This window comes from Salmo salar, chromosome 14 (assembly GCF_965601325.2).
Source record: "Salmo salar chromosome 14, fSalSal1, whole genome shotgun sequence".
Lineage (NCBI taxonomy): Eukaryota > Metazoa > Chordata > Actinopteri > Salmoniformes > Salmonidae > Salmo > Salmo salar.
In genome coordinates this window covers 38,798,266-39,374,981 of record NC_138304.1, presented here as the reverse complement: position 1 = coordinate 39,374,981, position 576,716 = coordinate 38,798,266, and the positions used below count along the sequence as shown (strand labels likewise).

The 576,716-nt window shown below is 43.0% G+C and overlaps 3 protein-coding genes, 3 long non-coding RNA genes and 1 pseudogene across 11 annotated transcripts; 1 reads left to right on the top strand and 6 right to left on the bottom strand.

Annotated features, from left to right (window-relative positions):
• Window positions 1-56,266: 56,266 nt before the first annotated feature.
• LOC145860414 (uncharacterized) lies at window positions 56,267-56,883 on the bottom strand (annotated as a pseudogene).
• Window positions 56,884-122,714: 65,831 nt separating this feature from the next.
• On the bottom strand, window positions 122,715-358,988 carry LOC106569453 (ephrin type-A receptor 3-like). 4 transcript variants are annotated; one of them, XM_045694301.2, is made up of 19 exons: window positions 358,664-358,986; window positions 316,574-316,638; window positions 289,962-290,162; window positions 288,830-288,937; window positions 284,738-285,089; window positions 219,663-219,818; window positions 202,944-203,279; window positions 200,172-200,284; window positions 199,444-199,606; window positions 194,173-194,281; window positions 159,688-159,755; window positions 158,724-158,849; window positions 157,588-157,773; window positions 141,024-141,085; window positions 137,594-137,803; window positions 126,870-127,019; window positions 126,453-126,646; window positions 126,155-126,295; window positions 122,715-126,010 (listed from the first exon to the last, which is right to left on the bottom strand). In XM_045694301.2, exons 1-19 carry the CDS (start codon window positions 358,770-358,772, stop codon window positions 125,911-125,913), a joined length of 2,949 nt encoding a protein of 982 aa, XP_045550257.1. In that variant the 5' UTR covers window positions 358,773-358,986; the 3' UTR covers window positions 122,715-125,910. The 4 variants fall into 4 exon arrangements, with proteins under 4 accessions (XP_045550257.1, XP_045550258.1, XP_082817089.1 ...); XM_045694302.2 differs by having other exon boundaries at window positions 126,155-126,292; XM_082960963.1 differs by lacking the exons at window positions 122,715-126,010; window positions 126,155-126,295; window positions 126,453-126,646; ... (2 more) ...; window positions 141,024-141,085; window positions 157,588-157,773 and adding an exon at window positions 157,838-157,881 and having other exon boundaries at window positions 358,664-358,987.
• Window positions 179,804-192,233, bottom strand: LOC145860346 (uncharacterized). 2 transcript variants are annotated; one of them, XR_014380364.1, is made up of 3 exons: window positions 192,076-192,233; window positions 191,362-191,504; window positions 179,804-184,755 (listed from the first exon to the last, which is right to left on the bottom strand). It is a non-coding gene; the product is annotated as an uncharacterized LOC145860346 (long non-coding RNA). The 2 variants fall into 2 exon arrangements; XR_014380365.1 differs by lacking the exon at window positions 179,804-184,755 and adding an exon at window positions 184,762-190,619.
• On the top strand, window positions 332,871-335,016 carry LOC106569457 (uncharacterized). 2 transcript variants are annotated; one of them, XR_001320497.3, is made up of 3 exons: window positions 332,871-333,332; window positions 334,154-334,239; window positions 334,384-335,016. It is a non-coding gene; the product is annotated as an uncharacterized LOC106569457 (long non-coding RNA). The 2 variants fall into 2 exon arrangements; XR_001320498.3 differs by having other exon boundaries at window positions 333,061-333,332; window positions 334,399-335,016.
• On the bottom strand, window positions 335,010-336,351 carry LOC106569456 (uncharacterized). The gene is made up of 3 exons (XR_001320496.3): window positions 336,196-336,351; window positions 335,581-335,699; window positions 335,010-335,463 (listed from the first exon to the last, which is right to left on the bottom strand). It is a non-coding gene; the product is annotated as an uncharacterized LOC106569456 (long non-coding RNA).
• Window positions 358,989-475,340: 116,352 nt separating the features above from the next.
• Window positions 475,341-495,236, bottom strand: LOC106569481 (carbonic anhydrase 4-like). Its single transcript, XM_045693771.2, has 8 exons — window positions 495,170-495,236; window positions 495,052-495,078; window positions 494,694-494,864; window positions 492,962-493,110; window positions 491,228-491,323; window positions 491,037-491,115; window positions 490,707-490,870; window positions 475,341-475,547 (listed from the first exon to the last, which is right to left on the bottom strand). The coding sequence occupies exons 1-8, from the start codon at window positions 495,234-495,236 to the stop codon at window positions 475,341-475,343; spliced, it is 960 nt and encodes a 319-aa protein (XP_045549727.1).
• A 45,302-nt stretch (window positions 495,237-540,538) lies between these two features.
• cah12 (Carbonic anhydrase 12) lies at window positions 540,539-546,513 on the bottom strand. The gene is given in 9 exon segments (NM_001140685.1): window positions 540,539-541,225; window positions 542,476-542,639; window positions 542,813-542,891; window positions 543,001-543,096; window positions 543,719-543,867; window positions 544,012-544,182; window positions 544,350-544,376; window positions 544,468-544,534; window positions 546,476-546,513. Coding segments are annotated over 8 exon segments (945 nt in total). The 5' UTR covers window positions 546,476-546,513; the 3' UTR covers window positions 540,539-541,033.
• Window positions 546,514-576,716: the final 30,203 nt, after the last annotated feature.

Sequence of the window (576,716 nt, the reverse complement as noted above, 5' to 3'; positions counted from 1 at the left end):
CTCGAACTGGACAACATGTTATTCTTTAACTTCTTTGAGATAGGGGGCAGTATTTTCACGGCCGGATAAAAAACGTACTCGATTTAATCTGGTTACTACTCCTGCCCAGAAACTAGAATATGCATATAATTAGGTTTGGATAGATTAGATTTGGATATAATTAGATTTGATTTGGATAGAAAACACTCTAAAGTTTCTAAAACTGTTTGAATGGTGTCTGTGAGTATAACAGAACTCATATGGCAGGCCAAAAGCTGAGAAGATACCATACAGGAAGTGCCCTGTCTGACAATTTGTTGTCCTTCTGTTGCATCTCTATCGAAAATACAGCATCTGTGCTGTAACATGACATTTTCTAAGGCTTCCATTGGCTCTCTAAAGCCACCAGAAAGTGGAATGGGGTGTCTGCTGTCTCTGGGCAAAGAACAGCAGCAGAATTTGTAAGTGGTCAGCCTGGGGACAGTGAGACTGAGATGCGCGTTCACGAAACTACTCCATTTTTTTCTTTCAGCCGTTGAATGAATACAACGATGCCCGGTTGGATTTTTATCGCTATTTTACGAGAAAAATAGCATAAAAAATTGATTTTAAACAGCGTTTGACATGCTTCTAAGTACGGTAATGGAATATTTTGAATTGTTTTGTCACGAAATGCACTTGCGCGTTACCCTTCGGATAGTGACCTGAACGCACGAACAAAACAGAGGTATTTGGATTTAACTATGGATTATTTGGAACCAAAACAACATTGGTTGTTGAAGTAGAAGTCCTGGGAGTGCATTCTGACGAAGAACAGCAAAGGTAATCCAATTTTTCTAATAGTAATTCTGAGTTTAGGTTGCCCCAAACTTGGTGGGTGTCAAATTAGCTAGCCTGTGATGGCCGACCTATGTACTCAGAATATTGCAAAATGTGCTTTCGCCGAAAAGCTATTTTAACCTGTTAGGGCTAGGGGGCAGCATTTGCACGTCTGGATAAAAAAAATGTACCCGATTTAATCTGGTTACTAATCCTACCCAGTAACTAGAATATGCATATACTTATTATATATGGATAGAAAACACTCTAAAGTTTCTAAAACTGTTTGAATGGTGTCTGTGAGTATAACATAACTCATTTGGCAGGCAAAACCCTGAGACATTTTCTGACAGGAAGTGGATACCTGATGTGTTGTATTGACTTTAAACCTATCCCATTGAAAAACACAGGGGCTGAGGAATATTTTGGCACTTCCTATTGCTTCCACTAGATGTCACCAGCCTTTACAAAGTGTTTTGAGTCTTCTGGAGGGAGATCTGACCGAACAAGAGCCATGGAACGATGATGTCCCATTAGACACCTGGCGCGCGAGTTCATGTTGGGTACCCTCGTACCAATACGTTATAAAAGAGTATTCATTCGTCCACCTTGAATATTATTCATGTTCTGGTTAAAAAAGGCCCTAATGATTTATGCTATACAACGTTTGACATGTTTGAACAAACGGAAATATATTTTTTCCCCTCGTTCATGACGAGAAGTCCGGCTGGCTTAGATCATGTGCGAACAAGACGGAGATTTTTGGACATAAATGATGAGCTTTTTTGAACAAAACTACATTCGTTATGGACCTGTGATACCTGGAAGTGACATCTGATGAAGAGAATCAAAGGTAATGGATTATTTACATAGTATTTTCGATTTTAGATCTCCCCAACATGACGTCTAGTCTGTATCGCAACGCGTATTTTTCTGGGCGCAGTGCTCAGATTATTGCAAAGTGTGATTTCCCAGTAAGGTTATTTTTAAATCTGGCAAGTTGATTGCGTTCAAGAGATGTAAATCTATAATTCTTTAAATGACAATATAATATTTTACCAATGTTTTCTAATTTTAATTATTTAATTTGTGACGCTGACTTGACTGCCGGTTATTGGAGGGAAACGATTTCCTCAACATCAATGCCATAGTAAAACGCTGTTTTTGGATATAAATATGAACTTGATAGAACTAAAAATGCATGCATTGTCTAACATAATGTCCTAGGAGTGTCATCTGATGGAGATTGTAAAAGGTTAGTGCATCATTTTAGCTGGTTTTATGGTTTTGGTGACCCTGTCTTTGACTTGACAAAACATTACACACAACTCTTGTAAATGTACTGTCCTAACATACTCTAAATTTATGCTTTCGCCGTAAAACCTTTTTGAAATCGTAAAACGTGGTTAGATTAAGGAGATGTTTATCTTTCAAATGGTGTAAAATAGTTGTATTTTTGAAAAATTTGAATTTTGACATTTATTTGGATTCAAATTTGCCGCTCTTGAAATGCACCTGCTGTTGATGGAGTGCACCACGGGTGGCACGCTAGCGTCCCACCTAGCCCATAGAGGTTAAAATCTGACATAGCGTTTGCATAAAGGAGTTCTGTATCTATAATTCTTAAAATAATTGTTATGTATTTTGTCAACGTTTATCATGAGTAATTTAGTAAATTCACCGGAAGTTTTCGGTGGGTATGCTAGTTCTGAACGTCACATGCTAATGTAAAAAGCTGGTTTTTGATATAAATATGAACTTGATTGAACAAAACATGCATGTATTGTATAACTTAACCTGTTAGGGCTAGGGGGCAGTATTGACATGGCTGGATAAAAAACGTACCCGATTTAATCTGGTTACTACTCCTGCCCAGTAACTAGAATATGCATATAATTATTGGCTTTGGATAGAAAACACTCCAAAGTTTCTAAAACTGTTTGAATTGTGTCTGTGAGTATAACCTGTTGGGGCTAGGGGGCAGTATTTTCACGGCTGGATAAAAAAATGTACCTGATTTAATCTGGTTACTAATCCTACCCAGTAACTAGAATATGCATATACTTATTATATATGGATAGAAAACACCCTAAAGTTTCTAAAACTGTTTGAATGGTGTCTGTGAGTATAACAGAACTCATTTGGCAGGCAAAACCCTGAGACATTTTCTGACAGGAAGTGGATACCTGATGTGTTGAATTACCTTTAAGCCTATGCCATTGAAACACACAGGGGTTGATTAATGTTTTGGCACTTCCTATTGCTTCCACTAGATGTCACCAGCCTTTACAAAGTGTTTTGAGTCTTTTACTGTGAGATCTGACCGAACAAGAGCCATGGAACGGTGATGGCCGATTAGACTCTGGCGCGCGAGTTCATGTTGGGTACCCTCTTTCCAATACGTTATAAAAGAGAATGCATTCGTCCACCTTGAATATTATTCATGTTCTGGTTAAAAAAGGCCCTAATGATTTATGCTATACAACGTTTGACATGTTTGAACGAACGTAAATATATTTTTTCCCCTCGTTCATGAAGTGAAGTCCGGCGGGCTTAGATCATGTGCTAACAAGACGGAGATTTTTGGACATAAATGATGAGCTTTTTTGAACAAAACTACATTCGTTATGGACCTGTGATACCTGGAAGTGACATCTGATGAAGAGAATCAAAGGTAATGGATTATTTACATAGTATTTTCGATTTTAGATCTCCCCAACATGGCGGCTAGTCTGTATCGCAACGCGTATTTTTCTGGGCGCAGTGCTCAGATTATTGCAAAGTGTGATTTCCCAGTAAGGTTATTTTTAAATCTGGCAAGTTGATTGCGTTCAAGAGATGTAAATCTATAATTCTTTAAATGACAATATAATATTTTACCAATGTTTTCTAATTTTAATTATTTAATTTGTGGTGCTGACTTGACTGCCGGTTATTGGAGGGAAACGATTTCCTCAACATCAATGCCATAGTAAAACGCTGTTTTTGGATATAAATATGAAGTTGATAGAACTAAAAATGCATGCATTGTCTAACATAATGTCCTAGGAGTGTCATCTGATGGAGATTGTAAAAGGTTAGTGCATCATTTTAGCTGGTTTTATGGTTTTGGTGACCCTGTCTTTGAATTGACAAAACATTACACACAGCTATTGTCAATGTACTCTCCTAACATAATCTAACTTTATGCTTTCGCCGTAAAACCTTTTTGAAATCGGACAACGTGGTTAGATTAAGGAGATGTTTATCTTTCAAAGGGTGTGAAATAGTTGTATTTTTGAAAAATTTGAATTTTGACATTTATTTGGTTTCAAATTTGCCGCTCTTGAAATGCACCTGCTGTTGATGGAGTGCACCACGGGGGGGACGCTAGCGTCCCACCTAGCCCATAGAGGATAACAGAACTAAAATGGCAGGTCAAAACCTGAGAAGATTCTGTACAGGAAGTACCCTGTCTGACCATTTCTTGGCCTTCTTTGCCATCTCTATTACCATTACAAAGGATCTCTGCTGTTACGTGACACTTCCTACGGCTGCCATAGGCTCTCAGAAGGCGGCAAAAAGCTGAATCGTGGCTTTGCAGGCTCTGGTTGGAAAAAAGTTGCACGTTTGGGTAGTGTCTGGTTACAGTACTGTGAGACTCAGGCGCGTGCCCGCGTCGACCGAATGCTTTGTTTTCTTTCCTCTGTTTACCTAAACGCAGATTCCCGGTCGGAATATTATCGCTTTTTTACGAGAAAAATGGCATAAAAATGGATTTTAAACAGCGGTTGACATGCTTCGAAGTACGGTAATGGAATATTTAGACATTTTTTGTCACGAATTGCGCCATGCTCATGACCCTTATTTACACTTCGGATAGTGTCTTGGAACGCATCTGCATATAAATGGATGAGAGAGCTTTCTTCTGCCACAGCTATGTTGTTGATGTCAATTGAGAAGAGTGTGGGGCTTAGGATCGAGCCTTGGGGTACACCCTTGATGACAGGAAGTGGGTGAGACAGAAGATGTTCTGATTTATGCACTGCACTCTTTGAGAGAGGTTGTTAGCAAACTAGGCCAAAGACCTCTCAGAAACAACTTTGCAATATATATATATTTTTGTTGTTATTTATCACATTATTAACCCAGAATGTTTTTTGCATTATTACAGTGGCAGTAACTCACCAGCATTTCGACCAGAAATACGACTTTCCTGAATTGAATCCTGTGTTCGTACCCCCCAAGGCATTGAACTTATCCCAGAGGCTGCTCAAATACACTGCTGGAAGAGAAGAGGTATTCGGAGTGGACTTTTAGTCTGACTCAGGAGGTGTGCATAACATCCACCACTTCCGAGTATATTACTCGCTAACGTTCAGTCACTGGACAATAAAGTAGACGAGTTCAGAGCAAGGATTTCCTTCCAGAGTGACATCAAGGACTGTAACATACTCTGTTTCACGCAATCATCGCTCTCTCTGCACATACTGTCCCCGTTCATACAGCCAGCTGGGTTCTCAGTACATCGTGCGGATAGGAATACAGAACTTTCCGGGAAGAAGAAAGGTGGAGGTGTATGTTTAATGATTAACTACTCATGATGTGAGTGTGGTAACATAAATGAACTCAAGTCCTTTTGTTTACCCGACCTAGAATACCTCACAATCAAATGCTGACCGCATTACCTCCCGAGAGAATTCTCTTCGGTCCGATACCACAACAGCTCTCAAGGAATTACACTGGAATTTGTGCGAACTGAAAACCGCATATCTATTTATCATAGCTGTGGACTTCATCAAAACAAATCTGAGGAAAACGCTACCGAAGTTCTATGGCCGCCTCGCTTCGCGTTCCTAGGAAACTATGCAGTATATATTTTTTTTATGTGTTATTTCTTACATTGTTACCCCAGGTAATCTTAGGTTTTATTACATACAGTCGGGAGGAATTATTAGATATAAAAGCAACGTCAACTCACCAACATTACGACCAGGAATATGACTTTCCCAAAGCGGATCCTCTGTTTGGCCTACCACTCAGGACAATGGATCGGATGCCAGCCGGCGACCCAAAACAACGCCGCCGTAGATGGGGCAGACGGAGCGGTCTTCTGGTCAGGCTTCATAGACGGGCACATCGTGCATCGCTCCCGAGCATACTACTCGCCAATGTCCAGTCTCTTGACAACAAGGTAGACAAAATCTGAGCAAGGGTAGCATTCCAGAGAGACATCCGAGACTGTAACGTTCTTTGTTTCACGGAAACATGGCTCACTCGAGACACGCTATCTGAGTCGATACAGCCACCTGGTTTCTTCACGCATTGCGCCGACAGAAACAAGCATCTCTCTGGTAAGAAGAAGGGCGGGGGTGTATGCCTTATGATTAACGAGACGTGGTGTGATCATAACAACATACAGGAACTCAAGTCCTTTTGTTCACCTGACTTAGAATTCCTCACAATCAAATGCCGACCGCATTATCTACCAAGAGAATTCTCTTCGATCATAATCACAGTGTTGTATATTCCCCTCCAAGCAAACACATCGACGGCCCTAAAGGAACTTCATTGGACTCTATGTAAACTGGAAACCACACATCCTGAGGCTGCATTTATTGTAGCCGGGGATTTTAACCTGTTGGGGATAGGGGGCAGTATTTGCATGGCCGGATAAAAAAACGTACCCGATTTAATCTGGTTACTACTCCTGCCCAGTAACTAGAATATGCATATAATTGTTTGATTTGGATAGAAAACACCCTAAAGTTTCTAAAACTGTTTGAATGGTGTCTGTGAGTATAACAGAACTCATATGGCAGGCCAAAACCTGAGAAGATTCCAAACAGGAAGCGCCCTCTCTGATCATTTCTTGGCCTTCTTTGTCATCTCTTTCCAAAACAGAGGATCTCTGCTGTAACGTGACACTTTCTAAGGCTCCGATAGGCTCTCAGAAGGCGCCAGAACGTTGAATGATGACTCTGCAGTTACTGGCTGAAAAACAGCGCATTTGGTAAGTGGTCGATCTGAGAACAATGAGACGGGCGTGAGCATGCACGTGAAAAGTCCATGTTACTTTTTCAGACTTTGAACGAAAACAACGACTCCCGGTCGGAATATTATCGCTATTTTACGAGAAAAATCGCATAAAAATTGATTTTAAACAGTGTTTGACATGCTTCGAAGTACGGTAATGGAATATTTAGACATTTTTTGTCACAATATGCACCGGCGCGTCACACTTCGGATAGTGTCTTGAACGCATGAACAAAACGCCGCTATTTGGATAAAACTATGGATTATTTGGAACCAAACCAACATTTGTTGTTGAAGTAGAAGTCCTGGGAGTGCATTCTGACGAAGAACAGCAAAGGTAATCCAATTTTTCTTATAGTAAATCTGAGTTTGGTGAGTACCAAACTTGGTGGGTGTCAAAATAGCTAGCCTGTGATGGCCGGGCTATCTACTCAGAATATTGCAAAATGTGCTTTCACCGAAAAGCTATTTTAACCTCTCTGGGCTAGGCGGGACGAATTCGTCCCACCTACGCAACAGCCAGTTGAATCCCGTGGCGCGATTTTCAAAAACCTTAGAAATGCTATAACTTCAATTTCTCAAACATATGACTATTTTACAGCATTTTAAAGACAAGACTCTCGTTAATCTAACCACACTGTCCGATTTCAAAAAGGCTTTACAACGAAAGCAAAACATTACATTATGTCAGCAGAGTACCCAGCCAGAAATAATCAGACACCCATTTTTCAAGCTAGCATATAATGTCACAAAAACCCAGAAGACAGCTAAATGCAGCACTAACCTTTGATGATCTTCATCAGATGACACACCTAGGACATTATGTTATACAATACATGCATGTTTTGTTCAATCAAGTTCATATTTATATCAAAAACCAGTTTTTCACATTAGCATGTGACGTTCAGAACTAGCATACTTCCGGGGAATTTGCTAACAATTTACTAAATTACTCACGATATACGTTCACAAAAAACATAACAATTATTTTAAGAATTATAGATACAGAACTCCTTTGTGCAATCGAGGTGTCCGATTTTAAAATAGCTTTTCGGTGAAAGCACATTTTGCAATATTCTCAGTAGATAGCCCAGCCATCACGGCTAGCCATTTAGACACCCACCAAGTTTAGCCCTGACCAAAGTCAGATTTACTATTACAAAAGTTTGATTACCTTTGTTGTCTTTGTCAGAATGCACTCCCAGGACTGCTACTTCAATAACAAATGTAGGTTTGGTCCAAAATAATCCATCGTTATATCCAAATAGCGGCGTTTTGTTCGTGCGTTCCAGACACTATCCGAAATGGTAAATCCGGGTTACGAGCATGGCGCAATTCGTGAAAAAAAAAAATCTAAATATTCCATTACCGTACTTCGAAGCATGTCAACCGCTGTTTAAAATCCATTTTTATGCCATTTTTCTCGTAAAAAAGCGATAATATTCCGACCGGGAATCTCCGTTTAGGTAAACAGAGGAAAGAAAACAAAGCATTCGGTCGACGCGGGCACGCGCCTGAGTCTCACAGTACTGTAACCAGCCATTACTCAAACGCACTACTTTTTTTCAGCCAGAGCCTGCAAAGCCACGATTCAGCTTTTTGCCGCCTTCTGAGAGCCTATGGCAGCCGTAGGAAGTGTCACGTAACAGCAGAGATCCTTTGTAATGGATAGAGATGGCAAAGAAGGCCAAGAAATGGTCAGACAGGGTACTTCCTGTACAGAATCTTCTCAGGTTTTGACCTGCCATTTGAGTTCTGTTATACTCACAGACACCATTCAAACAGTTTTAGAAACTTTGGAGTGTTTTCTATCCAAAGCCAATAATTATATGCATATTCTAGTTACTGGGCAGGAGTAGTAACCAGATTAAATCGGGTATGTTTTTTATCCAGCCATGTCAATAATGCCCCCTAGCCCTAACAGGTTAAAATCGGGCACCGCGATTGCATAAAGGAGTTCTGTATCTATAATTCTTTAAATACTTGTTATGTTTTTTATGAACGTTTATCGTGAGTAATTTAGTAAATTCACCGGAAGTGTTCGGTGGGAATGCTAGTTCTGAACGTCACATGCTAATGTAAAAAGCTGGTTTTTGATATAAATATGAACTTGATTGAACAAAACATGCATGTATTGTATAACATAATGTCCTAGGAGTGTCATCTGATGAAGATCATCAAAGGTTAGTGCTGCATTTAGCTGTGGTTTTGTTTTTTGTGACATTATATGCTAGCTTGAAAAATGGGTGTCTGATTATTTCTGGCTGGGTACTCTGCTGACATAATCTAATGTTTTGCTTTCGTTGTAAAGCCTTTTTGAAATCGGACAGTGTGGTTAGATTAACGAGAGTCTTGTCTTTAAAATGGTGTAAAATAGTCATGTTTGAGAAATTGAAGTAATAGCAATTCTAAGGTATTTGAATATCGCGCCACGGGATTCCACTGGCTGTTGACTAGGGTGGGACGCAAACGTCCCACCTAGCCCAGAGAGGTTAACAAGGCTAATCTGAAAACAAGGCTCCCCAAATTCTATCAGCATATCGATTGTGCTACCAGGGCTGGTAAAACCCTGGACCAGTCATTCTAACTTCCGCGATGCATATAAGGCCCTCCCTTCGGAAATGCTGACCACGACTCCATTTTGTTGCTCCCAGCCTATAGACAGAGCCTTAAACAGGAAGCACCCGCGCTCAGGTCTGTTCAATGCTGGTCCTACCAATCGGATTCCACGCTTCAAGATCGCTTCGATCACGTGAACTGGGATATGTTCCGCATTGCGGCGAACAACAACATTGATGTATACGCTGATTCGGTGTGCGAGTTTATTAACCTCTATGGGCTAGGTGGGACGCTAGCGTGCCACCCGTGGTGCACTCCATCAACAGCAGGTGCATTTCAAGAGCGGCAAATTTGAATCCAAATAAATGTCAAAATTCAAATTTTTCAAACATACAACTATTTTACACCCTTTGAAAGATAAACATCTCCTTAATCTAACCACGTTTTACGATTTCAAAAAGGTTTTACGGCGAAAGCATAAATTTAGAGTATGTTAGGACAGTACATTTACAAGAGTTGTGTGTAATGTTTTGTCAATTCAAAGACAGGGTCACCAAAACCATAAAACCAGCTAAAATGATGCACTAACCTTTTACAATCTCCATCAGATGACACTCCTAGGACATTATGTTAGACAATGCATGCATTTTTAGTTCTATCAAGTTCATATTTATATCCAAAAACAGCGTTTTACTATGGCATTGATGTTGAGGAAATCGTTTCCCTCCAATAACCGGCAGTCAAGTCAGCACCACAAATTAAATAATTAAAATTAGAAAACATTGGTAAAATATTATATTGTCATTTAAAGAATTATAGATTTACATCTCTTGAACGCAATCAACTTGCCAGATTTAAAAATAACCTTACTGGGAAATCACACTTTGCAATAATCTGAGCACTGCGCCCAGAAAAATACGCGTTGCGATACAGACTAGACGTCATGTTGGGGAGATCTAAAATCGAAAATACTATGTAAATAATCCATTACCTTTGATTCTCTTCATCAGATGTCACTTCCAGGTATCACAGGTCCATAACGAATGTAGTTTTGTTCAAAAAAGCTCATCATTTATGTCCAAAAATCTCCGTCTTGTTAGCACATGATCTAAGCCAGCCGGACTTCTCGTCATGAACGAGGGGAAAAAATATATTTACGTTCGTTCAAACATGTCAAACGTTGTATAGCATAAATCATTAGGGCCTTTTTTAACCAGAACATGAATAATATTCAAGGTGGACGAATGCATACTCTTTTATAACGTATTGGAACGAGGGTACCCAACATGAACTCGCGCGCCAGGTGTCTAATGGGACATCATCGTTCCATGGCTCTTGTTCGGTCAGATCTCCCTCCAGAAGGCTCAAAACACTTTGTAAAGGCTGGTGACATCTAGTGGAAGCAATAGGAAGTGCCAAAATATTCCTCAGCCCCTGTGTTTTTCAATGGGATAGGTTTAAAGGCAATACAACACATCAGGTATCCACTTCCTGTCAGAAAATGTCTCAGGGTTTTGCCTGCCAAATGAGTTCTGTTATACTCACAGACACCATTCAAACAGTTTTAGAAAATTTAGGGTGTTTTCTATCCATATGTAATAAGTATATGCATATTCTAGTTACTGGGTAGGAGTGGTAACCAGATTAAATCGGGTATGTTTTTTTATCCAGCCGTGTCAATACTGCCCCCTAGCCCTAACAGGTTAACAAGTGCATCAGTGATGTTGTACCCACAGCGTCTATTAAAACATTCCCCAACCAGAATCCGTGGATTGATGGCAGCATTCGCGCAAAACTGTATGCGCAAACCACTGCTTTTAATCAGGGCAAGGTGACCGGAAACATGACCGAATACAAACAGTTGTCATGACGTTGGCCTGTGGGTAAGGTTTATGACCCCCCCCCCCATAAATACCTTTCTCCCTTCCCCTCTCTGAATCTACTGAAGGACTTGAATAGCCTGTGTTAAATATAGAGAGTCTGGGAACATCAAACAAATGGGGAAAGGTACCACATATTTTGTTAATAAAACCAGTTGGAAATATGCTTGGGAACGTAATGAGTATGTATGTCAGTTCGGTTGTCATCTGAGACATTATGACTGATGACAGGACGACATAAACTGTATCTGAGAAAGTATACGCCCTCTAGTTATCAGAGTCACATGGAATTGTTATGCAATTGAAATGTTTGATATTGAAAATGTTTGTTAGGAGATGAAATGTAATTTTAGCTTCCGAATGAGAGATTTGGGTTTTCATAAGGAAAGTGCCCTGCTCGATCAGTGGCCCAACCCTGTGAAGAGACAGGGGTTATAAACGATGAAACACCTCCCTCCCCCTCTCCACTATATAATCCTTTGACGAAAAGATAACCACGTTGGTTCCAGTGCGGGAGGTCTGCAGCCTCTACGTTAGAAGGACACACATGTCAAGAACAGAACTAAGCCAACCTCGGCGTGAGCTTTGGTGGCGAATGGTATGAACTTTGAGCTTATTCACTACAGAAGTGCTACTTCCTAGCCGTTGAGTTAGCAGCGGCCGCTGCTTACGTGGGCTAGGAAAGGACGGACGACGGATCCAGTCTAACAACAAGACGAAGATACCACCACGTATCCAATTGACCACCATTGACATTCTTCCGGCCAGGAAGATCTGTTGGCCAACCCGGCCAGCATCTACGACCAATCTACCGAAGCGCAGCTCAGAGTAAATATTTATTGCATTTTCCTTTTCCAAATGGGCGGTAATTTAGAATGCATAAGATAATGTATTTACGATAGCATAGCTGCTGTTTCTCTGTTCCTAAATCTTCCCGCTCTTTCATTCAAGCCCAACCCCCTTTCCTTTGTAACCAGCCGTCATATCTGTTCCGTCTACCGGGACGTTTTCTGTATGACATCATTGTATTCTGTGTATTTGTAATTCTGTGTGATTAGTTAGGTATTTAGTAAATAAATAATTTAACCCAATTTTGTATTGCTGATTCAACTTGTTAGCCAGGGTTCGTGAAGATAGCCAAGAATTTACAACTTTCATTATGAGACTGAAAATAAGACAAGGGTTAATATTGACTGCTATCAATGTAAAATATTACAAAGTATTTTAAGAGTTTATTCGGAAGATAACAGCTCTATAAACGTTCTTCCGTGGTGCCCCGACTTTCTAGTTAATTACATTTACATGATTAGCTTAATCAGGTAATATTAACCTCTATGGGCTAGGTGGGACGCTAGCGTGCCACCCGTGGTGCACTCCATCAACAGCAGGTGCATTTCAAGAGCGGCAAATTTGAATCCAAATAAATGTCAAAATTCAAATTTTTCAAACATACAACTATTTTACACCCTTTGAAAGATAAACATCTCCTTAATCTAACCACGTTTTACGATTTCAAAAAGGTTTTACGGCGAAAGCATAAATTTAGAGTATGTTAGGACAGTACATTTACAAGAGTTGTGTGTAATGTTTTGTCAATTCAAAGACAGGGTCACCAAAACCATAAAACCAGCTAAAATGATGCACTAACCTTTTACAATCTCCATCAGATGACACTCCTAGGACATTATGTTAGACAATGCATGCATTTTTAGTTCTATCAAGTTCATATTTATATCCAAAAACAGCGTTTTACTATGGCATTGATGTTGAGGAAATCGTTTCCCTCCAATAACCGGCAGTCAAGTCAGCGTCACAAATTAAATAATTAAAATTAGAAAACATTGGTAAAATATTATATTGTCATTTAAAGAATTATAGATTTACATCTCTTGAACGCAATCAACTTGCCAGATTTAAAAATAACCTTACTGGGAAATCACACTTTGCAATAATCTGAGCACTGCGCCCAGAAAAATACGCGTTGCGATACAGACTAGACGTCATGTTGGGGAGATCTAAAATCGAAAATACTATGTAAATAATCCATTACCTTTGATTCTCTTCATCAGATGTCACTTCCAGGTATCACAGGTCCATAACGAATGTAGTTTTGTTCAAAAAAGCTCATCATTTATGTCCAAAAATCTCCGTCTTGTTCGCACATGATCTAAGCCAGCCGGACTTCTCGTCATGAACGAGGGGAAAAAATATATTTCCGTTCGTTCAAACATGTCAAACGTTGTATAGCATAAATCATTAGGGCCTTTTTTAACCAGAACATGAATAATATTCAAGGTGGACGAATGCATACTCTTTTATAACGTATTGGAACGAGGGTACCCAACATGAACTCGCGCGCCAGGTGTCTAATGGGACATCATCGTTCCATGGCTCTTGTTCGGTCAGATCTCCCTCCAGAAGACTCAAAACACTTTGTAAAGGCTGGTGACATCTAGTGGAAGCAATAGGAAGTGCCAAAATATTCCTAAACCCCTGTGTTTTTCAATGGGATAGGTTTAAAGTCAATACAACACATCAGGTATCCACTTCCTGTCAGAAAATGTCTCAGGGTTTTGCCTGCCAAATGACTTCTGTTATACTCACAGACACCATTCAAACAGTTTTAGAAACTTTAGAGTGTTTTCTATCCATATATAATAAGTATATGCATATTCTAGTTACTGGGTAGGATTAGTAACCAGATTAAATCGGGTACATTTTTTTTATCCAGACGTGCAAATGCTGCCCCCTAGCCCTAACAGGTTAATTACAGAGAAATCATTTTATAAGTTAGCATGTCATATCACTTAATCCGGCATAGCCAAAGACACGACACAATGTAGCTATTCCCTCCGCAAGGCAATCAAACAAGCTAAGCATCAGTATAGAGACAAAGTTGAGTCGCAATTCAACGGCTCAAACATGAGAGGTATGTGGCAGGGTCTACAGTCAATCACGGACTACAAAAGAAAAACCAGCCCCGTCGCGGATCACAATGCCTTGCTCCCAGACAGACTAAACAACTTTTTTGCTCGCTTTGAGGACAATACAGTGCCACTGACACAGCCCGCTACTAAAACCTGCGGGCTCTCCTTCACTGCAGCCAACGTGAGTAAAAATTTTAAACGTGTTAACCCTCGCAAGACTGCAGGCCCAGATGGCATCCCCGGCCGAATCCTCAGAGCATGCGCAGACCAGCTGGCTGGTGTGTTTACAGACATATTCAATCAATCCTTATCCCAGTCTGCTATCCCCACATGCTTCAAGAGGGCCACCATTGTTCCTGTTCCCAAGAAAGCTAAGGTAACTGAGCTAAATGACTACCGCCCTGTAGCACTCACTTCCGTCGTCATGAAGTGCTTTGAGAGACTAGTCAAAGACCATATCACCTCCACCCTACCTGACACCCTAGACCCACTCCAATTTGCTTACCGCCCCCATAGATCCACAGACGACGCAATTGCCATCACACTGCACACTGCCCTAACCCATCTGGACAAGAGGAATACCTATGTAAGAATGCTATTCATCGATTACAGCTCAGCATTTAACACCATATACCCTCCAAACTCCTCATTAAGCTCGAGACCCTGGGTCTTGACCCCGCCCTGTGCAACTGGGTCCTGGACTTCCTGACGGGCCGCCCCCAGGTGGTGAGGGTAGGTAACAACATCTCCACCCCGCTGATCCTTAACACTGGGTCCCCACAAGGGTGCGTTCTCAGCCCTCCCCTGTACTCCCTGTTCACCCACGACTGCGTTATATAATGTTTACATACCCTACATTACTCATCTCATATGTATATACTGTACGCTATACCATCTACTGCATCTTGCCATCTTGATGTAATTAAATGTATCACTAGCCACTTTAACCTGTTGGGTCTAGGGGGCAGCATTTGCACGTCTGGATAAAAAAAATGTACCCGATTTAATCTGGTTACTAATCCTACCCAGTAACTAGAATATGCATATACTTATTATATATGGATAGAAAACACTCTAAAGTTTCCAAAACTGTTTGAATGGTGTCTGTGAGTATAACAGAACTCATTTGGCAGGCAAAACCCTGAGACATTTTCTGACAGGAAGTGGATACCTGATGTGTTGTATTGACTTTAAACCTATCCCATTGAAAAACACAGGGGTTTAGGAATATTTTGGCACTTCCTATTGCTTCCACTAGATGTCACCAGCCTTTACAAAGTGTTTTGAGTCTTCTGGAGGGAGATCTGACCGAACAAGAGCCATGGAACGATGATGGCCCATTAGACACCTGGCGCGCGAGTTCATGTTGGGTACCCTCGTTCCAATACGTTATAAAAGAGTATGCATTCGTCCACCTTGAATATTATTCATGTTCTGGTTAAAAAAGGCCCTAATGATTTATGCTATACAACGTTTGACATGTTTGAACGAACGGAAATATATTTTTTCCCCTCGTTCATGACGAGAAGTCCGGCTGGCTTAGATCATGTGCGAACAAGACGGAGATTTTTGGACATAAATGATGAGCTTTTTTGAACAAAACTACATTCGTTATGGACCTGTGATACCTGGAAGTGACATCTGATGAAGAGAATCAAAGGTAATGGATTATTTACATAGTATTTTCGATTTTAGATCTCCCCAACATGACGTCTAGTCTGTATCGCAACGCGTATTTTTCTGGGCGCAGTGCTCAGATTATTGCAAAGTGTGATTTCCCAGTAAGGTTATTTTTAAATCTGGCAAGTTGATTGCGTTCAAGAGATGTAAATCTATAATTCTTTAAATGACAATATAATATTTTACCAATGTTTTCTAATTTTAATTATTTAATTTCTGACGCTGACTTGACTGCCGGTTATTGGAGGGAAACGATTTCCTCAACATCAATGCCATAGTAAAACGCTGTTTTTGTATATAAATATGAACTTGATAGAACTAAAAATGCATGCATTGTCTAACATAATGTCCTAGGAGTGTCATCTGATGGAGATTGTAAAAGGTTAGTGCATCATTTTAGCTGGTTTTATGGTTTTGGTGACCCTGTCTTTGACTTGACAAAACATTACACACAACTCTTGTAAATGTACTGTCCTAACATACTCTAAATTTATGCTTTCGCCGTAAAACCTTTTTGAAATCGTAAAACGTGGTTAGATTAAGGAGATGTTTATCTTTCAAATGGTGTAACATAGTTGTATTTTTGAAAAATTTGAATTTTGACATTTATTTGGATTCAAATTTGCCGCTCTTGAAATGCACCTGCTGTTGATGGAGTGCACCACGGGTGGCACGCTAGCGTCCCACCTAGCCCCAAGAGGTTAAACAATTCCACTTCATATAATGTTTTCATACCCTACATTACTCATCTCATATGTATATACTGTACCCTATAACATCTACTGCATCTTGCCATCTTGAAGTAATTATCACTAACCACTTTAAACAATGCCGCTTTATGTTTCATACCCTACATTACTCATCTCATATGTATATACTGTACTCTTACCATCTACTGCATCTTGCCTATGCCGTTCGGCCATCACTCATTTATATATTTTTATGTACATATTCGTATTCATTCTTTTACACTTGTGTGTGTATAAGGTAGTTGTTGTGGAGTTGTTAGGTTATATTACTTGTTAGTTATTACTGCATGGTCGGAACTAGAAGCACAAGCATTTCGCTACACTTGCATTAACATCTGCTAACCATGTGTATGTGACAAATACATTTGATTTGATTTGAACACATTGCATGTAGTACTCACGCTTCAAAAATTCTCAATAATTATTTCTCTATCTTCCGGAATTGCTACAAGGCCCTCGTTTTGGCAAATAAGATCACAACTCCATTCTACTCCTCCCTTCCTAAAGGCAGAAACTCAAACAGGACGTACCCGTGCTATTCAACGCTGGTCTGACCAATCGATATCCATGCTTCAAGATTGTTTTGATCAGACAGACTGGGATATGTTCCAGGTTGCCTCTGAGAATAACATTGATGTATACACTGATAGGGTGACTGAATTCATCAGGAAGTGTAAAGGGAATGTTCTTCCCACTGTGACGATTAAGACCTATCCAAACCAAAAACTGTGGATAGATGGAAGCATTCATGCAAATCTGAAAGCTCGAACCCCTGCATTTAATCACAGCAAGGTGATTAGTGTTATGGTAGATTATAAACAGTCTCGTTATGCCCTCCATAAGGCAATCAAACAGGCAAACTGTCAGTACAGAGACAAAGTGGAGTCACAATTCAACAGCTCACACACAAGACGTATGTTGCAGGGATTACAAAGGGAAAACCAGCCATGTCTTGGTACTGACGTCTTGCTCCCGGACAAGCTAAACACCTTCTTCGCTCACTTTGAAGATAACACAGTGCCACCGAAGCAGGCCACTCATGAGGACTGTGTGCTCTCTTTCTTGCGTGGCCGACGTGAGTTAGCCGTTTAAGCGTGTTAACCCTCGCAAAGCTGCCGGGCCAGACGGCGTCCCTAGCCGCGTCCTCAGAGCATGAGCAGACCAGCTGTCTGTAGAGTTTACGGATATATTCAATCTCTCCCTATCTCAGTCTGCTGTCCCCACTTGCTTCAAGATGGCCACCATTGTTCTGGTACACTGCCCTATCCCATCTGGACAAGAGGAAAATCTATGTAAGAATGCTGTTCTTTGACTACAGCTCAGCCTTCAACACCATAGTACCCTCCAAGCTCATCATTCAGCTCGGGGCCCTGGGTCTGAACCCCACCCTGTGCAACTTGGTCCTGGACATCCTGACGGGCTGCCCCAGGTGGTGAAGAGAGACAACAACACCTCCGCTACGCTGATCCTCAACACAATGACACCACAAAGGGTGTGTGCTCAGCCCCCTCCTGTACTCCCTGTTCACGCATGATTGCGTGGCCACGCACGACTCCAACTCAATAATCAAGTTTGTAGTGACACAACAGTGGTAGGTCTGATTATCAACAACGACGAGACAACCTACATTGAGGAGGTGAGGGCCCTGGCGGAGTGATGTCAGGAAAATAACCTCTCCTTCAACATCAACAAAACAAAGTATCTATCTATCTATCTGGTATATTAAATCGAGCACACAGCCATGCACTCTCCATAGACACATTTTGGCAGTAGAATGGCCTTACTGAAGAGCTCAGTGACCTTCAACGTGGCACCGTCATAGGATACCACCTTTCCAACAAGTCAGTTCGTAAAATTTCTGGCCCGGTCAATTGTAAGTGCTGTTATTGTGAGGTGGAAAAGTTTTGGAGTGTTCACGACTTTCGCCGAAGTTGGTCCCTCTCCTTGTTCGGGCGGCGTTCGGCGGTCGAAGTTGCCAACCTTCTAGCCATCGCTGATCCTCTTTTCATTTTCCTTTGGTTTTGTCTTGTCTTGTATCACACCTGGTTCCAATCCCATTCATTACATGTTGTGTATTTAACCCTCTGTTCCCCCTCATTGTCCTTGTCGGTGATTGTTTGTTCATAAGCTATGTGCAAGATATGTTCTGGTGTGCGACGGGTTTTGTACCCACTTGTATTATTTTGTATATTTTGGTTTTCAAAGTTTTTGAGCACTTATTAAACTGATCCATTTTATACCAAGTTCGATCTCCTGCGCCTGACTTCCCTGCCACCAGCACGCACCCTTACATGGAGCAACAACGGCTCAGCCGCAAAGTGGTCAGCCACACAAGCTCACAGAACGGGACCGCCGAATGCTGAAGCACTTAGTGAGTAAAAATTGTCTGTCTTTGGTTGCAACACTCACTACCGACTTCATAACTACCTACAGCACAATAACTGTTAATCTGGAGCTTCAAGAAATGGGTTTCCATGGGCGAGCAGCCACACACAAATCTAAGATCCCCATGCACAATGCCAAGCATCGGCTGTAGTGGTGTAAAGCTCACCGCCATTGGACTCTGGAACAGTGGAAACATGTTCGCTGGAGTAATGAATCACGCTTCACCATCTGGCAGTCCCACAGACAAATCTGGGTTTGGCGGATGCCAGGAGAACGCTACCAGCCCCAATGCACAGTGCCAACTGTAAAGTTGGTGGAGGAGAAATAATGGTCTGGGGCTGTATTTTATGGTTCAGGCCAGGCCCCTTAGTTCCAGTGAAGGGAAATCATAACACTACAGCGTACAATAACATTCTAGACGATTCTGTGCTTCCAATGTTGTGGCAACAGTTTGGGGAAGGCCCTTTCCTGTTTCAGCATGACAAAGCCCCCATGCACAAAGCAAGGTCCATACAGAAATGGTTTATCGAGATCGGTGTGGAAGACCTTGACTGGCCTGCACAGAGCCCTGACCTCAACTCCATCAAACACCTTTGGGATGAATTAGAACACAGACTGCGAGCCAGGCCTAATATCCCAACATCAGTGCCCTAACTCTCTTGTGGTTGATTGGAAGCAAAATAGTAAACCAGTCAAAAGTTTGGACACTTGCTTGGACCAAGAAACATGAGCAATGGACATTAGACCTCTGGAAATCTGTCCTTGGTCTGATGAGTCCAAATGTAAGATTTTTGATTCCAACCGCTGTGTCTTTGTGAGATGCAGAGTAGGTAAACGGATGATCTCCACATTTCTGTTTCCCACCGTGAAGCACGGAGGAGGAGGTGTGACAATGTCAGTGATTTATTTAAAATTCAAGGCACACTTAACCAGCATGGCTACCACAGCATTCTGCAGTGATACACCATCCCATCTGGTTTGCGCTTAGTGGGACTATAATTTGTTTTTCAACAGGACAATGACCCAACAGACCTCCAAGCTGTGTAAGGGCTATTTGACTAAGGAGAGTGATGGAGTGCTGCATCACATGACCTGTCCTCCACAATCACCCGACCTCAACCCAGTTGAGATGGTTTGGGATGAATTGGACCGCAGAGTGAAGGAAAATCAGCCAACAAGTGCTCAGCATATGTGGGAACTCCTTCAAGACAGTTGGAAAAGCACTGTCATCAAGGCAAAGGGTGGCTACTTTGAAGAATCTCAAATACACAATATATTTTGATTTGTTTAACCTCTATGGGCTAGGTGGGACGCCCCACCCGTGGTGCACTCCATCAACAGCAGGTGCATTTCAAGAGCGGCAAATTTGAATCCAAATAAATGTCAAAATTCAAATTTTTCAAACATACAACTATTTTACACCCTTTGAAAGATAAACATCTCCTTAATCTAACCACGTTTTACGATTTCAAAAAGGTTTTACGGCGAAAGCATAAATTTAGAGTATGTTAGGACAGTACATTTACAAGAGTTGTGTGTAATGTTTTGTCAATTCAAAGACAGGGTCACCAAAACCATAAAACCAGCTAAAATGATGCACTAACCTTTTACAATCTCCATCAGATGACACTCCTAGGACATTATGTTAGACAATGCATGCATTTTTAGTTCTATCAAGTTCATATTTATATCCAAAAACAGCGTTTTACTATGGCATTGATGTTGAGGAAATCGTTTCCCTCCAATAACCGGCAGTCAAGTCAGCACCACAAATTAAATAATTAAAATTAGAAAACATTGGTAAAATATTATATTGTCATTTAAAGAATTATAGATTTACATCTCTTGAACGCAATCAACTTGCCAGATTTAAAAATAACCTTACTGGGAAATCACACTTTGCAATAATCTGAGCACTGCGCCCAGAAAAATACGCGTTGCGATACAGACTAGCCGTCATGTTGGGGAGATCTAAAATCGAAAATACTATGTAAATAATCCATTACCTTTGATTCTCTTCATCAGATGTCACTTCCAGGTATCACAGGTCCATAACGAATGTAGTTTTGTTCAAAAAAGCTCATCATTTATGTCCAAAAATCTCCGTCTTGTTAGCACATGATCTAAGCCCGCCGGACTTCACTTCATGAACGAGGGGAAAAAATATATTTACGTTCGTTCAAACATGTCAAACGTTGTATAGCATAAATCATTAGGGCCTTTTTTAACCAGAACATGAATAATATTCAAGGTGGACGAATGCATTCTCTTTTATAACGTATTGGAACGAGGGTACCCAACATGAACTCGCGCGCCAGGTGTCTAATGGGCCATCATCGTTCCATGGCTCTTGTTCGGTCAGATCTCCCTCCAGAAGACTCAAAACACTTTGTAAAGGCTGGTGACATCTAGTGGAAGCAATAGGAAGTGCCAAAATATTCCTCAGCCCCTGTGTTTTTCAATGGCATAGGTTTAAAGGTAATACAACACATCAGGTATCCACTTCCTGTCAGAAAATGTCTCAGGGTTTTGCCTGCCAAATGAGTTCTGTTATACTCACAGACACCATTCAAACAGTTTTAGAAACTTTAGAGTGTTTTCTATCCATATATAATAAGTATATGCATATTCTAGTTACTGGGTAGGATTAGTAACCAGATTAAATCGGGTACATTTTTTTATCCAGCCGTGCAAATACTGCCCCCTAGCCCTAACAGGTTAACACCTTTTTGGTTACTGCATGATTCCATATGTGTTCTTTCATAACTTTTATGTCTTCACTATTATTCTACAATGTAGAAAATAGTAAAAAATAAAGAAAACCCCTTGAATGAGTAGTTGTGTATGAGTAGGTGTGTATGTGTGTATATATATATATACTCTCCGGACTCCAAATTTGCTTGTCCTAATATTCTATATTTCTTAATTCCATTCTTTTAGATTTGTGTGTATTGTTACTGCACTGCTGGATCGAGGAACACCAGCATTTCGCTACACTAACAAAATATGTGTATGCGAGCAATACGATTTGATTTTAACTCCACTATCTTAAAGTCATGTGTTACCTCCAAATGGTTAAGGTTTAGGATAGGCTGACAAAAAAATCAGAAAAATAACTTTTTATTGTTGGATTCAACCTTAGGAATCAGATGCTTACGCCCATCCACTATCCCTTTCCACAACCCACTAGCAAAACCAAAACCAACTTGAAAGTAACAGCACTCACTGTTGCCCCTAGTGACTGGTCATCTCCTGACGTCCTCAGACATGGATGGACGTCAAATACTGGCTTGTATCATGGATGACCTGCCTGGGTTCATCTGTGATATTGATGATCAGGTAAATGAAAAAATTATAGGTCTTCAGCATCACTCAGCATTACCCCCCCCCCCCCCATTCCCCATACACAGACACCTACACACACATGCATACACACCTCATATGTTCATCAAACAAACACAACTCCTCTCAAAACATCCTGTATAAAAACACCACACTCACCCACTTGCATAAAACACACACACATCTGCCAAGCAGAACCATTTGAATGAAACAATAAACAGCTTTGGTTTAAAGCTCATTACCCACTCCAGTGAGCAGAGGCAATCCTAATCTTTTTTTTTTTTTTGTTGTTTTTGTACTTTTTACTGCATTTCTCTCCCCAATTTCGTGATATCCAATTGGTAGTTACAATCTTGTGCCATTGCTGCAACTCCCGTATGGACTCGAGAGAGGTGAAGGTCGAGAACCATGCCTCCTCCAAAACACGACCCGCCAAGCCGCACTGCTTCTTGACACACTGCTCACTTAACCTGGAAGCCAGCCGCACCAATGTGTTGGATTAAACACCAGCGCCGAGCCGCCACAAGGAGTTGCTAGAGTGCAATTGGACAAGGACATCCCAGCCGGACAACCCTCCTCTAACCTGGACGACGCTGGGCCAATTGTACACCACCTCATGGGTCTTCCAGTTCACGGCCGGCTGCAACAAAGCCCGGAATCGAACCCGGATCTGTAGTGACACCTCTAGCATTGAGATGCAGTGCCTTAGACCGCTGCGCCACTCGGGAGGCCGAGGCAATCTTATTCTGACATTGAGCTGTGTGTGTGTCATATTACCTACACATTTAGTATTCAGCTGCTTTTCTACTCATCTGCTCCCAGCTCACTTTTACAACAAGCTCTCACAGCTGCACGCCAGAATTAGATGTTCATCCATGTTCCTCAAACATCAAATTTCAAAGTGTTTGATGTATCACTCTGTCCAGTACAGTTCTTTAACTCCTGCTCAAGTAAGGAAAGTCTAGTCAATAAGAAAAAAATGATGATGGCTGATTGAAGATGCTTTATTTTGGTACTACTAGTCTCTTCCTCTATGTTTTACACAGTAAGCTTTGTGTGTGTGTGTTTTCTCTCTCTGTGTGTGTATGTGAGTATGTGTTTACCGTACGTGTGTGTATGAGGAAGACAGAGATTAGCAGGGGTAATGAGTGTGTGACAGTAAGACAGAGCGGCAGCGTCTGTGGTTTGGGGACAGTGACTGATGTGAAGGTCTCTGTGGTGTAGCGGTGTCTGTGGTGAACAGTCTCTGTGGTGTAACAGTCTCTGGGGTGTAACAGGACCCATGGCAGATAAATGACCAGGCTCATCCTGCAGTATATACATGTTGTTACACACATACACACACACACGTTTTAGCCCAGTGAACTAACTTCTTGGTATTTACCAAGTGAGAAAACAAAGTCTGTAGGTCTTATAGTCCACACCAGTTTAGTTCACCAAATCTCCCCAACATCTTACAGAACAGCAGCTTGTTCTTGCTCAGTCGGGAACAACCTTCCTTACAGTACAACACCCTTTCACATCACACGTCTGTTTTTAGCTCATTTAAGATTAGCGGCTCAATGAAAACTTGTTGTAAGGATTGTATTACTGTTTAGGTTCTTTGAATGGTACAGTGGTAGCAGCCTGTTGATATGTGATTATCCACAAGCCAAAGGCTGTGGGAAAATAGCGAGATTCTGCTGCTCTGTTCTGTTTGGTGTTGAACTCTTGCGATGGGTAACATGAAAGGTGGACGTACAACTGATTTACATATTCTGGCAGATTTGCATAGTCATAGGACGCAGCATTTAAATAATTGTACAGTATTTTACTCAGACTTCTGTGTAATCTTAATTCCTGCTCAGGGGCCAGGATGTTTTTTATTGCGGTTCAGCATCTACCAGGCCACTCTGTGATTCTGTACAATGCTCTTAACAATACAACACATTCCATGAAATTGACAAGATGGCTAAACCACAGATAAGTACCCAGCAATTTGACAGTCAAGAGGTACAGTACTTCAGGTCTCAGGAAGGTGACGTCACTGTGTGATGAGGACAGGCTGCCATCAACGACATCTGGCCCTCTGTTCTGTTCTGTTCTGTCCTGAAGCCTGTCTGTCCTGAAGCCTGTCTGTCCTGAAGCCGGGTCTGTCCTGAAGTCTGTCTGTTCTGAAGCCTGTCTGTTCTGAAACCTGTCTGTCCTGAAGTCTGTCTGTTCTGGCCCTGCGAGCCTCACACAGTATGAGTTCAGCCTGGCACACATGCTAATAACTGTTTGTGCGTGTGTGTGCGTGCATATTCTTTTGTGGGTATCTGTTCCCTCTTGCGTGTGTGTGTGCGTGTTTGTGAGTCGCCAAGCCAAATTAGATTTGGTTATCCGAAATGAGGAGGGGCGGGGAAGAGACGCATGGAGGAATTTTCGCAGCGCTACTCATAAATAGTTTATCCACCCAGAGCAGATTCATCAAGTAGCGTAAGGGATAAATTATATTTCTCTCCTCACTCCCCCGTTTTTCCTCTCCTCCAGAAGAGAGGGATTGAATAAAAGATGAGGGCATGCTAATCCTCAGGCTTAGGAGGGGTTATACCTGCAACTCTGATGTAAGAGAGAGATGGGGCCTCTATTGAACATGCTGTCACTGATCCTATCAACTACAGGAGCTGGGAATGGAATGGGATGAGATGGGATGGGCTCATATCTACACTAATGAAAAGGTATCTTCACCGTGAGGACCTAATGTTATTCACATCCTCGCTTATCTGCATACAATATCTGGGTGGCGGACATGTATGCCTGCACACACACACACACACACACACACACACACACACACACACACACACACACACACACACACACACACACACACACACACACACACACACACACACACACACACACACACACACACACACACACACACACACACACACACACCCTTGTCAGCCTGCCCACTCAAACTCTGACTGTTGGCCCAATGGGAGATGATTATACATGTCAGTTACTTTTGATCGTCCAATGAGGCGCTAGAGATTCTGATATCCCCTCCACTCCCCATAATCCCATGATGGTGTCTCTGGAACACACAGAATGGCCCTTAGGCACTTTTGGCACCGGTTTGGTATTTTGTTGCTCAATTTCCCCACGGTGCTCAATACAGTAGATATCTATCTATATATCATCTCTGTCACTGATGATGAACTGACCCAAAGCTCTATCACCATAGTGACGGCTGTTTGGTCTGGGCCCCCGATAGACAGACATTTTAGAGATGGCCTATTATGCTGTGCGTGAGAGAGTGTGGGTGTGCTCCCCTGTAAATTCTCTTCAATCTCCACTTGTTGGTGTGTGTGTGTCTGTGTTCCTTGGGTGTAAACTCTCCCCATTCAATTTGTTGGCATAAATTATAGATCGGTGTTGCCATGGGATCAGAGAGGATTGCTTCTCAAGGTGTAAATACCCTACTCGCACACCTGAGCCCATCCTCCTATCCTGTCTCCTCTCCTTTCATTTCTGTCCTCCCCCCTCCCCTCTCTCCCTCAAGCCAACCCTGTAAAAAGTGCTATACCAACTGTTTGTTATCCATGGTTGGTCGTGTGCTGTTGGGCTGCTAACGGCATACAACCATATACTCTATCAATACAGTGGTTCCTCCTTTAAAACGATGTGAGCTTGCACCGCGGAACTTAGAGGTACCCAGCGTCACGGATTCATTGCTCCAGACCACCACAAGGGGGAGTTAGAACACCATTATGCATTTGGGTCCTAAGGTTTTTATATGACCAATCATATCGAGTGGTTCCAATGCAAATTTGACGTGAGTCACCTGTCCCTGGGTGAAGATCGCTGACAAAACAATACGGTGGAACCAAATGTAAGTATTTATAACGTCATAACGAGTCAAGCAAAACATTTACAATTGAGAGGAATATCTTAGTTTATGTAGAGACAAACGTTTGTGCATACTTTTTTGTCATAAAGTTAATTTACAAAAATCGCTTTTTAGCAAGTTATCTGACTAGCTAACATTAGCCAGCTAGCTAGCTAGTGTTATGACAGGAGAATGAATTTGTAATTTGTGTTGTTTAATGTTTGTTTAACCTCTTACATCTAGATGTGCCGCTAGCGGAACGCCTCGCCAATATCTAATGATAGAGAGTGGCGCGAATTACAAACTCCTCAAAAATCCCAAAACTTCAATTTTTCAAACATATGACTATTTTACACCATTTTAAAGACAAGACTCTCCTTTATCTAACCACATTGTCCGATTTCAAAAAGGCTTTACAATGAAAGCAAAACATTCGATTATGTCAGGAGAGTACCCAGACAGAAATAATCACACACCCATTTTTTCAAGCTAGCATATATGTCACAAAAACCAAAACCACAGCTAAATGCAGCACTAACCTTTGATGATCTTCATCAGATGACACTCCTACGACATTATGTTATACAATACATGCATGTTTTGTTCAATCAAGTTCATATTTATATCAAAAAACAGCTTTTTACATTAGCATGTGACGTTCAGAACTAGCATACCCACCGAAAACTTCCAGTGAATTTACTAAATTACTCACGATAAACGTTCACAAAAAACATAACAATTACTTTAAGAATTATAGATACAGAACTCCTTTATGCAATCGCGGTGTTCGATTTTAAAATAGCTTTTCGGTGAAAGCACATTTTGCAATATTCTGAGTAGATATCCCAGCCATCATGGCTAGCTATTTTGACACCCACCAAGTTTGGCACTCACCAAACTCAGATTTACTATAAGAAAAATTGGATTACCTTTGCTGTTCTTGTCATAATGCACTCCCAGAACTTCTACTTCAACACCCAATGTTGTTTCGGTTCCAAATAATCCATAGTTATATCCAAATAGCTGCGTTTTGTTCGTGCGTTCAAATCACTATCCGAAGGGTGACGCGCCGGCGCGTTTCGTGACAAAAAAATCGACTAATTTTATGCATATTCTAGTTTCTGGGCAGGAGTAATAACCAGATTAAATCGGGTACGTTTTTTATCCAGCCGTGAAAATAATGCCCCCTATCCCTAACGGGTGAATGAGAAAACCAGCAAACCAGGCTGTCGTCTTGTGAAACAGTGGATGTAAAGAAACTAGTGAGCTAAAGCATTTACTGCAAATTGAATGTACAATTGTGTAAGCTTGCCTTGTAATGCAGCTGAAGTAACATAGCTAGCTAACTATTTACTTGCTTATTGTGTGGTGGAGGATAAAAATAACTGTATGCCTATGGATGTGTAACTAGCTACAGTATGTAGCCGATCTGTGTATGGACCCTAAACCGTTTGGTATGAATATTAGTTCAGGACCTATCTACGAACCACAGCTATCATAGTTGTTGTATCAACTTCAAGTCTGAATGGCATTAATGAAGCCTATGGATAGAGTAGAATATAATAACTTTATTATGCCAAGGATGCAAGCCCTATATACATGTACAGTAGTTATTACCACACATGAGATTCCCACATCGTAGCCTGTACATTGAAATTATTCACTGATCATGTACTCTTCTTTGGCAAATAAAGGTGTGGTTCAGGTATGAATCTCTGACATTATTTTTCAGTCATCTCAAACTCCATTATTTCAATGATGCTGTGTCTGCATGTATGTATTACAATTATATACTTCAACAGTATTTACCGCTCCTGGGACATCAATGATTACACATTGTAACTATGCAATAGACTAGAAACATGATTTAAGTAAAGGCTGATTTGTAATTCATTTATACATAAAAAAATATATGCATTTCTAACTCCCTTCATCTGCATTAATCTGAGGACACAGGATATTATTTCAATGAGATAATTCATTTCAACCAGTGGAGAATGTGAAATGCATTATTGAAATAAGTTCATTATCCAGGTGTTATAAAGACATAATACATGCATTATAATTATGATAATTGTAATATTATATTATAATAAGTTCAATCTGTACTTCAATGCACATATGGTGTGCAATATAAAACGAGAAAGATGAGGTGGGGAGAACGGTGTAGAAGACAGAAAGGGAAAGATGTCAGACAGATGGATGAGCATGATTGAGCCTTGTTTTTTTATTCTAACACGGTCAGTCATCATAATCATCAGGAGGAGAAATGCAAAACTGATCTTGGATCATTTAGGGCTAGGGGGCAGTATTTGCACGGCCGGATAAAAAAACATACCCGATTTAATCTGGTTATTACTACTGCCCAGAAACTAGAATATGCATATAATTATTGGCTTTGGATAGAAAACACCCTAAAGTTTCTAAAACTGTTTGAATGGTGTCTGTGAGTATAACAGAATTCATATGGCAGTCAAAACCCTGAGACAAATCCTGACAGGAAACTGAAATCTGATGAGTGGATATCACTTCAAACATTTGCCATTGAAACACACAGGGACTTGCGATTCATTTAGCACTTCCTAAAGCTTCCACTAGATGTCCCCAGTCTTTACAAAGTGTTTTGAGCCTGCTACCATCAAAATTGACTGAAAGAGAGGATGTTTACCTTGGTCACAGGAAATGGGCCATTACAATTGTGACATCGGCGCCCATGGGTACTCTCCCTTTTCGAAACGTTTTGAAAGACAATGAAACCATCCCAATGGAATATTATTGAAGCCCTGGTTGAAAAAGCCCCTAAAGATTTATGTTATACAACGTTTGACATGTTTGAACGAACTTAAATATATTTTTTTTGCTCATTCCTGACGACAAGTCAGACGCACACGGTACATTTTCACTAGCCTTCGGAGCGCGCTAACGCTATTGGGACATAAATTATTAACTTTTTTAACAAAACTACATTTGTTATGGACCTGGGATTCCTAGAAGTGCCTTCTGATAAAGATAATCAAAGGTAAGGCATTATTTACAATAGTATTTCTGATGGTTGATCGTTCCAAGATGGCTCAAAACATGTATAGCCTAGACTTTTTTTCTGGGCATAACACGTCGTTTATTGCAAAGTGTGATTTCCCAGTAAAGTTATTTTTAAATCTGGCAAAGAGATGGCATTCAAGACATGTTAATCTATAAGTCTTTGACTGACAATATTACATTTTAAAAATGTTTTTGAATAGTAATTTTGTAAATTGTAGCGCTAATAAACCGGAAGCATTTGAGGCAAAAGATTTTCTGAACGTCATGCACCGATGTAAAATGCTGTTTTTATATATAAATATGAACTTTATCGAACAAAAAAAGCATGTGTTGTGTAACATGATGTCCTAGGAGTGTCATCTGATGAAGGTTGTCAAAGGTTAGTGCTGCATTTAGCTGTGTTTTGGGTATTTGTGATGCATGCTAGTTGCTTTGAAAATGGCTGTGTGATTATTTCTGGCTGGATACTCTGCTGACATAATCTAATGTTTTGCTTTTGCTGTAAAGCCTTTTTGAAATCGGACAACGTGGTTCGATTCAGGAGAGGTGTATCTATAAAACGGTGTAAAATAGTCATATGTTTGAGAAATTGAAGTAATAGCATTTATGAGGTTTTGCATTTAGCATGACGCGATTCCACTGGCTGTTGATTAGGGTGGGACGCAAGCGTCCCACTGGCCCAGAGAGGTTAACTCTGGGACTACTACATGTCTATCTGTATTTCAATGTAAAGCATCTCTTTAATAATACCTCCTGTTGACCCGACCAAGTGACATCTCACCTTTGATCATGTTGTGCCCTCTGTGTCAGCCAGTTCAGATGCGAGAGGGGTTCACCAAAACAGCTGATATAACCTAGAAGATTTAGGGAGAAGGGGGAGAGGGATGAAGTGAAGAAGAGATACTTATGGTGTGTGTGGTATCACCTGGTGTCCACACTAAGTGGCTACATAGTACGTTATGCTGAAAAACAGACACGTGCGGACAAACAATAGAAGATAATGTCAATAGAAGATACTGTATGTGATGCAGACACCTATCAGAGTGTACCTGAAACATTTAAAAATGTAGAGCTATGTGTTTCACCACTTGGTTATTGCAAGGCTAACCCCCAGGGAAATCATGACTTGGCAGCAACAGATAGTCCAGTGAAAATGTGTTTATGTGGTGTAAATCTGAAAATTAGCAGCTGACATCTTAAGGGTTTTTTAATTAATGCATGAGAGACAGGTTCCATGTACAACAACACAGGCAGAGATGAAGAGAGAAAAAGTACCCAGAACAGTTTATTTACCTCTGGACACTTTTGCCAGCAATAAAGCTTCCACGGCTTGTTCCTCGGATGGTGAACATCTGGCAATATCTACATTTTCGACCCCTTGATCAGCTCGCTCTCTGAAAGTAAAGAAAATAGCTTATTTTGTGTAGATATGAAAACAATAACTGAGATATGACCGTTCAATCTAAAGCAGCAGATGTCATTTTCAGGATAAGTCAATACTGCACAGAAAGCTTAACACCAGACTGGTATTGTGGTTGTTCATTAGGTGATGGGAAATATGCAATCATACCAGCACCATCTACACGCTGCATAGACTCCCTAACTCTTCGTGACAGACATATTGTGTTCTTTCATCCTTTTATAAAAAAGCTAACCATTACACTGTCATGAAATAGGATTATATATTGACTCTGAAACAAATATGACATGGCCTGCTTATGAGTTGCCATGAAAGAAAGTTAGACTAATTCAACTGAAAATGGCGAGAACAGGCATTCGTAGCTAAATGCTTTTGGTTGGCTTGAGAATAATAATTGCATGATTTATATGGTATATATGTATGTAATATAGTAGAATGTTATGAACCGACACTGAATCGTAGGAGCTGACTACTAGCTATGCAAAAGTTGGACGGAAGAACGGCCAGTGCTGCTTACCTTAGATGCCATCATTGTCACGACTTCTACCGAAGTTGATGCCCCTCCTTGTTTGGGTGGTGCTCGGCGATCGACGTCACCGGTCTTCTAGCCACCATTGATCAGTTTTTCATTTTCCATAGTTTTTTTCTGGTCTCCTTACATACCTGTTTCTTATCCCAGTAATTACATGTTGTGTATTTAACCCTCTGTTTCCCCTCATATCCTTGTCGGTGATTGTTTGTTATATTATGTACGTGTTGTTGATGTATCGGTGTGCGACGGGTTATTGTTTACCCGGATTATTTTCTATGTTGGTTTTGGAGTTCGTTTTTTAAAATAAATACTCCATTTTTTAACCACTTTGGTTTCTCCTGCGCCTGACTTCCCTGCCACCTACATACACGGATTATGACAATCATCACACAGTCCTTCTTCGTGGGTGTCCGCTATGACTTCCTTTGTGTCGGAAAAAAGTTGCTTTCAGAACAATTATTTTTGATTGAAAATAAAAAATGTTTTGCTCTCGACAAAAAGACACAAATGTACCTCCATAGCATATAACAATTTTCCTGTGAATTACTACACCTTCATACAAACGTGCTACTGTATGCAGAATTCTTGACTCACAACCGAAGATGCTGCCATATCCTGCCAGCACGCCCACAAGCGAGCCACTCAGGAGCAGAATGATGACGTGTGGAAGAGGGAAAGAAACGAGATGGGAACAACAACAATTTGCTGCAAGTTGGGGAGGAGAGCTAATAGCTGAACAATAGACTATTCAACCTTTACTAAAGAATAGTCTAATAGCCGAGCTAGGTGTGAAAAAAACCCTCCTATCACAGACCAGATTTGCCCTAATGAACAAGGGGTAGCTTGCTACTCAATTTAATAAAGTAATGACTTTTCAAATAAGTTACCTTACACGTTATGTTGGCTGACAATTTTTTTAGCTACGCTGTCCTTACGAACCACATAGCATATCATTACAGCAGTATGTACCGGTATGTTAGGTAGCTACCTAACGTTAGTAGTTATACATCAAACTTGCCAGTATATTAACTATAGGCTATCTAACTACCCAACGTTTATTGACTTGATTATTCCTGTCATTCTTAGCTTAGCTAAATGATATAGTCGTTGTGGACATTGGGTGCTTTCGTAAATTTGATCTGGCTATCTACACCGATTTCAGAGCAATCTCGTCTGAGTGTACCACAGCTCATAATAATTAATTTACGATTGCTCAACACCCGTTGAATATGGCCAGTGTCAGTAAAAGTCGGCAAAAAAGCGTAATTAAATTGTTTCCAGCAGCGCAGTTACAGTCACCAATGCTCTGGTTAACACGAAAACTGCCTTACCAGCTCTGCTAGGGCACGTAAAATGGTCAGAGTGGTCTCATTTTTGTCTGTAAGTAGCGCTAGCAAGCTAGCCAACATTAGCTTGGGTGCTTGACTGCCGTTGTAAGGCCAGAACGCTCAAATCAACCCTACTCCTCGGCCCGAACGTCCAGTGTGCGCTCCAAGAGCAAAACGGTCTGAATTTACAAACTGACAACGCTCTAAATTTATGAGCATCACATTGTACAGTGCCAAGCTCTGTTCCCCGCTGCTGCATTGTATTGTTTTTGTCTTTAGTATTAGTTTGCTGACGCTGTTCCTGTCTCATTCTATGTCCATCTTTATTAAACGTTTTACTCCCCGTGCCAGCTTCGTTTCTCCAGCGTCATCACACATGACACTACTCCCAACCGTCACATTGTACAGCGGCATATTTTCCATTCCATCCTAATGGAAACCCTGAGGGTTTCGTTTTTCATTTTTCTCTGAATAGAAACACCACAATATTAATTAAAATAATTAACCTGTCTGGGCCAGTGGGACGCTTGCGTCCCACCCTAATCAACAGCCAGTGGAATCGCATCGCGCTAAATGCAAAACCTCATAAATGCCATAACTTCAATTTCTCAAACATATGACTATTTTACACCGTTTTATAGATACACCTCTCCTGAATCGAACCACGTTGTCCGATTTCAAAAAGGCTTTACAGCAAAAGCAAAACATTAGATTATGTCAGCAGAGTATCCAGCCAGAAATAATCACACAGCCATTTTCAAAGCAACTAGCATGCATCACAAATACCCAAAACACAGCTAAATGCAGCACTAACCTTTGACAACCTTCATCAGATGACGCTCCTAGGACATCATGTTAGACAACACATGCATTTTTTGTTCGATAAAGTTCATATTTATATATAAAAACAGCATTTTACATCGGCGCATGACGTTCAGAAAATCTTTTCCCTCAAATGCTTCCGGTGAATAAGCGCTACAATTTACAAAATTACTATTCGAAAACATTGTTAAAATGTAATATTGTCATTCAATGACTTATAGATTAACATGTCTTGAATGCCATCGCTTTGCCAGATTTAAAAATAACTTTACTGGGAAATCACACTTTGCAATAAACGACGTGGTATGCCCAGAAAAAAAGTCTAGGCTATAAATGTTGGAGCCATCTTGGAACGATCAACCATCAAAAATACTATTGTAAATAATCCCTTACCTTTGATTATCTTCATCAGAAGGCACTTCTAGGAATCCCAGGTCCTTAAGACACATTTCTTAAAATCATATAGTATGTTATTACAAAAAAGATTTAAATTCTCTAGTAATGCCAATACGGAATACTATCAAATGCTTCTCAAAGATGCCCTCTGGTGGTCAAACTAGCAATAGTAACAGAAAAAATGGCTGACAATTTAATGACATGCCACAGAATTCTGCTGCAGGACGCAGTGTGTGCCGCAGTATGATGCAACTTTTAAAGGAGGAACCACTGTATGTGGTGAGGCTCTGACATGCGCTTGCCTGAAGTGGTGTGCTGCCTCATAAACACCAATGGTCCCATACATGCCTGCTAGCTGGGAATTGATTACAAAAAAAAGGAGTCTTGAAAGCGTATACACTTTTAGAAAAACGGGTTCCAAAGGGGTTTTCGGCTGTCCCCATAGGATAACCCATTTTTAGTTCCAGGTAGTACCCTTTTTGGTTCCAGGTAGAACCCTCTGAGTAAAATGTTCTACATGGAACTCAAAAGCTTTCTACCTGGAAACAAAAAGGGTTCTTCAAAGGGTTCTCCTATGGGGACAGCCAAAGAACCCTTTTAGGTTCTAGATAGCACCTTTTTTTCTAAGCGTGTAGGCGCTCTGATCTACGTTCACACCCCACAACTTCTCTCCTTTTCTCCTCCAGGGATCCTTCTTCTCTTTAGTCTCTCAGGTGTTCACTTGTTCGTTTGCCGGTTCCTTTGTTTACTTCTTTCTCTTTGTACATCTCTCTCTCTGAGGAGGACAGGAGTGGGTTTTCATTACCCAGCAAGTCAATCTACATCAGGGCGTCCTCTCTACACACACACGCGCACGCACGCTCGCACACACACTTACTTCTCCTCTTTCTTTGGCGTTAAAAGGGCCAGATTGATAGGCCTTGAGGTGGAGGAATACAAAGCAAGGGCAGAGATAAACGCAAACACACACACACACACACACACACACACACACACACACACACACACACACACACACACACACACACACACACACACACACACACACACACACACACACACACACACACACACACACACACACCACACACACACACACACACCTCAGTGGAAGCCTATGCTGAATCTTAATGCTAAGGGTTTGCAGTATAGGGAACAGATTGTCATGTACACCCACATCTCTGTGCCTGCAGCCTAGGCGATAGAAAGGTGTGTGAATGCGAAAGGGTGAGGGAAAGGGTATGTATGTTTGTGTGGAAATGTCTTAGTGAACAAGTATTTGTATGTCCAATTTCCACATAGTGTTATGCTGCACTACCCTATCAAGTCATTATTAACAACACCTGAAATGGGCAAATAAAATAGGATTTTCCACCAAGGAGAGTTTTCGTGAATTCATTCTGTCTATGAGCTAACAAGGGCTGGAGTGAAGGGTTGTGCGCCCCCCACACACACACGCACACACACTCTCTCTGTAAGTGAAGTGTGTGTTTTGTTCATATTGAATGCCTCTATACGGACAGGGCAATCTGCAGGCAGTCCCTAGTTTACCCCTGAGAGAGGCTTTGCTTTAGCATTTAGATTGGGCTGACCAGGGAGGAGTGGTTTGTGGGACTTTGTGTTGTGTGTGTGTCTTGTGTGTGTATGTGTGTGTGTGTGTGTGTGTGTGTGTGTGTGTGTGTGTGTGTGTGTGTGTGTGTGTGTGTGTGTGTGTGTGTGTGTGTGTGTGTGTGTGTGTGTGTGTGTGTGTGTGTGTGTGCGTGCGTGCGTGTGGGTTTTGATACATGTTTAATAGCTCTTGGTGGGGACCCTAGCCTTGGGCTTTGAGTTGCTGTTGAGACTTGGTTAAGGAAAGAGCTGGGGTCACACATAGTGACACATGAATGTTTTAGAGAGAACCCCCCCTCAGCTTTATACCTAAACACAGCCACAACCACGTTAGCTCACTGCTCAAAGCTCACGACACCACCATCTACCAATACACCTACTACAACACAAGTCAGAACAACCCAAGTTGTTCCCAGTAAAGCACTTCAAATCAAGGTTGCTGGTTGAGTTTACCTTCTACTTGATGTGGATGAAAGCTATTTCTGACACAGAGCGCTTATTGCACCAAGGTCTCTCTCATCCTGCTGAGTGATTCATGCTGAGTGTCAGAGACACACAGTCAGTCACATTGTGTTAGAGTGGAGGATCTGAAAAGGTTAAATGTATGTGTACTCTAGGCCTGTCCCTCTGACAACAGTGGAAAGGAAATGGAAATAACTGATTCAACCCATTTTCATTCATTTGTAATTCATTTGATATTTACTTAGAAGTAACACTTTTTTCAAATGTCATCATCTTGTATCTTCACCTCTGAGTGCCATGTACTATGTGGATTTTGCTGCTATGGATTTGTGTATTTACTTTGTAGTCTAATGTTTTTTTCAGAAAGCCACACCGGTAGAAATGTTGTTCTATTTTATTCTATTCTATTATTTTCTACTGTATTCTATTCTATTGTGTGTTGGGGAGGGCTGCTGTATGATTGGTTAGTGTATGGGTGGGGTAACATTGGCTCTCCTCCCACCTCACTCTCACCCCGAGTTCAACTAGAGTTCACAATCTCTCTCTCTCTCTTGCTCTCTTTGTCTCTCTCTCGCTCTCTCTCTCTCTCTCTCTCTCTGTCTCTCTCTCTCTCTCTCTCTCTCTCTCTCTCTCTGTCTCTCTGTGTACTCTCGGCTCCTGTCTCGCAAAGCTTGTCTGTGCTGTATGTCTGTACGTTTAATGTTACTTACGATTGTTTGTGTGTGTGTCTGTTCACAGTGTGTGTGGTTGATGCCCAGCGGGTATATTCTGTCTTCTGGTGACCATCCAGCCCCTGGAATAGAACTATTCCAGTCAACATGATGTGACTAGATTATACACATTAACCTGGCTCACTGCATTGTATTGGATTGTATAGAATGTCAGCTGTATGTATGTGTGTGGTGTGGAGATGGAAATGCTATCTACCTGTCAAGCGTGTGCAGGCAGACATACAATATTAGAGGTGAGGCTAAAGCATTTAACACAACTTTAACATGTGTGTCTGTCAGGGACTGGGGAATGTGTGTGTGTGTGTGTGTGTGTGTGTGTGTGTGTGTGTGTGTGTGTGTGTGTGTGTGTGTGTGTATGTGTGTGTGTGTGTGTGTGTGTGTGTGTGTGTGTGTGTGTGTGTGTGTGTAAATAATTACGCTTAGAGGTAAGGTGCTGGTCACGGCATCAGATACAGTGACACACACACACACACACACACACACACACACACACACACACACACACACACACACACACACACACACACACACACACACACACACACACATAGAGAGAGAGTCTGTCTGGCACGAGAAAGGCTGTTTGTCATGATTTATGTGATGCCACCATGCAGGCAACAGCTCTAACTGTATTTGACAGTCTGTCCTAGCTCCGCCAACCAGCAGTAATACAACAAATGAGCTGCTGGATATCAATGTCTTCATCATCACAAACAAACATGCTGCCATTGATTTGGTCTCTTTTCTCTTGAGTGAGAGGCTGCCCTCTCTTCCCACGGTCTCTCTTTTTCTCTCTCTATCTCTTTCTCCCTCTCTTTCTCTCTCCCTCTCTTTCTCCCCTTACTTATTTTCATCTCTGTGTCTGTCACTGTCTTCTCCTACTCCTCCTCCCTCAACTCTACCTAATCCTCTTCCTTCTTCCCCTTTCCTCCCCCTCTTGTTCCTCTCTCTCTCTCTCTCTCTCTCTCTCTCTCTCTCTCTCTCTCCACACTAGGAGGGCAACATCGTGATGGGTGAACACAGCTGTCAAGACCTTGTCTCTGGGTGTCTCTCTAACCACCGTCACTGCTGGTGTGTGTGTGATTATTCTCCTGGTCTAGCTCAAACCTTGTTTTAAGCCTTCCCCAAACCATACCCCTAACCTTAATCACTCAGAAATAATACCTAAACTTAACCTTTTGAGTTGTTTCTGTTTTAACCCTGTAACCATGAGGAATTAACCCTGTAACCACGCAAAACTAGTGCGTCAATAATAGATGTTCATCCACACACACACACACACACACACACACACACACACACACACACACACACACACACACACACACACACACACACACACACACACACACACACACACACACACACACACACACACACACGATCTATATCAGGCTAAAGAAGAGGCTGATGAAGAGAGGCAGAGACAAACAAGTTCCACCCTGTACTCATCCATCCATTCATCCAGACTGGGGAATCATGGGGGATGGAGAGGGGCATGGTGTGCACTGTGCAGCCAGACAGAGTGGTTATTGTGATTCATCTTTCCTGCTGCTGGGACAAAGGGGATAAGACACACACTGTCACATGAAACTGGACCTACAGGGTATGGACACCTAGAGTAGAGTAGAGTAGAGTAGAGTAGAGTAGAGTAGTTTAGAGCATAGCAGAGCAGAGCAGAGTAGAAGGTAGTCAGCTGCCTCTCTGTGCTAGTGGTGGCTGTTTAACAATCTGATGGCCTTGAGATAGAAGCTGTTTTTCAATCTCTCTGTCCCAGCTTTGATGCACCTGTGCTGAACTCGCCTTCTGGATGGAAGAGGGGTGAACAGGCAGTGGCTCGGGTGGTTATTGTCCTTGATGATCTTTTTTGCCTTCCTGTGACATCAGGTGTTGTAGGTGTCCTGGAGGGCAGGCAGTTTGCCCCCCGGTTGGACGTCCGGTTTGGAGCGAGCAGTCGCACCACGCTTCGCTCCACAGGTAATATTACACTTCGCTACATTACAACGGCTTGATTTGTTTGATCTGAGCAATTCTTCTTAGCTAGCTACATAGCCGTCTTTGTATCAAAGATAATTGTGTAGTTTAGAGTAACTGAGTAATTATCGAGGCTAGCTATCTTCGTCCTCCTAACGTAGTCAACACTGCTAGCTGCTAGCTGCTAGCTAGCTAGTCATCACTGTTAGCTAGCCAACTTCTACCGACTAGCAGCACCGCAGAAACTATTACATTACAACGTAACGACTTGATTAGTGTGGTGTTAGTGTTAGTTAGCCAGCTACATAGTTGTCTTTGCTGTCTCTGTATCTAAGATAATTGTGTAGTTTGAGTTTGAGTATTATCGAGGTGTGCTAGCCAGCCGCGATGCGGCGCCAGACTTACTCAACACACCTAGTCATCATTAACCCACTGCCAGCTAGCCAACCCTTACCGACTAGCAGCGCTGTAGATACTAATACTTTACAACGGAACGATTTGACTAGTGCAGTGTTACCTAGCTAGCTACTTAGTTGTCTTTGTCATAGCTTGATAATTGTTAGCTAGCCAGCCATCGAGGTTAGCTAGCCAGCTATTTCCGTCCCCCGCGACGCCATTTTTCCTAACCCAGCCAACTATTACCGACGAGCAGCATTGTTGAAACTAAATACACTACAAGGAACGTCTTGACTAGTGTTATGTTAGCTAGCTAGCTACAAAGTTGCTTTGTATCATGACAAGGTGTAGCACTGAAACTACCGAGGTTACCTAGCCAGCTACACGTTCAAAGTCAACAACGCAGCCACTGCTAGCTAGCCTACTCCACCAGCCAGCAGTACTGTATCATTTTAGTCAATAACATTTTTGCAACGTAAGCTTAACTTCCTGAACATTCGAGACGTGTAGTCCACTTGTCACTCCAATCTCATTTGCATTAGCGTAGCCTCTTCTGTAGCTTGTCTACTATGTGTCTGTCTATCCCTGTTCTCTCTCCTCTGCACAGGCCATACAAACGCTCCACACCGCGTGGCCGCTGCCACTCTAACCTGGTGGTCCCAGCGCGCACGACCCACGTGGAGTTCCAGGTCTCCGGCAGCCTCTGGAACTGCCGGTCTGCGGCCAACAAGGCTGAGTTCATCTCAGCCTATGCTACCCTCCAGTCCCTAGACTTCCTGGCGCTGACGGAAACATGGATTACCACAGATAACACTGCTACTCCTACTGCTCTCTCCTCGTCTGACTACGTGTTCTCGCATACCCCTAGAGCATCGAGCCAGCGGGGTGGTGGCACTGGAATCCTCATCTCTCCCAAGTGGACATTCTCTCTTTCTCCCCTGACCCATCTGTCTATCTCCTCATTTGAATTCCATGCTGTCACAGTTACCAGCCCTTTCAAGCTTAACATCCTTATCATTTATCGCCCTCCAGGTTCCCTTGGAGAGTTCATCAATGAGCTTGACGCCTTGATAAGTTCCTTTCCTGAGGATGGCTCACCTCTCACAGTTCTGGGTGACTTTAACCTCCCCACATCTACCTTTGACTCATTCCTCTCTGCCTCCTTCTTTCCACTCCTCTCCTCTTTCGACCTCATCCTCTCACCTTCCCCCCCTACTCACAAGGCAGGCAATACGCTTGACCTCATCTTTACTAGATGCTGTTCTTCCACTAATCTCATTGCAACTCCCCTCCAAGTCTCCGACCACTACCTTGTATCCTTTTCCCTCTCGCTCTCATCCAACACTTCTCACTCTCCCCCTACTCGGATGGTATTGCGCCGTCCCAACCTTCGCTCTCTCTCTCCCGCTACTCTCTCCTCTTCCATCCTATCATCTCTTCCCTCTGCTCAAACCTTCTCCAACCTATCTCCTGATTCTGCCTCTTCAACCCTCCTCTCCTCCCTCTCTGCATCCTTTGATTTCCTCTGTCCCCTATCCTCCAGGCCGGCTCGGTCCTCCCCTCCTGCTCCGTGGCTCGACGACTCACTGCGAGCTCACAGAACAGGGCTCCGGGCAGCCGAGCGGAAATGTAGGAAAACTCGCCTCCCTGCGGACCTGGCATCCTTTCACTCCCTCCTCTCTACATTTTCCTCTTCTGTCTCTGCTGCTAAAGCCACTTTCTACCACTCTAAACTCCAAGCATCTGCCTCTAACCCTAGGAAGCTCTTTGCTACCTTCTCCTCCCTCCTGAATCCTCCTCCCCCTCCCCCCCCCTCCTCCCTCTCTGCGGATGACTTCGTCAACCATTTTGAAAAGAAGGTTGACGACATCCGATCCTCGTTTGCTAAGTCAAACGACACTGCTGGTCCTGCTCACACTGCCCTACCCTGTGCTTTGACCTCTTTCTCCCCTCTCTCTCCAGATGAAATCTCGCGTCTTGTGACGGCCGGCCGCCCAACAACCTGCCCACTTGACCCTATCCCCTCCTCTCTTCTCCAGACCATTTCCGGAGACCTTCTCCCCTACCTCACCTCGCTCATCAACGCATCCTTGACCGCTGGCTACGTCCCTTCCGTCTTCAAGAGCGCGAGAGTTGCACCCCTTCTGAAAATACCTACACTCGATCCCTCCGATGTCAACAACTACAGACCAGTATCCCTTCTTTCCTTTCTCTCCAAAACTCTTGAACGCGCCGTCCTTGGCCAGCTCTCTTGCTATCTCTCTCAGAATGACCTTCTTGATCCTAATCAGTCAGGTTTCAAGACTGGGCATTCAACTGAGACTGCTCTTCTCTGTGTCACGGAGGCTCTCCGCACTGCTAAAGCTAACTCTCTCTCCTCTGCTCTCATCCTTCTAGACCTATCTGCTGCCTTTGATACCGTGAACCATCAGATCCTCCTCTCCACCCTCTCCGAGCTGGGCATCTCCGGCACCGCGCACGCTTGGATTGCGTCCTACCTGACAGGTCGCTCCTACCAGGTGGCGTGGCGAGAATCTGTCTCCGCACCACGTGCTCTCACGACTGGTGTCCCCCAGGGCTCTGTTCTTGGCCCACTCCTATTCTCGCTATACACCACGTCACTTGGCTCTGTCATATCCTCACATGGTCTCTCATATCATTGCTATGCAGATGACACACAATTAATCTTCTCCCTTCCCCCTTCTGACAACCAGGTGGCGAATCGCATCTCTGCATGTTTGGCTGACATATCAGTGTGGATGACGGATCACCACCTCAAGCTGAACCTCGGCAAGACGGAGCTGCTCTTCCTCCCGGGGAAGGACTGCCCGTTCCATGATCTCGCCATCACGGTTGACAACTCCCTTGTGTCCTCCTCCCAGAGTGCTAAGAGCCTTGGCGTGACCCTGGACAACACCCTGTCGTTCTCCACCAACATCAAGGCGGTGACCCGATCCTGTAGGTTCATGCTCTACAACATTCGCAGAGTACGACCCTGCCTCACACAGGAAGCGGCGCAGGTCCTAATCCAGGCACTTGTCATCTCCCGTCTGGATTATTGCAACTCGCTGTTGGCTGGGCTCCCTGCCTGTGCCATTAAACCCCTACAACTCATCCAGAACGCCGCAGCCCGTCTGGTGTTCAACCTTCCCAAGTTCTCTCACGTCACCCCGCTCCTCCGCTCTCTCCACTGGCTTCCAGTTGAAGCTCGCATCCGCTACAAGACCATGGTGCTTGCCTACGGAGCTGTGAGGGGAACGGCACCTCCGTACCTTCAGGCTCTGATCAGGCCCTACACCCAAACAAGGGCACTCCGTTCATCCACCTCTGGCCTGCTCGCCTCCCTACCTCTGAGGAAGCACAGTTCCCGCTCAGCCCAGTCAAAACTGTTCGCTGCTCTGGCACCCCAATGGTGGAACAAGCTCCCTCACGACGCCAGGACAGCGGAGTCAATCACCACCTTCCGGAGACACCTGAAACCCCACCTCTTCAAGGAATACCTGGGATAGGATAAAGTAATCCTTCTAACCCCCCCCTTAAAAGATTTAGATGCACTATTGTAAAGTGGTTGTTCCACTGGATATTATAAGGTGAATGCACCAATTTGTAAGTCGCTCTGGATAAGAGCGTCTGCTAAATGACTAAAATGTAAAAATGTAAAATGTAAAATGTGCAGACCGCACCACCCTCTGGAAAGCCTTGTGGTTGTGGCCGGTGAAATTGCATTACCAGGCGGTGATACAGCCGACAGGAAGCTCTCAATTGTGCCCCTGTAAAAGTTAGTGAGGGTTTTCAGTATCAAGCCAAATTTTTTCAGCCTCCTGAGGTTGAAGAGTCGCTGTTGCCCCTTCTTCACCACACTGTCTGAGTGAGTGGACCATTTCAGTTTGTCGGTGATATGTACACCGAGGAACTTAAAACCTTCCACCTTCCCCACTGCTGTCCCATCGATGTGGATAGGGGGTGCTCCCTTTGCTTCCTGAAGTCCACGATAATCTCTTTTGTTTTGCTGACATTGAGTGAGAGATTATTTTCCTGACACCACACTCCGGGGGCCCTCACCTCCTCCCTGTCTTGTCATTGTTGGTAATCAAGCCTACCACTGTTGTGTCGTCTGCAAACTTGATGATTGAGTTGGAGGCTTGCATAGCCATGCAGTCATGGGTGAACAGGGAGTACAGGAGGGTGCTGAGAACGCACCCTTGTGGGGCCCCAGTGTTGAGGATCAGTAAAGTGGAGATATTGTTTCCTACCTTCACCACCTGGGGCGGTCCGTCAGGAAGTCCAGGACCCAGTTGCACAGGGCAGGGTCGAGACTCGGGGGCTAAAGCTTAATGATGAGTTTGGAGGGTACTATGGTGTTAAAAGCTGAGCTGTAGTCAATGAACAATATTCTAACATACAGTTGAAGTCAGAAGTTTACATACAATTAGGTTGGAGTCATTAAAACTCATTTTTCAACCACTCCACAAATTTCTTGTTGACAAACTATAGTTTTGGCAAGTCGGTTAGGACATCTACTTTGTGCATGACACAAGTATTTTTTTCAACAATTGTTTACAGACAGATTATTTCACATATAATTCACTATGTCACAATTCCAGTGGGTCAGAAGTTTACATACACTAAGTTGACTGTGCCTTTTAACAGCTTGAAAAATTCCAGAAAATTATGTCATTGCTTTAGAACCTTCTGATTGGCATCATTTGAGTCAATTGGAGGTGTACCTGTGGATGTATTTCAAGGCCTACCTTCAAACTCAGTGTCACTTTGCTTGACATCATGGGAAAATCAAAAGAAATCACCAAGACCTCAGAAAATGAATTGTAGACCTTTACACGTCTGGTTCATCCTTTCCAAACACCTGAAGGTACCACGTTCATCTGTACAAACAATAGTATGCAAGTATAAACACCATGGGACCACGCAGCCTTCATACCACTCAGGAAGGAGATGCGTTCTGTCTCCTAGAGATGAACGTACTTTGGTGCGAAAAGTGCAAATCAATCCCAGAACAACAGCAAAGGACCATGTGAAGATGCTGGAGGAAACAGGTACAAAAGTATCTATATCCACAGTAAAACGAGTCCTATATCGACATAACCTGAAAGGCCGCTCAGCAGGAAGAAGCCACTGCTCCAAAACTGCCATAAAAAAGCCAGATTACGGTTTGCAACTGCACATGGGGACAAAGATTGTACTTTTAGAGAAATGTCCTCTGGTCTGATGAAACAAAAATAGAACCGTTTGGCCATAATGACCACCATTATGTTTGGAGGAAAAGGGGGAGGCTTGCAAGCCGAAGAACACCATCCCAACCGTGAAGCATCAGGGTGGCAACATCATGTTGTGGGGGTGCTTTGCTGCAGGAGGGACTGGTGCACTTCACAAAATAGATGGAATCATGAGGGAGGAAAATGATGTGGATATATTGAAGCAACATATCAAGATGTCAGTCAGGAAGTTAAAGCATGGTCACAAATGGGTCTTCCAAATTAACAATGACCCCAAGCATAAAAGTTGTGGCAAAATGGTTTAAGGACAACAAGGTTAAGGTATTGGAGTGGCTATCACAAAGCCCTGACCTCAATCCTATAGAACATATGTGGGCAGTCCTGAAAAAGTGTGTGGAGCAAGGAGGCCTACAAACCTGACTCAGTTACACCAGCTCTGTCAGGAGGAATGGGCCAAAATTCACCCAAATTATTCTGGGAATCTTGTGGAAGGCTACCCGAAACGTTTGACCCAAGTTAAACAATTTAAAGGCAATGCTACCAAATACTAATTGAGTGTATGTAAACTTCTGATCCACTGGGAATGTGATGAAAGAAATAAAAGCTGAAATAAATAATTATATCTACTGTTATTCTGACCTTTCACATTCTTAAAATAAAGTGGTGATCCTAACTGACCTAAGACAGGGAATTTGTACTAGGATTAAATGTCAGGAATTGTGAAAAACGGAGTTTAAATATATTTGGCTGAGGTGTATGTAAACTTCCAACTTCAACTGTAGGTATTCCTCTTGTCCAGATGGGATAGGGCAGTGTGCAGTGTGATGGCGATTGCGTCGTCTGTGGACCTATTGGAGCGGTAAGCAAATTGAAGTGGGTCTAGGGTGACAGGTAAGGTGGAGGTGATATGATTCTTGACTGGTCTTTCAAAGAACGTCATGATGACAGAAGTGATTGCTATGGGGCGATAGTCATTTAGTTCAGTTACCTTAGCTTTCTTGGGAACAGGAACAATGGTGGCCCTCTTGAAGCATGTGGGGACAGCAGACTGGGATAGGGATTGATTGAATATGTCCGTACACACACCAGCCAACTGGTCTACGCATGCTCTGAGGACGCGGCTAGGGATGCCATCTGAGCCGGCAGCCTTGCGAGGGTTAACACGTTTAAATGTTTTACTCGTGTCGGCCATGGAGAAGCAGAGCCAACAGTCTTTGGTAGCAGGCCGCGTCTGTGGCACTGTATTGACTTCAAAGCGAGCAAATAAGTTGTTTAATTTGTCTGGGAGCAAGACGTCGATGTCCGCGATGGGGCTGGTTTTCGTTTATAATCCGTGATTGTCTGTAGACACTGCAACATACGTCTCGTGTTTGAGCTGTTGGATTGCGACTCCACTTTGTCTCTATACTGACACTTTGCTTGTTTGATTGTATTACGGAGGGAATAACTACACTGTTTGTATTCTGACATATTTCCAGTCGCCATCGCACGATGAAATGCGATGGTACATGCTTTCATTTTTTACCGAATGCTGCCATCAATCCACAATTTCTGGTTAGGGAATTTTTTACATTTTTACATTTTTAGTCATTTAGCAGACGCTCTTATCCAGAGCTACTTACAGTAGTGAATGCATACATTTCATTAATTTTTTTTTATCCGTACTGGTTTTAATAGTCACAGTGGGTACAACATCTCCTATACACTTCCTTATAAACCTGCTCACAGTGTCAGCGCATACGTCAATGTCATTATTAGAGGCTGCCCGTGTGCTTGTGCGTGTGCGTGCACTGTGTGTGTAATGAGAACCCCTTTTGGCCTATCTCTGAAATATGAAACTGCTCTCAGCAGCACAATATTACAGCGATATTACAGCATTCAGATGTTAATTGAATCAGGGATACGAGTCTCTGTGTGCTCACTGAACTGTGTGTGTGTGTGTGTGTGTGTGTGTGTGTGTGTGTGTGTGTGTGTGTGTGTGTGTGTGTGTGTGTGTGTGTGTGTGTGTGTGTGTGTGTGTGAGAGAGAGAGAGTGAGGGGGAGAAAGAGAAATGAAGTGGGGGCGGTGTATTGTGTAGAGGGGTTGTGTGAATAGCTGGTTGAAGGTTGCTGTAACTTGGGCCAATGTATCACAGTAGCAATTACATTTGATGAGTGACAGAGGGTGGTAACCCCTTCTATAGTAATATCTGTAACCTGACAGAAACACTACAAAAAACAACCTGCAAGCTCCCAAGTATGGCTGTCTAAATGCCACTGATACCTAATAGTGCTGGTACTTTGTTAAAACACTGGAGAAAATACTGTGTGTAACAGGCCTTTCTCTCTCCATGTGTTTGTGTGTCTGCGTGTGTGTGTGTCTGAATCATGTGCCAGTCTATCTGTGTGTGTTGTGTGTGTGTGTGTGTGTGTGTGTGTGTGTGTGTGTGTGTGTGTGTGTGTGTGTGTGTGTGTGTGTGTGTGTGTGTGTGTGTGTACCATTCTTGGTACACACGTGAAACTGTTGAGCGTGAAAAACCCAGCAATGTTGCAGTTCTTGACACAATGTACGAGGCACATACTACCAGGGCCGAAAATAAACTCCCGCCACCTGCCAAATGAGGGTAGATTTTGGCATTGCCGGATAAGATGTCTATTTCACCAGCGGGTGGTCAGTGCTCCACAGTGCGAGCATTTCACTGGCATTTGTGAATAAAAATAGTCAAGTATGATTATATTTATAGTGAAAGAAATGCCTCTGCAATAAATGCCTCTGTGCACATGTAAAGAGTGGAGCAAAATATTCATTTTTAGAAGCACTGCGCACAAGCATAAAAGTTGGTCTAATTTACTTGAAACTAAAGTCTACTGAAATGAGACTTTGTCCTTGTGTTTCTTGGCTATTTCCATTGTTTTGTTCACAAGCTAGGTTGTTTTTCTATGTTTGAGTTTCTACTGCTAGGGAGAGAAGACAATGCTTCTACTAACTAGTCAGACTCAATCTCACAGCATCAAACTTGACTGGAGTCACGTTACCACGGTAACCCCCTGCCTTTAAAGGGGCAGGTGAAATGTTTTGTCTCATCTGTGATATTTTAAGCTGTTGGTGTAATTCTTTAAAAAAAAAGTATTTTGGCTGGTAAAATTCTGAGTGGCTGGTACCTGCAGCCGGTATCCTCATGACGTGACACAGGTAGGGCGGGGGTGCGGCTTTCCTCTTTAGTTTTCTGTAGAGTGGTGAGTAGGAGTCGTCTACCATGTCCGGAAGCGAATTCACCAGTCATTTTCTGGATTCAGGTTTCACTCAAATATCGTTTTAAACTTTGTTTTACTATTGACAGTTGCAGCTGATTTTGGGAAATGTATATTGCTCTCCTTAACCTGTTAGGGCTAGGGGGCAGTATTGACACGGCCGGATAAAAAACGTACCCGATTTAATCTGGTTACTACTCCTGCCCAGTAACTAGAATATGCATCTAATTATTGGCTTTGGATAGAAAACACCCTAAAGTTTCTAAAACTGTTTGAATGGTGTCTGTGAGTATAACAGAACTCAAATGGCAGGCCAAAACCTGAGAAGATTCCATGCAGGAAGTACCCTGTCTGATAAGTTGTGTTTCATCTTGGCTCTTTTTATTGAAGACTGAGGATCTTTGCTCTAACGTGACACTTTGTAACGGCTCCCATAGGCTCTCAGAGCCCGGGAAAAAGCTGAACGATATCGAGGCAGCCTCTGGCTGAAACACATTATCGCTTTTGGCAAGTGGCTGATCAGAGTACTATGGGCTTAGGCGCGTGCCCGAGTCGACCGAATGCTTTATTTTCTTTCGTCTGTTTACCTAAACGCAGATTCCCGGTCGGAATATTATCGCTTTTTTACGAGAAAAATGGCATAAAAATTGATTTTAAACAGCGGTTGACATGCTTCGAAGTACGGTAATGGAATATTTCGATTTTTTTTTGTCACGAATTGCGCCATGCTCGTCACCCTTATTTACCCTTTCGGATAGTGTCTTGAACGCACGAACAAAACGCCGCTGTTTGGATATAACTATGGATTATTTTGAACCAAACCAACATTTGTTATTGAAGTAGAAGTCCTGGGAGTGCATTCTGACGAAGACAGCAAAGGTAATAACATTTTTCTTATAGTAAATGTGACTTTGCTGAGTGCTTAACTTGCTGGGTGTCTAAATAGCTAGCCCTGTGATGCCGGGCTATCTACTGAGAATATTGCAAAATGTGCTTTCACCGAAAAGCTATTTTAAAATCGGACATATCGAGTGCATAGAGGAGTTCTGTATCTATAATTCTTAAAATAATTGTTATGCTTTTTGTGAACGTTTATCGTGAGTAATTTAGTAAATTCACCGGCAGTGTTCGGTGGGAATGCTAGTCACATGCTAGTCACATGCTAATGTAAAAAGCTGGTTTTTGATATAAATATGAACTTGATTGAACAAAACATGCATGTATTGTATAACATAATGTCCTAGGGTTGTCATCTGATGAAGATCATCAAAGGTTAGTGCTGCATTTAGCTGTGGTTTGGGTTTATGTGACATTATATGCTAGCTTGAAAAATGGGTGTCTGATTATTTCTGTCTGGGTACTCTGCTGACATAATCTAATGTTTTGCTTTCGTTGTAAAGCCTTTTTGAAATCGGACAGTGTGGTTAGATTAACGAGAGTCTTGTCTTTAAAATGGTGTAAAATAGTCATATGTTTGAGAAATTGAAGTTTTTGCATTTTTGAGGTTTTTGAATAACGCGCCACGGGATTACACTGGCTGTTACGTAGGTGGGACGATTTAATGCCACCTACCCTAGAGAGGTTAAATATGTAATCTATTTTATTCATTTCAGTCTCTGAATTGTTTAATCAAACTTTTCACCGCCAGCTCTTGAAATCAGGGCATAAAAATGTCATTTTTGTCTCCTGAATTAGCCTGGTGTGCATGTGCACTAGGCCTGAGCTAGCTGGCTAAACTAGCTGAATTATGCTCGTTTTCGCCCTCTTTGCAAACTTGATAAATACTGTACCCTCCTTCTCTAGTTATACAATAATGTAACTAAGACATTTTCTGGAAGGAAATGTGAAAAGAATGTATTGTTTTATTGAACAATCATGTCTGTTGTAAGATGACGTTGGGGAAGAATATTTATTGCTACTTAATGTGGATCTAAGATCAGTTTTTAGATCCACTGGTGTCACTGACGTAGGGTTAGATGGACATTTCTGACTGATCTTGGAACTGTGACAACGGGCAGCCTCTTCTTGCTTGGCTTGATGGAATATGTAGTGATTTTGCCAACACAGCCAGATATGTACACAGTCTACGCTTAACCAACTGACTGTCGTATTTGTTGATTAAATCAGACTTTATCAATTTAATGAGTAGTCCAGGAACGTCACAAGTTAATTGACACTAAACTCCTTACGGACACTAAGGGTTCGCGGAGCTCCTCCTCCTGAATTTGTAGGTTTTTAAGCACAAACATTTGTGAATAATCACCAGCAGTAGAAATAAAATGATATGCCAACATTACTGGACTAACAAACTGGCTGACTTACCTTTTTAGGAACTTCAATATCCCTTGGCCTTGTATGGCAGCAGCAGATCGTTTAATTGTCTTTATCGTGTGCCAAACACATTTATTCACTGAGCCTAAAATATTAACGTTAGCTGCTGGCTGAATGATTACATTAACCTAGCTAACTAATCTTAGCTAGCTAGCTATATAGCTAGGCTATTAAAGATAATGTTTGTAGTTTTGTTAGCTAACGTTATAGATTAGATCATTATAGCTAGTTTTAGAGGACGACTAAAATGCTTTTATTAAATGCTTTTATTAAAACGTACCTTGTTTTACATAAACATTTGCGTTCACTCTCTACTCTCTCATGAGGCAGGCCACCAGGCAGGCAGGAGAGGGACATGAGCGAAAACAGAAGCCAAGTGCAGAGTCAAACAACGACGTGCTGATGCAACCAACCTTAGTTGTTGACGGGCGTGGTTTATGAGGCTCTGTAGGCAGTAGCTAGGAGACCACTGTGACTGACGAGTGAATCCACCTGTCGAGCATGTGGGTTGCCGAGTGAAATCCCAGGGACAGGGTTGTATTCACTTGACAAAACAGAGGCAAACGAGATGAAATTGAGGAAAGTACTATGTCAACTTCTCCAATAAGAAATGCCTGCTTTCTTTTTGCCTGCTTTCTTGTTTTTATGTTTTTCTATGACGTGAGCTAATGACTATATCTGGTAAACGCGTTCAGTGCTGCTACGTTGAAAGATTGAAAAGTACTGGCGCAAATGGTGTCTCGCCACACATTTTCCAGCATCTCTGACAAACACACTCACCCACCCACCCACCCCTTCTCTACCTGACGCTCTAATTGGTATGTACACAGCCTCGCAGACTGGATTTAGTGTCACGCTGTCCCTAATTTAATTGAAATCCAGAAGAAAGGTGGGCGCAAATGAGGTGTGAGGGAGGAGGGAAGAAAAGACAGAGAAGGGGAAATAAAAATTAAACCAATCTTTCTTCAGTGTGCAGTAAAATGGCCCGGTGCAGTTGAATAATGCATGTGGGAGATGGATAGGTCAGCATGGTAAAGCCTTAGTTAAGATGAGTTTGTATGCTGATGGACTGTTCTGCTGTGGAGAACACTAAAACACTAAAATAATTTTCTCCCTATGCCTTGCTGGTTTCTCAACCTCTCTTTCATGTTTCTCTCCCTCTCTCACTTGTCCCCTGCCTCTTGACTCTCTCTTTCATATATATCCGTCTCTCTCTTTTTATATCTACCCCTCTCTCTTTTTCTACAGTATATATACCCCTTCTCTCTTTCTATATCTACCCCCCTCTATCTTTCTATACCTTTCCCTCTCTCTCTACTTTTTTCAATTTTCAATTTTGCAAATTAATAATAAATATATCACATTTACATACAGTACCAGTCAAAAGTTTGGACACACCTACTCACCTACTCAAGGGTTTTTCTTTATTTGTACTATTTTTACACTGTAGAATAATAGTGAAGACATCAACAATATGAAATAACACACATGGAATCATGTAGTAACCAAAAAAGTGTTAAACAAATTAAAACATGTTTAATATTTTAGATTCTGCAAAGAAGCCACCCTTTGCCTTCATGACAGCTTTGTACACTCTTGGCATTCTCTCAACCAGCTTCACCTGGAAAGCTTTTCCAACAATCTTGAAGGAGTTCCCACACATGCTTAGCACTTGTTGGCTGCTTTTCCTTCACTCTGCAGTCCAACTCATCCCAAACCATCTCAATTGGCTTGAGGTCGGGTGATTGTAGAGGACAGGCCATTTGATGCAACCCTCCGTCACTCTTCTTCTTGGTCAAATATCCCTTACACAGCCTGGAGGTGTGTTGGGTCAATGTCCTGTTAAAAAAAAGGATAGTCCCACTAAGCGCAAACCAGATGGGATGGTAACCATGCTGGTTAAGTGTGCCTTGAATTCTAAATGAATCGCTGACAGTGTCACCAGCCACTCACCCCCACACCATCACACCTCCTCCTCCATGTTTCACAGTGGGAACCACACATGCAGAGATCATCAGTTCACCTAATCGGCGTCTCACAATGACACAGAGGTTGGAACCAAAAATGCATTTCTATATCTACCCTCTCTCTCTTTCTATATCTACCCTTCTCTCCCTTTCTATATCTACACTTATCTCTTTCTTTCTATATCTACCCCCCTCTACCTTTCTATATCGAACCCCCCTCTATAGTTCTACTGTAGATCTACCTCTCTCTCTTTCTATATCTATCTTCCCCTCTCTCTTTCTTTCTATATCTACCCCCTCTATCTTTCTATGTCTACACTTATCTACCTTTCTCTCTCTTTCTTTATCTACCCCTCTCTCTCTCTTTCCATGTCTACCCCTCTCTCTTTCTTTCGATATATACACCCCTCTCTCTTTCTTTCTATATCTACCCCTCTCTCTCTTTCTATATCTACCTCTCTCTCTTTCTTTCTATATCTACCCCTCTCTCTTTCTTTCTATATCTACACCCCTCTCTCTTTCTTTCTATATCTACCCCTCTCTCTCTTTCTATATCTACCTCTCTCTCTTTCTTTCTTTCTATATCTACCCCTCTCTCTTTCTTTCTATATCTACCTCTCTCTCTTTCTTTCTATATCTACCCCTGTCTCTTTCTTTCTATATCTACCCCTCTCTCTTTCTTTCTATATCTACCCCTCTCTCTTTCTTTCTATATCTACCTCTCTCTCTTTCTTTCTATATCTACCCCTCTCTCTTTCTTTCTATATCTACCCCTCTCTCATTCTATATCTACCCCTCTCTCTTTCTTTCTATATATACACCCCTCTCTCTTTCTTTCTATATCTACTCCTCTCTCTTTCTTTCTATATCTACCCCTCTCTCTTTCTTTCTATATCTACCCCTCTCTCTCTTTCTATATATACCCCTCTCTCTTTCTTTCTATATCTACCCCTCTCTCTCTTTCTATATCTACCCCTCTCTCTTTCTTTCTATATCTACCCCTCTCTCTCTTTCTATATATACCCCTCTCTCTCTTTCTATAGCTACCCTTCTCTCTTTTTTCTATACCTACCCTCCCCCTCTCTTTCTATACCTACCCCCGCCCTCTCTTTCTATATCTACCCCTCTCTCTTACTTTCTTTCTATATCTACTCCCTCTCTCTCTAGCTTTCTATATCTACCTTCGTCTCTTTCTATACCTACCCCCACTCTCTCTTTCTTTCTTTATCTACCCCACTCTCTTTCTTTCTATATCTATCCCTCTCTCTCTCTCTCTTTCTATATCTATCCCCCTCTCTCTCTATCTACATCTACCCCTCTCTCTTTCTTTTTACATCTCTTCTTGGCTCTCTATCTTTCTTCATCTTCCCCTCTCTCTCTATTGGGCTCTCACTCTTTCAGCTATATGTCTCACTCTCCTGCAACCCCCTATGCCAATTTATATGTGGGTGATGTCATAACTTTCTGTGCCCGTGTCATCAGATGTTGATGCTCATGTCTCTAGTGTTGAGGTTGTGTACTATACCGCTATAGTGCCCTGTGTTTTAGAGAAATAGGGAAAGAGAGGGTTGGAAGAGAGATGGAGAGAGAGATGTGTGATAGAGAGAGGTGGGAGAGAGAGATGGGTTGAAGAGAGAGAGAGTGAGGGATAGAGAGAAAGAGGTGGGGGAGAGAGATAGGTGAGAGAGAAATATGGAGAGAAAGAGGTTGGAGAGAGAGAGAGGTGGGAGAGAGGGAGAAAGAGGTAGGCAACAGAGATAGGTGGGAGAGAGATGGATGGGAGAGAGAGAAGTGGGAGAGAGTGAGGGATAGAGAGAAAGAGGTGGGAGAGAGAGAGAAAGATGTAGGCGACAGAGATAGGTGGAAGAGAGATGGATGGGAGAGAGAGAAGTGGGAGAGCGTGAGGGATAGAGAGAAAGAGGTGGGAGAGAGAGATGGAGAGAAAGAGGTTGGAGAGAGAGAAAGAGGTGGGAGAGGGAGAAAGAAGTAGGAGACAGAGATAGGTGGGAGAGAGATGGATGGGAGAGAGAGAAGTGGGAGAGAAATAAAGGTGGGAAAGAGAAAAACAGAGATGGAGAGTGTTGCGTTACCATAATCATACCACTCCATGTATAGTTAATGTGCTTCAGAGTGAAGTGATGTCAGAAGTAAATAGAGAAGGAGAGGAGGACAGGAGTGGAGGATAGGAGTGGAGAGGAGAGGAGAAGAGCAGATAGAGGAGAAGAGATGAGAACGGGGGACGAGAGAGGATGAGAGAGGATGAAAGATTACGAGAGAGGACGAGAGAGGACGAAAGAGGACAAGAGAAGATGAGAGAGGAGAAAGAAGAGATGTGCACAGCAGTGTGTATCTCTGTTTTTTTTAAGCCAAAGCCTACAAGGCAGGTGGCTAAGCTGTCCTGTCCTCAATAACCAGACAGAGCCGATCAAGGCAAGCCTGCACCTGCCTCATACTGCAGTGGTCCCCACAGACACAGAGAGACCAGTCACCACTGCTTCTCTAGACTGTCCTGTATTTCCCCATTCCCTGCCTCCACCCACATGCCCCTCTCTCTCCGTAGATATCTAACCATGTCTCTACCACCATTACTCCTCCCTAGCTCTGACCCTATGCCTTACCACACCTACCCCTATTTCACCAGACCTCAATCATTTCCTTTTGCCTCCCTCACTCTTAACTGTAATTCTACACACCTGCTCTTCTCTCTCCCTACTCCTCATATCTTCTTCCCAAAGGCCCATAGAATCCTCCTGTCGTCATCCCTCCTCACTAAACCAGGGATTATATACTGTACATCACAGTAGAGAGGAGTCCTAACAGACTGTGTTAGACGACCTGTAGTGTGGTGTTTTACAAGCAGGAGTGCAGTGGAAGAGATAATTACTCTCCAACAGAGCGTGAGTCAGAGAGAGAAGGGCGGGGGGGGGGGGGTACAGAGAGGGATACAGAGACGGCGAGCGCTTCCAGCTTGATTTGATTGTGTTCATTGACTGAAGTGTGATTATGCTTTATGGCAACAATTTAAACATGAACACAGAAAGTCAATTGGCAGGAATACTGTCTCATTGTTTTGATTCTCTGTTGACTGTTGAGTTTTATTTATTTCATTAATAAATGTACTTACAGACCTTAAAGGCTACACACATTCAGTAAACAAGAATTTGTTCTTAACTGGCTTGCCTGGTTAAATAAAATAAAATTTAAATTTAAAAAAGCAACAGCGAGGGAGATGTACAGCGAGAGAGATAGTGTGAGAAAATGTGGGTACATTTAATACCTAAAGACAGAATACGTCATTCTCTCCTTCACCTGGACTGATATGAAAACACAGGATAGGTGAAAACAATGTGAAGGATGTCTACAGAGAGTTGTCCTTTCACTGCTCTCGTTCTATCACCTCAGTACAGATGAAGGGGAGGAGATGAGGAAAGGAGGTGGAGAGGAAGCTACTTACTCTCTTTGAGAGATGGCTGCCATATTGTTTGCTTTTTTACACAGGGGCAGTATCAGTAGAATTAGGGCCTGATTATCATGCCTCATTTAGGGAGATACTGAGGACACACAGACACACACTGTTGATAGATGCTGTGTACTTGGTGCTCTCAATCACCAGACATGAATTAGAGGGTGTAATTAAGAGTGTAATTAGTGTCATTAAGGGAGAAATAACAGAGGCTTGTTTAGAGTGATGGGACAGAGACAAAGAACAACAGATCTCTACTCTAGGCTCTCAATCATATGTACACACACACACACACACACACACACACACACACACACACACACACACACACACACACACACACACACACACACACACACACACACACACACACACACACACACACACACACACACACACAGTATATGCACACACACACACACACACACACACACACACACACACACACACACACACACACACACACACACACACACACACACACACACTGTACATGTAAACACACACGTATAAACACACTCACATACATACAGTGCCTTCAGAAAGTATTCATACCCCTTGACTAATTCCACATTTTGTTGTTACAGCCTGATTTTAAAATGGATTCAATATATTTTTGTTTCTCACCCATCTACACACAATATCCCATAGTTACAAAGTGAAAAAATGTTTTTAGAAATTGTAGCAAATTAATTGAAAATTAAATTCAGAAATGTCTCATTTTCATCAGTGTTCACACCCCTGAGTCAATACTTTGTCAAAGCATCTTTGGTGGCGATTACAGCTTTGAGTCATCCTGGGTATGTCTGTATCACCTTTGAGTCATGTTGGGTATGTCTGTATCAGCTTTGAGTCATCTTGGGTATGTTTGGGGATTTTCTCCCATTCTTCCTTACAGATTTTTTCAAGCTCTGATAAGTTACATTGGGAGTGGCGGTAATTAGCAATCTTCAAGTCTTTACACAGATTTCCAATGGGATTCAAGTCTGGGCTTTGGCTGGGCCATTCAAGGACTTTCACATTCTTGTTCTGAAGCCATTCCAGCATTGCTTTGGCTGAATGCTTGGGGTCATTATCCTGTTGGAACGTAAATCTTCGTCACAGTCTAAGGTCGTTTGCACTCTGATGCAGGTTCTCATCAAGGATTTGCCTGTATTTGGCTCCATTCCGTGTTCCGTCTATCCTTACCAGTCTCCCTGTCCTTGCCGCTGAAAAGCATCCCCATAGAATGATGCTGCCACCACCATGCTTCACAATAGGGATGGTGTTAGATGGGTGATGAGCTGTGCATGGTTTTCTCCAGACATAGCGCTTTGCATTCAAGCCAAAGAGTTACATTTTTGTCTCATCAGACCACAAAATCTTTTGCCTTATGCTCTGAGTCTTTCATGTGCATTTTTATAAACTCTAGGTGTGCTGTCATGTGCCTTTTTCTCAGGTGTAGCTTCCATCTGGCCACTCTCCCATATAGCCCAGATTGGTAAAGTGCTGTAGTGACTGTTTTCCTTCTGGCAGGTTATCCCATCTCAGTCAAGGAACTCTGTAGTTATGTCAGAGCAGTCATTGGGTTCTTGGTCACCTCCCTGACCAAGGTCCTTCTTGCCCGATTGCTTAGTTTGATTGGACGGCCAGCTTTAGGCAGAATCTGGGTAGTTCCATGTTTTTTCATTTCCCAATGATGGAGACCACTGTTCTCTTGTAAACTTTCAACAATCTAGAAATAGTTTCATACCCTTCCCCAGATATATGCCTCATCACAATTGTATCTCGGAGATCTACGGACAGTTCCTTGGACTTCATGGTATAGTTTCTGCTCTGACATGCACTGTCAACTGTGGGACGTTATATAGACGTGTCATTCTTTCTAAATCATGTCCAAACCATTAATGGCCACAGCTGGACTCCAGTCAAGTTTTAGTGACATCTCAAGGATGATCAAAGGAAATTAGATGCACCTGAGCTCAATTTGGAGTGTCATAGCAAAGGGGTGTGAATACTTACGGTGTGTAAATTAGATATTTCTGTATTTCACTTTCAATAAATTTGCAAAAAATTCAAAAAACATGTTTTCACTTTGTCGTTGTGGGGTATGTGTGTAGATGCTTAAGAAAATATATCTGTTTCATCCATTTTGAATTCAGGCTATAACACAACAAAATGTTTAATAAGTCAAGGGTTAAGTCAGGTTTTCCAATGCTTCTCAAAGAAGGGCACCTATTGGTAGATAGGTAACATTTTTTTAAAAGCAGTCATTGATAATATCCCATTGAGCATGGTGACGTCATTAATTACACTTTGGATGGTGTATCAATACACCCAGTCACTACAAAAATACAGGCGAAACATCTCAGGGATTGCACCATGAGGTCAATGGTAACTTTAAAACAGTAACATTGTTTAATGGCTGTAATAGGAGAAAACTGAGGATGGATCTACAACATTGTAGTTACTCCACAATAATAACCTAAATGACAGAGTGAAAAGAAGGAACCGTGTACAGAATAAATTATTGAGAAACATGCATCCTGTTTGCAATAAGGCACTAAAGTAAATCTGCAAAACAAATTGCAAAGAAACGAACTTCATGTCCTGAATACAGTGGTGGAAAAAGTACTCAATAGTCATACTTGAGTACAAGTAAAGATACCTTAATAGAAAATTACTCAAGTAAAAGTCACTCAGTAAAATATTACCCGAGTAAAAGTCTAAAAGTACTTGGTTTTAAATATACGTAACTATCAAAAGTAAATGGAACTGCTGAAATGTACTTAAGTATCAAAAGTAAAAGTAAAAGTATAAATAATTTCAAATTCCTTATATTTAGCAAACCAGACTGCACAATTTTCGCGTTATTTTTACTTACGGGTAGCCAGGAGCACAATTCAACACTCAGACATAATTTATAAACTAAGCATTTGTGTTTAGTGAGTCTGCCAGATTAAAGGCAGTAGGGATGACCAGGGATGATATATTGAAAAGTGTTTGAATTGGACTATTTTCCTGTAAAAATGTAACAAGTACTTTTGGGTGTCAGGGAAAATGTATGGAGTAAAAAGTACATTATTTTCTTTAGGAATGTAGTGAAGTAAAAGTAAAAGTTGGCAAAAATATAAATAGTACAGTACAGATACCCGCCAAAAAAGACTTAAGTAGTACTTTAAAGTATTTTTACTTAAGCATTTTACACCACTGCCTGAATACATATTTTCAAGCTTGGTGGTGGCTGCATCATATTATGGGTATGCTTGTCATCGGCAAGGACTAGGGAGTTTTTTAGGATAAAAAGAAACAAAATAGAGCAAAGCACAGCAAAATCCTAAAGGAAAAACTAGCTCTGTCTGCTTTCCAACAGACACCAGGAGATAAGTTCATCTTTAAGCAGGAGACCAACCTAAAACATAAGGCCAAATATACACTGGAGTTGCTTACCAAGACGACATTGAATGTTCCTGAGTGGCCTGGTTAAAGTTTTGACTTAAATCGGCTTGAAAATCTATGGAAAGACCTGAAAACGGCTGTGTAGCAGTGATCAGCAACCAACTTGATTTAAAAAAAGAATAATGTGCAAATATTGTACAATCCAGGTGTGCAAAGCTCTTAGAGACTTACCTAGAAAAACTGACACTTGTTAGAATCCCCTTTGGCAGTGATTACATGTATTGACTATGTAAATTAGATTTTTCTGTATTTTATTTTCAATACAATTGCAAATAATTCTAAAAACATGTTTTCACTTTGTCATTATGGGGTATTGTGTGTAGATGGGTGAGAAAAATTAATTAATGTAATCCATTTCGAATTCAGGCTGTAACATAACAAAATGTGGAGTAAGTCAAGGGGTATGAATACTTTCTGAAGGCACTGTACATACACAAACACAGTTTGTTTGATCAGATTCTTAGACTAATGAGAGGAAAGGGACACATGTTGATGTTGTCTCTGCTGGCAGGAGTCAATCAAACATGCAAAAGGGAAACTCGTTATTATTTTTTGCCTGAAAAAGCACATTGTGTGTCTGTGTGTGTACCTGTGTGTATTTCTGTTCCTGACTGTGTATGTGTGTGTGTCTGTGTGTGTTTGTGTGTTTCAAAGCATCAGGCGACCCCAGGAGCCCCATATGCCCCTGAGTGTGTTCTCTCTCAGTAAGAGCTCTGCTGATTGGCTCCTAAAGGTTCCGTCGATTCTTCAGCCTGGAGCCCTGGAGGGAATCTGTGGCTGGATGGTAACCCTGGGTTACTGAAGGGCTTGTTGCTCGTGGCGACGCAGCTGCGCTTCCCGTCTCCATCTTCCCCCGTTGGGTTCCAGACAGAACGGAACACACACACACACACACACACACACACACACACACACACACACACACACACACACACACACACACACACACACACACACACACACACACACACACACACACACACACACACACACACACAGTGTTGCTACTTGTGTTCTGGTGTATGTAGTAAGTTGCTGCTAGGCTGATTTCCTCTCTGTGCATGAGAGTAGAAATACACCACATTATGTGGTTTTGTCATAATGTTGTGGCATTTTACAGCAGAAAGTATGTGCTCCTCCTCTGCACACACACACACACACACACACACACACACACACACACACACACACACACACACACACACACACACACACACACACACACACACAGACAGATGTAGGATCTTAATTTGACCAAGTTTGCTACAGCAGGAAAATAATTTGGCAGCAACAGGAAATGTGAATTAGTTATCATTAATGGACATTTTTGCAGGGGTTGATACATTTTTCGTAAGTGAAAATCAAGCATGACACTTCAAGGTGGAAATTACAAACTTCAGAAGCCTTTTTTAAATTCTCCTGCAACAGGTTGGTCAAATTAAAATCCTACATCAGTAATGGCCAGATGAACAAGATGGCGCCGATAGGCCAGATGAACAAGATAGTGCCGATAGACATGGTCGTCTTGTTCCTGGCTCCTAAGCAACTTTGCAGCATTTTTTTTCTCGCTATTTTCGCATTATTAGCTCAGAAATTATTAGCTTCGCATTATTAGCTCAGATAGGAATAACTCTCTGGGAAAAAGAAAGGCGGAGGTATATGTTTCATGATTAACTAATCATGGTGTGATTGTGGTAAGGTACAGGAACTCAAGACCTTTTGTTCAACCAACCTAGAATACCCTCTTAAGGATACCCTAGGATAGGGGGCGCCACAGCGCATTTTGAAAAGAAATCGTTCCCATTTTCAACGGCCTACTAATCAAACTCAGAAGCTAGGGCATGCATATACTTATTATATATGGATAGAAAACACCCTAAAGTTTCTAAAACTGTTTGAATGGTGTCTGTGAGTATAACAGAACTCAAATGGCAGTCAAAACCCCGAGACCGATTGAAACAGGAAGTGGAATTCAGAATTGTGGACTCGACTTCTCATCTTTCCCTATAAATCACACCGTTAACCATGGTTCAGTGAGCACTTCCTATTGCTTCCACTAGATGTCGCCAGTCTTTTCACAGTGGTTTGAGCCTTATACAGTCGAAACTCAGTGAATGAGACGCGTTAGAAATTGGTCACAGGGGATGGGCCATCACCATTATGACGCCGGCGGCCATGTCTACCCCCACCTTTGGAAACGGTTTTAAAGGCAATGAAATCATCCCCCTCAAATCTTATTGGCTCTCTTGGTGTTACAGGCCCTGAAGATTAATGTTTTACAACGTTTGACATGTTTGAACGAACCTACAGGCGGGAGAATCTCATTTTATCCGGAACTTCAGCCCTGCGCTTGGAGAGAGCCATAGGACGCGCTACCAACAGCAGGCTAATGGAACGTGAAGTATGGACTTTTTGACCGAAAATACATCTGTTGTGGACCTGGGATGCTTTCTGATGAAGACAACTAAAGGTAGGCGATTATTGACAATATTATACAAGATGAGATGTGACATGCGATTGTTTCCAAGATGGCGCCGAGCTCTGTATATTAGCTCATTTTCTGAGTATCGCATCTCCTTTTATCGCAAAGTGTGATTACCCAGTAAAGTTAATTTAAAATCTGGTATGACAGGTGTTCTCAAGAGATATTCATCTATAAATGTTAGATTGACAATATAAATTTAAAAAATCGTTATCGGATAGTAATTTAGGGAATTGTAGCATTGTTTACCGGGACGCATTTGAAGGGAAATTATTTAGTCAACGTCAGACGCCGATGTAAAATGCTGTTTTTATATATAAATATGACCTTTATTGAACAAAAGAATGCATGCATTGTATAACATGATGTCCTAGGGGTGCCATCTGATGAAGTTTGTGAAAGGTTAGTGCTGCATTTAGCTGTTTTTTGATTATATGTGATGCAAGTGGTTGGTCGGAAAATGGCTATGAAGCTGCTTTTTACGATGGACTCATCTAACATAATCTAATGATTTGCTTTTCCTGTAAAACCTTTTTGAAATCGGACGACGTGGGTCGATTCAGGAGAGGTGTATCTATAAAAAAAAAATATATATATCTTTTTTTTTTTTTTTTAATTATGATTTTTTTTTAATGCTAATTGGCGATATGATTTTTCGCTGGATTTTGATCCCGCTGACGGGATGAGACGCTGGAGAGGTTTTAAAGTGGCTGTTACGTAGGTGGGACGAATTCGTCCCGCCTAGCCCAGAGAGGATACCTAACAATCAAATGCCGACCGCATCACCTCCCGATTGAATTTTATTCGGTCTTTGTCACAGCCATGTATATTCCCCCTCAAGCCGATTCCACTCTCAAGGATCTACACTGGACTTTGTGCAAACTGTAAACTGCATATCCTGAATCTGCATTTATCGTTGCTGGGTACTTTAATAAAGCAAATCTGAGGAAATCGCAACCAAAGTTTTATCAACACATTTCCTGCACTACTCACGCATCAAAAACTCTCGACCATTGCTACTCTCCCTTCTGGGATGGCTACAAGGCCCTCCCCCGCCCTCCCTTCAGCAAATCAGATCACCCCTCCATTCTGCCCTTCCTTTCCTATAGGCAGAAAGTCAGTACCCATGGTAAGGACGATTCAACGCATGTCTGACCAATCGAAATCCATGCTTCAAGATTGTTTTGATCACTCGGACCGGGATATGTTCCGAGTTGCCTCTGAGAATAACATTGACGAATACACTGACACAGTGACTGAGTTCATCGGGAAGTGTATAGGGGATGTTGTTCTCACTGTGATGATTAAAACCTATCAAAACCAAAAACCGTGGATAGATGGCAGCATTCGCGCAAAACAGAACACACAAACTACCATATTTAACCATGGCAAGGTGAATGGGAATATGGTTGAGTACAAACAGTCCTGTTATGCCCTCTGTGTGGCAATCAAACAGGCAAAACATCAGTACAAAGACAAAGTGGAGTTGCAATTCAATAGCTCATACAAGAGGGACTCCAGACAATCACGGATTATAAAGTGAAAACCAGCCACGTTGTTCACACCGACGTCTTGCTCACTGACAAGCTAAACACCTTCTTTGCCCGCTTCAAGGAAAACACAGTGCCACCGACGTGGGCCAACGCCGCTCCGGAGAATTGTAAGTTCTTGTTCTCCATGGCCAATGTGAGTAAGACAATTAAGCATGTTAGCCCAGGCAGCATCCCTAGCCATTTCCTCAGAGCATGCGCAGACCAGCTGGCTGGAGTGTTTAAAAACATATTCAATCTCTGGTAACACTTTACGTGACACCCAGCATCATAACCTGTTATGACACTGTCATAATCATGTCAAAATGTGTCATAACAGCTGACATAACTTGTCATAACCTATCATAATATGGTCATAACACTGTCATGTCACATATATTTAGACCTATTGTGACATAAACTCAACAAAAAAAGAAAAGTCCTCTCACTGTCAACTGTGTTTATTTATTTGTATTGACATAACAAGATTCAACAACTGAGACATAAACTGAACAAGTTCCACAGACATGTGACTAACAGAAATTGAATAATGTGTCCCTGAACAAAGGGGGGGGGGGGGGGGGGGGGTCAAAATCTAAGGTAACAGTCGGTATCAGGTATGGCCACCAGAGTCATTAAGTACTGCAGTGCATCTTGTCCTCATGGACTGCACCAGATTTGCCAGTTCTTGCTGTGAGATGTTACCCCACTCTTCCACCAAGGCACCTGCAAGTTCCCTGACAATTCTGGAGGGAATGGCCCTAGCCCTCACCCTCCGATCCAACAGTTCCCAGATGTGCTCAATGGGATTGAGATCTGGGATCTTCGCTGGCCATGGCAGAACACTGACATTCCTATCTTGCAGGAAATCATGCACAGAACGAGCAGTATGGCTGGTAGCATTGTCATGCTGGAGGGTCATGTCAGGATGAGCCTGCAGGAAGGGTACCACATGAGGGAGGAGGATGTCTTCCCTGTAACGCACAGTGTTGAGATTGCCTGCAATGACAACAAGCTCAGTCCGATGATGCTGTGACACAACACCCCAGACCATGACGGACCCTCCACCTCCAAATCGATCCCGCTCCTTAGTACAGGCCTCAGTGTAACGCTCATTCCTTCCATGATAAACGCGAATCCAACCATCACCCCTGGTGAGATAAAACCGCGACTCGTCAGTGAAGAGCACTTTTTGCCAGTCCTGTCTGGTCCAGCGACAGTGGTTTTGTGCCCATAGGCGACGTTGTTGCTGGTGATGTCTGGTGAGGACCTGCCTTACAACAGGCCTACAAGCCCTCAGTCTAGCCTCTCTCAGCCTATTGCGGACAGTCTGAGCACTGATTGTACGTTCCTGATTGTACATTCCAGGGATTGTACGTTCCTGGTGTAACTCGGGCAGTTGTTGTTGCCATCTTGTACCTGTTCCGCAGGTGTGATGTTCGGATGTACCGATCCTGTGCAGGTGTCGTTACACGTGGTCTGCCACTGCGAGGACAATCAGCTGTCCGTTCTGTCTCCCTGTAGCGCTGTCTTAGGCGTCTCACAGTACGGACATTGCAATTTATTGCCCATGCCACATCTGCAGTCCTCATGCCTCCTTGCAGCATGCCCATGGCACATTCACGCAGATGAGCAGGGACCCTGGGCATCTTTCTTTTTAGAAAGGCCTCTTTAGTGTCCTAAGTTTTCATAACTGTGACCTTAATTGCCTACCATCCATTAGTGTCTTAATGACCATTCCACAGGTGCATGTCCAATAATTGTTTATGGTTCATTGAACAAGCATGGGAAACAGTGTTTAAACCCTTTACAATGAAGATATGTGAAGTTATTTGGATTTTTACGAATCATCTTTGAAAGACAGGGTCCTGAATAAGGCACGCTTTTTTGTTGTTGCTTAGCTTATATTGTGTTATTTTATGGATGGTTCTGACACCTACATAAGAGTTTCTAAACCCCAAAGAACTACCACAGTAGTTTTTTATGTCTGGTTATGACACCTACATAAGAGTGTCAAAATGCAAAAAAACCTAAACATTCCATTACCCCATAGCCTACTGTACTTGGCAACAGTATGTTTGTGTTATAAAACATTTTCTGAATTTGACTATATTAAATTATCATTGTAATTGAGCGTTAATTGATGTCAGACACTCACCTAATCCAATGCTCTGTTTTTGATGACTGAGATGTATGCAGGAGCAGATTTCAGGAGCAGGACAAGACACCCTCCTTTTGACTGATGACTGATATAAGTCTAATTTCTACAAGTTATTTAATATTTGATGAAAAAAATATGACTGTAAAAAATGTAATACCGCAACAACAAAGGACTTAAGAAAAAAACATTCAAATGAAAGGACACTTCTTGGCAGGGAAAAAACACATGCAAATAAATATGGGTTTTGAAACTCTTATGTATGTGTCATAAGTAGCCATAAAATAACACAAATATGTCACAATTGGTGTAAATATATAGGTCATGACAGTGTTTGACCATATTATGACAGGTTATGACAAGTTATGTCAGTTGTTATGACATATAATGACATGTTTATGACTGTGTCATAACGTGTTACGACGCTGGGTGTCAAGTAAACTGCTACCCAATCTCTCCCTTTCCCAGTCTGTTGTCCCCACTCGCTTCAAGATGTCCACCATTGTTCCTGTACCCAAGAAAGTGAAGGTAACTATCGCCCTGTAGCACTCACTTCAGTCATCATAGCGCTTGATGGTTTTTGCGACTGCACTTGAAGAAACTTTCAAATTTCTTGAAATGTTCCATATTGACTGACCTTCATGTTTTAAAGTAATGATGGACTGTCGTTTCTTTTTGCTTATTTGAGCTGTTCTTGCCATAATATGGACTTGGTCTTTTCCCAAATAGGGCTATCTTCTGTATACCACCCCTACCTTGTCACAACACAACAAACGTATTCTCTCAAATGCATTAAGAAGGCTGTCATTGTAAATAAGAATTTGTTCTTAACTGACTTGCCTAGTTAATTAAATAAAGGTTCAATAAAACAATTTAAAATTAAAGACATTGAAATAAATTCCACAAATTCACTTTTAGGAAGGCACACCTGTTAATTGAAATGCATTCCAGATGACTACCTCATGAAGCTGGTTGAGAGAATGCCAAGCGTGTGCAAAGCTGTCATCAAGGTAAAGGGTCACTACTTTGAAGAATCTCAAATATAAAATATATTTTGATTTGTTTAACACTTTTTTTTGTTTCTACATGATTCCATATGTGTTATTTCATAGTGTTGATGTCTTCACTACTATTCTACAATGTAGAACATAGTACAATAAATAAAAGGCCTTGAACGAGTAAGTGTGTCCAAACTTTTGACTGGTACTGCACCAGTCAGAAGTTTCGATACACCTACTCATTCCAAGGTTTTTCTTTATTTAACTTAAATGTTTCTATCCTGCATTCAAGTGTGTGGACCTTTGTCATTGGTCTAAAAGGACTAATCACTAAATATATTCATATGTGGAACTGATGTGAAAAAAATGTTGTTATTTTAAGGAGGTGTTTACTATAATATTATCTTCTGTCTCTCTTTCTCTGTTTTTTTTCTCTCTCAGACAAACTCTCTATCTCCTTCACCTTATCTCTCCTTCCTTTCCCCTTCTCCCCCTACACTCCATCTCTCCCTCTTTCCCTTTACTCTGATTCCTGTCCTCTCTCTCTCTCTCCTTCTCGTTCTCTCTCTCCTGATGGTGAAATATGCATCAATTATTGATACTCTGACTGTGTCGTCTGCCCCGCTCCTCTGTCGCCCCATTTCCCCCCGGCCTGCCCTACTTCCCAAAACCCTCAAGGTTGTCACACACACACATCCTCAGGGGCACCAGAACCTCAAAGTTAGGGGCTCAAGGTTTGTACTCTAAACTAATGTAAACAGTACAGTGAACTCATCTTCTCTCCACAGCTTGATTGTGGACTGTAGCCAACCTTGGTCTCCTGCTGAGTGACTTTGCTTTAGTCCTCTGGTATAAACCCATTCAGTGGTTTTCACAGCTGAGGATCGAAACACACACACACAAGCTCACCAGCGCATGCGCACACGCACACGCATACACACACACACACACACACACACACACACACACACACACACACACACACACACACACACACACACACACACACACACACACACACACACACACACACACACACACACACACACACACACACACACACACACACACACACACACACACACACACACACACACAAGCAGGTTACTTCTCAAGGTTGATGGATCTAGGTGTGATCGGTGACATACTGTCAAAACATTTACATGTCCTGGCTTTTTGGACAAAGGTCAACTTTTGTTCTGTGAACCTTGTATCTGGTATCAAACTCAGGTCATCAGCATTTTTCAAGACCTTGTTAGCCCAATGAGCTGAAGCCTAGCTTTTCCCCCTGGGAGCTGACACGAATCTTCATGTCTCAGACAGGGTCACTCATCACTCCATGTAAACACACATGGCATAAATGTTCTCTTCACCAACTTGTCACTGTTAAATATGTTTATTATTCACATCCTTACTTTCCAAACAAATGATCATTTGAAGCATGTTTTCCCATTAGAGTTGAGTCCCTCTGGTTCTCACTGGGTTTATAGATAACGTAATTGGCAGGGGGTCTCCTCTTACCAAATTACACTTTATAACACACACACACACACACACATGCACACGCATGCACGCACGCGCACAACACACACACACACACACAGACACACACACGCGTCGATAAGACAATTTAAGACAAGTGGAAAGGTGGAGCATGCTGGGGAGAGACTCTGAAGGGGGAAAATTACAGAGTTTGTTGTTTTCCAGCCAAGGTTTGTTTGGTGTTGATATTTAGCTGCTGGGTCCATGGGGGCCTTTGCAATAGTAGGCCAGTTTTAAGCCTGTATCAAATGAGACCTCTTCATCTTCATCTGCTGCCTTCCTTTAGTTGCAGATTAGTTTTAGGCTCTGTTGGATCTTGCTCCCTACTTTGTGTGTATGTGTGTGCATGTGCCAAGGCTATTATATTTCGGGATTTTTATATATATTTTTATTCCTATTCGTTTTTCAATTTTTATTTTAAATTCAGTTTAGTTTTTTAGTTTTCAGACTTGATTTACTAGTTTGTATTCAGTTTAAGTTTGGTAAAAATTGTTATATTTTGTTTTTATATTATTTAGTTTCAGTTTTAGTTTTGGTGTTAGGGACAGAAAGTAGACTTTGAGTGGGAAGCTAGTCTTGTGGACTTGCCAGACTCAATAAATAACTGCACCAATGCCTCTTCTCTTTGTTATACTCATTGGAATGAGGTTGCCAGTTTTCTGCTCCTTTAAAATACACATATAAAGTCTGTTGGGTAGAGGTTGCTGTTAGCATTGTTGACGTGCAGCACAGGTTGTTGTCTCACTTTGTATTTTTCCTCAAATTGTTTGAATGCTTCTTTATTGACGCTATTCAGGTGAACTCTGAATGTTTTTCCTTTGATCTCCGTAACATATATGCTACCATCTTCTAACACGCCAATCCATTTATTTTGTCTCTCAAAGCAATGTACTCCAAAAAATGTCATATGGGGCTTTTCCATTTTCGACTAACCACTTGTGGTTTAGGATTTTCTGAAGCTATTGTTCACCCTTTGTGCTCACTCTTTAGCTAGGCTAGCTACCTAGCGGATTTCTTCCCTATATAAAACAGTTTATATAAGAAAATCTGTCAATTGAAATGCATTTATTAGGCTCTAATCTATGGATTTCACCTGACTGGGAATAGATCACAGATACCTTAACAAAAGGTAAAAAAATCAGAAAACCAGTCAGTATCTGGTGTGACTGGGTGCGGCGGATGAATGGCACGACAATGGGCCTCAGGATCTCGTCGCAGTTTCTCTGAGCATTCAAATTGCCATCGATAAAATGAAATGGTGTTTGTTGTCCTTAGCTTATGCCTGCCCATACCATAACCCCACCGCCACCATGGGGCACTCTGTTCCCAATGCTGACATCAGCAAACCGCTTACCCACGCTTGGGCACAGTCGAAACTGGGATTCATTGTGAAGAAGAGCACACTTCTCCAGCGTGCAAGTGGCCATCAAAGGTGAGCATTTGCCCATTGAAATTGGTTATGACACTGAAATACAGTCAAGTCAAGGCCCTGGTGAGTACGCAGATGAGCTTCCCTGAGGCGATTTCTGACAGTTTGTGTAGAAATTCTTCCATTGTGCAAGCCCACAGTTTCATCAGCTGTCCGGGTGGCTGGTTTCAAACCATCCCGCAGATTTAAAAGCTGGATGTTGAGGTCCTGGGCTGGCGTGGTTACACGTGGGCTGCAGTTGTGATGCCGGTTGGATGTACTGCCAAATTCTCTTAATTACATTGGAGGCAGCTTATGGTAGATAGCTCTGGTGAACATTCCTGCAGTCAGCATGCCAATTGCACACTCCCTCAAAACTTAAGACATCTGTGGCATTGTGTGATAGAACTGCTCATTTTAGAGTGGCCTTTTATTGTCCACAACAAAAGGTGCACCTGTGTAATGATCATGCTATTTAATCATCTTTTTGATATGCCACACCTGTCAGGTGAATGGATTATCTTGGCAAAGGAGAAATGCTCACTAACAGGGATGTAAACAAATTTGTGCAAAACATTTGAGAGAAATAAGCTTTTTGTGCATGTGGAACATTTCTGGGATCTTTTATTTCAGCTCATGAAATATGGGATCCACATTTTAAATGTTGTGTTTATATTTTTGTTCAGTGTAGTTCATTTTCAAGTCAAAGATGATAGTTTCAGAATATATAGGATATTCCCAAGTGCTGTCTAATCGCTCTGTGAGCTCTGAAAGTGTGTGTTCAGTTTAGGCAGAAGCAAATTATCTGAAGAATAATGGTTGGAACAGGCCCTAAGGTCCCTCTGTTAGCTTCAGGGTAGAACCACTGGGAGGGGGGGTTGCTAGAGGAGGAAGAGTCAGCAGTGTGTGTCTGTGTTGCCAGCAGGAGGTCAGACTACAGCAGATGCCAATTTAAAGCCCCCCAGACCAGAGCTGCGCTGACGCAGTTTGTTTTGCCTCAGGCATATACATACACCCCCTGTACCCCCTGGCACATACATCCACCCCCTGTACCCCCAGGCACATACATACACCCCTGTACCCCCAGGCACATACATACACCCCTGTACCCCCAGGCATATACATACACCCCCTGTACCCCCAGGCACATAAACCCCCTGTACCCCCAGGCACATACATACACCCCCTGTACCCCCAGGCACATAAACCCCCTGTACCCCCTGGCACATACATCCACCCCCTGTACCCCCAGGCATATACATACACCCCCTGTACCCCCTGGCACATACATACACCCCTGTACCCCCTGGGAACATACACCCCCTGTACCCCCAGGCATATACATACACCCCCTGTACCCACAGGCACATAAACCCCCTGTACCCCCAGGCATATACATACACCCCCTGTACCCCCTGGGAACATACACCCCCTGTACCCCCAGGCACATAAACCCCCTGTACCCCCAGGCACATAAACCCCCTGTACCCCCTGGCACATACATACACCCCTTGTACCCCCTGGGAACATACACCCCCTGTACCCCCTGGCACATACATACACCCCCTGTACCCCCAGGCACATAAACCCCCTGTACCCCTTGGCACATACATACACCCCCTGTACCCCCTGGGAACATACACCCCCTGTACCCCCAGGCACATAAACCCCCTGTACCCCCTGGCACATACATACACCCCCTGTACCCCCTGGGAACACACACCCCCTGTACCCCCAGGCACATAAACCCCCTGTACCCCCTGGCACATACATACACCCCCTGTACCCCCTGGGAACACACACCCCCTGTACCCCCAGGCACATAAACCCCCTGTACCCCCTGGCACATACATCCACCTCCTGTACCCCCAGGCACATACATCCACCCCCTGTACCCCCTGGGAACACACACACCCTGTATCCCCAGGCACATAAACCCCCTGTACCCCCTGGGAACACACACCCCCTGTATCCCCAGGCACATAAACCCCCTGTACCCCCTGGCACATACATACACCCCCTGTACCCCCTGGGAACACACACACCCTGTATTCCCAGGCACATAAACCCCCTGTACCCCCTGGGAACACACACACCCTGTATTCCCAGGCACATAAACCCCCTGTACCCCCTGGGAAAGAACGGGAGCTGGAGGAAATACTGAGAATTCATGTAATTTATTAAATGTACTGAAACCTTTCTACTCTTCTGCAATTGGCGTTGAGCTTCATGAGTTGTTACCTTATTTCCTACCGCATTTACTCTTTCTAGTTGTCTATTGAATTGAATTCCTTCCTACTTCACCACCATTCTATTTCTCCCATCCAACTGTGTGTGTGTGTGTGTGTGTGTGTGTGTGTGTGTGTGTGTGTGTGTGTGTGTGTGTGTGTGTGTGTGTGTGTGTGTGTGTTCCTGAGGATTACTTTGTCCTTGTGGGATCAACAAAACCCAGTGATGCGTGTCCCTGGCTTGATAACGTTAATAACGTTGTAATAATCTATGAAGATGGTATTGGGTCTTAGGTAGATGCTGGCAGGTGTGTACGCACACACACACTGGTTCTTGTAATTGCTCTTCTTATTGCCCTTAGGCAGCGTGAGGGGGCATATAAAACACATTATTCATGATGATAATGCGTTTCTGCCTTGCCGTTCCAACTTATGACAGCTGAAATTGAGCTCTGTCGGAAAACGTGATGCGTGCTAAATTCCCGGAGGTGGTGAGGTGTGTGTCGGAACGTTGACCTTCCTACCGACAGGCTGGGATAATGAGATTTGGGAACGACCTTCCTGAATGAGCAAGGTTTCATTTTTTTCCTGTCTGTTTGCCAGTTCATGCCAGTGCCTGCATTAATGAGGCACACTGAGTCGATGTCGCAAGCCTAAATTGGCGAAGTGGAGGCTGGCAGTTTTCCCAAATCTAAAATGTGTCTGATGTTTTCAGACTTCAGAAGTGGTCTAATGCCAAAATGAGCTCATGTCCCACACGACGTTGTGTTGATCCAGCAGAATGCCTGAATCCCAAATGACTGGAACAGTTTGGCAAGAACCAGTCTCATCATTTTAAATGGTAGCCTAGTATACGCAGCGACATGAGATGGCAGCTCAATTCTGATACCATCAACCGTCTGACTATGGGTCTGTGTGCTAACTTAGGCTCCCAAGACTCAATCTTTTCCATGCTTCCTACCAACCCCTATCATCTTCTAGGTCTCCTTCAAGGTCTCGGACCCCCTCATCATCAGAGAGGTGGTGTAAATGATACACAGTATGTGTGCGCATGTGTATGAGATAGAGAGAGTGACAGAGAGTTAGAAAGAGAGAGAGACAGAGAGAGTGACAGAGAGTTAGAAAGAGAGAGAGACAGAGAGAGAGAGAGAGAGAGAGAGAGAGAGAGAGAGAGAGACAGAGAGATAACGTGCAGTGGTTATGAGAATAGTTCCACCTGTCTCTCTTTCTGGGTAACTGAGTGTGACCTCACACAAATATTAACCACCAAACACCCCAGGCCTTCTGCAAATTAAAACACCCGCTCTGATTTATAAAATGAATAGGTTGGAACGAGAGGGGAGGGCTGTTTCATTAGATCAGGGAAACTGTGTCTATTCCATTTAAAAAGTAGATTTTATTCCAAGAATTGCAGTGTGCCAAGTCTATTAAATGATCCCTGTGTTTGTGTGTGTGTGTGTTTTAAGTCATAGTTAGAGTGCAGTGGAACTTTAAACCTCTTAGATGTAAAATCCCTCAACAGTCTTTTTTGTGTACACAGCGCTCTGTAAATGGTGCAACATCAATTGCTGTACATTCCGTGAAAGCTCTGGTTGTCCCGCTTCACATGCCGCTACTCTCAGCTGAGATGCGATATGTGAAATCTTATACCTCATTTGCATAGGGAGCGACATGACACATCACATTTTCTGGCCTATGCAGACAAAGGATCGATTTCCTCTGGCTGTGAACCTCGCAGCTCCGCGTGAAACGGGAGAGGCCAGTGATTGCAGCAACATAAGTCTCATCTCGTTGTGACGTTTTGAGATGGATTTAGAGCTCTCAACATGAAATAATACAAAATAATTTTGTACACTTGAAACAAGACCACTTTCTCTTAGTCAGAGAGGGATAAAATCACCTCATTCTTAAAGCTGAAGTTGTAACAAGTCAGCAGGAATTTGAATGGCACCACCATGTTGCTCAGAGGACACTGAGAAGACAATTATCTGTCACCAGTTATACAGTTGAAGTCGAAAGTTTACATACACTTAGGTTGGAGTCATTAAAACTCGTTTTTCAACGACTCCACAAATTTCTTCTTAACAAACTATAGTTTTGGCAAGTCGGTTAAGACATCTACTTTGTGCATGACACAAGTAATTTTTCAAACAATTGTTTACAGACAGATTATTTCACTTATAATTATCTGTTTCACAATTCCAGTGGGTCAGAAGTTTACATACACTAAGTTGACTGTGCTTGGAAAATTCCAGAAAATGATGTCATGTCTTTAGAAGCTTATGAAAGGCTAACATCATTTGAGTCAATTGGAGGTGTACCTGTGGATGTATTTCAAGGCCTACCTTCAAACTCAGTGCCTCTTTGCTTGGGAAAATCAAAAGAAATCAGCCAAGACCCCAGAAAAAAAATGTAGATCTCCACAAGTCTGGTTCATCCTTGGGAGCAATTTCTGAACTTCTGAAGGTACCACATTCATCTGCACAAACAATAATACGCAAGCATAAATGCCATGGGACCACGCAGCCGTCATACCACTCAGGAAGGAGACGCATTCTGTCTCCTAGAGATGAACGTACTTTGGTGCGAGAGGTGCAAATCAATCCCAGAACAACAGCAAAGGACCTTGTGAAGATGCTGGAGGAAACAGGATAAAAATTATCTATATCCACAGTAAAACGAGTCCTATATCGACATAACCTGAAAGGCAGCTCAGCAAGGAAGAAGCCACTGCTCCAAAACTGCCATAAAAAAGCCAGACTACAGTTGGCAAATGCACATGGGGCCAAAGATCGTACTTTTTGGAGAAATGTCCTCTGGTCTGATGAAACAAAAATAGAACTGTTTGGCCATAATGACCATCGTTATGTTTGGAGGGAAAAGTAGGAAGCTTGCAAGCTGAAAAACGCCATCCCAACCGTGAAGCATGGGGGTGGCAGCATCATGTTGTGGGGGTGCTTTGCTGCAGGAGGGACTGGTGCACTTCACAAAATAGATGGCATCATAAGGGAGGAAAAGTATGTGGATATATTGAAGCAACATCTCAAGACATCAGTCAGGAAGTTAAAGCGTGGTCATAAATGGCTCTTCCAAATAGACAATGACCCCAAGCATACTTCCAAAGTTGTGGCAAAATGGCTTAAGGACAACAAAGTCAAGGTACTGGAGTGGCTATCACAAAGCCCTGACCTCAATCCTATAGAACATTTGTGGGCAGTCCTGAAAAAGCATGTGCGAGCAAGGAGGCCTGCAAACCTGACTCAGTTACACCAGCTCTGTTAGGAGGAATGGGCCAAAATTCACCCAACTTATTGTGGGATGCTTGTGGAAGGCTACCCGAAACCTTTGACCCAAGTTTGTCGCGATCGTCATAAGAACATTCAGACCAAAGCGCAGCGTGAAATCGGTTCGACATTTTATTTGAAGTGAACCGCACAGAAAAACAATAAAGAACAAACGAAACGTGACGTTCTGAGTGCTCACAGGCAACTACACAAAAACAAGATCCCACAAAACACAGTGGGGAAATGGCTGCCTAAATATGATCCCCAATCAGAGACAACGATAAACAGCTGCCTCTGATTGGGAACCATACCAGGCCAACATAGAAATAGAACAGCCTAGATTACCCACCCTAGTCACACCCTGACCTAACCAACAGAGAATAAAAGACTCTGTGGTCAGGGCGTGACAAAGTTAAACAATTTAAAGGCAATGCTACCAATGATAAATACTAATTGAGTGTATGTAAACTTCTGACCCACTGGGACTGTGATGAAAGAAATAAAGGCTAAAATAAATCATTCTCTCTACTATTATTCTGACATTTCACATTCTTAAAATAAAGTGGTGATCCTAACTGACCTAAGACGGAATTTGTACTAGGATTAAATGTCAGGAATTGTGAAAGACTGAGTATAAATGTATTTGGCTGATGTGTATGTAAACTTACGACTGTATGAAATGATGCTACTCACCAAGTATGATGATATTTATTTGACAGTTATAAGAAAGGTGAAATCTCATGCTAAGTTGCTTATAAATTTGATTGTTACTATATTTAGAAAGCATTTCAGTAATTTCAAGCCGTATTCCCCCACTTCGTTGAATAGGAAAAAACATACAGAGTATATGATATTTTCATGTTTTTCTCATTTTAGTGCTGTGTACTTAAGCTTGTGTCCTTTTTATTTAACTTACCAGAACGGTGAGGTTTTCATCTTTATGGAAGTCTATTACTAGATATTGTTTATGGCACTCTCAATATAAATAATTACTTTGGGTATATATATTTAGGTGGAAATCCAAATTTGACATTTAATTTAACATGATCAGGACTGTATAATAACCTGTACTGGGCTGTGTTCAGGCTTTTAGACATCATTATGCTAGTATAGGGAGGTGATTTGCATGTTTTACATTTGCAATATGTAAAATGCACCACCACCCATATTTTCTCCTCTGCTCATTCTTATGAAGATTCAGCAGGCATTTGAATGGCATCACCGTGTTGCTCAGAGGATGCTGAAAAGAAAATTCTCTGTCATCAGTTATATAAAATGATGAATAAACAGTAGCTTTACAAGCATATAATAATGCATTGAAATCTCTGGGGGTTTAGTGGGGTTTAGTGGATGACATTTGGTAAATATTTTTTATAGATTACATTATTTAATATTTATGTCATGTCATATATTAAGTGACATGGGGGTTATGGTCTAGGGTTTGATTTGGAATTGGGCCGACAGTACAGTTGCTACCCATGTTTACTTCCTGTTCTCCTCCTCTGACATCATCACAATTAGATTTCTCTTTATATCATCAGAACTAGCCTACTCTGTGATAATTATCCCCCACTGCTAAAGCCTGTCAGATCTTGACTGCAGGCGTCTGTCAGGGTTGTGTGTGTTTGAGGGCCATTAGGTTGTGTTTGTCATTAGAGATCACTGAAGAGAAGTGGTTTGCTGACGTTGTTTCAACCTGTCTCTCCAACCCAGGACCTCTCCAGCCCAGATCATAGTGTGTGGTGTGTTTGCTCTGAGGAATCGCATAATGTGATTTTTATATAACCAGGTCTCCCTTGGTGGAGGAAAATGACACACACACACACACTCACACACACACACACACACACACACACACACACACACACACACACACACACACACACACACACACACACACACACACACACACACACACACACACACACACACACACACACACACACAAAACTGAACATTCTGACTGTTTATCAAAATGTCTGGGGTGGCAGGTAGCCTAGCGGTTAAAAGCATTGGGCCAGTAACTGAAAGGTTGCTCGTTTGAATCCCTGAGCCAACTAGGTGAAAAATCTTTCATTGAGCAAGGCACTTAACCCTAATTGCTCCTGTAAGTTGTTTTGGTTAAGAGTGTCTGCTAAATGACTCAAATGTAAAAAAATGACTGATCTTCTTCTCTTTCCCACGGCCTCTTCACAAGAACAGACCCTCATCGAGTCTCCCACGGTGTTTGTGCACCGCGCATTTGAGTGTTTATAACGGAGATAGAGGCAAAGAAAAACATGATTGAGTGTGCTTTCTCATTTTCTCTTTCTCTCCCACAGAAAATGGAAGGACAGAGTAATAAAATAGTAGATGGGAGACAGACAGAGACAGAGACTGAGAAAGAGCGTGAGAGCCAGAGACAAAGAGAGAGAGATAGAAAGAGAGACAGAGATAGAAAGAGTGAAATAGAGAGATAGAGATATCCTGACAAAATATCAAAAATATAAACAATTAGAGATTGTCATTCCCCCAAATTTTGAAACCCTTATTCAAGGTTTCAAAAACCTCTCTGATGAGAATAGACTACCCGTCCTGTTGGGGGAGGACGCAGAGAGCTGTGGGTTGGCAGCGCACTACATTGCTGCCTGCCATAAGATGAGGGACAGTGTCTGACAGACCAATCAACCTGCACATGTCCTCTACTGTATGCTTATTGTTATTGTTCAATGTACGTATATTTTGACCCTTGGTTATTGTTGTTACTGTTGTCCCGTTGACAATTTTGATTCTGATTATTGTAATATTGTAAATATCCAAAGTAATCTTTGGCAATATGTACATCATGCCAATAAAGCAAATTGAATGAGAGCGAGAGAGAGGTCCTCTTATTTTAGTTGTTTCCTCTGCCCTTCCTGTACATTGTGTAGTGTGTGTCATGGTCCTTATGATCTCTGGGTTTACAGAAGTCAGATCCTGATTCATGTATCTCCACTTCAAACACTACAAATTGTCCACTGCAGCATCTGAGGCCCCACAATCACACACACAGAGCCTGCGGCTAACAAACCACTGACATCATAATTGTGGGACATGTGGGAGATGAGAGAGCTCACACAGAGAAAAAGCCTACATCTCCAGGGTCCAAGAGGTTGTTAGGGGCACAATTACAAATCAAAATCAAATAAAATTGTATTAGTCACATTCGCCGAATACAGCTGGTATAAACCTTACAGTGAAATGCTTACTTACGAGCCCCTAAACAACAATGCAGTTAAAAAAAAATACTGATAAGAATAAGAAATTAAAGTAACAAGAAATTAAAGAACAGCAGTAAAATAACAATAGCGAGACTATAGAGACTATATACAGGGGTATCGGTACAGCGTCAATGTGCGGGGGCACCGGTTAGTTGAGGTGCTATATACATGAAGGTTGAGTTATTAAAGTGACTATGCATAGATGATAACAACAGAGAGTAGCAGCGGTGTAAAAGAGGCGGAGAGGGTGGGATGGGGGGCAATGCAAAAAGTCTGGGTAGCGATTTATTTAGGTGTTCAGGAGTCTTATAACTTCGGGTTATAAAATGTTTACAAGACTCTTGGACTTAGACTTGGCACTCCGGTACCACTTGCCGTGCGGTTACAGAGAGAACAATCTATGACTTGGTTGGCTGGAATCTTTGACAATTTTTAGTGCCGTCCTCTGACATCGCTTAATATAGAGGTCCTGGATGGCAGGAAGCATAGCTCCATGTAGTGCTTTGCGGTCAGAGGCCGAGCAATTGCCATGACAGGCAGTGATGCAACCGGTCAGGATGCTCTCGATGGTGCTGCTGTAGAAACATTTGAGGATCTGAGGACACATGTCAAATCTTTTCAATAGGTTTTGTCGTGCCCTCTTCACGACTTGTCTTCGTGTGCTTGGACCATGTTAGTTTGTTGTTGATGTGGACACCAAGGAACTTGAAGCTCTCAACCTGCTCCACTGCAGCCACGTCAATGAGAATGGGGGCATGCTCGGTCCTCTTTTTCCTGTAGTCCACAATCATCTCCTTTGTCTTGATCAAGTTGATGGAGAGGTTGTTGTTCTGGTACCATACGGCCAGGTCTCTGACCTCCTCCCTATAGGCTGTCTCGTCGTTGTCGGTGATCAGGCCTACCACTGTTGTGTCATCGGCAAACTTAATGATGGTGTTGGAGTCTCGCCTGGCCATGCATTCATGAGTGAACAGGGAGTACAGGAGGGGACTGAGCACGCACCCCTGAGGGCCCCTGTGTTGAGGATCAGCATGGCGGATGTGTTGTTACCTACCCATACCACCTGGGGGCGGCCCGTCAGGATGTCCAGAATCCAGTTGCAGAGGGAGGTGTTTAGTCCCAGTGTCCTTAAGTTATTGATGAGCTTTAAGGGCATTATGGTAATGTACGCTGAGCTATAGTCAATGAACAGCATTCTCACATACATTCCTTTTGATCAGGTGGGAAAGGGCAGTGTGGAGTGCAATAGAGATTGCGTCATGGTATGCAAATTGAAGTGGGTCTAGGGTTTCTGCGATGATGGTGTTGATGTGAACCATGACCAGCCTTTAATTAAAAGCACTTCGTGGCTACAGACGTGAGTGCTACGGGTCGGTAGTCATTTAGGCGGGTTACCTTAGTGTTCTTGGCATGATGACTCCTTGTTGTCCCCAGTCCACCTTGCCGTGCTGCTGCTCCAGTTTCAACTGTTCTGCCTGCGGCTATGGAACCCTGACCTGTTCACTGCGATTACTATTATTTGACCATGCTGGTCATTTATGAACATTTGAACATCTTGGCCATGTTCTGTTATAATCTCCACCCAGCACAGCCAGAAGAGGACTGGCCACCCCTCATATCCTGGTTCCTCTCTAGGTTTCTTCCTAGGTTTTGGCCTTTCTAGGGAGTTTTTCCTAGCCACCGTGCTTCTACACCTGCATTGCTTCCTGTTTGGGGTTTTAGGCTGTGTTTCTGTACAGCACTTTGATATATCAGCTGATGTAAGAAGGGCTATATAAATAAATCTGATTTGATTTGGGCACCAGAAACTATTGTGGTCTGCTTAAAACATGTTGGTATTACAGACTCGGACAGGGAGAGTTTGAAAATGGCAGTGAAGACACTTGCCAGTTGGTCAGCGCATGCTCGCAGTACATGTCCTGGTAATCCGTTCGGCCCTGCGGCCTTGTGAATGTTGATCTGTTTAAAGGTCTTACTCACATCGGCTGTGGAGAGCGTGATCACAGGGTCTTCTGGAACAGCTGGTGCTCTCATGCATGTTTCAGTGTTATTTGCCTCGAAGCGAGCATAGAAGTAGTTTAGCTCATCTTGTAGGCTCATGTCACTGGGCAGCTCTCGGCTGTGCTTCCCTTTGTAGTCTGTAATGGTTTGAAAGCCCTGCCACATCTGATGAGCATCAGAGCCGGTGTAGTGCGATTCGATCTCAGTCCTGTATTGCCACTTTGCCTGTTTGATGGTTTGTCGGAAGGCATAGCGGGATTTATTATAACCTTCCGGGTTAGAGTCCCGCTCCTTGAAAGTGGCAGCTCTAGCCTTTAGCTCAGTGCGGATGCTGCCTGTAATTCATGGCTTCTGGTTGGGGTATGTACGTACGGTCACTGTGGGGACGACGTCATCGATGCACTTATTGATGAAGCCAATGACTGATGTGGTGTTCTCCTCAATGCAATTGGAGGAATCCTGGAACATATTCCAGTCTGTGATCGCAAAACAGTCCTGTAGCTTAGCTCATCTGACCACTTTTTTAATTGATTGAGTCACTGGTGCTTGCTGCTTTAATTTTTGCTTGTAAGCAGGAATCAGGAGGATAAAATTAGGGTCAGATTTGCCAAATGGAGGATGAGGGAAAGCTTGTATGCGTCTCTGTGTGTGGAGTAAAGGTGGTCTAGAGGTTTTTCTCCTCTGTTTGCATTTTTTACATGCTGATAGAAATTTGGATTTAAGTTTCCCTGCATTAAATGCTACTAGGAGCGCCGCCTCTGGGTGAACGTTTCCTTGTTTGCTTATGGCGGAATGCAGGTCATTCAGTGCTGTCTTACTGCCAGCCTCTGACTGTTGTGGTATGTAAACAGCTATGGAAAATACAGATGAAAACTCTCTAGGTAGATAGTGTGGTCTACAGATTATCATGAGATACTCTACCTCAGGCGAGCAATAGCTCGAGACTTCCTTAGATATCGTGCACCAACTGTTATTTACAAAAATACATGGTCCTTGTCTTACCAGACGCCACTGTTCTATCCTGCCGGTTTTGAATGTCCCATTGGTAGTTTAATCTTCCACGTAGGTCGTCAATTCTATTGTCCAAAGATTGCACGTTTGCTATCAGAATGGAAGGAAGTGGGGGTTTATTCGATCACCTACAAATTCTTAGGGGCCAGCCCAGCCTCCGGCCCCTTTTTCTCCGTCCTCGTCTTCACGAAAATCACAGGGATCCGGGCCTGTTCCCAAGAAAGCAGTATATCGTTTGTGTCGGGCTCATCAGACTCGTTAAGTCCGTGATGAGTAATCGCAGTCCTGATGTCCGAAAGTTTTTTCCGGTCATAAAAGACGGTAGCGGCAACATTATGTACAAAATAAGTAAAAAAATAAGTTACTAACAACGCAAATAAACAAACAAAATAACACAATAGGTTGGGGGCACGTAAAACGTCTGCCTTCTTCTCCGGCGCCATTTTACATCATGATTACACACATAAACACACGCACAAACACACACACAAGCACACACAAAGGCACACACTTCGTCAGAAACATTCAGGAAAGTATTGGGTGGTTAGAATGAGTAAAGGATCACATCGATGTGCCCATGGCTCCAAGGCAGTGCTCAAAAGACACACACAGACACTGCATTGGCTCCAGGACAGGGCTCAGACCGTAAAGATATGCTGTCCGACCAGTGGCGATTTTAGCATTAATCTTGGTGCAGCAAACCCCACTTGCCAGCAAAACCACTACACAACACAACACTAAACAATACATTCATTGCACTATAACGGTGACAAACGTTACCCACAAAGTGTTAGGGCCTAAAAATAAAGCTGTTCCAACAGCAGAGCTTTCTGTTCAGCAACATGGAGTGAATCCTTAGTACCGCTACACCTGGCTATCAGCGGAGCCTTGTCTGGCAGCGAAACAGTTCATTCAGCCTGATTTACTGCCTTTTTATTAAAAAACATAGCTGATATGACTGACTTCCTTAAACCAATGTGGTTTCTACTGACAATTGGGATTTACAAACTATGGCATAAGGAAACAACGAGCAGATAATTTTGATTAAGACATTAATGTGCGAGCTAGGATGAACATAGTCAATATAACTATTTGTTCAACACTTTTGAAATGTACAGCGACAGAATTCAGAACATGTGCCGTTCTTATAGTATTCTCCCTGTACACCAAGTTAGAACCTAAGTATAAATAAAGGGCTCATATCATCAGACAATGAAAATCCCTAAATCTCACAATATTCTATGATCACAATTCTCTAAAACAGTCTATAGGCTACATGTGCAACATCAATTCAGAACAGTAGACTAAGTTATGAGGGAGGAAAGGGATCAAATTATTAGGGTGAAGCACATGGGCTACTAACAGCTTACTACACAACATACTGTACACTTAGTATTGAAAAGGATTTGCCACTAGATTGATGAATGATAATGACTGCTTGACTAGCTTGCTAGCTAAGATTTTGAAAGTTGGATTTTTATTTTTTATTTCACCTTTATTTAACCAGGTAGGCCAGTTGAGAACAAGTTCGAATTTACAACTGCGACCTGGCCAAGATAAAGCAAAACAGTTTGACAAAAACAACAACACAGAATTACACATGGGATAAACAAACGTACAGTCAATAACACAATAGAAAACTCTATACACAGTGTGTGCAAATGTAGTAAGATCATGTTGACATGATCAGTCCAATCAAAGCAACGGTAGATATAAAGTGATTTGACGTAATTTTATCTGGGGCCAATGACCTTAAGCCTTTTTGGATGGGTACTTCTAATGTAACTCTATGGCAGCACCCAAGGGGCTTGAATTGTTTTGCTCTACACGCAGATTTTGCGGTGATGTAGTGTCCCCATGAGTGACAGAACACTGAGCCAATCACAGCGCACCTAGAGAACATTACCAACCTCTATGCTCCTTATTTTCCGCTGGCTGCCCCACCACCACAGAAAGCACTGAGCTAGGCTGAAACACTAGCATTTTGGAGCTGCCTTACTTAAGATAGAAAAAAAGACCACGATTTGTAGGTGGCTTTATTAACTCAAAGATATTATTCTTTTACATTGTTTGCAAACTGATATGGGACACGTATTAATGCCAAAATAACATACAAAACAGGCAACAGTAAAAAAAAAATATACATATGTTTTTATTTTTTTATACATTCTTTTGCTAAACAGTTGGTCCTCAAAACAGCTGCCCTGAATTATTGAGTCTGACTGTCAACGTCCTGCTACTAAATCACTGCTCCGATAGTTTGCACTGGGCTGACAGACAGACAGACAGACAGACAGACAGACAGACAGACAGACAGACAGACAGACAGACAGACAGACAGACAGACAGACAGACAGACAGACAGACAGACAGACAGACAGACAGACAGACAGACAGACAGACAGACAGACAGACAGACAGACAGACAGACAGACAGACAGACAGAGAGCAAGGGCGAGAGGGTAGATGGGTAGATGGGATAGAGAGAGGAGCCGCAGTATTGATCTGTACAATTCGAGTTTCTTTGTGAAACAGGATCTGTGGAGACAAGAGAAAGGGTTATTTTACAGTTTCCATAGTCACATCCATTTCTATTGATCCTCTGAGTGTTAAGTAACTCTCTCTCTCTCTCTCTCTCTCTCACATGCACACACATGCACACACTCACACACTCACACACACTCACACACTCACAACACACACTCACTCACTAACTCTCACACACACACACCATTGCAATACTTTTCTACCTTTCTATCTTCAAATTATTTGTAAAGTGAGTTGTTCAATCAACTATGAAACAAAACTTTCTCACCTAAACACATCAATTGTAAAAAACACTGATTTCACAATCGAACGCTCCTGATTTCTTTAGAAGATAGCTACTGGCAGACACTACCTAGATATCCAACTCACAGTCGTGTTGTCAGAATTAGACATTCATCCACGTTTCTCAAACGTCAAATTTTGAAGTTGTTTCAAAAGTCAAATTTCAAAGTGTTTAGTTCCTTCTCTGTATCGTTCTAAGGTTAAGTTCAGGCATTAACTCCGAATTCTTAAGGTTAGGCATTAACTCTGAATGGTTAAGTTTAGTCATTAACTCTGAATGGTTAAGGTTAGGCATTAACTCTGAATGGTTAAGGTTAGGCATTAACTCTAAATGGTTAAGGTTAGTCATTAACTCTGAATGGTTAAGGTTAGGCATTAACTCTGAATGGTTAAGGTTAGTCATTAACTCTGAATGGTTAAGGTTAGGCATTAACTCTGAATGGTTAAGGTTAGGCATTAACTCTGAATGGTTAAGGTTAGGCATTAACTCTAAATGGTTAAGGTTAGTCATTAACTCTGAATGGTTAAGGTAATATGAAAGACAACTTTCTATCACTGGTTTCAAATATGCAACCATTGGAACCAGCTTAAGGTTAGACATTAATGTTTAAGGTAAGGGTTAAGGTTTGGGATACGATTTAAAACAAAAATTGGAACCAGAGGAAGATGCTTACGCCCATTCAACAACCCCGTCCACAACATCCGAGCAAAACCAAAGCTTACTTGAAGGTAACAGCGCTGACATATGTCATTGTTTTAAGATGGTTATACCATGGATTTAGCTATTTGATTTATAATTTTAGGACCCCTTTACGTCTAAAAAAAATATATCAAACTATTATTTTATAAAACATTGAATTTGGCCTTTACTACTGTAGACCATAGAAACATTTTTATAAATGGAAAAAAAGACAGTCAAGAAATATGTATCATGAGGAATTAACATTACATTTTTTGCATTTTAGTCATTTAGCAGACGCTCTTATCCAGAGCGACTTACAGTAGTGAATACATACATTTCATACATTTCTTTCTCCGTACTGGTCCCCCGTGGGAATCGAACCCACAACCCTGGCGTTGCAAACACCATGCTTTGATTTGATTTGATGAGGCCAGTAAGCAGAGTAGCTCTACAGATACACAGTCTACCTCATTATCTCATCCAGTTATGACAGAAGCTGTTCAACACACGCGCACGCACACGCACACACACACACACACACACACGCGCATGCACACGTGTGCGCGCGTACACACAAATGCCAACGCACACAGAGAGAGTGAGAGAGAGAGAGCAAGAGAGAGAGAGCAAGAGAGAGAGAGAGACAAAAAAGAGAGAAAAAAGAGAGAGAGAAAAAAGAAAGCGTGCGAGAGATAGACAAAGAAAGTGAGGAGGGGTGGGATTTGAATGTCTTCACTGTATACTATTTTTGATTGCTTGCAGACTCTGGTAGCACTTTCATTGGCAGACAGTTGGAAGATATGGTCTCCTTCTCTTCATAAGTCCTGCCATAACTCCTGTCATAACTTATGCAATAAATCTGTGTTCAAGTGGGGAGAGGAGGGAGGGGAATTGATTCTCTTCTATCATTTTTTAAATCTAATGTTGTGGAAGTCTGCCAAAAGTTCTGGAACCCATTTTCTGTCCCAGAGAATGCTGGGGGGTATAGGATGAGATGTCACCTCACCGTATCTCTGTTACTGAGTATTCTACTTCATTCTCCAGGACTGTCCCTGTCTTACTTTGACCTTTTACTGTAAATCAAAATGTATGACACCAGTGGCTATTGCAAGTGAATCTGTATTGGTATTTGGTTTGCACTTCAGTGTGGTTACATTGATGGGAATGTACTTATTTATATATATTTTTTCTTTAGGAGGAGGAATGTTGCCAGACACTCAGTGCCCTGCTCATAGCCATAGATTTCCACAGACACAGATAAACAGATGTGTGTGTGTGTGTGTGTGTGTGTGTGTGTGTGTGTGTGTGTGTGTGTGTGTGTGTGTGTGTGTGTGTGTGTGTGTGTGTGTGTGTGTGTGTGTGTGTGTGTGTGTGTGTGTGTGTGTGTGTGCCTGCTTGCGTAAGTGTGTGTGACTGAATGTCTTTGTGTGTGTTTGTATGTGTGTGTGTATTTGTCTGAATGTCTGTGTGCGTTCGTGACTGTGCGGTGGGTGAGTGACAGGTGGGTAAAGTGTGTGTGGCAGCATGCGGCAACGAAAAGATAATCAGTTTCATACTGCTGCAGAGTCAGTCAGTGGGCCAGTCTGTCAGCAGGACAGAGACACATGGAGAAAAAACCCACAAACGACCATGAAGACCAACAGATGCCTCTCACTGTCACGCTCTCTTTTAGTCGTTTCATTCTCACTCTTTACCTAGTTTGGTCTCTACAGCTACGATCGTTGTGTAGCATCCCAAGGACATGTGTGCCCACACACACACATATACACACATACACCTTTTATAGCCCCTCTATTACGGTCATTAGGTGCAATTATCGTTTCACAGTAATTGTGTTTGTTTGAGGTGCTGTGAATGTGAGTAGGATTTTTGATTTCATGCTTTGAAGACAACTCAGTGTGTTTGTGTGTGTGTGTGTGTGTGTGTGTGTGTGTGTGTGTGTGTGTGTGTGTGTGTGTGTGTGTGTGTGTGTGTGTGTGTGTGTGTGTGTGTGTGTGTGTGTGTAAATTAGGCTTTGCTTCTGGTTGATAAAGTCAGCTGTCAGTCTAGTGTTAGTTAAAAGGCAGAGCATACTTATGTAAATACGTCCTCAGCTTGCTTCCCATGGGGCCATCAGCAGTCTCTGTAACGAATACACACACACACACACACACACACACACACACACACACACACACACACACACACACACACACACACACACACACACACACACACACACACACACACACACACACACACACACACACACACACACACACACACACACACACACACACACACGCACACAGCTTTCAACTAATATTTCCATCCATCTGAAAGAGCTGTGTATGTCTGTGTGTGTTTTCTGTCACAATGAAGTTCAGATTAATTCATAGTTTAAGAAAAATAGCATGTTTTGCCACAGATTGTTGACAATGTTCACATTCTTAATCACATTGTAATCCTGTTTTACAGCAATGAGTATCCTGTGAATGCCAGCGAGACATTCTAACACACAGAAACATTTAGCTGAAGCTCTTATCCAGAGCGATGTACAGTTAGTACATTCATCTTAAGATACTGTAGCTTGGTGGGACAACCACATATCTCAGTCATGGTAAATATATTTTTCCTCAATAAAGTAGCTATCAGCAAAGGTGGCCAGAGGTGGCAGAATGGCCAGAGGTGGCAGAACGGAGTGCTCGGGATGGGGTGTAGGGTTTGAGCATAGCCTGAAGGTAGGGTGGGGCAGTTCCTTTTGCTGCTCAGTGGGCAAGTACCATGGTCTTGTAGTGGATGCGCGCTTCGACTGGAAGCCAGTGGAGTGTGTGAAGGAGCAGGGTGACATGGGAGAACTGGGGAAGGTTGAACACCAGGCAGTCTGCAGCGTTCTGGATAAGTTGCAGGGGTTCGATGGCACAAGCAGGGAGCTCAGCCAACAGCGAGTTACAGTAGTCCAGACGGGAGATGACAAGTTCCTGGATTAGGACCTGCACCGCTTCCTGTCTGAGGTAGGTTCGTACTCTACGGATGATGGAGAGAATGAACCAGCAAGAGTGAGTCACTGCAGTGATGTTTGCAGGAAACAACGGGGTGTTGTCCAGGGTCATTCTAAGGTTCTTTGCACTCTGGGAGGGGGACACTGTGGATTTGTCAACGGTGATGGATAGGTCTTTGAGCAGACAGGCCTTCCCTGGTAGGAAGATCAGCTCCGTCTTATCGAGGTTGAGCTTGAGGTGGTGGGCCGACATTCAAGCTGAGGTATCTGCCAGTCACGCATAGATGCATGTTGCCACCTGGGTGTCAGAAGGGGGAAGGGGAAAGTAGTTGAGTGTCATCCGCATAGCAATTATAGGAGAGACCATGGGAGGATACAGTGCCTTGCAAAAGTATTCATCCCCCTTGGCTTTTTTCCTATTTTGTTGCATCACAACCTGCAATTTAAATTGATTTTTATTTGAATTTCATGTAATGGACATACACAAAATACTCCAAATTGGTCAAGTGAAATGAAAAAAATAACTTTTTTTTTATGGAAAAGTGGTGCGTGCATAAGTATTCACCTCCTTTGCTATGAAACTCCTAAATAAGATATGGTGCAACCAATTACCTTCAGAAGTCACATAATTAGTTAAATAAAGTCCACCTGTGTGCAATCTAAGTGTCACATGATCTGTCACATGATCTCAGTATATATACACCTGTTCTGAAAGTCCCCAGAAACTGCAAAACCATTAAGCAAGGGGCACCACCAAGCATGCGGCACCATGAAGACCAAAAAAATATTGAAACTTTGAAAATCCCACGGAGCACCATTAAATCCATTATTCAAAAATGGAAAGAATGTAGCACCACAACTAACATGCCAAGAGAGGGCCGCCCACCAAAACTCACAAACCAGGCAAGGGCATTAATCAGAGAGGCAACAAAGAGACCAAAGATAACCCTGAAGGAGCTGCAAAGCTCCACAGCGGAGATTGGAGTATCTGTCCATAGGACCACTTTAAGCCATACACTCCACAGAGCTGGGCTTTACGGAAGAGTGGCCAGAAAAAAGCCATTGCTTAAAACTTTTTGGGGATTGGTGTCCCTTCCACAGAACAGTTGAGCTAACATAGGCTAATGCAATTAGCATGAGGTTGTAAGTAACAAGAACATTTCCCAGGAAATAGACATATCTGATATTGGCAGAAAGCTTAAATACTTGTTAATCTAACAGAACTATCTCATTTACAGTATCTATTATAGTGAAATAATACCATGCTATTGTTTGAGGAGAGTGCACAATTTTGAACATTGTGCACTTAATAAACAAATTAGGCACATTTGGGCGGTCTTGATGCAAAATTTTGAACAGAAACACAATGGTTCATTGGATCAGTCTAAAACTTTAAACATACACTGATGCCATCTACTGGCAAACATCTACATTTCACCTGGGCTGGAATAATACATGATGGCCTTTCTCTTGCATTTCAAAGATGATGGTACAAAAAACTACAAAAGAACGGATGTTTTTTCTTTGTATAATCTTTTACCAGATCTATTGTGTTATATTCTACTACATTCCTTTCACATTTCCATAAACTTCAAAGTGTTTCCTTTCAAATGGTACCAAGAACATGCATATCCTTGCTTCAGGACCTGAGCTAAAGGCAGTTAGATTTGGATATGTCATTTTAAGGGGCTAAAAGGGGCTAATCCTTAGGAAAAAAGCAAACCCATTTGGTGTTCGCCAAAAGGCATGTGGGAGACTCCTAAAACATATGGAAGAAGGTACTCTGGTCAGATGAGACTAAAATTGAGCTTTTTGGCCGTCAAGGAAAACACTATGTCTGGCACAAACCCAATACCTCTCATCACCATCCCCACAGTGAAGCATGGTGGTGGCGGCATCATGCTGTGGGGGTGTTTTTCATCTGCAGGGACTGGGAAACTGGTCCGAATTGAAGGAAGAATGGATGGCGCTAAATACAGGGAATTCTTGAGGGAAACCTGTTTGTCTTCCAGAGATTTAAGACTGGGACAGAGGTTCACCTTCCAGCAGGACAATGACCCTAAGCATACTGCTAAAGCAACACCCGAGTGGTTTAAGGGGAAACATTTAAATGTCTTGGAATGGCCTAGTCAAAGCCCAGACCTCAATCCAATTGAGAATCTTTGGTATGACTTAAAGATTGATGTACACCAGTGGAACCCATCCAATTTGAAGGAGCTGGAGCAGTTTTGCATTGAAGAATGGGCAAAAATCAATGTGGCTAGATATGCCAAGCTTATAGAGACATACCTCAAGAGACTTGCAGCTGTAATTGCTGCAAAAGGTGGCTATACAAAGTATTGACTTTGGGGTGGTGAATAGTTATGCATGCTCAACTTTTCAGTTTTTTGTCTTATTTCTTGTTTATTTCAAAATACATTTTTTTTTGCATCTTCAAAGTGGTAGGCATGTTGTGTAAATCAAATGATACACACCCCCATTTTAATTCCAGGTTGTAAGGCAGCACAATAGGACAAATGCCAAGGGTGGTGAATACTTCCGCAAGCCACGGTATGGCAAAGCCAAGTGATTTGGTGTATAGAGAGAAAAGGAGAGAGCCTAAAACCGAGCTCTCGGGGACACATCTACAATGAGACTTGATCCCCACTGAAAACAAACAAATAGAACACAATGGGTGTTTTTCAATGTGCATAGTACCGTGCTCCACGCACGCAATTTGGAGCATGCATCAGTCGGGGTATGAGTCCAAATCAAAGTATGCGAAACGGAGCGTGGTGGGCACTTCTCGGATGTGTACTTCACTTGTACACATTTCGAAGCATGCATCGATGCAAGCTTCAACGTGAAGTATGCACAAAAAATGTGACACAACCACGTAAAAAAGTTGCAGCATTTCTTTAAATCAATGGCAGCATTATTTGGGCTGAAGTGAGGGAAAATAAACTGACTTTGAAATTAAATGTTGCCCATTCACATCTCATATGTTGCCTGACTAGAATATTTTATCTTAATACGGTAGCCTTTTCCTGCAGGTGAGTGACCAAAGTGCACTCTAGCGGCCTCATGGGGGGAATGTTAATAATATTTTTCATAATTTCATAGTTAAAAAACATGTTGTTGTTTTTTTATGTTGAAAATAAAAAATGTCTATGTCAAACTGTTTTGTTATATTTCAGTCTTCTGTGATGTATATAAAGTGTAATATTGTGATGCAAACTCAAAATGTAATACATTTCAACTCTATGTCTGACATGATACAGGTGTCTTCTTTTTTAAGCCCATAACCAGTTGTGTGAGATGTATACTTTTGTTTCAAAGTAGATTTGTTTAAGACTACCAAGAAACACCCTGATTTAGCCCACTGCAGTAAACAAATAAATAAATAAACACTGGGTTAGTTTTGGCATGTTTACCTGCCTACAATACTCACTGTAGTGTGTGTATATCGCAACCCCATAGTAAGTCAGTAGGCTACCTAGCTATCCATGAATAATTTAGAGCTAGTCATCTACTTTGCATAACAGTAGTTGTAGTTAGTTTTTTCCTGTTAAACTAGCCCATTACAAAAAAAGATTGCAGTTTTGTAAGTGCAGTAAAAGTGCTGTAACTGCAGTCGACTGTGGCATTTTGGACGCTGTAATTGCAGAATAACTATTTGAGATTTTTTGGTTCCAACTGCTGTGTCTTTGTGAGAAGCAGAGTAGGTAGAATGGATGATCTCCGCCTCTTTCGTTCCCACCGTGATGCATGGAGGAGGAGGTGTGATGGTGTGGGGGTGCTTTGCTGGTGACACTGTCTGTGATTTATTTAGAATTCAAGGCACACTTAACCAGCATGGCTACAACAGCATTCTGTAGCGATTACGCCATTACATCTGGTCTGGGCTTAGTGGGACTATAATTTGTTTTTCAAAAGGACAATGACCCAACACACCTCTTGGCTGTGTAAGGGCTATTTGACCAAGAAGGAGAGTGATGGAGTGCTGCATCAGATGACCTGGCCCTCACAATCACCCGACCTGAACCCAATTGAGATGGTTTGGGATGAGTTGGATGCAGAGTGAATTAAAAGCAGCCAACAAGTGCTCAGCATATGTGGGAACTCCTTCAAGACTGTCGGAAAAGCATTCCAGGTGAAGCTGGTCGAGATAATGCAAAAAGTGTTCAAAGCTGTCATCAAGGCAAAGGCTGCTTTCTTTGAAAAATCAAACTATGAAATAACACATATGGAATCATGTAGTAACCAAAAAAGCGTTAAACAAATCAAAATATATTTAACGCTTTTTTGGTTACTACATGATTCCATATGTGTTATTTCATAGTTTTGATGTCTTCACTATTATTCTACAACATAGAAAATATACAAAATTAAGAAAAATCCTTGAATGAGTAGGAGTGTCCTTGACTGGTACTGTATAACATTAGTTACAGAGGCTAGTTGTGATCCAGGAAATTCCAGCATAGATGAGCAGCTGACATGTTGATGACACAATTTATTCTAAAAGGTAAAAGGCAGCAGGGTAGTGTGCAGGGATTCTCAAATGCAAAATGTATGCGTTCTCCACACTTTTCGAGCTTGAAGTGTGGAGCATGGTACAATGCATATTGAGAAACACCCAATATGAAATTATCTGTCATTTCTGGGCGTTAGCAATATTAGAAGCAGACAGAAAACAGTTTGTGATGTATTCACATAGGCATATTTACAGTTTTCTGCGTATTAGAATTGTGTAGCATCATAGAAACTTGTCAGTAAAATGACTACAGCGATGTGCAGGTGCCAAGTCCTCCAAACACAGCTCAGTTCTGATGTATTCATTGTGACTACAGAGAGAGGAAGGGGGGAAGCCATTGCCAAAAAATGAGCTTGCCTTAATGAAGATGAATGGGGGGCGTTTGGGATTGAAAGTGATATTTTACTTACGATCAGACTATTCCATTTGGTAAGGCTTCAGCTTCTCCCAACAACATGACAGCACTGGGAAATGGATATTGATTATAAAAGGTTGTTGCTTTCCCATCTCTCTCTCTCTCTATCACCCTGTCTTCTCTAGCTCACCTTCCCTCTCCCTGTTTCTCTCTCTTCTTTTACTCTCCATATTTTCCCTTTCCCCGTTTTCCCTCTCTTCTTCCCCTCACTCTGTTTTGTCATGCCGTCCTCGTGTGTGATGTGGCGTAAAGCATGATGGATGACCAAAGCTGATTTGAGGGCAGAGCGTCTCTCAGCGTCAGAGGCACAGGGATTGAATCCCCCTGTTCATGCAATCCCACGGATATCGCTATGGATTCCTAGCCAGCCCACAGCCTGGCCATGAAAATGGACCTGAGCTCAGATAATTCAATCAAAAGAGACCGGAGCCTTTGAATATTTTCTTTTGTGGCTAAATCTGAAATCTGCCCGCACAGAAATACCAGAGAAGCACATTTTATTTTATCGCTGTCCTAGGAAAGTGTAGGTGGCCATTAATTGCTTTTACTCTACAGTGCTTTGTGAAAAGCCTGGTTGTGGAAGTCTGTCTGTCTCTGTGTCTGTGTGTCTGTGTGTCTGTGTGTCTGTGTGTCTGTGTGTCTGTGTGTCTGTGTGTCTGTCTGTCTGTCTGTCTGTCTGTCTGTCTGTCTGTCTGTCTGTCTGTCTGTCTGTCTGTCTGTCTGTCTGTCTGTCTGTCTGTGTTTAGTCTTTAGTACTCAGCATAGGTCTCTTCCTTCAAGTGTAGCTCTCTCAACCACCCCGTCTACTACAGTATGTTTGCAGGACTACTTTTGTATACTGTATGTGTGTATGTTTGCATGTGTGTTTCTATGCACTGCATGGGAGCTATACTTCTGCCTGTGTGTTATAGCTGACGGATGCCACTGTATAGCCAGTCACAGAGATCTGAGGTCTCCAGCTGTTGAACAGATGGAAGGTTTCCATACAGTTTCATCCCGCACCAGAAGCAACACAGAATACCAACAATCTCTCACACACGCACAAGTGTGCACACACACACATGCACACACGCACGCACACACACACGCACACACGCACACACGGACACACAGTACCAAATCATCTCTTATACCCAGAGCACTCATTAGGATTCAGTCCTGATCCTGTCCTGATAACCTCTCTAGCAAGGAGACCTACTGATGGCTTGTGATTGTAATTTGACAAGACAAATTAATATGAATATAAAGACAGCAGTCATCAATAACATCGATCTGGTAAAATGTCATAATTGCTGAGAGGTGAAAGGTTAAATGAGTTGAAGAGCATATAAAGAAACCATTAACACCCCAGGCCTGCTCTTTCTCTGTTGCTCTCAGAGATAATTGACTCGGGTCTTTAAGTTTCTGAACAGAACGTGGTCCACTGTTGTACTCTTTTAGGTGGATCATGTCAGGTACAGTAACTACCTTATTGTAATGGTTATAATAACAAACTAACAACAACCCAATTAGGACGGAGACTTTAATAGTTCAAAATATTATTATTTTTACACGAGATCTGTACTTTTGTTATATATAAAATATTGATAAATAGCACAATATTAAAACGTGTTAATACTACAACGCAATTCTATGCAATTCAATGTACTGTAATATAATTGAACTGTAGGTACCTATCTTCTGTCACACCCTGATCGTTTTCACCTGTCTTTGTGCTTGTCTCCACCCCCCTCCAGGTGGCACCTATCTTCCCAAATATCCCCTGTGTATTTATACCTGTGTTCTCTGTTTGTCTGTTGCCAGTTCGTCTTGTCTTGTCAGGTCTTACCAGCGTGCTTTCCCGTCTTCCTGCTTTCTCAAGTTTCTGTTTCAAGGTTTCCCCGGTTTTGACCATTCTGCCTGCCAGGACCCCGAGCCTGCCTGCCGTTCTGTACCTGCCTGACTCTGACCCGATAACGAACCTCTGCCTGCCATGAACCCGAGCCTGCCTGCTGTTCTATACCTTATTGACTCTGTCCTGGATTACTGACCTCTGCCTGCCCTTGACCTGTTTTTTGCCTGCCCCTTGTTTGGGTCAATAAGCATCTGTGATTCTAGCTGTCTGCGTCTGGATCTTATCCTGAGTTCTGATATCTTCAATTAACCTGTTAGGGCTAGGGGGCAGTATTTTCACGGCCGGATAAAAAAACGTACCCGATTTAATCTGGTTACTACTCCTGCCCAGTAACTAGAATATGCATATAATTGTTTGATTTGGATAGAAAACACCCTAAAGTTTCTAAAACTGCTTGAATGGTGTCTGTGAGTATAACAGAACTCATATGGCAGTAAAAACCCTGAGACAAATCCTGACAGGAAACTGAAATCTGATGTGTGGATATCACTTCAAACATTTGCCATTGAAACACACAGGGGCTTGTGATTCATTTAGCACTTCCTATGGCTTCCACTAGATGTCCCCAGTCTTTACAAAGTGGTTTGAGTCTCCTACTATCAAAATTGACTGAAAGACAGGATGTTTATCTTGGTCACAGGGGATGGGCCATTACCATTGTGACGTCGGCACCCATGGGTACTCTCCCTTTTCGAAACGTTTTGAAAGACAATGCAACCGTCCCAATGGAATATTATTGAAGCCTGGTTGAAAAAGCCCCTAAAGATTTATGTTATACAATGTTTGACATGTTTGAACGAACTTAAATATATATTTTTTGCTCATTCCTGACGACAAGTCAGACGCACACTGTACATTTTCACTAGCCTTCGGAGCGCGCTAACACTATTGGGACATAAATTATTAACTTTTTTGAACAAAACTACATTTGTTATGGACCTGGGATTCCTAGAAGTGCCTTCTGATAAAGATAATCAAAGGTAAGGGATTATTTACAATAGTATTTTTGATGGTTGATCGTTCCAAGATGGCTCCAACATTTATAGCCTAGACTTTTTTTCTGGGCATACCACGTCGTTTATTGCAAAGTGTGATTTCCCAGTAAAGTTATTTTTAAATCTGGCAAAGAGATGGCATTCAAGACATGTTAATCTATAAGTCTTTGAATGACAATATTACATTTTAACAATGTTTTCGAATAGTAATTTTGTAAATTGTAGCGCCGATTCATCGGAAGCATTTGAGGGAAAAGATTTTCTGAACGTCATGCGCCGATGTAAAATGCTGTTTTTATATATAAATATGAACTTTATCGAACAAAAAATGCATGTGTTGTGTAACATGATGTCCAGGAGTGTCATCTGATGAAGGTTGTCAAAGGTTAGTGCTGCATTTAGCTGTGTTTTGGGTATTTGTGATGCATGCTAGTTGCTTTGAAAATGGCTGTGTGATTATTTCTGGCTGGGTACTCTGCTGACATAATCTAATGTTTTGCTTTTGCTGTAAAGCCTTTTTGAAATCGGACAACGTGGTTCGATTCAGGAGAGGTGTATCTATAAAATGGTGTAAAATAGTCATATGTTTGAGAAATTGAAGTTATAGCATTTATGAGGTTTTGCATTTAGCGCGACGCGATTCCACTGGCTGTTGATTAGGGTGGGACGCAAGCGTCCCACTGGCCCAGACAGGTTAATTAGTCTCATTGTAACGGCTGTCGGGAGAGAGAGTAGACCAAGGCGCAGCGGAGTTAGTGTTCATCATCGTTATTTAATTACGTAAGAACACGATACAAAAAACAAGAAAACCGACAGCCAAAACAGTCCTGTCAGGTGCGAAACGAAACAGAAACAATTACCCACAAAACCCCAACGGAAAAACAAGCACTTATGTGTGACTCCCAATCAGCAACAACACTCTACAGCTGTGCCTGATTGGAAGCCACACGGCCAAAATCAACGAAACAAACCAACATAGAAAAATGAACATAGAATGCCCACCCAATGTAATACCCTGGCCTAACCAAAATAAAGAACAAAAAACCCCTCTCTATGGCCAGGGCGTTACAGTAACCCCCCCCCCCCCCCCCCCCCCCCACCCCAAGGTGTGGACTCCGGCCGCAAAACCTGACTCTGAAGGGGAGGGTCCGGGTGGGCCTTCTTACGGCGGCAGCTCAGGTGCGGGACGTGGCCTCCGCTCCACCCTCGGCGTTGCCCACTTAGGTAGCGCCCCTGGCTGCGCCCGGCTGGCGGGCGGCGATGGCTGCGCCCGGCTGGCGGGCGGCTCTGGCGGCTCCGGACAGGCGGGCGGCTCTGGCGGCTCCGGACAGGCGGGCGGCTCTGGCGGCTCCGGACAGGCGGGCGGCTCTGGCGGCTCCGGACAGGCGGGCGGCTCTGGCGGCTCCGGACTGGCGGGCGGCTCTGACGGCTCCGGACTGGCGGGCGGCTCTGACGGCTCCGGACTGGCGAGACCCACTGGAGGCCTGGTCCGTTGAGCAGGCACAGGACTGACCAGGATGGGGAGACCCACTGGAGGCCTGGTCCTAGGAGGAGGCACAGGTCGGACCAGGATGGGGGGACCCACTGGAGGCCTGGTCCGTGGAGGCGGCACAGGAGAGACCAGGATGGGGAGACCCACTGGAGGCCTGGTCTGAGGAGGAGGCACAGGATAAACCGGGCTGTGGGGGAACACTGGAGTTCTAGTATGGACGCTCTTTCCCCACACTCCAGGCTGAATGCCCATTTTGGCCCGGCACGGGCGGAGTGCAGGCATTGGGCGAACTGGGCCCTCCCAGCGCTCTGGAGACACAGTGCGCAGAGCCGGTGCAGGATAACCTGGACCGAAAAGGCGCACTGGAGACCAGACGCGCTGAGCTGGCACAACCCGTCCTGGCTCGATGCCTGCACTCACATGGCACTTGCGGGGGGCTGGCCTATAGCGCACCGGGCTATGAACGCATACTGGGGACACCGTGCGCTTTACTGCATAACACATTGTCTGACCAGTACTGCGCTGCCTCCTGTAAGCACGGGGAGTTGGCTCAGGCCTACCGCCTGACTCCGCCAATCTCCCCGTGTGCCCCCCGAAAAAAATGTCTGGAGGCTGCCTCTCATGTCTTTTGCGCTCCCTTTCCTCATACCAGCGCCTCTTAGCTATCGCTGCCTCGATCTCCCACTGCGGGCGGCGATAATCCCCAGCTTGAGCCCATGGTCCCTTTCCATCCATTAATTCCTCCCATCTCCAGGAATCCTGAACGTTCCTCTCCATCTTCTCCAAAGTCCATGAGTACATATTCCTTTCCTTCTCCTGGTGCCTCTCCTTCCTCCGCTGCTTGGTCCGTTTTTGGTGGGTAATTCTGTAACGGCTGTCGGGAGAGAGAGTAGACCAAGGCGCAGCGGAGTTAGTGTTCATCATAGTTATTTAATTACGTAAGAACACGATACAAAAAACAAGAAAACCGACAGCCAAAACAGTCCTGTCAGGTGCGAAACGAAACAGAAACAATTACCCACAAAACCCCAACAGAAAAACAGGCACTTATGTGTGACTCCCAATCAGCAACAACACTCTACAGCTGTGCCTGATTGGAAGCCACCCTTCCCCCCCCCCCCCCCCCCAAGGTGCGGACTCCGGCCGGAGGGTCCGGGTGGGCCTTCTTACGGCGGTGGCTCAGGTGCCTCCGCTCCACCCTCGGCATTGCCCACTTAGGTAGCGCCCCTGGCTGCGCCCGGCTGGCGGGCGGCGATGGCTGCGCCCGGCTGGCAGGCGGCTCTGGTGGCTCTGGACAGGCGGGTGGCTCTGGCGGCTCCGGACAGAACAAAAAACCCGTCTATGGCCAGGGCGTTACACTCATATAAAGTGTAAACAACTAAAAACATTAAGGAATAGTAACAACTGATGTGATTCTTTTTGCTAATTGAATAAAACCATCGCTTTCACAGTTTTGCTAAAATAAAATATTATCATTATTATGATTAATAAAAATCTCAATCGTACAGGTAATTGGAAACATGGAGTAAAAATGAATATAGTGTCATTACAAAGGGAAGAGACAATGGATTCCACATTCAGAGTAGTGCTCTATCAGAGGAGGCTGCTGAGGGGAGGACAGCTCAGAATATTGTCTGGAATGGAGTCAATGGAGTAGTATCAACCACATGGAAACCCTGTATTTGATGTGTTGGATACCATTCTATTGATGCCATTCCTGACATTATTATGAGCTGTCCTCCCCTCAGCAGCCTCCACTGTGGTCTATGTCATATTATACTTTTCAAGGCGCTGTCCCTCCTTCATTGGGTCTTGCTCTACTGTATTTCTCATTAATGATATTTCCTTTCTGTCACTGGTCTTCTGTTTCATTGCTGTTTGAGCAAATTCCAGAACTTGTGGGATCCGTCCATGTTATCCATGCATTCACTATGCGCCTTGATCTCTCAATCTCATCATCACCAGGCACGGACAAACCTATGAAAAAAACAGCATCATATCAAAACCTGTCTATTTGCTTACTATACAGTGCATATTGGTCTCCATTGGTTCATCTTAAAAGCATCTCAGTTTAACCTGTTATGGCTAGGGGGCAGTATTTTCACGGCTGGATAAAAAACGTAGCCGATTTAATCTGGTTACTACTCCTGCCCAGTAACTGGAATATGCATATAATTATTGGCTTTGGATAGAAAACACTCCAAAGTTTCTAAAACTGTTTGAATGGTGTCTGTGAGTATAACAGAACTCAAATGGCAGGTCAAAACCTGAGAGATTCCTTTACAGGAAGTGGCCTGTCTGACCATTTCTTGAACTTCTTTGCCATCTCTATCTTTTACAAAGGATCTCTGCTCTAACGTGACACTTCCTACGTCTTCCATGGGCGCTCAGAGCCCGGGAAAAACCTGAATGTCGTCATCCCAGCCCCAGGCTGAAACACATTATCGCCTTTCTCAAGTGGCCGATCAAGGGACTGTGGGCTTAGGCGCGTGCCCTGGCCGCCCCCGTCTTTGTGATTTTTCCTCTGTTTGCCGAAAAGGAGATTCCAGGTCGGAATATTATCGCTTTTTTACGAGATAAATTGCATAAAAATTGATTTTAAACAGCGGTTGACATGCTTCGAAGTACGGTAATGGAATATTTAGAAATTTTTTGTCACGAATTGCGCCATGCGCACGACCCTGATTTACCATTTCGGATAGTGTCTGGGACGCACGAACAAAATGCCGCTATTCGGATATAACGATGGATTATTTTGGACCAAACCAACATTTGTTATTGAAGTAGCAGTCCTGGGAGTGCATTCTGACGAAGACAACAAAAGGTAATCAAACTTTTATAATAGTAAATCTGATATTGGTGAGTGCTAAACTTGCCGGGTGTCTAAATAGCTAGCCCGTGATGGCTGGGCTATGTACTTAGAATATTGCAAAATGTGCTTTCACCAAAAAGCTATTTTAAAATCGGACATATCGAGTGCATAGAGGAGTTCTGTATCTATAATTCTTAAAATAATTGTTATGCTTTTTGTGAACGTTTATCGTGAGTAATTTAGTAAATTGTTAGCAAATTCCCCGGAAGTTTGCGGGGGGTATGCTAGTTCTGAACGTCACATGCTAATGTAAAAAGCTGTTTTTTGATATAAATATGAACTTGATTGAACAAAACATGCATGTATTGTATAACATAATGTCCTAGGTGTGTCATCTGATGAAGATCATCAAAGGTTAGTGCTGCATTTAGCTGTCTTCTGGGTTTTTGTGACATTATATGCTAGCTTGAAAAATGGGTGTCTGATTATTTCTGGCTTGGTACTCTGCTGACATAATCTAATGTTTTGCTTTCGCTGTAAAGCCTTTTTGAAATCGGACAGTGTGGTTAGATAAAGGAGAGTCTTGTCTTTAAAATGCTGTGAAATAGTCATATGTTTGAAAAATTGAAGTTTTTGTATTTTTGAGGAATTTGTAATTCGCGCCACGCCTATCATTGGATATTGGAGCAGGTGTTCCGCTAGCGGAACGTCTAGATGTAAGAGGTTAAACACTGTACATGTACAATAACTTTAAATTACCTAATTTTAGGTTCTGAAGCATCATCTGGAAATCGTACATTATGGCAACTTCTTGTCTGCACCATTCCTTCTCTACCATGTCCTTCCACTTGTCTGTAAGTCGACGACCCACTGGATTTCCAACCTCGGCTCCTGGTACTGTGAGGGTATCAGTGCTTGCTGAATTTTTTTTTTGGAATGTTAGGAGCTGACTTCTATTAAATTCTGAATCAACTCAGAATTTCCTGGTCAAGAAAGAATCAGAAAACATGGTTTTTAATAATATACCTCTAACTTGGTTCTTGAAAATGTTGGTCTGAATTAAAATGTAGGACCTTTCGCTACAGCTTTCAAGTTACATCTGTGCACCCCTCCTTTATTACTCACGGTTGGACAGACGTTGTAAGGGTAATGAGACATCTTTCTTGAGACCTTTGATTTCCCCTCCTTACATCTCCATTGACTTGTCATTTTCTTCTTGGCATTGCTTTTCATCCCGACTTACGAGCCTCAATTCAGAACCTGACTCTAGATTTTTAACTGGAATGAAAAAGTATTTTACAATGCATTTCTAACATAGTTAAGTACAAACACAGGATATCTTACACTCAATAGAATAGTCCATGCTTCTATCTCCTCTCTCCTTGGCTTTAGCAGACTGGATGTCCATCCATACCCTGTGTGCTGTTTTCCTTATTTCTATGTTCTTGGTGTCCCATTCCTGATTCACAAGTCGCATCAACTCCTCCAACTCAACCTCTGTGCAATAGAGCTCTTGGTTTGTCTTGGTGTAATCAGCTGTCAGTCACTATGTTGCTTTTAGTATCTGTGGTGTGTAAATAGAAACTGTTACCTTCCACCATTTCTTCGATCTTCTCCAGCAAGTCTCTGACCTGATTGTTTTCACTCCTGTTCTTATTGTCGAGAACATGATACCTGTTCCCACATTTCTCAACAAGCCACTGGAGGGCCTTCCCTTCACTCTCAATGTGCTGCTCTTTGGGTACATCACCAAGCCAGTCCTCATAGGTGAATAGCACAATAATGTGCCTCCAGACATTCTCTCCAAACTGCCCCATATTCACTTGTATGTTCTGCTTTTGTTCTTCCATGAATGAGGTGTCTAGTGGGACCACCAGGAGAATGGCATGGCGTGCTGGAGAACACAAAAACACACCATTCAGGATCTCGTCTTTGACCTGGTCTGGATTTAGCTGGGCTGGGAAGTATTTCCACCAACCAGGAGTGTCTACAACTGTGACCTTCCCCCCAGCCACTTCACCATTATTGCTCACACTTTATTTTGTTGGTCCTGCAGTTTCAAATGCTTCATTGTTCAATATAGTGTTTCCTGCATGGCTTTTTCGAGCCCAGATCCAGCCCACCAAAATAATTTTGATTTCTCTCTGAATGTGTGCATTTCCTGAAGAAACAGTAAAAGGGTTCTCTATATTAGTGATAAATGCATATTTACTATAATTAAAAGTATTACAGTTGAAGTCGGAAGTTTACAAACACCTTAGCCAAATACATTTAAACTCAGTTTTTCACAATTCCTGACATTTAATCCAAGTAACAATTGCCTGTCTTAGGTCAGTTGGGATCACCACTTTATTTTAAGATTGTGAAATTTCATAATAATAGTAGAGAGAATTATTTATTTCAGCTTTTATTTCTTTCACCACATTCCCAGTGGGTCAGAAGTTTACATACACTCGATTAGTATTTGGTAGCATTGCCTTTAAATTGTTTAACTTGGGTCAAACATTTCAGGAGGCCTTCCACAACCTTCCCACAATAAGTTGGGTGAATTTTGGCCCATTCCTCCTTGTAGAGCTGGTGTAACTGAGTCAGGTTTGTAGGCCTCCTTGCTCGCACACACTTTTTCAGTTCTGCCCACAAATTTGTTCTGACCCACTGGAATTGTGATACAGTGAATTATAAGTGAAATAATCTGTCTGTAAACAATTGTTGGACAAATTACTTGTGTCATGCACAAAGTAGATGTCCTAACCGACTTGCCAAAACTATAGTTTGTTAACAAGAAATTTGTGGAGTCGTTGAAAAACGAGTTTTAATGACTCCAACCTAAGTGTATGTAAACTTCCGAGTTCAACTGTATGTCATTCTGTAATATTTGGAATTGATTTGAAGTCCTACATCAAATCAGTGGTGTAAAGTACTTGAGTAAAAATACTTTAAAGTACTACTTAAAACCTCTTGGGGCTAGGTGGGACGCTAGCGTGCCACCCGTGGTGCACTCCATCAACAGCAGGTGCATTTCAAGAGCGGCAAATTTGAATCCAAATAAATGTCAAAATTCAAATTTTTCAAAAATACAACTATGTTACACCATTTGAAAGATAAACATCTCCTTAATCTAACCACGTTTTACGATTTCAAAAAGGTTTTACGGCGAAAGCATAAATTTAGAGTATGTTAGGACAGTACATTTACAAGAGTTGTGTGTAATGTTTTGTCAAGTCAAAGACAGGGTCACCACAACCATAAAACCAGCTAAAATGATGCACTAACCTTTTACAATCTCCATCAGATGACACTCCTAGGACATTATGTTAGACAATGCATGCATTTTTAGTTCTATCAAGTTCATATTTATATCCAAAAACAGCGTTTTACTATGGCATTGATGTTGAGGAAATCGTTTCCCTCCAATAACCGGCAGTCAAGTCAGCGTCACAAATTAAATAATTAAAATTAGAAAACATTGGTAAAATATTATATTGTCATTTAAAGAATTATAGATTTACATCTTTTGAACGCAATCAACTTGCCAGATTTAAAAATAACCTTACTGGGAAATCACACTTTGCAATAATCTGAGCACTGCGCCCAGAAAAATACGCGTTGCGATACAGACTAGACGTCATGTTGGGGAGATCTAAAATCGAAAATACTATGTAAATAATCCATTACCTTTGATTCTCTTCATCAGATGTCACTTCCAGGTATCACAGGTCCATAACGAATGTAGTTTTGTTCAAAAAAGCTCATCATTTATGTCCAAAAATCTCCGTCTCGTTAGCACATGATGTAAGCCAGCCGGACTTCTCGTCATGAACGAGGGGAAAAAATATATTTCCGTTCGTTCAAACATGTCAAACGTTGTATAGCATAAATCATTAGGGCCTTTTTTAACCAGAACATGAATAATATTCAAGGTGGACGAATGCATACTCTTTTATAACGTATTGGAACGAGGGTACCCAACATCAACTCGCGCGCAAGGTGTCTAATGGGCCATCATCGTTCCATGGCTCTTGTTCGGTCAGATCTCCCTCCAGAAGACTCAAAACACTTTGTAAAGGCTGGTGACATCTAGTGGAAGCAATAGGAAGTGCCAAAATATTCCTAAACCCCTGTGTTTTTCAATGGGATAGGTTTAAAGTCAATACAACACATCAGGTATCCACTTCCTGTCAGAAAATGTCTCAGGGTTTTGCCTGCCAAATGAGTTCTGTTATACTCACAGACACCATTCAAACAGTTTTGGAAACTTTAGAGTGTTTTCTATCCATATATAATAAGTATATGCATATTCTAGTTACTGGGTAGGATTAGTAACCAGATTAAATCGGGTACATTTTTTTATCCAGACGTGCAAATGCTGCCCCCTAGAGCCAACAGGTTAAGTCGTTTTTTGGGGTATCTATAGGTTCCTATGGAAAAAAAGTACTTGTACAATTGAATGCTTAACAGGACAGGAAAATGGTCCAATTCACACTTATCAAGAGAACATCCCTGGTCATCCCTACTGCCTCTAATCTGGCAGACTCACTGAACACAAATGTTTTGTTTGTAAATTATGTCTGAGTGTGCCCATGGCTATCCGTAAATAAAAAAATTAAAAATAAAATAATGCCCTCTGGTTTGCTTAATATATGGAATGTGAAGTGATTTATACTTTTACTTTAACTATTGATACTTAAGTATTTTTTTTAGCAATTACATATACTTTTGATACTTAAGTATATTTACAACCCAATACTTTTATACTTTTACTCAATTAGTATTTTATTTGGGTGACTTTCACTTTTACTTGAGTACATTTCTATTAAGCTATCTTTACTTTTACTAAAGTATGACAATTGGCTACTTTTTCCACCACTGCATAACATTTACAATATGAGGCTCAAGTGATCTGTCATTAATACACTTGGACTAACCTTTGAGGGCTTTCGATGTCTTTCTTTGCTTCTGAGCTCTAAGAAATCTTTCTTGCGCTCTCTTTTTCACTTCCCTTCTCTCCTTCTCTACTTTCTGCAGTTGCGAGGTCTCAATTTCAAAATGGCTTCCACTGTTTCCTGTCACCATCACCTCTGTCTTGTGCAGTAGCCCTGTGACCTGTGTGCCATCACCCCTGTCCTCATTGCTGAGAACATGATATTTTCTCCCACATTTCTCTATAAGCCATTGGAGGGCCTCTCCTTCACCCTCAATGAATTGCTCAATTGTTCTGTCCCCCAGACAGTCCTTCCATGTGAATAGTAAGATGGTGTAACTCCAGACTCTCTCGCCAAAGAGCTGGACATGACCCTCCACTGACCTTCTGAACACATCAGTGAATGACAAGTCCACCTCAACCACAAGGATGAAAGCATGGGGTCCAGGGGGGCATAGAGACACACTGTGCTGCTGTTCATGTTTAGCAATCTCAGCAGTATCACACAACTGAAACTCCCTCCCCCAGCCAGGACTGTCCACCAGCGTGATCTTCCTCCCGCAGACATCTCCCTCTCCCTTCTTACACAGGGCAGTGCTTCTGGCAGCATTGAAGGCTTCTGTTCCCAGAATTAGGTTTCCAACTGAACTCTTACCAGACCGGTTTGAACCCAGCAACACAACCCTCAGCTCTGAAGGAGAGAGAGAGAGCGAGAGGGAGAGAGAGACAGAGCGAGAGAAAGAAAGAGAGAAACAAATGTGCTAGTCCCATACCAAAAAAGTATGTAAAGTTTCAAGTTTTACTAGTTGTATGTATGGAATAAACATGGTATACACCATCCAATGAAATGCTTACTTGCAGGCAATGTTGCCTCTAAGCTGTGCACACGCACAATAGCCCCGAGACTGCCTTGCAGCTCCCTGGGACTGTTGTGCAGAAATATTAGCCCACAGAGAGAAGCACAAGATTTAATTTCACTCAGCTTTCTCGAGCAGTGGTCACCAACCGGTCGATCACAATCGACTGGTCGATCTCCAAGGTATTCCTAGTCGATCGGCAAACATTTCTGTAAAAAACCCAACGATAAAGCTTTGTGTTTCAATTTTTTGGTGGTAAGTGCACTCAATTTAACTGCCAGGTAGGTGAACTGTTGCCATTTTTAACTATTTCATGTGTCTGAAGGTACAAACTCTCCCTTCTTGGCGGGCCCAGAGAGCAAATCAAGTGCACTGCAGGCCTACCTGCAGGCCTGCCAATCGGATGATGGTTCAGATGACCGTGTCTGCAGTAACGTATCAGACGGAGCAGTCAAAACGTTTAAAACCATGACTAGAGAGAGACTGTCAACGAATACAGCAATGAGCTGCTGGTTTTATGAGTGAGTTCATGTTTAAGGTCTTACTCAGCACTGTCAACACTTTGTATTCAACACTTTTATAAGCCATGAAATGCCCATTCTTCCTATTTCCACTCAGCATTACAACAAGCAGTGTAGCAGTAACGAATGAGTAGGAAAGTGTATTTATAGGCTTGCATATTATTAGCGAATTGTTTTTTTTGATATTGAGGAATATTTCACAATTTCTGTTCATAGAAGTAAAAACATGAATTTGTGTATGTGGCAGAAATAATGCGATGTGACTCGAGTTTCGCCATCATCTGGAAGACGGTGTCCCTTTTTGGTAAGGAAGAGTGGAGGGATGTCAACGAGGGATGTTAGTCTGCTGCTCTCTCCCTCCGCTGAGACTGACCATCAGATGCAGGCACCATCAGCCCAATAAAATAAAAATAAAATGCAAATTATTTAAATGTATGCTCACTCAGCTGTAATCCAACAACGGATCTATTACCGGTGTGATCATATAGCCTACCTTAAATTTTGAAATGGCCCGAAATGCAGGGCAATTCAAGCAAAGCCAATATGCGGTGATAATGTATTGGGCCTATAGCTTACTGCACAAACCTCATTGCTACAGTACTGTTTTTAATTGGTTGTTGCAGGCTTACGTTTTTTAAGTCATGTTAAAAACAAATCTGAGTGGTAGATCTCGGTTTTCACTCAAAGTGCTCTGGACTGGTGAACACTGTTCTATAGTTTTCCCTGTTAACACTATCAACGTTTCCCTTTACTGTGGCAATTGTGATCGAATCAACAGAATATTAGCAACTTCCAATGCAAAATACAGAAATAAAACAAACTATGCAAGAGATTTTGTTGTAGGCAGAATGGATCTGAGTAGGATTCTATTGCATTGACACGCACTACTCAGCCCGTACTCGACACAGACTGGTGTGGCATAATCAATCAGAGCTGCAGTAGGCCTATATGCAAAATGACCATTGCCATATATGGATCTGTGCCATTTACATTGAACTGGACTGTGTTTACAGCATGAGCGGTCGTGAGTAGATGCACATTTTGTTCATATCCTTTGCTAGTTAGTGAGTTATTAGCCCGTGATTGCTTCCTGCAAGAGCACAAAATGTATACATTTCTAGACATCTTTGAAAAGCGAGTGAGGTAAAGAGCTTTCGTTGTCTTAAAGTGTGATATTTTCAGACAGGCTTGAATAAGCTAAGTAGCCAATAGGTAGAGGGTAATCATTTCTCTAATTCTCTGTAATAGTGATATGGGAATAATAATGCATTTTATTTAAAGTGGCTTCTTACGTCAAACAACACAACAACATGTTCAGTCCTTGCCTGAAGGACAATCGGATAAACAGGTTAATGTCAAACCCTGCATGTTTTTTATTCAAAAGGCTGAATGATAGAACAGCTATTTTCATGTTAAAATGTAATGGGATGCATTTTTTCCATTGTTTTTTTATGGTAGGCCACTCTGGTAGGCCTAGATCATGATCAAATAGCCACAGTATGCTACATGGCCACTGTTAAAACTGCAACACGGGTACAGCCTCAGTGTTCACAGTAAATTCGCACTGGAAGATGCACATACTTTTCACAATGTTCAAATTTGTGCTCAACAGACCTGAAATTTGCCAAAAAATAATTGAAGGAACATTGCTAGCAGCTTCCTTTTAGACAATGCTTCAAAAATAAGAAATGATAAAATATAAGAATATGAACATAAAGTAAATGGCTGATCACTTTTGGTTAATGAAGTGAGTCTGTTGAGGCCAAATCTCATATTGTGTGTGACCATGGTTGGCACAAATCAAATTAAATTACAGGTTGTAATGCAACAATATATGAAAAAAGCCAAGACGGGATGAATACTTTTTCAAGGCACTCTATCTTATGCAAGCTAGGTTATTGCAAGTCAGAAAAACTGTCTGAAACACTACCTCTGTTTGGAGCTTCAGGCACCATATTTTATTGGTTTGACAAGTTGCAATGCATCGCTAGTTTCCATCTAGAATGTACTCCACCGCTCCATCGTACTTAACCCCACCATTCAGTACTCCACCCCTATCATCTTCCTGCCGACAACTTCTCCAGGCTTTCGAAACAACCTGAGCGAAGCCTGTGCATAAGAAGCAGACCTGCTATCTTAATTTGAACAGTTTCTCACAGCAGGAAAATAATCCTGCAGCAAGAGGAAATGTGGATTATTATGAGGATTTTAATTGATGGACATTTTTGTAGGGGTTGATACATTTTTTGATACACCCGTTTGTCCATGGATTCCAGTCCTTAGATTGATTACCAAATTTCCCACATTATCATCGATTTTCTCTCAAGCGGAGATGGAAAATGTATGATCCTGTCTTATCTGACAGCGTCATCATTTCCCTGACTTTTACTTAGAATAGATGTGGAAACAATTGTTAATTATGGTAGTTTGAAACAATAAAATCCTGTATGTAATGATGCTCGCCAGTTAATCATTTTAAAAGTGTACAGTTAAAAAGTATTCTAATCTTTATTGCAATCTGTGCTACAACAACGACAGCAACACAAACAATGGTTACATTTTAAGGATTGTATTGCAGAACGGTAAATAGAAGTAAATACTACTACATGTTAGCATGCTGTGATCAAAAGACTTACCACAAATGCTGCTTGCCATTTGTGCCAATTTTCTCTGTATGTCCCTCTCAGACCTTTGTCTGTTCTCCTAACTGAGAAACTGAGTGGCAACTAAAATGTCAACTATAAGTTAGTGTGTGACAGAGAGGAATGAAACTATCTGCAGATAAACTTCATGAAGCAGTCTAGCTGGTTGGCCCACATACACTGAGCGAGTATGAAGCAATGTACTGTACAGCAGTTCGGGTACCTATTCAAGACAGAAGGTGCAACATTACAGAACATTCCATGTAGAAGTGTATAGTGTAGAACAGTCTAGATAGGTTATCTGTCATGTAGAATATGGAATCATGTCACCTCTATTCCTTGCATTTCTATCTGTAATGTTGAGGATATTTTAACATCGCTGAACAGGCCTGTTCAGTGAGTTATTGTTTTTTCAACCACATGGACTTCACACTGGAATCATAACTGTGTTCACACAACTACTCCAGTTCTCAGATGTCTAGCTGATTTGAGTCTCCCAAAGTAATAAAACAACAAAAGGGTGACTCGTAACTTTTCTCTAAGTTTTTTTTTTTTTAAATGGGCGTGTGATTCTTTTCTCCTGTCCGTCTTCAGTAAAACAGACAGGATCCCGGTATTGTCAGAGGGGACAGTAGGAAAAGGAATCAGAGGACGCAGGGGAGAGGACTGTGACCTTTTAACACAGAGACCAGACAGTTACATTACAATTATGCAAAAGGCCCTCATTATCTAGTGAAGAGGAGTAGAAGGGGCAAGGTGGAAGAGCACACACACACACACACACACACACACACACACACACACACACACACACACACAACATCAGATCTCAGGCTGTTTGTCTCTCTAGTGTAGGTTTGAATGACAGATCAGCCTCTCCAGCAGCTGCTAACAGTGTTCCCAGGGCCATTGCTTTAGACTGGGTCCCTAATGATCTCAAGAAAAGGTTTGTTTGTGCCTGTGCATGTGTGTATGTGTGTGTGTATGTTTGTGATTGTCTGTGTGTGCGTAAGCAAGTCAAAAGTCTACACACAATGATCAATGTTTACAGTCCATACTTTATTAAGGATACCAGATATGAGAAGTTCACTAAGATGCTAAATATAATTTATATCCTATACAGACAGGGTGTTCCTGGTATTTCTGAATAACTAAGAACATGAAAGCCAACATAAATTACAGAGTTATTTGGGTCGTGCCTCAGTTAGTGAGCACACAGATGAATTACAGCCACAACAGCAATCCGTTTGTCTCCCTGCAACAACACACACACACACACCCTATGCAGGGACGCACACACACACTGACCAAACACACATGAGAGAGAGGGCGAAAGAGAGCGCAAGAGAGAGAGAGGTCATAATTCCATCATCTTGACAGATGTGCCAATCACTGGTTCATGCTTGTTTAACATGGTAGTTAGAGCTGTTGTTAGAGTGTAAGACGTGTTGATTTGGTGTGTGTGTGTGTGTGTGTGTGTGCATACGTGTGTGCACAGGTCTGTGTGTTTCAGTACAACAATCCAGGGGTCCTGCATGCAGTGATGTCATACGTGGTAATCTGTGTGATGGAATGGAGATGATGGAAATCTGAACTGAAAGCAAACATCACAATTATAAATCACACAGACACACACACACACACACACACACACACACACACACACACACACACACACACACACACACACACACACACACACACACACACACACACACACACACACACACACACACACACACACACGTGCACACTCAGCATGCTCAAAGTACATGTGGAAGACAGGTCTCAATGACTCATGTGATTGATAGGGGGAAAAAAAACATGTAGCCACTTTCATAAGCAAACCCAGTGTTCCCTAATCAATGCAACATTCTCACTCGGAAATAAACAATGTGTCAGAGTCAGGACTTGCTTTGAAAATATATTTTCTCTCACAGTATGCCTTTGAGATGTTATTCTATCTACACTCTTAAAATGGTTCCAGAAGGGTTCTTCGGCTGTCCCCATAGAATATCCCTTTTTGGTTCTAGGTAGAACTCTTTTGGGTTCCATGTAGAACTGTCTGTGGAAATGATTCTACACAGAACTCAAAAGGGTTCTACAATGAACTCAAAAGGGTTTTACCTGGAACCCAAAATAGGTATTTAAAGAGTTCTCCTATGGGGACAGCTGAATAACTTTTAGGTTCTAGATAGCACCCTTTTTTTCCAGGAGTGTAGTCACCGTTCTATTCCTGACATTTCCTAGACTGTTGTTCCCCAGCTGCTTTACTGTTTATACAGTTTAACAAACATCTTGCAGCCTGTCCCATTCTGAGTGAGTTATTATGCTGTGTCTGCCCCTATAGTGTTTGGGTTAACCAGCTCCAATACAGTAAGCTTCAAATAGAGATCTGCTTAATGGAATAATGCATTGAGTGGACGGGGGACCAGTACTGTATGAAATGTATGCACTCACTACTGTAAGTCGCTCTGGATAAGAGCGTCTGCTAAATGACTAAAATGTAAAAATGTAAAAATGGTTGAGGAACCACCATGACATGGGGTCTAGCTGTCGGCATGCTTCCAACAGTTCCAGAGGTCAAAGCTGGGAAGGATTTCGTTTCCCCTCTATCTTCTCAAGGACAATCAGATGAATGGCAGTGGGGGAACTGCATCTAATTACTGGGAGCAGGAAGGAAAACACACACACACACACACACACACACGTACAAGAACACATATCCACGCACACACACACAGATACACACACACACAGTACATGTACACGCATACTATCATTCAAAAGTTTGGGGTCACTTAGAAATGTCTTTGTTTCTGAAAGAAAAAAACATTTTTTTGTCCTTTAAAAAAATATAAAATTGATCAGAAATACAGTGTAGTCATTGTTAATAATGTAAATGACTATTGTAGTTGGAAACAGCAGATTTTTATGGAATATCTACATAGTCGTACAGAGGCCCATTATCAGCAACCATCACTCCTGTGTTCCAATGGCACGTTGTGTTAGCTAATCCAAGTTTATCATTTTAAAAGGCTAATTGATCATTAGAAAACACTTTTGCAATTATGTCAGCACAGCTGAAAACTGTTGTTCTGATTAAAGAAGCAATACAACTGGCCTTCTTTCATTTCCAGCTACAATAGTCATTTACAACATTAACAATATCTACACTGTACTTCTGATCAATTTGATATTATTTTAGAGAACAAGAAAATGTGCTTTTCTTTCAAAAACAAGGACATTTTTAAGTGACCCCAAACTTTTGAACGGTAGTGTATAGTTTACAGTACAGTACACACACACTAATCCCTAGTTTGCAGATCTCGCCTCACACATAACCCCTTAACCTCTAACCTCAAGCTCCACTTCACATCAAACCGTAACACTCTTTTTCCTCTTCCCTCTCTCTCTCTGAAACCCCCAGGAGCCTCCAGATTGGCCAGATGAGACCACATATCATATCAGAAGTCTTCAGCTCTTAGATGTCCTTATCATTCCACTTGTGGTCAACCAGCAAGGCCAGTGAACTTCCTCTGTGTCATTAACACACCACTGACTCACTAATCAGAAGACTGGTCAGTCTGCAAATCCCAGTGGAACAAACAATTGATCCACATACCTCAAACTCCCCATCACCCCCTTAACAATCCCACACCACCTCAACCCCCATATCCCCCACTGCCCCCAGCCTCTCATTCATTAAGCCCATGCTAGACATTGACAAGGTAGTGTGTCTGTTTCCTAACAGATTGCCATTGATTGGTCAAGCCCTTTTGGCTGTTTGTATGGATAAGGGGTGTGTGTTTTTTGTTTTACTATTTTCTGGGGACCTGAAGTAATCACAAGGAGAGTAAAACAAGGGCAATTCTAACAAGTGGGAACCTGTTGCTGGTCCCTACAAGGAAAAAGGCTATTTTAGGCATAGGGGTTAGGTTTAGGGTCAGGGTGACTATTAGGGTTAAGGTTATGTTAGGAGTTAGGATTTGGTGTTAAGGTTCGGGTTATGGTTAGGTTAAGGGTTCAATTTAAAGTTAGGGGCTAGGGAAAACAGGATTTTGAATGGTCCCCACAAGGATCGTAAAACAAACTTGTGTTGTAAATTGAGTATTTATTAGGGGCGGGACCCTTCCGGTAAAGGGGAATTGGATTGGAATTGGACCAGAGAACACGCCTGCCCTGTAAGTCTGTGACAGTGACATTAACATTGACTCTTCCGAGAAGAAGGGAAGTGTGCTTGATTATAATAAAGGAATAAAGGAGGGATCGACCGGAGGGAGGAGGAGGAGAGGAGGCATCTATCCCCAGAGGAGGGAGTGACAGCCTCGTCAATGAGCGGAACTTGATGAGCTAGGGTTTAGAAGGTCAAAGGTCATAGCCTATCAGTGACATTTATCTCATAACAGATGTGTTTCTATTGGCTCATAGGAGACAAGCTGCTGAATATTCATTAGGCTATAAACCATGCTAGATGAGGCGAGAGATTGCTTTTCAAATGAGGAAAAGAAAATGCATCATAAACAAGTGTTTCCCCTAGATTTCTCTGGAGGGGTGAAAAGTCCTCTAAGGCAACATTGTGGGTGGTAGGCTACACATCATAAAAACCTTAGATTGAAACCAACTGTTCTGGAGGCGACAGAGCTTGGCACCCCGCCTCAGTATCGGCAGGGGAAACACTGTTGTAAACACAACACTTAGCCCATACAGAGAGGGTCAATACACAGGCCACCATTTAGGAAGCAACAACTGTTATTGTACAGTTTTATCTTCTGGAAACACAATCACTGTAGAACACTGTATCAATCAAAACAAGTACAACTAAGACAACAACACGCAAGCACGCACACACACACACACACACACACACACACACACACACACACACACACACACACACACACACACACACACACACACACACACACACACACACACACACACACACACACACAGAGCGACCACACAAGCTGTGTTATCCCCTGGTTACTGAAAGAGATTCTGTGTTCACTCTGTGTGTGATGAGTCAGACTCTAATGTGGTCTTTTTATGACAAATCAACACCACAAATAATCCATCTAACATTCTCTCTCTCACTCCCTCTCTAATTTTCCTATTCCTTCTTACTTTCTCTGTATTTTTCTCTCCCTCAATGTTTTTCAAACCCTCACTCATGCCCTCTACCTCAATCGCTCTCTTTTTCTCTTTCCACCGTGTCCGTTATTGTCTGTCTTTTACTAGTTCTACTCTGAGTGGTGCTGTGGGCTGGCTTGTCCATGACACTGTCTCTGGAGTGTTCTTTAACCACACATCGACACAGAAACAGACACACACACACACACACCACATCTGAGTCTGATGAGAGACGGCATGATGTGGACCATGCATGTAATGTGATTGACATAGCTGGGCTCACTTTTCAAATTCAATCAGGAACTTTGATAACTGATGGAAATTTGAGACAGGAAACGCTTTGATAGGAAAACTCAACCCGCGTGAGAGTGTGTGTGTGTGTGTGTGTGTGTGTGTGTGTGTGTGTGTGTGTGTGTGTGTGTGTGTGTGTGTGTGTGTGTGTGTGTGTGTGTGTGTGTATTTGTGTTTGGTTGGAGCAACAGTGGAGTTGGCTTTCAGAGGGAGCCATGGATTCGATTAGAATAGGAGACACACAACCCAACTAGAACGCTATCTAAGATTTGATTGGTAATGGATGACATGAGTTCCCCTGATAACGTAAAGGTCTCAGCCCCATCTGGACACACACACACAACACACAATCACACACACACTCACACATCACACAATCACACACACACATCATACAATCATATCACACATAAACAGGAGCGCCATTAACCCATTTATTTAGAAGGGGCATGAGGTACTAATGATGAAGGGGGGATGTAAATGATATGTATATTGTTCTGCATAGGTTATCTAAACATACCTCTTTACCTGTTCAATTTAATTTTAATAAATGATGCATGTTGATTCTGTAGCCCTTTACACTTGTACCGTAAACGGCACTGACAAAAGCCTAAATTGGATCACGGTGTCTGTACAGTAACATCTTAGACATGCTATACTTCACAGTGCTGTGTGGGTTCTGACTGACAGACGGTCTGAACTTGAGCACCTCGTACGACAAGAAGTCGCCCCCATCCCTCCCGTTGATTGGGCAACACTTGCAATTTTTTGGGGGTCTGAGTGAGGGAAATGCTATAAATTAAGAGGACTTTGAAAGATGAGACGTTGAGGATTATGATCAATACCGCTTTGATGTCATATATGCAAGCCAAATACCCGTGATTCCAAATGTGCTCTTCACATTTCCATATCATAAAATTCATGTCATATACAGTGTCAATGTTTATGATCTCTATGTGTGATGTACATGAATGATCACTATATGTGATGTACATTAATGAAAACTATGTGTGATGTACATGAATGATCACTATGTGTGATGTACATGAATGATCACTATGTGTGATGTACATGAATGATCACTATGTGTGATGTACATGAATGATCACTATGTGTGATGTACATGAATGATCACTATGTGTGATGTACATGAATGATCACTATGTGTGATGTACATTAATGAAAACTATGTTCGTCTATTGTGAAGAAAATTTGCTGCGCCACAAAATGATCTGTTTCCCTGAATTGCCTTGTGAAAGCACTGTAATATCATATTTTATAACTTAGCTAGTCATGCTGGCAATAGAACAAGCTTTCCAATGATGCCCTCCTGACCCAGATTGTGATTTATAATGGACCGTTTTTGGATTGCAGAAACAACAACAGTAATTGTGTGATGGCGGGGATGCAGGGTTGTGTTCCAAACAGCACAGCTAGGAGAGCTCAGAAAATAACCTCATCGTTGAAGACTCTTCTTTGAGTCATAAAAGTGCATTGAAATTACTTAGAAATTGTGCACACTTTGGAGAGGTGTGAGGCCACTCAAACCCTTGTAATGTGTTTGTTTTATGTAGCATCTACCCTGCATGTTGCAGGAATATTCACATCATGTTACTGAATGTATCCAGAGTATTTTCACATTTCGTTATCTACAAATGCAGCAATTACAGTAAATGTAAAATGCACATCAAATTAACAGTGTAATGTTTGGATTCAGTCTTGTGTCAGGTGACCTGTTGTGTCCTCACCTTTGGCCTAATAATTTTCCCATAATCTCCAAAATGTTCTCTTTCAATTGCTGGTAGCATATGCTTTTCATATTATGTCTGTAAGAAACATTCCAAAATAGCGATGACAGATCTTTTTATAAACAATTATGATAAAGTTTAGAAATGAATTAATCTGAATGAATAAAAAATTATAATAAACCTGGACAAATCTGAGGGGGCACATGCCCTTGTGCCCCTATGGGCATGTTGCCTTTGCACAAAAATACAATCACATGCTTTCTGCCTCACGAGAGTGTTTTGGGTGTAGATGTTTGTGATCAACATCATACACTGGGGGAACAGTGTGGCCAGTCCCTGTGGGTAGTGTCATCTCATGTAGTTAGCCCCGTTATCGTATGGCTACTTTCTGCTACAGCACAGCCAATTGATTCATTACACAATGGCTATTGGCATCATGTGAAAAGGTCACACGGCTCTATGGAGAACACTTAAAAGACCCCTAGTGACTGATGGATCTGTCATAGATATTAAACACACAAACTCGCACGCGAACACACACATGAGCACACACACACAAAAAAACACGCACACACACAATCATGCACGCACGAAACACGACGTGAACAAACACACACACACGCGCCCGCGCACATACACACACACACGCACACACTCCCAGGGGTCTGTGTAGTAATTGGTATGCTCCGTCATCCTGTCAGGTCTGGGTTTGGGTGTCCCCTAATGTGGAGCATAGGACAGTAAAACAACACCAGAGACCAGTCAGCTAAAGATCCTCTGTGACCCCTGATGGGTCAGCCGTGTGTGTGTGTGTGTGTGTGTGTGTGTGTGTGTGTGTGTGTGTGTGTGTGTGTGTGTGTGTGTGTGTGTGTGTGTGTGTGTGTGTGTGTGTGTGTGTGTGTGTGTGTGTGTGTGTGTGTGTGTGTGTGTGTGTGAACAAGGAACCAAAGAGTAAAAATAAGTAGGAAAAGTGAGAAAAGGAAAAATTGGATAGAGAGAGAGCAGTGGATGATAGAGGGATATATATAGTGATGGTGAATAGACAGAGAGAGAGCAGCTGGGGGATAGAGGGATATATAGTGATGGTGTATAGACAGAGAGAGAGCAGCTGGGTGATAGAGGGATATATATAGTGATGGTGATTAGACAGAGAGAGAGCAGCTGGGTGATAGAGGGATATATATAGTGATGGTGTATAGACAGAGAGAGAGCAGCTGGGTGATAGAGGGATGGGTGCATATAGAGAGATGGTAATTAGGCCTAATGGCAGTAACATAGACTGACAGCGGTGAGGACCAGTGCATTAAGGGGTTTAACACTGACTCCTCCTCTCTCTAGAGACTACATTATCCTACTGAAGGGAATACTGACACACACACACACACACACACACACACACACACACACACACACACACACACACACACACACACACACACACACACACACACACACACACACACACCTTGGTTTATGGTTTTTGCCATTTGTGAGAACGTTATTTTGGAAGCTATATGCTGATGCTACCAGTCTGTTTGACTGGTAGTATCAGGTTATTTAGTTCTTTCAGAACAGGCATGGTACATGTAGGAATCCTTAACGAGTGGTGAGATTAATGTGGAGAGGAATAAAGCAGAATGTTGGAGCTGTCAGACTCCTGCCCTCTAGGATTAATTAAAAGTTACGAGAAAAGAGTGGAGGAACCGGTACAAATGTGGAATCGAAAGTAAAAAGCAGCAAATATGAAATGTTTTCTTCGTCACTAACCAGGTTTCCATCTAACCATTTTAAATGAGTGATGTACGTGTTAGGTCTGATGGAAACAGAAAAGTTCTCGGTAAAGCTGGGATCTTTTTGTGTCAATAAAATGAAATATGCAAGACATTTTTATTACCACGTTTTCTCCCCAATTCCGTGGGATCCAATTGGTAGTTACAGTCTTGTCTCATCGCTGCAACTCCCATACGGACTCGGGAGAGGCGAAGGTTGAGAGCCATGCGTCCTCTGAAACACAACCAAGCCACACTGCTTCTTTACACACTGCCTACTTAACCCAGAAGCCAGCCGCACCAATGTGTCGGAGGAAACACCGTACAACTGGCAACCATGTCAGTGTGCACTGCCCCAGGCCCCCCACATGAGTCGCTAGTGCGCGATGGGACAAGGACATCCCTGCCGGCCAAACATTCCCCTAACCCGGACGACGCCTGGCCAATTGTGCGTCACCCCATGGGTCCCCCGGTCGCGGCCGGCTGAGACAGAGCCTGGACTCAAACCCAGAATCTCTAGTGGCACAGCTAGCACTGTGATGCAGTGTCTTAGACCACTGAGACAGAGCCTGGACTCTAACCCAGAATCTCTAGTGGCACAGCTAGCACTGTAATGCAGTGCCTTAGACCACTGAGACAGAGCCTGGACTCTAACCCAGAATCTCTAGTGGCACAGCTAGCACTGTGATGCAGTGTCTTAGACCACTGAGACAGAGCCTGGACTCCAACCCAGAATCTCTAGTGGTACAGCTAGCACTATGACGCAGTGTCTTAGACCACAGCGCCACTCAGGAGGCCGGTGTAAACACTTTTATAAAAAAAATTGATATAATAATTATCATATCGAAGTAAATTTGGAGTCACATGATGACATGTTGTATGGTCCTCCCATTAAAACTCTTTGGGAAAACATTCAGTTTATTAGGTTCCAGACGAAAACAGTTCAAATGAACTTCACAGGGTGGTCAAAGTACAAGGTCATGAGGTTGACGCTCCTTTCCAATAAATACTTGGCTTCGGTTTTACAAATAAAAATGATCTTGCTCCTTCGTCCATAATAATCTCATCATGTAGGCTATACCCACACTCTATCTGCGTGCTGACACACATGCTATATAACACAACCATTTTTTGAGAGAAAACCATCATTAGAGTTAAAAATGCGATGGAAACCCATTTAACTTGTATTTTTTATTCGGTAAATGGGAATTTAACAGCAAAATGTATTTGTATGTGCATTACGTCATCACGTACAGCTTTTATCCGCAACAAGTACATTTTATGGAAAAATCTCTGGTGGGAAAATGCGCATTTTGTTTTTGATGTAGATGTTAGAATATTTGCATGAAAATCTGTCACTAATTGGATGGAAACCAAGCTACTGTTACCTAGCTACCTAGCTACTGTTACCTAGCTACTGTTACCTAGCTACCTAGCTACTGTTACCTAGCTACCTAGCTACTGAGCTGTGTTGGGGAAAATAAAGATAGAAGCCGTTGAGTAGCCGTTGAGAAGACTTTAAGAAGCTAGTAACTGTTGAGAACATTTTACATGCTATAAATAATGCATTATATTATAACATACAACACAGACATAGCCTTATAACTAATCCTACGTGTAACCCCATTCACTGAGCATTATACACAGGCTGTAAATGGCATAATAAGCAGCGCTGCACTGCATGGTGCCTCATATGATATGCTCACACAAAGACACTTCTCCATCAGTATTCACAGGGAAGTGTTAGAGATGTTTCTTTAATGGAACATTAGCATAGATAGCCCTGGGAGAAGTGTTTCACCTACATCTACACACACGCACGCACACATGCACACACGCACGCACGCACGTACGCACGCACACACACACACACACACACACACACACACACACACACACACACACACACACACACACACACACACACACACACACACACACACACACACACACACACACACACACACACACACACACACACTAAACAGACTCGACACAGCATTGCTGTTTCAACATGTGTAGAATAAATTCCATCTCTGGCATAAGCTCTGTCTCCTGCTGTCTTGTCATTCTTATAATCCAAATTTGCGCTGACTGATCAACAGAGTGTCAAGTTACTTTTCAGTGTGTTCTCAGAAAATCTGAAGTCGCCATGCAAAAGTAAAAAGTAGTTATGGAGCTGCACATGGTACACCAGGGTAAAACAACAACATCACTGCTTGCATTACATTCCGTGTACCAGGATGGTCTCATAGACTAGACGTAACATAGTAAATGTAAATCTGGGACCCTGAAAGTAGTATTCAGTGCATTCGGAAAGTATTCAGACCACTTTACTTTTTCCACATTTTGTTACATTACAGCCTTGTTCTAAAATTGATTAAATAAATATGTTTCCTCATCAATCTACAAATACCCAATGACAAAGCGAATACAGGTTTTTCACAATTTTTGCAAATATATTAAAAATAAAAAACAGAAATATCTTAACTACATAAGTATTCAGATCCTTTGCTATGAGACTCGAAGCTCAGGTGCATCCTGTTTCCATTGATCATTCTTGAGATGTTTCTACAACTTGATTGGGGTCCACCTGTGGTAAATTCAATTGATTGGACATGATTTGGAAGGGCACACACCTGTCTAAATAAGGTGCCACAGTTGACAGTGCATGTCAGAGCAGAAACCAAGCCACGAGGTCAAAGGAATTGTCCTTGGCAGGTGTGCCAGGTTCAAGGCTGTACTCACAGTCAAAGGTGCTTCAACAAAGTACTGAATAAAGGGTCTGAATTCTTATGTAAATGTGATATTTCAGTTTTTTATATTTAATAAATTAGAAAACATTTCTAAAAAAATGTTTTGGGTCATTATGGTGTATTTTGTGTAGACTGAGAAAAAAAAACATTTAATCCATTTTAGAATAAGGCTGTAATGTAACAAAATGTGGAACAAGTTAAGGGGTATGAATACTTTCAGAATGTACTGTATATACCGGTATGCATCATTTTAATAGCAGGACACTGTAAAGTCCATGATCCCTCGGAAGAGTATGAATTAGGCTGTTAGAGAAAGTTTCAATCCTAAGCAGCCACTCATGCATTGTCTTGGCTGTGTGCTTAGGGTCATTGTACTGTTGGAAGGTGAACCTTTGCCCTGAGAGCTCTGGAGCAGGTTTTCATCAAGGATCTCTCTGTACTTTGCTTTGTTCATCTTTCCTTCAATCCTGACTAGTCTCCCAGTCCCTGCCTCTGAAAAACATCCCCACAGCATGATGCTGCCACCACCATGCTTCACCGTAGTGATAGTATTGGCCAGGTGATGAGCAGTGCCTGGTTTCCTCCAGATGTGATGCTTGGCATTCAGGGCAAAGAGTTCAATCTTGGTTTCATCAAACCAGATAATCTTGTTTCTCATGGTCTGAGAGTCCTTTCGGTGCCTTTTGGCAAGCTCCAAGAGGGCTGTCATGTGCCTTTTACTGAGGAGCGGCTTCCGTTTGGCCACTCTACCATAAAGGCCTGATTGGTGGAGTGCTGCAAAAATGGTTGTCCTTCTGGAAGGTTCTCCCATCTCCACAAAGGAACTGGAGCTTTGTCAGAGTGACAATCGGGTTCATGGTCACCTCCCTGACCAAAGCCCCTCTTCCCCGATTGCTCAGTTTGGCTGAGCGGCTACTTCTAGGAAGAGTCTTGGTGGTTCCAAACTTCTTCAATTTAAGAATGATGGAGGCCACTGTGTTCTTGGGGACCTTCACTGCTGTTTCGTGCCTCGACACAATCATGTCTCGGAACTCCTCGGACAATTCCTTCAACCCCATGGCTTAGTTTTTACTCTGACATGCACTGTCAACTGTGGGACCTTATATAGACAGGTGTTTGCCTTTCCAAATCATGTCCAATCAATTGGAATTACCACAGGTGGACTCCAATCAAGTTGTAGAAACATATCCAGTACCAGTCAAAAGTTTGGACACCCTACTCATTCAAGGTTTTTCTTTATTTTTACTTTTTTTTTTACATTGTAGAATAATAGTGAAGACATCAAAACTATGAAATTACACATATGGAATCATGTAGTAACCAACATTCTTTTAAACAAACCAAAATATATTTTATATTTGAGATTCTTCAAAGTAGCCACCCTTTGCCTTGATGACAGCTTTGCACACTCATGAGGAATGCTTTTCCAACAATCTTGAAGGAGTTCCCACATATGCTGATCACTTGTTTGCTGCTTTTTCTTCACTCTGCAGTCCAGTTCATCCCAAACCATTTCAATTGGGTTGAGGTCGGGTGATTGTGGAAGTCAGGTCATCTGATGTAGCACTCCATCACTATCCTTCTTGGTCAAATAGCCGTTACACAGCCTGGATGTGTTTCGGGTCATTATCCTGTTGAAAGACAAAAGTCCCACTAAGTGCAAAACAGATGGGATGGCGTATCGCTGCAGAATGCTGTGGTAGCCATGCTGGTTAAGTGTGCCTTGAATTCTCAATATGATTCCATATGTGTTATTTCATAGTTTTGATGTTTTCACTATTATTATACAATGTAGAAAATAGTAAAAAATAAAGAAAAACCCTGGAATGGGTAGATGTGTCCAAACTTTTGACTCGTACAGTATATATATAATTTTTTCTGTATTTATTTGTAGATATAGGCCTATTGTAAATGTGTATTATTGTTGCGTCACCAGCTTTATTGCAAAAATAAATAAAATTACAAACATAACTTTAAGCTACATATTATTTTGACAGCGGTAAAGAACCGTCCATTGATCAGCACAGGAATTGATCAAATAGGAACATGCTTGAAACACAAGTGTTTCTGAGCTTAATTCAATATTACACAGGTAAGCTAACAGTTACATAAATCAGAAATGCAGACAGGCTCTATCTATCTGAGATACTGTGTCAAACCCACCACCCACAGCACCTACTTATCAAAAAAGGATGTTATTATGATTCGTTTTTTCAGTTACATGTTTTGCTAAAATAAAGGTTTAAGGAAATACAGGCATGCTCCACATTACTACAAGACAAAACAGCTCAATCAAGCATAATGTTCTTGTAAGTATAAAAGTAAAGCTTACATTAATTTAATTTAAAAAAGCATGAACAAGTAGTGTAATGGAATAATGTGGAATAATTACTGTGGTGTGTGAAGAATCCAATAATTGTACTTGTATTGGATTGTGGAAGCACCTCCTCTAAGAGTATGAATTAGGCTGTTTGAGAAGGTTTGAATCCTAAGCAACCTGCCTCCACATAGTTTGAAGTACAATACCAACATAGCTACTGTAGTTGGTCAAAGCTGTGTACTGGAAAACCTTGGTAGAGCATGGGTGGAATAGGCATTGTGGTGCTCATGTGAATTTCATTCATTTTTTGGCTTCTGACCATTGCCTATTCTCACTTAAAACATTGTTTTTTGTTTTGAATATACTGACACTACCAATCTGTTTGAGTGGGGTGTGTCAGAGGTTATCTTGTTCTTTCAGAACAGGAATAATACACGCAGGAATCCTTGACATGCAGTGACTGGCTTTTTATGACACAGATGTGGATTAAGCTTCAGCTTTACATTTCTCCACAGTAAAGGTGACATGATCAGTCTTCCATTATACCACCGAGCCCTGGGGAAAATATACAACTCAGGCATAGCCTGTTTCATACATGTGAGACTGTGACTGTTTGCACATATCAGTGTGTAGTGTGTAGTGTGTGTTGACATGCATGTGTGTGTGCGTGAAAGAAAAATAAGACTTCAGGTGAGAAATAAGAAATATTAGCCTATTTATTACAGCGACATGAAGGACTTTAGAATGCGTACACTGAACAAGCGTATATAAATCTGCCATGATGAAACATGATGTGACCAAGGTCAGGAAGGAAGAGAGACCAGGGAGAGCGAGAGAGAACAATCTCACAAGTAATCAGTTTGGGAACATTTATAAAACCGGCCTAGCTTGGGGTAGAAGTTTCTCCCAGCACAGATCTAGGATCAGCTTACTATTCCCATATCCTAACTTTCACTGTTAGAGGGGAAACACAAAACTGACATGGGAACAGTGTCTAGGGACAACTCCAAGTGAAAGGGTTCAGAGCCTGGCTGAGAATCAGGGGTTAGGGGTTATGGGTCCAATTTTATGACCTCTGGTTGGGAAGTGATGGGAAAGCTTACCAAAGGAGGACAATGTCAAAATGTGTAAAGTACCAAAGTTATGAGTACTGACAGACTGGTAAAACCTTCATCAGCCAACCACATATTTTTGCTGTTCTAAATCTGAACGTAAGGAGGAAAAATGCTGCTGTTCTTTGTTGAACAATTTACATCATTATATGAGACCCCTCCGGGAAAGACAAAGGTTAATTTAGTTGTTTGATTTTCTCATCTCCATCATGTTGTGTGTTTGTGTCTGTGTGGGAGACATTGGAACCACTTGAAATATCTTCTGGATATAAAGGTTCTCTGCTGTAAATTCACCACCTAGCTTACACAGGTAAACCCACAAGTATAATTATTGAACCAAAACAGAACAATTTATTCTCTAATGTACTTTTCATTACAGTATCCAATAAACAGGTGGTAGACCTACCCTACCCCAATTCAACGTCTATTCCACATTGGTTCAACGTAATTCCATTGGAAACAATGTGGATTCAACCAGTGTGTTCCCAGTGAGACAGCAGCAGTATAGAGTTTAGGAATAATAACAGAGGTGCTAAAAGCCGGGGTGTTTTCAGTTATAAAACCAGATCTTTTCTGTGACGTCACCTCGGGGAAACAGATGAATACTGTATACAGACGTACTCATAACTCTGCCTCTATAGGGAGTGGGGGGGGGGGGGGGGGGGGGGACAGAAAAGAAAGGTATCACAGTAAATAAGGCATCTAAAAGTTCATCATCCTCAGGTCGTCCGCCCGAGGGAAAACTGCAGTCACTGTCACCTGTCAATCAGAGGCCGAACCTTAATACTCATGCTACGCAATGTACATTCCACAGATCAGGTCAACGAATCACACGCTGCCTCATCTCCTATGATCCTCCTTCAGAATAAAAGTATATAATCACCATCGTTATCAACGTAATCATCATCCTCACCATTATTGTGACAAACATTTTAGAGTTTCAAATCAACACTGTACATATTTTACACTATGGTACATTTGTATTTACTGTATGTTGCTGTGTTTGTAGTCCAGTCAGGTAGCAGAATAACACTGTTATCATGAACAGATACATACAGAGGTACAGTGCACAATGATGGCCATTTTCAAACTAAACCGCTAACTAGGTTTTCAAGGATAACGCCACTCTTCCCTCCCCAAAGCAAGGGGGATGTTGGTTTTGATATGCAGTAAATGTTGTTCTGTTGAGTACAGAACACTGATGTTTTTTACTTATCCAGGAAATTATGTTAGCAGGCCTTGACTCAGATTTGGAAGCAGTTGGCATCACTGAACAGAGGTGGTTAGCACAAACTGTCACTGAACCAATATTAATCACTGAACAGAGATGGTTAGCACAAACTATGATTGAACCCATATTAATCATTGAACAGAGATGGTTAGCACAAACTATGACTGAACCCATATTAATCACTGAACAGAGATGGTTAGCACAAACTGTCACTGAATCAATATTAATCACTGAAACGAGATGGTTAGCACAAACTATGATTGAACCCATATTAATCACTGAACAGAGATGGTTAGCACAAACTGTGACTGAACCCATATTAATCACTGAACAGAGGTGGTTAGCACAAACTGTGATTGAACCCATATTAGTCACTGAACAGAGGTGGTTAGTACAAACTGTGACTGAACCCATATTAATCAGGGGTGAAATGAGGCAAAAACCACCACTCACCACACTCAAGTCAAGTCTACCTCACAACCAATCCTGCTTGTCTGACATTTCAGAGCAATACTAACTATACATGGAACAACATCTGAGAAACAGATATACATTGCAAACAGTGTGAACTTCACAGATTATCTACTTTGCTCTTCTTCTGTCACAAACCTTTACAGTAAGCTTCTCCAACTGAGGAGGCCAACTCTTAGCAGAAAATGTACTAACACTGTATTGTACTGCAGGTTTCTGACTAACTGCAACCTATAGGTAGCTGCTGTAGGCCGTACTAAATAAAATCTGGCAGGGCATCTCATTCAAGTGAACTGTGTGAGTCTGGAAGTCGTGGCTATGGAAGACCTGCATGTACCTATCCCTGGCAAAACGCAACGGAAGTCTTCTGAGACCATGAATAGACGTCTCCATCTCATATTTTCACATATTTCTATTTCTCCAATCTCCCACACACATCATGATTGGTCCAATAGCGTTGTGGGGAGGGGCTTAGAGAAAGAGGAGGGGCCTGACAACACATGCACCAGCAAGGAACAGCCCACCTGCGTTGCCTGGCGATAACAACTTTACTTTCTAGACTGGCGGACTGACACACACCTCTTGTAAACGCTTATCTATACATGTACAATATTGGTCATGTAAACTATGTGGAAAATAAACAAAGCTAATCAAAAAACGAAAAAAGAAACAACCATAAAAACAACTGTACACGAAACTTCACAGACAATGATGAGAAATACAATCAAATTTTCTTTTTTTGCTATTTTTTAGTTTTGTTATTGTTGTTGTTGATATGGACTAAGATGTCTTGGTTGTAGTCTGGTATCTTAGGTTGCTGGGTTGCTAGGCCTCTGAAGGCGTGGACGGAAGCTGGAAGTGCCTACGCTATCAAAACATCCAGGATGGGTGGAATGGTGAAACTACAAAGAGGAAATAAAGGAGCTAAGCGTAAATTACGGCTCCATCTCAGTGTCTTTGTATGGGGAAACCCAACCCAGAATGTCCATGTCGGCTCAATCTGAGTGTGTCTCAATGGGTAAACTCAGAGAAGAGCATCCATTTTGGCCTTCCTCCCAGTGTGTCTCTATAGGGAAACTGTTATACTTGGACGTGGGTCCCCTGGGACTGAAGGATCTGGACACTGGAGAGGATCTTCTTCTGGTGACCCGCCAAGGTCACATCCATCTTAACGAGCTCACTAGAGGAGAGGACAGAGGAAGAAGGGAGTTTACAAAATGACAAAATTGACAACAGACTCCTCTTTTCTCCAGCTCTGCCTACTCCTACTCTCTTTCTCCAGCCCTAGCCTCAGCCCCAGGCCAGCTCTTCCCATGTATCTCACCTGATGCTGATGTAGAGGACAGAGTCCAGGGTGACATATCCAGCTCTGGTGAAGTTCCCCTTGTACTGTCCCATCTTGATGGCATCCAGCCACTCCTCCATCGTACTCACACTTAACTCTGGAGTGGTCGGGTCTTCCCTGCTGGGCAAACAGGAGAGAATATACACATTCTTTAAATAAGACAGTCCAGATACAGTACTAGTTCTAATAGTTTATTATGGATCTGACAGTGTGTGCTTGAAGACTGGGTCTGCAGTGGTTCTGATTGTGCCTGTGGTTTTGGCCCATTGTAACTCACCATAATGAGCTGTTGGCCAGCTCTCGGAGGCTGGCTGGGTCTCTGATCAGCTTATCCAGGGTGGTGACGATCTGGCCAAACTTAGGCCGTTCGCTGCGGCCCTTCTCCCAACAGTCCAACATCAGCTGGTGGAGGACCACAGGACAGTCCATGGGGGCCGGAAGACGGTAACCCTCATCTATCGCTTTGATCACCTAGTGGGGAAGAAATAAAAAATAGAGGAGGATTAGATGGTCCTTAGTCAATCACAGTAATCACCTACCGAGTATGGGAGAGAAAGCCAACTGAGTCCACCGAGCTTCTACGCCAAACCAACCCACGATTGACAAGAACAGCCATCAAGAGCAAATCATTGATGGATCATTACCATATCAGCTATACACCGACACTGTGCTTTATGATAATGAACCTACTCACATCCTGGTTGGACATCTCCCAGTAGGGTCTCTCTCCGTATGAGACCACCTCCCACATGACGATGCCGTAGCTCCACACATCACTGGCTGACGTGAACTTCCTGTAGGCAATAGCCTCTGGAGACGTCCATCGGATGGGGATCTTCCCTCCCTGGAAGGGTTAATAAGATGATCATAAAAGGTTAATAACACATTTAGAAAGGGTTAATAAAACATTGTTGAATGGCTGATTCAATATATTTTTTAAACAACTAGAATTCATTACTTTCTACTTTGGCAAATGATTGAATTGAGTTTAAAGAGAGAGAGAACAATGCACGTTGTGGAGGCGTAGGTAGGAAAGCTCAAAGAACTGCATGGAAACACACAACAGAGTAGTCTTACGGTTCTACCTCATACTTTTTATTGATTAAAACCCTCAAACACAGAGCATCTCTTTCTATTCACACACCAACAGAGAGAACGCAGTAGTGCTTTGACTTCCTTCCTCCATCTCTCCCTTTTCACTCATCTTTCACAAGCCTTTTTTTACTTTGTTGTTCACAGGGAAAATAAAGATAAAATAAGTGTATATGAAGAGTTTATTTCCAAAGCTATATCTGACAATTTTTTGCTTATGGGTACCTTCATGTATGTGTAAAATATTAGATTTTTTATTAATACATTTTAGCTGTGTATTAAAATGTTTTTGTTGTTGCTGAATGCATATATATATATATATATATATATATATATATATATATATATATATATATGCATTGTAGCTGGAATGTAATGTTCGTATTCTGTACATTTGACTGTGATATGTGGTTGTCTCACCAAGCTATTTTAAGATTAATACATTAACTGTAAGTCACTCTCGATAAGAGAATCTACAGTACCAGTCAAAAGTTTGGACACACCTACTCATTCAAGGGTTTTTCTTTATTTTTACTATTTTCTACATTGTAGAATAATAGTGAAGACATCAACACTATGAAATAACACATGGAATCACATACCAATCAAGTGAGATGTGTCTGTTACTTGAACTCTGTGAAGCATTTATTTGGGCTGCAATCTGAGGTGCAGTTAACTCTAATGAACTGATCTTCTGCAGCAGAGGTAACGCTGGGTCTTCCTTTCCTGTGGCGGTCCTCATGAGAGCCAGTTTCATCATAGCGCTTGCAACTGCACTTGAAAAAACTTTCAAAGTTCTTGAAATGTTCCGGATTGACTGACCTTCATGTCTTAAAGTAATGATGGACTGTCGTTTATCTTTGCTTATTTGAGCTGTTCTTGCCATAATATAGACTTGGTATTTTGCAAAATAGGGCTATCTTCCGTATGTCACATCACAACTGATTGGCTCAAAGGCATTAAGAAGGAACGAAATTCCACAAATTAACTTTTAACAAGGCACACCCATTATTTGAAATACATTTCAGGTGACCAGTTTATGAAGCTGGTTGAGAGAATGCCAACAGTGTTCAAAGCTGTCATCAAGGCAAAGGTTGGCAACTTTGACGAATCTCAAATATAAAATATACTGCTCAAAAAAATTAAGGGAACACTAGAATAACACATCCTAGATCTGAATTAATGAAATAATCTTATTAAATACTTTTTTCTTTACATAGTTGAATGTGCTGACAACAAAATCACACAAAAATAATCAATGGAAATCCAATTTATCAACCCATGGAGGTCTGGATTTGGAGTCACACTCAAAATTAAAGTGGAAAACCACACTACAGGCTGATCCAACTTTGATGTACTGTCCTTAAAACAAGTCACAATGAGGCTCAGTAGTGTGTGTGGCCTCCACGTGCCTGTATGACCTCCCTACAACGCCTGGGCATGCTCCTGATGAGGTGGCGGATGGTCTCCTGAGGGATCTCCTCCCAGACCTGGACTAAAGCATCTGCCAACTCCTGGACAGTCTGTGGTGCAACGTGGCGTTGGTGGATGGAGCGAGACATGATGTCCCAGATGTGCTCAATTGGATTCAGGTCTGGGGAACGGGCAGGCCAGTCCATTGCATCAATGCCTTCCTCTTGTAGGAACTGCTGACACACTCCAGCCACATGAGGTCTAGCATTGTCTTGCATTCGGAGGAACCCAGGGCCAACCGCACCAGCATATGGTCTCACATGTTGTCTGAGGATCTCATCTCGGTACCTAATGGCAGTCAGGCTACCTCTGGCGAGCACATGGAGGGCTGTGTGGCCCCCCCAAAAAATGCCACCCCACACCATGACTGACCCACCGCCAAACCGGTCATGCTGGAGGATGTTGCAGGCAACAGAACATTCTCCACGGCGTCTCCAGACTCTGTCACGTCTGTCACGTGCTCAGTGTGAACCTGCTTTCATCTGTGAAGAGCACAGGGCGCCAGTGGCGAATTTGCCAATCTTGGTGTTCTCTGGCAAATGCCAAACATCCTGCACGGTGTTGGGCTGTAAGCACAACCCCCACCTGTGGACGTCGGGCCCTCATACCACCCTCATGGAGTCTGTTTCTGACCGTTTGAGCAGACACATGCACATTTGTGGCCTGCTGGAGGTTATTTTGCAGGGCTCTGGCAGTGCTCCTCCTGCTCCTCCTTGCACAAAGGCGGAGGTAGCGGTCCTGCTGCTGGGTTGTTGCCCTCCTACGGCCTCCTCCACGTCTCCTGGTAGCGCCTCCATGCTCTGGACACTACGCTGCCAGACACAGCAAACCTTCTTGCCACAGCTCGCATTGATGTGCCATCCTGGATGAGCTGCACTACCTGAGCCACTTGTGTGGGTTGTAGACTCCGTCTCATGCTACCACTAGAGTGAAAGCACCGCCAGCATTCAAAAGTGACCAAAACATCAGCCAGGAAGCATAGGAACTGAGAAGTGGTCTGTGGTCACCACCTGCCGAACCACTCCTTTATTGGGGGTGTCTTGCTAATTGCCTATAATTTCCCCCTGTTGTCAATTCCATTTGCACAACAGCATGTGAAATGTATTGTCAATCAGTGTTGCTTCCTAAGTGGACAGTTTGATTTCACAGAAGTGTGATTGACTTGTAGTTACATTGTGTTGTTTGTGTTCCCTTTATTTTTTTGAGCAGTGTATATTTTGATTTTGACTTTTTTGGTTACAACATAATTCCATGTGTTATTCCATAGTTGTGATGTCTTCACTATTATTATACAATGTAGAAATTTGTGAAAATAAAGAAAAACCCTTGAATGAGTAGGTGTTCTAAAACTGTTGACCGGTACTGTCTATCGTTTAGCAAAAAAGACATAACTACTTGTCTCTCTAAAATGAAACCATCAAGTGATGAAACCACGTCTGTCATTGAACAACCTCATGCCATGAATAGATAGTGAAAAAACAAACCAATCTCTGTTTAATCAATAAAAGCTTATTTACCAACATTTCTGAACATTTTAAGAAAATCTTCATATTGAGTAGTTTCAGCAGAAAACAGGCTTTTAAAAGGGGACTGTGTATAATGCCTGTTTGGCTCCCTATGCAGATCACACCAGTATTTTAAAATGCTGCTAATGCTGCACTCCTACTAACCCTAACCCTACACGGATCACACCAGTGTTTTAACATTCTACTACTGCACTCCTATAGTCCCAGCTTACTAGTCAAAGTCAAATGAAAGAGACAAAGTGAGCAGCCTCTATCTACAGTACATCTCTCCCTCTCTCCTCTCTTCTTCATCTCGCTCCACTTTTACTCTCTCTCTTGCTTTCTCTCTAACTCTATCCCTCACTCACTCCCCCCCTCTCTCTCTAATTTTCTGTCATCCCTCCCTCCCTCCCTCCCTCCCTCCCTCCCTCCCTCCCTCCCTCCCTCCCTCCCTCCCTCCCTCCCTCCCTCCCTCCCTCCCTCCCTCCCTCGCTCCCTCGCTCCCTCACCCAGTATTCAGTATTCAGACCCTTTACTCATTACTTTGTTGAAGCTAATTTGGCAGTGATTACAGCCTCAAGTCTTCTTGAGAATGATGCTACAAGCTTGGCACACATGTATTTGGGAATTTTATCCCATTCTTCTCTGCAGATCCTCTCAAGCTCTGTCAGGTTGGATGAGGAGTGTCGTTGCACAGCTATTTTCAGGTCTCTCCAGAGATCTTAGATCGGGTTCAAGTCCTGGCTGGGCCACTCAAAGACATTCAGAGACTTGTCCAGAAGCCACTCCTGCGTTGTCTTGGCTGTGTGCTTAGGGTCGTTGTCCTGTTGGAAGGTGCACCTTCGCACCATTCTGAAGTCCTGAGCACTCTGGAGAAAGTTTTCTTTAAGGATCTCTCTGTACTTTGCTTTGTTCATATTTCCCTCGATCCTGACTAGTCTGCCAGGTTTCATCCAGATGTGATGCATGGCATTCAGGCCAAGGAGTTCAAACTTGGTTTCATCAGACCAGAGAATCTTGTTTTTCATGGTCTGAGAGTCCTTTAGGTGCCTTTTAGCAAAGTCCAAGCGGGTTGTCATGTGCCTTTTACTGAGGAGTGGCTTCCATCTGGCCATTCTACCATAAAGGCCTGATTGGTGGAGTGCTACAGAGATGGTTGATCAGTCTGGCCGGGCGGCCAGCTCTAGGAAGAGTCTTGGTGATTCGAAACTTCTTCCATTTATGAATGATGGAGGTCACTATGATCTTGGAGACCTTCAATGTTGCGGACATTTTTGGTACCCATCCACAGATCTGTGCCTCGACACAATCCTGTCTCGGAGCTCTATGGACAATTCCTTCGACCTCATGGCTTGGTTTTTGCTCTGACATGCACTGTCATCTGTAGGACCTTACAAAGACAGGTGTGTGCCTTTCCAAATCATGTCCATGAATTGAATTTACCACAGGTGGACTCCAATCAAGTTGTAGAAACATCTCAAGGATAATCAATGGAAACAGGATGCACCTGAGCTCAATTTTGCTTTGTCATTATAGGGTATTGTGTGAAGATTGATGAGGAAAAAATGTAATTTAATACATTTTAGAATAAGGCTGTAACGTAATAAAATGTAGAAAAAGTCAAGGGATTTGAATACTTTCCGAATGCACTGTATATCTTGCTGCTGTGATTTCACACTGCGGTATTTCACCTAACACATATGGGAGTTTATCAATGTTTGATTTGTTTTCCAATTCTTCGTGGGTCTCTCTCTCTAACTCCTTCCCTCTTATCTCTCTTATCTCTAACTCTATCCCTCCCTTCTCTCTCGCTCCATCTCTTCCTAATCTCGCTTCACTCTTACTCTCCTTCTCTCTCTCCTACTAAACCTCCCTCTCCTCTATATCGTCTGTAGGTCTATGTGTGTGTGTGTGTGTGTGTGTGTGTGTGTGTGTGTGGTGTGTGTGTGTGTGTGTGTGTGTGTGTGTGTGTGTGTGTAGATGTAGATGTAGGTGAAACACTTCTCCCAGGGCTATCTATGCTAATGTTCCATTAAAGAAACATCTCTAACACTTCCCTGTGAATACTGATGGAGAAGTGTCTTTGTGTGAGCATATCATATGAGGCACCATGCAGTGCAGCACTGCTTATTATGCCATTTACAGCCTGTGTATAATGCTCAGTGAATGGGGTTACACGTAGGATTAGTTATAAGGCTATGTCTGTGTTGTATGTTATAATATAATGCATTATTTATAGCATGTAAAATGTTCTCAGTGGCTACTAGCTTCTCAACATCTTCTCAACGGCTACTAGCTAGCTTTCTATCTTTCCCCATTACAGCACAGTGATTATGAAATGTCTTCATATTTGCTGCTGGCTTTTTTTTTTACCTTTTTAATTACACAACCTTTTAATTCCACTCTCTCCTTGTTACTTTTTAATTCACATTTTCACATTTGGACCAGTTTCTCCACTGTCTTCTCGTTACTTTTTAATTCACATTTTCATATTTGGACAGGTTCCTCCACTCTCTTCTCGTTAGTTTTTAATTCCCATGTTCATATTTGGACAGGTTCATCCTCTCTCCTCTTCTTCAAGTCTTAGAGGTCCTATAGGGCAGGAGTTTGACAGCTCCAACAAGCTACTTTATTCCTCTCCACTAACCCTGAGCCAGATTCACATTAATCCCACCACTCATTATGTCTCGTTAAGCCTAATAACTCGTTAGAATAATTAGGACTTGTTAGGCGCAACCTTGAAACCAGCAGGTCTTTTAGCACCTGGAGTGGAGAGTGCTGGGTAGTTAGGAAGATACATATGTCCAATTCCAACCTCTAACCCCTTGCCCGCTATGCTTTTTTGTAGATCTGAACGGATTATACCTATCCAGTCCTTTTATATCTTCTGGAAGTGCCAAGGGGGTAAAGGGGTTGATCTGGCATGGGGCATTAGAACGAGCTCTCTCTCTTCATCTCCAGGGGGTAAAGGAAGGGACAATGGACTAATCGGGTGAGAGGAGCGTGGGGTGAAGGGTTGAGAGAGAGAGGTAAGAAAATAAAAGCTTTTTCTTTGCGAAACCTGCAATTATCCCAGTAGGAAGACAATGGGCACTGTTAAGCACAGATCAGATACAACAGCCGACATGAGACAAGACAAAACTAGCCAGTTTTAGAATATTACGTTGTAGAACAGCTGACTGAAGACCAGGCATTCAGATCAAATAGTGTATTCTCTGACGAAGGCCTTGCAGCCGAAATGCGTCAGAGTTTTTAAACTTTGTTGCCATTAAACATGCAATACAAATAAAGGCATTTTAATGAATGATCTTCCTTTCTTTTTGAACACGAGATGCACAGTTGAGATTAAGGACCCTGGGACTAAACACCTCCCTCTGCAACTGGATCCTGGATTTCCTGATGGCCCGTACCCAGGTAAGGGTAGGTAAGGGTAGGTAACAACACATCTGCCACGCTGATCCTCAACACGGGGGTCCCCAGGGGTGCGTGCTCAGTCCCATCCTGTAATCCCTGTTCACTCATGACTGCATGGCCAGGCATGACTCCAACACCATCATTAAGTTTGCAGATGACACAACAGTGGTAGGCCTGATCACCAACAACAATGAGACAGCCTATAGGGAAGAGGTCAGAGACCTGGCTGTGTGGTGCAAGGACAACAACCTCTCCCTCAACCTGATCAAGACAAAGGAGGTGATTGTGGACTACAGGAAAAAGAGGACCGAGCACACCCCCATTCTCATCAACGGGGCTGCAGTGGAGCAGGTTGAGAGCTTCAACTTTAACCTGTTAGGGCTAGGGGGCAGTATTGACACGGCTGGATAAAAAACGTACCCGATTTAATCTGGTTACTACTCCTGCCCAGTAACTAGAATATGCATATAATTATTGGCTTTGGATAGAAAACACACTAAAGTTTCTAAAACTGTTTGAATGGTGTCTGTGAGTATAACAGAACTCCTATGGCAGGCCAAAACCTGAGAAGATTTCAAGCAGGAAGTGGCCTGTCTGAGAAGTAGTGTTTCATCTTGGCTCTTTTTATTGAAGACTCAGGATCTGTGCAATAACGTGACACTTCCTACGGCTTCCATAGGGTCTCAGAGCCCGGGAAAAAGCTGAACGATATCGAGGCAGGCTCTGGCTGAAACACTTTATCGCTTTTGGCAAGTGGCCACTCAGAGTACTATGGGCTTAGGCGCGTGCCCGCTTCGACCGAATGCTTTCTTTTCCTTTGTCTGTTTATCTAAACGCAGATTCCCGGTCGGAATATTATCGCTTTTTTATGAGAAAAATGGCATAAAAATGGATTTTAAACAGCGGTTGACATGCTTCGAAGTACGGTAATGGAATATTTAGAATTCTTTTGTCACGAATTGCGCCATGCTCGCCACCCTTATTTACCCTTTAGGATAGTGTCTAGAACGCACGAACAAAACGCCGCTGTTTGGATATAACGATGGATTATTTTGGACCAAACCAACATTTGTTATTGAAGTAGAAGTCCTGGGAGTGCATTCTGACGAAGACAACAAAGATAATAACATTTTTCTTATAGTAAATCTGACTTTGATGAGTGCTAAACTTGCTGGGTGTCTAAATAGCTAGCCCTGTGATGCCGGGCTATCTACTGAGAATATTGCAAAATGTGCTTTCACCGAAAAGCTATTTTAAAATCGGACATATCGAGTGCATAGAGGAGTTCTGTATCTATAATTCTTAAAAGAATTGTTATGCTTTTTGTGAACGTTTATCGTGAGTAATTTAGTAAATCACCGGCAGTGTTCGGTGGGAATGCTAGTCACATGCTAGTCACATGCTAATGTAAAAAGCTGGTTTTTGATATAAATATGAACTTGATTGAACAAAACATGCATGCATTGTATAACATAATGTCCTAGGGTTGTCATCTGATGAAGATCATCAAAGGTTAGTGCTACATTTAGCTGTGGTTTGGGTTTATGTGACATTATATGCTAGCTTGAAAAATGGGTGTCTGATTATTTCTGGCTGGGTACTCTGCTGACATAATCTAATGTTTTGCTTTCGTTGTAAAGCCTTTTTGAAATCGGACAGTGTGGTTAGATTAACGAGAGTCTTATCTTTAAAATGCTGTAAAATAGTCATATTTTAGAAAAATTGAAGTAATATCATATCTAAGGTATTTGAATAACGCGCCACAGGATTCAACTGGCTGTTGAGTAGGTGGGAAGGAAGCGTCCCACCTAGCCCATAGAGGTTAAACTCCAGCCACCCAATTCATAGACTGTTCTCTCTGAAACCGCAAGGCAAGCGCTACCTTAGCGCCAAGTCTCGGTTAAAAAAGCTTCTTAACAACTTCTACCCCCAAGCCATAAGACTCCTGAAGAGCTAATCAAATGGCTACCCAGACTATTTGCATTGTCCCCCCCACCCCCTTTTACGCTGCTGCTACTCTCTGTTTATAATCTATGCATAGTCACTTTACTTACATGTACATATTACCTCAATTACCTCAACTAACCGGTGCCCCCGCACATTGACTCTGTCCCGGCACCCCCTGTATATAGCCTCCACATTGACTCTGTCCCGGTACCCCCTGTATATAGCCTCCACATTGACTCTGTCCCGGTACCCACTGTATATAGCCTCCACATTGACTCTGTACCGGTACCCCCTGTATATAGCCTCCACATTGACTCTGTACCGGTACCCCCTGTATATAGCCTCCACATTGACTCTGTACCGGTACCCCCTGTATATAGCCTCCACATTGACTCTGTACCGGTACCCCCTGTATACGGCCCCCACATTGACTCTGTACCGGTACCCCCTGTATATAGCCTCCACATTGACTCTGTACCGGTACCCCCTGTATACAGCCTCCACATTGACTCTGTACCGGTACCCCCTGTATATAGTCTCCACATTGACTCTGTACCGGTACCCCCTGTATACAGCCTCCACATTGACTCTGTACCGGTACCCCCTGTATACGGCCCCCACATTGACTCTGTACCGGTACCCCCTGTATATAGCCTCCACATTGACTCTGTACCGGTACCCCCTGTATACAGCCTCCACATTGACTCTGTACCGGTACCCCCTGTATATAGTCTCCACATTGACTCTGTACCGGTACCCCCTGTATACAGCCTCCACATTGACTCTGTCCCGGTACCCACTGTATACAGCCTCCACATTGACTCTGTACCGGTACCCCCTGTATACAGCCTCCACATTGACTCTGTCCCGGTACCCCCTGTATACAGCCTCGTTACTGTTATTTTACTGCTGCTCTTTAATTATTATTATTATATATTTTAAACCTGCATGGCTGATTAAGGCCTTGTAAGTAAGCATTTCACTGTAAGGTGTTCTATTCGGAGCATGTGACAAATCAAATTTGATTTGATTTTACTGTTTTCACAGTAACGGTGTCTCTTTACAATGAAGTGATGAAACTTTGAAACAAAGTTGCCACTTGTAGCAAGGTGTTGTAGCAAACAAGTATCATGAAATACATGCACCAGAAACAGGCCTCACTTTAACATTAATACAAATATTTACTGTCTAAGCAAATTCCAATTGCACCATCATGTATGAGCCTTTCAAAAACAAGGATTTAAATGCAATAATCCTTCACATAACACATTCTCGGTTCTCTTACCCGTGTGGTATAAAGGTGTGTGTCTGTCTTACTCGTGTGGTATAAAGGTGTGTGTCTGTCTTACCCGTGTGGTATAAGGGTGTGTGTCTGTCTTACCCGTGTGGTGTAAGGGTGTGTCTGTCTTACCCTTGTGGGACAAGGGTGTGTGTCTGTCTTACCCATGTGGCATAATGGTGTGTATCTGTCTTACCCATGTGACATAATGGTGTGTGTCTGTCTTACCCGTGTGGTATAAGGGTGTGTGTCTGTCTTACCCATGTGGTATAAGGGTGAGTGTCTGTCTTACCCGTGTGGCATAATGATGTATGTCTGTCTTACCCATGTGGTATAAGGGTGAGTGTCTGTCTTACCCATGTGGCATAATGATGTGTGTCTGTCTTACCAATGTGGTATAAGGGTGAGTGTCTATCTTACCCGTGTGTTATAAGGGTGAGTGTCTGTCTTACCCATGTGGTATAAGGGTGAGTGTCTGTCTTACCCATGTGGTATAATGGTGTGTGTCTGTCTTACCCGCGTGGCATAATGGTGTGTGTCTGTCTTACCCGTGTGGCATAATGGTGTGTGTCTGTCTTACCCGTGTGTTATAAGGGTGAGTGTCTGTCTTACCCATGTGGTATAAAGGTGAGTGTCTGTCTTACCCGTGTGGCATAATGATGTGTGTCTGTCTTACCCATGTGGTATAAAGGTGTGTGTCTGTCTTACCTGTGTGGTGTATGCTGCCTCAGGGTCGTCCTCCAGTACTCGTGACAGGCCGAAGTCAGACACCTTACACACCAGGTTGCTGTTGACCAGGATGTTGCGGGCGGCCAGGTCTCGGTGAACGTAGCTCATGTCAGACAGGTACTTCATGCCCGACGCGATGCCACGCAGCATGCCCACCAGCTGGATCACTGTGAACTGACCGTCTTGTTTCTATTGGAAAGAGGGAGAGGGAGATACAGAGAGAGGGAGGGGTGGGGGAGAAATGGAGAGAGAGAGAGAGACAGAGAGAGAGAGAGAGAGAGAGAGAGAGATGTTAGCTGTTGTATGTTCTGTCGGTGTTGTCACCATCAGCCCAGCAACAATATACCCTTGGGGAACAATAAAGTTTATTGAATTGGCTTGAATTTCATTGAACACACATATGCACATTGTGTTACCACCAAAGCAGTCCTGCTCTGTGAATAACACCCCCAGCCTGACTCTATCTCATAAATCCTTCTCCACAGTTCCTCTACTAATATACAGCAGGCTGTATCACTGAGAACAGATCACCACTGTTACCACTCTCATTACCGCAATACAGATACAGTTCTCTTTAAGTGGAGCCCATTCCCCTCCACGATAATCTGGCTAAATGATGATGAAAACTGACAGGGAAGAGAAAGAAGACTGCTCTCTCAAACACACACACACACACACACACACACACACACACACGCACACACACACACACGTTGGCGATGTTTGATCTGGGTAGTGAGCATAATGACTGTCATAAAAAGCCAATATCATTCTGAGATCAGTTTTATGGGTAATAGGCTAAACACAGAGTTACACGGGTTTCATTAGACCCCAGATCAATGAAGAAGCACTGGTCACAAAAACAATGCATCTCTCTCTCTCTTTCTCTCTCTCTCGCTCTCTCTCTCTCTCTCACTTTCACCCCTCTCTCTCTCTCTCTCTGTCTTTCATTCTATTTCACTTTCACCCCTCTCTCCCTCTCTCTCTCTCACCCCATTTCTTTCTCCTCCCTCTGTCTCCCACCCTTCCACTCTCCAACCCCCACTCCCCCCTTCTCTCTCATATCCCTTACTGGAAGTGCTATGAGGAGAGATTGTTAAAGGAGGAAGTCTGTGGGTTAGAGAGACAGAGCAATCAATCAGCATTTCACAAAACAAGACCTAATTAACTTACTCCACAGCTGCTGAAACACCAGTAGAGGAGATACACTACCAGTCCATAGTTTTACAACACCTACTCATCAAAGGGTTTTCATTATTTGTACTATTTTCTACATTGTAGAATAATAATGAAGGCATCAAAACTATAAAATAACACATATGGAATCATGTAGTAACCAAAAAAGTGTTAAACAAATCAAAATATATTTTATATTTGAGATTCTTCAAAGTAGCCACCCTTTGCCTTAATGACAGCTTTGCACACTCTTGGCATTCTCTCAACCAGCTTGAAGGACTTGCCACATGTTGGCTGCTTTTCCTTCACTCTACGGTCCGACTCACCACAAACCATCTCAATTTGGTTGACGTCCGGGGATTGTGGAGGCCAGGTCATCTGATGCAGCACTCCATCATTCTCTTTCTTGGTAAAATAGCCCTTACACAGCCTGGAGGTGTATAAGACACCTCCAGGCTGCAATTGGGCTGCAATTTCTGAGGCTGGTAACTCTAATGAACTTATCCTGTGCAGCAAGGGTAACTCTGGGTCTTCCTTTCCTGTGGCGGTCCTCATGAGAGCCAGTTTCATCATAGAGCTTGATGGTTTTTGCGACTGCGCTTGAAGAAACTATCAAAGTTCTTGAAATGTTCCGTATTGACTGGCCTTCATGTCTTAAAGTAATGATGGACTGTCGTTTCTCTTTGTTTATTTGAGCTGTTCTTGCCATAATATGGACTTGGTCTTTTACAAAATAGGGCTTTGGTATACCCCCCCACCTTATCACAACACAAATTATTGGCTGAAAGGCATTAACCTGTTGGGGCTAGGGGGCAGTATTTTCACGGCTGGATAAAAAAACGAACCCGATTTAATCTAGTTACTAATCCTACCCAGTAACTAGAATATGCATATACTTATTATATATGGGTAGAAACCACCCTAAAGTTTCTAAAACTGTTTGAATGGTGTCTGTGAGTATAACAGAACTCATTTGGCAGGCAAAACCCTGAGACAGATTCTGACAGGACGTGGATACCTGATGTGTTGAATTACCTGATGTGTTGAATTACCGTAAAACCTTTTTGAAATCGGACAACGTGGTTAAGAAGGAATGAAATTCCACAAATGTACCTTTAAGAAGGCACACCTGTTAATTGAAATGCATTCCAGGTGACTACCTCATGAAGCTGGTTGAGAGAATGCCACGGGTGTGCAAAGCTGTCATCAAGTCAAAGAGTGGCTATTGAAGAATCTTAAATATAACATATATTTTGATTTGTTTTCCACTTTTCTGGTTACTACATGATTCCATATGTGTTATTTCATAGTTGTGATGTCTTCACTATTATTCTACAATGTTGAAAAAAGTAAAAATAAAGAAAATCCCTTGAATGAGTAGGTGTTCTAAAACTTTTGACCGGTAGTGTGGATGGATATTGCTCTGAGAATGAGAGAGAACCGGTGTGTGTGTGTGTGTGTGTGTATGCATGCCTTTGCGTGTGTGTGTGTGTGTGTGTGTGTGTGGTAGAATTGGAGATGACGTGGGCTGATATTGCTGTGAGATAACGTAAGCTAGCTATAACAGGATTACGGTCTAGTGGATGGATATAGGAGTGGGGAGGTGGACATAACACTCAGGGTCATCTGCTGGTTCAGCTATATATACCAAGGGCAACTCTAAACATTACTGACGCAGTGTGTCTGGGTTTGTGAGTGAATCTGTCCTCCACAGATGTTATTGTGAAATCATTCAGTAGGAGTGAGGCCAGTGGGGTTGAGTGGTGTTCTTTCAGAACTGAAAAGACTCTGAACTGAATGAGGAACTAGTAGTTTCTCTACAATCAATTTGTTTTACTTTCCATCCCTGTTTCAATCAGGAGAGATCTTCAAACACTATGGAGCAGCTCAAGATGCAGACTGTCTTAATATACAGGCAGAATGACTAAGTGGGTAGTGTGTGTGTGTATGGGTGTGTGTGTGTGTGTGTGTGTGTGTGTGTGTGTGTGTGTGTGTGTGTGTGTGTGTGTGTGTGTGTGTGTGTGTGTGTGTGTGTGTGTGTGTGTGTGTGTGTGTGTGTGTGTGTGTGTGTGTGCGTGCGTGTGTGTGTGTATGGGTGTGTGTATGGGTGTGTGTGTGTGTGTGTGCAGAACAAACTCAATAAAATCAATAAAAAGTATTTATAAAGCACTTTTTAGATCAGCAGATGTCACAAAGTGCTTATTCAGAAACCCAGTCTAAAACCCCAACTAACCTTCAGGAAGGTATCCAGGGATCCATTCTCCATAAATTCTGTGATGATCATCACTGGCTTACCTGAGAAGAGAAAGAACAACACATTCACATTAATGCACAGAACACAATACATATATTGTATCCCCCCCCTTAAAAGATTTAGATGCACTATTGTAAAGTGGTTGTTCCACTGGATATCATAAGGTGAATGCACCAATTTGTAAGTCGCTCTGGATAAGAGCGTCTGCTAAATGACTTAAATGTAAATGTAAATATATACTGGCTTATCTGAGGACACAGAACAATACAGAACAACACAGAACACAATACATATATACTGGCTTATCTGAGGACACAGAACAATACAGAACACAAAACATATATACTGGCTTATCTGAGGACACAGAACGATACAGAACACAAAACATATATACTGGCTTATCTGAGGACACAGAACAATACAGAACACAAAACATATATACTGGCTTATCTGAGGACACAGAACAATACAGAACAACACAGAACACAATACATATATACTGGCTTATCTGAGGACACAGAACAATACAGAACACAAAACATATATACAGTGGGGGGAAAAAGTATTTGATCCCCTGCTGATTTTGTACGTTTGCCCACTGATAAAGAAAGGATCAGTCTATAATTTTAATGGTAGGTTTATTTGAACAGTGAGAGACAGAATAACAACAAAAATATCCAGAAAAACGCATGTCAAAAATGTTATAAATTGATTTGCATTTTAATGAGGGAAATAAGTATTTGACCCCCTCTCAATCAGAAAGATTTCTGGCTCCCAGGTGTCTTTTATACAGGTAACGAGCTGAGATTAGGAGCACACTCTTAAAGGGAGTGCTCCTAACCGCAGCTTGTTACCTGTAAAAAAGACACCTGTCCACAGAAGCAATCAATCAATCAATCAGATTCCAAACTCTCCACCATGGCCAAGACCAAAGAGCTCTCCAAGGATGTCAGGGACAAGATTGTAGACCTACACAAGGCTGGAATCGGCTACAAGACCATCGCCAAGCAGCTTGGTGAGAAGGTGACAACATTTGGTGCTATTATTCGCAAATGGAAGAAACACAAAAGAACTGTCAATATCCCTCGGCCTGGGGCTCCATGCAAGATCTCACCTCGTGGGGTTGCAATGATCATGAGAACGGTGAGGAATCAGCCCAGAACTACATGGGAGGATCTTGTCAATGATCTCAAGGCAGCTGGGACCATAGTCACCAAGAAAACAATTGGTAACACACTACGCCGTGAAGGACTGAAATCCTGCAGCGCCCGCAAGGTCCCCCTGCTCAAGAATACATATACATGCCCGTCTGAAGTTTGCCAATGAACATCTGAATGATTCAGAGGACAACTGGTGAAAGTGTTGTGGTCAGATGAGACCAAAATGGAGCTCATTGGCATCAACTCAACTCGCCGTGTTTGGAGGAGGAGGAATGCTGCCTATGACCCCAAGAACACCATCTCCACCGTCAAACATGGAGGTGGAAACATTATGCTTTGGTGGTGTTTTTCTGCTAAGGGGACAGGACAACTTCACCACATCAAAGGGACGATGGACGGGGCCATGTACCGTCAAATCTTGGGTGAGAACATCCTTCCCTCAGCCAGGGCATTGAAAATGGGTCGTGGATGGGTATTCCAGCATGACAATGACCCAAAACACACGGCCAAGGCAACAAATGAGTGGCTCAAGAAGAAGCACATTAAGGTCCTGGAGTGGCCTAGCCAGTCTCCAGACCTTAATCCCATAGAAAATCTGTGGAGGGAGCTGAAGGTTCGAGTTGCCAAACGTCAGCCTCGAAACCTTAATGACTTGGAGAAGATCTGCAAAGAGGAGTGGGACAAAATCCATCCTGAGATGTGTGCAAACCTGGTGGCCAACTACAAGAAATGTCTGACCTCTGTGATTGCCAACAAGGGTTTTGCCACTAAGTACTAAGTCATGTTTTGCAGAGGGGTCAAATACTTATTTCCCTCATTAAAATACAAATCATTTTATAACATTTTTGACATGCGTTTTTCTGGATATTTTTGTTGTTATTCTGTCTCTCACTGTTCAAATAAACCTACCATTAAAATTATAGACTGATCATTTCTTTGTAAGTGGGCAAACGTACAAAATCAGCAGGGGATCAAATACTTTTTCCCCCCACTGTACTGGCTTATCTGAGGACACAGAACAATACAGAACAACACAGAACACAAAACATATATACTGGCTTATCTGAGGACACAGAACAACACAGAACACAGTACATATATACTGGATTATCTGAGGACACAGACAAATACAGAACATCACAGAACACAATAAATATATACTGGCTTATCTGAGGACACAGACAAATACAGAACAACATAGAACACAATACATATATACTGGCTTATCTGAGGACACAGAACAATACAGAACACAAAACATATATACTGACTTATCTGAGGACACAGAACAATACAGAACAACACAGAACACAGTACATATATACTGGCTTATCTGAGGACACAGATAAGCCAGTATATACTGGCTTATTTGAGGACACAGACAAATACAGAACAACACAGAACACTATACATATATACTGGCTTATCTGAGGACACAGAAAAATAAAGAACAACACAGAACACAAAACATATATACTGGCTTATCTGAGGACACAGGAAAATACAGAACAACACAGAACAGAACAACACTCCACATAGATGGGAAGAGAGGAGAAGTAAATAGTCACAGTGGAGACCAATCTCATTTAGTCTTTCTCCCTCTCTCCCACCTATCTCCCCTCCCTCTCTCTCTCTCCTCTCTCCCACCTCTCTCCCTCTCTTTCTCTCTCTCTCCTCTCTCCTCTCTCCTCTCTCTCTCTCCCACCTCTCTTTCTCTCTCTCTCTGGGGTACAGCATGGCATGTCGTCACCATTCACAGTGACAGCTTCTAATCAGGGCCTTCCATAAACACCAGAAGATAATTACTATGTGCCAATCCACAAGGGTGTGTGTGTGTGTGTGTGTGTGTGTGTGTGTGTGTGTGTGTGTGTGTGTGTGTGTGTGTGTGTGTGTGTGTGTGTGTGTGTGTGTGTGTGTGTGTGTGTGTGTGTGTGATGTGTGTCTGTGTGCAGAAGGCTGTCTCTTGAGATCTCATGAATACTGATCAGCTTTTTGGGGTAAATGGATGGGGGGGGGGTATTGAACACCTGTGTGTGTTGTGTGATTGATTGACAGGTCTGATTCCCCGCCCGGCACCTGGTGGAAAACAAATTATTAACAAAGTGCCCACACAGTAGTCCCTGTTTCTTTACATGGCCCCCCACAGACGACACCTCCTATAGCCAGAGAAGGGAATGTGGTTCCAATCTCTCTCTCACACACACACACACACACACACACACACACGCACGCACGCACGCACGCACGCACGCACGCACGCATGCACACACACACACTGGAAGGAGATGTTAAGTGTCCCTGTGTGTGTGTGTGGTACAGTTTGTAAACACAGCCAATACTACTATACTACTGTGTCAATAGTGATGAATAGGCAACATTTCTCCAATCAAAGATGCTGGGAAGAACCGGGCAGAGATAATGAGGTAGGAGAGGGAGGGAGATGGAAGGAGAGGGAGGAAAGGAGGAGAGAGGAGACGGAGGGAGATGGGAGGAGAGAGAGGGAGGAGGGGGAGGAAGAGGGAAGAAGAGGGAGGAAAGGAGGAGGGAGGAGAGGGAAGATTGGAGGAGGGAGGAAATGGAAGGAGAGGGAGGAAAGGAGGATGGAGGAGATGAAGGGAGAGGGAGGAAAGGAGGATGGAGGAGATGGAGGGAGATGGGATTCGAGAGAGAAAGAGAGAGAGAGAGGGAGGAAAGGACGGGAGGAGGAAGTGGGTTGAACAAGGAAGGTGAGAGATGGGGAAGAAAGAGGAGGAGATGTGGGGGAGGTGTGAGACAGGGTAAGAGAGGTGAGGAAAGACAGGTGAAGATTGAAAGAGGAGGGAGAAGGGTGAGATTGGGGTGAGAGTGGAGAGGGTATGGGGGAGAATATGGTTGTCAGGGGAGAAGGGCAGGGGAGAGAAATACAGAATAAAATAAGTGAGAGGTAGGTGAGGAGGGAGAGGGGGAGGAGTGAGAGGGGAAGAGGGAGAGGAGGAAGACAGGGGGAAGGAGAGGGGGAGGAAGGGGAAGGAGAGGAGGGAGAGGGGAGGAGGGAGAGGAGGGAGAGTGGAGGTGGAAGAGGAAGGTGGAGGGAGAGGGGAAGGAGGGAGAGGGGGTGGAAGGGGGAGATGGAGGGAGAGGGGAAGGGGAAGGAGGGAGAGGGGGTGGAAAGGGGAGATGGGTTGTCAGGGAAGGTCAGTAACATCACTGGGGAGCCCTACAGCTCTATACTGGGTAAAGACGGTGATACATCACCTTAAATGAAATCACTATCTCACTGAGATAAATGCCACACAAAACACACACACACACACACACACACACACACACACACACACACACACACACACACACACACACACACACACTGATAAATGCCTATCCTCACCCCCCAGCAGAGGAAAATCCAATTCCCTTTCACTTTGATCCCTTAGACTAATGTGGCTGTCAGACAGGACACTGCCACCAGAGACTAGGCCAGAGGGTGTGTGTGTATCGACTGCAGGGCGAGCATCTGATTTTGAGGCTGTCCTGCAGAGAAGTGTGTGTGTCATGTGACTGCTCTATCGAAAGGGACAGATGAAAGGCTCTGTGGGATTGATCCGTACCAAAATAGAGGTCTGACAGCTAACAGCCCATCCCCCTGACCTAACAGATAGACAGACACATGTGTGTATGTGTGAGATTGACAGACGAATGGACAAACTAACTGACAGACAGACAGACAGACAGACAGACAGACAGACAGACAGACAGACAGACAGACAGACAGACAGACAGACAGACAGACAGACAGACAGACAGACAGACAGACAGACAGACAGACAGACAGACTACTGTGATACAACTGGGGAGCTCAACGTTTGAGGAAAATACAAGAAAGAATGTTCTTGAATAAAGTTGTGTGCAAAAGTAAAGAGCTTCCCTAACTACATATATAATGGGATGAGTGTTTTCATTGTGGTTCCCAGCTCTGACTGCTGTGAAACCCTTGAGAAAACTTCCCTGTTCAGTTGACTAGTCCAGTCCTTCATTCATTATCCTATTGGTCTATAATTCCTCTGCTTTCTGAAGTCTTCATCTGGACTCCTGCCATGGAGAATTAGCATGACAAGATCCCAGGGGGTTAACACCAAACCACACACACACTCCCCTCTGTCTGTCTGTTTACCTCTCCCTCCCTCAGTCACTCTGATCCCACACAATAGACCCCATTGACCACGTCTTGAGACTGAATCACATGCCAGACACGCGCACGTAAAGCCCTCCTGCAAACACACACGGTCATTTTGCCACATTTTACCTCTCTCCATTGGAGTATCAACTCTCTGGAGTATCGCCTCTTAAATGAAGCCCTGTTCTTAAGACCTTACAGAAACACTTTGCATTCAGCCAAAATAAAGAGACATTCATTAAGATGCGTAAAGATAGAGACACTTCAAACCCACAGAATGAAGGAATACCACTCGGTCGAAGATAAGTTGTACGTAGCCCTTTTATCGGGCTGTTTTCAAGGCTTTCAACATTCATATCTTCTAAAGAGCCACGGTTGTCTGTATGCTTCTGGGGTCAATGTGTATGTCCAGTTTTTAACTCAGAGCGGTAATACAGCTGTAGCTTTTGTAACAGAGCCAGTAAACAAACACCTGACAGAAACAAAGAGCTCTGACGATCAGGACTATATAATGGCACTCAGCAGGGATGGGAAAACAGACATTCAAGGAGACTGCAGCACTGGTAAAGAAATGGTATGTGTGTGTGAGGGTGGCAAGTAGCCTAGCAGTTAAGAATATTGGGCCGGTAACCAAAAGGTCACTGGTTCAAATCCCCGAGGTGACTAGGTGAAAAATCTGCTGCTGTGCACTTGAGCAAGGTGCTTAACCCTACTTGCTCTGGATAAGTGTGTCTGCTAAATGAACAAAATGTTGTGTGTATTTGTGTGGTGTGACTGGGAAAGAGAGGTGTTCTCTATTTGTGTAGGCTGATGTTTGTATCTGTGTGTGTGATGCTCAGTGTCCAGACCCAGTTTATTTGCGGTGAGCAGAATTGCAGATTGCCTATTGATCTTCTGCCTGGTGTGAGAGCAGCAGAGTGTAAAATGGATCCAGGAGTTTTGTGTTTTTAACAGCACTTCATTAACACATGCTTTTAATGAGAGAACTGGCCACCTATCGCCTCACTCAACCTCGTACACCACAGAACTGATCTATCCACTGTGTGTAAGTGTTCTAGCTTGAGAAACAACATGGAATGTTAACTGGAGATTGTTAACTGCATATAGATTAAGATAAAGGGGTTTTAACTAAAAGATTAATACTATGTGTGAGAGCATATGGATCTCTCTTTGAACGGCTGGTGGAGCATAAAGAGAGAGACGGAAACACCTCAAATCTCCAATAAATTCACCACACTAAGAGTGTTTAAACTAACATTATTCTCCACACAAAGGAGAGCCTCCAAATGCATAACTACCTTACCCAAATACAGGATAACAGATTAGGGGAGAGAATATAGCAGACCTTAACCAGGTGCTGAGAGAGAACGTATTAGATAGATAGCGGGCAGATGAGATGACGAGGTGTACCTAATTGTAGGTTTTCCAGATGAGCCGATTGTCACAGCAATTGTGTGAGGCTTATAAAGAAAGGATCAAGAGATAAAAGGACAGATGGAGAGAGATAGGGAGAGCGCATGCAGCACTTTTACGATTGGCGGAGAAAAGGTCAATTTCCTCTCTCGTTCTCTTTGTGTGCGGCACTCTCATTTGCATAACAATGGCAGCAATCACAGAAAGACAGGCAGGCTGTCATTAGAATACCAGGACAGCAGGATGGAAGGCTCTTATTAGAATACCAGGACAGCAGGACAGAAGGCTCTTAATAGAATACCAGGACAGCAGGACGGAAGGCTCTTATTAGAATACCAGGACAGCAGGACAGAAGGCTCTTATTAGAATACCAGGACAGCAGGACGGAAGGCTCTTATTAGAATACCAGGACAGCAGGACAGAAGGCTCTTATTAGAATACCAGGACAGCAGGATGGAAGGCTCTTAATAGAATACCAGGACAGCAGGACGGAAGGCTCTTATTAGAATACCAGGACAGCAGGACAGAAGGCTCTTATTAGAATACCAGGACAGCAGGATGGAAGGCTCTTAATAGAATACCAGGACAGCAGGATGGAAGGATCTTATTAAAATACCAGGACAGCAGGACGGAAGGCTCTTATTAGAATACCAGGACAGCAGGACAGAAGGCTCTTAATAGAATACCAGGACAGCAGGATGGAAGGCTCTTATTAGAATACCAGGACAGCAGGATGGAAGGCTCTTATTAGAATACCAGGACAGCAGGACAGAAGGCTCTTAATAGAATACCAGGACAGCAGGACAGAAGGCTCTTAATAGAATACCAGGACAGCAGGATAGAAAACTCTTATTAGAATACCAGGACAGAAGGCTCTTATTAGAATACCAGGACAGCAGGACAGAAGGCTCTTAATAGAATACCAGGACAGCAGGATGGAAGGCTCTTAATAGAATACCAGGACAGCAGGATAGAAAACTCTTATTAGAATACCAGGACAGAAGGCTCTTATTAGAATACCAGGACAGAAGGCTCTTAATAGAATACCAGGATAGAAGGCTCTTATTAGAATACCAGGACAGCAGGACAGAAGGCTCTTAATAGAATACCAGGACAGCAGGATAGAAAACTCTTATTAGAATACCAGGACAGAAGGCTCTTATTAGAATACCAGGACAGAAGGCTCTTAATAGAATACCAGGATAGAAGGCTCTTATTAGAATACCAGGACAGCAGGACAGAAGGCTCTTAATAGAATACCAGGACAGCAGGATGGAAGGCTCTTATTAGAATACCAGGAAAACAGGATAGAAGGCTCTTATTAGAATACCAGGACAGTGGGATGGAAGGCCTCTATTAGAATACCAGGAAAGTGAGATGGAAAACTCTTATTAGAATACCAGGACAGCGGGATGGAAGGCTCTTATTAAAATACCAGGAAAGCGGGATGGAAGGCTCTCTTTAGAATACCAGGAAAGTGGGATGGAAGGATCTCATTAAAATATCAGGAAATGGGATGAGAGTTTCTTGGGGTTTTAAGGGGGTATAATGAGAAAACACACACACACGTATACATACAGGCAGTGTTTCAGGGGAAGTTGCTAGAGGCAGGTCGATTTGTTGCTAAAAGTTGCTAAATGACGTTGTGATGTCATTGCGTGATGACGTCGTTACGTGATAATGTAAAACTGCATCATTACGTAGAACACACAATAACGTTATTCAAATTGACTGGCCATCTCGGCGAAAAATATGATTTGACATTTGTTAGTTTCGCTTTGTTTTTTTATTATCACATATTTTTATTTGTAAAAGTAATATAAACACAACACATTTTATATGATCAGATATTTTTATTTTTTAAATACAACACTTTGAATTATTGAACAATTACACATTACACATTATTGAACAATTACATTTCATGTATTTTCTTTTTAACTAGTAAACCTACACATTCTGAACAATTATAGTTTTAAGCAGTGTATTGGTAGTTAATTAACATGCTACCTAACTGATCAACAATCATAGGTACAAGCTAATAACAAGGTATATATGCTATCTTATTGAACAAGCAACTTAACTCCAATAATGATGTGTGCGCTAGGCATCTCTCTCCAGCTCTCTCCAGGATGTTGTGCAGCTTAGCTGGCTAGCTGCTCAATGGTTTCCTCCAGATATTGCCACTGTTCTCGCTCACACTGCCACCATCAGCTGTGTCTCCACCAGTTCCAGAAAGTTCACTCCTTGCATATGTACTGTAAATACGATGAATCATAGATTGGCAAGGAAATCCTCTTCATCTTCACTGTCAAACTGCATTGTCACTGAGCTGGAACCAGCACAAGAGGATGGAGTGGCCTTGAAGCTGTATGCTGCTGTGGTGCCAAACTGCTACAGAACTTCACTTGGTAGTTTATGCTGGTAACAGGTATCACCAGCCAGCTTCAGTCCATACCGTACCAGGAGTATGGAGTTGAGAGTGTGCAGTGACATTCTATATCTTAACTTTGACTTGACCACACTCATTTGGCTGAACAGCCGTTCAACCTCCGCATTTGAGTGTGGCAAAGCGAGTGCAGCTTCACACAGTTCTTCAAATGGATTTGACCCGGAAGAGTTCGTGTATTTATTCACTTCACTCCAAAACTTGACTGTATTTTCAGTTGAGTCCCACCTAAACAGATGGATGTTTCTCCATTGGGAAACAATTTGATCAATTGTTTGGGGCTGGTATCCCAGTAGCTCATTGTAACGGCTGTCGTTGGGAATGGATGACCAAAATGCAAGCGGGATGTGGATACTCATCTTTAATGATAAAGAATAACGCAAACACGGAAAACAATAAACAAGAACGACTCACGACAGGCTATACATACAAAATAATAGCAGTGCTAGCGCAACAACCCACAAACCCAAGTGAAAAACACACACCTAATATATGACTCCCAATCAGGAACAACGATAACCAGCTGTCCCTGATCGGGAGCCACACAGACCAACATAGAAACATACAACCAAGAACAAACAGACACAGACATCTTCTGCCACGTCCTGACCAAAATACTACACAACTACACCCTCTGCTGGTCAGGACGTGACACTCAGCTACTTTAATCATTTCAGTGGTGCTTTTATTGTGCTTTAGCGTTTCCTTAACACTGAACAAGGCCATGTTTCGCAAGGCTTCTAGGTTGTCTGGGAGCCTTGCTTGCAGCTCCTTGCTTAAAGCAACAATGTAGTTGATGCACTGTCTCCGAATGACCTTTTCGTCCTCTGGCGCAAGACTGAGTTGGTACACCGTGCTCTCGAAAACATACCCAAGGTGTGGTGATGGTCTGAGATGTCCATCAATGGCATACTTCAGGACATCAATGATTTCCATAGGGTTGACTACTCTGCTGCAAATTGATGTTAAGAGGTGTACCAGATTGTCCAAAAGCTTGACAGGATCTATTTGCTCTCCCTCAAATGACTTGTCAGGTAGACATAGTTGGTCTTGTCCATGTACATGGTGTGGAGCACATCCGCCATGTAGCAACGCTCACTGGCCTTGGTCACCTCAAAGTTCAGTTCTTCCCACTGGCTCAATATACGAGTTACCGCAGGCTCAATCGATAGCCAACGTGTGGCACACACTTTGATGATCTGCAGGGGTTTCTGGCCACAATTAATGGTGGCATACACTGCTTTGTATGCCTCGCGCCGTTTTGGGGAAATCGGAAACCAGTTGTAGGTTTCCCTGATTAAGTACTCAACACTCCTAGGGATGGTTTCTCTGGATGCTGCACTGACAGCCAAGTGTAAAGAACGGCATACACAGCAGATGAGTACCAAATTGGGCAACGCACATTCTTCCTTTAAAATCATGTGCACCTCGTTGTGCATCCCAGTCATCACGGACGCATTATCAGTGCCAATACCTGAATATTCTCTTTTTTAAGGTTACACTTCTCAAGAAACTCAACTAACGCCTTTGCTATTGATCTGGCATCGCCCCCCTCCAATTCAACCAACCCGAGAAATGTGGACACAACGGTTATTTTTTTAGCACTGAAATACCGAATCACCACACCCAGGTATTTCGAGACACTGACATCAGCGGACTCATCCAAAAGGAGACTGAACTTTTCATCCCCCACATCTGATGTTACCCTTTTGAGAAAATAAGGAGCCAGTACTCCCCTAATCATTTCTGTGCACTTGGTGCGGTGCATTTGGAAGTTTATTGCTGCCACAGAATCTGAAAAGGCAGCTTTGCAAGCCATACCTAAATGGTGGCATGCTAGCAGCGAACATGCTAGCAGCAATGGCCAGTGCCATAGTAGCTTCTGTGCTTTTGCAGTTATCCACTTTCTTAACCAACTGTGGTAATGTAGACTGCGTTGCGGGGTTGTACGGTTTTGATTTATTTATATGCTTTGCTGTAACACAATGTATTTTGATGTCATACATTTTTGCAGGCATATCTGATTTGCAGTACGCACAGTATGCCCGACAATCATCCCCAATTACTGGCTTCAGCCACAATTTAAATTCAGGTACAGACTCCAACACTTTTCTGTACTTCTGGCTGTACAGTTTTGATTGAGACATGTTGATTGATGTTGTAAGTTCTGTTCAAGATCAAACCTTCGTGACCAACTATATTCATTGGGTTTATCTCATCAAACGCATACTACTGCTGCTGCAGTCAGCCAACAATTTGCAATTTGCTTAAATTGCTGCTGGCCTGCTGCTGCCTGTGCACGAACTGAGCGCCTGCTGCTGATGTCACTCACAATGCACTTTTGCAGCCAGGCACGTGTGTTGTGACTGAGAAAATCGTTTTTGTGTCATTTAGAGGGAAAATGCATTTTAGTGTTTGAGTCACTTTTCAAAAGTTGCTAAAAGTTCCAAATACATTTTTAAAGTAGCTAAATCTAGCAACAAAATTGCTAAGTTGGCATCACTGCATACAGGAAGTGTCACACATACACATCTACACACAGGGACACATACACACACACACTCAAACTCACAAACAGTGAGCTCCAAAAGTATTTGGACAGTGACACATTTCTGTTGTTTTGGCTCTGTGCTGTTACTTTGGCTCTCACTTTGGATTTGAAATGAAACAATGACAATGACTATAGCTTTAATTTGAGGGTATTTTTCATCCATATCAGGTGAACCGTTTAGAAATTACTGAGCTTTTTGTATATAGTCCCCCCATTTTAGGGGACCAAAAGTATTAAGCCAAATTCACTTATATGTGTATTAAAGTAGTCAAAACGGTTGTATTTGGTTCCATATTTCTAGCACGCAATGAATACATTAAGCTTGTGACTATACATTTGTTGGATGCATTTGCTTGTTTGTTTTTGTTGTGTTTCAGATTATTTTGTGCCCAATAGAAATGAATGGTAAATAACGTATTGTGTCATTTTGGAGTCACTTTTATTGTAAATAAGAATATAATATGTTTTAGAAAAATTCTACATTCATGTGGATGCCACCATGTCTACAGATAATTCTGAATGAATCGTAAATAATGATGAGTGAGAAAGTTATGTGTGTGTGTGTGTGTGTGTGTGTTTGTTGTGTGTCTGTGTGTGCGTGTCTGGATGTGTGTGTGTGTCTGTGCGTGTGTGTCTGTGTGTGTGTGTCTGTGTGTGCGTGTGTGTTTGTGTGTCTGTATGTGCGTGTCTGTGTGGTCTGTGTGTGTATGTGTGTGTGTCTGTGTGTGTGTGTCTGTGTGTGCGTGCCTGTGTGTGCATGTCTGTCTGTGTGTCTGTGTGTGTGTCTGTGTGTGTGTCTGTGTGTCTGTGTGTGTCTGTTTGTGTGTTTGTCTGTGTGTGTGTCTGCGTGTCTGCGTTTGTGTGTGTGTGTGTGTGTGTGTGTGTGTGTGTGTGTTTGGTTTATGTTTCACAGTGCATTAAAATGTTACTTCTGAGAGAAAAGTGCAGCAATTACCAAACTGTGCCTGTGGAATGAGAAGCAAATCTGATTTACTCTTCTAATAGTTCTACAAACCACTCCAACCCAGCCAAGCAAAGGTCAAAATTATCATCTCTAATTAGAGAGAGAGAGAGATATAAAATAAAAATGATTAAGAAATGCAGAGTGATTTTCAGCTTTCATATGCACGTTACTGAATATTCATGAAGATAAAAAACACATCCAATTAACTCGGTGGATTATTAATATTCATGATGGGGTTATGCATATGCATTCGTTCTTTTGTTGTGCGACCTACAGTGCCTTCAGAAAGTATTCACATCCTTTGACTTTTTCCACATTTTGTTGTGTTACAGCATGAACATTAAAATTATTAAATTCAGTTTTTTTCACTGGCCTTCACACAATACCCCACCATGTGAAAGTGGAACTATGCTTTTCAACATTTGTACAAATTAATAAAAAATTAAAAGCTGAAATGTCTTCAGTCAATAAGTATTCAACCCCTTTGTTATGCCAATCCTAAATAAGTTCAGGAGTAAAAACATACTTAACAAGTCACATAATAAGTAGCATGGACTGTTTAACATGATTTTTTTAAAGACTCATCTCTGTACCCCACACATACAATTATCTGTAAGGTCCCACAGATGTGAATTTTTTTCTATGGGATTTGTGGGTAGTTGTCTCCTGTTTTGTGTCTGTGCACCTGACAGGACTGTTTAGTGTCGTTTGTTGTTTTGTATACGTGTTTCTTTTGTTTTTCCTTCTTTTAATAAAAATAAAGAAGATGAGTATACACCCGCTGCACCTTGGTCTAATCCTTACGACAACCGTTACAACCACAAAGAACAGGGAGGTTTTCCAATGCCTTGCAAAGAAGGGTACCTATTGGTCCAATAGATGGGTTAAAAAACATGGCAAGACCTGAAAATGATTGTCTAGCAATTATCAACAACCAATTTGAAAGAGTTTGACTAATTTGAATACTCCAGGTCATCTACAGGTCTCTGCTAGGTAAAGCCCCGCCTTATCTCAGCTCACTGGTCACCATAGCAGCATCCACCCGTAGCATGCGCTCCAGCAGGTATATCTCACTGGTCACCCCAAAAACCAATTCTTCCTTTGGCCGCCTCTCCTTCCAGTTTTCTGCTGCCAATGACTGGAACGAACTGCACAAATCTCTGAAGCTGGAGACTCATATCTCCCTCACTAGCTTTAAGCACCAGCTGTCAGAGCAGCTCACAGATCACTGCACCTGTACATAGCTCATCTGTAAAAAGCCCATCCAATCTACCTCATCACCATACTGTATTTATTTATTTATCTTGCTCCTTTGCACCCCAGTATCTCAACTTGCACATTCATCCTCTGCACATCCTACCATTCCAGTGTTTAATTGCTATATAGTAATTACTTTGCCACCATGGCCTATATATTGCCTTACCTCTCTTATCCTACCTCATTTGCACATGCTGTATATAGATTTTTCTACAGTATTATTGATTGTATGTTTGTTTATTCCATGTGTAACTCTGTGTTGTTTTTGTCGCACTGCTTTGCTTTATCTTGGCCAGGTCGCAGTTGGAAATGAGAACTTGTTCTCAACTAGCCTACCTGGTTAAATAAAGGTGAAATAAAAATAAAATAATAATAAAATAAACGTATCTAATCAAGATATATTAGTGTTTTATTTTTCATTAATGGTTTACAAATGTTAGAATTGGGGAGACCTGTGAGGGGGGGCATGGGAGGCCATGGGGGAGACATGGGGGGTGGAGACATGGGGGAGACAGGGGGAGACTGGGGGGAGGGCATTGGAAAGATGGGGGAGACTGGGGTGAAGACATGGGGGAGACGGGGGAGACAGGGTGGGAGACATGGGGGAGACTGGGGGGAGACTGGGGTGGAGACACGGGGGAGACTGGGGGGAGACTGGGGTGGAGACACGGGGGAGACTGGGGGGAGACTGGGGTGGAGACACGGGGGAGACTGGGGGAGACTGGGTTGGAGACACGGGGGAGACTGGGGGGAGACTGGGTTGGAGACACGGGGGAGACTAGGGGGAAGCCGGGGTTAAAAACACGGGGAGGCTGGGGGAGACTGGGGTGGAGACACGGGAGAGACTGGGGGGAGACTGGGTTGGAGACACGGTGGAGACTGGGGGGAGACTGGGTTGGAGACACGGGGGAGACTGGGGGAGACTGGGGTGGAGACACGGGGGAGACTGGGGTGAAGACACACGGGGGTGACTGGGGGGAGACTGGGTTGGAGACACGGGGGAGACTGGGGGGAGACTGGGTTGGAGACACGGGGGAGACTGGGGGGAGACTGGGTTGGAGACATGGTGGAGACTGGGTTGGAGACAATGGGGAGACTGGGGGGAGACTGGGGTGGAGACATGGTGGAGACATGGGGGAGACGGTGGGCATTTATGACATTCCTATATATTGATAAGTTACCGTCCTACAGGCTTAGAATGTCAGCGCAGACACAAGATACACCATTGAGCCAAGTAAGTGATGCATTGTAAATAAATACTGTGCTGAGCTAAGTATTTGGAAATGATACAAGCATGTTTTGAGAGAGAAATAGAGAGAGAGAGGGAGAGGGAGAGGGAGAGAGGGACCGAGAGAGAGAGAGAGATAGGGAGAGAGAGCGAGAGAGATAGGGAGAGAGAGAGAGAGAGAGAGAGAGAGAGAGAGAGAGAGAGAGAGAGCGAGAGAGAGGGAGAGAGAGAGAGAGAGAGAGAGAGAGAGAGAGAGAGAGAGAGAGAGAGAGAGAGGGAGAGAGAGAGAGAGAGAGAGAGAGAGAGAGAGAGCGAGAGAGAGGGAGAGAGGGAGAGAGAGAGAGAGAGAGAGGGAGAGAGGGAGAGAGAGAGAGAGAGAGAGAGGGAGAGAGGGACCGAGAGAGAGAGAGAGATAGGGAGAGAGAGCGAGAGAGATAGGGAGAGAGAGAGAGAGAGAGAGAGAGAGAGAGAGAGAGAGAGAGAGAGAGCGAGAGAGAGGGAGAGAGAGAGAGAGAGAGAGAGAGAGAGAGAGAGAGAGAGAGAGAGAGGGAGAGAGAGAGAGAGAGAGAGAGAGCGAGAGAGAGGGAGAGAGAGAGAGGGAGAGAGGGAGAGAGGGAGAGAGGGAGGGGAGAATGGAGTGACATTGATGGTGATAGTGATCTGTTATGAGCGTTGTTCAACCCTGTGTCTCTGTGTGTTCTGTCTGTTCTAAATCACCTATCACATCCAAACACTCTTTCTCTAATGTAATAACAAGCACAAGTAAACATGTGCCCCTTGTACCTACACGTACAGTGGGGGAAAAAAGTATTTAGTCAGCCACCAATTGTGCAAGTTCTCCCACTTAAAAAGATGAGAGAGGCCTGTAATTTTCATCATAGGTACACGTCAACTATGACAGACAAAATGAGAAAGAAAATACTTATTTTCCACCATAATTTGCAAATAAATTCATTAAAAATCCTACAATGTGTTTTCCGGATTTTTTTTTTCTCATTTTGTCTGTCATTGTTGACGTGTACCTATGATGAAAATTACAGGCCTCTCTCATCTTTTTAAGTGGGAGAACTTGCACAATTGGTGGCTGACTAAATACTTTTTTCCCCCACTGTATACGCACACACAAACAGACACATCAACAGCATGGGCTGCCATGCTAACTGGAGCCTCTACCTGGTCGACGGTCAGGTCTGATTCTCATTAAGAGCACCGCTGTCTCTCTCACACATAGGTACGTTACACACATACATGCACACACAATACATGATCCAAAACAAACAATAACCATATCTAAAGGAATAGGTGAAATACTGTGTGGCGATGGACAATCTCTGCTTAGATTAGTCAAAGTAGCTGTCAATCACTCACATCGTGTGACCACACCCTCCAGTCTGATGATGTTTGGGTGGTCGAACTGTCCCATGATGCTGGCCTCAGAGAGGAAGTCCCGCCTCTGTTTGTCAGCGTATCCTGCCTTCAGACTCTTTATGGCCACGTAGATCTCTCTCTTCCCCTGGAGTCGTAGACAACCACTACACACCTCCCCAAACTCACCTACAACACACACAGACACACAATATCAACCACTACACACCTCCCCAAACTCACCTACAACACACACAGACACACAATATCAACCACTACACACCTCCCCAAACTCACCTACAACACACACAGACACAGTATAAATAACTACACAACTCCCCAAACTCACCTACAACACACACAGACACACAGTATAAATAACTACACAACTCCACAAACTCATTTACAATACACACATACACTGAGTGTACAAAACATTAAGGACACCTGCTCTTTCCATGACGTAGACTGACCAGGTGAATCCAGGTGAAAGATATGATCCCTTACTGATGTCACTTGTTAAATCCACTTCAATCAGTGTAGATGAAAGGGAGGTTACAGTTTAAATAAGGATTTTTAAGCCTTGAGAAAATTTAGACAAGGATTGTGTATGTGTGCCATTCAGAGGATGAATGGGCAAGACAAAAGATTTAAGTGCCTTTGAACGGGGTAGGGTAGTAGGTGCCAGGCACACCATGTTGTGTCAAGAACTGCAACGCTGCTGGGTTTTTCACAGTCAACAGTTTCCTGTGTGTATCAAGAATGGTCCACCACCCAAAGCACTTCCAGCCAACTTGACACAACTGTGGGAAGCATTGGAGTCAACATAGGCCAGCATCCCTGTGGAATGCTTTCGACACCTTGTAGAGTCCATGCCCCAACAAATTGAGGCTGTTCTGAAGGCAAAAGGAGTGGGGTGCAACTCAATATTAAGAGGGTGTTCCTAATGTTTGGTATACTCAGCGTATACAGCATTAGTAATCACACTCACCTCTGCAAACTCTCCTACATTACACATACACATTGAATGTAAAATCCATTCAAAGTGTCTGCGTGATTGATTAACAATCAGACTGCTCTTGACTGCACCATTGGTGTCCCACAAGGATCTAGGTAAGGGCCACTCAGGGATCACTCACCCGCTCCGATGACTCTCTCTATGCTGATGCAGGAAGCATCAATCTCTTTGGCAAAGTCTCTGACTGCCTGGTTAGGATCCTCATAGGTGTGTGGATGGATATATATCTTACTGCCAGGAAGTTTGACTGGAGACAAAAAAGAGAGACAGCGACAGAGACAAAAACAAAGAGGGAGATAGATCTCAATAACTTTCCTGTAGAAAGCGGTACAACACACAAAGAAAGCAGTACAACACACCAACGTAATTAAAAGTACGGAAATGGCTGCTGAATCCTTGAGAGTTCAATATCACACTACATTGCCTCTCAGAATTGTTTTTGTTTACTACTCACAGCAACACTGGAGAGAATGAATATCAATTCTCCTCACTTGTACAGTTGCTTCTCAGAAAAATACATATATTTTCTGAGAAGCAACTCTACATTTTGTACAAGTTATTTAGTTGTTTGAATTGAAGTAAACTTGAGCATCTTATGATGGTGACAGTGATTCTCTGAGAATGTAAACTGCTTCTGTTTGGTCTAGCAAATGTTTTGAATGTTAGAGCTGAGGTGGAGTGTATTTATCCTGATTTTCCCACCTACAGAGAAAAAGGTATCTTCCTGTATGATGGATTGCAATCGTCTGAATCACTTTCTGTTTATGTAAATGTAACAATAACATGTGACGCATCGAAAGAGTGTACTCTGTTTGTGTGTGTGTGTGTGTGTGTGTGTGTGTGTGTGTGGTGTGTGTGTGTGTGTGTGTGTGTGTGTGTGTGTGTGTGTGTATATGTGATGCTTGGCAAAGTAAACATGCGGAGCATTCAGCAAATACAAACAGCTTCTTCATAAAAATATAATATAACCCATTATGGAAGGTTTGACACGACTCAGCAGAAATGCTTCTTTGGCTGCCTCTGAAAGAGATATCCTTCCTCTACTGTATATTTGAGAGGGTTGTGTGTGTGTGCATACTGTGTACCTCTTCCATGTTGAAACTGCAGCTTCTCTTCGTCAGGGTCCTGCTTGGCTTTGATGTATCCACAGTGTCTGAGGAACAAAACACACCAACCGGTTAATGACATCATGGTTTGTGTGTGTGTGCTTGTGCGGGTGTGAGAGTTGTGTGTCTAGTGTGTGTGTGTGTTGTGTGTCTTGTGTGAGAGTTGTGTGTCTTGTGTGTGTTGTGAGTGAGAGTCGTGTGTCTTGTGTGCGTGTGTTGTGTGTTTTGTGTGTTGTGTGTTGTGAGAGTAGTAGTCCTTCACTCTCTCTCTCCTCCTCCTTCTCTCTCTCTCCCCCCCTTCTCTCGCTCTCCCTTTCTCTGATTCCCTCTCTGGGCCTTTTCTTGCTGTGTGAAATAGCCTGAGTTTGTTATTAAGTGTCTATGTGTTTGCTTGTGCTTGTGTGTGTGTGTGGTCACCCTCCAGGCTCTAGTCATCCCCTTTAATTAGAGGTCCATGTGTTACCATGTATTCCTACATACCACCTCTTTAACTCTTCGATCAGCCCTTCTGGTCATTAACTGTCTCTGCCTAAACCTCCATGGGGTACCACACACACACACACACACACACACACACACACACACACACACACACACACACACACACACACACACACACACACACACACACACACACACACACACACACACACACACACACACACACACACACACACACACACACACACACATACACACACTGCAGAGCCGATCAATCCAGCAATCGATAACAACCATCAATCGATTGATCAAACCAGCTGTGAGGAAGTGTTAAACTTGCTCTGTTTAAAAAGCGCCACTCTTTGTGAGAGGTTGGGTCGGGGTTGGGGGCAGAGGGGTTAATATTAGCTTTTCTCCGCTCTGTAAAACTTCAGTAGGAAAACAGCTCATTTAATAAGCCAATTCACACGAAACACCGTTACATTTAACGCTCACTTAAATACAGCATGAAGGTTTTAGCCCAATACATAAAAGCGTAAAATCAATTTTCACATTGTCAGGTACTAAAACAGCACATAAATGGTTTCTTTCTTGGCTCCTCTTCTCCCTTCTTCTTTGCTCTCCTCTATGATCTTTTCCTTTCATTTCCTCTGCTCTTTTCCTTCAAACCATCATTTCCTCTTCTCTCTTCACTTGCTGTCTCTTCATTCCCCCTCTCCACTCCTCCCCCTCTCTCCTATCATCTCTTCTCATTATGAAGACTTATGAAGGGATGTTTTTCTAGAAAAGAAAGCCCCTCCATCTTTTACATCCTATGCAGGGCCCAGTACATCTGAAAGACATTCTGATTATAATTGGTTTGGGATCAGTTCCAAGAGCTGTGATCAACCTCTTTTACATTTTGACACCAACTAGAGATGGGGAGAGGGATAGGACAAGCCCCTGCTATAGATGGGGAGAGGGATAGGACAAGCACCTGCTATAGATGGAGGGAGGGATAGGACAAGCACCTGCTATAGATGGGGAGAGGGATAGGACAAGCACCTGCTATAGATGGAGGGAGGGATAGGACAAGCACCTGCTATAGATGGAGGGAGGGATAGGACAAGCACCTGCTATAGATGGAGGGAGGGATAGGACAAGCACCTGCTATAGATGGAGGGAGGGATAGGACAAGCACCTGCTATAGATGGGGAGAGGGATAGGACAAGCACCTGCTATAGATGGAGGGAGGGATAGGACAAGTACCTGCTATAGATGGAGGGAGGGATAGGACAAGCACCTGCTATAGATGGGGAGAGGGATAGGACAAGCACCTGCTATAGATGGAGGGAGGGATAGGACAAGCACCTGCTATAGATGGGGAGAGGGATAGGACAAGCACCTGCTATAGATGGAGGGAGGGATAGGACAAGCACCTGCTATAGATGGAGGGAGGGATAGGACAAGCACCTGCTATAGATGGGGAGAGGGATAGGACAAGCACCTGCTATAGATGGAGGGAGGGATAGGACAAGCACCTGCTATAGATGGGGAGAGGGATAGGACAAGCACCTGCTATAGATGGGGAGAGGGATAGGACAAGCACCTGCTATAGATGGAGGGAGGGATAGGACAAGCACCTGCTATAGATGGAGGGAGGGATAGGATAAGCACCTGCTATAGATGGGGAGAGGGATAGGACAAGCACCTGCTATAGATGGAGGGAGGGATAGGACAAGCACCTGCTATAGATGGAGGGAGTGATAGGACAAGCACCTGCTATAGATGGGGGGAGGGATAGGACAAGCACCTGCTATAGATGGAGGGAGGGATAGGACAAGCACCTGCTATAGATGGGGAGAGGGATAGGACAAGCACCTGCTATAGATGGAGGGAGGGATAGGACAAGCACCTGCTATAGATGGGGAGAGGGATAGGACAAGCACCTGCTATAGATGGAGGGAGGGATAGGACAAGCACCTGCTATAGATGGAGGGAGGGATAGGACAAGCACCTGCTATAGATGGAGGGAGGGATAGGACAAGCACCTGCTATAGATGGAGGGAGGGATAGGACAAGCACCTGCTATAGATGGGGAGAGGGATAGGACAAGCACCTGCTATAGATGGGGAGAGGGATAGGACAAGCACCTGCTATAGATGGAGGGAGGGATAGGACAAGCACCTGCTATAGATGGAGGGAGGGATAGGACAAGCACCTGCTATAGATGGAGAGAGGGATAGGACAAGCACCTGCTATAGATGGAGGGAGGGATAGGACAAGCACCTGCTATAGATGGGGAGAGGGATAGGACAAGCACCTGCTATAGATGGAGGGAGGGATAGGACAAGTACCTGCTATAGATGGAGGGAGGGATAGGACAAGCACCTGCTATAGATGGGGAGAGGGATAGGACAAGCACCTGCTATAGATGGAGGGAGGGATAGGACAAGCACCTGCTATAGATGGGGAGAGGGATAGGACAAGCACCTGCTATAGATGGAGGGAGGGATAGGACAAGCACCTGCTATAGATGGAGGGAGGGATAGGACAAGCACCTGCTATAGATGGGGAGAGGGATAGGACAAGCACCTGCTATAGATGGAGGGAGGGATAGGACAAGCACCTGCTATAGATGGAGGGAGGGATAGGACAAGCACCTGCTATAGATGGGGGGAGGGATAGGACAAGCACCTGCTATAGATGGAGGGAGGGATAGGACAAGCACCTGCTATAGATGGGGAGAGGGATAGGACAAGCACCTGCTATAGATGGAGGGAGGGATAGGACAAGCACCTGCTATAGATGGGGAGAGGGATAGGACAAGCACCTGCTATAGATGGAGGGAGGGATAGGACAAGCACCTGCTATAGATGGAGGGAGGGATAGGACAAGCACCTGCTATAGATGGAGGGAGGGATAGGACAAGCACCTGCTATAGATGGAGGGAGGGATAGGACAAGCACCTGCTATAGATGGGGAGAGGGATAGGACAAGCACCTGCTATAGATGGAGGGAGGGATAGGACAAGCACCTGCTATAGATGGAGGGAGGGATAGGACAAGCACCTGCTATAGATGTAGGGAGGGATAGGACAAGCACCTGCTATAGATGGAGGGAGGGATAGGACAAGCACCTGCTATAGATGGAGGGAGGGATAGGACAAGCACCTGCTATAGATGGGGGGAGGGATAGGACAAGCACCTGCTATAGATGGAGGGAGGGATAGGACAAGCACCTGCTATAGATGGGGAGAGGGATAGGACAAGCACCTGCTATAGATGGAGGGAGGGATAGGACAAGCACCTGCTATAGATGGGGAGAGGGATAGGACAAGCACCTGCTATAGATGGAGAGAGGGATAGGACAAACACCTGCTATAGATGGAGGGAGGGATAGGACAAGCACCTGCTATAGATGGAGGGAGGGATAGGACAAGCACCTGCTATAGATGGAGGGAGGGATAGGACAAACACCTGCTATAGATGGAGGGAGAGAAAAACTGTCTACCAGTGAGACAGGGGAAATGGATAAGGCTACTAGGCATTTTGATTTGATTTGATTTATTAGGATCTCCATTAGCCGACGCCAATGGCAACAGCTAGTCTTACTGGGGTCCGACACACAACGAAAAATACATTACAGACCAAAGACTTTACAATTTACATTTAAAAACAATAACATGTGTGTGCATCAAACAGTTACACATACATGTCAGTACATACACACAACCAGTAGGTCACATGTCAGTACATACACACAACCAGTAGGTCACATGTCAGTACATACACACAACAAGTAGGTCACATGTCAGTACATACACACAACAAGTAGGTCACATGTCAGTACATACACACAACCAGTAGGTCGCATGTCAGTACATGCACACAACCAGTAGGTCGCATGTCAGTACATACACACAACCAGTAGGTCGCATGTCAGTACATTCACACAACCAGTAGGTCACATGTCAGTACATTCACACAACCAGTAGATCGCATGTCAGTACATACACACAACCAGTAGGTCACATGTCAGTACATACACACAACAAGTAGGTCACATGTCAGTACATACACACAACCAGTAGGTCGCATGTCAGTACATACACACAACCAGTAGGTCGCATGTCAGTATATTCATACAACCAGTAGGTCACATGTCAGTACATTCACACAACCAGTAGGTCGCATGTCAGTACATACACACAACCAGTAGGTCGCATGTCAGTACATACACACAACCAGTAGGTCACATGTCAGTACATACACACAACCAGTAGGTCACATGTCAGTACATTCACACAACCAGTAGGTCGCATGTCAGTACATACACACAACCAGTAGGTCGCATGTCAGTACATACACACAACCAGTAGGTCGCATGTCAGTACATACACACAACCAGTAGGTCACATGTCAGTACATACATACAACCAGTAGGTCACATGTCAGTACATTCACACAACCAGTAGGTCGCATGTCAGTACATACACACAACCAGTAGGTCACATGTCAGTAGATACACACAACCAGTAGGTCGCATGTCAGTACATACACACAACCAGTAGGTCACATGTCAGTACATACACACAACCAGTAGGTCACATGTCAGTACATACACACAACCAGTAGGTCACATGTCAGTACATACACACAACCAGTAGGTTACATGTCAGTACATACACACAACCAGTAGGTTACATGTCAGTACATACACACAACCAGTAGGTTACATGGGGAGAGGCATTATGCCGTGAGGTGTTGCTTTATTTGTATTTTTAAACCAGGTTTGCTGTTCACTTGCTCTATATAAGGTGGAAGGGAGTTCCATGCACTCATGGCTCTGAATAATACTGTATGTACGCTTCCTTGAATGTGTTCTGGACCTGGGAAAAGGAGTGAAAGGGAGAGTAAAATGAGTGAGAGGGAAAAAGAGGAGAGGAATTAGAGGTGATGGGGGGAATGAGGTCTTGTTAGCCTCAGTTAATATGACAGTAGTTCAGTGCCTAATCCCTGTGTTTTTACACAGCTGAACAGATGGAATAACTCAGCCTAAAATGGGCCCTTTAGAGGATACTGTCTATGTCTGGGACTGGGGTGAGAGAGGGAGAGGCCTGGGGGAGGCAGGGAGAAAAACACACAATCATAAGCAACCTGCATACACATTGTTTGAAGTACATAGACCAACATAGCTTCTTTAGTAGGTCAAAGATGTGCACTGAAAAACCTTGGTAGAACATAGGTGGAGTAGGCATGGTGGTGCTCATGTGCATTTCCTTCATTATGTTTTTTACACTGGAAAGGGGATTTTCTTTTAAAGGTGCATCATACAACATTTCCACATGCAAAGCTAGAGAAATGTTTTTGCAACCAAAGGTCTTTCATTGGCAGTGCTATTGTAAACATTAATTCAGGCTCTGCCAAAAGGTCTGAGCCTTAATGGCACAGGTGGTGTGCTTGCATATCTGCAAGGGTTGCTGGTTAATTCCTGGACTGCTGCTAAAATAAGTTTTGGACTAACTATTAAAGTATGCATAGAATTTGCAATGGATAGTGAAAAGTAATTCTCTGAAATTTTCAGAAGGCGAATAGCTCAATTGATTGCAACAGTCTTACATTGTAAAATATTACTAAATTCCCATTGAAAGAAAACGGTTTAAAGCCATTGACTTTGAGCTATGCATCCTATACATTTATATAATCCGGGTTAAGGGGGGCATTAGCTCCGTCCCCCACCCCTAGAGCCGCGCCACCGGAATGGCCGTGCACGGCAGAGTTGGTGACAAATATCCAACACAAAGGCTAGTCCAGCATCCAGATTGTAGCTGTAGATACAATCAAGATGGTTAAATGGCAAAGTTGTTGGTTTGGCACTGTTGATCAGCAAACATTTTGATTAAAATGTCAAGACAGGTAAGTAATGTATTATGGATGTTAGAAACATTTTTTCCTGATGCTAGCAAGCATGCATTTGCACCATGCAGTCAGTGGACTACCAAGGAACTGTTTATATGTAATGTTTGCTAGCAATTTGTTTTCTCAGCTACAGTTTGAGTTGTGTCCTGTCTGACCCTGAAATGTGGCTAGCTCTTACCATAGCTTGGACTATGGAGTAACTAGCTAGTTTTGCAAAATCCCATTGCATGCATTATAAGATAACAGCGTGACAATTTGCCCAAAGTTTGGTGTTAGTTTTGAACTAACCTAACATAGCAAGCATAAGAGAAACCCTTGAGCACAGTTCCCACATCCGGTTTTCAGCTGAAGAGGAAGCTAGGTTGAAAATAGCTCTATCCCTGAAAACCAGAACAGCCAGTTGTTGGCAACTTGGCTAAGGCTAATTTTGAATCGATGCAGCTAGCTAGCTATGCTTTGTTGAAAAATGTAGGACTGGCATTTGGATGTGAGCTAACATTAGCTAGCTTCTGGGTCGAAGTCAGCTGCTGTTGTCCGGCTCTAGCTATCCAGCTAATGGCTGAAGTAATTTGTGTAAAAACATTCTATAACCAAATATAGCTAGCTACCTTTATTTTGCCTTTTCGTTAGCTAGCTAACTGTCAGCTAACTAGCTACAGAAGCTAGTTGCTGGACTTTGGACAAGCAAGCTAACATTAGCTAGCTAGCTACCTAGCTAATCAAAATACAGTATTTGTTTGCATTTATTGATTAACCTCAGCTTGAATACCACCATATAGCTAGTTTCGACAGTAGCCTAGGTTTGTTCTCATCCACTTCTTATGACTGGCAGCCTGGTGCAGCTGTAATGCTGCTGAGCAACCGAGTTGCTCGACCTGGTGTTAGAACTCTGAGCTTTGGCTGAAAAATATATTAGCACATTGTCGGTTCCCCTACAAACTGCAATAAACTTTGATTTGATTCCGATTGTATGTGTGTGTGTGTGAGAGACACTGTTGCCCCTACAAACGTATTCAGCTGGAAAGGTGGCAAGTCTAATGGTCACTTTATGGATGTCGAGCAAGGTCCAGGCAAGAAATGAGATTTTTTCCTAATGCTAACGATCCTGTTAAAAATCTCTTATGTGGTTATCATTAACAGCCGGACGCCTCATGATGTGAGGCACGAAGTGTGTTGGGTACCTCCAATCAAGGTGATTTGCGAATTTTCATCGACATTGGTGTCATATTGGCTTAGATATGATGAACCACGTAAAATTGAATCAAAGATCAAAGTACACAGTTTAGCAGATGTAATTGCGGGTGCAGCGAATTGCTTGTGTTACTAGCTCCTAACAGTGCAGTAAAATGTCAGTACACAAATAATCAAAAACATGAAATGAAGAAATCAGGAATACACACAAACACTCCAGTGCACCTGCCGCAAGGGACAAACAACCCACTGATGAAACACTTCCCCATTCACTTCAGGTGTGCGCATGTGTGTGTGTGTGTGTGTGTGTGTGTGTGTGTGTATGTGTTTGGTGTGTGTGTGTCTGTGTAAATGGGGGTCTCTAAGAGGGGTGCACATTTCCATGTTAATTGTGTGCCTCATTTTGCCTCTACAGTTCTAAGTGTCATGATTCATTACCGCTGAAAGACACCTCTAAAATCACACGCATGCACGCACAGCATTGCTTTGCTCCCAGGGTGACTTTATGGCCCCCAAGTTACATAGCAACAAAACAGAAGTTCACAATAATCTAGTATAGAGAAGGTTTTGTAAAAACTCAAAATACCTGAATAGTCTCGAGAGCAATCTCTCACACACCTCAGTTTCTCTCACACACAGGCCTCTCTCTCTGTCTATCTGTCACTGAAAGTTGTATTGTCAATTTTGTTTTGTATTTAAACGGCACTTTAAACGTGTACATGACACTGCAACAAAATTTCCCCACTGGGACAATAAAGTCAGTAAGTAAGTCTCTCTCTCTCAAACACGCACACACACTTCTCCCTCCTCTGTTCCAGTCCACTGAGGACAACAGGCTATTCCTGTCCTCCAAAAGCCACACGCTCTTCATTTGCATATCAATTAACTTTTTAATATAATACTCTGTCACTCGAGACCCATTTTTCATTCGGCTAGCTACGTTCCACCTTCATAGAACTCCATCCATATATTATCTTCCCCACCCCCCCTTCTCTCTCTCTGTACTTCTTCCTCTCTGTAGCCTATATTTATTTTTCGTTCACTCCCTCTGTCGCTACATAGCTACATTTTCTTTGTCTTCTCCTCTTTCCTTAACTCACTCTCGCTTGTTGTCTCCTCTCTTATCCCAACCCCCTCTACCGTTTCTCTCTCTCTCTCTCTCTCTCTCTCTCTCTCTCTCTCTCTCTCTCTCATTCTCTCGCTCTCTCTCACTCTCTCGCTCTCTCTCCCTCGCTCGCTCTCTCTCTCTATCAATTCAATTCAATTCAATTCAATTAAAATGGCTTTATTGACATGGGAAACATGTTTACTTTGCCAAAGCAATCGAAATAGACAGGACATAAACAAGGGAAATAAACAATAAAAAATGAACAGTAAACATTACACTCACATTTTTTTTAAGGAATATAGACATTTCAAATGTTATTATTGCTTATGTACAGTGTTGTAACAATGTGCAAATAGTTGTAGTATGAAAGGCTAAATAAATAAACAGAGAAATATAGGTTGTATTTACAATGGTGTTTGTGCTCCACTGGTTTCCCTTGTGGCAACAGGTCACACATCTTGCTGCTGTAGTGTCTATCTCTCTCTCCCTCTCTCTCTCTTTCTATCCCTGTCTTCTTGGGCCCTATCTTCAGATCTCTGTGTAGTGTGAGGGGCTGGAAGCGAATAGAGGTTTTGCTGACAGGCTGGATGTGACACGGCGGGGGTCCTACACTGCATACTAACTCACAAGCATTCAGATGAAGGAGGGAGAGGTAGGGAGAGAGATAACAAAGAGAATGAAGGACACCAAGGGTGAGAGAATAAAATTGTACAAGAAAGGCAGGCAGCAAGAGAGAGAGAGAGAGAGCGAGAGCGAGAGCGGCGAGCGGGGCACAGTAGCTGCAGGACTATCTAGTACAGGGTTTTGACGGTAGCTTTAATGGCTGACTCAGGTTCTCTTGTCTGTGTGATCGACACACTGGGAAAATCACGCACGCTACAGGAGAGAAGTGCTCTGAAAGACCGTCTTTAGGAAAGCTGCCAAGAGGAAAACGGGAGAGAGAGAAGAGAAGAGGAGAGAGAGGGAGTGATCAGACGACGAAAGCTTCCGCTCTGAAAGAAAAAGAAAGAAAATATCTATAGAGCTTTAAAGAGCGGGAAAGTTAAAAAAGAGGAGAGTGATGTGTGTAAATATGGAAATATGCTTCAAACTAAGAGCAAAGAACACACACACAGATCAATCAACTGTCCAATACAGTGCCTTGCAAAAGTATTCAGACCCCTTGGATTTCTTCAAATGTTATTGTTACAAATTGGGAATAAAGTTCGATCATGGTGGTTCGGAGGCAGTGGTTTGTGTAAATCTGCAACGAGACAGCTATTTTGCAGGACTTTGGCAGCATTGTTGAGAGGGAGCTCACTCCCATCGGCTCTTTTGTGTAGCTGAAACATATAAGCCAAAATAAAGTTAGCTGATAATTAGGCCTACAAAACGACTGGTTATATTGTCAGGGTTTAACTAGCTAGCTAACAGTTACATACCATATGTATCCATTCATTGGGGGGCAGCTTGTCATGCCCCTAAACTTTTTAATTACGCCAACAGACACATTGTTGCTCGTTGTGAATTTGGTGTCCTTCTGTATACTCCATGCCAGACTGAGAGGGTGGTCGTTGATATGTCCGTTCAAACCAGCTCCAGCGTATTTTTCGACATTCATGTTTCTCACTGCACCATAAAAGTCCCGTAGAATGACTTCAGCTCCGTTTTTGTTGTATTCCCAAACTCACGCTTCCCTTTTTCTGCACAGCAGTCAGTGAAGCAGGTAAGTGCCCACTTTGTTTGTTTCACGATGTTCTTTTCATTTGGGTTTCTCTGAAATTCATCTAAACTCCTCTTTTCTACATCGGCATGTTGAACTGTTATTGATGTAGCGACTTGATTGATGTGAAAAGGAGCAATGATATCAAGGTGAAAATGCTAAACGTCATAGTCATGGTATACGGTCTCACATACACACAGCCAAATGCTGTTTTAGCCAATCAGCATCCAGTATCTAAACTACCCGGTTTATAATACGTGCTAGAAACACCTTTGGCATACATTACAGCTGGGAGTCTTCTAGGGTATTTCTATAAGAGCTTTGCACACCTGGATTGTGCAATATTTGCACATTATTCTTTTCAAAGTTCTTCAAGCTCTGTCAAGATGTTGGTGATCATGGCTAGACAGCAACTTTTAAGTCTTGCCATAGATTTTCAAGCAGATTTATGTCAAAACTGTCTCCTTGGTAAGCAACTCCAGTGTTGATTTTGCCTTGTGTTGTAAGTTATTGTCCTGCTGAAGGGTGAATTCCCCTCTCAGTCTCTGGTGTAAAGCAGACTGATCCAGGTTTTCCTCTAGGATTTTGCCTGTGCTTAGCTCCATCCCATGTATTTGTATCCCATGTATTTGCCTATGTCAAGCATACCAATACCATGATGCAGCCACCACCTTGCTTGAAAATAAGGAGGCAGATACTCAGTGATGTGTTGTACTGGACTTGCCCCAAAAATAAGGGTTTGCAATTAGGCCAAAAATTGTATTCCTTTGCTGTGTTTTGTTGTTATCTGAAGTATTACTTTAGTGTCTTGTTGCATACAAGATGCATGTTTCGGAATATGTCTATTCTGTATAATTGTATTCTTCTTTTCACTCTGTCATTTAGGTCATTATTGTGGAGCCACTATTATGTTGTTGATCCATCCTCAGTTTTCTCCCTTCACAGCCATTGAACTTTTCAAAATCACCAATGGCCTAATGGTAACTTCCCTGAGCAGTTTCATTTCTGTCCTGCAGTTCAATTCAGAAGGACGACTGCATCTTTGATGTATCTAGGTGGTTTAATTCAAAACTCACAGCATAATTATTAACTTGACCGTGTTCAAAGAGGTATTTAATGTCTGATTTGTTATTGTTATCCATCTTCCAATCACTGCCCTTCTTTATGAGGCTTTCGGAAAAGCTCGCTGGTCTTTGTTGTTGTATCTGTGCTTGAAATGCAATACTTGACTGAGGAATCTTACAAATGTTGTATGTATGCAAGACAGAGGAAGTGTTAGTCATAAAAAAATAATGTCAACCCCTATTATTTCACACAGAGTGAGTCCATGTAACTCATTATGGGATTTGTTAAGCCACATTTTACTCCTGAACTAATTAAGCCTTGTCTAAACAAAAGGGGCTGAATACTTATGCAACAAATATATTTTAGTTATGAATGTTTTATTTATATTAAAATGACATTACAGAGTATTTTGTGATGATTGTGAAGAAATACAAGATGTGAAGAAATCCAAGGGGTCTGAACACATTTGCAAGGCACTGTATATATATGGGAGAGAGCTCAAAGTCAAATGAAGTTGCTGTGTGTGTGTGTTTTCTGTGTAACCTTGGCCCTATCTTAACCAGCGTTGCTTTCACAGCTAATAAAGGATGTTTAAAAGCAAGCTGTAACATTCAATGTGTTTTATATGACACGATTAGTCCAAGACCTCAAATCGTAGAAGGAGAAATTGATATTCTCAGGGAGGGAGATCATAACTAGTGGAGGGGGTCAACACACACACACAAACAGACACACACACAAACACAGACACACACACACACACAGACACACACACACAAGCATACACACACACACACACACACACACACACACACAAGCATACACACACACACACACACACACACAAGCATACACACACAAATACACACACAGACACACGCACCCACAATCATACACTTCTGCCAATACTTTATAACATGTGAATGTCTTTTTCTCATCCACTTGAACTCCTTACCCTGAGTAGTTTTATGTGTGTGTGTGCTTGTGTGTGTGTGTGTGTGTGTGTGTGTGTGTGTGTGTGTGTGTGTGTGTGTGTGTGTGTGTGTGTGTGTGTGTGTGTGTGTGTGTGTGTGTGTGTGCTTGTGTGTGTGTGTGTGTGTGTTGTACTTAACTGTGTGTTCTTGATGTGTTTGTACATCTTAACTAACAAGCTGTCTGTCTATTTGAGTTCCAGTTGAGCTGATGTGATGAATACTGTTGTAACCACTCCGCTTCAGTCAACATTGCTCTCAAAAGGCCAAGACATAATGACCAGTGGCTGATAATGTAAAACACAGCTAAAACATTAAAAACATTGAAAATAAGTTTAGGGCTCTTCATTTCTGTTAGTATTTCATGACAATAACAATCAAAGATAAAAAGGAGGGAAGAAGGGTCAGAAAGAAAGAAAGAGAAGAGAAAGATAAGTACAAAAAAATACAAAAATGCTCCAGACAATCCTGCTGTTGTTACAGTGTAAACTCCAGTCTGACCTGTGTCTCTGTTAGCAGGTGTGTGAAGCAGACAGACAGACAGACAGACAGACAGACAGACAGACAGACAGACAGACAGACAGACAGACAGACAGACAGACAGACAGACAGACAGGTAGGTGTGGGTCTGTGTTTGTTCTTATCATAGTCTCTCTCCACAGGAGGTGTATGGTGAGCTGTGACCTGGTGGTCCAGACTGTACTCACTACACTAATGTCCCCTGGGACACCCAGACACAGCCCCTATCTCCCTGGGACACTGCCTGTTGCCTTCTATTGCCTCGACTAATCCTTCTGACACACATAAAGGTACGGACGCAAGCACACATGCACACGCACACACACACACGTGTACACACACACCTCAGTGATCATTAGTATGGATGAGAGAGTGTGTCGAGAGGAGATCAGACAATCTGTAATCACATCGCCTGTGTGACATACTGTACTGCTAATAAGATGGACCTGTGAACATGGTCTCTCACTCTCTCTATCCCTTTGTCTCTCGCTCTTGCCATCTTTCTCCCTCCCCCTTCTTTTGCTCTCCCTCCCACTCATAATCAGTGGGAGAGGGTCCTTAATGGGAATGTTAATCAGAGACTAACACACACACACAGAGAGAGAGAGAGACACACACAGAGAGAGAGAGGAGAGAGAGAGACACACATACACAAACACACAGAGAGACACACACAAACAGACACATACACTCTCTCACACACACACACACACATAAACATACACAGAGACAGCCACGACAGACCTGCTGTATCTCATCATCACACACAATAACAGATATCCCATTTAATATCAAGCTATTAGATTAAATGTAATTAAGATGAATTAGAAACAATTTCATGCCCAAACTAAGCTTGAAAACACCATCTGATAAACATTATATTTCTATAATATTTAGTCAATTAAACTGCAGATTTACAATCATAACTCTGGGTTTTTCTATATTTCTTAATTCCATTCTTTTACTTTTAGATTTGTGTGTATTGTTGTGTATTGTTAGATATCCCTTCATCCTTCTCTCTCCCCTCCCTTCCTTCTCTCTCCCTTTTTCCTTCTTTCTCCCCTCCTTCCTTCTCCCTCTCTCTTTCCTTCTCTCTCCCCTCTCCCGCCTTCATTATCTCTCCCTCTTTCTCCTTCCTCTCCTCTCCCCATTCCTCCTTTCTTCTCTCTCTTCCTCTCCCTCCTTCCTTCTCGTCCCCCTCTCTTTCCCTCCTTCTCTCCCCTCTCCCTACTTCCTTCCTTGTCTCTCCCTCCTTCCTTCTTTGTCTCTCCCCCTCTCCCTCCTTCCTTCTCTCTCCCCCTTTCCCGCCAACACCTCCCTCCCTCCCTCCCTCCCTCCCTCCCTCCCTCCCTCCCTCCCTCCCTCCCTCCCTCCCTCCCTCCCTCCCTCCCTCCCTCCCTCACTTCCTTCCTTCCTTCCCTCCCTCTCCTCCTTTCCTTCTCTCTCCCTCCCGCCATCTGGCGTCCAGCCAAAAGCTCTCCTGACCGCTTTGGAAAAAGATTTACTACGCCAGAGGTAATTATTAGGAAGGGGGAATTATTAACAATAGAGTTATGGTATATAAATCTGTCTGTGTTTCATTAAAACATGTTTTGAAACATTAACTTAATACCAATTCATTAGACTAAGTGGAGTCCCAGACAAGACGAGGGGGAGAGGAGAGGAGAGGGGAAGTATGAGCAAAGAGGAGGAGAGGTAAGGGAAAGCATGTTTAGTGGAGGGGTGACCTGTTCTCATCGTCATTGAGGGAAGTGTGTTTTCATGTCTAATAAACTAAACTACAAACCACAGTATGAGTGGGTCACAAACTCAGGGGAAGAAAACACACCATGGGTTTGGTGAGAGTGTGTTACGACCAATGATCCCTCTAAGCTGAGCGTGGGTGCAGGCGCGCAGCTCCCCGGGACTGCCGTTCAGAAGAAATATCAGCCTGCACAGAGAAGCACAAGATTGAACTTCACTCAACTCTAGAGTTTTCCACCAAAATTAACACTATCAACTTTTCCCTTTGTGGGAATTCTGATCTAATCAACACAATAGTAGCCACTTTCAATGTAACATACCGAAACAAAACAAACTATGCAAGAGATTTTGTTGTAGGCAGAATGCAACGGAGTAGGATTCTATTGCAATGACATTCACGACTCATCCTGTACTCTACACAGACTGTTGCGGCATAACTAATCAGAGCTGCAGTAGGCCTATATGCAAATAGACCATTGCCATATATGGATCTGTGCCATTCACTTTGAACTGGACTTTGTTTACAGCATGAGGGGTCGTGATTATTATGAGCTTGTTTTAAGATCAAAGCGAGAGCTACATGTAGCCACGCGTCCACATTTGTTCATATCCAAGAGCACAAAACATGTGTTTTTCATTCTCAAATCACTAAGATGTCAGATCAACACACACACACACACACACACACACACACACACACACACACACACACACACACACACACACACACACACACACACACACACACACACACACACACACACACACACACACACACACAATTTCCTCCCATCTTTATAGGCTATAGTTAGTCCTTTTAGAACATCTGGGCAAGGTATCATTATGATAGTTTTAAACCAGCGACTGCTAGCTTATATTCACTTGTTTGTGAGCTAGTTAGTTAGTAGGGTTTTTGCAGACAAAGGAGTATCATATAGTCCAAAGCTCACCCATATTGGTTCAAAGAGCCGCAAGCTAATACACACACACGCAAGTGCACCCCCCCCACCCCCCCAAAGACATGCACAGACATTTAGCAGCTGTCCCTTTAGAAGGCTTTTGAATGGCCACTCCAAAACAGACTCTTCTGGCTCGTAACCATCATTAGTGCTATTACACAAAAAACTGCCTGATGCTAACCTTTCTGCCGCAGACCTCTGACTCTCTCTCTATCTGTGTGTTTGTCACTAACTTCTCCTCAAAACACAGTTTCTCCAGCCAGCAAACTAGACCAGAGTCTTCTGGCATTGAGAACACCTACGAGCCAGGAAACTGCTTGCAGAAGGCACACAATGGCTACCATTCACCTCCCAACAAACAGGACTTGGCATTTTCTGGCATAGAGGACCAGGAAACTGCCTGTGTAGGGAGAATTCTGGCACAAAATGGCTGCTGGGGTATGCATCTCCCAGGTGGGTGGTGGATGAGCTGAGCTGAAAGAATTATAAAACTCCCTCCAATGAGAAGCCTTTCATCTGTGCTTCAATTACCTTCTCCCTCTCTCTTTCTCCTCCTTCACTTTCATCTCTCTCTCTTTGTTTACCATCTGTTCTAGTTTCCTTTTCTACTTCCTACACAGTCTCAGGGATAGTGGAGTGATAGAGGTAGACATGTATAAGGGTAAGGTAACAGGGATACTGGAGTGATAGAGGTAGACATGTATAGGGGTAAGGCGACAGGGATACTGGAGTGATAGAGGTAGATATGTATAAGGGTAAGGTAACAGGGATACTGGAGTGATAAAGGTAGATATGTATAGGGGTAAGGCGACAGGAATACTGGAGTGATAGAGGTAGATATCTATAGGGGTAAGATGACTAGGCATCAGGAGTGTATAGGATGATTGTATGTGAGTGTGTGTGTGTGTGTGTGTGCGTGTGTGTGTGCGTGTGTGTAGAGTCAATATAAATGTGTTTGCATGTTATGTGTGTGTTGGAGTGCCAGTATGCGTGAGTGTGTAGAGTCCTGTGAGTGTGAATAAAAAATAAAAAATTAAATACAAGGGTCAACTCAGATAGTCTGTGTAGCCATTTTGTTAGCTATTTAGCAGTCTTATGGCTTGGAGATAGAAGCTGTTCAGGAGCCTGTTGGTGTCAGACTTGATGCACCGGTACCTCTTGATGTGCGGAAGCAGAGGGAACAGTCTATGGCTTGGGTGGCTGGCGTCTTTAACAATTTTCTGGGCCTTCCTTTCACACCACCTGATATAGAGGTCCTGGATGGCAGGGAGATGGTCCCAGTGATGTGCTGGGCTGTCTGCACCACCCTCTGTAGTGCCATGCGATTGAGGGTGGTGCTGTTGCCATACCAAGCCTTCTTCACGACTGTGCGCATATGAGTGGACCATTTTAAGTCCTTAGCGTTTTGGACACGAGGAACTTAATTAAAGCTCTCGACACGCTCCACTGCAGCCCCGTTGATGTGGATGGGTGCGTGTACGCCGCCTGTTTCCTGTAGTTCACCATCAGCTCCTTGGTCTTACTAACATTGAGGGAGAGATTGTTGTCCCAGCACCACACTGCCAGGTCACTGACCTCCTCCCTGTAGGCTGTCTCATCGTCGCTGGTGATCAGGCCATTGAGTCGTCAGCAAACTTGATGATGGTGTTGGAGTCGTGTGTGGCCATGCAATCGTGGATGAACAGGGAGTACACGAGCGGACTAAGCACACACCACGGTGGGTCCCCCGTGTTGAGGGTCCTCCGTGTTGAGGGTCAGTGTAGCGGAGGTGATGTTGCCTTCCCTCACCACGTGGGGTAGGCCCGTCAGGAAGTCCAGGATGCAGTTGCAAAGGGAGGTTTTCAGTCCCAGGGTCCTAAGCTTGGTGACGAGCTTGGAGAGGACAATGTTGCTGAATGCTGAGCTGAAGTCAATGAACAGCATTCTCACATAGGTATTCTAAGTGACAGTGTGTTCAGATCTTTCTCTTCTCGTTGCTTCCTTTCTGTCATTAACTTTGAAGAATAACCTAAGGCCTTGTAACAGATGCTGATGTCTTAAAAGAGCCTCCTCAAACACACACACACCCACACCAGATGCTGTTGTGTAGAGAATTCCTTCCTTGACAGAGACACCTCACTTCCTCTTTTAGACAGACTAAAAAGTGTTCCTCCCGAATATATCCATTACAAACACATCTCACTCTCCTCCACCCCCCACCTTCTCTCTCCATATCTCTCTTTTTCAAAAAGCTGGTCAATACCTCTCTCCCTCTCTCTTTTTTTTACAGAGGAGGTCAATACCTCTCTCCCTCTCAATCCTTTTGTCAGAGAGACATTAAAAGAAAGACAGATGAAAATCATCTAAAAGGGCCAAAGACTTCATGTCTTTCACTCCAGCTATCGTTTCTAAAGAGAGCGAGAGGGAGTAGGAAGGATGCTGAATAGGCTTTCATATGCTAATTTACTTGTCACCTCCAGACATAGACTAAGACTTCCTGTTCCCCTTCTGGCTCGTGAGTCATTCAGGGTGTCCTTGTCCAATCGGGTTAGTGCTAGAGGAGGTTAGATTGATAAGTTTGACTGGTTGATTGGAGTTAATGTACAAATCCTGTCATCCAAAAACACCATGAGAAGTATCTCTCATGGCTCCTGCAGCGGATATAACTTCTATGAGACATTTTTCAGTCTAAAAACCAAAAGACTTTTAAACAGATGGCCTAGCCCTTAATTCAACTTCTCACCACTCTTCAACAACTTCTTAATAAAAACACAAACAAACAACTATCGAAAATGACGGTGATCTGGCATCCGACCAAAGCCTGGAGTGTCGTTTGGCGAGCTCTTCACAGCTCTTTAAGGGAGAGAGGCATGGCGGTAAGAGACAATCAGAAGTAGAGAAAGGGTAGGCACCACACACACCAACACACACACCAACACACACACGCACACACACACACCAACACACACACACACACATACACCAACACAGACACCAACACACACACACATACACACACCAACACAGACACACACACACACCAACACAGACACACATACCAGCACACACACACCAACACACACCAACACCAACACAGACACACACACCAACACACACAATACAGACACACCAACACAGACAGACACCAACACACACACCAACACCAACACACACCAACACCAACACACACACACCAACACATGCATACCAACACTCACACATACACACACACATACCAACACAGACACACACACCAACACACGCATACAAACAAACAAACAAACACACACACACACACACACACACACACACACACACACACACACACACACACACACACACACACACACACACACACACACACACACACACCAACACCAACACCAACACCAACACAGACACAGACACAGACACACACCAACATACACAAAGACAATACAGACACATACACACACGCTAGAGAACTGACGACTTGTAAAAACTTCTCTAACAACTTCTGAGGAACAGAAAAAAACAAATGGGGGAACGGTTTGACGAGTGTAACCATCTGCTGATCCCATCACATGCCAGTCGCTCGCATTGTTCCCACCTGCCAGCCTGCCAACTAGCCCGCAGCAAAGCCCTTGCAGTAAAAAACGCTACACACACACACGCACACAGCAATAACTACACACAGTCTCGGCATAACTGTGGTGCTGTGTCTGAGGGGGGTTGGGTGTTTTTCATGTTTTCCCCCTGCAGGAACAATGGACAGACGCCACTTTATTTAACGGGAACAGAGAAGAACATAACACACCACAAATCACAGTTTTTACGAGCCATATTACTAAGATATCACCCGCTCCCCTGCCAACACAGACCGAGGGGGAGTAGGGCGTATGGTGTGTGTGTTAGTGTGTGTATGTGTGTGTGTGCGTGCATGCGCGTATGTGTAAGTTAGTGTATGTGTACATTAGTGTACACAGTGTGTGTCTCTCTCTCCCTCCCTCTTTCTCTCCGATGCTAGGATGAATCAGTGTCACTCCGTTTTGCTGTAATGAAAGCTGTAGAGCAGTGAGAAATAGAGAAGAAAAGGAGGATATACTGAAAAGATAACACAAAGAAAGAGGAAGAAAATAGAGGGAAAGAATAATGAGATAAGCATGGAAATGTTGAATAGACACTGGGCTAGGGAGAGGAATAAAGATTGATATAGGCAGAGCGAAGATGGTATAGAAAAATGAAAAGGAAAGAGAGAGAGGGGGAGAGAGAGAGAAGAAGCTGAGGGAAAGAGAGATAGGGAGAGAGAGAGAGAAGAAGCTGAGAGAAAGAGAGAAAGAGATGAGTTATGATTGGTTATCACTGCTGATTTCAGATTCTGTACGATTCTTTAAAAACCTGCCTGCCGGTTTTTAATACACCACCCCTATTGCACCTTCCAGTGCAATCTTCCTTCCTTCCTTCCTTCCTTCCTTCCTTCCTTCCTTCCTTCCTTCCTTCCTTCCTTCCTTCCTTCCTTCCTTCCTTCCTTCCTTCCTTCCTTCCTTCCTTCCTTCCTTCCTTCCTTCCTTCCTTCAATTCTTCCTCCTTCCTTCACTCAATGTTTCTTGCCCTCGCTCACTAGAAAAAAATCATATTATCCCCAATGGTCCCATATACTCTCTCATCTTCTTTCTCACTCTATTTCTCTCTTCTCCCTCCATCATCCTCTCTCTCCTCCCTGTTCTCTCTCAGCTTCTTTTCTCACTCTATTTTTCTCTTCTCCCTCCATCACCCTCTCTCTCCTCCCTGTTGTCTCTGTATTCTGGACATCTCTATTTCTCCTTTCCCTACTTGTCTCTCAAGTGCTGTCTTTGATCTCATGCAATCTGCAGTCAAACACACACACAATTCTGTTTCGAGGTTCTCTATTAGAAAGCACTAATCAACCCCCAGCCCTGCCTCCATCCCCCTATACAAGTCATGGCAGAATGAAAGGAAGGAAAGAGTGGGAGGAGAGAGAAGAGGTTCATGGCTAGGAGGGATGAAGCTAATGTCAAAGTAACATCAAAATTTGGATGTTTGACTGGCGTCGGGGAGAATTTTAGCTAACCCTAACCCCTTTCCTAAATTGCAAGGGAAACTTCACCACTAGACACTATTTGGGGTGTTTTTCCAGTCTCACTACATCATTATGAGTGATGAGGTGTTTCAGACATAATTATGAGTGATGAGGTGTTTCAGACATAATTATGAGAAGGTGTTTCAGACATAATTATGAGTGATGAGAAGGTGTTTCAGACATAATTATGAGTGATGAGAAGGTGTTTCAGACAAAATTATGAGTGATGAGAGGTGTTTCAGACATAATTATGAGTGATGAGAGGTGTTTCAGACATAATTATGAGTGATGAGAAGGTGTTTCAGACAAAATTATGAGTGATGAGAGGTGTTTCAGACATAATTATGAGTGATGAGAAGGTGTTTCAGACATAATTATGAGTGATGAGAAGGTGTTTCAGACATAATTATAAGTGATGAGTAGGTGTTTCAGACATAATTATGAGTGATGAGTAGGTGTTTCAGACATAATTATGAGTGATGAGAAGGTGTTTCAGACATAATTATGAGTGATGAGAAGGTGTTTCAGACATAATTATGAGTGATGAGAAGGTGTTTCAGACATAATTATGAGCGATGAGGTGTTTCAGACATAATTATGAGTGATGAAAGGTGTTTCAGACATAATTATGAGTGATGAGAGGTGTTTCAGACATAATTATGAGTGATGAGAAGGTGTTTCAGACATAATTATGAGTGATGAGAAGGTGTTTCACACATAATTATGAGTGATGAGGTGTTTCACACAAAATTATGAGTGATGAGAGGTGTTTCAGACATAATTATGAGTGATGAGAAGTGTTTCAGACATAATTATGAGTGATGAGAAGGTGTTTCAGTCATAATTATGAGTGATGAGAGGTGTTTCAGACATAATTATGAGTGATGAGATGTGTTTCAGACATAATTATGGACTATAGCTGTATTTTTTTTTTATTTGCACCGGGAGAGTTCAACCAATGACGTCATTGGTTGATTGAGTCTGATGTCTGATAAGCAAATTATAGGAGTCATATTTTTTAGCAATTATTATGGCCTTTGTGTTTCGCCGATTGCACGATCTCACTAGCAGAAAGTAGATATGGTTCTCCTTGTTCAATAGAACCATTGGACTCTCTGCCAGGACATTGAAGGATATCTAGGTTGACTCCTTTTCCCTGGCTTTGTACAGACTACAGTTTGACGGGAGCCCTTCTTCCTTGTTCCTACCCTCTTAGGCAAGCTTTTCAAAACGGGGGGCAGTACTAGTTTACAGGTACATGGAAGCTATGTTACCGTGCACTGTCTATCCGAGATAATTAATTAGCTACAATGGCAGCTTCTGATGATTCCTCATTCCAAGAAGAGCTGGACGATGAAACATTTTTTTTATGTTATTTTACATAGGAACATACAGCCCTATTTATTTGAGCCTGAATACACTGAAGAGCAGTTGAGACAGTGACAAAAATAACTGTGAGACTAGCAAGCAGCGGCAGCAGCCTAGACCATCTGGGCTGGACCAGGACTCAGGAGGGCAAATTACAAACAAGTAAGTTGTTTTGCTATCTGTAGCTAGCTAGCAATAAAAGCTTTCTTTTTACACTAGGCAGTGTTGTTCAGTACAGTACAATTTGGTGATCGATTTGACCATATCAAGGCTTGCTAGTACCATTACAAGACAAACTAAAACCAAGTTTAGCTAGCTAGCTAGCTCTATATTTAATATACCTAAAATGTACTGTAGTCTAATGTTATAGCTAGCAAGCTAACTAGCCTAGCTAGCCTCAATGTCTCTCATTATGAGCAAAACTGAAGAAATGTTGTGATGATAATGGTGGAGAGTAAAGGAATGATTTTGGGTTTATGACTCATATTAGTCTTGGAGTTACTATACTTGTGTGATATAGCTAGCTGGCTAGCAAACGTGTGTCTGTGACATGTCTCATTCTACACCATGCTGTTACAGTAGGAAAACAGACAGTACACAATGACTACCCATGAATGTGTAATAGCATTTTTGACTCTCTCACACATTAAATACTGCTTGGACACAAAGAAGTTGATTACTCTCAAGAAGAGATGTGAAAGGTCCCATAACAACAATCTCCCCTTGAAGCTAGTTTATCCAAATACATTTAAAGAAAATCAAAATGAATTAACGCAGGAAATTAAGTAAACACTTCATTGGTATCGGATGCAGCATGAATAATTAAGTCACTTGTCAGTACACCTTAAAAAAATATTATATTAAACACTATTATATATTCTGTATACAGTTGAAGTCGGAAGTTTACATACACCTTAGCCAAATTCATTTAAACTCAGTTTTTCACAATTCCTGACATTTAATCCTAGTAAAAATTCCCTGTCTTAGGTCAGTTAGGATCACCACTTTATTTTAAGAATGTGAAATGTCAGAATAATAGTAGCGAGAATGATTTATTTCAGCTTTAATTTCTTTCATCACATTTCCAGTGGGTCAGAAGTTTACATACACTCAATTAGTAACTTGGGTCAAACGTTTCGGGTAGCCTTCGACAAGCTTCCCACAACAAGTTGGGTGAATTTTGTCCCATTCCTCCTGACAGAGCTGGTGTAACTGAGTCAGGTTTCTAGTCCTTGCTCGCTCACACTTTTTCAGTTCTGCCCACAAATCTTCTATGGGATTGAGGTCAGGGCTTTGTGATGGCCACTCCAATACCTTGACTTTGTTGTCCTTAAGCCATTTTGCCACAACTTTGGAAGTATGCTTTGTCTATTTGGAAGACCCATTTGCGACCAAGCTTTAACTTTCTGACTGATGTCTTGAGAAGTTGCTTCAATAAATCCACATCATTTTCCTACCTCATGATGCCATCTATTTTGTGAAGTGCACCAGTCCCTCCTGCAGCAAAGCACCCCCACAACATGATGCTGCCACCCCCATGCTTCACGGTTGGGATGGTGTTCTTCGGCTTGCAAGCTTTCCCTTTTTTCCTACAAACATAGCGATGGTCATTATGGCCAAACAGTTCTATTTTTGTTTCATCAGACCAGAGGACATTTCTCCAAAATGTACAATCTTTGGCCCCATGTGCAGTTGCAAACCGTAGTCTGGCTTTTTTACGGCGGTGTTGGAGCAGTGGCTTCTTCCTTGCAGAGTGGCCTTTCAGGTTATGTCGATATAGGACTCGTTTTGCTGTAGATATAGATACTTTTGTACCCGTTTCCTCCAGCATTTTCACAAGGTCCTTTGCTGTTGTTCTGGGATTGATTTGCACTTTTCGCACCAAAGTATGTTCATATCTAGGAGACAGAACGCGTCTCCTTCCTGAGCGGTATGACGGCTGCGCGGTCCCATGGTGTTTATAGTTGCGTACTATTGTTTGTACAGATGAACGTGGTATCTTCAGGCGTTCGGAAATTGCTCCCAAGGATGAACCAGACTTGTGGAGGTTTACAATTTTCTTTCTGAGGTCTTGGCTGATTTCTTTTGATTTTCCCATGATGTCAAGCAAAGAGGCACTGAGTTTGAAGGTAGGCCTTGAAATACATCCACAGGTACACCTCCAATTGACTCAAATGATGTCAATTAGCCTATGTGAAGCTTCTAAAGCCATGACATAATTTTCTGGAATTTTCCAACTGTTTAAAGGCACAGTCAACTTAGTGAACGTAAACTTCTGACCAACTGGAATTGTGATACAGTGAATTATAAATTAAATAATCGGTCTGTAAACAATCGTTGGAAAAATTACTTGTGTCAAGCACAAAGTAAATGTCCTAACCGACTTGCCAAAACTATAGTTTGTTAACAAGACATTTTTGCAGTGGTTGAAAAACGAGTTTTAATGACTCCAACCTAAGTGCATATAAACTTCTGACTTCAACTCTATATACAGTACCACTCAGAAGTTTGGACACACTTACTCATTCAAGGGTTTTTCTTTATTTTTACTATTTCTACATTATAGAATAATAGGATAAACATCACAACTATGAAATAACACATATGGAATCATGTAGTAACCAAAATAGTGTTAAACAAATCAAAATATATTTTAGATTTTTCAAAGTTTGCCTTTTACATTTTACATTTTAGTCATTTAGCAGACGCTCTTATTCAGAGCGACTTACAGTAGTGAATGCATACATTTCATACTGGTCCCCCGTTGATGATATCTTTGCCTACTCTTGGCATTCTCTCAACCAGCTTCATCTGTAATGCTTTTCCGACAGTCTTGAAGGAGTTCCCACATATGCTGAGCACTTGTTGGCTGCTTTTCCTTCACTCTGTGGAGAACTCATCCCAAACCATCTCAATCGGGTTTGTGATTGTGGAAGCCATGTCATCTGATGCAGCACTCCATCACTCTCCTTCTTGGTCAAATAGCCCTTACACAGCCTGGAGGTGTGTTGGGTCATTGTCCTGTTTAAAAACAAATGATAATAGGCTTTCTTGAGGACTACCACAGTAAAGGAAGACCCAGAGTTACCTCTGCTGCAGAGGATAAGTTCATTAGAGTTACCAGACATCAACTGTTCAGAAGAGACTGCATGAATCAGGCCTTCATGGTCAAATTGCTGCAAAGAAACCACTACTAAAGGACACTGCTAATAAGAAGAGACTTGCTTGGGCCAAGAAACACGAGCAATGGACATTAGACCAGTGAAAATCTTTCCTTTGGTCTGATGAGGCCAAATTTGAGATTTTTGGTTCTAATCATCATGTCTTTGTGAGGCGCAGAGTTGGTGAACGGATGACATCCGCATGGATCACTAGTCACTTTAACCTGTTGGGTCTAGGGGGCAGCATTTGCACGTCTGGATAAAAAAAATGTACCCGATTTAATCTGGTTACTAATCCTACCCAGTAACTAGAATATGCATATACTTATTATATATGGATAGAAAACACTCTAAAGTTTCCAAAACTGTTTGAATGGTGTCTGTGAGTATAACAGAACTCATTTGGCAGGCAAAACCCTGAGACATTTTCTGACAGGAAGTGGATACCTGATGTGTTGTATTGACTTTAAACCTATCCCATTGAAAAACACAGGGGTTTAGGAATATTTTGGCACTTCCTATTGCTTCCACTAGATGTCACCAGCCTTTACAAAGTGTTTTGAGTCTTCTGGAGGGAGATCTGACCGAACAAGAGCCATGGAACGGTGATGTCCCATTAGACACCTGGCGCGCTAGTTCATGTTGGGTACCCTCGTTCCAATACGTTATAAAAGAGTATGCATTCGTCCACCTTGAATATTATTCATGTTCTGGTTAAAAAAGGCCCTAATGATTTATGCTATACAACGTTTGACATGTTTGAACGAACGGAAATATATTTTTTCCCCTCGTTCATGACGAGAAGTCCGGCTGGCTTACATCATGTGCTAACGAGACGGAGATTTTTGGACATAAATGATGAGCTTTTTTGAACAAAACTACATTCGTTATGGACCTGTGATACCTGGAAGTGACATCTGATGAAGAGAATGAAAGGTAATGGATTATTTACATAGTATTTTCGATTTTAGATCTCCCCAACATGACGTCTAGTCTGTATCGCAACGCGTATTTTTCTGGGCGCAGTGCTCAGATTATTGCAAAGTGTGATTTCCCAGTAAGGTTATTTTTAAATCTGGCAAGTTGATTGCGTTCAAGAGATGTAAATCTATAATTCTTTAAATGACAATATAATATTTTACCAATGTTTTCTAATTTTAATTATTTAATTTCTGACGCTGACTTGACTGCCGGTTATTGGAGGGAAACGATTTCCTCAACATCAATGCCATAGTAAAACGCTGTTTTTGTATATAAATATGAACTTGATAGAACTAAAAATGCATGCATTGTCTAACATAATGTCCTAGGAGTGTCATCTGATGGAGATTGTAAAAGGTTAGTGCATCATTTTAGCTGGTTTTATGGTTTTGGTGACCCTGTCTTTGACTTGACAAAACATTACACACAACTCTTGTAAATGTACTGTCCTAACATACTCTAAATTTATGCTTTCGCCGTAAAACCTTTTTGAAATCGTAAAACGTGGTTAGATTAAGGAGATGTTTATCTTTCAAATGGTGTAACATAGTTGTATTTTTGAAAAATTTGAATTTTGACATTTATTTGGATTCAAATTTGCCGCTCTTGAAATGCACCTGCTGTTGATGGAGTGCACCACGGGTGGCACGCTAGCGTCCCACCTAGCCCCAAGAGGTTAAATAATGCCACTTTAATAATGTTTACATATCTTACATTACTCATCTCATATGTGTCGTGTCTCTGACTGATTAAAAACTACTTAGGGCTATGCCACATTCTTCTCAATTTCCGCCTGAATGACGTGCCCAAAGAAAACTGCCTGTTGCTCAGGCCCTGAAGCCAGGATATGCATATAATTGGTACTATTGGAAAGAAAACACTTTGAAGTTTGTTGAAATGTTAAAATAATGTAGGATAATATAACACAATAGATATGGTAGGAGAAAATCCAAAGTTTGTTTGAGAGACCATGCTCTTACAATTGCAAGTATAAGGGCATACTGGAAAATAGCTCCCAGGATGCAATTCCTATGGCTTCCACAGGGTGTCAGCAGTCTATGTTCAAGGTTTCAGGCTTGTAACTTCCAAAATGAATAAGAAATATCAGTGTTTGAAGACAGGACGCAAAAGCTAAAATCGGTTTCTTATTGAACATACTTCTTTCCGTAAGAAATATAGTTTGAATACATTTTAGGGTATCTAAGGAGTAAATAGAAATGTATTTTGACATGTTGAAAAAAAGTTTAGGGGTAGATTTTCAGACTCTGCATGTTGAACGAGTGGATTACTCAAATCGATGGCACCAACTAAACTGACTTTTTGGGATATAAAGAAGGATTTTATCTAACAAAACAACACTACACATTATAGCTGGGACCCTTTGAATGACAAATCAGAGGAAGATTTTAAAAAAGTAAGTGAATATTTATTCGCTATTTGGGAATTTATGAAACCTGTGCCGGGGGAAAAATATTTTGATGTGGGGTGCCGTCCTCAAACAATCACATGGCATGTGTTCGCTGTAATAACTACTGTAAATCGGACAGTGCAGTTAGATTAACAATAATTTAAGCTTTCAACTGATATAAGACACTTATATGTTCCTAAATGTTCAATATCCATCATTTTTATGATTATTTATTTGAATTGTGTGCCCTCCAGTTTCACCGGAAGTTGTCGCGCTAGCGGGATGCCTAGCCCTATTATACGTCATGCTATTTTCTAAATTGATTAACTAACGTTTGATTGATTATGTGATTGATTTAAAGCATGCAACAATTAACTCGTCAATAACCTGGGGCACCACAGAAGCATTAGTTTATATAGAGCGGCTATCTCCCGAATCCACTCTTGAAGAACTTTTATATCAATAGCAGTCAATTATTAATCGTCACCTTATTCAGTCTTGTCTGAACGTCGTAAAATTCTTGGTTATCTTCACAAACCCTGGCTATCAAGTTGAATCAACAATTCAAAAAATGGCTTAATTATTTATTTACTAAATAATCACACAGAATTACATATACACAGGATGGATCTTACATCGATTACTAATCATGTCATAAAATAAAAAGTCCCTAGCGGACGAAACCGATATCAGAGCTGGTTACACAAAGAAAGAGGGTTGGGTTTGAATGAAAGAGCGGGAAGACTGAGGGACAAAAGAGATTGGGTCTCTATTGGACCTTGAAAAGCTATGCTAACGTAAATACAGAATCTTATGCATTCTAATAACCGCCCATTCGGAAAAGGAAAATGCAAGATATATATTTGCGCTGCGCAAATAGATGGGTCCAGGATGGAAGACTGGTTTGCCCAGAAGAGATTTCCCTTGTCCCTTGTAGAATCTGTCTGGTCATAGTGTTGTAGGGCAGATACGTTATACCCTGTCTTCTCAGGAGATTGTCTGTCCTTTCCTAGGCCATGTACATTTACAACTGCAGCTGATAACTCGACTTCTAGGATGTATCACTTCTTCTTTAGTGAATAAGAGTTCAAAGGTCATACCATTTTGCCATAATCAGCTCACGCTGTATTCTGGCTAGTGTAGTAGAAATTCATCTTTACAGCGTGGTGATCATCAACTCCACGTGATTTGGTCTCATGTAAATTTTGTTATGTAGAGGTGATATTCAACCATTCGCAACCACAGCTCACGCTGGGGTTTGCTTAGTCTGACGTGAATTGGGTCACGGGGGCTTTAACACTGGAGAAGAAAAGGGCTTGTTTCTCTCCTCTCAACCAATGTCCGTTCACTTGGGCGTGGCCACTGAGTGAGCATAGTTTACTTATGAAAACAATGCTCTCCTTTAGAAGCTAAAATTACATTTAATCTTTTCACAAATAGTTTCATATTTAAACATTTAAATTGCACAATTCCATGTGAATCTGATAACTATAATGAGTAGACTTTCTAAGATACAATTTATATTGTCCGATCATCAGATATAATGTCCCAGACACCAACTGATCTGACATCATATTCTTTATGTGCCAACAGACACTTTCAACTGGTTGGATTACATAAATATTGTTATTTTCCCCAACCTTTTTATGTTACCATACTCTATGTTATCAAAGTGCTTTCCAAGAGTCCATTCTGTAGAGTGGAGAGAAAAGGGGGAAAGGTATTTAAACCTCCCCCAACAGGGCAACGTCATGACATATGTGTATACTGTATCTTAAACCATCTATTGCATCTTGCCCTATGCCACTCGGTCATCGCTCATCCATATATTAATATGTACATATTCTTATTCCATCCATTTAGATTTGTGTGTATTAGGTAGTTGTGGAATTGTTAGATTACTCGTTTGGATTTCTCTACACTCGCATTAACATCTGCTAACCATGTGTATGTGACCAATAAAATTTGATTTGATTTGTGTGGTTCCCACCGTGAAGCACGGAGGAGGTATAAGGGCACAAGGCGAGACCCAGATGCAGACACAGGAGGCAGATGTTTATTAACAATCCAAAAGGGTTAGGCAAAAGAATGGTCGTGGACAGGCAAAAGGTCAAAACCAGTTCATAGATCCAGAGGTACAGAATGGCAAGCTCGAGGTCAGTGTAGGCAGAATGGTCAGGCAGGCGGGAATGGAGTCCAGAAAAACAGGCAAAGGTAAAAACCGGGAGGACTAGTAAAAGAGAATAGAAAAGCAGGAGCACGGGAAAAACATGCTGGTTGACTTGAACATACAAGACGAACTGGCACAGAGAGACAGGAAACACAGGGATAAATACACCGGGGAAAATAAGCGACACCTGGAGGGGGTAGAGACAATCACAAAGACAGGTTAAACAGATCAGGGCATGAAAGGAGGTGTGATGTTGTGGGGATGCTTTGCCGGTGACACTATCGGTTGATTTATTTAGAATTCAAGGGACACTTAACGAGCATGGCTACCACAGCATTCTGCAGTGATACGCCATCCCACTTAGTGGGACTATCAATGGTTTTTGAACAGGACAATGACCCAACACACCTCCAGGCTGTGTAAGGGCTACTTGACCAAGAAGGAGAGTGCTGCATCAGATGACCTGGCCTCCACAATCACCCGACCTCAACCCAATTGAGATGGTTTGGGATGAGTTGGACCGCAGAGTGAAGGAAAAGTAGCCAACAAGTGCTCATCATATGTGGGAACTCCTTTAAGACCGCTGGAAAAGCATTCCAGGTGAAACTGGTTGAGAGAGTGCCAAGAGTGTGCAAAGCTGGCATCAAGGCAAAGGGTGGCTAGTTTGAAGAATCTAAAATCTAAAATATATTTGGATTTTTTTAACACTTTGTTATTTCATAGTTTTGATGTCTTCACTATTATTCTACAATGTATAAAATAGTAAAAATAAAGATGAAACATTGAAGTATGTATATGTACAACAGCTAGAAATATCTATACCACAATGCAATGTGGGCATACTAGGCATTCTATATTATACTAAAACATCAGTCTAACTGAATATGGGTATTGTGTTGGTTGAATTTTCAAGGCAGGTTACATATTGTTCTTCAGCTGGTGAACCTCTTCTTGTGTTGGGTAATGGCAGCTGGTTTAGCAGTCTTTGGCGCTGTGGTGATGTTGGCAGGGCTGTTGGGTTTGGGGATCTGTGACTCGGGCTCCTTGTAGACAATTGTCTGGTCCTTTCTGCACTCCACAGCCAGGTGGAGAAGCCACTCTTACACGTTTTTCACCACCCACTGCTTCGACCTCTTGCAGAAGATTTTTTTGCACTGCAAGTCTCCTGGAGAGACGTGAAGCTGATCATGAGGTTGTGTAAAACATGAAGACTGATCATGAGGATGTGGAAAACGTGAAGACTGATCATGAGAATGTGTAAAACGTGAAGACTGATCATGAGGATGTGTAAAACGTGAAGACTGATCATGAGGATGTGTTAAACGTGAAGCTGATCATGAGGATGTGTAAAACATGAAGACTGATCATGAGAATGTGTAAAACGTGAAGACTGATCATGAGAATGTGTAAAACGTGAAGACTGATCATGAGAATGTGTAAAACGTGAAGACTGATCATGAGAATGTGTAAAACATGAAGACTGATCATGAGGATGTGTAAAACATGAAGCTGATCATGAGGATGTGTAAAACGTGAAGACTGATCATAAGGATGTGTAAAACGTGAAGACTGATCATGCGGATGTGTAAACATACAATAACCATAGAACCATACTATGTAAACGAAACAGGGAACAGTAGACTGGTATGTGTTTTGTTACACTCAGAGTCAATAATGGGGCATTGAGGTGGGCTGTTAGCAAAGCTGTCAAAAGTTTGAGGGGGGCTTGACTGATGTACAGTCTAGTCGTGTCTTAGAGTTGTGCTGTTTAGTAGACAAGCACTGCCCACAATAGAGTGAATAGACTAGAAGAGTATACTGACTGTAAGGGTGTGAAAAGTTTGAGGAGCACATGTCTTGTGACAGTTTAGTGTTTTTTCAAGAGGGTATTGTGCTTTCGTAAATACCTTTGGTTGTCCTGGCTTGTGTCAAAGTAAGATGATGTTGAGCTTGAGCATATTCCAGGCTGAAAGCTTTCATCCAATGGGTCTACAGGCTCTGTATTAGTAAAGCTGGTGTCCAGGTTATCGTCGTCAGCAGCATGATTAGTCTGTTGGACACACAGTAGTCAGTGATTCGCAAATATTTGACTACTATGTCCCCATTTATACACACTCAAACAAGGTCCTATATCCACCCCCCCATGTCAACAGATCATTCATACTAACCTTCACACACAATACCCACCCCTAACAGACACCAGTCAGTCACCCAAACCATCCCCTCCTTACTAATACTTCCTTTTCTGCAATTTAGATTTCAAGCCTTGCATTAACTTTCAACTAAGCCTCAACAATACAGAGACAACTACAGCAGAAGTTGTAGCCTCCTTGTAAACACACCAATTATTACAACAAGACACAGCCCATCTTTATGCCTAGCTCCAGCAGATTTATTTGCTCATCATGGAAAGATTTAGTAGATTTTATTAAGCTTTTAGAAGGTGACTAACACTAGTTCCTGGTGCTGAGCTCGATGTTGATGCCTCTACAGATGTTAACGGGATCAGACTCTAAATAAAACACATAGTCACACATAGTTACACGTAGTCTCTGCAATAGTTAGTTAGCTAGCTAGCTACCTAACAGTTAGCTAACGTAACCTAACGAAGCGAACGTTACCTTGCAAAGTTACAAATCACATCGCCAGATAGCAGCTTGCTAATTACACTGATAAGCTTTGCAATGTCTAGCCAGCGTATTATGAAAGCCAGCTAGCTAGATTTTGGTTTAGATAAACAAATGTAGTTCGCCAGCTAGCTAGTTAGCGAGGTAATGTTAGTTACGTTACCACAGCTTGCTGCTCTGATGTTAGCTGATCGGATGACTTCCTCTTTGAAGTGAAGGGGAAAATCGATGGAATAGCAACACTTTTCAATGTTTGACGACATGGCAACCCCATCAGTTGAGACTTCAGTTCCGTTTCGAAATCCTCTGGCTGAAAGTGCTGGCTACAAATGCAGACATTTTTATATTTCTCACATCAACTGGATACACAGGCTGGTACTACATCCTGAAATCGCTATGAATTCTGGATATTGTGGATATAACCAGGAAATGCAGCTGGCCCGTTTCTACTGGTGAGACGCAGAAAAGCTCGGTATTGGCGTGTAGTGAGGAAATTCACCATTTTTATGACACATATGATATGTTAATAACATATTAATGTACATTTATAGTGAAATAGAGCAGCAGTGAAATGTATCTTCAACCTAATTGTCCTAACCTGCTACGTCAATCCCCCCGACCTGCTACACAAATTCTCCTAACCTGCTACGTGAGTTCTCCTAACAGCTACGTGAGTTCTCCTAACCAGCTACCTGCTACGTGAGTTCTCCTAACAGCTACGCGAGTTCTCCTAACCAGCTACCTGCTACGTGAATTCTCCTAACCTGCGACGTGAGTTCTCCTAACATCTACGTGAGTTCTCCTAACCAGCTACCTGCTATGTGAATTCTCCTAACCTGCTACGTGAGTTCTCCTAACAGCTATGTGAGTTCTCCTAACTAGCTACCTGCTACGTGAATTCTCCTGACCTGCTACGTGAGTTGTCCTAACCTGCTACGTGAGTTCTCCTAACCTGTTACCTGAGTTCTCCTAACCTGCTACCTGCTACGTGAGTTCTCCTAACCAGCTATGTCAATTATCCTAACCTGCTACGTGAGTTCTCCTAACCAGATACATGAGTTCTCCTAACCTGCTGTGAACAGTCAATTTCTGACATTAACTGCATCCCATCTAGTCACAATCAGAAAAGAGGGTTGGAGGGAGAGGTAATTGATGGCGGTATATCGACCCCCCTGTAAAACCTAGTTAACACCTCGCCTGCCTTCCAGCATGTGAAATCTGATTAGCTGTATGTGTGTGTCTGTGTGTACTTTTAGTAAACCAGGATTAACACCCTGCCTGTCGGCCATCTTGCCTTTCATGCCACTTTCTTCTTCAACCTTTCAACTTTTACATATGTGAGCGTGTTTTATGTGTGTATTTGTAAACCAGGATTAACACCCTGCCTGTCGGCCATCTTGCTTTTCATGCCACTTTCTTCTTCAACCTTTCAACTTTTACATATGTGAGCGTGTTTTATGTGTGTATTTGTATGTTAGTGCATGTGTGTGTGTGTGTGTGCGTGTGTGTGTGTGTGTGTGTGTGTGTGTGAGAGAGAGAAATTAGGACAGTATCCACTAACTAGATTACACCCAGTCAATAATTAATAGAGCACTCAGCCTGATAGGCAATCACCCTTAATCAATACTAATGTTTTTACAGACCTCAGAACTGTGTGTGTGTATGGTATGTCTATGTGTGTGTGTGTCGAGGGGAAAAATTGCTCTTTAATCTAGTCAGTGTGTATATAGGATAAGCATTAATTTACAGACATTATAAATCACTGGCCTGTCATCTCTCTCTCCTCTCCTCCTTCTCTCCTCTCCTCCTTTGGTACAGGAGAGCTGGAACCTAACTCGGACTGTCTGCACTGCATCCAAGAAGAGTTCTCTCCTTTCCTCCTCTCCTCCTCCTATCTCATCTCTTCTCTCTGGTTCTCTTCTTTAATTTGACTCACTAATCTTGCCTGCATATAACACCACTGGGTTTACAGATGACCTTCGCTGAACGTTAGCTAATTTTGCCTGAAGGTTACAATCAAACATCATATATAATATGAGGGGAGCAAAGTACATTTCAGTGTGTGTGTGAGTGTGTGTGTAGCTCTCTTACCTGCCACTGACAACAAAGCAGGCCACCAGGAAGATGAGCAGTACGATGCCTCCAGTGATGGACACAGCCAGGATAGTAGACTGGTTAGGGTCTCCTATGGCCAACATGTCTGAGACAGGGAATCACAGGCAAGAGAAAGGGTTAACACATTGTGAGAAGGTGTGTCTATGTGTGCATGTGTGTGATCAGAAATACAGTGTAGACATTGTTAATGTTGTAAATGACTATTGTAGCTGGAAACGGCTGATTTTTTATGGAATATCTACATAGATATACAGAGGCCCATAATCAGCAACCATCACTCCTGTGTTCCAATGGCACGTTGTGTTAGCTAATCCAAGTTTATCATTTTAAAAGGCTAATTGATCATTCTGAGAAATTAAGGCTATTCCATGTGAGAAACTGCCAAGAAACTGAAGATCTCATACAACGCTGTGTACTACTCCCTTCACAGAACAGCGCAAACTGGCTCAAACCAGAATAGAAAGAGGTGTGGGAGGCCACGGTGCACAACTGAACAAGAGAACAAGTACATTAGAGTGTATAGTTTGAGAAACAGACATCTCACAAGTCTTCAACCGGCAGCTTCATTAAATAGTACCCACAAAACACCAGTCTCAACGTCAACAGTGAAGAGGCGACTCTGGGATACTGGACTTCTAGGCAGAGTTCCTCTGTCCAGTGTCTGTGTTCTTTTGCCCATCTTAATCTTTTCTTTTTATTGGCCAGTCTGAGATATGGCTTTTTCTTTGCAACTCTACCTAGAAGGCCAGCATCCCAGAGTCGCCCCTTCACTCTTCACTACTCTTTCTATTATGGTTACAGCCAGTTTGCGTTCTTCTGTGAAGGGAGTAGTACACAGCATTGTACGAGATCTTCAGTTTCTTGGCAATTTCTTGCATTGAATAGCCTTCATTTCTCAGAACAAGAATAGATGGACGAGTCTCAGAAGAAAGTCTTAGTTTCTGGCCATTTTGAGCCTGTAATCATACCCACAAATGCTGATGCTCCAGATACTCAACTAGTCTAAAGAAGGCCAGTTTTATTGCTTCTTTAATCAGAACAACAGTTTTCAGCTCTAATAACATAATTGCAAAAGGGTTTTCTAATGATTAATTAGCCTTTTAAAATGATAAACTTGGATTACCTAACACAACGTGCCATTGGAACACAGGAGTGATGGTTGCTGATAATGGACCTCTGTACGCCTATGTAGATATTTCATTTAAAAAAACAAACATTTACAACATTAACAATCTCTACACTGTATTTCTGATCAATTTGATGTTATTTTAATGGACAAATTAATTTTTTTTCTTTCAAAAACAAGGACATTTCTAAGTGACCCCAAACTTTTGAATGATAGTGTAACTAGGAATAAAGTGACAGATAGTTAACAGTAGCAGCAGCATATATGATGATTAAAAAAAGTTAGCACAAAAAGGGGTCAATGCAGAAAGTCCGGGTAGCCATTTGATTAACTATTTAACTAACAATTGAGCAGTCTTATGGTTTGGGGTTAGAAGCTGTTCAGCTGTTTGTTCCAGACTTGTTGCGTCCGTACCGCTTGCTGTGCAGTAGCAGAGAAAACTGTCTATGACATTGGTGGCAAAGACTCCAGCTTGTGAGTGTGTGTGCGCGCGTGCGTGTAAGAGTGTGAGAGAACGAGAAAGTAACATTGAAAGAGAATGTACTCAGCAAGCTCTTTCATGATAAAAAAACATTTTCCATTTCAATATTCCGCAAAAACAGCAACACATTTAAGTTTTCCTGCGCTGTCCAAATGGATATGTTAACATTGTACATAACAAGCCTGCTTTAAAAGTTTCTGTGAAACCACATTGATTTTTACACTGCAATAATCGGGCCATTACTCAAAACAAATACCTCATTTATCAAGTTTAGCCAAGCATGAGCAGACATGTGCATGCATTTGTGTGTGTGTGTGTGTGTGTGTGTGTGTGTGTGTGTGTGTGTGTGTGTGTGTGTGTGTGTGTGTGTGTGTGTGTGTGTGTGTGTGTGTGTATGTATATGTGTCTGTGTGTATGTGCATGGGCAGCCAGCCCATTCAGGCAAATCAATGCCTCCAGGCAGCGATAGATGGCCATTGGTCTCCTATTCCATTCCCTGGCATCAAACACACACACGAAGAAGAAAAAAAAACACACACGAAGAAGAAAAAAACACACACACACACAGGGTTGCTTTTTTAAACACTTCAGTTCACCACAGAGACTTAGTAAGTAATCAATAACATTGATCCCACTTCATAGAATTGATATTACTATTATTCAGTCAGCTCAATCTTTGGTTTTCATTTCAATAGTCATAAACCTGAACTAAACGGTTGATCAGATTCACATTTGATTTACATGATCGATATTCAGTCGAGGTGAACATAGGGCTGGCACAATAATCATACAACCATGTAACCGACAATTATGGACAATAATGGTGAAGTAAAACAATGATTTGTCTTGCATATATTTTAGGAGTTTGGGGGGTTCAACTTTAATTTACAGACATTAGTAAATATAGTTTACCCAATAGCAGTTTTTTATTTTTCCATTAAGAGGGTAAAGTTAGTAATTATTTTACTCGCAGAACGACATGTTCGGGAGGAAAAGCTTAATTTCCAAAAGATCCAAGCAGTCAAAAGCATTTGTTTTTGAGATGGAGGTGTCACCAAACCTATGTTGTATTCATTAGGTATAGTACGTCATCAGATTAAATAGACTTAGTATTGAGAATGTCGATATATGCCTTCCTCGGCACTAACAATTGATTGCCCAGCACTGGGAGCGAACTCATGATGTTTGGAGCCGTGCTGCTCAGACCACTGCGCCATCCCAGTTCACAATGCTCTAGTAAGCCATGATAATACTTGATTACACTTGATGGAATAGCGAGTTTTTAAAAATTATTATTTTGTTTTAAGCCTTCCCCAAACCATAGCCAAAACCTTAACCACTCGGTTTAAACCCTGTAACCACGCGGAATTAACCCTGTAACCACGCGGTATTACTGTGTCAAAAATAGATCATAAATACGGCGAATTTCTAAGGAAAACTATGAGATCTTGTTGCGATCATAGCAACAACAACAAAAAGTTCAACAACAATTACAATTTAAAAACCGTCGTCAATTGCATGACAATTAATTATTACCCAAAATTCCATAATCGTCACAGCCCTAGTTGAATTTGAGACAATGTCATGAGCTGGATTTTCATGTCCTTCCAATATGAGACTGAAAGACAGTAGAAAAAGGGAGGAGTAAGCAGAGCTGGGAGATATATTGTCTTTTAAGGTATGCCGTTATGGATCCACATACCGGTAAGGATATTTACAATACCGTCTATAAAGGTATTTTGGTGCACTGCTAAATAAATGAAAAGTTATATAAATTGGGCAACTTTACTGTCATCTTTGTTCTAGTTTGGTTTGTTAGAAAACAATCAGAAAGGAGAAAGCCCGTTAAAATGCTTGGGCCAAGTCAAAAGTTTGGACTCACCTACTTATTGAAGGATTTGCCTTTATTTTTACTATTTTCTACATTATAGAATAATAGTGAAGACATCAAAACCATGAAATAACACATATGGAATCATGTAGTAAACAAAAAGTGTTAAACAAATCAAAATATATTTTAGATTTTAGATTCTTCAAAGTAGCCATCCTTTGCCTATATAACAGCTTTGCACACTCTTTGCATTCCCTCAACCAGCTTCATGAGGTAGTCACCTGGAATGCAATTCAGTTAATTAACAGGTGTGCCTTGTTAAAAGTAAATTTGTGGAATTTCTTTCCTTCTTAATGTGTTTGACCCAATCAGTTGTGTTGTGACAAGGTAGGGGGGTATACAGCAGATAGCCCTATTTGGTAAAAGACCAAGTCCATATTATGAGAAGAACAGCTCAAATAAGCAAAGAAAATCAACAGTCCATTAGTCAATCTGGAAAATTTCAAGAACTTTGAAAAAACCATGAAGCTCTATGATGAAACTGGCTCCCATGAGGACCGCCACAGGAAAGGAAGACCCAGAGTTACCTCTGCTGCAGAGGATACGTTCATTAGAGTTACCAGCCTCAGAAATTGCAGCTCAAATAAATGCTTCACAGAGTTCAAGTAACAGACACATCTCAACATCAACTGTTAAAGGAGACTGCGTGAGTCAGGCCTTCATGGTCGAATTACTGCAAAGAAACCACTACTAAAGGACACCAATAATAAGAAGAGACTTGCTTGGGCCAAGAAAGACAAGCAATGGACATTAGACTGGTGGAAATATGTTGTTTAGTCTGATGAGTCCAAATTTGAGATTTTTGGTTCCAACATTAGTGTCTTTGTGAGACGCAGAGTAGGTGAACGGATGATCTCCGCTTGTGTGGTTCCCACCGTAAAGCATGGAGGAGGAGGTGTGGGGGTGCTTTGCTGGTGAAACCGTCTATGATTTATTTGGAATTCAAGGCACACTTAACCAGCATCGCTACCTACCACAGCATTCTGCAGTGATACACCATCACATCTGGTTTGTGCTTAGTGGGACTATCATTTGTTTTTCAACAGGACAATGACCCAACACACCTCCAGGCTGTGTAAGGGCTATTTGACCAAGAAGGAGAGTGATGGAGTGCTGCATCAGATGACTTGGCCTCCACAATCACCCGACCTCAACCCAATTGAGATGGTTTGGGATAAGTTGGACCGCAGAGTGAAGGAAAAGCAGTCAACAAGTGCTCAGCATATGTGGGATCTCCTTCAAGACTGTTGGAAAAGCATTCCAGGTGAAGCTGGTTGAGAGAATGTCAAGCGTGTGCAAAGCTGTCATCAAGGCAAAGAGTTTGAAAAATCTAAAATCTAAAAAAGATTTTGATTTGTTTAACACTTTTTTGGTTACTACATGATTCCATATGTGTTATTTCATAGTTTTGATATCTTCACTATTATTAGATGGAGAAAATAGTAAAAATAAAGAAAAACCCGTGAATGAGGTGTGTCCAAACTTTTACCTGGTACTGTATTTAGAAACTTGTATCATTCAGAAACCATGAAATACCGTCAAAAATAAGACAAATAATGTGCTAAGATATTTTGTCCATATCGCCCAGCCCAAGGACTGCCCTAATGGAGGTGAAGAGGTAGAGGTGAGATAGAGCAGAGGTCAAAGAAGAGAGGAGAGAAGGAAGATGAAGATAGTCAAAAAGAGGATGATAGGTGGAGACAGAGAAAAATAAAAAGACACAGCAGAGAGAGAGGAAGAGAAAGAGACCTTCGTGGCTGGTCTCCAGTTCTATCTCTCCTCCGTAGTTGCCGTATCCCCCGTCGGTTCTAGCTCGGACACGGAACACATATGTAGTACCAGGCTTTAGACCGTCTACAGTCATCACATTGGACCTGGTCTTTAGGACTGTGTAGTTCTGCTCTCTCTGGTTCTAATTGGAGAGGAAGAGAGAGAGACAGATGGAGAGAGATAGATGGAGAAAGAGAGATAAATGAGAGAGAGAGATGTTAAGTGTGTTTGTGTCAGTGAGAAACCTTGCAGTGCCTATGATACCTTCTCTAATGAGAGGAGCTCCACTACACTGATTAACACTGTTACTGCGGAATATTATCACTGATCCCTGCCAATAACACACACACACACACACACACACACACACACACACACACACACACACACACACACACACACACACACATACACACACACACACACACACACACACACTCCTCTCTTCTCTCGTTCTCTTCATTCACGTTCCTGTTTTATTTAGCTTGCCTGGTGCACTTGGTGGACATAAAGTTCCCTTTCGGAGCCATTCAATGTGCAGAGTGAGCTAAATCAAGTGCACTCCTGTGCTTATCAGATCCATTGAACACTGGCTAGAGAGTCCACACTGGGATTTTTAGGTCTGAGTCTGACATTAAGTAAGAAGAGAAGAGAGGGATGAGAAGAGAAGAGAAGGAGATAGAAATGGGGGTGTGTATGTGACTCACCTTCTCATAATAAATGACTTCATACTCCACTATGGCTCCATTGGGTCTGTCAGGGCCCTGCCACGCCAGAGTGATACTGTCCTTACTCCTCCTCTCCTTCAGGACCACACTCACTACAGACAGAAACAGACAGACAGAGAGAGAGAGATATAGGTTAACCACACTCACTACAGAGAGAAACAGATATAGGTTAACCACACTCACTACAGAGAGAAACAGACAGACAGAGAGAGAGAGATATAGGTTAACCACACTCACTACAGAGAGAAACAGACAGACAGAGATATAGGTTAACCACACTCACTACAGAGAGAAACAGACAGACAGAGAGAGAGAGATATAGGTTAACCACACTCACTACAGAGAGAAACAGACAGACAGAGAGAGAGAGATATAGGTTAACCACACTCACTACAGAGAGAAACAGACAGACAGAGAGAGAGAGATATAGGTTAACCACACTCACTACAGAGAGAAACAGACAGACAGAGAGAGAGAGATATAGGTTAACCACACTCACTACAGAGAGAAACAGACAGACAGAGATATAGGTTAACCACACTCACTACAGAGAGAAACAGACAGACAGACAGAGATATAGGTTAACCACACTCACTACAGAGAGAAACAGACAGACAGAGAGAGAGAGATATAGGTTAACCACACTCACTACAGAGAGAAACAGACAGACAGAGATATAGGTTAACCACACTCACTACAGAAACAGACAGACAGATTTTTTAAAACTTTTTAGTCATTTAGCAGACGCTCTTATCCAGAGCAACTTACAGTAGTGAATGCATACATTTCATTAAAAAAATATATTCCGTACTGGTCCCCCGTGGGAATCGAACCCACAACCCTGGCGTTGCAAACACCATGCTCTACAAACTGAGCCACGCGGGACCATAAGATATAGGTTTACCACACTCACTACAGAGAGAGAGAAACAGACAGACAGACAGACAGACAGACAGACAGACAGACAGACAGACAGACAGACAGACAGACAGACAGACAGACAGACAGACAGACAGACAGACAGACAGACAGACAGACAGACAGACAGACAGACAGACAGACAGACACAGAGATATAGGTTAACCACACTCACGACAGACAGACAGACAGACAGACAGACAAAGATATAGGTTAACCACACTCCCTACAGAGAGAGAAAAACAGACAGACAGAGTTACAGACAGATATATAGGTTAACCACACTCACTATAGAGAGAGAGAGATAGATGGAGGAAGGGGGAGAGTGGAATTTAGGGGGAGAGAAAGGAAGAAAGACTACCAGGAGAAAAGGAGAGAGATAGTGGGGGAGGAAATAGAAAGAACGAATGAGGGAAGAGAGAGACAGCAGGGGAGGAAGAGAGTGAGGAAGAGAGATTTATAGATTGATTACCACTGTGCTATAATGACAGTTCTCTGCAGTGTATAACTTAGCTAATGAAAGAACAAAGAGGGGGTCACATACTGTATGTGCACATGTGTATGTAATGACTTTGTGTGTCTGTATCTGTGCATGCGTGTGTGTGCACGTGTGTGTGTGCTGAGTAAGCCGATGGGTGTCTGAGGGGTTTCGTGGTGCACATCGCTATCTCTTCACTTTCACCCCCTCATCACAGAGTGCTCGGTGGGCACAGGTAGGAATGTGTTTGTGTGTGTGTGTGTGTGTGACATGTGGAGCGGAGCAGAGTGTGTGACAGCAGGGGAGACATGTGGGACTGTTAACGAGGTTAATGTCCTCTCCTCCTCTCATCGCCCCTCACCTCCTCTCCCACTCCTCTCCTCCTCTCATCACCCCTCACCTCCTCTCCCACTCCTCTCCTCCTCTCATCGCCCCTCACCTCCTCTCCCAATCCTCACCCCCACTCCCACTCCTCTCCTCCTCTCCCAATCCTCTTCTCTCATTCCCCCTCACCTCCTCTCCCACTCCTCTCGTCCTCTCCTCTCCTCCTCTCATCGCCCCTCTCCTCCTCTCCCAATCATCTTCTCTCATTCCCCCTCACCTCCTCTCCCACTCCTCTCGTCCTCTCCCACTCCTCTCCTCCTCTCATCGCCCCTCACCTCCTCTCCTTCTCTCCTCCTCTCATCACCCCTCTCCTCCTCTCCCACTCCTTTCCTTCTCTCCTCCTCTCATCACCCCTCACCTCCTCTCCCACTCATCTCCTCCTCTCATCGCCTCTCTCCTCCTCTCCCACTCCTCTCCTTCTCTCCTCCTCTCATCACCCCTCTCCTCCTCTCCCACTCCTTTCCTTCTCTCCTCCTCTCATCACCCCCTCTCCCAATCCTCTCCTCTCCTCCTCTCATCACCCCTTACTGACACATCCCCCATTACTTACCATCACACTCCACGCCCCCCTCAACCTGTCCTACACACACACACACACACACACACACACACACACACACACACACACACACACACACACACACACACACACACACACACACACACACACACACACACACACACACACACACACACACACACACACACACACTCATTCCATGTATGTGGCTAGATCCAATGAGCAGCAAATGTAAACAAGTAGTGATTGAGAGTCTTCAGCAGAGCCTGATAAGCCTGATGCATAGCCATGAGCCCTGTGTGAGGCCACAGTGGAGAGTGTGTGCATGTGTGTGTTAGACAGTAGTCCAGTGAACATTACTGAGTGGCATTGACTGCTTCAACACTGAGGCTGCAATGTGTGTGTGTCTATATGTGAGCCTATGCATATATGTATGGCTGTGAGTTCCTACCTGTCTGGCTGGTGGTGACATTAACTATCACAGCTCCTCTGGGTGTAGGACTCAGGTCAGAAACTCCATTCAGGCTCTCAATGGTGAAGCTGTAATTGCTGTGTGGCTGCAGGTCAGTGACCATCACCATAGCCACAGAGAGACCAAACTGCCTCGGCACAAAATGGACGCTGCTACCGCAGGGCGTGCACTTCCTGCCGTCGCCGGAGCACTTCCTGCAGTGGAGGCTGTAGGTGATGTCACCTCGGCCTCCCATGTCAAGAGGGGGACTCCATTCTAGTGTGACACACGTCTCGTTGACAGTGGAGATGGGGTTCTCTGGAGCAGAACAGGGACCTGAGGAGGAGAGAGGGGCGAGATGGTGAGTGTGTGTGTGTCTATGGTGTGTCTATGGTGTGCGTATGTGTGTGTATGCGTGTGCATGTGTGTGCATGCGTATATGCATATGTGTCCTCGTGTGTGCTGAGATGATGAATGGTGGTTCAGGCTCTGAGCTGATGACATCTCATCAACAGCAGGAGGAGTAGTGAGGCCCAGGGGGCCTGTAAAGCCTGGGCCTTTCCTGATCAGGCTGCCCAGTGGCAGGCCTCTGTAAAGGGCAGCTGGTTAGGGCCAGGGAAATAGAGGCTGTCTATCTGATGACAGCAGATGATGTGTGACAGGCAGCCTAATGTATGCCCCTTTCTCTGTTGTCCTCTCCCTTCCCCCTCACATCCTCTCCTCTCTCCCCTATCTTCCTCTCCCTTCCCCCTCACATCCTCTCCTCTCTCCCCTATCTTCCTCTCCCTTCCCCCTCACATCCTCTCCTCCTCTCCCTTCTCCCTCATATCCTCTCCTCTCTCTCTCACTTCCCCCTCACATCCTCTCCTCTCTCCCCTATCCTCCTCTCCCTTCCCCCTCTCCCCTATCTTCCTCTCCCTGCCCCCTCACATCCTCTCCTCTCTCTCTCACTTCCCCCTCACATCCTCTCCTCTCTCCCCTATCCTCCTATCCCTTCCCCCTCACATCCTATCCTCCTCTCCCTTCCCCCTCGCATTCTCTCCTCTCCCCTATCCTCCTCTCCCTTCTTCGTGTTCTCCTCTACTGATCTCAGCTCTTCCGTATTGTAATTTACACTCCTCTCTCACCCCTATTTCACCCCCGTTCCACCTCTTTCTAACACCTCTCCTCTCCCACATCCTGACCTATCCTCACCTTTCAACCCACCCAAACAAGCTCATCTCCTCATCACCTCCTTCTCAGAGAGAGAGAGACAGAGATTATAGCATGTGGAAAAGAGTGATGGAGAGATTATAGCATGTAGAAAGAGAATGATGGAGGGACAGAGAGATTATAGCATGTAGAAAGAGAGTGATGGAGAGAGAGATTATAGCATGTAGAAAGAGAGTGATGGAGAGACAGAGAGATTATAGCATGTAGAAAGAGCGCGATGGAGAGACAGAGAGATTATAGCATGTGGAAAGAGAGTGATGGAGAGACAGAGAGATTATAGCATGTAGAAAGAGAGTGATGGAGAGACAGAGAGATTATAGCATGTAGAAAGAGAGTGATGGAGAGACAGAGAGATTATAGCATGTAGAAAGAGAGTGATGGAGAGACAGAGAGATTATAGCATGTAGAAAGAGAGTGATGGAGAGACAGAGAGATTATAGCATGTAGAAAGAGAGTGATGGAGAGACAGAAGATCGAGTGAGCGACAGACATATGTACCTGTGTGTGTGTGTGTGTGTGTGTGTGTGTGTGTGTGTGTGTGTGTGTGTGTGTGTGTGTGTGTGTGTGGCGAGGTGACATCTGCAGAAGTCGTTTCTCATTTCCAGCTGATATCCCCTGTCACATCACACCTGCTGCAACGATGTATGGGATTGATCTGGGTTTGACTCCAACACGTGTGTGTGCCTCATACTCTCTTCCTCTCTCTCTCTACCCCTCTCTACAATCGTCTCTCTACCCCCTCTACAATCCTCTCTCTCTACCCCCTCTACAATCCTCTCTCTCTCTCTCTACCCCCTCTACAATCCTCTCTCTCTCTCTACCCCTCTCTGCAATCGTCTCTCTACCCCCTCTACAATCCTTTCTCTCTACCCCCTCTTACAATCCTCTCTCTCTCCCTCCATCCGCCTCTCTCTTCTTCTCTTCTCCCTCCCTCTCTATCTCCCTCCCTCCCTCTCTATCTCTCTCTCTCTCTCTCTCTCTCTCTCCCCCTCTCCCGCTCTCCCTCTCGCTCCCTCTCTTTTTCTTGCTCTCTCTGTAGGAGATCAGGATGTGGTTTGTGGTTGGTGCCCCTCGATGCCCGGTATCTCTGGTAGACTCAGACAGAAAGATATAGAAACAGACTCTCTACAGGAGCATCACTAAATATCAGAGAGTATCACTGAATCATGGTATCAGTGTCATCTGATAGAGTCAGGCTGTATCACAACCGGCCATGATTGGGAGTCCCATTGGGCGGCGCACAATAAGCCCAGCGTCGTCTGGGTTAGGGTTTGCCCGGGTAGGCCATCATTGTAAATAAGAATTTGTTCTTAACTGACTTGCCTAGTTAAATAAAGGTGAATTAAATAAGTAAAAATAAAATTGACGTACAAGGACGATGCACACAAGTTGGTGGCAGAACAAGGGGGAGTTCTTACAGAACTCCAGCAAAAAAAGCCTCTTTTTACATGTTGCTTATGAGTGCACTTCACACTACTTTTGGATTATAATTAGATTTTAAGGCTCGTGTGACTGTCCTGTTTAATATGTTTGTGTCATCATTGAAAATCAGCTGCATTAAAAATAAAAAAACACTTAAAAATCAACCAGTAAAAAGGCTCTTTGATGGCTTTTGATACAGCCTATATCAATGAGTGTTAGCATTCAGCTAAGAACTGCTGCATCCAAAATAGTTATTTTGCAATCATTATAACCAAATATAATCTTAGCGACTGTTCAAGCAAGAATCAAAACATCATTGTAAGCATATGAGAAGCATATGTAAGCACTCAAAGCTATGATGCGGGCGTGCCCCAAGGGTTAATACTGAGGCCCCTCTTGTTCAGCCTGTACATTAACCTGTTATGGCTAGGGGGCAGTATTTTCACGGCTGGATAAAAAACGTACCCGATTTAATCTGATTATTAGTCCTGCCCAGTAACTAGAATATGCATATACTTATTATATATGGATAGAAAACACTCCAAAGTTTCTAAAACTGTTTGAATGGTGTCTGTGAGTATAACAGAACTCATTTGGCAGGCCAAAACGTGAGAAGAGTCTGTACAGGACGTACCCTGTCTGACCATTTCTTGAACTTCTTTGCCATCTCTATCCATTACAAAGGATCTCTGCTCTAACGTGACACTTCCTACGTCTTCCATAGGCTCTCAGAGCCCGGGAAAAACCTGAATGTCGTCATTCCAGCCCCAGGCTGAAACACATTATCGCCTTTCTCAAGTGGCCGATCAAGGGACTGTGGGCTTAGGCGCGTGCACTGGCCGCCCCCGTCTTTGTGTTTTTCCCTCTGTTTACCGAAAAGGAGATTCCCGGTCGGAATATTATCGCTTTTTTACGAGATAAATTGCATAAAAATTCATTTTAAACAGCGGTTCACATGCTTCGAAGTACGGTAATGGAATATTTAGAATTTTTTTGTCACGAAATGCGCCATGCGCACGACCCTGATATACCATTTCGGATAGTTTCTGGAACGCACGAACAAAACGCCGCTATTCGGATATAACGATGGATTATTTTGGACCAAACCAACATTTGTTATTGAAGTAGCAGTCCTGGGAGTGCATTCTGACGAAGACAACAAAAGGTAATCAAACTTTTTTAATAGTAAATCTGATTTTGGTGAAGGCTAAGTGAAGGCTAAACTTGCCGGGTGTCTAAATAGCTAGCCCGTGATGGCTGGGCTATGTACTTAGAATATTGCAAAATGTGCTTTCACCAAAAAAGCTATTTTAAAATCGGACATATCGAGTGCATAGAGGAGTTCTGTATCTATAATTCTTAAAATAATTGTTATGCTTTTTGTGAACGTTTATCGTGAGTGATTTAGTAAATTGTTAGTAAATTCCCCGGAAGTTTGCGGGGGGTATGCTAGTTCTGAACGTCACATGCTAATGTAAAAAGCTGTTTTTTGATATAAATATGAACTTGATTGAACAAAACATGCATGTATTGTATAACATAATGTCCTAGGTGTGTCATCTGATGAAGATCATCAAAGGTTAGTGCTGCATTTAGCTGTGGTTTGGGTTTATGTGACATTATATGCTAGCTTGAAAAATGGGTGTCTGATTATTTCTGGCTGGGTACTCTGCTGACATAATCTAACGTTTTGCTTTCGCTGTAAAGCCTTTTTGAAATCGGACAGTGTGGTTAGATTAACGAGAGTCTTGTCTTTAAAATGCTGTGAAATAGTCATATGTTTGAAAAATTGAAGTTTTCGGATTTCAGAGGAATTTGTATTTCGCGCCACGCCCATCATTGGATATTGGAGCAGGTGTTCCGCTAGCAGAACGTCTAGATGTAAGAGGTTAATGATCTGCCTTCTGTCTGTACTGGGTCTGAAGTTCAAATGTATGCAGATGATACAGTGAAATATGTGCATGCAAAGAGCAAACAACAAGCTGCACAAGAACTCACTACTTTAATGGTCCAGGTTACAAAGTGGCTCAGTGACTCATGTTTGCACCTCAATGTGTAAAAAACTGTCTGCATGTTCTTCACAAAGAGGGCAACTGATGCTACTTAACCAGATGTCTATGTGTCAGAGGAGAAGCTCCACGTGGTATCTGATTTTAAGTACCTTGGCATCATACTTGATTCTAACCTCTCTTTTAAAAAGCAGGTGAAAAAGGTCATTCTAATAAGCAAATTCAACCTAGCTAATTTCCAATTTTACGAAATTGTTTGACTACAAAGGTAGCAAAACTGTACTTCAAATCTATAATACTCCTCCACTTAACATACTGCTTGACTAGTTGGGCCCAAGCTTGCTGTACAACATTAAAACCCATTCAGTCTGTCTACAAACAGGCTCTCAAAGTGCTTGATAGGAAGCCCAATAGCCATCATCACTGTTACATCGTCAGAAAGCATGAGCTCCTGAGTTGGAAAAATCTTGTGCAATACACCGACGCAAGTCTTGTATTCAAGATCTTAAATGGCCTGGCTCCCCCTCCACTCAGTACTTTTGTTAAACAGAAAACCCAAACATATGGCAGCAGATCCACAAGGTCTGCCATGAAAGGTGACTGTATAGTTCCCTTAAGGAAAAGCACATTTAGTCAATCTGCTTTCTCTGTGAGAGCTTCCCATGTTTGGAATACACTGCCATCAGACACATAACTGCACCACCTATTACACTTACACAAAAAAAAACATGAAGACATGGCTAAAGGCCAATCAGATTTGTGAACATAATCCCTAGCTGTGTATTGTCGCTTTCCATGTTGTCTGTAGCTTGTGAGGTGTGGAAACACTTTGTTGCTTTTATGGATTTTGTCTTGTTGCTTTTTGTGCTATGTTGCTCTGTCTGCATGCTACGTCTTGCTTGTCCTATGTTGCTCTGTGTGTGCTCACTGCTCAATGATTGTCTGTATTTTTATTGAAATTGTTTTTAATAACCTGCCCAGGGGCTGCGGTTGAAAATTAGCCGGCTGGCTGAAACCGGCACTTTTACTGAAACGTTGATTAATGTAAAAATAAAAATAAACTCAAACTCAAAAAAGTTATTTTGCTTAGAAGTAATAAAAATGTAAATCTAGACTATTTTGAATGGGGGCAGATGGCGATGGCTTTTTTACTGCAGCCAAGATTCGTGCGCATCTGTTCTTGACGTCAGCGTGTCATGTACTGGAAAAGGGTCTATAGGATCAGACGGACAAACTAAAGTGATGTCAAGGAGAGCAGTGATATATGTGACCTGATTCAGGAAACTAGTCATATGTCGCAAGTCACGACTTCGCAGGAGAGCCGTTTGAATGTAAAAAATATTTAGAACATGTGAACTTTCATGTGCCTTAATAACATAGTTGATTGCCATCTATAAATACAAATGAAATTGTTAAATTACCAGCCTTGTTGGTTAAGCCACAAAAAAAGGAAGCAACCTTCCTGCTAGCCATGATTGGCTGAGATAGTGAGTGGGCTGGAAATTCCGAAAGAGGAGTTCGGATTGGTGTGTCATATTGAAGGCTTCTGTCTATTTTAGCTCGTCAGTCTGTGTTGATAATCCTGTCGAATGCCGCTTTTTTTTTAATGTGTAGGGGAGCTGCATAAGTGTTGCTCTCCACCTTTTGGAGGATAGAGTTTTGAAATCAGTGGAATTAGAGTATGATAGGTAAAGAGATGGAGAAAACACCTGTCTCTTGATTACATCTTCAAACTAAGGGCAACCGTGGTATGGCATTCCTGACAGGGAGACGCATCCATCATGCATGATGATGTATATAGGTAAGATAGTCTAGCGTTATCTAGCTACATTTTCAGATATTACACGTTTCTAATTTTGACAGGAAGTGGTTTCATTTCAAGCTAAAGTGTACTGTTAGCTAGCTAGCTAACGTTAGCTGGCTGTCTCCCTACCTGACGTTCCCAGAGCCGTTTGCTTTTCTAGTTATAGCCTAATGTTAGCTAGGTAACATTGAACCTGGTTGGTTAGGTCCCAGCACTGTGGCATTGTTGGCACTTTGTTCATTGTTGTTTAACTAGCTACCGTTCAGTGGCTGGCTCGTTAGCTAACGTTACGTGACGTGTGTACAACACCCGTTGAATATGGCCGGTGTCAGTAAACGTCTGCAAAAAAGCGTAATGTAATTGTTGCCAGCAGAGCTGGTTAGGCTGTTTTTGTGTTATCCAGAAGCAAACAAATCATCGGCCAGAGCATGCACTCCGAGAACAAAACAAGATGTGTGGGGCTAAAGTTTAAGAGGGTGTAAACGATGCTGAATGGGTGTTGACAAAGAGGAGCTCTTCACAAGAAAGTTGAAGAGGGTGTAAACGATGCTGAATGGGTGTTGACAAAGAGGAGCTCTTTACAAGAAAGTTGAAGAGGGTGTGAACAATGCTGAATGGGTGTTGACAAAAAGGAGCACTTCACAAGAAAGTTGAAGAGGGTGTGAACAAAGCTGAATGGGTGTTGACAAAGAGGAGCTCTTCACAAGAAAGTTGAGGAGGGTGTGAACAATGCTGAATGGGTGTTGACAAAGAGGAGCTCTTCACAAGATACCAAAACAATCAAAGGTGATTTTTTCAAAAGTGAGTTTACAAGTTGATTAACTTTCAAAGCAGAATTACTTTCCCATCAAATCAAATCAAATTTTATTTGTCACATACACATGGTTAGCAGATGTTAATGCAAGTGTAGCGAAATGCTTGTGCTTCCAGTTCTGACCATGGAGTAATATCTAACAAGTAATCTAACAATTTCACAACAACTACCTTATACACACTTATACAAGTTGTGGCAAAGAAGGGGGTCGAGTGATAAATGGCAGATATGTGAGGGCAGAACTAATAAACGGGCTCTGCCCGATCACTAAAATGGCCACCCCGATCAGAACTACAGATCACAAAATGGCCGACTGCCAAAACTACAATTCCCAGAAGCAAGGGGAACCCTCAGAAGGTGGAGCCGACCCACAGATAAAGGGTCAAGAAAAACCAGGAAGAGAGGGAGAGGGCGGGAAGGATCTATGAACCATAGAGAAAGAGACAATCTACATTGGCTGGATTTACAGTGTACGAGCTGGACTGTTTTGGACTTACCTGTTGGCGTTTAGACCTGGACCTACCGAGAACCAGATTTGTGTACCGAACCCTGCTATCCTTGACCTTACCTGCGGCCTGGGTGGACCAGGACAGAGAAAAAAACATACAGGTACTGTCATGTTTGAAAGAACTTTAATTTTAGTTAGCACTCCAAAGGGGAGTCAGGTTTTTTTTTTGTGGCTTTGTTTGGTTAGGACAGTTTTTTTTCAGGAAAATTAGTATGGAGGGAGCCATACAGGCCCTGTTACAAGCGGCGGCCGCCCAACACGAGGCAACTAGAGCTCAGCAAATAGCTCATCAGGATGCAATGCGAATGTATCAGGACACGTTACAGGTCCAGGTCCAGCACCGCACCAACCAGCTGCTCAGAGAAGAGCAAGAGAGAAACACCCGGGAGTTAAGAGAAGGCCTAAAGGGGCTAGCGGACCAAATTGGGGCTCAGTTACCAGCTGCAAATATCCAAAGGTGGGCCAATCATTTTCTTCAAAAAATGACAGCGCAGGATGATGTGGAAGCATATCTTACCACCTTCGAAAGGACGGCAGAGAGGGAGACGTGGCCGAAAGAAGAATGGGCAGGGCTTCTGGCACCATACCTGGCAAGGGACGCTCAAAAAGCATATTTCGACCTGGAGTTGAAGGATGCACAGGATTACGATAAACTCAAGGGAGAGATTCTGACTAGACTGGGAGTGACCGATACCGTGAGGGCACACCGCTTCCATCAGTGGTCCTACAGACCGGGACAACCCCCCCGAACACAGATGTTCGACTTGATTCACTTGGCACGGAAATGGTTGCGACCGGAGACCCGTTCGTCCGCCGAGGTTGTCGAGACCATCGTACTCAACCAGTTTCAGCGAGGTCTACCCCAAGAAGTGCGACAATGGGTTGGCCAGAACGAGGTACTTTCCGCCGACCATCTCGTGGGCCTGGTTGAACGGTATTGTACGGCAGGAACAGCTGAGCAGGCGCAGGAGGAAAGATTCCCATTCCCCAGGCCTGGTCGAACCAGCGGACAGGGTAAGACTGTCCCAACAGGTGGAGGGGGAGGAGAGCAGCGTGGGGCCATGAGGAAACAATCAGAATCGGGCCGAGACACTAAGGAAAAAGCCGGAAACCGGGACTGGGGGTCGAGGAGGTCTCCCCCCCGAAACTCTATTATCTGTTACAATTGTAATCGACCGGGACATATTGCAGCCTACTGCCCTATTAAAAAAGAACCAATGCAATGTAACCTCGGTGAAAAAGAAGATGAGATATGGTATGCATGTCCTGTGGTAACCACTGTATTTGAAAGATCAAGAAACAAACATATGTGCAGGGTGAAGGTTGAAGGGAAAGAGGTTGAAGCACTACTGGATTCCGGCAGTATGCTAACCCTGGTCGTTGCAAACCTAGTGCCGACTCATAAACTGGATACAAGTCAGGATATCAGTGTTACGTGCATTCATGGGGATACCCGTCTGTACCCCACAGCATTAGTGAGCATACAAACAGACGACGGTCTGCTGGATTATGAAGTCGGCGTGGTCCCAAAGATGCCATATGATGTAATATTGGGTAGATACTTTCCTAACTTTGCGAAGTTAGGCCAAAAGAACGGCATATTTGAGAAGCCAACAACCCTGACCAAGCAGGAAGAAGCATGGGGCCTTCAACCAAGGTCAAGAAAAGAGGTCTCCCAGGGGCCAACCTCACAGGTACTAGTAGGGGAGGATGAGGATGAAGTGGCAAACCTTGTTGATCATGAACAGCCCAGTATTAGTGGGGCTGGGGTCGATCTGAATCCAGAGGACGACTATCTAGAACCAGCAGACCTGGCAGGGTCCATGACTAATTTCGGGAAGGCCCAACACCAGGATCCAACCCTGCAGCAAGCCAGAGCAGACGTGCAGGTCGTAGATGGTACTCCCATAAGTGATGGGATGATACCTAATAGTTTTCCCCACTTCATCATGAAAAATGGTTTGGTGTACAGAGTCTCAAAAATAGGGGTTGATGTGGTGGAACAGTTGTTGGTCCCCACCCGGTATAGGAAGACAGTACTGGATCTAGCTCATGGGCACATTCTGGGTGGACACCTTGGTATCGATAAAACCCGAGACCGGATTGTAAGGAGGTTTTACTGGCCAGGAATTCAGGCTGAAGTGGCTCGGCATTGTGGAGAGTGCCCGGAGTGCCAGGTAACAGCTCCCCGACCAGCGTTTAGAAGCCCGTTAGTGCCACTCCCCATAATCGAAACGCCATTTGAAAGGATAGCGATGGATATAGTGGACCCACTACCCAAATCCGCCAGAGGGCACCAATACATTCTGGTCATTCTAGATTATGCCACTCGCTACCCAGAAGCCATTCCCCTTCGGACAATGGCTTCCAAAAATATCGCCAAGGAACTAGTGCTATTGTTCACCAGGGTAGGGGTCCCAAAGGAGATCCTTACTGACCAGGGGACCCCCTTTATGTCCCGCCTTATGGCGGACCTTTGTAAATTGTGGCAGATGTAACAGTTGAGGACATCGGTTTACCATCCACAGACGGACGGGCTGGTTGAGAGATTCAACCGGACCCTGAAGTCAATGCTCAGGAAGGTAATCGACAAGGATGGGAAAAACTGGGATTGCATGTTGCCATATCTGATGTTTGCCATTAGAGAGGTTCCTCAAGCCTCGCTGGGGTTTTCTCCCTTTGAGCTGGTATATGGGAGGCAACCCCGGGGAATCTTAGACATCGCCCGGGAAACCTGGGAACACCAATCCACCCCGTATACTAGTGTCATAGAGCACGTCACGGCAATGCAAAACAGGATAGCCACAGTCATGCCCATCGTCAGAGAGCACATGAGACAAGCACAATAGCACCAGCGGCACACTTATTACCGGCAGGCTACCCTGAGGGAATTTCAACCGGGAGATAAGGTGTTAGTGCTGATTCCCACGGTAGAGTGCAAACTACTAGCCACATGGAAAGGACCATATGAGGTACTGGAGAGAATAGGAGAAGTTAATTATCGGATCCGACAGCCAGGTCGACGGCCCCAGGAACAGATCTATCACATAAACCTGTTAAAAGCATGGAGAGAGAGAGAAACACTAATGGTCACGTACCCCAAACACACTCAGGAGACAGCCAAAGTAAATATTTCACCTACTCTGTCCCCAGCACAAGTACAGGAAGTAAAGACCCTGATCCAGAAAAACAGAGATGTGTTTTCAGAGGTACCCGGCCGAACTGAGGTTACAGCTCATGATATCGTTTCCCTACCAGGGAGAAAAGTGAGCATGAGGCCATATCGGGTACCCGAGGCTTGACAGGCAGCGATTAGAGCAGAGACGGAGAAAATGTTGACAGCTGGAGTGATCAAAGAGTCACATAGTGAGTGGTCTAGCCCAATTGTGATGGTCTCCAAGCCCGATTGGTCTTTGCGGTTCTGTAACGACTTTCGGAAGGTAAATGAAATCTCCAAGTTTGATGCCTACCCCATGCCCAGGGTAGACGAACTACTGGAGAAAATTGGTAAAGCTCGGTACATTACGACCCTGGACCTGACAAAAGGGTACTGGCAAATTCCTCTGACCCCCAGGGCCAAAGAAAAGACAGCCTTTGCAACCCCTGACGGTTTGTTTCAATACACCGTCATGCCATTCGGCCTACACGGGGCCCCAGCCACCTTTCAACGGCTCATGGACAAGGTCCTAAAACCGCACCAAGCATACACCGCAGCTTATTTAGATGACGTGGGGATCTACAGCCCAGATTGGGAATCCCACTTACCTCGGGTACAGGCAGTGTTAGACACCCTTAGAAAGGCAGGGCTCACGGCGAACCCTGCCAAGTGTTACGTGGGGTTAGAGGAAACGGAGTATCTGGGATACACCGTGGGAAGAGGATTAATCAAACCCCAACGTAAGAAGGTGGAGGCAATTAGAGAATGGCCGAAACCAGTAAATAAGAAGCAGGTTCGAGCCTTCCTAGGGCTGACCGGGTACTACCGGAAGTTCATCCCAAGTTATGCCACAGTGGCCGCCCCACTCACCGACATGACTAGAGCCAGAGGGCCAAACATGGTCAAGTGGGATGAAAGGGCCACCAAAGCATTTAGGACATTACAGGAGGCCCTCTGCTGTAATCCAGTGCTGGTGGTACCAGACTTTGAGAGAGAGTTTGTGGTTCAGACGGATGCCTCAGAGGTCGGCTTGGGAGCAGTGCTGTCCCAAGAGGTAGAAGTGGTGGAACACCCCATCCTGTTTTTAAGCAGGAAGCTGGAACCACGGGAAACCAACTACTCAGTTGTTGAGAAAGAGGCGCTGGCAGTAAAGTGGGCTCTGGAAAGCCTGAAATACTACCTGCTGGGGCGCCACTTCACCCTCATCAGTGACCATGCACCACTCACCTGAATGCATAGGGCTAAAGAGAAGAACGCTCGGGTGATGCGGTGGTTTTTGAGTCTCCAACCGTTTCACTTTGACTTGAAACACAGAGCAGGAAAGGAAATGGGAAATGTGGATGGGTTATCCCGCATGCACGCATATTTTGCTGCAGTAGCCCGACCTAGGGGGTCGGATCTAGGGGGGGAGATGTGTGGCAAAGAAGGGGGTCGAGTGATAAATGGCAGATATGTGAGGGCAGAACTAATAAACGGGCTCTGCCCGATCACTAAAATAGCCACCCCGATCAGAACTACAGATCACAAAATGGCCGACTGCCAAAACTACAATTCCCAGAAGCAAAGGGAACCCTCAGAAGGTGGAGCCGACCCACAGATAAAGGGTCAAGAAAAACCAGGAAGAGAGGGAGAGGGCGGGAAGGATCTATGAACCATAGAGAAAGAGACAATCTACATTGGCTGGATTTACCGTGTATGAGCTGGACTGTTTTGGACTTACCTGTTGGCATTTAGACCTGGACCTACCGAGAACCAGATTTGTGTACCGAACCCTGCTATCCTTGACCTTACCTGCGGCCTGGGTGGACCAGGACAGAGAAACAAAAATACAGGTACTGTCATGTTCGAAAGAACTTGAATTCTGGGCTGACTTTGGTGACAGTTTCCCACTTAATTTGTGACAAACGCTCCTAGCTTTGAAGAGGTTTGCCTCAAAGTGTAAAGGAATGAATAAGAATATGTACATACAAATATATGGATGAGCGATGGCCGAACGGCATAGGCAAGATGCAGTAGATAGTATAGAGTACAGTATATACATATGAGATGAGTAATGTAGGGTATGTAAACATTATATAATGTGGCATTGTTTAAAGTGGCTAGTGATACATTTATTACATCCAATTTTTTATTATTAACCTGTTAGGGCTAGGGGGCAGCATTGACACGGCTGGATAAAAAACATACCCGATTTAATCTGGTTACCACTCCTACTCAGTAACTAGAATATGCATATACTTATTACATATGGATAGAAAACACCCTAAATTTTCTAAAACTGTTTGAATGGTGTCTGTGAGTATAACAGAACTCAAATGGCAGGTCAAAACCTGAGAGATTCCTTTACAGGAAGTGGCCTGTCTGACCATTTCTGGAACTTCTTTGCCATCTCTATCATTTACTAAGGATCTCTGCTCTAACGTGACACTTCTCACGTCGTCCATAGGCTCTCAGAGCCCGGGAAAAAAGAGAATGTCGTCATTCCAGCCCCAGGCTGAAACACATTATCGCCTTTCTCAAGTGGCCCATCAAGAGACACTAGCTTATGCGCGTGACCCCGACCGCCCCCGCCTTTGGGATTTTTTCCTCTGTTTGCCGAAAAGGAGATTCCCTGTCGGAATTTTATCGCTTTTCTACGAGAAAAATGACGTAAAAATTGATTTTAAACAGCGGTTGACATGCTTCGACGTACGGCAATTGAATACTTTGAATTTTATTGTCAGGAATTGCGCCAAGCGCGCGACACTTCTTTACTATTTCGGATAGTGTCTGGAACGCACGAACAAAACGCCGCTATTCGGATATAACGATGGATTATTTTGGACCAAACCAACATTTGTTATTGAAGTAGACGTCCTGGGTGTGCATTCTGACGAAGACAACAAAAGGTAATGACATTTTTATAATAGTAAATATGATTATGGTGAGTGCTAAACTTGCCGGGTGTCTAAATAGCGAGCCCGTGATGCCTGGGCTATGTACTTAGAATATTGCAAAATGTGCTTTCACCAAAAAGCTATTTTAAAATCGGACATATCGAGTGCATAGAGGAGGTCTGTATCTATAATTCTTAAAATAATTGTTATGCTTTTTGTGAACGTTTATCGTGAGTAATTTAGTAAAATGTTAGCGAATTCCCCGTAAGTTTGCGGGGGGTATGCTAGTTCTGAACGTCACATGCTAATGTAAAAAGCTGGTTTTTGATATAAATATGAACTTGATTGAACAAAACATGCATGTATTGTATAACATAATGTCCTAGGGTTGTCATCTGATGAAGATCATCAAAGGTGAGTGCTGCATTTAGCTGTCTTCTGGGTTTTGGTGACATTATATGCTGGCTTGAAAAATGGGTGTCTGATTATTTCTGGCTTGGTACTCTGCTGACATAATCTAATGTTTTGCTTTCGTTGTAAAGCCTTTTTGAAATCGGACAGTGTGGTTAGATTAACGAGAGTCTTATCTTTAAATGGCTGTAAAATAGTCATATGTTTGAGAAATTGAAGTAATATGATTTTGAAGATTTTGAAAATCGCGCCACAGGATGGCAGTGGCTGTTACGTAGGTGGGACGAATTCGTCCCGCCGGTCCCATAGAGGTTAAAGTGGCTAGAGATTTGAGTCAGTATGTTGGCAGCAGCCACTCAATGTTAGTGATGGCTGTTTTAACAGTCTGATGGCCTTGAGATAGAAGCTGTTTTTCAGTCTCTCGGTCCCAGCTTTGATGCACCTGTACTGACCTCGCCTTCTGGATGATAGCAGGGTGAACAGGCAGTGGCTCGGGTGGTTGTTGTCCTTGATAATCTTTTTGGCCTTCCTGTGACATCGGGTGGTGTCGGTGTTCTGGAGAGCAGGTAGTTTGCCCCCGGTGATGCGTTGTGCAGACCTCACTACCCACTGGAGAGCCTTACGGTTGTGGGCGGAGCAGCTGCCGTACCAGGCGGCGATACTGCTCGAAAGGATGCTCTCGATTGTGCATCTGTAAAAGTTTGTGAGTGTTTTTGTGACAAACCAAATTTCTTCAGTCTCCTGAGGTTGAAGAGGCGCTGCTGCGCCTTCTTCACCACGCTGTCTGTGTGGGTGGACCATTTCATTTTGTCCGTGATGTGTACGCCGAGGAACTTAAAACTTTCCACCTTCTCCACTACTGTCCCGTGGATGTTGATAGGGGGGTGCTCCCTCTGCTGTTTCCTGAAGTCCATGATCATCTCCTTTGTTTTGTTGACATTGAGTGTGAGGTTATTTTCCTGACACCACACTCCAAGGGCCCTCACCTCCTCCCTGTAGGCCGTCTCGTCGTTGCTGGTAATCAGCCAACCACTGTAGTGTCGTCTGCAAACTTGATGATTGGGTTGGAGGGGTGCATGGGTGAACAGGGAGTCATGGGTGAACAGAGAGTACAGGAGAGGGCTGAGAACGCACCCTTGTGGGGCCCCAGTGTTGAGGATCAGCGGGGTGGAGATGTTGTTTCCTACCCTCACCACCTGGGGGCAGCCCGTCAGGAAGTCCAGGACCAAGTTGCACAGGGCGGGGTCAAGACCCAGGGTCTCGAGCTTAATGACGAGTTTGAAGGGTACTATGGTGTTAAATGCTGAGCTGTAGTTGATGAACAGCATTCTTACATAGGTATTCCTTTTGTCCAGATGGGTTAGAGCAGTGTGCAGTGTGATTGCGATTCCGTCGTCTGTGGACATATTGGGGTGGTAAGCAAATTGAAGTGGGTCTAGGGTGACAGGTAGGGTGGAGGTGATATGGTCCTTGACTAGTCTCTCAAAGCACTTCATGATGACGGAAGTGAGTGCTACGGGGCGATAGTCATTTAACTCAGTTACCTTAGCTTTCTTGGGAACAGGAACAATGGTGGCCCTCTTGAAGCATGTGGGAACAGCAGACTGGGATAAGGATTGATTGAATATGTCCGTAAACACACCAGCCAGCTGGTCTGCGCATGCTCTGAGGACACGGACACCCTTGCGAGGGTTAACACGTTTAAATATTTTACTCACGTTGGCTGCAGTGAAGGAGAGCCCGCAGGTTTTGGTAGTGGCTGTGTCGGTGGCATTGTATTGTCCTCAAAGCGAGCAAAGAAGTTGTTTGGTTTGTCTGGGAGCAAGACATCGTGGTCCGCAACGGGGCTGGTTTTCTTTTTATAATCTGTGATTGACTGTAGACCCTGCCACATACCTCTCATGTCTGAGCCATTGAATTGCGACTCTACTTTGTCTCTATACTGACGCTTAGATTGTTTGAATGCCTTGCGGAGGAAATAGCTACACTGTTTGTATTCGGTCATGTTTCCGGTCGCCTTGCCCTGATTAAAAGCAGTGGTTCGCGCTTTCAGTTTTTGCGCAAATGCTGCCATCAATCCACGGTTTCTGGTTGGGGAATGTTTTAATAGTCGCTGTGGGTACAACATCACCGATGCACTTGGTAATAAACTCGCTCACCGAATCATCGTATTCATCAATGTTATTGTCCGACGCTATGCAGTGTATAATATACAATTTTGTAGCTCTGAGTCTCTACTTTTATCCAATGTAAAAAACACCATTTTACATTTTGTTACATAATACTGAATTCAGGTGGTGAGTCAGATATGTATATAAAGAGCTCTCTGTGAATGAATACTTTTACAAAAGGCACTATGTCAATGAAATGACAATGGACTCAACTGATGATTTATGGAAGTGCTTGTCTACAAGTGTGTCAAGGTGAGTGTGCATGTGTGTTCTTGCGTGTATGTGTGTTCTTGCGTTTGTGTGTGTGTGTGTGTGTGTGTGTGTGTGTTACTCACGTGTGCAAGCCATGGAGCGTGGGTCCGTCTCTGCGCGGTGGAAGCCTTTCTCACACACACACTCAGAGGCTCTCTCTAGGTGGGAGGAGCTATGTGACGGGCATTTTGTGCAGTAGGCGTCGGTCGCTGAGGCCTTGTAGGAGCCTGGTCTGCACGCTGGAGAGAGGAAAACAAGAAAACACAGGCTTACAAATCTGCCACAACACATGGTCTACAAGGTAAGACAGAGGAGGGAACTGGAAAACACAAGGTTACAAATAAGACAAAGATCCTTTGATTTCTTTATTTCTATTTTTCTATGGGGTCTATAACCTGAAGTGTGTAAACACCACTGAAGGTGCTGTAACACTACTGACGGTGATGTAACACTACTGAAAGTGCTGTAACATACTGAAGGTGCTATACAACTACTGAAGGTGCTGTACCACTGCTGAAGGTGATGTAACACTACTGAAGGTGCTTTAACCTCTTGGGGCTAGGTGGGACGCTAGCGTGCCACCCGTGGTGCACTCCATCAACAGCAGGTGCATTTCAAGAGCGGCAAATTTGAATCCAAATAAATGTCAAAATTCAAATTTTTCAAAAATACAACTATGTTACACCATTTGAAAGATAAACATCTCCTTAATCTAACCACGTTTTACGATTTCAAAAAGGTTTTACGGCGAAAGCATAAATTTAGAGTATGTTAGGACAGTACATTTACAAGAGTTGTGTGTAATGTTTTGTCAAGTCAAAGACAGGGTCACCAAAACCATAAAACCAGCTAAAATGATACACTAACCTTTTACAATCTCCATCAGATGACACTCCTAGGACATTATGTTAGACAATGCATGCATTTTTAGTTCTATCAAGTTGATATTTATATCCAAAAACAGCGTTTTACTATGGCATTGATGTTGAGGAAATCGTTTCCCTCCAATAACCGGCAGTCAAGTCAGCGTCACAAATTAAATAATTAAAATTAGAAAACATTGGTAAAATATTATATTGTCATTTAAAGAATTATAGATTTACATCTTTTGAACGCAATCAACTTGCCAGATTTAAAAATAACCTTACTGGGAAATCACACTTTGCAATAATCTGAGCACTGTGCCCAGAAAAATACGCGTTGCGATACAGACTAGACGTCATGTTGGGGAGATCTAAAATCGAAAATACTATGTAAATAATCCATTACCTTTGATTCTCTTCATCAGATGTCACTTCCAGGTATCACAGGTCCATAACGAATGTAGTTTTGTTCAAAAAAGCTCATCATTTATGTCCAAAAATCTCCGTCTCGTTAGCACATGATGTAAGCCAGCCGGACTTCTCGTCATGAACGAGGGGAAAAAATATATTTCCGTTCGTTCAAACATGTCAAACGTTGTATAGCATAAATCATTAGGGCCTTTTTTAACCAGAACATGAATAATATTCAAGGTGGACGAATGCATAGTCTTTTATAACGTATTGGAACGAGGGTACCCAACATGAAGTAGCGCGCCAGGTGTCTAATGGGACATCACCGTTCCATGGCTCTTGTTCGGTCAGATCTCCCTCCAGAAGACTCAAAACACTTTGTAAAGGCTGGTGACATCTAGTGGAAGCAATAGGAAGTGCCAAAATATTCCTAAACCCCTGTGTTTTTCAATGGGATAGGTTTAAAGTCAATACAACACATCAGGTATCCACTTCCTGTCAGAAAATGTCTCAGGGTTTTGCCTGCCAAATGAGTTCTGTTATACTCACAGACACCATTCAAACAGTTTTGGAAACTTTAGAGTGTTTTCTATCCATATATAATAAGTATATGCATATTCTAGTTACTGGGTAGGATTAGTAACCAGATTAAATCGGGTACATTTTTTTTATCCAGACGTGCAAATGCTGCCCCCTAGACCCAACAGGTTAACATACTGAAGGTGCTGTAACACTACTGAAGGTTCTGTACCACTAGTTAAGGTGCTGTAACACTACTGAATGGCCTGTACCACTAGTTAAGGTGCTGTAACACTACTGAAGGTTCTGTACCACTAGTTAAGGTGCTGTAACATACTGAAGGTTCTGTACCACTAGTTAAGGTGCTGTAACACTACTGAAGGGCCTGTACCACTAGTTAAGGTGCTGTACCACTACTGAAGGGCCTGTACCACTAGTTAAGGTGCTGTAACACTACTGAAGGGCCTGTACCACTACTGAAGGTGCTGTACCACTTCTGAAGGTTCTGTACCACTACTGAAGGCGCTGTACCACTACTGAAGGCGCTGTACCACTACTGAAGGCGCTGTACCACTACTGAAGGTGCTGTACAACTACTGAAGGTCCTGTACCACTACTGAAGGTGCTGTACCACTACTGAAGGTGCTGTGCCACTTCTGAAGGTTGTGAACCACTAGTGAAGATGCTGTAACACTTTGGATAAAAGTGTCTGCTAAACGGTACATACAGTGCATTCGGAAATTATTCAGACCCCTTGACTTTTTTCACATTTTGTTACGCTACAGCCTTATTCTAAAATGGATTAAATAAATGTTTTTCTCATCAATCTACACACAATACCCCATAATGACTAAGCGAAAACAGGATTTTAGAAATGGTTGCAAATGTATTAAAAATAAAAATTGAAATACCTTAGTTATATAGGTATTCAGACCCTTTGCTATGAGACTCGAAATTGAGCTCAGGTGCATCCTGTTTCCATTGATCATCCTTGAGATATTTCTACAACTTGATTGGAGTCCACCAGTGGTAAATGCAATTGATTGGACATGATTTGGAAAGGTACACATCTGTCTTTATAAGGTCCCACAGTTGACAGTGCATATCAGAGCAAAAACCAAGCCATGAGGTTGAAAGAATTATCCGTAGAGCTCCAAGACAGGATTGTGTCAAGGCACAGCTCTGGGGAAGGGTACCAAAAAATGTCTGCAGCATTGAAGGTCCCCAAGAACACAGTGGCCTCCATCCTTTTTAAATGGAAGAAGTTTGAAACCACCAACACTCTTCCTAGAGCTGGTCGCCTGGCCAAACTGAGCAATCGGGGGAGAAGGACCTTGGTCAGAGAGGTGACTAAGTACCCGATGGTCACTCTGACAGAGCTCCACAGTTCCTCTGTGGAGATGGGAGAACCTTCCAGAAGGACAACCATCTATGCAGCACTTCACGAATCAGGCGTTTATGGTAGAGTGGCCAGACGGAAGACACTCCTAAGGAAAATTGAGGGAAAGATGAACTGAGCAAAGTACAGAGATCCTTGATGAAAACCTGCTCCAGAGCGCTCAGGACCTCAGACTGGGGCGAAAGCTCACCTTCCAACAGGACAATGACCCTAAGCACATAGCCAAGACAACGCAGGAGTGGCTTCGGGATAAGTCTCTGAATGTCCTTGAGTGGCCCAGCCAGAGCATGGACTTGAACTCAATCGAACATCTCTGGAGAGACCTGAAAATGTCTGTGCAGAGACGAATGGGAGAAACTCCCCAAAAACAGGTGTGCCAAGCTCGTAGCGTCATACCCAAGAAGAATCGAGGCTGTAATCGCTGTCAAAGGTATTTCAACAAAGTACTGAGTAAAGGGTCTGAATACTTATGTAAATATTTCAGTTATATTTATTTGGTTTTTGCTTTGTCATTACATGGTATATTGTATGTAGATTGATGAGGGCAAAAAACGATTTAATCCATTTTAGAATAAGGCTGTAATGTAACAAAATGTGGAAAAAGTCAAGGGGTCTGAATACTTTCCGAATGGGGTGATTATTATGGGGTGATTATTCTCCTCTGAAGAGAACATGTCCTATCCACAGTCTGGAGATTGAGGGTGTTGGAAACGCAATTCCATAGATGCTTTGTGTGTGTCTGCAGATGGATCAATGCCATGATGGATTCCTTTGGGTTCTGATTGCGTGTGACGAGCGTGTGTGCATGTTTAGTGTGTGTTGATTGCGTGTGTCGAAGGTGCTGAAGGCCATGGATTGAATCAAGCAACGAGTCGTTCGCCTCGGCACTGCCGTAAATTACCTTCCTTCCTTCCACACACACACACACACACACACACACACACACACACACACACACACACACACACACACACACACACACACACACACACACACACACACACACACACACACACACACACACACACACACACACACACACACACACACACACACACACACACACACACACACACACCGAGTGAGCTGCAGCTCAGGGAATAGTAGGAACTGAGCTACCAATGCCTCTCAATGCAAACAAAAAGAAGGCACATTCACATCAAATGTGACCAAGTAGTATCCATTTATTCACTCAAACACACATACCATCAGACTGCAACATAACTAACCTCACCTAAAAAGACACATTACCTAGCAGAACACAATTAACAGGAGAGAGAAAAAGAGAGAGAGCCGGGAAAAAACTGAAGAAGTGAGAGAGGGGAGAAAAATAGAAATAGGAGAGGAGAACGGACCTGTGCCAGAACTAAAATGTTGAGAAAAGGCCTAAAGAGACCACTCATTGTTTACATGTCCCTTCTACTCTCTCTTATTAAATCACTAATGTTCATTCATTTAGTCTCTTCTACTCTCTCTTACTAAATTACTAATGTTCATTAATTTAGTCTCTTCTACTCTCTCTTATTAAATCACTAATGTTCATTAATTTAGTCTCTTCTACCCTCTCTTATTAAATCATTAATGTTCATTAATTTAGTCTCTCTGGCTTATCCAGCTGTATTTTGGCCATATTTAGGAAAATAATGAATCATAGGGGAGCTAAGTCCACTAGCACAGTCCCATATGGACCTTAGCACTGCCTGTGTGTACAAGTGTGTCTTTTTCCGTCAGGGAAGACGGGAGCACAGAAGGGACCGTGGCCCAATCTTCTCTGGCAAATAAAAAGCCCACACACACACGTCAGTGCAGAGTAGAGTGGTTTTAGTCTACACAGACTCAGTGGTACTGCAAGGCGGTTTTGATCAGGCAGCTGTAAGGACGCCAGGCCTGGCACGAGGCCCCCTGTCTGTCTCTGTCTGTCTATCTATCTGTCTGTCTGCAGCAGCTTTGAGGTCCTTTGTGTCCCTGTTCCAGAACCAGAACTCTCCGGAAGAAAAATGTCCCAGGAGAAAAGCCGCTTTTCCATGCCGGTCCGCAGCCTAGCCAACAGCTGACAGGACACACACACACACACACACACACACACACACACACACACACACACACACACACACACACACACACACACACACACACACACACACACACACACACACACACACACACTCACCTAGTTATATGAGCCAAGATCTAACAGGGAAGACAGAAGACAGAGGAAGGAGAGAAAAGGGCCCTAGAGAGTTCTCTCTCTGGTACACACAAACAAACTGTGCCTTGCAAAAGTATTCACCCCCCTTGGCATTCTTCCTACTTTGATGCATTACAACCTGTAATTTAAATGGATTTTTATTTAAATTTCATGTAATGGACATACACAAAATAGTCCAAATTGGTGAAGTGAAAAACTGTAAAACTTAAAAGTGGTGGGTGCATATGTATTCACAACCTTTGCAATCTAAATGTCACATGATCTCAGTACATATACACCTGTTCTGAAAGGCCCCAGAGTCTGCAACACCGCTAAGCAAGGGGCACCATCAAGCAAGGGGCACCATCAAGCAAGCGGCACTATGAAGACCAAGGAGCTCTCCAAACAGGTCAGGGACAATGTTGTGGAGAAGTACAGATCAGGGTTGGGTTTTAAAAAATATCAGAAACTTTGAACATTCCATGGAGCAACATTAAATCCATTATTAAAAAATTAAAAGAATATGGCACCACAACAAACCTGCCAAGCGAGTGCCGCCCACCAAAACTCACGGACCAGGCAAGGAGGGCATTAATCAGAGAGGCAACAACGATACCAAAGATAACCCTGAAGGAGATGCAAAGCTCCACAGTGGAGACTGAAGTAGGATGTTTTTCATCGGCAGGGACTGGGAAACTGGTTAGAATTGAAGGAATGATAGATGGCGCTAAATACAGGGAAATTCCTGAGGGAAACCTGTTTTAGTCTTCCAGAGATTTGAGACTGGGACAGAGGTTCACCTTCCAGCAGGACAATGACCCTAAGCATACTGCTGAAGCAACAATCAAGTGTTTTAACCTCTTACATATAGACATTCCGATAGCAGAACACCTGCTCTAATATCCAATGATAGGCGTGGCGCGAATTACAAATTCCTCAAAAATACAAAAACTTCAATTTTTCAAACATATGACTATTTCACAGCATTTTAAAGACAAGACTCTCCTTTATCTAACCACACTGTCCGATTTCAAAAAGGCTTTACAGCGAAAGCAAAACATTAGATTATGTCAGCAGAGTACCAAGCCAGAAATAATCAGACACCCATTTTTCAAGCTAGCATATAATGTCACAAAAACCCAGAAGACAGCTAAATGCAGCACTAACCTTTGATGATCTTCATCAGATGACACACCTAGGACATTATGTTATACAATACATGCATGTTTTGTTCAATCAAGTTCATATTTATATCAAAAAACAGCTTTTTACATTAGCATGTGACGTTCAGAACTAGCATACCCCCCGCAAACTTCCGGGGAATTTGCTAACAATTTACTAAATTACTCACGATAAACGTTCACAAAAAGCATAACAATTATTTTAACCTGTTAGGGCTAGGGGGCAGCATTTGCACGTCTGGATAAAAAAAATGTACCCGATTTAATCTGGTTACTAATCCTACCCAGTAACTAGAATATGCATATACTTATTATATATGGATAGAAAACACTCTAAAGTTTCTAAAACTGTTTGAATGGTGTCTGTGAGTATAACAGAACTCATTTGGCAGGCAAAACCCTGAGACATTTTCTGACAGGAAGTGGATACCTGATGTGTTGTATTGACTTTAAACCTATCCCATTGAAAAACACAGGGGCTTAGGAATATTTTGGCACTTCCTATTGCTTCCACTAGATGTCACCAGCCTTTACAAAGTGTTTTGAGTCTTCTGGAGGGAGATCTGACCGAACAAGAGCCATGGAACGATGATGTCCCATTAGACACCTGGCGCGCGAGTTCATGTTGGGTACCCTCGTTCCAATACGTTATAAAAGAGTATGCATTCGTCCACCTTGAATATTATTCATGTTCTGGTTAAAAAAGGCCCTAATGATTTATGCTATACAACGTTTGACATGTTTGAACGAACGGAAATATATTTTTTCCCCTCGTTCATGACGAGAAGTCCGGCTGGCTTAGATCATGTGCTAACAAGACGGAGATTTTTGGACATAAATGATGAGCTTTTTTGAACAAAACTACATTCGTTATGGACCTGTGATACCTGGAAGTGACATCTGATGAAGAGAATCAAAGGTAATGGATTATTTACATAGTATTTTCGATTTTAGATCTCCCCAACATGACGTCTAGTCTGTATCGCAACGCGTATTTTTCTGGGCACAGTGCTCAGATTATTGCAAAGTGTGATTTCCCAGTAAGGTTATTTTTAAATCTGGCAAGTTGATTGCGTTCAAGAGATGTAAATCTATAATTCTTTAAATGACAATATAATATTTTACCAATGTTTTCTAATTTTAATTATTTAATTTGTGACGCTGACTTGACTGCCGGTTATTGGAGGGAAACGATTTCCTCAACATCAATGCCATAGTAAAACGCTGTTTTTGGATATAAATATGAACTTGATAGAACTAAAAATGCATGCATTGTCTAACATAATGTCCTAGGAGTGTCATCTGATGGAGATTGTAAAAGGTTAGTGCATCATTTTAGCTGGTTTTATGGTTTTGGTGACCCTGTCTTTGACTTGACAAAACATTACACACAACTCTTGTAAATGTACTGTCCTAACATACTCTAAATTTATGCTTTCGCCGTAAAACCTTTTTGAAATCGTAAAACGTGGTTAGATTAAGGAGATGTTTATCTTTCAAATGGTGTAAAATAGTTGTATTTTTGAAAAATTTGAATTTTGACATTTATTTGGATTCAAATTTGCCGCTCTTGAAATGCACCTGCTGTTGATGGAGTGCACCACGGGTGGCACGCTAGCGTCCCACCTAGCCCATAGAGGTTAAGAATTATAGATACAGAACTCCTCTATGCACTCGATATGTCCGATTTTAAAATAGCTTTTTGGTGAAAGCACATTTTGCAATATTCTAAGTACATAGCCCAGCCATCACGGGCTAGCTATTTAGACACCCGGCAAGTTTAGCCTTCACCAAAATCAGATTTACTATTATAAAAGTTTGATTACCTTTTGTTGTCTTCGTCAGAATGCACTCCCAGGACTGCTACTTCAATAACAAATGTTGGTTTGGTCCAAAATAATCCATCGTTATATCCGAATAGCGGCGTTTTGTTCGTGCGTCCCAGACACTATCCGAAATGGTAAATCAGGGTCGCGCGCATGGCGCAATTCATGACAAAAAATTTCTAAATATTCCATTACCGTACTTCGAAGCATGTCAACCGCTGTTTAAAATGAATTTTTATGCAATTTATCTCGTAAAAAAGCGATAATATTCCGACCGGGAATCTCCTTTTCGGCAAACAGAGGAAAAATCACAAAGACGGGGGCGGCCAGGGCACGCACCTAAGCCCACAGGCCCTTGATCGGCCACTTGAGAAAGGCGATAATGTGTTTCAGCCTGGGGCTGGGATGACGACATTCTGTTTTTTCCCGGGCTCTGAGCGCCAATGGAAGACGTAGGAAGTGTCACGTTAGAGCAGAGATCCTTTGTAAAAGATAGAGATGGCAAAGAAGTTCAAGAAATGGTCAGACAGGCCACTTCCTGTAAAGGACTCTTTCAGGTTTTGACCTGCCATTTGAGTTCTGTTATACTCACAGACACCATTCAAACAGTTTTAGAAACTTTGGAGTGTTTTCTATCCAAAGCCAATAATGATATGCATATTCTAGTTACTGGGCAGGAGTAGTAACCAGATTAAATTGGGTACGTTTTTTATCCAGCCGTGAAAATACTGCCCCCTAGACATAACAGGTTAAGGGGAAATATTTAAATGTCTTGGAATGTTCTTGTCAAAGCCCAGACCTCAATCCAATTGAGAATCTGTGGTATGGCCTAAAGATTGATGTACACCAGCGGAACACATCCAACTTGAAGGAGCTGGAGCAGTTTTGTCATGAAGAATGGCCAAAATCCCAGTGGCTAGATGTGCCAAGCTTATAGAGACTTGCAGCTGTAATTGCTGCAAAAGGTGGCTCTATAAAGGATTGACTTTGGGGGGGTGAATAGTTATGCACTCTCAAGTTTTCCAATTTTGTGTCTTATTTCTTATTTGTTTCATAATAAAGAATATTTCGCATCTTCAAAGTGGTAGGCATGTTGTGTAAATCAAATGATACAAACCCCCAGAAAATCCATTTTAATTCCAGGTTGTAAGGCAACAAAATAGGAAAAATGCCAAGGGGGTGAATACTTTGCAAGCCACTGTACATACACACACAACCACACACACACACACACACACACACACTGTTAAAGTCCATTGAGTATTGTGCTAGTGGACTTATAGCAGCTCCCATATGATTAATGATTTGCCTAAAATATGGCCATGGTACAGGTGAAAAAGCCAGAGACAAACTCACACCAGCTACTGAAGATCTAACAGCAGAGAAACACTCACACCAGCTACTGAAGATCTAACAGCAGAGAAACACTCACACCAGATACTGAGGATCTAACAGCAGAGAAACACTCACACCAGATACTGAGGATCTAACAGCAGAGACACACACACCAGATACTGAGGATCTAACAGCAGAGACACACTCACACCAGATACTGAGGATCTAACAGCAGAGACACACACACACCAGATACTGAGGCTCTAACAGCAGAGACAAACATTTTCCTCTCCTACAACTACTAACTTTCTGTTAGGGACTAGAAATGTGAGCCTATCGGTTTAGCTCCTTATGGTAAAAGTACAAAGGTGGGTGAATTTCTATTGATGTGTGTGTGAGCAAGAGTGTATAGGGTTGATGCATGCACAGACTCACACATAGACACAATTCCTCAGGTAGTAAATGAACACAGAGTAGGATGAGTGTGTGTGTGTGAATAGTGTTTACAGTATGATGCTAAAGAGGGGAGTTTTCTCAGATCAGATGTGTGTGTGTCTGATCCAGTCTGTGTAAAAGGCTTGTCTTAGATCCAGTCTCTGTAAGAGGCTTGTCTCAGATCCAGTCTCTGTTAGAGGCTTGTCTCAGACCCAGTCACTGTTAGAGGCTTGTCTTAGATCCAGTTTCTTTAAAAGGCTTGTCTCAGATATAGTCTCTGTTGGAGGCTTGTCTCAGATCCAGTCTCTGTTAGAGGCTTGTCTCAGATCCAGGCTCTGTTAGAGGCTTGTCTTAGATCCAGTCTCTGTTAGAGGCTTGTCTCAGATCCAGTCTCTGTTAGAGATTTGTCTCAGATCCAGTATTTTTAAGAGGCTTGTCTCAGATCCGGTATTTTTAAGAGGCTTGTCTCAGATCCGGTATTTTTAAGAGGCTTGTCTCAGATCCAGTCCCTGTCAGAGGCTTGTCTTATTAAATATTCATACAGTGTCTGCAGACTGTGTTTATACTACAACTACTGAAGACACACCCTACGTGTGTGTGAGTTTTTGTGTGTGTGTAAGGGGGGAGTGTTTGTGTGTGTGTTTGTGTGAGGGGGAGTGTGTGCGTGTGTGTGTGTTTATGTGTGTGTGTGTGTGTGTGTGTGTGTGTGTTTATGTGTGTGTGTGTGTGTGTGTGTTTGTGTGTGTGCGTAAAGGGGGAGTGTGTGTGTGTGCGCATATGATGATCACAGCAAGACTATTGAAGACACCATGTGAAGATCAGTAAAAATCCCCATCTGGCCTTGTTAAGATGGAGATACAACACTTTCTTCTGGCCACACCTGTGATGTCAACCCCTAACCGTAAGCTTACCATTGCACCTGAAAACACACCAGTTGTAATGACAGTGCCACTTTAGGGTAGGTAATCGATCCCTGTGTGTATACACACACACCACACACACACACACACACACACACACACACACACAGAACAGTAGTGGTAGTGGTGGTAGTGCAACATATTGTGGTATGTCACCATGGTAGTCAGTGTATTTATATGTCTGTACTGTGTAATAAACTGACCCATCTGTTCTCAGACAGTTGTTTATCCAACAACCTGAGTGCATGTTAAGCCTCGGAAGACTTGTTTCACACACACACACACACACACACACACACACACACACACACACACACACACACACACACACACACACACACACACACACACACACACACACACATATACTTTTAGACCTGTCAAATGCAATCTCGTCAGATTTCTCCTCTGATGCTTGATGTATATATTTTTAAATGGGTAAGCCTGAACAAGTGCCAGTATAACCCACACGTGGGTTTAACACACACACACGTGACGTCCATACACACACACACACACAGCTCTATGATCCGAGTAATCTGAGGGTGCAGCGTGGTACTCGAGGGGGGCGGAGAAGTGGCTCCATCTTGAAAGCATGTTGCCATGGTGATCATGGTGCTCAACTGCCTGGGCCAGAGATATTTTTAAGCAATTTCCCTTTCTGGAGTGCCTCACACACACACACACACAATGCAAAAACACACATTCACATTGAAGAGAAACAGGATAGAAAATGAAGGGAAGGAGAAAAGTAAACTGAGAGAAAATACCTGAAGCTAGTCGAGGCCATTTATTGGCAGACTGTTTAAAGGCTGTTGTAAGTGTGAATGAGATTAACATTTTAATGGTACACTACGAGTTAGATGCCTGTGTGTCTGTTCACTGATGATGTGTGTCTGTTTACTGATGACTGTCTGTGTTGTTTACTCAGATTTGCCTTCTATTGAGAGAGCGAGAGCAGCCTCTTTGAATGAAACATGTCTTTGGTTCAGTGTGGTGTGATGATGTGAGTTCAGACTGCCCGATCTGTAAATGACCAACTTTAACACAGTTCATAAGCACGCATTGCTCGACTGATGTCAAGACCCTGGCTGGCTGGTAAGTGGTTAGCCCAGATAGACCTTTACACTGGACTTCATCTACTTACTCATAGTGAAGGTTTTCTCACACACACACACACACACACACACACACACACACACACACACACACACACACACACACACACACACACACACACACACACACACACACACACACACACACACACACACACACACACATAGGGATCGATTACCTACCCTAAAGTGGCACTGTCATTACAACTGGTGTGTTTTCAGGTGCAATGGTAAGCTTACGGTTAGGGGTTGACATCACAGGTGTGGCCAGAAGAAAGTGTTGTATCTCCATCTTAACCTGTTATGGCTAGGGGGCAGTATTTTCACGGCTGGATAAAAAACGTACCCAATTTAATCTGGTTACTACTCCTGCCCAGTAACTAGAATATGCATATAATTATTGGCTTTGGATAGAAAACACTCCAAAGTTTCTAAAACTGTTTGAATGGTGTCTGTGAGTATAACATAACTCAAATGGCAGGTCAAAACCTGAGAGATTCCTTTACAGGAAGTACCCTGTCTGACCATTTCTTGAACTTCTTTGCCATCTCTATCTTTTACAAAGGATCTCTGCTCTAACGTGACACTTCCTACGTCTTCCATGGGCGCTCAGAGCCCGGGAAAAAACAGAATGTCGTCATCCCAGCCCCAGGCTGAAACACATTATCGCCTTTCTCAAGTGGCCGATCAAGGGACTGTGGGCTTAGGTGCGTGCCCTGGCCGCCCCCGTCTTTGTGATTTTTCCTCTGTTTGCTGAAAAGGAGATTCCCGGTCGGAATATTATCGCTTTTTTACGAGATAAATTGCATAAAAATTCATTTTAAACAGCGGTTGACATGCTTCGAAGTACGGTAATGGAATATTTAGAAATTTTTGGTCACGAATTGCGCCATGCGTGCGACCCTGATTTACCATTTCGGATAGTGTCTGGGACGCACGAACAAAATGCCGCTATTCGGATGGATTATTTTGGACCAAACCAACATTTGTTATTGAAGTAGCAGTCCTGGGAGTGCATTCTGACGAAGACAACAAAAGGTAATCAAACTTTTATAATAGTAAATCTGATTTTGGTGAAGGCTAAACTTGCCGGGTGTCTAAATAGCTAGCCCGTGATGGCTGGGTTATGTACTTAGAATATTGCAAAATGTGCTTTCACCAAAAAGCTATTTTAAAATCGGACATATCGAGTGCATAGAGGAGTTCTGTATCTATAATTCTTAAAATAATTGTTATGCTTTTTGTGAACGTTTATCATGAGTAATTTAGTAAATTGTTAGCAAATTCCCAGGAAGTTTGCGGGGGGTATGCTAGTTCTGAACGTCACATGCTAATGTAAAAAGCTGTTTTTTGATATAAATATGAACTTGATTGAACAAAACATGCATGTATTGTATAACATAATGTCCTAGGTGTGTCATCTGATGAAGATCATCAAAGGTTAGTGCTGCATTTAGCTGTCTTCTGGGTTTTTGTGACATTATATGCTAGCTTGAAAAATGGGTGTCTGATTATTTCTGGCTTGGTACTCTGCTGACATAATCTAATGTTTTGCTTTCGCTGTAAAGCCTTTTTGAAATCGGACAGTGTGGTTAGATAAAGGAGAGTCTTGTCTTTAAAATGCTGTGAAATAGTCATATGTTTGAAAAATTGAAGTTTTTGTATTTTTGAGGAATTTGTAATTCGCGCCACGCCTATCATTGGATATTGGAGCAGGTGTTCCGCTAGCGGAACGTCTAGATGTAAGAGGTTAACAAGGCCAGATGGGGATTTTTACTGATCTTCACATGGTGTCTTCAATGGTCTTGCTGTGATCATCATATGAGCACACACACACTCCCCCTTTACGCGCACACACACACACACACACACACACACACACACACACACACACACACACACACACACACACACACACACAAACTCACACAAACTCACACACACGTAGGGTGTGTCTTCAGTAGTTGTAGTATAAACACAGTCTGCAGACACTGTATGAATATTTAATAAGACAAGCCTCTGACAGAGGCTGGATCTGAGACAAGCCTCTTACAGATGCTGGATCTGAGACAAGCCTCTTAAAAATACCGGATCTGAGACAAGCCTCTTAAAAATACTGGATCTGAGACATGCCTCTAACAGAGACTATATCTGAGACAAGCCTTCTAAAGAGGCTGGATCTGAGACAAGCCTCTAACAGAGACTGGATCTGAGACAAGCCTCTAACAGAGACTGGATCTGAGACAAGCCTTTTACACAGACTGGATCAGACACACACACATCTGATCTGAGAAGACTCCCCTCTTTAGCATCATACTGTACACACTATTCACACACACACACTCATCCTACTCTGTGTTCATTTACTACCTGAGGAATTGTGTCTATGTGTGAGTCTGGGCATGCATCAACCCTATACACTCTTGCTCACACACACATCAATAGAAATTCACCCACCTTTGTACTTTTACCATAAGGAGCTAAACCGATAGGCTCACAGTTCTAGTCCCAAACAGAAAGTTAGTAGTTCTACATTTACATTTTCGTCATTTAGCAGACGCTCTTATCCAGAGCGACTTACAAATTGGTGCATTCACCTTATGATATCCAGTGGAACAACCACTTTACAATAGTACATCTATATCTTTTTTGGGGGGGGAGGGTGTGTTGGGGGGGGGGGGGTTAGAACGATTACTTAATCCTATCCCAGGTATTCCTTAAAGAGGTGGGGTTTCAGGTGTCTCCGGAAGGTGGTGATTGACTCCGCTGTCCTGGCGTCGTGAGGGAGCTTGTTCTACAATTGGGGTGCCACAGCAGCGAACAGTTTTGACTGGGCTGAGCGGGAACTGTGCTTCCGCAGAGGTAGGGAGGCGAGCAGGCCAGAGGTGGATGAACGCAGTGCCCTTCTTTGGGTGTAGGGACTGATCAGAGCCTGAAGGTACGGAGGTGCCGTTCACCTCACAGCTCCGTAGGCAAGCACCATGGTCTTGTAGCAGATGCGAGCTTCAACTGGAAGCCAGTGGAGTGTGCGGAGGAGCGGGGTGACGTGAGAGAACTTGGGAAGGTTGAACACCAGACGGGCTGCGGCATTCTGGATGAGTTGTAGGGGTTTGTTGGCACAGGCAGGGACCGCCAACAGCGTATTGCAGTAATCCAGACGACAGGGTGTTGTCCAGGGTCACGCCAAGGCTCTTAGCACTTTGGGAGGAGGACACAATGGATTTGTCAACCGTGATGGCGAGATCATGGAACGGGCAGTCCTTCCCCGGGCGGAAGAGCAGCTCCGTCTTGCCGAGGTTCAGCTTGAGGTGGTGATCCGTCATCCACACTGATATGTCTGCCAGACATGCAGTGATGCGAATCGCAACCTGGTTATCAGAAGGGGGAAACGAGAAGATTAATTGTGTGTCGTCTGCATAGCAATGATAGGAGAGACCATGTGAGGATATGACAGAGCCAAGTGACTTGGTGTATAGCGAGAATAGGAGAGGGCCTAGAACAGAGCCCTGGGGGACACCAGTGGTGAGTGCACGTCGTGCGGAGACAGATTCTCGCCATGCCACATGGTAGGAGCGACCTGTCAGGTAGGACGCAATCCAAGAGTGAGCCGCGCCGGAGATGCCCAACTCGGAGAGGATGGAGAGGAGGATCTGATGGTTCACAGTATCAAAGGTAGCAGATAGGTCTAGAAGTATGAGAGCAGAGGAGAGAGAGAGTTAGCTTTAGCAGTGCGGAGAGCCTCCGTGACACAGAGAAGAGCAGTCTCAGTTGAATGACCAGTCTTGAAACCTGACTGATTTGGATCAAGGTCATTCTGAGAGAGATAGCAAGACAGCTGGCCAAGGACGGCACGCTCAAGAGTTTTGGAGAGGAAAGAAAGAAGGGATACTGGTCTGTAGTTGTTGACATCGGAGGGATCGAGTGTAGGTTTTTTGAGAAGGGGTACAACTCTCGCTCTCTTGAAGACGGAAGGGACGTAGCCAGCGGTCAAGGATGAGTTGATGAGCGAGGTGAGGTAAGGGAGAAGGTCTCCGGAAATGGTCTGGAGAAGAGAGGAGGGGATAGGGTCAAGCGGGCAGGTTGTTGGGCGGCCGGCCGTCACAAGTCGCAAGATTTCATCTGGAGAGAGAGGGGAGAAAGAGGTCAAAGCATAGGGTAGGGCAATGTGAGCAGGACCAGCGGTGTCGGTTGATTTAAAGTCACCCAGAATTGTGAGGGGTGAGCCATCCTCAGGAAAGGAACTTATCAAGGCGTCAAGCTCATTGATGAACTCTCCAAGGAAACCTGGAGGGCGATAAATTATAAGGATGTTAAGCTTGAATGGGCTAGTGATTGTGACAGCATGGAATTCAAAGGAGGAGATCGACAGATGGGTCAGGGGAGAAAGAGAGAATGTCCACTTGGGAGAGATGAGGATTCCAGTCCCGCCACCCCGCTGACCAGATCCTCTCGGGGTATGCGAGAACACGTGGTCAGACGAGGAGAGAGCAGTAGGAGTAGCAGTGTTTTCTGTGGTAACCCATGTTTCCGTCAGCGCATAGAAGTCAAGGGACTGGAGGGTAGCATAAGCTGAGATGAACTCTGCCTTGTTGGCCGCAGACCGGCAGTTCCAGAGGCTGCCGGAGACCTGGAACTCCACGTGGGTCGTGCGCGCTGGGACCACTAGGTTAGAGTGGCAGCGGCCATGCGGTGTGAAGCGTTTGTGTGGCCTGTGCAGAGAGGAGAGAACAGGGATAGACAGACACATAGTTGACAGGCTACAGGAGAGGCTACGCTAATGCAAAGGAGATTGGAATGAAAATTAACTAAACAACTGGGGAAGCGAGAGAGCAGGGCCTCCCTCACTAACCATTCGCTGAAACACTCAAATATAACTATTCCAACTTCCACATAGAAATTATAATTGATGTAAACTACAGTGGTTCAATGTTTCCAGGAATAGGCTCAAACTTGTTTATTCAGCTAGATAACTTGGTACAGTATTCTTCCGTGAAACCCACCCAGTGCACCGTGTCTTATGACACCGTAGCTAACTAGCATGCTAGCATCCAATAACACACGGTTAGGACCAATACTTGGTTACAACAAACTACCAATGGATCATTCGTGCCTGTGTCTAGTTCCTTTCATAACGCAGAAGTAATTAAACGTTGGCTAGCTAACACAAAGTCAGTCCTGCTAGCTACACAAGTATATTTCATACAAAGACAACTATGTAGCTAGCTAACGTTACACTAATCAAATCGTTCCGTTGTAATGTATTTACTTTCTACAGTACCGCTAGTTGGTAAAGTTGGCTAGCTAGCAGTGGCTGTGGTGTTGACGCCGTTTGGAAAACGGCGCGAACGAACAAATACAGCTGGCTAGCACTTGTTAGTTTCTCAAAGTTAGTTTCTCAAAGCTACACCTACACCTTTTGCTACACCTTTATCCTTGATGCAAAGACAACTATGTAGCTAGGAGAGGAAAATGTTTGTCTCTGCTGTTAGAGCCTCAGTATCTGGTGTGAGTGTGTCTCTGCTGTTAGAGCCTCAGTATCTGGTGTGAGTGTTTCTTTGCTGTTAGATCCTCAGTATCTGGTGTGAGTGTGTCTCTGCTGTTAGATCCTCAGTATCTGGTGTGAGTGTTTCTCTGCTGTTAGATCTTCAGTAGCTGGTGTGAGTGTGTCTCTGGCTTTTTCAGCTGTACCTTGGCCATATTTTAGGCAAATCATTAATCATATGGGAGCTACAGTAAGTCCACTAGCACAATACTCAATGGACTTTAACTTTTTGAGGCTAGTGGGATGCTAGCTGTGCAGCCAGTGAAAAATCAGAGCGCCAAATTCGAAAACAACAAAATGTCATAATTCAAATTACTATTTTCCACCATTTTATAGATAAACGTCTCCTTAACCTCTCTGGGCTAGGTGGGACGTTTGCGTCCCACCCTAGTCAACAGCCAGTGGAATCGCGTGGCGCGAAATACAAATACCTCAAAAATGCTATAACTTCAATTTCTCAAACATATGACTATTTTACACCATTTTAAAGACAAGACTCTCGTTAATCTAACCACATTGTCCGATTTCAAAAAGGCTTTACAGCGAAAGCAAAACATTAGATTATGTCAGGAGAGTACCCTGCCAAAAATAATCACACAGCCATTTTCAAAGCAAGCATATATGTCACAAAAACCAAAACCACAGCTAAATGCAGCACTAATCTTTGATGATCTTCATCAGATGACACTCCTAGGACATTATGTTATACAATACATGCATGTTTTGTTCAATCAAGGTCATATTTATATCAAAAAACAGCACATTTTGTAATATTCTGAGTACATAGCCCGGCCATCACCAAGGACGTCAGAGGACAAAAGGACGTCAGAGGACAAAAATCAGTTAACCACCTAACCGAGGAACTCAATTTAACCTTGCGCAATACCCTAGATGCAGTTGCACCTCTAAAAATTAAAAACATCTGTCATCATCCTATTTTTCCAACTTAATTGAGGAAAATAAGAACAATCCGAAATGTCTTTTTGATACTGTCGCAAAGCTAACTAAAAAGCAGCATTCGCAAATGGAGGATGGCTTTCACTTCAGCAGTAATAAATTTATGAACTTTTTTGAGGAAAAGATCATGATCATTAGAAAGCAAATTACGGACTCCTCTTTAAATCTGGCTATTCCTCCAAAGCTCCATTGTCCTGAGTCTACACAACTCTGCCAGGACCTAGGATCAAGAGAGATACGAAAGTGTTTTAGTACTATATCTCTTGACACAATGATGAAAATAATCATGGCCTCCAAACCCTCAAGCTGCATACTGGACCCTATTCCAACTAAACTACTGAAAGAGCTGTTTCCTGTGCTTGGCCCTCCTATGTTGAACATAATAAACGGCTCTCTATCACCGGATGTGTACCAAGCTCACTAAAAGTGGCAGTAATAAAGCCTCTCTTGAAAAAGCCGAATCTTGACCCAGAAATTATAAAAAACTATCGGCCTATATCGAATCTTCCATTCCTCTCAAAAATTTTAGAAAAAGCTGTTGCACAGCAACTCACTGCCTTCCTGAAGACAAACAATGTATACGAAATGCTTCAGTCTAGTTTTAGACCCCATCATAGCACTGAGACTGCACTTGTGAAGGTGGAAAATGACCTTTTAATGACGTCAGACCGAGGCTCTGCATCTGTCCTCGTGCTCCTAGATCTTAGTGCCGCTTTTGATACCATCGATCACAACATTCTTTTGGAGAGATTGGAAACCCAAATTGGTCTACATGGACAAGTTCTGGCCTGGTTTAGAACTTATCTGTCGGAAAGATATCAGTTTGTCTCTGTGAATGGTTTGTCCTCTGACAAATCAATTGTAAATTTCGGTGTTCCTCAAGGTTCCGTTTTAGGACCACTATTGTTTTCACTATATATTTTACCTCTTGGGGATGTCATTCGAAAACATAATGTTACATTTCACTGCTATGCGGACGATACACAGCTGTACATTTCAATGAAACATGGTGAAGCCCCAAATTTGCCCTCGCTAGAAGCCTGTGTTTCAGACATAAAGAAGTGGATGGCTGCAAACTTTCTACTTTTAACCTCTCTAGGGCAGGCGGGACGAATTCGTCCCACCTACGTAACAGCCAGTTGAATCCTGTGGCGCGATTTTCAAAATCTTTGAAATGCTATTACTTCAATTTCTCAAACATATGACTATTTTACAGCTATTTAAAGACAAGACTCTCGTTAATCTAACCACACTGTCCGATTTCAAAAAGGCTTTACAACGAAAGCAAAACATTAGATTATGTCAGCAGAGTACCAAGCCAGAAATAATCAGACACCCATTTTTCAAGTTAGCATATAATGTCACAAAAACCCAGAAGACAGCTAAATGCAGCACTAACCTTTGATGATCTTCATCAGATGACAACCCTAGGACATTATGTTATACAATACATGCATGTTTTGTTCAATCAAGTTCATATTTATATCAAAAACCAGCTTTTTACATTAGCATGTGACATTCAGAACTAGCATACCCCCCGCAAACTTCCGGCGAATTCACTAACAATTTACTAAATTACTCACGATAAACGTTCACAAAAAGCATAACAATTATTTTAAGAATTATAGATACAGAACTCCTCTATGCACTCGATATGTCCGATTTTAAAATAGCTTTTTGGTGAAAGCACATTTTGCAATATTCTAAGTACATAGCCCAGCCATCACGGGCTAGTTATTTAGACACCCGGCAAGTTTAGCACTCACCAATATCAGATTTACTATTACAAAAGTTTGATTACCTTTTGTTGTCTTCGTCAGAATGCACTCCCAGGACTGCTACTTCAATAACAAATGTTGGTTTGGTCCAAAATAATCCATCGTTATATCCGAATAGCGGCATTTTGTTCGTGCGTTCCAGAAACTATCCGAAATGGTAAATCAGGGTCGTGCGCATGGCGCAATTCGTGACAAAAAAAATCAAAATATTCCATTACCGTACTTCGAAGCATGTCAACCGCTGTTTAAAATGAATTTTTATGCCATTTTTCTCGTAAAAAAGCGATAATATTCCGACCGGGAATGTCCATTTAGCTAAACAGAGGAAAGAAAACAAAGATTCGGTCGACGCGGGCACGAGCCTGAGTCTCACAGTACTGTAACCAGCCACTACCCAAACGCGCTACTTTGTTTCAGCCAGAGCCTGCAAAGCCACGATTCAGCATTTTGCCGCCTTCTGAGAGCCTATGGCAGCCGTGGGAAGTGTCACGGTACAGCTAAGATCCTCACTCTTCAATAAACAGAGACAAGAAGAACGACACCTTGTCAGACAGGCCACTTCCTGCATGAAATCTTCTCAGGTTTTTGCCTGCCATATGAGTTCTGTTATACTCACAGACACCATTCAAACAGTTTTAGAAACTTTAGGGTGTTTTCTATCCAAAGCCAATAATTAAATGCATATTCTAGTTACTGGGCAGGAGTAGTAACCAGATTAAATCGGGTACGTTTTTTATCCAGCCGTGTCAATACTGCCCCCTAGCCCTAACAGGTTAAACTCGGACAAAACAGAGATGCTTGTTCTAGGTCCCAAGAAACAAAGAGATCTTCTGTTGAATCTGACAATTAATCTGGATGGTTGTACAGTCGTCTCAAATAAAACTGTGAAGGACCTCGGCGTTACTCTGGACCCTGATCTCTCTTTTGAAGAACATATCAAGACTGTTTCAAGGACAGCTTTTTTCCATCTACGTAACATTGCAAAAATCAGAAACTTTCTGTCCAAAAATGACGCAGAAAAATTAATCCATGCTTTTGTTACTTCTAGGCTGGACTACTGCAATGCTCTACTTTCTGGCTACCGGGATAAAGCACTAAACAAACTTCAGTTAGTGCTAAATACGGCTGCTAGAATCCTGACTAGAACCAAAAAATTTGATCATATTACTCCAGTGCTAGCCTCCCTACACTGGCTTCCTGTTATTAACCTGTTAGGGCTAGGGGGCAGTATTTGCACGGCTGGATAAAAAAAATGTACCCGATTTAATCTGGTTACTAATCCTACCCAGTAACTAGAATATGCATATACTTATTATATATGGATAGAAAACACTCTAAAGTTTCTAAAACTGTTTGAATGGTGTCTGTGAGTATAACAGAACTCATTTGGCAGGCAAAACCCTGAGACATTTTCTGACAGGAAGTGGATACCTGATGTGTTGTATTACCTTTAAACCTATGCCATTGAAAAACACAGGGGCTGAGGAATATTTTGGCACTTCCTATTGCTTCCACTCGATGTCACCAGCCTTTACAAAGTGTTTTGAGTCTTCTGGAGGGAGATCTGACCGAACAAGAGCCATGGAACGATGATGGCCCATTAGACACCTAATAACCTATTTATTTATGGCTGAGTAACTTCCTTGTTGTGTAGTGCAAATGATTTTATTTTTGCTGCTGTAAAGATCACGGGTCTTCCTCAACTTGGCACTTCAACTCTGCACTGACGTTTACCAAAGTAACCCGATCTCTGGCTGGCCTGAGTTCCTTCTTCATCCACGGAGTGTCTCGTCCAAGCCGCTCCTTTTTGCTCTTCGTCTGGCTGTCAGTGGCAGCTCAATAATCCCCAACCCGCTCTCTCAATCGACCTCAACACCCAATCTACTCACACGTGCAAATACTCACATTCAGATTTACATATACGCTGTCCCTCTCTCCCCTTACCTTCATTGGGCTCTATTTACATTTGTCAGAGAAAATGACAATTTTCGTGGTATTGCTTTGTCCACTGACTTTAACGAGATCTGGAGAAAACGAACATTGTCGCTGGGTGAGTACATCTGACAATGTGCTCTCCCGTCCATTGGACATTTTGTTTGCAGGAACTCGCTCCTTTTCACTCGTTCCACTCGTCCAAGTGCCGATGTATTTGTGGCATGATGTGAACATTACGAATTTGTGTCACTACCAAAGTCTAATGGTTTTAAATGACTGTTTTGTATTGTCTGGAAACTCACTTGTAGACTTCGCTTGCAGTAGGTCTCTTAAAAAAGAGAAGCCGTGCAAAGTTATTAAACAGAGGTGCCTAGTTATTCTTCTTTTGTTGATATCAGGTAACGTGCAGCCTAACCCTGGCCCTGATATGCAATGTCTCCAAACCCCCTCTGATTTTAAATCAAGATCTGGTCTTGGTATTTTTCATTTAAATGTACGCAGCCTGTTGTCAAAAATGGATGGGGTTAGGATTTGGGCTAAATCAACTGATGCTGATATAATTGTGTTTTCTGAAACCTGGCTCAGCAAGTCTGTTCTTGATACGGATATTTGTATAACTGGTTACAATGTTTATCGCACTGATCGGGTTAAGAAAGGTGGGGGTGTGGCTATATATGTAAAAACGAAATTCCCTGTAAGTGTGGCAAAGTCTGAAACTATTTGTAAACAGTTGGAATTTCTTGCTTTGAATATTGAGGTTTCTAAGGGTCTTTCTATAACTGTGATTGGCTGTTATAGACCCCCCTCTGCTCTCGGTGATGCATTTTCTTCTTTGACGCACCTCATGTCTAAACTTCTTTACAGTGAAATGATTTTGATTGGTGATCTTAACTGGTGTTGGTTAATGCCGGTGTCTGATGATTTAAAAATGTTTTGTAATTCTATGAATCTTACCCAGTTGATTAACTCACCCACTCGCCCTAATCTAAAATGCCCTGATAAATCTACCCTGATTGATTTGATATTGACAAATGTTCCACATAAATATTCTGCGGTTGGTGTTTTTTGTAATGATTTAAGTGACCATTGTGCTGTTGTTGCTATTAGAAATACTAAGATTTCTAAGTCTAACCCGCGTTTTATTCGTAAGAGAAATCTGAAGTGTTTCATTGAGCAGGCATTCTTTCATGATTTGTTTTATTTTAACTGGAGCAAGATTGAGCTTATCCCTGATGTGGAAACTGCCTGGAAATTCTTTCATGAAGGTTTTCTCCAAATAGTAAACAGACATGCTCCATTCCGCAGGTTCAGGGTTAAAGGGAGGGATAATCCATGGTTTTCGTCTGAGCTTTCTTGCATTGTTCACGACCGTAATCTAGCCTGGGCTAAAGCAAGGAAATCGTGTTCTGATGCTGATTGGCTTGTTTTTAGGCAGTTACGAAACAAGTGTTCTTCTCTTCTCAGGAAGGCCAAATCTGAATATTTTATGTCTGTTACCACTGATAACCTGAATGACCCTAGAAAGTTTTGGAAGGCTATTAAGTCTATGTCTGGTAACAGTAATGTTAATGAATTACCGTCATGTGTATTGAAGGACTCTGTTGCTATATATGACAAAACTGAAATGCTGAATTGTTTCAATGAGCACTTTGTATCATCTGGTAGGCTGTTTGATTCAGTGTCCTCTGTCTCTGTACAACCTTGTGTGGATGAACCAGTGAGAGCTGGTCAAACTTTTAGCTTTTTGCCATTCTCAGTGCAGGTGGTACATAAAGCCCTGAAATCCTTAGATCAGAGAAAGCCTGCAGGTCCTGATCTTTTGGATCCCTGCTTTTTAAATCTGGCAGCTGATTTCATAGCTGAACCACTTGCATATCTGTTTAATCTAACCCTGGAATGTAATGAAATTCCAAAGATCTGGAAATCAGCATTTGTCCTGCCACTTTTAAAAGGGGGAGATCCAACTCTTTTAAATAATTATAGGCCAATCTCAAAGCTGTCACCCCTGGTGAAAATACTTGAAACCCTTGTGAGTGACCAGCTAAAAGAGTTTTTATATACTAACTCTATTTTATCAATGTACCAATCGGGTTTCAGGGAGAAGCATAGCACAATTACAGCAGCCATGAAGGTTTTAAATGATATCACTGAAGCTCTTGACAAAAAACAGCATTGTGTCTCACTTTTTATTGATCTCTCTAAGGCTTTTGATACAGTTGATCATGCTATACTAAGGCAGAGATTGTCGAGTGTAGGTCTTTCAGAGCATGCAGTTGCATGGTTTGTTAACTATCTGTCTGATAGAACTCAGTGCACTCAATTTGATGGGCTTAGGTCTGTTAAATTGTCTGTCTTAAATGGTGTGCCCCAAGGCTCTGTACTTGGTCCTCTCTTATTCACTATTTATATAAATAATTTAGACAAAAATGTCCAAAATGCACAACTTCATTTTTATGCTGATGATACTGTTATTTACTGTTGTGCTTCATCTCTTACAAAAGCTTTCCAGAACTTGCAAACTGCTTTTAATACTGTTCAACATACCTTGTCTCAATTGAAGCTTATCCTCAATACTGACAAAACTAAACTTCTGGTGTTTTCTAAAGCAAGAAATAGAGCCCTGAACCTTTCACCTATTACTACCTTTCAGGGCAAGGAGATTGAGGTTGTAACCTCATATAAATATCTTGGAATTTTGATTGATGATGGCCTCTCTTTTAAAATGCATATTCAACAACTTACAAAAAAATTGAAGCTGAAATTAGGATTTTATTTTAGGAATAAGGCTTGTTTTTCTTTTGAAGCCAGAAGGAGGCTAGTATCAGCTACATTTATGCCTTTACTAGACTATGGGGATATTTTATATATAAATGCTTCCGCTCAGTGTTTGAGATCAATTGACACCCTTTACCATGGCACTTTGAGATTTATTTTAAATTGCAAAACCCTTACGCACCACTGCACTTTGTATACCAGGGTTGGCTGGCCTTCTCTAGTCACTCGTAGGCTCAGTCACTGGTATACTTTTATTTACAAAGCCATTTTGGGTTTACTACCTTTTTATTTGGGCATTTTTATTGTTCAGAAATGTGGTGGGTACTCTCTTCGTTCGAGGGACTTTATCTTGCTAACTGTTCCAAATGTCCGAACTGAATTTGGTAAAAGGGCTTTTATGTACTCTGCGCCATCGTCTTGGAATGCCTTACAAAATACTTTTAAAATGGAAGAACTTGTCCCGATTGGTATTTTTAAATCACTGATGAATGATCTTGAGACTGATTCCCTGACCTGTCAATGTTTTTAATTTGCTGTTTTTGATTTTGTTATATTCTTTGTTAATTTTATGGTTTTTACTAGATTACTTGTAGTTTTTCATGTTGTTTGTCTAATTTTTGTAATGACTTGGCGCTGCCTATCTTGGCCAGGACGCTCTTGAAAAAGAGATTTTAAATCTCAATGAGCCTTTCCTGGTTAAATAAAGGTTAATAATAATAATAATAATGTTCTGGTTAAAAAAGGCCCTAATGATTTATGCTATACAACGTTTGACATGTTTGAACGAACGTAAATATATTTTTTCCCCTCGTTCATGAAGTGAAGTCCGGCGGGCTTAGATCATGTGCTAACAAGACGGAGATTTTTGGACATAAATGATGAGCTTTTTTGAACAAAACTACATTCGTTATGGACCTGTGATACCTGGAAGTGACATCTGATGAAGAGAATCAAAGGTAATGGATTATTTACATAGTATTTTCGATTTTAGATCTCCCCAACATGACGACTAGTCTGTATCGCAATGCGTATTTTTCTGGGCGCAGTGCTCAGATTATTGCAAAGTGTGATTTCCCAGTAAGGTTATTTTTAAATCTGGCAAGTTGATTGCGTTCAAGAGATGTAAATCTATAATTCTTTAAATGACAATATAATATTTTACCAATGTTTTCTAATTTTAATTATTTAATTTGTGACGCTGACTTGACTGCCGGTTATTGGAGGGAAACGATTTCCTCAACATCAATGCCATAGTAAAACGCTGTTTTTGGATATAACTATGAACTTGATAGAACTAAAAATGCATGCATTGTCTAACATAATGTCCTAGGAGTGTCATCTGATGGAGATTGTAAAAGGTTAGTGCATCATTTTAGCTGGTTTTATGGTTTTGGTGACCCTGTCTTTGAATTGACAAAACATTACACACAACTCTTGTAAATGTACTGTCCTAACATACTCTAAATTTATGCTTTCGCCGTAAAACCTTTTTGAAATCGTAAAACGTGGTTAGATTAAGGAGATGTTTATCTTTCAAAGGGTGTAAAATAGTTGTATGTTTGAAAAATTTGAATTTTGACATTTATTTTGATTCAAATTTGCCGCTCTTGAAATGCACCTGCTGTTGATGGAGTGCACCACGGGGGGGACGCCTGCGTCCCACCTAGCCCATAGAGGTTAAGGCAAGGGCTGATTTCAAGGTTTTACTGCTAACCTACAAAGCATTACATGGGCTTGCTCCTACCTATCTTTCCGATTTGGTCCTGCCGTACATACCTACACGTATGCTACGGTCACAAGACGCAGGCCTCCTAATTGTCCCTAGAATTTCTAAGCAAACGGCTGGAGGTAGGGCTTTCTCCTATAGAGCTCCATTTTTATGGAATGGTCTGCCTACCAATGTGAGAGACGCAGACTCAGTCTCAACCTTTAAGTCTTTACTGAAGACTTATCTCTTCAGTAGGTCCTATGATTAAGTATAGTCTGGCCCAGGAGTGTGAAGGTGAACGGAAAGGCTGGAGCAACGAACCGCCCTTGCTATCTCTGCCTTGCCGGTTCCCCTCTTTCCACTGGGATTCTCTGCCTCTAACCCTATTACAGGGGCTGAGTCACTGGCTTACTGGTGTTCTTCCATGCCGTCCATGGGAGGGGTGCGTCACTTGAGTGGGTTGAGTCACTGACGTGGTCTTCCTGTCTGGGTTGGCGCCCCCCCCTTGGGTTGTGCCATGGCGGAGATCGTTGTGGGCTATACTCGGCTTTGTCTTAGGACGGTAAGTTGGTGGTTGGAGACATCCCTCTAGTGGTGTGGGGGCTGTGCTTTGGCAAAGTGGGTGGGGTTATATCCTGCCTGTTTGGCCCTGTCCAGGGGTATCATCGGATGGGGCCACAGTGTCTTCTGATCCCTCCTGTCTCAGCCTCCAGTATTTATGCTGCAGTAGTTTATGTGTCGGGGGGCTAGGGTCAGTCTGTTACATCTGGAGTATTTCTCTTGTCTTATCCGGTGTCCCGTGTGAATTTAAATATGCTCTCTCTAATTCTCTCTTTCTCTCTTTCTGTCTTTCTCTCGGAGGACCTGAGCCCTAGGACCATGCCTCAGGACTACCTGGTATGATGACTCCTTGCTGTCCCCAGTCCACCTGGCCGTGCTGCTGCTCCAGTTTCAACCGCCTGCGGCTATGGAACCCTGACCTGTTCACCGGACGTGCTTGTTGCACCCTCAACAACTACTATGATTATTATTATTTGACCATGCTGGTCATTTATGAACATTTTAACATCTTGACCATGTTCTGTTATAATATCCACCCTGCACAGCCAGAAGAGGACTGGCCACCCCTCATAGCCTGGTTCCTCTCTAGGTTTCTTCCTAGGTTTTTGGCCTTTCTAGGGAGTTTTTCCTAGGGAGTTTTTCCTAGCCACCGTGCTTCTTTCACATGCATTGCTTGCTGTTTGGGGTTTTATGCTGGGTTTCTGTACAGCACTTTGAGATATCAGCTGATGTACGAAGGGCTATATAAATAAATTTGATTTGATCACGGCTAGCTAATTTGACACCCACCCAGTTTTGCCCTCATCAAACTCAGATTTACTATAAGAAAAATTGGATTACCTTTGCAGTTCTTCTTCAGAATGCACTCCCAGGACTTCTACTTCAACAACAAATGTTGTTTTGGTCCCAAATAATCCATAGTTATATCCAAATAGCTCCGTTTTGTTTGTGCGTTCAAGTCACTATCTGAAGTGTGACGCGCAAGCGCATTTCGTGACAAAAAAATATAAAATATTCCATTACCGTACTTCGAAGCATGTCAAACGCTGTTTAAAATCAATTTTTATGCTATTTTTCTCGTAAAATAGCGATAATATTCCAACCGGACAACGTTGTATTCATTGAAAGGCTGAAAGAAAAAAAAGAGAATTCTCATGAACGCGCATCTCCAGTGTCACTGTTCCCAGCCTGACCACTAACAAATAATCCTGCTGTTCTTCGCCCAGAGACATGAGACATGTCATTCCACTTTCTGGCGCCTTCTGAGAGCCAATGGAAGCCTTAGAAAATGTCACGTTACAGCAGAGATGCTGTATTTTCGATAGAGATGCAACAGAAGGATAACAAATTGTCAGACAGGGCACTTCCTGTATGGAATCTTCTCAGGATTTGGCCTGCCATATGAGTTCTGTTATACTCACAGACACCATTCAAACAGTTTTAGAAACTTTAGAGTGTTTTCTATCCAAATCTACTAATTATATGCATATTCTCGTTTCTGGGCAAGAGTAGTAACCAGTTTAAATCGGGTACGTTTTTTATCCGGCCGTGCAAATACTGCCCCCTAGCCGCAACAGGTTAATCCAACCACGCTGTCCGATTTCAAAAAGGCTTTACGGTGAAAGCATAAAGTTAGATTATGTTAGGACAGTACATAGACAAAAAAATTACACACAGCCATTTTCAATGCAAGGACAAGCGTCACCAAAAGCAAAAAACAAGCTAAAATGATGCACTATCCTTTGACAATCTTCATCAGATGACACTCATAGGACATTATGTTAGACCATACATGCATTTTTTGTTCTATCAAGTTCATATTTATATCCAAAAACCCCATTTTACATTGGCGCGTGACGTTCAGAAAATGTATTTCCCCCAAAACTTCGGGTGAATCAGCACAACAATTTACAAAAATACTCATTATAAACGTTGATAAAATATTAAACTGTTATTCAAAGAATTATAGATTAACATCTCCTGAATGCAACCGCATTGACAGATTTCAAAATAACTTTACTGGGAAAGCACACTTTGCAATAATCTGAGTACTGCGCTCAGAAAAATACATCAGGCAATTACAGATACCCGCCATTTTGGAGTCATCTAAATGCATAAATAGCATTAGAAATATTCACTTACCTTTAATAATCTTCATCAGAAGGCACTTCCAGGAACCCAGGTCCACATTAAATGTTGTTTTGTTCTATAAAGTTCATAAATTATGTCCAAATAACTCCATGTTGTTTGCGCGTTCAGTAAGCTACTCAAAATGTAGGACGCACGAGGAAAATATCATGACGAAAAGTCAAAAAAAGTTCTGTTTACGTCCGTTCAAACATGTCAAACATTGTAAAGCATCAATCTTTAGGGCTTTAGAACGTGAAAATTCAGTAATATTCCAACCGGACGACTCCATTGTCTTGAAAAACGTTTTGGAACAGAGCTACCTCCTCACGTGAATGCGCGCCAATGAACTGATGTTCTTCCCTGGGTCACCAACTTCCCAGCCTTCTTGTTCGGTCTCTGTTCATCATAGACGCCTCAAACAACTTTCTAAAGACTGTTGACATCTAGTGGAAGCCTTAGGAAGTGCAAAATGAACCCTAACTCACTGTGTGTTCGATTGGCAATGACTTGAAAAAACTACAGGCACCAGATTTTCATTTCCTGGTTGTATTTTTCTCAGGTTTTTGCCTGCCATATGAGTTCTCTTATACTCACAGACACCAATCAAACAGGTTTAGAAACTTCAGAGTGTTTTCTATCCAAATCTACTAATAATATGCAAATATTTGACTCTGGGCCCGAGTATTAGGCCGTTTACTCTGGGCACGCTTTTCACCCGAAATCGAAAATACTGCCCCCTATACCTTGACAGGTTAACTGTGTGTGTGTGTGTGTGTGTGTGTGTGTGTGTGTGTGTGTGTGTGTGTGTGTGTGTGTGTGTGTGTGTGTGTGTGTGTGTGTGTGTGTGCAGTGGCTTGCGAAAGTATTCACCCCCTTGGCATTTTTCCTATTTTGTTGCCTTACAACCTGGAATTAAAATGGATTTATGGGGGGTTTGTATCATTTGATTTACACAACATGCCTACCACTTTTAAGATGCGAAATATTCTTTATTTCAGTCTCAAATCTCTGGAAGACTGAAACAGGTTTCCCTCAGGAATTTCCCTGTATTTAGCGCCATCCATCATTCCTTCAATTCTAACCAGTTTCCCAGTCCCTGCCGATGAAAAACATCCCCACAGCATGATGCTGCCCACCAACATGCTTCACTGTGGGGATGATGTTCTCGGGGTGATGGGAGGTGTTGGGTTTGCGCCAGACATAGTGTTTTCCTTGATGGCAAAAAAGCTCAATTTTAGTCTCATCTGACCAGAGTACCTTCTTCCATATGTTTGGGGAGTCTCCCACTTGCCTTTTGGTGAACACCAAACATGTTTGTTTCTTTTATTTCTTTAAGCAATGGATTTTTTCTGTCCACTCTTTACGTAAAGCCTAGCTCTGTGGAGCGTACGGCTTAAAGTGGTCCTATGGACAGATACCTCAGTCTCCGCTGTGGAGCTTTGCATCTCCTTCAGGGTTATCTTTGGCATAGTTGTTGCCTCTCTGATTAATGCCTCCTTGCCTGGTCCGTGAGTTTTGGTGGACGGCCCTCACTTGGCAGGTTTGTTGTGGTGCCATATTCTTTTAATTTTTTAATAATGCATTTAATGGTGCTCCATGGAATGTTCAAAGTTTCTGATATTTTTTAAAACCCAACCCTGATCTGTACTTCTCCACAACTTTGTCCCTGACCTGTTTGGAGAGCTCCTTGGTCTTCATAGTGCCGCTTGCTTGATGGTGCCCCTTGCTTGATGGTGCCCCTTGCTTAGTGGTGTTGCAGACTCTGGGGCCTTTCAGAACATGTGTATATATACTGAGATCATGTGACATTTAGTTTTCACACAGGTGGACTTTATTTAACTAATTATGTGACTTCTGATGTTAATTGATTGCACCAGATCTTATTTAGGGGCTTCATAGCAAAGGGGGTGAATACATATGCACCCACCACTTTTAAGTTTTACAGTTTTTTTTTACAGTTTTTAAGTTATTTTTTTTAAATTTCACTTCACCAATTTGGACTATTTTGTGTATGTCCATTACATGAAATTCAAATAAAAATTATTATAAATTACAGGTTGTAATGTAACAAAATAGGAAAAATGCCAAGGTGGGTTAATACTTTTGCAAGGCACAGTTTGTTTGTGTGTACCAGAGAGAGAACTCTCTAGGGCCCTTTTCTCTCCTTCCTCTGTCTTCCCTGTTAGATCTTGGCTAATATAACTAGGTGTGTGTGTGTGTGTGTGTGTGTGTGTGTGGCATAAAGTGTGGTTGAGATGTAAGTATATTTCATCATTCTGTCTGGTTGGAATAGAGTCGTCAGTATGGTGAGTTACTCCAGCCCGAGTCTCTCTCTTTCCATCCTGATCTCTAGTCCTTAATCTGAGGAGTTAGGATGCTAATAACCAACCCACCATATCTAATCCTCCCAAATACACTCACCCCTCCTCCCTTAGCCCCTCGGCCCCTCTACCCTCCACCCTCTATCTCGCCTCAGGCTCAACGCAGCGGAACAGAACAAGTGTGTGTCTGTGCGGTCGTGAGAGAGAGAGAGAGAGAGAGAGAGAGAGACAGAAATAGAAAGAAGAATTTGAGACTGAAGATAGAGAGAAATGTAAGGGGCAACATTGTGTGAGGAAAAATGTCATCGAGAGGGACCACTAAAAATATACAATAGATTGTTATAATATTTAGTTAGAGCTAAGGAGACAGGCGGACAAAACTAGCCTGATCTCTAATCCCTCACCCCTGACCTCTGAGGTCAATCTGGCGCCATGCTGTTACACACAGTTCCCCACACATTCTGACACGATTTGTACATGCAGACATGTAGACCTAGTTCTAGGATTCCATACTACACACAGTGTAGTAACACATGCAGAGTGACACAGTCTGTCAAATCAGAAGTACATGAAACACATGAGCACACTGCAAGCCCTGCTCGGATGTTCTCTCAGTCCCCTGGATGGTGTCCAATTACTGAGGGTGGTCAAGGGGACCGATGAAGCTTAGCACTAGACACACACACACACACACACTACACTGAGCCTTCAGGGTGAATCTACGTGATTGTTATTCCAGTCTGACCTCCACGTGTGTGTATGTGTGTGTGTCTCATTTCTCATTGGGCTGTCTGTCATACGTTGACCCTGACCTTCGCCAGAACTCCTGCACAAATATTGATTCTATTTCACACTGACAGGGGCACACACACACACACATATATATATATATATATATATATATATATATATATATATATATATATATATATATAGAAAAAGCATTGGAGAGAAGAGAGGGAGACAATCTGGGAGTCTCTGTTTCAGTACAATTAAAGACAAACAAACACACACACACACACACACACACACACACACACACACACACCCCCCGAAGGGGTAACCTTAGCTGATTACAGACTAATGAGATGCCTTCAAAACCCGCCACTAGGGGCAACGGTGAGCAATATTACTATCAAGTAGGCTTGGGTTTTGCTAGGGCATTGTGGACGGGGATGGTGGATGGGCGTAAAAGCCAATGTATGCTTGATCAGGAAATGCATTCTGGAGGCTCTGTACGGAGGGTGTGACGCAGTTGTGGTGCCTCCGGAGGCTTGTGCAGGCCAAATCAAGCTCTGTAGGGTGATGCCGTGCACCTCACAAAGGGCTCCGCATATAGCTCCACATTGACATGATTGGTTGGTTTGTATAAATACAAACTCACTTCCTTGACAACTTCCTTGACAACAAACATGGAGAACTTTGACGAAAGGCTATCAGAACAAGTTCACAAATAAAATACATTGTTATGATACCTCGTGTAGGGATTTCAAAGACACTAAAATGACTTTGAACTCCTGGAAAGAGATCGGGGAGACAATGGGGATAAATGCGATAAAGACGTAAATGGAATGCAGACTGTGGGGATGGAAGGACACTGGATAGGCAGACATTCAACAAATCTGAACTAACAAAGTGGATATTGTCAAATCAGTCATGATTAATGTATTGTAACAGGCCCACAAAGTGGTAACTCAAATCTGATTTGGAGATATTTGGCTGTTTTCGTTGCATAACATTTAGAAGTTGTCCGTTTCAGATTTACAAAAAGTGACTGCTAAATGCTAACTCTCATTTGTATAAGCTGGTAGCATAGCTAGCATACAGAAATCGGTGGTGGTGGTCAAAAACGTTTAACTGTGATGCAGTTGATTGATGAAGATGACATGAACATGTGTTGGGGTTGACATCCATCCATACAAGCATTATACTCAGATGTTTACCTCAACATAGTGTGAAATACACTTATAACCAATATCCTAAATATAGGCACATTTTGCTGGGGGGAAATGGGGAGGTTCAGAATGAAGATGCAGGTGGGAAAACGTTGCTGCCTTTTTACTTTATGCTATCTTGGCTGAGCTCCTATGTCAAGCACCGAGAAATGGACTCTAACATCTCAGAGGAGGTAAGGGTCTGGTCTTTTTGTTTAGCCATTTGTGTGTAATGAGCTGGATGGCTTTTGAGATTAGTCCTGAATCACTCTGAGTGGTGTGGTACAGACTGAATCACTCTGAGTGGTGCGGTGCAGACTGAATCACTCTGAGTGGTGCGGTACAGACTGAATCACTCTGAGTGGTGCGGTGCAGACTGAATCACTCTGAGTGGTGCGGTACAGACTGAATCACTCTGAGTGGTGCGGTGCAGACTGAATCACTCTGAGTGGTGCGGTGCAGACTGAATCACTCTGAGTGGTCTGGTGCAGACTGAATCACTCTGAGTGGTGCAGTGCAGACTGAATCACTCTGAGTGGTGCGGTGCAGACTGAATCACTCTGAGTGGTGCGGTGCAGAACAATTTATTGGATGAGTATGACAGCACCCTGAAGCTCAAGAAGTATGAATGCTCTGACTACTGTGGAAGCCGCATCACAGTAAATGCTGTATGGCCACTGCAGACATGGAATTGACCTTTAAACAGTGAGCTCTCGCTCGCATGTTTTAACCCTATCCCAAACCTTAACTCTTAACCATACTGAATTGATGCCTAAATTTAACCACGCAACCCAGGGTGTGAAAAACTCATTTTCAATTTGACAATTGGAGCAACTTCAAAATTCAGACAAACGTCTGAATCTGAAGGCAAATTGGTCAAACCGTTGTTGAATATTTTACCATGCTGGCACACACACATACATACACACTGAGCAAAAGTGCCCTCATTGCCCGGTCCCGTGGCCGATAGAGAGGGTGGGAGAGTGAAGGGTGAGTTTTCATCCCCCCCTCCTCTCCTACTCCATGTTATTTTCAGTTCATCACTCTCAATAATTCATTCTCTCAGGCGGAGGAAGAAAGTAGAGCCCTGTGCCTTTCTCAGCTACTGAGTCTGTCACTAGCCCCACCTCCAAGGAAGAGAGGAAGAGAGAGACATTCTTCCTCTGTAATATGTACGTGTTGAAGTAGACTACCTGCCAACGTGTCTAGCAGAGGGACTGTATCTTTCCATTCTTCGACTGAACTGATGGGGTGAAGAACAGTATCTCTACTACGTCACAGTCTAAACCTGCTGTATGACAAATCCTTTTCACATGTTGGTGTAAATGGTTATTTGATAAATCCTTCTCTCTCTCTCTCTCTCGTCTTCTCTCTCTCTCTCTCTCTCTTCTCACTCTCTCTCTCTCCTCTCTCTCTCTCTCTCTCTCTCTCTCTCATCTCTCTCCTCTCTCTCTCTCTCTCTCTCTCTCTCTCTCTCTCTCTCTCTCTCTCCTCTCTCTCTCTCTCTCTCTCTCTCTCTCTCTCTCTCTCTCTCTCTCTCTCTCTCTCTCTTCTCTCTCTCTCTCTCTCTCTCTCTCTCTCTCTCTCTCTCTCTCTCTCTCTCTCTCTCAGCACCTGACAACAAAACACTGAGCTAAAGTGACTCATTTAAAGACACACACAACATATTGGCTGCTGTTGCCCCTCCCCCCTCCAAATCATAGGCTACTGTAGCCCCTCCCCCCTCCAAAGCATAGGCTACTGTAGCCCCTCCCGCCTCCAAATCATAGGCTACTGTAACCCCTCCCCCCTCCAAATCATAGGCTACTGTAGCCCCTCCCCCTCTAAATCATAGGCTACTGTAGCCCTTCCCCCCTCCAAATCATAGGCTACTGTAGCCCTTCCCCCCTCCAAATCGTAGGCTACTGTAGCCCCTCCCCCCACCAAATCGTAGGCTACTGTAGCCCCTCCCCCTCCAAATCATAGGCTACTATAGCCCCTCCCCCCTCTAAATCATAGTCTACTGTAGCCCTTCCCCCCTCCAAATCGTAGGCTACTGTAGCCCCTCCCCCCTCCAAATCGTAGGCTACTGTATCCCCTCCTCCCACCAAATCGTAGACTACTGTAGCCCCTCCCCCCTCCAAATCATAGGCTACTGTAGCCCCTCCCCCCTTCAAATCGTAGGCTACTGTAGCCCCTCCCCCCTCCAAATCGTAGGCTACTGTAGCCCCTCCCCCCTCCAAATCATAGGCTACTGTCCTGACGTTACAAGCATGATTCAGAAGACAGGGAGAGAGATTTGTAATAAGCCAAAGAAGAATGGATTCACTTTGTCAGCGCTAGTTAAGGATACTATAGGCCTAGTTATCACATTTCAAGTTGGATTTATTAACTTCAAAAAAGACAAGATGTGTTTGTAATTCTGGTGCCGCTCTGCAAACACAAGCTTATTAGCTAGCTACGGAGGACATTCAAAGTTCCTCCATTGAATCCACTCTTCCTAGGTCAAATTCTGTGGACCTAATTCAGATAATGCACGTCATAACAAGATGCCCAGCACTTCAAGCCTCCTCCTCAACCCTTAATAATTACACACCTGTGATAATCTGAAGTACCCTAAAAGGCCACTAGATGTCATGTGATGAATGTTCTGCAAAATCCTTGAAAGTTACCAAAATGTTGGTAGTTTACTGGTAAACTTAGAAATTTACCAGTAATATACCCTTACTTTGCAACCATAGCTTCAACACCCCTAATCAGCAGAACATTTCCCAGAGGCCCTGAACATTAACAGACCACAGTGTACACACTCTTCTGTCTATAGCTGAGTGAGTCATTTTCTCTGCAACTAGAGCCATTATAGGGGAGACTGTAGGTCCTATTCAATCTAAAGTCACTGGGTCTCCAGGATAGAATAACACCAGTCCCCCTGCCCCAATACACATCTGGAACCCATCCACCTCTGGGCTGGAGAGTGTGTGTGTGTGTGTGTTTGTGTGTGTGAGGGGTGGAGGGTCAATCGCTCCCTTCCTGATTCTCAGTTTCCTCTCCAGGAGACTCGTTGGCTGTCTGCACGCTCCCTCTGTTGCTCCGACGACCCAATCAGACACACACGTGCACGCAAGCAGGCACACACACTCACACACACCTTGCTCTCTCAACCTAAACCCTCTGCCCCCTGAAGCAAAGTGCATAATGTGTACTTGATAATAATAATAATAATAATAATAATAATAATAATAATAATAATAATAATAATGTGTTGCTGTGGAATGTGATGATTATTCCAGAAAGGTGAACTGTAGCATCTGTGTGTCTCTTAAAGGAACACAGAATGTGTCCAATTAACATCAAATATGTCCCCTGGCTAGTCTCTCTCTCTCCCTCTCCCTCTCCCTCTCCCTCTCCCTCTCCCTCTCCCTCTCCTCTCCTCTCTTCTCCTCTCTTCTCCTCTCTTCTCCTCTCCTCTCCTCTCCTCTCCTCTCCTCTCCTCTCCTCTCCTGAGAGGTTCTATATTAGGATGTGAGGAGTTGTTACAGCGTTTACTATTCTCCCAGTGAAGTCCTTGGCCTGCTTTTCTCTACATAGTCTTTATACCAGGTTCTACATCATCGGGGCTCAGCCTTTTTATATAGGAGAGACATGGAAAAGAAGTAGAGGGAGAAGAGGAAGGGAGGAGGGAGAGAACAAGGTTATAACACACACTGGCAAAAAGAAAAAGAGAGATACACTATTACACACACACACAGAGACACACACACAGAGAGACAGACATACACACACACACACACACACACACACACACACACACACACACACAGAGACACACACAGAGACACACGCACAGAGACACACGCACAGAGAGACAGACACAAACAAAGAGAGACACACACAGAGAGACACACACACAGAGACACACACACACACACACAGAGACACACACACACAGAGACACACACAGAGACACACACACACAGAGACACACACAGAGACACACACACACAGAGACACACACAGAGACACACACACACAGAGACACACACACACACACACACACACACACACACACACACACACAGAGAGAGAGAGACACACACATAGACACACACACACACAGACACACACCCACACAGATACAGACAAACATCTGGGCCAGGGTAAAACCTCGCTGCTGCTCAACACTTCACAGATCACAGCCTAATGCCTAAAGCCTCTAGCTCACTTACACACACACACACACACACACACACACACACACACACACACACACACACACACACACACACACACACACACACACACACACACACACACACACACACACACACACACACACACACACACACACACACACACACACACACACACACACAGGCAGTGAGGCAGGTAGTGAGGCAGGCACACGCACACACACACGCAGGGAGTAGGGTGACCACAATTACAATGCCCAAATGCGGAACTATGGGATGATTTTGCGTGACAGCGAATTTTTTTTTTCTAAATTAGTGGTGCTTTAACTGTTGGGATAAGGGACTGGAGATCTTGAACTTGAAAGGCTCTCAGATCAACATAAAAGCGCTCAGGTGGGCTTTACTGACTGGCCAGAACTACCTCTCACACGCGTGGATACAGACCTCCTTCAGCAAGTATAGAGAGAGACGTAGCACTGTTAGACAGGTAGTAAACAAGACACGATTTCCCTGCAGAGCTTTAAAGATCACACACACACACACACACTGAGCTGTGTCTAAATGAGCCCAATGTCTTTCACAGGTCTCTAGATCAACCTTGCTCCTACATCTGTTTTCTACGCCAAACCTTTCATTACCTCACAAAGGGAAAACAATCCTCTTATGAGATATAAAGAGTGTGTGTGTGTCACAGGAGGTTGGTGGCACCTTAATGGGGGAGGACGGGTTCGTGGTAATGCCAGGAGTGGAATCACTGGAATGATATCAAATACAGCAAACACACGCTTTCAGTATTCATTCTTTACCAACAATGCAGCTTAAAAATACAAAGGAAATAGTAACACAAGAGCAAAAAAATAAAATACACAAGAATGGAGCTGTATACAGGGAGTACCAGTACCAGATCAATGTGGAGCTATATACAGGGAGTACCAGTACCAGATCAATGTGAAGCTATATACAGGGAGTACCAGTACCAGATCAATGTGGAGCTATATACAGGGACTACCAGTACCAGATCAATGTGGAGCTATACAGAGGGAGTACAAGCACCAGATCAATGTGGAGCTATACAGAGGGAGTACAAGCACCAGATCAATGTGAAGCTATATAGAGGGAGTACCAGTACCAGATCAATGTGGAGCTATAAACAGGGAGTACCAGTACCAGATCAATGTGGGGAGTACAAGTACCAGATCAATGTGGAGCTCTATACAGGCAGTACCAGTACCAGATCAATGTGGAGTTATATACAGGGAGTACCAGTACCAGATCAATGTGAGGCTACATACAGGGAGTACCAGTACCAGATCAATGTGGAGCTACATACAGGCAGTACCAGTACCAGATCAATGTGGAGCTATATACAGGGAGTACCAGTACCAGATCAATGTGGAGCTATATGGAGGGAGTACCAGTACCAGATCAATGTGCAGCTATATACAGGGAGTACTAGCACCAGATCAATGTGGAGCTATATGGAGGGAGTACCAGTACCAGATCAATGTGGAGCTATATGGAGGGAGTACCAGTACCAGATCAATGTGCAGCTATATACAGGGAGTACCAGTACCAGATCAATGTGGAGCTATATGGAGGGAGTACCAGTACCAGATCAATGTGGAGCTATATAGAGGCAGTACCAGTACCAGATCAATGTGGAGTTATATACAGGGAGTACCAGTACCAGATCAATGTGAGGCTACATACAGGGAGTACCAGTACCAGATCAATGTGGAGCTATATACAGGCAGTACCAGTACCCGATCAATGTGGAGCTATATACAGGGAGTACCAGTACCAGATCAATGTGCAGCTATATACAGGGAGTACCAGTACCAGATCAATGTGGAGCTATATAGAGGGAGTACCAGTACCAGATCAATGTGGAGCTATATAGAGGGAGTTCCAGATCAATGTGGAGCTATATACAGGGAGTACCAGTACCAGATCAAATTCAAGCTACATGTTAGCACAGTTGAAAACTGTTGCTCTGTTTAAAGAACAATAAAACTGGTCTTCTTTAGACTACTAGTGTCTGGAGCATCAGCATTTCTGGGTTCAATTACAGGCTCAAAATGAACAGAAACAAAGCGCTTTCTTCTGAAACTCGTCAGTCTATTCTTGTTCTGAGAAATGAAGGCTATTCCATGCGAGAAACAGGCGCCTTACAAGTCCTCAACTGGCAGCTTCATTAAATAGTACCTGCAAAACACCAGTCTCAACGTCAACAGTGAAGAAGCGACACCGTGATGCTGACCTTCAAGGCAGAGTTCCTCTTTCCAGTGTCTGTGTTCTTTTGCCCATCTCAATATTTAATTTTTATTAGCCAGTCTGAAATATGGCTTTTTCGTTGCAACTCTGCCTAGAAGGCCAGCATCCCGGAGTCGCCTCTTCACTGTTGACGTTGAGACTGGTGTACTATTTAATGAAGCTCCCAGTTGAGGACTTGTGAGGCGTCTGTTTCTCAAACTAGACACTCTAATGTACTTGTCCTCTTGCTCAGTTGTGCACCGGGGCCTCCCACTCCTCTTTCTATTCTGGTTAGAGCCAGTTTGCTCTGTTCTGTGAAGGGAATAGTACACAGTGTTGTATGAGATCTTCAGTTTCTTGGCAATTTCTCACATGGAATAGCCTTCATTTCTCAGAATAAGAATAGACTGATGAGCTTCAGAAGAAATTGCTTTGTTTCTTGCCATTTTGAGCCTGTAATCGTACCCAGAAATGCTGATGCTCCAGATACTCAGCTAGTCAAATGAAGGCCAGTTGTATTGCTTCTTTAATCAGCACAACTGTTTTCAGCTGTGCTAACATAATTGCAAAAGGGTTTTCTAATAATCAATTAGCCATTTAAAATGATAAACTTGGATTAGCTAACACAGTGTGCCATTGGAACACAGGAGTGATGGTTGCTGATAATGGGCCTCTGTACACCTATGTAGATATTCCATGAAAAATCAGCCGTTTACAACATTAACAATGTCTACACTGTATTTCTGATCAATTTAATGTTCTTTTAATGGACAAAACATTTGCTTTTCTTTCAAAAACAAGGACATTTCTAAGTGACCCCAAACTTTGAATGGTAGTGTACATGAAGGCAGGGTAAAGTGACTAGGCTTCCGGATAAATAATAATACAACAAAAATAGTAGCAGCAGAAAATTATGAGTGTAAAAGTATGAGTGAGTGTGCATGTGTGAGTGTTTATGTAAGTGTTTTTGTGTTGTGTCGGTCTGCCTGTGTTATGTGTATGTGAGTGAGTGAGTGTGTATATGGTGTGTATATAAAGTCTATAGAGTGTGCATAGGGTCAGTGCAAGGTAGAGTCAGTGCAGATCGTTTGGTTACCCTCAATTGACTATTTAGCATTATGTCTATTTAGCAGTGTTATGGCTTGAGGGTAGAAGCTGTCTCGGAGCCTGCAGAGTGAACAGTCTATGGCTTGGGTGTCTGGAGTCTTTGGTCATTTTTTGGGCCTTACTCCTGTAAAGTCTGAAAGAGGTCCTGGATGTCAGGGAGCTCGGCCCCAGTGATGTACTGGTCTGTCGGCACCACCCTCTGTAGAGCTTGCGGTCAAAGGCGGTGCATTTGCAATACCAATCGTTGATGCAGCCAGTCAAGATGATCTCGATGGTGCAGCTGTAGAACTTTTTGAGGATTCAAGGGTCCATGTCAAAGATTTTCAGCCTCCTGAGGGGGAAGAGTCGCTGCCGTGCCATCTTCACGACTGTCTGGGTGTGGACCATGTTAGGTCCTTAGCAATGTGGATGCCAAGGAACTTGAAGCTCTCAACCCGCTCCACAACAGCCCCGTCGATGTGGAGTGTTCTTCCCTATTGCTCCTATAGTCCGCAATCAGCTCCTTGGCCTTACCGACGTTGAGGAAGAGGTTTTTGTCCTGGCACCACTCTGCTAAGTCTCTGACCTCCTCCCTGTAGGCTGACTGATCACCGTCGGTGATTAGGCCTAACACCGTCGTCAAACACTGTCTTCAAACTTGATGATGGTGTTGGAGTCGTGGATGGCCACGCAGTTGTGGGTGAACAGGGGGAATAGGAGGGGACTAAGCACACACCCCTGAGGGTCCCCCGTGTTGAGGGTCAGCGTGGCAGAGGGATTGTTGCCTACCCTCACTGCCTGAGGCCAGCCCGTCAGGAAGTCCAAGATCCAGATGCAGACGGAGAAGTTCAGTTTCAGGGTCCCTAGCTTGGAGGGGACTATGGTGTTGAACGCTGAGCTGTAGGCTATGAACAGCATTCTCACATAGTTATTTCCCCTCTTGTCCAGGTGGGAGGGCAGTGTGAAGTGCAATTGAGATTGCATCATCTCATCTGTGGATTTGTTAGGGCAGCATGTGAATTGGAGTGGGTCCAGGATGTCTACGTTGATGGTATTGATGTGTGTCATGACCAGCCTTTCAAAACATTTCATAATTACATATGTGAGTGCTACAGGGCGATGGTCATTTAGGCAGGTTATCTTGGAGCTCTTGGGAACAGGGACAATGGTGGTAAGCTTGAAACAAGTTGAGATTACAGACTGGGACAAGGATAGATTGAAAATGTCTGTGAAGACACTTGCCAGCTGGTGATGCTTTGAGAACGTGTCAAAGTATTCCATGTTGTGATTGTTAACCAGTTTTTCACGTTTTTCTCACATTGGCCACGGAGTGAAAAATCACACAGTAATCTGGAAAAACAGAGGCTTTCACGCAAGGCACAGTGTTATATTCCGAGAAGCGAGCATAAAAGGCATTTAGCTCATTTAGGAATTCTGCATTGCTGGGCAACTCATGGCTGGGTTTCCCTTTGTAATCCGTCATCGTCTGAAAGCCCTGCCAGATACGACGAGCATTAGCGCCGGTGTAATAGGATTCCACCTTCCTCCTATATGGTCCTTTTCCATGTTTGATGTTTCGTCGGAGGTCGTAGTGGGCTTTCTTTTATACGTCCATGTCCGTGTCCCATTCCTTGTAAGTGGTAGCTCTAGCCTTTAGCCCAGTGTGAATGTTGGCTGTAATCCATGGTTTTTGGTTGGGAAACATTCTTATAGTCACTGTGTAACAGTCGTCGTATGGAGGGGACCAAAATGCAGCGGGTTGAGTGCTCATCTTAACTTTTATTTAGAACACTTAAATAAACAAAACAAGAAAACGAACGAACGAACAGGATTACAGGCTAAACACAGCTATGCAACCACATAAAACAAATACCCCCCTGCCACGTCCTGACCAAACTACAATAACAAATAACCCCTTTACTGGTCAGAACGTGACACACTGTGGGGACAACATCATCTATACACTTATTGATGAGGCACGTGACTGTGGTAAACTCCTCAATGTTATTGGATGAATCGCGGAACATATCCCAGTCTGCAAAACAGCCTGTAGCCTCGCGTCTGCTTCGTCTGACCACTTCTGTATTGAGCGCATCACTGGAACTTCCTGTTTCAGCTTTTGCTTGTAAACAGGAAGCAGGAGAATTGAGTCATGGCCAGATTTTGCCGAAAGCAGGAAAGCGGAGGGCCTTGTATGTGTTTCTCTGGGTAGAATAATGCACTTATTATCTTGTAATCAGTCTTGTAGCCTGTGATATAAAGTGATGGTGGAGAAAAAGTCGACAGTGAGAATAATGTGAAACTGTTGCTATGTTATCCAGCCCAGGTTTGATTGAATGAATATCTGACAAGGAGAGATTTGATTGAATTCCCATTACCTTTGATAAAGGACGGTAGTGAAGAATCAGCCTGTATTGACATTAGGGCTGGGTTTGAATCAAAAAGTAATCCCCTTCATACTTTCCTTGTTCACATCACTTGGAGGATCTGAGACAAGTAGGTTTATTGCTTTCATGTACCTGATCCACAGACAGACAGACAGACAGACAGACAGACAGACAGACAGACAGACAGACAGACAGACAGACAGACAGACAGACAGACAGACAGACAGACAGACAGACAGACAGACAGACAGACAGACAGACAGACAGACAGACAGACAGACTACAATTACTCACCATGGACTGGCAGAATACTTTTTTTCTTTTAATGAGTCTGACAAGCCCGACGTGAATGATATACTGCTTCCCCGGGAACAGGCCCAGATCCCCGTCATTTGCGTGAAGAGAAGGCGGAGTAAAGGGGAGAATTCGTAGTCGATCGAATAAACCCCCACTTCCTTCCATTCCGCTAGCAAACATGTAATCTTTGGAAATTAAAATCGATGACCTACACGGAAGATTAAACTACTAACGGGACATTCAAAACTGTAATATCTTGTGTTTCACGGAGTCGTGGCTGAACGACGACATTATCAACATACAGCAGGCTGGTTATACGCTGTATCAGCAGGAAAGAACAATGGCGTCTGGTAAGACACCCAACTTATTGTGGGAAGCTTGTGGAAGGCTACCCGAAACATTTGACGCAAGTAAACAATTTAAAGGCAATGCTACCAAATACTAATTGAGTGTATGTAATCTTCTGACCCACAGGGAATGTGATGAAAGAAATAAAAGCTGAAATAAATCATTCTCTCTACGATTATTCTGACATTTCACATTCTTAAAATAAAGTTATGATCCTAAGTGACCTAAGACAGGGTGTTTACTAGGATTAAATGTCAGGAATTGTGAAAAACGGAGTTTAAACATATTTGGCTAAGGTGTATGTAATCTTCCGACTTCAACTGTAACAGCTGGTGCACGATATGTAAGGACGTCTCAAGGTTTTGCTCGCCTGAAGTAGAGTATCTCATGATAAGGTGTAGACCACACTATCTACCTGGAGAGTTCTCATCTGTATTTTTCGTAGCTGTCTACATACCACCACAGACTGATGCTGGCACTAAGACCGCACTGAATGAGCTGTATTTTGCCATAAACAAACAGGAAAACGCTCCCCCAAAGGCAGCGCTCCAAGTAGCTGGGGCCTTTAATGCAGTGAAACTTCAATCTGTCTTACCAAATTTCTATCAGCATGTTAAATGTGCAACCAGAGGGTAAAAACTCTGGACCACCTTTACTCAACAAACAGAGACGCATACAAAGCTCTTCCTCGCCCTTTGGGAATTCTGACCATAATTCTATCCTCCTGATCCCTGCTTACAAGCAAAAATTACAGCAGGAAGCACCAGGAACCCGATCTATAAAAAAGTGGTCAGATGAAGCAGATGAAGCTACAGGACTGTTCCGGGATTACTCTGACGGCATTGAGGAGTACACCACATCAGTCATTGGCTTCATCAATAAGTGCATCGATGATGTTGTCCCCACAGTGACCGTACGTACATACCCCAAACAGAAGCCATGGATTACAGGCAACATCCACACTGAGCTAATGGCTAGAAATGCCACTTTCAAGGAGCGGGACTCTAATCCGGAAGCTTAAAAGAAATCCCGCTATGCCCTCCAACGAACCATCAAACAGGAAAAGCATCAATAAAGGACTAAGATCGAATCGTACTACACCGGCTCTGATGCTCGTCGGTTGTGGCAGGACTTGCAAACCATTACAGACTACAAAGGGAAGCACAGCCGAGAGCTGACCAGTTACACAAGCCTACCAGATAAGCTAAACTACTTCTATGCTTGCTTCGAGGCAAATAACACTGAAACATGCATGAGAGCACCAGCTGTTCCGGAAGACTGTGATCACGCTCTCCGCAGCCGATGTGATTAAGACCTTTAAACAGGTCAACATTCACAAGGAAGCAGGGGCCAGACAGATTTCCAGGATGTATACTGCGAGCATGGACATTTTCAACCTCTCCCTGTCCGAGTCTGTAATACCAACATGTTTTAAGCAGACCACCATAGTCCCTATGGCCAAGAACACTAAGGTAACCTGCCTAAATGACTACTGACTTGTAGCACTCACATCTGTAGCCATGAAGTGCTTTAAAAGGCTGGTCATGGCTCACATCAACACCATTATCCCAGAAACTCTAGACCCACTCCAATTTGCATTCCGCCCCAACAGATCCACAGATGATGCAATCTCTATTGCACTCCACACTGCCCTTTCCCACCTGGACAAAAAGAACACCTATGTGAGAATGCTATTTATTGACTACAGCTCAGCGTTCAACACCATAGTGCCCTCAAAGCTCATCAAAAAGCTAAGGACCCTGGGACTAAACACTTCCCTCTGCAACTGGATCCTGGACTTCCTGACGGGCCGCCCCCAGGTGGTAATGGTAGGTAACAACACATCCGCCAAACTGATCCTCAACACAGGGGCCCCTCAAGGGTGCATGCTCAGTCCCCTCCTGTACTCCCTGTTCACTCATGACTGCACGGCCAGGCACGACTCCAACACCATCATTAAGTTTGCTGATGACACAACAGTGGTAGGCCTGATCACCGACAACAACGAGACAACCTATAGGGAGGAGGTCAGAGACCTGCCCGTGTGGTGGCAGGACAACAACCTCTCCCTCAACGTGACCAAGACAAAGGAGATGATTGTGGACTACAGGAAAAAGAGGACCCGAGCACGCCTCCATTCTCATTGAAAAGGCTGCAGTGGAGCAGGTTGAGATCTTCAAGTTCCTTGCTGTCCATATCACCACAAACTAACATGATCCAAGCACACCACGACAGTCGTGAAGAAGGCACGACAAAACCTATTCCCCCTCAGAGACTGAAAAGACTGAAAAGATTTGGCATGGGTCCATAGATCCTCAAAAGTTTCTACAGCTGCACCATCGAGAGCATCCTGACTGGTTGCATTACTGCCTGGTATGGCAACTGCTCGGCCTCCGACAGCAAGGCATTACAGAGGGTAGTGCAAACGGCCCAGTACATCACTGGGGCCAAGCCTCCTGCTATCCAGGTCCTCTACACCAGGCAGGTCTCAGAGGAAGGACCTAAAAATTAACAAAGACTCCAGCCACCCTAGTCATAGACTGTTCTCTCTGCTCCAGCCACCCTAGTCATAGACTGTTCTCTCAGCTCCGGTAAAAAGAGGACCCGAGAGGGTCCCGAACGGCAAGCGGTACTAGAGTGCCAAGTCTAGGTCCAAGAGGCTTCTAAACAGCTTCTACCCTCAAGCCAAAAGACTCCTGAACATCTAATAAAATGGCTACCCAGACTATTTGCATCGCCCCCCCTCTCTTTTACACAGTGGCTAGTCTCTACATGTACAGTTGAAGTCAGAAGTTTACATGCACCTTAGCCAAATACATTAAAACTCAGTTTTTCACAATTGCTGACATTTAATCCCAGTAAAAATTCCCTGTCTTAGGTCAGTTAGGATCACCACTTTATTTTAAGAATGTGAAATGTCAGAATAATAGTAGAGGGAATTATTTATTTCAGCTTTTATTTCTTACCTCACATTCCCAGTGGGTCAGAAGTTTACATACATTCAATTAGTATTTGGTAGCACCTCCTTTAAATTGTTTAACTTGGGTCAAACGTTTCGGGTAGCCTTTCACAAGCTTCCCACAATAAGTTGGGTGAATTTTGTCCCATTCCTCCTGACAGAGCTGGTGTAACTGATTCAGGTTGGAGGACTCCTTGCTCGCACACAATTTTTCAGTTCTGCCCATACATTTTCTATAGGATTGAGGTCAGGGCTTTGTGATTGCCACTCCAATACCTTGACTTTGTTGTCCTTAAGCCATTTTGCCACAACTTTGGAAGTACGGAAGTTGCTTCAATATATCCACATCATTTTCCTCCCACATGATGCCATCTATTTTGTGAAGTGCACCAGTCCATTTCCTGCAGCAAAGCACCCCCACAACATGATGCTTCACAGTTGGGATGGTGTTCTTTGGAATTTGCAAGCCTCCCCCTTTTTCCTGCATACATAACGATGCTCATTATGGCCAAAAAGTGATATTTTTGTTTCATCAGACCAGAGGACATTTCTTCATAAAGTACGATCTTCGTCTCCATGTGCAGTTGCAAACCGCAGTCCGGCTTTCTTATGGTGGTTTTGGAGCAGTGGCTTCTTTCTTGCTGAGCAGCCTTTCAGGTTATGTCGATATAGAACTCATTTTCCTGTGGATATAGTTAGTTTTGTACCTGTTTCCTCCAGCATTTTCACGAGGTCCTTTGCTGTTGTTCTGGGATTGATTTGCACTTTTTGCACCAAAGTACGTTCATCTCAAGGAGACAGAACACGTCTCCTTCATGAGAGGTATGACAGCTGCATGGTTTCCTGGTGTTTATACTAGCGTACTATTGTTTGTACAGATGAACGTGGTACCTTCAGGTGTTTGGAAATTGCTCCCAAGGATGAACCAGACCTGTGGAGGTCTACAAATTTTTTCTGAGGTCTTGGCTGATTTCTTTTGATTTTCCCATGATGTCAAGCAAAGAGGCCCTGAGTTTAAAGGTAGGCCTTGAAATACATCCACAGGTACACCTCCAATTGACTCAAATGATGTCAATTAGCCTATCAGAAGCTTCTAAAGCCATGACATAATTTTCTGGAATTTTCCAAGCCGTCTAAAAGCACAGTCAAATTAGTGTATGTAAACTTCTGACCCACTGGAATAGTGATACAGAGAGTTATACGTAAGTGAAATAATCTGCCTGTAAACAATTGTTGGAAAAATGACTTGTGTCATGCACAAAGTAGATGACCTAACTGACTTTCCAAAACTGTAGTTTGCTAACCAAAAAAATTGTGGAGTGGTTGAAAAACAACTTTTAATGACTCCAACCTCAGTGTATGTAAACTTCCGACATCAACTAAATACATATTATCTCAACTAACCGTTGCCCCCACACATTGACTCTGTACCGGTACCCTCCTGTGTATAGTCTCGCTAAAGAGAGAATGAGAGAATGAGAGAGAGAGAATGAGAGAGAGAGAGAGAGAGAGAGAGAGAGAGAGAGAGAGAAGCCAGAGGCTGTTGTGGATGACAGGTCTGTCCCTCTCTTCTCTCCTCTCCTCTCTCCTCCCTCTCTCCTCTCTCTCCTCCCTCTCTCCTCTCTGTTCAGTGGTTCAGTAAGTGGTGCTGTCAGGTCCAGACAGCTCTACAGCGTGATGGAGGTGGAGGTGGAGGAAATAGAGGAGAGATAATGGGGGAGACAGAGGAGATGAAAATAGAAGGGGAGAGAGAAAGAGAGAGGTGATGCACACCATGATGGAGGATGGATAAAGAAGGAGAGAAGATGATGGTATATACTGTATGTGGGGATAAAATAGTCATAAGAAAATAGATGAGGAATGTTTGGCGTGTGTGTGTGTGTGTGTGTGTGTGTGTGTGTGTGTGTGTGTGTGTGTGTGTGTGTGTGTGTGTGTGTGTGTGTGTGTGTGTGTGTGTGTGTGTGTGTGTGTGATGATTATGTAACTCAAGCAACAGGGCGGATGAGGATGGTTTCATGTGAATGTAGGGTTTTCAGCCAATAGAACAGCAGAGAGGGAGAGAGAGAGAGAACGAGGGTCAGAAATACAGACTCAGAAAGAGAAAAGAGAGAGGGTGGAGGGTGATGAACAGAGAAAATGAGAGAGACGGAAAGAGAGAGAGCTTTCAACATGATATCTCCTTTGACATATACTTTATAGAGTACACTCATCTAACGTGACAAAAAAAACATGTACCCCACATGCATCCCCCTGCTAACACTAACCCTAAAAACACCCGTCCCGTTACTAATAACACCAACCCCAAAAACACACATCCGGTTACAGCTAACACTAACCCTAAAAACACTCATAACTTTACTGCTAGCAATAACCCTAAAAACACCCATCCCGTTACTGCTAGCACTAACCCTAAAACACCAATCCCGTTACTGCTAGCACTTACCCTAAAACACCCGTCCCATAACTGCTAGCACTAATTCTAAAACACGCGTCCTGTTACTGCTAGCACTAAACCTAACCCTAAAAACACCCGTCCCATTACTGCTAGCACTAATCCTAACCCTAACCCTAAAAACACCAATCCCGTTACATCAAGCGCAAACCCTAACCTTCAAAACACTCATCATGTTACAGCTGAAACTAACCCTAAAAACATCCATTCCGTTACCTCTAGCACTAGCACTAACCCTAAAATCACCCGTCCCGTTATTGCTAGCACTAACCCTAACAGTAAAAACACCCGTCCCGTTACTGCTAAGATTAACCCTAACCCTAAAAACACCAATCCCGTTACTGCTAGCACAAACTCTAACCCTAAAAACACCCGCTGTTACTGCTAGCACTAACCCTAACCCTAAAAACACCCATCCCGTTACTGCTAGCACTAACCCTAACCTTAAAAACACCCATCCTGTTACTGCTAACACTAAGCACTAACCCTAACACTAAAAACCCCCGTCCCATGACTGCTAGCACTAACCCTAACAGCACCATTCCCGTTTCTGCTACCACTAACCCTAACCTTAAAATCACGTCCCATTATTTCTAGCTTTAAACGTAACCCTAAAATCACCCATCCCGTTACCGCAAGCACTAACACTAACCCAAAAAACACCATTCCCGTTACTGCTAGCACTAACCCTAACCCTAAAAACACCTGTCCTTTAACTGATAGCACTAACCCTAACCCTTAAAAACACCATTACCGTTAATGCTAGCATTAACCCTTACCCAAAAAAACACCCGTCCCACTACAGCTAGCACTTACCCTGAACCAGAAAACAGTCGTCCCTTTATTGCTAGCACTAACCCAAAAAACACCCATGACGTTACTGCTAGCACTAACCCTAAACACACCCGTCCCGTTACTGCTAGCACAAACACAAAATATAAAAACACCCGTCCCATTACTGCTAGCGCTAACCCTAACCCTAAAAATACGTGGCCCGTTACGGCTAGCACTAACAAAAACTTGAAAAACACCCGTCCCGTTACTGCTACGACTAACCCTAACCTTAAAAACACCAGTCCCGTTATGACTAGTACTAACCCTAACACCAAAAACACCCGTCCCGTTACTGCTAGCACTAACCCTAACCCAAAATACACATGTCCCGTTACTGCTAGCACTAGCCCTAACCCTAAAAACACCCATCCTGTTACTGCTAGCACTAAACCTAAAAACACCCGTAGCATTACTGCTAGCACTAACCCTAACCCTACAAACACCCGTTCCGCTAATGCTGGCACTAACCCTAACCCAAAAAACACCCATCCCGTTACTGCTATGTCTAACCCTAACCCTAAAAACACCCGTCCCGTTAAATCTAGTTCTAACTCTAACCCTAAAAATACCCATCCCATTATTGCAAGCACTAACCCTAACTCAAAAAACACCCTTCCCGCTACTGCTAGCACTAACCCTGAACCTGAAAACAGTCTTCCCTTTATAGCTAGCACTAACCCTAAAAACACCCGTCCCGTTACTGCTAGCACTAACACTAAAAACACACGTCCTGTTACTGCTAGCACAAACCCTAAACATAAAAACACGCGTCCCATTACTGCTAGCACTAACACTAACCCTAAAAACACGTGGACCGTTACAGCTAGCACTAACCCAAAAAACACTAATCCCGTTACTGCTAGCAATAACCCTAAAAACACCCGTCCAGTTACTGCTACGTCTAACCCTAAGCTTAAAAACACCAGTCCCGTTATGACTAGCACTAACCCTAACCCTAAAAACACCCGTCCCTTTACTGCTAGCACTAACCCCAACCCCAAAAACACCCATCCCGTTACTGCTAGCACTAACCCTCACCCTAAAAACACCCGTCCCGTTACTGCTAGCACTAACCCTAACCCAAAAAACACCTTTCCCGCCATTGCTAGCACTAACCCTGAACCTAAAAACACAAGTCCCTTTACTGCTAGCACTAACCCTAACCCCAAAAACACCCATCCCGTTACTGCTAGAACTAACCCTCACCCTAAAAACACCCGTCCCGTTACTGCTAGCACTAAACCTCAACCTGAAAACACCGGTAGCGTTACTGCTTGCACTAACCCTAACCCTAAAAACACCCGTCCCGTTACTGCTAGCTCTAACCCTAAACCTAAAAACACCCATCCCGTTACTGCTGGCACTAACCCTAACCCAAAAAACACCCGTCCCATTACTGCTACGACTAACCCTAACCCTAAAAACACCCGTCCCGTTACTGCTAGCACTAGTCCTAACCCTAAAAACACCCATCCCGTTACTGCTAGTACTAACCCTAACCATAAAGCACCTATCCCATTACTGCTAGCACTAACCCTAACCATAAAACACCCGTCTCATTACTGCTAGCGCTAACCCTAACCCTAAAAACACCCGTCCCTTTACAGCTATTACTAACCCTAAACCTAATGACACACGTCCCGTAACTGCTAACACCAACCCTAAAGACACCCATCCCGTTACTGCTAGCACTAGCCCTAAGCCTAAAAACACCCATCTTTTTACAGCTAGCACTAACCCTTACCATAAAACACCCATCCCATTACTTCGAGCACTAACCCTAACACTAAAAACACCCGTCCCGTTACAGCTAGCCCTAACACTAACCATAAAAACACACGTCCCGTTACTTCTAGCACCAACCCTAAAAACACCCATCCCTTTACTGATAGCACTAACCCTAAAAACACCTGTCCCATTACTGCTAGCACTAACCCTAAAAACACACATCCCGTTACTTCTAGCACTAACCCTAACCTTAAAAACACCCGTCCCTTTACTGCTAGCACTAACCCTAACCCTAAAACAGTCATCCCATTACTGCTAGCACTAACCCTAACACTAAAAACACCTGTCTCGTTACAGCTAGCACTAACACTAACCCTAAAAACACACGTCCCGTTACTTCTAGCACTAACCTTAAAAACACCTGTCCCGTTACTGCTAGCACTAACCCTAACCTTAAAAACACCCGTCCCTAAGGTGACCAGATTTCTGAAATGAAAACCGGGGACATTTCCAGTTCGGCGGTCAATATATAATTAAAATATCCAATGTTATTATCTATGAAATAAAAAAGGGGGACAATTCCGGTTTCATGTATTTAGTCTAACAGGCTCACTGTGATAGAGAAAACAACTATATTACACAAACACTACAGACAAGACAGAACTGTCTGATCTGAACAGCCATTCAGTGGTCCTGGTAGAATAAGAGCAGAAGAGAACATGAGTAAAATTGAAATAACAGACAATAGTATATGTGAAATACTTAACATCATAACAAAGAAATAAGATGCTGATGAGATTGGTAACTACATAATATACTTATACCAACCTAATCTGTATATTTCTCAGAAGAATGTATTTTCTTCAGGATTGATCTGTCTTTGGCCAGCTTCTCCATGAACGCCTGGCAGGGGAGGTTGAAATTTGTCTTCACAATAAGCATGGTCTTGATGGTAGGAACAGTGAACCTATTTCTTGTTGCTGTCCATATATCATTCATTTGTGAGAACACTCTCTCGACTGGTGCATTACTTCCAGGTAAGCACATGACAACAGACGCTAATCTAGCCAGGTTAGTGTGTGGGATGTCATTCTCTTTGAAGTGGGTAACCACTGTGCTCCATCTCTGACTAAGCAGTGTCTCAGATGTTTTCCATTCTTCAAGCAATCCCCCCTTTAGGAACTCTTGCAGGCCAGTAACCATCCTCATTGATGGTCACATTGGGGCATTTTTCCTGCAGTGTGCCTGCTGCCTTCTGGATCTCTTCACGCTGAGGTTGCCTTTTTCAAAGGAGACAATGTAAATCTTTTAGATTATCTGTGTGCTTTCCCCATGCTTGCAAGTAGTTCACAGCCATAGAGAAGAATGATTGGGATGTTTTGAGAAAGCTCTCTTTAGACATGGCTCCATTTCCCTCTAGCTCTCTCAGAAGTCCTCTGAACAAAACTGTAATGAAGTTGTCATCATGTCTTGCAGTCAACTTTGCCTCAACGTTTCTCAGAATTGCAGCTGACTCCACAGCACAGCGGTCCTGGCCTCCAAGCATCTTGATCGTGTCACTGAATACGGTCAAGTTTCCATGGACAAAGGCCAGCCAAAATTCAGTCAGTGGATCTTCGAACATTGTTCGCAGGACAACAAGGCATTTGTCTTCAGAAAGAAAAAAGGATTCAATGGCACATACATTTTCAGCACTCTTTCTAGAGCAGGGAGCATGGACAAACAGCGAACATTGCTGTGTCCTAAAATGTTATGGTACTTCTGGCCAACAAACTCACAAAAGCCCTTCAGTCTTTCTACTCTGACGGTGAAAATATGAAAATATCTTTGTGAGCAGTTACTCAACATTATATCCAAAGCTGTTCGGGTCATGTTATGAATGATGTGGGCAGGACAACCTAAGTCAATCACCTCCCGCTGCAGAGCATTTTTTACTTTGGTATGGACATTGACCCTCCCCATTGACCCTAATCAGTCCTCCAAAGTTGGTATTTGTGTTGTTGGCAGAGAATGCCACGACTTTGTTTTCCAGGTCACAGTTTTGGATGACCACCAGGACCTCAGCTGCAATTTCCTCTGCTGTTTCTCCGTTCAATTCAACAAAATCAAGCAGTTTTGTTTCTACAGATGTGCTGCCATCATATATCTTACAATATCTGACTACTATTGGCAGCAGCTTTACATGTCCATGATTGGACGCATCAATGGACAGGGACACAAATTCAACCTGGTCTAGGTCATGTGTTACCAAAGTAGTTGCCCATGTTGCTAACACGTTACTCACTATGGCGTCACATTTTGTCCTAGCACATATGTAAACTTTGGCTCATAAAGCTTCTGTGTTGTTGTGCTGTGCAGTCCATAGATCTGTAACTATGATTGTGTCACATAGTGTGGTATGCAAAGACACCCTCCTGCACAGCTAAATCATATTCTTCTTGGGAAGGCTCTACCTTCTTGAAGAATGTGGTGACAGAGGGCATACCAACACGGGCAATCAGAGAGGCTTTATGCTTTTTCGTCTGCTGATGTTCTACCGCTGATGTTCTACCACTGCCGTTCTTCTCCGGCTGCCAATTGAAAGAGGGGTGCAGTGAACCATTCTATCGTCTTGACCTGAGCGTATAAATGGAAATTCTCTCATCATGTTTTTCATAAAAAGTGCATTTCTGTTTCTTGGAAAGAGTCATTGTACCTCCTCTGTCTGCTCTTCTTCACTCTCCTTGTGTCACTCTTCTTACTCGCTTAACTTTTTCTTCTCTTTTCTTCACTCATCTTCCTTCCTTTCCTTTCCACCTCACTCTTCTACACTCTCCTTGCTTCACTCTTTTTACTCCCTTAATTTTTCCTTCTCCTTCCTCTCCAATCTGTATTAATAAATAGTATACTATTAGATAAAATACTTTGGTTAACAGATTCCCATTGCTTGCCTCATTTTTGTATTTTATCTCAAAAACATTGTTTGGAATAATACATTGGCAGGCTCTGTAATCATATCTTTACCTTTTCTCCTCTATCTCCTTCACTCTTCTTCCTATCCAGTCTTCCTCCTCTCCTTCCTCTCCACTGCTAATGTTATCCATGAACATTTCTAAATATATTTTCACACTACTTATTATAATGCCAAACCATTAAAATTGTAATCTACAAAAATATTCTCATAATTAATGGTGCATTCATTTAATATCATATTTTCAAAATAGCCTGTCCACTGCATGTTTATATGTGAACATTTTTTAACCTAGCTACCATGACAGTAGCTAGCTAACCTAGCTAGCTAACTTAGTCTACATAGCTAACGTTAGCTAGCATAACCTATTTAAAACCGTATAGAGCAGATCATCCATCTATATAATATATTGTGACATTATAACATCACTAGCTAGTATCTCGAACGATTGTGACTTACCTGGTGTCACAATTGTCTTCGTCTTCTGACGATAATGCGAAATCGGCATCAGAAAATGTGGACCAAAACGCGGCAGGTACGTGAATGCTCATCTTGATTTTTAATTAATCTCAAAAATGAACATACAAAATAACAAAACACGAAAAACGAACACTCGACAAATAAACAGTCTGGTAAGGCACAAGGCTATACACAGAATAATCACCCACAAATCACACATACAAACACACCCTAATATATGGGACTCTCAATCAAAGGCAGATAGACAACACCTGCCTTCAACTGAGAGTCCCAACCCCAATCAACCAAACATAGAAACACACAACCTAGACTAACCATAGAATTAACTAAACATAAACCAAAACCCGGAATTACTAAATCAAACACCCTTTACACAAACACACCACCCCGAACCACATAAAACAAATACCCCCTGCCACGCCCTGACCAAACTACAAAACAATTAACCTTATATACTGGCCAGGACGTGACAGTACCCCTCCCTTAAAGGTGCTACCCCAGAAGCACCTTAACAAAAAATAACCCCAAGCAACACCAACAAAAAGTCCCCTTTTCTAAAGGGAGGGAAGGGAGGGTGGCTGCCGTCAACGACGGCACTGTGCTACACCCCCCCTCCCCAACCCACCTATTTCTGGAGGTGGCTCTGGCTCCGGCCGTTCCAGGCTGTCGGGCCACTCTGGCATCGCCGAGGGGCAGTCGGACCAGTCTGGCAATTCGGGAGAGTCTGGGTAGTCTGGCAATTCGGGACAGTCTGGGCAGTCTGGCAATTCGGGACAGTCTGGGCAGTCTGGCAATTCGGGACAGTCTGGGCAGTCTGGCAATTCGGGACAGTCTGGGCAGTCTGGCAATTCGGGACAGTCTGGGCAGTCTGGCAATTCGGGACAGTCTGGGCAGTCTGGCCACTCGGGCCACTCCGGCAGTTCAGGGCAGTCTGGCCACTCCGGCAGTTCAGGGCAGTCTGGCCACTCCGGCAGTTCAGGGCAGTCTGGCCACTCCGGCAGTTCAGGGCAGTCTGGCCACTCCGGCAGTTCAGGGCAGTCTGACCACTCCGGCAGTTCAGCGCAGTCTGGCCACTCCGGCAGTTCAGCGCAGTCTGGCCACTCCGGCAGTTCAGCGCAGTCTGGCCACTCCGGCAGTTCAGCGCAGTCTGGCCACTCCGGCAGTTCAGCGCAGTCTGGCCACTCCGGCAGTTCAGCGCAGTCTGGCCACTCCGGCAGTTCAGCGCAGTCTGGCCACTCCGGCAGTTCAGCGCAGTCTGACCACTCCGGCAGTTCAGCGCAGTCTGACCTCTCTGGCGACTGTTGACTGGCGGGCAGCTCTGACGACTGTTGACTGGCGGGCAGCTCTGACGACTGTTGACTGGCGGGCAGCTCTGACGATGACTGTTGACTGGCGGGCAGCTCTGATGATGACTGTTGACTGGCGGGCAGCTCTGATGATGACTGTTGACTGGCGGGCAGCTCTGACGATGACTGTTGACTGGCGGGCAGCTCTGACGATGACTGTTGACTGGCGGGCAGCTCTGATGATGACTGTTGACTGGCGGGCAGCTCTGATGATGACTGTTGACTGGCGGGCAGCTCTGATGAAGACTGTTGACTGGCGAGCAGCTCTGATGAAGACTGTTGACTGGCGAGGCTGGGTTGACGCACTTGTAGCCTGGTGCGTGGTGCTGGTACTGGGCTTACCAGATTATGTACACGCACCTCCAGGCTAGTGCGGGGAGCGGGAACAGGACGAGTCGGACTGGGTTGACGCACTTCGGGGTCCGCACGAGAGACAGGAGCTGGAAACCCAGGGCTATGGAGGCGCACAGCTGGTCTAAATCTTACCTCCTGCACAACCCGCCTTGGCTGGATGGAACTAGTAGCCCTGTACGAGCGGGGTGCTCGTACAGGGCAGACTGGGCTGTGCAGGGGCCTGATGGTAGCCGTGCGTAGAGCGGGAGTTGGGTAGCCTGGTCCTCGGAGGCGTACCGGCGACCAGATGCGCTGCGCAGGCATCCTCCTACCAGGCTGGATGCCCGCTCTAGCACGGCACCTGCGAGGGGCTGGAATAACGCGCACCGGACTGTGCGTGCGTATGGGTGAGATAGTGCGCTCCTCAGCGAAACATAGCGCTCTCCACCCCATACGCTCCTCCATATAACCACGAGTAGCTGGCTTCCGGCTCTTCTTACGCCTAGCCAAACTACCCGTGTGCCCCCCCCAAAAATTTTCTTGGGGGTGCCTCTCGTGCTTCTCCTTCAGCGCGTACTTGGCCTCGTACCACCGCCTCTCTGCCTTGGCTGCCTCAATTTCCCCCTGCGGGCGTCGATAATCCCCAGCCTGATGCCAGGGTCCGGCCCCGTCCAGAACTTCCTCCCAAGTCCACTTCTCCCGCCAGTCCAACTCGAACTCCGTCTGCTCCTTCCTCTGCTGCTTGGTCCTTTGGTGGTGGGTGATTCTGTCACAATTGTCTTCGTCTTCTGACGATAATGCGAAATCGTCATCAGAAAATGTGGACCAAAACGCGGCAGGTACGTGAATGCTCATCTTGATTTTTAATTAATCTCAAAAATGAACATACAAAATAACAAAACACGAAAAACGAACACTCGACAAATAAACAGTCTGGTAAGGCACAAGGCTATACACAGAATAATCACCCACAAATCACACATACAAACACACCCTAATATATGGGACTCTCAATCAAAGGCAGATAGACAACACCTGCCTTCAACTGAGAGTCCCAACCCCAATCAACCAAACATAGAAACACACAACCTAGACTAACCATAGAATTAACTAAACATAAACCAAAACCCGGAATTACTAAATCAAACACCCTTTACACAAACACACCACCCCGAACCACATAAAACAAATACCCCCTGCCACGCCCTGACCAAACTACAAAACAATTAACCTTATATACTGGCCAGGACGTGACACCTGGCTTGAAAAGACGTTTGTGGTGATGTTGTGGATTCACTTGACACTTGCTAGCTTCTGGCCGAGTTTTCCACAGCAGTTTTCTCTGAAACTAGCGTGAGCAAGTAATTAGTAGAAGAAGAGTGAATGAAGCTGCTATAGCGAGCAGCCCTCTCTGTTGGCCTAAACAAGCACAGCGTGATTGAGACGTCAACCGGTAGGCTCTGCTGCCCGGTCTTTCTTGCCAAGTAAAATATTTCACTTTGCGATCTGTTTTTAACGCACATTTAAAAACGGGGACATTTCCGGGGACAGCTCCAGCCGGGGACAGGCGACCAAACTAGCACTAGTCCTAACCCTAAAAACACCCGTCCCATTACCGCTGGAACTAACCCTAACCCTACATACTCCGATCCCGTTACTGCTGGCACTAACCCTAACCCTAAAAACACCTGTCCCGTTACTGCTAGCACTAACCCTAACCCTAAAAACACCCGTCCCATTACTGCTACGACTAACCCTAACCCTAAAAACACCCATCCCGTTACTGCTAGCTCTAACCCTAACCCTAAAAACACCTGTCCTGTTACTGCTAGCACTAACACTAACCCTAAAAACACCCGTCCCGTTACTGCTAGCACTAACCCTAACCCTAAAAACACCCGTCCCGTTACTGCTAGCACTAACACTAACCCTAAAAACACCCGTCCCGTTACTGTTACTAAGTGTAATTTCTGTTTTTGCTTTATGAAAAAAGAGAAAGAAAGAAAAGAGAAAGATGGAGCGTAAAGAGAAAGAAAGGAAAGATAGAGTGTAAAGAGAAAGGGAGAGATGGAGCTTATAAATGTTTAAAGAGGGGGAGAGCAGAATCATCAGTCCAGAGGTCTCCAAGCCCCTTAGTGACACGAGAGAGAGAGAGAGAGCTCCCCCCTCTCTCTCACTCTCTCTCTCTCTGTCAGCTGTGTGTGGGAGAGGGAGGTGCTAGTTGAAGTGAAGGGAGAGGAGGGGGAGAGCAATATTACCATTACAGAACAAGGGAAAAACAAAAAAACTGAGCCCATGGAAAACATATTACAATGAACAGAAATATAAACGAAACATGCAACAATTTCAACGATTTTACTGAGTTACAGTTCATAGAAGGAAATCAGTCAATTCATATAAATAAATTAGACCCTTATCTATGGATTTCACATGACTGGGAATACAGCTGCATCTGTTGGTCACAGATATCTTTAATAAAAGGTAGGGACATGGATCAGAAAACCAGTCAGTATCTGGTGTGACCACCATTTGCCTCATGCATCACATCATATCTCCTTGGCATAGAGTTGATCAGGCTGTTAATTGTGGCCTGTGGAATGTTGTCCCGCTCCTCTTCAATGGCAGTGCAAAGTTTCTGGATATTGGCAGGAACTGGAACACGCTGTCATACACGTCGGTCCAGAGAATCCCAAACATGCTCAATGGATGGCATGTCTGGTGAGTATGCAGGCCATGGAAGAACTGGGACATTTTCAGCTTCCAGGAATTGTGTACAGATCCTTGCGACATGGGGCCGTGCATTATCATGCTGAAACATGAGGTGATGGCGGCGGATCAATGGCACGACAATGGGCCTCAAGATCTCGTCACAGTATCTCTGTGCATTCAAGTTGCCATCGATGAAATGCAATTGTGTTCGTTGGTCGTAGCTTATGCCTGCCCATACCATAACCCCATCGCCACCTTGGGCCACTCTATTCACAAAGTTCACATCAGCAAACCGTTCGCCCTCCCGACACCCTACACGTTGTCTGCCGTCTGCCCGGTACAGCTGAAACCAGGATTCATCTGTGAAGAGCACACTTCTCCAGCGTGCCAGTGGCCATCGAAAGTGAGCATTTGGCCACTGAAGTCGGTTACGACTACGAACTGCAGTCAGGTCAAGACCCTGGTAAGGACGAAAAGCATGCAGATGAGCTTCCCTTAGACGGTTTCTGAGAATTTGTATAGAAATTATTCGGTTGTGCAAACCCACTGTTTCATCAGTTGTCTGGGTGGCTGGTCTCAGACGATCCCACAGGTGAAGAAGCCGGATGTGGAAGTCTGGGCTAGCATGGTTACACGTGGTCTTCGGTTGTGAGGCCGGTTGGACGTATTACCAAATTCTCTAAAGCAACGTTGGAGGCAGCTTATGATAGAGAAATTAACATTAAATTCTCTGGCAAACAGCTCTGGTGGACATTCCTGCAGTCAGCATGCCAATTGCATGCTCCCTCAAAACTTGAGACATCTGTGACATTGTATTGCAAATTTTAGAGTGGCCTTTTATTGTCCATATGTAATGGCTTTCGTCGTAATGAGAAGGGGACCAAAACGCAGCGTGGTAAGTGCTCATATTTATTCATATAACGAAACACTTAAACAAAGAAAGAAAACGAAAGCAAACAGTTCCGTCAGGCAACAGACAACTAAACGGAAAACAACTACCCACAAAACCAGGGGGGAAAAGGCTGCCTAAGTATGATTCCCAATCAGAGACAACGATAGACAGCTGCCTCTGATTGGAAACCATACCTGGCCAAAACATAGAAATATAATGACATAGAATGCCCACCCCACACCCTGACCTAACAAAATAGAGAAATAAACCCTCTCTCTCAGGTCAGGGCTTGACACCCTAGCATAAGATGTACCTGTTTAATGATAATGCTGTTTAATCAGCATTATCTTGGCAAAAGGAGAAATGCTCTCTAACAGGGATGTAAACAACTTTGTGCACAACATTTGAGAGAAATGTGCACATGGAAAACAGATTTTTTTCAGCTCATGAAACATAGGATCAACACTTTACATGGTGATTTTATATTTTGTTCAGTGCAAATATACATTCTGGCAGTGTAAATATACATCCTGACAGTGTAAATATACATTCTGACAGTGTAAATATAATTGGAAGAATCTGGTGTTTGGGTGTCTGACAGGGATGGGAGCTGTAATGACTCCATGAACACTTCACACAGTACAAAAGAGAGGGGGGAGAGGGGGAGGAAGGGAGGGATGAGTGAGGGATGGGGTTGGAGCGAGATATAGAGGGAGAATGAGAGACAGTAAGGGAGATGAGCAGAGAGAGAGAGTATGGTGGAGAGAGAAACAGAAAGCGAGAGAGGCTGATTCAAATGCATTAGTGAGTCAGTGTAACCTTGGTTTTCCCAGTGGAAGCTTTTCAGAAGCTCTGTGTGTGAAAGCAGGGCAGACACCTTTTTTTGTTTGGAGCGGGGCGTTAGCACTAAACGCATTGTGCCTGGTCTCCTAGGGGCACATTAGAACGTTACACAGGGGTGTCACGTCTCTTTGTGTCCTCCAGACCTCTTTGTTAAAAGCTGTGATTATTGACTAAGTTCATGTTTAGATGTTCTTTTAAGAGATATGACATTGAACAATACTGGACAACAGCCAATGTAGTTACAATGTAAAGATCTATAGATGACTAAGATCTGGCACGTTTTTATTAGTACACCATTTATACAAAAGTATGTGGACACCCGTTCAAATTATTGCATTTGGCTATTTCAGCCACACCCGTTGCTGACAAGTGTATAAAATCGAGCACACAGCCATGCAATCTCCATAGACAAACACTGGCAGTAGAATGGCCTTACTGAAGAGCTCAGTGACTTTCAACGTGGCACTGTCATAGGATGCCAGCTTTCCAATAAGTCAGTTCATCAAATTTCATATTGTGAAGTGGAAACGTCGGTTGCAACACTCACTACCAACTTCCAACTTGCCTCTGGAAGCAACGTAAGCACAAGAACTGTTCGTTGGCAGCTTCAGGAAATGGGTTTCCATGGCCAAGCAGCCGCACACAAGATCACCATGCCCAATGCCAAGCGTCGGTTGGAGTGGTGTAAAGCTCGCCGCCATTGGACTCTGGAGCAGTGGAAACGCATTCTCTGGAGTGATGAATCACGCTTTACCGTCTGGTAATCTAACGGACAAATCTGGGTTTGGCGGATGCCAGGAGAATGCTACCTGCCCGAATGCATAGTGCCAACTGTAAAGCTTGGAGGAGGAGGAATAATAGTCTGGGGCTGTTTGTCATGGTTCGGGCTAGGCCCTTTAGTTCTAGTGAAGGGACATCTTAATGATACAGCACACAATGACATTCTAGACGATTCTGTGCTTCCAACTTTGTGGCTACAGTTTGGGGAAGGCCCTTTCCAGTTTCAAAATGACAATGCCCCCGTGCACAAAGCGAGGACCATATAGAAATGGTTGTTGTGATCGGTGTGGATGACTAACCTGCACAGAACCCCATGGAACACCTTTGGAATTAACTGAAACGTGGACTGCGAGCCAGGCCTAATCGCCCAACATCAGTGCCTGACATCACTAATGCTCTTGTGGCTGAATGGAAGCAAGTCCCTGCAGCAATGTTCCAACATCTAGTGGAAAGCCTTGCCAGAAGAATGGAGGCTGTTATATCAGCAAAGGGGGGACAAAACTCCATATTAATGCCAATGATTTTGGAATGAGATGTTCGATGAGCAGATATCCACATACTTTTAGTAATGTAGTGTATGTCAATGTAACACATAGGTAAGAGCTCAACTTCAAAACACAATAAAAGAGACTTGTTATTCGGTAGAATAGCAGAAGCATGAATGGCATATCCTCCTCTCTCTCTGTGTGTCTCTATGAACAGCCATTCCCTGCACACACAGCGGCACCTAGCACTAACTCATGGCTTTAGATGACACAGACATATATCTCCTGACCCCTGACCTGGCTGTCAATAAGGCTACATCATTATGTCTCCTGTCCAACACACACACACACACACCACGCATACACATACGCACACGGATGCACACACACACACACACACACACACACACACACACACACACACACACACACACACACACACACACACACACACACACACACACAGTTATTGAGTTAAAGGTAGCTTCTTAAAGGCTCTTTGCTTGGCTCATTTATTCTCTCTGGACAGGAATGAGTCACACAACAGACTGATGAGGTCACTAAAGGTCAGAGGTGGACCTGGAGTTTCAATACATTTTTTAACTGTGGGTTCGTAAAATAGTGTTAATAAGCAGTAAAACTGTGGTCATTCCACTATATTAATCTGACACAATCTGACAGAATGATAATCTCACAATGAAAAGCACCAAGCAATAGTTGTTATTATATTAGCCTCCTAGGTTATTGTGGGCACCAGAACCAGTACTGAAATACTCTATATGCCCAAAGAACTGGTGAGAAAGCTTATGTATGTTGTGCTGCATTGTACTGGAGAAACAAACAGCATACATACATAGAGTATCATGTGGTTTAGTTTTCACAACTGAGCCTTAGACAGCCACTAGCAAGGACACACACACACACACACACACACACACACACACACACACACACACACACACACACACACACACACACACACACACACACACACACACACACCACACACAGTGGTCCGTGGAGTTTTACAACTCAATACTCTGCAACCTGAAGCATCCCCTCTCCCGCTCTAAAGAGGGAATAATGGAACACTCACTTAGTTCTGACTCATACTTCTCCTTTTGCTCACACACACACTCACAGATACAAGTCCATACACACACACTCATAACACAAACTGCCTCCCAGCAATTCCCAACCTTCTCTATGAACATTATCCTCGCTGCATAGGGGGTTGCCTAAAACTCTGACACACACACACACACACGCACACACACACACACACACACACACACACACACAGACACACACGCACACGCACACGCACAGACACACACACACACACACACACACAGACACACAAACACACACACAGACACACAGACACACACACACACACACAAAAGCACACACACACAAAAGCACACACACACAGCAGGGTGTAGTAACCCACATACCCACAATCTTTATCATTCCTTCCTGGTAAACCACATTGTTTCCCACAGAGCTGCCTTCTCTCTGTATTCTGATTCTCTCTGGCACACACCACAGGAGTGTACTGCACACACCACAGGAGGTTGGTGGCACCTAAATTTGGGAAGATGGGCTCATTTTAATGGCTGGATTGGAATCAGTGGAATGGTATGAAATGCATCAAAATCATGGTTTCCAGGTGTTTGATGCCATTTACTCTGTTCCAGACATTATTATGAGCCTTCCTCCCCTCAGCAGCCTCCAATGACACAGCAGTAGATCTAGATCTTACAGGACCCACAGGGCACTATGACCCATCTAACAGAACCCACAGGGCACTAGGATCCATCTTGGTTGTCTATGTAAAGTGAATCCTAGCACATGCACAAACCAATACACATTATAAACATCGTATCCATTCACATTGAGGTAGGTCATTGTGTTCTTCTTATCCAGACCTACACCATCAACACATGCCACCACACACACAAACACACACACACATTAGAACCACTTACGTTGGCAGCCATCCTTATGCTCCTCGTACCCTGGCTCGCACACACACCTCCCGATGGGCACCAGCCAGCTCCCGTCTGCGCTACAGTACATCCTGGGAGTCTCAAACTCCTGGGAGGCGTTCACACACACCCCTCGCACTTCCACCAAGGCTGAGTCGCCCCCCGTGACGGTGTCGGGGAACTGGGCCAGGTTGAGCACGGTGAGGGGACACTTCTTGTAGAAGATCCTGACAGAGACCAGAGCGATGCAGGCCCCCAGGTCCTGAAAGGCCAGGTAGAACCCCTTCTTACTCACGTTGCTGATGTCACGGACCTCTGTGTTGAGCTTCATCACACGATCTCCCACATCCACCTAGAGGGAGAGTAACAAGATATAGTCAGGGTTTATTTCATCCACCTAGATACAAGATATAGTCAGGGTTTATTTTATCCACCTAGAAACAAGATATAGTCAGGGTTTATTTCATCCACCTAGAAACAAGATATAGTCAGGGTTTATTTCATCCCCCTAGAGGGAGAGTAACAAGATATAGTCAGGGTTTATTTCATCCACCTAAAAACAAGATATAATCAGGGTTTATTTCATCCACCTAGAAACAAGATATAGTCAGGGTTTATTTCATCCACCTAGAGGGAGAGTAACAAGATATAGACAGGGTTTATTCCATCCACCTAGAAACAAGATACAGTCAGGATTTATTTCCAGTGGTGTAAAGTACTTAAGTAAAAATACTTTGAAGTACTAATTAACTTTTTAAGGTATAGGGGGCAGTATTTTCATTTTCGGATGAAAAGCGTGCCCAGAGTAAACTGCCTAATACTCGGGCCCAGAGTCAAATATTTGCATATTATTAGTAGATTTGGATAGAAAACACTCTGAAGTTTCTAAAACTGTTTGAATGATGTCTGTGAGTATAACAGAACTCATATGGCAGGCAAAAACCTGAGAAAAATCCAACCTGGAAGTGGGAAATCTGAGAATTGTAGTTCTTCTTTTGAATCCCTATCGAAACTACAGTGTTTGTGGGGTCACGTTGCACTTCCTAAGGCTTCCATCGGCTGTCAACAGCCTTTAGAAACGTGTTTCATCCTTCTCCTGTTACTGGGAAGAAAATTGGAGCTCAGTCAATGAGTGGACTGCCTATGGACAAAGAACTTGGTGATGCGCGAGCCCACCTGCGCACTGTTCCTTCTTTTTCTTCTTGAATGAATACGCTATTGTCCGGTTGGAATATTATCGACGTTTTATCTTAAAAAGACCCTAAGGATTGATTGTAAACAACGTTTGACATATTTCTACAAACGGTAATGGAACTATTTGACTTTTCGTGTCTGGATTTACGCTCGCGTGTTATGCCTTTGTATAGTGATCTGAAAGCACAAACAAAATGTATTTTGGACATAAATATGTAGTATTTCGAACAAAAATAACATTTCTTTTGAAAGTAGGAGTCCTGTGAGTGCATTCTGACGAAGATCAGCAAAGGTAAGAGAATATCTATAATACTTATTCTGAGTTTAGTTGACCCCAGAACGTTGCGGGTATCTGTATAGCTTGCTTTGATACAACTATTTTACACCATTTTAAAGATACACTTCTCCTTGATGTAACCACATTGTCCGATTTCAAAAAGGCTTTACAGCGAAAGCAAAACATTAGATTATGTTAGGAGAGTACATAGACAAAAATAATCACACAGCCATTTTCCAAGCAAGGACATGTGTCAATAAAACCCAAAACACAGCTAAATGAAGCACTAACCTTTGACGATCTTCATCAGATGACACTCCTAGGACATTATGTTACACAATACATGTATGTTTTGTTCGATAAAGTTCATATTTATATCCAAAAAGAGCATTTTACATTGGCGCGTGATGTACAGAAAATGTATTCCCATCAAAATGGCCGGTGAATGTCCACATCAATTTACAAAAATACTCATCATAAACGCTGACAAAATATATAACAATTATTTAAAGAATTATAGATAGACTACTCCTGGATGCAACCGCTGTGTCAGATTTTAAAATAGCTTTACGGAGAAAGCACATTTTTCAATATTCTGAGTACATAGCTCAGCCATCACATCAGAATCGCATCTCTGCATGTCTGTCAGACATATCAGTGTGGATGACGGATCACCAGCTCAAGCTGAACCTCGGCAAGACGGAGCTGCTCTTCCTCCCGGGGAAGGACTGCCCGTTCCATGATCTCGCCATCACGGTTGACAACTCCCTTGTGTCCTCCTCCCAGAGTGCTAAGAACCTTGGCGTGATCCTGGACAACACCCTGTCGTTCTCCACTAACATCAAGGCGGTGACCCGATCCTGTAGGTTCATGCTCTACAACATTCGCAGAGTACGACCCTGCCTCACACAGGAAGCGGCGCAGGTCCTAATCCAGGCACTTGTCATCTCCCGTCTGGATTACTGCAACTCGCTGTTGGCTGGGCTCCCTGCCTGTGCCATTAAACCCCTACAACTCATCCAGAACGCCGCAGCCCGTCTGGTGTTCAACCTTCCCAAGTTCTCTCACGTCACCCCGCTCCTCCGCTCTCTCCACTGGCTTCCAGTTGAAGCTCGCATCCGCTACAAGACCATGGTGATTGCCTACGGAGCTGTGAAGGGAACGGCACCTCCATACCTTCAGGCTCTGATCAGGCCCTACACCCAAACAAGGGCACTGCGTTCATCCACCACTGGCCTGCTGGCCCCCCTACCTCTGAGGAAGCACAGTTCCCGCTCAGCCCAGTCAAAACTGTTCGCTGCTCTGGCACCCCAATGGTGGAACAAGCTCCCTCACGACGCCAGGACAGCGGAGTCAATCACCACCTTCCGGAGACACCTGAAACCCCACCTCTTTAAGGAATACCTAGGATAGGATAAAGTAATCCTTCTAACCCCCCCCCCCCCCCCCCCTTAAAAGATTTAGATGCACTATTGTAAAGTGGTTGTTCCACTGGATATCATAAGGTGAATGCACCATTTTGTAAGTCGCTCTGGATAAGAGCGTCTGCTAAATGACTTAAATGTAAATGTAAATATCACGGTGAGCTATACAGACACCTGCCAAGTTCGAGGCAACCTAAATATTCTCTTACCTTTAATGATCTTCGTCAGAATGCACTCCCAGGACTGCTACTTCCACAAGAAATGTTGTTTTTGTTCCAAATAATCCATATTTATGTCCAAATACCTCAGTTTTGTTCGCGCATACAGATCACTTATCCAAAGGCATAACGCGCGAGCGTGGAACCAGAGACGAAAAGTCAAAATGTTCCATTACCGTACTTAGAAGCATGTCAAACACTGTTTAAAATCAATCTTTATGGTATTTTTTACGTAAAATTGCAATAATATTCCAACCGGACAATAGCGTATTCATTCAAGGAGAAAAAGAAGGAACAGCGTGCTCACGTGACTGCGCATATCCAATCCCTTTGTTGCCAGGCAGTCCACTCAGAAACTGAGCTCCTATTATCTGCCCAGTGACAGGAGAATGCTCAAACCACTTTCTGAAGGCTTTAGACAGCCAATGGAAACCTTAGGAAGTGCAACATAACCCCATGGATACTGTAGTTTCGAAAGTGACTAGAAAGAAGAACTACAATTCTCAGATCCTCCACTTCCTGGTTGACTTTTTCTCAGGGTGTTGCCTGCCATGTGAGTTCTGTTATACTCACAGACACCATTCAAACAGTTTTAGAAACGTCAGAGTGTTTTCTATCCAAATCTACTAATAAATGCATATTCTAGTTTCTGGGCCAGAGAAGTAACCTGTTTAAATTGGATACGTTTTTCATCCGGCCGTGAAAATACTGCCTACTTTTACTCAAGTATGACAATTGGGTCCTTTTTCCATCACTGTTTATTTCATCCACCTAGAAACAAGATTTAGTCAGGCTTTATTTCACAGTTCTGTTTTTGCCACATGTGTAGTAAGTTGGATGTAAATTGCCCGTAATCACAGGTCAAGAGACAGATCTTCTGGCATCCTCCTAATGGTTCCTGTTAGGATTGGGGGTAGGGTATGCTGATCCTAGATATGTGGTTAGAGGCAACCTCTACATTCAGAGTGTTTCCACTTACCTGTGTGAAGCTCTCATCAGCAGCGATGGTGTCTATCTTGATGTACTGACTCTCCTTGATGAACCACAAGTTGGCGTTGTTAGACTCATAGTAGAACATGTTGAAAGTCTGAATGGACAACACAAAAATTGACATTTATATGTGAAGAATAATTTACGTTTGTTATGCCTTAGCATCTTCTATGGAAAAAGACTTGAACAGAAAGATCACCTCTTTTGCGTGTGACACCCCCTTCAAAATAGCACACTTTGGTTAGGCTAAGATTAAAAACGTGATGTTTCGGTCAACCATGACCTTCATCAAACATAACGCAAGAACAACATTGCCAACATGGCAGGACAGAGTAATGTAAACAATAAGCAGAACATTGGCGACATGACAGGACAGGAGTAATGTAAACAATAAGCAGAACATTGACGACATGGCAGGACAGAGTAATGTAAACAATGAGCAGAACACTGACGACATGACAGGACAGAGTAATGTAAACAATAAGCTGAACATTGTCAACATGGCAGGACAGAGTAAAGTAAACAATAAGCAGAACATTGACGACATGGCAGGGCAGAGTAATGTAAACAATAAGCTGAACATTGTCAACATGGCAGGACAGAGTAAAGTAAACAATAACCAGAACATTGACGACATGGCAAGACAGGAGTAATGTAAACAATAAGCAGAACATTGGCGACATGACAGGACAGGAGTAATGTAAACAATAAGCTGAACATTGTCAACATGGCAGGACAGAGTAAAGTAAACAATAAGCAGAACATTGCCAACATGGCAGGGCAGAGTAAAGTAAACAATAAGCAGAACATTGACGACATGGCAGGACAGAGTAATGTAAACAATAAGCAGAACATTGTCAACATGGCAGGACAGAGTAATGTAAACAATAAGCAGAACATTGACAACATGGCAAGACAGAGTGATGTAAACAATAAGCAGAACATTGACGACATGGCAGGACAGAGTAATGTAAACAATAAGCAGAACATTGCCAACATGGCAGGACAGAGTAATGTAAACAATGAGCAGAACATTGACGACATGACAGGACAGAGTAATGTAAACAATAACCAGAACATTGAAGACATGGCAGAGTAATGTAAACAATGAGCAGATGGACCTCTTTGCAGGTGCCAGGTACTCCAGGCAGGCTGTTACAGTCTCGGAGGGTGAACTTGATCTCGATGTAGACACGCTGGGCTCCGTCGCGGGCGATGTGTCGCGTCCTCAGCCAGTTATTCTGACTGGCCTCCATCACGTTACACACTTGGTAGGTACGCATGGGAGTGTTCCTCTCATCCATCACGCTGATCTCTTCCCACTGCAGAGATAGAGAGGGGGTTGAAGGGAGAGAGGAGTTAGAGGGTTGGGGGGATTAGGGGATGGTGGGAGCGGTCGTGTCATGGTGTGTGCCGGTGTGTTTGTGTCTTGTATGTGTGTGTTTAATTGACTAAAGATTTGTGTAAACTTAAGTAATCACATAATATTGTGTGTATGTATGTTTTCATAAATGTGTATTTGCATGTCCACGTGCAGTGTGTTCAAGAGTTTAAGTGTGTGTGTGTGTGTGTGTGTGTGTGTGTGTGTGTGTGTGTGTGTGTGTGTGTGTGTGTGTGTGTGTGTGTGTGTGTGTGTGTGTGTGTGTGTGTGTGTGTGTGTGTGTGTGTGTGTGTGGTGTGAGTGTGAGTGTGTATGAGAGAGAGAGAGAGAGAGAGAGAGAGAGAGAGAGAGTGACGACACTACTGTCATGACGTTGGCCTCTTTGAGTACAGGGAGGACAGTTGACCCCCTCCCCCCTTGCACCATCCCCCAACCTACCTCCCCCCACCCAGGCCCTGTGTGAAAGGGTCGTAAAACTCTAAGAGGAGAATCTCTTGCCACATGGCCCATAGAGAGACACAGGAAATTCTTCCAACTCACAGAATTGGGGAGCCAAGCGACATTTGTGTTCTGGAGAAGGTATGGAAGACTGGTGAAGAATCCAGCTACGAACTGGTCCGCTTGGTACAATTTTGTGATACTCAGAAGAGACAATATAGCCATATTACCATAAAACTGTTTATATAATAGCCTCAGCGATGAGACTTGCATCCACATGGTTGTATAGAATGTATTAATAAGGATAAAGATATTTGTAATACATTGAGATGCTATGTACTGATGTTAATGTGATAGAATTGTATTTCTGTACCAAGCTTAACCTCTTACATCTAGACGTTCCGCTAGCGGAACACCTGCTCCAATATCCAATGAATGACAAGTTCCTCAAAAATACAAAAACTTCAATTTTTCAAACATATGACTATTTCACAGCATTTTAAAGACAAGACTCTCCTTTATCTAACCCGTGACTGTCCGATTTCAAAAAGGCTTTACAGCGAAAGCAAAAAATTAGATTATGTCAGCAGAGTACCAAGCCAGAAATAATCAGACACCCATTTTTCAAGCTAGCATATAATGTCACAAAAACCCAGAAGACAGCTAAATGCAGCACTAACCTTTGATGATCTTCATCAGATGACACACCTAGGACATTATGTTATACAATACATGCATGTTTTGTTCAATCAAGTTCATATTTATATCAAAAAGCAGCTTTTTACATTAGCATGTGACGTTCAGAACTAGCATACCCCCCGCAAACTTCCGGAGGAATTTGCTAACAATTTACTAAATTACTCACGATAAACGTTCACAAAAAGCATAACAATTATTTTAAGAATTATAGATACAGAACTCCTCTATGCACTCGATATGTCCGATTTTAAAATAGCTTTTTGGTGAAAGCACATTTTGCAATATTCTAAGTATTATAGCCCAGCCATCACGGGCTAGCTATTTAGACACCCGGCAAGTTTAGCACTCACCAATATCAGATTTACTATTATAAAAGTTTGATTACCTTTTGTTGTCTTCGTCAGAATGCACTCACAGGACTGCCACTTCAATAACAAATGTTGGGTTGGTCCAAAATAATCCATCGTTATATCCGAATAGCGACGTTTTGTTCGTGCGTCCCAGACACTATCTGAATGGTAAAGAAGGGTCGCGCGCATGGCGCAATTCGTGACAAAAAAATTGGAAATATTCCATTACCGTACTTCGAAGCATGTCAACCGCTGTTTAAAATCAATTTTTATGCCATTTTTCTCGTAGAAAAGCGATAATATTCCGACCGGGAATCTCCTTTTCGGCAAACAGAGGAAAAAATCACAAAGACGGGGGCGGCCAGGTCACGTGCCTAAGCCCACAGTCCCTTGATCGGCCACTTGAGAAAGGCGATAATGTGTTTCAGCCTGGGGCTGGGATGACGACATTCTATTTTTTCCCGGGCTCTGAGCGCCTATGGACGACGTAGGAAGTGTCACGTTAGAGCAGAGATCCTTTGTAAAACATAGAGATGGCAAAGAAGTTCCAGAAATGGTCAGACAGGCCACTTCCTGTAAAGGAATCTCTCAGGTTTTGACCTGCCATTTGAGTTCTGTTATACTCACAGACACCATTCAAACAGTTTTAGAAACTTTAGGGTGTTTTCTATCCATATATAATAAGTATATGCATATTCTAGTTACTGGGTAGGATTAGTAACCAGATTAAATCGGGTATGTTTTTTATCCAGCCGTGAAAATACTGCCCCCTAGCCATAAGAGGTTAACTCAGTCATCGGCACGCCCCCAGGGACACAGACAGGACCAGGCGTCATGTGACAAGCCTGTTCTATGTTCACTATAACACCCCACCCTGATTTACATTTCTTCAGACCAGGCCTCCACTCCATTGCGAGTTGGCCAATAGGTTTGACCATCCAAGTACTCTACTGAAAGTGAACTATACCACGTGGTTAACTTTTAGACTATTGATACCGACAGAATAAGAACAAGTCTTTGATATTAATTAATAGTCTGCAGCTAGAAATTATATCATTGAACGCGAAGACCAACGAAACATCCATTCTATAACGACATTAATGAATGTCGCTTTGAAAGATCCATTCTAACCGAGAGAGAGAGAGAGAGAGAGAGAGAGAGAGAGAGAACGCGGACAAAACTCTCCAACAGAACGACGCTCCAACAAGGATCCCGACGACACACTGAGCGTAAATATATATTGATTGCAATTGTTCCCAAATGAGTGAGCGTTCATGTGCAAAGGATTAGCATGTCAATTGTTAATATTAATGAACTTTGTGTGTCCTCAACTGACCGTTTATGACCCATTGTTAACCTGTTGGGGCTAGGGGGCAGTATTGAGAATTTTGAAAAAAATATGTGCCCATTTTTAACCTGTTGGGGCTAGGGGGCAGTATTTTCACGGCTGGATAAAAAAACGTACCCGATTTAATCTGGTTACTAATCCTACCCAGTAACTAGAATATGCATATACTTATTATATATGGATAGAAAACACCCTAAAGTTTCTAAAACTGTTTGAATGGTGTCTGTGAGTATAACAGAACTCATTTGGCAGGCAAAACCCTGAGACATTTTCTGACAGGAAGTGGATACCTGATGTGTTGAATGACCTTTAAGCCTATGCCATTGAAACACACAGGGGTTGATTAATGTTTTGGCACTTCCTATTGCTTCCACTAGATGTCACCAGCCTTTACAAAGTGTTTTGAGTCTTTTACTGTGAGATCTGACCGAACAAGAGCCATGGAACGGTGATGGCCGATTAGACTCTGGCGCGCGAGTTCATGTTGGGTACCCTCGTTCCAATACGTTATAAAAGAGAATGCATTCGTCCACCTTGAATATTATTCATGTTCTGGTTAAAAAAGGCACTAATGATTTATGCTATACAACGTTTGACATGTTTGAACGAACGTAAATATATTTTTTCCCCTCGTTCATGACGAGGCTTAGATCATGTGCTAACAACACGGAGCTTTTTGGATATAAATGATGAGCTTTTTTGAACAAAACTACATTTGTTATGGACCTGGGATTCCTGGAAGTGACATCTGATGAAGAGAATCAAAGGTAATGGATTATTTACATAGTATTTTCGATTTTAGATCTCTCCAACATGGCCGTTTGTCTGTATAGCAAAGCATATTTTTCTGGGCGCAGTGCTCAGATTATTGCAAAGTGTGATTTCCCAGTAAGGTTATTTTTAAATCTGGCAAGTTGATTGCGTTCAAGAGATGTAAATCTATAATTCTTTAAATGACAATATAATATTTCACCAATGTTTTCTAATTTTAACTATTTAATTTGTGGTGCTGACTTGACTGCCGGTTATTGGAGGGAAACGATTTCCTCAACATCAATGCCATAGTAAAACGCTGTTTTTGGATATAAATATGAACTTGATAGAACTAAAAATGCATGCATTGTCTAACATAATGTCCTAGGAGTGTCATCTGATGGAGATTGTAAAAGGTTAGTGCATCATTTTAGCTGGTTTTATGGTTTGGTGACGCCTGTCTTTGAATTGACAAAACATTACACACAGCTATTGTCAATGTACTGTCGTAACATAATCTAACTTTATGCTTTCGCCGTAAAACCTTTTTGAAATCAGACAACGTGGTTAGATTAAGGAGATGTTTATCTTTCAAAGGGTGTAAGATAGTTGTATGTTTGAAAAATTTGAATTTTGACATTTATTTGGTTTCAAATTTGCCGCTCTTGAAATGCACCTGCTGTTGATAGGGTGCACCACGGGTGGCACGCTAGCGTCCCACATAGCCCCAAGAACTTAACTGCCTCCTACACCAACTCAGAAGCTAGAATATGCATATTATTGTTCAGGTTTGGATAGAAAACACTCTGAATTTTCTAAAACTGTTTGAATGGTGTCTGTAAGTATAACAGAACTCATATGGCAGTCAAAACCCTGAGACAAATTCTGACAGGAAGTGGATACCTGATGTGTTGAATTACCTTTAAGCCTATGCCATTGAAACACACAGGGGCTTATTAATTGTTGAGCACTTCCTATGGCTTCCACTAGATGTCACCAGTCTTTACAAAATGTTTTGAGTCTTATACTGTGAGAACTGACCGAACAAGAGCCTTGGAACGGTGGTGGCCGATTAGACTCTGGCGCGCGAGTTCATGTTGGGTACTCTCGTTCCAATATGTTTTAAAAGAGAATGCAATCGTCCGCCTTGAATATTATTAATGTTCTGGTTAAAAAAGGCACTAATGATTTATGCTATACAACGTTTGACATGTTTGAACGAACGTAAATATTTTTTTCCCCCTCGTTCATGAAGAGAAGTCCGGCGGGCATAGATCATGTGCTAACAACACGGAGCTTTTTGGACATAAATTATGAACTTTTTCGAACAAAACTACATTTGTTATGGACCTGGGATTCCTGGAAGTGACATCTGATGAAGAGAATCAAAGGTAATGGATTATTTACATAGTATTTTCGATTTTAGATCTCTCCAACATGGCGGTTAGTCTGTATCGCAAAGCGTATTTTTCTGGGCGCAGTGCTCAGTTTATTGCAAAGTGTGATTTCCCAGTAAGGTTATTTTTAAATCTGGCAATCCGGTTGCGTTCAGGAGATGTAAATCTATAATTCTTTGAATGACAATATAATATTTTACCAATGTTTTCGAATAGTAATTATTTAATTTGTCTTGCTGATTGACTGGCGGTTATTGGAGGGAAACGATTTCCTCAACATCAACGCCATAGTAAAACGCTGTTTTTGGATATAAATATGAACTTGATAGAACACAAAATGAATGTATTGTCTAACATAATGTCCTAGGAGTGTCATCTGATGGAGATTGTCAAAGGTTAGTGCATAATTTTAGCTGGTTTTCTGCTTTTGGTGACGCCTGTCTTTGAATTGACAAAACATTACACACAGCTATTGTCAATGTACTCTCCTAACATAATCTAACTTTATGCTTTCGCCGTAAAGCCTATTTGAAATCGGACAACGTGGTTAGATCAAGGAGATGTTTATCTTTCAAAGGGTGTAAGATAGTTGTATGTTTGAGAAATTTGAATTATGACATTTAATTGTTTTCAAATTTGGCGCTCTTGATATTACACCTGTTGGTGATAGGGTGTACCAGGGGTGGGACGCTTGCGTCCCACATAGCCCATAGAGGTTAACAAGACACCAGCCATGCCTGTTTTAGCCCACTAGGGCACATTACTCTACCAATTCTTTGTGATGATAATTACTGTTTGTATACTTTCTGTGAATTACTTAGTTTAGTAAATAAATGATTTTAAGACAATTGATGTATGGATGACTCTTAGTAAAGACTGGGTTCGTGCAGATACAACAATTTACGACGTTTGGAATGAGACTGGACGCGAGGTAAAATACACCATTTAAACCAGAAGATAATCGGCCTATACTATAATAGAATATAATATATAATGTTATAATATAGGAAAGTTATATTAGGAAAATTATAACTTTGTAATCTGAATATTTTCCTTGGTGCCCCGATCTCCTAGTTAATAACAATTAAACGATTAATCAGTTTAATCGCGTGACAATAATTACAGGGAGTTAATTGATAAACATGTCTTCAGTTTAATGGTACCCCAAAGACACGACACTACGGTGGTAGAATTGATTACCAACAACGACGAGACAGCCTACAAGGAGGAGGAGAGGGCCCTCTGAGTGTGGTGTCAGGTAAATAACCTCACACTCACCGTCAGCAAAACAAAGGAGATGATCGTGGGCTTCAGGTAACAGCAGAGGGAGCATCCCCCCATCCACATCGACAGGAAAGTAGTGAAGAAGGTGGAAAGTTTTAAGTTCCTCAGCATACACATCACGGACAAACTGAAATGGTCCACCCACACAGACAGTGTGGTGAAGAAGGCGCAACAGCGCCTCTTCAGCCTCAGGAGACTGAAGAAATTTGCTTGTCACCGAAAACACTCACAAACTTTTACAGATGCACAATAAAGAGCATCCCGTCGGGCTGTATCCCCGCCTGGTACGGCAACTGCTCCGCCCACAACCGTAAGGCTCTCCAGAGGGTAGTGAGGTCTGCACAACACATCACCGGGGGCAAAATACCTGCTCTCCAGGACACCTACACTACCCAATGTCACAGGAAGGCCAAAAAGATCATCAAGGACAACAACCACCCGAGCCACTGCCTGTTCACCCTGCTATCATCCAGAAGGCGAGGTCAGTACAGGTGCATCAAAGCTGGGACCGAGAGACTGAAAAATAGCTTCTATCTCAGCTTCTATCTCAAGGCCATCAGACTGTTAAACAGCCATCACTAACATTGAGCGGCTGCTGCCAACATACTGACTCAAATCTCTAGCCACTTTAATAATAAAAAAGTGGATGTAATAAATGTATCACTAGTCACTTTAAATAATGCCACTTTATATAATGTTTACATACCCTACATTACTCATCTCATATGTATATACTGTATTCTATACCATCTACTGCATCTTGCCTATGCCGTTCGGCCATTACTCAGTCATATATTTATATGTACATATTCTATTCATTCCTTTACACTTGTGTGTGTAAGGTAGTTGTTGTGAAATTGTTCGATTACTTGTTAGATATTACTGCACGGTCAGAACTAGAAGCACAAGCATTTCGTTACACTCGCATTAACATCTGCTAACCATGTGTATGTGACCAATAAAATTTGATTTGATTTGATGAGAGAGACAGAGATTGACAGAGAGTGACAGAGAATGACAGAGAGAGAGAGACACAGAGAGACACAGAGAGAGAGACAGACCTACTTTGTCTCCCATCATCTGTTGCCATCTGTTTCCACTTGTGCTCAGAGCAGTAAGTGAGAACACTTCTCGCATGAGAAAGAAAACATTTCTATCCCTTCAAGGAAAGGAAAATAAACCAGCGTGGTTTCATAGAGTTTCAGAGAACAAAGAGGGGAAGCAGACAGCCAGGTTAAAACACACACGTGCGCATGCACACACACAAACACACAAGCGCATTAACGTATGCACGCACGCACACACACTCACTCACACAAACACACACACACAACGAGCCATCTCAGTATGAATCTAATTTGGGGTGAGGAGACGCACAGACCACCTCATTGTATAGACTAATGATTGACGAACACATATCACATTTCAGCATGTAAATCTCACACAGTTGTAATTTTCTGGTCAGTGAAACTGTGAAACTTTCCCTGTCATTTGACTCGGATGGGATGCATATTAAACTGGAGTGTTGGTGCGGGGGGTGACGAAGCAGTTTGAGACAGGGAAGAGACAGGAAAGAGACAGGAAAGAGGAAGATAGAAAGAGGGAAGGTGAAGACAGGAGAGAGAAAGAAAGACGAGGGAGTTTGTGACTAGGAAGCCAATGCTCTGATTTTGAGGGTCATTTAACTTGATGGGCCGACAAGCAGGCAAAAGCTGGAGCCTTGAGTACTACAACAGACAGAAACAGAGTCCCCCTTAGCTTCTTTACATTTACTGGCCCTTCAGCAGCTGGGACTAGACTACCACTGAGGGGGGCAGGATAAGACACAATTTAGGAGTTTATATCATTGGAAGGGCCAGTTGTTTTTACAGACCAATTGACCTGGCCAGGGGATTCTCTATGTCCTGTGGCTATAACTACCATGATGTCATGAGTATGAGCCACATAGAAAATTGTTGTGTTCTACTCAAGGCCAACTCTCTTTCTCTCTGTCTCTTTCTCTGTCTTTTTTTCTCTCTCTCTCTTTGTATTTCAGCATTTAGAAAAAGAAAACGACAGATGAGGATGGAGAGAGTGAAAAAGCGAGTGAGGAATGAATTAGGGTAAATTTCAGACGCGGGTGGCAGCTAAACGGACCCATCTGTGTCGAACTGGGACCAGTTGGACATTACAGGAGGAGATACGCACATACACAAACACACGCACACACAAATGGCTGCATGCACACACAAACACACACACACACACTGCACAGATGCACACACTGCTGGTTCTCTAGAGAGCAGTGATTATGGAGTTAAAGGGGAAAGTTATTGAGGGATAAGGAGGGCTTTATGACGTTTTGTTTATTTCTCTCAGAGCTGACGTTGAGAGTGAGGATTATAGAGACTTCCTTGATTGTGTATGGAGCTGTTTCAATTTGAAGGAATCTGTTCATTGTCAGACTGTTTGGTCTAGTGGCCACATGGATTTATTTACAGTCCCTCTACCTAAGCAATTGTTCACTTTACTTCTTAGATTCATTTGCTTTAATCTAAATCACCATATCCTTTCCACAGCTTTTTTTATGTTGAACTGTGGCATAGTCCTGAAAGACCTTTAACGAGAGCTGTGAGGGACCTGTTAATCTCTCATGGACAGTGTCGTGTCTTTGGCTATGCCGGATTAAGTGATATGACATGCTATTCTATAAAATCCTTTCTCTGTAATTAATATTACCTGATTGAGCTAATCTTGTAAATGTAATTAACTAGAAAGTCGGGGCACCACGAAAGAGTGTTTATAGAGCTTTTATCTTCCGAATAAACTCTGAAAGACCTAGTAATATTTTACATCAATAGCAGTAAATATTAATCGTCACCTTATTTCAGTCTCATCTGAAAGTTGTAAATTCTTGGTTATCTTCATGAACCCTGGCTAACAAGTTGATTCAGCAATACAAAATTGGGTTTAATTACTTATTTACTAAATACCTAACCAATCACACAGAATTACATATACACAGAATGCAAATTATGTCATACAGAAAAAGTCCCTGGTGGACGGAACCTGTATGATGGCTTGTTACACAAAGAGAGGGGGTTGGGCTTGAATGAAAGAGTCGGAAGACTGAGGAACAAAGGGAGAAGCTAAGCTTTCATAAATACAGTATCTTATGCATTCTAAATTACCGCCCATTTGGAAAAGGAAAATGCAATAAATATTTACTCTGAGCTACGCTTCGGTAGGTTGGTCGTAGATGCTGGCCGTGTTGGCCAACAGAGATCTTCCTGTCCTCGGAAGAATGTCTCTGGTGGTAAATTGGATACGTTGTAGAATCTTCGTTGTGTGTTAGACTGGATATGTCGTCCGTCCTTTCCTAGCCCACGTTTACAGCTGCTGTTGCTAACTCAATGGCTAGGAGGTCTCACTTTAGTGAATAAGAGTTCAAAGTTCATACCATTCGCAACCAAAGCTCACGCTGAGGTTGGCTTAGTTCTGTAGTTGACATGTTAGTCCCTTTTAACGTATGGACCGTCGTCCTATCGTCCTCGGAACAGGAGGTTACATTTTCGTCAAGGGCTTATATAGTGGAGGGAGAGAAGGGTGTGTTTCATAGTTTATAACCCATGTCTCTTCACAGGGGCGGGCCACTGATTGAGCAGGGCTCTAACCTTATGAAAACCCAATTCTCTCATTTGGAAGCTAAAATTACATTTAATCTTTTCACAAATAGTTTCATTTAAATTGCATTTAAATTGAACAACAATTCCATGTGAATCTGATAACTATAATGTGTAGACTTCCCCAGATACAGTTTATGTCATCCTGTCATCAGTCATAATGTCTCAGATGACAACCGAACAGACATCATATTTATTAAGTACCAACACATATTTTCAACTGGTTCTATTACCGAAATATGGTTCATTTCCCCCCACTTGTTTGATGTTCCCAGACTCTCTATGTTTAACAAAGGCTATTCAAGAGTCCTTCAGTAGAGTCAGAGAGAGAGGGAAGGGAGAAAGGTATTTATGGGGGGGTCATAAACCTTACCCACAGGCCAACATCATGACAACAGACTACGTAAACATAAATGGTGTCGAGCTGTCACGACTTCGGCCGAAGTTGATGCCTCTCCTTGTTCGGGTGGTGTTCGGCGGTCGACGTCACCGGTCTTCTAGCCATCGCCGATCCATTTGTCATTTTCCATTTGTTTTGTCTCGTTTTCCCACACACCTGCTTTTCATTTCCCAATTACTGGTCATGTATTTAACCCTCTGTTTCCCCCATGTCTTTGTGTGTGATTTTTATTTGTTCAGGTCGGTATGTTCCCGCTGGTTTGTACCGGGTGCTGTTTATCACCGATGCTTTGTGGCAACCGTTCTTTTTGCACTTTGTAAATGGTTTACTTTGTGCTGTCGAGTAAAGTGCGTTGTTTCACTCATCTCTGCTCTCCTGCGCCTGACTTTATACACCAGCTACACCCACCAACCTGACACGAGCATCTGACCAAATTACGCAAGATTTTAGTTCTGGGTTAAATGAGAATAGGGACCTGTAAGATTCTAACAAACCGATAGCATAAAATGATACTTATCAATGTTTTATGTCTGTTGTTTCCAAAAGCCTCCTCCCACACCAATAAATATGAGAAAATCAACCAAACACTTAATTCAAACACGATAGTGTGTAAGGTTCTGCTTTTCTTTTCTTAGTCAACCTTGTGTTCTTTTTCTTTCTGTTCTTGAACGTAGCCCTGTTTCTTTGTTCTGGAACGTAGCCCTGTCTTTCATTTTTGTTCATTGATTTCACCTGTGTTCGTTTCTCACCTGGTCTCATCAGCTCCCTATTTAGTTCAGTTCTTTCTGTTTGTATGGTTGTGAGGTATTGTTTGTTTTTGACTGCCTACCTGTGTTTGACCATTGCCTGCGACCACGATTCCTGCCTTCTGCGGCTTAATAAACATCTTAATAAACAAGGCTTAATAAACATCTGCCGCGCTCTGCGTGTGAATCTACACCTTTTTTCTCCCTGAGTATTCAGTACATAGTGTTTGCTTTCAATCTAAACAAAATCATTCTGAAATGATGAATATGGATGATGCTGTCTAATTTTCCCACCAGTGTTTGGTAGGAAAATACTATTTTTGTGAACCAGAGAGAACTGTTTAGACAGGTTGGAGGGTTTAGACACTTTCTCTCAATCATCACACACACACAATCAGTGAAACTGTTGCTATAGCGATGGCAGTTTGGTCTGACCTCTAATTAGCATTCTGGACTAAACTTTAATCTCTAAGTGTTCCAATCCCTTGGCCAATCACAATGAAGCTGACCCGATTGCTTTGAAGTGGGGCAAAACTGTCAGATCAGGGCTTGGGTTCAACCAATCATTGGCTTAACATAAATTCCCCTCGCAATAATCTGCTAGTTACATATACTTACACACAATTGATCATCAAACTCAAACAACGTTTGTCAGAGAGAAAAGAGTAGGGGAGGGGACGATCCCAAGAAATTAATAAAGATATGGACAGTGTGTAACTGTTTTCTATCCCTCGGCAGAAACGCCCCCGCTGTGTGACATAAATGGGTCGCTCAGACTCTGGCACACATCTGGCTTTGGGCGGGCCATATTAAGTCTGACCAGCGGGGGTCAAGTGTCGGTGGATTGAGTCCGAGAGACAGCTATCCAGCCGAGGCCATACCATATCTGAATGGTGGAAATGTTTGTCTCTGTGACCTGCCTGCAGATTCCGGGGTCAGAGTTTAAATAAATAATCCCCCTCATATTAAACACAAGATCCAGAGACCTACATAGTGCTCCTCCTGCTTAGTGCCTCAGCTATACTTCTCTCTCTCTCTCTCTCTCTCTCTCTCACGCTCTCTCGGAGGGCAGGTAGCCGAGCAGACTAAGTGAAAAATTTGTCGATGGTCTGGATAAGATGGGCTGCTAAATGACAAATGTTAAATGTCTCCCTTATCCCCCACCTTCTCTCCTGTAATGAGCATGAACAAATTTTATCCTGGAGAGTGAGAGAGGGGAAGTGAAGTCTATAATGTGTGACTAAGTTTCATGGAGTCGCTGCCACCAGTAGGACTCTGTGACAGCCTAAACGTTTGTTTCTTGAAAGAAAGAAAAGCCATGAAAAGATGTATGCATGTAAATCATTTTGTTATGACTGGTGCTTAATTAAACTTGGTGTTTATCTTGCATCATTCAACTCTAAATGTGTATCTCTTTCTCTCCCATCTTCCCTCCCTCCACCCCCCTCTCTCTCTTTCTCTATCTCTCTCACTGTCTCTCTCAATTCAATTCAAGAGGATTTATTGGCATGGGAAACATATGTTTACATTGCCAAAGCAAGTGAAATGGATAACCAAAAGAATAAAGTTCCAAAAGAATAAAGACATTTCAAATGTCATATTATGTCTATATACAGTGCTGTAGCAATGTGCAAATAGTTAAAGTACAAAATGGAAATTAAATAAATATGGATTGTGTTTACAATGGTGTTTGTTCTTCACTGATTGCCATTTTATTACGTATATATACAGTGTTGTAGCAAAGTGCAAATAGTTAAAGTACAAAAGGGAAAATAAATAAACATAAATGTGGGTTGTTTTTACAGTGGTGTTTGTTCTTCACTGGTTGCCCTTTTCTTGTGGCAACAGATCAAAAATCCTGCTGCTGTGATGGCACACTGTGGAATTTCACCCAATAGATATAGGAGTTTATCAAAATTGGATTTGTTTTCAAATTCTTTGTGGGTCTGTGTAATCTGAGGGAAATATGTGTCTCTAATATGGTCATACATTTGGCAGGAGGTTAGGAAGTGCAGCTCAATTTCCACCTCATTTTGTGGGCAGTGTGCACATAGCCTGTCTTCTCTTGAGAACCAGATCAGCCTTTCACTGCCTTTCACAATAGCAATGCTCACTGAGTCTGTACATAGTCAAAGCTTTCCTTAATTGTGGGTCAGTCACAGTGGTCAGATATTCTTCCATTGTGTACTCTCTGTTTAGGGCCAAATAGCATTCTAGTTTGCTCTGATTTTTGTTAATTGTTTCCAATGTGTCACGTAATTATCTTTTTGTTTTCTCATTATTTGGTTTGGTCTAATTATGTTGCTGTTCTGGGTCTGTTCTTAGGGGACTCTTCTCCAGGTTCATCTCTCTGTAGGTGCTGGCTTTATTATGGAAGGTTCGGGAATCGCTTCCTTTTAGGCGGTTGTAGAATTTAACGGCTATTTTCTGGATTTGAATAATTAGCAGGTATTGGCCATATTCTGCTCTGCATGCATTATTTGGTGGTTTACGTTGCACACGGGGGATATTTTAGCAGAATTCTGCATGCAATGTCTCAATTTGGTGTGTGTCTCATTTTGTGAATTCTTGGTTGGTGAGCGGACCCCAGACCTCACAACCATGAAGGGCAATGGGTTCGATAACTAATTCAAGTATTTTTAGCCAGATCCTAATTGGTATGTCATGTTATGTTCTTGTTGATGGCATAAAAGGCCCTTCTTGTCTCTCAGATCATTCACAGCTTTGTGGAAGTTACCTGTGGTGCTGATGTTTAGGCCGAGGTATGTATAGCTTTTTGTGTGCTCTAAAATCAAATCATATCTAGGGCAACAGTGTCTAGATGGAATGTGTATTTGTGGTCCTGGCATCTGGACCTTTTATAGAACACCATTATTTTTGTCTTACTGAGATTTACTGTCAGGGCAGACCTGATTTACTGTCAGGTCTGACAGAATCTGTGCAGAAGATCTAGGTGCTGCAGTAGGCCCTCCTTGGTTGGGGACAGAAGCACCAGATTATTAGCAAACAGTAGACATTTGACTTCAGATTCTAGTAGGCGGAGGCCAGTTGCTGCAGACTGTTCGAGTGCCCTCGGTAATTCGTTGATATATATGTTGAAGAGGGTGGGGCTTAAGGTACATCCCTGTCTCACCCCATTGCCCTGTGGAAAGAAATGTGTGTGTTTTTACCTATTTTAACTGCACACTTGTTGTTTGTGTACATGGATTTTATAATGTTGTATGTTCTTCCCAAAACACAACTTTCTATCAATTTGTATAGCAGGCCCTCATGCCAAATTGAGTCAGAAGCTTTTTTGAAGTCAACAAAGCATGAGAAGACTCTGCCTTTGTTTTGGTTTGTTTCTTTGTCAGTTAAGGTGTGCAAGGTGAATATGTGGTCTGTCGTACAGTAATTTGGTAAAAAGCCAATTTGACATTTGCTCAGTACATTGTTTTCACTGGGGAAAAGTACAAGTCTGCTGTTAATGATAATGCAAAGGATTTTCCCAAGGTTGCTGTTGACGCATATCCCACGGTAGTTATTGGGGTAAGATTTGTCTCCACTTTTGTGGATTGGGGTTATCAGTCCTTGGTTCCAAATATTGACAAAGATGCCAGAGCTGAGGATGATGTTAAAGAGTTTAAGTATAGCCAATTGGAATTTGTGGTCTGTATATTTTATAATTTCATGTAGGATATCATCAACAGCATAGGCCTTTTAGGGTTGGAGGGTTTGTATTTTGTCCTGCTGTTCATTCAGTGTAATTGGAGAATCCAGTAGGTTCTGGTGGTATTTAATAGTTGATTCTAAGATTTGTATTTGATCATTTATATGTTTTTGCTGTTTGTTCTTTGTTATAGAACCAAAACAAATTGAGAAGTGGTTAATCCACACATCTCCGTTTTGGATAGATAACTCTTCGTGTTGTTGTTTGTTTAGTGTTTTCCAATTTCCCCAGAAGCTGTTAGAGTCTATGGATTATTCATTTACATTAAGATGATTTCTGACGGGCTGTTCCTTGTCTTTCCGTAGTGTATTTCTGTATTGTTTTTGTGATTAACCATAGTGAAGGCGTAGACTCAGGTTTTCTGGGTATCTATGTTTTTGGTTGGGTAGGTTTCTACATTTTCTTTTCTTAGGTTTTTGCATTCTTCATCAAGCCATTTGTCATAGTTGTTCATTTTCTTTGGTTTTCTGCTACTGCCAAGTTTACACCTTCACTATTACAGTGAAATGTTTTGTCCAGGAAGTTGTCTAAAAAGGCTTGAATTTGTTATTGCCTAATTATTTTTGGGATTTCTACACTAATTTTCTACACTAATTTCCTTCCATCTATATAACATGTCTTAATATTGTGCAGTTCATTTGGCGTTGATGGATCAGGGATGAGTATTGCTCTATTCAGGTAGACTGTGATTTTGCTGTTATCCTGTTGGGGGTAGGGGGCAGTATTGACACGGCCGGAAAAAAACGTACCCGATTTAATCTGGTTACTACTCCTGCCCAGTAACTAGAATATGCATATAATTATTGGCTTTGGATAGAAAACACCCTAAAGTTTCTAAAACTGTTTGAATAGTGTCTGTGAGTATAACAGAACTCATATGGCAGGCAAAAACCTGAGAAGATTCCTTACAGGAAGTGGCCTGTCTGACAAGTTGTTGTTCATCTTGGCTCTTTTTATTGAAGACTGAGGATCTTTGCTGTAACGTGACACTTCCTACGGCTCCCATAGGCTCTCAGAGCCCGGGAAAAAGCTGAATGATATCGAGGCAGCCTCTGGCTGAAACACATTATCGCTTTTGGCAAGTGGCCGATCAGAGGACAATGGGCTTAGGCGCGTGCCCGAGTCGACCCCATGCTTTATTTTCTTTCGTCTGTTTACCTAATTGCAGATTCCCGGTCTGAATATTATTGCTTTTTTACGAGAAAAATGGCATAAAAATTGATTTTAAACAGCGGTTGACATGCTTCGAAGTACGGTAATGGAATATTTCAATTTTTTTTGTCACGAAATGCACCATGCTCATTACCCTTCTTTACCCTTTCGGATAGTGTCTTGAACGCACGAACAAAACACCGCTATTTGGATATAACAATGGATTATTTGGGACCAAACCAACATTTGTTATTGAAGTAGAAGTCCTGGGAGTGCATTCTGATGAAGAACACCAAAGGTAATAACATTTTTCTTATAGTAAATCTGACTTTGGTGAGTGCTAAACTTGCTGGGTGTCTAAATAGCTAGCCCTGTGATGCCGGGCTATCTACTTAGAATATTGCAAAATGTGCTTTCACCGAAAAGCTATTTTAAAATCGGACATATCGAGTGCATAGAGGAGTTCTGTATCTATAATTCTTAAAATAATTGTTATGCTTTTTGTGAACGTTTATCGTGAGTAATTTAGTAAATTGTTAGCAAATTCCTCCGGAAGTTTGCGGGGGGTATGCTAGTTCTGAACGTCACATGCTAATGTAAAAAGCTGTTTTTTGATATAAATATGAACTTGATTGAACAAAACATGCATGTATTGTATAACATAATGTCCTATGTGTGTCATCTGATGAAGATCATCAAAGGTTAGTGCTGCATTTAGCTGTCTTCTGGGTTTTTGTGACATTATATGCTAGCTTGAAAAATGGGTGTCTGATTATTTCTGGCTGGGTACTCTGCTGACATAATCTAATGTTTTGCTTTCGTTGTAAAGCCTTTTTGAAATCGGACAGTGTGGTTAGATTAATGAGAGTCTTGTCTTTAAAATGGTGTAAAATAGTCATATGTTTGTGAATAACATTGGGCAACAGTTAAATGTGCATTTTAAAGTGAGGCATGGGGAGGGGCTCTATGTGGGGTTTGCCAGCACAGATAGTCTACGGTGCATTGAGTGTAGGGATTTGGGGCATAAGAGCTTTGCGTGCCCACATAAAGGCCGTAGACAAGGTGCGGGTACAAGCGCAAGTGGTGGAAATTGAGGTAAATGTGCAGGGGGCCATGAGATGCAGGCAGCAGAGGCTGGGCCTAACCCAGGGTGAGAGAGGGGGCGGCATCTGTTTGGGTGCCCCCAGACAGGAACTCTCCAGGTAGCGCCTGAGGAGATGCTGGTGGTCGACTGGGACTGGAACTGCTGGGACTGGAACTTCACACAGTATACGTGTGAAGGTCTTTGGGGCTGGGGTGAGTGCAGCTCGACTCCATCGGTTTTACATGTCTAGGAATCAGAGCAATAGGCTGTTGGGCGCTACCATTCTCCCTGTGGGTTTTTCAGATCACCACATAACCATGGCTCGGCTGTCTATTTCCCCAAGGCATCAGCAGGCATCCTATTGGAAGTTTAATGTAAAGCTCTTACAAGTTGCCACTTTTTGCTCAGGTTTCCAGACTTTTGGGGAAAGGTGGGGGCAGCGAAGAGAAGAGTATGAGTCTCTGAGTCAATGGTGGGATGTGGGAAAAGTACAAATTCTGCTTTTCTGTCAACAGTATACAGCTGTCTCATCCTCAGAGGCTAGGAGAGTATTGGTGGAACTCAAGCGTAGTATCAGTGAAGTGGAAGTAGAGCTGGTGTGGCAAGGCAATGTAGGCCTCCAGGCTAATTTAGCTGAATTGCGTAGGGACCTGGCAGTTTTTCCAGGTTAAAGCAAATGGTGCACTTGTAAGAGCTTGGTTCTCAAGGAGATGGATGCTCCCAGCTCCTTCTTCTTTGGTTTGGAAAGTGGTGAAGCCAAGGGTACACATTGTCTGCGGCTGTCTGATGGGCGGGTGACCTCTGAGGTGGGGGAGATGCGGGAGCGGACTGTGGAGTTTTCTACTGAGTTGTATAGGGCAGAGCTGTGTGATCTATGTGTGCTCAGGTTTTGTTTGCAGAACTCCCTAAGCTCTCTCTGGCACAGAGGGATGAAATGGAAATTCCCTTGTTGTCCCATGAACTGTCAGAGGCCGTAACCCAGATGTCCCTTGGCCATGCACCTGGGGTCGATGGACTCCCAGTGGAATAATTGGACTGGACATCTTTTGCGTGTTGCGTGAGTGCGTCAGGGTAGGAGAGTTGCAGATGAGCTGCCGTCGGGCGGCTCTGACTCTCCAGCCTAAAAAAGGGGACTTGTCTTAACTTAAGAATTGGAGGCATGTGGCATTGCTCTTTGCGGACTAGAAGATATTTGCCAAGGTCCTCGCTAACAGACTGAAGCCCCATATGGACTCTATATTGCACAAGGACCAGACATACCATGTACCGGGACGCTCAATCACTGACAAATTGTTCTTTATCAGGGACATGTTGAACTTGTTGAGTTTCTAATGTAAACTTTTAACCGGTCTCTAGACCTAGAGAAAGCTTTTGATAGAGTAGACCATGAGTATCTGTTAAATGTGATTTTGGTGTTTGGGTTTAGGGAAATGTTTTTGGCTTGTGTGAAGATGTTGTATAGTGGGGCATCATGTATGGTGAAGGTGGGAGGGGGGCTCAGTAGGCCAGTCTGTGTGAGGCGGGGCATTAGACAAGGATGCCCTCTATCGGGGCAGCCACCCTGCAGAAGCGACTGATGGCAGCGGGCTTACTAAGGCTGGGAGGGAAGAGGGGTCGAAAACCCTGGAAGTCCTGGCACAACAAACAGAATTAACATCTCTTAGGCTGCTGGAGAGATTCCTGGGGGAGGTCCAAGATGCACTGTCTGTGCTGGTAAGGGGGGTGTTTGAGCGGCAAAGAGGGAGGGGCCACCAATGTTTCCGCCACTGCAGGTGATGGCAGAGACTGGGAACTGGCAAGGGGGTATGGAGGACTTGTTGGACTTTAACACTCCGAGCCTGGGAGATTTTGAGGGGGTGGGAGGTAAAGCCCTCTACAGCCTCTGCACTAAAGTGAGGAACATTAGGAGCCACCTGGGAGTCTGACAGGTGTGTCCTTTCTGTGCCATGAGTGAAACTGTGATTCATGTGTTTTCTGTGTGCGCCAGGTTAATGCCTTTTAATGTCTCTATTGGAATTTCTGTGTGAGAGGTTGGGGGTGGGTCTTACTGTTGGGATGTGTGTAATGGGGTACAGGTATTCAAATAAGGAAAATGCCAAATGTGTGTTGTTGAATTATCTGTTTGCTCAGGTTATTGTGATGTGTGATGTTGTTTTGTATCGTGAGGTAGAGGGCAAGGTGAGTATGCAGCACAGGGGAATTTTTTTTTTTTCAAGGGGGGGAGGGGGTTAATGAAATGAGGATGTATCATTAAAGAAAGACAAAAAGTCCCCAAAAATCTTTGGTGGAAATGTCTGTCTGTGTGACTTGTAAGCAGATTCTGGGGTCAGAGTTTAACTAGATAAAAAAACAAGATGCAGATATTTACATACTGATCAGCACCTCAGCTATCTATCTCTCTCTCTCTCTCTCTCTCTCTCTCTCTCTCTCTCTCTCTCTCTCTCTCATTACACTCACAAAAGTTCCAAAAGGATAAAGACATTTCAAATGTTGTATTATGTCCATGTACACTGTTGTAACGATGTGCAAACAGTTAGTACAAAAGTACAAAAGCAAAAATAAAGCAAACACAAATATGGGTTGTATTTAGAATGGTGTTCTATCTCATTCTCCTATCTCTTTCCTCTCGATCTCTCCTATCTCTTTTTCTCATATCTCTCTCTCTCTCTCTCTCTCTCTCTCTCTCTCTCTCTCTAAATTCAATTCAAGGGGCTTTATTGGCATGGGAAACATATGTTTACATTGCCAAAGCAAGTGAAATGGATAAACAAAAGTGAAATAAACATTGAAAAGTGAACAGTAAAAATTACACTCACACAAGTTCCAAGATAATAAAGACATGTAAAATGTAATAGTATGTCTATATACAGTGTTGTAGCGATGTGCAAATATGTATATATGTATATATACATTACTAGTCAAAAGCTTTGACACACCGACTCATTCAAGGGTTTTACTTTATTTTTTACTATTTTCTACATTTTAGGATAATAGTGAAGACATCAAAACTATGAAATAACACATATTGAATCATGTAGTAACCAAAAAGTGTTTAACAAAGCAAAATATATTTGAGATTTGAGATTCTTTAAAGTAGCCACTCTTTGCCTTGATGACAGATTTGCACACTCTTGGCATTCTCTCAACCAGATTCATGAGGTAGTCACCTGGAATGCATTTAAATTAACAGGTGTGCCTTCTTAAAAGTTAATTTGCAGAATTTCTTTCCATCTGAATTTGTTTGAGTCAATCGGTTGTGTTGTGACAAAGTAGGGGTGGTATACAGAAGATAGCCCTATTTGGTTAAAGACCAAGTCCATATTATGGCAAAAACAGCACAAATAAGCAAAGAGAAACAACAGTCCTTTATTACTTTAAGACATGAAGGTCAGTCAATCTGGAAAATTTCAAGAACTTCAAAAGTTTCTTCAAGTGCAGTCGCAAAAACCATCAAGTGCTATGATGATATTGGATCTCATGAGGACCGCCACAGGAAAGGAAGACCCAGAGTTACCTCTGCTGCAGAGGATAAGTTAATTAGAGTTGACCTCACCTCAGATTGCAGAGTTCAAGTAACAGACACATCTCAACATCAACTGTTCAGAGAAGACTGTGTGAGTCAGGCCTGTGTGAGTCAGGCTGCAAAGAAACCAGTACTAAAGGACATCAATAATAAGAAGAGACTTGCTTGGGCCAAGAAACGAGCAATGGACATTAGACAGGTGGAAATCTGTCCTTTGGACGCAGAGTAAGTGAACGGATGATCTCCGCATGTGTGGTTCCCACCGTGAAGCATGGAGGAGGATGTGTGGTGGGGTGGGGGTGCTTTGCTGGTGACACTGTCTGTGATTTATTTAGAATTCAAGGCACACTTAAACACTTAACCAGCATGGCTACCACAGCATTCTTCAGCGATATGCCATCACATCTGGTTTGCGCTTAGTGGGACTATCATTTGTTTTTCAACAGGACAATGACCCAACACACCTCCAGGCTGTGTAAAGGCAATTTGACAAAGAAGAAGAGTGATGGAGTGCTGCATCAGATGACCTGGCTTCCACAGTCACCCGACCTCAACCCAATTAGTGGTTGGAGCGTTGAGCCAGTATATACATATATATATATATATATACACCTTAGCCAAATACGTTTAAACTCAGTTTTTCACAATTCCTGACATTTAATCCTAGTAAAGATTCCCTGTCTTAGGTCAGTTAGGATCACCACTTTATTTTAAGAATGTGAAATGTCAGAATAATAGTAGAGAGAATGATTTATTTCAGCTTTTATTTCTTTAATCACATTCCCAGTGGGTCAGAAGTTTAGATACACTCAATTAGTATTTGGTAGCATTGCCTTTAAATTGTTTAACTAAGGTCAAATGTTTCGCGTAGCCTTCCACAAGCTTTCCACAATAAATTGAGTGAATTTTGGCCCATTCCTCCTGACAGAGCTGGTGTAACTGAGTCAGGTTTGTAGGCTGTCCTTGCTCGTAACACGCTTTTTCAGTTCTGCCTACAAATTTTCTATAGGATTGAGGTCAGGGCTTTGTGATGGCCACTCGAATACCTTGACTTTGTTGTTCTTAAGCCATTTTGCCACAACTTTGGAAGTATGCTTGGGGTCATTGTCCATTTGGAAGACCCATTTGCGACCAAGCTTTAACTTCCTGACTGATGTCTTGAGATGTGCTTCAATATATCCACATCATTTTCCTACCTCATGATGCCATCTATTTTGTGAAGTGCACCAGTCCCTCCTGCAGCAAAGCACCCTCACAATATGATGATGCCACCCCCGTGCTTCAAGGTTGGGATGATGTTCTTCGGCTTGCAAGCCTCCCCCTTTTTCCTCCAAACATAACGACGGTCATTATGGTCAAACAGTTCTATTTTTGTTTCATCAGACCAGAGGACCTTTCTCCAAAAAGTACGATATTTGTCCCCATGTACAGTTGCAAACCATAGTCTGGCTTTTTTATGGCAGTTTTGGAGCAGTGGCTTCTTCCTTGCTGAGTGGCCTTTCAGGTTATGTCGATATAGGACTCATTTTACTGTTGATATAAATACTTTTGTACCCGTTTCCTCCAGCAGGTTCACAAGGTCCTTTGCTGTTGTTCTGGGATTGATTTGCACTTTTCACACCAAAGTACGGTCATCTCTAAGAGACAGAACGCGTGTCCTTCCTGAGCGGTATGACGGCTGCGTGGTCCCATGGTGTTTATACTTGCGTACTATTGTTTTAAAACAGATGACTGTGGTACCTTCAGGCATTTGGAAATTGCTCCCAAGGATGAACCAGACTTGTGGAGGCCCACAATTTTATTTCTGAGGTCTTTGCTGATTTCCTTTGATTTTCCCATGATGTCAAGCAGAGGGACTTAGTTTGAAGATAGGCCTTGAAATACATCCACAGGTACACCTCCAATTGACTCAAATGATGTCAATTAGCCTATCAGAAGCTTCTAAAGCCATGACATCAATTTCTGGAATTTTCCAAGCTGTTTAAATGCACAGTCAACTTAGTGTATGTAAACTTCTGACCCACTGTAATTGTGACACAGTAAATTATAAGTGAAATAATCTGTCTGTAAACAATTGTTGGAAAAATGACTTGTGTCATGCACAAAGTAGATGTCCTAACCGACTTGCCAAAACTATAGTTTGTTAACAAGAAATGTGTGGAGTGATTGAAAAATTAGTTTTAATGACTCCAACCTAAGTGTATGTAAACTTCCGACTTCAAGGAGATATATATATATATATATATATATATATATATATATATATATATATATATATCCCTCACTCTCTCTCCCCCCTCATTTCTCTCTCTCGTGCTCTATTTCCTCAGGTTACCTCAGGCAGGGTAATACAGGTAAGGAGGATATCATCATTTCTGTTGTTATCTCCTGTTTCTGTGGAGTGACTCAGCCAGCATGTTGTTATCTCCTGTTTATGTGGAGTAACTCGGCCAGCATGTTGTTATCTCCTGTTTCTGTGGAGTAACTCAGCCAGCCTGTTGTTATCTCCTGTTTCTGTGGAGTAACTCAGCCAGCCTGTTGTTATCTCCTGTTTCTGTGGAGTAACTCAGCCAGCATGTTGTTATCTCCTGTTTCTGTGGAGTAACTCAGCCAGCCTGTTGTTATCTCCTGTTTCTGTGTAGTGACTCAGCCAGCATGTTGTTATCTCCTGTTTCTGTGGAGTAACTCAGCCAGCCTGTTGTTATCTCCTGTTTCTGTGGAGTGACTCAGCCAGCATGTTGTTATCTCCTGTTTTTGTGGTGTGACTCAGCCAGCATGTTGTTATCTCCTGTTTCTGTGGAGTAACTCAGCCAGCATGTTGTTATCTCCTGTTGCTGTGGAGTAACTCAGCCAGCCTGTTGTTATCTCCTGTTTCTGTGGAGTGACTCAGCCAGCATGTTGTTATCTCCTGTTTCTGTGGAGTGACTCAGCCAGCATGTTGTTATCTCCTGTTTCTGTGGAGTAACTCAGCCAGCATGTTGTTATCTCCTGTTGCTGTGGAGTAACTCAGCCAGCCTGTTGATATCTTCTGTTGCTGTGGAGTAACTCAGCCAGCCTGTTGATATCTTCTGTTGCTGTGGCGTGACTCAGCCAGCCTGTTGTTATCTCCTGTTTCTGTGGAGTGACTCAGCCAGCATGTTGTTATCTCCTGTTTTTGTGGAGTGACTCAGCCAGCATGTTGTTATCTCCTGTTTCTGTGGAGTAACTCAGCCAGCATGTTGTTATCTCCTGTTGCTGTGGAGTAACTCAGCCAGCCTGTTGTTATCTCCTGTTTCTGTGGAGTAACTCAGCCAGCCTGTTGTTATCTCCTGTTTCTGTGGAGTAACTCAGCCAGCCTGTTGTTATCTCCTGTTTCTGTGGAGTAACTCAGCCAGCATGTTGTTATCTCCTGTTTCTGTGGAGTAACTCAGCCAGCCTGTTGTTATCTCCTGTTTCTGTGTAGTGACTCAGCCAGCATGTTGTTATCTCCTGTTTCTGTGGAGTAACTCAGCCAGCCTGTTGTTATCTCCTGTTTCTGTGGAGTGACTCAGCCAGCATGTTGTTATCTCCTGTTTTTGTGGTGTGACTCAGCCAGCATGTTGTTATCTCCTGTTTCTGTGGAGTAACTCAGCCAGCATGTTGTTATCTCCTGTTGCTGTGGAGTAACTCAGCCAGCCTGTTGTTATCTCCTGTTTCTGTGGAGTGACTCAGCCAGCATGTTGTTATCTCCTGTTTCTGTGGAGTGACTCAGCCAGCATGTTGTTATCTCCTGTTTCTGTGGAGTAACTCAGCCAGCATGTTGTTATCTCCTGTTGCTGTGGAGTAACTCAGCCAGCCTGTTGATATCTTCTGTTGCTGTGGAGTAACTCAGCCAGCCTGTTGATATCTTCTGTTGCTGTGGCCTGACTCAGCCAGCCTGTTGTTATCTCCTGTTTCTGTGGAGTGACTCAGCCAGCATGTTGTTATCTCCTGTTTTTGTGGAGTGACTCAGCCAGCATGTTGTTATCTCCTGTTTCTGTGGAGTAACTCAGCCAGCATGTTGTTATCTCCTGTTGCTGTGGAGTAACTCAGCCAGCCTGTTGTTATCTCCTGTTTCTGTGGAGTGACTCAGCCAGCATGTTGTTATCTCCTGTTTCTGTGGAGTGACTCAGCCAGCATGTTGTTATCTCCTGTTTCTGTGGAGTAACTCAGCCAGCATGTTGTTATCTCCTGTTGCTGTGGAGTAACTCAGCCAGCCTGTTGATATCTTCTGTGGCTGTGGCCAGCCTGTTGATATCTTCTGTTGCCGTGGCGTGACACAGCCAACCTGTGTGTTCTGTGTCATCTGAAGTAAGTACCTGTAACTCTTCTCCTATCTTAAGCACTCAGCCAGTGGCACAAAGCAGGAGCCTTGAATCATCAAGATGGGTGTTAGTGTGGTCTTTATCAAACTGTTAACCACACTTGGGTCAAATACATACAATGTACGTCAAACTGTCAAATGCTTGATTGAGGTTGCGATCAAGCTTACCTCTACTATTTGAAATAGGTATTTTATTTTAAGTTGGTTGTGTGGTTAACATGTAGCATGTAGTATTTTAATGCTAGAACCCACAGCTTTGGTGTTGTCAGCAAACTACCAGGTTGTAGAAATCACACTGAAATCTTTTCAATGGAGGTGCCATCAGTTAAAGAAAAGAAACATTCAAGATTTCAGCTCTTTCTTTCTCTTCAGCTGGTTTCTACGGTTACATCCCTATGTCATTTCTTGCCGAATGCCTTTTCGTTCATTCATTCATTCATTCATTCATTCATTCATTCATTCATTCATTCATTCATTCATTCATTCATTCACTCCTTCTCTCCATTCCTCTCTTGTGTTTTAACGAGGCATGACTCTGGCATTCTGATACTCCCTGGGTTGTTTCCTTCACAGCAGCCTGTTACACAACCCAACGCCAGTGTTACAATACAATATGCACCCCCCCCCCCCCAAATCACAGCCTGTTACACAACCCAACGCCGGTGTTACATAACAATATGCACCCCCTCCCCAAATCACAGCCTGTTACACAACCCAACGCCAGTGTTACAATACAATATGCACCCCCTCCCCAAATCACAGCCTGTTACACAACCCAACGTCAGGGTTACAATACAATATGCACCCCCTCCCCAAATCACAGCCTGTTACACAACCCAACGTCAGTGTTACAATACAATATGCACCCCCTCCCCAAATCACAGTCTGTTACACAACCCAACGTCAGGGTTACAATACAATATGCACCCCCTCCCCAAATCACAGCCTGTTACACAACCCAACGTCAGGGTTACAATACAATATGCACCCCCTCCCCAAATCACAGCCTGTTACACAACCCAACGTCAGTGTTACAAAACAATATGCACCCCCTCCCCAAATCACAGCCTGTTACACAACCCAACGTCAGTGTTACAATACAATATGCACCCCCTAGCCAAATCGCAGCCGGCAAAAAAACGAAGCCAGCGAATAATTTGTAAATTCCCCCTCCAGACTCCAGATATAGCTAGAAGTCATCTCTCTCTCTCTCTCAAAATTCAAAGGGCTTCATTGGCATGGGAAACACATGTTTACATTGCTAAAGCAAGTGAAATGGATAATAAACAATATAAAATGAACAGTAAACATTACACTCACAAAAGTTCCAAAGGAACAACGGTGTGTGTGTGTGTGTGTGTGTGTGTGTGTGTGTGTGTGTGTGTGTGTGTGTGTGTGTGTGTGTGTGTGTGTGTTTGTGTGGATCGGGTTGAAGGGATCCCGTATGGCTGCCTCAGACAGGAAGTGATGTCACAGTGTTACTCACCCCCTCTGCAGGGTATGCCTCCCAGCCCAGGTCTCCCAGAGCAGACATGGAGTCCAACAACGTCACTGCAGACAGACAGAGACAGCGAGAACAGACTGGTTAACACAACAAATAGAACTACAGGAGGTTAAATTGGTTATTGGAACAGCTGTACTGTCTGGTCAAAGGTTTTCTAGGTTTTCTCTTTTGTACTGTGACCTGGCCAAGATAAAGGACAGCAGTTCGACACATACAACAACACAGAGTTACACATGGATTAAACAAACATACAGTCAATAATACAGTAGAAAAAAAGAAAAATCTATATACAGTGAGTGCAAATGAGGTAAGATAAGGGAGGTAAGGCAATACATAGGACATGGTGGCGAAGTAATTACAATATAGCAATTAGACACTGGAATGGTAGATGTGCAGAAGATGAATGTGCAAGTAGAGAATCACCAGCAGCGAGAGCGACATCATTGATGTATACAGAGAAGAGAGTCGGCCCGAGAATTGAACTCTGTGGCACCCCCATAGAGACTGCCAGAGGTCCGGACAACAGGCCCTCCGATTTGACACACTGAACTCTATCAGAGAAGTAGTTGGTGAACCAGGCGAGGCAATTATTTGAGAAACCAAGGCTGTTGAGTCTGCCAATAAGAATGTGGTGATTGACAGAGTCAAAAGCCTTCGCCAGGTCGATGAATACGGCTGCACAGTAATGTCTCTTATCGATGGCGGTTATGATATCGTTTAGGACCTTGAGCGTGGCTGAGGTGCACCCTTGACCAGCTCTGAAACCAGATTGAATAGCGGAAAAAGTATGGTGGGATTCGAAATGGTCGGTAATCTGTTTGTTGACTTGGCTTTCCAAGACCTTAGAAAGGTCTTGGAAAGGTCTGTAGCAATTTGGGTCGAGAGTGTCTCCCCCTTTGAAGAGGGGGATGGTCGCGGCAGCTTTCCAATCTTTGGGAATCTCAGACAATATGAAAGAGAGGTTGAACAGGCTAGTAATAGTGGTTGCAACAATTTCGGCAGATAATTTTAAAAAGAGAGGGTCCAGATTGTCTAGCCAGGCTGATTTGTAGGGGTCCAGGTTTTGCAGTTCTTTAAGAACATCAGCTATCTGGATTTGGGTGAAGGAGAAATGGGGAGGCTTGGGCGAGTTGCTGTGGAGAGTGCAGGGCTGTTGACCGGGGTAGGGGTAGCCAGGTGGAAAGCATGGCCAGCCATAGAAAAATGCTTCTTGAAATTCTCAATTATAGTGGATTTATCGGTGGTGACAGTGTTTCCTAGCCTCAGTGCAGTGGGCAGCTGGGAGGAGGTGCTCTTATTCTCCATGGACTTTACAGTGTCCAATAACTTTTTTGAGTTTGTGCTACAGGATGCACATTTCTGCTTGAAAAAGCAAGCCTTAGCTTTCCTGACTGCCTCTGTATATTTGTTCCTAACATCCCTGAAAAGTTGCATATCACGGGGGCTATTGTCACGTCCTGACCAGTATAGGGGTTATTTGTTATTATTGTTTGGTCAGGACGTGGCAGGGGGTGTTTGTTTTGTGTGGTTCAGGGTGTGTTTTGTGTATGTGTTTAGGTAGAGGGGTGATTTGATTTATTAGTCCGGGGTTTGTTAGTCATTGTTCTATGTTAGTATATTTCTATCTAGTTTTCTATATTTCTATGTTTAGTTAATTTGGGGTTGGAGCTTCAATTGGAGGCAGCTGGTTATGGTTGCCTCTGATTGTGGGTCCTATAATTAGGAGTTTGTTTTTCATGGGTTTTTGTGGGACATTGTGCTTGTTTAGCTGTTTGCCTGACAAGACTGTCAAGTTCGTTTGTGTTTTTGTATACGTTATATGTGTTTTCCTTCTTCACCAAATAAAAAGAAGATGAGTGTACATTTTCCCGCTGCGTCTTGGTCTCTACCCTACAACACCCGTGATAGAATCTCCCACCAACCACAGACCAAGCAGCGGAGGAAGCAGCAACAGAAGGACTGTCGGGAATCATGGACATGGGAGAAAATTCTGGACGGGGCTGGACCATGGCACCAGGCTGGGGAATATCGTCGCCCACCGGAGGAGATAGAGACAGCCAAGGCAGAGCGGCGTTGGTATGAGGCTTTATACGCGCCGATAGGGAAGCACAAGAGGCACCCCCAATAATTTTTTTGGGGGGGGGAGACGGGTAGTTTGGCTGGGCCAAGGGTGAGCCCTAAGCCAGCTCCCCGTGCTTATTATGGGAAGCAACTGGAGTGGAGAACGCCGGAGTATGCGGAAGTGCGCACGATCTCGCCCGTGCGCACGCACAGTCCAGTGCGAGCGATCCCAGCCCCTCGCAAGTGCCGTGCTAGAGTAGGCATCCAGCCTGGAAGGAGGATGCCTGCACAACGCATCTGGCCACCAGTGCGCCTCCTAGGCCCAGGCTATCCTACACCTGCTCTACGCACGGCAACCATCAGGTCTCTGCACAGCCCAGTTCGCCCTGTACCAGCACTCCGCTTGTGCAGGGCTGCTAGATCCATCCAGCCAGGATGGGTTGTGCAAGAGGTGCGCTCCAGACCTCCAGTGCTTACCCATGTCCCGGTGTATCCAGTTCCTGCTTCTCGTGCTGACCCTGAGGTGTCTGGCGTCTCCTAAACCAGCACCACGCACCAGGCTTCCAGTGCGTCAGCCCAGTCCAACTCGTCCTGTTCCTGCTCCCCGCACTAGCCCTGAGGTGCGTGTCCCCAGTCTGGTACCTCCACTACCAGCCCCACGCATTAGGCTTCCAGTGCGTCAGCCCAGTGCCAGTCTAGAGTGTCCGGCAACAGTACCTCGTCCAGAGTGTCCGGCAACAGTACCTCGTCCAGAGTGTCCGGCAACAGTACCTCGTCCAGAGTGTCCGGCAACAGTACCTCGTCCAGAGAGTCCGGCAACAGTACCTCGTCCAGAGAGTCCGGCAACAGTACCTCGTCCAGAGTGTCCGGCAACAGTACCTCGTCCAGAGTCTCCGGCAACAGTACCTCGTCCAGAGTGTCCGGCAACAGTTTCTCGTCCAGAGTGTCCGGCAACAGTACCTCGTCCAGAGTATCCGGCAACAGTACCTCGTCCAGAGTATCCGGTAACAGTGTCTAGTCCGGAACCGAGTGAGACGGCCTACTGTCTGGAACCGAGTGAGATGGCCTACTGTCCGGAACCGAGTGAGACGGCCTACCACTGTCCGGAACCGAGTGAGACGGCCTACCACTGTCCGGTACCGAGTGAGACGGCCTACAGTCCGGCACCGAGTGAGACGGCCTACAGTCCGGCACCGAGTGAGACGGCCTACAGTCCGGCACCGAGTGAGTCGGCCTACAGTCCGGAACCGAGTGAGTCTGCCTACAGTCCGGAACCGAGTGAGTCGGCCTACAGTCCAAAGCTCCTAGAGTCGGTCTACAGTCCAGAGCTCCTAGAGTCGCCCTACAGTCCAGAGCTCCCAGAGCCCAATCCAGGGTCTTCAGTGACTGGCCTCAGGCAGAGGTATGCAGTGGGGGTGGTTTGGTCCGGTAGGGGATTAAGGCCTGCGCCTAAGCCACCTCCACTGTAGGAGGTTTGGGGAGGGGGGGTGTAGCACAGGAGCCATCGGTGACGGCTGCCACCCTCCCTTCCCTCCCTTTAGTTTTGGGATTTAGTTTTGCTTTGGGGGTTATTTTTGGTTATTTGTGTGAGGTGCATCTGGGGTCTACACCTTTTGGGGGGGGGGGTACTGTCACGTCCTGACCAGTATAGGGGTTATTTGTTATTATAGTTTGGTCAGGATGTGGCAGGGGGTGTTTGTTTTATGTGGTTCAGGGTGTGTTTTGTGTATGTGTTTAGGTAGAGGGGTGATTTGATTTATTAGTCCGGGGTTTGTTAGTCATTGTTCTATGTTAGTATATTTCTATGTTCTATCTAGTCTTTTGTATTTATATGTTTAGTTAATTGGGGTTGGACCTTCAATTGGAGGCAGCTGGTTATTGTTGCCTCTGATTGAGGGTCCTATAATTAGGAGTTTGTTTTTCATGGGTTTTTGTGGGACATTGTGCTTGTTTAGCTGTTTGCCTGACAAGACTGTCAAGTTTGGTTGTGTTTTTGTATACGTTATATGTGTTTTCCTTCTTCACCAAATAAAAAGAAGATGAGTGTACATTTTCCCGCTGCGTCTTGGTCTCTACCCTACGACACCCGTGACAGCTATTCGATGCTAATGCGGTACGCCACAGGATGTTTTTGTGCTGGTCAAGGGCAGTCAGGTCTGGAGAGAACCAAGGGCTAGATCTGTTCCTGGTTAAAAAAAAATTAAAGGGGCATGCTTATTTAAGATGTTGAGGAAGGCACTTTTAAAGAATGACCAGGCATCCTCTACTGACGGGATGAGGTCAATATCCTTCCAGGATACCGGGGCCAGGTCGATTAGGAAGGCCTGCTCGCTGAAGTATTTTAGGGAGCATTTGATAGTGATGAGGGGTGGTCGCAGACCCGTTACGGATGCAGGCAATGAAGCAGTGATCGCTGAGATCTTGGTTGAAAACAGGTATATTTGGAGGGCAAGTTGGTTAGGATGATATCTATGAGGGTGCCCGTATTTACGGATTTGGGGTTGTACCTGGTGGGTTCATTGATCATTTGTTAGAGATTGAGGGCATCAAGCTTAGATTGTAGGATGGCCGGGGTGTTAAGCATGTCCCAGTTTAGGTCACCTAGCAGCACGAGCTCTGAAGATAGATGGTGGGCAATCAATTCACATATGGTGTCCAGGGCACAGCTGGGGGCAGATGGTGGTCTATAGCAAGCGGCAACGGTGACAGACTTGTTTCTGGAAAGGTGGATTTTTAAAAGTAGAAGCTCAAATTGTTTGGGTACAGACCTGGATAGTAAGACAGAACTCTGCAGGCTACCTCTGCAGTAGATTACAACAACGCTCCCTTTGGCAGTTCTATGTTGTCGGAAAATGTTATAGTTAGGGATGAACATTTCAGGGTTTTTGGTGGTGTACCTGAGCCAGGATTCAGACACGGCCAGGACATCAGGGTTGGCAGAGTGTGCTAGGGCAGTGAATAAAACAAACTTAGGGAGGAGGCTTCTAATGTTAACATGCATGAAACCAAGGCTTTTACAGTTACAGAAGTCAACAAATGATAGTGCCTGGGGAATAGGAGTGGAGCTAGGCACTGCAGGGCCTGGATTAACCTCCACATCACCAGAGGAACAGAGGAGGAGTAGGATAAGGGTACAGCTAAAGGCTAAAATAACTGCGGGATGATGCCAGGTCAACGGGATAGTGCTTACATACAGCATGTTAAATAGAACAGGTCCCATGTAGTTCAGCTGGTAGAGCATGGTGCTTGCAATGCCAGGGGTGTGGGTTTGATTCCCACGGGGAACCAGTATGAAAATGGATGCACTCACTACTGTAAGTTGCTATGGATAAGAGCGTCAGCTAAATGATATAAATATGATACATGCTGCCTCTGACTCTCCCAGGTTCACATCTCCGTACCCTCACCACTTTCCTCAGCAACGGGATTAAGAGGTATTCAGAGACCAGGCTGGGGAGAGGGAGGAAGGTAGAAGGAGAGAAACAGAATTATGAAGAGGGAGGAAGACAGAAAGGCTATGAGCTAGCTAGAAGGCTAAGTGTGTATTCAGATGGAGCCAGTTACTCCCAAGGTGTGTGAACTGTGTCTTCCCTGCCTGACGCCCAATCAGCCCTAATCACAGCCTCACCACTACTAACTATTAATATTTAATTATCCTCCATCTGCAGAAGCTCCTGACTCCTCTCTGTCTCACTCCACGCTATCTCACTCCTTCTGTCTCTCTCTATCTCACTCTTCCTGTTTCTCTCTTATCTCACTCCTCCCTGTCTCTCTCCTATCTCACTCCTCCCTGTCTCTCTCTATCTCACTCCTCCCTGTCTCTCTCTGTCTCTCTCCTATCTCACTCCTCCCTGTCTCTCTCCTATCTCACTCCAACCTGTCTCTCTCTGTCTCTCTCCTATCTCACTCCTCCCTGTCTCTCTCTGTCTCTCTCCTATCTCACTCATCCCTGTCTCTCTCTGTCTCTCTCCTATCTCACTCCTACCTGTCTCTCTCTGTCTCTCTCTATCTCACTCCTCCCTGTCTCTCTCTGTCTCTCTCCTATCTCACTCATCCCTGTCTCTCCCCTATCTCACTCCTCCCTGTCTCTCTCCTATCTCACTCCTCTCAGTCTCTCTCTATTTCACTCCTCTGTCTCTCTCTATCTCACACCTCTCTGTCTCTATCTCACTCCTCCCTGTCTCTCTCCTATCTCACTCCTCACCTATCTCTCTCTATTCTCACTCCTCACTGTCTCTCTCCCATTTCACTCCTCTCTCTCTCTATTTCACTCCTCTGTCTCTCTCTATTTCACACCTCTCTGTCTCTCTCTATCTCACTCCTCCCTGTCTCTCTCCTATCTCACTCCTCCCTGTCTCTCTCCTATCTCACTCATCCCTGTCTCTCCCCTATCACACTCATCCCTGTCTCTCTCCTATCACACTCCACTGTCTCTCTCTATCTCACTCCTCACTTTCTCTCTTTATCTCACTCCTCACTGTCTCTCTTTATCTCACTCCTCTCTGTCTCTCTCTATCTCACTCCTCTGTCTCTTTCTATCTGACTATGCTCTGTCTCTATCCTCTCTATCTCACTCCTCTCTCTCTCTCTATCTCACTCCTCTGTCTCTATCTATCTCACTCATCTGTCTCGCTCCTCTCTATCTCACTCCTCTCTGTCTCTCTAATCTCTATCTCACTCCTCTCTCTCTATCTCACTCCTCTCTCTCTATCTGACTACTCTCTGTCTCTCTTCTCTCTATCTCACTCTTCCTGTCTCTCTCATATCTCACTCCTCTATGTCTCTCTCTATCTCACTCCTCTGTCTATCTCACTCCTCTCTGTCTCTCTCAAGCTCACTCCTCTGTCAATCACACTCCTCACTGTCTCGCTCTATCTCACTCCTCACAGTCTCTTTATCTCACTCCTCACTGTCTCTCTCTATCTCACTCCTCTCTGTCTCTCTCTATATCACTCCTCTGTCTCTCTCTATCTGACTCCTCTCTGTCTCTATCTATCTCACTCATCTGTCTTGCTCCTCTCTATCTCACTCCTCTCTGTCTCTCTCCTCTCTATCTCACTCCTCACTGGCTCTCTCCTCTCTATCGCACTGTCTCTCTCCTCTCTATCTCACTCCTCACTGTCTCTCTCATCTCTATCTCACTTAGCACTGTCTCTCTATCCCACTCCTCACTGTCTCTCTCCTCCCTATCTCACTGTCTCTCTCCCTCTATCTCAATGTCTCTCTCCTCTCTATTTCACACCTCGCTCTCTCTCCTCTCTATCTCACTGTCTATCTGTTTCTCTCTATCTCACTCCTCTGTCTCTCTATATCTGACTACTCTCTGTCTCTCTCTATCTCACTGATCATCTCTCGCTCCTCTCTATCTCACTCTTCTCTGTCTCTCTCCTCTCTATCTAACTCCTCCCTGTCTCGCTCTATCTCATTCCTCACTGTCTCTCTCTATCTCACTCCTCACTGTCTCTATCTCACTCCTCTCTGTCTCTCTCTATTTCACTCTGTCTATCTCTATCTGACTACTCTCTGTCTCTCTCTATCTTACTCCTCTGTCTCCATCTATCTCACACATCTGTTTCGCTCCTCTCTATCTCACTCCTCTCTGTATCTCTCCTCTCTATCTCACTGTCTCTGTCCTCTCTATCTCACTCCTCACTGTCTCTCTCCTCTCTATCCCACTCCCCACTGTCTCTCACCTCTCTATCGCACTCCTCTCTATCTCACTCCTCCTGTCTCTCTCCTATCTCATTCCTCCTGTCTCTCTCTTATCTCACTCCTCCCTGTCTCTCTCCTATCTCACTACTCCCTGTCTCTCTCCTATCTCACTCCTCTCTGTCTCTCTCTATTTCGCTCCTCTCTCTCTCTATCTCACTCCTCCCTGTCTCTCTCCTATCACACTCCTCTCTGTCTCTTTCCTTCTCACTCCAATGTCTCTCTCTATCTCACTCCTCACTGTCTCTCTCTATCTCACTCCTCTGTCTCTCTCTATCTGACTACCCTCTGTCTCTATCTATCTCAATCATCTGTTTCGCTCCTCTCTATCTCACTCCTCTCTGTCTCTCTCCTCAGTACCTCACTCCTCTCTCTCACTCCTTTGTCTTTCTCTATCTGACTACTCTCTGCCTCGCTCCTCTCTATCTCACTTCTCTGTGTCTCTCTCCTCTCTATCTCTCTCCTCTCTATCTCACTGTCTCTCTCCTCTCTATCTCACTCCTCCCTGTCTTTCTCCTATCTCACTCCTTGCTGTATCTCTGTCTCTCTCCTATCTCACTACTCCTGTCTCTCTCCTATCTCACACCGCCCTGTTTCTCTCCTATCTCACTCCTCTCTGTATCTCTCTATCTCACTCCTCCCTGTCTCTCTCCTATCTCACTCCTCACTGTCTCTCTCTATCTCACTCCTCGCTGTCTCTCTCCTCTCTATCCCCTCCTCGCTGTCTCTCTATCTCACTCCTCCTGTCTCTCTCATATCTCACTTCTTGCTGTCTCTCTCCTCACTGTATCTCTACTCTCTATCCCCATCCTCGCTGTCTCTCTCCTCTCCATCTCACTCCTCCTGTCTATCTCATATCTTACTCCTCTCTGTCTCTCTCTATCTCACTCCTCTGTCTATCTCACTCCTCACTGTCTCTCTCTATCTCACTCCTCACTGTCTCTCTCTATCTCACTCCTCTCTGTCTCTCTCTATCCCACTCCTCTGTCTCTCTCTATCTGACTACTCTCTGTCTCTATCTCACTCATCTGTCTCACTCCTCTCTATCTCACTCCTCACTGTCTCTCTCCTCTCTATCTCACTGTCCCTCTCCTCTCTATCTCACTCCTCACTGTCTCTCTCCTCTCTATCTCACTTAGCACTGTCTCTCTATCCCACTCCTCTGTCTCTCTCTATCTGACTACTCTCTGTCTCTATCTCACTCATCTGTCTTGCTCCTCTCTATCTCACTCCTCACTGTCTCTCTCCTCTCTATCTCACTGTCCCTCTCCTCTCTATCTCACTCCTCACTGTCTCTCTCCTCTCTATCTCACTTAGCACTGTCTTTCTATCTCACTGTCTCTCTCCTCTCTATCTCACTCCTCACAGTTTCTCTCCTCTCTATCTCACTCCTTACTGTCTTTCTCCTCTCTATCTCACTGTCTCTCTCCTCTCTATCTCACTCCTCACTGTCTCTCTCTTCTCTATCTCACTTAGCACTGTCTCTCTCTCACTGTCTCTCTCCTCTCTATCTCGCGCCTCACTGTCTCTCCTCTCTATCTCACTCCTATCTGTTTCTCTCTATCTCACTCCTCTGTCTCTCTCTGACTACTCTCTGTCTCTTTCTATCTCACTCCTCTGTCTCTATCAGTCTCACTCATCTCTACCTCACTCCTCTATGTCTCTCTATCTCACTCCTCACTCCTCACTGTCTCTCTCCTCTCTATCTCACTGTCTCTCTCCTCTCTGTCTCACTCCTCACTGTTTCTCTCCTCTCTATCTCACTCCTCTCTGTCTCTGACCTCTCTATCTCACACCTCTCTGTCTCTGTCCTCTCTATCACACTCTGCTATCTCTCTCCTCTCTATTTCACTCCTTGCAGTCTTCTCTATCCCACTCCTCGCTGTCTCTCTCCTCTCCATCTCACTTCTCTCTGTCTCTGTCCTCTCTATCTAACTCCTCACTGTCTCTCTACTCTCTATCTCACTCCTCACTGTCTCTCTACTCTCTATCCCACTCCTTGCTGTCTCTCTCCTCTCTATCTCACTCCTCACTGTCTCTCTCCTCTCTATCTCACTCCTCGCCCTCTCTCCTCTATCCCACTACTCTCTATCTCACTCCTCTGTCTCTATCTATCTCAATCATCTGTCCCGCTCCTCTCTATCCCACTCCTCACTGTCTCTCTATTCTCTATCTCACTCCTCGCTCTCTCTCCACTCTATCTCACTGTCTCAATCCTCTCTATCGTATTCCTCACTGCCTCTGTCCTCTCTATCTCACTCCTCTCTGTCTCTGTCCTCTCTATCTCACTCCTCACAGTCTCACTCCTCTCTCTCACTCCTCACTGTCTCTCTTCTCTCTGTCTCACACCTCGCTCTCTATCCTCTCTATCTCACTGTCTCTCTCCTCTCTATCTCACTCCTCACTGTCTCGATCCTCTCTATCTCATTCCTCACTGTCTCTGTCCTCTCTATCTCACTCCTCTCTTTCTCTCTCCTCTCTATCTCACTCCTCACAGTCTCGATCCTCTCTATCTCATTCCTCACTGTCTCTGTCCTCTCTATCTCACTCCTCTCTTTCTCTCTCCTCTCTATCTCACTCCTCACAGTCTCACTCCTCTCTTTCTCACTCCTCACTGTCTCTCTCCTCTATCTCACTGTCTCTCTCCTCTCTATCTCACTGTCTCTCTCCTCTCTATCTCACTGTCTCTCTCCTCTCTATCTCACTCCTCACTGTCTCGATCCTCTCTATCTCACTCCTCTCTTTCTCTCTCCTCTCTATCTCACTCCTCACAGTCTCACTCCTCTCTTTCTCACTCCTCACTGTCTCTCCTCTCTATCTCACTGTCTCTCTCCTCTCTATCTCACTGTCTCTCTCCTCTCTATCTCACTCCTCACTGTCTCGATCCTCTCTATCTCATTCCTCACTGTCTCTCTCCTCTCTATCGCACTCCTCACAGTCTCACTCCTCTCTATCTCACTCCTCTCTCTCTCTCCTCTCTATCTCACTGTCTCTCTCCTCTCTAGCTCTCTCCTCTCTAGCTCTCTCCTCTCTATCTCTCTCCATAATCTCTATCTCTCTCCTCTCTATCTTTCTTCATCTCTCTCTCTCCATAATCTCTCTCGCTCCTCTCTCTTTGTATTTTTTTAACTGTATAAGAGCTACTGTGAGTGGCATTCACTCTCCACAGCCCAGTGCAACGTGACAGGGGACTGCCATGTTACATTACTGTTTGTGTGTGTGTGTGTGTGTGTGTGTGTGTGTGTGTGTGCGTGTGTGTGTGTGTGTGTGTGTGTGTGTGTGTGTGTGTGTGTGTGTGTGTGTGTGTGTGTGTGTGTGTGTGTGTGTGTGTGTGTGTGTGTGTGTGTGTGTGTGTGTGTGTGACAGTAATAGAGAGAGAACAGTGGAGAACTCCTGCTGTGTTGTAAAGGTCAGCTCTAGTTCCCTGCCCCAGTCTCAATACAGCCTCACTGCTTAGAGAATAAAACACTATTAGACTCCAGCGTTCAGGTCATGGACACACATTGTAATAGAAGAATAGTGGTGTGATGTCTACACCTTACAGTCACGTTCATAGCGTACAGAAATGGTGAATCATGCATAATGTAATGTACAGTGTTGACGAATTGACCTCTATAGCCCAAAAGTGCTGACTACACTTTTCCCTATGATCAATGAAGGCATAGGGACCCTGGGTCGGTCTGTCCCACACACACAAGTCCATGTGTGCACGGGAACACAAACACTTTCCTCACACCTCCTGTCAATAGCACTTATCACTTGTGATCAATGACCTATCCTCTCATCAATGATATATCAGGAACAGTATCCTGTCAACTGACACCACTAGCACATCTATGTGCGTGTGCGTGTGTGTGTGTGTGTGTGTGTGTGTGTGTGTGTGTGTGTGTGTGTGTGTGTGTGTGTGTGTGTGTGTGTGTGTGTGTGTGTGTGTGTGTGTGTGTGTGTGTTTGTGCTCCTGGGAGAGAGCGACCCAGGTTCCTAGTCTCACTACGTTGTCCATCCACATCCGTAGCATGATAGTGTGTTGGCGGGATGAAATGACCCCGCACCTATTTCTCTTCCTCCCTCCCTTCCTCTCTCTCTCTTTCTCTGGGGAACAGTGTAAGTGTAATCTAACACGGGTCAGAGCTGCTCTGGCCCGGAGTTAAAACACACAACTCATCATTCACTCACTCAGACCTGGGTCAGATTCACTCTTATCTAATAAACACACAAACACACACCATCAATTGAGCAGGAGCTTGAAACAAACTCAAGCACCCAGAGACAACACTTTACAACAAAGGATCCATCTTCTAATGTACCCCTTTGTATGGGTCCTTCTGGTCTGTACCCCTTTGTATGGGTCCTTCTGGTCTGTATCCCTTTGTATGGGTCCTTCTGGTCTGTATCCCTTTGTATGGGTCCTTCTGGTCTGTACCCCTTTGTATGGGTCCTTCTGGTCTGTACCCCTGTGTATGGGTCCTTCAGGTCTGTATCACTTTGTATGGGTCATTCTGGTCTGTAACCCTTTGTATGGGTCCTTCTGGTCTGTACCCCTTTGTATGGGTCCTTCTCGTCTGTTCCCCTTTGTACGGGTCTCTTAGTTGGAAAGTTTTCTCAGCTATTTTATTTCCATCTGATGTTCAGTACATTACGTGAATTTAGCATTAAATGATATCCAATGATGGCATGATGTCAACAAATCATCAAGTTCCTGTATTCGTAATGATTCACTTCCAGGAGGTAGGCTGAATTGATTAAATGGACAGCATTTTTTGTTAAGAAACGATGATGACAATGTTGGGTTAGGGTTATGAATAAACCAGCTCACTCTACAGTAATCATCACAGGGTTAATATCATGTAGGTTGTCATGTCTGAAACAGCCCACTGTAGCTAAACCTCACTGGTGATGCCCTGGTGTCAACTCCCCCCCCCCCACACACACACACACGTAACCGATGTGAAATGGCTAGTTAGTTAGCGGTGGTGCGCGCTAATAGCGTTTCAATCGGTGACGTCACCCGCTCTGAGACTTGAAGTAGGGTTGCCCCTTGCGTTGCAAGGGCCGCGGCTTTTGTGGCGCGATGGGTAACGATGCTTCGTGGGGTGTCAGTTGTTGATGTGTGCAAGGGTCCCTGGTTCGAGCCCAGGTTGGGGTGAAGAGAGGGACGGAACCTACACTGTTACACACACACACACACATATTAGACACTCACGCGCGCACACACACTGAGAGTGGCCAGGTTACATAGTAGCATGCTGATTTATTGATTATTGCCACCATGCTGTGAGTTCCACATTCTCAGAGCAAAAAGAAGGCAAGGGATATGTTGGCACAATCTGACTCTCTTCCATTCTGAACCAGGAAATACTATAATTCTACACAAGTCCAAACCAAACCCAGACCTTCCACTTAAAGTACCACTTACCCACCCTAAACCCAACTATAAGGCTTGTTAGACACATGCCTTATCCACTCTAAATATGAGGAATGAGGTTCCTCCCTACTTCCCCCTGGCCTCTTTCGCTCTCTTTTATACATACTTTATGTATCACTTCACCCTTCTTTCATTCCTCTTATTCCTATCTCTCTCTCTCTCTCCCTCCCTCCCTCTCGCTCTCTCCCTCACTCGCTCTCCCTCTCCCTCACTCTCACTCTCTTCCGCTTGCTCTCTCCCTCGCTCTCTCTCTCAAATCAAATCAAAGTTTATTTGCTCCTTCGTTTTGTTGAAATTGGGTGAGAGGTAATTTTCCTCGCACAGCTCCTACAGGGCTCTTCCCTGTAGGCTGTCTCATCGTTGTTGGTAATCAGGCCTACCACTGTTGTGTTATCAGCAAACTTCATGATTGAGTTGGAGATGTGCACTGCCACTTGAGACTTGATTCGTATCTAGATACATGGGCTCCTATACAATTCAGGAACGATACGTTTAGTTTGAAATGATTCACTATGATTCGGTTTGCTTAGAGAATGAATCGATTCGATACGATCAAATGCACTAACATTTGTTTATTTAATTTTCCATTCTAAATGAAAATCTCCTGCTGATGGAGCTCATGAGCGGGACCTCTGAGCTGGATCTGGCGGATCTGACGTGTGTGTGTGTGTGTGTGTGTGTGTGTGTGTGTGTGTGTGTGTGTGTGTGTGTGTGTGTGTGTGTGTGTGTGTGGGGGGGGAATAATGTAGGTTTATGGTGTACAGTGAGGGGGAAAAAGTATTTGATCCCCTGCTAATTTTGTACATTTGCCAAATGACAAAGAAATTATCAGTCTATAATTTTAATGGTAGGTTTATTTGAACAGTGAGAGACAGAGTAACAACAACAAATTCCAGAAAAACGCATGTCAAAAATGTTATAAAATGATTTACATTTTAATTAGGGAAATAAGTATTTGACCCCTCTGCAAAACATGACTTAGTACTTGGTGGCAAAACCCTTGTTGGCAATCACAGAGGTCAGACGTTTCTTGTAGTTGGCCCCCAGGTTTGCACACATCTCAGGAAGGATTTTGTCCCACTCCTCTTTGCAGATCTTCTCCAAGTCATTAAGGTTTCGAGGCTGACGTTTGGCAACTCGAACCTTCAGCTCCCTCCACACATTTTCTATGGGATTAAGGTCTGGAGACTGGCTAGGCCACTCCAGGACCTTAATGTGCTTCTTCTTGAGCCACTCCTTTGTTGCCTTGGCCGTGTGTTTTGGGTCATTGTCATGCTGGAATACCCATCCAGGACCCATTTTCAATGCCCTGGCTGAGGGAAGGAGGTTCTCACCCAAGATTTGACGGTACATGGCCCCGTCCATCGTCCCTTTGATGCGGTGAAGTTGTCCTGTCCCCTTAGCAGAAAAACACCCCCAAAGCATAATGTTTCCACCTCCATGTTTGATGGTGGGGATGGCCTTCTTGGGGTCATAGGCAGCATTCCTCCTCCTCCAAACACGGCGAGTTGAGTTGATGCCAAAGAGCTCCATTTTGGTCTCATCTGACCTCAACACTTTCACCCAGTTATCCTCTGAATCATTCAGATGTTCATTGGCAAACTTCAGACGGGCATGTATATGTGCTTTCTTGAGCAGGGGGACCTTGCGGGCGCTGCAGGATTTCAGTCCTTCACGGCGTTGTGTGTTACCAATTGTTTTCTTGGTGACTATGGTCCCAGCTGCCTTGAGATCATTGACAAGATCCTCCCATGTAGTTCTGGGCTGATTCCTCACCGTTCTCATGATCATTGCAACTCCACAAGGTGAGATCTTGCATGGAGCCCCAGGCCGAGGGAGATTGACAGTTCTTTTGTGTTTCTTCCATTTGCGAATAATCACACCAACTGTTGTCACCTTCTCACCAAGCTGCTTGGCGATGGTCTTGTAGCCCATTCCAGCCTTGTGTAGGTCTACAATCTTGTCCCTGACATTCTTGGAGAGCTCTTTGGTCTTGGCCATGGTGGAGAGTTTGGAATCTGATTTATTGCCTCTGTGGACAGGTGTCTTTTATACAGGTAACAAGCTGAGATTTGGAGCACTCCCTTTAAGATTGTGCTCCTAATCTCAGCTCGTTACCTGTATAAAAGTCACCTGGGAGCCAGAAATCTTTCTGATTGAGAGGGGGTGAAATACTTATTTCCCTCATTAAAATGCAAATCAATTTATAACATTTTTGACATGCATTTTTCTGGATTTCTTTGTTGTTATTCTGTCTCTCACTGTTCAAATAAACATACCATTAAAATGATAGACTGATCATTTCTTTGCCAGTGGGCAAACGTACAAAATCAGCCTGGGATCAAATACTTTTTTTCCTCATTGTAATGCCTGCAATGCAGTGAATAAAACGATATGACAACAATAACGTCTAATGTAACTGGCCCCTCTAACAGTACAACTGGCCCCAGCTTGGCCCCCCCAGTTGAAATGGTCTAGAACCGCCACTGGGCACACAGCCAAGACAACGCAGGAGTGGCTTCAGGACAAGTCTCTGAGTCATTGAGTGGCCCAGCCAGAGCATGGACTTGAACTCGATCGAACATCTCTGGAGAGACCTGAAAATGGCTGTACAGCAACGCTCCCCATCCAACCTTACAGAGCTTGAGAGGATTTGCAGAGAAGAATGGGAGAAACTCCCCAAATACAGGTGTGCCAAGCTTGTAGCGTCATACCCAAGAAGACGCGAGTATGTAATCTCTGCCAGGTGCTTCATCAAAGTACTGAGTAAAGGGTCTGAATACTTGTGTTTGAATCTATTTTCTGACCGATGAATACTACATTTGGATTGGTTTGGGGCTCAGACGCTCCAATAAGTCGCTAGTGGTCATCCAATGTGATTCAACAATAACAATAGTGTGCCGCTACCCTGCCTGAGAACCGCGTTATTCACTGGTATTCATTGAATTGTGCACAATGTGTGACGTGTTTTCCGTCAGTGAGGAGGCAGTGCCACAGAGTACATTGATCTGAACGGTCTAGTTCTAGAACATCTCATGTCGTTGGCTGGAGTATTCAAGATTCAACACGTCAAAACTTTAGCCAAAGTCTTGCAATGAGACCGATACACGTAGCTAACATTCTGCCAAGCAGAGAGCTAGCTAGCTATTTTGCTGTACATAGCTAGCCTGGCTTACTGATATTTAGTAAAAAATGTGACCCTGTTTCTGGTCCATGTATTTCATGAAACTCGTTTGCTACAACAAGTGGCAAATTCGTTTCAAAGTTTCATCATGGAATTGTAAAGAGGCACCGTTACCATGGAAATGTTCTCAACTGCACGTCTAGTGTTCTCTGAACGCCCCATTTTTTTGTCAGCTGTTGTAAACAAAACATTCTAAAACTAGCTAATTTTATCTCTCTTCTCATGTCAACTGTTATAGCTTCATTATTTGACATCTAAACTCTAGAAAATATCAGTCATGACAGGAATAAATCAACATTAACTCCTGGCAAGCCTGTATTTCCAGCCGCACCATTGTCGAGTAGTGGAGCAGAATACGATCGGTAAGCAAAGACATCGTTTTAGCTACCTAACAACAAAGTAAACATTTTATAATGCTAAACTGTTCAGGAAAATGCACTACCCAAGATGTATAATATTAGCCTACTGCACACATATTACTGTTATTCCCCAGTTGAGCTGTCTGGTTGAGATGTAAACAGACCTAGCCCAGAAGATGCACATGTATTGAGTGTATAAAACTAACATGACATTATACTGAATGATTGGAAACATTCATTCTGCCTAATAACCTCCTTATCCAATGATGGAAACAAATACTGACTCCGTTCATCCTAAACTGAATGTTTTTACCCTGGAAATATAAGACTGATGTTCATCGAAGGCAATTCTGTCATAGTTGTCAAAAGGTAAAATCGTATTCCAGATTAGGATTGATGGAGCATGTTTGATACTTTGTCTATCTAGGTCAGGGACGGTCAATTCCAGTCCTCGGGGCCAGAGTGGTCACTCTTTTTCCCCATCCCTAGCAAACACAGCTGATAAACTAATTGTAAACGGAAGATCATGATTAGTTGATTATTGGAGTCAGATCTAGATAAGGGTTGGCCTACTCCAGTCCTCGGGGCCTGATTGGTGTCACACTTTTCCCTAGCCAACACACCTGACCCAATAATCAACTTATAATGGGATTCAGTTTAGAATGCAATTACTTTAATCAGGTGTGATTAGTTGGGGGGGAAAGTGTGACACCAATTAAGCCCCCGAGGGCAGGAGTTGCTCATCCCTGATCTAGGTCTACATCTGAGCTGGCGTCCTTCCAGAATCACTTACTTATGTACACGGTTTGCTTTCTCTCCTCCAGTCTAAGGCTGGAGCCCTACTGGCAGCACTTGACTACAACCTTTGTAACCGTTGTCCAGCCTTGGAGAACGCGTAGGGCAACAAGATGTAAGTGTTAGTTGTCCTCTCGAATGTGAAAAATACAAATTTCTTAGAACTCATAACAATATAATATATGTTATGGCTGTTATATTTCAACACTTCAGTTCTGCACTGATAGTAATGAAGTTATATAGAATAATATTTTGTCAGTATTTTGTCTTTCAGCTAAAGGAGACTACAATAACAAGTCTCAAAAGTGACGTGTCCACGCATTGAAAACTGCAAAGGAATACACCTACATCCCAGAACTTCAGAGAGCAGTGTTGAGAAGACTGGGCTCTCAATAGGGTCTAGGAGAATGATCCAGAGATCAGATGACCAAAGACTCCATGAAGTGGCACCAACAACTGAGCTGCTACAACTTCGAGGAGATGTCACCACGCAGCACAGGATACAGTTAGCAGCACACCTTTGAGCTGGGAAGGACTGGAGCATTCCCTGTTGTCAGACTTGGTGCTTCCTGGAAAGTGTGAAAACCGACAGAGAACTCAGAATTGTTTTTGAAAGAGGTGGGCCTACAATCAAACATATAAATAAGGGAAGTTTGTGTGGGAAACAAACTTGTGTGAGAAACAGTACTTGTGCATTTATCTAGCATATAGTCATCATTGTACTTTTGGAATGGCTTTAGAAGAATTTACTAAACTGTTATTTTCCTGGATATCTACGCTCTTGACGGTTTACACTTCAAATGAGCAGACCCACAGGTGGATAGATATCCAGAAAGACGGACGGACTACCCTGGTGTAAATGCAGTACAAAACAAGTCGGTCCGATTAGACGATCAGGCCAAATAGTTTTATTAGGTAGATAAACAAGAATACAAGGTAGTGTAAGGGAAACAATGTGGTGAACTGGTAAAGTATTGAACTGATTTCACCCAGACCAAGGAAAAATTCACAAAACTACTTAAAGATATTACCATATTTTCTTAATTTAGATCCAAATTAAGAATAAAGTACGGTGTAGTCATGGAAAGTGTTATCTTGTTATGGTAACATACTTGGTAATAAATACATTGAATATTGCAGTGGTGAAATGGCAGCAGTTGTGTGTTGTAAGGTGCAGGAGTCTCCCTGCAATTAAGGCAGGTGCACCAGTGAGGTTGTCTTGGATTTCTGGAGACCCTGGGATAGCTCTCCGGTACACCATGTCAAAAATCACTCCAGGTAGAAGGGAAGCGGACAGCTCCAGCATCTCCCCTTCAATGGACAGCTCTCGCAATTTAGTCTGTAATGATAATAAAAAAGCAACATGAAATTACAGAATGTAGCCAAATGTTGTGTGATATGATTGTAATATTGTGAAACGGGTAAACAGTACCACAGGTGAAAGACTTTTACTAACCTTCTTCTCGGCCAGCCTCTCCTTTCAGTCGGGTAGCCCTTTCAAGGTCTTCCTGTCCAATTCTTTCTGCAGTCCTGCCTGTGCCCCTGGACGGTCTGGGGCTCTTCAAAGCTGGAATCCTACAGAAAAAACATGTACACAACACAGTTATTAGGATTGTTCACTACATGGTTTTATGTAGAAACAATAATGATTTTCATGCAGAAGAGTTGAGTATAACACTTCTACAATCATACACATCTTCATAGCCATGGCTCTCGAGAATCAAGCGACCTTAACAGTAATGTTATTAGCTAGCTAGTATAGGAATCAGAGAAGGGCAAAGGACTTGCCAAAGCAAAGGTTATTTTCCATGAATGCAGAGGTATGATAGTCAAAATTAATATTTTACACTGCTTTTTTACGTAAGTATGATAGCTAATGTACTAAAGCTATCGTCATGTTGCTATCTTGTACCAGGCAGGGAAATTCCCGGTAGCTAAGCTTTTAGCTAGCAACCATGTAACGTTAGCTAGCTAAGTTTGATAGCTAGCTACCTTTCTGGCTGACAGCGTGGATATTTTTTATTACAATATAAAAAGGAGAATAACAGCCGGTGTATAACATTTTGAGTACCTGTTCTGAAGACAGTGTTGCTAAAATGGAATTGAGTTATCATCAAGCTGGTCCATAACTGTAATTGCATCAGCATCCACAGCCTCATATTTCCCGACTGTTGGGTTGTCACTATCACAGCTACAAAGTCTCCGAGCGGATGTTGAATCTACGTCATCCCAGCGGCGACTTGCAATGAGAGCTGGGGTTTCTGGCATATCATGTTTAAATGTAGAAGAAATACAGCATTCTTGACAGAGGGGTCTCCAAAAACACCTGTACACACATTGTTACGCATTGCAGGTTTAAACATTTGAACCTGGGACCGATACAACATCCTCTATGCACTTCCTGATGAACACAGTCAATGTATACGTTGATACGATTCCCAGGGGCGGATGAATAGGGCTGAATGGGGCTGCCTCGGGAAGTCTCTCCCTCTCTCTGTCTCTCTCTCATCTCTCTCTCCCTCTCTATCTCTCTCTCTTCTCTGTAATCCTTTGCTTCGGCTGGGCAGAGAGGAGCTCTGATCTACCTGCCAAGAATCAAATGGACCTGCCAAATGCCAGACTGCACAATAAGATCAGCATACACATAAGCAGATACAGACACACACATGCACACACACTGAATACCCTGCCAGTACCACAGAATGAGGAGAGCAACAAATAAATACAATAACGACACACACACTTTCTCTTTTATACACACAGAATCACACACACAAACAGACACAGGCTTACCTCCAGCCTGGTCTCATAGACTAGATGTAACATAGTAAACGTTACAAGACAGAAGGCTCCGTCATTGGTATGGTTACAAGACAGAAGGCTCCGTCATTTCCTGGTTGCTAAAATTTGAATCGTTCACCTAATTTCAGTTTATGTCACAAAACAAGAAAGTACAGTGTAGAGAGTCATTGTACCATCTAAACCGCTGTGAAATATATTTTCCACAACCAAAAATATAGCATTTTCAGCTGTTATAAACTGGTGTACAAACCCAAAAGTAAAAGATGCAAAAATGAAACGCAAGCATGGGAAGCATAAAAATAGAGCACATAGAACTTCCAATGAGAATGACAGATCTGTCACATTTCTATGTGAATTTGGTTGGGTTGCCCAAAAAGTTACATATTGCTTCTTTAAGGGACAAAAAAAAAACGAAAGCAGGATGGGTGGGCATATAACAAGAATGTCTAGTAACCCGAAGGTTGCGTGTTCGAATATCATCACGGACAACTTTCCTACAATTGACTACTTTTTAGTTACTTTGTAACTAAACTCAGCAAAAAAAGAAACGTCCTCTCAATGTCAACTGCGTTTATTTTCAGCAAACTTAACATGTGTAAATATTTGTATGAACATAACAAGATTCAACAACTGAGACATAAACTGAACAAGTTCCACAGACATGTGACTAACAGAAATTGAATAATGTGTCCCTGAACAAAGGGGGGGGGGGGGGGGTCAAAATCAAAAGTCAGTCAGTATCTGGTGTGGCCACCAGCTGCATTAACCTGTTAGGGCTAGGGGGCAGTATTTGCACGGCTGGATAAAAAAAATGTACCCGATTTAATCTGGTTACTAATCCTACCCAGTAACTAGAATATGCATATACTTATTATATATGGATAGAAAACACTCTAAAGTTTCTAAAACTGTTTGAATGGTGTCTGTGAGTATAACAGAACTCATTTGGCAGGCAAAACCCTGAGACATTTTCTGACAGGAAGTGGATACCTGATGTGTTGTATTACCTTTAAACCTATCCCATTGAAAAACACAGGGGCTGAGGAATATTTTGGCACTTCCTATTGCTTCCACTAGATGTCACCAGCCTTTACAAAGTGTTTTGAGTCTTCTGGAGGGAGATCTGACCGAACAAGAGCCATGGAACGATGATGGCCCATTAGACACCTGGCGCGCGAGTTCATGTTGGGTACCCTCATTCCAATACGTTATAAAAGAGAATGCATTCGTCCACCTTGAATATTATTCATGTTCTGGTTAAAAAAGGCCCTAATGATTTATGCTATACAACGTTTGAACGAACGTAAATATATTTTTTCCCCTCGTTGATGACGAGAAGTCCGGCTGGCTTAGATCATGTGCTAACAAGACGGAGATTTTTGGACATAAATGATGAGCTTTTTTGAACAAAACTACATTCGTTATGGACCTGTGATACCTGGAAGTGACATCTGATGAAGAGAATCAAAGGTAATGGATTATTTACATAGTATTTTCGATTTTAGATCTCCCCAACATGACGTCTAGTCTGTATCGCAACGCGTATTTTTCTGGGCGCAGTGCTCAGATTATTGCAAAGTGTGATTTCCCAGTAAGGTTATTTTTAAATCTGGCAAGTTGATTGCGTTCAAGAGATGTAAATCTATAATTCTTTAAATGACAATATAATATTTTACCAATGTTTTCTAAGTTTAATTATTTAATTTGTGGTGTTGACTTGACTGCCGGTTATTGGAGGGAAACGATTTCCTCAACATCAATGCCATAGTAAAACGCTGTTTTTGGATATAAATATGAACTTGATAGAACTAAAAATGCATGCATTGTCTAACATAATGTCCTAGGAGTGTCATCTGATGGAGATTGTAAAAGGTTAGTGCATCATTTTAGCTGGTTTTATGGTTTTGGTGACCCTGTCTTTGAATTGACAAAACATTACACACAACTCTTGTAAATGTACTGTCGTAACATACTCTAAATTTATGCTTTCGCCGTAAAACCTTTTTGAAATCGTAAAACGTGGTTAGATTAAGGAGATGTTTATCTTTCAAAGGGTGTAAAATAGTTGTATGTTTTAAAAATTTGAATTTTGACATTTATTTGGCTTCAAATTTGCCGCTCTTGAAATGCACCTGCTGTTGATGGAGTGCACCACGGGTGGGACGCTAGCGTCCCACCTAGCCCATAGAGGTTAAGTACTGCAGTGCATCTCCTCCTCATGGACTGCACCAGATTTGCCAGTTCTTGCTGTGAGATGTTACCCCACTCTTCCACCAAGGCACCAGCAAGTGCCTGAACATTTCTGGGGGGAATGGCCCTAGCCCTCACCCTCCGATCCAACAGGTCCCAGACGTGCTCAATGGGATTGAGATCCGGGCTCTTCGCTGGCCATGGCAGAACACTGACATTCCTGTCTTGCAACAAATCACACACAGAACGAGCAGTATGGCTGGTGGCATTGTCATGCTGGAGGGTCATGCCAGGATGAGCCTGCAGGAAGGGTACCACATGAGGGAAGAGGATGTTTTCCCTGTAACGCATAGTGTTGAGATTGCCTGCAATGACAAGCTCAGTCCGATGATGCTGTGACACACCACCCCAGACCATGACGGACCCTCCACCTCCAAATCGATCCTGCTCCAGAGTACAGGCCTTGGTGTAACGCTCATTCCTTCCATGATAAACGCGAATCCGACCATCACCCCTGGTGAGACAAAACCACGACTCGTCAGTGAAGAGCACTTTTTGCCAGTCCTGTCTCGTCCAGCGATGGTGGGTTTGTGCTCATAGGCGACGTTGTTGCCGGTGATGTCTGATGAGGACTTGCCTTACAACAGGCCTACAAGCCCTCAGTCCAGAATCTCTCAGCCAGCGGCGTCTGAGCACTGATGGAGGGATTGTGAGTTCCAGGTGTAACTCGGGCAGTTGTTGTTGCCATCCTGTACCTGTCCCGCAGGTGTGATGTTCGGATGTACCGAACCTGTGCAGGTGTTGTTACATGTGGTCTGCCACTGCGAGGACAATCATCTGTCCGTCCTGTCTCCCTGTAGCGCTGTCTTAGGCGTCTCACAGTACGGACATTGCAATTTATTGCCCTAGCCACATCTGCAGTCCTCATGCCTCCTTGCAGCATGCCTATGGCATGTTCACGCAGATGAGCACGTATCTTTCTTTTGGTATTTTACAGAGTCAGTAGAAAGGCCTCTTTAGTGTCCTAAGTTTTCATACCTGTGACCTTAATTGCCTACCGTCTGTAAGCTGTTAGTGTCTTAACAACCATTCCACAGGTGCATGTTCATTAATTGTTTGTGGTTCATTGAATAAGCATGGGAAACAGTGTTTAAACCCTTTACAATGAAGATCTGTGAAGTTATTTGGATTTTTACGAATTATCTTTGAAAGACAGGGTCCTGAAAAGGGACGTTTCTTTTTTTTGCTGTGTTTACTTAGCATGTAAAGTAACCCTTCCCCTAACTTTATCCCTTTAACCTAACTCTTAATCTTAACGTTAACCTTAACCCTAACCTTAACCCCTAGCCTAGCTAACATTAGCCACCTAGCTAACATTAGTGTTTGCCATCTAGCTAATGTTAGCCACAACAAATTGGAATTTGTAACATATCATACGTATTGCAAATTCGTAACATATTGTACGAATTGCAATTTGTAACATATCAAACTATTTGTAATTCGTAACATATCATGCAAATTGTAATTCGTAACATATCATACAAAATAGATGATGAACATCCACAAATGAATACATAACAAACGTAACATATCATTCTAATTTGAGCATACCGGATTTTCATTTACTATGTTATGTCTACACCTGAGTCCAGGTTGCTACATCAGATACCACATAGCAGAGACTGCTCACACACACACATACACACACACACACACACACACACACACACACACACACACACACACACACACACACACACACACACACACACACACACACACACACACACACACACACACACACACACACACACACACACGGTGGTCTCATCTCACAGACCTTCCATTCCTTTCTCTTGTTAAACGAGTGAAAGCACAGTTGAACAGGGGAAAGTGTTGTCAGGGTAACACATTGAGAAGGGAGGGAAGAGTGAAGAAAGAGAGGAGAGAAGGAAGGAGGGATTGAGGAGGGCTGCAGAGCTTTGAACATTAGGATCTAACTTGCGTCATGATGGGGCTCCTCTCATCTTCTCCTCTCTTCTCTTCTCTAGCGTACCCAAACCAGTGTAAAGGATGCAATATTGCGAGCTACAGTAATGCAAACTTCTTTTGGACAAAGTGCCCTCTGTCTATTTGATGCGTAGCGGGTGTTTTTCTCCCAAATTAAATATTTCTCAAAAACAGTCACCCACAGGGTTGATATTGTGTAGTAAGTGTCTCTATGTCCCTTAGCTCTCCTAGAGATGTCAGTCACTGTAGTAATTTAGTCCACCATCTTGTTCGGATCCTTGCCTCTCCTCTTCTCTTCTCTTTAGCATGTAGTGGCAGCATACAGTGACTTCTAAACAAGCATACAGTGACTTCTAAACAACTTCTAAACAAGACTGCTAATACAGCTAATTAGCCTACTCATCCACCTGACACAAACAGAGAGGAATGCCTGCTGGCTATGGACATCCAACCCTCCAACTCTTCCAAGTCAAGGTAAACTTTTGGTTTTAGGCCAGGCTCACGGTCAGCATTCCAATTCATCCTAAAAGTGTTCGATGGGGTTGAGGTCAGGGCTCTGTGCATGCCAGTCAAGTTCTTCCACACCGATCTCGACCATCCATTTCTGTATGGACCTCACTTTGTACATGAGGCAGTGTCATGATGAAACAAGAAAGGGCCTTCCCAAAACTGCACAGAACATCTAGAATGTCATTGTATGATGTAGCTTTAAGATTTCTCTTTACTGGAACTAAGGGGCCTAGCCCGAACCATGAAAAACAGCCCCAGACCATTATTTATCCTACACCAAAATGTACAGTTGGCACTATGCATTCAGGTATGTAGCGTTCTCCTGGCATCCACCAAACCCAGATTCTCCATCGGACTGCCAGTTAGTGAAGCGTGATTCACCCCTCCAGAGAATGCATTTCCACTGCTCCGGAGTCCAATGGCGGCAAGCTTTACACCACTCACTCCAGCCGACACTTGGCATTGCACATGGTGATCTTAGCCTTGTGTGCGGCTGCTCGGCCATGGAAATCCATTTCCTGACACACCTGACGAACAGTTCTTGTTCTGACGCTGCTTCCAGAGACAGTTTGGAACTTGGTAGTGAGTGTTGCAACTGCGCTACTCATTTCAGCACTCAGTGCTCCCGTTCTCTGAGCTTGTGTGGCCTACCACTTCACGGCTGAGACGTTGTTGCTCCTAGATGTTTCCACTTCACAATAACAGCACTTACAGTTGTCCGGGGCAGCTCTAGCAGGGCATACATTTGACGAACTGACTTGTTGGAAAGGTGGCATCCTATGACGGTGCCACATTGAAAGTCACTGAATTCTTCAGTAAGGCCATTCTAATGCCAATGTTTGTCTAACCTGCCCGTTAGACTGAGGCCGATACCCGGATGTGAGGCTAACAGTGACCTTGAATTCGGGGCCACAGTCCGAGACGATGTCCTCCGGAAGGCCATAATGTTGGAAGACCTGCTGGAAGAGTGCCTCAGCAACCTGGAGAGCAGTGGGAAGACCAGGAAGAGGGATTAATCGACATGACTTGGAGAATCTATCGAGTACCTTCCGAAACCATCAGAAGGGAGAAGATCAGTAACAAAGTCAATGGATAGATGGGACAAAGGTTGTTGAGGCACAGGAAGCGGCAGGCACTTCCCTGCTGGAGCATTCTGGGGTGACTTGGTTTAAGCACACACGGAACAGGAGTTGACATACCGCGTAACATCCTGCACCAAGGTGGGCCACCAGCATGGGATCTGGGTGTTTAGCAAGGGGGCGGAGGTGAAACACCCCTTGAGGAGATGAAATGCCTCGTCCGCTGCTGGAGACCAAACCAACCTATGAGTCCCATCCTTGAGGAGGGGGATAAGAGGGGCACGGACGGTGCTGAAGTTAAAAGGTAAAAGTTGGCAAACCCCAAAAACCGTTGTAACCCCTTGATGGTGGTTGGGACTGGCCATGACCTTACTGCATCTACCTTCTTGACCTCCATCCTCAGTCCCTGAGGGCTGATTTGGTAGCCCAAGAAGGAGACAGCCCTCTGGTGGAATTGGCACTTCTCCGCCTTGACGAACAGGTGGTTAGCCAAGAGGCATTCCAGGATTGCTCGAAAGTGAGTGATGTGATCCTCAAGGTTGGTTGAGAAGATCAGGATGTCATCGATGTACACAATCACCTGACATCCAAGCATGTCCCTGAACATCTCTCACCTCGAGGAGTTGCAATGATCATGAGAACGGTGAGGAATCAGCCCAGAACTACACGGGAGGATCTTCTCAATGATCTCAAGGCAGATGGGACCATAGTCACCAAGAAAACAATTGGTAACACACTACGCCGTGAAGGACTGAAATCCTGCAGCGCCCGCAAGGTCCCCCTGCTCAAGAATACATAGACATGCCCGTCTGAAGTTTGCCAATGAACATCTGAATGACTCAGAGGACAACTGGTGAAAGTGTTGTGGTCAGATGAGACCCAAAATGGAGCTCTTTGACATCAACTCAACTCGCCGTGTTTGGAGGAGGAGGAATGCTGCCTATGACCCCAAGAACACCATCTCCACCGTCAAACATGGAGGTGGAAACATTATGCTTTGGGGGTGTTTTTCTGCTAAGGGGACAGGACAACTTCACCGCATCAAAGGGACGATGGACGGGGCCATGTACCGTCAAATCTTGGGTGAGAGCCTCCTTCCTCAGCCAGGGCATTGAAAATGGGTCGGGTATTCCAGCATGACAATGACCCAAAACACACGGCCAAGGCAACAAAGGAGTGGCTCAAGAAGAAGCACATTAAGGTCCTGGAGTGGCCTAGCCAGTCTCCAGACCTTAATCGCATAGAACATCTGTGGAGGGAGCTGAAGGTTCGAGTTGCCAAACATCCGCCTCAAAACCTTAATGACTTGGAGAAGATCTGCAAAGAGGAGTGGGACAAAATCCCTCCTGAGATGTATGCAAACCTGGTGGCCAACTACAAGAAACGTCTGACCTCTGTGATTGCCAACAAGGGTTTTGCCACCAAGTACTAAGTCATGTTTTGCAGAGGGGTCAAATACTTATTTCCCTCATTAAAATGTAAATCATTTTATAACATTTTTGACATGCGTTTTTCTGGATTTTTTTGTTGTTATTCTCTCTCACTGTTCAAATAAACATACTATTCAAATTATAGACTGATCATTTCTTTGTAAGTGGGCAAACGTACAAAATCAGCAGGGGATCAAATACTTTTTTCCCCCACTGTAAAGGGGAGAAAATGATGAAGGTAATGGAGTCCAGGTGTGAATCATAATGATTCACAGGTATGCGTAATGATGAGTGCCAGGTGTGCGTAATGATGAATCCCAGGACCGGTGGTTAGTACTCCTGTGACGTCGTATGCCGGAGGGGAGGAGCAGGCACAGACGTGACACTCCAATTTGTCTCTGGACCTGTGCACCTACATTATAAACATTAATTTGTAAGCTTGGTTGTAGCAGCCTCATGATGGGTAAAGGGAAAATTAGTATAATGTAGTAGCCTAAACCTATCGATGTTACACTGAGCTGGTTGAATGGAATATAAATGACAGTCATCCAATATGCTCTAATAGAAGTAAGGCCAAGCTCGGCCAAGCTCATTAAAAAAAACACATCGTCCTCCCTAATCTTAAACGGCACCGACCGCCACTGATGCACACATACAGTACAAAGACAAAATGCCGGCACAAACACACAATCTGACGCACAGACACATTCACAAAGTAAAGACATAGAAATAGAACTGTTCTTTCTTCAAAGAGATAATAGATTTAATACATTCTTATAGCAATGTTTTTACAGTGTGCATGTGTGTGTCAGACTATCTATGGGGAACAAGCACTCACATTCTCTCAGACGGAACGTCTGGAAAACCAACAGAGCGCAGAGACAGGTCAAGACAGACCCCAACGGAACCCTGATACACACACACACACACACACACACACACACACACACACACACACACACACACACACACACACACACACACACACACACACACACACACACACACACCACACACAAACTGTCTCAGAGCTATCACACAGAAAGTGGTCACAGGAAGGTAAATTGGGCAAGAATAGTGAGTTGTGAACAGGCGGACGGCTACACAGTGGGAGGGGAGGACGAATGTGTCAAATAGGAGATAGTGGGAAAGAGACAGATCTGAACACCTATGGAGAATCCCAATTTACAGTTTTTCTCCATTGGTTTGGCTCATTTCTTGAAACAGAAATTACATTCTCAAAACTCTAAGATCATTTGGCAAAACAGTCTTACAGTTCAGCACAACACTATAGCTCACTTGCAAAAGCTCATATCTCTCCTAAAACTGTTCACTCATGCTTCAAAACTAAATTCCTTTCCCATATAAAGAGTCAGTGCCACGAAAATGGCAAAGATCCTTCTCAATTGCTTTGGCTCATTTCTTGAAACAGACCGGACGTTCTCAACACTCTTGGTGCTTTAACCAAAACTAAATTTCCTTCTCATTTAAACAGTCAGTGCCCCCAAAATGCTTCGTCCCTTTGGCATTGTGTATGCACTGAAAGTCAAAATGTTTAGATGTTTTGTCACTATGGCAGAGGACCATTGAAATATCCCTCATGTCCACCTTTCAGTCTTAGCCCAGTCCTTCATTGACAATGGTTACTGTACTGTTTTTTTGTCCAGCTAACAGAATACAATTGTGTATAAAACTGAAAAAAAGAAATAGGATTTTAGGGTAAGAGTAGCCTCCAAGGTTTGACATCACACATTGCACTCATACTGCCAAGGAAATTGTAACCATTATCATTCACACACATAAAGTAACTTCCATACATCAGAGTAAAAAGAAAATGTATACAGCATAATATACTGTAATATAAACACACAAACAAAAAACAATGAAAATGATATGCAGCCTACAGTGCTGTAAATAAAGCTGGAGTTTCACAACTAACAGTTCTTCACTGGTCGCTGTCCTCACCCTCCCTCTCCTGGCCACCATCCTCACCCTCCTGGCCATCCACACGCTGCTGTCTGTCTGGCCACAGATTCTCGTCCACATCACAGCGTATATTCTCCCTTGCGATGCAACGAGGGAAGAAACGGCATGCATGTCGCAACCATCCTCTACACTGATCTCCTGTAATATCCTCACACGCAGCGTCCATTGCATGGAGCAGGGACCTCTGATCTTGAGCCCGATGCTCATACACTCTCCACCTCCAAGCGGAGAAATAGTCCTCAATAGGATTGAGAAAAGGAGAGTAAGGTGGTAGGAACACCATGACCATCTAGTGAACCAGGCCCTGATGAGCGGGCCACGGTGGAAATTCACATTGTCCCATACAATGACATATTGTGGTAGGTGAGGCCCTACGAGACCTCTCTCATTTTCAGGGATCAAATCAAAATGAAGGCGGTCCAAGAAGATGAGGAGCTTCTGTGTATTGTATGGGCCAAGACTGGGGATGTGAGTGGCCACACCATTCTCAGATATGGCAGCACACATAGTTATATTGCCCCCTCGCTGGCCTGGGACATCCGCCGTGGCCCGGTGGCCAATAATATTACGGCCACGTCTTCGGCCCTTGGCCAGGTTGAAGCCAGCTTCATCCACATACACGAGGATGTGATGGGTCTCGTTTCCTTCCAATGCCATTATTCTCTACAATAGCGTAAAAAAAAGAAAACATCAAATCAGTCATACAGAAGAGTCATACACTACAGTTACAGACAATTACATAGGAATGTTCTATGTTCTCCACTAAGTTCAATATATTGCTGGCCACTACTCCAGTGGTTCCAAACCTGGGGTACATGTACCCCTATGCAGAGGTCCTACAGGGGGTATTTGACAGAAAGGGGAGGGGGGAAATCATCAATGACTAGACTTACTGAAATGTTACAGTAAAACCCACAGTATTAGATAGATGTACATGGGAGGCACTAATTGCAGCTCTTTGACCCCTTTTCTTATTGTATGTTATATTCTTCAAAATAAGGATTATAATGATAATTGCATCATACAGTAAGCTGCAGTTTTTAGGCGAAATGTTGAAGTCAGATAAATCAAATACTTCCATACCTGGATTACCTGGATACACAAATCAGGTAAAGTGGGTACTGAAGCCAAAAAAGTTTGGGTACCACTGCTTAATTGTAAAAAGGTTATAATGATGGACAACCAGTAACTGACTTACATGTACATACTGGTATCGCAGCTCTTTCACTCTATCAGAGTTCCTCTCAAATGGTACCCTGTAAATTTGCTTCATTGTCATCTGATGCTTCTTCAATATCCGGTCTATTGTGGAGTTGCTTATAGAGTTGACATTTTGGAATATGGCATTGTCTTGTAGGATTGCAGTGCGGATCTGTCTCAATATGATGGCATTATTTGCCATCACCATGTTACAGATCTCTTGTTCTTGTTGTTCATTGAGAAGTTTTCCTCTGCCACCCGTGCAAGGTTGTCGTCCAATCCTAGATATAGAAGTCAAAGGACAACACTCCATTCGCAATGTATACCTTATGTATTCCTTACAGAATGAGTTACCTATGTAATTGTATTGTTGTTTTACTTACAGTAACTTTACCACAATTCTAATGCATCACTGCACAGTGACTGGAATACTACTGTAAACTGTATCATCAATACTGTAGAAAATAAACTATTCCATAGTTTATTTTCTCCAATGTTTTTCTTGTCATTTTTAGTATCATAACATCCCATTGAGGTAAGATATTACTGTAGGCCTATCACACACACACACACACACACACACACACACACACACACACACACACACACACACACACACACACACACACACACACACACACACACACACACACACACACACACACACACACACACACACACACACACACACACACACACACACACACACCCTAAATGAATAGGTAAATGTGTAAATAAATATATTTCTTGCTCTATGCACAGTGTCCTGTCCTATACAACATATAATTCCATCATTGACTGACTACATACCTGTTTTCCCTGCGAAAGGTTTGGATGATGGAGGAGACTGTTGAGCGAGGCACATTAGGCTGCACTCGGCGACCTGCCTCCGCCATTGTGAGGCCATGGTTGATGACATGGTCTATAATTGTGGCCCGAATTTCATCCGGGACAGCATGGTGTCTTCGTGCTCCTCGGCCTCTTCCCCCTATTCCACCACCACGCACCCTTACTCCTCCTCCTCTTCTTCTTCCTCTTCCTCTTCCTCGAGCAGGCAGTTGCCCTTGTTCATTTACTTGGCCAGGTGCCTCCATGTTCAGAAATTGTACTGGTCCTGCATGGTCAAGCTCTTTACATACATGTTTGGCAGCATTCACAGTCATGGACAGCACCTGTCAGGTAACTAAACATACTGTTTGATTGGTCATCTGAGATGTGTGAAACTCCTCCTTCGTTAGTCAAGTTCTAGTTTCACCTGACTGTCAATTGCTGTAATAAATTTATCAAATGTTCCAAGGGATTCATATATGGTATTCATGGTATTATGTTCTTGACTAATTTTGACAATTGAACAGACTATTGTGCATGTGATGACTTATACAATGAAATGACGCTGACACGTTTTGGAGCGAACAACCATTAGACTGAGAATCAACAATCAGTTTAGATCGATAAGATCTATTCACTTGGAAATTGTGCTAAATGTAGGATACATGTACTTAATCATTTGCAAAGATGTACTGAGACATTGAGACATGTACTTAGACATTTGCAATTTGATGAAATGAATGAGAAATTCAATTCTGTTGTGAACAATTGCCAAGTGGTTTGGAGGTTTGTCCATGTAGTTTTGAGAATGTAATTTCTGTTTCAAGAAATGAGCCAAACCAATGGAGAAAAACTGTAAACAAGGACAGGTTGTCACCACTTCACATACTGATTGACTGACTGACTGACTGACTGACTGACTGACTGACTGACTGACTGCCTGACTGACTGACCGACTGGCTGGCCAACTGAGTGGCTGACTGACCAACTGACCGACTGACTGACTAACAGACTGACCGACTAACAGACTGACCGACTGGCTGACCAACTGACTGACTGACTGGCTGGCTGACAGACCAACTGACTGACTAACTGACTGACTGACTGGCTGGCTGGCTGACCAACTGACTGACTGACCGGCTGACTGACCAACTGACTGGCTGACTGATTGATTGACTGGCTGGCTGACTAGCTGCTCTAATGGCATAGCCACAGTCACAGACATGAATACCTTGAACTCATAATGAGCATGACTACCGGTTGAGAAAGGGAAGGGGGAGGAGAGGGAAGGAGAGAGTGAGAGAAGGAAGAGAAAAGGGAGAGAAAGAAGAGAGAACAGGAGAGAGAAAGAGATTCAAAGATGTTTAAGGGGTAAAAGAACGAGAGAGAGCCTGAGAGAGAAAGAAAGAAAGAAAGAAAGAAAGAAAGAAAGAAAGAAAGAAAGAAAGAAAGAAAGAAAGAAAGAAAGAAAGAAAGAAAGAAAGAAAGAAAGAGCAGGTGAAAGGGTAACCATTGATGAAAAGGAGAGTGGGTGAAGAGGAGAGGGCATTGGCAATAAAAGCCTGAGCCTAAAAACCCATAGAAGCCAAACCAAATTAGTCCCACGGTGTTGGTTTACAGTCCCACTACTACTGCCATTCAGACCCACAGCATTGGGCACCCTTCACACTACACACCACTGGAGGAAAGAAGAGAAAAAGGGTGGGGGGAGGCAGGGAGGGAGGAAAGTAGGCATCAAACAGGCCACTTCAATTAAGATAAATAAAAGGCCAGCAATGAAGAAAGAGGCAAATGGAGAGAGGAGGGAGGAATAGAAGTGGAGCAAAGAGAGTGCTAGAAAGACTGGGAGAGAAGAAAAGTGTGGGAGGAAGAGGTGGACAAAGGAAAATAGAGGAGAAGAAGAGGGATATGGGGGTGGGAATTGAAGATGAGTGTGTTTGAACTGGTCATTCAAAGTCCGGGTAGCCATTTGATCAACTGTTCGGCAGTCTTATGGCTTTAAGGATCGGACCCTTTCTTTCAATTTTCGCCGAAAATGATATACCCAAATCTAACTGCCTGTAGCTCAGGACCTGAAGCAAGGATATACATATTGTGGAAATGTGAAAATAATGTAGGAGAATATAACACATTAGATCTCGTAAAAGATAATACATAGAAAAAAAACATGCATTTTTTTAATACATTTTTTTCATCATATTTGAAATGCAAGAGAAAGGCCACAATGTATTATTCCAGCTTAGGTGCAATTTAGATTTTGATGGCAGCGGTTTATGTGCAAAGTTTTAGACTGATCCAATGAACCATTGTATTTCTGTTCAAAATGTTGTACCAAGTCTGCCCAAATGTGCCTAATTAGTTTATTAATACAATTTCAAGTTCATAACTGTGCACTCACCTCAAACAATAGCATGCTATTATTTCACTGTAATTTAAGCTTTTTGCCCATATCAGATATGTCAATGTCCTGGGAAATGTTCTTGTTAATTACAACACCGATCCCGTAGAGGTTCAGGAGCTTTTTGGTCATAGACTTGGCACTCTGGTACCACTTGCCGTGCGGTAGCAGAGAGAACAGTCTATGACTCGGGTGGCTGGAGTCTGTGACCATTTTTAGGGCCTTCCTCTGACACCGCCTGGTATAGATGTCCAGGATGGCAGGAAGCTTGGCCCCAGTGGTGTATTGGGTCATACTCATTACCCTCTGTAGCACCTTGCGGTCGGAAGCCAAACAGTTGCCGTACCAGATGGTGATGCAACCAGTCATAATGCACTAGATAGTGCAGCTGTAAAACCTTTTGGAGGATCTGAGGACCCATGCCAATACTTTTCAGTCTCCTGAAGGGGAATAGACATTGTCGTGCACTCTTCACAACTGTCTTGGTGTGTTTTGACCATGATAGTTTGTTGGTGATGTGGACACCAAGGAACTTGAAGCTCTCGACCTGCTCCACGACAGTCCTGTGAATGGGGGCATGCCCTCCCTTCCCTGTAGTCCACGATCAGCTCCTTTGTCTTGATCACGTCGAGGGAGAGGTTGTTGTAATGGCATCACACTGCCAGGTCTCTGACCTCCTCCCTATAAGCTGTCTCATCGTTGTCGGTGATCAGGCCTACCATCGTCGTGTCGTCGGCAAACTTAATGATGGTGTTGGAGTCATGCTTGACCACAAGGTCATGGGTGAACAGGGAGTACAGGAAGGGACTAAGCATGCACCCCTGAGGGGCGCTCGTGTTGGGGGTCAGTGTGGCAGATGTGTTGCAGCCTACCCTCACCACCTGGGGGTGGCCCGTCAGGAAGTCCAGGGAGGTGTTTAGTCCCAGGGTCCTTAGCTTAGTGATGAGCTTTGAGGGCACTATGGTGTTGAACACTGAGCTGAAGTCAATGAACAGCAGTATAACGTATGGGTTAATTTTGTCCAGTTGGGAAAGGGCAGTGTGGAGTGCAATAAAGATTGCGTCATCTGTGGATCTGTTCGGGCGGTATGTGAATTGGAGTTGGTCTAGGGTTTCTGGGATGACGGTGTGACCAGCCTTTCAAAGCCCTTCATAACTACAGATATGAGTGCTACGGATCAGTAGTCATTTAGGCAGGTTATCTTGGCGTTCTTGGGCACAGGGACTAAGGTGGACTGCTTGAAACATGTAGGTATTACAGACTTGGTCAGGGACAGGTTGAAAATGTCTGTGAAGACACTTGCCAGTTGGTCAGCGTATGCTCTGAGTACACATCCTGGTAATCTGTCTTGCCCTGCAGCCTTCTGAATTTTGACCTGTTTAAAGGTCTTACTCATATCGGCCACGGAAAGTGTGATCACATAGTTGTCCGAAACAGTTTGTGCTCTCATGCATGCTAATATGTTGCTTGCCTCAGAGCGAGCATAGCAGTCATTTAGCTTGTCTGGTAGGCGTGTGTCACTAGGCGGCTTGTGGCTGGGCTTCCCTTTGTAGTCCGTAATAGTTTGCAAGCCCTGCCACATCCGACGAGCGTCAGAGCTGGTGTAGTAGGATAACATTTTAAACCTGTCTTGACGCTTTGCCTGTTTGATGGTTCATCGGAGGACATAGCAGGATTTCTTATAAGCGTTAGGGTTAGAGTCTCGGCCCTGAAAGCGGCAGCTCTTAGCATTTGCGTCATCTGACCACTTCCGTATTGAGCGAGTCACTGGTACTTCCTCCTTTAGTTTTTGCTTGTAAGCAGGAATCAGGACGATAGAATTATGGTCAGATTTGCCAAATGGAGGGCGGGGGAGAGCTTTGTACGCATCTCTGTGTGTGGAGTAAAGTTGGTCTACAGCTTTTTTCCTCTGGTTGCACATGTGAGATGCTGGTAGAAATTAGGTAAAACACATTTAAGTTTTACTGCATTAAAGTCCCCGGCCATTAGGAGTGCCACCTCTGGATGAGCATTTTCTTGTTTGCTTATGGCCTTATACAGCTCGTTTAGTGCGGTCTTAGCGCCAGCATCGGTTTGTGGTGGTAAATAGACAGCTATGAAAAATATAGATGAAAACACTCTTGGTAAATAGTATGGTCTACAGCTTATCATGAGGTACGCTACATCAGGCGAGAAAAAACACAATACTTTTTTATATTAGATTTCACGCACCAGCTGTTACTGACAAATAGACTCAGACCACCACCCCTCGTCTTACCGGATGTCGGTGTTCTGTCTTGTCGATGCACAGAAAACCCAGCCAACTGTATATTATCCATTTTGTCGTTCAGCCACGACTCGGTGAAACATAAGATATTACAATTATGTCCAGTTGGTTGGATAGTCTTGAATGGAGCTCATCCAATTTATTCTCCAATGATTGCACGTTGGCCAATAGGACATATGGTAGAGGCGGGTTACCCACTCGCCAACAAATTCTGACAAGGCTCCCGGATCTGCCTCCCCTCAATCGAGTGTCTCCTCTTCATGAGAACGACGGGAATTTGGGCCTGGTCCGGGAGCAGCACTATATCCTTCACATCATCTTCGTCCAGTTCGAGGTGAGTAATCGCTGTTCTGATATCCAGAAGCTCTTTGTGGTCATAAGAAACGGTAGCAGAAATATTATGTTCAAAATAAGTTACAAACAATGCAGAAAAACCCCAACAAATTAACACAATTGGTTAGGAGCCCGTAAAACGGTAGCCATCCCCTCCGGCACCATTCTTATCACTTGCCATGGCAAGCAAGTTAGGAGATCAATGGAAGATGGAATTAAAATGATGGCATTAAAAATTAAATGAGAAGGACAGGCTACAAAAACAAAGAACCAACAGGTAGGCTGCTACTTAACACTTTGAATAGAGTTGTTGTTGTAACTGCAGCCTATGTAGCCTCAATTAGCCAGCCCAGCTAGGTAGCTAACTAGCTATGTTAACTAGCTAGCTTCTCTAACTAGCTAGTCAAAACAGGTACTATGTAATCCGATTAGGTGATAAATAACCTAGCTTTGGCAGCTAGAAGTCAGTAACTAGTTCGAGTCAACTTGGTTGCTGCTGTCTCTCTCTCTCTCCTCATCGCCCCACTCAGCCACATACAGTCACAAACACACAGCATGGTCCCTCCCCCGCCTGCTACTAGCGCCTTCATTCCTCTCTCCTTCAGTGTGTGCAATAACAGCTTCAGTGAATAACATCTAAAAAAAACCTGCTGCTTCCCTCACTTGGATTGGATCAGACTGGATCTGGACAGGCCCGTGTCTATACGGGGCCGGATCTGGTTGTCATCGGGTCCGTTCGGACTGGGTCTCTAAAAAAATATATTTATCTGGGTAGGGTCCAGGGAGGAAAGCCCCGGGTCCATTTCGAAATGGGTCAAACTTTTTGCCCTCGAGAAGACCTCTAGTGAGATGGGTGTAAGACAGACAGAGGGGTGAGAGGGTGTACCAGACGAGGGAAATGGAGCAAAACGTCTAACGGTCAGGCCAGGGAAGCTCTGTGTATGTGTGTGTGTGTGTGTGTGTGTGTGTGTGTGTGTGTGTGTGTGTGTGTGTGTGTGTGTGTGTGTGTGTGTGTGAGAGAGAGACCTGTAAGCTCTATGTGGCTACATATCATTACAGCAGCCTTCCTGTAGCTCAAGGCTCCTATTAAACTGTAACACAGCTAATAGAGGGGCAGGTCAATTGCAGTGGAGAGAGAGGAGGGAGAGAGAGAGAGAGATGGAAAGAGAGACAGAGTGAGAGAATGGGGGAAAGAGGGAAAATTAGTTGAGAGAGAAAGAAGAGAGGTATGGTAAAAATGAATGGGAGAGAGAGCTGGGAGAGATGGGGGAATGAAAGAGAGGAAGACATGGAAGAAGAAGATAGGGAATGAGGGTAGAATGAAGAAGATAAAGACAGAGAAAAAGGAAGAGAGAAGATCAATGTCCTCATCTGTCCAAGGGCACGGTTGTTACAAGGGAGACCTGCCGATAACTACAACTATTACAGATTAAAGCAATTAAACCACAGACGACCTCTGCCCTCATGAATACGGTTTCCCAGGAACCTGAGGCGTGTGCGTGTGTGTACAAGTGTTTGTTTTACATATGCTTGCATCGGCACTAATAAGCATACTGGTGATTGCTTGTGGGAATGTGCGTGTGTGTGTGCATGTGCGTGTTCATGTGTGTTTGTGTGTGTCTGGGGGGTATCATTTAAAACCAGTGAAGCACACCAAGCAGACTTGGAGTTCAAGCTAACAGAACTAACCCACTAATCTATGTAGTGCAGGCCATTTTCGTGCATGGTCAAAGTTCAAATCATCCTGGTGCACATTCTGCTGGTGTTAAATGAAATATACAAACAGCATAACTAAGCATAATTCACGGCATGCTTCGTTAACACGTGGGTCATATTCATTGTAGCATACCATAGAAATATTTTGGGCAACAGAAAATGAAAACAAGCATTTCTCATTGGACAAGTTCAGGTAGTCCCTCCCTGTTTGCTTCTGTTTGGTTCCTACTGAATTTGACACTGAAATCATAGTCACCAGGGCCATGTTCAGCAGCTAAACGTTGTTGAATGCTGCAGACAGAAACGCCATGAACAGAGACAATGTGATTTCTTATTGCACATGTCAGAGAGGCATGTTTGTTCTACATAGTATATTTCTATGTGAATTTTTCCAAAACGTTGTGTACTGCTCAACCGGCCCATGGAGCGCCCTGTGTGAGTCTCCCCTCAGGGCTGGGAGTGACAGTGAGTTGAAGCACCATCTGCTGTTTGACATGGTCACTACACCTGCCTCTTTCTTTTTCTCTTTCTCTTTCTCTCTTTTTCTCTCTCTCAATTCAATTTCAATTTAAGGGGCTTTATTGGCAATGTGAAACATATGTTTACATTGCCAAAGCGAGTGAAATAGATAATAAACAAAAGTGAAATAAACAATAAAAAATGAACAGTAAACATTATACACAGTTCCAAAAGAATAAAGACATTTCAAATGTCATATTATGTCTAGGGAAAAGGGAAAGGGGGATACCTAGTCAGTTGTACAACTGAATGCATTCAACTGAAATTCATCTTCTGCATTTAACCCAACCCCTCTGAATCAGAGAGGTGCGGGGGCCTGCCATAATTGACATCACCGTCTTCGGGCGCCCGGGGAACAGTAGGTTAACTGCCTTGCTCATGGGCAGAATGACATATTTTTACCTTGTCAGCTCGGGGATTCGATCCAGCAACCTTTCGGTTACTGGCCCAAAGCTCTAGTGTTGTAATGATGTGCAAATAGTTAAAGAACAAAAGGTAAAATAAATAAACATAAATATATGTCGGTCTCTCTCTCACTCTCACTGTAGTGGCCTGGAGGATTTCCCCTTAGTCCAACTCAAACCACTAATCACATGTCATCATATTCATATTCACCTCTATTAGCCTCAGCAGGGGCTTACAATAACACAAACACATATTCAGAACTACACACACACACAGAGCAATTGCTCAGGGAGCAATCACAGCACGAGAGCCAAGAATGATAGAGAGAGAAAAATAACAAGGGTGAGTGAGAAAAAGGGAACGATGGGGGGGGGGAGAGAGAGAGAGAGAGAGAGAGAGAGAGAGAGAGAGAGAGAGACAGCGAGAGTTTTATTTGCCGCAAGGAAAGACAAAGCAGAGAGTACGTTGGCTCTGAAAACAGGCTTCATTGGATTATACTGCCTACAGAAAGCACACACACACACACACACACACACTGTGTGTACTTGGAGTTGCAAATTAGACGACTAGTCGGAGGATGAGAGGGAAACAGCAGGATACTGACATCAACGGAGTGTCAGTGTTGCTTCACCTACGGCCTATGACCTGCCTTCTCCCTTTAGTCTTGGAATCATCAAGATAATACAGGACAGAACAACACACACACACACACACACACACACACACACACACACACACACACACACACACACACACACACACACACATTTTATCTAAATCAGGGGTGGGAAATTCCAGTCCTCGAGGGCCTGATTGGTGTCACAGTTTTGCCCCAGCCCCAGCTAACACACCTGACTCCAATAATCACACAATCATGATCTTCAGTTTCCAATGCAATTTGATTAATCAGCTGTGTTTGCTAGGGATGGAGAAAGTGTGACACCAATCAGGCCCTCGAGAACTGGAGGTGACCACCCCTGATCTAAATCAGCACTGGTTTCCTTCACTTCCAGTAGGTTTCATCATGCGTAGAAGTCATTTGATAAATTTTTAAACACTGTGTTGTCTTTTCTCATGCTGTGTCTGTTGTTTCCGGTGCCTGCTGCCTTCCTATCCCCTGAGTGGGACTTTACAGTATGAACTACACAGTGTGTGTGTGTGTGTGTGTGTGTGTGTGTGTGTGTGTGTGTGTGTGTGTGTGTGTGTGTGTGTGTGTGTGTGTGTGTGTGTGTGTGTGTGTGTGTGTGTGTGTGTGTGTGTGTGTGTGTGTGTGTGTGTGTGACATACAATCAAAGACAGAACACCACACAACGGATGTTCTCTTTCACTTCACTGCAACAACACTGTTCAACCAACAAGCTCTCACAGCAGAATTAGACTTTCATCCACATTATGGGTTAAGTTTAGGCACTCATTCCAAATGGTTACGTTAAGGGTTGAGGTTTGGGATAGGGTTATAACCTTAAATAAAAAACCAGTGTGCACGACTGGGATCGAACATGCATTCTGTTCCAGAGTCATGAGATTCATGGGATTACACACACACAGGGTTAACATTTGGGATAGGGTTAAAACCAAAAATACATATGAAAGCGGCTGACACAAGAGGCATCACTGGCCATCAGGGTGGATAAGGACACGTGTGTGTGTGTGTGTGTGTGTGTGTGTGTGTGTGTGTGTGTGTGTGTGTGTGTGTGTGTGTGTGTGTGTGTGTGTGTGTGTGTGTGTGTGTGTGTGTGTGTGTGTGTGTGCATGTGTGTGAGAGAGAGAGTGAGAGCGCAAGAGAGAGAAAGAGAGAGAGAGAGGGGGGAGAGAGAGAGAAAGAGAGAGAGAGAGGGAGGAGAGATGAGCTTGTCAATAGGACGTATGGCTCCGCACGTCCAATACGAAAGCTTTGTTCAAACACATTACGGGGTAACGACTGCTCCAGCCACAGACACGCCACTAAACGGGAGAAAGGAAGGCTCGGGAAGTGCTTCGAAACTCAGAACTTTCACAAACATTAATTCACTACGAATATTAGTCAGATTATGTCATAACACAGTTGTAAGAAAGTATCAAGAAACTGGACAGTCAATTCATAACTGATTAGTAATAACTGCACACATAACGCATGAACATCATTACATGATCAAACCACAGAGTGATCAAATATGTCTCAAAGATAGTGCTTATAGAATTTCACCCATATGACAATCTCTTCAAACCCTGTGCTTGCGTATCTAGCTTTAATGTAGTTAGGAGGGAAGTAGTTACTCAGCAAATGGTCCGCTCTAATTTTGAGCTGAGTAGGCATATCAATGTTAATACAATAACGAAGAGAGAGGCCCAGCAGCAATGTGTGACAAATCTATAGTAATTGCTAGCTTAGTCCTGATTTGAAACACTGCTGTAGCCTAGACCAGTAGCCCTTACTTGAAAATAATGTGCCATCATTATTAGGCCTAATATCAGTATTATTATTATCAAACCCATACAAGTTGAATGTGTCTTAAAGGTCAAATGTGTATCCAACCATTGCCCAATACAAGAAAAGCTTGTGAAGTTAAATCATGTCTCCTGCGCATACCATGTTGCCTCCACATATATCTCCACAACATTGCCTCGATGCTATACATCATTTAATGTCGTGTTCCATGAAGGATCTACAGTTTCCCATGCTTCTACACCGCTTTCCGTGCCCTAGCTGACCTTATGCATGATTCATACCGACCACACCGTCAGAGCACTTAACGAAGCGACTCTATACGGTTACGTCCACGGTGGACTAACCGGGGCTCCCGCCTTCCACCTTCTGTACACCGCAACAACCCCCGCGGTTCAAATCACCGAGTCAAAACCTAAACAATCGTTAACCACTCTCTTACCTTCATTCTCCGGGTAATTCCGTAAGCCTTTACATGGCGCAAACGCGTGAAAAAGAAAGGGGGAGAAAATAAAAAGGGATGGATAGATCCAAGGGAAGACTCGTGCCATTTTTCAGGCTGCGCCTTGCGCTCGCTGCATCCCTGTTTCGTGTAGAGTTGGTGAGCGAGCCCTCGTGAATGAGCGGAGTAGAGGAAAGAAGGAAAAGAGAGAGAAAGCGAGAGAGAGAGAGAGACAGAGAGAGAGAAGGGAAAGAGGAGGAGACGGGAAGGAGGGTCCAGCGTGAACCACGCGCTGTCAACCACAGGCGAGCCCTGAATTGGTGTCGGAGTGCGAGAACCCGCGCAGTCGTGACACACACACAAACTATTCAAAGGGCACACGCAGGACTGAGATCATCCATCACTGAATTTCGGACGTTTGGAGAGAGCATATCGAAGGAAAGCTCCAACTTGTGTAAAGATGACCATGACTCCTGTTTCTGAATCCAACTGAAAATGTATGGCTGAAAGTTAGTTATATGGGCCGATGGTTTTACCATGGAATATCTGGGACTAACAGCCCCTATATAGCCTTGGTGTCTTATGCTGTTAATTTGACTATTAACGCTTTTTTATGACCATTAGAGACTCGATGCATAGCCTAGGCTAGCAGTAGCGGTGCGTGGGTAAAATCACTGGAGAAGCCATATTACAACCTATGTGTCGTGATATATTGGCCTAAAGGCAGAGACAATAAGAAGACATTGTGGAATAATACATTCAACCACACCTTTGTTTTTTATCACTAAACCGGATAGCGACCTCTATCCAGTGAAGTCCAGCAATGCATATTGCATGAACAGTAATAGACAGTTACATGACCTACAGCATGGTCAAGCAAGTTCATGTTTCCGACATTTTCGGACCACTAGACAACTATTGATTTAGTACCACAGAGAGATACCGCAAGTCGCAAAGAAATCAGGATCTGCTTCCAATATTCCAGCATCAACATGATCAAATCACCTCTGCTTAGTCTAATACGGTGACAACTAAAAATATACCAAAAACAGTTTAGTCCAATCAACATAAGCTAAATATGATGTGGCTGGCCATGGTTCTGATGTCTGTGTGCATGTGTAGGTATGTGTGCATGTGTAGGTATGTGTGCTTGCACGTTGTGCAAGTAGAAAAAACATGTTCACTCATGCTACTTGTAGAGAAACACTAATTCCGTCCTCCTCTTTCATGTTGCTGAAACGGTCTATCACTCTGTCATACAGTATAGCTTTTATTTTTCTTTGTCCTAGGCTAACTGGCTAAAATACTTGCTTGCTAGCCTAACTTCCATTCATGGGCAATGTTAGCTAGTTAACATTAGCCTTCTACATCTAGCTACATATTAAACTTCCATCCTCGCAGGCCAGGGACACAACAATGTATGAATTAATGGTTGGTGCAGAATCGCCATTATAATCATTGGCCAGTACTGACAATTAAGTAAAACCGGAAGTCCAAATATCTATCTCCATCCATGGCTAGTTTAGGAAAGGGCCAATTTTAGCTAGCTGCCATCGGAGGACAACAACACAACAAAATGCAACAATTCAAGCTGTTCTGTCAATGACATTCTCTCAATGGGATTTGATAGGAGTGACGCTAAAATCCAAGCTGGATTCGCTTGACACTTTTTTTGGTGCGCCAGGACCAGTCACAGTTAAGCTCAGTCAGTTTAGCTAAATGCTGATTTGCACATTTTTATATATTTTTTTATCAAGATAGGTCAAATGCTTGCTGGCTTCTCTTGCCTTCAATGCTACGGGTGGCAACAATGTCATTGTCGTACTTGTATAAACCAGACACCATCAGATAGATGCCCTACACATAGAGAGACAGGGGGGCGCGGTTTGGCTTGCTCAAATACTTTCTACTGTGAGATACATTCAGTCTCTTGCGAATTGAAGGTAAATTCTGAAACAGAGACACGGAAGATACATTATTTTCTGTGATTTTATATAAAACATATATATATTGGTACATTTTTGGGAACCCTGGCTTCCCTTTACACACATGAATACATGCCACTGTAGGCTAGGCCTAATTACAGGGAAATGTGTCAGGCTCAACATTGTTGGTCTAACCTACATTATACCAATGACAGCTGCTACATCCTACAGCTCTCAGAAGAACGCAGTTTCATGGATTACAGATTCAAATCCAATGCTTATATGGAGATTTATTCTGGTTGGGATGCGTGCTGCACTGCGTTAAGACGTCAGTATGTGTGTGTATGTGACTGTCAGTATGTTTCTGGGTGTCTAAATGAATAAAACATGCTTTCTGCCTGTCATTAAATGTGTGTGTGGGAAGGGGTGAAAGTGCACGAGGTCAACCTCTCAATCTACTGCTTTTTAACGCACTAGACCAAAACAGCGTGGAGGTAATTCAGCACCATGGAGAGAGCATTTAACAGGACACATTTACCCCTCTCGCTTTGCTGCCCTTGGATGTGTGTGTTTGTTCTTTCTGTTTGGGTAAACCTACTGAATTGAAGTCAACCCCCCAGTGAAAGGCTGGGGGGTTGAACCCACTCCAATTCGCACACTACCCCAACAGATCCACTGATGACGCAATCTCTATTGCACTCCACACTGCTCTTTCCCACTTGGGCAAAAGGAACACCTACGTGAGAATACTGTTCATGGACTACAGCTCAGCGTTCAACACCATTGTGCCCTCCAAACTCATCAGTAAGCTAAGGACCCTGGGACTAAACACCTCCCTCTGCAACTGGATCCTGGACTTCCTGACGGGACGCCCACAGGTGGTGAGGGTTGGCAATAACACATCTGTCACGCTGATCCTCAACACGGGGCCCCTCAGGGGTACGTGCTTAGTCCCCTCTTGTATTTCCTGTTCACCGATGACTGCGTTGCCGTGCACGACTCCAACGCTATCATTAGGTTTGACGACATCGCGACGGTGGTAGGCCTGATCATAGATGACAATGAGACAGCCTGTAGGAAGGAGGTCAGAGACCTGGCAGTCTGGTTCCAGGACAACAACCTCATCCTCAATGTCAGCTAGACAAAGGAGCTGATCGTGGACTACAGAAAACAGAGGGCCGAGCACGCCCCCATTCACTTCAGCAGGGCTGTAGTGGAGCGGGTTTAGAGCTTCAAGTTCCTCGGTGTCCACAACACTAACGATCTATCATGGACCAAAAACACCAGCACAGTCATGAAGAGGACAGTCATGAAGAGGGCACGAAAACGCCTCTTCCCCCCTTCCCCATTGACAGCATCTTGACTGGCTGCATCACCGCTTGGCATGGCAATTACTTGGCATCCGACTGCAAGGTGCTACAGTGGGTAGTGCCTACGTCCCAGTACATCACTGGGGCCGAGCTCCCTGCCATCCAGGACCTCTATACCAGGCGGTGTCAGATGAAAGCCCTAAAAATTGTCAAAGACTCCAGCCACCCAAGTCATATAGTGGTTTCTCTGCAACCCCACGGCAAGTAGTACCAATGCACCAAGTCTGGAACCAACATGACCCTGAACAGCTTCGACCCCCAAGCCATAAGACTGCTCAATAGTTAATTAAATAGTTTTAACCAAATAGCTACCCAGACAATCTGCCTTGACCCTTTTTTGCGCTATCTTTTTTGACTCGTCATTTACACTGCTGATACTGTTTACTATCTGTCACTTTATTCCTTGTTATATATACAGTGCCTTTTAAAAGTATTCAGACCTCTTGACTTTTTACAAATTGTGTTACGTTACAGCCTTATTCTAAAATGGATTAAATAAATCCTCATCAATCTACATACAATACCCCATAATGACAAAGTGAAAACTGTTTAAAAATAATGTTTGCTAATTTATTAAAAATCAAAAACAGAAATACCTTATTTACATAAGTATTCAGCCCCTTTTCTATGAGACACGAAATTGAGCTCAGGTGCATCCTGTTTCCATTGATCATCCTTGAGATGTTTCTACAACTTCATTGGAGTCCACCAGTGGTAAATTCAATTGATTGGACATGATTCGGAAAGGCACACAAGGTCCCACAGTTGACAATGCATGTCAGAGCAAAAACCTTGCCATGAGGTCAAAGGCATTGTCCGTAGAGCTCCGAGACAGGATTGTGTCGAGGCACAGATCTGGGGAAGGGTACCAAAACAATTCTGCAGCATTGAAGGTCTCCAAGAACATAGTGGCTTTGATCGTTCTGAAATGGAAGAATTTTGGAACCACCAAGACTGTTCCTAGAGCTGGCCACCCGGCCAAACTGAGCAATCAGGGGAGAAGGGCCTTGGTCACGGAGGTGACCAAGAACGGGATGGTCACAATGACCGAGCTCTAGAGTTCCTCTGTGTCACACCCTGATCTGTTTCAGCTGTATTGTCCTTGTCTCCACCCCCCACCTGATGTCTCCCGTTTTTACCCCTTTAGTCCCTGTGTATTTATTCCTGCATTTTCTGTTTGTTTGTTGCACGTGTCTGCATCTGGGTCTCATCCTGAGTCATGATACTCTGTGGAGATTGGAGAACCTTCCAGAAAGACAACCATCTCTGCAGCACTCCACCAATCAGGCCTTTATGGTAGAATGGCCAGACGGAAGCCACTCCTTAGTAAAATGCACATGACAGCCGGCTTGGAGTTTGCCAAAAGGCACCAAAAGACTTTCAGACCATGAGAAACAAGATTCTCTGGTCTGATGAAACCAAGATGGAACTCTTTGGACTGAATGCCAAATGTCACACCTGGAGAAAACCTGGCACCGTCCCTATGGTCAAGCATGGTGGTGGCAGCAACAGGACAATGACCCTAAGCACACAGCCAAGACAACGCAGGAGTGGCTTCGGGACAAGGTTCTGAATGTCCTTGAGTGGTCCAGCCAGAGCCTAGACTTGAACCCGTTCTAACATCTCTGGAGAGACCTGAACATAGCTGTGCAACAACGCTCCCCATCCAACCTGAGAGAGCTTGAGAGGATCTGCAGAGAAGAATGGGAGAAACTCCCCAAATACAAGTGTGTCAAGCTTGTAGTGTCATACCCAAGAATACTCAAGGCTGTAATCACTGCCAAAGGGGCTTCAACAAAGTACTGAGTAAAGGGTCTGAATACTTATGTAAATGTGATATTTCAGTGCATTATTTGTAATAAATTTGCTAAATTTCTAAAAACCAGTTTTTGCTTTGTCATTATGGGTTATTGTGTGTAGATTGATGAGAAAAAAATGCAATTAATCAATTTAAGAATAAGCCTGTAACCTAAGAAAATGTCGAAAATGTGAAGAGGTCTGAATACTTTCCGAAGGCACTGTACATCTATCTACCTCAAATACTTCCTACCCCTGCACAGCCATGTTATCGTCACTCATTGTCTATCTATTATACAGAACTAAAATATAAATGCAACATGTAAAGTGTTGGTCCCATGTTTCATGAGCTGAAATAAAAGATCCCAGAAATGTTCCATATGTACAAAAACATTGTTTCTTCCAAATTGTGTGCACAAATTTGTTATATCCCTGTTAGTGAGCATTTCTCCTTTGCCAAGATATTCCATCCACTTGACAGGTGTGGCATATCAAGAAACTGATTAAACAGCATGATTATTACATCATGCTGTTTATCATCTCATCAATCAACTTATAAATAATTATGAATCGATCCACCATTGAGCACAAAAACAACACTTGTTACAGAATATTTTACATACAAATAACATCTGTCAGACAAACCATGCCTGACAACATGATCCAATAAGACAGAAAAATAGAAGAACATTTAAAGCCCCCTTGTGCTGGGGACAATAAAAGGCCGCTATAAAATGTGCAGTTTTGTCACACAACATAATGCCACAGATGTCTCAAGTTTTGAGGGAGCGTGTAATTGGCAAGATGGCTGCAGGAATGTCCACCAGAGCTGTTGCCAGATAATTGAATGTTCATTTCTCTACCATAAGCCACTTCCAATGTGGTTTTAGAGAATTCGGCAGTACGTACAACCGGTCCCACAACCGCAGACCATGTGTAACCACGCCAGCCCAAGACCTCCACATCCGGCTTTTTCACTTGTGGGATCGTCTGAGACGAGCCACCCAGACAGCTGATGAAACTGCGGGTTTGCACAACCTGTCAGAAACGGTCTCAGGGAAGCTCATCTGCGTGCTCGTTGTCCTAATCAGGGTAGTTTGTTGTCGTAATCGACTTCAGTGGTTAAATGCTCACCTTCGATGGCCACTTGCATGCTGGAGAAGTGTGCTCTTCACAGATAAATCCTAGTTTCAACTGTATCGGGCTGATGTCAACTTCTAAACAGAGTGCCCAATGGTGGCTGTGGGGTTATGGTATGGGCGAGCATAAGCTACGGACAACTAACACAATTGCATCTGCTGCCATCACCTCATGTTCCAGCATGATAATACCCCATGTCGCAAGGATCTGTACACAATTCTTGGAAGCTGAAAGTTCTTCCATGGCCTGCATACTCACATGACAGGTCACCCATTAAGCATGTTTGGGACGCTCTGGATCAACGTGTACGACAGTGTGTTCCAGTTCCCACCAATATCCAGAAACTTCGCACAGCCATTGAGGAGGAGTGGGACAACATTCCACAGGCTACAATCAACAGCCTGATCAACTCAATTTGAAGTAGATATGTTGCGCTGCATGAGGCAAATGTTGGTCACACCAACTAATACATTACAACGGAATGACGGAACGATTTGACTAGTGCAGTGTTAGCTAGCTACATAGTTGTCTTTGTCATAGTTTGATAATTGTGTAGTTTAGAGTAATTATCGAGGTTAGCTAGCCAGCCGCGCCGCGACGCCGTTGTCCAGACTCCAGACTTAGTCAACACACCTAGTCATCGTCAAACCCACTGCTAGCTAGCCGACCTTTACTGACTAGCAGCACTGTAGAAACGAATACATTACAACGGAACGATTTGACAAGTGCAGTATTAGCTAGCTACATAGTTGTCTTTGTCATAGTTTGATAATTGTGTAGTTTAGAGTAATTATCGAGGTTAGCTAGCCAGCTATTTTCGTCCCCCGCGACGCCATTTTTCCAAACCTAGCCAACTATTACCGACGAGCAGCATTGTAGAAACTAAATACATTACAAAGGAACGTCTTGATTAGTGCTATGTTAGCTAGCTACATAGTTGCTTTTGTATCATGATAAGGTGTAGTACTGAAACTATCGAGGTTACCTAGCCAGCTACATGTTCAAACAAAGTCAACAACGCAGCCACTGCTAGCTAGCCTACTTCACCAGCCAGCAGTACTGTATCATTTGTCATTTTAGTCATTAAGATTTTTGCAACGTAAGCTTAAATTTCTGAACATTCGAGACGTGTAGTCCACTTGTCATTCCAACCTCCTTTGCATTAGCGTAGCCTCTTCTGTAGCCTGTCAACTATGTGTCTGTCTATCCCTGTTCTCTCCCCTCTGCACAGAACACACAAACGCTTCACACCGCGTGGCCGCTGCCACTCTAACCTGGTGGTCCCAGCGCGCACAACCCACGTGGAGTTCCAGGTCTCCGGCAGCCTCTGGAACTGCCGGTCTGCGGCCAACAAGGCAGAGTTCATCTCAGCCTATGCTGCCCTCCAGTCCCTTGACTTCTTGGCGCTGACGGAAACATGGATTACCACAGATAACACTGCTACTCCTACTGCTCTGTCCTCGTCTGCCCACGTGTTCTCGCATACCCCGAGAGCATCTGGCCAGCGGGGTGGTGGCACTGGAATCCTCATCTCTCCCAAGTGGACATTCTCTCTTTCGCCCCTTACCCATCTGTCTATCTCCCATCTGTCACAGTTACCAGCCCTTTCAAGCTTAACATCCTTATCATTTATCGCCCTCCAGGTTCCCTTGGAGAGTTCATCAATGAGCTTGACGTCTTGATAAGTTCCTTTCCTGAGGATGGCTCACCTCTCACAGTTCTGGGTGACTTTAACCTCCCCACGTCTACCTTTGACTCATTCCTCTCTGCCTCCTTTCCACTCCTCTCCTCTTTTGACCTCACCCTCACACCTTCCCCCCCTACTCACAAGGCAGGCAATACGCTTCACCTCATCTTTACTAGATGCTGTTCTTCCACTAATCTCATTGCAACTCCCCTCCAAGTCTCCGACCACTACCTTGTATCCTTTTCCCTCTCGCTCTCATCCAACACTTCTGACTCTGCCCCTACTCGGATGGTATTGCGCCGTCCCAACCTTCGCTCTCTCTCCCCCGCTACTCTCTCCTCTTCCATCCTATCATCTCTTCTCTCTACTCAAACCTTCTCCAACCTATCCCCTGATTCTGCCTCCTCAACCCTCCTCTCCTCCCTTTCTGCATTGTTTGATTCTCTATGTCCCCTATCCTCCAGGCCGGCTCGGTACTCCCCTCCTGCTCCGTGGCTCGATGACTCATTGCGAGCTCACAGAACAGGGCTCCGGGCAGCCGAGCGGAAATGGAGGAAAACTCGCCTCCCTGCGGACCTGGCATCCTTTCACTCCCTCCTCTCTACATTTTCCTCTTCTGTCTCTGCTGCTAAAGCCACTTTCTACCACTCCAAATTCCAAGCATCTGCCTCTAACCCTAGGAAGCTCTTTGCCACCTTCTCCTCCCTCCTGAATCCTCTTCCCCCCCCCTCCTCCCTCTCTGCGGATGACTTCATCAACCATTTTGAAAAGAAGGTCGACGACATCCAATCCTCGTTTGCTAAGTCAAACGACACCGCTGGTCCTGCTCACACTGCCCTACCCTGTGCTTTGACCTCTTTCTCCCCTCTCTCTCCAGATGAAATCTCGCGTCTTGTGACGGCCGGCCGCCCAACAACCTGCCCGCTTGACCCTATCCCCTCCTCTCTTCTCCAGACCATTTCCGGAGACCTTCTCCCTTACCTCACCTCGCTCATCAACTCATCCTTGACCGCTGGCTACGTTCCTTCCGTCTTCAAGAGAGCGAGAGTTGCACACCTTCTGAAAATACCTACACTCGATCCCTCCGATGTCAACAACTACAGACCAGTATCCCTTCTTTGTTTTCTCTCCAAAACTCTTGAACGTGCCGTCCTTGGCCAGCTCTCCTGCTATCTCTCTCAGAATGACCTTCTTGATCCAAATCAGTCAGGTTTCAAGACTGGTCATTCAACTGAGACTGCTCTTCTCTGTGTCACGGAGGCTCTCCGCACTGCTAAAGCTAACTCTCTCTCCTCTGCTCTCATCCTCCTAGACCTATCTGCTGCCTTTGATACTGTGAACCATCAGATCCTCCTCTCCACCCTCTCCGAGTTGGGCATCTCCGGCGCGGCCCACGCTTGGATTGCATCCTACCTGACAGGTCGCTCCTACCAGGTGGCGTGGTGAGAATCTGTCTCCGCACCACGTGCTCTCGTGTTCTAGGCCCTCTCCTATTCTCGCTATACACCAAGTCACTTGGCTCTGTCATATCCTCACATGGTCTCTCCGAACATTGCTATGCAGACGACACACAATTAATCTTCTCCTTTCCTCCTTCTGATAACCAGGTGGTGAATCGCATCTCTGCATGTCTGGCAGACATATCAGTGTGGATGACGGATCACCACCTCAAGCTGAACCTCGGCAAGACGGAGCTGCTCTTCCTCCCGGGGAAGGACTGCCCGTTCCATGATCTCGGCATCACGGTTGACAACTCCCTTGTGTCCTCCTCCCAGAGTGCTAAGAACCTTGGCGTGACCCTGGACAACACCCTGTCGTTCTCCACTAACATCAAGGCGGTGACCCGATCCTGTAGGTTCATGCTCTACAACATTCGCAGAGTACGACCCTGCCTCACACAGGAAGAGGTGCAGGTCCTAATCCAGGCACTTGTCATCTCCCGTCTGGATTACTGCAACTCGCTGTTGGCTGGGCTCCCTGCCTGTGCCATTAAACCCCTACAACTCATCCAGAACGCCGCAGCCCGTCTGGTGTTCAACCTTCCCAAGTTCTCTCACGTCACCCCGCTCCTCCGCTCTCTCCACTGGCTTCCAGTTGAAGCTCGCATCCTCTACAAGACCATGGTGCTTGCCTACGGAGCTGTGAGGGAACGGCACCTCCGTACCTTCAGGCTCTGATCAGGCCCTACACCCAAACAAGGGCACTGCGTTCATCCACCTCTGGCCTGCTCGCCTCCCTACCTCTGAGGAAGCACAGTTCCCGCTCAGCCCAGTCAAAACTTTTCGCTGCTCTGGCACCCCAATGGTGGAACAAGCTCCCTCACGACGCCAGGACAGCGGAGTCAATCACCACCTTCCGGAGACACCTGAAACCCCACCTCTTTAAGGAATACCTAGGATAGGATAAAGTAATCCTTCTAACCCCCCCCCCCCCCCCTTAAAAGATTTAGATGCACTATTGTAAAGTGGTTTTTCCACTGGATATCATAAGGTGAATGCACCAATTTGTAAGTCGTGCTGGATAAGAGCGTCTGCTAAATGACTTAAATGTAAATGTAAATGTAAATACTGACTGGTTTTCTGATCCATGCTCCTACTTTATTTTAAAAGTTATCTGTGACCAACCGATGCATATCTGTATGCGCAGGATTGTGAAATCCATAGATTAGGGCCTAATTTTTTTTTTTTAATTGATTGATTTCCTTATATGAACTGTAACTTAGTAAAAGCGTTGAAATTGTTGCATGTTGCGTTCATATTTTTATTTGAATTTGATCACCTATGCAAGTCAGTTAAGAACCAATTCTTATTTACAATGACGGCCTACCGAAAGGCAAAAGGCCTCCTGCGGGGACAGGGGCTGTGATTTAAAAAAATCTAAAATAAAAATAAATACAGGACAAAACACACGTCACGACAAGAGAGACACCACAACTTTTATTATTACGTGTTTTACTGTTTCTTTCTCTCTGCATCAATATGCAAAGATCAGTTTCACAGGGTTGATGTTTTTCTTGTTTATCTCATGTCTATCATCTTTCTCCCTCCCCTCTTTCAACCCCTCCACCCTCTCCCCCTTTCTCACCCTCTATGTCTCTCTCTCCCCTCTCGCTCACTCTCCCCCTTCCCTCTCTCTCTCTCCTCCAGCCTCCCTCTCTCCTAAGGTCTTTCAATCCCCCACATCCTGTCATCTCTCTTTCCCTCCTCTCCCTCCTCTCTCTCCCTCATCCCTCATTCCCCCTCTCCCTCTCACCCTCTCTCCCCTTTCCTCACTCTCCACTTGTCTCTCTCCCTCCTCCCCCCTCCATTATCTCCCTCCTTTTTCCCTGCCTTTCCCTCCTCTCGTCTCTCTCTCTCTCTCTTCCTCTCCCTCCTCTGTCTCCCTCCTCTTTCCCACCTCTGTCTGTTGACCCTCTTTCCCCTCTCTCCTTTCTCACCCCCTCCCTCCTTCACCATCTCCCTCTCTCACTTTCCTCTCTCTTTTCCTCCCTCACTCTCCCCTTCTCTCTCACTCCCTCCTCCCATCCTCTCTCCCTTATTTTTCCACTCCCCCCCCTCCCTCACTCTCCCCTTTTCTCTCTCTCCTCCCCCCTCTGTTTTCTCTCCCTTATTCTTTCCCTGCCTCCCCACAGACAGACAGACAGACAGACAGACAGACAGACAGACAGACAGACAGACAGACAGACAGACAGACAGACAGACAGACAGACAGACAGACAGACAGACAGACAGACATGCAGGCAGACATACATAGACAATTTCACATTTCTAGTCAATCTAAAAAAACAGTCCAATATCTTCTTCAGAATCCATTTAAGAATTCATAACAAGGCTCTTAGTTTCTTGAAATGCAAGACCATTGTGTCCAATGAAGGTCAAAAATGCTTTTGGCTTGATTGACTTCAAATTTCATATGTCGGGTCACGACAGTTCCACGGTCACAAATATGTACAATTTGGGAAGATTAAATATTTTTAACCATTCGAAACCGCAACTAAGACCCCCAATTAAGTAACTTCCTGTAATCGCAGGAAGGACAATTTCAATGCACGGCCTCCTGGGGACACTGTTTTACGATATGCAGTATCTATATTTTTTTTAACTAAACAATGAATTTGGCCTTACTGCTATTAGCCCATTTAAACAAATTGAATAACATATTCATACATGGCAAAACAGATAATGAAAACATTTACAAAATACAGGGAGAAACAAAAGTATTGGGACAGTGACAATTTTGTTGTTGTTTTGCCTCTACTCCAGAACTTTGGATTTGAAACGATACAATGACTATGAGGTTAAAGTGCAGACCGTAAGCTTTAATTTTAGGGTATTGTCATCCATATCAGGTGAACCGTTTCGAAATTACAGCACTTTTTGTACAGTTTGTAGACATTTTAGGGGACCTAAAGTATTGGATCAAATTCACTTATATGTGTATTAAAGTAGTCAAAAGTGTAGTGTTTGGTCCCATATTCCTAGCACGCAATAAATACATCAAGCTTGTTGGATGCATTTGCTGTTTGTTTTGGTTATGTTTCAGATTATTTTGTGCCCAACAGAAATTAATGGTACAGTGGAATTCAGAAGTTTACATACACCTTAGCCAAAATACATTTAAACTCAGTTTTTCACAATTCCTGACATTTAATCCCAGTAAAGATTCCCTGTTTTAGGTCAGTTAGGATCACCACTTAATTTTAAGAATGTGAAATGTCAGAATAATAGTAGAGAGAATGATTTATTTCAGCTTTTATTTCTTTCATCACATTCCCAGTGGGTCAGACGTTTACATACACTCAATTAGTATTTGGTAGCATTGCTTTAAAATTGTTTAACTTGGGTCAAACATTTTGGGTTGCCTTCCACAAGCTTCCCACAATAAGTTGGGTGAATTTTGGCCCATTCCTCCTGACAGAGCTGGTGTAACTGAATCAGGTTTGTAGGCCTTCTTGCTCGCACACGGTTTTTCAGTTCTGCCCACACATTTTCTTTAGGCTTGACGTCAGGGCTTTGTGATGACCACAAAGCCTTTGATGTCCTTAAGCCATTTTGCCACAACTTTGGAAGTATGCTTGGGGTCATTTCCATTTGGAAGACCCATCTGCGACTAAGCTTTAACTTCCTGACTGATGTCTTGAGATGTTGCCATCTATTTTGTGAAGTGCACCAGCCCCTCCTGCAGCAAGGCACCTCCACAACATGATGCTGCCACCCCCGTGCTTCACGGTTGGGATGGTGTTCTTCGGCTTGCAAGCCTCCCCCTTTTTCCTCCAAACATAACGATGGTCATATGGCCAAACAGTTCCAATTTTGTTTCATCAGACCCGAGGACATTTCTCCAAAAAGTACAATCTTTGTCCCCATGTGCAGTTCCAAACCGTAGTCTGGCTTTTTATGGCAATTTTGGAGCAGTGGCTTCTTCCTTGCTGAGCGGCCTTTCAGGTTATGTCGATATAGGACTCGTTTTACTGTGGATAGAGATACTTTTGTACCTGTTCCCTCCAGAATATTCACAAGGTCCTTTGCCGTTGTTCTGGGATTGATTTGCACTTTTCGCACCAAAGTACGTTCATCTCTGGGAGACAGAACGCGTCTCCTTCCTGAGCGGTATGACGGCTGCATGATCCCATGGTGTTTATACTTGCGTACTATTGTTTGTACAGATGAACGTGGTACCTTCAGGCATTTGGAAATTGCTCCAAAGCATGTACCAGATTTGTGGAGGTCTACAATTTCTTGTCTGAGGTCTTGGCTGATTTCTTTTGATTTTCCCATGATGTCAAGCAAAGAGGCACTGAGTTTGAAGGTAGGCCTTGAAATACATCCACAGGTACACCTCCAATTGACTCAAATTATGTCAATTAGCTTATCAGAAGCTTCTAAAGCCATGACATAATTTTCAGGAATTTTCCAAGCTGTTTAAATGCACAGTCAACTTAGTGTATGTAAACTTCTGACCCACTGGAATTGTGATACAGTGAATTATAAGTGAAATAATCTGTCTGCAAACAATTGTTGGAAAAATGACTTGTGTCATGCACAAAGTAGATGTCCTAACCAACTTGCCAAAACTATAGTTTGTTAAAAAGAAATTTGTGGAGTTGTTGAAAAACGGGTTTTAATGACTCCAACCTAAGTGTGTGTAAACTTCCCTCTTCAACTGTAAATAATGTATTGTGTCATTTTGGAGTCAATTTTGTTGTATATAAGAATACAATATGTTTCTAAACACTTCTACAGTAGTGGACAAAAGTTTGGAGAATGACACAAATATTAATTTTCACAAAGTTTGCTGTTTCAGTGTCTTTAGATATTTTTGTCAGATGTTACTATGGAATACTGAAGTATAATTACAAGCATTTCATAAGTGTCAAAGGCTTTTATTGACAATTACATGAAGTTGATGCAAAGAGTGTTGACCCTTCTTTTTCAAGACCTCTACAATCCGCCCTGGCATGCTGTCAATTAACTTCAGGGCCACATCCTGACTGATGGTAGCCCATTCTTGCGTAATCAATGCTTGGAGTTTGTCAGAATTTGTGGGATTTTGTTTGTCCACCCGCCTCTTGAGGATTGACCACAGGTTCTCAATGGGATTAAGGTCTGGGGGAGTTTCCTGGCCATGGATCCAAAATATCGATGTTTTGTTCCTCGAGCCACTTAGTTATCACTTTTGCCTTATAGCAAGGTACTCCATCATGCTGGAAAAGGCATTGTTCATCACCAAACTGTTCCTGGATGGTTGGGAGAAGTTGCTCTCAGAGGATGTGTTGGTACCATTCTTTATTCATGGCTGTGTTCTTAGGTGAAATTGTGAGTGAGCCCACTCCCTTGGCTGAGAAGCAACCCCACACATCAATGGTCTCAGGATGCTTTACTGTTGGCATGACACATGACTGATGGTAGCGCTCACCTTGTCTTCTCAAGACAAGATTTTTTCCAGATGCACCAAACAATCGGAAAGGGGATTCATCAGAGAAAATTCCTTTACCCCAGTCCTCAGCAGTCCAATCCCTGTACCTTTTGCAGAATATCAGTCTATCCCTGATGTTTTTCCTGGAGAGAAGGGGCTTCTTTGCTGCCCTTCTTGACACCAGGCCATCCTCCAAACTCTTCGCCTCACTGTGTGTGCAGATGCACACACACCTGCCTTCTGCCATTCCTGAGCAAGCTCTGTACTGGTGGTGCACCGATCCTGCAGCTGAATCAACTTTAGGAGACGGTCCTGGCGCTTGCTGGACTTTCTTGAGCCCCCTGAAGCCTTCTTCACAACAATTGAACCGCTCTCCTTGAAGTTCTTGATGATCCGATAAATGGTTGATTTAGGTGCAATCTTGCTGGGACCAATATCCTTGCCTGTGAAGCCCTTTTTGTGCAAAGAAATGATGACGGCACATGTTTCCTTGCAGGTAACCATGTTTGACAGAGGAAGAACAATGATTCCAAGCACCACCTTCCCTTTGAAGCTTCCAGTCTGTTATTCGAACTCAATCAGCATGACAGAGTGATCTCCAGCCTTGTCCTCGTCAACACTCACACCTGTGTTAACGAGAGAATCACTGACATGATGTCAGCTGGTCCTTTTGTGGCAGGGCTGAAATGTAGTGGAAATGTTTTTGGGGGATTCAGTTCATTTGCATGGCAAAGAGGGACTTTGCAATTAATTGCAATTCATCTGATCACTCTTCATAACATTCTGGAGTATATGCAAATTGCCATCATACAAACTGAGGCAGCAGACTTTGTGAAAATTAATGTTTGTGTCATTCTCAAACCTTTTGGCCACGACTGTACGTTCATTCATGTGGAATTGACCATGATTACAGAGAGTCCTAAGTTAAATGTGAATAATAATGAGTGAGAAAGTTACAGACGCACAAGTATCATACCCCCAAAACATGCTAACCTCTCACCATTACAATAACAGGGGAGGTTAGCATTTTTGAGAGGTATGACATTGATTTCTCTGTAACAGGTACTTGTTCGTGAGAGTATCACCTTCGATGGTGGGGTGCATCCCAAACAGTTTGGACGCTACACACAGAAGTTGCTAGAACAGCAGTACTGACTTCAGAAGAGTCTTGTGACATTTGCACATTAACTCTAGGTCAGGCTTCAAGTGAGGCCTACCTTTCTGCCATGTAGTGGAGGGAAGGGAAAATGTATTAATTGTTAATTGAATTAAGGTTAGGGTTAGGGTTGTGTCTATGGTTGAGACCCTAACTCCAGCTTCATATCAACTCCCGGCTCAACCCTAACCCTAAGCCTTGCTTCATCTTCACATTTTGGCTCAACCCTAACCCTAACCCTCGCTTAATCTTCACATTTTGGCTCAACCCTAACCCTCGCTTAATCTTCACATTTTACCTCAACCCTAACCCTAACCCTCGCTTCATCTTCACATTTTGGCTCAACCCTAACCCTAACTCTCGCTTCATCTTCACATTTTGGCTCAACCCTAACCATAACCAATGTTCTCTCAAATGTTTTTATTTCACTGAGCAAATTTAAGGTCTGCTGAGTGCAAACTTGAACGTTGAGAAAGTTCTGTGCAACTTCCGGAGGGCGCGTTGACTGTAAACACTGAGACTGTACCTGCTTTAAGTTAGTTCTAACAGTGGTCAAGTAGGCTACTGTGGCTATTTGATCATAGCGTAGGACTACCAGAATGGTGTACCATGGAGAGAATGCATTCCATAACATTTTAACATTGAAATAGCTGTTCTATCATTCAGCCTATAGTAGCAGCCAATGTGTGGATTTCAATGTAGGCCTACATTTCATTAGCCTTTTTTTTAAAGAAATGCAGGGCTTCACCTGTTTATCCACTTGTCCACTTGTTTATCCATCCTGTAACTCTCATCTTTTCTCATTGACGGCAATGTATTGAGCTACACTGACATTTGATGATGGGCTGATGATGGGCTGATGGGTTGATGAGGGGCTGATGATGGGCTGATGGGTTGATGAGGGGCTGATGATGGGCAGATGGGCTAATGATGGGCTGATGATGGGCAGATGGGCTAATGATGGGCTGATGATGGGCAGATGGGCTAATGATGGGCTGATGATGGGCTGATGATGGGCTGATGGGTTGATGAGGGGCTGATGATGGGCAGATGGGCTAATGATGGGCTGATGATGGGCTGACAATGGGCTGACGATGGGCTGATGATTGGCTGATGATGGGCTGATTATGGCCTGATGATGGGCTGATGATGGGCTGATGATGGGCTGATGATGGGCTGATGATTGGCTGATGATGGGCTGATGATGGGCTGATGATGGACTGATGATGGGCTGATGATAGACTGTTGATGGGCTGATGATGGACTGATGACTGATGATGGGCTGATGGGCTGATGATGGACTGATGACTGATGATAGGCTGATGATGGGCTGATGATGGGCTGATGATGGACTGATGATGGGCTGATGATAGACTGATGATGGGCTGATGATGGACTGATGAGAGACTGATGATGGGCTGATGATGGGCTGTTGATGGGCTGATGATGGGCTGATGGGGTGTTGATGGGCTGATGATAGACTGATGATGGGCTGATGATGGGCTGATTATGGGCTGATGATGGACTGATGATGGGCTGATGATAGACTGTTGATGGGCTGATGATGGACTGATGACTGATGATGGGCTGATGATAGACTGATGGGCTGATGATGGACTGATGACTGATGATAGGCTGATGATGGGCTGATGATGGGCTGATGATGGACTGATGATGGGCGGATGATAGACTGATGATGGGCTGATGATGGACTGATGAGAGACTGATGATGGGCTGATGATGGGCTGTTGATGGGCTGATGATAGACTGATGGGCTGATGATGGACTGATGACTGATGATAGGCTGATGATGGGCTGATGGGCTGATGATGGGCTGATGATGGACTGATGATGGGCTGATGATAGACTGATGATGGGCTGATGATGGACTGATGAGAGACTGATGATGGGCTGATGATGGGCTGTTGATGGGCTAATGATGGGCTGATGATAGACTGATGATAGGCTGTTGATGGGCTGATGGGCTGTTGATGGGCTGATGATGGGCTGATGAGGGACTGTACTAATTGATCTATAAGTCAATCCAAATTACATTACATCAACATTTCTATTAGTTGATTTAATTTGATTAAACCCCCGATTTTAAACCAAAATAATTTGAGTTTATTAACTCAATCAATTATTAATCAACTTTTGAATGTTGTTCTGATGTCTTCGCCCTGTGGTCCATCTGCAAAATAGCATTGTCTAGGTCACCATGGACAGGCTTGGGGGATTAATGCTGGGTCACGACCACAATTATATTTACCATGGAATGTGTCTCTTTATCGCACTTCTGTCTGAAACCAGGCTCCTGAAAGACCCATAAAAACACCAAATACATACACTGATTTACATTGTCGCTCTGCTCCATCCCCCAGTGGTTCGGATTGTACTGTGTGTGTGTCTGTGTGTGTGGGTGGGTGGTTGGGTTGGTGTGTACATGTGTGTCTGTGTGTGTGTCTGTGTGTGTGTGTGTGGATGGTTGGGTTGGTGTGTGCATGTTTATCTGTGTGTGTGTGTCTGTGTGTGTGTGTGGATGGTTGGGTTGGTGTGTGCATGTTTATCTGTGTGTGTGTGTCTGTGTGTGTGTGTCTGTGTGTGTGTGTGTGTGGGTGGTTGGGTTGGTGTGTGCATGTTTATCTGTGTGTGTGTCTGTGTGTGTGTGTGGATGGTTGGGTTGGTGTGTGCATGTTTATTGTCTGTGTGTGTGTGTGTGTGTGGGTGGTTGGGTTGGTGTGTGCATGTTTGTCTGTGTGTGTGTCTGTGTGTGTGTGTGTGGATGGTTGGGTTGGTGTGTGCATGTTTATCTGTGTGTGTGTGTGTGGGCTGTGTGTGTGAATGGGTGGTTGGGTGGGTGTGTGCGTGTGTGTCTGTGTGTGTGTCTGTGTATGTGTGTGTGTGAGTGGGTGGTTGGGTGGGTGTGCATGTGTGTTTCTGTGTGTGTGTGTCTGTGTGTGGCATGGGTGAGTGGGTGTGCATGTGTGTTCCTGTGTGTGTGTGTGTGTGTGTGTGTGTGTCTGTGTGTGTGTGTGTGTGGGGGTGGGTGGGTGGGTGGTTGGGTTGGTGTGTGCGTGTGTGTGTGTGTGCAGCACAGCACACTCCTACTTCCAGAGATTTTTTAAGAGCCCAATTATGATGACGATTGGTTCCGTGTCCTTGCTTTACTCCGTGACCTAAATTCTTAGCTCTTTTCTCTCTCCTTTTTAATTTTAAAATGTTCTGTTCTTCTCCTGACATGAAGCTGCATTCAGTGGTCTGGTGACAAAACAGTGCCCTGTCATGCATTCCAACAGTGATGTGCCCCTTCAATTCTCGTTCACGAGTCAATCGAGTCAATCTCAAACACTAGTTGTCGAGTCATCGAGGGCTCCACTGCTCCCTTCGGAAGCTTCTTTATCGAATGGCCATCGTATGCTGACTCTGCTCCCTTGGCAGCGACTTCTTCTTAATCTTACCATGTTACCTAGCAACAACTGGCACTACTACTGTACGTCACCCTAAAATATTGTCAGATAAATCAAGAAATCTGTCATTCATTTTGAAGTTATTTTCGAGAAGGTCTTACAGTAGTCGTGCGATTTTACATCTAGCTAAGGAATTTAGTTTATTATTAAGCCTGAGCCTGTCCCTTCATATGAAACGAGAGAGAAGCTAACCAACCAGCAAGTGCAACACTAAATGTCTGTCTCCCCCTGTTTGATCCTCACTAAAGCTTAGCGTTCATCTCCAGAAGGAAGTAGCTAGACTCTCTATTTCTTCCTCTCTCTCTCTCTCTCTCTCTCTCTCTCTCTCTCTCTGTCTCCCCCTGTTGTTTGATCCTCACTAAAGCTTAGCGTTCATCTCCAGAAGGAAGTAGCTAAACTCTCTATTTCTTCCTCTCTCTCTCTCTCTCTCTCTCTCTCTCTCTCTCTCTCTCTCTCTCTGTCTCCCCCTGTTGTTTGATCCTCACTAAAGCTTAGCGTTCATCTCCAGAAGGAAGTAGCTAAACTCTCTATTTCTTCCTCTCTCTCTGTCTGTCTCCCCCTGTTGTTTGATCCTCACTAAAGCTTAGCGTTCATCTCCAGAAGGAAGTAGCTAAACTCTCTATTTCTTCCTCTCTCTCTGTCTGTCTCCCCCTGTTGTTTGATCCTCACTAAAGCTTAGCGTTCATCTCCAGAAGGAAGTAGCTAGACTCTCTATTTCTTCCTCTCTTTCTCTCTCTCTGTCTGTCTCCCCCTGTTGTTTTGATCCTCACTAAAGCTTAGCGTTCATCTCCAGAAGGAAGTAGCTAAACTCTCTATTTCTTCCTCTCTCTCTGTCTGTCTCCCCCTGTTGTTTGATCCTCACTAAAGCTTAGCGTTCATCTCCAGAAGGAAGTAGCTTGACTCTCTCTCTTTCTTCCTCTCTCTCGCTCTTCCTCTCTCTCGATCCCTTTCTGAAACAACACTGACCCTTCTTTCCCTTGCTCTCACTTGTTCTCTCGCTCTCTGTTCTATATCTCTTTCACTCGGGGTGAACTGTGAACTTCCGTCTCTCATCCCTCACCCTGTGATGGTCCATCTGCTTCCCAAAGGAGCACCAAAACTGACCCCAATCATTGGAGCGTTTCAATGTGTTCACTCTGAGCTACCTTTATCTAAAGAATGGAGAGACACATTTTTGTAAGTAAAACTAGGGGTGATTGATGAAGGGAGATGACAACAGATGGCAGTTCAAAAGTAAAGCAGAGTGCACTTGAAAGAGTTTCTGTTGTCACACACATGTATAAACACACAAACTCAGAGGTTTTGGTTTTGGCAGAGAAGAGGGGGTAAGCTTGGGGGGTTGGGGGACCGATAGGGGTGCAGAGGTGATGACAGGGTCGTTCTGGTGATGACAGGCAGGCATTCTGGATTCTCCCCCTCCCTCCTTTTATCTCCCTCTTTAAGACTCACTCAGTCATGTGATAATGTCTCTATTGTGGCAGGCTGAAGGCTAAATGGCTGACAGCTTGGAACTGACATTAAGGGCCAGAGAGAAAGACGTCCAGCCCTAATCAGGCTAGTGAGTAGTGATGGGCTGATGGTCTTTAGCAGGCTAGTGAGTAGTGATGGGCTGATGGTCTTTAGCAGGCTAGTGAGTAGTGATGGGCTGATGGTCTTTAGCAGGCTAGTGAGTAGTGATGGGCTGATGGTCTTTAGCAGGCTAGTGAGTAGTGATGGGCTGATGGTCTTTAGCAGGCTAGTGAGTAGTGATGGGCTGATGGTCTTTAGCAGGCTAGTGAGTAGTGTTGGGCTGATGGTCTTTAGCAGGCTAGTGAGTAGTGATGGGCTGATGGTCTTTAGCAGGCTAGTGAGTAGTGATGGGCTGATGGTCTTTAGCAGGCTAGTGAGTAGTGATGGGCTGATGGTCTTTAGCAGGCTAGTGAGTAGTGATGGGCTGATGGTCTTTAGCAGGCTAGTGAGTAGTGTTGGGCTGATGGTCTTTAGCAGGCTAGTGAGTAGTGATGGGCTGATGGTCTTTAGCAGGCTAGTGAGTAGTGTTGGGCTGATGGTCTTTAGCAGGCTAGTGAGTAGTGATGGGCTGATGGTCTTTAGCAGGCTAGTGAGTAGTGATGGGCTGATGGTCTTTAGCAACAACTGCTGCCTGGGTCGGGGTAAGAACACCAGTGTTGGTCTCTCTCAATTCAATTTCAATTCAATTTAAGGGGCTTTATTGGCATGGGAAACATATGTTTGTATCACCAAAGCAATCAAATTAGATAAACAAAAGTGAAAGAAACAATAAACAATAATATATTAACAGCAAGCATTACAAGTGTCACATCCTGACCAGTATAAGGGGTTATTTGTTATTCTAGTTTGGTCAGGACGTGGCAGGGGTGTGTTTGTTTTGTGTTGTCGGGGTTTTTGGGTTGTGTTCTATGTTTTGTATTTCTATGTTCTATTTTCTAGTTTTTCTATTTCTATGTCTAGTTTATTGTTTTGACCTTCAATTGGAGGCAGCTGTTCCTCGTTGCCTCTAATTGAAGGTCCTATTTAGTAGGGGTGTTTTTCTATGGGTTTTGTGGGTAGTTGTTTCCTGTTTAGTGTTTGTTGCACCTGACAAGACTGTTTTCGTCGTTCTTTTTGTTCGTGTGTTTTTTTGTTTCATTTTTTCAAATAAAGGAGAAAAGGAGCATACACATTCCCGCTGCATTTTGGTCCAATTCATACGACGCCCATGACAACAAGAATAAAGACATTTCAAATGTCATATTTTGTATATACGTAGACAGTGTTGTAACGATGTGCAAATAGTTAAAGTACAAAAGGGAAAATAAATAAACATAAATATAGGTTGTATTTACAATGGTGTTTGTTCTTCACTGGTTGCCCTTTTCTTGTCACAAATCATGCTGCTGTGATGGCACACAGTGGTATTTCACCCAATAGATATGGGAGTTTATCAAAATTGGATTTGTTTTCGAATTCTTTGTGGATCTGTGTAATCTAAGGGAAATATGTGTCTCTAATATGGTCATACATTTGGCAGGAGGTTAGGAAGTGCAGCTCAATTTCCACCTCATTTTGTGGGCAGTGTGCACATAGCCTGTCTTCTCGAGAGCCAGGTCTGCCTATGGCGGCCTTTCTCAATAGCAAAGCTATGCTCACAGAGTCTGTACATATTCCAAGATTTCCTTAATTTTGGGTCAGTCACGGCAGTCAGTTATTCTGCCACTGTGTACTCTCTGTTTAGGGCCAAATTGTTTTTTTCTTAATTCTTTCCAATGTGTCAAGTAATTATCTGTTTGTTTTCTCATGATTTGGTTGGGTCTAATTGTGTTGCTGTCCTGGGGCTCTGTGGGGTCTGTTTGTGTTTATGAACAGAGCCCCAGGACCAGCTTGCTCTCTCTCTCTCTCTCTGCTTAATTTCACTCTCTTTCTCTCACAAACACACTCTATATATCTTTCACACACACACTTTTTATATATCTCTAGACACACACATACTTTAGAAAACTCACTCTTTGTCTTGCTCACTCTCGCTCTTTCCCCCCGCCCGCACACGCACACACACACACACACACACGCACACTCGCACACGCACACGCACACGCACACGCACCACGCACACACACACACACACACCCGAAGACAGGATGATTCGTCATGTCAGTGAAGGTCATAGTGCCGCCACACAAAAGGTGAGTTGGAGTGTGGGAAAGGGCCAATGCACAAAGCCAACCCTGCCCCTTTCTGCCTCCTCTTGGCTGGGGCAGACACAACCCTCAGCCCCCCTAACCCTCATCCACGTTCCCCAGCTCCCCAATACAGTACCCCAATCCCCAGCCCCTCAACCTTTAAGTCCTCTGGACAGACAGTTATCCAGCCTCCTCCAAAAAGACAGAGGATATGTCCCAAATGTCACCCTATTCCCTATGTAGTTCACTACTTTTGACCATGGCCCATAGAGGAAAAGGGTGCCATTTGCGACGCATACAGAGACCACTCCTCTCCAACTGCTCTGGCAGAGACATATAGAGTCTGCTCTAATCTCATCATGCTGCTATTCACAAAGACAGAAAGTGAAGAGAGACAGATCTCTACTCTTCGCCAGCGCAGCTGTCCCTACAAAGGCAGAAAGAAAAAGAAAGACAGTCTCTTCCAAGTGTCTTCGTCTCCCATCATTCTCTTTTTCCTCCATTTTTCAGTGTGCATCTGTCTTTCTGTCTCTACCTATACTGCAGTTGTGTGGTCTAACTGCGGGTCTAGATTAGCTTTATATGAAGAGTTCTATATGATTGAGATATTGGTCAAAAGTGACCTTCCTTTCCTGTACCATGTTCCTGATCATTGAGGAGTAAAGAAATAAAGATTGTACACCCTAGAAGCAAGGTGGACTGACTGGCAGAGCTACAGTGTCATTTAATTAAAGAGGTGGACAGATGTAACTGCCGTAAATGAGCCCTGCTGATGGACACCATTTTGTGCCTGTAATCTCCCCACATGTCTCTAACGGCCTGAGTGACATGCAGTTGGCAATGCAGACTGTTGAGTCAGGGGAAACTGCACTCATATCCTGACTGGTAAAATACCTATCATTGGGTGGGATGTCCAGAACCAGATTAAAATTCATTTAATTGGATGTCACTCAATCATTCCATCTCTCACTTTCCAATGCACTCCTCTTCCCCAGTGACTTATCCTCTCTTCACCAATATAGCTGATATATCTTAAAGGTGCATTATGCAGAAATCGCTCCTCCATTTCCTGGTTGCTAAATTTCTAATAGTTCACCTAATTTATATTTATTTGACAAAACAAGCAAGTATAGTGTACAGAATTATTGTACCATTTAAACCGCTGTGAAATACATTTTATATAACCAAAAATATTATATTTTCAGCAGTTTGAAGCTGGTGTAAAAAAACTGAAAGTAAAAAGACGCAGAAACTTGCTTTCAATGGGAATGACAGATCTATAATGCAAACTTTTTTGTGAATTTGGTTGGGTTGCACAAAAAGTTACATATTGCAGCTTTAACAAATACATTTTGAACAAGGACAGAACATGCAAGATGAAATGGTTTAATATGTTCAACAGCTCACCTCTCTTCCATCTTATCCCTGGGCAGACCTAACTGAGGGAGATATATATCTAGCCAGACACACACACACATGATTTGTCACCATCTCTCGGCACAGACAAGCCTGGACTAATGGACACACACTCTGTGTGTGCTAAACAAATTAGACCCATTACTGAGAGAGAGAGAGGCAAAGGGACAGAAGAGAGGGGAAATGATACAGAAGAAGAGGGAGGGATGAGAGAGAGAGAACAATAGAGAGAAGGAGATAGAGGAACACAAAATAGAGTGAAAGATACAGTGAGAAAGGTGAAAGGTCATACAGTGAGGAAGAGGGAAGGGACACAGAGAGAGAGATTTATGAGAGCTAATACAGTGAGGGCTAGAGACATGAATTGAGAGAGAGAGAGAGAGAGAGAGAGTCAGAAATCAGCTCAATATAATTGAAGAATCCATAGACTCTAACCACTTCTGGGAAAATTAGAAAACATAAACAAACAGCAACACGAAGAATTATCTATCCAAAATGGAGATGTATGGGTAGATCACTTCTCCAATCTTTTTGGCTCTTTAACAAAGAACAAACAGCAAAACATATACATGATCAAATACAAATCTTAGAATCTGTAATGAATACTCAGGGAGAAAAAGGTGTAGATTCATGTGCACAGCGCGTCAGGTGTTTATTTCGCCTTCGCAGAAGGCAGGAATCGTGGTCACAGGCAGGCAATGGTCATACTCAGGTAGGCAAACAGGCAGGTGAATCAAAACTAGGACTGAATGCTATAACTGGTTCTCACAAACGAGCTATGAAAAGGCTTAGTAGACTCAAAACGAACAAAACCTCACAAAGGCACAAACAGAATGAACTGAACTAGCCCAAGGACTACCTGGCCTGATGACTTCTTGCTGTCCCCAGTCCACTTGGTCGTGCTGCTGCTCGAGTTTCCACTGTTCTGCCTGCAGCTATGGAACCCTGACCTGTTCACCGGACGTGCTACCTGTCCCAGACCTGCTGTTTTCAACTCTCTAGAGACAGCAGGAGCGGTAGAGATACTCTGAATGATCGGCTATAAAAAGCCAACTGACATTTACTCCTGAGGTACTGACCTGTTGCACCCTCTACAACCACTGTGATTATTATTATTTTACCCTGCTGGTCATATATGAACATTTGGACATCTTGGCCATGTTCTCTTATAATCTCCACCCACCCCTCATAGCCTTTATCAAATGCCTTTTCAAAATCTGTTAAAAATACCAGGCCTGGCTTCTTAGATGTTTCATGATGATGTATTATTTCTAGTAGTTGTCGTATATTATCTCCAATGTATTGTCCATGTAAAAAACCTGTCTGATCAGGATGAACAATACCTGGTAAACCTTTTTAATTCTGTGCTATGCATTTCGCTAGTATTTCTGCATCACAACTTGAAGTGTAAGAGGCCTCCAGTGATCTTTATATTTGCCATCTGGGTGTTGTTTTAATAATAGTGAAATCAGACCTTCCTGCTGAGTACCTGACAGACTACCATTTCTATAGGAGAAGTTAAAACAAGCTGACGTTTGAACTTTTAGTATATCAAGTAAAGGCTTGATATTCCTCTACCAGTATGCCATCAAACCCTGGGGTTTTTACACACTGAAAGGATTTAATAGCCAAACTTTTGTTTGCGCACTATTCTTGCGGGGACTGCTGGTCCCACACACACACACACACACACACACACACACACACACACACACACACACACACACACACACACACACACACACACACACACACACACACACACACACACACACACACACACACACCATTGACAGTGAGCCAGACCCATCTATCTCAATTCTTACATGTGTGTGTGTGGTGTAATTCATTTAACCTGGCAGGGTTGGGAGTATGAGAGCCAGAGTGATTCCCTCTCACATCTGATTGTACCATAATCACATTAACACACAGTCAGACAGAAAGATGTACACCCTCTCCTCTCCTATCGCACCCTTCTCCTTTTTCTCACCACCTCACTCATTTTTAAATTTCTTTCTCCATACTTACACTTCCTCTCCTCCCTGCTCCTTACACCCTCTTTTACACAGCCTCATCCTCCATCCTCCTCTCTCTTTCGGCCCCCTCTCTCTCCCCCATGGAGAAATAAACACATCATCATGTCTGAGTGCAGATCACATTACCTGTGTTAATGTAGCCAATAACCACAGCACCCACTGTGTGTGTGTGCATGCATGCCTGTACAGGCCTACCAGCTGTCTTAGGTCTCCAGTGATCTATACAGCTATCTCACATATTGATCAATATCTCTATCTCAGAGAACACACACACACACACACACACACACACACACACACACACACACACACACACACACACACACACACACCACACACACACACACACACACACACACACACACACACACACACACACACACACTCTGTCAAGAAGAATCCTTCATATCGGAAAACATATGATCAGGCAGATATGGTTGAGTGGCTGCAGTTAAGGGCCAGATCACAGATTGGGCCCTGTGCACCTGTTTTTCTAGAGAGGATTGGGACACAAAGAAAGACCTTAGAGAAAGCATAACATTTGACTGACACTACGGATTGTTAGTAAGCTGCAATTCTACATTTTTGGTGGTGTCAGAATCCATAGTTTCTCGAACTCAAAGTATTCTCTGATAGTCAATTCCTCCTTCTTTATCGTTGTGCTGCCATCTGTTCACAGCCATGTCCCCACTGTGTACCCCGCTGGACCTTCAAACAAGAGGAACAGCAGGCTGGGCCCATCCAGGGTATCGCCTAAGGACACAGCCCTCTGCTGGGCCAGAGGGACACAGTGGTTGCCTGTGTTTCCAAACATGGGCCTCTCAACACCCAGAGGTCAGGACCTCAGTATGATCTAGGCCAAACAGGAGGGCCCTCACACTTTTATAGACACACACACACACACACACACACACACACACACACACATACACACACACACACACACACACACACACATTCATAGAGCATAGAGCTTTGATTCTGACCCTATTTAACCCCACAAAAAGAGAGAGAGGAGAGAGAGGAGAGAGAGAGGAGAGAGATAGGAGATAGGAGAGAGAGAGAGAGAGAGAGAGAGAGAGAGAGAAAGAGAGAGACAGAGAGGAGAGAGAGAGGAAAGAGAGAGACAGAGAGGAGAGAGAGAGGAAAGAGGGAGGAGAGAGAGAGAGAGAGAGAGAGAGAGAGAGAGAGGGGGAGGGAGAGATAGAGAGATGGAGAGAAAGAGAGAGAGAGAAAGAAAGAAAGAAAGAAAGAGAGAGGAGAGAGAAAGAGAGAGAGAGCACTTAGCTCTGTTGTTGGTCAACTAGAAGCACTCTGTAGAGCGGAGAATCAAATAAAACAATAGAAAAGTGAAAGTTGGAGAGAGAGATATTTAGCCTAGATGCACAAAGAATGAGTTAAAAGAGTCCTAAGAGGGCAGGCACATAATGTCAGAGAACTGTCAGAGAACAGTGTGCGCCATCTAGTGGTATTGCACTGAAATATCATGGAGCCCTGTGTGCAGTCGAGGACATTGACATGACTGAATTCACAACTGTTTTGATATTATTCTGGAAAGGTCTTCTGAAGATGTGAACTAAGAAAACATTAGTTTGTATTCTGTAAGAGGTGTAATGGTAGGTAAATCTAGATCTGAGTACTGTATTTACATTTCATAGTCAGGCAAAAATAAAAAATAAATAGCAACATAGCCTACAAGAAGTAACCATGTGTATGCATCTGCTCCCCCTACTCCTTTTAACAACTGAAAGAGGAGGAGAGAGCCAGAGAGGGCAGTTTGTGAGCTATTGAAAGGCTTGTGACCAGAAAAACCACTGAGGTGGTAAAGACCCCTCTATCTAAGTTGATAGCTTCTGGATCAGCTGACGCCATTAAGCTGAACTGAACCGTGAAGAGCCATGAAGCCGTGCGCTCTCCCATAATTAAACCGCTTATTGATTACCTCAGCGTGCCATGGACTGGGAACGCAGGCCTCCAGGCAGGTTGTCAACCTGACAGGATACTTAAAGAAAAATTCCACCCCAAAAAATGTAATTTGGTATTTACTGCATTAGTCCACTGTTGATCTACACTACCGGTCAAATGTTTCACAACACCTACTCATTCACATTTTAGTAGATGCTCTTATCCAGAGCAACTTACAGTAGTGAATGCATACATTTCATTTTTTTTTTTTTCCCCTGTGCTGACCCCCCGTGGGAATCGAACCCACAACCCTGGCGTTGCAAACACCATGCTCTACCAACTGAGCTACAGGGAAGGCTAGCACAATTCACTATTGTTTCTTTATTTTTACTATTTTCTATATTGCAGAATAATAGTGAAAAATTCTAAACTATGAAATAACACACATGGAATCATGTAGTAACCAAAAAAGTGTTAAACAAATATATTTTATATTTGAGATTCTTCAAAATAGCCACCCTTTGCCTTGATGACAGCTTTGCACACTCTTGGCATTCTGTCAACCAGCTTCATAAGGAATGCTTTTCTAACAGTCTTGAAGGAGTTCCCACATATGTTGAGCACTTGTTGGCTGCTTTTCCTTCACTCTGTTGTCCGACTCATCCCGAAAAATCTAAATTTGGTTGAGGTCAGGTGATTGTGGAGGCCAGGTCATCTGATGCAGCACTCCATCACTCTCCTTCTTGGTCAAATAGCCCTTACACAGCCTGGAGGCGAGTTGGGTCATTGTCCTGTTGAAAAACAAATGTCCCACTAAGCACAAACCAGATGGGATGGCGTATCACTGCAGAATGCTGTGGTAGCCATGCTGGTTAAGTGTGCCTTGAATTCTAAATAAATCACAAACAGTGTCACCAGCAAAGCACCCCCACACCATAACACCTCCTCCTCCATGCTTTACGGTGGGAAATACACATGCGGAGATTATCCATTCACCCACACCACGTCTCACAAAGACACGGCGGTTGGAACCAAAAATCTACAATTTGGACTCCAGAACAAAGGACAGATTTCCATTTGTCTAATGTCTATTGCTTGTGTTTCTTGGCCCAAGCAAGTCTCTTCTTCTTGTTGATGTCCTTTACTTTAGTTTCTTTGCAGCAATTCCATGAAGACCTGATTCACACAGTCTCCTCTGAACAGTTGATGTTGAGATTTGTCTGTTACTTGAACTCAGTGAAGCATTTATTTGGGATGCAATTTCTGAGGCAGTTAACTCTAACTTATTCTCTGCAGCAGAGGTAACTCTGGGTCTTCCATTCCTGTGGCGGTCCTCATGAGAGCCAGTTTCATCATAGCACTTTGATGGTTTTTGCGACTGCACTTGAAGAAACTTTCAAAGTTCTTGAAATGTTCCGTATTGACTGAACTTCATGTCTTAAAGTAATTATAGACTATTGTTTCTCTTTGCTTATTTGAGCTGTTCTTGCCATAATATGGGACTTGGTCTTTTACCAAATAGAGTTATCTTCTGTATACCCCCCTACCTTGTCACAATACAACTGATTGGCTCAAACGCATTAAGAAGGAAATAAATTCCACAAATTCACTTTCAAGAATTCACATTCCAGGTGACTACCTCATGAAGCTGGTTGAGAGAATGCCAAGAGCGTGCAAAGCTGTCATCAAGGCAAAGGGTGGCTATTTGAAAAATCTCAAATATAAAATATTTTGATTTGTTTAACACTTTTTTGGTTGCTACATGATTCCATATGTGTTATTTCATAGTTTTGATGTCTTCACTATTATTCTACAATGATTCGATTCCAGGCTGTATCACATTTGGTCGTGATTGGGAGTCCCATTAAGCGGCGCATAACTGGCCCAGTGTTGTCCGGGTTTGGCCGGTGTAGGCTGTCATTGTAAATAAGAATTTGTTCTGACTTGCCTAGTTAATGAAGGTTAAATAAAAATCTATTTAAAAAACTAAGGAGAGGAGATGGATTGGTGTGAATTCCACTTCAAGTCCATCAATTCAAGAGAACTACATTTTAAAAGTAATCTCTAATAAATGAATGGCACTTGGGGATTCTTCAATTGGGACTTCATTCCATCTACAGAATGTACTGCATTGAATTGAAATTGAGCCCAACACAGATAGCTAGGCCTTCTTCTGAAGAGGGATAATTGGCCCTGATGACAGAACGTTACATGCCACTAAAGTAGACAAGAATTATGTTAGGGAGACTTCAATTTGATCAACCATCATCAATTCACTGAGACAATAACATTGAAACAACTGTGTGTGTGTGTGTGTGTGTGTGTGTGTGTGTGTGTGTGTGGTGTGTGTGTGTGTGTGTGTGGGCATGCTTTCTTTGTGTTTTTGTGAAGAACACTGGAACCATAGAGAGAGAACAATATCTATGGTCTATCACTGGAATCAGGTCATTTTGTGCAGTCAGAAGTGTTCAGGTTTGGAGTGATGTTTTGATTTGTCACAATGGAGACACTACACAGATTGATACACAGACCTTTCAAGGATTGATCGGTGAAGACTCTGTTCTCTGTCCTCTGGCCGGCTGTCATCTTTCTACAGTGTCTCCTCTATTCATAAATACTAGATATGAGTGCCTCTCTCTCTCTCAACAATTGATTCCCATTCAAAATCATATTTTCCCTAAACCTAACCCTAACTCCTAACCCAAATTCTAACCCTAACTCCTAACCCTAACCCTAACTCCTAACCCTAATTCTAACTCTAACCCTAAGCCTAAATAGTATTTTTACAAGTGAGAACAGGCAAAATATCCTAAATTCCCTGAATTTTTGTTGGTTTACTATTCTTGTATAGTAAAATGTTAACACACACACACACACACACACACACACACACACACACACACACACACACACACACACACACACACACACACACACACACACACACACACACACACACACACACACACACACACACACACACACACACACACACACGCACACACACACACACATAAACATATACACATAGTCAATGCACCTGACACCAGCTATGGGGCCTGACCAAAATATTGATTTAAATACTATAATTAAGTGATAATGCCCAAGAAGCCGGTGTTTGGAGGATATATTGGCACGGTGTTGTTAGGCCCGAGACGATGTCAGGCCCCATAGCTGGTGTCAGGTGCATGGGCTGTGTGTATTCGTATGTGTGTGTGTGTTAACAACATATTCAAATAATGATTGACATATTTTCATTAAAAACATTATTTTGATTAATTTTATTCATACTATTTCATCCTTCCACAAGTTATATTCCCGAAAGAAATCTAGGGTTGCTACCCAAGCCGGCTGGTCGTTAGTTCCATTGGTTCGGTTACTAGAGACGCGACCCAGTCGTTCAGTCTTTTTGTTCTGTATCTATGGATGCGACCCAGTTGTTCGTTCTAAATGTTCCGTTGCCAGCCTTATCCATTGCTTGCTAGCTAGCCAACTACGGCTAACTTATAGTCACGTCAAACAGTGCAGACAGAATAACAACAGTAGCTGCATCTGTTTAAGCTGTTTTCTTGTGACATTTATTTGGATACATCCATAACAATGAGCTAATGAGGCATGATTTTGCCTGGAATAGAAAATGTCCTCTCTCGTCAGGACACTGTTGTTAGAGTGCTAGCCAACAACACAGCTAACACAATCACTACAAACTGAAGCTGGAAAGACAGAAAACTAGCTGCACTTCATTTTGTTTTACCTTTTTTCAATGGACATTTCTTGTCAGAGAGACATACAGCAAGGTTTATACACATCTCTGCTGTTGAAAACTAAATGTTAGTAAAAAAGAAATGTGAGATAATGTTTAGATACTTTTTATAGTGGAGATCAAGTTCATAAAGTGCCTGTCTGGGCTGATGAGGCAGTGGATTGCGCAGTCAGATGGAACAGAGTAAATAGGCATTTCAACGTCATAGATTCAGCGAGTGGTAACTTGTGGAATAGACACCAGCTGGATTGTGCTTTCAACCAATCAGCATTTAGGATTAGACCCACCCGTTGTATGAATAAAAATATACACCATTCAGCAGATATTTTATCCAAAGCGACTTACAGTCATGCGTGCGTACATTATAAGTATGGGTGGTCCCAGGAATCAGACACACTATCCTGGCGTTGCAAGAACCATGCTCTACCAAACATTCAGTCAAGGATCAAATCATCTCAGATAGTACACTACACATATCATTAATGAAATAGATATGGATGGTTTTACCACAATACCTGACAGCCAATGTTGATTGCCTTTACAAATCTGCCCAGGCCTCAGGCACCTGAAACAATCTAAGCCAATGTTCTCTATTTCTCTAACTTCATACACTCATCAATAAAATAAAACAGTGATCACCTCTATAAGGGAATAGGGTAGAAGGCTCAAACATTGGCTGCCCAGTCTACCAAGGTGCTATATTACCTTATGCATGAGGCACAGGTCAATGTTCTACTGATTAGAGCCAGACACACACTGGCTCTCAGGGACTCATTAGCTATTCACCAGGCATCCAGGCGATGTGTGCGTTGTGTGTGTCAAAGAGGTGAGGCAGTGGTGTGTTTAGCCAGAAGCCAGGAAGCAGGCAGCGGGCTGGTGAATAACAGACAGATCTGCTGATTCTCAGAACAGACAGACAGACAATCATCTCTCCATCTTACGCTGCCTTGCTAGCCACTAATCATATCTCCCTCTGCACCTGATAAAGGCCAGACAGACAGACAGACATGCAGAGCTGGGGGAGTGAAGAGGGGATTCAGAGAGGGATAAAGAGATAAAGAGATACAATACAGATGGACAGAGAACAAGCAAGAGAGAAAATGAGAGAGAACATCCAGAGAGTGAAGGAGACTATAACAACGATCATCAGGGTGTTGTCTGTCTGTCCTTGAGTTTTCACAATAGTAGTCTTGGTAACAACAGCAAATTAAGCTAACAGCATATCAGCTTTCAAAATGTTCTTTAGAAATGAAAACTCCTAGACTAACTATATCAGTTTTGTGGAAAGGTCAGAGCCATCAAAATATGACTCTAAAGTTAGTCTAGAAGTTTTCATTTCTAAAGAACCTACTCCAGCTCTCTCTTGCTTTCTCTAGCTAATGGATTATCTACTTCTCCTTCCCTCCTTACCTCCCTCTTCCCCTCTCACTCCCCCTCTCACTCCCCTTCTCCCACTCCCTCTCCCCCTCTCACTCCCCCTCATGCCCTTTCGCCCCCTCCCTCTCCCCTCTCACGCCCCCTCTCACTCCCCTTCTTCACCTCCCTCTCCCCTCCTCCTCTCACTCCCTCTCCCATTCCCCCTCTCACTCCCCCTCTCACTCCCCTTCTCCCCCTCTCCCCTCCCCCTCTCACTCCCCCTCCCTCTCCCGTTCCCCCTCTCACTCCCCGTCTCAAATATCTACTCCTCTCTCTGACCCTTTCCATAAAATCCTGCTGTGCTCTCTCTCCTTCTTCCTCTTTCTCTCTCAAACGTTGTAATGACTCCTTTCTACCAGGGGTAATAGAGCGCTCTGAAGGATCAAGGTCACCAATATAAGGAAAAACAACTTTAATTGGGAATACTTCCATGCACATTACATCCACAGATGTACACACATACACACTACAGTATGGGCATCACATTGTACCACCACAGCCTCTCTCTTTTATTGGGGTGTAGTCATTGGGCAGGAGACTGCCAGTGCTGTGTTACAATATCATATTTAACGCTTGGCTGCTCTACAGAAGTGTAATTACCTCTGCAGTGTTATTAAACACTGTTTTATTACACACAGTCACACTGCCAGCCCTCTTGCCTGTCCACCCTCCTGTCTGCCCGTCTTCCTGCCTGCCCACCCTCCTGTCTCCTGTCTCCCCACCCTCCTGTCTGCCCACCCTCCTGCCTGCCTGCCTGCCTGCCTGCCTGCCTGCCTGCCTGCCTGCCTGCCTGCCTGCCTGCCTGCCTGCCTGCCTGCCTGCCCGCCCACCCTCCTGCCTGCCCATCCTCCTGTCTGCTCACCTGTCACCCCACCCTCCTGCCTGCAAACTCTCCTGTCTGCTCACCCTCTAAACTATTCCAAGATGGCGTAGCAGTTAGATGTCTTTGTCGTGTCCTGTGTATATATATATTTACTTTCTTCACATATCTTTTTACATATTTTTTCTTCTAAAAACTCAATCTCAAAACAGTCTCCTGCAACCTGCCTCACCAATAAAAAAAAAAAAGTATTATTTACCTCAAATCTGAAATCCACAACAGAAGCTAGCCAGAGGTTAGCCAGTTCACTGGCTAACGTTGGAGATCAGCTAGCCATGGTTAGCGGTCATCAGCTATCCATTAGCTCGAAATGCTATCGCCAGTTTTTTGTACAGCGCGACTCAGACCAGAGCATACCGGACCTATTTCTCTCTCCATATCCCCAGATTTCTACCGCAGGCTCTGGACATTTACACCTGGATCTTGCAGCTAGCTAGCTGCTACCTGAGTGACTATTGGCAAACGTCGGTCCCGGAGCTAACATAAATTATTCCAGAGCTAGCCAGCTGAAGAGTTCCATCAGCCACTCCTGGGCTACAATCACCTATCCGGACCCGTTTTACTGCCGATGCGGAGCCCCATCGGGCCTTCACGACTGGACTACCGACGTTATCTGCCCGAGGGAGTTATCCAACTGGCCCCTCCGTCTCGACATATCCTGAACGCCCATCTGCAGCCTGCTAATCGTTAGCTGTCTTATCGGCTGCTATCTGAATAGGTCTATCGGACAATTTTCTTGGGCCACTATCACTATAACTATTTTGCCAATTGGACTGGTCCCCCCACCACACGGAACCCCACTACTCTACAGACGGAAACGCACGAGGTGGCTAAAAACAGACCTCCCTCCATCTTCTACCAGCTTGCTACCTATGGCTCGGCTAGCTGTCTAATTCTCACTGGACCCTTTGTTCACTCGGCTAAGCATGCCTCTCCTTAACCTGTTGGGGGTAGGGGGCAGTATTGACACGGCCGGATAAAGAACGTACCCAAATTAATCTGGTTACTACTCCTGCCCAGTAACTAGAATATGCATATAATTATTGGCTTTGGATAGAAAACACCCTAAAGTTTCTAAAACTGTTTGAATGGTGTCTGTGAGTATAACAGAACTCATATGGCAGGCAAAAACCTGAGAAGATTCTGTACAGGAAGTGGCCTGTCTGACAAGTTGTTGTTCATCTTGGCTCTTTTTATTGAAGACTGAGGATCTTTGCTGTAACGTGACACTTCCTACGGCTCCCATAGGCTCTCAGAGCCCGGGAAAAAGCTGAATGATATCGAGGCAGCCCCAGGCTGAAACACATTTACGCTTTTGGCAAGTGGCCAATCAGAGGACAATGGGCTTAGGCGCGTGCCCGAGTCGACCCCGTGCTTTATTTTCTTTCGTCTGTTTACCTAAATGCAGATTCCCGGTCGGAATATTATCGCTTTTTTACGAGAAAAATGGCATAAAAATTGATTTTAAACAGCGGTTGACATGCTTTGAAGTACGGTAAAGGAATATTTAGAATTTTTTTGTCACGAAATGCGCCGTGCTCGTCACCCTTCTTTACCCTTTCGGATAGTGTCTTGAACGCACGAACAAAACGCCGCTGTTTGGATATAACTATGGATTATTTGGGACCAAACCAACATTTGTTATTGAAGTAGAAGTCCTGGGAGTGCATTCTGACGAAGAACACCAAAGGTAATACAATTTTTCTTATAGTAAATCAGACTTTGGTGAGTGCTAAACTTGCTGGGTGTCTAAATAGCTAACCCTGTGATGCCGGGCTATCTACTGAGAATATTGCAAAATGTGCTTTCACCGAAAAGCTATTTTAAAATCGGACATATCGAGTGCATAGCGGAGTTCTGTATCTATAATTCTTAAAATAATTGTTATGCTTTTTGTGAACGTTTATCGTGAGTAATTTAGTAAATTTTTTGTAAATTCACCGGAAGTTTGTGGGGGGTATGCTAGTTCTGAACGTCACATGCTAATGTAGAAAGCTGTTTTTTGATATAAATATGAACTTGATTGAACAAAACATGCATGTATTGTATAACATAATGTCCTAGGTGTGTCATCTGATGAAGATCATCAAAGGTTAGTGCTGCATTTAGCTGTCTTCTGGGTTTTTGTGACATTATATGCTAGCTTGAAAAATGGGTGTCTGATTATTTCTGGCTGGGTACTCTGCTGACATAATCTAATGTTTTGCTTTCGTTGTAAAGCCTTTTTGAAATCGGACAGTGTGGTTAGATTAACGAGAGTCTTGTCTTTAAAATGGTGTAAAATAGTCATATGCTTGAGAAATTGAAGTAATAGCATTTCTAAGGTATTTGAAAAACGCGCCACAGGATTCCACTGGCTGTTACGTAGGTGGGACGATTTCGTCCCGCCGGCCCTAGAGAAGTTAATGTCAATATGCCTTGTCCATTGCTGTTCTGGTTAATGTTTATTGGCTTATTTCACTGTAGAACCTCTAGCCCTGCTCATTATACCTTATCCAACCTTTCAGTTCCTCTACCCACACATGCTATGACATCTTCTGGTTTCAATGATGTTTCTAGAGACAATATCTCTCTCATCATCACTAAATGCCTAGGTTTACCTCCACTGTATTCACATCCTACCATACCTTTGTCTGTACATTATACCTTGAAGCTATTTTATCGCCCACAGAAACCTGCTCCTTTTACTCTCTATTCCGGACATCACAGACGACCAATTCTCATTGCTTTTAGCCGTACCCTTATCCTCCTCCTCCTCTGTTCCTCTGGTGATGTAGAGGTGAATCCAGGCCCTGCAGTGCCTAGCTCCACTCCTATTCCCCAGGCGCTCTCTTTTGATGACTTCTGTAAACGTAATAGCCTTGGTTTCATGCATGTTAACATCAGAAGCCTCCTCCCTAAGTTTGTTTTATTTACTGCTTTAGCACACTCTGCCAACCCGGATGTCCTAGCCGTGTCTGAATCCTGGCTTAGGAAGTCCACCAAAAACTCTGAAATCTTCATCCGTTTTCAGACAAGATAGAATGGCCAAAGGGGGCGGTGTTGCAATCTACTGCAGAAATAGCCTGCAGAGTTCTGTCCTACTATCCAGGTCTGTACCCAAACAATTTGAACTTCTACTTTTAAAATCCACCTCTCTAAAAACAAGTCTCTCACTGTTGCCGCCTCCTATAGACCACCCTCGGCCCCCAGCTGTGCTCCGGACACCATATGTGAACTGATTGCCCCCCATCTATCTTCAGAGCTCGTGCTGCTAGGTGACCTAAACTGGGACATGCTTAACACCCCAGCCATCCTACAATCCAAGCTTGATGCCCTCAATCTCACACAAATTATTAACCTGTTAGGGCTAGGCGGCAGTATTGACACGGCTGGATAAAAAACGTACCCCATTTAATCTGGTTACTACTCCTGCCCAGTAACTAGAATATGCATATAATTATCGGCTTTGGATAGAAAACACTCCAAAGTTTCTAAAACTGTTTGAATGGTGTCTGTGAGTATAACAGAACTCAAATGGCAGGTCAAAACCTGAGAAGATTCTGTACAGGAAGTACCCTGTCTGACCATTTCTTCCCCTTCTTGATTATCTCTATCCATTACAAAGGATCTCTGCTGTTACGTGACACTTCCTACGGCTCACATGGGCTCTCAGAAGGCGGCAAAAAGCTGAATCGTGGCTTTGCAGGCTCTGGCTGAAACAAAGTAGTGCGTTTGGGTAGTGGCTGGTTACAGTACTGTGAGACTCAGGCTCGTGCCCGCGTCGACCGAAAGCTTTGTTTTCTTTCCTCTGTTTACCTAAAAGGAGATTCCCGGTCGGAATATTATTGCTTTTTTACAAGAAAAATGGCATAAAAATGGATTTTAAACAGCGGTTGACATGCTTCGAAGTACGGTAATGGAATATTTAGATTTTTTTTGTCACGAATTGCGCCATGCTCGCGATCCTGATTTACCATTTCGGATAGTGTCTGGAACGCATGAACAAAACGCCACTATTTGGATATAACGATGGATTATTTTGGACCAAACCAACATTTGTTATTGAAGTAGCAGTCCTGGGAGTGCATTCTGACGAAGACAACAAAGGTAATCAAACTTTTGTAATAGTAAATCTAATTTTGGTGAAGGCTAAACTTGCTGGGTGTCTAAATAGCTAGCCCGTGATGGCTGGGCTATGTACTTAGAATATTGCAAAATGTGCTTTCACCAAAAAGCTATTTTAAAATCGGACATATCGAGTGCATAGAGGAGTTCTGTATCTATAATTCTTAAAATAATGGTTATGCTTTTTGTGAACGTTTATCGTGAGTAATTTAGTAAATTGTTAGTAAATTCCCCGGAAATACAAAAACTTCAATTTTTCAAACATATGACTATTTCACAGCATTTTAAAGACAAGACTCTCCTTTATCTAACCACACTGTCCGATTTCAAAAAGGCTTTACAGAGAAAGCAAAACATTAGATTATGTCAGCCGAGTACCCAGCCAGAAATAATCAGACACCCATTTTTCAAGCTAGCATATAATGTCACAAAAACCCAGAAGACAGCTAAATGCAGCACTAACCGTTGATGATCTTCATCAGATGACACACCTAGGACATTATGTTATACAATACATGCATGTTTTGTTCAATCAAGTTCATATTTATATCAAAAAACAGCTTTTTACATTAGCATGTGACGTTCAGAACTAGCATACCCCCCGCAAACTTCCAGGGAATTTACTAACAATTTACTAAATTACTCACGATAAACGTTCACAAAAAGCATAACAATTATTTTAAGAATTATAGATACAGAACTCCTCTATGCACTCGATATGTCCGATTTTAAAATATCTTTTTGGTGAAAGCACATTTTGCAATATTCTAAGTACATAGCCCAGCCATCACGGGCTAGCTATTTAGACACCCGGCAAGTTTAGCCTTCAGCAAAATCAGATTTACTATTACAAAAGTTTGATTACCTTTTGTTGTCTTCGTCAGAATGCACTCCCAGGACTGCTACTTCAATAACAAATGTTGGTTTGGTCCAAAATAATCCATCGTTATATCCGAATAGCGGCGTTTTGTTCGTGCGTTCCAGAAACTATCCGAAATGGTAAATCAGGGTCGCGCGCATGGCGCATTTCGTGACAAAAAAATTCTAAATATTCCATTACCGTACTTCGAAGGATGTCAACCGCTGTTTAAAATCAATTTTTATGCAATTTATCTCGTAAAAAAGCGATAATATTCCGACTGGGAATCTCCTTTTCGGTAAACAGAGGAAAAAACACAAAGACGGGGGCGGCCAGTGCACGCGCCTAAGCCCACAGTCCCTTGATCGGCCACTTGAGAAAGGCGATAATGTGTTTCAGCCTGGGGCTGGAATGACGACATTCTGGTTTTTCCCGGGCTCTGAGAGCCTATTGGAGCTGTGGGAAGTGTCACGTTACCGCAGAGATCCTTTGTAAAAGAATGAGATGTTAAAGAAAGACAATAAATGGTCAGACAGGCCACTTCCTGTAAAGGAATCTCTCAGATTTTGACCTGCCATTTGAGTTCTGTTATACTCACAGACACCATTCAAACAGTTTTAGAAACTTTAGAGTGTTTTCTATCCATATATAATAAGTATATGCATATTCTAGTTACTGGGTAGGATTAGTAACCAGATTAAATCGGGTACATTTTTTTTATCCAGACGTGCAAATGCTGCCCCCTAGCCATAACAGGTTAACTAACCTCCAGACGAGCTTCAACGCCATACAACTCTCCTTCCGTGGCCTCCAACTGCTCTTAAATACAAGTAAAACTAAATGCATGCTCTTCAACCGATCGCTGCCTGCACCTGCCCGCCTGTCCAGCATCACTACTCTGGACGGTTCTGACTCAGAATATGTGAACAACTACAAATACCTAGGTGTCTGGTTAGACTGTACACTCTCCTTCCAGACTCACATCAAACATCTCCAATCCAAAGTTAAATCTAGAATTGGCTTCCTATTTCGCAACAAAGCATCCTTCACTCATGCTGCCAAACATACCCTCGTAAAACTGACCATCCTACCGATCCTCGACTTCGGCGATGTCATTTACAAAATAGCCTCCAATACCCTACTCAACAAACTGGATGCAGTCTATCACAGTGTCATCCATTTTGTCGCCAAAGCCCCATATACTACCCACCACTGCGACCTGTATGCTCTCGTTGGCTGGCCCTCGCTTCATAATCGTCGCCAAACCCACTGGCTCCAGGTCATCTACAAGACCCTGCTAGGTAAAGTCCCCCCTTATCTCCGCTCACTGGTCACCATAGCAGCACCCACCTGTTGCACGCGCTCCAGCAGGTATATCTCGCTGGTCACCCCCAAAGCCAATTCCTCCTTTGGCCGTCTCTCCTTCCAGTTCTCTGCTGCCAATGACTGGAACAAACTACAAAAATCTCTGAAACTGGAAACACTTATCTCCCTCACTAGCTTTAAGCACCAACTGTCAGAGCAGCTCTCAGATCACTGCACCTGTACACAGCCCATCTATAATTTAGCCCAAACAACTACCTCTTCCCCTACTGTATTTATTTATTTATTTTGCTCCTTTGCACCCCATTATTTCTGTTTCTACTTTGCACTTTCTTCTTCTACGCCCTCCTGTCTGCTACATACCCTCCTACCCACCCACCCACCCACCCTCCTGCCTGCCCGCCCTCCTGTCTGCCGCATACCCTCCTACCCACCCACCCACCCACCCTCCTGCCTGCCCGCCCTCCTGTCTGCCGCATACCCTCTTACCCACCCACCCTCCTGCCTGCCCACCCTACTGTTTCCCGCATACCCTCCTACCCACCCTCCTGCCTGCCCGCCCTCCTGTCTGCCGCATACTCTCCTACCCACCCACCCTCCTGCCTGCCCGCCCTACTGTCTGCCGCATACCCTCCTACCCACCCACCCTCCTGCCTGCCCGCCCTCCTGTCTGCCACATACCCTCCTACCCACCCACCCACCCTCCTGCCTGCCCGCCCTACTGTCTGCCGGCCGCCTGCTTGCCCACCCTCCTGTCTGCTCACCTGTCTGCCTGCCCTCCTGCCTGCTCACCTGTCTGCTCACCCTCCTGTCTGCCCACTCTCATGTCTGTCTGTGGATTTGTGTGTTGTACGCTGGAGATTTGTCTCGCTCTCGTGCTCATCTGACTCTCCCCAGGGTTCTATAAAACAATAAGCCTATTTAATGCATCTCTTCATTTGTGCGTTTGTATGTGTCAGTGTGTGCATAAATACATGCATTTGTGTGTTTGTGCATTGTTCTATCTCTGCCATGTTTGTTTTGCTGTCTGTTTAAGATGCGTCTCTCATCCCAGCTCCCAGATCGATGGCGGCTGAGGATATAAGAGGCAGTATTGATTGTAATTTCCTGCAACGCTCATTCCTATCGCCTTCTTATCACCAATCTAACTTCTATCTGCCACGCTGTCAGCAATCCAACATCCACACCGCCAAAAAGAACCAGGGAATAACCAATTAATGAATAACAAATTAATGAATTGCCAGTACATGAATAATCAAATAAATGAATAACCAATAAATGAATAATCTAGCAAGGCATTCTAAATCCTGCAGAGATAAGCAGGGGGCTTTAATAGAGAGTTGATAATTACTCTCAAGGTGTATGTGTTTGTGTGTGTGATGGAGAGTTGATAATGACTCTCAAGGTGTATGTGTTTGTGTGTGATAGAGAGTTGATAATGACTCTCGAGGTGTATGTGTTTGTGTGTGATAGAGAGTTGATAATGACTCTCAAGGTGTATGTGTTTGTGTGTGATGGGGAGTTGATAATGACTCTCAAGGTGTATGTGTTTGTGTGTTGATGGAGAGTTGATAATGACTCTCAAGGTGTATGTGTTTGTGTGTTGATGGAGAGTTGATAATGACTCTCAAGGTGTATGTGTTTGTGTGTGATAGAGAGTTGATAATGACTCTCAAGGTGTATGTGTTTGTGTGTGATGGAAAGTTGATAATGACTCTCAAAGTGTATGTGTTTGTGTGTGTGTGTGTTTTTGGCTTTACCAGAAGTCCTCTCAAGGATAGTAAAACAAGGAACATTCGGACAAGTGGGAACATTTCGCCAGCCACCACAAGGAAAAAGGCTATTTTAGGCGTAGGGGTTAGGTTTAGAGTAAGGTTAGAATTAGGGTTAGGGGTTAGTAGTTAAGGTTTGGGTCCCACAAAGATAGTAAAACAGCAGGTGCCAACTCCTGATCTAAATAATGGGTGCTTGTGATTTAGGCTTTTGTGTTGCTGGAGAGTTGATGTTACTAAAGGACAAGAAAGGAAAGTAATAATTGGGATGTGTTTATCCGTATCCCACAAGGGATAAGATTCACGTGTTTACTCCTCATATCAGACAAGCATTAGAGTTATGGCTTGAGCCTACAAATGTGATGATCATCTCTTTTCTCCAGTTATTTTCCTCCCTCCTTACTATACCTCTCATTCTTGCCCTCTATCTCTCTACCCTTCTTCATCCCTCTCCTTCTGCTTCCATCCCTCATTTTATTTCTCTCTACATCTCCTCATTCACTGTCATCCTCTCCCTATCTATCTTTCTTTGTCTTTATCCTATAATTCCCTTTGTCTCTCTGTGCAGTCTGTGCAGTCTGTTTTGTTCTGTTAGATGTGGTTAAAGCAGACATCTGTTATAGTGCCACTCAGACTGGCACTAAGTACTTATTTCCTGAGTGGTTATACTGCTGTGTAAAAGTGTGAATATTTGGGTCTCTGCCCTTTTCTCTCTCTCTCTCTCTCTCTCTCTCTCTCTCTCTCTCTCTCTCTCTCTCTCTCTCTCTCACCTTCTCTATCCCTGTCTCTCTAGTGCTGTATTAAAGTGGATATGTGGCCTCCATTTAAAAGTCAAATCTCAACAAGTACAGCTGCCATGCCCCCTTGGCCAGAGTAAAACACATTCGCTGTCTGTCACAGAGAAACCCCATGCCACACAACTAGACTCAATCGTAGTTTAACTGGTCTGAGCTAAGGACATAATGACATTAACATTAACTGCACTGCATGGGACAAAGACAGACAGAGAATGCAGCTATTGCAACTATACAGATCCCATTACCTGTGGCGCTGATGCCTCTCTCTCTCTCTCTCTCTCTCTCTCTCTCTTTATCTCGCTCTCTATCCCTATCTCTCTATGTCCCCCCTCTCTCTCTCTCTCTCTCTCTCTCTCTCTCTCTCTCTCTCTCTCTCTCTCTCTCTCTCTCTCTCTCTCTCTATCCCTATCACTCTCTCTCTCCCTACCTGGCTGGGAAGGTGAGCAATAGATGATGTTGAGAAAAACAATGGTTGTGTTTGAAATGGCACCCTATGCATGAAGTGCACTACTTTTGACCAGGGCCCCTATGGTGGACTAAATTATCAGCTTCGTTGAGAAAAACAATGTTGATGCATAAAATCTGTGCTACTGTCACCCAGCCAGAACCACTGAAAACCTCACTCTTTTTTCTCCACTTCAGGGGGTGTTGCAAGAAATCCACACACTACCACTGCACGTTATACACCAGAATATCACATATTCCTATTGTGCAGCATGTAATATCATCTGGGCTGTAAGAATTAATCGCATTGTCTGAAAAGTGTTCAAAATACACTGAAAACATTCAAAATACATAATCTATACAGCTTAAAACAATTTGATGTCAAAACAAGTTGACATTGAAGTTAAAGAAAGCTGCTTTATACATTTACATGATTTTGCTTTTCGTTACTTCGGACAAAATCAAGACATCAATATTCTTGTAATGCTTTTTGTATAAAGAATCTTAAATTACAGCTAAATTTGAGCAAATTCGTAATTTGAAAATAATCATTCAACAGTTTGACAGCCCTAACTAACAGTTGACTCATGTCTCTTCCATCTCTTTAAAGAGAGACTTGTGGCTTAGCATGAGAGGTTTGGTGAGTGATGTGTGTGTGTGTGTGTGTGTGTGTGTGTGTGTGTGTGTGTGTGTGTGTGTGTGTGTGTGTGTGTGTGTGTGTGTGTGTGTGTGTGTGTGTGTGTGTGTGTGTGTGTGTGTGTGTGTGTGTGTGTGTGTGTGTGTGCGTGTGTGTGTGTGTGTGTGTGTGTGTGTGTGCGTGCGTGTGTGTGTGTGTTGATGCGCTTGTGGTGAGGGGTCTTTTTGTGATGATCTTCCGTTCATAGTAAACTCTCATATTTTCCACTCTAAGCCATGACAGAGTGACTCTGCTAGCCACGGACTGGGTGACAAGCCAAAGGGTGGGTGTGAGAGGGGTGGGGAGGAAGAAGAGGAGGAAGAGGAAAGAGGGGGGCTATCAGACCTAAATGTGTGGGTGGGACTTCCTCTACCAATAAAGTCAGGGCTAGGAGATAGCCTATCAGTCAAAATAGCACATTAATTAAGACTTCTAAACCAAAAAACTTTCAAATCTGAGCACTTTCACCAGCTGAAGATGAGCTTGAGTCTGGTGTTCTGCACTTGGCTCTGTGTAGCCTCATGGATGGCCGGGGGCTGTGCAAGTCAGTTCTTACCTATAGTTCTATGAATGAAAGTGTGTGTGTCTGTGTGTACCTATGTAATATGTACCTGTGTGTAAACTAGTAATGTGTAACCATAATAGATTATTATTTTTCTCTCCCCTGTATAGATGTTGGACCCATCAAGAGCTGTTGTCTTCAGCTGTCACAGACAAGAGTCCACCCTAATAACGTAGTGGACTACACCGTACAGACTACAGTGCTGTGTCCCATCGACGCTATAGTGTCAGTACCCTACAATAATATTTCCTACACTGTCATACTACACCGTAAAGATTAGGATGTGTCCAACGATGCTATTCTAGGTATCCTACAATATCATACAGAACCACTGTCACGTCCTGACCAGCAGAGGGAGTAATTGTATTAGTTTGGTCAGGATGTGGCAGAGGGTTTGTGTTTTGTATGTTTTCTACGTTCTATCTAGTTTAGTTTTTCTATGTTTAGTTTTGGGTGTTGGACTTTCAATTGGAGGCAGGTGTTGCTAGTTGCCTCTGATTGAGAGTCCTATATATAAGTGTGTGTTTGGTTTGGGTTTTTGTGGGTAGTTGTATTTGCACTGCTAGTTGTAGCCAGTTCTTTGTTTTGTTGTTAAATATAAAGATGAGCATCGACATTCCCGCTGCGTATTGGTCCTCCCTTCAACACAACGACAGTTGTGACAACCACTGGTTTTACTCCACTACCAATGTCTTCACCAGGAAATGACAAAGTAAATAAAAATGACCTCACCGAAGTGGAAAGATTGACATCTTGATCTATTCCAGGTTACACACCATAGGCAGGAAGAGGATCTGCGCTGACCCAGGAAGTGATTGGGTGAGGAAGGCCGTGGGAAAGGTGGATGAAGCCAAAATGATTAAGAGAGAGGAGGAGAAGGGAAAGGAGAGAGAGACAGTGACCAAGGGACCGGCAGTGCCAAGCAAACACGGAATAGGACAAAAGAATGGAGGCAAAAAGGGAAAGGGGAAAGGAGGGAAGAGGGGAGGAAAGAGAGAGGGAAGAGGGCGCAAGAGAACTGGTAGGCTAACGGAGAACATTGATGTTAGGTCTAAAAGGTGGACTTCTGCGTCTAGGAGACGATCACAATAAGATCAAAACAGTATGGTGACAAGGACGTCTACCTATGATGGCACGTTATAAGTGCAATTTTATCCATGACAAATTTTTATTTTCAATGTGGACACAAAGTTGTTTTTGTCACTGATAAGTGGGACCAATGCTAATTAAGTTTAAAAATAGTTCATAGTTAAAGCAAGAATCCTTAGTTTCTAAATACATTTTGGACTAAATTAATGATATATACTCAAACATTTTTTATAAATATAACTTATAAATGCTTATAAATGCTTATAAGTACCCAAAATATAAGCTGGTAAATATGACAATATAAATGTAAACACACACTGTATAGACTCAAAACATGGTTAATACTATATATTTGAAATCATGGATGGTCAGTCCTTGCATCCATCCTGTAGCTCTGTCTATGAATTTGAGACCGGTTACATTTCTCCAGCGCTTTCCCTTTTTATATATATATTTTTAATTTAGGGGTTGGATCAGCTTTAATATTGCGGATAGATTGTTATAATGTAATTGTCTGCATAATTTCCAATCCCCCACATTTGTTTGGTAAGTATATATATATATACAGTATATACACTACCGTTCAAAAGTTTGGGGTCACTTAGAAATTTCCTTTTTTTTTTTAAGAAAATCAAAAAATTTGGTCCATTAAAATAACATCAAATTGATAAAAAATAGTGTAGACATTGTTATTGTTGGAAATGACTATTGTAGCTGGAAACGGCTCATTTTCAATGGAATATCTACATAGGCGTATAGAAGCCCATTATCAGCAACCATCACTCCTGTCACGAGTGCTGTCTTCGAATTCCCTGTCATAAATCAGCCAAGGCGCAGCGTGCCGGTAGTTCCACATATTTATTTAGTTAACCCGAACCAAACAAGAAACAGGTGAAACAGAAACAAACGTGACGTTCTGGGGCTGCAAAAACACAGCTGCACAAAAACAAGATCCCACGAAAACACATGGAAAAACAGGCTGCCTAAGTATGGCTTCCAATCAGAGACAACGATAGACAGCTGCCTCTGATTGGAAACCATACCCGGCCAAAGCATTGAAACAAAAACATAGAATGCCCACCCACCTATCACACCCTGGCCTAGCTAAACAGAGAAAACACAGCTCTCCTAGGTCAGAGCGTGACAACTCCTGTGTTCCAACGGCACATTGTGTTAGCTAATCCAAGTTTATCATTTTAAAAGGCTAATTGATCATTAGAAAACCCTTTTGCAATTATGTTAGCACAACTGAAAACTGTGGTTCTGATTAAAGAAGCAATAAAATGGGCCTTCTTTAGACTAGTTGAGTATCTGGAGCATCAGCATTTGTGGGTTCGATTACAGGTTCAAAATGGCCAGAAACAAAGACCTTTCTTCTGAAACTCGTCAGTCTATTCTTGTTCTGAGAAATTAATGCTATTCCATGCGAGAAATTGCCAAGAAACTGAAAATCTGGTACAACACTGTGTACTACCTTGTTCACAGAATAGCGCAAACTGGCCCTAACCAGAATAGAAAGGCCCCGGTGCACAACTGAGCAAGAGGACAGATACAGTAGAGTGTCTAGTTTAAGAAACAGATGCCTCACAAGACCTCAACTGACAGCTTCATTAAATAGTACTCACAAAACACCAGCCTCAATGTCAACAGTGAAGAGGCGACTCCAGGATGCTGGCCTTCTAGGCAATTCCTTTGTCCAGTGTCTGTGTTCTTTTGCCCATCTTAATCTTTATTTTATTGGCCAATCTGAGATATGGCTTTTTCTTTGCAACTCTGCCTAGAAGGCCAGCATCCCTGATGCTTGGATTAGCTAACACAACATGCCATTGGAACACAGGAGTGATGGTTGCTGATAATGGGCCTCTGTACATCTATGTAGATTTTCCATAAAAAATCTGCAGTTTCCAGCTACAATAGTCATTTACAACATTAACAATGTCTACACTGTATTTCTGATCAATTTGATGTTATTTAATGGACAAAAAATGTGCTTTTCTTTCAAAAACAAGGACATTTCTAAGTGACCCCAAACTTTTGAACGGTAGTGTACATACATACATACATACACACACACACACACACACACACACACACACACACACACACACACACATATATATATATATATATATATATATATATATATATATATGTATAATGGTACAGGAAGCCTGTATATATACATATATATATATATATATATATATATATATATATATATATATATATATATATATATATATATATATATATATATACTGTATACATAAACATAAACATTCATACATATACACATGTTTACATACATACACATACATATATAGATATATACACATACACACTTTTTTTTAGAATATACCTTTATATTCCCCGCAAACCCTATCACCCTTCCCCCAATAGGAGTAAACTGATAAACGATAACACTTTGGCTTCTACCTTTAGTTTATACACACTATATACATTTTACAGACACAATCTATTTTACAATAGTTATATTTTGTTTGTTTTTAGTCCTTCCTCTATTTCTTATGTCCATCATTTGATTTCTATTTGTAACTGTGCTATTTCACAAAAGTTCAGAACCTACATACATTTTACAGACAGCGTATGTTTTAGATTTGTTATCTTGTTGTTATTAGTCCCACCCTTCAGCTCCATTCAACCCCTCCCATATATATCTTAACACCATCCATTTTGGAATTCTATTTGCCATATATTTTTCTACTGCTCTGTGATGCTTCACAAAAGTACTGAACCTTTCTATTCTCATAGTTTCTACAGATTGTAAATTAAGGATAAACATTTTTGCTAAAATAATTATTAAATTATTGATCGATTGACTATGACTTTTCAAATCACCCAGTATTGCTATCTGCAGCGTTAGTTCTAAGTAAATGTTGCAATTTTTCAGCCATTCTTGGACCTGTAACAAAAAACAAGCTACCAATGGACAGTACCAAAATAAATGATCTAATGACTCTGCCTCCTCGCAGCAATATCTGCAGAGCTGGGAAGATTGTATCCCCCAGCCCTATCCCTTAGCTTTTTAGCTAAGGTATGTTATTGTTTCACTTAAGGTTTCTATAGAAATTATAGCACATAGTGGAATTATGTTTCTAGACATTTTTATTAATTCATTAAAATGAAAAGCTGAAATGTCTTAAGTCAATAAGACAAGTATTCAATCCCTTTGTGATGGCAAGCCTAAATAAGTTCACAAGTAAAAATGTGCTTAACATAATAAGTTTCATTTTTTTGTTGATGGTATTTTAACCTCTTTTATTCCCCAATTTCGTGATATCCAATTGGTAGTTACAGTCTTGTCCCATCGCTGCAACTCTACTACGGATTTGGGAAAGGCGAAGGTCGAGAGCCATGCGTCCTCCGAAACATGACCCTGCCAAGCCGCACTACTTCTTGACACACAGCTCGCTTAACCCGGAAAGCCAGCCGCACCAATGTGTCGGAGGAAAGGAACGGGGTCAGCTTGCAGGAGCCCAGCCCACCACAAGGAGTCGCTAGAACGCAATGGGACAAGGAAATCCCCGTTGGCCAAACCTTCCCCTAACCCGGACGACGCTGGGCCAACTGTGAGCCGCCTCATGGGTCCCTGGTCTCGGCCGACTATGACAACGCCTGGGATCGAACGGTTTGTAATGATGCCTCAAGTACTACGATGCAGTGCCTTAGACCGCTGCGCCACTCGAGAGGTTTAACATGATTTTTGAATGACTACCTCATCTCTGTAGCCCACACATACAATTATCTGTAAGGTCCCTCAGTCGAGTAGTGAATTTCAAACACAGATTCAACCACGAAGACCAGGGAGGTTTTCCAATGCCTTGCAAAGAAGGGCACCTATCGGTAGATGGGTACAAAAAAAGACATTGAATATCCCTTTGAGCATAATGAAGTTGTTAAACTTTGGATGGTGTATCGATACACCCAGTCACTACAAAGATACAGGCATCCTTCCTAACTCATTTGCCAGAGAGGAAAGAACCTACTCAGGGATTTCACCATCAGGCCAATGGTGACTTCAAGATAGTTACAGAGTTTAATGGTTGTCATAGGAGAAAACTGAGGATGGATCCACAGCATTGTAGTTACTCCACAGTGCTAACCTAAATGACAGAGTGAAAAGAAGGAAGCCTGTACAAAATGCAAATATTCCAAAAAGTGCATCCTGTTGCAAAATAAGGCACTAAAGTAAAACTGCAAAAAATGCCCTGAATTCAAAGTGTTATGTTTTTTGTGGCAAATCCAACACATCACTAAGAACCATTCTTATATTTTGAAGCATGTCGGTGGCTACGTCATGTTATGTGTATGCTTGTTATCAGCAAGGACTTGGGAGTTTATTAGGATAAAAAGAAACGTAATAGAGATAAGCACAGGCAAAATCCTTGATGAAAACTTAGTTCAGTCTGCTTTCCAACAGACACTGGGAGATTAATTCACCTTTCAGCAGGACAATGACCTAAAACACAAGGCCAAATAGACACTGGATTTGCTTACCAAGATGACATTGAGTGGTCTAGTTACAGTTTGAACTTAAATCATCTTGAATATTTATGGCAAGACTTAAAAATGGCTGTCTAGAAATGGTCAACAACCAACTTGACATAGGTTGAATACATTTTTAAAGATAATGTGCATATATTGTACAATCCAGTTGTGCAAAGCTCTTAGAATCTTACCCAGAAAGACTCACAGCTGTAATCACTGCCAAATGTGATTCCAGCATGTATTGACTCAGGGGTGTGAATACTTATGTAAATGGTACTTCTGTATTTTCTTTTGAATACATTCGCAAAAAAAATCTAAAAACAAGTTTTCACTTTGTCATTATCGGGTATTGTGTGTAGATGGGTGAGAATTTAAAAAAGATGTAATCCATTTTGAATTCAGGCTGTAACGCAACAAAAAATTGAATAAGTCAAGGGGTAAAGGCACTGTATCTACTCGTTTGTTCTCAGGAAAACAAAACAATGACATACTTTTTGTGCCAAACACGAGATGCAAGATCAAGACAGCCTGACACAATAAAACTTTTTCTTTCAGAAGCATTTTTCATTAACAATTAACTAGGCCTACAGTCTTAGAAAAAAAGGTGCTGTATAGAAAATAAAGGGGTCTTCGGCTGTCTCCAAAGGATAACCCTTCGATGAAGTCTTCTTGGTTCCAGGTAGAACCTACAGCTCTTTAATGGGCTACTAGCTTATATCACAACATTCATGAAAATGTGTTAATTTAAGATATATATAAAACGGGACTTGCACGCAGGACATTAAAATGGTAGAGGAAAATATAAGATGCTCCCAGAGTTTTACTGCAATAATGTTTCCACTATTGTGGATTTTGTCAGGTTTACACATGTAACCCAACTACTTAAATAAAATAAAATAAAATAAAATGTTATTTGTCACATGCGCCGAATACAACAGGTTTAGACCTTACAGTGAAATGCTTACTTTCAAGCCCTTAATAACAACAATGCGCTTTTGAGAAAATACAAAAAAGTAGGAGACAAGAACAGCAAATAATTAAAGAGCAGCAGTAAATAACAATAGCAGGGCTATATACAGTGGGAACCAGTACAGAGTCAATGTGCAGGGGGCACCGGTGTTAAGGTAATTGAGGTAATATGTACATGTAGGTAGAGTTATTAAAGTGAAATAGATAAGGCAAATAGTCTGGGTAGTCTAGGTAGCCATTTGATTAGATGTTCAAGAGTCTTATGGCTTGGGGGTAGAAGCTGTTTAGAAGCCTCTTGGATCTAGACTTGGCGCTCCGATACCGCTTACCGTGCGGTAGCAGAGAGAACAGTCTATGACTAGGGTGGCTGGAGTCTTTGACAATTTGTAGGGCCTTTCTCTGACACCGCCTGGTATAGAGGTCCTGGATGGCAGGAAGCTTGACCCCGGTGATGTTCTGGGCCGTACGCACAGCTCTCTGTTGTGCCTTGCGGTCGGAGGCCGAGCAGTTGCCAAACCAGGCAGTGATGCAACCCGTCAGGATGCTCTCGATGGTGCAGCTGTAAAACCTTTCGAGGATCTGAGGACCCATGCCAAATCTTTTCAGTCTTCTGAAGGGGAATAGGTTTTGTCGTGCCCTCTTCATGACTGTCTTGGTGTGCTTAGACCATGTTAGTTTGTTGGTGATGTGGACGCCAAGGAACTTAAAGTTCTCAACCTGCTCCACTACAGCCCTATCGATGAGAATGGGGGAGTGCTCGGTCCTCCTTTTCCTGTAGTCCACAATCATCTCCTTTGTCTTGATCAGGTTGAGGGAGAGGTTGTTGTCCTTGCACCACACAGTCAGGTCTCTGACCTCCCTATAGGCTGTCTCATCGTTGTTGGTGATCAGGCCTACCACTGTTGTGTCATCAGCAAACTTAATGATGGTGTTGGAGTCGTGCCTGGCCGTGCAGTCATGAGTGAACAGGGAGTACAGGAGGGGACTGAGCACACACCCCTCATGGTGGCTAACATTGCATATCTAACCATGGTAGCTAACATGTTGCCAACCTACCCGTGATGGCTAACGTGTAGCCGACCTACCCATGATGGCTAACATGTAGCCGACCTACCCATGGTGGCTAACATGTAGGCTACCTACCCATGGTGGCTAACATGTAGCCTACCTACTCATGGTGGCTAACATGTAGCCTACCTACCCGTGGTTGCTAACATGTGGGTACCTACCCGTGGTGGCTAACATGTAGTCTACTTACCCATGGTGGCTAACATGTAAAATCAAATCATATCAAATTTTATTGGTCACATACATGGTTAGCAGATGTTAATGCAAGTGTAGCGAAATGCTTGTGCTTCTAGTTACATCAATGCAGTAATATCTAACAAGTAATATCTAACAATTCCCAACAACTACCTAATACACACAAATCTATAGGAATGAATGAAAATATGTACATATAAATGTACGGATGCGATGGCCGAGCTATGCAGCGATGGCCGAGCTGCATAGGCAAGGTGCAGTAGATGGTATAAAATACAGTATATACATATGATTTAAGTAAAGTAAGATATGTAAACATTATTGAAGTGGCATTATTTAAAGTGGCATTGTTTAAAGTGACTAGTGATCCATTTATTAAAGTGTCCAGTGATTGGGTCTCAGTGAAGGCAGAAGCCTCTCAATGTTAGTGACGGCTATTTAACAGTCTGATGGCCTTGAGGTAGAAGCTGTTTTTCAATCTCTCAGTCCCAGCTTTGATGCACCTGTACTGACCTCTCCTTCTGGATGATAGCGATGTGAACAGGCAGTGGCTCGGGTGGTTGTTGTCCTTGATGATCTTTTTGGCATTCCTGTGACAACAGGTGTTGTAGGTGTCATGGAGGGCAGGTAGTTTGCCTCCGGTGATGCGGTGTGCAGACCGCACCACCCTCTGGAGAGCCTTGGGGTTGAGGGCGGTGCAGTTGCCGTACCAGGCTGTGATACAGCTCGACAGGATGCTCTCGATTGTGCATCTGTAAAAGTTTGTCAGGGTTGTGATTTGACAAGGCGCTGTTGCGCCTTCTTCACTATACTGTCTGTGTGGGTGGACCATTTCAGTTTGTCTGTGATATGTGCGCCCAGGAACTTAAAACATTCCACCTTCTCCACTGCTGTCCCTTCGATGTGGATAGTGGGTGCTTCGATGTGGGTGCTCCCTCTGCTGTTTCCTGAAGTCCACGATCATCTCCTTTGTTTTGTTGACGTTGAGTGAGAGGTTGTTTTCCGGACACCACACTCCGAGTGCCCTCACCACCTGTCTTCACCACAGTAGTTGATACATTTAGTGGGAGCATCTGATTCTGACACTGTGGTGGAGAAAGGAACACTAGTAGGAGTCCTAACCTATCCCCCTCTGACTGACAGACCACAGAGAACTTCTACATCGCTTCCTACTGAACCACAAGCACGCACAGACACCCTCACTCACACAAACAGGATACTGTATGTGTGACACGAATTCCAAGGTTAGCACACTGATAAAAAGCTCTTGGAGTTCCTGGATTCCAATAAGAATTACACATCACTTTGTAAGCCATTATAATGTGACTTGCAGGCCTGATGTGGCCTGTAAACCAGGCGTTTCAGACCACTGAGTTAGGTTGTAAGTAGGCCCTCAAAGAAAGGCCTTATGATGTATATAATGTATAGTTTATTTGCCACATGTACAGGATGCAACAGGTATAAAATAGTACAGATGAATTCTTACATAAAGAAAATATGCAAATAAGGTAGAATAAATTCTAAAGTTGAATTGTATGTTCACTAAACCAAAAATTCTAAGTTGAGTGAACATACAATTCAACTTGAGAATGTGTGTTGGTTCAGCTATATGCTCAAATGTTGAGCAAACTCTTAATCCTACTGCAGCTGGTTGCCTTATAATTGTACGTTGAATCAACATACTGTATTATTTTGTACAGTGCACTGTTCACAGAGATTTAATCTGAGGTTATTCTTTGACTGGCACCTTTTCCCTGTACTGGAGATGAGACAGGCCTGGCACCCCAGTCACAGATGATGACGACAAAGCAGAACTAAAGATACAGGTACAGTAGCAACAAAGACTCAGAATCAGACACTCTCATCCCTTCGGAGAACAGACCAGTCTCAAACAAACTCTTGTGGCCTAATTGTGGCCTAATCACTTAGAAAAAGCAATGAAGGCAGTCCAAATCATTGCTACCAGGGATATAGTATCAACAAGTGATTGTTTTCTAATATCCCTCCAGAGTGAGTGGCTTTATGTAAATGTCTTTCATTAATAATAAAAGTCAAAATGAAAGTACAGTTTACTTTAAGTGCCTTTCAAGACACCCAAGGAGGGTACTCTGCATACAAGTGGCATTATACAATACAATAATATGGTAATATTAGCAGATGCTTTTATCCAAAGAAACTCATAGTTAACACATACACTACGTTAACGTACAGTTCATTCGGAAAGTATTCAGAACCCTCAACTTTTTTCACATTTTGTTACATTACAGCCTTATTCTAAAATGTATTAAAACATATATATCCTCCTCAATCTACACACAATAAATGTTTTGCAAATGTTTTAAAAATAAAAAACTGAAATAGCTTCTTTACATATGTATTCAGACCCTTTGCTATGAGACCCAGAATTGTGCTCAGGTGTATCCTGTTTCCATTGATCATCTTTGTGATGTTTCTACAACTTCATTGGAGTCCACCTGTGGTAAATTCAGTTGACTGGAAATAATTTGGAAAAGCACACAGCTGTCGATATAAGGTCCAACAGTTGTCAGAGCAAAAACCAAGCCATGATGTCGAAGGAATTGTCTGTAGAGCTCCGAAACAGGATTGTTCGAAGGCACAGATCTGGAGAAGGGTACCAAAACATGTCAACAGCATTGAAGGTCATCAAGAACACAGTGGCCTCAATTATTCTTAAATGGAAGAAGTTTGTAACCACCAATACTCTTCCTAGAGCTGGCCGCCTGGCCAAACTGACAAACCCGGGGAAAAGGGCCTTGGTCAGGGAGGTGACCAAGAGTACAATGGTCACTCTGACAGAGCTCCAAAGTTCCTCTGTGGTGATGGGAGAACATTCCATAAGGACAACCATCACTGCAGCACTCCACCAATCAGGCCTTTATGGTAGAGTGGCCAGACAGAGAGACCTGAAAATAGCTGTGCAGCGACGCTCCCAATCCAACCTGACAGTGCTTGAGAGGATCTGCAGAGAAGAACGGGAGAAACTCCCTAAATACAGGTGTGCCAAGATTGTAGTGTCGTACCCAAGAAGACTCAAGGCTGTAACCGCTGCCAAAGGTGTTTCAACAAAATACTGAGTAAAGGGTCTGAATACTTTTGTAAATGTATTTATTTTGTATTTTTATTTTATACATTTGCTAACATTTCTAAATAGCTGTTTTTGCTTTGTCATTATGGGGTATTGTGTGTAGATTGATAAGGGGGCAAGAAACATTTTAATCAATTTTAGAATAAGCCTATAATGTAACAAAATGTGGAAAAAGTAAAGTCGTCTGAATACTTTCCACTGTATATTTCACTATGTTGTGTGACTTACACACAACCATACACATAATATACTGCTAAAAAAAATGAAGGGAACACTTAAACAACACATCCTAGATCTGAATGAAATAAATAATCTTATTAAATACTTTTTTCTTTACATAGTTGAATGTGTTGACAACAAAATCACACAAAAATAATCAATGGAAATCCAATTTATCAACCCATGGATGTCTGGATTTGGCATCACACTCAAAATTAAAGTGGAAAACCACACTACAGGCTGATCCAACTTTGATGTAATGTCCTTAAAACAAGTCAAAATGAGGCTCAGTAGTGTGTGTGGCCTCCACGTGCCTGTATGACCTCCCTACAACGCCTGGGCATGCTCCTGATGAGGTGGCGGATGGTCTCCTGAGGGATCTCCTCCCAGACCTGGACTAAAGCATCCGCCAACTCCTGGACAGTCTGTGGTGCAACGTGGCGTTGGTGGATGGAGCGAGACATGATGTCCCAGATGTGCTCAATTGGATTCAGGTCTGGGGAACGGGTGGGCCAGTCCATAGCATCAATGCCGTCCTCTTGCAGGAACTGATGACACACTCCAGCCACATGAGGTCTAGCATTGTCTTGCATTAGGAGGAACCCAGGGCCAACCGCACCAGCATATGGTCTCACAAGGGGTCTGAGGATCTCATCTCGGTACCTAATGGCAGTCAGGCTACCTCTGGCGAGCACATGGAGGGCTGTGCGGCCCCCCAAAGAAATGCCACCCCACACCATGACTGACCCACCGCCAAACCGGTCATTCTGGAGGATGTTGCAGGCAGCAGAACGTTCTCCACGGCGTCTCCAGACTCTGTCACGTCTGTCACGTGCTCAGTGTGAACCTGCTTTCATCTGTGAAGAGCACAGGGCGCCAGTGGCGAATTTGCCAATCTTGGTGTTCTCTGGCAAATGCCAAACGTCCTGCACGGTGTTGGGCTGTAAGCACAACCCCCACCTGTGGACGTCGGGCCCTCATACCACCCTCATGGAGTCTGTTTCTGACCGTTTGAGCAGACACATGCACATTTTGCTGGAGGTCATTTTGCAGGGCTCTGGCAGTGCTTCTCCTGCTCCTCCTTGCGCAAAGGCGGAGGTAGCGGTCCTGCTGCTGGGTTGTTGCCCTCCTACGGCCACCTCCACGTCTCCTGATGTACTGGCCTGTCTCCTGGTAGCGCCTCCATGCTCTGGACACTACGCTGACAGACACAGCAAACCTTCTTGCCACAGCTCGCATTGATGTGCCATCCTGGATGAGCTGCACTACCTGAGCCACTTGTGTGGGTTGTAGACTCCGTCTCATGCTACCACTAGAGTGAAAGCACTGCCAGCATTCAAAAGTGATCAAAACATCAGCCAGGAAGCATAGGAACTGAGAAGTGGTCTGTGGTCCCCACCTGCAGAACCACTCCTTTATTGGGGGTGTCTTGCTAATTGCCTATAATTTCCACCTGTTGTCTATTCCATTTGCACAACAGCATGTGACATTTATTGTCAATCAGTGTTGCTTCCTAAGTGGACAGTTTGATTTCACAGAAGTGTGATTGACTTGGAGTTACATTGTGTTGTTTAAGTGTTCCCTTTATTTTTTTGAGCAGTGTAGTATTCATAATGCACATAGTGATGTGACTTGTAATGGAGCGGTGGAAACAGTAATGGAGGTGTTCGTTAATGTCTGTTCAGAGGGGAGGGGAAAACCCGCTGTGGCATGTAAGAACATCCACTATACCTCAAACAGTCATATTAACTCCACAATGGCCAATCACCCAAAACCCCCACGGATAACAGAGATAGACCTATAACTTTCTCTCCTCCCACATGTAGTAACCTATTTACAGATACATGTTAGTAAGTACACCACATGCTAACCGATTGCTCCATTGGAGCTCCAACCACATGTAAGTGTACATGGTGATATGGTGGAAACAACATCCAGACTGTAATTATGTTAGTCCCCCATAGCTTTCCCTCTGTGACCCACTGACCAATTTTAGATTTTTTTCTGAACTGATGAGCAAGTACTTGAGAAACTTGCCCTGTTTCAAATTCGGTAAAAAGCTCAGATTCAGGGTAAAGTTAAAGTTCAAGTTATGGGTTAAAAGCATTTGTGTAACATTTGCGTCTATCCTTCTGTCCATTGTAGCATGGCCAGTGTGATGTCCATTGAACTTATGGGTCTTGTGGGTCATCAGTGAAACAAGCAAAGTGACTAATATACCTACAGCAGTCACCTGCAGTAGCCAGCATTGTACAGTGCGCATCCATTGCTAACGTCTGGCAACCATCTGGGTGATGTTTGGCAGCCATTTTGCACAAGAACCATCACCAGATGGACAACAAGTCAACCCTTATAAGGAAACATTATACATTATTCAGGCATACTGGCAAATAGTCAGCAAGTTAACACAATCACAATCATTAAATTCACTATGGAAGTGAATTTAATTGATTAATTTATAAATATATTAAGATACTCGGTAACACTTTATTTGGATAGTCCATCCGTAGATGCTCTATATCTAACCCTTATTCTAACCCTAAACTTAACCCTTACCTTAACCCTAGCCCTAACCTTAACCCTTATTCTAACCCTAAACTTAACCCTTACCTTAACCCTGTTTTGTGAGCGTTGTGTTTTGCTGGTTGTGCGGTGGTGGTCGTAGTAGTAGTAGTTGATGTGATGTGATGTTTTTTCAGTGTGTGAGGCTTGTTCTTATTGTCCAGGTACTGCATGGTTTTCTTTGCCCAGGGGTTTGAAGGGTCAGAGCAGATTCGTATGCCTTTCACTGTGACAAACCTGGGGGGGTGTAACGAGAATGGTCACAACAGAGACACACAATCAGGACTTTAACACTTTCCTTGAACTTGGTGAACCTGTATGTTATGCATTATGAATGCATCAAAGTGTCTTCTATCCCCATAGTGCATTTATATACTGTTCACTGCTTTACTTGATTGACACATTCACAGCAGCTCAAATAAACACCTATGAACGGTTATGAGCACTTACGTGACTGCCTTGATGTTACACATGGCTGTGTCTTGTATGTAGTAGCGCTTGATCAGGTCACGACGCACCATAGTGCCTTTAATCTCCATACAGCACAGAGTTACTGCTCCACTGGCTACAAGCAAGAGAAGAGTTTCATCATCATCATCATCATCATCATCATCATCCTCCATTTACATTGTAGTTAAAAAGCATTATTTTCAAGGATTTTAACATAATCATCACCATTATCATCAATTTGAATCATACATTTACGTCATATGCTAAAACAAAACAGCATCTTAAGTGAAATCTGACACGATCTGATACAATGCATGATAAGAGAATGCACACGCACCATGAGAAGAAGAAGTGGACATCAGTAGAGTTGTGCTGAAGAGGAGCAGGAGAGAGAGGAGGCCCATCATTCTGTCTGAATCGCTCACTCTGAGAGTTTACAGATGTGTGACTTTCCCCAGAACTGCAGCTCTTTTTAAGCCCACCAACACCACACACTCATACGCAGAGAGACACATGCCATACACAAATACTTTCCTACACTCAGACAGCATCACAGTCTGGTTTCCTCCCACAGACCCCCCTAACTCTCTCCCCCCACTCTCACTCTCTCTCATCACTGGTGACAGGACAGGTTTCCATAGTGGTGGTGAGTGACATTCCTGTAGCAATAGATTTATAGTTATATGACTGTAGCACTGAGAGACTGGTTTAATGCATGTGCAGAAGGAAAAACAGAGAGAAGTGCTGTTTTGGTAAGAAATGGCATGACAAAATGCATGACTGTGTCTTAGGTGTTGGTAAGAGGGTTGAATGAAAGCCCCATGTACTGTAGCATTTGAGGCTCAGCACAAGGTAAGGTGAGAACACAATTTTAAGAGGTGTCACACACCCAAATGGAAAATTGGGGTTGAGTGGGACGTTAAACATTTCACACCCCAACCCTGACTAACTGAAAAGATTAAGGGAGATTTAATAGTGTACAGTAGTAGTGTTAGTTTCTACTGCGGCAGATGACAAAAACTGAAACTTCACTCACTGCGTGAGTGTCAGTGACTTACCACAACCGTAAAACAAGATGTCAGGAGTTGCCAATTACCTTTTCTCTTCATATCACCAGTTTGCAGCAGTGAAAATACATGTAATCAACTCATATCCACCCAAATTCAGTATGCTACAATTGTAGGATATTAATTTGAGCACTTCTGTTTCAGAGAATTTTTGCTGCACAGCAGGAAATGAAAACTTGTAGTGTATTCAATGTTTAAATTATTAAAAAGCCTTTTAAAAATGTCTAACTTGATTTGCCATAACAAAACATTTAATAATTTTAATCCACATAAATAATTGACATTTCCTTTTGCTGCAGGATTATTTTCCGACTGTAGCAAACTGGCTCAAATGAAGAGATTATATCTGTACTGTTACAATATAAACCGTTTACCAATAGCTAATTTACTATTTCATAATGGTTTATCAAATCAAAGTGTATTTGTCACATGTGCCGAATACAAGAGGTGTAGACCTTACAGTGAAATGCTTACTTACAAGCCCTTAACCAACAATGCAGTTGTAAGAAAATACCCCCCAAAAAGTAAAAGATAAGAATAACAAATGATTACAGAGCAGTAGTAAATAACAATAGTGGGGCTATATACTGGGGGTACCGGTAGAGAGTCAATGTGTGTGGGCACTTTCAAGCCCTTAACAACAATGCGCTTTTGAGAAAATACAAAAAAGTAGGAGACAAGAACAGCAAATAATGAAAGAGCAGCAGTAAATAACAATAGCAGGGCTATATACAGTGGAAACCAGTACAGAGTCAATGTGCAGGGGGCACCGGTGTTAAGGTATTTGAGGTAATATGTACATGTAGGTAGAGTTCTTAAAGTGAAATAGATAATAACAGAGAGTAGCAGCAGCATGGGGGGGGGCAATACAAATAGTCTGGGTAGCCATTTGATTAGCTGTTCAGAAGTCTTATGGCTTGGGGGTAGAAGTTATTTAGGAGCCTCTTGGACCTAGACTTGGTGCTCCGGTACCACTTGCCGTGCGGTAGCAGAGAGAACAGTCTATAGCTGGTGTCTGACAATTTTTAGGGCCTTCCTCTGACACCGCCTGGTATAGAGGTCCTGGATGGCAGGAAGCTTGGCCGTGGTGATGTACTGGGCCTTACGCACTACCCTCTGTAGTGCCTTGGGGTTGGAGGCTGAGCTGTTTCCATACCAGGCAGTGATGCAACCAGCCAGGATGCTCTCGATGGTGCAGCTGTAAAATCTTTTGAGGATCTGAGGGGAAATAGGTTTCGTTGTGCCCTCTTCATGACTGTCTTGATGTGGTTGTTGGTGATGTGGACGCCAAGGAAGTTGAAGCTCTCAACCTGCTCCACTACAGCCCCATCAATGAGAATGGGGGTTTGCTCACTCCTCCTTTAACTGTAGTCCACAATCATCTCCTTTGTCTTGATCACATTGAGGTAGAGGTTGCTGTCCTTGCACCACACAATCAGGTCTCTGACCTCCTCCCTATAGGCTGTCTCATCATTGTTGGTGATAAGGCCTACCATTGTTGTGTCATCAGCAAACTTAATGAGGGTGTTGGAGACGTGCCTGGCCGTGCAGTCATGAGTGAACAGGTAGCAAAGGAGGGGACTGAGCACACACCGCTTAAGAGCCCCCGTGTTGAGGATCAGTTTGGTGGATGTGTTGTTACCTACCACTACCACCGGGGGGCGGCCCGTCAGGAAGTCCAAGTCCAGATGCAGACGGAGGGGTGTAGTCCCAGGGTCCTTAGCTTAGTGATGAGCTTTGAGGGCACTATGGTGAAGAACGCTGAGCTGTAGTCAATGAACAGCATTCTCACATAGGTGTTATTTTTGTCCGGGTGTGTAAGGGCAGTGTGGAGTGCAATAGAGATTGAATCATCTGTGGATATGTTGGTGTGGTATGCAAATTGGAGAGGGTCTAGGGTTTCTGGGATAATGGTGTTGATGTGAGCCATGACCAGCCTTTCAAAGCATTTCATGGCTTCAGACATGAGTTCTGGGGGTCGGTAGTCATGTAGGCAGGTTACCTTAGTGTTCTTGGGCACAGGGACTATGGCAGTCTGCTTGAAACGTGTTGGTATTACGAGGTTGAAAATGTCAGTGAAGACACTTGCCAGTTGGTCAGCGCATGCTCGGAGTACACGTCCTGGCAATTCATCTGGCCCTGAGGCCTTGTGAATGTTGACCTGTTTAAAAGGTCTTACTCACATCGGCTGCGGAGAGTGTGATCACACAGTCGTCCGGAACAGCTCATGCTCTCATGCATGTTTCAGTGTTACTTGCCTCGAAGTGAGCATATAAGTTATTTAGCTCGTCTGGTAGGCTCATTTCACGTGGGCAGCTTTCGGCTGTGCTTCCCTTTGTAGTCTTTAATAGTTTGCAGGCCCTGCCACTTCCGACGAGCGTCGGAGCCGGTTTAGTACAATTCGATCTTAGTCCTGTATTGATGCTTTGCCTGTTTGATGGTTCGTCAGAGGGCATAGCGGGATTTATTATAAGCTTCCGGGATAGAGGCCCGCTCCTTGAAAGCGGCAGCTCTACCCTTTAGCTCAGTGCGAATGTTGCCTGTAATGAGTAATCTATAAGCAGCTCTTAATGTTATGTTAGCAATATGTTCAGTTTGATTACATTCCAGGCTGTTCTGCAAGGGCTTTGATAAGAAAACTCCCCCACAGATTCTGTCTGGCCATACAGATACTATGATGATAGGTCAACTGATGACGTTATGCACCACACTTTTAGAAAAAAAAGGTGCTATCTAGAACCTGAAATGCTTCTTCGGCTGTCCCCATAGGAGAAACCTTTGAAGAACCCTTTTAAGTTCCATGTAGAATGCTTTTGGTTCATGGTAGAACCATTTTGGGTGCTTTGTAGAACCCTTTCCACTGAGGGTTATACATGGAACCCAAAAGGGTCCTACCTGGAACCAAAAAGGTTTCTCCTATGGGGACAGCCGAAGAACCTTTTTGGAACACTTTTTTCTAAGAGTGCAAGGTGGCCAGGAAATAACTTTGAAAGTAAACTGACATTGATAACTCTGGTCATAATATCTGAAAATTAAGATTATTACTGACCTGATGAATCATTGGTTATTATTAGAGATGTGTTTTGTGTTGCTGTGGGTTCTGAGGTAGGTTTTTATCTGACAAGTGATCTAGCTACTCATCTTGTCAGCCACAGGTTATGTAGACCTCTCTGCGTGCACACACACAAACACATAAAAGATGGTGCTGCAGTGATACATTTTGTGTGTGTTTTTAAACTGATCCTAATGTCTTTTGTACATAATGTCTCCTCCATCATTTCATATGACCAAAAATAGTTTCTGGACATCAGAACAGTGATCAATAACCTTGATTTGGATGACAATTTCTACTTCAACGAGTCGACAGCTCTGCACATTCTGCTAACTCCGTACCATGCCCTAATCCATGGGATTTGAAAGAGGAATCAACAGCAGAAGCGAGACGGATGAGCCGGCAACCTGACGAATCTACACTGGTGAGCAAATAAACCACCTTTACCTTCCGTTCTATTGGCGAATCTCTAGACAATAAACTGGACGAGCTCCATTTGAGACTATCCTATCAAAGGGACCAGAAGAACTGTAATATTCTGTTTCTGGCTGAATAAGGACATGGACAATATAAATGTACTGTTTTTCCCATGCATAGTCAAGATCGGTCGGCAGCCTTGGGTAAGAAGGGGTAGGGGTTTGTCTCTTTATTAACAACAGCTGATGTGCGATCTCTAATGTTAAGGAAGTCTCACGTTTTTTCTCATCTAAGTTAGAATACCTCATGATAAGATGCAGACCATACTATTTAGGAAAGAGTTTTCATCTATACTTTTCATAGCTGTCTATTTACCACCACAAACTGATGCTGGCACTAAGACTGCAATCAGTGAGCTATATAGGGCCAAAAGCAAATGCAGAAAATGCACATCCAGAAGCGACGCTTCTTGTGGCCAGTGATTTTAATGCGGTGAAACTGAAATCTGTTTTACCTCATTTTTACTAGCATGTCACCTGTGCAACTAGATGCAACAAAACTCTAGATCAGCTTTACTCCAAACACAGAACAATACATGGCTCTCCTTCACGCTCCCTTTGGCAAATCTGACCATAACTCGATCCTCTTGATTCCTGCTGACAAGCAAAAACTCAAACAGGATGTACCAGTGACAAGCTCAATACAGAAGTGGTCAGATAAAACGGATGCTAAGCTATGGTACGGTTTCGCTAGCACATTCAATAACACTGAGGGGTTTACCACATCAGCCACGTGCTTCATCACGTGCTTCTTAATAAGTGCATCAATAACATCGTACTCACAGTGACCATACGCACATATCACAACCAGAAGCCATGGTTTACAGGGAACATCCACACTCAGCTAAAGGCTAGAGCTGCCGCTTTCAAGGAGCGGGAAACTAATCCGGACGCTTATAAGGAATCCAGCTACAACCTCTGACGAGCAATCAAAAAGGCAAAATGTCAATACAGGACTAAGATTGAATCCTACTAAAGCTCTAAAGCGCATTGGATGTGGCAGGGCTTGCAAGCTATCACGGATTACAAAGGGACATCCAGCTGTGAGCTGCCCAGTGATGCCAACCCAACAGACAAGCTAAATGCCTTCTATGCATTTAGCAAGCAAAACTGAACCATGCCTGAGAGCACCAGCTATTCCGGACGACTGTGTGATCTCGCTCTCCGTAGCCTTTAAAGTAAGACCTTTAACATTCACAAGGCTGCGGGACGAGACAGATTACTCAGAGCATGCCATGACTAGCTGGCAAGTGTCTTCACTGACATTTTCAAACTCTCCCTGACCCATTCTGTAATACCTACATGTTTCAAGCAGACCACCATAATCACGAACCGGCTCAAAGTTCGTAACAAAAAGGGAGACAATGTGGAGAAAAATATATTTATTAACTGAAGTAAACTAAATACATCAAATCAAATGTATTTGTCACATACACATGGTTAGCAGGTGTTAATGCAAGTGTAGCGAAATGCTTGTGCTTCTAGTTCCGACCATGCAGTAATATCTAACAAGTAATATAACCTAACAATTTCACAACAACTACCTTAAACACACAAGTGTAAATGAATGAATACGAATATGTACATAAAAATATATAAATGAGTGATGGCCGAACGGCATAGGCAAGATGCAGTAGATGGTATAGAGTACAGTATATACATATGAGATGAGCAATGCAGTGTATGAAAACATTATATGAAGTGACATTGTTTAAAGTGGCTAGTGATACATTACATCAAGATGGCAAGATGTAGTAGATGGTATAGCGTACAGTATATACATGTGAGATGAGCAATGTATGGTATGAGAACATTATATAAAGTGGCATTGTTTAAAGTGGCTAGTGATACATTTAATTACAACAGATGGCAAGATGCAGTAGATGGTATAGCGTACAGTATATACATAAGAGAAGAGTAATGTAGGGTAAGTAAACATTATATAATATAAAGTGGCTAGTGATAAATTGATTACATACATTTTTCCATTATTAAAGTGGATGGAGTTGAGTCAGTATGTTGGCAGCAGCCACTCAATGTTAGTGATGGCTGTTTAACAGTCTGATGGCCTTGAGATAGAAGCTGTTTTTCAGTCTCTCTACATTTAACAATGGTGTGTGTAGTCAGTAATCAATAGTGTAAATGAGTGTTTGCGTGCATAAATGTGATAATGAGGGGTGTTGAAAGGTGCCAAAGCAAACAAACGGCCACAAAAATGCCACAACCAAAATCTATAAGTGTGTCTGCATGGAAAGTCTCCTCAATAGATGTGGAAGAGGTATATTTCTCCTGGGACACACCCGAGCCCAGGTGTGTCCATTTCGCTGACAACCCTCCCACCTCCTCCCACCGACATCCTATTAAGGAAAACAAGAGCAAAGAGAAAGAATATGGCAGACAGAGTGGGAGGGTTGTCACACTGTGCCAAAGTACGCCAAGGTAACCTGTCTAAATGACTATTGTACTTTAGCACTCCCATCTGTAGCCATGAAATGCTTTGAAAGGCTGGTCATGGCTCACATCAACACCATCTTTCCCAGACACCTTGGACCCACTCCAATTTGCATGCCACCGTAACAGATCTACAAATGACGCAAACTCTATAGCACTCAACACTGTCCTCTCAAACCTGGACAAGAGGATCACTTCGGTGAGAATGCTGCTAATTTACTACAGCTCAGCATTCAACACCCTAGTGCCTTCCAAGCTCATCATTAAGCTCAGGACCCTGGGACTGAAGACCTCCCTCTGCAACTTGGTCCTGGACTTCCTGATGGGACGCCCCCAGGGGGTGAGGGCAGGCAACAACTCATCTGCGACACTGACGCTAAACACAGGGGCCCCTCAGGTTGTGTGCTTAGTCCCCTCCAGTACTCCCTGTTCACCCATGACTGCGTGGCTGCGTATAACTCCAACACCATCGTTAAGTTTGCCTTCAAACGGTGGTAGGCCTGATCACAGACAATGATGAGAGCCGACAGGAAGGAGGTCAGAGTCCTGGCAATATGATGCCAAGATAACAACCTCTATCTCAATGTCAGCAAGAAAAGGGAGCTTATTCTGGACTACAGGAAACGGAGGGACGAGCATGCCCCCATTCACATCAAAGGGGCTGTAGTGGAGTGGGAAGAGAGCTTCAAGTTCCTTGGCGTCCACATCACTAAGGAATTAACATGGTCCACACACACCAACACAATCGTGAAGAAGGCACAACAACGCCTCTTCCCCTCAGGAGGCTGAAAAGATTAGGCATGGGCCCTCAGATCCTCAAAAAGTTCTACAGGTGCACATTTTGAGAGCATCTTCACTGGCTGCATCACCGCTTGTTTGGCATGGCAACTGCTTGGCATCCGACCACAAGGCGCTACAAAGGGTAGTGCGCACGGCCCAGTACATTACTGGGGCCATGGTCCCTGCCATCCAGGATCTTTACACCAGGTGGTGTCAGAAGAAGGCCATACAAATTGTAAAAGACTCCAGCCACCCAAGTCGTATAGTGTACTCTCTACTACCGCACGGCAAGCTGTACCGATCCACCAAGTCTGCATCCAACAGAACCCAGAAGAGTTTCTATCCCCAAGCCATACGACTGCTAAATAGCTACCCAGACTATCTCTTTGGACTCGTAAAATATGCTGCTGCTACTGTTTATCATCTATCCTTTTGCCTAGTCATTTTACCCCCACCTATATGTACATACACTATACAGTATATACAAAGTATGTGAAAACCCCTTGAAATTAGTGGATTCAGCTATTTCAGCCACACCCGTTGCTGACAGGTGTATAACATTGAGCACACAGCCGTGCAATCTCCATAGTAACACATTGGCAGTAGAATGGACTTACTGAAGAGCTCACTGACTTTCAATGTGGTACCGTCATAGAACACCACCTTTCCAACAAGTCAGTTTGTCAGATTTCTGCCCTGCTAGATCTGCCTCGGTCAAATGTAAGTGATTTTATTGCGAAGTGGAAACGTCTGAGAGCAACAACGGCTCAGCTGCAAAGTGGTAGGCCACACAAGCTCAGAGAATGGGACTGCCGACCGCTGAAGCGAGTAGCGCGTACAAATCGTCTGTCCTCGGTTGCAACACTCACTACTGTAGTCTACCTAAATACATATTCTTCCGGTTCTTCACGGCTGAGGCAATCTGACTGTGTTGCAGGATGCAACCCAGCATATTTTACGGCCTTCAGGTTTTCAATGGTGTTGATGCTTTGCCTCCAGTCATTGCTGACTTCTGCCAGGGAGTTCTGGATGTTCTTCACATCCCCCAGGGCATTGTGGAGCTGATGGAGGCCTAATGGACCCCATCTAACTGGGAGTGGATTGCTGCCTGGAGAGTGGGGACGGACAATTGTAAATGGTTTAGATAGGGCTTTAAATTAATCAAAGGGCAGTGCAGATTCATAGAATACAGCCAATGTCAAAGCTAAACAAATTATTTTCTACCTTCAGTCGTGCTTCCACTAAAACACCATAGCTTGCTATTCTGTATGGATCCATACAGAATAAAGCTAGCTAGTTAGCTTAAAAATAGCTTGCAAAATAACTTGACTTGGCTAATCGATTTCGGTAGCTACTATCTGACTACAATGTTAGAGTTATAAACACTTAATAACAATGACTTAGACAATAGCTTCCAATAACATATTACAAAGAAGAAAAAAGTTTGCTACGTAGCCATAAAATGAACACATTTAAACATACTAGCCATGACAGCTAACAGTTGGGGTTTGGTGGACATTGCACGTTCAGTCTCAGTGGTAACCTGGTAATGTTCGTCGTGATTGACCAGCGGTTGTGCCAGACAACATGGACCATGTGAGCTGTCACCAACCAACCAGTGCAGAGTATGCTGGTGTACTGAAAGCCTCATCTGATTGGTTAGAAAAAAGAGGTCCCACCTTCCAGAGCTCCTGCTTACTCTCTCACTCTCTTTGCTTGCAAATTGCTGTTTTCACATCTACAAATCTTTTTGTCATGGTAGGGTGTTAAAGTACAACCGAAGTCTTAGCACACAAAATTGACATGCGCAGGTGTACAGATGCAATTATTGCTCGGAAATGTTAAGTTACAAGTTTACGAATACAATTATATCTACAAATTAGTTTTTTTCATGTTCACAGCTCACCAGTTACAGGTTTGAGAATGTGTTTACAACTAAAAATATATTGTACATGCTCAAATCATTATTAACTTCATAATTCTCACATCAAATTCCATTTTTATATATACCAACTTTTGTGTAAAAACTGGCGCTCGCATGTTTTGGGGTATATTTCTTATGTACACAATGTTTAAAAATGAGTCTCCTGAATGCAGAACCTTTACCCTCACACCTTAGTGTAGGTTACAATGTAGGTGTTTTAGTCAATCATGTCCCTTAGTTTTATGCTACTTATCATTTTATCTATACAACATCTCGCACAACTAGCTACATTTATTTGTACTACTTTGAACATTTATTTTGGGATTCCACCCCTGTAAACATAATTTGCATGATGACGTGGAAGTTCAAGCGCATTTGTTTCCACATTTCCTCTCCTCCCCACCCCACCTCAATTACCTTTAACCTTTTTCAAAAGAATGCAAGGAGAGGATGGAGGAGTCAAGCAAAACCACTTGAGAATCTGCCAAGGAAATACAAGTGAGATTCACCCACAGAGAATGTTAAAGGACTCTAGCGCCAAAAAGCCCATTTAGGCATGGGCAGCACCATTGAGGACTTTCATCATTTTAATGTAGTCAACTGGGTGGGACTTCCAATCAGTTAAGGGAGAATCACATAATTCCCTCCAGGTCATCAGGAGGGTTCAGCCAATTAATTATACTAGTGAGTAAACATTCCTTAACTACAGGTGGCAGTAAATCTCCAACCTTGGCTTTTACCTGTTTAAACAACACACTACAGGTGGCAGTTTGCACTCCTTCAGTTTGTTTAGCAACTCATAGAAGTAGTAGATGAAAAAATGTACTACTTCAAAATGGAGATGGTCACAACTGCGCTTCCAATGTGCTCACAGACACACAGGGAGACCTACAGGACAGCTACAAAGATGAGTCCTCTATTATTCTCTATGGATTCACCCTTTGTCTTTCCCGCAGGGAGGGAGTAGAGCAAGCCTACAGTGCACCCTGGTGGCGGTGGTGCAATTCCCAATTACCCTCTCCTGCCCAGTCCTCCACCTCCAAGGCCAACAAACAGTGAATGGAGCAAGAGAGAGTTAGGGCAGCTTTGACGCTGTGGCAAATATTAAAGGAGAGGTCCTCTTTCTTTAAGGGTAAGACAAATACAACACTAGTGACACTAGCATTGACAATGTGTTTACACAATTACACAAACATACATGCTTAGTTGAATGGCTTATTTTGTCTGCAGAATTACCTTCTTAAAAAAACAAAATCTATATTGTATTGACAATGAAGAGGTTATATGGAAGTATTGCCTCTGGGTGTGCTCATTAGCTAAAAGGGGTTGCCTACATGGGCAGAAATATTGCCCAGAAATTAACTCATTGGACAGAAAGGGGCACACCTACCCATGCCTATTAGCAAAATCATATTATTGGCCTAATAACTAAGGATTTTGCAGTTTCATGATTTGAAACATAGATTTTTGTTAAATTATATATGAAACACACAGGCAACACTCAAGCCCAATTGACGTAAACAATTAGCCGTTAAAATTTCCACACAGCTTCTTTAATTATTGTGTTGCTTGTTTCAGGTCCACATCCCTGGAGGATCCAGAAGACTAGTTATCTGTCCTCCCTCAACCCAGCCCTGATTAGACATTTCTGGATGGGGCTCCCACTGGAACCAACAAGATCGATGCCTTTTACGAGATGAAGAGCAACAGCTGGTAGTCCCTCCCTGTTTCAGTCTGTTCTCTTCCATTTGGTGCCTAATGAACATGTCTCTAGTTAGAGTTAAAAAAACATCAGAACTAAACCATACTACAGTGGCTAATATCCTTATAAATGTGGTTGTTCTTGTGTTGTAAATCAAAGGTTTTTCCTCCTCCTTTCTATGCCTGTGGAGGCGCTCAGTACTGGGTGTTCAAAGACGCGGTGGCCCTCCCGGGCTACCCCAGGCCTCTGGCAGAGTAGGGGATGAGGTTCAACGATGGCAGGGTGGTGGAGAGAGTGGAGGCTGCCTTCGTGTGGGCCCACAACAGGAAGACCTACCTGTTGAGCATGGGTGAGTTCTGGAGGTTCCAGGAGAGTCGCAAGGAGGAGAGGAGGAAGCCGGAGAGGGGCTACACCAGAGCTGCCGGCCTCTGGAGATGAGTGCCCATGGACCCTGATGACAGCATCAGTTGGAGAAAGACTTGAGACTTGGTGAGATGGTGGGCTCAAGTGTTAATATTGAGAAAGTGACACCCCCACACGTGCCCACACCCCACCTTCTAGCAAATCATAATCTATGTGGAAGAGATTACAGCTGTGCCTTGAGCAGAGCATCTGCACTGCCATTTGCATTTGGCTGATCTGATATTGATACAGTATCTCTCACCTTAGTATTCACCCACTGGATTTGTTTTAAAGGTGCAACAAGCAGAAATTGCTGCGGCATTTCGCTTCTTGCTAACATAGTTAATAATAATAGTGTTCCTAATTTCAGTTTATGTGACAAAACAAGCAATGTATAGTGTAGAGAATCACTGTACCATCTGAACTGCTGTAAAATATATTTATAACCAAAAATATTGTATTTTCAGCTGTTTGAACCTGGTGTATAAAACTGAAAGTAAAAGACACAAAAATGAAACTCAAGAATGTGAACCATAGAAATAGTGCACACAGAACATATCTTCTTAGACTTACTTTCAATTAGAATGACAAATCTATAACTCACATTTCTATGTGAATTTGGTCGGGTCATCCCAAAAAGTTACATATTGCAGCTTTAAATTAAAGAGTTGGTAGTGTAACACAGTCATGTCTGCTCCTTTGGGAAATGTTGAATGATCATTTCAAATTGATGTTTTCAATAAAGAGGGATTCTCTCTCTCTCTTCTGTAGTCCTGCCCTTATACCACTGGAGGGTAACATTGTCCTTCAAGGTAAAACATAGGCAAATGTGCAAATGTTGATAATAATGATTTTTGAACGTATCCTGTCCTGGGGTGGGTTTCCCAAATGTATAAAAATCATCTTTAGCACTATTCATCTTAAGAGATCTTTTAAAGTTCCAAAAAAACATCTGAACCCTATGTTAACCCTATTTCATTTAGAAAAAAAAACATTCATGCTTCATGCCACATCATGCTTATATGGTTTCACTCTCCTACTGTGAAGGACAAGCATTTTATTATATTGTGTGTAAAAGGCAATGTTTTGAAACAAGACAGAAACACTTGTCACGACTTCCGCCGAAGTTGGTCCCTCTCCTTGTTTGGGCGGCGTTCGGCGGTCGACGTCACCGGCCTTCTAGCCATCGCCGATCCAGTTTTCATTTTCCATTTGTTTTGTCTTTGTCTTACACACCTGGTTTCAATCCCCCAATTACTTGTTCATTATTTAACCCTCTGTTCCCCCATGTCTGTTTGTGAGTAATTGTTCATTGTAAATCGGTCCGTTATTGTGACTCTCTACACCAGCTACACACAGGACCTTTACAGAATTACTCACCTGAAATGGAGTCAGCAGGAGCAGACGGCCCCACTTTCTCACTCGAAGAGTGCGTCCAACAACACACGACCGAGTTACAACATCTGGGCACCGCCATGGATCGTTTGCTGCAGACGATGGATAGATGGGAGAGAGAAGGAGGTTTTCCAACGTCTCCACCAGCCCCACAACAGCAGGCTCCACGGTCCACCCCTCCTTCACACGGTCCCAGCGGGATCTGGCTCGCACTTCCGAGGGAGTATGATGGGACGGCTGCCAGATGCCAGGGGTTCCTACTCAAGCTGGAGCTCTACTTGGCGACCGTCCACCCGGCTCCCTCGGGACATGAGAGTGTTTCCTGCTTCTCAGGCAAAGCCCTGGAGTGGGCCGTATGGAGTTTGGGATACATGGACCATTACGCAGAGTTCACCTGCCGCTTTCGGGCAGTGTTCGACCACCCACCTGAGGGTCAAGCGGCGGGTGAACGTCTGTTCCACCTGAGGCAGGGGACGAGGAGCGCGCAGGATTCCCTTTGGACTTCCGGACCCTGGCCGCCAGCGCGGGATGGAACGACAGGGTCCTGATCGATCACTACCGGTGCAGTCTATGCAAGGACGTCCGTCGGGAGTTGGCCTGCCGAGACACCACCCTCATGTTGGACCAGCTGGTGGACCTGTCCATCCGGCTGGACAACCTGCTGGCTACCCGCGGACGTCCGGATCGGGGCCTGTCAGTTCCATCCCCCAGCACCTCCGCTCCGACGCCCTTGGAGCTGGGAGGTGCTGCGCTTAAGGCGACTGGAGGAGGGGCCATTCCCTGCACCATCTGTGGCCGCAGAGGGCATACTGCTGGTCGGTGCTGGGGGGGTTCCTCAGGGAGTCGAGGCAGCAGGCAGGGCACTATTGTGTCACCCCAGGTGAGTCGGCACCAGGCTCACGCAGAGCCCTCTGTTGCTCACATGTTTTTGTTTATACAATTTCCTGAATTTTCCCCACATTCCCAGCATAAGGCGCTCGTAGATTCAGGCACAGCTGGGAATTTTATTGACCGTTCATTTGCCCATAGTTTAGGGATCCCCCTTGTTCCTGTGGATATGCCCTTCCCTGTGCACGCCCTAGATAGTAGACCATTAGGGTCAGGGCTGATTAGGGAGGCCACCGCTCCACTAGACTTGGTTACGCAGGAGGGTCATAAGGAGAGAATCAGCCTCTTCCTTACTGATTCTCCTGCATTTCCCGTGGTGATGGGCCTACCCTGGTTGTGCTCGGGGAGGTGTGTAGGAGTTTCCATCGGTGCGACTACGGTGGAAAGTCCAGACCAGGTCTTCACCGTGCGCATCCCCTCAGAATATGTCGATTTGGCTCTCGCCTTCTGTAAGAAGAAGGCGACTCAATTACCACCCCATTTACGGGGGGATTGTGCGATAAATCTCCTGGTAGACGCAGCACTTCCCACGAGTCATGTGTATCCTCTGTCACAGGAAGAGACGGCGGCTATGGAAACATATGTCTCTGAATCCCTGGGGCAGGGATACATTCGGCCCTCCACTTCACCTGCCTCCTCAAGTTTCCTTTTTGTGAAGAAGAAGGATGGAGGTCTGCGCCCGTGTATTGACTATCGGGGTATCAATCAGATCACAGTGAGACGAGTGGAAGACGGCATTTAGTACCACCTCAGGGCACTATGAGTACCTCGTCATGCCGTACGGGTTAACCTGTTAGGGCTAGGGGGCAGTATTGACACAGCCGGATAAAAAACGTACCCGATTTAATCTGGTTACTACTCCTGCCCAGTAACTAGAATATGCATATAATTATTGGCTTTGGATAGAAAACACCCTAAAGTTTCTAAAACTGTTTGAATGGTGTCTGTGAGTATAACAGAACTCATGTGGCAGGCCAAAACCTGAGAAGATTTCAAGCAAAGTGGCCTGTCTGAGAAGTAGTGTTTCATCTTGGCTCTTTTTATTGAAGACTCAGGATCTGTGCAATAACGTGACACTTCCTACGGCTTCCATAGGCTCTCAGAGCCCGGGAAAAAGCTGAACGATATCGAGGCAGGCTCTGGCTGAAACACTTTATCGCTTTTGGCAAGTGGCCACTCAGAGTACTATGGGCTTAGGCGCGTGCCCGCGTCGACCGAATGCTTTCTTTTCCTTTGTCTGTTTACCTAAACGGGACTGCTACAGGACTGCTACTTCAATAACAAATGTTGGTTTGGTCCAAAATAATCCAACGTTATATCCGAATAGCGGCGTTTTGTTCGTGCGTCCCAGACACTATCCGAAATGGTAAATCAGGGTCGTGCGCATGGCGCAATTCGTGACAAAAAATGTCTAAATATTCCATTACCGTACTTCGAAGCATGTCAACCTCTGTTTAAAATCAATTTTTATGCAATTTATCTCGTAAAAAAGCGATAATATTCCGACCGGGAATCTCCTTTTCGGCAAACAGAGGAAAAATCACAAAGACGGGGGCGGCCAGGGCACGCGCCTAAGCCCACAGTCCCTTGATCGGCCACTTGAGAAAGGCGATAATGTGTTTCAGCCTGGGGCTGGGATGACGACATTCAGGTTTTTCCCGGGCTCTGAGAGCCTATGGAAGACGTAGGAAGTGTCACGTTAGAGCAGAGATCCTTTGTAAAAGATAGAGATGGCAAAGAAGTTCAAGAAATGGTCAGACAGGCCACTTCCTGTAAAGGAATCTCTCAGGTTTTGACCTGCCGTTTGAGTTCTGTTATACTCACAGACACCATTCAAACAGTTTTAGAAACTTTGGAGTGTTTTCTATCCAAAGCCAATAATTATATGCATATTCTAGTTACTGGGCAGGAGTAGTAACCAGATTAAATCGGGTACGTTTTTTTATCCAGCCGTGAAAATACTGCCCCCTAGCCATAACAGGTTAAAATCAGGTATGACACAGAGGAGCGGTCCATGGATCACACTCCCATACTTCCGTCCGCTTGCCTGGTGGCACTGGTGGTGTGGGAGTTGGACGCGGACATCGAGCGGACGTTACGCACAGAGCCCACTCCCCCCCAGTGTCCAGCAGGGTGCCTGAACGTTCCGTCTGCTGTCCGCGACCGTCTGATCTATTGGGCCCACACGTCTCCCTCCTCTGGTCATTCTGGCATTGGTCGGACGGTGCGTTGCCTTAGTGGGAAGTACTGGTGGTCCACCTTGGCCAAGGACGTGAGGGTTTATGTTTCCTCCTGCTCGGTGTGCGCCCAGTGCAAGGCTCCCCGGCACCTGCCCAGAGGGAAGTTACAACCCCTACCCGTTCCACAGGTCGCACCTGTCGGTGGACTTCCTGACGGATCTTCCTCCCTCACAGGGCAACACCACGATCCTGGTCGTTGTGGATCAGTTTTCTAAGTCCTGCTGTCTCCTCTCTTTGCCCGGTCTCCCTACGGTCCTACAGACTGCGGAGGCCCTGTTCAATCACGTCTTCCGGCACTACGGGGTGCCTGAGGACATAGTCTCTGATCGGGGTCCCCAGTTCACGTCCAGGGTCTGGAGAGCATTAACGGAACCTCTGGGGTATCGGTCAGCCTCACCTCAGGTTTTCACCCCGAGAGTAACGGGCAGGTGGAGAGAGTAAACCAGGATGTGGGTAGGTTTCTGCGGTCATATTGCCAGGACCATCCAGGGGAGTGTTCGGCGTTCATCCCCTGGGCAGAGATGGCCCAAAACTCACTCAGACACTCCTCCACTAACCTCTTTCCCTTCCAGTGCGTACTGGGGTATCAGCCAGTTCTGGCACCTTGGCATCACAGCCAGATCAAAGCTCTAGGGGTACGTTCCGGAGGAGAGAAGCTGGGTGCCGGTGGAGGACGTCTTGGACCCTTCGTTGCTGCGGGAGTTCCACCGTCTCCACCCAGATCGGCCTGCGCCTCATCCTCCGGGTCGTCCCCGAGGTCGGTGTTGGAGTGCTGCTGGAGCCACGCGTCAAGGGGGGGTACTGTCACGACTTCCATCGAAGTCAGTCCCTCTTCTTGTTTGGGCGGCATTCGGCGATTGACGTCACCGGCCTTCTAGCCATCGCCGATCCACTTTTCATTTTCCATTTGTTTTGTCTTTGTCTTACACACCTGGTTTCAATCCCCCAATTACTTGTTCATTATTTAACCCTCTGTTCTGTGAGTAATTATTCGTTGTAAATCGGTCCGTTATTGTGGGTTCGCTATATTGCTTTGTATTTGTGTATTTTGAGTAAAATACGTTGATTACTCATATCTGCTGACCTGCGCCTGACTCTCTACACCAGCTACACACGACCTTTACAACACTCTCACAACTCCTTAACAACAGTATGGCCTGATGTTTGGGGCCTGATATAGCCATGTAGGACAGGTCTCACATTCTTTTCACACTATTGTGCAAACCTGAACCAAACTGTGCTGGCTAAGGTTCATCCAGCAACCATTTATTTACTTTTGTTATTTGACCCAGTTTGCTGTCCCAGTCTCTCTCCTAATCTCTATTTTATTTTATTTAACCTTTCTTAGACAGTTAAGAACAAATGCTTATTTACAATGACAACTTACCAAAAGGCAAAAGGCCTCCTACGGGGACAGGGTGTCACGTCCTGGCCAGTAAAAGTTTTTTTTTGTCATTGTAGTTGGTCAGGGGGTGTTTGTTTTGTGTGGTTGGGTATTGTGGGTTTAGGTTCTAGTTTTCTTATTTCTATGTTTAACTAGCTTTTCTAGTTCTATGTGAGTTTTGTCAATGACCTCCAATTAGAGGCAGCTGGTTGTTGTGGTCTCTAATTGTAGGCCATATTTAGTTGTGATTGTTTTCACTGGGTTTTGTGGGTGGCTGTTTCTAGTATAGTCTATGCACCTTACTGGACTGTTTTCGGCATTTGTTTTGTATTGATTAAGTGTTTTCTTTAACCTCTCTGGGCTAGGCGGGACGAATTCGTCCCACCTACGCAACAGCCAGTTGAATTCCGTGGCGCAATTTTCAAATACCTTAGAAATACTATTACTTCAATTTCTCAAACATATGACTATTTTACACCATTTTAAAGACAAGACTCTCATTAATCTAACCACACTGTCCGATTTCAAAAAGGCTTTACAACGAAAGCAAAACATTAGATTATGTCAGCAGAGTACCCAGCCAGAAATAATCAGACACCCATTTTTCAAGCTAGCATATAATGTCACAAAAACCCAAACCACAGCTAAATGCAGCACTAACCTTTGATGATCTTCATCAGATGACAACCCTAGGACATTATGTTATACAATACATGCATGTTTTGTTCAATCAAGTTCATATTTATATCAAAAACCAGCTTTTTACATTAGCATGTGACGTTCAGAACTAGCATACTTCCGGGGAATTTTCTAACAATTTACTAAATTACTCACGATAAACATTCACAAAAAACATAATTATTTTAAGAATTATAGATACAGAACTCCTCTATGCACTCGATATGTCCGATTTTAAAATAGCTTTTTGGTGAAAGCACATTTTGCAATATTCTAAGTACATAGCCCAGCCATCACGGGCTAGCTATTTAGACACCCAGCAAGTTTAGCCTTCACCAAAATCAGATTTACTATTACAAAAGTTTGATTACCTTTGTTGTCTTCGTCAGAATGCACTCCCAGGACTGCTACTTCAATAACAAATGTTGGTTTGGTCCAAAATAATCCATCGTTATATATCCAAAAAGCGGCGTTTTGTTCGTGCGTTCCAGACACTATCCGAAATGGTAAATCAGGGTCGCGAGCATGGCGCAATTCGTGACAAAAAAAATCTAAATATTCCATTACTGTACTTCGAAGCATGTCAACCGCTGTTTAAAATCCATTTTTATGCCATTTTTCCCGTAAAAAAGCGATAATATTCCGACCGGGAATCTCCTTTTAGGTAAACAGAGGAAAGAAAACAAAGCTTTCGGTCGACGCGGGCACGAGCCTGAGTCTCACAGTACTGTAACCAGCCACTACCCAAACGCGCTACTTTGTTTCAGCCAGAGCCTGCAAAGCCACGATTCAGCTTTTTGCCGCCTTCTGAGAGCCCATGTGAGCCGTAGGAAGTGTCACGTAACAGCAGAGATCCTTTGTAATGGATAGAGATAATCAAGAAGGGGAAGAAATGGTCAGACAGGGTACTTCCTGTACAGAATCTTCTCAGGTTTTGACCTGCCATTTGAGTTCTGTTATACTCACAGACACCATTCAAACAGTTTTAGAAACTTTGGAGTGGTTTCTATCCAAAGCCAATAATTATATGCATATTCTAGTTACTGGGCAGGAGTAGTAACCAGATTAAATCGGGTACGTTTTTTATCCAGCCGTGTCAATACTGCCCCCTAGTCCTAACAGGTTAATAAATGAGAGGATGAGCACTTTACCCGCTGCGTTTTGGTCCCCTTTCAACGACGAGTGTTACACAGGGGCTGGGATTAAAAAGAAAAAGAAATTAAAGAAAAATATAGTACAAAACACACATCACGACAAGAGAGACAACACAACATTACATAAAGAGACCTAAGACAACAACATAGCATGGCAGCAACACATGACAACACAGCATGGTAGCAACACAACATCACAACAAAATGGTAGCAACACAACATGGCAGCAGCACAACATAGTAGCAGCACAAAACAGGGTACAAACATTATTGGGCAAACACAACAGCACAAAGGGCAAGAAGGTAGAGACAACAGTACATCACACAAAGCAGCCACAACTGTCAATAAGAATGTCCATGATTGAGTCTTTGAATGAAGAGATTGAGATAAAACTGTCCAGTTTGAGTGTTTGTTGCAGCTCGTTCCAGTCGTTAGCTACAGCAAACTGAAAAGACGAGCGACCCAGGGATGTGTGTGCTCTGGGGACCTTTAACAGAATGTGACTGGCAGAACGGGATTTGTATGTGGAGGATAAGGGCTGCAGCAGATATCTCAGATAGGGGGTAGTGAGGCCTAAGAGGGTTTTATAAATAAGCATCAACCAATGGGTCTTGCGACAGGTATCAGAGATGACCAGTTTACAGACGAGTATAGACTGCAATGATGTGTCCAATAAGGAGCATTGGTGGCAAATCTGATGGCCGAATGGTAAAGAACATCTTGCCGCTCGAGGGCACACTTACCTGCCGATCTATAAATTACGTCTCCGTAATCTAGCATGGGTAGGATGGTCATCTGAATCGGGGTTAGTTCGGCAGCTGGGGTGAAAGGGGAGTGATTACAATAGAGGAAACAAAGTCTAGATTTAAATTTAGCCTGCAGCTTTTATGTTTTATTTAACTAGGCAAGTCAGTAAAGAACAAATTCTTATTTACATTGACGGCCTAGGAACAGTGGGTTAACTGCCTTGTTCATGGGCAGAACGACAGATTTTTACCTTGGCAGCTCAGGGATTCAATCTATCAACCTTCCGGTTACTGGCCCAACGCTCTTACCACTAGGCTACCTGCCGCCCCGCTAGGCTACCTGCTGCCCCACTTTGATCTGTGCTGAAAAAACAGTGTACCGTCTTGCCATACTTCCAAGTACCGACACTTACTGGGTAAGTAACGTGCTTTCTTCAGTGACCTACTGGTAATACAGGCTTGCAATTAGCTTAAAAGTACAATGTTAGTACCTTTGTGTTGTTTTTTCTTTTCTTTGTTACAGTAAGTGCCTTCATCAGGGTTGGGGAGTAACTGATTACATGTAATCAGTTAAATGTATTCTGATTATGATTATGAAAAAAGAAGGGGAGGGAGGTTGGAATGGTTTACAGGGAGGGTTTTCTGGGTGGGGAACGACCAATGGGTGAGTTTCCCTGTGGGTCCTGTTTTTTGCCACACATCCATGGGCTTATCAACACTAAAGATAGCAATTATACAGTTGAAGTCGGAAGTTTACATACACTTAGTTTGGAGTCATTAAAACTCATTTTTCAACCACTCCACAAATTTCTTGTTAAATTTCTACATTTCTTGCCAAACATACCCTCGTAAAACTGACCATCCTACCGATCCTCGACTTCGGCGACGTCATCTATAAAATAGCCTCCAACACTCTACTCAACAAATTGGATGTAATCTATCACAGTGCCATCCGTTTTGTCACCAAAGCCCCATACACTACCCACCACTGCGACCTGTACGCTCTCGTTGGTTGGCCCTCCCTTGATTCTCGTCGCCAAACCCACTGACTACAGGTTATCTACAACATTTACAGTTACATTTAAGACATTTAGCAGACGCTCTTATCCAGAGCGACTTACAAATTGGTGCATTCACCTTATAATATCCAGTGGAACAACCACTTTACAATAGTGCATCTAAATCTTTTAAGGGGGGGGGGGTTAGAAGGATTACTTTATCCTATCCCAGGTATTCCTTAAAGAGGTGGGGTTTCAGGTGTCTCCGGAAGGTGGTGATTGACTCCGCTGTCCTGGCGTCGTGAGGGAGCTTGTTCCACCATTGGGGTGCCAGAGCAGCGAACAGTTTTGACTGGGCTGAGCGGGAACTGTGCTTCCTCAGAGTTAGGGAGGCGAGCAGGCCAGAGGTGGATGAACGCAGTGCCCTTGTTTGGGTGTAGGGCCTGATCAGAGCCTGAAGGTACGGAGGTGCCGTTCCCCTCACAGCTCCGTAGGCAAGCACCATGGTCTTGTAGCGGATGCGAGCTTCAACTGGAAGCCAGTGGAGAGAGCGGAGTAGCGGGGTGACGTGAGAGAACTTGGGAAGGTTGAACACCAGACAGGCTGCGGCATTCTGGATGAGTTGTAGGGGTTTAGTGGCACATGCAGGGAGCCCAGCCAACAGCGAGTTGCAGTAATCCAGGCGGGAGATGACAAGTGCCTGGATTAGGACCTGCGCCGCTTCCTGTGTGAGGCAGGGTCGTACTCTGCGAATGTTGTGGAGCATGAACCTACAGGATCGGGTCACCGCCTTGATGTTAGTGGAGAACGACAGGGTGTTGTCCAGGGTCACGCCGGGGCTCTTAGCACTCTGGAAGGAGGACACAAGGGAGTTGTCAACCGGGATGGCGAGATCATGGAACGGGCAGTCCTTCCCCGGGAGGAAGAGCAGCTCCGTCTTGCCGATGTTCAGCTTGAGGTGGTGATCCGTCATCCACACTGATATGTCTGCCAGACATGCAGAGATGCGATTCACCACCTGGTTGTCAGAAGGGGGAAAGGAGAAGATTAATTGTGTGTTGTCTGCCTAGCAATGATAGGAGAGACCATGTGAGGATATGACAGAGCCAAAAGACTTGGTGTATAGCGAGAATAGGAGAGGGCCTAGAACAGAGCCCTGGGGGACACCAGTGGTGAGAGCGCATGGTGCGGAGACAGATTCTCGCCACGCCACCTGGTAGGAGCGACCTGTCAGGTAGGACGCAATCCAAGCGTGGGACGCGCCGGAGATGCCCAACTCGGAGAGGGTGGAGAGGAGGATCTGATGGTTCACAGTATCAAAGGCAGCAGATAGTTCTAGAAGGATGAGAGCAGAGGAGAGAGAGTTAGCTTTAGCAGTGCGGAGAGCCTCCGTAACACAGAGAAGAGCAGTCTCAGTTGAATGCCCAGTCTTGAAACCTGACTGATTAGGATCAAGAAGGTCATTCTGAGAGAGATAGCAAGAGAGCTGGCCAAGGACGGCACGTTCAAGAGTTTTGGAGAGAAAAGAAAGAAGGGATACTGGTCTGTAGTTGTTGACATCGGAGGGATCGAGTGTAGGTTTTTCCAGAAGGGGTGCAACTCTCGCTCTCTTGAAGACGGAAGGGACGTAGCCAGCGGTCAAGGATGAGTTGATGAGCGAGGTGAGGTAGGGGAGAAGGTCTCCGGAAATGGTCTGGAGAAGAGAGGAGGGGATAGGGTCAAGTGGTTAGGTTGTTGGGCGGCCGGCCGTCACAAGACGCGAGATTTCATCTGGAGAGAGAGGGGAGAAAGAGGTCAAAGCACAGGGTAGGGCAGTGTGAGCAGGACCAGCGGTGTCGTTTGACTTAGCAAACGAGGATCGGATGTCGTCAACTTTCTTTTCAAAATTGTTGACGAAGTCATCTGCAGAGAGGGAGGAGGGGGGGGGAGGGGGAGGAGGATTCAGGAGGGAGGAGAAGGTAGCAAAGAGCTTCCTAGGGTTAGAGGCAGATGCTTGGAATTTAGAGTGGTAGAAAGTGGCTTTAGCAGCAGAGACAGAAGAGGAAAATGTAGAGAGGAGGGAGTGAAAGGATGCCAGGTCCGCAGGGAGGCGAGTTTTCCTCCATTTCCGCTCGGCTGCCCGGAGCCCTGTTCTGTGAGCTCGCAGTGAGTCGTCGAGCCACGGAGCAGGAGGGGAGGACCGAGCCGGCCTGGAGGATAGGGGACAGAGAAAATCAAAGGATGCAGAGAGGGAGGAGAGGAGGGTTGAGGAGGCAGAATCAGGAGATAGGTTGGAGAAGGTTTGAGCAGAGGGAAGAGATGATAGGATGGAAGAGGAGAGAGTAGCGGGAGAGAGAGAGCGAAGGTTGGGACGGCGCAATACCATCCGAGTAGGGGCAGAGTGAGAAGTGTTGGATGAGAGCGAGAGGGAAAAGGATACAAGGTAGTGGTCAGAGACTTGGAGGGGAGTTGCAATGAGATTAGTGGAAGAACAGCATCTAGTAAAGATGAGGTCAAGCGTATTGCCTGCCTTGTGAGCAGGGGGGGGAAGGTGAGAGGGTGAGGTCAAAAGAGGAGAGGAGTGGAAAGAAGGAGGCAGAGAGGAATGAGTCAAAGGTAGACGTGGGGAGGTTAAAGTCACCCAGGACTGTGAGAGGTGAGCCATCCTCGGGCAAGGAACTTATCAAGGCGTCAAGCTCATTGATGAACTCTCCAAGGGAACCTGGAGGGCGATAAATGATAATGATGTTAAGCTTGAAAGGGCTGGTAACTGTGACAGCATGGAATTCAAATGAGGAGATAGACAGATGGGTCAGGGGAGAAAGAGAGAATGTCCACTTGGGAGAGATGAGGATTCCAGTGCCACCACCCCGCTGGCCAGATGCTCTCGGGGTATGCGAGAACACGTGGGCAGACGAGGAGAGAGCAGTAGAAGTAGCAGTGTTATCTGTGGTAATCCATGTTTCCGTCAGCGCCAGGAAGTCTAGGGACTGGAGGGTAGCATAGGCTGAGATGAACTCTGCCTTGTTGGCCGCAGACCGGCAGTTCCAGAGGCTGCCGGAGACCTGGAACTCCACGTGGGTCGTGCACGCTGGGACCACCAGGTTAGAGTGGCAGCGGCCACGCGGTGTGGAGCGTTTGTAGGCCTGTGCAGAGGGGAGAGAACAGGGATAGACAGACACATAGTTGACAAGCTACAGAAGAGGCTACGCTAATGCAAAGGAGATTGGAATGACAAGTGGACTACACGTCTCGAATGTTCAGAAAGTTAAGCTTATGTTGCAAAAATCTTATTGACTAAAAATGATGAAAATGATACAGTACTGCTGGCTGGTGGAGTAGGCTAGCTAGCAGTGGCTGCGTTGTTGACTTTGAACGTGTAGCTGGCTCGGTAACCTCGATAGTTTCAGTACTACACCTTGTCATGATACAAAAGCAACTTTGTAGCTAGCGAACATAACACTAATCAAGACGTTCCTTTGTAATGTATTTAGTTTCTACAATGCTGCTCGTCGGTAATAGTTGGCTGGGTTTGGAAAAATGGCGTCGCGGGGGACGGAAATAGCTGGCTAGCTAACCTCGATAATTACTAAACTACACAATTATCAAGCTATGACAAAGACAACTATGTAGCTAGCTAGCTAACACTGCACTTGTCAAATCGTTGCGTTGTAAAGTATTAGTATCTACAGCGCTGCTAGTCGGTAATGGTTGGCTAGCTAGCAGTGGGTTAATGATGACTAGGTGTGTTGACTAAGTCTGGCGTCGCGGCTGGCTAGCTAGCCTCAATAATTACTCTAAACTACACAATTATCTTAGATGCAAAGACAGCAAAGACAACTATGTAGCTGGCTAACTAACACTAACACTACACTAATCAAGTCGTTCCGTTGTAATGTAATAGTTTCTACAGTGCTGCTAGTCGGTAGAAGTTGGCTGGTTCGCTAGCTAGCAGTGTTGACTACGTTAGGAGGACGAAGATAGCTAGCCTCGATAATTACTCTAATTACTCTAAACTGTACAATTATCTTTGATACAAAGACGGCTATGTAGCTAGCTAAGAAAAATTGCTCAGATCAAACAAATCAAACCGTTGTAATGTAATGAAGTGTAATATTACCTGTGGAGCGAAGCGTGGTGCGACTGCTCGCTCCAAACCGGAGAGAAGTCTCTGCTAGGTAAAGCCCCGCTTTATCTCAGCTCACTGGTCACCATAGCAGCACCCATTCGTAGCACGCACTCCTGCAGGTATATCTCACTGGTCACCCCCAAAGCCAATTCCTCCTTTGGTCGCCTTTCCCTCCAGTTCTCTGCTGCCATTGACTGGAACGAACTGCAAAAATCACTGAAGCTGGAGACTCATATCTCCCTCACTAGCTTTAAGCACCAACTGTCAGAGCAGCTCACAGATCACTGCACCTGTACATAGCCCATCTGTAAAAAGCCCATCTATCTACCTCATCCCCTTACTGTTTTTATTTGATTTATCTTGCTCCTTTGCACCCCAGTATCTCTACTTGCACATTCATCTTCTGCACAGTGTTTAATTGTTATATTGTAATTACTTCGCCACCATGGCCTATTTATTGCCTTATCTCCCTTATCTTACCTCATTTGCACTCACAGTATATAGACTTTTTGTTTTCTTTTTTCTACTGTATTATTGACTGTATGTTTTGTTTATTCCATGTGTAACTCTGTGTTGTATGTGTCGAATTGCTATGCTTTATCTTGGCCAGGTCGCATTTGCAAATGAAATAAGGTGAAAAGGTGAAATATATATATTTTTTAACTATAGTTTTGGCATGTCGGTTAGAACATCTACATTGTGCATGACACAAGTAATTTTTCCAACAATTGTTTACAGACAGATTATTTCACTTATAATTCACTGTACCACAATTCCAGTGGGTCAGAAGTTTACATACACTAAGTTGACTGTGCCTTTAAACAGCTTGGAAAATTCCAGAAAATGATGTCATGGCTTTAGAAGCTTCTGACAGGCTAATTGACATAATTTGAGTCAATTGGAGATGTACATGTGGATGTATTTCAAGGCCTACCTTCAAACTCAGTGCCTCTTTGCTTGACATCATGGGAAAATCAAAAGAAATCAGCCAAGACCTCAGAAAACAATTGTAGACTTCCACAAGTCTGGTTCATCCTTGGGAGCAATTTCCAAACACCTGAAGGTACCACGTTCATCTGTACAAACAATAGTAGGCAAGTATAAACACCATGGGACCGTGCTGCTGTCATACCACTCAGGAAGGAGATGCGTTCTGTCTCCTAGAGATGAACATACTTTGGTGCGAAAAGTGCAAATCAATCCCAGAACAACAGCAAAGGACCTTGTGAAGATGCTGGAGGAAACAGGTACAAAAGTATCTATTTCCACAGTAAAAGAAGTCCTATATCGACATAACCTGAAAGGCCGCTCAGCAAGGAAGAAGCCACTGCTCCAAAACCACCCAAAAAAGCCAAACTACAGTTTGCAAATGGGGACAAAAATCGTACTTTTTCGAGAAATATCTTCTGTTTTGATTAAGCAAAAATAGAACTGTTTGGCCATAATGACCATCGTCATGTTCGGAGGAAAAAGGGGGAGGCTTGTAAGCCGAAGAACACCATCACACCAACAAACTGGCTGGTTTTTCATCAGCCCCATACAAAACTGAAGGTGTAATCATAATCATACATAAGAAACTATACTGCTCAAAAAAATAAAGGGAACACTTAAACAACACAATGTAACTCCAAGTCAATCACACTTCTGTGAAATCAAACTGTCCACTTAGGAAGCAACACTGATTGACAATACATTTCACATGCTGTTGTGCAAATGGAATAGACAACAGGTGGAAATTATAGGCAATTAGCAAGACACCCCCAATAAAGGAGTGGTTCGGCAGGTGGTGACCACAGAACACTTCTCAGTTCCTATGCTTCCTGGCTGATGTTTTGGTCACTTTTGAATGCTGGCAGTGCTTTCACTCTAGTGGTAGCATGAGACGGAGTCTACAACCCACACAAGTGGCTCAGGTAGTGCAGCTCATCCAGGATGGCACATCAATGCGAGCTGTGGCAAGAAGGTTTGCTGTGTCTGTCAGCGTAGTGTCCAGAGCATGGAGGCGCTACCAGGAGACAGGCCAGTACATCAGGAGACGTGGAGGAGGCCGTAGGAGGGCAACAACCCAGCAGCAGGACCGCTACCTCCGCCTTTGTGCAAGGAGGAGCAGGAGAAGCACTGCCAGAGCCCTGCAAAATGACCTCCAGCATGCCACAAATGTGCATGTGTCTGCTCAAACGGTCAGAAACAGACTCCATGAGGGTGGTATGAGGGCCCGACGTCCACAGGTGGGGGTTGTGTTTACAGCCCAACACCGTGCAGGACGTTTGGCATTTGCCAGAGAACACCAAGATTGGCAAATTCGCTACTGCTGCCCTGTGCCCTTTATTTTTTTGAGCAGTGTATAAATCACCATATTGGATAAAGGCGAGGACCAAGAAGGCAAAATGCCTTGTTTTCAATGTATCCATAATACAAAGAAAGTTGACTTTATTCATGTGTATGCTCCAAATGTTTATGAAGTTTTTGAATTCTCTGAAAAGTATGTTGTTAGAATGACGTGAATTCCATCTGGTTATTGGGACAGACATGAATAGCATTTCTAATAAGACCAACTACAATCCACATGCAACCAAGGCTCTCCAACATATACTCTTATATACTGTACATCAAGGTCATTGATGCCTGGCGAGCCTACATTCTGCCAAAATCCTACATTCTATGACAAATTTAAATTGAACTAAATGAATTCGTAATGATCAATACAAATTCAGTCTGACCCTAGATTCTATGGGATGCCACCAAAGGCTTTATTAAAAATAATGCAAATGCATTTGCATCTGGGTGAATAAATCACAATTAACCTGTTATGGCTAGGGGGCAGTATTTTCACGGCTGGATAAAAAACGTGCCCGATTTAATCTGGTTACCACTCCTACCCAGTAACTAGAATATGCATATACTTATTACATATGGATAGAAAACACCCTAAAGTTTCTAAAACTGTTTGAATGGTGTCTGTGAGTATAACAGAACTAATTTGGCATGCAAAAACCTGACAAGGTTTCAGGCAGGAAGTGGCCTGTCTGACAAGGTGACGTTCTTCTTGTCTCTGTTTATTGAAGAGTGAGGATCTTAGCTGTCCCGTGACACTTCCTACGGCTGCCATAGGGTCTCAGAAGGCGGTAAAAAGCTGAATCGTGGCTTTGCAGGCTCTGGCTGAAACAAAGTAGCGTGTTTGGGTAGTGGCTGGTTACAGTACTGTGAGACTCAGGCGCGTGCCCGCGTCGACCGAATGCTTTGTTTTCTTTCCTCTGTTTAGCTAAAAGGAGATTCCCGGTCGGAATATTATCGTTTTTTTACGAGAAAAATGGCATAAAAATTGATTTTAAACAGCGGTTCACATGCTTCGAAGTACGGTAATGGAATATTTCGATTTTTTTTTGTCACGAATTGCGCCACGTGCGCGACCCTGATTTACCATTTCAGATAGTGTCTGGGACGCACGAACAAAACGCCGCTATTCGGATATAACGATGGATTATTTTGGACCAAACCAACATTTGTTATTGAAGTAGTAGTCCTGGGAGTGCATTCTGACGAAGACAACAAAAGGTAATCAAACTTTTATAATAGTAAACCTGATATTGGTGAGTGCTAAACTTGCCGGGTGTCTAAATAGCTAGCCCGTGATGCCTGGGCTATGTACTTAGAATATTGCAAAATGTGCTTTCACCAAAAAGCTATTTTAAAATCGGACATATCGAGTGCATAGAGGAGTTCTGTATCTATAATTCTTTAAATAATTGTTATGCTTTTTGTGAACGTTTATCGTGAGTAATTTAGTAAATTCTTAGTGAATTCGCCGGAAGTTTGCGGGGGGTATGCTAGTTCTGAACGTCACATGCTAATGTAAAAAGCTGGTTTTTGATATAAATATGAACTTGATTGAACAAAACATGCATGTATTGTATAACATAATGTCCTAGGGTTGTCATCTGATGAAGATCATAAAAGGTTTGTGCTGCATTTAGCTGTCTTCTGGGTTTTTGTGACATTATATGCTAGCTTGAATAATGGGTGTCTGATTATTTCTGGCTTGGTACTCTGCTGACATAATCTAATGTTTTGCTTTCGTTGTAAAGCCTTTTTGAAATCGGACAGTGTGGTTAGATAAAGGAGAGTCTTATCTTTAAAATGCTGTGAAATAGTCATATGTTTGAAAAATTGAAGTTTTTGTATTTTTGAGGAGTTTGTATTTCGCGCCACGCCCATCATTGGATGTTGGAGCAGGTGTTCCGCTAGCGGAACGTCTAGATGTAAGAGGTTAAATAAGATATCACAATTGGAAATGTTGTTAACTGCTTTAGAGCATTCTCAAAAAATACTTTTTTTTCAGACCACGTAGAGTAGCTATTACTCTTTCCAAAGTCAAGACAGAACTTAATTTATTGATAAGACAGAGAACAGAATTTGCCATCCATCGAGTTTGATCCAAACATTACTTCCACGGTAATCGTCCTGTCGTTTACTGATCAACAAGCTACGCAGTAATGATCAATTAGCTAATATAGCAATTATTGTAACTGAAACAGAGGAATTACAATCAGAACCCAAATTAATCAATCAAAGATTCTCCTGCTTCTATAAATAACTGTACACCTTGATTTTATATCCGAACCAAGCCAGACTGTCCTTTCGAAAATACAGTGAAAACAAAATATAAACGCAACATTAAACAATTTAAAAGATTTTACTGAGTTAGAGTTCATATAAGGGAATTAGTACATTTTAAATACATTCATTAGGCCCTATTCAATGGATTTCACATGACTGGGAATACAGATATGCATCTACTGGGTACAGATACCTTTAAAAAACAAGGTAGGGGTGTGGATCAGAAAACCAGTTAGTATCTGGAGTGACCACCATTTGCTTCTTGCAGCGCGACACATCTCCTTCCCATAGAGTTGATCAGGCTGTTGATTATGGCCTGTGGAATGTTGTCCCACTCCTCAATGGCTGTGCAAAGTTGCTGGAAATTGGCGGGAACTGGTACATGCCAATCCAGAGTATCCCAAATATGCTCAATGGGTGACATATCAGGTAAGTATGCAGGCCATGGAAGAACTGGGACATTTTCAGCTTCCAGGAATTGTGTACAGGTCCTAGCGACATGGGGCTATGCATTGTCATACAGAAACATGAGGTGATGGCTGCGGATGAATGGCACGACAATGGGACTCAGGATCTCGTCACGGTATCTCTGCGCATTCAAATTGCCATCAATAAAATGCAATTGTGTTTGTTGTCCGTAGCTTATGCCTGCCCATACCATAACCCCACCGACACTCTGTTCACAATATTGACATCAGTAAACCGCTCGCCCACCCGACGCCATCTGTAGCGTAGAGTTGAAACCTGGATTAATCCGTGAAGAGCACACTTCTTCAGAGGGCCAGTGGCCATCGAAGGTGAGCATGTGCCCACTGTTACAACGCAGAACTGCAGTCATGTCAAGACCCTGGTGAGGACGACAAGCATGCTTCCCTGAGACAGTTTCTGACAATTTGTGCAGACATTCTTTAGTTGTCAAACCCACAGTTTCATCAACTGTCCGGGTGGCTGGTCTCAGATGATCCTGCAAGTGAAGATGCCGGGTGTGGAAGTCCTGGGCTGGCGTGGTTACAGGTGGTCTGCGGTTGTGAGGCCGATTGGACGTAGTGACAAATTCTTTAAAACTACCGTGTCTCTAACTGACAATGAATGGGCGACATAAACCAAATAGAAACTGATAATTGAGCACAACTTCAAAATTGAATTTCAATTAACTGAATGATGAGGATGAACAAGGTCATTGATTTTAGAACAATAGTGTAAGAATTGCTATTCATCTGTCCTGCAGCGCACACCCGGAAAAATACACATATGTTTTTGTTACTACTTGTCAGTATTACTTACTAAAACTGTTGTTACACTGAAATGTTGATTCTAAGATAAATTTAGACTACAATTAGGGTGTGTGAATATTAGGATTACTTTGCTCTTACTGTATGTAGTACTGTAGCCTATTCTCAACCGCTCATGTTGTACAGTGCCAGAGTGGTGCAGCGGTCTAAGACACTGCTTCACAGTGCAAACTGCATCGCTACAGATGCTGGTACAATACCTGTCAGGCCGCGACCGGGAGACCCATGAGGTGATGGTAGGCTCTTTACTTCTCTCCCTCTAAAAATAGAAATAAATCATTCTAAATAACAAACTGCCTTTATTTACAAATTAGTAACAATGTCTCACCCCATGTTTAAGAACGGCCTTTTTCTCGCTCACTTTACGTTATTTGAAAACAAAATAATCTCCCAAATATCGTAATTTTTAAAACAAAGCTATTATTGTTATTATTCTTATTCATTCATTTAGAATGATATAAAAGCCCCTTAGATATTCTCACAGATATATTATTTACCCTGTTTTTCAGAAGCGTAGCAGGCTGTGAATTCTGCAAACAACATTTCTAACAGGACAATATATATTGGTCATGTTGGTCATGGCTCTCGAGTGGCTCACAATGGGATTGCCTTGCAGATCTCCAGCTTTATCCACTGAGATAGTGGTAGGCACACGCGGTTCAAGGCATGAGGGCAGGAGGCACCTGACTGGCTGCAGAGCAGCGCACAGAAGACGGACATACCCCATGGAGAAGGGAGGAGGAGGAAGGGGGAGGTGGGTCCCCACCCCGGCCCACTGGGTAGCACAGAGCAACACTTTAAGGGGCATGGCATTAATAATGGCGCTGACTAGAGAAACGTTCCCGCTGTTCTTACTGCCTGTCTGCATGTTCAAACCAAAACAATGTAACTAATAATGGCGCAAAAAATGCCCCTTAGATATGAATTTGGGGCAGAAATGATTAAATATTAAAGCATTAGACCTCTCACTAATGACGTCAATCAAAAGTTATACTTAAATCCGAACTGGTTTTAACAAAAAATGACATGAAAAGTGCACATTTGTAAATCCCAAACTCTAAAAGTAATTGAAAAGATAGACACAAATGATTTATGACATTGTGGTTACAATAAAGAATGTAAACAGGATGTAAACAAGATGCTGTGTTTTATTTACAGTAGTAAGGGAAGATCCCCATGAAATGGACAAAAATAAATGGGGACATATTGGCACCGCACGAATCATACACCCTAATGCCAATACCACCCAATTTGGTCCACATTCATCCAAATCATACTGCAAATTTCATATAGCAAATGCCAAGTGTCACACCCCAAAAATCCTATAGATGGCGAGCGCGCTCCACCGTGGATTTTCTTATTGCAAAAGTAACACAAGTCAACCCCCAAGAGTCAAATATTGCTTTCTGGACCGTTCTTTGAAATTTATTCGATTTTTGGGTCAATTACACATGTGTAAGAGCTGTATGAACATACTTTGGACATATTTTATTGACATCATTTTTTGGGTTGTTTTTGTTTGTGCATAAGGCATATGTTTTGTCCATTTGGAATATGATTTCATAGGAAGTCAAAAGTGACTTTTTTTCCTTTTTTTGCCAAATGCCATAAGAAATGTACAAATGAAATGTACAATAATTTCTTTTGTCAATTATACATGTATGAAAGTATTGAATGTGCCAAATCAGGATGTTTGTCCATTTGCCGTGTACAATCATAGGAAGTCAGTTTCCAAACCCAAAAGTCAGTGAACCATGTCCAAATGGCATTTATACTGCCGAAATGATATATAGCCATATGTTAAGCCATGAATCAACCTAGATGGTCTATTTGTCATGCATGATGAGGGAGAAGTGGGACTCTGTTGTTTTTTAATGATTTTTTGAAAAACGTCCAAAATGACCATTACCATCACCAATTTGACATGCTCAAAAATACTGCAGAAATGCAAAATTAACTGGCCCGATGAACTCAGGATGGCCGGGCAGGGGCTGTGGTTCCTCTCCATCGCTCGTTGTGGTGTTGTCACGTCCTGACCAGTATAAGGTTAATTGGTATTGTAGTTTGGTCAGGACGTGGCAGAGGGTATTCGTTTTATGTGGTTCGGGGTGGTGTGTTTTGTTGAAGGGGCATTTGGTTTAAGTATTCCGGGGTTTTTGGGCACTGTTTGGTTTTCAGGTATTCTATGATTTTGTCTAGTATGTCTGTTTCTATGTTTGGTTAATTGGGGTTGGGACTCTCAGTTGAAGGCAGGTGTTGTCTATCTGCCTTTGATTGAGAGTCCCATATATGAGGGTGTGTTTGTGTTTGTTATTTGTGGGTGATTGTTCTGAGTTTAGCCTTGTGCCTTACCAGACTGTCTGTATTTCGTTCGGTCACTTGTTTTGATATTTTGTACGTTCATTTTGGAAGTTAACCTCTCTAGGCTAGGCGGGACGAATTCGTCCCACCTACGTAACAGCCACGGCTATCCTGTGGCGCGATTTTCAAAACCTTCAAAATCCTATTACTTCAATTTCTCAAACATATGACTATTTTACAGCCATTTAAAGATAAGACTCTCGTTAATCTAACCACACTGTCCGATTTCAAAAAGGCTTTACAACGAAAGCAAAACATTAGATTATGTCAGCAGAGTACCAAGCCAGAAATAATCAGACACCCATTTTTCAAGCCAGCATATAATGTCACCAAAACCCAGAAGACAGCTAAATGCAGCACTCACCTTTGATGATCTTCATCAGATGACAACCCTAGGACATTATGTTATACAATACATGCATGTTTTGTTCAATCAAGTTCATATTTATATCAAAAACCAGCTTTTTACATTAGCATGTGACGTTCAGAACTAGCATACCCCCCGCAAACTTCCGGGGAATTCGCTAACATTTTACTAAATTACTCACGATAAACGTTCACAAAAAGCATAACAATTATTTTAAGAATTATAGATACAGACCTCCTCTATGCACTCGATATGTCCGATTTTAAAATAGCTTTTTGGTGAAAGCACATTTTGCAATATTCTAAGTACATAGCCCAGGCATCACGGGCTCGCTATTTAGACACCCGGCAAGTTTAGCACTCACCATAATCATATTTACTATTATAAAAGTTTGATTACCTTTTGTTGTCTTCGTCAGAATACACACCCAGGACAGCTACTTCAATAACAAATGTTGGTTTGGTCCAAAATAATCCATCGTTATATCCGAATAGCGGCGTTTTGTTCGTGCGTTCCAGACACTATCCGAAATAGTAAAGAAGTGTCACGCGCTTGGCGCAATTCGTGACAATAAAATTCTAAGTATTCCATTACCGTACATCGAAGCATGTCAACCGCTGTTTAAAATCAATTTTTACGACATTTTTCTCGTAGAAAAGCGATAATATTCCGACAGGGAATCTCCTTTTCGGCAAACAGAGGAAAAAATCCCAAAGGCGGGGGCGGTCGGGGTCACGCGCATAAACTAGTGTCTCTTGATGGGCCACTTGAGAAAGGCGATAATGTGTTTCAGCCTGGGGCTGGAATGACGACATTCTGTTTTTTCCCGGGCTCTGAGCGCCTATGGACGACGTGGGAAGTGTCACGTTAAAGCAGAGATCCTTAGTAAATGATAGAGATGGAAAAGAAGTTCAACAAATGGTCAGACAGGCCACTTCCTGTAAAGGAATCTCTCAGGTTTTGACCTGCCATTTGAGTTCTGTTATACTCACAGACACCATTCAAACAGTTTTAGAAAATTTAGGGTGTTTTCTATCCATATGTAATAAGTATATGCATATTCTAGTTACTGAGTAGGAGTGGTAACCAGATTAAATCGGGTATGTTTTTTATCCAGCCGTGTCAATGCTGCCCCCTAGCCCTAACAGGTTAATAAATCTCAAGATGAGCATACACATACCTGCTGCGTTTTGGTCCTCCATTACCGACGACAAGCGTGACAGGTGTTTTCATCATGTCCATTTGGTGATGTTTTTCACTATTGAATCATATTGCAAATATACAATATGTTGCAATTTGTTGCAATATTTTTCAATGGGCATTTACCATCACAAATTTGACATGCTCAAAAATCCTGCAGAAATGCATAATTGACTGGCCCGATGAACTCGGGATGGCTGGGCAGTGACTCTGGTTCCTCTCCATCGCTCGTCACCCAGCAAGTCAGCGTCCATCAGTCAATTAGATGTCATTCTGACACCAAACTGATACCATCTGACACCAAATCCACTTTTTCCAACTCGTTTAGAAGCCAACTATCACATATATCAGAGCAGGCCCCTAATTCACAGCGCCTTCAGTTTAAACCATAAAAAAACATAAAACACGTAGTTAAGTTCTAGCTGCGGGTCCAGCTCTGACATTATATGTAGGCCTATGTGAGGCGACCCTGAATCCCAAGTTTCGGCTTGATAGGTCATTCGGTGCCCGAGCAACGACCTTAATTGGTGCTGAAAATCCACTTTTCCCGTAGCATTGCTACAGGGTCCTTGAATGAGCTATCGGACAGAAACGTTGGGGTCCGTCGAGGCGGTTGAAAATGCACCTAGTCTTGCGACTCTGGGACATTTCTAAATGTTGCCATTTTCGTGATGGTCAAAATGAATTGTACATATTGCAAATGTACAAGGCTGTTTCTCAGTCTGAGAAGCTTCTAGAGCCACATAACTCACCGTGCACTATCGACTTGAGCTCTAGAACAGGTTTCTAAAGTTTCAGAGCTCTAGGTCTGACGGTTCTTTGATCTTTCGAACGAAGGTAACTATTGCAGGCACTGTATATCTCTAAGCCCCACACTGTGTCACTTTGTCCTAGCTGTGTGTGTGTGTGTGTTATTTTTTTAGCAAATCTGATGGGATAAATGACTGATTTACAGTTCATGAGGGTTACCTAGTCACACATATGAAGTTTTGAAATTATCTGACTTTTTTAACCATTTGAAACAGCCCCTGTGACCCATATTTAAGGCACTTCCGGTTGGCACAGGAAGCTATAAGTAAACCCATATCATGATTGGGGTATGCTATTACAGAATCCTGAGTTTAAAGTCTTTACGTTAACCTCTTGGGGCTAGGTGGGACGCTAGCGTGCCACCCGTGGTGCACTCCATCAACAGCAGGTGCATTTCAAGAGCGGCAAATTTGAATCCAAATAAATGTCAAAATTCAAATTTTTCAAAAATACAACTATGTTACACCATTTGAAAGATAAACATCTCCTTAATCTAACCACGTTTTACGATTTCAAAAAGGTTTTACGGCGAAAGCATAAATTTAGAGTATGTTAGGACAGTACATTTACAAGAGTTGTGTGTAATGTTTTGTCAAGTCAAAGACAGGGTCACCAAAACCATAAAACCAGCTAAAATGATACACTAACCTTTTACAATCTCCATCAGATGACACTCCTAGGACATTATGTTAGACAATGCATGCATTTTTAGTTCTATCAAGTTGATATTTATATCCAAAAACAGCGTTTTACTATGGCATTGATGTTGAGGAAATCGTTTCCCTCCAATAACCGGCAGTCAAGTCAGCGTCACAAATTAAATAATTAAAATTAGAAAACATTGGTAAAATATTATATTGTCATTTAAAGAATTATAGATTTACATCTTTTGAACGCAATCAACTTGCCAGATTTAAAAATAACCTTACTGGGAAATCACACTTTGCAATAATCTGAGCACTGCGCCCAGAAAAATACGCGTTGCGATACAGACTAGACGTCATGTTGGGGAGATCTAAAATCGAAAATACTATGTAAATAATTCATTACCTTTGATTCTCTTCATCAGATGTCACTTCCAGGTATCACAGGTCCATAACGAATGTAGTTTTGTTCAAAAAAGCTCATCATTTATGTCCAAAAATCTCCGTCTTGTTAGCACATGATCTAAGCCAGCCGGACTTCTCGTCATGAACGAGGGGAAAAAATATATTTACGTTCGTTCAAACATGTCAAACGTTGTATAGCATAAATCATTAGGGCCTTTTTTAACCAGAACATGAATAATATTCAAGGTGGACGAATGCATACTCTTTTATAACGTATTGGAACGAGGGTACCCAACATGAACTAGCGCGCCAGGTGTCTAATGGGACATCACCGTTCCATGGCTCTTGTTCGGTCAGATCTCCCTCCAGAAGACTCAAAACACTTTGTAAAGGCTGGTGACATCTAGTGGAAGCAATAGGAAGTGCCAAAATATTCCTAAACCCCTGTGTTTTTCAATGGGATAGGTTTAAAGTCAATACAACACATCAGGTATCCACTTCCTGTCAGAAAATGTCTCAGGGTTTTGCCTGCCAAATGAGTTCTGTTATACTCACAGACACCATTCAAACAGTTTTGGAAACTTTAGAGTGTTTTCTATCCATATATAATAAGTATATGCATATTCTAGTTACTGGGTAGGATTAGTAACCAGATTAAATCGGGTACATTTTTTTTATCCAGACGTGCAAATGCTGCCCCCTAGACCCAACAGGTTAAGAATTGACTGATCTACATAGGGTTGAATGCAGTGATTTTCACAATCTGCTGGCAGGTTATAGAAAAACACCTTTAGGGTGTTTTTAACCACTTCCGGTTGCTCCAGGAAGCTTAGAATCGATACACGTAGACCTCATAGTGGCCTGATGGTATGTCAACGAAGACAGGTTCATAAGGCATCCATAACCCCCATAGGCCTCAGGTTGAATTTAGAGGAATAGGCAATGTATTCCTATGGGGAGAAAAGTCATTGCAAACGTTTTGATGTAAACACCTTCTTTTAACTGTTAAGGGTTAATGCCACATGGTCAAGGTTTGCACAGATCGGGAGGACCTCAGGAACATTCCTGAGGTCGAATTGTGCTTCTAACCCTAACGGTTTCGCCGCTGTCACCCAAAAGCACTTGAAATTTAGGGCTTCATTTTGGCTTCATTTTGGGCCTACTTTTTCTCACGGTCGCTGCGCTCAGACCGAGCGAGCTACGGTCAAGCGGGGCATCTTGTTGAACTTGGCACAACCTAGAGATAATGGTAATACCATTGCAGGCTCTGTGTGTTTTTAAGCACCGCACTGTGTCACTCCATCCTTGCTGTGTCTGTGTGTGTGTGTGTGTGTGTGTGTGTGTGTGTGTGTGTGTGTGTGTGTGTGTGTGTGTGTGTGTGTGTGTGTGTGTGTGTGTGTGTGTGTGTGTGTGAGAGAGCTTTTCTTTGACATCTGATGGGATAAATGACTGTTTTACAGTTCATGAGGGTTGCCTAGTCACACATATGAAGTTTTGGAAAGATGTGACTTTTTTAACCCTTCAAAACAGCTGCTGTGACCCCAATTTAAGGCACTTTCGTTTGGCATATGAAGCTTAGAATCAACACACGTTGTCATTGGGGTAGGCTTTCACAGAATCCTGAGTTTTTAAGTCTTTACCTTAAGAATTGACTGACTTACACAGGGTTGAATTGAGTGATTTTCACAATAAGTAGGTTGCATGTTGTTTATGTCGAATAAATTAGCCTTTCAATTTGAACCAAGCAAGCTATTAAAATGTTCAATTTGCATCTTAAAACAAACACTGGCTGCTATATTTAAGAACAAACATGGCAATAGTTTTAAATTATAGTCAAAACAAACATAACTTCGGTTCACATGGGAGGCCACTTTAATTACTCTGTTATCAAATCAAAGTTTATTTGTCTCGTGCGCCAAATACAACAGGTGTAGACCTTACAGTGAAATGATTACTTACAGGCTCTAACCAATAGTGCGGAAAAAAAGATATGTGTGTGTGTGTGTGTGTGTGTGTGTAGGTAAGTAAAGAAATAAAACAACAGTAAAAAGACATTTGAAAATAAGAGTAGCAAGGCTATATACAGACACTGGTTAGTCAGGCTTACTGAGGTAGTATGTACATGTTGGTATGGTTAAAGTGACTATCCATATATGACGAACAGAGAGTAGCAGTAGCATAAAAAGAGTGGTTGGCGGGTGGTGGGACACAATGCATATAGCCCGGTAAGCCAACGGGAGCATTGGTTGGCCGGGCCAATTGAGGTAGTATGTACATGAACGTATAGTTAACCTGTTAGGGCTAGGGGGCAGTATTTGCACGGCTGGATAAAAAAATGTACCCGATTTAATCTGGTTACTAATCCTACCCAGTAACTAGAATATGCATATACTTATTATATATGGATAGAAAACACCCTAAAGTTTCTAAAACTGTTTGAATGGTGTCTGTGAGTATAACAGAACTCATTTGGCAGGCAAAACCCTGAGACATTTTCTGACAGGAAGTGGATACCTGATGTGTTGTATTGACTTTAAACCTATCCCATTGAAAAACACAGGGGCTTAGGAATATTTTGGCACTTCCTATTGCTTCCACTAGATGTCACCAGCCTTTACAAAGTGTTTTGAGTCTTCTGGAGGGAGATCTGACCGAACAAGAGCCATGGAACGATGATGTCCCATTAGACACCTGGCGCGCGAGTTCATGTTGGGTACCCTCGTTCCAATACGTTATAAAAGAGTATGCATTCGTCCACCTTGAATATTATTCATGTTCTGGTTAAAAACGGCCCTAATGATTTATGCTATACAACGTTTGACATGTTTGAACGAACGGAAATATATTTTTTCCCCTCGTTCATGACGAGAAGTCCGGCTGGCTTACATCATGTGCTAACGAGACGGAGATTTTTGGACATAAATGATGAGCTTTTTTGAACAAAACTACATTCGTTATGGACCTGTGATACCTGGAAGTGACATCTGATGAAGAGAATCAAAGGTAATGGATTATTTACATAGTATTTTCGATTTTAGATCTCCCCAACATGACGTCTAGTCTGTATCGCAACGCGTATTTTTCTGGGCGCAGTGCTCAGATTATTGCAAAGTGTGATTTCCCAGTAAGGTTATTTTTAAATCTGGCAAGTTGATTGCGTTCAAGAGATGTAAATCTATAATTCTTTAAATGACAATATAATATTTTACCAATGTTTTCTAATTTTAATTATTTAATTTGTGAAGCTGACTTGACTGCCGGTTATTGGAGGGAAACGATTTCCTCAACATCAATGCCATAGTAAAACGCTGTTTTTGGATATAAATATGAACTTGATAGAACTAAAAATGCATGCATTGTCTAACATAATGTCCTAGGAGTGTCATCTGATGGAGATTGTAAAAGGTTAGTGCATCATTTTAGCTGGTTTTATGGTTTTGGTGACCCTGTCTTTGACTTGACAAAACATTACACACAACTCTTGTAAATGTACTGTCCTAACATACTCTAAATTTATGCTTTCGCCGTAAAAACCTTTTTGAAATCGTAAAACGCTGGTTAGATTAACCTGTTAGGGGCTAGGGGGCAGCATTGACACGGCTGGATAAAAAACATACCCGATTTAATCTGGTTACCACTCCTACTCAGTAACTAGAATATGCATATACTTATTACATATGGATAGAAAACACCCTAAATTTTCTAAAACTGTTTGAATGGTGTCTGTGAGTATAACAGAACTCAAATGGCAGGTCAAAACCTGAGAGATTCCTTTACAGGAAGTGGCCTGTCTGACCATTTCTGGAACTTCTTTGCCATCTCTATCATTTACTAAGGATCTCTGCTCTAACGTGACACTTCCCACGTCGTCCATAGGCTCTCATAGCCCGGGAAAAAAGAGAATGTCGTCATTCCAGCCCCAGGCTGAAACACATTATCGCCTTTCTCAAGTGGCCCATCAAGAGACACTAGCTTATGCGCGTGACCCCGACCGCCCCCGCCTTTGGGATTTTTTCCTCTGTTTGCCGAAAAGGAGATTCCCTGTCGGAATATTATCGCTTTTCTACGAGAAAAATGACGTAAAAATTGATTTTAAACAGCGGTTGACATGCTTCGACGTACGGCAATGGAATACTTTGAATTTTATTGTCAGGAATTGCGCCAAGCGCGCGACACTTCTTTACTATTTCGGATAGTGTCTGGAACGCACGAACAAAACGCCGCTATTCGGATATAACGATGGATTATTTTGGACCAAACCAACATTTGTTATTGAAGTAGACGTCCTGGGTGTGCATTCTGACGAAGACAACAAAAGGTAATGACATTTTTATAATAGTAAATATGATTATGGTGAGTGCTAAACTTGCCGGGTGTCTAAATAGCGAGCCCGTGATGCCTGGGCTATGTACTTAGAATATTGCAAAATGTGCTTTCACCAAAAAGCTATTTTAAAATCGGACATATCGAGTGCATAGAGGAGGTCTGTATCTATAATTCTTAAAATAATTGCTATGCTTTTTGTGAACATTTATCGTGAGTAATTTAGTAAAATGTTAGCGAATTCCCCGTAAGTTTGCGGGGGGTATGCTAGTTCTGAACGTCACATGCTAATGTAAAAAGCTGGTTTTTGATATAAATATGAACTTGATTGAACAAAACATGCATGTATTGTATAACATAATGTCCTAGGGTTGTCATCTGATGAAGATCATCAAAGGTGAGTGCTGCATTTAGCTGTCTTCTGGGTTTTGGTGACATTATATGCTGGCTTGAAAAATGGGTGTCTGATTATTTCTGGCTTGGTACTCTGCTGACATAATCTAATGTTTTGCTTTCGTTGTAAAGCCTTTTTGAAATCGGACAGTGTGGTTAGATTAACGAGAGTCTTATCTTTAAATGGCTGTAAAATAGTCATATGTTTGAGAAATTGAAGTAATAGGATTTTGAAGATTTTGAAAATCGCGCCACAGGCTGGCAGTGGATGTTACGTAGGTGGGACGAATTCGTCCCGCCGGTCCCATAGAGGTTAAGGAGATGTTTATCTTTCAAATGGTGTAAAATAGTTGTATTTTTGAAAAATGTGAATTTTGACATTTATTTGGATTCAAATTTGCCGCTCTTGAAATGCACCTGCTGTTGATGGAGTGCACCACGGGTGGCACGCTAGCGTCCCACCTAGCCCCAAGAGGTTAACGAGAGTCTTGTCTTTAAATAGCTGTAAAATAGTCATATGTTTGAGAAATTGAAGTAATAGGATTTTTAAGGTTTTGAAAATCGCGCCACAGGCTTCAAGTGGCTGTTACGTAGGTGGGACGAATTCGTCCCGCCTAGCCCATAGAGGTTAAACCATGTGAAGGGATGGTGTGACTAATGGGGAACTAATAACTTGTCTCCACAATGTCTGTGCGCAAGTCACTCCCTCCTTTGGCATTGGGGGAAGGTGTATGGCAGTGTCTGGACCCTTGTATGTCCCCTTTGATGTTGCACTTATCTTGGGATAGTGTATGACCTAGAGGCTCACTCCCCTCAGTGAGCTTGTCCAGGAGTGGAGTCAAGAGGGGGTTTACTTAAGATGGGAGTATCTAGAATTTTCAATTGATTTATGCCATTGGATGAGCTAATGGTTCTGTTCTATACCGTACCAGGGAGAGACGGTTCCAGTTTGGGGTAGGAGGACCAGACACTGGTCTATACAATGAAAACTGTTGACACAGCAGTTGCTGTCTGATATGTTTTATAGATATCTTTCATACAAAACCTAACCTTGTGACCCATTCTATGTATCTGTGGTTCGTCATGTACGTTGAGAGGGGTGTATCTTGGCTATAAAAGATCTTTGTACTTTTGTGTAGTCACTTTTCAATGGTTCATTAGAGATTGCGCATCATTGAAAGTCAAGTGCTTTTGCAAAAGCATCTTAATTATTAAAGATGTAGTTTTAAGTATAACGCTGACTGGTGTGTGAAGTTTGTAACTCTCCTCATTTGGTAATGCAGAAATTAGCCACCACACGGCATAGGAACAGTGGGTTAACCTCTATGGGCTAGGTGGGACGCTAGCGTCCCACCCGTGGTGCACTCCATCAACAGCAGGTGCATTTCAAGAGCGGCAAATTTGAATCCAAATAAATGTCAAAATTCTAATTTTTCAAACATACAACTATTTTACACCCTTTGAAAGATAAACATCTCCTTAATCTAACCACGTTTTACGATTTCAAAAAGGTTTTACGGCGAAAGCATAAATTTAGAGTATGTTAGGACAGTACATTTACAAGAGTTGTGTGTAATGTTTTGTCAATTCAAAGACAGGGTCACCAAAACCATAAAACCAGCTAAAATGATGCACTAACCTTTTACAATCTCCATCAGATGACACTCCTAGGACATTATGTTAGACAATGCATGCATTTTTAGTTCTATCAACTTCATATTTATATCCAAAAACAGCGTTTTACTATGGCATTGATGTTGAGGAAATCGTTTCCCTCCAATAACCGGCAGTCAAGTCAACACCACAAATTAAATAATTAAAATTAGAAAACATTGGTAAAATATTATATTGTCATTTAAAGAATTATAGATTTACATCTCTTGAATGCAATCAACTTGCCAGATTTAAAAATAACCTTACTGGGAAATCACACTTTGCAATAATCTGAGCACTGCGCCCAGAAAAATACGCGTTGAGATACAGACTAGACGTCATGTTGGGGAGATCTAAAATCGAAAATACTATGTAAATAATCCATTACCTTTGATTCTCTTCATCAGATGTCACTTCCAGGTATCACAGGTCCATAACGAATGTAGTTTTGTTCAAAAAAGCTCATCATTTATGTCCAAAAATATCCGTCTTGTTAGCACATGATCTAAGCCAGCCGGACTTCTCGTCATGAACGAGGGGAAAAAATATATTTACGTTCGTTCAAACATGTCAAACGTTGTATAGCATAAATCATTAGGGCCTTTTTTAACCAGAACATGAATAATATTCAAGGTGGACGAATGCATACTCTTTTATAATGTATTGGAACGAGTGTACCCAACATGAACTCGCGCGCCAGGTGTCTAATGGGCCATCATCGTTCCATGGCTCTTGTTCGGTCAGATCTCCCTCCAGAAGACTCAAAACACTTTGTAAAGGCTGGTGACATCTAGTGGAAGCAATAGGAAGTGCCAAAATATTCCTCAGCCCCTGTGTTTTTCAATGGGATAGGTTTAAAGGTAATACAACACATCAGGTATCCACTTCCTGTCAGAAAATGTCTCAGGGTTTTGCCTGCCAAATGAGTTTTGTTATACTCACAGACACCATTCAAACAGTTTTAGAAACTTTAGAGTGTTTTCTATCCATATATAATAAGTATATGCATATTCTAGTTACTGGGTAGGATTAGTAACCAGATTAAATCGGGTACATTTTTTTTATCCAGCCGTGCAAATACTGCCCCCTAGCCCTAACAGGTTAACTGCCTTGTTCAGGGGCAGAACAACAGATTTGTACCTTGTCAGCTCGGGGATTGTGAACTTGCAACCTTTCAGGTTACTAGCCCAACGCTCTAACCACTAGGCTACCCTGCCGCCCCAAGTCTGGCCTACACAAGCCTGGCCTCCATTTCCTCAAGGGATATTGGTCTTTGATATCCGGGTTAATTGATTGCGTGTGTTTAAATTGCAGCCTTTTGATTCAAGACAGGTCTGAGTAGAGTGAGGAATACCCAGACAGAGGGCCTGTCCCAAATAACACCCTATTCCCTAAATAGAGGACTACGTTTGACCAGGGCCTAATAGTGCTCTGGTCAAAAGTAGTGAGTATGGTTTCCAATCAGAGGCAGGTGTTTTTCGTTGTCTCTGATTGGAAGCCATACTTAGGCAGCCTGTTTTTTCCTTTGGGTTTGTGGGTGGTTGCTTTCTGTATAGTCTGTGTACCTTGCAGAACTGTTGATTGTCGGTTTGTTGTTTTCGTTTAAGTGTTCACTTTATTAATAATAAAAGAAGATGAGCACTATACCCGCTGCATTTTGGTCACGTTTCATCGACGCCACTGACAGAACCACCCACCAAAAGAAGACCAAGCAGCGGGGTAAGGAGCTGGAGAGGTGGTATCTCGAGTCATGGACGTGGGAAGAGATCCACGGTGGAAAGGGTCCATGGAGCCAGGCTGGGGAGTACCAGCGCCCGAAGGAGGAGCTGGAGGAAGCGAAGAGGGAACGACGGAGGTACGAGGCGTTGTATCCTCCTATTCAGGAGGGGGGGGGGGCATAAGGGGAGTTTTGCAATGTCAGGGGGGAACCCTGACCTAACTTCCCGGGCATTTCGGAGGGAGCCATGGAGGAAACCAGAGCCGGTAGAGGAGTCAAGAGCGGATGACGACGCTGGATTCCGGAGAAAGGGACTGGTGGAAAGCGCATGACGGAGCAGACGCACAGAGGGAGCAGCTAGGCAGTATGGAGGAATGCGCACTGTGTCGCCCATATGCACTCAGAGCCCGGTGCGGTCGATACAGGCTCCTCAACGGTGTCGTGCGACAGCTAGCCGGCAGCCAGGAAAAAGTGCGCCGGCTCAGCGTATGCTGGCCTCCAGTGCAGCTCCTCGGCCCAGGATATCCTACGCCTGCTCCATGCACGATACCCTGCATTCCCCAGCACAGCCCAGTTCGCCCTGTGCCAGCGCTTCGCCCTTGCCGTGCTAGAGTGAGCATTGAGCCTGGACGGGTCATGCTAGCTGTAAGTGGCAGATCTCCAGTGAGAATCCTGGGCCCAGGATATCCTACGCCTGTTCCATGTATGGCGCCCTGCATTCCCCAGCACAGCCCAGTTCGTCCTGTGCCAGCGCTCTGCCCTTGCCGGGCTATAGTCAGCATTGGGCCAGGACGGGTTGTGCCAGCCCTGAGCGCCAGACTGCCAGTGCGCCTCCAAGGCCCAGTACGTCCTGTGCCTGCTCCGTGTACTCTCCGTCCAGCGACGCTCCCCAGCCAGGAGCCTCCAGCGACGCTCCTCAGCCAGGGGCCTCCAGCGACGCTCCCCAGCCAGGGACCTCCAGCGACGCTCCTCAGCCCGGGGCCTCCAGCGACGCCCCTCAGAGCGGGGCCTCCAGCGACGCCCCTCAGCACGGGGCCTCCAGCGACGCCCCTCAGCCCGGGGCCTGCAGCGACGCCTCTCAGACCGGGGCCTCCAGCGACGCCTCTCAGCCCGGGGCCTCCAGCGACGCCTCTCAGCCCAGAGCCTTCTGAAAGGGAGCTACGCCCAGAGCCAGAGCCACCTCCGTAGTGGGAGGATTGGCGAAGAGGGGGTGTAGCACAGGAACCGTCGTTGACGGAGGCCATCCTCCCTTCCCTCCCTTTACGTTTGGGGTTGGTTTTGTGGGGTTTTTTGTTTTGGAGGTGCTGTCGGGTCTGCACCTTCGGGGGTGGTTGCTTTCTGCATAGTCTGTGTACTTTGCAGAACTGTTGATTGTCGGTTTGTTGTTTTCGTTTAAGTGTTCACTTTATTAATAATAAAAGAAGATGAGCACTATACCCGCTGCATTTTGGTCACCTTTCATCAACGCCACTGACAAATCAACATTGTTTTCACATAATTTAGGTTCAAATTAAGTTAGAATAGGCGTTGAATTGACGTCTGTGCCCAGTGGGATACTTGTTGAGCATAGCTATAGCCGTCAATATTGTGTGTTTTCATGATCATCATTCACTCACTGATAAGTTTGTCAAGGTCCCAACATCAGTGTATATCTGTATCTGCTCCGGGGCTTTTGCTGTGAACATGCCACTCCAACGTGACATTTGCTTGTAAACAAAAAAGGGTTCTATAGGGAATACGGTACCATTTGGGACAAAGCAAGATAGAGTATACTCTAAGTGGATAAACCAGTTTGTAACAGGTGAGATGTGAGATGTCCATTGTTTTGGTCGAACTCAGTCTATGGCAAATTACAGTTTAAAGTGACCACAGTTAGAGAAGAGCAAGACGTTGCCTATTGCCTTGAATAGCAATTTAACTTTGAGCTCCCAATTATTTTGTCAGGATGTTAGATGTGCTGAAATTCGTAAAGTAATTTAAATGGTGAATGATATTGAATGGTGTCGAAACCATTTAATTTAGCTGAACATCATTGTTCTTGCTGACTTTTCCTGTTAGAAATGTTCGATAGAAAATTAGCTATAGTATAAAACATACATGCAATAATGTAACAGGGGCTCCCGAGTGGCACAACGGTCTAAGGCACTGCGTCTTAGTGCTCGAGGTGTCACTACAAACCCTGTTTTGATCCTGGGATGTATCACAACCGGCTGTGATTGGGAGTCCCATAGGGCGGCGCACAATTGGCCAAGCGTGGTCTGGGTTAGGGGAAGGTTTGGCCGGGGTAGGCCGTCATTATAAAATAAGAATTTGTTCTTAACTGATTTGCCAAGTTAAATCAAGGCTAAATAAAAAAATAAAGAAACAGCAACATGAATTTACAGTGACTGTCTCCACTTGACAATAAACCCTTTCTCTATCTCTCCCTCATGTTTACTATTCCTGGAGATCTATGTTTCCATTTTTTTGTGCAGATAAACTCTCCATTGTATTACACATATCAGTGTTGTATAATAGTTGTTGCCTGCAGCCTCCTCAAATGTCAAAGATAACAAAACTGCCCAGACAACAAGGAAATTCACATTCTTAACATTGTTCTACAGTGCTGATCAAAGGAGGGTAGAATATCCGGCCTCCCTCGTTGCGTCTGAAAATGTTCTCAACAACTGATAATTTTGTAACTTTCAGTTTTGCGATTAAAGAAATGTACTTGACAGTTCACCCAAATTATATACTGACGTTTTGTTCATTCATGTCCATTTTCAGTTCCATATTATTTTTAAAGAGTTTAATTTCAAATGCCAAACCACATTTTCTCATGAATAAATAAAAGAATTTCACAATGTGGAATGATTTCTAATCCTAAAACAATATATTGTATTGCCAAGCACGAAGCCCAGCTCTGCTCTTTGAGGTGCAAGACTATTAATAAATGTTCTTAACATATAATCCATTCTTATTAATTACACCAAAGGGATCAAGTGCATGAAAAAAAATCCCTTTCCAAGCAAACAAAAACAACAAGGACAAATGAACCACCCACTATTGTCAATATAACAGCAGACAGGAATTTGTTTTCGTGGTTTGAAATTGAACACCCTTTTCTTCACAATATATACCTGGTTGTCACGGGAGCTTTTGTTGAGGCAGTGTTTCATGAACATTTAAAATCCCTTATTTGAAAAGCTTATAGCAAGTATCTGGGTCATCCTGACCTGATGCTGATACTGGCTTGAATAGATTAAATAATGCATTCACATTAACAATGCCATTCAGATTAACAATGCCATCTATTGAAGTTTGGGATCTAACCAGATAGAACCAGAGGGGAATTTCTTCACCACACTGGTATTTTATGATGAGCAGCCATGTTAGAAAACAGGGTTAAGAGCCCTAGTCTTGGTATAAGTGTCATGGGATGTAGAAAGACCAGAGACAGGAACTCAGTTTAATGTCAAATGAGGACTCTCTTTGCAGGGCAGTGTTCCCTGTCAGATAACATTTAGATCAGAGGTATGAGTGCCCCCTACTAGCCCCCCAACACTACTTTCAGAAGCATTTGGGTCGTATTCACTACTACTGTAGTCACCAAACGGAATACAAGTTGAATGAAACAAGGAGGGTCAACCATAAACTTGTCTAAAAGGACCACTTTCATTTAGTACCTGGGACAAATGACAAGACAAGAATCAACAATCAATTACATAATTATTAAATAATTTTTACTTGTTTGTCCACCATAGTAATTGTATACACAATAAAAAACAATAAACAAGTAGTGCTGGTACGGTAAGAAAGATAAAAACAATAAACATCAGCACCAACCTGTCTCTGGCAGGCTCACAGGCATTGCCACCTGACCAGCCCACTGGGCACAGATGTCAATTCATTGTCTATTCCACATTGGTTCAACACAATTTCATTGCATTGACGTGGAAACAATTTTGATTCAACCAGTGTGTGCCCAGTGGGAGGTGACTTAAATGACCCCTCTGAACAACCTGGTTGATCAGTGATTCACATATAAGGGAGGAGAGTCTGAAGGAAAGGATAATAGTAACTCCCTAATGCTGTGTTCATAACCAAAGGGGAAGTAGGAATATCCAACATAGAACTGGGAAAAATCACTTGAACGGCCCTCCAACTGGTAATTACGAGCGAGAAAATCATCTATCATCCCTGGGCTCCAACTTCTCCCACGTGCTGACATCACCTAATATATAAATGTATACCATTTAGCAGACATTTTTAGCCAAAGCAATTTACAGTCATGTGTGCATACATTATACATACGGGTGGTCCCAGGAATTGAACCCACTATCCTGCCATTATAAGCACCATGCTCTACCAACTGAGCTACTGGTAGGAAATTACCTCAATACCAGAAGTTTTAGCAGTTAATTGTAACAAAACATTCTTTATAAAAAGCAATCTATGAATGTTTTTTTACTATATAATTTATTTACAAGCATGATAGATGTTATTTTAGTTTATGGTTGACACAGCTTGTTGGCAATTAGCCAATCGGCATTTCTGAACGAGTTCAAAGCACGTGAATGCATCCAACTGGTATTTACGACTTCACATCTGGTAAATTCCAGCTCCCACTTGGCTACCAACGCAGCATTACTAAATATACATAATTCATGGAGGTAATTGTGCAAACTTGGCAAATTAATTTAGGCACATTGAGGTATAAAACTGAAGTCTACCGCCACCGTAAGGCTTCTTCACTGCTGTTGACATAAGATGACCGTTCATGACAACTGGCAAAACTGCAATGACTAAAGGAATGGCTAAAACCATTTTTGCCCATTCCACTTCACGAGAAATGGCAGTTTTCAAATGTTCATCAATTGGCTTGTCATTCTATGGCAGACATCATTTCAACATCCCTTTAATCCTCAAGCTACCGACTGGGGTCATTTTGACCCAAGAAGCGTATTTATTTTTGATCATAGCCCAAAGGTGGTTTATTAAATTCTTAAAATTTTTCATGACTTTGTCATCAACTTGTTCTTAACAAATCTATATAATTGTATAGTGTTTCTGTATCAAAATTGACTTTTTTAAATTAAAGTGCTTTGGGGTCATTTTGACCCCAGCACAAAACACACTAATTCCGCCAATAGCAATTTGATAAAAAGGAACTTCATTTGCATCAAGGTTTTTCTGGAGACAAACTTTAATTACAAATGATCCATTGCACCAGATGGTGAAAGGGGACATGTATCAGTAAGACTGTGCAGATATACAGTGCATTTGGGAAATATTCAGACCCCTTGATTTTTTCCACAATGTTACGTTACAGCCTTTTAAAACAAATGGATCAAATAACTTCCTCAATCTACACACAATACCCCATAATGACAAAGTGAAAACAGTTTTTTATACATTTGTGCCAAGAAAACATAAAAAAACAGAAATACCTTATTTACATAAGTATTCAGACCCTTTGCTATGAGACTCGAAATTGAGCTCAGATAAATCCTGTTTCCATTGATCATCCTTCAGATGTTTCTACAACTTGATTGGAGTCCACCTGTGGTAAATTAAATTCATTGGAAATGATTTGGAAAGGAACACACCTGTCTATATAAGGTCCAATGGTTGACAGTGCATTTTTGAGCAAAAACCAAGCCATGAGGTCAAAGGAATTGTCCGTAGAGCTCAAAGACAGAATTGTGTCAAGTTACAGATCTGGGGAAGGGTACTAAAAAATGACTGCAGCATTGAAGGTTCCCAAGAACACAGTGGCCTCCATCATTCTTAAATGGAAGAAGTATGGAACCACCAAGACTCTTCCAAGAGCTGGCCGCCCAGCCAAACTGCGCAATCGGGGGAGAAGGGTCTTGGTCAGGGAGGTGACCAAGAACCCAATGATCATTCTGACAGAGCTCCAGAGTTCCTCTGTGGAGATGGGAGAACCTTCCAGAAGGACAACCAACTCTGCAGCACTCCACCAATCAAGCCTTTATGGTAGAGTGGACTGACAGAGCCTACTCCTCAGTTAAAGGCAATTGAAAGCCCACTTGGAGTTTGGCAAAAGGCACCTAAAGACTATCAGACCATGATAAACAAGATTCTCTGGTCTGATGTTACCAAGATTGAACTCTTTGGCCTGAATGCCAAGCGTCACATCTGGAGAAAACCTGTACCATCCCCACAGTGAAGCATGATGGTGGCAGCATAATGCAGTGGGGATGATTTTCAGCAGCAGGGACCGGGAGACAGTCAGGATCGAGGGAAAGATGAACGGAGAAAAGAATAGAGAGATCTTTGATGAAAACCTGCTCCATAGCGCTCAGGACCTCAGACTGGGGCGAAGGTTAATCTTCCAACAGGACAACGACCCTAAGCACATAGCCAAGACAACGCAGGAGTGGCTTTGGGACATTCTCTGAATGCCTCTGAGTGGCCCAGCCAGAGTCTGGACTTGAATCCGATCAAACATGTCTGGAGAGACCTGAAAATACACTACCTTTCAAAAGTTTGGGGTCACTGAGAAACATCCTTGATTTTGAAAGAAAAGCACATTTCTTTTGTGCATCAAAATAACATCAAATTGATCAGAAATACAGTGTAGACTTGTTAATGTTGTAAATGACTATTGTAGCTGCAAACCACAGATTTTTATGGAATATCTACACAGGCGTACAGAGGCCCAATATCAGCAACCATCACTCCGGTGTTCCAATTGCACGTTGTGTTAGCTAATCCAAGTTTATCATTTTAAAATGCTAATTGATCATTAGAAAACCCTTTTGCAATTATGTTAGCACAGCTGAAAACTCTTCTGATTAAAGAAGCAATAAAACTGGCCTTCTTTAGACTAGTTAAGTGTCTGGAGCATCAGCATTTGTGGGTTCGATTACAGGCTCAAAATGTCAAGAAACAAATAACTTTCTTCTGAAACTCATCAGTCTATACTTGTTCTGAGAAATGAAGGCTTTTCCATGTGAGAAATTGTTAAGAAACTGAAGATCTCGTACAACGCTGTGTACTACTCCCTTCACAGAACAGCGCAAACTGGCTCTAACCAGAATATAAAGAGGAGTGAGAGGTCCCAGTGCTAGTGCACAACTGAGCAAGAGGACAAGTACATTAGAGTGTCTAGTTTGAGAAACAGATGTCTCACAAGTCCTCAACAGGCAGCTTCATTAAATAGTTCCCCCAAAACACCAGTCTCAACATCAACAGTGAAGACGTGACTCTGGGATGCTGGCCTTCTAGGCAGAGCTGCAAGGAAAAGCCATATCTCTGACTGGACAATAAAAATAAAAGATTAAGATGGGCAAAATAACAGACACTGGATAGAGGAACTCTGCCTAGAAGGCCAGCATCACGGAGTCGCCTCATCACTTAGGTTGGAGTCATCAAAACTCGTTTTTCAACCACTCCACAAATATCTTGTTAACAAACTATAGTTTTGGCAAGTTGGTTAGGACATCTACTTTGTGCATGACACAAGTCATTTTTCCAACAATTGTTTACAGACAAATTATTTCACTGTATCACAATTCCAGTGGGTCAGAAGTTTACATACACTAAGTTGACTGTGCCTTTAAACAGCTTGGAAAATTCCAGAAAATGATGTCTCAGATTTAGAAGCTTCTGATAGGCTAATTGACATCATTTTAGTTAATTGGAGGTGTACCTGTGGATGTATTTCAAGGCCTACCTTCAAAGTCAGTGCCTCTTTGCTTGACATCATTGGAAAATCAAATGAAATCAGCCAAGACCTCAGAAAAAAATGGAGACCTCCACAAGTCTGGTTCATCCTTGGGAGCAATTTCCAAACGGCTGAAGGTACCACGTTCATCTGTACAAACAATAGTACGCAAGTATAAACACCATGGGACCACGCAGCCGTCATGCCGCTCAGGAAGGAGACGCGTTCTGTCTCCTAGAGATTAACATACTTTGGTGCGAAAAGTGCAAATCAATCCCTGAACAACAGCAAAGGACCTTGTGAAGATGCTGGAGGAAACAGGTTCAAAAGTATCTATATCCACAGTAAAATGAGTCCTATATCGACATAACCTGAAAGGCCACTCAGCAATGAAGAAGCCACTGCTCCAAAATCTCCATAAAAAAGCCAGACTACGGTTTGCAACTGCAAATGGGGACAAAGATTGTACTTTTTGGAGAAATATCCTCTGGTCTGATGAAACAAAAATAGAACTGTTTGGCCATAATGACCATTGTTATGTTTGGAGGAAAAAGGGGGAGGCTTGCAAGCCAAAGAACACCATCCCAACCGTGAAGCACGGGGGTGGCAGCATCATGTTGTGGGGCATAATGAGGTAGGAAAATTACATGGATATATTGAAGCAAAATCTCAAGACATCAGTCAGGAAGTTAAAGCTTGGTCTCAAATGGGTCTTCCAAATGGACAATGACCCCAAGCGTACTGACAAAGTTGTGGCAAAATGGATTAAGGACAAAGTCAAGGTATTGGACTGGCCATCACAAAGCCCTGACCTCAATCCTATAGAAAATGTGTGGGCAGAACTGAAAAAGCTTGTGTGAGCAAGGAGGCCTACAAACCTGACTCAGTTACACCAGCTCTGTCAGGAAGAATGGGCCAAAATTCACCTAACTTATTGTGGGAATCTTGTGGAAGGCTAGCCGAAACGTTTGACCCAAGTTAAACAATTTAAAGGCAATGCTACCAAATACTAATTGAGTGTGTGTGAACTTCTAACCCACTGGGAATGTGATGAAGGAAATAAAAGCTGAAATAAATCATTCTCTCTACTATTATTCTGACATTTCATATTCTTACCCTAAAGTGGTGATCCTAACTGACCTAAGACAGGGCATTTTAACTAGGATTAAATGTCAGGAATTGTGAAAAACTGAGTTTAAATGTATTTGGCTAAGGTGCATATAAACTTCCGACTTCAACTGTAGATATTCCATTCAAAATCAGCCGTTTCCAGCTACAATAATAATTTACAACATAACAATGTCTACACTGTATTTCTGATCAGTTTGATGTTATTTTAAATGGACAAAAAAAATTGCTTTTATTTCAAAAGCAAGGACATTTCTAAGTGGCCCCAAACTTTTGAACGGTTGTGCAGGTAGTGCAGCGATGCGCCCCATCCAACCTGACAGAACTTGAGAGGATCTGCAGCGAAGAATGGAAGAATCTCCCCAAATACAGTTTTGCCAAGCTTGTTGTGTCATACCCAAGAAATCCCAAGGCTTTAATTACTGCCGAAGGTGTTTCAACAAATTACTGAGTAAAGGGTCTGAATACTTATGCAAATTTTAGATTTCAGTTTTGTATTTTTATCAATTTGCTAAAATGTCTACAAACCTGTTTTTGCTTTGTCATTATGGGGTATTGTGTGTAGATTGATGAGGAAAATAAACAATTTAATCAGTTTTAGAATAAGGCTGTAACATAACAAAATGTGTAAAAACCGAATGGGTCTGAATACTTTTTGAATGCACTGTAGCTCCCCATGTAATCACCTAAGATTGTACTTTTATATACCACACATCATAAGACTGTACAAAACCTATGTTATCTTATTTTGTGTATATAAAAATCTCCCAATGGTATACAACATCTGCCAATGATAACGATTTGATAGAAACGCAATACAGAACTCAGATATGCTCTGAATCTACAAAGAGAGCTGTATTAGTGTGTATACTCCGAAAAGTAGCTATTCTAGGGGACATACGTCTTTATTTGAATCCAAGTTTCTCTGGATACATAACATTAAGTTATACAGATCATTAGATGGCGGTGGAACTGTTTCAGTGATTTTGACCAGATAAACAGATCAACTGCAGAGAAGGAGCACCTTATGTACTGACCTATGGTTAGAACTAGGTAAGACTGTGTACAAAATCAGAACAACCTTAGATATATGCTTAGTTGCAGTCAAACCAGCTCATAAATGTCTGTCAGTGTTATGAATACTTAGTAGAACTGTAATACAAAAACCAGCTACCCTCTGAATGGATACATAGTTTGTATTCTCTGAAAAAGTACTTTTCTACTGAAAAGGTTATATAAATACCAGAATTCCTATAATATCCTCCAATATTGTATATGTGCAACATATTTTGACATTGTGGATGCTATGCTATTTGGTTTGAAGTGACTTAGAGGATTCGAGGGTGCTTTCTGAAAAATGCTGCCATAGCACCCACCACTCCCATTGTTTCACCAACAGTGATGCTGGTGCTGGCTGTGGGGTGAGTAAATAAAGAAAATTAAGCAATGTTTTAAGTTAATGTCTCTCAGGATCACTTTTTGAAGTGAATTGAATGACTTTGTGTCAATAAAATTAAGTATATTTAGAATTTTGGTGTACTACTTTTTTAAAGGGCAGTTGTTTTTACCACATAAATATGAAAACATTAATATTTACTTACATTCTGAAAACTAAATTATACTTTTATCAAATTATGGTAAATTAGCCTTGTACTACCATGGAAATAATGTAGACTGTACTTTGGAAAAAAAACTGCACTTTATATAAAGGAACATTTTATATTTTCTTTTAGGAAATGTAGCTAAAATAAGTATTATTTATTTCAGATAACTTATCTAAATAATGATGTTTTAATAAGTTAGTATTTTTCTATGATTGTTGCTTTTTCCAATAGTTTCTCCTCTGGGTAAATTTGACCCTAGTTGGTAATTGGCGTATGTAAAATACGTTGGTAGCTTGAGGGTTAACCTGTTGGGTCTAGGGGGCAGCATTTGCACGTCTGGATAAAAAAAATTTACCCGATTTAATCTGGTTACTAATCCTACCCAGTAACTAGAATATGCATATACTTATTATATATGGATAGAAAACACTCTAAAGTTTCCAAAACTGTTTGAATGGTGTCTGTGAGTATAACAGAACTCATTTGGCAGGCAAAACCCTGAGACATTTTCTGACAGGAAGTGGATACCTGATGTGTTGTATTGACTTTAAACCTATCCCATTGAAAAACACAGGGGTTTAGGAATATTTTGGCACTTCCTATTGCTTCCACTAGATGTCACCAGCCTTTACAAAGTGTTTTGAGTCTTCTGGAGGGAGATCTGACCGAACAAGAGCCATGGAACGGTGATGTCCGATTAGACACCTGGCGCGCTAGTTCATGTTGGGTACCCTCGTTCCAATACGTTATAAAAGAGTATGCATTCGTCCACCTTGAATATTATTCATGTTCTGGTTAAAAAAGGCCCTAATGATTTATGCTATACAACGTTTGACATGTTTGAACGAACTGAAATATATTTTTTCCCCTCGTTCATGACGAGAAGTCCGGCTGGCTTACATCATGTGCTAACGAGACGGAGATTTTTGGACATAAATGATGAGCTTTTTTGAACAAAACTACATTCGTTATGGACCTGTGATACCTGGAAGTGACATCTGATGAAGAGAATCAAAGGTAATGGATTATTTACATAGTATTTTCGATTTTAGATCTCCCCAACATGACGTCTAGTCTGTATCGCAACGCGTATTTTTCTGGGCGCAGTGCTCAGATTATTGCAAAGTGTGATTTCCCAGTAAGGTTATTTTTAAATCTGGCAAGTTGATTGCGTTCAAGAGATGTAAATCTATAATTCTTTAAATGACAATATAATATTTTACCAATGTTTTCTAATTTTAATTATTTAATTTCTGACGCTGACTTGACTGCCGGTTATTGGAGGGAAACGATTTCCTCAACATCAATGCCATAGTAAAACGCTGTTTTTGTATATAAATATGAACTTGATAGAACTAAAAATGCATGCATTGTCTAACATAATGTCCTAGGAGTGTCATCTGATGGAGATTGTAAAAGGTTAGTGCATCATTTTAGCTGGTTTTATGGTTTTGGTGACCCTGTCTTTGACTTGACAAAACATTACACACAACTCTTGTAAATGTACTGTCCTAACATACTCTAAATTTATGCTTTCGCCGTAAAACCTTTTTGAAATCGTAAAACGTGGTTAGATTAAGGAGATGTTTATCTTTCAAATGGTGTAACATAGTTGTATTTTTGAAAAATTTGAATTTTGACATTTATTTGGATTCAAATTTGCCGCTCTTGAAATGCACCTGCTGTTGATGGAGTGCACCACGGGTGGCACGCTAGCGTCCCACCTAGCCCCAAGAGGTTTTAATGGAGACATGGCAGTGCACTTCAGGTAAGGCGTTACTCATAGACACTAAACCATCAGCAGCATCCAGGCCAGGGCCATGAGGCCCAGAGAGGAGCACTTTGTGGAGGCTCCCGACGGTGGCTGGGCTGTGGATGAGCTGCCCTGGGTCGTCACCATCCGGCCATTGACAGGCTGGATGTTCCTGAAGACGTTGGTCATCAAAGCAGAGGTGGAGTTGTGGTCAATGTGCAATGTTGTGCTGAAGAGATCAATCTGAGTGGAGAAGGTTAATTAATTACTAGATCATAGACATAAGTGTGACATCAGGCTGGCCCAATGGTTTTACCCACTGTCAGTTCAACCTCTAGTTTTAGTTGATCTGAGAAGTAACATGAAATCAACTAAACTTTGAGGCAAATTGCTCTCCAAATAAATAGATCACAAAAACAACAACTTCAATGCATGTCATTGCATTGGATCAAAACAAGACACATTTCTGAAATGTGTGTACAGAGGCCATATCTTAATTTGATCATCCTGTTGTTGCAGGAACTTTCCTGCAGAGTAAAACATGCAAACTTGTATTTTAAAAGGCTTACAAAGTTTAATTTCCACTTAAACATGTCGGAGTTGATTTTCCTTAAAGAAAATGTACCAACCCCTATAGAAAATGTCCATGTATAATCCATATAACAATTCATATTTCCTGTTGATGCAGGACTATTTTCCTGCTGTGCGAAACTGGCTCAAATTAAGATACAGGATCTGTATGTTCATGACTTCTTGCAGAGCCAATTAATAGAGTATATCACATAGACCAGGTTTTTATCCAACCTAAAGTACATGTCAGATATAAAGTTTCATGGCAGAAAATTTTGTCAGTAAACTTTCCAAATGTCAACAAAACATAAATATGTTTGCCTCTTAAGGATCTTCAATTTTCGCCTAAAATGAATTTAACTGCCTCTAGCTCAGGAACTGAAGCAAGGATATGCATATTCTTGATACCATTTCAAAGGAAACACTGAAATTTGTGGAAATGTGAAATGAATGTAGGAGAATAACACATTAGATCTGGTAAAAGATAATAGAAAAAACGTTAGTATTTTTTTGTACCATCATCTTTAAAATGCAAGAGAAAGGCCGTAACGTATTATTCCACCCCAATTCAGATTTTGGCCACTAGATGGCAGCAGTGTATGTGCAAAGGTTTTGACTGTTCCAATGAACCATTGCATTTCTGTTCTTTTAAAAAAAAATCAAGACTGCCCAAATGTGCCATTCAACAGTTTGGGCTCACTTAGAAATGCCCTTGTTTCCCATGAAAACATACATGAAATGAGTTGCAAAATGAATAGGAAATATAGTCAAGACATTGACAAGGTTATAAATAATGATTTAATTGAAATAATTGTGTCCTTCAAACCTTGCTTTCGTCAAATAATCCTCCATTTGCAACAATTAGAGCCAAGTAGACCTTTGACATTCTAGTTGTCAATTTGTTGAGGTAATCTGAAGAGATTTCACCTCATGCTTCCTGAAGCACCTCCCACAAGTTGGATTGGCTTGATGGGCACTTCTTACGTACCATACAGTCAAGCTCCTCCCACAACAACTCAATACAGTTGAGATCCGGTGACTGTGCTGGCCACAACATTATAGACAGAATACCAGCTAACTGCTTCTTCCCTAAATAGTTATTGCATAGTTTGGAGCTGTGCTTTGGTTCATTGTCCTGTTGTATGAGGAAATTAGCTCCAATTAAGCGCCGTCCATAGGGTATGGCATGGCATTGCAAAATGGAGTGATAGCCTTCCTTCTTCAAGATCCCTTTTACCCTGTACAAATCTCCCATTTTACTAGCACCAAAGCACCCCCAGACCATCACATTGCCTCCACCATGCTTGACAGATGGCGTCAAACATTCCTCCAGCATCTTTTCATTTTTTCTGCGTCTCCCGATTGTTCTTCGTGATCCGAACACCTCAAACTTCGTCTGTACATAACACTTTTTTCCAATCTTCCTTTGTCCAGTGTCTGTGTTCTTTTGCCCATCTTAATCTTTTATTTTTATTGGCCAGTCTGAGATATGGCTTTTTCTTTGCAACTCTGATTGGAAGGCCAGCATCCCGGAGTCGCCTCTTCACTGTTGACATAGAGACTGGTGTTTTGCAGGTACTATTTAATGAAGCTGCCAGTTGATGACTTGTGAGGCATCTATTTCTCAAACTAGACACTCTAATGTACTTGTCCTCTTGCTCAGTTGTGCACTAGGCCTCCCACTCATCTTTCTATTCTGGTTAGAACCAGTTTGCGCTGTTCTGTGAAAGGAGTAGTACACAGCGTTATACGAGATCTTCAGTTTCTTGACAATTTCTCGCATGGAATAGCCAGAACAAGAATAGACCGATGAGTTTCAGAAGAAAGTTTTGTTTCTGGCCATTTTGAGCCTGTAACCGAACCCACAAATGCTGATGCTCCAGACACTCAACTAGTCTACAGAAGGCCAGTTTTATTGCTTCTTTAATCAGGACAACAGTTTTCAGCTGTGCTAACATAATTGCAAAAGGATTTTCTAATGATCAATTTGCATTTTAATTAGCTAACACAATGTGCCATTGGAAGACAGGAGTGATGGTTGCTGATAATGGGCCTCTGTACGCCTATGTAGATATTCCATTCAAAATCAGCCGTTTCCAGCTACAATAGTCATTTACAACATTAACAATGTCTACACTGTATTTCTGATCAATTTGATGTTATTTTAAATGGACAAAAAAAGTGATTTTCTTTCAAAAACATGGACATTTCTCAGTAACCCCAAACTTTTGAAAAGTAAATAAAATATTGTTATAAAATATTGTTATAAAATAAATACATGGGCTCCAACATACATATACACACACACACACACACCCTACATGACCAAACATATGTGGACACCAGCTCATCAAATATCTCATTCCAAAAGTCATGAACATTAATATGGAGTTGGTCCCGCCCTTTGCTGCTATAACAGCCTCCACTCTTCTGGGAAGGTTTTCCAGTAGATGTTGGAACATTGCTGAGGGGAGATGATTCCTTTCAGCCACAAGAGCATTTGTGAGGTTGGGCACTGATGTTGGGCGATTAGGCTGGGATTGCAGACGGTGTTCCAATTTGTCCCAAAGGTGTTCGATGGGGTTGAGGTCAGGGCTCTGTGCAGGCCAGTCAAGTTCTTCCTCACCGATCTTGGCAAACCATCCCTGTATGGACCTCACTTTGTGCATGGGGGCATTGTCATGATGAAACAGGAAAGGGCCTTCCCTACATAAGGGACGGAAATGGCATTGCTGTATGATTGATGAGGATCTCCATATTGCAAATGTATGGTCCCTTACTAGACGTCCGCGAATGTTTTTAAAATTTGGGCTGTGCCTCAGGGCCGGATCTTCCGGGAAGTCATCAAATAAAGTCTCTCGGACATTTGGTTTCCGTTTTATAAAAAATGACATTTTTCCTCTGTCCCAGTAAATTCCACCAGATGGCGAATGGCTTCTTATTGCAAATGTACAAAACCTCAGTAATCATGACATGGCCATTTCTCCTAAACGGAAAAGACTCCGAAGAAGAAACTTGGTGAGCATAGGTTTGGCCTAATGGGCTGTAAGCCCAGAAACATGATGGCGTCGAGGCCTCAATGCTTTTTGAGTTAATCCCAGAAAAATGGCCTTAACCTGTTAGGGCTAGGGGGCAGTATTGACACGGCTGGATAAAAAACATACCCGATTTAATCTGGTTACCACTCCTACCCAGTAACTAGAATATGCATATACTTATTACATATGGATAGAAAACACCCTAAAGTTTCTAAAACTGTTTGAATGGTGTCTGTGAGTATAACAGAACTCAAATGGCAGGTCAAAACCTGAGAGATTCCTTTACAGGAAGTGGCCTGTCTGACCATTTCTTGAACTTCTTTTCCATCTCTATCTTTTACTAAGGATCTCTGCTCTAACGTGACACTTCCCACGTCGTCCATAGGCGCTCAGAGCCCGGGAAAAAACAGAATGTCGTCATTCCAGCCCCAGGCTGAAACACATTATCGCCTTTCTCAAGTGGCCGATCAAAGGACTCTGGGCTTATGCGCGTGACCCGACCGCCCCCGCCTTTGTGATTTTTTTCCTCTGTTTGCCGAAAAGGAGATTCCCTGTCGGAATATTATCACTTTTCTAAGAGAAAAATGGCGTAAAAATTGATTTTAAACAGCGGTTGACATGCTTCGAAGTACGGTAATGGAATATTTAGAATTTTATTGTCACGAATTGCGCCATGCGCGCGACACTTCTTTACCATTTCGGATAGTGTCTGGAACGCACGAACAAAACGCCGCTATTCGGATATAACGATGGATTATTTTGGACCAAACCAACATTTGTTATTGAAGTAGCAGTCCTGGGTGTGCATTCTGACGAAGACAACAAAAGGTAATCAAACTTTTATAATAGTAAATATGATTATGGTGAGTGCTAAACTTGCCGGGTGTCTAAATAGCGAGCCTGTGATGCCTGGGCTATGTACTTAGAATATTGCAAAATGTGCTTTCACCAAAAAGCTATTTTAAAATCGGACATATCGAGTTTATAGAGGAGGTCTGTATCTATAATTCTTAAAATAATTGTTATGCTTTTTGTGAACGTTTATCGTGAGTAATTTAGTAAAATGTTAGCGAATTCCCCGGAAGTTTGCTAGTTCTGAACGTCACATGCTAATGTAAAAAGCTGGTTTTTGATATAAATATGAACTTGATTGAACAAAACATGCATGTATTGTATAACATAATGTCCTAGGGTTGTCATCTGATGAAGATCATCAAAGGTGAGTGCTGCATTTAGCTGTCTTCTGGGTTTTGGTGACATTATATGCTGGCTTGAAAAATGGGTGTCTGATTATTTCTGGCTTGGTACTCTGCTGACATAATCTAATGTTTTGCTTTCGTTGTAAAGCCTTTTTGAAATCGGACAGTGTGGTTAGATTAACGAGAGTCTTGTCTTTAAATAGCTGTAAAATAGTCATATGTTTGAGAAATTGAAGTAATAGGATTTTTAAGGTTTTGAAAATCGCGCCACAGGCTGCAAGTGGCTGTTACGTAAGCGTCCCACCTAGCCCATAGAGGTTAAAGGTCAAAAACAAAAATAGAGCGCTAATTTGATCGCGTCACGTCAAAGTACATGAACCTGCGGTGTCAGGAAAAAAAGAACCAGCCATTTATCTATTGTAATTTACGAGAAATTGTACAATGGGTGATGGTCAAAGAAATGTGTTTTTTAACCAACAAATTTACAGATCCAGTTGCGGTGTGTTCAGACGAATCCGTTAAGGTGGGTTTCGGAGCTCTATGAGATTTCTGTGATTTTCTGAAATCACACACTCATTCAACCCTCTGTAAATCAGTCAGTTCTTAACGTAAATACTTACAATTCAACATTCTGCAAGAGCCAACCCCAAGGAGGATATGTGTTAACTTTCAGCCTCCTGTGTCAACTGGAAGTGCCTTAAATTGGGATCATAGGGGCTGTTTCGAACCGTTAAAAAGGTCAGATCGTTCCAAAACTTCATGTGTGATTAGGCAACCCTCATGAACTGCAAATCAGTCATTTCTCCCAACATATGTCCAAGAAAAACACACACACACACACACACACACACACACACACACACACACACACACACACACACACACACACACACACACACACACACACACACACACACACACACACACACACACACACACACACACACACACACACACACACACACCGGATGGAGTGACACAGTGCGGGGCTTAAAGACACACAGAGCCTGCAATGGCATCACCATAATCTCTAGGCCGTGTCGAGTTCAACGAGATGCCCAGCTTGACGGTAGCTCACTCGGTCTGACCGCAGCAACAGTGCAAAATGTAGGTCCAAAATGAAGCCTGGCCTAAATTTCAGGTGCTTTTGGGTGACAGCGGCAGAACCGTTAGGGTTAGAAGCACAATTCAACCTCAGGAACGTTCCCAAGGTCCTCCCGATCTGTGCAAGCCTAACCTTGACCGTGTGGCATTAACCCTTAACAGTGAAAACAGGGTGTTTATATCAAACAGTTTGCAATGACTTCTCTCCCCATAGGAATAAATTACCTGCTCCCCTAAATTCAACCTGAAGCCTATGTGGGTTATGAATGCCATATCAAACTGTCTTCTATGACAATCCATCAGACCACTATGAGGTCTACCTGTTTGATTCTAAGCTTCCTGGAGGAACCGGAAGTGGTTAACCTCACTAGGGTAGGGGGCACTATTTTCATCTCCGGATGAAAAGCGTGCCCAAAATAAACTGCCTGCTACTAGCTATGATATGCATATAGATAGAAAACACTCCAAAGTTTCTAAAACTGTTAAAATAATGTCTGAGTTTAACAGAACTGAAATGGCAGGTGAAAACCTGAGGAAAATCCATCCAGGAAGTGCCATTATTTTGAAATGGCTGTTTTTCCAATGAAAGCCTATACACCATTTAAAGGGATAGGACTAAGATTCCGTTCCATATGGCTTCCACTAGTTGTGATCAGTCTTTAGACATTGTTTCAGGCTTTTATTCTGAAAAATGAAGGAGAATGACAACTTTGAGTGAGTGGATAGTGGGATGTCCCCAGAGCTGTTTTCTGTGCGCGACCGAGAGAGCGCCTTTCTTGTTTTCTTTTATATTGACGACACTATTGTCCGGTTGAAAAATGTTCTATTATTTAGGCTAAAAAACAACCTGAGGATTGATTATAAACATCGTTTGACATTTCTACGAACTTTTCGGATACTATTTGGAATTTGTCTGCCTGTAGTGACCGCATTTGAGCCGTTGGATTACTGAACAAAACGCGCCAATAAAATAATGGCTTTTGGATATAAAGAGGGACTTTATCGAACAAAATGAACATTTATTGTGTAACTGGGAGTCTTGTGAGTGCAACCATACGAAGATCAAAGGTAAGTTGTTAATTGTATTGCTATTTCTGACTTTCGTGACTAATCTACTTGGCTGGTAACTGTATGTAATGTTTTGTGTGCTGAGCGCTGTCCTCAGATAATCACATGGTTTGCTTTCGCCGTAAAGTCTTTTTGAAATAATCTGACATGGCGGCTGGATTAAAAACAAGTTAAGCTTTATTTTGATGTATTACACTTGTGATTTCATGAAAGTTAAATATTTATAGTAATTTAATTTGGGCGCTCTGCAATTTCACCGGATGTTGGCCAGGTGGGACGCTACCGTCCCACACCCCCTAGAGAGGTTAAACTCAGGATTCTGTAAAAGTCTACCCCAATGAGGATATGCATTTGCTTTCAGCTTCCTGTGTCAACCAGAAGTGCCTTAAAAATTGGGGTCATAGGGGCTGTTTCGAAGGGTTAAAATGGTCAGATCTTTCCAAAACTTCATATGTGTGATTAGGCAACCCTCGTGAACTGTAAATCAGTCATTTCTCCCATCAGATTTCCAAGAAAAACACACACACACACACACACACAGCAAGGATGGAGTGGCACAGTGTGGGGCTTACAGACACACAGAGCCTGCAATAGTTACCTTCGTTCGAACTATCAAAGCACCGTCAGATCTAAAGCTCTAAAACTTTAGAAACCTGTTCTAGAGCTCAAGTCGATAGTGCACGGTGAGTTATGTGGCTCTAGAAGGTTCTCAAACCGAGAAACAGCCTCGTACATTTGCAATAACTTCCATTCTTTTTGACCATCGTGAAAACAACAACATTTAGAAAAGTCCCAGCGTCGCAAGATTAGGTGCATTGAAACCGCCTCGGCCCATAGAGACAGACCCTAACGTTTCTGTCCGATAGCTCATTCAAGGACCCCGTAGCAAAGCCCGGAAAAAGTGGATTTTCAACACCAATTAAGGTCGCTGCTCGGGCTCCAAATTACCTATTGAGCCGAAACTCGGGGTCGCCTCAGCTAGGCCTACACATAATGTCAGAACTGGATTCACAGCTACAACGTAACTACGTGTTTTATGTTTTTATTATGGTTTAAACAGAAGGCGCTGTGAATTTTGGGCTTGCCCTGAAATATGTGATAGTTGGCTTCTAACCGGGTTGGACAAAGTGGGTTTGGTGTCAGTTTGGTGTCAGAATGATATCTAATTGACTGATGGATGGTGAGTGCTGGCTGACTTTTGTCCATTTGCAATATGTTTAAACAGTGATAGACCATCACCAAATTGACATTCTGAAATCAACACCAATGAGTGATGGAGAGGAACCAGAATCACTGCCCAGCCATCCTGAGTTCATCGGGCCAGTCAATTTTGCATTTCTGTAATATTTTTGAGCATGTCAAATTCGTGATGGCAAATGCCCATTGAAACATATTGCAAATGGACAGCCGTGCACCTGGTGAATGGAACGGGTTACCAGGAGCAAATTTTTGAAATGGTTTTGAATGCCTTTAGGTGGGTGCAAGGGGTCCACAGCTGGGTAGGGAGCACCCCCCACCCGTGCCCATCCAAAAAAAGCGTTTTAAAAAATGACATGAGTCCCACTTCTCCCTCATCATACATGACAAATAGACCTTCTAGGTTGATTCATGTCTTAACCTCTATGGGCTAGGTGGGACGCTAGCGTGCCACCCGTGGTGCACTCCATCAACAGCAGGTGCATTTCAAGAGCGGCAAATTTGAATCCAAATAAATGTCAAAATTCAAATTTTTCAAACATACAACTATTTTACACCCTTTGAAAGATAAACATCTCCTTAATCTAACCACGTTTTACGATTTCAAAAAGGTTTTACGGCGAAAGCATAAATTTTGAGTATGTTAGGACAGTACATTTACAAGAGTTGTGTGTAATGTTTTGTCAAGTCAAAGACAGGGTCACCAAAACCATAAAACCAGCAAAAATGATGCACTAACCTTTTACAATCTCCATCAGATGACACTCCTAGGACATTATGTTAGACAATGCATGCATTTTTAGTTCTATCAAGTTCATATTTATATCCAAAAACAGCGTTTTACTGTGGCATTGATGTTGAGGAAATCGTTTCCCTCCAATAACCGGCAGTCAAGTCAGCGTCACAAATTAAATAATTAAAATTAGAAAACATTGGTAAAATATTATATTGTCATTTAAAGAATTATAGATTTACATCTCTTGAACGCAATCAACTTGCCAGATTTAAAAATAACCTTACTGGGAAATCACACTTTGCAATAATCTGAGCACTGCGCCCAGAAAAATACGCGTTGCGATACAGACTAGACGTCATGTTGGGGAGATCTAAAATCGAAAATACTATGTAAATAATCCATTACCTTTGATTCTCTTCATCAGATGTCACTTCCAGGTATCACAGGTCCATAACGAATGTAGTTTTGTTCAAAAAAGCTCATCATTTATGTCCAAAAATATCCGTCTTGTTAGCACATGATCTAAGCCAGCCGGACTTCTCGTCATGAACGAGGGGAAAAAATATATTTACGTTCGTTCAAACATGTCAAACGTTGTATAGCATAAATCATTAGGGCCTTTTTTAACCAGAACATGAATAATATTCAAGGTGGACGAATGCATACTCTTTTATAACGTATTGGAACGAGGGTACCCAACATGAACTCGCGCGCCAGGTGTCTAATGGGACATCATCGTTCCATGGCTCTTGTTCGGTCAGATCTCCCTCCAGAAGACTCAAAACACTTTGTAAAGGCTGGTGACATCTAGTGGAAGCAATAGGAAGTGCCAAAATATTCCTCAGCCCCTGTGTTTTTCAATGGGATAGGTTTAAAGGTAATACAACACATCAGGTATCCACTTCCTGTCAGAAAATGTCTCAGGGTTTTGCCTGCCAAATGAGTTCTGTTATACTCACAGACACCATTCAAACAGTTTTAGAAACTTTAGAGTGTTTTCTATCCATATATAATAAGTATATACATATTCTAGTTACTGGGTAGGATTAGTAACCAGATTAAATCGGGTACATTTTTTTATCCAGACGTGCAAATGCTGCCCCCTAGCCCTAACAGGTTAACATAGTGCTTTATATCATTTGGGCAGTATAAATGCCATTTGGACATGGTTCACTGACTTTTGGGTTTGGAAACCGACTTCCTATGATCATATATTGCAAATGGACATAACATCCTGATTTGACACTTTCATATTGCATTTGGACATATCTTATGGCATTTGGCAATGGTTCACTGACTTTTGACTTCGACTTCCTATGATATCATATTGAAAATGGACAAAACATATGCCTTATGGACAAGTAAAAAAAATATAACAATAAGATATGACAAAGGTATGTTCATACAGTTCTTATATATGTACAATTGGCCAAAAAATTGAAAGAATATCGAAAAATGGTCCAGAAAGTACTTTTTTAGAGGGTGATACATTTTTCAAACATTTTTCAAAACTTGACACTTGGGTCTTGACTTGATGTCCATTTTCAATATGACAATTTACGGTGGAGCGCGCTCGCGCTCCTTTGGATTTTTGCTATATGACATTTGCAATATGGTTTGTATGAATTGGCATCCAATTGAGTGGTATTTGCCATCGTATATATGTTTCGCCCAATGGCAATATGTTCCCATTCATTTTTGTCCAATTCAGGGGGTATTTCCTTACACAAGCTGTTATCACAAAGTTGGAAGCAGAGAATTGTCTAGAATGTCATTGTAATATACTGTATAATGGTATATGCCATTTAGCAGATGCTTTAATCCAAAGTGACTTACAGTGGCTTGCGACAGTATTTTGTTGCCTTACAACCTGGAATTAAAATGGATGGGGGTTTGTATCATTTGATTTACACAAAATCCTACCACTTTGAAGATGCAAAATATATTTTATTGTGAAACAAACAAGAAATAAGACAAAAAAATAAACTTGAGCGTGCATAACTATTCACCCCCCCCCCCCCCCCCCCCCCCCAAAGTCAATACTTTATAGAGCCACCTTTTGCAGCAATTACAGCTGCAAGTATCTTGGGGTATGTCTCTAAGCTTGGCACATCTAGCCACTGGGATTTTTGCCCATTCTTCAAGGCAAAACTGCTCCAGCTCCTTCCAGTTGGATGGGTTCTGCAGGTATACAGCAATCTTTAAATCATACCACAAATTCTCAATTGGATTGAGGTCTGGGATTTGACTAGGCCCTTCCAAGACTTTTAAATGTTTCCCCTTAAACCACTTGAGTGTTGCTTTAGCAGTATGCTTAGGGTCATTGTCCTGCTGGAAGGTGAACCTCCATTATAGTCTCACATTTCTCAAAGACTGAAACAGGTTTCCCTCAAGAATTTCCCTGTATTTAGCACCATCCATCATTCCTTCAATTCTGACCAGTTTCCCAGTCCCTGCCAATGAAAAACATCCCCACAGCATGATGCTGCCGCCACCATGCTTCACTGTGGGATTGGTGTTCTCGGGGTGATGAGAGGTGTTGGGTTTGCACCAGACATAGCATTTTCCTTGATGGCCAAAATGCTCAGTTTTAGTCTCATCTGACCAGAGTTCCTTCTTTCATATGTTTGGGGAGTCTCCCACATGCCTTTTGGTGAACACCAAACGTGTTTGCTTATTTTTTTCTTGAAGCAATGGCTTTTATTCTGGCCACTCTTCTGTAAATCCCAGCTCTGTGGAGTGTACGGCTTAAAATGGTCCAATGGACAGATACTCTAGTATCCGCTGTGGAGCTTTGCAGCTCCTTCAGGGTTATCTTTGGTCTCTTTGTTGCCTCTCTGATTAATAATGCCCTCCTTGCCTGGTCTGTGAGTTTTGGTGGGCAGCCCTCTCTTGGCAGGTTTGTTGTGGTGCTATATTCTTTCCATTCTTTAATAATGGATTTAATGGTGCTCCGTGGGATGTTCAAAGTTTCTGATATTTTTTTAAAGCCCAAGTACTTCTCCTGTGGTGGTTCATTTCTTTATTATCAAATGAGGAGAGACAAACTTATCACACAAGTCAGTTACACTTAAACTAAATCTTTAATAGTGAGAGTTTTGCAATAGCAATGGCTTGTCGATGAATCACCGTCTCTTTGATGATTCATTGAGAGCAGCGTGACAAAAGTACAAAGTCTTTCATAGCCAAGATCCACCCCCTAGTCGACATAACAAACCACATATGTTTGTAACGGGTCACAAGGTAAGACTTTTAAATGAGAATTGAGTATCCCATAGCCAGATAGCATTTGCTATAAATTATCGTTCAGTTTGGCCCCTAAGACGAGGTTCCAATCTCGTTCCTGGTACTTCATAGCACAGAACACCAACTCATCCAATGGCATAAATCAATTGTCAACTCCAGATACTCCCATCTCAAGTAAAACCCCTTCTTGACCCCACTCCTGGACAAGCTCACTGAGGGTAGTGAGCCTCTAGGTCATACACTATCCCAGGATAAGTGCAACATCAGAGATGACATACAATGCTTCCAGACACTACGACACACATCCCCAATGCCAAAGGAGAGAGTGACTGGCGCACAGACATTGTGGAGACAAGTAATTGGTTCCCCATTAATCACGCATCTCTTCACATGGTTTAAGAATAGGTAGACACATTCACATATGAAGACAATGTTCCCTCCTGTCCTCTTCCCTTTCTGATATTCTGCATAGCACCAGGGACATGTGAAAGGCAAGCCTGACCTCTCCCCTCTCTGGGCCCCAGGTGACTGAGCCCCAGCTGAGGGAAGAAGTGCAACTGTCAACACCAGAGTCCGAAGGGATACATTCTAATAACAAGTATATCACATAAGCATATTATGCAGAGAAGACATCTTATTAATTAGCTATGTTACACAACTATTTCTGATTCTTCCGCCACACTCCACAACTTTGTACCTGACCATTTTGGAGAGCTCCTTGGTCTTCATAGTGCTGCTTGGTTGGTGGTGCCTCTTGCTTAGTTGTGTTGCAGACTCTGGAGCCTTTCAGAACAGGTGTATATATACTGAGATCATGTGACAGATCATGTGATACTTAGATTGTACACAGGTGGACTTTATTGAACTAATTGTGTGACTTCTGAAGGTAATTGGTTGCACCAGATCTTATTTAGGGGCTTCTTAGCAAAGGGGCCCTATACATATGCATGCACCACTTTTCCGATTTTTAATATTGGGGAAATTCTTTAAACAGGTCATTTTTTGGACTATTTTGTGTATGTCCATTACATGAAATCCAAATAAAAATCCATTTAAATTACAGGCTGTAATGCAACAAAATACGAAAAACGCCAAGGGGGTGAACACTTTTGCAATGCACTGTACAGTCATGAATGCATAAATTTAACATATGGGTGGTCCAGGGACATGAACCCACTACCCTGATATTACAAGCACCATGTTCTACCAACTGAGCTACAGTATAAAGGACCAGTAGCGTTAAAATTTCCCTTCACTGGAACTAAGGGGCCTAGCCCTAACCATGAAAAACAGCCCCAGACCACTATTCCTCCTTCACCAAACTTTACATTTAGTACAATGCATTGGGGAAAGTAGCCTTCTCCTGGCATCGCCAAACCTAGATTAGTCCATCGGAATGCCAGATGGTGAAGCATGATTCATGACTCTAGAGAACACGTTTCCACTGCTCAAGAGTCCAATGGCAGAAAGCTTTACACCACTCCAGCCGACGCTTGGCATTGCGCATGGTGACCTTAGGTTTGTGTGCGGCTGCTCGAATGGAAACCCATTTTATGAAGCTCCAGATGAAAAGTTATTGTGCTGACATTGCTTTCAGAGACAGTTTGGAACTCGGTAGTGAGTGTTACAACCAAGGACAGATGATTTTTACGTGCTACTCGCTGCAGCACTCGGCAGTCCTGTTCTGTGACCTTGAGTGGCCTACCCCTTCACGGCTGAGCCATTGTTGCTCCTAGACATTTCCACTTCACAATAATTGCACTTACAGCAGCTCTAGCATGGCAGAAAATTGATGAACTGACTTGTTGGAAAGGTGGCATCCTATGACGGTGCCACTTTAAAAGTCATTGAGCTGTTCAGTAAGACCCTTCTACTGCCAATGTTTGTTTTTGGAGATTGCATGGCTGTGTCCTCGATTTTATACACCTATCAGCAATGGGTGTGGCTGAAATAGCCGAAGGGGTGTCCAAATACTTTCGAATATATAGTGTCTATATACAGTATATGTATACACAGTTCCTTCAGAAAGTATTCAGACCCCTTGACTTTTTCCACATTTTGTTACATTACAGCCTTAAAAACATCATCCTCGAGATGTTCCTACAACTTGACTGGAGTCCACCTGTGGCAAATTTAAGGTGAAACATAGTGGTGGCAGCATCATGATGTGCGGATGTTTTTCAGTGGCAGGGACTGAGATATAGTCAGGAGTGAGACAAATATGAATCAAGCAATGTACAGAGATCCTTGATGAATACCGGCTCTAGCGCGCTCAGGACCTCAGACTGGGGCGAAGGTTCACCCTCCAAAAGGACAACAACCCTAAGCACACAGCCAAGACAATGCAGGTGTCACGACTTCCGCCGAAGTTGGTCCCTTTCCTTGTTCGGGTGGCGTTCGGCGGTCGACGTCACCAGCCTTCTAGCCATCGCCGATCCACTTTTCATTTTCCATTTGTTTTGTCCTTGTCTTACACACCTGGTTTCATTCCCCCAATTACTTGTTCATTATTTAACCCTCTGTTCCCCCATGTTTGTTTGTGAGTGATTGTTTGTATGTAGTACGGTCCGTTATTGTGGGCTAGATTATAGCGTTGTATTATTGATTCTTTGAGTAAATTACGTTTATTACTCATATCTGCTGTCCTGCGCCTGATTCCTCTACACCAGCTACACACAGGCATATTACAGCAGGAATGACTTTGGGACAAGTCTCTGAATGTCCTTGAGTGGCCCAGCCAGAGCCCGGACACGAACCCGATCGAACATCTCTGGAGAGACATGAAAATAGCTGTGCAGCAACGATCCCCATCCAACCTGAAAGAGCTTGAGAGGATCTGCAGAGAAGAATGGGAGAAACTCCCCAAATACAGATGTGACGAGCTTGTAGCGTCATGCCTAAGAAGACTCGATGCTGTAATCGCTGCCAATGGTGCTTTAACAAAGTACTGAGTAAATGTGATATTTCCCCCCCCCCAAAAAAATAATTACATTATTTTAGGATTGTGTGTAGATTGATAAGGGGAAAAAACTATTTCAAAATGTAAGCCTGTAACTTAACAAAATGTGGAAAAAGTCAAGGGGTCTGAATACTTTCCGAAGGCACCGTATATATATATATATATATATGCCAAGTCTTCGCACAACGGTAACACGACCACGTGTTATATATATATATATATTTAAACAATTCTAGGAGGTAGAAGTGTTGTTCAGTTTATTGTGAAATTGTTGCACTAACTCACCATGTCCTGGCTGACTTTGATAGGGTCCTTGAACACGGTCCAAACCACAGCCTCATTGCAATTGGGAGTGGTCAGGGAGCCAAGGTAACGGTAGTATTTGGTACGGTCCACCCCTTCCAGGAGTTCATCCAATGAAATAGCATGAGTAATGTTTACAATATCATCTTAATGAAGGAAGAAAGAAAAAACATATACTGAAATCATATGCTACTATTGAACAATAAAATCACTCATTTTGAATTCAAAGAGAAAAACAAATCCCTCTTCCAAACTTTATTTTGAGGAAGTAGTTCTTGATCAAATCATAACCAGTCAAATCTCTCCTCTCACCTTTTAGTGTGATGTTGGCCAAGTAGGATGTCAGAGTATTCCAGGCTGCTGGTGAACCAGTCACATTGCCCGGTATGGCCTGTTGCAAAAAATGTACTTTAATAACAGAAAACAGCAATAAAACATTGAAATGCCCAATCTAAAATGGAAAAATGGATGCCATTTCTAGGAAGGTTAAAGCATCCTCTCACCTCTATGAAGAAACCAAGAGCAGCGAGTCCCGTGCTGTCTGTAACGGTCATGGTCGTGTTACCGTTGTGCGAAGACTTGGCATTTACTATGTGCAACTGAAAGGTGAAGCATAACAGTTGATGTAAAAAGTTATCTGAATCCATTGGAAAATTCAAACATTGTAATGATACATTTAAAAAAGGTAGACTACAATCTCCCATATTTACAGCTTTTCAAAGGTCATTTAAATTAATGATATATATGCCCCCTGATTCTTGAGGAATATAACTTATAAATGCCTCATAAGTTCAGTACAACCGTCAGACTATTGCACTATCTATGAAAAATCTGAGAGTGGTTACATTTACCCATTCGTCAGTTTTCTAGTAAACCAAGTTGCATGGCTGCAGTTTGGCTGGGGGGGGGGGGGATAGTACTAAGCCTAAACGAATAACTTGACATTGATTCATGGCAGTATGGTATATGTACATCAGTGGAGGCTCCTCCGAGATGGAAGGGGAAGACCATCCTCCTCAGTGAATTTCATGAAAATAAAAAGAGTGAAAGATTTAAAAAGTTATCCTTTTTAGATAAAACTATACTCTATACAGTATATTCACATCACCAAATAATTCATTAAAACACACAGTTTTTCAATGCAGGTCTACATTAGCCTCAACAGCACTCATTTTGGTATTACCATGGTGTAGCTAAAGGTCAGCTAGTTTTCCTCCTCCTCTGGTTCTCACCTCCTTCTATAGACTTACACAGTAATTATGACAACTTCTGGAGGATGTCCTCCAACCTATCAGAGCTCTCGCACTGACATGTTGTCCACCCAATCAAAGGATCAGAGAATGAATCTCATACTGAAGGTTTTTCTTGGAAAGGTTTTTTCGCCTGGTTACAGACAGCTGATGTGTTGTCCACTGAAGTTCACAAGCGAATAGAAACGGTGAGAGGAGGAGAGCACGTAGATGTGAGAAGGAATTATATAATGAGCAAATGAGTCATGCTGTTTATGTGGCTGCTTTGAAAGTGAACTGTGTTTATGTGTGATCAGGGGTGTATTTATACTGCCGATTCTTTTGAAAAAAATGCTTCTTAAACGGAAGCAAACGGAGTGAAACAGGAATAAACATACCTGAATTTGTCCAATAGAAACTCTCGTTTGCAACTGTTGGACTAAGGATTACACCCTAGATCAGCTATATGCAGGCAAGAGTGTGCAATGCGGTATTGAATGTGTCACTGTCTGTGACAGCTCAACATTTTCTCTCAACCTGTGCACCTACTGTACGTTGTAAATACTTTATTCATAGGCTAGATTGTAGCAACCTCATGATGTGTATAGGGAACAATTGAGTATCATGTAGTAGCCTAAACCTATCGATGTTACAATGAGCTGGGTGAATGGAATATGAATGACAGTCATCCAATATGCTGTAAAAGAAATAAGGCCATGCTCATAATTTTTTTTAAAGGTCCTCCCTCATCTTAAACGGCACCAACCGCCACTGATGTGCATCAGTATGAGAAGTGTCACCCCATGTGACATGGGCTACATTCAGATTCTCTACCCTTCTCCATAACTGTACTCATACACTTCCTTTCATGAATTTCAAAGGAATGGACTAATGTTTGCAATATAGTGGAAACTCCCTCCAGCCATGCTTGCATCAATCCATGAAAGAGTGAGGGGGGGGGGGTGAATGAGGGGACACTTCTGGAGAAAGGTAGAGAATCAGAATTACCTCCATGGGGTAATGGGTTCCATCCACTGTGTGCTCCGACCCAGGGACAGAGGTACCGTTGCCCCAGTGCAGGTGAAACTGCAGGCTGTCATAGGCCTCAGACAGGGCCCCGCCTGCAATCTGGACTCCACTCGTCAGCTTGACTTTGACTGAAAGAAAGAAAACACCAACAAAACGAGAGGAATTGGTTCAATTTCGAACAAATTCCATGTTTGGTACATACAGTGCATTTGGAAAGTTTTCAGATCCCTTTACTTTTTCCACATTTTGTTAGTTACAGCCTTATTCTAAAATATAATAAATAAAAAAGTTGTGATCAATCTACTTACAATACCCATACTGACAAAGTGAAAACCGTTGTTTTGAATTTTGCAAGTGTTTTATAAATAAAAAACTGAAATACCTTATTTACATAAGTATTCAGACCCTTTGCTATCAGACTCGAAATTGAGCTCAGGTGCATCCTGTTTCCATTGATCATCCTTGAGATGTTTCTACAGCTTGATTGGAGTCCACCTGTGGTAATTTCAATTGATTGGACATGATGTGGAAAGGCACACACCTGTCTATATAAGGTCCCACAGTTGACAGTGCATGTCAGAGCAAAAACCAAGCCATGAGGTCGAAGGAAATGTCCATAGAGCTCCGGGACAGGATTTTGTCGAGGCACAGATCTGGGGAAGGGTACCAAAAAATGTCTATAGCATTGAAGGTCCCGAAGAACACTGTGGCCTCCATCGTTCTTAAAAGGAAGAAGTTTGGAACCACCAAGATTCTTCCTAGAGCTGGTTGCCCAGCCAAACTGAGCAATCTGGGGAAAAGGGCCTAGGTCAGGGAGGTGACCAAGAATCCGATGGTCACTCTGTGGAGATGGGAGAAACTTACAGATGGACAACCATCTCTGCAGCACTCCACCAATCAGGCCTTTATGTTGGAGTGGCCAGACGGAAGCCACTCCTCAGTAAGAGGCACATGGCAGCCAAAAGGCACCTAAAGACTGTCAGACAATGATAAAAAAGATTCTCTGGTCTAAAGATACCAAGATTGAACTCTTTTGCCTGAATGCCAATGGGACAATAGTCAGGATTGTGGGAAAGATTAACGGAGCAAGGTACAGAGAGATCCATGATGAAAACCTGTGAGAGAGTTATCAGGATCTCAGACTGGGGGCTATGGTTCACCTTCCAACAGGACAACGACCCTAAGCACACAGTCAAGACAACGCAGGAGTAGATTTGGGACAAGTCTCTGAATGTCCTTGAGTGGCCCAGCCAGAGCCCAGACTTGACCCGATCTAACATCTCTGGAAAGACCTGAAAATAGCTGTGCAGTGACTCCCCCCCCATCCAACCTGACAGAGCTTGAGAGTAACTGCAGAGAAGAATGGGAGAAACTCCACAAATACAGGTGTACCAAGCTTGTAGCGTCATACCCAAGAAGACTCGAGGCTGAGTAAAGCGTCTGAATACTTATGTAAATGTGATATTTCCGTATCGTTTTTATTATAAATTTGCTAAAATTTCTGTTTATTATGGGATATTGTGTAGATTGATAAAGGGAAAAAACTATTTAATCAATTTTAGAATAAGGCTGTAACGTAAGAAAATGTATAAAAAGTCAAGGGGTCTGAATATTTTCCAAATGCACTGTATGTACCAAACCAGGAATTTTCCTCAAGTGGGGACTTTGAGTGTATGGATTGAGAGGCAAGGCATCCATCCATTCTCCTCACCGGTTTTGCCAGTGTTCTTGATACTCTTCATTGTATAATTGTCTCCGTATTTGGTGAAGGTGAAGGTTGTCAGGGTTGCATCAACCACTGCCGATGCGGAGACAATATTGATGGGAGACTGTCGCGATCCATTGCAATGTTCTGAGGCAATGGTGGGCCAAGTGGTGTCACCTTAACATATTATCAATCATACCGTGGTGTCAATGTACCGTATGTTTATAGGGGTCACATTATATGCTAACACATTAATTCTATAGTCTGTTATCCACCACCATCACAATCAATTCAAAGCAAATGCTTCATGTACAATTTGTGAATAAAAATAACACTGTAACCAATGGGTAAATCCAATACTTACCACAACTAGGATCATGGTAACACCACGCTGATAAGAAGGGAAAAAGTTATGCAAAGTGTCACAAAAATAATAGTAGAAGACAGTCACAGTGCAACAAAATAATATAATAATCACTTACAACCGCCTGCAGCACTGATTGCAGTGAGGACAAATAGAGCCGCATTGATAACCACAAGTCGATTCATCTGAAAGCAAGGAAAAGGCAATTATAAATGAAGCCGGACATCCATTTGACTTTTATTTCAATATCCACAGACATACAGTTTTGATTCGGTATGGACCAGCCTTGATTTCAATGTCCACAATATCCACAACGTCCAAAAACATAGACGTCTGTGATTGGTTCAGATTTGGTCCCGTCTGGACCAGCCTTGATTTGACGCAAACATAGACGTCTATGTTTGTGGACGTTGCGGATGTTATGGACGCTAAAATCAAGGCCATCTGTGGATGTTGAAATCAAGGAAAGGGCGAACTGACCCAATTTCAACCACCTTTTATCATCCTTGGCAAATTTGGACTCTACTCAACTATGTTCTACTGTACTGCCATGTACTGTGCTGTACTGTACTGTCCAAACTCTTTAAACACAGACAGTTTATGATTGGTTCAGATTTGGTCAACCAAATTTGGTCTTGTTCGGGGGTGGAGCTCATTAGTATAATACGCAGTGTACTTTGCAAGTGTTTATTTTACATTTACATTTTGGGCATTTAGCAGACTCTCTTAACGAGAGTGACTTACAGTCAGTGCATTCAATGGTAATGCTTCATTAAAGAGGTCCTTATTACAGTGCAATTACATGTGTAATTACCCATTAACAAGCATCTTAGGTAATTGTAATAACTCTTAGATACACTGTAATAACAACATGTAACTGGTGTAAATTGCAGTCTGTAATTACAGAGGCGTAACAACAAATGCTTGTTACCGTGCTTGTTATAACATTCACAAATGTAGTGTTTAGTTTCTTCTCATCTGCATCCGATTCAGTAATAACTGTCACAAGGTTGTAATCGCTTGTGGACAAATGTGATAGATGTCTGATATTACAAAGGTTGGAGGCTCAATAGGCTCTAATTACCTACCCGTGAATGCACACTCTTAAAATCTCCACTCAATGTTGTTGCTAGCACTTGCCCCCGTATAAAAAAGTATAAATCAAATCAAATACCATGAAATGCTTACATACAAGCCCTTAAATAACAATGCAGTTCAAGAAATAAAGTTAAGAAAATATTTACAAACTAAACTAAAGTAAAAAATCGATCCATGATCATCTCCTTTGTCTTGATCATGTTAAGGGAGAGGTTGTTGTCCTGTACTGCCAGGTCTTTGACCTCCTCCCTATAGGCTGTCTCATCACTGTCGGTGATCAGGCCTACCACTGATGTGTCGTCAGCAAACTTAATGACGGTGTTGGAGTCACGCTTTGCCACGCAGTTGTGGGTGAATAGGGAGTACAGGAGGGGACTAAGCACGCACCCCTGAGGGGCCACAGTGTTGAGGATCAGCATGGCAGATGTGTTGTTGCCTACCCTTACCACCTGGGGGTGGCCCTTCAGGAAGTCCAGGATCCTGTTGCAGAGGGAGATATTTAGTCTCAGGGTCCTTAGTTTAGTGATGAGCTTCGTGGGCACAATGGTGTTGAACGCAGAGCTGTAGTCAATGAACAGCATTCTCACAACGGGGTTCCTTGTGTCTAGTTGGGAAAGGGCAGAGTGGAGTGCGATTGAGGATCTGTTGGGGCGGTATGCTAATTGGACTGCGTCTAGAGTTTCTGACACTTCATGGCTACTGACGTGAGTGCTACGGGACAGTAGTCATTTGAGCAGGTTAACTTCGCTTTCTTGGGCACAGGGACTATGGTGGCCTGCTTGAAACATTTAGGTATTACAGACTTGGTCAGGGAGAGGTTGAAAATGTCAATGAAGACACTTGCCAGTTGGTCTGCACATGCTCTGTGTACACGTCCTGGTAATCTGTTTGGCCCCGCAGCCTTGTGAATGTTGACCTGTTTAAAGGTCTTGCTCACATCGGCTACGGAGAGCGCGATCACACAGTCGTCCGGAACAGCTGGTGCTCTCATGCATGCTTCAGTGTTGCTTGCCTCGAAGCGAGCATAAAAGGCATTTAGCTAATTTGGTAGGCTCGCGTCCCTGGGCAGCTCGCGGCTGAGTTTCCCTTTGTAGTTCGTAATAGTTTGCAAGCACTGCCATATCCGACGAGCGTCAGAGCCGGTGTAGTAGGATTCAGTCTTAGTCCTGTATTGATGCTTTTCCTGTTTGTTGGTTCATCTACAGTTGAAGTTGGAAGTTTACATACACTTAGGTTGGAGTCATTAAAACTCGTTTTTCAATCACTCCACAAATTTCTTGTTAAAAAAAAGTATAGGATAGTGTCTTGAACGCCCGAACAAAACGCCGCTGTTTGGATATAACTATGGATTATTTTGAACCAAATCAACATTTTTTATTGAAGTAGAAGTCCTGGGAGTGCATTCTGACGAAGACAACAAAGGTAATAACATTTTTCTTATAGTAAATCTGACTTTGGTGAGTGCTAAACTTGCTGGGTGTCTAAATAGCTAGCCCTGTGATGCCGGGCTATCTACTGAGAATATTGCAAAATGTGCTTTCACCGAAAAGCTATTTTAAAATCGGACATAGCGAGTGCATAGAGGAGTTCTGTATCTATAATTCTTTAAATAATTGTTATGCTTTTTGTGAACGTTTATCGTGAGTAATTTAGTAAATTCACCGGCAGTGTTCGGTGGGAATGCTAGTCACATGCTAGTCACATGCTAATGTAAAAAGCTGGTTTTTGATATAAATATGAACTTGATTGAACAAAACATGCATGTATTGTATAACATAATGTCCTAGGGTTGTCATCTGATGAAGATCATCAAAGGTTAGTGCTGCATTTAGCTGTGGTTTGGGTTTATGTGACATTATATGCTAGATTGAAAAATGGGTGTCTGATTATTTCTGGCTGGGTACTCTGCTGACATAATCTAATGTTTTGCTTTCGTTGTAAAGCCTTTTTGAAATCGGACAGTGTGGTTAGATTAACGAGAGTCTTGTCTTTAAAATGGTGAAAAATAGTCATATGTTTGAAAAATTGAAGTTTTTGCATTTTTGAGGTTTTTGAATAACGCGCCACGGGATTACACTGGCTGTTACGTAGGCGGGACGATTTGGTGCCACCTACCCTAGAGAGGTTAAGACAGAACACTATACAAACAAAACAAGAAACTGACAGCCAAACAGTCCTGTCAGGTGAAACACAATGACAGAAACAATTACCCACAAAACCCCAACGGAAAAACATGCACTTATGTGCGACTCCCAATCAACAACAACGAACTTCAGCTGTGCCTGATTGGGAGCCACACACGGCCCAAAACAAAGAAATACAAAAACATAGAAAAAGAACATAGAATGTCCACCCAATGTAACACCCTGGCCTAACCAAAATAAAGAACAAAAAAACCCTCTCTATGGCCAGGGTGTTACAGTATCATAATTCCAGTGGGTCAGAAGTTTACATACACTAAGTTGGCTGTGCCTTTAAACAGCTTGGAAAATTCCAGATAATGATGTCATGGCTTTAGAAGCTTCTGATAGGCTAATTGACATAATTTGAGTCAATTGGAGGTGCACCTGTGGATGTCTCTTTGCTTGACATCATGGGAAAATCCAAAAAAATCAGCCAAGACCTCAGAAAAAAATTGTAGACCTCCACAAGTCTGGTTCATCCTTGGGAGCAATTTCCAAACTCCTGAAGGTACCACATTCATCTGTACAAACTATAGTATGCAAGTATAAACACCATGGGACCATGCAGCAGTCATACTGCTCAGGAAGGAGACGCGTTCTGTCTCCTAGAGATGAACGTACTTTGGTGCGAGATGTGCAAATCAACCCCAGAACAACAGCAAATGACCTTGTGAAGACGCTGGAGGAAACAGGTACAAAAGTATCTATATCCACAGTAAAATGAGTCCTATATCGGCATAACCTGAAAGGCCGCTCAGCAAGGAAGAAGCCACTGCTCCAAAACTGGCATAAAAAAGCCAGACCACGGTTTGACACTGCACATGGGGATAAAGATCGTACTTTTTGGAAAAATGTCCTCTGGTCTGATGACGCAAAAATAGAACTGTTTGGCCATAATGACCATCGTTATGTTTGGAGGAAAAAGGGGGAGGGTTGCAAGCCAAAGAACACCATCCCAACCGTGAAGCAAGGGGGTGGCAGCATCATGTTGTGGGCGTGCTTTACTGCAGGAGGAACTGGTGCACTTCACAAAATAGATGGCATCATGTAGATGGAAAATGATGTGGATATATTGAAGCAACATCTCAAATCATCAGTCAGGAAGTTAAAGCTTGGTTGCAAATGGGTCTTCCAAATGGACAATGACCCCAAGCATACTTCCAAAGTTGTGGCAAAATGGATTAAGGACAACAAAGTCAAGGTATTGGAGTGGCCATCACAAAGCCCTGTCCTCAATCCTATAGAAAATGTGTGGGCAGAACTGATAAAGCGTGTGCAAGGAAGGAGGCCTAGAAACCTGACTCAGTTACACCAGCTCTGTCAGGAGGAATGGGCCAAAATTCACCCAACTTATTGTGGGAATCTTGTGGAAGGCTAGCCGAAACGTTTGACCCAAGCTAAACAATTTAAAGGCAATGCTACCAAATACTAATTGAGTGTATGTACACTTCTGACCCACTGGGATTGTGATGAAAGAAATAAAAGCTGAAATAAATCATTCTCTCTGCTATTATTTTGACATTTCACATTCTTAAAATGAAGTGGTGATCCTAACTGACCTAAGACAGGGAATTTTAACTAGGATTAAATGTCAGGAATTGTGAAAAACTGAGCTTAAATGTATTTGGCTAAGGTGTATGTAAACTATCGACTTCAACTGTAAGGGCATAGCAGAATTTCTTATAAGCGTCTGAATTGGTGTCCTGCTCCTTGAAAGTGGCAGCTCTTGTCTTTCGCTCAGTGCGGTTGTTACCTGTAGTCCATGCCTTCTGGTTGGAATATGTATGTACTGTCACTCTTTGGATAACTTCGTCGATGCACTTCTTGATGAAGCCGATGACTGAGGTGGTATACTCCTCAAAGCCATTGGGTGAATCCCTGAACATATTCCAATCTGTGCTAGCAAAACAGTCCTGTAGCGTAGCATCCTTGTCATCTAACTACTTCCGTATTGAGCGAGTCACTGGTACTTCCTGCTTTAGTTTTTGCTTGTTAGGAGCAATCAGGAGGATACAATAATGGTCAGATTTGCCAAATGGTGGGTGAGGGAGAGCTTTGTATGCATCTCTGTGTGTGGAGTAAAGGTGGTCTAGAGTTTTTTTTCCTCTGGTAGCACATGTGACATGCTGGAAGAAATTAGGTAAAACGGATTTGAGTTTGCCTGCATTAATGTTCCCTGCCACTAGGAGCACCGCTTCTGGATGGACATTTTCTTGTTTGCTTATGGCCTTATACAGTGGTCTTAGTGCCTGCATCAGTTTGTGGTGTTAAATAGACGGCTACGAAAAATATAGATGAAAAGTCTCTTGGTAGATAGTGTGGTCTACAGTTTATCATGAGGTACTATTGTTCAGGCGAGCAATATCTCGAGACCTCTTCAATATTAGACATCGCGCACCAGCTGTTATTGACAAATAGACACACACCACCACCCCTCGTCTTACCAGACATAGCTGTTCTGCAGATGCACGGAAAACTTAACCTCTATGGGCTAGGTGGGACGCTTACGTAACAGCCACTGGCAGCCTGTGGCGCGATTTTCAAAACGTTAAAAATCCTATTACTTCAATTTCTCAAACATATGACTATTTTACAGCTATTTAAAGACAAGACTCTCGTTAATCTAACCACACTGTCCGATTTCAAAAAGGCTTTACAACGAAAGCAAAACATTAGATTATGTCAGCAGAGTACCAAGCCAGAAATAATCAGACACCCATTTTTCAAGCCAGCATATAATGTCACCAAAACCTAGAAGACAGCTAAATGCAGCACTCACCTTTGATGATCTTCATCAGCTGACAACCCTAGGACATTATGTTATACAATACATGCATGTTTTGTTCAATCAAGTTCATATTTATATCAAAAACCAGCTTTTTACATTAGCATGTGACGTTCAGAACTAGCATACCCCCCGCAAACTTCCGGGGAATTCGCTAACATTTTACTAAATTACTCACGATAAACGTTCACAAAAAGCATAACAATTATTTTAAGAATTATAGATACAGACCTCCTCTATGCACTCGATATGTCCGATTTTAAAATAGCTTTTTGGTGAAAGCACATTTTGCAATATTCTAAGTACATAGCCCAGGCATCACGGGCTCGCTATTTAGACACCCGGCAAGTTTAGCACTCACCATAATCATATTTACTATTATAAAAGTTTGATTACCTTTTGTTGTCTTCGTCAGAATGCACACCCAGGACTGCTACTTCAATAACAAATGTTGGTTTGGTCCAAAATAATCCATCGTTATATCCGAATAGCAGCGTTTTGTTCGTGCGTTCCAGACACTATCCGAAATAGTAAAGAAGTGTCGCGCGCATGGCGCAATTCGTGACAATAAAATTCTAAATATTCCATTACCGTACTTCGAAGCATGTCAACCGCTGTTTAAAATCAATTTTTACGACATTTTTCTCGTAGAAAAGCGATAATATTCTGACAGGGAATCTCCTTTTCGGCAAACAGAGGAAAAAATCCCAAAGGCGGGGGCGGTCGGGTCACGCGCATAAGCCCAGTGTCCCTTGATCGGCCACTTGAGAAAGGCGATAATGTGTTTCAGCCTGGGGCTGGAATGACGACATTCTGTTTTTTCCCGGGCTCTGAGCGCCTATGGACGACGTGGGAAGTGTCACGTTAGAGCAGAGATCCTTAGTAAATGATAGAGATGGAAAAGAAGTTCAAGAAATGGTCAGACAGGCCACTTGCTGTAAAGGAATCTCTCAGGTTTTGACCTGCCATTTGAGTTCTGTTATACTCACAGACACCATTCAAACAGTTTTAGAAAATTTAGGGTGTTTTCTATCCATATGTAATAAGTATATGCATATTCTAGTTACTGGGTAGGAGTGGTAACCAGATTAAATCGGGTATGTTTTTTATCCAGCCGTCTCAATACTGCCCCCTAGCCCTAACAGGTTAACCAAGTGTATATTATCCGTGCCGTCGTCCAGCCACGACTCAGTGAAACATAAGATATTACAGTTTTTAATGTCCCGTTGGTAGGATAGTCTCGAGCGGAGATCATCCAGTTTATTTTCCAGTGATTGGAAGTTGGCCAATAGAATGGACGGTAGAGGCGGGTTGCCCACTCGCCGACCAATTCTCACAAGGCACCCCAATCTCTGCCCCCTGTATTTCCATATTTTCTTCACGCGAATGACAGGGATTTGGGCCTGGTCTCGGAGAAGCAGTATATCCTTCACGTCGGACTCATTAAAGAAAAAATCATTTTCTTAATCATTCATTACATTTTGGCAATCATAAATGACTAACTTACCATTTAAACCATAACTGTTTATTAATATGTCTACAAATGTATAATTGATGGTTAAAGTAATTGTCCCATTGTCAAATGCACCGTTAAATGATTTAACAAAGATTACATTTTTTTATGTAAATGGTTTGTGAACCCATTTTTGCCATTGGGCATGGGTATCAGACTCCAGAGCCCTTTATTGCAGAGTTGTGTCAATGAGGTGGTCGGTTTTCAATTGGCTAACACTGTGGTTTGTGCAGACTGAAATAAAGTGGTTTGTGCAGACTGAAATAAGGTGCGTTGGGATGCTATCGAAAACTTTAACATTTGTAACAAGCACGGTAACAAGCATTCATTGTTACACCTCTGTAATTACAGACTGCAATTACCACCAGTTACATGTTGTTATTACAGTGCAACTATTAATTACAATTAATTATAATACTTCTTACAGTATAATTACATATGTAATTACACTGTAATAAGTACCCCTTAAAATGAAGTGTTACCCATTCAATTAAGGTAGATAAACAACCAATTATCACAGTCATAGCGAGTAGAGGTGTTAGTCCAGGTGTCCTGGCTACAGATGTAGGATCGTAATTTGACCTAGTTTGCTACAGCAGGAAAATAATCCTGCAGCAACAGGAAATGTAAATTATTATGTGGATTATAATTACTAGACATTTGTGTAGGGGTTAATACTTTTTTTGTAAGGGAAAATCTAATCTGACATTTCAAAGTGGAAATTACAAACTTCTGAAGCCTTTTTAAACCTCAAATAAACTACAAGGTTTACATTTCCTGCATTACATTTTAAGGAACTGACAGTATCTGTGTTTCTGTTTTCTTCCTACCTCCACTGCACTCGTCCCTGAGCTGTCTCTGCTAAGCCTAGCGTCCTTTCTCATGGTCCTGGTACCAGAAGACCAGGGTACCACACTGCCAGCACTGAGCCCAGCAACATCGTAGATGAGAATGTGTACACACATTTATTAGATAAAGAATAAAAAAATATTGAATAAATGCCGAATAGGTTACCATTGGCTCATAATATCTTATAAAAGCCTAACTACGTATCTTGCAAATTAGTGCCTGGCTGTCATCAAATTAAAGTGTATTGGTCACATGCCCAGAATACAGGATAAAAGCCTTGCAGCAAAATGCTTACTCACAAGAATTACTCAACAGTGCAATACACACACACACACACACACACACACATATATATATATATATATATATATATATATATATATATATATATATATATATATATATATATATACACATATATATATATACTACCGGTCTAAAGTTTTAGAACACCTACTCATTCAAGGGTTTTTCTTAATTTTTTACTATTTTCTATAATAGTGAAGACATCAAAACTATGAAATAACATATAAGGAATCATGTAGTAACCAAGCTTCTTCAAATAGCCACCCTTTGCCTTGATGACAGCTTTGCACACTCTTGGCATTCTCTCAACCAGCTTCATGAGGTTGTCACCTGGAATGTATTTCAATGAACAGGTGTGCCTTCTTAAAAGTTCATTTGTGGAATTTCTTTCCTTCTGAATGTGTTTGAGCCAATCAGTTGTGTTGTGACAAAGTAGGGGTGGTTTACAGAAGATAGCCCTATTTGGTAAAATACCAAGTCCATATTATTGCAAGAACAGCTCAAATAAGCAATGAGAAATGACAGTCCATCATTACTTTAAGACATGAAGGTCAGTCAACCTGGAAAATGTCAAGAATTTTGAAAGTTTCTTCAAGTGCAGTCACAAAACACCATCAAGCGCTACCATGAAACTGCCACTCATAAGGACTGCCAAAGGAAAGGAAGACCCACAGTTACCTCTGCTGCAGCGGATAAATTCATTAGAGTTACCAGACTCAGATTGTAGTAAAAATAAATGCTTCACAGAGTTCAAGTAACAGACACATCTCAACATCAACTGTTCAGTGGAGACTGCGTGAATAAGCCTTCATGGTGGAATTTCTGCAAATAAACCACTACTAAAAGGACACCAATAATAAGAAGAGACTTGCTTGGGCCAAGAAACATGAGCAATGGACATTAGACCAGTGGAAATCTGTCCATTGGTCTGATGTGTCCAAATGTGAGATTTTTGGTTCCATCTGCTGTGTCTTTGTGAGACGCAGAGTAGGTGAACGGATGATCTCTTTATGTGTGGTTCCCACCATGAAGCATGGAGGAGGAGGGGTGATGGTGTGGGGGTGCTTTGCTGGTGACACTGTTGGTGATTTATTTAGAATTCAAGGCACACTTAGCCAGCATGGCTACCACGGCATTCTGCAGCGATACGCCATCCCATTTGGTTTGGGCTTAGTGGGACTATCATTTGTCTTTCAACAGGACAGTGACCCAAAACACACCTCCAGGCTGTGTAAGGCCTATTTTACCAAGAAGGAGAGTGATGGAGTGCTCCATCAGGTGACCTGGTCTCCACAATCCCCCAACCTCAACCCAATTGAGATGGTTTGGAATCAGTTGGACTGCAGAGTGAAGAAAAAGTAGCCAACAAGTGCTCAGCATATGTGGGAACACTTTCAAGACTGTTGGAAAAGCATTCCTCATGAAGCTGGTTTAGAGAATGCCAAGAGGTTTCAAAGCTGTCATCAAGGCAAAGAGAAATGACAGTCCATCAACACTGTTTTGGTTACTTCATGATTCCATATGTGTTATTTCATAGTTTTGATGTCTTCACTATTATTCTACAATGTAGAAAATAGTAAAAGTAAAGAAAAACCCTGAGTATGTGTTGTAAAACTTTTGACCGGTAGTGTATATAAAAAAACAACAAATAATAGAAGAAAACATGGTTTCAGAGTTAGGAAGGGTAATAGGAATATGCAGAATATATTATGAATACTACAGAATATGCTGGGGTGTGCAATAAAGTAAATAGTAGCAGCAGTATTGACTGTGTGTGTGAGTCAGTGTGTGACTCTCGCTCTGTGGTGTCTTCCTACCTCCACTGCACTTCACTCTGCTGCAGCAGCTGAGCTGTCTGTGCTACGGCTAGCATCACTGGGACCAGAAGATGAGGGGACCACAATGCCCGTAATTGGTCCAACAATATCCTAATTGTGAATGAATAAACACATACTGTACATATTAGACAGATACATATTAGATAAAATCACTGACTAAATCCTTTACACTGTTGATTAGTGGTTCTCAAAGTGGGGGTCACAAGGTTTTGGGGGGGTCGCGAAAGCCTACCATTTGTATTTTATAGTTATACCTTTGTCTTTTCAATCTGGTCGCTATCATAGGCCTATGGCATTGCACCAAAATCTTGTCCCAAAAATATCTAATCTGTGCTTCAGATCCCAAAGATAAAAAAAAATTTAAAATGTTTTTTTTTCTTCACAATTTCAAACAGTCCATTTTGATTTTCCAACGGGGCTATACATTTGGGTAAGGTTTTTTTCTCGCCTCAGTAGCCTCATTTCACTGCCAAAAACAAAATTAAACCATCTAGTGTTCAGCGAAATAACAACATCATTTCAAATACTGTACAGGTAGCCTAGTCAAATAATTAACATCCAATCACATTAACCGTTACTCTCTCGCGGGAATTCCACTAACAGTCCGTATGTAGCCAAACGTAGCTGCTGCTCATTCCATTTGCTCAAAAATTTATTAATTAAAAAAAGTACCCCCCCGTGTCCATAGAGACACATACCAGCTCAACTGGTAGTATTGCTACTACCAGCAGTATTACACCTGCACCTGTCGACGACACAAGTTGTTCTGCTTCCACGAGCAAATCTAATGCTAGCATCAGTAATTCTACATTTGTTGTTAGCCCAGCTAGTTGTTAGCCCAGCTAGTTGTGAATCTGATGCAGCCTAAGAGCTACTGCCCCCTTACCGAGCACCGAACAACAGACAGGGACGTTGGACCATCGAAAAGGTGCAAATATGATGATAACTACATTCATTTGGGGTTCACTTATATTGGGAGTCGTGCCTTTCCTCAGCCACAGTGTGTTATATGTGCAAAAGTACTATCTCACAACTCGATGAAACCTTCACTCTTACGCAGACATTTAGAAACAAAACATGCCAATTTCAAAAATAAGCCAAATGAGTTTTTTGAGCGAGAATTAAGATGACTTTTGAGAAGTAAGACATGCATAAAAGCAACAGATACCATTAATAAGAAGGGGCTAGAAGCATCTTATATAGTTGCTAGGACAGGCAAGCCCCATACTATTGTGGAGGACTTAATTATTCCTGCTGCCGCGAATATGGCTGGGACAATGCTGGAGGAAAAGGCAAAAAAATATATACAGACAATGCCTTCATGAAACAACACCGTTTCACGACGCATCAGTGACATGGCAGGAGATGTTCTGAAACAATTACTGCTTCCCATACAAGCCAGTGAATTCTATGCGTTACAGCTGGATGAGTCAACAGATGTGTGGGGCCTGGCACAGCTCCTGGTATATGTCCGTTACGTTTATGGGTGGTCAATTAAGGAAGACATCCTCTTCTGCAAACCACTGGAAACCAGGACAACAGGAAAGGATATTTTTAAAGTACTGGACAGCTTTGTGACATCAAATGGACTTTGTTGGTCAAGATGTGTTGGTATCTGTTCTGATGGCGCAAAAGCCATGACAGGGAGACATAGTGGAGTGGTAACGCGCGTTCAAGCAGTTGCTCCCGACGCCACTGGGGTATACTGCAGCATCCACCGAGAGGTTCTTGCTGCCAAGGGAATGCCTGACAGCTTGAAAGACGTTTTGGACACTACAGTGAAAATGGTTAACTTTGTTAAAGCAAGGCCCCTGAAATCTTGTGTATTTTCTGCACTATGCAATGATATGGACAGCGATCATGTAACACTTTTACAACATACATAAGTGCGCTGGTTATCAAGGGGCAAAGTACTGACATATTTTTTTTTAATTGAGAGATGAGCTTGAAGTTTTCTTTACTGACCATTTTCACCTGTCTGACCGCTTGCATGATGATGAGTTTCTCACATGACTGGCCTATCTGGGTGATGTTTTTTCTCGCCTGAATGATCTGAATCTAGGATTACAGGGACTCTCCACAACTATATTCAATGTGCGGGACAAAATTGAGGCTATGATTAAGAAGTTGGAGCTCTTCTCTGTCTGCATTAACAAGGACAACACACAGGTCTTTCCATTATTGTATGATTTTTTGTGTCCAAATTAACTCAAGCTTACGGACAATTTCAAATATATATATAGCGAAGCACCTGAGTGAGTTGGGTGCGCAATTACATTACGCAGGTACTTTCCCGAAATGGATGACACAAACAACTGGATACATTATCCCTTTCAAGCCCTGCCTCCAGTCCACTTACCGATAACTGAACAAGAGAGCTTCATCGAAATTGCAACAAGTGGTTCTGTGAAAATTGAATTTAAATCAGAAATATTATTATTTTATAATTTTTGTTGGTAATTTAACCTTTATTGAACAAGGCAAGTCAGTTAAGAACAAATTCTTATTTACAATGACGACCTAACGAGGAAAAGTGGGTTAACTGCCTTGTTCAGGGACAGAACAACAGATTTTTACATTGTCAGCTCAGGGATTCCAGAGCCGCCCGCCTATCCGGAGCCGCCAGAGCCGCCCGCCTGTCCAGAGCCACCCGCCAGCCCGGTGAGTCCTGTGCCTGCGCCTAGGGCCAGGTCTCTTACACGTCTCCTCAGCCTGGTGAATCCTGGGTCAGTGCCGCCAGGCCGCCAGGGAGCCGCCAGGGACGCCCGCCAGCCGGGCGCAGCCAGGGATGCCCGCCAGCCGGGCGCAGCCAGGGATGCCCGCCAGCCGGGCGCAGCCATCGCCGCCCGCCAGCCGGGCGCAGCCAGGGTCGCCCGCCAGCCGGGCGCAACCATCACCACCCGCCAGTCATGCACAACCAGGGTCGCCCGCCAGCCGGGCGCAGCCATCGCCGCCCGCCAGCCGGGCGCAGTCAGGGTCGCCCACCAGACCTTCGGCGCGGCCAGGTGTGCCACCTAAGAGGGTGACGCCGAGGGTGGAGCAGAGGCCCACCCGGACCCTCCCCTTCAGAGTCAGGTTTTGCGGTCGGAGTCCGCACCTTGGGGGGGGGGGGGGTACTTTAACGCCCTGGCCATAGAGAGGGGTTTTTGTTCTTTATTTTGGTTAGGCCAGGGTGTTACATTGGGTGGGCTTTCTATGTTCCTTTTTCTATGTTTTTGTATTTCTTTGTTTTGGGCCATGTGTGGCTCCCAATCAGGCACAGCTGAAGTTCGTTGTTGCTGATTGGGAGTCACACATAAGGAGCATGTTTTTCCTTTGGGTTTTGTGGGTAATTGTTTCTGTTTAGTGTTTTGCACCTGACAGGACTATTTGGCTGTCGGTTTTCTTGTTTTGTTTTGTATAGTGTTATTAAATTCAATGATGAACACTAACTCCGCTGCACCTTGGTCTACTCTCTCTCCTGACAGCCGTTACATTAACAAAACACGGCTTGTAACAAAAATAAATAAGCTTTAACGAAACACGGCTTGTAACAAAAATAAATAGGCTTTAACGAAACACGGCTTGTAACAAAAATAAAAAATTTGCAGTAAGCTTTAGTTGTCTTTTTGCACTGAGTCAATTCCTCACGCTGCTGTTTCCAACGTCTTATCATCGAGTCATTAAGACCAAGCTCCCGTGCACAGCTCTATTTCCTTTTCCAACTGCCAGATCAATCGCCTTCAACTTGAAAGCTGCATCATATGCATTTCTCCGTGTCTTTGCCATGATGAGGGTGACGAAATGACTACCGTAATCAGAATGATGGGAAGTTTGAGAGCGCTCAATTTAATCTTAACAGTAAACAAAAAAGTTGTTTGAACGTAACCCGTTCGTCAATTTCATTGGTCTAATGAAAGCTTCATGCCGCCAAAAAACTGAGCACGTCACAGAATGTGTTTTAAAAAAATAAATAAAATTGAAAGCGGGAAAAATCCATATATTAGCCCCGTCATTGTTTAAGCAGCGAGGTTCAAAGCCTGGGAAAAAAGTTGCGGCTTATAGTCCGGAATTTACAGTAGTCCCCAAAAAAAGTATTATGTGGCCAAAACTCAACAGCACACGCCACTAGGCAGATTTAGCTTGGATTGAAACAGAATACAGGAAGGATATAGTTTATTAACACCATCTGCTCTAATTTATCATCACAAAAAAATTATTACTTACACACACGAAGTAATGCTAATGACACATAACATTAACAACTATAGTACTGTGTTTATCAAATTTTACTCTACCAGTGACCGGTGAAACATAGTCCTCTTTTCAACCTTCTCATGTTTAAGATAAATACAACATGTAAAAGCACCACTGGAGATACATTTACATTTTAGTCATTTAGCAGATGCTCTTATCCAGAGCGACTTACAGTAGTGAATGCATAAATTTCATTTCATACATTTTTTTTTCTTTTTTTTTCGTACAACTCACCACTATAACTGGGCCTTTGTTGCCTCCTTGTTGTGCAGTCTGAATCTTCTCTGCTTTCACTCTGTCTGTTTGTCTGTCCTTCTCCTTGCTCTTCTCTGTTGTCACTGTCTGTCTGTCTGTCTGTCTGTCTGTCTGTCTGTCTGTCTGTCTGTCTGTCTGTCTGTCTGTCTGTCTGTCTGTCTGTCTGTCTGTCTGTCTGTCTGTCTGTCTGTCCTAAGTGTTGCTGTTACGTAATAGAGCCAACATATTGGTAAGGGAAATTAATTTCAGTAAAGTGACAGATAAAATATTTTGAATAAGAATGGCCACTCCACCACTTCTCAGCTCTGAACACATTATAACCCTCAATATTAATATGATTCCAGAATGTCCCCTGAGATCCAAGTTTCAGTCAATAGCAGAATGTGCGGTTTTGTCTGCATAGCCCAGATCTTGATGTATTCCAGTTTAGGAAGTAAGCTCCTAATGTTCAGATGCATCAACCCAAATTCTTTACGAAGTTACATGTTGTCTCCAACTCAAACGACAACACCCCTGTCAGTATAGACAACAGTACGACGATAACACTTAGAAAGGATGGGAGGTATTACCTGAGCGGGGCTTGGTCTGTATCTGAGTCAATATCTTAATATGGCATTGAAATCTGTAGAGAGGGTCCATGATCATTTGATTTATGCATTATGCCATTTTATTGATTGTTTGTTCTTGGATTTTCATTCCAGCACATGCTGACTAAATTTAAACTCACCAAGGGTGAGACTAAGGAATAGCCAATTCTCAGTGTCCTTCCTTCTGCCAAACCATCGTACCGTGGTTCACCTGTTCACCAATTTTCTCCTCCTGGCCTAACCAGTCACCCAAGTGCCCACACTCATTTTCAAAAACGTTTCTGTAACCGTTACTGAGAATGTTGTTGTAGTTAAATTGTTCTGTTTTTTTTGTGTCAGAAAACTTTGAACATGACCACTGCCAGTTTGATGCTATTTAAAAAAGGCAAGTGGAAGATAGGAGCAATCATAAATATTCCAAAAAGGTCTACTGCAATTTTGTTTGTAATTCCATTCTGTAATAATAATTGGAAAAAAAACTTTTGAATGTGACATAAGTTTAAGGTGAAAGTAGTGAAAGTGAAATTATGTACAGCTAAAAATAGGCCATAGAAAAATGAATCCCCCAAAAATACATATTTTTAACATCAGGAAAAGTATTTTAAATGTCCAAAAACAATGTATTTTCAACATCCGGAATAGACATCTTTTAAACTTTCATTCAGAACTGAACATGTATGTGATTTTATGTCTAGAAAATTGATATTTTCAACATCATTTGGCTCACTGGAAGATGATGAATATGCAAAGCAACGTAATTGTCTATATAGGCAAAAATAATTCCAGACCCCATCATTTATCAAGGGTATATACGACTGCATGAGTAGCTACAACAAGGGGTGGGAAATGCCCAGTGGTGGAAAAAGTACCCAACTGTCATACTTGAGTTAAAGTATAGATACCTTAATAGAAAATGACTCAAGTAAACGTGAAAGCCACCCTGTAAAGTACTACTTGAGTAAAAGTCTAAATGTATTTGGTTTCAAATATACTTAGGTATCAAAAGTAAATGTAATTTCTAAAATATACTTAAGTATCAAAAGTAAAAGTAAAAGTATACATAATTTCAAATTCCTTATATTAAGCAAATCAGATTGCGCCATTTCATTTTTAATTGACAGATAGCCAGGGGCAGATTCCAACGCTCAGACATCATTTACAAACGAAGCATGGTTTAGTGAGTCTGCCAGATCAGAGGCAGTAGGGATGATCAGGGATGTTCTCTTGATAAGTGTGTGAATTAGACCATTTTCCTGTCCTGATAAGCAGCTAAGTAATGAGTAATTTTGGGTGTCAGGGAAAATGTATGGAGTAATAAGTACATAACTTTCTTTGGGAATGTAGTGAAGTAAAAGTAAAAGTTGTCAATGATATAAATAGTAAAATAAAGTACAGATATCCCCCAAAAACGACTTAAGTAGTACTTTAAAGTATTTTTACTTAAGAACTTTACACCACTGGAAATGCCATTCCTAATGTGACCATAAAGCAATGAATGAAGGTGTGAAAAAGGTATGTTAACCCTTATTCATGACTCCAATTGCATTGCATTACTTTGAGCCATTGGATGTTCCCTTTAGCCTTGTAAGGAAAACGCTTTGACACTCAGACTCTGCCCAAATGCTGTCTAAATGCAAATAAGTCTCCCACACTATACAGTATTGAAAACATTTGGAACTTAACTTTCATATAAACAATAAATAATTTTCCTAATACAAAAGATACACTTACTATACTCAGTTTAGGAAAGTTGCACCCGGCCATATTCTCAAGAACACCACCTCCAACTGAAACTTTACTTCATCCCCTCCAATTTCTGCTTCAAAAGTCTCCAATGGAGTATAACTGGATAGAAAGTTTTGTACCTTGGCTGTGGGGAGTGTTTTTCTTTCTCCTGTGGGTGCAACCAGGATGCAACTTTGCTAAACTGCATACAGTAAGTGTATCTCGTTTCTAAACGTTAAAACAGAGCGTTGGGATTGTAGTTTACATTTAGCCAGCTTTCCTCCATACCATCAGCTGAGAACCCAAGACCAGGACCGGATGTAAGCCCCCTTGGGTTCTCTAGAGCAGGGTTTCCCAAACTCGTCCCTGGGGCTTCCCCTGGGTGCACGTTTTGTTTTTTGTCCTAGCACTAAATTGTGCACCCAGGGGGGGCCCCAGGACCGAGTTTGGGAAACCCTGCTCCAGAGCTAAGGTAGGCTAATTCCTTAGACTCGAGACCCCAACCTCACACTCTCTGCAAAACATGCCTTGGTAAAATACTAGGCAGCATGAAAACAAACAAATAAATCAAGCCACTGGCTTCCCATCACATGATTTGGCATAAATGCAGTGAAACAGCTGTAACTTCTTAGCCCAGCCTAGTCAATGAGATGTGCGCGACTTCAAACATGTCATATCTTAAAAGCAGGGCATATTGTTCCATAAATGTCTGTTTGCGTCAATGCCAGCATCATCTTACCTTGAAGTCGCACCTGTCTTCACTTCTCCGTCCTGTACGCTCAGCCTCTGATGCTCACTCTATTTATTTAGTGTCACACCTCAACTAGGTAAGCTAAACACGCCTCCTTTTTTCACCTGGATGGAGGGTTTCAAGTTGTAGGTTCAAAGTTGTGTAGTACTGTAACAAGAACGCCCATTTGACAAGGCAGAAAGTTCCGTGACTTTTGCCAGGAAAGTTTTTCAGTTCCTTGGCAATAACAGTATTTCAAGACTAAATGGGACCTTAAGAAAAGTGAAACAGTGCAGCTTTAGCAAACTCCAATAGCAAGTTTGAGGTCGGGTTTTTTAAGTGTTTTTTTCTCTCCAATATTTGCTTTGGTCACAAATCCAAGTATAGGATGAGTCAACAATATTATTTGGGAATTAATTAACAGAATATGAACTTTAAAAGTGAGATTTTCACTGGACAGTTACTTTGAAACTGCAACATTTTCTCTCAGCCTCATGGCAAAATGTGTAGAGTAATAAGAAATGTGCTTTAAAACCACAGAACTTTCTCTCATCCTCATCACAACATGTAAAGAATAGCATAAAATGAGCTTTAAAACATCAATTTTTTATTTGTAGAATTGCAGGAAATTTGCTTTAAAACCTCTCTGGTATCATTGGGACGCTAGCGTCCCACCTCGACAGCAGCCAGTGAATTTGCAGGGTGCCAAATTCAAACAACAGCAATCCCATAATTAAAATTCCTCAAACATACAAGTATTATACACCATTTGAAAGATAAACTTCTTGTTAATGCAACCACAGTGTCCGATTTCAAAAAGGCTTTACGGCTAAAGCACACCATGCGATTATGTTAGGACAGCGCCTAGCCACAAGAAACCATACACACATTTTCCAGCCAAGGAGAGGACTCACAAAAGTCAGAAATAGCGATTAAGTGAATCACTAACCTTTGATGATCTTCATCTGGTGGCACTCCCAGGACTCCATGTTACACAATAAATGTTCGTTTTGTTCGATAATGTCCCTCTTTATGTCCAAAAACCTCAGTTTTGTTGGTGCGTTTAGTTCAGTAATCCAAAGGCACAAAGTGCGCTCTCAACATCCAGACGAAAAGTAAAAAAAGTACAATAAAAGTTTGTAGAAACATGTCAAACGATGTTTAAAATCAATCCTCAGGTTGTTTTTGTCATAAATAAACAATAATATTTCAACCGGACAAAAGCTTTGTCAAAAGCTTTGTCAATAGAATAGGAGAAACAAGAAAGGCGCGCTCCCGATCAGGCACTGGACTCATGTCTGGAAATGTCCACTGTCCACTCATTGAAAGTGCTGTATCTCCCTCATTTTTCAGAGTAAAAGCCTGAAACAATGCCTAAAATTTGTATTGTGGATAGGCTTTCAATGGAAATACAGCCTTTCAAAAATAGTACATCCTGGATGGATTTTCCTCAGGTTTTCGCCTGCCATATCAGTTCTGTTATACTCACAGACATTATTGTAACAGTTTTGGAAACTCTAGAGTGTTTTCTATCCAAATCCACCAATTATATGCATATCCTAGCTTCTGGGCCTGAGTAGCAGGCAGTTTAATTTGGGCACGCTTTTCATCCAAAATTCCGAAAGCTGCCCCCTACCCTAGTGAAGTTAAAACTGCTAAAATTCTTCTCAGACTCATGATAAAAAGTGTAGAATAGCATTATAAAAACTGCAGTTACTTTAAAACTGCAACATTTTCTCTGTGCCCCACGGCAAAATGTAATAGAATTGCAGGAAATGCGTTATAAAATGGAAAAAAAAACGAATCTGCGGATGACTCCCCGGACCACTATCTACTGTTCCTCCACCCCAATATCTACTCCACAATTCCACCTTTGGTACAACTTCCTCCTGCAGACCACGTCCCTCTAGTTATCAGGACTGGAAATATAAATCCAATGGATGATGATAATGATTATTATTATACCATACAAAATAATTACATAATCCACCATTGTATAATTTATTTCAGCAAAAATATACAGATTGCAGTCTCCCCTTTAAAAATAAATAATAATTTGAAAATAAATCTGGGGATGACAAAGGACAATAAAAACAACAATTAGATTTGATTTCAAAATTCCATGTATTGGCTGTTTTAGTTTTTGAAAGTATTATTTTTTCTTGGCTTATTGTATTGGAGGTGATTGGATCATTTAAACAACACCGCAAATACATGATGCTACAAATACATTTCATACATTTCCAATGTTCATAACCCCTCCATCTTTCAATAGCCTACATGCACACACACATCCACTATTTGTTTGTTGTTGTATTTGTGCTGTTGCCAGTGTCTTCTGTCTGTGTTGTCAGTTTTGCCTTAAATCGTTTTTTTATTCCAGCCCCCGTCCCCAGAGGAGGCCTTTTGTCTCTTGCCAGGCTGCCATTGCAAATAAAACTTTATTCTTAATTGACTAGCCTGGCTAAATAAAGGTTAAATAAATAATAAAACATCCAAATGCAGTTCTCTTGCTCTCTCTGTGTTCACCCATCCATTTCTTCCCCCTCACTTTCTTTAATACCGTCATAGGTCATAGGGGTAGATACTGTACATTGTTTGTTCAAATAGGTTTCACACTATTTTATACAAATTCTAAATCTCAATGTTATACTCAATACATATAGTGATTATGTCTTTCTTTGAATTAAGAAGTCATTTCTTGGAGAAAGTCAGTTGCTCTACTAGCAGCTACAGTAATTAAATTGTTAGTCTATTGACTCCTATTAGCCTTTCACATTATCTTGCCTACCAATACTGGTCTGAGCTGGCTCAGCTATTTCACATTCACATTGTCCTTTCCAGCATGGTTCCAGCATGCCTAACCAGGCCAGTGCAGCATAGCTTCATTCAGCTTCGCACAGCATGGTTCAGTAGTGAGAAAATGCACAAATGTGACGTCGCACGCGAACAGGGGCGAAAGACGGACGTTACTACTTCACAGGAGAGGCATTTGAAACATTATATATATTTTTTTATCAAAATGCATCTTTTTGTTAGTAATGCCTTCTTGAACATGTGAACTTTCACTGTGGAAAGAATTCATCATCTGGTTGATACCTAGTGGGAAGGATATTATGAAAGTGTATCAGTCTGCCATGATGAATCATAATCAATAGATATGCAGGTAAGATTCTACTGTTAAATAGTTTGCTAGCTGTTGTGTATAGTAACTGAAGACTTTACTCAGTAACAAAGGTCCAGGCGGAGAGGTAAGTTTTAACATGGCTTTACTCACATCCGTCTTATCATTCTCCCAGTCTGCATTGCTTCACCTCTTTATCCATACAAGTCATTAATCTTGACCTTTCTAACAGTGACACCTTGTGGTGAACATATTAAATGAAAACAACATCTACCCTTAACATAAAACAAAGCACATTTCTGAAATGTGTGTACATATGCCGTATCTTTTGATCATCCTGTTGTTGCAGGAATTGTTTAAAAAGGTTTCTAAATGTTGTAATTTCCCTTCTTGTGTAATCCCTTACAAAGCTCATGTTGGGTACTATATTTCTGAATCATTACTTTTAAAATGTTTCAAAAGCAGAATGGAGCATTCAAATATGTTTGGATATACAGTACCAGTCAAAAGTTTGGACACACCTACTCATTTTTATTTTTATTTACTTTTTTCTACATTGTAGAATAATAGTGAAAACATCAAAACTATGAAATAACACATATGGAATCATGTAGTAACCAAAAAAGTGATACAAAAATACATTTTATATTCTTCAAAGTAGCCACCCTTTGCCTTCATGACAGCTTTGAACACTCTTGGCATTCTCTCAACCAGCTTCACGTGGAATGCTTTACCAACAGTCTTGAAGGAGTTACACATATGTGACTCGTTTTAGGAAACTAGGCATATGTCGCGGGTCACTACTTCACAGGAGAGCCGTTTAAACGTAAACTTTTTTGAAATCAAAATGCGTTTTTGGGCAGAAATGCCTTCTGGAATGTGAACTTTCATGTGCCTTAATAACAAACTTCTATGCCATCTGTAAATGTCACGGTTGTCGTTAGAAATGGAGGACCAAAACGCAGCCGGTATGTGTATACTCATCTTCTTTATTTACGGGAAAAGAAGGAAAAAAAAACAAACAAACACGTATACAAAAATAACAAAACGATGAACGACAAAATAACAGTCTGGCAAGGCACACGGCTAAACACAGAACAATCTCCCACAAATACAAGACAAACACACCCAACTAATATAGGACTTCCAATCAAAGGCAACACCAAACAGCTGCCTTCAATTGGAATCCACCCCAATTAACTCAACATAGAAACACACTCACTAGACTACACATAGAAATACATAAACATAGACCATAACTCAAAACCCGGAAATAATGAATCAAACGCCCTCCTAACTAACACACCACCCTGAACCACATAAAACAAATACCCTCTGCCACGTCCTGACCAAACTACAATAACAATTAACCCTTATACTGGCCAGGACGTGACAGTACCCCCCCCCCCCCCCCCTTAAAGGTGCTAACCCCGGAAGCACCTTAAAAAAACAAAAACAAAAAACACAACCCCAAACAACAAAACAAAAATTCCCCTCTACTAAAAGGGAGGGAAGGGAGGGTGGCTGCCGTCAACGACGGCACTGTGCTACACCCCCCCTCCCCAACCCACCTATATCAGGAGGTGGCTCCGGTTCTGGCCGTTCCAGGCAGTCGGGCCACTCTGGCAGCTCGGGGCAGTCTGGCCAGTCTGGCAGCTCGGGGCAGTCTGGCAGCTCGGGCCAGTCTGGGCAGTCTGGCAGCTCGGGACAGTCTGGGCAGTCTGGCAGCTCGGGACAGTCTGGGGAGTCTGGCAGTTCGGGGCAGTTCAGGGCAGTCTGGCCACTCCGGCAGTTCAGGGCAGTCTGGCCACTCCGGCAGTTCAGGGCAGTCTGGCCAATCCGGCAGTTCAGGGCTGTCTGGCCTCTCCGGCAGTTCAGGGCAGTCTGGCCTCTCCGGCAGTTCAGGGCAGTCTGGCCTCTCCGGCGACTGTTCAGGGCAGTCTGGCGGGCAGCTCTGACGACTGTTGACTGGCGGGCAGCTCTGGCGACTGTTGACTGGCGGGCAGCTCTGGTGACTGTTGACTGGCGGGCAGCTCTGGTGACTGTTGACTGGCGGGCAGCTCTGGTGACTGTTGACTGGCGAGGCTGGGTTTACGCACTTGAAGCCTGGTGCGTGGTGCTGGTACTGAGCGTACCAGATTGTGAACACGCACCTCCAGGCTAGTGCGGGGAGCGGGAACAGGACGAGTCGGACTGGGTTGACGCACTTCCGGGTCCGCACGAGAGACAGGAGTTGGAAACCCAGGGCTATGGAGGCGCACAGTCGGTCTTGATCTTACCTCCTGCACAACCCGTCTTGGCTGGATGGAACTAGTAGCCCTGTACGAGCAGGGTGCTTGTACAGGGCAGACTGGGCTGTGCAGGGGCCTGATGGTAGCCGTGCGTGGAGCGGGAGTTGGGTAGCCTGGTCCTCGGAGGCGTACCAGCGACCAGATGCGCTGCGCAGGCATCCTCCTACCAGGCTGGATGCCCGTTCTAGCACGGCACCTGCGAGGGGCTGGAATAACGCGCACCGGACTGTGCGTGCGTATGGGTGAGATAGTGCGCTCCTCAGCGAAACATGGCGCTCTCCACCTCATACGCTCCTCCATATAACCACGGGTAGCTGGCTTCCGGCTCTTCCTAGGCCTAGCCAAACTACCCGTGTGCCCCGCTCAAAAAAATTCTTGGGGGTGCCTCTCGTGCTTCTCCCTCAGTGCGTCCAAGGCCTCGTACCTCCGCCTCTCTGCCTTGGCTGCCTCAATTTCCTCCCGTGAGCGACGGTACTCCCCAGCCTGGTGCCAAGGTCCAGCCCCGTCTAGAACTTCCTCCCAGGTCCATCTCTCCCGCCAGTCCAACTCGAAGTCCCTTTTCTTTTGCTGCTTGGTCCTTAGTTGGTGGGAGATTCTGTCACGGTTGTCGTTAGAAATGGAGGACCAAAATGCAGCCGGTATGTGTATACTCATCTTCTTTATTTACGGGAAAAGAAGGAAAAAAAACAAAACAAACACGTATACAAAAATAACAAAACGATGAACGACAAAACACAGAACAATCTCCCACAAATACAAGACAAACACACCCAACTAATATAGGACTTCCAATCAAAGGCAACACCAAACAGCTGCCTTCAATTGGAAGTCCACCCCAATTAACTCAACATAGAAACACACTCACTAGACTACACATAGAAATACATAAACATAGACCATAACTCAAAACCCGGAAATAATAAATCAAACGCCCTCCTAACTAACACACCACCCTGAACCACATAAAACAAATACCCTCTGCCACGTCCTGACCAAACTACAATAACAATTAACCCTTATACTGGCCAGGACGTGACAGTAAATATGAATAAAATGGTTAAATTACAAGCTTAGTTGAAAAAGTCAACAACCTTCCTACTAGCCATGATTGGCTGAGATAATGAGTTGGCTGGACATGCAGAGAGATGAGTTTGGATTGGTGTGTATACTTCTGTCTATTTGAGCTGATCAGTATGTGTAGGTAATCCTGTCAAAAGCAGTTTTTTTCAAATGTATCGCATAGTAAAACTGCATAAGTGTTGCTTTCCACTTTCTGGAGGAAATCAGTGGAATTCGAGTATGATACCTAAGGAGATGGAGAAAACACCTGTCTCCGGATTACATCTTCAAACTAAGGGCACCCATGGCATCTGTGAATGGGAGATGCATCCATTCATGATGAATATGTGTAAGATAGTCTAGCTAGCTACATTTTCAGATGTTACACATTTCTAATTTGTGGTTTTATTTCAAGTTAACATGTACTGTTAGCTAGCTAACGTTAGCTGGTTGGCTCGCTAGCTAATGTTACGTGTATGATCTTATTATTAATATCTAAGAGCCATTTGCTTTGTTAGTTATAGCCTAATGTTAGTTAGCTAGCTAACATTGAACATGGTTGGTTAGCTACCTGCAGATTCATGCAGGATAGTAACGTCATGAGTTGGGATTATGGTCAATTGTTTACCTAGCTAACTAGCTAGCTACATGTATTAACAAAACGACAGGGTGTTGTCCAGGGTCACGCCAAGGCTCTTAGCACTCTGGGAGGAGGACACAATGGAGTTGTCAACCGTGATGGCGAGATCATGGAATGGGCAGTCCTTCCCCGGGAGGAAGAGCAGCTCTGTCTTGCCGAGGTTCAGCTTGAGGTGGTGATCCGTCATCCACACTGATATGTCTGCCAGACATGCAGAGATGCGATTCGCCACCTGGTTATCAGAAGGCGGAAAGGAGAAGATTAATTGTGTGTCGTCTGCGTAGCAATGATAGGAGAGACCATGTGAGGATATGACAGAGCCAAGTGACTTGGTGTATAGCGAGAATAGGAGAGGGCCTAGAACAGAGCCCTGGGGGACACCAGTGGTGAGAGCACGTGGTGCGGAGACGGATTCTCGCCATGCCACCTGGTAGGAGCGACCTGTCAGGTAGGACGCAATCCAAGAGTGAGCCGCGCCAGAGATGCCCAACTCGGAGAGGGTGGAGAGGAGGATCTGATGGTTCACAGTATCAAAGGCAGCAGATAGGTCTAGAAGGATGAGAGCAGAGGAGAGAGAGTTAGCTTTAGCAGTGCGGAGAGCCTCCGTGACACAGAGAAGAGCAGTCTCAGTTGAATGACCAGTCTTGAAACCTGAGAGAGATAGCAAGAGAGCTGGCCAAGGACGGCACGCTCAAGAGTTTTGGAGAGAAAAGAAAGAAGGGATACTGGTCTGAAGTTGTTGACATTGGAGGGATCGAGTGTAGGTTTTTTGAGAAGAGGTGCAACTCTCGCTCTCTTGAAGACGGAAGGGACGTAGCCAGCGGTTAAGGATGAGTTGATGAGCGAGGTGAGATAAGGGAGAAGGTCTCCGGAAATGGTCTGGAGAAGAGAGGAGGGGATAGGGTCAACCGGGCATTGTTGGGCGGCCGGCTGTCACAAGTTGCAAGATTTCATCTGGAGAGAGAGGGGAGAAAGAGGTCAAAGCATAGGGTAGGGCAATGTGAGCAGGACCAGCGGTGTCGTTTGACTTAACAAACGAGGATCGGATGTTGTCAACCTTCTTTTCAAAATGGTTGACAATGTCATCCGCAGAGAGGGAGGAGGGGGGAGGGGGAGGAGGATTCAGGAGGGAGGAGAAGGTGGCAAAGAGCTTCCTAGGGTTAGAGGCAGATGCTTGGAATTTAGAGTGGTAGAAAGTGGCTTTAGCAGCAGAAACAGAGGAAGAAAATGTGGAGAGGAGGGAGTGAAAAGATGCCTGTTCCGCAGGGAGGCTAGTTCTCCTCCATTTCCGCTCGGCTGCCCGGAGCCCTGTTCTGTGAGCTTGCAATGAGTCGTCAAGCCACGGAGCAGGAGGAGAGAACCGAGCCGGCCGGGAGGAGAGGGGACATAGAGAGTCAAAGGATGCAGAAAGGGAGTAGAGGAAGGTTGAGGAGGCAGAATCAGGAGATTGGTTGGAGAAGGATTGAGCAGAGGGAAGAGATGATAGGGTGGAAGAGTAGAGAGTAGCAGGAGATAGAGAACGAAGGTTGCGACGGCGTAATACCATCTGAGTAGGGGCAGAGTGAGTAGTGTTGGATGAGAGCGAGAGGGAAAAGGATACAAGGTAGTGGTCGGAGACTTGGAGGGGAGTTGCAGTGAGATTAGTAGAAGAACAGCATCTAGTAAAGCTGAGGTCAAGCGTACTGCCGGCCTTGTGAGTAAGGGGGGACGGTGAGAGGGTGAGGTCAAAAGAGGAGAGGAGTGGAAAGAAGGAGGCAGAGAGAAATGAGTCAAAGGTAGACATAGGGAGGTTAACCTGTTGGGGATAGGGGGCAGTATTTACACGGCCGGATAAAAAAACGTACCTGATTTAAACTGGTTACTACTCTTGCCCAGAATATGCATATAATTAGTAGATTTGGATAGACAACACTCTGAAGTTTCTAAAACTGTTGAATGGTGTCTGTGAGTATAACAGAACTCATATGGCAGGCAAAAACCTGAGAAGATTCTGAACAGGAAGTGGCCTGTCTGACAAGTTCTTGTTCATCTTGGCTCTTTTTATTGAAGACTGAGGATCTTTGCTGTAACGTGACACTTCCTACGGCTCCCATAGGCTCTCAGAACCCGGGAAAAAGCTGAATGATATCGAGGCAGCCCCTGGCTGAAACACATTAGCGCGTTTGGATAGTGGCCTGTCAGAGGACCATCAGACTGGGGCTCGTGCACGAGGGCACGAGATGTTTTTATTTTCCCTCTCTTTGAACGAAAACCACCACTCCTGGTCGGAATATTATCGCTTTTTTACGAGAAAAATTGCATAAAAATTGATTTTAACCTCTTACATCTAGACGTTCCGCTAGCGGAACACCTGCTCCAATATCCAATGATGGGCGTGGCGCGAATTACAAATTCCTCTAAAATCCGAAAACTTCAATTTTTCAAACATATTACTATTTTACAGCATTTTAAAGACAAGACTCTCGTTAATCTAACCACACTGTCCGATTTCAAAAAGGCTTTAGAGCGAAAGCAAAACATTAGATTAAGTCAGCAGAGTACCCAGCCAGAAATAATCAGACACCCATTTTTCAAGCTAGCATATAATGTCACAAAAAACAAAACCACAGCTAAATGCAGCACTAACCTTTGATGATCTTCATCAGATGACAACCCTAGGACATTATGTTACACAATGCATGCATGTTTTGTTCAATCAAGTTCATATTTATATCAAAAACCAGCTTTTTACATTAGCATGTGACGTTCAGAACTAGCATACCCCCCGCAAACATCCGGTGAATTTACTAAATTACTCACGATAAACGTTCACAAAAAAACATAACAATTATTTTAAGAATTATAGATACAGAACTCCTCTATGCACTCGATATGTCCGATTTTAAAATAGCTTTTCGGTGAAAGCACATTTTGCAATATTCTCAGTAGATAGCCCAGCCATCACGGCTAGCCATTTAGACACCGACCAAGTTTAACCCTGATCAAACTCCGATTTACTCTTACAAAAGTTTCATTACCTTTGTTGTCTTCGTCAGAATGCACTCCCAAGACTGCTACTTCAATAACAAATGTTGGTTTGGTCCAAAATAATCCATCGTTATATCTGAATAGCGCCGTTTTGTTCGTGCGTTCCAGACACTATCCGAAATGGTAAATCAGGGTCGCGAGCATGGCGCAATTCGTGACAAAAGATTTCTAAATATTCCATTACCGTACTTCGAAGCATGTCAACCGCTGTTTAAAATCAATTTTTATGCCATTTTTCCTCGTAAAAAAGCGATAATATTCCGACCGAGAATCTCCGTTTAGCTAAACAGAGGAAAGTAAACAAAGCTTTCGGTCGACGCGGGCACGAGCCTGAGTCTCACAGTACTGTAACCAGCCACTACCCAAACGCGCTACTTTGTTTCAACCAGAGCCTGCAAAGCCACGATTCAGCATTTTGCCGCCTTCTGAGAGTCCATGTGAGCCGTAGAAAGTGTCACGTAAGAGCAGAGATCCCCTGTAATTGATAGAGATAATCAACAAGGCCAAGAAATGGTCAGACAGGGTACTTCCTGTACAGAATCTTCTCAGGTTTTGGCCTGCCAAATGAGTTCTGTTATACTCACAGACACCATTCAAACAGTTTTAGAAACTTTGGAGTGTTTTCTATCGAAAGCTAATAATTATATGCATATTCTAGTTTCTGGGCAGGAGTACTAATCAGATTAAATCGGGTACGTTTTTTATCCATCCGTGAAAATACTGCCCCCTAGCCATAACAGGTTAACCTCTTGGGGCTAGGTGGGACGCTAGCGTGCCACCTGTGGTGCACTCCATCAACAGCAGGTGCATTTCAAGAGCGGCAAATTTGAATCCAAATAAATGTCAAAATTCAAATTTTTCAAAAATACAACTATGTTACACCATTTGAAAGATAAACATCTCCTTAATCTAACCACGTTTTACGATTTCAAAAAGGTTTTACGGCGAAAGCATAAATTTAGAGTATGTTAGGACAGTACATTTACAAGAGTTGTGTGTAATGTTTTGTCAAGTCAAAGACAGGGTCACCAAAACCATAAAACCAGCTAAAATGATACACTAACCTTTTACAATCTCCATCAGATGACACTCCTAGGACATTATGTTAGACAATGCATGCATTTTTAGTTCTATCAAGTTCATATTTATATACAAAAACAGCGTTTTACTATGGCATTGATGTTGAGGAAATCGTTTCCCTCCAATAACCGGCAGTCAAGTCAGCGTCAGAAATTAAATAATTAAAATTAGAAAACATTGTTAAAATATTATATTGTCATTTAAAGAATTATAGATTTACATCTTTTGAACGCAATCAACTTGCCAGATTTAAAAATAACCTTACTGGGAAATCACACTTTGCAATAATCTGAGCACTGTGCCCAGAAAAATACGCGTTGCGATACAGACTAGACGTCATGTTGGGGAGATCTAAAATCGAAAATACTATGTAAATAATCCATTACCTTTGATTCTCTTCATCAGATGTCACTTCCAGGTATCACAGGTCCATAACGAATGTAGTTTTGTTCAAAAAAGCTCATCATTTATGTCCAAAAATCTCCGTCTCGTTAGCACATGATGTAAGCCAGCCGGACTTCTCGTCATGAACGAGGGGAAAAAATATATTTCCGTTCGTTCAAACATGTCAAACGTTGTATAGCATAAATCATTAGGGCCTTTTTTAACCAGAACATGAATAATATTCAAGGTGGACGAATGCATAGCCTTTTATAACGTATTGGAACGAGGGTACCCAACATGAAGTAGCGCGCCAGGTGTCTAATGGGACATCACCGTTCCATGGCTCTTGTTCGGTCAGATCTCCCTCCAGAAGACTCAAAACACTTTGTAAAGGCTGGTGACATCTAGTGGAAGCAATAGGAAGTGCCAAAATATTCCTAAACCCCTGTGTTTTTCAATGGGATAGCTTTAAAGTCAATACAACACATCAGGTATCCACTTCCTGTCAGAAAATGTCTCAGGGTTTTGCCTGCCAAATGAGTTCTGTTATACTCACAGACACCATTCAAACAGTTTTGGAAACTTTAGAGTGTTTTCTATCCATATATAATAAGTATATGCATATTCTAGTTACTGGGTAGGATTAGTAACCAGATTAAATCGGGTACATTTTTTTTATCCAGACGTGCAAATGCTGCCCCCTAGACCCAACAGGTTAAACAGCGGTTCACATGCTTCGAAGTACGGTAATGGAATATTTAGAATTTTTTTGTCACGAAATGCGTCGTGCTCGTCACCCTTCTTTACCATTCGGATAGTGTCTTGAACACACGAACAAAACGCCGCTATTTGGATATAACTATGGATTACTTGGGACCAAACCAACATTTGTTATTGAAGTAGAAGTCCTGGGAGTGCATTCTGACGAAGAACAGCAAAGGTAATAACATTTTTCTTATAGTAAATCTGACTTTGGTGAGTGCTAAACTTGCTGGGTGTCTAAATAGCTAGCCCTGTGATGCCGGGCAATCTACTGAGAATATTGCAAAATGTGCTTTCACAGAAAAGCTATTTTAAAATCGGACATAGCGAGTGCATAGAGGAGTTCTGTATCTACACTGCTCAAAAAAATAAAGGGAACACTAAAATAACACATCCTAGATTTGAATGAATTAAATAATCTTATTAAATACTTTTTTCTTTACAGAGTTGAATGTGCTGACAACAAAATCACATAAAAATAATCAATTGAAATCGAATTTATCAACCCATGGAGGTCTGGATTTGGAGTCACACTCAAAATTAAAGTGGAAAACCACACTACAGGCCGATCCAACTTTGATGTAATGTCCTTAAGACAAGGCAAAATGATGCTCAGTAGTGTGTGTGGCCTCCACGTGCCTGTATGACCTCCCTAAAATGCCTGGGCATGCTCCTGATGAGGTGGCGGATGGTCTCCTGATGGACCTCCTCCCAGACTTGGATTAAAGCATCCGCCAACTCCTGGACAGTCTGTGGTGCAACGTGGCGTTGGTGGATGGAGCGAGACATGATGTCCCAGATGTGCTCAATTGGATTCGGGTCTGGGGAACGGGAGGGCCAGTCCATAGCATCAATGCCTTCCTCTTGCAGGAACTGCTGACACACTCCAGCCACATGAGGTCTAGCATTGTCTTGCATTAGGAGGAACCCAGGGCCAACCGCACCAGCATATGGTCTCATAAGGGGTCTGAGGATCTCATCTCGGTACCTAATGGCAGTCAGGCTACCTCTGGCGAGCACATGGAGGGCTGTGCGGCCCCCCAAAGAAATGCCACCCCACACCATGACTGACCCACCGCCAAACCGGTCATTCTGGAGGATGTTGCAGGCAGCAGAATGTTCTCCACGGCGTCTCCAGACTCTATCACGTCTGTCACATGTGCTCAGTGTGAACTTGCTTTAATTTGTTAAGAGCACAGGGAGCCAGTGGCGAATTTGCCAATCTTGGTGTTCTCTGGCAAATGCCAAACGTCCTGCACGGTATTGGGCTGTAAGCACAACCCCCACCTGTGGACGTCGGGCCCTCATACCACCCTCATGGAGTCTGTTTCTGACCGTTTGAGCAGACACATGCACTTTTGTGGCCTGCTGGAGGTCATTTTGCAGGGCTCTGGCAGTGCTCCTCCTGCTCCTCCTTGCACAAAGGTGGAGGTAGCGGTCCTGCTGCTGGGTTCTTTCCCTCCTACGGCCTCCTCCATGTCTCCTGATGTACTGGCCTGTCTCCTGGTAGCGCCTCCATGCTCTGGACACTACGCTGACAGACACAGCAAACCTTCTTGCCACAGCTCGCATTGATGTGCCATCCTGGATGAGCTGCACTACCTGAGCCACTTGTGTGGGTTGTAGACTCCGTCTCATGCTACCACTAGAGTGAAAGCACCGCCAAAATTCAAAAGTGACCAAAACATCAGCCAGGAAGCATAGGAACTGAGAAGTGGTCTGTGGTCACCACCTGCAGAACCACTCCTTTATTGGGGGTGTCTTGCTAATTGCCTATAATTTCCACCTGTTGTCCAATCCATTTGCACAACAGCATGTGAAATGTATTGTCAATCAGTGTTGCTTCCTAAGTGGACAGTTTGATTTCACAGAAGTGTGATTGACTTGGAGTTACATTGTGTTGTTTAATTAAGTGTTCCCTTTATTTTTTTGAGCAGTGTATAATTCTTAAAATAATTGTTATGTTTTTTGTGAACGTTTATCGTGAGTAATTTAGTAAATTCACCGGAAGTGTTCGGTGGGAATGCTAGTCACATGATAGTCACATGCTAATGTAAAAAGCTGGTTTTTGATATAAATATGAACTTGATTGAACAAAACATGCATGTATTGTATAACATAATGTCCTAGGGGTGTCATCTGATGAAGATCATCATAGGTTAGTGCTGCATTTAGCTGTGGTTTGGGTTTATGTGACATTATATGCTAGCTTGAAAAATGGGTGTCTGATTATTTCTGGCTGGGTACTCTGCTGACATAATCTAATGTTTTGCTTTGGTTGTAAAGCCTTTTTGAAATCGGACAATGTGGTTAGATTAATGAGAGTCTTATCTTTAAAATGGTGTAAAATAGTCATATGTTTGAAAAATTGAAATTATTGCATTTTTGAGGTTTCTGTATTTTGCGCCACGCTGTTCCATTGGATATTGGCTAGGCGTTCCGCTAGCAGAACGTCTGTCCACAACAGGTTTTAAGCAAATTGGAGTGGGTCTATTGTATCAAGTAGGGTGGAGGTGATATGATCCTTGACTAGTCTCTCAAAGCATTTCATGATGACAGAAGTGAGTGCTACAGGGCGATAGCTAAGGTAACTGAGCTAAACGACTTTCTTGGGGACAGGAACAATGGTGGCTGTCTTGAAGCATGTGGGCACAGCAGACTGGGACAGGGATTGATTGAATATGTCCGTAAACACACCAGCCATCTGGACTGCGCATGCTCTGAGGATGCGGCTAAGGATGCCGTCTGGGCCAGCAGCCTTGCGTGGGTTAACATGTTTAAAAGTGTTACTCACGTTGGCCACGGTGAAGGAGAGCCCACAGGTTTTGGTAGCAGGCCATGTCAGTGGCACTGTATTGTCCTCAAAGCGAGCAAAGAACTTGTTTACTTCGTCTGGGAGCAAGACGTCGGTGTCTGCGACGGGGCTGGTTTTCTTTTTGTAATCCATGATTGACTGTAGACCCTGCCACATACGTCTCGTGTTTGAGCTGTTGAATTGCGACTGTACTTTGTCTTGTTTGATTGCCTTGCGAAGGAAATAGCTACACTGTTTGTATTCGGTCATGTTTCCAGTCACCTTGCCATGATTAAAAGCAGTGGATTGCGCTTTCAGTTTTGAGCGAATGCTGCCATAAATCCACAGTATCAGGTTCGGGAAGGTTTTAATATTCACCGTGGGTACAACATCACCGATGCACTTGCTAATAAAGTCGCTCACCGAATCAGCGTATACATAAATGTTTAATGGACAAAGACGAGCTCTACAGTAGGTACCAAAACATTCAAAGACCATTTTCTCAAAAAGTGAGTTTGCAAGTTTATCAATTTTCAGAGCAGAATTGTTCCTTAAATGTATTGTATGATATACTATTTTGTAGCTCTTGGTCTCTGCTTTTATTCAGACATAAATCCTTTTGGGGTGTAGGGGCAGTATTTTCACGGCCGGATGAAAAACGTACCCAATTTAAACAGGTTACTACTCTGGCCCAGAAACTAGAATATGCATATTATTAGTAGATTTGGATACACAACACTGAAGTTTCTAAAACTGTTTGAATGGTGTCTGTGAGTATAACACAACTCATATGGCAGGCAAAAACCTGAGAAAAATCCAAGCAGGAAGTGGAAAGTCTGAGAATTGTAGTTCTTCTTTTGATTCTCTATCGAAACTACAATGTCTGTGGGGTGACGATGCACTTCCTAAGGCTTCCATTGGCTGTCAACAGCCTTGAAAATGTGGTTTGAGCATTCTCCTGTCACTGGGCAGATAATAGGAGCTCAGTCACTGAGAAGACTGCATGGAGACAAAGGGATTGGATATGCTCGGTCCCGCGAGCACGCCGTTCCTTCTTTTTCTTCTTGAATGAATATGCTATTGTCCGGTTGGAATATTATCGCAATTTTACGTTAAAATACCATAAAGATTGATTTTAAACAGCGTTTGACATGCTTCTAAGTATGGTAATGGTACATTTTGACATTTAGTCTCTGGTACTTTTCGTCTCTGGTACGTCTCTGGTGCCTTTGGATAGTGACCTGAACGCACAAACAAAACGAAGGTATTTGTACATAATATGGATTATTTCGAATTAAAACAACATTTCTTGTGGAGGTACAGTGGGGGAAAAAAGTATGCGATCCCCTGCTGATTTTGTACGTTTGCCCACTTTCAAAGAAATGATCAGTCTATAATTTTAATGGTAGGTTTATTTCAACAGTGAGAGACAGAATAACCTCTATGGGCTAGGTGGGAGCCGCGCCCGCGCCTGTGGCGCGATTTTCAAAACCTTAAAAATCCTATTACTTCAATTTCTCAAACATATGACTATTTTACCGCCATTTAAAGACAAGACTCTCGTTAATCTAACCACACTGTCCGATTTCAAAAAGGCTTTACAACGAAAGCAAAACATTAGATTATGTCAGCAGAGTACCAAGCCAGAAATAATCAGACACCCATTTTTCAAGCCAGCATATAATGTCACCAAAACCCAGAAAACAGCTAAATGCAGCACTCACCTTTGATGATCTTCATCAGATGACAACCCTAGGACATTATGTTATACAATACATGCATGTTTTGTTCAATCAAGTTCATATTTATATCAAAAACCAGCTTTTTACATTAGCATGTGACGTTCAGAACTAGCATACCCCCCGCAAACTTCCGGGGAATTCGCTAACATTTTACTAAATTACTCACGATAAACGTTCACAAAAAGCATAACAATTATTTTAAGAATTATAGATACAGACCTCCTCTATGCACTCGATATGTCCGATTTTAAAATAGCTTTTCGGTGAAAGCACATTTTGCAATATTCTAAGTACATAGCCCAGGCATCACGGGCTCGCTATTTAGACAACCGGCAAGTTTAGCACTCACCATAACTCATATTGACTATTATAAAAGTTTGATTACCTTTTGTGTGTCTAAGTCAGAATGCACACCCAGGACTGCTACTTCAATAACAAATGTTGGTTTGGTCCAAAATAATCCATCGTTATATCCGAATAGTGGCGTTTTGTTCGTGCGTTCCAGACACTATCCGAAATAGTAAAGACGTGTCGCGCGCATGGCGCAATTCGTGACAATAAAATTCTAAATATTCCATTACCGTACTTCGAAGCATGTCAACCGCTGTTTAAAATCAATTTTTACGACATTTTTCTCGTAGAAAAGCGATAATATTCCGACCAGGGAATCTCCTTTTCGGCAAACAGAGGAAAAAATCACAAAGGCGGGGGCGGTCGGAGTCACGCGCATAAGCCCAGTGTCCCTCTGATCGGCCACTTGAGAAAGGCGATAATGTGTTTCAGCCTGGGGCTGGAATGACGACATTCTGTTTTTTCCCGGGCTCTGAGCGCCTATGGGACGACGTGGGAAGTGTCACGTTAGAGCAGAGATCCTTAGTACAATGATAGAGATGGAAAAGAAGTTCAAGAAATGGTCAGACAGGCCACTTGCTGTAAAGGAATCTCTCAGGTTTTGACCTGCCATTTGAGTTCTGTTATACTCACAGACACCATTCAAACAGTTTTAGAAAATTTAGGGTGTTTTCTATCCATATGCTAATAAGTATATGCATATTCTAGTTACTGGGTAGGAGTGGTAACCAGATTAAATCGGGTATGTTTTTTATCCAGCCGTGTCAATACTGCCCCCTAGCCCTAACAGGTTAACAACAAAATAATCCAGAAAAACGCATGTCAAAAATGTTATAAAATGATTTGCATTTTAACTTCTCTAGGGCCAGTGGGACGATTTCGTCCCACCTACGTAACAGCCAGTGAAATCCCGTGGCTCGTTATTCAAATACCTTAGAAATGCTATTACTTCAATTTCTCAAACATATGACTATTTTACACCATTTTAAAGACAAGACTCTCGTTAATCTAACCACACTGTCCGATTTCAAAAAGGCTTTACAATGAAAGCAAAACATTAGATTATGTCAGCAGAGTACCCAGCCAGAAATAATCAGACACCCATTTTTCAAGCTAGCATATAATGTCACAAAAACCCAGAAGACAGCTAAATGCAGCACTAACCTTTGATGATCTTCATCAGATGACAACCCTAGGACATTATGTTATACAATACATGCATGTTTTGTTCAATCAAGTTCATATTTAAATAAAAAAACAGCTTTTTACATTAGCATGTGACGTTCAGAACTAGCATACCCCCCACAAACTTCCGGTGAATTTACAAAAAATTTACTAAATTACTCACGATAAACGTTCACAAAAAGCATAACAATTATTTTAAGAATTATAGATACAGAACTCCTCTATGCACTCGATATGTCCGATTTTAAAATAGCTTTTTGGTGAAAGCACATTTTGCAATATTCTAAGTACATAGCCCAGCCATCACGGGCTAGCTATTTAGACACCCGGCAAGTTTAGCCTTCACCAAAATCAGATTTACTATTATAAAAGTTTGATTACCTTTTGTTGTCTTCGTCAGAATGCACTCCCAGGACTGCTACTTCAATAACAAATGTTGGTTTGGTCCAAAATAATCCATCGTTATATCCGAATAGCGGCGTTTTGTTCGTGCGTCCCAGACACTATCCGAAATGGTAAATCAGGGTCGCGCGCATGGCGCAATTCATGACAAAACATTTCAAAATATTCCATTACCGTACTTCGAAGCATGTCAACCGCTGTTTAAAATCAATTTTTACGACATTTTTCTCGTAGAAAAGCGATAATATTCCGACAGGGAATCTCCTTTTCGGCAAACAGAGGAAAAAATCCCAGGTTAACTTTTAGAGTGTTTTCTATCCATATATAATAAGTATATGCATGCCCTAGCTTCTGAGTTTGATTAGTAGGCCGTTGAAAATGGGAACGATTTTTTTTCAAATGCGCTGTGGCGCCCCCTATCCTACGGTATCCTCAAGAGGTTAATGTGCTTCTTCTTGAGCCACTCCTTTGTTGCCTTGGTCGTGTGTTTTGGGTCATTGTCATGCTGGAATACCCATCCACGACCCATTTTCAATGCCCTGGCTGAGGGAAGGAGGTTCTCACCCAAGATTTGACGGTACATGGCCCCGTCCATCGTCCCTTTGATGCGGTGAAGTTGTCCTGTCCCCTTAGCAGAAAAACACCCCCAAAGCATAATGTTTCCACCTCCATGTTTGACGGTGGAGATGGTGTTCTTGCGGTCATAGGCAGCATTCTTCCTCCTCCAAACACGGCGAGTTGAGTTGATGCCAAAGAGCTCTATTTTGGTCTCATCTGACCACAACACTTTCACCAGTTGTCCTCTGAATCATTCAGATGTTCATTGGCAAACTTCAGACGGGCATGTATATGTATTCTTGAGTAGGGGGACCTTGCGGGCGCTGCAGGATTTCATTCCTTCACGGCGTAGTGTGTTACCAATTGTTTTCTTGGTGACTATGGTCCCAGCTGCCTTGAGATAATTGACAAGATCCTCCCGTGTAGTTCTGGGCTGATTCCTCACTGTTCTCATGATCATTGCAACCCCACGAGGTGAGATCTTGCATGGAGCCCCAGGCCGAGGGATATTGACAGTTCTTTTGTGTTTCTTCCATTTGCGAATAATCGCACCAACTGTTGTCACTTTCTCACCAAGCTGCTTGGCGATGGTCTTGTAGCCCATTCCAGCCTTCTGTAGGTCTACAATCTTGTCCCTGACATCCTTGGAGAGCTCTTTGGTTTTGGCCATGGTGGAGAGTTTGGAATCTGATTGATTGATTGCTTCTGTGGACAGGTGTTTTTTTTACAGGTAACAAGCTGCGGTTAGGAGCACTCCCGTTAAGAATGTGCTCCTAATCTCAGCTCGTTACCTGTATAAAAAGACACCTGGTAGCCAGAAATCTTTCTGATTGAGAGGGGGTCAAATACTTATTTCCCTCATTAAAATGCAAATCAATTTATAACATTTTTGACATGCGTTTTTCTGCATATTTTTGTTGTTATTCTGTCTCTCACTGTTGAAATAAACCTACCATTAAAATTATAGACTGATCCTTTCTTTATCAGTGGGCAAATATACAAAATCAGCAGGGGATCAAATACTTTTTTTCCCCCACTGTAGCTCCCCATGTAATCACCTAAGATTCTACTTTTCAACACCACGTATCGTAAGACTGTGTACAAATCCAAAACAAACTCATTTTTGTACATATAACAATCTTGTAATTGTATACAAAGTCTGCCAATGGTATACCTACTAGATATAACTGCAATACAGAACACAGATACACTCTGAATCTACAAAGAGAGCTGTGTTGGTGTGTATTCTGTGTTGATGTGTATTGATGTGTATTACTCTGAAAAGTAATCATTCTAGGGCAAATAAGTCTTCATTTGAATCCAGGTTTCTCTGGATATATACCATTAACTTATAAATATCATCATAGGGTGGAGGGGGAACTGTATCAGTTATTTTGACCAGATAAACAGATAACCTGCAAAGATGAAGCACCTTAGTGCTTTCAGAAAGTATTCAGAACCCGATGGTCACTCTGACAGAGCTCTAGAGTTCCTCTGTGGAGATGGGAGAAACTTCCAGAAGGACAACCATCTCTGCAGCACTCCACCAATCAGGCCTTTATGGTAGAGTGGCCAGATGGAAGCCACTCCTCAGTAAAAGGCACATGACAGCTCGCTTGGAGTTTGCCAAAAGCCACCTAAAGACTCTCAGACCACGAGAAACAAGATTCTCTGGTCTGATGAAACCAAGATTGAACTCTTTGGCCTGAACGCCAAGCGGCACGTCTAGAGGAAACCTGGCACCATCCCTACGGTAAAGCATGGTGGTGGCAGCATCATGGTGTGGGGATGTTTTTCAGTGGCAGGGACTGGGAGAGTAGTCAGTATCAAGGAAACGATGAAAGGGGGAAAGTACAGAGAGATCCTTGATGAAAACCTGCTCCAGAGTGCTCAGGACCTTCGACTGAGGCTGAAGGTTCACATTCCAACAGGACCATGACCCTAAGCACACAACCAAGACAATGCAGGAGTGGCTTTGAGACAAGTATCTGAATGTCCTTGAGTGGCCCAGCAAGCCCGGATGTGAACACGATCAAACATCTCTGGAGAGATCTGAAAATCGCTGTGCAGCAACTCTTCCCATCCAACCTGACAGAGCTTGATAGGACCTGCAGAGAAGAATTGGAGCAACTCCCCAAATACAGGTGTGTCAAGCTTGTAGCGTCATACCCAAGAAGACTCAATTCTGTTATCGCTGCCAAAGGTGATTCAACAAAGTACGGAGTAAAGGGTCTGAATACTTATGTAAATGTGATATTTCAGTTTTTTATTTGTAATATATTAGCAAACATTACTAAAACCTATTTTTGCTATGTTATTATGGGGTATTATGTGTAGATTGATGAGGGAAAAAAACAATGTAATCAATTTTAGAATAAGGCTGTAATGTAACAAAATGCGGAACAAGTCATGGATTTCTGAACACTTTCCGAAGGCACTGTATATTAGATTGGCAGTATATGCAAATTAACTATAATTCTGTTTAGTTATTTTTTTACATTTTAGGTAACATTAATTACATGTCTAAATAATTATGTTTTGATATGAAATAAGTTTCTATTTTGCTATGATTGTTGTTTTTTCCAATAGTTTCCCCATGGGGTCAAAATGACCCGTGTTGGTAATCAAAGTACAGTATTTATCTTTAGGGTTAATGGAGATATGGAATGCACTTCAGGTGAGGCATTACTTGCCGACACTAAACCCTCAGCAGCATCCAGGCCAGGACCATAAGGCCCAGAGAGGAGCTCTTTGTGGAGGCTCCCGACACTGGCGGGGCTGTGGTTGGGCTGCCCTGGGTCGTCACCATCCGGCCGTTGACAGGCTCGATGTTTCTGAAGACGTTGGTCATCAATGCAGAGGTGGAGTTGTGGTCAATGTGCAATGTTGTGCTGAAGAGATCAATCTGAGGGGAGAAGGATAATTAATTGCTGGATCATAGACATAAGTGTGACATCAGGCTGGCCCAATGGCTTTACCCACTGGGTACAGACGTCAGTTCAACATCTAGTTTTATTTGAGATGCCAATTAACGTGAAATCAACTAAACTTTGAGGCAAATTTCTCTCCAAGTGAATAAATAAATCACCCCAAAAACACTTTGAGGTATGTAAATTGCATTTTGGTTAAAAGTTAGATTAAAACCAGACAAATTCCTGAAATGTGTGTACAGTTGAAGTCAGAAGTTTACATACACTTAGGTTGGAGTCATTAAACTTGTTTTTCAACCACTCCATACATTTCTTCTTAAACTTAGGGATAGGAGTCCCGCTAGTGGGACAACTTCCGGTGAAACTGGATGGCGCGCAATTCAAATAAATAATCATAAAGATTATGGATATTAAACATTTATGTACATATAAGCGTCTTATATCGGTTGAAAGCTTAAATTCTTGTTAATCTAACTGCACTGTCCGATTTACAATTGGAATAGCACGCTAGCTAGCTAGTTATCTAACCTTTGAACTCATGTCCTGTCTCTAGCTAGGTAGCTACTAGTGGTTAATATTTTAAGACTGACTTACTATCTAGCTAGCTAGCTAGTATATTAGCAAAAATTGTTATAACAAGCTAACCCCTTTAATCTGTGGTAGCTAGCGATTTATGTTAGCAAGTAATGTTAATCTGGAGATGAAAGAAATGCACACCTGTTGAGGTGAAAAAGAAAAGGAGAGCAGCAAACTAGCTATTATTGTTATTATTATTATTATTAGCTAGTAGTGAATAACATACACTACATGGACTAAAGTATGTGGACACCTGCTCATCGAACATCTCATTCCAAAATCATGGGCATTAATATGGAGTTGATCCCACCTTTGCTGCTATAACAACCTCCACTCTTCTGGGAAGGCTTTCCACTAGATGTTGGAACATTGCTGCAGGGATTTGCTTCCATTCAGCCACAAGAGCATTAGTGAGGTCGGGCACTGATGTTGGGCGATTAGGCCTGCCTCGCAGTCGGCGTTCCAATTCATCCCAAAGGTGTTCGATGGAGTTGAGGTCAGGGCTCTGTACAGGCCAGTCAAATTCATCCATGGCGATCTCGACAAACCATTTCTGTATGGATCTCATTTGTGCACGCATGCATTGTCATGCTGAAACAGGAAAGAATCTGTTGCCACAAAGTTGGAAGCATAGAAACATCTACAATGTCATTTTATGCTGTAGCGTTAAGATTTCCCTTCACTGTAACTAATGGGCCTAGACCGAACCACTAAAAACAGCTCCAGACCATTATTCCTCTTCCAACAAATTGTACAGTTAACAGTATGCATTCGGGCAGGTATGTCCGTTGGACTGCCAGAGGGTGATGCGTGTTTCATTTTGGGGCAGCAGATAGCCTAGTGGTTAGAACGTTGTGCCAGTAACCGAAAGGTTGCTGGATTGAATCCCTGAGCTGACAAGGTAAAAATCTGTTGTTCTACCCCTGAACAAGGCAGTTAACCCGATGTTCCCCGGTAGGCCATCATTGTAAATAAGAATTTGTTCTTAACTGACTTGCCTAGTTAAATATTCATCATTCCAGAGAACGTGTTTCCACTGCTCCAGAATCCAATGGCGGTGAGCTTTACACTATTCCATGTGAGTCTTGGCATTACGCATAGTGATCTTAGACTTGTGTGCGGCTACTCGGCCATGGAAACCCATTTCATGAAGCTCACTGACAAACAGTTCTTGTGCTGATGTTGCTTCTAGAGGCAGTTTGGAACTCGGTAGTGAGTGTTGCAACCGAGGACAGGCTTCAGCACTCAGCGGACCTATTCTGTGAGCTTGTGTGGCCTACCATTTTGCGGCTGAGCCTTTGTTGCTCCTACACATTTCCACTTCACAATAACAGCACTTACAGTGTATCGGGGAAGCTCTAGCAGGGCAAAAATTTGACGGACTGGCTTGTTGGAAAGGTGGCATCCTATGACGGTGCCACGTTGAAAGTCACTGAGCTCTTCAGTACGGGCCATTCCACTGCCAATGTTTGTCTATGGACAAATTCAACATTCAACATTGTGAGAGGATACCTCCTCCACTGTTTCACCAACCAAAAGGTTACCATTTCACACCAGAGCATTCACCATACTTGGACTATCACAGAGAAGTGGTAAATGCGTTGATATAATCTGGAAAGGGGTAATATGCTAAGAATAATGATTGAGTAATGTCCTGGATGTAAATTTGGGAAGGGCTTCAGGGATTCAAAGGTGCATCAAGCCACGTTCCCTCAAAACAATTTAATCACTGAGCAAATTTCTGGTTTGCTGAGCACAAACTTTAACATTGTTGTGAAAATTCAGAGCAACTTTACTGTGAACACTGAGGCTGTACATGCTTTAAGTTAGTTTTAACAGTGGTCAAATAGGCTACTGTGGCTATTTCATCATAATGTAGTCTTACCAGAGTGGCCTACCATGAAAAACAATGGAGAAAATGCATCCCATAACATTTTAACATTGAAATAGCTGTTCTATTGCTAAGCCTACAGTAGCAGCCAATATGTGGTGTTCAATGTAGGGCTTGACATTAACCTGTTTATTGACTTGTCTTTCAGACAAGGAGGTGACTGAAAATGTTGTTGTGTTGTTTGATGTAAGAAACCACTTTACAAAATAAAATGCATCATTATTCCCATACCCTTTGCCTATTGGCTACTTAGCTTATTCAAGCCTGTCTCAAAATATAATACTGCCATTTTAAGGCAAAAAAATTGCTCGTTACCTGACTCTTTTCAAAGATGTCTAGAAATGCATACATTTGTGCTCTTGTAGGAAGCAATCACTCCCCCATTGCTGACTACAAACTATCTATAAATGGGCTAATAACTTACTCACTAATAAAGGATATTAACAAATGTGCAAATGTGCACAGGTCGCTACATGTTGCTATCACTTAGATCTCAAAACAAGCACATCGACTCACAACCGCTCATGCTGTAAAAACAATTCCGTTCAAAGTAAATGGCACAGATCCATATATGGCTTTGGTCTATTTTCATGTAGGCCTACTGCAGCTTTGGTTGGTTATGGCGCACCAGACTGTGTAGACCAGAGTATGGGCCTGAGTCGTGCCTATCAATGCAATAGAATCCTACTCCGATGCCTTCTGCCTACAACAAAATCTTTTGCATAGTTTTTTTCCATACTAAGTCTTGCATAGTTCGTTATGTTTCGGAATGTTGCATTGAAAGTGGCTGATATTGCGTTGATTCTATCACAATTCCCACAGCAATGGGAAATGTTGATAGTGTTAAGTCACTCTCACTGTGCACGCTGCAGATGCATCAGCTACTGCTGAGCAGTATCAGTAGGACTATTTAGGTGGTAACCTAGCAAAAGTTTAGTTGCGGTTTGGGGGGATTTGGTTGGATAGTGTATGTACTGCCTGCTCTTCTCTCTGCAAAATGTCTTCTGTTATATAACCATTAATGCCTTTTCTATTACAATTTCAGTCAGGAAAACTCAGCCTTTTCTTATCATGTTCCGATAGCAGCGATTCAGTTCATATTGGGCGTCAGGACCCTTCGTTGTGTAACATTATCCTTTTCCAGAGGCGGTACTTATGATGGCTTTTATGGGTTCTTCAGTCTGAAATACAGTAAATGTTCCTTCCCTTTAGTCTTGCATGATGTTATGTTTCCATAATGGAAACTCACATTTTAGCCATACTCTCCTATACCGTAGATGAAATAAATAGCATGGAACATCAGTTGTCATCACCATAACTAACACTGCTTTGTCCTCTCTTTCATGTTGTGCTGCTTGCATGCTGAGCACGGGTGGCACATGGCGAATCTCTGTTCAACATTGATGCTGGTAACCAATGACTAGATACTGGAACTAATCACAGCTCTGGTTCCTTCGACAGCACTGCGGGCTAGCTCTGAGCTATGGGCTGCCCAATTCCACATCGACGCTGCTACTGCTTCTCATGGGCCAATGATCCTCTGCTGCTACAACATTACATATGATTGATTCTGAGATAGTGGAACCTGCATGAGTTCCTGCAGTATTGCTGTATGATCATGATTGTGTCAGCCCCGTGGTCCAGTAGCTGTGTTGCATAGGTAGAATATCCTGATATGCCAATATGACAGCTCATCCTGCCTCAGCGAAGCCATCCGGCGGTGCATCTTAATGCAGGCGGTTGGCTCGGTTCATGGCAGGCAGGTTCACACTATGTACAGTTGCCTAATTATATAGGTAGAATATTTCTGATGTACCAAGATGACAGCTCATCTTCCCTCATCTAGGGTACCCGGCCATGTGTCATATGAGAAATGGACATACTGCTGCATTAGCTCATGCTACATGTAGTTAGCTTTCACACACAGGCCTAGTAGACAGTCATGTAATGATAGAATTACCTTTGCTGGTCTATTGAGAGCTCAATATGGCAATGAGTTTACCTGCCAGTACCATGCTTCATTTAGTTTGCTATTACGAAGTCAGGTGTGGTCAATAGCCTACATGTTGCCGTCTTTGCTGGCTACTTGATATAAAGAACCTTGCATACAGCTGCAGGTGGTAGCTGGATTATACTGCTTAACCCCCTAGAGTCAATTTCCGCAGCCCCTTAGAAATTGAATTAGCATAATAATAATCCCCATCAAAATCAATACTACCTTGGATGTGTGCTTAGTTGCAATCAAACCAAGTCATTAAAGTCTGTCGGTGGTCTGAGTACTTGGGGGAACTGTAATACAGAAACCAGCTAGACTCGGAATGTACACAGTTTGTATTGGTGTGTATTCTCAGAAATGTTTTTATTCTACTGAAAATGTTATATGAATACCTGAATTCCTTTCTTCCTCGGTATTATATATGTGCAACTTATAACATTGTGGGTGCTATACCGTTTTGATTTGAAGTGACTTAGATGATTCTGGCATGTATTTTGAAGCATGTTGCCATAGCCCCTATCACTCCCATTTTTTCACCAGCAGCGATGCTAATGTGGAGTTAGTCAAAAAAGAACACTAAGTCATATTTTGTGTCAATGTGTCTTAGGATCACTTTAAAAGTAAATTGAACAACCTTTTGTTAATAAAATGTATTGCTGAATTTGTGTACTGCCCCTTTAAATGGCAGTCATTTTTACCACATTAATATGACAACATTAATATTTACTTCAAAATTCTGAAAACTAAATAATACTTTAATCAAATGATGGTAAATATGATTTTTGTTCTAAGGTGGATTGTACTCAAGCTGCACATTGTAAAGGAGAAACATTTTTTTCTTTTTGATAAAACAACAGTTTGTTTAGGTCATTTTATATCAGATAATATTCATTACATTTCTAAATAATTATGTTTTGAAAATAAATACGTTTAACACATTTCGCTATGATTGTTGGTTTTTCCAATAGTTTCTCCTTTGGGTCAAGATGACCCCTGTTGGTAATCGATATAAGGAAAATATGTTGGTAGCTTGAGGGTTCATGGCGATATGGCAATGCACTTCAGGTAAGGAGTACTCGCCGTCACTAAACCCTCAGCAGCATCCAGGCCAGGGCAATGAGGCCCAGAGAGGAGCACATTGTGGAGGCTCCCGATGCTGGACGGCCCTGGGTCGTCACCACCCAGTCGTTGCCAGGCTGGATGTTCCTGAAGACGTTAGTCATCAAGGCAGAGGTGGAGTTGTGGTCAATGTGCAATGTTGTGCTGAAGAGATCAATCTGAGGGGAGAAGGTTAATTAATTTCAGATAGGATCATAGACATAAGTGTGAAATCAAGCTGGCCCAATGGCTTTACCCACTGGGCACAAATGTCAGTTCAACATCTAGTTTTAGTTGAGCTGCCAAATAATGTGAAATCAACTAAACTTTGAGGCAATTGCTCTCCAAGTAAATACATAAATAGATCACAAAAACAACAACTTTAAGGCATGTCGTTGCATTTCAGTTAAAAATGTTATTAAAATAAGAAATGTATTAACTTTGGGATAGGGGGCGGTATTTTGACGTCCGGATGAAAAGCGTGCCCAAAGTAAATTACTCAGGCCCAGAAGCTTGGATATGCATATAATTGGTAGATGTGGATAGAAAACACTCTAAAGTTTCCAAAACTGTTAAACTTATGTCTGTGAGTATAACATAACTTATTTGGCAGGCGAAACCCCGAGGAAAAACCATCCAGGATAAAAAAAAATTGAGTTCACTGTGTTTTCAATTGGGTAAGGCATGAATTATATCGTTATTTCTGATTTTTGTGTCGCCACCTGCCTGGTTGAAAAAGATTGTTATGCATTTGTATGGTGGGGTGCTGTCCTCAGATAATTGCATGGTTTGCTTTCGCCACAAAGCCTTTTTGAAATCTGACACCGCTGCTGGATTAACAAGAAGTTAAGCTTTATTTTGACATATTATGTGTATTTTCAAGTACCATCCAACCTAGCCAAGAGAGGTTAAATGTGTGTACATATGCCATACATCCTGTTGCATGAATTTTCCTGCACAGCATGACATGCTAACATTTAGTGTATTAAAGTTTTTTAAAAAGGTTTCTAAAGTTTGTAATCGCCACGTTAAATTATCCGACTTGATTTGCCCTAACAAAAAATGTAGCAACCCTTATAAAAAATGCCCTTTAAATATAATCCACATAACAATCTATATTTCCTTTTGCTGCAAGTATTTCCTGCTGTTTGAAACTGACTCAAATTAAGATATGGGATCTGTATGCTCATGACTTCTTGAAGAGCCAATTGATACATCACAATCTCTTTTGTTGTACCAGCCCAGATGAAAGATCATGTTTGGTAATATTTTTGAATCATTACTTTTATAATGTTTCATAAGCAGAATGGATAAGGAATTGATCCTGCACTGAAAGATAATTGAATACAGTTCTTGTCGGAGCTATGTTTATTTTCTGCGAAGTAGAAATGGTGTTCGGGTTTCTGGTGAAATTGTTGCACAAACTCACCAAGTCCTGGCTGACTTTGATAGGGTCCTTGAACACGGTCCAAACCACAGCCTCATTGCAATTGGGAGTGGTCAGGGAGCCAAGGTAACGGTAGTATTTGGTACGGTCCACCCCTTCCAGGAGCTCATCCAATGAAATAGCATGAGTAATGTTTACAATATCATCTTGAGGAAGAGAGAAAGATAAAACGTATATAAAATCATATGCTACTGAAATTGAACAAGACAATTACTAATTTTGAATTCAAAGAGAAGACTAATCCCAAATCCTCTTCCAAACTTTATTTTGAGGAAGTAGATCTTGATCAAATCAGAACCAGTCAAATCTCTCCTCTCACCTTTTAGTGTGATGTTGGCCAAGTAGGATGTCAGAGTATTCCAGGCTGGTGGTGAACCAGTTGCATTACCCGACATGGCCTGTTTGAAAAACGACTTTAGTCATAAAAAACAGCAATAAAACATTTAAATGCCAATCTACTGTGGAAAAATGGATGCCATTTCCAGGAAATTTAAAGCATCCGCTCACCTCTATGAAGAAGCCAAGAGCAGCGAGTCCCGTGCTGTCTGTAATGGCCGTGGTCGTGTTGCCGTTGTGCGAAGACTTGGCATTTACTATGTGCAACTGAAAGGTGAAGCAGAACAGTTGATGTAAAAAGTTATCTGAATCCATTGGAAAATTCAAACGTTGTAATGATACATTTAAAAAGGTTGACTACAATCTGCCATATATACAGCTGTTTATTAAGGGTCATTTAAATGAATGATATATATATATGCCCCCTGATTCTTGAGGAATAGAACGTATAAATGCCTCATGAGCTCAGTACAACAGTTGGATTATTCCACCATTTATGAATTTGAGATTGGTTACATCTCCGCATCTGTCAGTTTTCTAGTAAACCAAGGCAGGATGCAGTTTGGCTGGAGGGGAATTAATTCAGACTGGACTAAGGCTAAATGAAGACCTTGTCATTGATCCATTGCAGTGTGGTATATGTGCATCAGTATGAGAAGTACCACCCAATGATAAATGGGCTACATTCAGATTCTTAACCCTTCTCCCAAAGTGTACTAATACACTCTTCCCTGCATGAATTTAAAAGGAATGGATTAGTGCTTGGAATATGTTGGAAACTTCCTCCAGCCATGCTTGCACTAATCCTTGAAGGGGGGTGGATGAGGGGACACTCTGGAGAAGGTTAGAGAATCAGAACGCAGCAATGTTGTGTTGAACCTTCCCATACCTCCATGGGGTAGCGGGTTCCATCAACTGTGTGCTCAGACCCAGGGACTGAGGTACCATTCCCCCAGTGGAGGTGAAACTGCAGGCTGTCATAGGCCTCTGACAGTGCCCCACCTGTAACCTGAACACCACTCGTCAGCTCCACTTTGACTGAAAGAAAGAGAGGAGGAACAAAAAGAGAGGAATTGGTTACATTTTGCACATAAGGGTTCCTGGTTTGGTTCACACATTATCCTCAAGTGGGACTTTGTGTGTATGGATTGAGAAGGCAAGGCATCCATCCATTCTCCTCACCAGTTTTGCCAGTGTTCTTGATATTCTTCATTGTAGAGTTGTCTCCGTATTTGGTGAAGGTGAAGGCAGTCAGGGTTTCATCGCCCACTGCCGATGCAGAGACGATGTTGATGGGAGACTGACGGGATCCGTTGCAATGTTCACTGGCAATGGTGGACCAAGTGGTATCGTCTTAACATGGAATCAATCAAACCATGGTGTCAATGTACCATCGTTTTATAAGGGTCATATAATATGCTAATAGATCAATTCTATAGTCTATTATCAACTGCTATCGCAATCACTTCAATTTGTGAATACAAATTACACTGTAACCAGGGGGTAAAACCAATACTTACCACAACTAGGATCATGGTAACACCACGCTGTTAAAATTGAAGAAGGGAAAAAGTTATGCAGAGTCACAACATTGATAGAAGAGTCACAGTCCAACAAAATAATAGAATAATCACTTACAACCGCCTGTAGCACTGTATGTAGTGGGGACAAAGAGTGTCGCAACGATAACCACAAGTCGATTCATCTGAAAGCGAGATAAAGGTAATTATGAATGGAGAGACCACTAACCACCGACCAACACGAGATGTCTATGCACATAGAAAAGTGGTTGAAATTGGGTCAGTCCGCCCTGGTCTTGATTTCAACATCCACACTGTCCACAAACGTAGATGTCTATGATTGGTTCCGATTTGGTCGAATCGGTACTGGCCTTGATTTGATCCAAATATAGGCACTGATATTTCACAAGTTTGGACACTACTCTACTCTACTCTACTCTACTCTACTATGCTCTACCGTACTGTGCTGTCCAAACTTGTGAAACATGGACAAAAGTAGACGTCTATGATTGGTTCAGATTTCGTCCAGACTGACCAAATTTGGTCTTGTTTGGTGACGGAGCTCATTAGTATAATACCCAGTGTGCTTTGAACATGTTAATTGTTATATTTTGGTCATTTAGAAGACGCTCTTATCCAAAGTGACTTACAGTCGGTGCATTCAACTAAGGTAGATTAACAACCACATACAATATCACAGTCATAGTGAGTAGGGGTGTTAACCCCGGTGTCCTGGCTACAGATCTTAATTTGACCTAGATATGATTTTTACATACCAAATAACCACATCATATGTTATAGCAATCTGTCATTCGATGACAGTCTTTGACATGTCACACAGCCATTGGTTAATGCATGCAACATCTAAGCAGGGGAAAACGCAACCAAAATGCCTGTTAGGAAAGGCTGGCATTAAAACTCCACTTTTATCTGTTGTTTTGATATCTGTCAGGTTCCCCAGCAACACTGAATCCTTTTTGTTTACTTTGTGTGCGTCCAAGAAGCAAACGTGAGTAAATAGACATGTATTTTTGTTTGACAGTTTTCACTGATGCGGGTGATTGTTTTGAGTTGCCTCACGATTGTTTGTAAACGTATATACGGCTCCCGGAGCATATTTTCCTTTGTTATGTTGGCGGGTAAAGTATCGAGCTGATTACTCCGTTTCCTATCTCTCTTATTTATGAATGAATTCTGTTAATTAGAGCTAATTATTTCTGGACTGAGATATGAAATGACTTAGAATAAATGATGTCATGTTGAAACTACCGGGATGAATTCTGATTGTTTGCCATTTTCTGAATAGTGACTATCTTTATGATTTGATTTATGCATTATGGCATTTTATTTATTATTGTTTGTTCTGAGATTTTTATTCCAGCACACACTGAAATCAATTAAAACTCAACCAGACTGAGACTAACCAATTCTGTGTCTTTCCTTCTGCCAAGCCATCTTAGTTTGGGTTACCTGTTCGCCAATTTCTTCTCCTGGGCTAACCAGTCTCCCTGGCCTAACCAGTCACCCGAGTGCCAACACTCATTATTAAAACCTTTTCTGGAACCATTGTTGAAGTGTGCTGTTGGTTCTTCAGAACTTTGCACATGACCACTGACAGTTCTGATGCTTTTGTGCAAGTGACAGATGGCAACAATTATAAATATTACATAGGCCTACTGCAATCTTTTATTCCACACTGAAATCCTATATTAATTGGAAATGTTACTTTTGAAAATACACATAATGCTTTCTTCGTTGACATGTAGATATAAGTGATTAAGTATGGCTGAAATTTGGCCATAGAAACAATTACCAAAACAATATGTATTTTAAACATCCGGAAAATAATTTTAAACATCAATAAACAATGTATTTTCGATACCCCAACCTCACACTCTTTGCAATTCATACCTTGGTAAATTAATAGGAAGCATGAAAACAAAACAAATGAATAGTCACTGACTTCCCATCACATGATTTGGCATAAATGCAGTGAAACAGCTGTAACTTCTTAGCCTAGCCTAGTCAATGAGATGTGTGCCACTTCAAACATGCCATATCTTAAAAGCAGGGTATTTTGTTCCATAAATGTCTGTCTGTGAGCATCAATGCCAGAATCATCTTACCTTGAAGTTGCACCTGTTTTCACCTCTCAGTCCTGTGCGCTCAGCCTCCCATCCTTCCTCTTTATATTCAGTGGCACACCTGAACTAAAAATAATAAACACGCCTCCTTTTTTAACTCAGCCGGTGGGTTTTAAGCTGTGTGTTCAAAATTGTGTAATACTGTAAAAAGAACGCTCATTTGGAAAGCAGAAAGTTAGGTGAGCTTTGCCGGGAAAGTTATGCAGTACCTGTGACAATGACAATAATGAAATGTTAACTTGGACCTTAAGAACAATGAAATAGTGCAGCTTTAGCAAACTCAAAAATCTTGGCTTCAGAGTAGTCCTCATAGTGGCACAACCAGTCAATCTAAATAAAATGACATGATTCAACAGTAGACTATTTGGGATACAGTTCATCATAGTGTTTTAAACAATACAACTGCTTCAGACAAAATACATCCACAATGGCACTTTATTTGCAACTTGACATAGAAACAAACTGCATAGATGAACATATAGATTGGGGGAATCTCTTCACACTCCTTGACTCCCTTTTGAATAAAAGGTTGTTTGCTCTTTTCAGAAGAAAAACTGTCCTGCTTCAAAAGAAGCGTTCCTCCTTCCTCCTTTCCAGCCTTCCTGACTTCACTAAAATTCAAACCCTGTTAATGTGTTAAATGCTTTACAACAAAGCTTTCTTAGTGTCCAACAAGCTTTCTCTACCCTTAACCTTGTTCTGAACACCTCCAAAACAAGGTCATGTGGTTTGGTATGAAGAATGCCCCTCATCCCATAGGTGTTATTGCTACCTCTGAGGGTTTAGAGCTTGAGGTAGTCACCTCATACAAGGACTTGGGAGTATGGCTAGATGGTGCACTGTCCTTCTCTCAGCACATATCAAAGTTGCAGGCTAAAGTTAAATCTAGACTTGGTTTCCTCTATCGTAATCGTTCCTCTTTCACCCCAGCTGCCAAACTAACCCTGATTCAGATGACCATCCTACCCAGGCAAGATTACGGAGACATACCTCATCGATAGGCAGGTAAGGGTGTGCTCGAGCAGCTAGATGTTCTTTACCATTCGGCCATCAGATTTGCCACCAATGCTCCTTATAGGACACATCACTGCACTCTATACTCTTCTGTAAACTGGTCATCTCTGTATAAACGTAGCAAGACCCACTGGTTGATGCTTATTTATAAAACCCTCTTTGGCCTCACTCCCACCTATCTGAGATAAACCTTCTGCAGCCCTCATCCTCCACATACAACACCCGTTCGTTCTGCCAGTAACATTCTGTTAAAGGTCCCCAAAGCCCACACATCCATGGGTCGCTCCTCTTTTCAGTTTGCTGCAGCTAACGACTTTAACGAGCTGCAAGAAACACTCAAACTGGACAGTTTTATTTCAATCTCTTCATTCAAAGACTCGATCATGGACACTCTTACTGACAGTTGTGGCTGCTTTGTGTGATGTATTGTTGTCTCCACCTTCTTGCTCTTTGTGCTATTGTCTGTGCCCAATAATGTTTGTACCATGTTTTGTGCTGCTACCATGTTGCGTTTCTACCATGTTTTTGTTATGTTGTGTTTCTACCATGCTGTGTTGTCATGTGTTACTGCCTTGCTATGTTGTTGTCTTAGGTTTGTATTTATGCAGTGTTGTGTTGTCTCTCTTGTTGTGATGTGTGTTTTGTCCTATATTTATATTGTATTTATTTTTTATTTTTAATCCCAGGTTCCTGTCCCCGCAGGACACCTTTTGCCTTTTTGCAAGCCGTCATCGTAAATGAGAAATTGTTCTTAACTGGCTTGCATGGTTAAATAAAGATTAAATAAATACAAATAAATACGTCCCTGCCTGTAAGAGACGTTATGCTGAAGTACTGAAATTCCCACAAGAGAACGTTGTTTCATAACTTTCTCTGAACTATTTGAGAACATTCCCAATGTCAAGCCAGTTGCAGAATGTTCCTAGAACATTACAAAAATTGAAATTAAATGTAACCATGTGTAGAACTTTTAGGAAAACTTCTGTTAAAGTAATGAAATATCAAGAAAATCATGTTTTTATGTGCTGAGAATTCTGAGAATGTTCCAAATCCAAGCAACTATCCTGCACCTTTACTAGAAAGTTGTGGGAAGGTTGGACTCAAAATAACCATAGGACAACCACGCACTCACCAAACTCTGATAAATATTTGGTTCTCAGAACATTACGTCCAAGCTTGGTTGTCTCCACCTTTTCCATTCAAGTGCGACCTACACTACACACTGATATGAACTGTGGGAAAAATATACTGCTCAAAAAAATAAAGGGAACACTTAAACAACACATCCTAGATCTGAATGAAATAAATAATCTTATTAAATACTTTTTTCTTTACATAGTTGAATGTGCTGACAACAAAATCACACAAAAAGAATCAATGGAAATCCAATTTATCAACCCATGGAGGTCTGGATTTGGAGTCACACTCAAAACTAAAGTGGAAAACCACACTACAGGCTGATCCAACTTTGATGAAATGTCCTTAAAACAAGTCAAAATGAGGCTCAGTAGTGTGTGTGGCCTCCACGTGCCTGTATGACCTCCCTACAACGCCTGGGCATGCTCCTGATGAGGTAGCGGATGGTCTCCTGAGGGATCTCCTCCCAGACCTGGACTAAAGCCTCCGCCAACTCCTGGACAGTCTGTGGTGCAATGTGGCGTTGGTGGATGGAGCGAGACATGATGTCCCAGATGTGCTCAATTGGATTCAGGTCTGGGGAACGGGCAGGCCAGTCCATAGCATCAATGCCTTCCTCTTGCAGGAACTGCTGACACACTCCAGCCACATGAGGTCTAGCATTGTCTTGCATTAGGAGGAACCCAGGGCCAACCGCACCAGCATATGGTCTCACAAGGGGTCTGAGGATCTCATCTCGGTACCTAATGGCAGTCAGGCTACCTCTGGCGAGCACATGGAGGGCTGTGCGACCCCCCAAAGAAATGCCACCCCACACCATGACTGACCCACCGCCAAACCGGTCATGCTGGAGGATGTTGCAGGCAGCAGAACGTTCTCCACAGCGTCTCCAGACTTTGTCACGTCTGTCACGTGCTCAGTGTGAACCTGCTTTCATCTGTGAAGAGCACAGGGCGCCAGTGGTGAATTTGCCAATCTTGGTGTTCTCTGGCAAATGCCAAACGTCCTGCACGGTGTTGGGCTGTAAGCACAACCCCCACCTGTGGACGTCGGGCCCTCATACCACCCTCATGGAGTCTGTTTCTGACCGTTTGAGCAGACACATGCACATTTGTGGCCTGCTGGAGGTCATTTTTCAGGGCTCTGGCAGTGCTTCTCCTGCTCCTCCTTGCACAAAGGCGGAGGTAGAGGTCCTGCTGCTGGGTTGTTGCCCTCCTATGCCCTCCTCCACGTCTCCTGATGTACTGGCCTGTCTCCTGGTAGCGCCTCCATGCTCTGGACACTACGCTGACAGACACAGCAAACCTTCTTGCCACAGCTCGCATTGATGTGCCATCCTGGATGAACTGCACTACCTGAGCCACTTGTGTGGGTTGTAGACTCCGTCTCATGCTACCACTAGAGTGAAAGCACCGCCAGCATTCAAAAGTGACCAAAACATCAGCCAGGAAGCATAGGAACTGAGAAGTGGTCTGTGGTTACCACCTGCAGAACCACTCCTTTATTGGGGGTGTCTTGCTTATTGCCTATAATTTCCACCTGTTGTCTAGTCTCGCATCCGCTACAAGACCATGGTGATTGCCTACGGAGCTGTGAAGGGAACGGCACCTCCATACCTTCAGGCTCTGATCAGGCCCTACACCCAAACAAGGGCACTGCGTTCATCCACCTCTGGCCTGCTGGCCCCCCTACCTCTGAGGAAGCACAGTTCCCGCTCAGCCCAGTCAAAACTGTTCGCTGCTCTGGCACCCCAATGGTGGAACAAGCTCCCTCACGACGCCAGGACAGCGGAGTCAATCACCACCTTCCGGAGACACCTGAAACCCCACCTCTTTAAGGAATACCTAGGATAGGATAAAGTAATCCTTCTAACCCCCCCCCCCCATTAAAATATTTAGATGCACTATTGTAAAGTGGTTGTTCCACTGGATATCATAAGGTGAATGCACCAATTTGTAAGTCGCTCTGGATAAGAGCGTCTGCTAAATGACTTAAATGTAAATGTAAATGTATTCCATTTGCACAACAGCATGTGAAATTTATTGTCAATCAGTGTTGCTTCCTAAGTGGACAGTTTGATTTCACAGAAGTGTGATTGACTTGGAGTTACATTGTGTTGTTTAATTGTTCCCTTTATTTTTTTGAGCAGTGTACAAATAAAGTATTGAATAGAAGCAAGGAAACCCAGGCAGACACCATTATGTGCCAATTGAATCAATCATCCCTGAGATTTTTATGAGAAGATGAAGATGCATGTCAATACGTTGGCAAATATAGCCCCAGGTTACTGTGTTTGCTACCAATGATGACTGTAAACTAAGCCAGGACATGACGTCAATAAAATATGTCAATGTACTTGAGAGGTATGATTGATAAATTCATTGTAGTGTTGTCAATACATTGGCCATAATGACTGCTCATATTTCTGTGTTGTAGCTTGGCTGACAAAACTCAGATAGTACACAGTGAGGGAGAGCAGTGACACACTGATCTGGACAGGAGTCCGTTGTTAGTGCAGTATTAATGCAGAATTTAGCTTGAGCTTTGATTGGTTCTCTCAACAACAAAAACATCCTGTGGGCTTGAGACCTCTCGTTGTAAGGATTTGAAAATCCAACAGTTGTAGTGGAGGGTGCAGCGCTCGGGGGCTGTGTGGCTGCCCATGTGAGTGTTTGAGTGAGAAGACACAGAGGAGAAACAGCCTTTCCAGATTCTGAAGTCAGAGGAACTTCAAGTTTGATGTCAGCCAGCCAGACTATCATTGTCATGCCCTACTTCTCAAATATTCTGATATTTCTACGGGAATGTACATGTGACAGTCAAGAGAATGCGACAAACAGATTGAGATTAAGATTGAGATAAGGGAAAGCAAGAAAGGCGGTAATGATGGTATCAATGCATTTTAAACTTGTGACATCCACCACCACCTCTCCTCTCTGACGTTGGATAGTCAGTGTTTAACTTGTGAAGATACTCACATTCCATGGCATTGATTATCAGGTGTATACGCCTTGTGGGAAGAGGAGGAAGAAGGTCAGCATTCCTGGAACACTAGGGGCAGCACTGGTGTACAGTCGTGGCCAAAAGTTGAGAGAATGACACAAATATACATTTTCACAAAGTCTGCTGCCTCAGTTTGTATGATGGCAATTTGCATATACTCCAGAATGTTATGAAGAGTGATCAGATTAATTGTAATTAATTGCAAAGTCCCTCTTTGCCATTCAAATGAACTGAATCCCCCCCAAAAACATTTCCACTGCACAGGTGTGCAAAGAAGCCCCTTTGCTGCCCTTCTTGACACCAGGCCATCCTCCAAAAGTCTTTGCCTCACTGTGCGTGCAGATTCACTCACACCTGCCTGCTGCCATTCCTGAGCAAGCTCTGTACTGGTGGTGACCAGCTGAATCAACTTCAGGAGACGGTCCTGGCGCTTGCTGGACTTTCTTGGGCACCCAGAAGCCTTCTTTACAACAATTTAACCACTCTCCTTGAAGTTCTTGATGATCCGATAAATGGATGATTTAGGTGCAATCTAAATTTAGGTGCAATCACATTTCTAAGTGACCCCAAACTTTAGAACGTTAGTGTACAGGGAGCACCAGTACTGAGTCGATGTGCAGAGTACGAGGTAATTGAGGTAGCTGTGTACTGTACATATAGTAAGGGTAAGGTTTATAGGTAACAGGATAGATAAGATGGTAGCAGCCATGTGTGTGTGTGTGGCGTCAGAATGCATGTATGCGCTTGCTACAGTATGTGTGTGTGGGCATATGTAGTGTGTGTATGTGTACAGTGCATTCGGAAAGTATTCAGACCCCTTGATTTTTTCCACGTTTTGTTAACCTGTTGGGTCTAGGGGGCAGCATTTGCACGTCTGGATAAAAAAAATGTACCCGATTTAATCTGGTTACTAATCCTACCCAGTAACTAGAATATGCATATACTTATTATATATGGATAGAAAACACTCTAAAGTTTCCAAAACTGTTTGAATGGTGTCTGTGAGTATAACAGAACTCATTTGGCAGGCAAAACCCTGAGACATTTTCTGACAGGAAGTGGATACCTGATGTGTTGTATTGACTTTAAACCTATCCCATTGAAAAACACAGGGGTTTAGGAATATTTTGGCACTTCCTATTGCTTCCACTAGATGTCACCAGCCTTTACAAAGTGTTTTGAGTCTTCTGGAGGGAGATCTGACCGAACAAGAGCCATGGAACGGTGATGTCCCATTAGACACCTGGCGCGCTACTTCATGTTGGGTACCCTCGTTCCAATACGTTATAAAAGACTATGCATTCGTCCACCTTGAATATTATTCATGTTCTGGTTAAAAAAGGCCCTAATGATTTATGCTATACAACGTTTGACATGTTTGAACGAACGGAAATATATTTTTTCCCCTCGTTCATGACGAGAAGTCCGGCTGGCTTACATCATGTGCTAACGAGACGGAGATTTTTGGACATAAATGATGAGCTTTTTTGAACAAAACTACATTCGTTATGGACCTGTGATACCTGGAAGTGACATCTGATGAAGAGAATCAAAGGTAATGGATTATTTACATAGTATTTTCGATTTTAGATCTCCCCAACATGACGTCTAGTCTGTATCGCAACGCGTATTTTTCTGGGCACAGTGCTCAGATTATTGCAAAGTGTGATTTCCCAGTAAGGTTATTTTTAAATCTGGCAAGTTGATTGCGTTCAAAAGATGTAAATCTATAATTCTTTAAATGACAATATAATATTTTACCAATGTTTTCTAATTTTAATTATTTAATTTGTGACGCTGACTTGACTGCCGGTTATTGGAGGGAAACGATTTCCTCAACATCAATGCCATAGTAAAACGCTGTTTTTGGATATAAATATCAACTTGATAGAACTAAAAATGCATGCATTGTCTAACATAATGTCCTAGGAGTGTCATCTGATGGAGATTGTAAAAGGTTAGTGTATCATTTTAGCTGGTTTTATGGTTTTGGTGACCCTGTCTTTGACTTGACAAAACATTACACACAACTCTTGTAAATGTACTGTCCTAACATACTCTAAATTTATGCTTTCGCCGTAAAACCTTTTTGAAATCGTAAAACGTGGTTAGATTAAGGAGATGTTTATCTTTCAAATGGTGTAACATAGTTGTATTTTTGAAAAATTTGAATTTTGACATTTATTTGGATTCAAATTTGCAGCTCTTGAAATGCACCTGCTGTTGATGGAGTGCACCACGGGTGGCACGCTAGCGTCCCACCTAGCCCCAAGAGGTTAAGTTACAGCCTTATTCTAAAATGGATGAAATAGTTTTTCCCCCCTCATCAATCTACACACAATACCCCATCATTACAAAGCAAAAATGGGTTTTTAGACATTTTTGCAAATGTATTAAAACTTAAAATCTGAAATATCACATTTACATAAGTATTCAGAACCTTTACTAAGTACTTTGTTGAAGAACGATACAGCCTCGAGTCTTCTTGGGTATGACGCTACAAGCTTGGCACACCTGTATTTGGGGAGTTTTTCCCATTCTTCTCTGCAGATCCTGTCAAGCTCTGTCAGGATGGATGGGGAGCGTCGCTTCACAGCTATTTTTAGGTCTCTCCAAAGATGTTAGATCGGGTTCAAGTCCTGGCTGGGCCACTCAAGGACATTCAGAGACATGTCCCGGAGCCACTTCTGTGTTGTCTTGGCTGTGTGCTTAGGGTTGTTGTCCTGTTAGAAGGTAAACATTCACCCCAGTCTGAGGTCCTGAGCGCTCTGGAGCAGGTTTTCATCAAGGATCTCTGTTCTTTGCTCCGTTCATCTTTCCTTCCATCCTGACTAGTCTCCCTGCTGCTGAAAAGCATTCAACGTATTTTATACAAGGTTTGTCTATGTTGAAATTTGTACTTGAATTTGATTTTCAACGTTATATCCTCTATTAGAAAACAACAATAGGCTGGGCAGCACCTCCTACTGGAGAATTGATCTATCTACAGCTACAGGTCTCTCATCCAAGGTTTTAAACAAGCCCAGCCCTGCTTAGCTATGATATTTATGACTGACTATTACCAATATAACATCGTGGGAATGATTGCTGAGATATCTCCACTTGAAAACTAAATAGATTCACTATTACTATCAAAGGTTATATTTAAAAGAGAATACGTTCTCAATCATCAATGATGCTATTTAGGCCTATATCACAGTTGCAAAGTCATCAACAGCAATTGTTTGAATTCAACCCAGAATTCAACTACAAATAGACAATACAATAGGCCTACGTTTGATTACAAATGTTGATTACAAATGTAACTGACTTTTGCTGTCTTATTGAGTGGGTGAATGTAGGTTGTAATCTCATTGAGCAATGTCTCAACCAAATATTACCCAATTATCCACGTTGAAATGACGTATTATGCCCAGTTGGAGGAAATATGCACAGACACCTGTGCGAGCCATGAATCTCTCTTGTGCGCGTCTTCCACTGAAGAGATTGCTGGTGGAGTACAGTACACAAGGGAGACTTGTGACCACAAAGCCAGATATCGTGCAGGAGTTTAAGGATCAGATAAAATTATGTAAAGTAGATAAAGGCAGTAGATAGATCGGTTACCTCAGTTGACTACTCATAGCTGACTTGTGTTGAAAAACAAGGTGTATGAATGTATGAATGAATGTATGTACATTGATACTGCACTGTGAATTTAAAAGCAGATCTTTTGTCAAATTTTGTTTGGGTTACAGGATCCTAGGCATTTGACGTTAGTTCCTAAAGATATTTTTTTGTGACTGAAATGTCTTCTTGGATATGTGCACTTTCAGGTGCCTTAATTACAAACGCATATATGAATAAAAATATGAAATGGTGAGACTAGTTTAGCCAAGGAGAAAGCACTGAGCTACAGTGTATAGGGAGAAAGAAAAGACAGGATACTTCCAAGCTAGCCTTGATTGGCAGAGCTTATGGAGGGGCTAAACATGCCAAGAGATGAGTCCTGATTGGTCTGTCATGTAACAGCATGTGTGCTCCCCTGTAACAGTATGTATGCACCAGCGTTTTCAATACCTTTCAATTCCTCACCTTGTGAGGATAATAATGTCAATGAGGCTTTTTGATTAATGAGATTGGAAAACACATTTGGATCTTTTATTTCAGCTCGTGAAACTTGGGACTAACAATTTACATGTTGTGTTAATTACCTTCATTTAACTATGCAAGCCAGATAAGAAAAAATCTTATTTACAATGACCGCAGTTAAAGGTAAAGAACAACAGCTCTTCACCTTGTCAGCTTGTGGATTTGATCTTGCAACCTTTCAGTTACTAGTCCAACGGTCTAACCACTAGGCTACCTGCCGCCCCATTGTAGCCTTGTGTTTCAGTTAAGGCTATCTTACAAACTAATGTAGCGTTCAACCGCAAAATGAGTAACAAATTCCATGGGCTCATTTTGAAGTTACAGTAACTATAACTTTCTTGTTATATCATATAATAAGTTCATGTTCAAGATAGCATGCATAGGTCGTTGCAGGTCTTTGGAGATTTTCACAATTGCTGTAATAATCTGTGCAGAAACTCGAAATTGCATTGAACACTTGCACCATGGACATTTAAACTGTATCTCAACTGCATTCCAGGTCATTTGGTTCTGCTACTAGATGAAGCACAATCTGTTGTATAAATAAAACAATTATCTGACATTGTATTCCCATTTAAACTTTGTATTGCTTTTAAATGGTTGAAAGCTCAGGAATATACATTTGGGTGACAACTAAATCAAAGAGCAGACATTTGGCTGACTTTTGGCTGGCTTTTGGCTGTCTATTTGAGTGGGTGAATGTAGATTGTAATGCCATTGATCAATGTCTCAACCAAATATTACCCAATTATCAACATCAGTGGAGGCTCTTCAGAGGAGGAATGGGAGAACCATTGTCAGTGAAATTCAGAAAAATAAAAAAGAGAAACATTCAAAAAGTGAACCTTTTTAGATAAATCTACACTAAATATATTCATGTCACCAAATAATTGATTAAAACACACTGTTTTGCAATGGTCTACAGTAGCCTCACCAGCATTCTGTAGGGTAGCACCACTGTGTAGCCGGAGGACAGCTAGTTTCAGTCCTCCTCTGGCTAACATTGACTTCAATTCAAAACCTAAGAGGCTCATGGTTCTCACCCACTTCCTTAGACTTACACAGTAATTATGACAACCCATTTCGAACAGAGGGATGCTATGTAAGCTAGCTGTCTATGGCTATCCAACAGTGAACCTCTTCCAAGTCAAGGTAAGCTTTTGGTTTAATTTATTTATTTCCACCGGGGCGAGCCGGTGTAATTGCTAAACTGCTTGCTGTACGCTGTACTGAATGATTGTAGCGGGTTTAAAACAAGGTAGTTATAGTAGCTCTGTTGATTATGATGTTAATATGGTGAAAAAAATGTAGGCTGTGTGTTGCGGTTAGCGGTTATGGTATGAAAGTCTGGCTTGGAAAAGATTTTAAACCTGGTCACAGACAGCTGATGTGTTGTGCATTGAAGTCCACAAGAAAATAGAAAAGGTGAGAGGAGGAGCGCATAGATGGAATAAGGAATTATATACTGAACAAAAATATGAACTCAACATGTAAAGTGTTTGTCCCATGTTTCATGAGCTGAAATACGCACATAAATACGCACATGAAGCTTATTTTTCTCCAATTTCATTCACAAAACTTTTTACATCCCTGTTAGTGAGCAATTCTCCTTGCCAAGATAATCCATCCAACTGACAGGTGTGGCATTTCAAGAAGCTGATTAAACAGCATAGTCATTACACAGGTGCACCTTGTGACAATAAAGGCAGTTTTGCAGTTTTGTCACACAACGACAAGCCACAAATTCCTCAAGTACTTAGGGAGTGTGCAATTGGCATGCAGACTGCAGGAATGTCCACCAAAGCTGTTGCCAGAGAATGTAATGTAAATGTTGCTACTGTAAACAGCCTCCAACGTTGTTTTAGAGAATTTGGCTGTACGTCCAATTTGGCTGTAGGTCCACAGGACCACCCAGTCACGGGTGGTCTTGTGCCCTCCTAGGCCCACCCATTGCTGTGTCCCTACCCATCATGTGAAATCCATAGATTTGGGCCTAATGCATTTATTTATATTCACATGAATTGTAACAGTAAAATCATTGAAATTGTTGCATGTTGCATTTATATTCTTGTTCAGTATATATACAAAACAAGCAAAGTGAGCATGCGGTTTATGTGTGGCTGTTAGTTCTGTGTTTGTGTGCGATCAGGGGTGTATTCATTCTGCCGATTCTGTTGAAAAACCTTTCTTAAACTTATGCAAATGGACATAAATTGGGATTAACATACCTAAATTTGTCCAATAGAAACTCTCATTTCCAACTTTAGGACTAATGATTACAACCTAGATCTGCTAAATGCAGGCAATAGTGTGCAACTGTCTGTCACCTTAAATGCTCTAATTTCTTTCTACCTGTGCACCTACGTTGTCAACTTTCATTCGTAGGCTAGGTTGTAGCAACCACATGATGGGTATAGGGAACATTCTAGCATCATGTAATAGCCTAAACCTATCGATGTTACATTGAGCTGGGTGAACGGAATATAAATGACAGTCATCCTAATATGCTGTAATAGAGCTGAGGCCATGCTCTTAAAAACATTTTTGTCCTCCCTCATCTTAAACGACACCGACCGCCACTGTGTGCCCAGTGAGAGAACACATACACAGACACCTGTGCGAACCATGAATCTCTGTTGCGCGCGTGTTCCACTGAAGAGTATGCTGGTGGAGTACAGTACACGAGGGAGACTCGTGACCAAAAAGCCAAAGGATCAGATATAATACTAATGTCAATTATTGGCATGTAGATAAAGGCAGGAGCGAGATGGGTCACCTCAGATGAATACTCATAGCTTACTTGTGTTGAAAAGCAAGGTGAACACGACACTGTGAATTTGAACGCAGATCTTTGATTGAAAATGTGTTTTTCACTTTAATGCGGCACCTGAAAATTTGCCAATTTGTGATTGGTTACAGGATCCTGGGCGTTTGACCTTAATTCCAAAAGATTACATTTTTTTGTGGCAGAAATGTCTTCTTGAATATGTGAATTTTAATTTGCCTTAATTAAACTCATATGTGATCTTTAAATATGAATAAAAATGTGAAATAGTTTAGCCAAGGTACTGAGCTATGTAGGGAGAAAGACGGGATCCTTCCAAGCTAGCCATGATTGGCTGAGCTTATGGAGGGGCTGGACATGCCAAGAGATGAGTCCTGATTGGTCTGTCATGTCACAGGCTTCTGTCTGTGCCCAAAATGTTAAAGTACATTGAGATGAAGCCGCCCCCGTGTGTGGATGCTATTTCTCCAAAAATATGACATTTCTTAGTGTCTATTTTGCTAATTCTTTAGATTTGATGGGAGAAAGAAAACAAGAAAGCAGCCAGTATGGTGCAATAAACTTGAGTGAACTATTTACAAAAAATGTATACACAATAATACGACAGGTAGCCTAGTGGTTAGAGCGTTGGGCCAGTAACTGAACGGTTGCTAGATCGAATCCTTGAGCTGACAAGGTAAAAATGTGTTGTTCTGCCCATGAACACGGCAGTTAACCCACTGTTCCTAGGCTGTCGTTGTAAATAAGAATGTCTTCATAACCTCTGGGATTGTTCGGGACGCTAGCGTCCCACCTCGCCAACAGCCAGTGAAATTGCAGGGTGCCAAATTCAAACAACAGAAATCTCATAATTAAAATTCCTCAAACATACAAGTATTATACACCATTTTAAAGATAAACTTCTTGTTAATCCAACCACAGTAAGCTTTTACATGTATATTTCTGTCAATATTATAATAATAATAATAATAATATTGAATATGTAGAGCACATTTCCCATGCTCAATACACATGTGAAGCTTGTTGTTTCTTGCTTCTGTGCGCAAATCATTTGCAGTTTGAGATTATTGATTCAATTTTATTTATGGAAAGAAGCAAATACTGGCCTTCATTATTTACGACTGTTTTCAGATTTGTTTAGCTTAATTCAATTGATTTATATTATGGTGTTTCTATTCCAAAATATATATATATACACATTTGACAGCCTGTGTATTGGCTAACTAAAACATCCGTTAAAACATTTGAAGTCCTTCAAAATGGAAAGTATATATCCTAATGTTATATAGTAGAATATAAACTAGATATAGGCTATTGTATGTGGGGTAGGCTAAATCATTACAACTGAATAGACCTAATTAAAACAATAGTGATAAAGGAAACAAAACATGCTAGGCAGAGCATGTCCAGAGCTTGTGGCTGAGCAGCACCAGAGTAAAATTGCAGCGGGAGTGAAGGCCAACACCATTTTCTTAATCTGCTTTAATTACGCTCTTTTGTCCTCCCACACTCAACCACTTACATGCTCTGCATTCAAAAGCAGCCCTGTTTTAGGTTATCAAAGAACTGTCAATGAATAATCATATTAATGGATGGAATCAGTGAATGAATGGCTGCAGCAACCGTTAAACGGTCTGACATGCTGCATAACAAATGATGCCTCATTCTACAAAAGATATATATTTCGAAATACGTAGTAAGTCATTCAAACAAGATAGATAGTAAGCTGTTAAAATGAGATACTAAATCTTTCAAATGAGATAATAAGTCATTTGAAAGACTTAATTGTTTGTTCATGTCATCCAACAAATGTAAATGCCTGGAGTTGGTAAATGGCATTGGCACTTGCATTGGAACCCCACCTAAGGTCATCCCTTTGGTCATGCACACCTGCATTGGGCTTTGTATCGAAAGAAAGATATCTTCCAGCAAAACAAGAGCTCAAAAGAAATGATTAATTGACCACAAAATGAACGTTTTGCTGTGGCCATCTCAATCTCTGGACTTGAACCCAATTGAAAACCTGTGGTTTGAATTGTAGGGGGCAATTCATGAGCACAGACGAAGGATATCAAGGATCTTGAAAGATTCTGTATGGAGGAATGGTCTAAGATCCCAATGTGTTCTCCAATCTCATGAAACAATTTAGAAAAAGGCTCAGTGACATTATTATCCTCGTAATGTGAGGTATTGAAGACACTGGTGCCAATACTTGACTCCTATCTTTCTGAGATAAACAAAATCCTTATCTCTGAGCAATAGCATACACTTTAGCTCAGTAATTGTGTTATTTATTTCGTACAATCTTTTTTTCTTATCATTATCAAGAGTGACAATAATTTCAGACCTGACTGACCAGGGAAGCCTCATTTTGTTACAGACAGAAGCCTGTGACATGACAGACCAATCAGGACTCATCTCTCGGCATGTCCAGCCCCTCCATAAGCTCAGCCAATCATGGCTAGCCTGGAAGGATCCCGTCTTTCTCCCTACATAGCTCAGTACCTTTACTAACCTATTTCACATTTTTATTCATATTTACAGATCACATATGATTTTGTAGTTAAGGCAAATTAAAATTCACATATTCAAGAAGACATTTCAGCCACAAAAAAACGCAATCTTCAGGAACTAGGGTCAAACGCCTAGGATCCTGTAACCAAACACAAATTGGCAAATTTTCAGGTGCAGTATTAAAATGAAAAACACATTTTCAATCAAAGATCTGCGTTCAAATTCACAGTGTCGTGTTCACCTTGCTTTTCAACACAAGTAAACTATTAGTATTCATCTGAGGTGACCCATCTAGCTCCTGCCTTTATCTACATGCCAATCTCTGACATTAGTATTATATCTGATCCTTTGGCTTTTTGGTCACGAGTCTCCCTCGTGTACTGTACTCCACCAGCATACTCTTCAGTGGAACACACGCACAACAGAGATTCATGGCTCGCACAGGTGTCTGTGCACGTGTTCTCTCATTGGGCACACAGTGGCGGTCGGTGCCGTTTAAGATGAGGGAGGACAAAAATGTTTTTAAGAGCATGGCCTCAGCTCTATCACAGCATATTGGATGACTGTCATTTATATTCCGTTCACCCAGCTCAATGTAACATTGATAGGTTAAGGCTACTACATGATGCTAGAATGTTCCCTATAACCATCATGAGGTTGCCACAACCTAGCCTACGAATTAAAGTTGGCAACGTAGGTGCACAGGTCGAGAGAAATTAGAGCATTTAAGGTGACAGACAGTTGAAAACTCTTGCCTTCATCAAGCTGATCTAGGTTGTAATCATTAGTCCTAAAGTTGCAAACGAGAGTTTCTATTGGACAAATTTAGGTATGTTTATCCCTGTTCAGGTCCATTTGCTTCAGTTTAAGAAAATGGTTTTCAACAGAATCGGCAGAATGAATACACCCCTGATTACACTTGGTTACACTTGGTCTGCGGTTTTCATGTCGGTTGGACGTACAGCCAAATTCTCTAAAACGACGTTGGAGGCGGTTTATACTCGCAAAATTAACATAAAATTCTCTGGAAACAGCTTTGGTGGACATTCCTGCAGTCTGCATGCCAATTGCACACTCCCTAAGTACTTGAGGAATTTGTGGCATGCCGTTGTGTGACAAACCTGCAAAATTGCCTATTATTGTCCCCAGCACAAGGTGCACCTGTGTAATGATCATAATGTTTAATCAGCTTCTTGAAATGCCACACCTGTCAGGTGGCTGGATTATCTTGGTAAAGGAGAAATGCTCACTAATAGGGGTGTAAACAGATTTGTGAATGACATTGGAGAGAAATAAGCTTAATGTGCGTATAGAACATTTCTGGGATCTTTTATTTCAGCTCGTGAAACATGGGACAAACACAACATGTTGAGTTCATATTTTTGTTCAGTATATAATTGCTTCTCGCATCTATGCACTCCTCCTCTCACCTTTTCTCTTTTCTTGTGGACTTCAATGAACAACTCACCATCTGTCTGTGACCAGGTGAAAAATCATTTCCAAGCCAAACTTTCATACCATAACCGCAACACACAGCCTACATTGTTTTCACCATATTAAAGTCATAATCAACATAGCAACTATAACTACCTTGTTAGTAAACCCGCTACAATCATTCAGTACAGTGTACAGCAAGCAGTCTAGCAATTACATTGGCTCGCCCCAGTGGCAATCAATTAATTAAACCAAAAGCTTACCTTGACTTGGAAGAGTTACATGGTTTGATAGCCATAGCCAGTTAGCTAACATAGTATCCTCTGTTTGAACCGGATGTTTGAGTAGGCTAAACTAGCTAGCTGAAATTGCTAGCAAACTAACAAAATGAACGTTTAAAAAAAAAGTTATTTGAATTATAGCTCTCTCTCTCGCTCTCTCTTGCTTCTCCTTCATTTTGGATTAAATTGATTTGTTGAACTGTTCAGCTATTGTCTTTCTCTTTGAGTCAACTACTCAACACAGTTCATGCACTTAAGTGAAAGCTAGCTGTAACTTATGCTTTCAGTACTAGATTCATTCTCTGATCCTTTGATCAGGAGGACAACATGTCAATTCATGCTGCAAGAGCGCTGATATGTTGGAGGACATCCTCCGCAAGTTGTCATAATGACTATGTAAGTCTAAGGAAGTGGGGGAGAACCATTACCCTCCTAGGTTTTGTATTGAACTCAATGTACACAGAGGAGGACTGAAGCTAGCTGTCCACTGGCTACACAATGGTGCTACCCTACAGAATGCTGTTGAGGCTACTGTAGACCATTGCAAAACAGTGTGTTTTAATCAATTATTTGGTGACATTAATATATTTAGTGTAGATTTATATAAAAAAGGTTAACTTTTTCAATGTTTCTCTTTTTTATTTTTCTGAATTTCACTGACAATGGTTCTCCCATTCCTCCTCTGAGGAGCCTCCACTGATGTTGATAATTGGGTAATATTTGGTTGAGACATTGATCAATGGCATTACAATCTACATTCACCCACTCAAATAGACAGCCAAAAGTCATTTGAATATCCAATGTGTTATCACTATGCTTTCAACTATTTAAAGGATAACTAAATTCCAATGGAAAAACAATGTCTGCTCTTTGATTTAGTTGTCACCCAAATGTATATTCCTGAGCTTTCAACCATTTAAAAGCATAGGAAAGTTCAAATGGGAATACAATTTCAGATAATTGTTTTATTTATACAACAGATTGTGCTTCATCTAGTAGCAGAACCAAATGACCTGGAATGCAGTTGAGATACAGTTTAAATGTCCATGGTGCAAGTGTTCAATGCAATTTCGAGTTTCTGCACAGATTATTACAGCAATTGTGAAAATCTCCAAAGACCTGCAATGACCTATGCATGCTATCTTGAACATGAACTTATATGATATTACAAGAAAGTTATAGTTACTGTAACTTGAAAATGTGCCCATGGATGTGTAACTCATTTTGCGGTTGAATGTTACATTAGTTTGTAAGATAGCCTTAACTGAACAGAAATATAAACACATGTAAATTGTTGGTCCCATGTTTCATGAGCTGAAATAAAATAACCCAGAAATATTCCCATACGCACAAAAAGCTAATCTCTCAAATGTTGTGCACAAATGTGTTTCCACACTTGTTGGTGAGCATGTCTCCTTTGTCAAGATAATCCATCCATCTGACAGGTGTGGCATATGAAGAAGCTGATTAAACAGAATGATCTTTACACAGGTAGCCTTTGTGATGGGGACAATAAAAGGTCACTCTAAAATGTGCAGTTTTGTCACACACAGCACAATGCCACGGATGTCTAAAGTTCTGATGGAGCGTGCAATTGGCGTGCTGACAGGCAGGAATGTCCACCCGAGCTACTCCCAGAGAATTTATTGTTAATTTATCTATCATAAGTCGACTCCAACGTCGTTTTAGAGAATTTGGCAGTACCTCCATCCAGCCTCAAAAACGCAGACCTCGTGTGACCACACCAGTCCAGGACCTCCACACCTGGCTTCTTCACCTGCGGGATTGTCTGAGACCAGCTAATGAAATGGTGTGTTTGCATAACCAAAGAATTTCTGCACAAACAGTCGGAAACCGTCTCAGGGAAGCTCATCTGCGAGCTCCCTGTCCTCACCAGGGTATTGACCTGAATGCAGTTTAGCGTCATAACCGACTTCAGTGGACAAATGCTCATCTTCGATGGCCACTGGCACGAAGGAGAAGTGTGCTCTTCCAGTTCCTGCCAAAATCCAGCAACTTCGCACATCCACAATCAACACCCTGATCAACTCTATGCGAAGGAGATGTCTCGTGCTGCATGAGGTAAATTGTGGTCACACCAGATACTGAGTTGTTTTGTGATCAACGCCCCTACATTTTTTCTTAAGGTATTTGCGACCAACAAATACATATCTGTATTCGAGTCATGTGAAATCCATATATTAGAGCCTATTGAATTTATTTCAATTGACTGATTTCCTTATATGAACTGCAATTCAGTAAGAGCTTTAATATTCTTGCATGTTGCGATTATGGTTTTGTTTAGAGTAAAATGTTCAAATGTGATACTAAGTCCTTCAAAATAAATGTTGTTTGAACAACTTAATTGTTTGGCTTAAATTCATCACTTGTGTGCGTGGCCAAAGAGCTACATTCTCATGTCATCCTACAAATGTAAACGCCTGGAGTTTCCTAAATGGCATTGGCATTTAGATTGGAACATTTGCTATGTTCAGATTACATGAAAATAGACCTCTTTGGTCACACATACCATCATTGGGTTCTACGTAGAAAGAAAGTTATCCTCCAGCAAAAACACACATCAAAATCCACAAAGTAATGGTTAATTGACCACAAAATCAACGTTTTCAGACTTGAACCCCATTGAAACTAGTCTCCAGACTTGAACCCCATTGAAAACTTTTGGTTTGATATGTAGAGAACATTCCATAAGCGCAGAGAAAGGATATCACGGATCTGTAAAAGTTTTGTATGGAGTAATGGTCTAAGATCCCAATGTGTTCTCCACTCTCATGAAACAATTTAGAAAAATGCTCAGTGACATTATCATCTTCACAAGGTGAGGTATTGAAAGGTATTGAAAACACTGGTGCCAATAATTGACTCCTATCTTTCTGAGAAAAAAGTATTGCTTGTTAAACTCTATCTGTATCTCTGAGCAATTGAATTAGCATACATTAATATAATTTCCAAATGTTTTAAGCATACTATAGCTCAGTATTTGTATTATTTATTTTATACATTTATCTTTATCAAGGGTGCCAATCATTTCAGACCTGACATTATATATATACTGACCAGGGGAGCATGTATACTGTTACATGACATGACAGACCAATCAGGACTCATCTCTCGGCATGTCTAGCCCCTCCATAAGCATCCTGTCTTTTCTTTCTCCCTATACACTGTAGCTCAGTGCTTTCTCCTTGGCTAAACTAGTCTCATCTGTAACAGCTCTCGTTGGTGGTAGAAGTAGACCAAGGCGCAGCGCTGTAAGTGTTCATGATTCGTTTATTCAACAAACACTAAAACAAAATAAGTACAGCAACAAAACGAAAGCGAACAGTTCTGTCAGGCACAGACACTAAACAGAAAACAAGATCCCACAAAACCCAAAAGGAAAATGACAACTTATATATGATCCCCAATCAGAGACAACGATAGACAGCTGCCTCTGATTGGGAACCACACTCGGCCAAAAACAAAGAAATAGAAAACATAGACTTTCCCACCCGAGTCACCCCCTGACCTAACCAAACATAGAGAAAAATAAGGATCTCTAAGGTCAGGGCGTGACATCATTTCATATTTTTATTCATATATGAGTTTGTAATTAAGGCACCTGAAAGTTCACATATCCAAGAAGACATTTCAGTCACAAAAAAATATCTTTAGGAACTAATGTCCAATGCCTAGGATCCTGTAACCCATCACAAATTGGCAAAAGATCTGCTTTTAAATTCACTGCAGTATCAATGTACATACATTCTGTACACCTTGTTTTTCAACACAAGTCAGCTATGAGTAGTCAACTGAGGTAACCCATCTATCTACTGCCTTCATCTACTTGACATCATTTTATCTGATCCTTAAACTCCTGCACGTTATCTGGCTTTGTGGTCACAAGTCTCCCTTGTGTACTGTACTCCACCAGCAAACTCTTCATTGGAAGATGCGCACAAGAGAGATTCATGGCTCGTACAGGTGTCTGTGCATATTTCCTCCAACTGGGCATAATATGTAATTTCAACATGGATAATTGGGTAATATTTGGTTGAGACGTTGCTCAATGAGATTACAACCTACATTCACCCACTCAAAAGACAACAAAAGTCAGTTACATTTGAAATCAACAAGAGCTTGAAACCTTAAGCCTATTGTATTGTCTATTTGTAGTTGAATTCTGGGTTGAATTCAAACAATTGCTTTTGATGACTTTGCAACTGTGATATAGGCCTAAATAGCACCATTGATGATTGAGAACGTATTCTCTTTTAAATATAACCTTTGATAGTAATAGTGCATCTATTTAGTTTTCAAGTGGTGATCTCTCAGCAATCATTCTCATGATATCGCATTGGTAATAGTCAGTCATAAATATCATAGCTGGGCTGGGCTTGGTTAAAACCTTGGATGAGAGACCAAAGGGTAGCTGTAGATTAATCATTTCTCCAGTAGGAGGTGCTGCCCAGCCTATTGTTGTTTTCTAATAGAGGATATAACGTTGAAAATCTATTTCAAGTACAAATTTCAACATAGACAAACCTTGTATAAAATATGTTGAAATGTGTTTACAGTTACCATCCATAATCTCTACACAAGGCGTTCAGAGGAAGGCCCAACATTTTTTCAAAGAAGCCACCTAAGCCACAGACTGTTCTCTTTGCTACCACATGGCAACCAGTACCAGTGCATCAAGTCTGGAACTAACAGGACCCTGAACAGCTTCTGCCTCCAAGCAATAATAATGCTAAACAAGACTGCTACATAGCTAATCAAATGGCTACCCGGACTACCTCCATTGACACTGACTCTATGCGCTCACACACTGGACTCTAACCACACCCTCACACATAATTACACTGACACCCCAACATACAGTGCATTCTGAAAATATTCAGACCCCTTGACTTTTTCCACATGTTGCTACGTTACAGCCTTGTTCTGAAATGGATTAAATAAATACAAAATAATCATCAATCCAGACACAATACCCCATAATGACCAGTCAAAAAAAAAATGTTTAAGTGTTTGCAAATGTATAAAAAAACTGAAATTTCACATTTACATAAGTATTCAGACCCTTTGGTATGAGAGTCAAAATTGAGCTCAGGTGCATCCTGTTTCAGGATTGTATCGAGGCACAGATCTGGGGAAGGGTACCAAAACATGTCTGTAGCATTGTAGCAAAACATGTCTGCATCTCTGCAGCACTCCACCAATCAGGCTTTATGGTAGTGGCCAGACGGTTGCCACTTGTCAGTAAAGGCACATAGCAGTCCGCTTGGAGTTTGCCAAAAGGCACCTAAAGACTCTCAGACAATGAGAAACAAGATTCTCTGGTCTGATGAAACCAAGATTAAACTCTTTAGCCTGAATGCCAAACTTACAGCAGCACCATCGCTACGGTGAAGCATGGTGGTGGCAGCATCATGCTGTGGGAATGTTTTTCAGCGGCAGGGAGACTAGTCAGGACGGAAGGAAAGATGAATGGAGCAAAGAACAGAGAGATCCAGATTGCTCGGGACCTCAGACTGAGGTGAATGTTCACCTTCTAACAGGACAACAACCCTAAGCACACAGCCAAGACAATGCAGAAGTGGCTTCGGGACATGTCGCTGAATGTTCTTGAGTGGCCCAGCCAGGACCCGATCTAACATCTCTGGAGAGACCTGAAAATAGCTGTACAGCGACGCTCCCCATCCAACCTGACAGAGCTTGAGAGGATCTGCAGAGAAGAATGGGAGAAACTCTATTTAGACACTGGGTGTCTAAATAGCTAGCCCGTGATGGCTGGGCTATGTACTTAGAATATTGCAAAATGTGCTTTCACCAAAAAGCTATTTTAAAATCGGACATATCGAGTGCATAGAGGAGTTCTGTATCTATAATTCTTAAAATAATTGTTATGCTTTTTGTGAATGTTTATCGTGAGTAATTTAGTAAATTGTTAGCAAATTCCCCGGAAGTTTGCGGGGGGTATGCTAGTTCTGAACGTCACATGCTAATGTAAAAAGCTGTTTTTTGATATAAATATGAACTTGATTGAACAAAACATGCATGTATTGTATAACATAATGTCCTAGGTGTGTCATCTGATGAAGATCATCAAAGGTTAGTGCTGCATTTAGCTGTCTTCTGGGGTTTTGTGACATTATATGCTAGCTTGAAAAATGGGTGTCTGATTATTTCTGGCTTGGTACTCTGCTGACATAATCTAATGTTTTGCTTTCGCTGTAAAGCCTTTTTGAAATCGGACAGTGTGGTTAGATAAAGGAGAGTCTTGTCTTTAAAATGCTGTGAAATAGTCATATGTTTGAAAAATTGAAGTTTTTGTATTTTTGAGGAATTTGTAATTCGTGCCACGCCTATCATTGGATATTGGAGCAGGTGTTCCGCTAGCGGAACGTCTAGATGTAAGAGGTTAAAGAAGAGCCAATGCAATGTAACCTCGGTGAAAAAGAAGATGAGATATGGTATGCATGTCCCGTGGTAACCACTGTACTTGAAAGATCAAGAAACAAACATATGTGCAGGGTGAAGGTTGAAGGGAAAGAGGTTGAAGCACTACTGGATTCCGGCAGTATGCTAACCCTGGTCATTGCAAACCTAGTGCCGACGCATAAACTGGATACAAGTCAGGATATCAGTGTTACGTGCATTCATGGGGATACCCGTCTGTACCCCACAGCATTAGTGAGCATGCAAACAGAGGACGGTCTGCTGGATTATGAGGTCGGCGTGGTCCCAAAGATGCCATATGATGTAATATTGGGTAGATACTTTCCTAACTTTGCGAAGTTAGGCCAAAAGAACGGCATATTTGAGAAGCCAACAACCCTGACCAAGCAGGAAGAAGCATGGGGCCTTCAACCAAGGCCAAGAAAAGAGGTCTCCCAGGGACCAACCTCACAGGTACTAGTAGGGGAGGATGAGGATGAAGTGGCAAAGAACGTTGATAATGAACAGCCCAGTACTAGTGGGGCTGGGGTCGATCTGAATCCAGAGGACGACTATCTAGAACCAGCAGACCTGGCAGGGTCCAAGACTAATTTCGGGACGGCCCAACACCAGGATCCAACCCTGCAGCAAGCCAGAGCAGACGTGCAGGTCGTAGATGGTACTCCCATAAATGATAGGATGATGCCTAATAGTTTTCCCCACTTCATCATGAAAAATGGTTTGGTGTACAGAGTCTCAAAAATAGGGGTTGATGTGGTGGAACAGTTGTTGGTCCCCACCCGGTACAGGAAGACAGTACTGGATCTAGCTCATGGGCACATTCTGGGTGGACACCTTGGTATCAATAAAACCCGAGACCGGATTGTAAGGAGGTTTTACTGGCCAGGAATTCAGGCTGAAGTGGCTCGGCATTGTGGAGAGTGCCCGGAGTGCCAGGTAACAGCTCCCCGACCAGCGTTTAGAAGCCCGTTAGTGCCACTCCCCATAATCGAAACGCCATTTGAGAGGATAGCGATGGATATAGTGGGCCCACTACCCAAATCTGCCAGAGGGCACCAATACATTCTGGTCATTCTAGATTATGTCACTCGCTACCCAGAAGCCATTCCCCTTCGGACAATGGCTTCCAAAAATATCGCCAAGGAACTAGTGCTATTGTTCACCAGGGTCGGGGTCCCAAAGGAGATCCTCACTGACCAGGGGACCCCCTTTATGTCCCTCCTTATGGCGGACCTTTGTAAATTGTGGCAGGTGAAACAGTTGAGGACATCGGTTTACCATCCACAGACGGACGGGCTGGTTGAGAGATTCAACCGGACCCTGAAGTCAATGCTCAGGAAGGTAATCGACAAGGATGGTAAAAACTGGGATTGCATGTTGCCATATCTGATGTTTGCCATTAGAGAGGTTCCTCAAGCCTCGCTGGGGTTTTCTCCCTTCGAGCTGGTATATGGGAGGCACCCCCGGGGAATCTTAGACATCGCCCGGGAAACCTGGGAACACCAATCCACCCCGTATACTAGTGTCATAGAGCACGTCACGGCAATGCAAAACAGGATAGCCACAGTCATGCCCATCGTCAGAGAGCACATGAGACAAGCACAAGAGCACCAGCGGCACACTTATAACCGGCAGGCTACCCTGAGGGAATTTCAACCGGGAGATAAGGTGTTAGTGCTGATCCCCACGGTAGAGTGCAAACTACTAGCCACATGGAAAGGACCATATGAAGTACTGGAGAGAATAGGAGAAGTTAATTATTGGATCCGACAGCCAGGTCGACGGCCCCAGGAACAGATATATCACATAAACCTGTTAAAAGCATGGAGAGAGAGAGAAACACTAATGGTCACGTACCCCACACACACTCAGGAGACAGCCGAAGTAAATATTTCACCTACTCTGTCCCCAGCACAAGTACAGGAAGTAAAGACCCTGATCCAGAAAAACAGAGATGTGTTTTCAGAGGTACCCGGCCGAACTGAGGTTACAGCTCATGATATCGTTTCCCTACCAGGGAGAAAAGTGAGCATGAGGCCATATCGGGTACCCGAGGCTCGACAGGCAGCGATTAGAGCAGAGACGGAGAAAATGTTGACAGCTGGAGTGATCGAAGAGTCACATAGTGAGTGGTCTAGCCCAATTGTGATGGTCTCCAAGCCCGATGGGTCTTTGCGGTTCTGTAACGACTTTCGGAAGGTAAATGAAATCTCCAAGTTTGATGCCTACCCCATGCCCAGAGTAGACGAACTACTGGAGAAAGTTGGTAAAGCTCGGTACATTACGACCCTGGACCTGACAAAAGGATACTGGCAAATTCCTCTGACCCCCAGGGCCAAAGAAAAGAGCCTTTGCGACCCCTGACGGTTTCAATACACCGTCATGCCATTCGGCCTACACGGGGCCCCAGCCACCTTTCAACGGCTCATGGACAAGGTCCTAAAACCGCACCAAGCATATGCCGCAGCTTATTTAGATGACGTGGGGATCTACAGCCCAGATTGGGAATCCCACTTACCCCGGGTACAGGCAGTGTTAGACGCCCTTAGAAAGGCAGGGCTCACGGCGAACCCTGCCAAGTGTTATGTGGGGTTAGAGGAAACGGAGTATCTGGGATACACAGTGGGAAGAGGATTAATCAAACCCCAACGTAAGAAGGTGGAGGCAATTAGAGAATGGCCGAAACCAGTAAATAAGAAGCAGGTTCGAGGCTTCCTAGGGCTGACCGGGTACTACCGGAAGTCCATCCCAAGTTATGCCACAGTGGCCGCCCCACTCACCGACATGACTAGAGCCAGAGGGCCAAACATGGTCAAGTGGGATGAAAGGGCCACCAAAGCATTTAGGACATTACAGGAGGCCCTCTGCTGTAATCCAGTGCTGGTGGTACCAGACTTTGAGAGAGAGTTTGTGGTTCAGACGGATGCTTCAGACGTCGGCTTGGGAGCAGTGCTGTCCCAAGAGGTAGAAGGGGTGGAACACCCCATCCTGTTTTTAAGCAGGAAGCTGGAACCACGGGAAACCAGCTACTCAGTTGTTGAGAAAGAGGCGCTGGCAGTAAAGTGGGCTCTGGAAAGCCTGAAATACTACCTGCTGGGGCGCCACTTCACCCTCATCAGTGACCATGCACCACTCACCTGGATGCATAGGGCTAAAGAGAAGAACGCTCGGGTGATGCGGTGGTTTTTGAGTCTCCAACCGTTTCACTTTGACTTGAAACACAGAGCAGGAAAGGAAATGGGAAATGTGGATGGGTTATCCCGCATGCACGCATATTTTGCTGCGGTAGCCCGACCTAGGGGGTCGGATCTAGGGGGGAGATGTGTGGCAAAGAAGGGGGTCGAGTGATAAATGGCAGATATGTGAGGGCAGAACTAATAAACGGGCTCTGCCCGATCACTAAAATGGCCACCCCGATCAGAACTACAGATCACAAAATGGCCGACTGCCAAAATTACAATTCCCAGAAGCAAGGGGAACCCTCAGAAGGTGGAGCCGACCCATAGATAAAGGGTCAACAAAAACCAGGAAGAGAGAGAGAGAGGGCGGGAAGGATCTATGAACCATAGAGAAAGAGACAATCTACATTGGCTGGATTTACCGTGTACGAGCTGGACTGTTTTGGACTTACCAGTTGGCGTTTAGACCTGGACCTACCGAGACCCAGATTTGTGTACCGAACCCTGCTATCCTTGACATTACCTGCGGCCTGGGTGGACCAGGACAGCGAAACAAACACACAGGTACTGTCATGTTCGAAAGAACTTTCATTCTGGGCTGACTTTGGTGACAGTTTCCCACTTAATTTGTGACAAACGCTCCTAACTTTGAAGAGGTTTGCCACAATTCATTCTGACGACACACAAACACATTGTGTATATAGAGATGTTTTTTAGTGTTATTCGTTATTCACAGTATATTTATTCCTTGTGTCACTAATGCTATTTTTTCAGCATTGTTGGAAAATGACCTGTTAGTTAGCATTTCACTGTTAGTCTACACCGGTTGTCTACGAAGCATGTGACAAAAACAACTTGATTTGATGATGAAATGATCCTGTGGTTGAAATTTTATCCTCAAAACATCAGTTTACGTTGATATTTTTTTTCAAATCCAATTGGTAGTTTCCACTTCACAAAACGTTGAATAATGATATTGATACAACGTTGATTCAGTCAGTTTGTGCCCAGTGGGATGTTCTGCATGTGTGCATCGGGCACAATGAAAAACACATCAGGGTGGTGGTATCTTACACAACTAACTGCAGTGTACATGATCCCTCGGTCTTCTCTTCTGCATTACGTTACATTGCATGTGCTTAAACCGATCATATCATTTAGAAATTCTCTGCACGTCTGTCTCACCCCGGCTTGTTTGCAGGTTAGAGTTTTTCGTCATGAATCCTGTTCTGGAGGCAGCTCTGCAGAGTGGTCACAAGCTGGCACAGCCACAAAGTCATAAAATCAGATTTGAAACCTAATCCTAATCACTGAGCACACACTGGTTGCATCAACGTTGTGGAACCAACGTGGAATAGACATTGAATTGATGTGTGAACTCAGTGCGTAATCTTAACCCTAACCTTAACCACACTGCTAACCCAAATGGCTAACTCTATCTTTAAATTAAGACCGAAACGCACATTATTGTTTTAATGAATTTTTACAATATACTGTTGCTAATTTTGACTTTGCAGCTGGCCCATCAAGCAGAAATCGCTCAGTTTTGCTTCCAGGGAAAGATTCATGACAATAAACGTCGACCTGCGTGTAACGGGCGTCGTATAGAGGGGACCGTGGCGTGTTGAGTGCTCATGATCATACTTTAATGAAAACTAAACACTTTTACAAAGAAACAAAACGACAGCAACCAGTTCCGTCCGGCAACAGACAACAAAACGGAAAACAACTACCCACAAACACAATATAAAAAAAACTTAAATATAATCTCCAATTAGAGACAACGCGAACCAGCTGCCTCTAATTGGAGATCATCCCAATACTCCAACATAGAAATAGAAAAACAAGAACTAAACATAGAATGCCCACCCATATCACACCCTGACCTAACTAAACAGAGAAAAAACAGCTCTCTTACGTCAGAGCGCGACACTGCGTCTCTGTCGTTTTCATTAACCTTCTTCCTCTACCTCCTTCTTTTAAAGGCTAACTAGTTATTATCACATAATAGGCAACGGTTTATGTGATATGGACTACCTTAAGCAACAACGACTCCTAAGAATGTTGCAGAATGGTTTTATTTATTAAAGGGCTCAATTACCTCTGGCTTCTGTGATCTTTCAAACCCAATAACCAAATGAGGCAGGTGATCATGGATAATATTCTGAGGGGATGCTGGCATGCTACACTGAAGTGTAATGGTAACTGGTATTTATGGGAATTACTATTGGCAATTAATCCTGCATCTGCCCCTCTCTCTACCTGCATCTGTCTTGCTCTCATCTTTTTATCTCTGTGTTAGATGATGTTCCCCCCCACGCAGGCTAGCACGACATCTACCATGGCTAGCAGTCCCTTCACGGCAGGATAGTGTACACCAGTGCTGCCCCCAGTGTTCCAGGAATGCTGACCCTTCTCCTCCTCTTCCCACAAAGCGGATAAACCTGATAATCAATGCCATGGAATGTGAGTATCTTCACAAGTTAGACACTGACTATCCAACGTCAGAGAGGAGAGGTGGTTGCAAATGTCACAAGTTTAAAATGCATTGATACCATCTTTACCGCCTTTCTTGCTTTCCCTTATCTCAATCCTAATCTTAATCTCAATCTATTTGTCACATTCTCTTGACTGTCACATGTACATTCCAGTAGAGCATGACATTGGTAGTCTGGCTGGCTTCAGAATCTGGAAAGGCTGTTTCTCTTCTGTGTCTTCTCACTCAAAACCCACATGGACAGCCACACAGCCTCCGAGCGCTGCACCCTTCCACTACAACTGTTGGATTTTCAAATCCATACAACGAGAGGTCTCAAGCCCACAGGACTTTTTTGTTGTTGAGAGAACCAATCAAAACTCAAGCTAAATTCTGCATGAATACTGCACTAACAAAGACTCCTGTCCAGATCAGTGTGTCACAGCTCTCCGTCACTGTGTACTATCTGAGTTTTGTCAGCCAAGTTACAACACAGAAATATGAGCAGTCATTATGGCCAATGTATTGACAACACTACAATGAATTTATCAATCATACCTCTCAAGTACATTGACATATTTTATTGACGTCATGTCCTGGCTTAGTTTACAGTCATCATTGGTAGCAAACACAGTAACCTGGGGCTATATTTGCCAACGTATTGACATGCATCTTCATCTTCTCATAAAAATCTCAGGGATGATTGATTCAATTGGCACATAATGGTGTCTGCCTGGGTTTCCTTGCTTCTATTCAATACTTTATTTTTATTTTTCCCACATTTCATATCAGTGTGTAGTGTAGGTCGCACTTGAATGGAAAAGGTGGAGACAACCAAGCTTGGACATAATGTTCTGAGAACCAAATATTTATCAGAGTTTGGTGAGTGCGTGGCTGTCCTATGGTTATTTTGAGTCCAACCTTCCCACAACTTTCTAGTAAAAGTGTGTCACGTCCTGACCATAGTAAGTTGTGATTTTCTATGGTAGAGTAGGTCATGGCGTGACAGGGGGTGTTTGTCTGTTTTTGTATTTCTATGTTGGTTTTTGTTTGGCATGACCTCCAATTAGAGGCAGCTGGTTGTCATTGTCTCTAATTGGAGGTCATATTTAAGTTGATGTTTGTCCCACCTGTTTTTGTGGGTGATTATATTTTGTGAGTAGTGTTTGTTTCTCCTCTTGTTGTTTTGTCCTTCAGTTTATTTTGTATAGCATTAAGTTTCACAGGTTAAATAAATATGTGGAACTACGAATACGCTGCATTTTGGTCCGATCCTTCCGACAGCCGTGACAAGGTGCAGGATAGTTTCTTTGAATTTGGAACATTCTCAGCACAAAAAAAACATTATTTTCTTGGTATTTCATTACTTTATCAGAAGGTTTCCTAAAAGTTCTAAACATTTAATTTCAATTATTGTAATGTTCTAGGAACATTCTGCAACTGGCTTGACATTGGGAATGTTCTCAAATAGTTCAGAGAAAGTTATGAAACAACGTTCTTTTGTGGGAATTTCAGTACTTCAGCATAACGTCTCTTACAGGCAGGGACGTATTTATTTGTATTTATTTAACCTTTATTTAACTAGGAAAGTCAGTTAAAAACAAATTCTTATTTACAATGACGGCATACCAAAAGGCGTCCTGCGGGGACAGGAACCTGGGATTAAAAAATAAATACAATATAAATATAGGACAAAACACACATCACAACAAGAGAGACAACACAACACTGCATAAATACAAACCTAAGACAACATAGCAAGGCAGTAACACACGACAACACAGCATGGTAGCAACACCACATAACA

What these genes read in the sequence shown, in the direction of transcription:
- LOC106569453 (XM_045694301.2), bottom strand. Translation starts at nt 358,772, where the DNA reads ATGGCACGAGTCTTCCCTTGGATCTATCCATCCCTTTTTATTTTCTCC. An exon ending in TACCTGGCACCTGCAAAGAG is followed by an intron (nt 288,938 to 289,961) that starts GTCCATCTGCTC and finishes TTGTCCATTCAG; the next exon opens with ACTTTCAACATGTTCTACTA. An exon ending in AGGCAGCATACACCACACAG is followed by an intron (nt 127,020 to 137,593) that starts GTAAGACAGACA and finishes TAACCCTTCCAG; the next exon opens with GGAGGGAAGATCCCCATCCG.
- LOC106569481 (XM_045693771.2), bottom strand. Translation starts at nt 495,236, where the DNA reads ATGAATCGACTTGTGGTTATCAATGCGGCTCTATTTGTCCTCACTGCA. An exon ending in TTACCATGATCCTAGTTGTG is followed by an intron (nt 494,865 to 495,051) that starts GTAAGTATTGGA and finishes TAATATGTTAAG; the next exon opens with GTGACACCACTTGGCCCACC. An exon ending in GGCCAACATCACACTAAAAG is followed by an intron (nt 490,871 to 491,036) that starts GTGAGAGGAGAG and finishes TCCTTCATTAAG; the next exon opens with ATGATATTGTAAACATTACT.